This window comes from Triturus cristatus, chromosome 10, assembly GCF_964204655.1.
Source record: "Triturus cristatus chromosome 10, aTriCri1.1, whole genome shotgun sequence".
Classification (NCBI taxonomy): domain Eukaryota; kingdom Metazoa; phylum Chordata; class Amphibia; order Caudata; family Salamandridae; genus Triturus; species Triturus cristatus.
Genome location: NC_140593.1, coordinates 802053 through 1378768, shown reverse-complemented (window position 1 = coordinate 1378768; position 576716 = coordinate 802053). Strand labels below are relative to the sequence as shown.

Here is a 576716-nt window from a genome sequence, read left to right as displayed (position 1 = left end):
GGGATTTTACTGGAGAGGATGTAGGATTGATGAATAATGTAGATCCTGGGAAAATTTCAGTGAAAGAAGGAATTACTTATCCTAACATTCCTCAGTATAAAAGGACACCAGAAATAATTGAAGGAATAACTCCTATAATTGAGAAAATGATTCAGCAGGGAGTTCTGAGAGAACTACTGAGTAGCCCATGTAATTCACCGATAATGGGGCTAAAGAAGCCTAATGGGAAGTTCAGGATAGTACAAGATTTGAGAAAAAATAACCAAATTGTAGTGGCATGTTGTCCTATTGTGCCAAATCCGTCGGTGATTTTGTATCAGATTCCACATGATGCTGAGTGGTACAGAGTGATTGATTTGTGTCATGCTTTCTTTTCAATTCCATTGCATCATGATAGCCAGCCGATTTTTGCATTTAGATTTGGCCAGCGTATTTTAGCATGGTGTCGTATCCCACAGGGGTATACAGAGAGTCCTTCGATATTCAATCAGTTATTGAAAAAGTAATTGGAGAGTTTGATAATGCCCGAAAACTCAGTACTAGTGCAGTATATTGATGACCTGCTTGTGGCATCAAAGACACGTGAAGCTTGTGAAGTAGATACCATAGCTTTACTGAATCATCTGGCAGATGGAGGGTTAAAGGTATCTCCAGCCAAATTGCAATTTTGCAAGAAAGAGGTGCATTATCTTGGACACAATATTGAAAAAGGTCTGAGAAAGGTGACTGATGACAGGATCAAAATCATCAGGGGAATGAAGGCCCCAAAGACCCAGAGGGAAGTGAGAATGTTCCTGGGTATGGTGGGTTATTGTCGTCAGTGGATAATTAATTTTTCTCTGATAGCAAAGCCACTGATTAAGCTGACAAAAAGTGAGATGACAGATCCATTGGAACTAGATGGAGAACAAATGGCAGCATTTGAGGAGCTGAAGAGCAGAATGTGTGAAGCCCCTGCTTTGGGTATGCCAGACTATGAAAAGGAGTTTGAATTGTACTGCAGTGAAAGGAATGGATGTGCACTTTCAGTGTTAATTCAGAAGCATGGACAGCTGAGAAGGCCTATTGCGTACTTCTCATCGACACTTGACCCTGTAGCTGTAGGTTTACCAGGTTGTTTGAAATCTGTGGCTGCAACATGCAGGAGCCTGGAACAGAGTGAGGGAATCATAATGGGATATCCTGTAAGGGTATTCGTACCTCATAATGTGGCAATTCTTTTGACGAGAAGCAGAACCCAGTACATGTCACATAGTCGGCTGACTAAATATGAGAAAGTCATTCTGGGAGCATCAAATGTGACTCTTGAAAGATGTGTGAATGTGAATCCAGCGACATTGTTGCCAGATGTAGAAAATGTGGGTGTGAAGACAGAAGATGATCACAATTGTTTGGATGTGCTTGATTACTGTACAAAACCGAGACCAGACATAAGGGATCTTCCCTTGCATGAGAGTGATCATGTGTTGTTTGTGGATGGATCATGCCTGAGGAATGATGAGGGTGTATTATGTGCAGCATATGCAGTGTGCAAGGTTTCAGAGGTTATGGAAGCATCACCATTGAAAGGAGTGAAATCTGCACAAGTTGCGGAATTAGTGGCATTGACAAAAGCTTGTGAAATTGGGAAAGATTTGAGAACGACTGTGATGACTGATAGTCAGTATGGATTTGGAGTTGTGCATGATTTTGGCCAGCTTTGGCTACAAAGAGGTTTCTTGACGTCGAGTGGGACTCCAATAAAGAATGCTGAAGTGATTGGAAAATCACTTGAGGCGATACAGCTGCCTAAAGAATTAGCAGTTGTGAAATGTGCTGCTCATGGACAAGGAGATGATTTTGTGACAGTTGGCAATCGATAAGCAAATGACATTGCTCAATATTGCGCTAAAAACAACCAGTCAATTAATCGGGAACGAGAAAGTGAAATGTCTTTTTGTTCTGTGATGTTTACTAATGTCCTAGAGACGTGGGATGAAGTGAAACAGTTGCAGGATGAGGCAGGAAAGGAAGAAAAGAAAGACTGGATCAAGGCAGGTTGTGCCCCAAGAGAAACAGACCACGTTTGGGTCTATAGAGATGGCAGACCAGTCATGCCGAACTCCATACTGTCGTCAATGGCAAGGATGTATCATGGACAGGGACATTTGGGAAGGGATGCGATGATCAGGTCTTTTAAGCAAACCTGGTACAATGCAAAGTTCAGGACGATTGCAGAGAGCATCTGTCAAAGATGTTTGATTTGCCAGCAATTTAACACTGGGAAAAAGACAGTGGTGAGTCTAGGAACAATAGGCAGAGAAGGAGGTCCTTTTACAAAAATGCAGATTGATTTCATTGAAATGCCCCAAGTGAACAGACTGAGGTATGTTCTAGTGGTAGTCTGCTTGTTTTCAAGATGGGTGGAGGCCTATCCGACTAGGAGAAATGATGGAATAACAGTGGCAAACTTACTGTTAAGAGACTTGATTCCTAGGTACGGGTTTCCAGTAACGATTGAGTCTGATAGAGGTGGACACTTCTATAATGAACTCATGAGTTTGATTTGTGAAGCATTAAGCATACAGCAGAAGCTACATTGTGCTTACAGACCAGAGGCTTCTGGTGTTGTTGAGCAGATAAACGGCAAAATCAAGAACAGGATTGGTAAGATGTGCTTAGCCACTGGCATGAAATGGCCGGATGTCTTGCCTCTAGTGCTAATGACTATTAGATCTACTCCAGATAGAACTACTGGTTTAAGTCCGCACGAAATCATAATGGGACGTGCAATGCGACATGCATATGTACCTGCAAATAAGTTGATGACAATAACTGATGACATGATTTTGGATTACTGTAAAGGCCTGGCTGACGCAGTTCATTCTGTGTTTCACCAGGTTGGAGAAGAAGCTACCACACTTGAGAAGAAGCAAGCTCATGATCTGAGTCCAGGGGACTGGGTGAGGATTAAAGTGCACAGAAGAAGAAATTGCTTGGTTCCAAGGTGGGGAAGGCCGAGACAAGTTATTCTGACTACAACAACTGCAGTAAAGTGTGCTGGTGTGAAAAACTGGGTGCATGCGAGTCATACTCTGAGAGTTCCAAACCCAAAAGACGGAACTGGTAAGGAGTATTTTGAAGAGTCAGATTCCAGTGATGATGAAGAAACAGAACCAGTAAAAGAGTCAGAGAAGACTTCAAGGGAACCGTTGAAAGTCTTGGGAAAAAGATCAGATTCTGCGAAAGAGCCTGAAGTTCCGAAAAGCAGTGAAGAAAAAAGAAGAGAAAAGAGCAATTCCACAGAGACTCCTGAATCAGAAGAGGAGATTGAAGAACCACTTGAGATTACACTTAAAGAAGCAGGGTCAGAAGAAGATAGAGAGGGACAGATTGCGGAAGACCCCCGAGGAGGTGTAGGGAACATTCCTGATAAGCTAGGTAAAGGGACAAATAGACAGCAAGAAGATTGCGTGTCGGAGACCCGAGGAGGGAAAGAGTTAGGGAAGTCTCAAACAGTGGTGAAAAAGACTGTGGAGCAAAAGAAAGCTGCTGAAGAACAAGAGGCATTTGAAACAGAATCAGATGAAAGTGAGAATGAGAAATCAGAGGGTCGAGTTCTGAGAAAAAGAACTTGGATTGGAGAGAGAAATAATACAGGAACAAGACCAAAGAAGGTTGTGAGAGGAGATCTTTGGCCTAACAACAGAATAAAGAAGCTGAGATATAGACTGATAAGAGCGAGTACCTCAAAAGCTGAACAAGTGAATGAAGTATCGAGTCAGAATCCAGTAAAAGGTGAAAAGAGAAAAGAGTTAAAAGAACAAGAACCAGAGAGGATCAAGAGAATAAGAAAACCTAACCAGAAGTATAGGTCGCCGGAATGGACGTACGTGGCACTGTCTGAAGGTGAAGAGGCAGAAAGTCAAGGAAATCCAGAGGAGACCGTACGAGAAGTGGTTGAGGAAGATACAGGTGAAATCCTGAAAGTAATCTTGACTGACATTGATGAAAAGTCGGATACTGAGGATATTGTTGGAGATCTAATACAATTTGATGTCGAAGAAGTTGGAGTGAAGAATGATGAATATCCAAACTGAGTGAACAGAAGAAATCACTTGGAGAAAGTGAAAAGAAGAAAACCTGAAATTAGTTGTTTGAAGTAACTTAGAGTTCCAGAAACTCAAGTAGTGGAGTAGTAGAGGCTAAGCCAAAAGACACGGTCAAAGTAGTAAAATGGCTGACATAGAGAATAACCAAAGTAGATGTGCCTTCTTAAGAAGATGGTGTAAAATGTGCTGCTGCTGTACTGGATTATTAATGCTATTGTGGGGTGTTTTAGCTTTATTAGTTACCTTTAGGGTTACATTAGACACTTTAGGAATACACACTGAGAATGTGACTTTTGCAGAGAAAAGTTCACAAAAAGTAGTTCCAACTAGAATTAGTAATGCTTACGTACATAAAGATAGGTCGATTAATGATTTTTCTAGTAGGGTGGAGTTTGTGGAATGCTGAAAGTTCAACATTGTTGCACTTACATTCCTGACGAAAGCAAAGACCTGAAAGTCTATATCAAAAATATTACTGATTTGCATGAAGAATTAGTACCACTTGAAGCTGAGAGTATTTGGACTAAATTAGCTAATAAGGTGATAGCTGTTAAGAGTTTTATTGCAAAGATAGGTAGTACTATTATAGGTAGGAAATTGTTTCCTTTAACTTGTATAATTGTTGCTTTATTGATACTAAGATTGATGTGTTTGTGTTGGAAAAACAGGGGAGGGAAAAAGAAATTAATCAAGAGAAATAATGAAAAGAGAAATAAAAGGTTGAAAAGAGAACCACAAGAAATTGAATTAGAAGAATTGAGGGAGAGTGTTTACTTAGAAACAAAGAGGGATGATGAAAGAGTGTCTGGTGTGTAGTGTTGTGTAAGGAGAAAAAGACATTTCCAATTTCTCCTAAAATGGGACTAAATTTCACAAATTTTTTTTTTTGGGTTATTTGGTGATAAAATCACCAAAGGGGGGATTGCTGGAGCAGAGTTTTCTGATGAAAATCTATTGGGTTTTTAAGCTCCGGTTTGTCTATTTGTCATAATTAAAATATTAATTATTAATTATTAATTATTTGTTTTGTGTGAATGTTTAAACTTACCAACATGTACTAATGAGAAGAAAAACGACACGTGGGAATGCTTTCGTATTGCTTTAATAATGTGCATGTTTATTAAATAAACGTTGCTGTGTGCTGTTTATTTTAAAGCACAAAACGCTTTTGTATTAATGCTTTTCTGTGTTGCAAAGGCTAGATAATTACATACACATAAGGGTATTAGTGGGGTTAACACTGTTTAATCACTATGCTGTGGTAACGTTGTTTTTGTCTCTTTTAATTAAGATGGTCTATTTTGGCCTAAAATAAAATGGTCGCCGTTTGCAGCCTGGCCTCGAGTGAGAGATTTGTGATGAGAAGGCCTCGCTGAACATGGTCGAGAGACATCTAACCACAGTCTTCGCCTGGTTAAAATTTTCCGTGAGGACAGCAGCGGTTCTGGGCAAGCCTCCAGATGCATTCGAGCAACCTTGGAGGACAAAGGAGCCATAATGAATGGACTCTGAGCTCATCATGCTAGTTCCGAGGAAATGTGGATGTTGATGGATACTTTTAATTTTTGGTTCCTGTTCTGTTTTTTTATTTTTGTGATTTCTCTGAGCGGAGATTTTCCAAATGTAGCGATGCTACATCCTTTCCTGCTCGCTCTGCTCAGCGGTTCAGCGGACGTTTGGAACATTCAATGTTGCTTTCTTTTGTTAGAATTATTATAAATATTGTTAGCCTAGAGAGGGTCTTTGCCACTTTGCCACTTCTTCCCAAATCTGCGTTGGTGAGGATCGATGCTGTGAGGACGGCGACTCGGGAGACTTCTACTGAGAGACCTGTCCTGACCCATTCTGACATTTAGCTAGAATAGGTAATTATGAGAATGATGATTTACTCTGATTAATTTACTTTGACTAATTTTAGATAAAGAACCATAATTTTTTATTACAGTTTCGGTGGTTATTTCTTGTCAATTATTGAGTACTCTATTTTGAATATTGTTGTATAGTTTGTTTAGATCATGATACAGGACAGTTACAATAACTAGGTCCTATCGACCTCAGTGTAGATGCAGGGTGTTTAGGAGTTTTCCTTCCACAGGTCCAGTGATGGTAGAGTATTTGAGCGTTTGTTAGTGAAATGGGCCCAAGCGTATGATGAGTGTATGTGCGTGTAACTGTGAAATTACTCTATCTGTGGAAGTAGGGAGGATTTGTACACCCCAATCTGCACCATAGGTACTGGTAGTACTAGTACGGGTATGTGTACTACCAGTGTGTACACGTACGTGTAGTCACTGGTAGTAAGCGTACGTGTAGACACTGGTAGTACATGTACAGGTACGTGTACTACCAGTGCCTACACGTACGGGTACGCACTGGTAGTACACGTACGGGTACGTGTACTACCAGTGCGTACACGTATATGTAGGCACTGGTAGTACACGTACCCGTACATGTACTACCAGTGCATACCTGTACGTGTAGGCACTGGTAGTACATGTACCTGTATGTGTACTACCAGTGCGTACCCGTACATGTAGGCACTGGCAGTACACGTACGTGTAGGCCCTGGTAGTACACGTACGCGTGTACGGTCCGTACCACACGTGCTCCTATGGCACCACTACTATAGTGATACGGACCATACACACGCCCTCAGAGCGTGTGTACGGTGCGTTTCACATGCTTACACTGTTGATAGGATGCGCACACGAAAGGAATGAAGGTTTCAGACTTGCACAAGGATGTACATCAAGTCATTGTCATTGCTGTCCTACATATGCAGGGCCTAGGTGTGTCAGGCAGTGATATTGCACATGGCTCCTCATGTATTTGCACAATTGATGTGTGATGACCTGCGTACACATGTCATGTGTGATGGGGCACTATGTGGCATACTTCCCCTTCACACTTTGCACATGTGTGCATGTAGTACAAACCTGTCAAGCACAGCATCACTGGTATGGCACAGTCACCACCACCCACAACTGTCCCCTGATGCCAGGGACAAGGACACTAACAACTGACATTTAACGACCAGCATGCACCGTTGTGACTATGTCATGTGTGTGTCATGTGTTCCCATGAGCTTGCTGTTGGTGTTCCGTCAACTGCATCTGCTGTTGCTGCATCCAACATGTGTCTGTGTGTAGATGGGCATGGCACACATCTACGCACACCATGCCACATGTGGATTTCCTTGTAACGTGTGTCTGTATGTATCGAACATGATATTTTTACATGAGGACAGATCTGCGTCGTCTCAATGTCTGTGTTTTCTGTTTTCACGTGTACCCCTTCATCGCAATGTGTGTGATCTGTACATTTGACATTCCATGTGATCTGTGCCTCTAGCTTGCCGTCAGCTGTCTGTATGAGGTGACATCCTTCAAATGCAGATATGTGGATGTATGTCACTCTTGTGATGTCTCTGGCTGTTCACTGACACTGGCCCACAGCTCGTTTCAGGGCATGTCATGTAGACTTGACAATCAACGGGTGTAGCTGACTTTTCGTAGGAGTATCACCTGACTGGCATACGTGTCCTGGATGTATTGCACAGACCAGACTCTGTATTTAGCAGATGTGTATTAGCAGTTGAGCATGTGCTCAGTTCATTGACATTGATGTTGTTATGTTCTCACTCTTCGTTATTCATTCCAATTTTCTGCAGGGCACCGCCTGTCCCCAGACCAATGCCAGACTTGGGTGCCATGAGGGAACGTGACTGCATACGACATTACAGATTCACCCAACAGTTGATTGAGGACTTGACCGACAAGCTGGCACCACACCTCCAACCACGACACAGGTATCCTACTGCGCTGACCCCCAAGATGAAGGTGATGGCAGCCCTACATTTTTTTGCCACAGGTACGTTTCAATTCACCATAGCTGATGTTGGTGGCATGTCACAGACGATGTTCAGCCGTGTCCTGCATGATGTTTTAGAAGCCATGTTGGAGCACCTGGATGAATTCATCCATTTTCTGACTCCAGAGGAGTTGACAGGTGTCAAGGGTGAGTTCTATCCCCTGGGAGGGATGCCCCATGTAATTGGGTCTATTGATGGGACATATGTGGCTTTGGTACCACCACAGGCACAGGAGGTCGCCTATCGCAACCGTAAACATTACCACTCTATAAATGCCCTTGTGGTGTGTCTTGCTAACATGCTGATTTCCCATGTATGTGCACGTTTTCCAGGGTCAGCACACGATGCCTCCATCATGATGAGGCGTAGCAGGGTGCCACAAATGATGCTGCGGCTGCACCACGAACGAGCATGTCTTGTTGGTGGGTATACTCTGTTTGTCTTGTGTTTTGCGTTATCTTTGTATCTAACAGCATCTCCTGACCCACTTCTTTACATGATGTTTCCATGTAGGGGACTCTGGCTATCCCAACATGCCATGGCTGATGACGCCTCTCCGCAACCCAAGATCAGCTGCAGATCACCGTTACAACAATGCACACGGGCAGACCAGGCGAATGATTGAGAGGACGTTTGGCCTTCTGAAGAGCCGATTCCGGTGCCTTCACAAGACAAGCGGGTCCCTCCCAGCAAAGGTCTGCAAAATCTTCATCGTGTGCTGCATGCTGCACAACATGGCAGTGGAGAAGGCAGTGCCACTCATCCTGGAGCAGCATGAGCAGGAACATCCACCCGTGGAGGATGAAGGGCTTGGTCACGAGGCAAGTGAGGAGGAACAGGAGGAGGAGGATATCCGGAGTCAGCTCATACGCAACTTCTTCTCATAATGGTGAGTCACTGGGTCTGAGTGTGCACGCTTGGAGCCTTGTGTGGCATGTGTTGCAATGTGTGTGTCCAGCTGACTGTATGCTAAGTGACTTAGATGTGTGTTCTGATGTGTCACTCGAGTGATGCTGTCATTCTACTCATTTTAGCTGAGACACTAAATTTTCAATTTGCATGGTGACAACATTATTCCTGTAGAGTAAATGATAGGGGTGGGCGGAATTTGCGTAATCGCGTTACGCAAATCTCCGCGAAACGGTAAAAAATCTCCGCGAACACGCAGAAATTCCGCGAACACGCGGAATTGCTTGTTCGCGATGCTTTTCTCCTGTTCACAATTGCTGTTTGCGTGCTCGGGGAGAAATATCTCGCGAACACACATTTTTAGAACGCGAACAAGCAAAAAATTGCGCGAAGTTGCGGAACGCAGAATTTCGGGTAATTTTGCGTTCTCCGCGGAACGCGAAATTACCCAAATTCCGCAAATTCCGCGAATGGAACGTAATTTACCGCCCAGGCCTAGTAAATGACCATGTATGCGGATAACAATCTTTTAGCTGACTTCTTGTGTGTCTGTCATCCACAGGTTCTTGCGCATGTTGTCTGGTCGTGTCATCGTTGGCCTCCTGCTATTCCTCATGAGTATTGCAACGTGTGCTGAATCAGCGTTTCATGCACGGGCATGGGGAAAAGTCATTTTGGGTGAGGATTGCAGCACGGCATTTTGGGGGTGTAACATGTTTGGAATGTGTGGGGACTGCTCCTGTGCATGTTGGGTTACCATGCATACATGTCGACTCACCATAGGGCACATGACATGTAGCATGACTCCCATGAATTGATAGTCAACCTGCGTGACAGTCATCTGTAATGGTTTGTGGATTCTGATGAAGGCATCAATGTGTGTAAAACTTCCCTCAGAAACATACGGGATGCTACGGGTGGACATAGCGTGGGACATCCCCATAAGAGGCTCAATGGGGAATTGCAGCCTCTCCATGTGCAGCAGGGGGTGTTTGGCTCATCCCCTTAACTTGTGTGCCAGGCCATTTGGATTTACTACATCTGTGTTGTGAAGGGGTGTCCAGTGTAGGTCCCACATGTTCAGCCAAATGACCTATGAGTCTATTCATATTGATGCATTTCCCTTAGTGTGAGCCTGAGTAATAAAGGTGTTCCTCACCCTCCAAGGTGCCTCATCTCAGTCAATGCAGGTCTCTTGCCAGTTTGCATGCGGCATCTCTGGCATAGTTGTCAAAGCTTGTGCATATGAGTCTATGTGTAGTTTGGCTACATGCATGCAGTTCTTCATGGGTTAGAATCTTTATTGTGCATGAAGTCCATGGTTGTGTATGCACTTGGGCATGTTGGTCTCCACGACGGGCCGTCAATGCCTGCTGAGGGTGTGTCTCCTGTGCGCAGCTCGGCCTTCTGTTTCCTGATCCTGTGTCAGTCATCTTTGGTGATTGTGCATCCATTTTCTCTGGGTGTGCCATGGGTAACCGGACACTCCTTCCTTTACATATGCCTGTTGCAGTTGTCCTTTCTGACATCCTTGTCTTTGTGTGCTACTTTTGGCATAGTTTCCAGGACATGCCGCCTGCTGCTGCGGCTCCTGCAGTAAGGGCCCACAAAGTAGCGGGATTCGGCAACACACACGCCTCAAAGATGCTCCTCCCTGCCTCCCTCCACCCATTCATTTGGCTTTCATCATCTTGTATGTGCCACTGTTGTGGCCAAGCGGTGCCAAAGGCAGGACCGTCAGCACATGCAACGTGCACATTGCACGACCCTCATGTCCTTGCATGACCCACATCACACTACAGTCTGATGTTGCAGCCACCCTCCAAGCAATGTCCATCCGAAAATCAACTGCCTGCTCTCAGGCATACCCTAAGCTCACACACGACACCTTTGCATGCTGAGTGTGCAACTGCAACTGCCTACACAGCACTGTCCTGCCTTCCAGGCCCTGTCACACCAACCAGATCATGTCCCTCCTACTCCACACCGGCTCCGTCCACCAGCAAGGCTATGGGAGTGGGACTCAAGCCTTCAGCATGTAGTATAGTGGCGTCATCTGGCACATGGCCCAGGGATCATCTCTCAGTGTGTCAATCTTCAATGTGTCCAGGACCCCCCTCTCCACCATCACATGCGCACACAACCTCATCATCATGTCGTATGCCATTGACACCCAGGTGCTCCTCACCCTCACCAAAGACGCAGCCATTGCCAGTTCCAACATTCAAGAAGGCATGAGGTCCGTGGATGAATGGCTGAACCTCAGCCACCTGAGGCTGGACTTTTACAGGACTGAGGTAATCATCTGAGGATTGTCCCCTTACAGCTGGCTCAACTCCTTGTGTCCCACCCGCAGGGGCCCTACACAAGCACCTAGTGGCCACGCACACAAGACGGTGTGCCTCATGGATTTGTCACTCACATTTGTCATGCAAATCACCAGCATCTGTACCTCATGCTGCAACACCCTCTGCATGTGTCACATGATCCACAGATAGATCCACTCCAAGGAAAGGCAGACCATCCCCCAGGTCCACGACACCAGCCGTGTCAACTACTGCCCCGCCCTCTACGGGGCAAGGACATCCAAACTCACGGGAAACTTGTCCACATCCAGGGTGCATCTGCACAAATCTGAGATAGCTGCAAGGGATCACTGTGTGCTGCAGGATGACCTTCACACTCCTCACACACACTCAGGAGGCAGTCAACAACCCCAGACCCCAAAATCAACCTTGTACGTCTGTCATCCAAGACCCCGTTGGCCCAACTCTTTGCATCCGAACTTGGCCTGGCCACCATTCTTCACATCCACAAAACTCCAGCATGAAGGAGATGGTTCTCCCACCTGGACAAACATACCTGGGACTCCTTCCCAGGGAAACTCCAAATGAGCCATGACCTCTAGGCCTTCATCATCCTCTTCCTGATTGGTGTGTCCGCACAGTATTGCAAGCCCCCCTCAGCAGCTTGAGGCCATCACGGGTGAGTATTGGGCTCCCAGGCTGTATCGGATGATACATTGTGACCCATGTGTGTCCTGTACCGGACTCAGATCCCAGGGTATGGATGGCTGGAGTTAGTTCAACACTCAGGCATAGTTTGACATTTACCCACACGTATGTTGTGGACTAATGCAAAATGACTGCAACATCTAATAATAAATAAATAGTTTTATTTTCGGTGGGGGGGTGTTTTGTTAGAAAAAAATAAGGTGCTCTACCGGGTGCATAAAATCCAAATTTCACAGGGGGAGATGGGATCCTTGGCATTTGAAGTCATCAGAGTCCAGACCACAGTGTTGGTCATCATTGGTCAGACTGTGACCAGCAAGTCCATGTGGAAGAGAATGTCAGTGAATGATGTGCTGCTGTTGCGCATGAAGGCCAGGTGCCAGGCCAGGTGACCTGGGAGATGTGGATGGTCTGCTGCCTCTCACGGTCTTTTCCGTGGATGACCCACCTTCCTCCGGGGACCCTCAGATGCAGGCCTTGATGATGCTTGGGATGCTCCGTCAGACGAATCCTCCTCCTCCTCCTCCTCCCTCCCTGTGGCTGGTGTTGGTCTTCGCCTGGTGGCAGTTGCGGTGTTGTCTGCCTCCTCTTGGGTGCCCGGCGAACCTTGTCCCTCCAGGTCAGACTGGCTCAGTTGTTCAGTGTGGGCAGGGCTCCTGGGTGTCTCCTGGGATGTGGCAGTAATGGGGGTGGTGGTTGGCACAGATGTACCTGAAGCAGGTGCTGCAGGGGCTTGGACACCAGAGGGGCCAGGTGGGTTGGGGTCATCCGCGGAGTGTTGTGAGGTGTCGCTGCCGGTGGGATCAGGTTCCTCCCGAGCCTGGGACTGTGGTACTTCCCCCCCATTGTTGGGGGGAGATCCATGACGTTGCCCTGTGTGTGAGAGAGAGACAATGTTAATGCTGTTTAATGCGACATCCATGTTTCATACATATTCTAGTTGCCACAGTTCCTCCAGGTAGTTGTATGTGCCTAGCATTCACATCAATGTTCACGTGTGAATGGGTATGTTGCAGGGGACTGATTGAAATGTTCTCCAGGGTGTTTGACCTGTCGAATTTGGCCTTGGATGCTTCTTTGGCTGTGGCTTGATCTTGTTGTGTCACATGTCCATTGTGAGAGTGGGTAACTCTATTGGCTGCCCTGGGGGTGTGTGCTTGTGTAAGGGGTTAGTGGTCATCCTTCAGCCCAATGCTGTTCAACATCCACATGGCCCCCCTCACACAAGTGGCCCGCCACCACAACCTCAACATCATCTCATATGCCGACGACACCCAGCTCATCCTCTCCCTCACCAAGGACCCTCACACCGCCAAAACAAACATCCACGAGGGTCTGAGGGCCATCGCCGACTGGATGAGGAGCGGCCATCTGAAACTGAACTCAGACAAGATGGAGGTCCTCATCCTCAGACCCACACCGCCTGGGACGACTCCTGGTGGCCGACTGCTCTGGGGACAGCACTGACACCCGCCTACCACGCACGCAACCTAGGATTGATCCTCGCAGCCTCCCTCTCCATGTCCAAGCAGGTCAACGCCGTCTCCTCCTCCTGCTACAACACCCTACGCACGCTCCGCTGGATCTACAGGTGGATCCCGACCGAAACAAGTAGAACAGTGACACAGGCCCTCGTCAGCAGCACACTGGACTACGGCAACACACTCTATGCAGGACTCCCATCCAAACACCAACGGCGGCTACAACGCTTCCAAAACGCCTCCGCACGACTGATCGTCAACGCTCCCTGCCACAGCCACATCACCCCCTCCTGAGTGACCTGCACTGGCTCCACATCGACAAGAGGATCACCTTAAAGCTCCTCACCCACACACACAAGGCACTCCACAACACCGGACAAGCCTACCTGAACATCAGACTCAGCTTCTACACCCCCACCCGCCAGCTCCGCTCCGGCAGCCTCACCCTCGCAGCTGTCCCCCGCATCCAACGTACAACCGCCTGCGGCAGATCCTTCTCCTAACTTGCCCCCAAGACCTGGAGCACCCTCCCAACCCACCTACGACTGACCCAAGACCTACTTGCCTTCAGAAGACTCCTCAAGACCTGGCTCTTCGTGCAGTAGTGGAACATCCCCCCCCCCTCAGCGCCTTGAGACCCTCACAGGTAAGTAGCGCGCCTTACAAGTACCCTGATCGATTGTTGATTGATTGACGGTGCCTGCTGGTGGGTGTGCTGGAGCAGAGTTTTCTGTTGAAAATTTATTGAGTTTTAAGCTCCAGTTTTGTTTATATGTTATGATTAAAACTACTAATTTATAATCACTAATTATTAGTTTTGTTAAAAGTCTTGATTAACCAACATTACTAATGAGAGAAACTACACGTGGGAATGCATATATGTTGCTTAATAATATGTGCAATTTAGTTAAATGAGTGTCGCAAAAGTGCTATTTGTTTCGAGTTTGCGCTTTTAAAATAACGTGTGCTAATGCTTTTTTGTGTTGCAGACGGCTAGGTAATTACATACACATAAGGGTATTAGTGGGAATTAACACTGTATAATCATTATGATGTGGTAACATTGTTTTGTGTTTCTTTTAATTAGGATGGTCCGTTTTGGCCTAAACCAAGATGGCTGCTATTTACAGCCTGCACTCGAGTGATTGAATTTTGACGAGAGGCCTTGCTGAACATGGTTGAAAGTCACCTGACCACAGCCTCTGTCTGATTTAAAAGTTTCCGTGAGGACAGCAGCTCCGGGCTTGCTTCCAATTGCCCTTGGAAAAGAATAAAGCCACAATGAACTACGATAAACCTGTGGTGGCTTCGCTATGGTACCAAGGAAGAGCATTCATAAATGTATCGCTTGTAAACTCGAGTTTCCTTCTTCCGTGTTTTTATTTTTGTGATTTTTCCTGAGCGGAGGTTTTTAAAAGTTGCTAAACAACATCCTTTCCTGCTCGCTCTGCTCAACGGCTCAACGGACATTCAGAATTTGTTTGTTACTTTTATTTCGCTAGTTTTATTATAAATAATGTTAGACTAGGGAGGGTCTAAGGCCACTTCTTCCTGAACCTATGTTCGTGAGGATCGATGCTGATCAAGAGGACGGCGACTCGGGAGTTTTACTGAGAGACCTGTCCTGACCGATTTAGCTAGAATAGGTAACTATAAGAATAATGATCTTGCTAATGACTGACTTTCATTTGAATTAATTTAGATAAACGACCATTTGTTTGAATTCCAGTGTCGGGTGGTTATTTCTTTGTCATTTATTGAGTTTCAAATGTTTTCCCTATGTTTAAAATCATGACTCAGGACAATAACTTTATGGTCGCATTGACCTCGTTTAGATGCAGATTGGTTTAGGTTTCTCTCCTATATTCAGTGTGGATAGAGTAATAGTGTGAATCTCAGTGTGATGGGCCCTAGCGTATGATGAGTGTATGTGCGTGCGACTGTGGATTTACTCTTTCCGTGGAAGTAGGGAGAATTTATATGCGCCGATCTGCAGCAGTTTCCTGGTAGCAGTATGATGGTTAGATTATTGTCTTGATCTGATAGATTGCTTGTACATAGGCTTTTGATTTATTGTTTTATTGGTTGATGTTGGTATATGTACTAATACTATATGTTGAGGTCGTCGTATTGAGTTCTATGTAGTGTGTATGGCTTCTGGAATGTGGGGAGCTGGTGACGGTTCCGTAGTAGGGCAGAGGGAAGTGAGTGCTGCTCTCGGGAAAAACGGGATTGTTGGCCCTGTACGTGCGGGGAAAAACGTGTGACAATTGAAGTTGCGCGTCACATTGTCTGGGTTCGGAATCAGTGACATCGTCGTGTGTTACTATTAGAGACATATTTTCGGTATAAAAGGAGTGCGTATGGTAGTGAAAGTTATCTGTGAAACTCTGGTCTGAAGTCCCAGGGATCCGTAAAGTTTGCCGTTAAAGCTTATCGCTGGAGAAGTAATAGGTATTCTCTGAGTTTGTCTGAAGGACTGGGCAGAGGTAAGTGCTGCTTGGTTAACGTGTGTTATAATTCTGTAGTGGGACAGACTGTTTGCTGTTCTCGGGAAAGGCAGGATTCTGTGTGGTTGTGCTATATTTTTCTGGTGTGAAAGTGCGTGAATGTATGAGCATTTAGTTGATTGTAAGACTCTTTGGAGCAGTCCTAGAGGAAACAGTTAATGGATGCATGTTAGAAGGGCAGAGTAGAGGGACGTGCTACTGTGTTAACGAAAGTAATAATTCCGTAGTGGAGCAGAGGTAAGCGCTGTTCTAGAGAGAAGCGGGATTCTTGTGAGAAAGAATTTTCTTTACTATTCTGTGGTTAGCGAAGCAGACAATGGAGATGTTTATATGTTGTAACTAATAGATTTTATAGAATCTGAAACGAAGCCTACTGAGAGGGCTTTGTAAAGGAGGGGTAGACGAGTGACAGGAGACAGAGTAGAAGCGACTGCAGCGACTATTGATGTCATACAGACCGCGCTGTGATTGGGTAGTGGCTCAGAACAGTGCTCGCGCTGGGATTGGTGCGTTAGTGTGAGCCGCGCAGGGATTGGAAGGAGTACAGGGTGACGTAGACGCTCCAGGATTGGTGCGTTAGTGTGAGTCGCGCTGTTATTGGACAAAAAGATCGTACAGTTGCCGGAAGGGACTAGAGAATATTGGTAAACGTTAAAATGTATTACCAACCTGAGGAAAAGAAGAAGAAATCCTTGTTCAGTAAAATTAAAAGATGGTTCGACAAGGATAAAAACATAATAACTAGAGAAGGTGAATTGCTACCTCCAACGAGAACTCCTGCATCCTTCATGGTTGCGAAATATGTGTATCATACCTGTATTTGGTTAGATAACTGGGCTAAGTATACACAAGAGGATGGTGTCTGAGCGTTCCCGGAACATGGTTCATTTAATTAGGCTGTGTTGAGAAATTTACGGGAAAAGATGATGTGTCTAGAGCCTAGACCAAGGCCGACACAGTTCGAGGCGTTGGTGGAATGGGAAGATGAGGTGCATGAGCGAGAAAAGCAGAGGAGTGGAGGCAATTATAGGTATATGTTCGGGAGGAAATATGATCGTGAAACTTATCATGATCGAATGAGGAGATGGCGAGATGCTAGTATGTCAGAGGGATTATATCCTATGAGGACAGTTGATGAGAAGGAAGAGAGGAAGGCTACAGAAAGGGTGCCTGATGCAGAAGTGAGAAGGTATGGGGCTAATGATTACGAGGATGAGGTCTTGGATGACATGATTTACAAGAGACCACCTCCATATAGACCAGAACCAGAAGAGAGCACGCCAGTTGCTACTCCAATAAGAGATACTTTGCGAATTGTGAAAACTGAGGTTATGACACCTGATCTGAAAAGTGGTAGCTCTTTCACGGAAAGGGAGAGAGAGAGAGAGCGAGAGAGAGAGAATCGAGTCAGTGACGAGAAAACGAGAGAATTAGCCAGAACGACATCTGAGCTGACTGAGAAAATTAGAGAACTGACGAAAAATCTAGAAGCTGTTACAGTGCCTGTAACAATAGGTCCGGTTGTGCCTATTTTTGATAAGCAGAGAATGGGTGAAAATGGTTTGACAGTTCCCTATGTTGGAAATGGTTTGGTTGGGACTTGCACTTTGGAGGAATCAGGAATGAGAACAGGAGGAAATAATTTGAGACAGTCAACACATGACACATGTAGTGGAGGATCAGATGTACAGCCTAATTCAGGATTGAATACTGGTTGTTTGGGAGGAACGATTTTGGAACCACAGAGGATGGCAGAACAAGTGGGTGCAGTGAAAAAGTCTACTGAAATAACAGCTGAAGATTTGAATGATTGGTTGAAAGTTCTTCAAAAGAAGGATAAAGATTCACAGGCAATTGATGTAGCGAGGTTGCGCATAGAATTGGAGGAGCTTATTGCAGGAACAATTCCTACAGATATACTGAAAAATCATCATGATGGAGAGTTGTTATTCATGTGCAAGAGTATCACCTGGAGGGCTAAGAGTACACATGACAGGTTAAGAGCAATAGCGAGTGAACAAGGAGTTGATATGGATAAGGTGAAAGCTTTGCAGAAGCCTTACAGGGTGGATTTCTCTGACAAGGATATTGAGAATCTAAATGGTGCTGGCAGAACAGGACAGATTAAGGAAATGATTGCCTTATTGCGAAAATGGGGTGATGTGGAAAAGTGGAAGGATAGGTGGTACAAGAAAAGGGAAGATTCAGTGGATAGGACTTATTCAGCTTTTCCCATGAGAGAAAAAGAGAAAACAGTGGATGCTTATCCTATGAGAGAGATTCCTGGAGGAGGATATGTACATGTCCCATGGACTAGACAGGATATTTTGTCATTTACGAATGATTTCCCTCGACTGAGAGAAAAGCCCGTCGAGTGGTATTGGCAGGTAGACAGGTTTGTGAAATTGTCAAAAGTGCTGTGGATTGACCTGAATAGTCTGTTTGATATAATTGTTCCGGCAGACTTGTGGGCAGAGTGTAAAATAGTTGTAGATTGGCCTGCTAAGGAGTATCCAAGAGATCCGAAAACAGGAGCACCAGATCCAGAGGTTATGAAGAAATATGATCAGGTTATTGTGTTCCTGAAAAATAAAGTACCCCCGAAAGAGACAGACTGGGTTAAGATAGATCGAACCCATCAGGAGGCAAAAGAATCAGTTCATGCTTTTTACGAAAGGCTGATACTGGCTTTTAAACAGTTCAGTGGAGATGAACACCTGGGTTATAAGGATTTGAGTCATTTTGTATACAGATTTGTATATGGCTTGAGACCTGAAATCAGTGAAAGAATACGTGGGCATACAGTTGATTGGCAGAGTAAAAAGATTGATGAAATCTTGAGACATGCAAAGTACTTCAGTGATGAGATTGAAGCAAAACAGAGAAAGCTGAAAGAAAAGGCAATGTGGGCACAGGTGAAAGTTGCTGAGAGACAAGAAGCACAGTTGGTGGAACAGGCAAATAATCCAGGAAATAGGTCCAGATATGCAGGAAAGGGAAAGGGGAATTTAGAAGAAACAAAGAAGAAGTTCCCTTGTCACAACTGTGGACAATTGGGGCATTGGAGATCCAAGTGTACCAATCCACCATTAGTGAGTAATGAGAATAAACCCTTGAATCAACAGGTGCAGAACGAGGGTGTAATCATCAGCAGCAACAGCAGAAGGTTGTCAGACAGCAGAGTCAAGAGCCAAAACCGCCCTTGCCGCAGAATAGAGGGTCCCAAAAGTATAACCAGGACTCAGGATTCTACAATGATGAGCAGGTAAACAAACCGAGACGTTCAAACCCGGTTCAGCAGTACTGGTTAAAAAATGAGGGGAGTGAGTCTGAAGGGGACTATTGACGGTGCCGAAGAGAGGAGGAAGAGTGCATACTTGGTGCAACTCTAGAAATAGACCAGGCAGGACAATTTGTAGAAGGGAAAATAAATGGGGAGAGTGCTACTTTTTTGGTAGACACAGGAGCGACGAGATCAACTGTCAGGTCAGCAGATATTAGAAATCTTCCTCTCTCGGACGAAGCAATCCAAGTAGTTGGTGTAGCCAATACACAGATTAAGACTCGTCTTACCGAACCAGTAAGGGTAAGAATAGGGAAATTTTCAGACATGCACAGGTTTGTAGTCTGTGACACTAGTCCAGTGAACTTGTTAGGTAGGGACCTATTGTGCAAGATGAATTGTACAATTTTTTGTACTCCGGATGGAATAGCTTTTGAAACACCAGATGAGGATGTTTTGTACCGGATGACTCTAGATAATAGAGAGAGTGAGATTGATGGTACATATGCAGTGTTTAATCCAGATGACTTGCCTCAGGAGTTGAGACACACAGTAAAAACATCAGTTTGGGATTTTACTGGTGAAGATGTGGGATTGATGAATAATGTAGATCCAGTGAAGATTTCAGTGAAAGAGTGGATTGTTTATCCTAATATTCCTCAGTACAGATTGACACCGGAGATAATTGAGGGAATTACTCCCATAATCGACAAGATGATTCAACAGGGTGTTTTGAGAGAGTTACTGAGTAGCGCGTGTAATTCACCGATAATGGAGCTAAAGAAACCTAATGGAAAGTTCAGGATTGTACAAGATTTGAGAAAAGTTAACAAAATTGTGGTGGCATGTTGTCCCATTGTGCCAAATCCGTCAGTGATTTTGTCTCAGATTCCTCATGATGCTGAGTGGTACACAGTGATTGATTTGTGTCATGCTTTCTTTTCAATTCCATTGCATCATGACAGCCAGCCGATTTTTGCATTTCGGTTTGGACAGCGTATTTTAGCATGGTGTCGTATCCCACAGGGGTATACAGAGAGTCCTTCGATATTCAATCAATTGTTGAAAAAATCATTGGAGAGTTTGATCATGCCTGAAAGCTCAGTACTAGTGCAGTACATCGATGACCTACTTGTGGCATCGAAGACACGTGAAGCTTGTGAAGTAGATACCATAGCTTTACTGAATCATCTGGCAGATGGAGGGTTAAAGGTATCTCCAGCCAAATTGCAATTTTGCAAGAAAGAGGTGCATTATCTTGGACACAATATTGAAAAGGGTCTGAGAAAAGTGACCGATGACAGGATCAAAATTATCAGAGGAATGAGAGCCCCGATGACCCAGAGAGAAGTGAGGATGTTTCTGGGGATGGTGGGTTATTGTCGTCAGTGGATAAGTAATTTCTCCCTGATAGCAAAGCCACTGATTAAGTTGACTAAAAGTGAGGTGAGAGACCCATTGGAACTGGATGGAGAACAGATGGCAGCATTTGAGGAGTTGAAGAGCAGAATGTGTGAAGCTCCTGCTTTGGGAATGCCAGACTATGAGAAAGAGTTTGAGTTGTATTGCAGTGAGAGAAATGGATGTGCACTTTCAGTGTTAATCCAGAAACATGGACAACTGAGAAGGCCAATTGCGTACTTCTCATCGACACTTGACCCCGTAGCTGTGGGTTTGCCAGGTTGTCTGAAAGCAGTAGCTGCTACATGCAGAAGTTTGGAACAGAGTGAGGGTATAATATTGGGATTTCCTGTAAGGGTATTCGTACCTCATGATGTGGCAATTCTTTTGACAAGAAGCAGGACTCAATATATGTCACATAGTCGGCTGACTAAATATGAGAAAATCATTCTGGGAGCATCAAATGTGACTCTTGAGAGATGTGTGAATGTAAATCCAGCAACGTTGTTACCAGATGCTGATAATGTGAATGTGGGAGATGATGTTGATCATGATTGTTTGGATGTGCTTGACTACTGCACAAAACCCAGACCAGATATAAGAGATTTGCCGTTACCTGAGAGTGATCATGTGCTGTTTGTGGATGGATCATGTTTGAGAACTGATGATGGTGTGCTAAGTGCAGCATATGCAGTGTGCAAGGTTTCAGAAGTTATGGAAGCTTCGCCTTTGAAAGGAGTGAGATCTGCTCAAGTGGCTGAATTAGTGGCATTGACAAAAGCTTGCAAAATTGGGAAGAATCTGAGAGTGACTGTGATGACTGATAGTCAGTACGGATTTGGAGTCGTTCATGATTTTGGCCAACTTTGGCTACAGAGAGGTTTCTTGACGTCGGGTGGGTAAAGAATGCTGAAGTGATTGGGAAGTTGCTTGAGGCGATACAGCTGCCTAAAGAGTTAGCAGTTGTGAAGTGTGCTGCTCATGGACAAGGAGATGATTTTGTTACTCTTGGTAATCGTTTTGCCAATGACATAGCACAGTATTGTGCAAAGAACAATCATTTGATTAATAGGGCACGAGAAAGGGAAATGTCTTTTTGTTCTGTGATGTTTACTAATGTCCTAGAAACGTGGGATGAAGTGAAACAGTTGCAGGATGAGGCAGGAGATGAGGAAATGAGAGATTGGATTAAGGCAGGTTGTGCCCCAAGAGAGACAGATCATGTTTGGATCTATAGAGATGGTAGACCAGTCATGCCCAATTCCATGTTGTCGACAATGGCAAGAATGTATCATGGCCAGGGACATCTGGGGAGGGATGCGATGATTAGGTCCTTTAAACAAACCTGGTACAATGCAAAGTTCAGGTTAATTGCAGAGAGCATCTGTCAGAGATGTTTGATTTGTCAGCAGTTCAATACTGGGAAAAAGACAGTGGTGAGTCTAGGAACAATAGGCAGAGAAGGAGGTCCTTTTACCAGAATGCAAATAGATTTCATTGAAATGCCCCAAGTGAACAGATTGAGGTATGTTCTAGTGGTAGTCTGTTTGTTCTCAAGATGGGTGGAGGCCTATCCAACTAGGAGGAATGATGGAATAACAGTGGCAAAGTTACTGTTAAGAGAGTTGATTCCTAGGTACGGGTTCCCAGTGACAATTGAGTCTGACAGAGGTGGACACTTCTACAATGAGCTTATGGGTTTAATTTGTGAAGCATTGAGCATACAGCAGAAGCTACATTGTGCATACAGACCAGAGACTTCTGGTGTTGTTGAACAGATGAACGGCACAATTAAAAACAGAATTGGTAAGATGTGTTTAGCCACTGGAATGAAATGGCCTGATGTCTTGCCTCTAGTGCTGATGACTATTAGGTCTACTCCAGATAGAACCACAGGGTTGAGTCCGCACGAAATATTAATGGGACGTGCGATGAGACATGCATTTGTGCCTGTCAACAAGTTGATGTCAATAACTGATGATATGATTTTGGATTACTGTAAAGGCCTGGCTGACGCAGTTCATTCTGTGTTTCACCAGGTTGGAGAAGACGCTACCACACTTGAGAAGAAGCAAGCCCATGATCTGAGTCCAGGGGACTGGGTGAGGATTAAGGTGTACAGAAGAAGAAATTACTTGGTTCCAAGGTGTTGAAGGCCAAGACAAGTTATTCCGACTACAACAACTGCAGTAAAGTGTGCTGGTGTGAAAAACTGGGTGCATGCAAGTCATACTCTGAGAGTTCCAAATCCAAAAGATGGGACTGGTAAGGAGTATTTTGAAGAGTCAGATTCCAGTGATGATGCAGAAACTGAACCAGTGAGAAGGAAAAAGAATCCTGAAAGGGGTGAAGGAGAAAGAGAGTCAGGTGATTCTTTTTTCTTTCCAAGAGAGGCTTCAAGAGAAACATTGGGAGTCTCAGAGGAGAGATCAGATTCTGTAGGAGTGCCTGAAGTTCCAACAAGCAGTGGAGAAGAAAGAAGAGAAAAGAGCAATTCCACAGAGACTACACCTGAATCAGATGAGGAGGTTGAAAATCCACTTGAGATTACACCTGAAGAAGCAGGGTCAGAAGAAGATAGAGAGGGACAGATTGCGGAAGACCCCCGAGGAGGTGTAGGGAACATTCCTGATAAGCTAGGTGAAGGGACAAGTAGACAGCAAGAAGATTGCGTGTCGGAGACCCGAGGAGGGACAGAAATAGGGAAATCTCAATCAGTGGTGGAAAAGACTGTGGAGCGAAAGAAAATTGTTGAAGAACAAGAGGCAAATGAGACAGAATCAGATGAGATTGAGAATGGGAAATCAGAGGGTCGAGTTCTGAGAAAGAGAACTTGGATTGGAGAAAGAAATAATAAAGAAGTGAGAACAAAAAGGGTTGTAAGAGGAGATCTTTGGCCTAACAGGATAAAGAGGCTGAGGTACAGACTGACACGAGCAAATTCATCGAAAGCTGAACAGGTGAACGAGGTGTCTAGTCAGAATCAAGCAAAGAGTGATAAACAAAAGGTCTCAAAAGGACCAGAGGAGATCAAGAGAATCAGAAAACCTAACCAGAAGTATAGGTCACCGGAATGGAGGTACGTGGCACTGTCTGAAGGTGAAGAGACAGGAAGTCAAGGAAATCCAGAGGGGACCGTACGAGAAGTGGTTGAGGAGAAAACGGTTGGAATCCTGAAAGTTATCTTGACTGACATTGGAGAAGAGTCGGATGCTCAGGATGTTGTTGAAGATCTGATACAATTTGATGTTGCTGAAGAAGAAGTGAAAAGTGATGAAAATCCAAATTGAGTGAACTAAAGGAGTCACTTGGAGGAAAGTGAAAAGAAGAAAAGTCTGAAATTAACTGTTTGAGATAATATAGAGATCTAAATTTCAGTAGTGGAGTAGAAGAGGCTAAGTCAAAAGACACTGCCAAAGTAGTAAAAATGGCTAACACAGGAAATAATCAAAGTAGATGTGCCTTCTTGAAAAGATGGTGTAGAATGTGCTGCTGCTGTACTGGATTATTAATGCTATTATGGGGTGTACTAGCTTTATTAGTTACTTTTAGAGTTACAATAGACACTTTTGGAATAGATACTGAGAATGTGACCAATGTAGAGAAGAGTTCACAGAAAGTAGTTCCAACTAGAATTAGTAACATTTACATACATAAAGATAGGTCAATTAATGATTTTTCTAGCAATGTTTTTTCAAAGTTGTTATACGAATACGTAAAGACGATGGAAGTAAGGGATTGCTACGTCTGTATGCATTTACCTGCATCCGTTTCAGAAGGTGTTACTTATCACCATTTACCAGCTACGTATGGGATTTCATGTAGTGTGTTAAGTAGTGTTTTTTATTTGTTAGGGAAAATAGATTATGAGATGTCTAACAAAGATAACATTTTTGGGCAATTGCTTATGAATAAAAAGCTGAATCCAGCTAAAGGAGCTAACATTTTTGGTGAGATTTTTATTGAGAAAGAAGAATTAACATTAGATTACATTTTTAGAAACAATTTAACTTGCAGTTTGAAAGAAGAGGAGAAGGCTTTCCTAAACATGGTAGAGGAAAGGAGAATGAGCATGCATGAAAAGGCAGAGAAATTTAAAATGAGTGAGACAATTTGGGATATTGAGATGGGAAAGGAATTGAGGAATGGGGCCAGTCCAACTTTGGCTTTAGATGCACCACAGAAGGGTAAACTATGCATTACCAGAAAGAAATCCCAATATGATAGGTACTTTGTTGGGACTAGTGGGTGTCATGATACATACTTCATTGCGACAGGATGGGGTTTTAAAGGTGGAGAAGATCCAGTTTTCCCAGGAGTGTATTATGTTTGTGGGAACAAGGCTTATTACAAGTTGCCTGACCATTGGTATGGCACGTGTTATGTGGGCCTGGTCTTTCCAAAGATTTTTCATATAGATAAGATAGAAGATGTAGAACACATTAATTTAGTAACACGTTTTAAGAGAGAAACTTGGTCAGAAATCGTAGGTGATATTTTTGGAGCTTTAATTCCAGCAGTGGGAATTTCTTTAAATGCATATGGAATTCGGAAACTGTCAACAGTGGTGGATCGCTTATCGACAAGTACCGCTGGAGGGTTTCTTTTGGTAAATACGGAGATGATTGCCGTACGTGCCATGTCTATGCAAAATCGACTTGCCCTTGATATTCTATTGGCCAAGGAGGGTGGAGTCTGTGGAATGCTGAAAGTTCAACATTGTTGCACTTACATTCCTGACGAAAGCAAAGATCTGAAGGTCTATATCAAAAATATTACTGATTTGCATGAAGAATTAGTACCACTGGAAGCTGAAAGTATCTGGACTAAAATAGCTAATAAGATAGTTGCTGTTAAGAATTTTATTGCTAAGATAGGTAGTACCATTATTGGTAGAATATTATTTCCATTGACATGCGTAATTGTTGCTTTATTGATACTAAAATTAGGGTGTTTGTGTTGTAAAAACAGGGGAGGGAAAAAGAGAATAATTAGAGGAAATGCTGAAAAGAAACAAAAGAGGTCAAGGAGAGACCCACAAGAAATAGAATTAGAAGAATTAAGGGAGAGTGTTTACTTGGAGTCGAAGAGGGATGATGTGAGAGAGTCTGGTGTTTAATGTTGTGTCATAAAAGACATTTTCAATTTCTCCTAAAAATTGGGACTACATTTTTTTTTGGGTTGATTTTTGTGGTGATAATATATCACCAAAGGGGGGATTGCTGGAGCAGAGTTTTCTGTTGAAAATGTATTGAGTTTTAAGCTCCAGTTTTGTTTATATGTTATGATTAAAATTACTAATTTATAATCACTAATTATTAGTTTTGTTAAAAGTCTTGATTAACCAACATTACTAATGAGAGAAACTACACATGGGAATGCATATATGTTGCTTAATAATATGTGCAATTTAATTAAATGAGTGTCGCAAAAGTGCTATTTGTTTCGAGTTTGCGCTTTTAAAATAACGTGTGCTAATGCTTTTTTGTGTTGCAGACGGCTAGGTAATTACATACACATAAGGGTATTAGTGGGAATTAACACTGTATAATCATTATGATGTGGTAACATTGTTTTGTGTTTCTTTTAATTAGGATGGTCCGTTTTGGCCTAAACCAAGATGGCTGCTATTTACAGCCTGCACTCGAGTGATTAAATTTTGACGAGAGGCCTTGCTGAACATGGTTGAAAGTCACCTGACCACAGCCTCTGTCTGATTTAAAAGTTTCCGTGAGGACAGCAGCTCCGGGCATGCTTCCAATTGCCCTTGGAAAAGAATAAAGCCACAATGAACTACGATAAACCTGTGGTGGCTTTGCTATGGTACCAAGGAAGAGCATTCATAAATGTATCGCTTGTAAACTCGAGTTTCCTTCTTCCGTGTTTTTATTTTTGTGATTTTTCCTGAGCGGAGGTTTTTAAATGTTGCTAAACAACATCCTTTCCTGCTCGCTCTGCTCAACGGCTCAACGGACATTCAGAATTTGTTTGTTACTTTTATTTCGCTAGTTTTATTATAAATAATGTTAGACTAGGGAGGGTCTAAGGCCACTTCTTCCTGAACCTATGTTCGTGAGGATCGATGCTGATCAAGAGGACGGCGACTCGGGAGTTTTACTGAGAGACCTGTCCTGACCCATTTAGCTAGAATAGGTAACTATAAGAATAATGATCTTGCTAATGACTGACTTTCATTTGAATTAATTTAGATAAACGACCATTTGTTTGAATTCCAGTGTCAGGTGGTTATTTCTTTGTCATTTATTGAGTTTCAAATGTTTTCCCTATGTTTAAAATCATGACTCAGGACAATAACTTTATGGTCGCATTGACCTCGTTTAGATGCAGATTGGTTTAGGTTTCCCTCCTATATTCAGTGTGGATAGAGTAATAGTGTGAATCTCAGTGTGATGGGCCCTAGCGTATGATGAGTGTATGTGCGTGCGACTGTGGATTTACTCTGTCCGTGGAAGTAGGGAGAATTTATATGCGCCGATCTGCAGCAGGTGTGTGATTTGGCAGTGGGTCTCCCAGGTGATGTATCTGTCCCTCCATGGAGCATGCTGCCATGTCAGTGAGTGTGAGTTCCTGTCCTAGGTATCTGAGATTGTTGTGTTTGTGTTTGAGTTTGCAGAGGTCACAGGAGGGCCTTGTGCTGCCTGGTCGCTCACCCGACAACGAGTGATACGGGGAGACAACACGGCATCCCTTGGATTAGACCGCACTACGTGAATAAGGTGCACTTTTAAAGAAAGATTAAGCTGTTCATTGAAAATTCAGCCACATCCATGTTGGTTCCTTTGAATCCCTGAACCACATTAAGCGAATTGAGAACCACATGTTATAAGGATACTGTGCGACAATTGAGGTTCTTTATATAAAAAGGAAAAAAAGAAATCCTCAACAAAATTGATCGTTGGATAGTCAGAATACACCTGGCTGGTCCTTCTGACTTATTGAATTGGACTTAAGTGAGCGGAGACTCACATATACCCACGAATCTGTGCGAACCTTGGAGAACCCTGAAATTTGAAAGAACAGGGATACCAAGATACTCTATCAAGAGGGTACTTACGAAATAGAACAACGCTACATATCTGTTTATGTGAGCGTACTACACCCCTTTGGGGTTTTTAATTGTTTAGAAAAATTGGAGAGTTTTTACATTTTGTCCTGATGAAGGTGGAGTCCAAATAAGAATTTAACCACCGAAACGCGTCGACGCCTGTACTACTCAGAATTGGTCTAAATTCCAGAAACTGTCTCATGTGTTGATCTATTGTTGTATAAGTAATAGACCTGTGACACGTATATATTGATTTATATGGGAATTACACCATTCTGTGATGAATATATTGATTTCACATCACATCTTCACTCTCTAATCACAGATTATTTTATAATATATGTTTATGAATTTTATGTCAGATGTACTTTTGAACCCACGTGGAGGGTTATAGATATGTGGATATAACATTATTGTTAATAAATCATATGATTAATTTTAACCTGTTTTAGTTTCTTTTTCTTTGAGTTATATGCGGCCGAAGATCTGGGTATTCTGGAACCCTAGCTAGTTTGTGTGAACGTTTGGTCTGAATCTGTATAAGTGTGATTGAGGGGGTGGAGCTCACCCAAGAGAATCTCTATTTTTGCACAATTGTGGTACCCTGTCTCTTGGGCAGTGTGGTCACTCCCTTTCTTCTATACACTGCCTACAGCAGGGCCAAGTGTCAGCTACCTTGTCAGTACTTTGCCAGTCCCTGTGCATTGAGCATGGTGCATGGGTATGTACCTGGGCCATATTGGCTGAGGGCAATGGTATCTGTTTCTGAGTTGTACAATATGTTTTGTGATCCCCACCCTCCCAGCATCCCGGACATCCAGTCTTGGGTTTGTGGTTTGTGTAGCCTGGGACATGGCATGGCCTTGCTTTGTGAATGGGGCATACACATGTTAGTGGCATGAGCGTTGTTTTTGAGTGTGGTTGTGTCTGGGGAGGGCTTGGGGGTAGGTGAGTGCATTTGTTGTAGTTGGGGTGTGGATGCCATTACCCCCATGTTACGTAAGTTGTTTGTGTACTCCCCGGCTCGGCAACTCCTTCGACTCAGTGTACTTCCACCGGCGGAAGCAGGGCCATCACCTTCTCCTCCCTGGGATGGTAATGTACCGGTCTGCGGAGCAGCCCACCTCCAGTGATGTTGCTCTGGGCGTAGTCCTCGTTCATTTTGCGCTTGACTGCCCTCCGCAGATCATACCACCTGGCTTGGCATTCATTCCTGGTCCTTCTGATGGGCGCAACAGCATTCACCCGATCGACGATCCTCTGCCACAGGCCTGATTTTTCGGCTATGCTGGTCTGTCTGACCAATGTTCCAAAGAGCTGTGGCTCGACTCTGATGACTTCGTTGACAAGGATGTCCAGCTCCTACCTTGTGAACTTTGGATTCTTGTCTGTGGGCATGGTGTGGGGTGTGGGTGTGGATGGTTGTGGGTGTGTGGGTGTGAATGTGTAGGTGTGTGTGTGAATGTGTAGAGGGGGTATGTGTGAAGGAGGTTGTGTGAAGGTGTGTAAGTTAAGGTGTATGGGTGCAGTTGTTTGTGTGTGGTGTCTGTCAGCAGTGGGTCTGTTGCAAAGGCTCATGGTTTGTGAGTGTGGGCCCTTTTTATTGGTCCATTTGTGGGTGTGGCTGGGTTTGAAATTTTGGCGGGTGTGTTATAAGAGGTGGTTGTGAGTTTGGGCCTCTGTTTGCCTGTTTGGATGTGCCAGGTCAGTCTTTTAGATGTTTTTTCTACTGTAGACGTGTTTTGTGGTGTTGTGCGAGTCAAATTGATCCTCCTTGTGCTGTTTTACAGTGTCCTGGTTCTGTACGAGTCGTTTTAGCGTATGTAAGGTGCGTACATATGCGATGTTGTTGTACAGTGCTCACATATGCAATGCTGTTGTACGGTTCGTACATACGCGATGCTGGTGTACGGTGGTGGGGTACGGTGCGTCCAAGTACGGGGCTGGGGTATGGTGTTGGGGTACGGTGCGTACAAGTAAGGTGCTGGGGTACGGTGCATCCAAGTACGGGGCTGGGGTACGGTGGTGGGGTACGGTGCGTACAAGTAGGGGGCTGGGGTATGGTGGTGGGGTACGGTGCATACATGTAAGGGGCTGGGGTACGGTGTTGGGGTACGGTGTGTACAAGTACGGTGTTGGGGTATAGTGTGTCCAAGTGCGGGGCTGGGGTACGGTGGTGGGGTATGGTGCGTACAAGTACAGTGCTGGGGTACGGTGCATCCAAGTACGGGGCTGGGGTACAGTGGTGGGGTACGGTACGTAGAAGTATGGTGCTGGGGTATGGTGCGTCCAAGTATGGCACTGGGGTACGGTGGTGGGGTATGGTGCGTACAAGTACAGTGCTGGGGTACAGTGCGTCCAAGTACGGGGCAGGGGTATGGTGGTGGGGTATGGTGCATACAAGTACGGGGCTGGGTTACGGTGGTGGGGTATGGTGCGCACATGTATGGGGCTGGGGTATGGTGTTGGGGTATGGTACGTACATGTACGGGGCTGGGGTACGGCGCTGGGGTATGAGGCTGGGGTACGGCACTGGGGTACGGTGCGTACACGTACGGGGCTGGGGTAGAGTGCGGACATGGGGGGGGTACGGTGCTGACATATGGGGGGGAGGGGGGACTGTACGACTCGTATCCCGGGCACAAGTTTAACCGGATACGAGTGGTACGGCGTTCGCTCCGTACGGGGCCTTTTCCATGCGCTTGTGTTTTCGGAAGGGCGGTACGGATTGTACTTCAGTTTTACGATTTGTATGTAAAACTGTCTGGGGACGTCTCGTAGACTTTTCCCAAAGCGATTCGTATGTATTTTTCACGTACCAATCGTACTTCACCGGTTGTATGGGACTTGTACGAATCGTACGTAAAAAAATACGGATACGAGTCGTACGGTAACTTTTTTTAACGGCTCGGAATCGGCACCTTTATAATTAAAAAATATTAATTATTTTTAATATTGTTAAATTAATATATAATAAAAAATAACATTGCATTTTTTACATTACATTTATTATTTATTAATTTTAATGTTTTGTATGTTTTACTTAAATATATTTATTATTTAATGAATTTTACATTACGTTTAAGACATTTAAAAAGTCGATATTTTAGCAAACAATATTATTTACAACGATATTTAGAATTCAATATTTTTGTACTTACCTGTTTGTAGGTAGGAATTCGATATTCTGTCACTCAATATTTTCTCATCGATATTCTGGCAGCTTGATATTCTGTCAGTGATGACTTTGATTTACATTAGGGATCCTGTTCCTGTTAATTTGGATTGGTATAGTAACTGTCTTTTTCCTACTACTAAATGGACATTAGCTCCCACAACGCTCTGAGGTACAAGCTGTGAACTTGGTCTTGAAACCTCAGATGCCGTCTAACCGTGAACAGAGAGACCTGTCCCTAGTGATCATTACAGCAGTTCAAGTACTGGATGGTATAGTTTGGGATAAGGTTTCATATGATGCGTTTGGTCCTACTGAACATTTGAAAATTCTACAAGTATTTAAAATGTCATTGAATGATTTCATTGCCCCGTCTACACCCTCTGATGATTGGGACATTGAGACTGTAAATTCTATGATCTCAGATTTAGAAGAATCTGCTACATTTTCTTACAGGGAATAGTACAAAGATACACCTGACTTCGACAGTATGAATTATAATATGGTCATCACTTTTTGTACAGAGCTTGTGTTCCACAAACTGTTAACACTTACCATCAATGGGAAAATTGCCCAACACCGCCGAAAGGTAGTTCTGCCGCACTCGCACAGAAATTTGCATACTTTTCAGGGTTCAATACATCAGATCCAATGTCATATTACTATGAGTTAGTACACAAATGCAACTGCGAAGAAAATGATGGTGACAAACACCAAACTCAGATATTCAGCACCTTTTATCTCCCAACTATCTATACAAGGTTTTGACTATTGGAGGGACAAGATGGACACAAAAACCATCTGGGGGACAAAAGATTGGCAGGTTCAGGGATCAGAGGCTTTATTTTGAGCTTGCCTCATTCCGTTTACAGATAATATTCCTGAAAAGTCGAGTGCAACAGACTACCTGTTACAGGTTTACAAAAATAAAAGACCAGAAAACACAGAGCATTACCCTTCCCACACCTATTGAAGGTTTATTATATGACACACTGATAAGTGAGAAGATGTAGGGTGCAATGATACAGAATGGTACATACAACTCATCAGCTCCCTATTGGAAGGGATAGTAGGTTTCGCCTATCGACACAAATAGGTGTCACTCAAGATTCAAGGGTCCCACTGGAGGGTTTAGTGTCTATAGGCCTGACCCAAACTAAGTACACACAGACGACCCAGGGGTAATGCCTTCTTATAGTGTTGGTAAGTTGTGCCTAGATTGGCTAAACACCTCAACACTACAACAGGTGAAACACCATTTGTCCCTTCAATCAGAAAACATGGATCTTAGGGATTTCTTGTTAGGTCCCAAGAAACTGTGTAATGATGCTTCTTGTAAGCCATATATATTGAAAACACTACAACAGGTGAAACTCCATTTGTCCCTTCTATCAGAAAACATGGATCTTAGGGATTTCTTGTTAGGTTCTGAGAAACTGTGTAAATACGCTTCTTGTATGCCATCTGCATTAAACTATGGGAAGTCTCCCAACATGATGCTGCTGAGAGATTATGTGAAATTGATAGGATTAACCTAGAAAACCCCCTGGCTGTGGTAGACAACGGTATGACCATACTTTCTGCACGTATTTATTCACTGGGAAACATTGCGTCCTCAGCCATCGACATAATGGAACAAGATCTGTCTATTCTACAACATTGGCAAGCTCAATTGCGCTCCATTGTGCTTTCAAGCTGGAAGCTACAATCATTGCGTTCTGGCCACGTGCCATGCGGTGCATAAAAAGCTCAAATCTGTTTTCGGCTTATAATCTGATCGACAGACAATTGACCATGGTATGCAGAGATGGAAAGTACACCATGCTGCTCATTGTCAAATTAGAGAAGTTACCTTTTACAGTAACTGAGTAACGTCTACGGAATGGTTAATTCATGGCCATATCACACTGCCAATCATGATATTCCACTTCCAATACTGCCTGAAATACCTTCAGGTAGGCAGGTATGAAGCATTGGGTGAAGGGTACATACAGGAAACCTGGGAGTTGCCATACACATATAGATGTAGAAATAAGGACACTAAAGTTTTCTTAAGTGGTACAGACTGAGAGAAGGCTTTAAGTGTGTCTTTAGTGTGTAAGGAGGTCTCGCTTCATGGAGCATGTAATGCTTCAATAGCAAACTTTCCTTGCTGCTTGAAAGGCTCCCCAGCTGCAGTTATTCATCATTTTTTTTATATACTCTTGAATGAGAGTTATTTAATGCTGAATGATCAAGGCTGTTGTGGGATGGTGCCAGGCATTACATATCTAGTCACAGTGAACTACAGGGTTGTTTGTTATAAGCAAGTATTGTTTCCCCCGGCTTGCTTAGTTAGGGAGACACCACTGTGGCCTTCATTAAATGTTTCCAGTATATGGTTTGGTTCGCTGACCCGACTGAAAGCAATGTTGTTCCAATAAAATGTGGCCTTAACTTCAGCCCCAGAGACTTTTGATCTACAGGTTGCAAGGTCTTCGGCAGAGATTCAGGCCCTGGTCCATACGAAATTACCACTCCATTTAGGAGAAATGGTTAATCGTATCTTTAACATGTCTGAAACGAAGGGGATTGTACACTTATTTAAGCGTATTAGATCAGGTCTGTGAACCACTTTTCAGACCATCTTTGGAGTAATTCCAGCTTTCAAACACTCTGTACTTAGAAGCATTTTTGGAGGGCTTTCTCTGGTCCTGCTTTCAGTGGCAGGCATCCTGATTTTAATACTATTGATTTGCAATGGACGTCTCAATCCCTTATCGTTTAGTTCCTAGGAATCCCCCAGGACCTGTGCTTATGGATGACCTAAACTGAGGGCTTGGGGACCCAACCACTTCCGGACATCCCCACAGAATATGTCATCTGTTAGACCAGCTAATTCTCCAGTGCCACTACCACTCCCCTGTATCTTAAAGTGGTGTAGGTAGTTTCTGGCAACCACTGAGCATGACAACCCTGATCCCTCAGGGATCATGGAAAATAGTACAGTACGTTTTGCTCAGACACTAGTGCTTGCTTACTCTCAGAAAATACACAGGTTGGCGATTAGGACGTCTCAATAAGTATTTATTGGTCCAGCGACAGCCTTGTATAAAACATATGTGCTGCAAAAATAAGGAGACAGAAGCATACAAAAGAGATTGCAAATACCAAAATAGTAAATAGTAGATACATTTCTACCATAGTGCTATAAAATGAACAAAATAAGTTCAGATAAAAACAGTCGCACTTGCATATTCCTAAAATGCACGCCCTAAGTAATTTGCATAAATGTACCTAGCCTAGCTCTGTATGTGTAGTGTGTATATTGGTATAGCTATGGGTATCTGTAGCCAAGAAGCCCCAGGAGAGAACCAGCCCCTAACCTGATGGTAAAGAACGAAGATCCCCATCTCTGCATCGAGGATGACACCCCGCAAGGGATGTCAGACCGCTGCGTGTCGGAGAGTCAACATGCAGGACCCCGAGTCAGCTTCGAAGGGATTCTCCTCTAATTTGCAAAGGGAAAATAAGGGTCTTATATACTAGAGTGGTCATGGTCACTCTGGGGTTTGTTCTAAAATCTATATGTTTTGAAAACAATAATAAGTGTTTTTCCAAACAAATGCGATCATGCACAGCTGGCTGTTGGCCAAGGATGAAAAAAGTGGTGACCCTTATACAGAATAATTGTGCCATGCCTGACGACATGTTTCTGTATGTCAGGTACAGGGATTACAGAAGAGTAACAAGAGCCTGGTTTTGAAGAGACAGGAGTAAGCTACCAGGTAAAAGGTCACTTGTTTAGAATCATTATTGTCGTGTGGATGGGACAATATGTAAAATGGGGTATCTTAAAGGACATGACACCCTCAAGACATGGAGAGAACACTGCTGGAAAGACGTTGTCGTGAGCGTATGGTGTTCTACCTGACTACGCCTTGGCTTTGAGAGCTGAGTGAGCATTGGTTCCTGTCTTTCATACCAGTCTGGCTAGACTTTGTCCCATCTGTGCTCCGCTGCCTCTTCTGCGGATTCGGCAGTATGTTTATCCTATGTCTGGTACTTCAATTGGTTGTGCCACCTGACTTCGACATGCTCCTGGAGCTCTTCGAGAACCACGTGTACAGTTGTCCACGGCATATTCCCATGTTGATGACGGGATGCTTCCACTCCTGTCGGTTTGAAAATCGGCTCTGCTCCAGAAATACAGGCATTGGTTCCAGGTGTGCAGGCATCTAATTCTGCCCCGGCGGCTCCTGTGGGAACCAGAGATGACCATCTTTGCTCACTCGACATTATATTGGAAGTTCGGGCGGGATTGTCATTTCAGGATGCAATATTCAGCGATGTTGAGTCTTCAGCACAGGATTCATAAACAATCTTGCCTTTAATGTGCTGTCAACTATTCGGATTCTTTTAATTATTTGCCAAATTGAAGGTCTAAACTGACTTTGTTTTATTTTTCTCCTTCTCTGCTATAGCTGAGCATGATGGATTCAAGGTGTTCAGTGTAATAATAACGACATATACAAGTTTAGAGGACCTTTTAAAAACTTTTAGGGAAAGGTCTTTTCTTGTATGAACATTTTTTATGGGCTCTAAAAGTGCTTCTAGTATTTATATTATAAATGTTTTTTTATGCTTTTTCATAGCTTTAGCTTGTTCATTATCTTGCTGATTCTGTTGACCTATTGATGGGGAGTGGGTGTCATTTCTTTTCGGCGAGTCCTGTCAGGTATGCCCCCTTTTACATACATTGTCCCATCCGCACGACACTAACTGTTCTGAAACAGGTGACATTTTGCCTAGTAGCTCGCTCCTGTCTCTTCGACACCAGGCTCTTAGTATTCTATCATAATCCCTGTACCTGACGTACATAAAAATGTCCTCAGGAAATGCATAAATATTCTGTATAAGGGTCACAACTTTCTTTCATCCTTGGCCAGCAGTCCGCTGTGCATGATTACATTTGTTTGGAAAAACCATTTATGATTGTTTTTAAAACACATTGATTCTAGAAGAAACCCTGGAGTGACCACTCTAGTACATAAGACCCATATTCCCCCATACAGATCAAATCATTTCTTCCAAGCTGAGATGGGGGTACTGCATGCTGAATATTCCACTAGCAGTGATCTAACATCCCTTGCAGGGTGTCATCCTCGAAGCAGAGACGGGATCCTTCATTCTCTACCATCAGGTGAGGGGTTGGTTTCCCCTAGGGGTGCCTTGGCTACACACATATGTACATAACTATATACGTACATGCTACACCTACATATCTAGGCTAGGTACATTTAGGGAAATTACGTTGGGAGCACATTCTAGGAGTATGCAAGTGCTACTGTCTTATCTGAACTGAATATGTTCATCTTATTAGCACTGTGGTAGAAATGTATCTACTGTTTACTATATCAGTACTTGCGGTTTCTTTTGTATTCTTTTGTTTCCTTATTGTCGCAGAAAATATGTTTTACACAAGACTGACACTGGACCAATAAATACTATTGAAACATCCTAACTGCCATCCTGTGTATTTTCTGAGAATAAGTGAGCACAAGTGACTGAGCGTAAAGTACTGTACAGTTTTCCACAATCCCTAAGGAATCAGGATTGTCATGTTCAGTGCTTGCCAGAAACTACCTACACCACTGTAGCATATAGGGGAGTGGTAGTGGCATTGTAGAGCTATCTGTTCTAACAGCTGACATATCCTGTAGGGGTGTTCGGAAGCAGTTTGGACACAGTCAGTCAGTCAAAATTACTTTATTCGGTTCATAGCAAAAACCATAAAAGTACGACGAACATAAAACAGTACAACCATTTAAAAACATTTGACATAAAATTACAATAATTGTTTACTCAGAGAACAAAAATGATATACACTATAACCATGTGATCTTTTTCCTCAATCTCATTGATATTACTAAAAAAGTGGCAATATTAAATATCTCCCAAGGAGAACCCAACATCTGAAGATACATGAGAGCTGGTTTCGCCTGTCTGAAACCTTTATTTTTTAAAAGAGGAATAATGTATTTTTTACAGATTAAAGACAGGTGGTCACAGAAGAAGATAAAGTGCATAGTGTCTTTTATGGAGAATCTGTCGCACGAACAGATCCCCAAATCCTTCTCCTTAGTCCAACCAGGAGAGTCAGTCAATAAAAGATGGAATTTGTTCATTCTGAACTTAATTAATAAAAAACGATGGTCCATCTTGTTGACAATACCCAGGTAAGGCTCTAAACTGTTAGATGTAGTGATCAGCTGGTGTGCCTTTACAGTGGGTTTGAGTAATTCTCTTTCCTCCCTTATTATCATAGCCCTCTGTTTATAGGTGACTTTAGCCCATTTTAAATCCCCCCTTACTATAGTGCTTGGATTCTCAAATAACTCAGGTCGGCCCAGATACCTTGCTAGAAATTTAATATGGTTCAACCACGGTATAGTTTTGCCATACTCTAAGGATAAGCAATCTTTTAAAATTGCATGGTTCAGTTCTAGTTCAGGATTTAGCCAAATTGAGATCCATTTCAAAAGTGGGGCAATGGCTATACGATCAGTTAAGTAGTCAATCCCACACTCTTGATGAACGATATAGCCTGATGTTGAACATGGGAGGGATAATAATGATTTTAAAAATCTGTTTTCTACAACTTGTAGATCAGAAATGTTTTTAAAACCCCACAGGTCTGCCCCATATAGTGCAATGGAGGTGCATTTTGCTACGTAAACATTCAACATAGCTTGCATGGGCTTCACCCCCAATTTGCGTCCAAACTCTAAGACAGCAAGTGTGGCCCTAGCAAAAGCGTTATGTTTGGCAGCCAATTGTGGGGCCCAGGTGGACTTGTCGTCAAAAATGACACCTACATAAGGGAATCTTGAGACCCGTGATAGAACATGACCTTCACAAGACATGGTTTTAACTCTCTTTGGAATAGAACCCAGAAACATCACATGGGATTTGGAGAAGTTCACTCCAAGATCAAGTGCAATCATAAATTTAGCGAAAGAATCTAAAAGATTTTGGAGCCCTACAGCCGTACGTGCTAAGAGAGCGGCATCGTCAGCATACAATAATGCTGGGATAGCGAATTTGCCTGCCCTAGGAATATCCTTGCAAGACTTAGTTAGAGTAGAACCCAAATCATTAATATATAATGTAAAAAGCAGGGTGGCTAAAATGCATCCTTGCCTAACGCCGTTAGTGATTCCAATTTTATCCGTGGAATTGCCCTGACGGTCATATCTGACCGTGGCGGTGAGGTCTCTATGCAAATCCGCTAGAAAATAAACAATATTGGCATCTATTCCACAGTTAAGTAGTAACCCCCACAATTTTGAACGATTCACTCGGTCAAACGCCGAGGACAAGTCCATAAAGGCCAAATACAAAGCCCCTTTTTTTGCAATGGTATACTTGCCTATTAGAAGTTGGAGGTTCAGGCTCTGGTCTATGGTCCCGCGGCCCTTTCGAAACCCATATTGTAGACACGAGAGAGTAGCTGTGTCTTCTAACCAATCAGTTAGTCTGCCCAGGACCACACGCCCCAGAACCTTCACAGCTGAATCAATAAGGGAGATAGGCCGATAGCAACTAGGATCCCCCCTGTTACCTTTTTTAAAAATGGGTATGATTACTGATTTGGACCAGGTGTCAGGAATCCCAGCGACACATACCCGGTTAAAAACATTGGTTAGTACTATGGACCATGTCTCAAGATCAGATTTAAAGAGGTCCGCTGGTACGCCATCGGGGCCAGGGGCCTTATTACTTGTCATCTTGCCGATGGCCTCGACCACCTCTTGCTTAGAGACTAATAAAGTATATGGGTTCGCAGTGGTGGGAAAAATACTCAATTCACCACTAGTTCCCATTTCATAGACTGTTTTAAAATGAGAGTGCCACGATTGTTTCCCGATGCCGCAGTCTAGTTGATCATTTCCTATATCGGAAAAAAAGGGTTTATTGACCACAGACCAAAACTTTGCGCTATTTCTTATTACATCCACGCAGGAAAGTTCTTCCCATGCTTCCTCCCTAATCACCTTTTTCCTGGCATCCAGAGTTTTCTTGTATTCTTTTCTCAACTCCGTGACCAAAATCCTATTTACTGGCTTAAATTTCAAGGCGGCCATTAACTTTCTGTTAGCGGTTGAACAGCTTTTGTCAAACCAGCCTAGCTCTGCCTTATCCATGTATTTCCCAGGACGGCTCAAGTCAGCAAAGATCTGACTACAGATAACTGAGTAGGCCGATAGAACCTCATCATCCCCTGCTTCGAGGTCCAGGCAAGTTTTTAACTCAGCTCCTACCTTACTTTTCAGGTTGTTATAAAAGTCGCCAGGGATTACTTTGCACCATCTAATTCTACGCGCCTGATCTGATGGGCAAATGTCGGATTTATCCACTTCTATTGGGGGTTTAGCCGGTTTTTCAAAAATGTGACAGAGAATTAGAGTCACGGGGTTATGATCACTTAAATGGGACCAGGTCGTCGCGTATTTTTTAATATTAGCCCCCAAAACAGAACTAACAAAGATGTAATCAATAACCGAATCTTTCCCAGTTCCTTTAAAAGTGGGAATAATTTCTCCCTCCATAGACGGGAGAAACAAACCGTGGTCTGCCAAGATGGATTCAAGAAGAAGTCCCGCCGCTGAATGTTCGAAATGTGCAGCACTTGATTCAATCGGTCCCAGGGGATCCGAGGAGAGACAAAGATGTGGACAGCCATGGATGTTAAAATCACCCATCACTATAGTAAGGCAATTCTTACTGTTGAGTTTATTGGTCTCCATGTGATCAGCTAAAAAACTATTTAATGCGGCTAGGTGATCGGTCGTGGCAACTCTATCATATGAGTTATAAAAATTAATTACCAAAAAATCAGGTCCCTCATTCATCAGGATAAAAATAGCCAAGAAGTTTGGCGAGCCTGTATCTAGTTGAGAGAATGAGCCGGGTAAAGATGCTGATATTAACATAGCCAGCCCACCCTTCGCCCTCCCCGAACTAGACGGAGTGGCGGATACAAAAAAACTCTCATACCCATCCATGTGCAACGAATCCTCAGTGTCCCATGTCTCTTGTAAACCAATAATGTAACCTGATCTAATTAGATCTCTCCAGGTGGGATCATCTACTTTACTTCTAAGACCAGCTATATTCCAAGAAATCAATTTAGAAGAAAGACCCAATGACTCCTGATTTGGACCTAGTGAGATGGAACCACAATTTGGGGGTTTCACAATTGGAAGGACAGGGACTTGTATATCAGGAAAGGTGACTTGATCGCTGGTCTTTAGTCACTCAATATCATCCAGATTGGAGAAGACCTCAAATCTATTGGAAACAGGGACAGCAAAGTTATTGGTGGAACTGAATCTAGTACCGGGTCTAATTGGTTGAATGGAAAATGATGAACCAAAGTGAGATGGAGGATAAAAGAAACCCAAGGGGAGAATATTCACATAATCTTTATGGATTCTCACAGACCCTGCCTGTCTTAAAATGTCATTTACTAACCCTGGGGATCTGAAACTTATAACGATACAGTCACCCTCTAGATGTTTAACAGTCTTTCCAACCCAAGGTACCCTTCTAATCATCATGAAGTGCTTATTAAGATGATGGCCCAGAACCGTTTTATTAGACAAATGATGAAGGGCCTTGTTTTTCAGAGAAGACCAATGTTCCTTTTTGTCTTGCTCCAGTTTAGGCACATTGGCTAAAATAATAGTGTAGGGGCATGCCTCAGCTGGTAAATGTAAGGAAAAATCCCCTCCTTGCTGAGGAACAGGAAAATATGAGCCCCCCTCCTTAGTCTGCATTTGCCCTACCGTTCCTAAGGTCTTGCCCAAATTATCTAAGACTGGTTGGAAAGTAGTAGATCCTGGGCAGATGGGCACTACAGGAGGGGCTGGTTGTTGTGAGGAAGTAATCATGGAACTCAACAAGTTATCTACCGAAGCCGTAAGTGTACTTAATGTATCCCCTGCAACAATTTTTGGACCTGTTTGGGGTTCTTTGCTTCTAAGGTGAGATTCCATAATACAAATACGGTCCTCTATTCGTTTCAAGGTGACTATTAGGGGCTGAATAAGTGAGGTAAGATATGCTTCCATAGTTGTGATAATACTAGACATAAATGTCTCCCTACTCTGGTCCACCTCTACGTTTGAACTAGTACGTCTATTCTCGCCAGAATCTGCCCTATCCAAGTGAAGAGAGCTAGAATTAACTTTCTCCTGCCTAGAAAGAGAGGTATTAATCCTTGGTTGCTTTGCCTGCTTTCGATTCCCCGCAGGGTTATTTATGGCTTTCCTTTTACCAGTAACAGAGCTCCCCCCATTACACTTAGTGCCATTTTTCAACCTGGACTGTCTAGTATGGATAGCCACGGGTGAGGGGGCAATGCTATCTGTGCTTAAAGGAGTAATAATAGTGGGAATAGGAATAGAATCTTCCGCCATCAACTCATTAGGAATAACTCGGGGATACAATACTGCCGGTGTAACATTCGGGGAGGAAATATCAACTGTAGGTTGCGGGATACTTAGATGACCATTAGGCTCAAGAGATAGTCGCCGTTCAACCAGTGCAATTTCATTTACTACGGCTGTTTCAGCCTGTTTTAAATAATTGTCCAAAGTCCCCATGCCTGCAGCCCTCGTACTTGGTTTTGAGTTCCCTCTTTGCATTGCTCACCCCGGTGTTGACAGGATACGTAACAAAGGGTTGTGCGACTCACCCCAAGACAGCAGTCAATGTGGGATCAGGGATCAGGCCGGATGTAAGGGGATAGTCCCAACCCAACCTCTTCCGACCTCTGACGGCCTCAGACGGTCCGCCCTTTGTCCGGGCTTCGTCCGACGCCCGCCTGCGCGCTGGTGGATACGGCGGCGGCAGGGAAACCCCAAGGTGCGGTGATGAGTGCGTCCCGCTGGCGCTGATTAGGACACCGTGACACCGTGACACAGGGAGCAAAGAAACCGCTTCATAAACAGGCAACCCCCCAGTTTGGACACAAAGCATTCAGTTTAGGTCATCCAAAACGCACAAGTCTTGGGGATTCCCAGAAACTACTCAACAGCATCTCATGAAAAAAGTGAAATATCACACAAAAACACATTTTGTAATTCAATCTGATGCCATCCAAGCCCTAAATTATGTTTTAAATTCAACTGACACTACAGAAAAAGATATTGTTTCATACACCCCTGAGTAGCTCTGGGCCTACTGGCTGAGAAAAGCTTATTGACATTCCACTGGGCTGCATAGTGAATTAAATAAATATTCCAAATTGATTTCAAAACATGGAGAAAATGTAGTGAACTGTGCAACATGTTTCCTTTATAACAGAAGAATAATGACTTACAAAGAAACAACTAGGCCCCTACTGAAACTGCAGGCCACCCACCACAATACATTTTTAAAAAATGATGAAAAGTACAAATGAATCTAGGTGCATGAGCCCTAAAAAAACAACAACATTTTTTAAACTCACGTGTGGAATCTCAAAATCAAAGTCCTCGAATCCAAACATATATGATGCAGCAGACACAAAGACTGATCCTTCGAGCTCCAAATTCAAGTTAAAAGTGGCCAGGAGAAGGGCAACACACTGGGAGGAGCCTGCTGGACAGGAATAGGAAGTTGGTGGCTCTGGGGTACTTCTTTCCTCTTGAAACAAAAAGTAAAAAAAGAAAAAGGACTCCTTGCATGAAAAGGTATAGCCAAATGTCAATTTGAGGAGCTTTTGTACTCCAAGGGGCAGATTTACAAGCCCCTTGCACTGCTTTTGCATCACTTTTCCCATTTTAAAAGTGACGCAAAAGTGGCGTTAGGGGCTTGTAAATCTGCCCCCAAATCGTCATTTCGAGAAGGATTTGATGCTGCTTGGGGAGAGAACCTTCTTCAGATTGCAGTCATGGTTGATCCTGTGCATTCGGGATCGCATTCTTCATAAATTCCCCGCCAGACGTCTACTGGTGAGCTCGAATGATGTGTTGGCGACCACAAAAACTCTCATGACCATGCAGCCATGTAGCAAATCTCGTGGCGCTCGTGAACAGGTCAGAAAATCTTGTCGCCAATCGCAGGCACCCTGTAAGTCGCTCATGGGCATGTGAAAATGCATTTTGGGTGCGCCAACACAAAAAAGCATGGAGTGCTGAGTTGTTCGCCAACTGCACGTTCTACACGGAATGCAGAGTTCCCAAAACCCCACAAACTCTGCGAGCGGAGCGGCGTTTTACTCCAAGGGTTAATTAAAACTCATGCACACATGCTTTTCTATGCCAACATTTAAGCTAATGTTCTCAGATGGTTTTATATCATCAGTTGCTCTGGGTTACTGTCCTACACCTACCTTTAACTATTCATTACTTTCAGTTGGGTAAGTCCAATTGATTTAGCTGAAATAAATTACCAATACAAGTACCACAATGCATTGGGTTGGTAAATAAAAGCACCAAACGTTAACATGTGAGTATGGTATTACAGGAAAGAAAAGATAATGTTTTCTCCAGGGAGTGTATGCTCTGCTGATAAGGGGATGTCATGTGGTTGCAGAAATTTCACTTGGAGAAAAATTGAGTTCTTTTTTTGTGCTCACAACCTATCCTGCAGACGCAGCAAGGGCTCGTAGAGCGCGACCGCAAAGTAAGTGTGTCCTGTGCACTTCGGGCTACTGGAACTGGAGAAACAATGCAGATAAGAGCTGGATGCAACATGCATACAACTGCCAGCAGGGGTTTTGCCTCTTTTACATACAGAATTTTGTACATTAACCTCACTATCGGGATATAACATTTGTTTCATGTTTGCACAATATTGTCAGCTGATTCCTTCCGCCGTAGTTCACAAAAATTCTTAAATGATTGTTTATGGGTTCTAAGGTTTCAGGAACAGCATTCTGAAGCACTCTTTCACGCATTCGATATACACACTGTGTCATCAGATTAAAACTCAAGCGCACTAAAACACATGGTCATTTGTATCGCCAATCTCTCTAACTGTCGCAAATGCGAGACCCTTTGCAAATGCTTTCTAGCTCAGCTGGAGGGGAGTCTGTGTATAGAATCTATATCTCAGAATCATGTAGCATAGACAGTGTTTGCATATGCAGGTGATGTGGCTGTTGGGATTTCAAACCCCACTACTGCATTGGTTAAGATTAAAAGACTTGCATAACAATTTGGAATATTTTGTGGATATAAGATTAACGAGGCCAAAACCAGATCGTGTGTAATGAGGGAACTGACTTTAGGGATAAACAGAGGGTCTTAGAGGCAACTTACTTTGGAGTTAGAATTACATCTGAATTACGTCTGCACTGGATATGTTAGTGGAGAGAAATATGTCCCCATCATTAGATAAGATTTAATGGTACTTGGATAGAATGGACCACCTACGCTTCTCATTCTTTGGGAGGTGAAAAGTATTAAAATGAACGTTCTACTCAAAGCTTAATATATTGTAAAGACTATTCCAGTGGAGATCAGTAAAGGCGCATTAATTAGAGTCACTTTGTGTTCATTTTCTTTGGGGATACCAAAAGCCAAGAAGAGCTGTGAAATATGTGACCATACCAAGACTTGGAGGTGGGTGGTTGGTCCCTAATCTCACTCTATTATTTGGAATGCGTGATACAACACATGGTGATATGAAAGAGGTGGGGTTGGGGCTGTGGCTGCAAAGGCACCAACAATATATAAAATGGAGCTCGGAACTGAAGTGAAAGGTAATTTAATGATAATATTAGAGGCAAGCTGTTACAAGAAAACTAGTTTTAAGGCAGTGAAAACAGCTCATAAGGTATGGATACAACTTAAGCGACGCTTGGGATTTAAAAAGTAAATTTCTATACAACTAATTCAGCTTCACTTTTACTATCAACCATTTTTCAAGATATAGTGATAGAAAGGTGGAGGTACAAGGGTATTAAAACAATAGGAAATTTATTTTGTGAATCTCAGATTTGTTCTTCTATGGAGCTGCAGAAATCTTTCGGGGCATCAAAGGTAGAATTTGTTTATATTTCACAGATTCTGGATTTTCTTTTGGAAATTAAAAATGAATTAAAATTCATTGAGAAGATCCAGAACATCAAGGCAGCTGGACAAAGGTATAGAATCTATATGTGAAGTCTGGATGCAAACTCAAGAAGATGACTTGGATACCCAGAATTCAAAGTGGGGAACTAGGCTCCAATGTAATGTAATGTAATGAGGTGCTTATATAGCGCTCTATCACCCGACGGGTATCCTGGCGCTTAAAAAGGAGACTCCCCACCAGAAGTTAATAGGGGCAGCCGAGGTGTGAAACAGGAAGGGAGGAAGAGAGAGATAATATCAGAAGGAAAAATTACTCCAGCCTAGGGACTAAAAACGTTTTCAACTTTTTCCTGAAATCCATAAAACTTTGGACCTGAAGTTGATCCAAAGGGAGAGCGTTCCATAGCCGAGAAGCAGCAGCAGAGAAGGATCTGCCACCTGTTCTGGACCGCCTGAACCTGACTACATTTATCAGAAATGCAGAAGCAGAACGAAGGTTTCTAGTTGGAGAATACCAGCTGAATTTTCTTTGCAGGTTCTTAGGGCCCATTCCATGAGCTGCCCTAAAGTCAGTGCATAGAGCTTTGAATTGAATTCGCTGGTGGATCGGCAGCCAAGGCAAATCTCGCAAGGCTAGTGTGGTTGAGGTCCCTCGCTGCCTATTTAAAGCGAGTTTCGCTGCAATGGCCTGTATTCTGTACAGCTTCCCGATAAGGGTTTTAGGCGCATCCAGATATAGAGAGTTGCAGTAATCAAGTCTGCTGAGAATTACGCACCTCACAGCCTGTGTTCTAGCAGAGTTAGGCAACAAAGGGAGGCTCCAATGGCTGGAGGTTTTGTGATCTGTGAGTTTGAAGAGCCAGTTTTTTAAGATCACTTTGAATCTATATTATATCCTGGCAGAATTTCCAATTGGGGATTTGATTCTGATGAAAAATGCTAATTTTGTGGCTCAGATCAAGTGGGAGTTTTTGTCATGCCCTCAGCTAAAATCCTTGATCAACAAAATTGAGGATTTTTAAGTCCTTTCACTAAGGGGGAGATATTTCTCACTTTGTCATTAATGCTTTTAGGGTTGGTAGATGGCACAGAAGACAATGTGACAGTAAAGAAAGACATGTATTTGATCTTTATTGTCACAGCTGTAGCACGACTCTGCATTGTGTCAGATTGGCTGAAACCTGAACCTCTGACATTTGCAATGTGGAGAGCTAGATTCATGGCTATTTAGAATATAGAGATAATTTTGTATAAGCTCAAAGGCCGCAAGAATAAAAAGTGAGGGGACTGGATTTGGTTTTCAGTCACTGCCTGGATGGAAGATTTGAGAACCCATCACAAGCTCAAAACACAAGTGGGCTTTGGAGCAACCTGATCTGAGGCTGTGTGGGGCATCAGATATTAAGCAGGTTTTGCACTAAAAAGGTATGAATCTTTAATAGGGAGATTCCTTGTATTTTCTTTTTCATAGCACTAATGAGTATAGAGGAGCTCACTTAAAACTAAACAAAATATGTATTTTCTGGTTTTATGATTTCCATACTATGTTCATCGATCAATTGATACTTGTACTCTCTGCTGGTGCTGCTGGTCTTGCTTATTATTGGTGGTGATTTGCATATTCACAAGGGTGAATACAAATTATAAAAATAAATAAATAAATTTAAAAAAAGATTTCATTTAAAAGTATCTCTGACAGAACTTGCAAACCAGAGACCCACGTATTTGATTTTTGTTGCTTTCCATGCCAAATTAGAGGAATTGAAATCATGTCTCAAACATAATCTGTTAACAGGAACGAGCTTACTGTTATCTTTATTTAGTTTATACTCAGACACTGCTGCAAACCATTAACCTCTTCTAGAAGGACTGGCGAGTATGAATCAGGTTTGGAGACAAATAAGACAATATCGTCCATGGAGGCTGAAGTCTGAACATGTTATTCTCCATATTGGATCCACTGTATACTGCAGTCTGTCGTTTTCTGTAAATAAAGGGTTCAAAAGCAAGGATGACAGCTGACTGTGGCAGTAGTCTTTCTCCTCCATGAAGAGGAAAGGTTGAGGAGGTTCAGCCATCGAGTATAGAAATAAACTGTAGTCAATAAAGTTGGGTCCAAAATCAAAACCATTTCAGAGTACGAAAGAAAAATCCCAATCCATGTGATGAAACGCCTCTTCTGCATCAGGAGATATTGCTGTTATCTATACGTTTTTGATTTCCTGTAGATGTTAAAGAATAATCGAGTATTATCAAATAATACAGCACCCTTTTCAAAGCCAGGCCATTCCCTCCCTACTAGACTTACAACTAGAGGATGAAGGCGTAGTGGGATCATCTCAGAGAAGATGTTATCATGAGTGTGAACTACTGATGTACAAGTGACCACCACACTCTTAAACTGAGGTTTACAGTCTGAGGACGAGACTGCAGCCGGTGGGCAGAGCCGGCTCATTTATTGCAGAGATTGCTTCATGCTGCTTTTTGTTTGGGGTGACAGATGGGTCTCAATACCTGCCAACCTCTGTGTTCTTTCTCTTGCAGCATGTCCTTTCAGCACATGCGGCATTACTTCGCCTTTATATATGCCATTGAGGAGATAAACCGAAACCCTGAGCTTTTACCCAATCTGACCCTGGGCTTCGACATCCATGACTCATTCGCCAATGAGGCAGAGGCCACACATGCCATTTTTAGCATCTTATCAGGAAGGGATGATCCAGTACCTAACTACGGATGTCAGAGTAGAGGTGTCCTGGCTGCTGTCATCGGCGACTTGTCAACGACTACATCCCTCACAATAGCAACTTTCAGCAGGCTCTACCATTATGCTCAGGTTGGAAACAGTTTTTTGAGATACTTTGGAGAATCCTGCCTTATTTTGAGGAATCCTTAATGCAATGATGTTTAATATGAATATAGCATGTAACATCGCATGCTATTTCAGCGTGTTCCTTTACAAGGCGGTTGTTACAATGACTGTGTTGTTAGAACACAATACCTTTACAACGCAAGTCATTAGATCGACTTGCGGTAGGGGGAGCACTGGACTTAGGAATAGTATAATTTACTATTCCAACTCCAGCCTGTGCAATGGTAGGGAAGGTGTTGGAATAGTAATCATACTGTCCCTTATGTTAGAGCGCCCCCTACAGCAAGTCAATCTAATGACTTGCCTTGTGCAGGCATCACGTTCTAACAAGGCGGTCATTGTAACAACCACGTTCTAAAGGAACTGCGATGGAATGACTGCATTGTAAACGCTGTCCCCCATTTAATATGGTTCAAAATAACAAATATTACACAGCTCATAGAACATGCATTTATGGACATGCATGAGACTTGTTTTATTTTTTCATTCTGTTGACCACAATTATAACTTGAGGGCACCTAATTGAAGTATCATATGTAATGGTGTTAAAGAAATAAATAATTAATCAGTCCATTAGTCACACCTCTCACAGTATGACCTCACAGGGAATGGTTCGGGCCATGGCCAGCCACCTTTAGGGGGAGGGCTGTTGAGCATCTGCACTCATAGTACACAGGCCACTGACGAAGACAGCTCTGCTCCCGGGAACAGTGAGTGAAGGCATCTGTGATGCAATTGTTGGAAAATAGTTAAAATACTTGGTAATGATACATTAGTTAACCATAATTGTCCATTACACCAAAGGTTTTCAGGGGATTTCTTTTACTAGTATAAAAAGTTGTTTTTCAGTGAGTGGGTGCATACTCACATCCCCCACAGTGACTGTGCAGTCATTGTTTGGTTTTTCAGTGAGTGGGTGCATACTCACACCCCCCACAGTGACTGTGTAGTCATTGTTTGGTCATAGTTAGTGAGGTCAGATTTTTTGATATCTTAATAACTTAGATGTTGTGTAACAAATCTGCTCAAGATTTCCAATAAAATGTTGCTCCTTCAATTTGAGTTTGGCAGGGTAGGTTTTGTGCAGATTCGTTTGATGGGTCAGAAAGGGACATGTCTCATGGTAAAGCCTATAGAGATCTTTGCTGTCCACCACAGAAAAAAACTGCTGACTGGAACTGGACCAAACTTAGCATGATAGCGGAACTTTACTAAAGGAAGTACCTTTGCATGAGCTGCTGTGAATCTGATCAGTAGTTTTTCACTGTTATAAGGAGTATCTCTCCCACTGACTAACAATGGTTACCTTATTGCATTTAAGGACTGCTAACGTTACATTGGAAGAAGATATAGATATGCTATTTACCATTAAATAATTACCATTCAAAATCCTCTCTAATAGTAAAGTTGGATTTTAAGTTACAGTTTTAAAAAATCCACTTTTAGAAAGTTTGCATGTTCTTGTCCCTTCTGCCTGTGTCCTGGGTTACATGGCTGTGAATGGTTCTGCTGTTGGAGTTTGTGTGTTTCATGCAGACAGTGAAGCAAAGGGGGATGTGGTGTGTGCAGGATGTGCCATCATGGCAGGATGACTTGGGATGGTGTACTTAGCTCAATTTACACTTCGAAGGGCTTTGCTCCTACACACACAAAGGGGCCTGAGATCATGTCTGCACTTCTTTTTTGTCACCACAGAACGTTTGGTGCCTTGACAGGGGAAGAACTTTTCAGAACCACTCAAAGACTGACAACAGGTATAAATCTTGGACCTTTAGAGCCACAGGGAAACAATAAGCTTCTGAGTCCTCCCTGTAACTGCCCAGCTAATCTGCTGAAAATGGACCTGCCTGACCCTGCAACTGGACCTGCCTGAGCCCTGATTTTGGCCTCTGATCAAGAGGTGCCCCCAGGTCCTAGACTCTTGGCTGGAATCAGTGAGAGGTCCTCCTAAGAGAACGTTCTGAAGTTTGGGCTCCTCATGTCCATGAACAGCCCGTTTGCACCAAGACGCTGCTGCCTGCAACAACCGCTGTGACGCTCGTTGAAACCATCTCTTTGTGCCACCAACAACTATCCATGGCGAGCTGCAAGGCAAAGCTACAGCAGTGGCCGTCCACAATGCTTCACCGGCTCTTTCACACAAGGGACGGCCATCAAGAATCCTGACCCACTCTTCGTGATACAGCGATGACGGCCACTATGCTTCGCCGGCTCTTTAACACAAGGGACGGCCATCAAGAATCCTGACGCACGCTTCGTGATACAGCGATGACGGCCCACTATGCTTAGCCTCCTCCTCATGGCCTTCTCCACCAAAGACAGAAGTCTTTGTGCTGGACTTAGAAGGTACATGTTCAGTAGGACTAACCTAGTCCCGGTATCCGACACATGTGCCATCCTGGTCGGCCTGAACGTATGACTTTCTTCCGGTTTAACGTGACCTGATTGCCATGAGGGGGTTGTTGTGCTTTTAAGCGCTATTTTCACTTAAAACCTTTAAATTGAATAACTCTACTTCTACTGGTTTCTACGGGTTTTATTATTCTGTTATCATTCTATTGAGTGAAGTGTGCTCTGTGGCTCTCTTTTGGTTCGGGATTCTTCTCCTGTTGTACCTATATTTGTATGTGTGGAATCCCCTGCTCCGACGGTGGATACTCCACAGTCGTAAAATTACGATTCGTTAAATTAAACTCATAGCCTGTGAATACAGAAAATAATAACCTTACACACAGTGTAAGTTTACCTTGAGAATAAGGCAATCGTATCAAAAGTACTCAATGGATGACATGTGTAATGCAGTCTGATATTGCCACCCCAGAGTTATGTTGACAATTACAAACAGACTTCGGGCATCTGGTTCATTATCTAATCAAAAACCACTTGCTGTTAATATAAGATCATATTGAAAGGTTACATGTTATGTGTTGTGTATCAATATATGTGCGCATGCAGCGGGAAAATCGAAATCATGGTTATCACATCTCACTGTGTGTTTAACAGAACCTGAGAAAGTCACCTAAAAAATCCTTGCTGTCAGGATCCTTGTTGTCAGGATCCTTGTTCTCAGATTCCTTGCTGTCAGGATCCTTGCTGTCAGAATCCTTGTTGTCAGGATCCTTGCAGTCAGTATCCCTGCTGTCAGAACTCCAGCTGTCAGGATACTTGTTGTCAGGGTCCTTGCTGTCTGGATGCTCTTAGGTTCCTTGCTCCCAGGGTGCTGTCAGGAACCTTGCTGTCAGGATCCTTGCTGTCAAGGCCCTTGCTATCAGGATGCTGCAAGAGTCCTTGCTGTCATGGTCCCTGCTGCCAATGTCCTTGCTGCCAGGATCATTGCTGTCAGGGTACTTGCTGTCAGGATCATTGCTGTCAGGATCATTGCTGTCAGGATCCTTGCTATCAGGATGCTGCAAGAGTCCTTGCTGTCATGGTCCCTGCTGCCAATGTCCTTGCTGCCAGGATCATTGCTGTCAGGGTACTTGCTGTCAGGATCATTGCTGTCAGGATCATTGCTGTCAGGATCCTTGCTGCCAGGATCCTTGCTGTCAGGATCCTTGCTTTGAGGATGCTGTCAGGGTCCTTGCTGTCAGGATCCGTGCTATCAGGATCCTTGCTATCAGGGTCCTTGCTCTGAGGATGCTGTCAGGACCCATGCTGTGAGAATGTTGTCAGGGTCCTTTCTGTTAGGATGCTGTCAGAATCCTTGTTGTCAGGATCCTTGTTGTCAGATTCCTTGCTGTCAGGATCCTTGTTTTCAGGATCCTTGCTGTCAGGATGCCGTCAGGATGCTTGCAGTCTGAATCTTTGCTACCAGGATGCTGTCAGGAATCTGTGAGGATCCTTGTTGTCAGGGTGTTGTCAGGGTCCTTGCTGTCAGGGTTCTTTCTGTCAGGATGCTGTCAGAATCCTTGTTGTCAGGATCCTTGTTGTCAGATTCCTTGCTGTCAGGATCCTTGTTGTCAGAATCCTTGTTGTCAGAATCCTTGTTTTCAGGATCCTTGCTGTCAGGGTCCTTGTTGTCAGGATAATGTCAGGATCCTTGCTGTCAGGATGCCGTCAGGATGCTGTCAGGGTCCTTCCTCTCAGGAATCTGTGAGGATCCTTGTTGTCAGGGTGCTGTCAGGGTCTTTGCTGTCAGGGTCTTTGCTGTCAGTGTCCTTGCCGTCAGGGTCCTTGCTGCTGTTTTCCTTTTCTGAGTGCTTGGGGCCTGATTTAGAGATCGACAGATGGAGGTCTCTTTCACAAATGTGGAGGCTAGCCTTACCAAATTATGACACATACTATAGAGCCTATGGAACTTGTGAACAGGCAGGTGAGCTATCTGCCATAGAGCCTGTGGCACTTGTGAACATGCAGGGGAGATATATGCCATAGAGTCAATGGCACATGTGAACAGGCAAAGTGGGATATCTGCCAGAGTCCACAGCACTTGTGACAAGGCAGGAAAGATATCTGCCATCGAGTCTAGGGCACTTGTGAACGAGTAGGTGAGATATCTACCATAGAGCATGTGGTACTTGTGACAAGGCAGGTGAGATATTGTAGTGCTAGAGGCACTCTCATGGTCTGACACCACGTGATGACCTTGGATTACCATCATTTTAATTGACTTTGGTGTTTTACTTTACCCTAGCATGAATGTACGACACCCTGCATACCTTGTTTCTCTTGAAGGGTTCTTTCTTGTAATCTTGCAGTCTTGAAGTGGGAGCTGTCACAGAGTAGAACAGCCTTGCCAAGAACAGAACATGTAGGATGTGCACTTGTAAGTAGGAGAGAGATAGAGAGGTGTGGAATGTACTTTTTGGTCTCAAAGTGGTGCAATGTTATGAGCATACTGGTGCACAAATGTGCATTGTGTCGTACATTGGGAAGTATAATGAACGTCTTACTATTGGCTTTGACATGGCCTCCTGTCATCCTGAATTCTGACTCTGCCTTGAGCTTTTCTGCGTGCACAGACAGGCTCCCAGAGTGTTTGCAATTTGTTTGGGTTAATCACATTCAAGGTTGTTTTGTGATAGATTGTTTGATGTACGCTCGAAGGCTTTCGTAAGCTTCCTTAAGATAAAGGCTGGAACATGTGAGGATATAGAGGGAACATGGGTACTCCTTTTGCTCAGGAATGCTTGCATTGAAGGTGGCCAATTCCAGTAAGTTTTCTTGGCGCAGAGGGAAGGTCTCTCAAACCTACTAGTGTGTTTTGAGATTATAAAGCAAGTGAATCTTGGCAGCCAGCTTAGGAGCTCACTTGTGGAGTAGACATACTGTCACAAGATGAACGGAACTTGAGTACTGGTTGAGAGTCCATTGCCTAGCTTTTAACAGGCTCCACCAGCTTGAGTTGGCAAGGACATCGAGTGAACGATCGGGTGAGTTGATTTGTTTCTGACTAGCGCCATTGTGATGTGTGGCCAGTGGCTGTGGCCATTTGAGTTGTTTTCTTTGTGATATGTGAGTGAGTCAGATTGCACATCCAAAGTAACCTGTATTATGTGCTGATTCTTTATTCATTATCATTATTCATGCATTTAACTGTTGCATTTACCAAGTGTGTTATTATTACTTGCATATAAAAAGTATATATCTATATATACACATTTGAATGTTGTTAATTTGGCATCTGGGAAAGCCTTTCTGTTAGAGAGCATGGCATAAATAAATCCCCAAGCCTTATTCTAAATAGACAGTCTTTGCATTTTGTTAATTGAAACACGTTTCTAGGTGTTGATTTTTATGTCTCCTGCTTCGTCGTGTTTGGGCCATTGTGTGGGGTGGTATTTTGAGGGCAAGGCATAACAGATATCTTCCATAGAGCACACAACACTTGTAACAAGGAAGGTGAGATATGTTCTATAGAGCCTACGGCACTGGTAACAAGGCAGGTAAGATATCCGCCCTAGAACCTGTGGCACTTGTGAACAGGTAGGTGAGATATTTGTCATAGAGCCTGTGGCAATTGTGAACATGAAGGTAAGATATCTACCCTAGAGCCTGTGGCAATTGTAACAAGGCAGGTGAGATATCTACCATAGATCCTGTGGAACTTGTGATCAGGCAGGTGGGATATCTGTTCTAGAGCCTGTGGCACTTGTAAGAAGCCAGGAGAGATATCTGACATGGAGCCTGTGGCACTTGTAAGAAGCCAGGAGAGATATCTGACATGGAGCCTGTGGCACTTGTAACAAGGCAGGTGAGATATCTGCCCTAGAGCCTGTGGCACTTGTTGTAAGGCAGGTGAGATATGCTCTATAGGGGCCATAGCGCTTGTGACAAGCCAGGTGAGATATCTGCTCTAGAGCCTGTGGCACTTGTAACAAGACAGGTGAGATATCTGCCAAAGAGCCTGTGGCACTTGTGAACAGGTAGGTGAGATCGCTGCCATAACACCTGTAGCACTTGTGACAAGGCAGGTGAGATATCTACCATAGAGTCTGTGACACGTTTGACAAGGCAGGTGAGATATCTGCCATAAAGCCCATGTCACTTGTAACAAGGCAGGTGAGATACCTGCCTTGTTACACGTGCTGTGGGCTCAATTACAGATGAGATAACTGCCATAGAGCCCACAGTACTTGCGATCAGGCAGGTGAGATATCTCCCATAGAGCCTGTGGTACTTGGGACAAGGCAGGTGAGATATCTGATATTGATCTTGTGGTACTTGTGAACAGGCAGGTGAGATATCTACCAAAGAGTCCATGGCAGTTATGACAAGATATCTGCAATAGAGTCTGTGGTACTTGTGAACATGCAAGGGAGATATCTCCCATAGAGCCTATATCACTTGTGAACAGGCATGTGATATATCTGCCATAAAGCCTGTGGTACTTGTGAACAGGCAGGTGAGATATCTGCCAGTGAGCCCATAGCACTTTTGACAATACAAGTGAGATATCTGCCATAGAGCATAAGGCACTTGTGAACAGGCAGGAGATCTCTGCCACATTGCCTGTGGCACTTTTTAATAGGCAGGTAAAATATCTGCCCTAAAGCCTACTACATTTGTAACAAGTCCCTTGAGATACCTGCCATAGAGCCTGAAGCACTTGTTGGCAGGCAGGTGAGATATCTGCGATAGAACCTATGGCACTTGTGACAAGGCAGGTGAGATATCTGTCATGGAGCCTGTGGCTATTGTAACAAGACAGGTGAGATATCTGTCATAGACCCTGAGGCTCTTGTGCACAGGCAGATGAGATATCTGCAGTAGAGCCTGTGGCATTTGTGAACAGGCAGGCGAGATATCTGTCAGGGAGTCCATGGCACTTGTGAACAGAAAGGTGAAATATCTGACATAGACACCACGGCATTTGTGACAAGGCAAGTGAGATATCCGTCATAAAGCCCGTGGCACTTTTGAATAGAGAGATGAGATATCTTCCATAGAGCCTATGTCACTTGTGATAAGGCAGGTGAGATATCTGCTATAAAGCCTACAGCACTTGTGACAAGGCGGGTGAGATATCGGCTATAGAGCCTGTGGAACATGTGAACAGGGAGGTGAGATATCTGAATTAAAACCTGTGGACCTTGTGAACAGGCAGGTGGGATATATGCCATAGAGCCCACAACACTTGTAACGAGGAAGGTGGGCTATCTGCCCTAGAGCCTGTGGCACTTGTGACAATGTAGATTAGATATCTCCCATAGATTCCATGGCACTTGTGTACAGGCAGATGAGATATCTGCCCTAGAGCCTTTGGCACTTGTAACAAGGTAGGTAAAATAGCTGCCATAGAGCCTGTGGCATTTGTGAACAACAGGTGAGATAATTGCCATAGAGCCTGTGGCACTTTTGAATAGGCATGTGAGATATCTTCCATGGAGCCTGTGGCACTTGTGACAAGGCAGGGGAGATATCTGCCTTAGAGCCTACGGCACTACTGGCAAGTCAGGGGAGATATCTGCCCTAGAGCCTACGGTACTTGCGACAAGGCAGGTGAGATGTCTGCCATAGAGCCTGTGGCACTTGTGAACATGAAGGTGAGATATCTGCCATAGATCCTGAGACACTTGTGAAAAAGGCAGTTGCAATATCTGCCACTGATGATGCTGCATTTGTAAACAGGCAGGGGAGATACCTGCCCTAGAGCCTTGGCACTTGTAATAAACTAGCTGAGATATCTGCCATGGAGTCCATGGCAGTTGTAACAAGGCAGGTCTGATATCTGCCCTGGAGCCTATGGCACTTGTAACAAGGAAGCAAAGATATCTGTCCTAGAGCCTATGGCACTTGTGAGAAGGCAGGTGAGATATCTGCCATAGAGTCCTTAGCACTTGTAACAAGGCAGGTGAGATATCTGTCCTAGAGCCTATGGCACTTGTGAGAAGGCAGGTGAGATATCTGCCATAGAGCCTATGGCACTTGTGAGAAGGCAGGTGAGATATCTGCCATAGAGTGCTTAGCACTTGTAACAAGGCAGGTGAGATATCTGCCATAGAGTGCTTAGCACTTGTAACAAGGCAGGTGAGATATCTGCCATAGAGTCCTTAGCAGTTGTGACAAGGCAGGTGAGATATCTGCCATAGAGTCCTTAGCACTTGTAACAAGGCAGGTGATATCTGCCATAGAGTCCTTAGCACTTGTAACAAGGCAGGTGAGATATCTGCCATAGAGTCCTTAGCAGTTGTGACAAGGCAGGTGAGATATCTGCCATAGAGTCCTTAGCAGTTGTGACAAGGCAGGTGAGATATCTGCCATATAGTCCATGGCATTTGTAAACAGGCACTTGCAATATCTGTCATAGACACTGTCACACTTGTGAACAGGCAGGTGAGATATTTACCATACAGCCTGGGGCACTTGTCACAAGGCAGGTCAGATATCTGCCATAGAGCCTATGGCACTTGTAACGAGGCAGGTGATATCTGCCATAAAGCCTCTGGCACTTGTAACGAGGCAGGTGATATCTGCCATAGAGTCCTTAGCACTTGTAACGAGGCAGGTGATATCTGCCATAGAGCCTGTGGCACTTGTAACGAGGCAGGTGATATCTGCCATAGAGCCTCTGGCACTTGTAACGAGGCAGGTGATATCTGCCATAGAGCCTCTGGCACTTGTAACGAGGCAGGTGATATCTGCCATAGAGCCTCTGGCACTTGTAACGAGGCAGGTGATATCTGCCATAGAGCCTCTGGCACTTGTAACGAGGCAGGTGATATCTGCCATAGAGCCTCTGGCACTTGTAACGAGGCAGGTGATATCTGCCATAGAGCCTGTGGCATTTGTGACGAGGCAGGTGATATCTGCCATAGAGCCTGTGGCATTTGTGACGAGGCAGGTGATATCTGCCATGGAGCCTCTGGCACTTGTGACGAGGCAGGTGATATCTGCCATAGAGCCTCTGGCACTTGTAACGAGGCAGGTGATATCTGCCATAGAGCCTCTGGCACTTGTAACGAGGCAGGTGATATCTGCCATAGAGCCTCCGGTACTTGTAACGAGGCAGGTGATATCTGCCATAGAGCCTCTGGCACTTGTGACGAGGCAGGGGAGATATCTGCCACATTTGTGACGTAGTAGCCCGTCCACCAAACTCTCGATCAGGCCCTTGGTTTTACACTTTACTCTAGTGCTGTGAGGTAGGGAAGATCCTCGTGTTTTGGGCCTTCTGTATTACCTGGTGCTTTACTTGGCCGTTCCTGCTCAGGAGTTTGGTGGGGAAATCACCTCATGTTAGAAGGATTTATTTGTTCTGAAAGGATAAGATGTGGAATGGGGCGGGTCCTGATTACTAGCAGGCTGCTGCATTGGCAAGTCCTGGTGCTTGTTGGGGGCAGCCTTGGACATTTGTGGTCACTGCAGTGAAGGGGTTGAACTGCCCCGTGCCAGCCAGGGGAGAGGGTGACATGTAAGGTGTCCATGTCTCCTGTGCATTGAAGGGGGAGTTGTGAACCCCCACCCTTCTGCTATATTTACAATCTCATGAGGTTAAATCAGTAAGGATCCCTCTGATAGTTCATTCCCAATCAGAATTATTCTCAATATATTCCAGCGTTACTCTCACAAAACTCTAGATCATAACAAAGAGAGGTGTTTTCACTTCCTTGTGAGGTGGTGTAAGTCTTCATTAACTGTAAGAGTGTCACACCTCGGTGATGAGACCGTGGAAGGTGCCTCCTGTACTTGTTCAGCAAGAGAGACCTCGAAGAAAATGTCAAGGCAATCCATTTGACCTCAAAAGAAAATGATTCGGGGCATCTTGAGTAATGTGAGGTTTGATGAAATAGTGAATTACCGGCTGATCTATAATTACACATTGTGCTGCAAGCTGTCAGGCTTTCTAAGATTAAAAACAAACGGCGCCTTGAAAAAAATAAAAACCCTCACAATGAACTCCCACGAAAGTGCCTGAAAAAATTAAATCACTTCCACCCATAATCCCTAATCTCTTTCATCCTGTCCCTAAATTCTAACTCACAAAAACATATACTTTTAAATTAAACAGCAACCCTAATAAAATAGGCAAACTCAACCTGAGCCATCAAAAACAGTATGACAAAATAAATGACAACTTACACGTGGCACTCTGACCCCCACATGCTGCTCTAACAAACAAACGCAGAAAAATATTTCAAATGAAGATACATTTCAGCCTAAAAAACCCTCACCCTCAAACTGTCACAAAAACTCTCCAAAATAATAAAACACTCTCCACACCTAACACCCCGATCCCCAGTTTCTGATCTGTAAACGTAAGTCACAAACACATTTAAATTAATAATGAAATACAACCCTAAAAGACAGACAGTTCACTATTAACCCTCCAAAAAAGCTGTCCAAAAAATAAAAAAGCTCCCATTCGTTACCCAGAATCCTTATAGCCTGACCTTAAGGTGACACCCAATGCCCCCTGATTGACTATGTCCCATCCCTAAAATGTTACTAACAAAAATATTTACATTAAAAATAAATGGAACCCCTGAAGAAATCCTCAAATTTAATCTCACAAAATACTGTCCAAAAACACGGCCCATTCAGAACACCCTGATGCCCTACATCCCATGCCTAACGTCTAACTTCAGAACAATTTTTATTTAAAAATACGCCACGCCCTTTAAAAATAAAAAACTCTCCCTTTGAACCTGTAGCAAAAAACTGTCCCACTTAATTGCTTGGAGTTAAATGAAAACTCTGCGAGATTCCCTGGATTTCTGCGAACGGGAAGAATTGGCCCGTGCACGGCTTGCGGAGTTCTCTCATGCCGGAGCTTTTTCCATGCTGCACAACCAGTGCAGGCCTCACCACTTGGCACGCCAGACGGCTCTGCTTCTTAGCAGCTGTTCGAGTAGATTTTCTCCTCGAGCTGCCGCTTTCACACTGCAAATAGTTTTGACCTCTCACAATATCCTCTGTTGAGATAATCTCTCTATATGCCATACAAATTCCCCCAAATTGCACTAGGGGAACCAATTCAGGCTCGCACTCACAAACTTATCATTAGCAAGCCACATGCAAAAAAGTTTTACTAGAACAAAAACTCAGTGTATTCTGCAGGTGGAGCAGAATGTATCTCCCAACCCTACAAATCACTAGTGGTGGGTAAAACCCACAGATTTGACTCTGTGGAATAAAAGAGACTTACAATAAATCTCAGGGAGATTCTGTAAAGTTCAATTAACGGGTGGAAATAAGGATGTCGCGCTGCTAGTGCTGTGATTTAGTGCCGGGAGTGCATTTCTTGTTGAAAAATCCGCTCAAACGGCTCCACACGGCGTGTCCAAGGGCGCTGCTTTTCGAGCTGAGTTTGCTGCTGCCCATGTAGATTTTCTACATCTTCTGACCTTGAAGAGGCCCGTGTTGGAAAAACCCCACCAGATGTCCACCTAACGACTGAAAATCCTGATAGGGAATATCAAATCTCGCTCGCTAACTTACTGTATTGGGGCACAGGAGAAAACAATTCCTCTTCACAGCGATAGGGGGAATTTGGCTGAAACTCTGCATTACAAGAGAAATGCAGAATTACCAAATTCTGCCACCAAAGTCAATATTTCACCCACACTCTATTAATTCCCTACATCCATGTACGTTAAATCAATATCACAAAAATATTTAAATAAAATATAAACTCTACTCAAATAAAAATTAAATCTCACTTACCATGGACCACCAAAAAACACTGTCCATCCATAACCCCATGATTCCATACTTACTGTACCTATAATCTAATTCAGAATATTATATACATTAAAATAACTGCACCCCTAAAAACCTATCACTCTAATACCCTCTAAAATTGTCCAAGAAATTGATTACTGTCCACCCATAACCCCCAGTCCCCTTCATCCATTCCTTAAAATCTAACTCAGAAAAACATTTGAAACTGAAATAAAAAATAAAATGGTGGGTGTGGCCACGCAGGGATTGAGCAACATTTCTCCCTGCTGAGCTCTCGAACTTGGATCTCAGAAGTACCACAATGCAGCTGAGTCGGTGGCACACGGTCTCGGCATCCCAATGACTGAACTAGGAAGGTGGGTGTGAGCTGTCAGTGCTGACTGGTAGTGACAGTGGACTGAAAAATCGCTGAGGCAGACGGTGAGTGAGGTTCTCACCTCTTCTCCACCTGAGTGTCACTGTGACCATTTGTATTGTAGAGATCCCAAGACAAGGCCCTACTAGATCCTAGCCCCTGCGCTATGGAGGGGCCGAGCCTGAATCACGAAGGCCCAGAGAGCAGCACAAGAGACCTACGGGCATTGAGCAACAAACTGGTGGAGTCAAGGAGGCCTCAACGAGTGGAGTCTGAGGTGAGGAGACCACAGCACAACCATCCTTGGCTCTTGGGGGCCCCAGACAACCACGTCATTTGGGTAACAGCCTAATACAGCACAATTTCTGGCGAGGCCCTCTGCTCATTGTGAGAAAGTGCCATCTTTCTTGCATGGTATGCCCCCACTTTTTGCTAAATTTCTGAATGTACTTTGACTGAGTGTACCCTAGACGCCTGCCAATCAGGTTCCCAGGGCCTATGTTCCTTCCTTAAAACACACAAACTCCAAATTGGCAAACCCTGGCCACATGTCACCCCCTGGTAAATGGTACCCTAGGTACCCAGGGCCTTGTGACCAGGGAAGGCCCCTAAGGGCTGCAGCACTCATTGTGCCACCCTTAGGGGCCCTGTACCCTTACACACACACACACACACTGCCTTTGCAGGCTGAGTGTCTGGGTGCAGGATAAAAATGAAGAGTCGACATGGCACACATCTCTGTGTGCCATGCCCATTACCTACACTGCCAAGGCATATGTCAGCCACCCCTCTGGCTGGGTGCTTTATGCCCATGGTGTGGGAACAGGAGCAGGAGCCCTGTGCCCCTACAGTACCCAGGTCCATTCCCGGGCACTGTAAGTGCAGTGCTTCCATTTAAGAATACATGGTGCTGAGAGCTCGTCAAACACGAGCTCCACAGCACCATAACGGCAACACTGAAGACTGGGAAGTTTGGTATCAAACTTCTCAGCACATTAAACCCACACTGATGCCAGTGTGGGATTTAATGTACCAAGCACCCCAGAGGGCATCTTAGAGATGCCCCCTTACAACTAACCTGCAATCCACGTCTGCTCTGAGGCTGCCCAAGCTGCCACACAGCAGACACGTTGATGGACCCCTGGGTGGGAGAGCCCCTGCTCTCCCGGGCCTGCAACAATGCACATCCTGGGTGAGGTGATAAATCTCCTCACCCAGGATGAGCAAAGGGAAGCTTCAAAGGCCTGCCGCCTCTAGGAGTTTCCCCAGGCCACTGCAACCCCCCACTCTGGCGGGAAGCTTGGCCGGAAACCCCATACAAGGACAGGGGATGTGCCAGCCTGCCCACACCACCCCTCAAGTGGGGGAGACGAGGTGAAGCACATCTCCGGGCTCTCGCCATCTTGAAGATGGGAGGCCCTACCCTATCAGGATTAGGCTACTGCCCCCCTCCCACAGGAGAGAGGCAGGATAGGGGGTGTACCCACCACAGGACAAGGACCCATTGGTCCCTGGCCTTCACCTACCTGTAACGCCCCTAAATCTAGTATTTAGGGGCACCCTGAACCTTCCTTCCTGAGATCCCAGATTCGAAACTACAAGAAGAGCAAGAAGAACAAAGACCTGCCCTGCAGCTGCTAAAAAGAGGAAGACACCAACTGCTTTGGCTCCAGCCCTACCGGCCTGTCGACCCTCGAACCTGCTCCTGCTCCAGCGCGGCATCTCTTGTGGCCAGCAACCTCAGAAACCCCGGAGGACCTGGCTACCTTTGAACTCTGATTCCCTGGGACTCCCATGAGTAGAGGCTCTACTCAGAACCTACCTTTCACCCCTGGCAGCAGCCCGGAACCGCGATCCCAGCCCACTCTGCACCCGCCAAGCCTGGCGGGTGCCGGAGTGAACTAAACCCACGAGGCCAACCCCACGGCGACGGTGACCCCGAGTCCGGTACCCAAGGACCCCCCTCGACAATCCTGGAGAAGCCTGCAGCCTCAGAACAGAGTGCCACCCCAACCGCGATCAACAGAGGGTAAGATTTCCCGACACCAAAAGGCACCCCTGCACCCGGCGCCCCACGGCCCTCTGTGCCCAATCCCGGGGTATCTACCTATCCTCCAACTACCCAACTTACCTCTCGAAGTGGTGGTGGCACCTGAAGAGTCCTCGTCCCCGAGCCTGCAGTCTTTTTCCAAACCGGAGATTTCCCATAGAAATCAATTGAGCGCCCGACGGCTCAAAAGCACCCTGCACCCAGCCGCCCGGCAGCAGCCACCAACCAAGGCCCCCCTATCCCTCATAGGATAACATTGGGCCTAACTCTCTCTGCACCCGGCCGTCCTGAAACCGCTGAGGGTGAACTAACTGTACCTACCTGACACTGCGGGAACCCTGAGTCTATGCCCAGAATTTCAACTCTGCCAGTCGAGTACTTACCCTTAAACCGCTAACTTCATTTTCCTCATAGGGTAACATTGACTGGCTTTTTCTTGAAAATTCTTCTAAGTGTGGACTTTTCAAATCTTCAAATAATCACCAAAAACCAGCCGAGTGACAAAAACAAATTTACTCACCTGCTCTTAGGTGAACTCCCAGTGCTGGATCTTGGTGCCCAGCACTGACTCTGAAAAGTACCCACAACTATACTTGCCTTTAACTCATTTTTCTTCCATAGGAAACCATTGACTGCTTTTCTGTGAAATTTCTTATTAGTGTTGATTTCTGCAATTTCTAAATATTCATCAAAAATCGTATAACATCTGAAAACGTAATTACTTACCTGTTTTGGATAAAGGTCCCAGTACTGAACCCAGACACCCAGTACTGGATTACAAAAGTAACAATAACCTACTGTACCTGTAACCTACATTTCCTTCCATAGGGAATCATTGATTGTTTGCTCGGAAATATTTTCTAAGTGCTAACTTTTGAAATAGCTAAATATTAGTTAAAAATCATTACAGTACCAAAGTCGACTTTCAACAGCTGATTCTGAGAACTGACCCAGGACTGGATCTAGGATTCAGGCCTGGAATTACAAAAGTAATCTAAAAAGTAATCTGTTGCATATCATTTGAATTTATCATTGAGCTCAATGTATTGTGTTTAGAAATAGAGTTGCCTACTGCAACTACTTGTAACTGTTTACTAAAAAGTCTATTGCATATACAAAAGTATTTTTATGAAACATCTCCTGTCGAGAAAGTATATTTTAATTCCAAGTGTTGGTTCTAAAATAAAACAAGCATATATTTTTTATATACAAACCATTGGCCTAGAGTTCAGTTATTGAGTGTGTGGAACCATTTGCTGACTGAGTGTGTAGAACAAATGCTTTACACTGTCCTCTGATACTGCCTTACTGCTCGACCAGGCTACCACTTTGGAGAGTAAGGTTATATCTAACTTTAACCTCTGTTAAACCCTTGGGGTCTGTGGACTCTGTACATCCTGTACCTATTAAGGAACGGTATATACAGAGCCACTTTCTCACATTGGTGGATCAGCGGTGGGATACAAACTTGCATTGGTTGGACTACTTGGTTACCATCTGATCACACGACAGAACTCTTAAAAATTGTCTTTAGAATTCTGATTGGTCTTTTCCAAAATTACTAAAAGTCTTGCTAGGGCCTTGCTTAAGTCCCATTAGAATTTTAGAAAAATAAAAGTGACTATAGTCAGGGTAGAGGGTTAGAACTGTCAGGTTAGAATGTCTCAAACAAACCCAGCTATTAGTGATAATCATAACATGGACCTGGTGGAGGAGCTCGACCTCACACCTTACTTACACTTGTCTTTCAAGGAATTGAGGTCCCTATGCAAACTTAAAAATGTTCAAATGGGTCTGCATCCAACCAAACTAGCGCTCCAGGAGCTCTTGGCTGAGTATGCTAAGGACCACCCATCTGAACATGGTGATGGCCAGTCAGATGAGGAAAGGGAAGCAGAGGAGGTGGATAATAAACCCCCCCCATGCTGTTCCCTAGGAAGGAGAGGGCACCCATACCCTCCAACCCAAGGATTAGCATCTGGGCACCTAGAGACCACACAGGTGGCTCTGGTCCCAGAGAGAACACTGGGGGACCCACCAGTGAAGAGGACAGCCTTTTAGCAAGGCTGACCAAAAGAGTAGAGCTAGAGTCCAGGTTCCTGGCTCTAGAAAAGGAAAGGAGAGAGATGGGTTTAGCACCCATCAATGGTGGTAGCAATAATAAAAACAAGGATAGGGAGGAAACTTCTGACCTTAAAATCCCCAAAGGGATTGTCCCTAAATTTGAGGAAGGTGATGACATCACCAAATGGTTCACAGCCTTTGAGAGGGCTTGTGACATCAGAAAAGTAAAGAAACCTCTCTGGGGGGCACTCCTGTGGGAACTGTTCTCTGGTAACTGCAGAGACAGGCTTCTGACCCTTTCTGGGCCAGAAGCAGGATCCTATGACCTCATGAAGAAAGCTCTGATTGAGGGATTTGGATTCACCACTGAGGAGTATAGAATTAGATTCAGGGGGCTCACAAAACCCAGACCCAGTCCTGGATTGACTTTGTAGACTTCTCAGTAAAGACACTGGATGGTTGGTTAGCTGGACATGGTGTGCAGGATTTTACTGGATTGTACAATTTATTCATGAAGGAACATATATTGAGTAACAGCACAAATGAAAAGTTGCATCAGCATTTGGTAGACCTAGGTCTAATTTCTCCCCAAGAATTGGGAAAGAAGGCAGACCACTGGGTCAAGACTAGGGTAACTAGGACATCCACTGGGGGTGACCAAAACAAAGGGGTCCCAAAGCCTCCCCAAAAGAAAGAGAGTGAACCCATTGCGTATAAAAGTAAGGAGTCCCAGGTAGCCCCCCAAAAACCTGTCCAGGAGGGTGGGCCCCAAGACACCTCACAAACTAAACCAGGGTACCAAGGTAGGAATTGGGATCCCAACAGAATATGGTGTTACAACTGTCAGAAGTCTGGACACCACACCAAGGACTCTAGCTGTCCTAAAAACAAAATCCCTAGTACAGCTCCAGTGGTGACTAGTGTAGCCCCAGGGGTTGCCAGTGTAGCTTGGAAGGGAGGGTCCTCAGATGAGGACGTCCTTCTGGCTTTCAACTGGGGGATGGGCCCAAGAAGCAAGCTGGAGATCCCAGAGGGGAGTAGACACTTCCACCACCTACTGGTGAATGGAATCCCAGCCACTGCCCTGAGAGATACCTGTGCCAGTCACACTGTGGTGCATGGCAGGTTGGTATTCCCACACCAGTATATCCCAGGGGAAACAAGAAGAGTAAGGACCGTCCCAGGGGGAATCACTGTTAGGCCTGTGGCTATAGTGCTCCTAGCCACAGCTGGGACCCTTAGATGGAGAAAAATGATAGTCAGTAAAAACCTCCCCCTTGATTGTCTCTTGGGGAATGATCACTTAGAGGTGGAACTGAGCCAAAGAGAGGTGCTGGCCCAGTGCCAGGCCTCACCCAAAGAACCGGTGGGTGCTCAACCTGCCGTCAGTGCAGCTGAGCCCCAAAAGAGTGAGAAGAAACAGATTAGGAAAGGTGGGCAACTGTTAGCCACAGTTCCAGAGGGCCTGGGAGATTCTATCCCAGTGAGGGAAGACCCAAACAATGGCACTGGTACAGCCCCCCCTAACCAACAACACGACCTGACTAGTCAGGCAACTGTCCAGTCTGAGTTAGTGGCTCCTCAGATGGCAGAACAAAGGGTGGAGAAAGGGTGCTCCCTACAAAGAGTAGTGACCCCCCACCCTCAAACAGACCAACAGCCAGGACCCAAAGAGACCTATAAGATAGCCCCCTCACTTGCCAATCAGGAGCTAAAGGTGTGGTTCTGGGCACTGACAGCTGTCAGTAGCCTCTGCTGGGTGTTAGCCTTCATGGCCGCCCTATCCTTGGCATGGTGGCCTAACCCCCTTCCAAATAGCAAGTCAGGCCCCCTGACCTTATTGGTGATGGTGGGGTTGCTCAAGTTGTGGGTAACCTCTGTGGGTAAGCTGGGCCTAGCCCTGGCTAAGTTAGAATTTGCAGAGGTATGCACCTCAAAACCCAAAATAGAAAAATGGGACAAGGACACTAAAAGACAAGGAGAGGAGCCTTGGGAGTTAGGTCCTGAAACTAATAAGACAGGCCAGCTTCCCAAAGGGACTGCCCATGCCAATACAGATGGACTTTCCAGGTTCTTCCACTTCTACAATGAAGACTCCATAGGACAAGGTTAGTCTCATCACCTTTCGTTTGGGGGGGGGGGGGTTGTGTGAGCAAGTGCCATCTTTCTTGCATGGTATGCCCCAACTTTTTGCTAAATTGCTGAATGTACTTTGAATGAGTGTACCCTGGACTCCTGCCAATCAGGTGCCCAGGGCCTATGTTCCTTCCTTAAAACACACAAACTCCAAATTGGCAAACCCTGCCCACATGTCAGCCCCTGGTAAATGGTACCCTAGGTACCCAGGGCCTTGTGACCAGGGAAGGCCCCTAAGGGCTGCAGCACTCATTGTGCCACCCTTAGAGGCCCTGTACCCTTACACACACACACACTGCCTTTGCAGGCTGAGTGTCTGGGTGCAGGACAAAAATGAAGAGTCGACATGGCACACATCTCTGTGTGCCATGCCCATTACCTACACTGCCAAGGCATATGTCAGCCACCCCTCTGGCTGGGTGCCTTATGCCCATGGTGTGGGCACAGGAGCAGGAGCCCTGTGCCCCTACAGTACCCAGGTCCATTCCCAGGCACTGTAAGTGCAGTGCTGCCATTTAAGAATACCTGGTGCTGAGAGCTCGTCAAACACGAGCTCCACAGCACCATAATGGCAACACTGAAGACTGGGAAGTTTGGTATCAAACTTCTCAGCACATTAAACCCACACTGATGCCAGTGTGGGATTTAATGTACCAAGCACACCAGAGGGCATCTTAGAGATGCCCCCTTACAACTAACCTACAATCCACATCTGCCCTGAGGCTGCCCAGGCTGCCACACAGCAGACACATTGCTGGACCCCTGGGTGGGAGAGCCCCTGCTCTCCCGGGCCTGCAACAATGCACAGCCTGGGTGAGGTGATAAATCTCCTCCCCCAGGATGAGCAAAGGGAAGCTTCAAAGGCCTGCCGCCTCTAGGAGTTTCCCCAGGCCACTGCAACCCCCCACTCTGGTGGGAAGCTTGGCCGGAAACCCCATACAAGGACAGGGGATGTGCCAGCCTGCCCACCCCACCCCTCAGGTGTCAGGATCCCTAATGTGAGTTCCAAAACGAAGCGCAAGGAATTAAGTTCTATGGGCGCTTCAGTCTTGAATGGGTTTCAATGGTCGAGTTTGTGGCATGCCCGCATTTCCAAGATGGCCGCGCAGACGCTGGGGTCGGCGGTCTAGTTGCTAACAGATCTAGAGGGAGACGATGTGACGCGCGCGCGCCTGAGGTAGTGCGCACTTCACCAAGATTTTCCCTCAGAGAAGACGTGTTCGAGAGAGTTCCCAGTTCTGAAGAGAATACCTTGTCAAAGAAGTTTTCCAGAGTGACACAAGAGAGTCGTGTCGATACTTACCAAAGCGAACAGAAAAAGCCGCAGAGTCCGTAGAGGCTACTTACTGAGAGTAGAGTTCGGAGTTTTCCTCGTCGCGACAGGAAACAAGATACGAATTCTGCAGCACCTGAAGAGAAGACTGAAGAAAGCTAAGTGAATTATTGATAGTTTATCTAAGGTCACGTAAAAATGATAAGTAGTGTTTGGTGACGCAATAGTAAAGACTTACCAGGGACAGCAGAGATCAGCATACCGAGTCCTGAAAAGAAAAGAAGTATATTGTAGCATGTACTGAAGAGGTTACTAAGGGAAAAGATTATAAAAGACAATAAGAACAGTCAACTAAGAAAATAAGGAGTAAGACTTACCTGAGCCATAACAATTCACAGTAACCATAGGAGAGGAAGCAACTGGAGAAGTTTTAAGCACAAAAGAATCATCTAGAAGACAACAGTAATTAGTATAGCTAAAAGCAAGAAAAGAAAGAAGAGAAACCACGAGAAGAAAGTTTGATGGTAGGTCAAAAGAGAAGGTTAAAAGATATTAAGACTACGAGATAAATAGGTTTAATTAAAAATGAATATATGTTTTACAGATAAATAGTGACATCAATAACAAGAAAGAAGAAAAAGGCAGAATTGAACAAGAAGAGAGGCACAGAGTTCAGGATACTGGGTAGGTAGGAAACATCATTAGAGAAAAGAAGAAAAAGAGACAGTATAGAGTAGAGGAGGAATAATAATATTATGTTGTGTGCTTAGTTACCTCAGGAAATCTTCAGTAGCAGAGAGATAGCTGAAGAAGAATTCCAGATAGGAAAACCAGAAGGTCCAGAACCAGTCTCTTCTCTCGTTTGTTATTTTATCCAATTTCCCCCTTCCCCCTTGCTGATCAGTTAGAGCCCAAGACATAGTTTGGGGGCTGAGTGATTAGTAGTGGGAGTCGGGAAGCTAGCAGCTTCTGTTCCTGTGCAAGACAGCGGCAATCAGCGAGAAGCTGAAGGTGAGCCTTGACAGAGTGAAGTGCCCACGTATTAATCTTGCACCCGAACAGAAAAGAAATGGTTGAGGGAATAAATTTACAGACTTTAGGGTCAGTCCTAGAGGCGATACAAAAGGAATTGGTAGGAGTTAAGGAAGAGAATCAAAGTCTAAGGCAGGAGGTCATGAATTCTAGGAAAGAGAAGGCAGAATTAGCACAGAGGATAAGACAACCGTATTCAACTGGAAGGGAGGGTCCCACCACTTCAATGGGAGAGACAAATAAGCTAACAACGCAAGTAATACATTCCTTGTCGCCAGTAATACCGTTGGCAGCGCCAGAGAGATTTAGTGGGGACCCACAAAAAGCGCAGGTGTTTATTACACAATGTTCACTACATTTCTTGTGTCGCCCTTCTATCTTTCCTGATGCGCAGTCGAAAGTAGCCTTCATTTTGTCATATTTAAGTGGATATGCAGCAGCATGGTCGATGCCGATAGTCTCACGAGATGATCCATTATTGCAGAATTTTGATGAGTTCAAGAAAGAATTTTTGAGAATCTTTGACCGAAGACGGATCTCTCAAGCAGTGGATAACGAGCTCTTGGAATTGAAGCAGGGAAATAGAGACTTAGTGGCTTATCTAGCTCAATTCAACAAACTTGTAATGGAGACTGATTGGCCGGAGAACAAGAGGACAGCAATATTTTATCGAGGGCTGCGAGATGAATTAAAAGATGGCTTGGCTCAAATACCGAATCGTCCAACTGAAATTTCCGCCCTGATAGACCTAGTGCTAGAACTGGATTTCCGGCAGGGAGAGAGAAGAGGAGAGAGAAGACGAGAGTACAGAAGTACGGTTCCGCGATTCGACCGAGCTAAGGCTGAAACAGGAAGAAGTACAGAAGGAACCTCAGGATCTGAACCTATGCAAATAGGAACGATTCGAGGACCGCTCACAAAAGAGGAGAAGGAGAAGAGACGAGCCAACAACTTATGCATGTATTGTGGATCTAGTGGACATTTTGTGCGAAATTGTCCAAAAAAGCCAAAGGGTTCATTTAAGCCGAAGGAAAACTCGCAGCACCACCTGTAGAAGGAGTTGTGCAGGTGGATGCGAATCAGAAATCAACTCCTCAGGAACATCGGCTGGCGAATACATTACAGTCGTCTTCGCCTCATTTGATTTTATCTTTGACAATCCGTTTTTGTGAAAAAATAATGAAAAGAGTGACTGTGATGGTGGACTCAGGAGCCACAGGTAATTTCTGCGATCAGAAATTCGCGACTAAGATTGGGCTGCAAGCAATTGCCAAGGCTAAAAGTGAACCAGTTCGAGCAATCGATGGTACCAATCTATCCTCAGGGCTAATCACGAGTCACACAGAGTTGATAGAGCTGATTCAAGAAGATGGGCATAGAGAAGCTATGCACTTTAACTTAATTGATGCCCCCCAATTTCAACTTATATTGGGGCTTCCTTGGCTCACAGAGCACAATCCTTCAATCAATTGGAGCAACAGAACAATTGAAATGAACTCGGCATATTGTAGAGAGAACTGTTTTGGGGCCTACGAGGCAACGAGTAAACAGAACCCGGCTCATGCCTTATGTTCAGCGGAAGTCTCTGTGTGCGTAATAAATACTCAAACAATTCCACAAGAATATCAAGATTTCGAGGACGTTTTCAACGAACAGGAGGCAGAGCAACTGCCGCCTCATCGTGTTTACGACTGCAAAATAGACTTGGAGCCAGGGGCAAATTTGCCTTGCAGTCGAGTGTACGCCTTGACGGAACAAGAGAATCATCACTTAAAGGAGTATATCGACAAGTATCTGGCCAATGGATTTATACGTCCTTCCCAGTCGCCGGTGTCCTCGCCACTATTTTTTGTGCCCAAGAAGGAGCAGGGCGAGTTGAGAACGTGCATTGATTACAGAGCCATAAATCGAATAACAAAGAAGAACAGGTATCCTCTTCCCCTTATCTCCGTCTTGTTGGACCAGATCAAAGGAGCACAGATGTTCACGAAGTTGGATTTAAGGGGAGCATATCACCATATTCGAGTTAGAGAGGGAGACGAGTGGAAGACGGCCTTCAGAACACGCTTGGGGCTATTTGAATACCAGGTGATGCCCTATGGGTTGTGCAATGCGCCTGCAGTGTTCCAACACTTCATAAATGATGTGCTCAGTGAATTCATTGATCAATGTGTAATAGTGTATATTGACGATATACTAATCTACTCAACGAATACGCAGGAGCATCAAACACAGGTTCGAGGAGTTTTGCAGAAACTGCGAGAGAACAAATTATTTGTCAAGTTGGAGAAATGTGCTTTTGGAGTTCCACAGGTAGAGTTCTTGGGCTTTGTAATCTCGCCAGCAGGCATTCATATGGATAAACGAAAGATTCAGGCCGTACAAGAATGGAAGTCGCCCACTTGTGTGAAAGAAGTCCAAGCTTTTATTGGGTTCGCAAATTTCTATCGGAGATTTATTGGAGAATTTTCCCGACGAATACTACCTTTGACGCGACTACTGAAGAAGGGAACACGATTCGAATGGTCGGAGGAAGCAGAGCAAGCCTTTAAAGATTTGAAGTTAGAGTTCACCACTGCGCCAATCCTCCTTCATGCCGATCGGTTGGAGCCCTTTTATGTCGAGACAGATGCTTCGGACCTTGCGATTGGTGGAGTTCTATCTCAAAGGAATAAGGAAACGGGCCAGTTACACCCGGTGGCTTATCGGTCCAGGAAATTGACACCAGCAGAAATCAATGATACGATTACGGAAAAAGAGTTGCTGGCGATAAAAGACGCCTTCAAGGAGTGGAGACATTATCTAATGGGGGCCCACCACGTAGTAACAGTCTACACGGACCATCGGAACTTAAAATTCCTGAAGTCAGCCAGAACCTTGACACCTCGCCAACTCCGTTGGTCTCTGTACTTTGCCGATTACGATTTTGTGATAACCTATCGGCCGGGGGCACAGAATGGAAAGGCGGATGCTTTGTCTAGGTTGGGAACCGGAGAAGAAAGAAGTCCACCAAGCGCTCAAGTGATCATACCAGATACCAAGATTATAGGCGCCACTGATATATTGAACTTTAAGGAAAAGGTAATCCAAGCTCTAACCCCAGAAGAAATGCAGAGATGGGCGCAACTAGAACCTGGAAGAGAAGTTCGCGATGAATTACCATACAAAGAAGGTGCATTGTATTTGCCGACTACAGCATTGCAGAAGCAAGCCTTGCAGGAATGCCATGATCATCTGTTGGCTGGCCACAAGGGAGAGTTCAAGACAGCCGATCTAATCAAAAGAAAATATTGGTGGCCACAGATGAGTAAAGACATTGCGGGAGGGCACTCACCTCTGTGTGGGGCTCTATGGGGCGAAATTTCTGACTTAGTAGCCTGCTTACAGTCTGGGGATTTATAAAGTTAATGAGCACACAGTCCCCTTGGATTGTTGTTTTACTGGATCCCACCCAAGCAACTCTCCGGACCATTAGAATTTCCCCAGCCCTTTCATTGGGGAACTGCCTATGCCTTGCTAGCCAAAACAAACTTTTATTCCTCAAGTCTAGTTGTGACTCCCTCTGGGTATTATTACGTAATGGTACCCCTGCCATTTATTATACTAGATCAGTTAAGAACAGCCTAAAATGGTGTCCAAATAGAAAATTATGCAGCAAATGCTAACTTACAGAAAACATACCTGAGCTTAACGAGCTCCATTTCAACGCTGCCAGTCTCATATTCCTCACTCCACAACTCACCAATGGCGGCCACCATGGCGTCCACCAAATCCAAAGCCTTGAAAACGCTATCCATAAGGGAGATAGCACATCAACAAGCTAGACTGACAAGGACTACTAGGCCTCAGCTTCAGACTCATATTTGTTTTGGTAGGAGACTCCCATGCCTAGCCAACAAGACTTACAACTGCCTTCCATGAAAGCTTACTTCGGATCTAATTGTCCAAATGTAAAAACATTTCCACCCTTTGCTGAGACCTCTATAAATCAATTGTGGACTTCAAACACTCGATCCGCAACACTGGAAACATACTTGATCAACTGGAAACTGCCCTGGCTTAACAAACTCATGACAACGATGACCATGATCTCCGACTTGACAAGCTAGAAGCACAAGAAACAGGGCCTAAGGAGAAAATGGGGACTATGAGAACAGGACTGGGCGAAATAACAATCACATTAGGGGTCTAGATAAAAATGGCCCCAACACTGCTCTGGAATCATACATTCAGGACCTGTTTGCCAACTTCTCCAACTTCCTCCAGACTTCAAAATTCTACTTGATGACACCACTCCCAACATATATGGAACTTAGTCCCAAGTGTCATGGCACAAGTTAATTTCTTCAAAGTTAAAAAATCTATCATGGCAGCAACTAAACCCCAAGACTCAATAGGGTTCAGAGGAGACCATCTCTTGATTATCTTCTAAGATGTTATCCCACTGACCCTTGCTCGCAGCTGTTACTTTAAGGATGTGACAATGCACTTGAGGAAAGAGAAGATACCTCACCACCTGGGATATCTTTTTAGACTTAACGTTGCTGAAGAACAACAGCCAAAACCTCACAGGAAGCAGACAAATGTCTTCACATGTTGCCGGTCCTTGACAGTCAAGACCCAGCACCCGGCCCTTCTGCTGCTGCACCAGAGCAGGACTAGATGATGCAACTGAAAAATAAGGCAAGGCGTAGGACACGCAGACTGTGACAATAAATGGATAAAGACACCCATTTGCACCTCTGAATGACACCTGACAGCTGAGTTCGGATTGACTTCTTTGATGATACTGGTGCTGATAACACATTTGATTAGGGGTCGCCCGTGCCCCCACACTGGGACTTGAGTATTTTTTTCGTTTCCCTCTCTTCTCTTTCTGCCTTAATGTTGTTTAGGAGAGGTTACTCAAGCTGAGGATCCCCCTCCCCAAACATACATTCTGAAGCAATAGCATAATCCATGTACCCATCCACTAAGACATTATAGCTTTGTCCCTCCAGAGATGAGAGATGCTTTTCTGGACGCTGCCCGCCACCTTTTCCCCCTTACTCTTTTCTTCTAGGTCGGGGACCATCATATTTGCAATTGTATTTTGCTCACGGTTTGATATTCTGTTCTAGTTGATACTAATTCCTTCCTTGTTTTAGTTCCATGCAGTGAGGAGGGAGAATGAGGAGAGAGAGAAGGGGAGAGAGGGAGAGGGAGAGGGGGAAGGGTGAGAGGGAGGAAGGGGAGGAGAGAGGAGGGAGAGGGAGGGAAGAGAGGGAGGAGGGAGGGAAGAGAGGGAGGAGGGAGGGAAGAGAGGGATGAGGGAGGGGGAGGAGAGGAGAGGGAGGAGGGGAGAGGGGAGATGGAGGAGAGGGGAGATGGAGGAGAGGGAGGGGTAAAGAGGGAGGACGGGGAGAAAGGAGAGGGGAGACAAAGGAGGGGAAGGGGAGGAGAGGGAGAGGGGGAGAGGGAGGAAGGGGAGGAGAGAGGAGGGAGAGGGAGGGAAGAGAGGGAGGAGGGAGGGAAGAGAGGGAGGAGGGAGGGAGGAGGGAGGGAAGAGAGGGATGAGGGAGAGGGAGGAGAGGAGGGGGAGGAGGGGAGAGGGGAGATGGAGGAGAGGGGAGATGGAGGAGAGGGAGGGGTAAAGAGGGAGGACGGGGAGAAAGGAGAGGGGAAACAAAGGAGGGGAAGGGTAGGAGAGGGAGAGGGGGAGAGGGAGGAAGGGGAGGAGAGAGGAGGGAGAGGGAGGGAAGAGAGGGAGGAGGGAGGGAAGAGAGGGAGGAGGGAGGGAGGAGGGAGGGAAGAGAGGGATGAGGGAGAGGGAGGAGAGGAGGGGGAGGAGGGGAGAGGGGAGATGGAGGAGAGGGGAGATGGAGGAGAGGGAGGGGTAAAGAGGGAGGACGGGGAGAAAGGAGAGGGGAGACAAAGGAGGGGAAGGGGAGGAGAGGGAGAGGGGGAGAGGGAGGTGGGGGAGGAGGGTAGGAGGGAGAGGGAGGAATGAGAGGGAGGAAGGTAGGAGGGAGGAAGGGTGATGATGAGGAGACAGGGGAAGAGGGGTAGAGGGAGGAGGGATAGTGAGGAGAGAGAGGAGGGGAGAGAGAGGAGGGGAGAGGGAGGAGGGGAGAGGGAGGAGAGGTGGAGAGGGAGAGGGGGAGAGGGGTAGGGGAGTGGGAGAGTGGGAGAGGGAGGAGGAAGGAGGGGATAGGAAGAAGAGGTGAGGGCAGAGAAGGCGACAGAGAGGACAGGGAGGAGGGGAGATGAGGGGAGGAGGGGAGTAAGGAGCGGAGAGGGGAGGGAAGGAGAGTGAGGAGATGGGAGGGAGAGGAAGTAAGGGGAGAGAGGAGAAGGAGGGAGAAGGGAGGGGAAGAGGGGAGAGGGAGAGAGAGAGAGGGAGGAGTGAGAGGAGGGAGAGGTAGGAGAGGGAAGAGGGAGGAGAAGGTGAGGGAGGAGGGAGGAGGGGAAGAGAGGGACGAGGGAGAGAGATGAGGACAGAGGGAGGAGGCAGGAGGGTGGCAGGAGGAGAGAGAGGGGGGATAGGGAGGACAGAGAAGGTAGAGGGAGGAGGGGAAGAGAGGGAGGAGGGAGAGAGATGAGGGAGGAGGGAGGAAGGAGGAGGTAGAGGGGGATAGGGTGGAGGGAAGAAGAGGGAGGAGGGAGAAGGTAGAGGGAGAAGGTGGAGGGAGGAGGAAGGAGGGGAAAGGGAGGAGGGATGAGGGAGAGAGATAAGGATGAAGGAGGAGGGAGATGAAGGAGGGGGAAGGAAGAGGGAGACAGATGAAGGAAGAGGGAGGAGGGAAGAGGAAGGATTAGGATAGAGAAGAGTGAGAGGGGAAGGGAGAAGGAGAAGAAGAGGGAGGAGATGGACAGGGGGAGAGGGAGGACAGAGAGGGAAGAGGGATAGGGTTGAGGTCTATCATACCTCTAACAGAAAGAAGCCTTTGATCGCAGTGGATCCACAACAAAAAGGTTCTCTTAGCAATGTCACCTGGGCCTCAACCAAGCATCCTGGAGAGGAACTTTGGAAAGCAGTCCACCAATAGTGGGCCTGCATTTTGGATTGGCACAGTAGGGAGCGAGTGGTGTCGATGGGCTTGGTTTCAGCCCATATTGTAGATACATAAAGTCCAGCATAGCATGATCACTGACTCTAAGCTCGACCTAATAAGGGCAGACGCAGTCACAGTGACACCACCTGGTCATTTTAAGGTAAGACCTATTTTTATCATACTGGGTCACAAATGAAGAAGCGCTGAAAGAAATCTTTACAAATAATGTTTTCACAACAGCTTTATGTACTGCAGAGAGTAAAAGCGAGAGTCATTAGACACAGAACAATATATGGGAGCAGTGACATCATCGGCCTTAAAAAGAACAGAATACTCATGCTGAATCCCTGCCTGGCCTTTTGTCTACACCTTGGGATTTTTGAGATAGTAACTTTATTGGGGCATTGTTATCTGAAAAAACGTTTGCTTCAAGGAATAACATTGTTTTGCTGTTAACCAAATGCCTTGAAAAGTTAACCTTTGTTTCTCTGTTGTATTTTGGAACCACACCAGCTGTTACAATGCATGGATTTAAAACGTGGTCCCTACAATGACCCGTTTTTACCACTGCATTCCTTTATGACACACGTCTTCACAATGAGAACAACTTGCCTCAGGGGAAAGTGCTGCCGCTGGAGAGGTATCCATTACTCTTCCAACTCCAGTCAGCGTGACAGTGGGGAAACCTTTGGACTTCGGAGTCCAATGCAGCTTCCCCTATAGCAAGTCATTGTAAAGACTCTCCCGGTAAAGGAACACAATGGTAAAGACGCCTCATGGTAAAGGCTACAGTGTTTAGGCAGCACATGGTTTAGACTGCACTGTAAATGCTGTTCTCTGTTTCTAATCTGCTTGTCTTCTGTATTTTGCATTTTGCATTTCTGGACACTATATTGGCTGGACGCTGCCATTTCACTTGTAAAGACCTAAAAAGTGCTGCTTCAGATAGAACGGCTCTCTGAAAGCAAGGCTGCTATCTGAACTTACCCCGTTACCTGAAATCACCAGCCCCAGGATGCTTGTTTCTGGTCTATGGAAGGCCTGGTTTAGCAGTTCAGGCTGGACTGTTCACATGAGGAACAGGGTCATGACTGTTTTGCATATGACGGGGTTGTACCCAGGGTGGCAAAGTGAGCTAATGAACAATAATGGATTCAAGCCAGATCTGTGACTGTAGGTGAGTGTCTGAAAAGTTTCAGCACTCTGTCCATCTTCTCCTTGTGTTTGCTTTGTCGCCCCAAGTTGGCAGGGCATGTCCGAAAGTGGGTCCCTTGCTCACTTTGCCACTGGATTCAAGCTAGCTTGTCTGATGAAGGGTGTTACCCCAAAACTGGTCTCAGAATGCTTGTTTAGATCCAGGGAAGACATGGTTTGGCAGTTCGGGCTGGACTGTTCCCATGAGAAAGCAGGTTCAAGGCTGATTTGCAAATGGCTGGGTCTGAACTGGGGTGGCAAAGTAAGCTGAAGAATGATGATGGATTCAAGCCAGATCTGTGACTAAGGGTGACTGTTTGAAAAGTTTCGGCACTCCATCCATCATCTCCTGTGTTTGTTTTATCTGTACTTAAACCACTGTACATAAATACAGTTTAATATGAGAGCAGTCCCACTGCTAATAAATCCCTTTGTTACATTCACTGAAAATGTAAACAATGCAAAAGAAAACTTAAGGAAATGAAAATAGTGTACAAAAACACTTTCAAAGTCTGAGTGTGCACATCAACTGCTAAACTTGATGCTGAATGTCCAGTAACACTTGTGCCCCCACAAACCCCCACACATCTCACAAGCTGAGCATTGCATCCTCAACACATTCCAGTATCCAGTTCTCCATGCAAATATAAAATGGCATGGAAGAAAGAACTCCACGCCGGACAGTAAAGCTATGATATGCAGTCAGAAACCTAACTGCTGCCGTCTGCAGTGTTGAAGGAGGAGAAAGAGATCCGTGTATTTAGCAAGAGGACTTTAAAATATGGTTCTTTTGACTAAACAAGCACCGAAACACACACAGGTCCAGTATCTACGAGCAGCAGAGACATTCACAGAGGCCTTTAATGGTTCATTATTACAAGGAGAGAATGCAGCACAGTTGAAAGTGGAAAAAACTAGGAGAAATAAACATATTTCTCCTTGTTATGCCCCTCCTGGGGAGGAGTATCTTTTGGCACGTTCACAGATTTGTTTGTTTTTGCAAATATAGGAATGTGTCAATATTCATGGATGTTGTGTGAGAACACCCATGGGAATGCCTTCCTGGCACAGAGTAACGCAACACAGCATTACATTACGCAAGATACATGAAGCCACACAGGGCCACTCAAGATGGCCTTGCGTGGCTTCATGAATCTAATTTTACATTGTGGTCACTCTTGCACCATGTTGTGTGGTGCAGGAGACAGTGCAGGCTGGTGAGGTTTAAAAGTGGTAGGGCGTAAAAGTTTAGGGTGAGTGGAGTGACCGGGAGCGTAGCAAATGAGCATGACCGCTATATGGGGGGTTCCATTGGGGATTCTTCCCCAGAGAAATTTCTGAAAAAAGTGTGGGCAAATGTTGCATTTTCAAGCATACCTCAAAGCACAAGAAGGTTAATAAAACAATTGTGAAAGTGCACTTTCAGACTCCCAAGCCTGGCAATAAATCTACGGGCACTGCCCTAGCTCAACTGTCCTTCTAGACACCCAGTCTGCCCTTTCAAACAGCCAAACCTGCCAGTGAGTCTACTATCACTGCCCCAGCCCCACTGTCTTTTAATACTCCCATGCCTGCCAGTAAATCTACTGACATTACCCCAGCTTCACTGTCCATGCAGACTCCCAGGTCTGATGCTTACTAGCAGTGGTGCGCGTCCAGTTGCACGAAGCCAGAGACGGTACGCTCAAAAAATGACAGCTCCCCCGTGTCTGCCGGCCTTCTGAACCGCATTGACACCTGCGCACTGTGCCATGTAAATCCTACTCGGTATAGGCGTTCACACTCAGAATGCAGCCCCAAGACTCTCTCAGCAGTTTGATGTCATGGGGCTGGATTACTATAGGGTCGAAAACTGAGCACCAAGTAAACCTTTAGGACAAGGTGTAAAAGGCAAAGACTCCGAGCAGATCAAGGTGTACTCTGGGATAATCATGACACTAAATAACAGCCAGTGAAAATACAATGAAATACTCAACTAAATGCTACACTTGAAAATATAAATGAACATGGAAAAACAACAAGCAATTTGAAACAGGATTTACATCATAAACCAGACCCTGCTTACAGACTTTAATGAGGGTCTGCTGCAATCAATAAGCAGGAGCCTATTTGTAGGAACGTGGGTTTCTGCTACAGTAACCCCCCCCCAAACACTTTTTGCCAGGTTTCTGATGCGCTTTGACTTGTTATGCTCTGGGTCGCTGCCAATCAGGTTCACAAGGCCTGTGTTCTCTTTCCAAAACTGCACCTTTGTACCCCTGTTGGACCCGGCCTCGTAGTATGGCCCTACGTGCCCCCGCACCACCGAAACCTGGTACCTGCAGCCCCAAGCGCACGGCCCAGCCGACCCTCCCCACCAGGACACACGCACCCGACCCGGACGTCCCCGTCCATGGCCTCCCTCCTTTCGGCCACCCCGGACCCGCGTGCCCACTTCATGCGCCAAGATGGCCGCCCGGCCCCAGCTCGTCCCGGGCCTAGAGGCGCCACTCCGGCTGGAGGACATCACGCTTCCAGGGGATGAGAGAGGGAGGAGCAGTTTCTATCGCACCTCTGAACTCCCCTGGGACGATGGGTTTCGATCTGCCCTCCGGCCTCCCTGAGGGCTGGCTCCATGCCTGCTGGGTGTCTGGGACTCCTCCCGACCCGGCCCTGAAAGGATCAAAAGACAATGACAGGAAATCCCGACAAGCGACCCCCAGGTGACAAGACCCCTGCCTGCACAGACTCCGGACATCAAAGAGGGGTCGACCTATAACAAGGGGTGCTCTGGGTCTGTCCGGCAGAATCGACGCTGGAACAACAAGAGCCTGCCGACGTGGTCGCGGCTCCTGGAACTTGGACCCTCCTGAGCCCTGCTGAGTGACTCGCGGCTCCCTGAAGATCGTAAGACCTCCGAACTTGTACCTGAGCCTGCTGAGTGACTCGCGGCTCCCTGAAGATCGTAAGACCTCCGAACTTGTGCCTGAGCCTGCTGAGTGACTCGCGGCTCCCTGAAGATCGTAAGACCTCCGAACTTGTGCCTGAGCCTGCTGAGTGACTCGCGGCTCCTTGAAGCTCGTAAGACCTCTGAACCTGTACCTGAGCCCGCTGAGTGACTCGCGGCTCCAACAGACTCTCACGGTCCCGCCGGACCCCGACTACAACAACGTATCCCCCAGCTCGAGGATTGTGAGCTGTGCGCCGGATACGTCCCTGCCTTGAACCTTTACCAGAGACTGTCCCGCTACCCCCTACCCCTTCCGAGACTCATTGAGCCCGTGCTCACCTTGTACATATTTGCAGTGATAACCTACTTGATAAAGATTGATTTCTAAGAATACCCGGTGTGGTCACTCTGTGTCGTGTGGTGCCAGAAGTACGATCCTAGATACGAGATTCCTCCCCCTGGGGAGTCTCCCGCCAGTGCCCGGCTACGATACTTCGAGGGTGGGTCTCAGGGTAGTCAGGACCTCCTTCCAGGCTCCTCTGAGGTCGCCGTCTAACAACCCCCAATTGGCACCTCACTGGCCACAGGGAAGCCCCTTGTAAAAGGAACCAATGGTACCAAGGGCACTGTGACTAGGGAAGGCCACTAAGGGCTGCAGCACCGATGGTACCACCCTTAGGGGCCCGGTACCTGAACACTCACACACTGCCATTGCAGGCTGTGTGTTTTGGCGCAGAGAAAAGTGAAGAGTGGATATAGCACACATCCCTGTGTGTCATGCCGGCAACCTACTACTGAAGGCGAATAGCTCTGTTCAAAAGAAACTACAAAGAAATGCTCTGAGCCTGCTGAAGACAAAGAAACCCGACACCTTGAACCACCATAGCACCACTCACCTACAGCCCGAGTTCAAGTGGCTCACCAGTCCCAGTGAGGTCCCCCAGCACTCCAGAGTCTGAGTCCACCATGGGTTCACCTCTCCAGGATTTCCTGACTTCGTTCGTAGCCCATGCACGGACACCCCCCAACCACGAGTGGTCCGGTAAGGTGAAATATGACCTCAAAGGCACCCCTGCATCCTTCCTGCCCTGTGTCCTGAAGAAGAGGACCTGAGGTGCACCTACGTCCCCGAGCCCTCCAACTACCTTCCCAGCTGTTGGTTCCTCCCGGAAGACTTCCTGGACCAAGCCAGTAGCCAGTAGCCAAAATCCAAAACCGGCAAACTACATAGGATTGCATTGGGGTCTTGACCCCTCGTAAGAACCCTGTACCCAGCCGCTCCTGCACTGCTGGTGGTGTGGATTTGGTGCTGACCTTTGACCCCTTTGCCGTGACCTTGACCCTAGGAGCTTGGCTCCCGACACTGAGTGGCCTGCCCTTGAGCAGCCCCCAACCGAGGTTCCGTCTAGCCCCTTTGGCTAGCATTGGCATGTTGCACTCTGCACCCAGCGGCCCTAGTACTGCTGGTGGTACAAATTGAGTGCCTAAATAAACCTTGGGGAATGTTGGTTGTAACCCCCAAAACCTATTCTTGCAGGTCAGCTACTTACCTGCAGGTCGATAACCCTATTTTTTTCCGTAGGATCCAATGTTACGAGTTTTGTTCCTAAAAATCTGTTGAACGTTTGTTTTGTATGAAAGAAAAGTTTTAACTTAAGAACTGTCATACTTACTTGTAAGTGACAAGGTCTATTGTATGATATCTTGGCATATGACCTCAAGTGCTCAAAGTAACTGAAAAGTAATCCAAGAATAATTAAATGTAATCTTTTTGTATTTCGAACTGTTTTAAAAGTAATACAAACCTGTAAACTATTCCACTGCGATCCCAGTTGCATTTCTGTGTACGGCCTCGCGTCTGAAAGTATTTCTTACTTACCTGTGCCAAGTCCTGATTAGTTCTACCAAATGAAACCTATGTTTACCCGTTTCTATTTACCTAATTGGTCTGGATCTTGTCTCAGAGTGTGTGCCATCAACCTTGATTGAGTGAATACTATAAATGCTTAACACACGCCCTGGAGAAGCCTAACTTCTCGACCACGCCACCATAAATAGAGCTGTTAATACGCGTCTACGGGACTCTGTGCACTCTATACCTTACTTTGGTGTAGGACAGACAGAGCCAGCTTCCTACGCTATTGGCCTCATGTAAACAAGGTTTCCTGTGACAGGTGAGCCACTGCATGCAGGGTCCGAGTCTGTGCTCTGCAGTGACTAAACATTCTGTCACGTCGGTTTGAATTCAGAACAGCTGTGCTATGTCAGACCTAGGGAGCAGGTAAGGGCGAGTCAACACGTGTAAGGTCTTTTTGGTCATAAAGCTTGTGAAGACCAGGAGCTCTGGTGTCTTGATCCTCTAACACGTGCCTTGCCTTTGACCTTTGAGCAGGACTAGCAAGTCCCTGGAACTGACATACCTGCAGTGCTGGGTGCTGTCTACTGGAGTCACTCTCAGGGTGAGGAGATCTCACACCTCTCCATATATTTTCTGCCTCACTCTAACATATTTCAGTGACCAAACCTTGCTCAGAGCATTCTTTATCAGGCTGAATCTCAGCAACATGAATACGGCAATAATTGTTTTTCAATCTCAGCCCCCACCCAAAGCAAGGTAAAGTCTCCATCTCAGCTCCCACCCAAAGCAAGGTAAAGTCTCCATCTCAGCTCCCACCCAAAGCAAGGTGAAGTCTCCATCTCAGCCCCCACCCAAAGCAAGGTAAAGTCTCCATCTCAGCTCCCACCCAAAGCAAGGTAAAGTCTCCATCTCAACTCCCACCCAAAGCAAGGTAAAGTCTCCATCTCAGCTCCCACCCAAAGCAAGGTAAAGTCTCCATCTCAGCTCCCACCCAAAGCAAGGTAAAGTCTCCATCTCAGCTCCCACCCAAAGCAAGGAAAAGTCTCCATCTCAGCTTCCACCCAAAGCAAGGTAAAGTCTCCATCTCAACTCCCACCCAAAGCAAGGTGAAGTCTCCATCTCAGCTCCCACCCAAAGCAAGGTGAAGTCTCCATCTCAGCTCCCACCCAAAGCAAGGTGAAGTCTCCATCTCAGCTCCCACCCAAAGCAAGGTAAAGTCTCCATCTCAGCTCCCACCCAAACCAAGGTAAAGTCTCCATCTCAGCTCCCACCCAAAGCAAGGTAAAGTCTCCATCTCAGCTTCCACCCAAAGCAAGGTGAAGTCTCCATCTCAACTCCCACCCAAAGCAAGGTGAAGTCTCCATCTCAGCTCCCACCCAAAGCAAGGTAAAGTCTCCATCTCAGCTCCCAACCAAAGCAAGGTAAAGTCTCCATCTCAGCTCCCACCCAAAGCAAGGTAAAGTCTCTATTTCAACTCCCACCCAAAGCAAGGTAAAGTCTCCATCTCAACTTCCACCCAAAGCAAGGTGAAGTCTCCATCTCAACTCCCACCAAAAGCAAGGTAAAGTCTCCATCTCAGCTCCCACCCAAAGCAAGGTAAAGTCTCCATCTCAACTCCCACCCAAAGCAAGGTGAAGTCTCCATCTCAACTCCCACCCAAAGCAAGGTAAAGTCTCCATCTCAGCTCCCACCCAAAGCAAGGTGAAGTCTCCATCTCAACTCGCACCCAAAGCAAGGTAAAGCCTCCGTCTCAACTCACACCCAAAGCAAGGTAAAGTCTCCATCTCAACTCCCACCCAAAGCAAGGTGAAGTCTCCATTCCAGCCCCAGATAAAGGGGCATATCAACAACGAGGCGATAGAAAATTATCGCCGCTTTTGTGGCCGTTTTCGGCCAAAAAGCGGTGATAATTTTATCGCCTAATTAGCAAGGCCACGCTAACGTGTGAAACCTTGCTTTAGCGTACGAAATCTTAACGCCCAGCTCAGTATCTCTAATGAGATGCGAAGTGGGCGTTCCTGACCTAACATGACAGGAGAAATGTCACTAAGCGACATTTCTCCTATCATCAAGCCCCACGCTATGAAGCATAGCGGCAGGAAAAGTAGCGATAACGTCTGTTATCGCTACTTTCCTTACGACTGCTTCAGGACAGACTTAGCCATGATTTCTTATGCAAGGTGGATATCATGGCTAAGTTTGTGAGGCCCTATCAACAAGCTAACGCCACATTTTGTGAGGTTATCGCTGGGTTTCCAGCGATAATCTCAAGTTAGGCAGTTAGCGTGAGGATTTTTATCGCTTTTGAGATAAGCGTTGCTAATATCACGCTATCTCAGCGATAAAAGTCCACGCTAGCCGGCGATAATTATCCTAGCGCTAAGTGCGCTGAGCGATAATTTTTGCCGGTTGTTGTTGATATGCCCCTTAGCAAGTTAAAAGTCTCCATCTCAACCACCACATGTCTTCAGCTCAGCCCCACACAACAAAAGTAACAAGCATTGGCATAGCCAATAGGTCTCGCCTTTGGCACCTTATAAGTGTTTAGCCACGCAACAGTTGATGTTGTTGCACCAAAGATATTGTGCTTCATAACTAAATACTTATAGGGTCCCAAAAGCGAGACCTATTGGCTATGCCAATGCTTGTTCTCTCAAGGTGTGGAGGAGGGGGTGTTCTTTTTGGTTCAGTCTGGTTCAGACAGGCTTTTCCTGGTAGTGACTGAAAGAAAAAACACATCAGACCATCTGCTTAAATAGGGCCCTACTCTGTCGGAGTAAGCTTTCTAACGGCCGCGCCACTGGGGGTACTGCAATTAGAAATATGACGCTTTGTCATTCTCATAATAGAGCGCGAGCCAAGGATTTGATGGATGGGTTCTCAACCACGTTTATGGCAGAGTTTCTTGTCCACCAAACTCTTAATCAACCCTTTGCTGTCTAAGATTACGAAGACTGCTGAGTATTTATATCCAGCCAACCATCATCGGCCAGGGACCAGGGTTCAATTCCCGACGCGGCAGGGTTGTGGACCAGGGTCAAAACGGACTCGATAATTCTTGCCTCGGTACCTACTCTAACCAGGAACACACTCGGCAACTCTGGGCATTAAGCTTGCCTCATCTCTATAACGGCCCCCCACAGACGCCGGGGATGCCTGGTTTCACCTTGGAGATACCCAGAAAGGGACCATCTCACAGGGATAGCCAGGACGGGTTCCCCAGCGGTCTACAGCGCCGGGACGCCCCGTTGCTGGGGTAGCTGTGCGCTTTACAAGTCTACAACATTTACATTAACATCATCTACCAGAAAACATAATCAAAAGCGTGGTGTTAGGAGCCCCACACCACCCATCGGACTTCATCAAGCCAATGGTGCTAGGAGAATCGACCACCAGACAGCTTCGAGTCTATGCTACAGCACGGTGTTAGGAGGAAGGAACATCACCCGTGGGATCGCACTGAGGCAATCACACAGCATGGTTTTAGGACCCGATCTCCAATGCATTAATATGACTTGGCGCGTGGAGGTTTTGGCGCGCGCTGCTTTGGAAGAAGATGTGCGGAGAAGGCCCAGGCTTCAGAAGCATGTCGGATCGTGTGCGCACGCGCCTCGTTGTTCCCATTAGATCCACTTTGAACATTGCTTGTTTCAAGGTATTATCGTGTTTTTCTTCCTTCTGCTAACAATTCCTTTCGCTCTCATTTCGAATCTGGGGATTGAGTGCCAAGGTCGCCTCTAGCACTTCGCGGAAAATCTGGACATTTTCAATACATTTCTAAGACTCTCCTTGTGAGCGGCCCAGTGAACTCTGCCGAGGGGTGGCCGCGGTCACTGCACATATCAGAAGGACGAGCCCGGGGGAGTCGCACCCCAATTCTCACAGGGTCTGTTTGCACAGTGAAACCTGCGGAATTTCTCTGGAGGAAGCCCCTGCGGATTCCTGAGGATGGTACTCCCCACTATCAGCTGGGAGCATGTCCCTGGAGAGAATGAATGCACCCCCTAAAAATGATTCCCAGATTGCAAAGATTTACATGGGGGACAGATATTGCACCAAATATACGGCCACATACAAGGAGGCCCTTCATGTTCCCCTCCCTAATATTGTAAATATTTGTGAAATGACATGTAATGGTGAAATACACACGTGTGAACCCACAACTTGTCTGCAGCTTTCTGCTGGTGTGCACATCAGTAATGAATGTATATGGTGCACCAGCCTGGAATGGAAACGTGGACTCGGTACGCGCAACACCAGAGGAAACAACTGTGCCAGGGGGTAGTTTGTCGAAAGACTCAACAGGCTGATGGTTTACTGCTGAATGCACAAAGGGAAGCCAGCGATACGGTGTACTCTTTAATGACGAAGCAGCCACAATGTTTAAATGTCCAGTGGAAAAGGGAGGAATTTGGAAAGAAAACCGCCCGCAAAACCCTCCTTTTCTTTTGGATTTTCAACTTTGATCTGTTTTTAGATAAAATAATACCGAGCCTGGCACCTCATGTCTGTTGGTGCCTGCAAGCTGGCGCCTTTATTGTGGCGCTTTTTGCCAGCACAAAACACACACGAACAACGTATCGCTGATGTTCCCTGACACAAAAGTATAAGATAGCCATAATGTTATGGAATAATTCATTACTGTCTCTTTTTGGCTATTTGTTTTTCAAACCCCTGCCAAACCCTCTGTGAAAAATGCTAGTTTTGTTTGCTCGTGCGCACTGTCAAGTTCCTCAAAGGTATGCGTGCCCTGTCGTTGTAAAAGTTCCCCACCGCCTCCTTTTGCAGTGGAGACGCGTGCTCGCGGCGCTCGTTCGCTGCGCGCAGTATGGTAGCGTGGGCTGACGACATTCGACGGGGCTGCGGTTCCCGTATCTCTTGACTGGGGGTGAATATTTTGATTTGTTCTGCATTCCATCCATCAATTGTGTGTCTTTTGCTTTCTCGCCCTAAGTGCGTTGTGTATGCCCAGAAATGGGTCCAGGTCACTGAACATGTTCTGGTCCTCTACATCCATTGACAAGGTGTGGTGTGGTGCGGCAGCAAGGGCACCCGACTCCGAAACACAGGGGCTCACGGTTTGATCCCCAGTGCCGGCGGCAAGTTAGCCAAGTCCATGGGACTCTTGGCAATAGCTCGTCTTAATATTCCCGATGGCCCTCAGCTCCTTGACACCCTTGGGTAATTGTTCACGCTTTACAAATACTGCATTTCATTTCATTTCACAAGCCTAGGCAACAGTACACATACAATAAATTAGCATGCTTACTGGAGCAAGGAAAAGTCACAATTTCATATGAAGTCAGGTTACTCAGTGCAGGGGTACATTCCGGTATGCCTGGCTGAGAGAATTTCCATTCCAAAGAAGAGGCCAGGCAAGAGAACCTAATTTCCCTCCACCCATCAGCACAGGAAGTGACATCACTGTATCTCTCATCATCCATCTGCATAGGAAGTGACCTCTGAATTTTCCATCATCCATCTGGACGGAAATGACATTACTGGTTTTCCTGCCAAAACCGTCTTTAGAGAAGAAGCCGAGCAAGAGGACTTCATTTCCAATCACCTATCACAGGGGTACTCATAGTACGGCCCGCGGGCCGCCAGCGGCCCGGCAAGCCTTCCTTGGCGGCCCGCGGAGCTTGCAGACAATATACCTGTGTTCTTTTCTTTTTTTTTTTAAAGTGTCACCAAACACCGCCGTTGCAGCAGCCCGGACTCCGAGAGGGGGCCGGCAATTCCAGCGATAGTAAGAGTGGAGCTGCGGGGGCGCTAAGAGGTGAAATACAACAAAGGCTTGTTAGCAAGTGAATGGTCTTTTAAAGACCTGTGAAGTACTGGGGCGGCTGTGTGTGTGCGCCTGGGCTGCCACACAGGTGGGGGGTGGGTGGTATATGCACTGCCAGCAGCAACCTGCCAGGCCAGTGAGTGCACAACACTTGCATCACCCTCTCTCTGCCTGCCACTGCCTCCACGCTTCTGAAAGGTAAGAACAAAACGTGCATTTGCGTTTCAAAAGTCCGTTCCTGCAGCAGCACACTTCCAAAGCCCATACATGACAGTAACCCGATTCAATGCGCCATTCTCACGATTTTTAAAAAAAATGAATCTCCCACTTTGCTCTTCTGAAATGTTGGCATGTATGCTAATACAGTGATTAATAAATAAGCGCAACAGGAACCACCTGCACCAACAGACTACGCATTTTTCCATGGGTGCCACAGCCCACATCCAGTACAGTAATAAAAGGCCTTAATAGAAAGATTAGGCTACAATTCAATTATAAAGGTAGCGAGACAACGTTCCTCCGCGACATCAGTTTCTTCCGCAAACTATGGATTCCACATGCTGCTAGTGTCCTGGCCCTATTCCAAGTGTCGTGGCGGTGAGGTGACAGAGGACAGAGAACAGCAGGGTGTGAGAGTGGGGTGACAGAGGGATGCAGGGAGTGAGAGCCGGGTGAGGTGACAGAGGGACGCAGGGAGTGAGAGCCAGGTGAGGTGACAGAGGGACGCAGGGAGTGAGGAAACCTGGTCCGATCAGCATCCTGCGATACTCTGCAGCACTCCTTAGGTTGCTAGACCCCAGACATCATTTCCCCATCTGCTGCTGTGCCTCACATCACTCCATGGTAGGAGCTTTCACCTGCACCCACTGCTGGTTCTCCAGCATCCATCCACCCACCCACACCCCCATGTAAATACTATCAAAATCTTCAACACCCCTTCCCAACGCAAACCCTACACAATCACCAACAATGCCTACACTCCCATCCTACGTGGCACAAGCAGAAAACCTTCACATCAACCCCTACTCGCATGCATGCTTCTAAACATATGATCTCTCAGCAAACAACAACTGAAATATGGGACCTCCTGAGCTGTGATGCACCTGACATCCTCTTCATCACAGAGACCTGGCTTAAGCTCTCATAGGCTCCTAACATCCCTAACAAGCCAGGAGGAGGATTCACTATCATCTTTAAGGAATTCATCAAATGCATGACATCCACAGAGAATGCCACCCCATCTATGGAACTCCTGCACTTCTAGCTGCAAATCTCTGAAAATGTCACCCTGAACGGAACCGACCACAAGCCAACTTACCAACTTAATCACCAACTTCATTGCTTTGCTCACCATTGACTCCAGAGCCTACTTTCTCATTGTTGCCCTAAACTTCTACCTGGAAGATCAAAACAACTCCTCCTCCATAGCACTCCTCGAAAACCTGCACAACCTCAGACTCACCCAGCTCATCAAAGAACCAACACACCACAGGACACACACTGAACCCCATCTTCAACACAAGCTACAGCATAAAATACAGCTCCATAAAACTACTTATATGGACTAACCACCCCATCATCAACTTCTAAATCAACACACCTCAACTCAATACCCCAAGTCGCAACTGGGCAAAATCACAGAAGCAGACTGGCTCAGCACCTTCACCACTGATCCATCTAGCCCCACAGACAACCTCGACAAGGACATCAACAACTTCAACAATTAGATCAAGAACTGTGTGGGCTCTCTCACACCCATCAAACCCGACAAGCATAGAAGATCAAACAAGCATGCCAGCTGGTACACAGAAGACCTCTGAGACACCAAACACTGCAAACACTGCAAACAGCTAGAAAGGAAATGGAGAGCCACACACAACTTCACCGAATTAACTATCTACAGGGTTGCACTCAGACACCATCACAAGCAAATTAGTGAACCCAAGAAAAAAGCACTAGTGTACCGCATCAAAGGAAACTTCAACAGCTGCAAGGAGGTCTTCTCGATCGTTGAGGATTTCATCTTGCTCTTAGTCACTGTCAACAACACTGCTGCCTCCTAACAAATCTGCACCATCCTATCACCTATCCAACTTCTCCACAGCAAATGTGCAAACATCTACAACAGACTCACACACCAACCCATTCTCAGAGAAGTCATTGCTAACCTATCCACCATCAACTACAAAAGCCACCTGACCGATGGGACAACCCTCACCAGAAACAACACAGCAGCAACCATATTGACCATCCACTCAGAGGCCCCTAAAGACGCATGCCCCCACCACATCTACAACCTGGGAAAATCACCAATTAGCACCCACCTGACCCACATCATAAACACGTCTGCAACTTTCTCAGATGAATGGAAACTACCAGAAATCAACACCTTTCTCAAGAAGCACACAGCTGACCCGAATCATTTGAGAAACCTCCAACACATCTCCGTGCTCCTCTATCCAGACAAATTAATTGAGAAGGAAACTCACAGCCCACCTCCAACTGCACCATTTTCTAGACAACACACAATCAAGATGCAGAAAGAACCACAGCACTAAAACAGCACTTATTGCTGCTACCAACAACATTCAAAACATCCTGGACTGGGGGGGGAAATAGCGGTCCTCATCCTTCTCAACCACTCTATAGTCTTCGACACTGTCTCCCACAACACCCTCATCAGAAGACTCCATGAGATTAGCATTCGAATATCCACTCTCAAATGGATCTGTTGCTTCCTCACAGGAAGAACCCAAAGGGTCAAGCTGCCACCCTTCCCAAAAACTGTCATGCAGTGTCTCCTCAGCCGCACCCTTTTAAAAACATGCATGACATCGCTTGCTGACATCTTCCAATCACAAGACTTCACCACCGTCTTCTGTGCCGATGACACCCAACTCATCCTGTCTCTTACGACAAGACAGACGCCACTAGAACCAACTTCACCAACTGCAGGACCATGGTAGTAGACTGGACACAAAACAATTACTTGAAGCTCATCTCCAACAAGACAGAAGTAATGGTCTTCGGCAACAAGACCTCCCCATGGGATTCCACCTGGTGGGCATTGGAGCTAGGACCAACACCCACAACCACACAGCACGCAAGGAATCTAGGAATCATGGTAAACGACAAGCTCAACATAATGGCTCAAGTTAGCACAGTGTGGCCCTCCTGCTTCCACATCCTATGCATGCTGTGAAAGATCTTTAAATGGTTGCCTCAGAACACCAGATGAACTGTCATGCAAACTCCCATCACCAGCAGTCTGGACTATGGCAACAATCTATGGCTGAATCTCCAAACAGCTCCTACACAGATTCCAGACCATTTGGAACATAGCCACAAGACTAATACCTGACCTCTCACACTGCCCCAACATCACACCGCACCTCAGGAAGCTTCCCAGGCTCACATTCACAAGTGCAGCCAATTCAAACTTTTCAAGCATACATACAAAGCCCTAGACAACACAGGACCTGAATACCTGAACAGCCGCACACACTTTAATCAACCCCCCAGATACCTATGCTGTGCCTCACTGTCACTTGCATATACTCCCTGCATCCGCAAATGCAAAACTAGGCATTGGTCATTCTCCTACATCATACCCAAAACATGGAATGACCTCACTTAACAGGCTTGAGCCTCCACCTCACTTCTTGAATTCCGCAAGAAGCTGAAAACCTGGCTCTTCATATAAGCACCTTGGGCCCAAACACCTACGCACCTTGGCAAGGGCATGAATACCCTCTTGGGTGATTAGTGCTCTATGCAAATCAACATAACATAACAATGGTGGGACTACTGGTGGTGGTAAAAGTGTTAGCTGGGGTGGCAAAGTTAGTAGTATTTTTGGCGATGGCAATGATTGTGGTGATTTTGGTGATGGTAATATTGGGAATATTGGTTGCGGTAAAGATGGTAATGGGTGTGATAACGGTGATAATGGTAATGGTGGTAGCCCCCTCTATTTTGAGCAAGCTTGAGGTTGGGGTCTGAAATGACCCCTTGGTGTGTCTCTTTTATAACATCCCCTAACCCCCACCCAATCACTTTTTTAAATCACTCCTGATATTCATGAACATTGGGAGGATGTTTAAAAATAAATATTGTGGCAGGATTTAACAAATGTCATCTGTTATAGAATTCACAGGCCTCTACCCTTTGCCTTGATCAAGGACAAGATGTTCTTAGATCACTGAACCTCATCCATGCCCATGAGTGAGGATGGGGTTTGTAATGTTAACTAGCATCACCCTTTCCAATAAAAGAGGCAGAGTTAAAAAAACAGAAGAGCTTATACTCTGTTTTCCGAACTGGTGATAGAGAGCGGAGCTGACTCCTAGCTGACCTGGTCCTAGCTGTGGGACACATGGAGCAGTCAGGCTGCCGACCAATCAGGAACTGAGCATAGGAGCAGCAGCCAGCCTCCCTGCTCCCCTTGGCCCAATGCACCCCATCGGTGGTTGAACAAACTGGGAATATCTCAGCAAGAACAGAAAAAAGTACTTGATATGCAAGTGAGCAGAATACAATGCAGTGCTGAGGCCACGTAAATGATTGACCTACAGTAATAAAATACAACACAACCGGCTGTCTTTGGAGTATGCCAAAGTAATTGAGGGGGATATTCTCAAGAACGTATGATAACCATCGCAAAAGTAACTGAATGCAACTCCCAACATCGCAGTCTATCACCGTAAAATTACGCTGTGTTAATGAAGCATTCTCAACATGGCGGCACCATGCGATATTTTCCAGCTAACGTGTCAACTGACCGCATTAAAAACAATGCCACGCCGCAAAAATGCAAAATGTGAATGCAAAAAAAGCTGTGAGGAGGCCATTCTTGATACAAAAATCAGCGAAAACCAACTACAGGCATGCAATCCACACTCGTCAGGCAGGAACAATCACCATAAAAGTTGAAAAAAAACAGAGAAACAAATGCCAAACAACAGTGAAGAACCATGGATGTTGCCGGAGCAAGTACGGAGAACCAGAACCCCACAAGCCCGCCGGAGGAACTGCCTGGGATCTCGGGGTCAGGAAAGTCCAAGGAGAAGAAGAGTAGGAAGAAGCGCTTCAGTCTGCACGAAAACAGGATCCTGATAACAGAGGTGGTCGAACCCCATCATCAACTGTTCGTCACCTCCACTGTGTCATTGGCAACAAAAAATGGACTATGGCAGACCATCGTAGACAAGGTGAATGCAGTCAGAGTGCTGAAGAGGACAATGGAAGAGGTCAAGAGTCGCTGGAATGACGTCAAGCGCAAAACCAAGCAGGAACTCGCCAACAACCTGAAGGCAGCAATGCAGACTGGAGGTGGCAGTCCTGCACCACAGGAGGAGCTGGACGACATGGAGGAAATGGTGTCCACAGTCATCAGTGGGGAGACGGTGGCTGTAGTCGGGGGTAGAGTAGAAATTCAGTGTGCTTTTCTAAGGGTTAATTTGTTTGTATACGTTTTTTTGTATGTGAGGTTTTGCATATGTACAATTTATGTGTATATTTGTAATTTTGTTTTGTTGCTCCCTTCATGATCCGTTGTTATTTTTGCTGCAGGAATGTCCAAATATTTTGATATAATCCGTCTAGATTAATAAACTAGAGATAGAGTAAATTAGTGTGCCCTATATAAAAGTAATTGCTTTATCTTTCCCTCTCGTCCCACATTTTGCTTGCTTATTATTGTTCCTTACCCAGGTATTTAGAGGGTCAATTGGGTATAACCCTGTTGTTTGCCAGTAGTCGGGGGACTGGACACTGCTCAATATGACTGAAGACAACAGCAACAGGGTGAGTAACGACCAGGGACTGAGGGGACGGGGGAGATGGGCACAATGGCACAAATGCACAATTAAGCTGAGCACATCTGAGGACAAACCATGCCCCTGACCCCAACTCCCACAAAGAGACCAATGTACCCAAGTATGCAACATCTCAGCACTGTATAAGCACAGAAGCCAGAGGCACACCGCATGTAAGGGATAAGGGGCAGCCAAATCAGAGCTGCAGGGGCGACTCCCCCAAAATGCGGTACACACACATCACATGCAGAGCACATCAACACTGACAACAATGTGGCACAAATCGCAACACGTTCCCACCAGAACACAGGACACAACTGGTATTAGCTCTCAGCTGAGCCTGGAGAGTCTGCTCCTTGAGGAAATCTTTTAATATTGGATACTATAATATTCACTGCACTCTAGAATCCCATAATCCTTTGCAGGGCATTTGGTTGGGATTGTATATTTGCCCATAACTGTGCTTGGGGTGGTCCCAGGAGGATGGGACCACCACCAATCCTTCAGTATGATGTGCGCCTTGTGTTCAAGGCATCTGCTCGGTTCTCTCCCTAGGTTAGGGAGGACACCAAAGTCATCACCTCTCTCACTGCTTGCTGTATTTTCAATTTCACTTTTGTGAGACGACTATGTGCATTTTTGCATGTAAAGATAGAGTTACTTGTTGTTTTATCAAGGGTATGTGAAGTTTCTGTTAAATTAATGGGGATGAGATGGAACGGAGTGGAGTTCACTGAGTTTTTGTTCAATTCCACAGAATTCTGTTTAGTGGTACTCTGCCAACTACGTCCAGCCTTACTCTTGAACTGTGCACCTGAAAGGACATTATTGGACATTTCCCAGTTCTGTTCTATCTCTATATTCCAAGGTGTGCTGCAGATGTGTAATAGCTCAGGCATGTATCTTTCTCAGAACAGCTATGGTGCCATGGATCCAGTCTTCAATGAAAGACATTGTATCCCATCCTTTTGCCGCACTGGCTCCATTGAGATCCACAAGCCATGCACCAGGAATGTGTGTTTAGTTGAGTGTTGTGCAATATGTCTAATAGCTCATGTCTATGTCTTCCTCAGGTCAGCTATGGTGCCATGGACCCAGTCTTCAATGACAGGCATCGGTTCCCATCCTTTTATCGCACTGTCCCAAGTGAGATCTATGAATCTCGCGCCATCGCCCGGCTACTCAAGCACTTTGGCTGGACCTGGGTTGGAATCCTGACATCAGATGATGACAGTGGCAAGTGGGTCGGTGAGGAGCTGGAGAGAGAGATCGCCAGGAGTGGAGGCTGTGTGGCCTTCTTGGAAAGACTCCGAAAGCCACCTCACAGCACATTCAAAGAGAAGCAACGTATTGGTGAAAAGCTTTATAAATCATCAGCCAACGTGGTCATTGTCCACTGTCCAAGCATTTACATTAATAGTTACTTCGACTATTTTCCATATAGCCGTATCTTCAAGATTTGGATTAGCACAGCAACATCATCACATTTGAAAGATTACATTCATGATGCATACACAAAGGCGTTCAATGGCAGTCTGGCCTTTTCCATACCCAAGGGAGAGATTCCAGGACTCAAGGATTTCCTGTACAGCACAAAACCTTTTAATTTCTCAAATAATCAACAATTTCTAGACTTGTGGGTGATGAGATTCTTGTGTGCCCCTGCTATGCCAGACGGTTCTTTCCTCTATGAAGCCTACTTCCCCCATTGTAGAAAGAATCTGACACTGGAACAGCTTGCTCTTCCAGAATATGATGTTTACAATTTCCATTTCACTTACAGTATTTACAATGCTGTCTATGCAGCTGCCCGTGCTCTACACAAGATGATCGCACCCAAAACCCAATCTGAGCCGTTCTCAAATGCAGAGAATCTGATAAAAGATTTCCAGCTCTGGCAGGTAGGGGAGTAATTTTGTGATTTCTAAATAATTAGCATCCAAAGTGCTTACAGGACAGTGCATAGTCATAGTGTGTTTCTATGCAACATTCTAGAAAAGACCTTCATTTGTACCATGCTTACGCTAAGTTAAATACTCAATTGCTTACTTACTAATGCTACTTTGTTTTTTAGTCACTCACTCACTCTAACCTCGATCAGACTTCTCTTCTATAGCGCCAGGACACCTTCGGGTATTAGACGCGCTCTATAAATGTTAATAACATAACATAACATAACATAACATACTCCTTTTAATGACTCTAGGGAAGAGGTGTGGTGCCGCGGTCAGGGCGACTGACTTTGGAATCTGGGGATCACGGTTTGATACCCAGCGCCGGTGGCAGATTAGCCCAGCACCATGTGACTCTGGCCAATAGCTTGCTTAATCTTCCCGATGGCCCCCAGTGCCTAGAGACCCTTACGGGGGATTGTTCATGCTTTACGAATGTGGATTATTATTACTATTATTATTGGAGATGAGGACTCACCCACTTTTCTCTTACTAACTTGATCACTCTGGGCCAGTTTCACAAAGGTAACTGTAAACTTTTGTGGAAGTTTATGTTTGTTTTGGAATTCACAAACTCTGATTTAATAGTAAGTTTACTACTTCCAAGATAAAAACAAGATGGCCACCAGAAGGTAGGACCTCGCGGAGGCTCCCTGGCTTTGGATCATTTACAAATGAATATCCCCTTCTTAGCCAGTTTCTGAAGCCCTAGTGCAGTGGTTATGTTTTGACTTACCTCTTTTTGGACGCTGGGAGGTTGCGGCACCCAGGCGGCCTGTGTCCATGCTCCTGGACATGTCTGGTTGTGATTCACGTTGGATCCCTGATATGGTTTTGAACGACTTTGAGCAGCGGATCCCATGGGAGAGTTGGGGCCCGAGTCAGATTAATCCTGCATGTACCGCCCGGACCAGTTGAGTTGGTGGCGTGGGCTCCGTTGTGTTTCTATTGGTGCACTCCCACTGTGCCCCAGATGGACTTTCCGTCGGGTGTCTTAGTGGTCTGAGTCGGCCATCTTGACGGTATCGGCTGAGGTGATCCCCTTCCTTTTTGCGAATTGGTGCTGGACGCTGCCCCCTCGCCATGCTCGGTCTTTTGGGGCAGGAAGGTCGTCCTTTTACTGGAGCTATGTGACTCCCCACACTGATCATACTGGAGTCTCTTTTTGTGTTGCACCACAAGGATTTGAAGACCCAGACACCCGTCGATTTCTTGAGGACCCCCTGATACTTTCTACTAGACGGTTGTGTCTCCTTCGGGACTTGAGTCCTTTGAATGTGCAGTGGTGGCGGTGAATTGTCCCTGCTCCTTGACTTGCTGTTGTGACTGATTGGTGTCGGCAGCTGCCTCTGGTGGTGTGGAGCATATAGGGCACTGTTGACCACCCGCAGCATGACATGTTGCTCTCTAATCTGGATTGCTCTTGTCTCGCGTGTGCCCTCATTTGGCAGGTGGTCTGTCTTTAGTGGATTCACCTGTCTCCTCCCAGACAATTGTTTCCCCTCTGTGGTAAATAAAAATTCCTTTACCGGGACTGAATTTGATACAGAAACATTATAAAATAGCTCAGTAAAATGAGAGGCAGAATCCGTGATATTAGAGTTTCGGAATGGGCTTTATTCCAATAATCGATTATAATCGGATGCTTCAAGTTCCATCACCACGGGGGTTCAGGAAGTGAAGTACATACTTTATTGACAAGAAGTAACTTTTATAGTACATACATTATAATGAAGTGAATACAGTAGGCATAACAATTGATAAGGAAATTGACGTTTGGTCTGCGTAACCGAAAATGGGTGTAATAATGAGTAAAAAGGAACATGATTGGTTATGATGTCATACATAGGTGGATCTATAAGATAATACTTGGCCTAAATGCGCGCGCAGCAGTATGACGTGTAATTGACGTGTAACTAGGGGGTGACGGGGATTTGACATTTAGCTCTATATGTGGAGACGAGAAGTCTGGGGGGTCAAGTCAACCTAATCCCAAATCATATCTAACATCCTATGTTTAAAGAACTATGTTATCCACAAAAGAAGGACTCTCGGACAGAATCTATTCTATACTGACTGTGCGTGCGTGTACAAGCGTCTAAGTGTCTACACTGAATGCGAGGGGGTAGGAATATTCCATGGTAACAGGGCTATGAATTACTTGCATGAGGACAGAGAAGTTGGGCCTTTTTGCTTGGTAACTGGAAGAATGTTTACTTAAACCACTAGGCAGGAATGCATCGGCTGAGGGGGAGGCAGATAATTCGAAGGTGAAATACAGTTCTTGGCAGAGAATGGGCTGATGTCAGGCTTCGTGAGCTGCGCAGAGAATGAGACAAAGTTCATGGTCACAGATGCAGGCTCGGACTGGAGCTTTCAGAGGCAGAAGGCAAGAGGAGTTTTGATGACAGAATCAGGGCCTACTTGCCTGGACTGTAAAGTGGCATAAGTGAACCATATAAAGCCGATGGCCTTTCATATTTAGGAATGGAATATCCGGCCTATTCATGGCGGATCTGTCAAAGGACATGTTGACGGTGGACGCGCATGTGTTTGCGTCTTCATAACTGGAACTGGAGGGAACATACATGTACTTGTGACATGCACATGGAACCGTTGGGGTCCAAGATAGGGGACATAACTGACCAGAAAAATCCATATTTCCACATTCCCTCCTTGTCCCCTACTTGCCCTTCAAGAGATATCAATCTTCATCAATCCATTGATCTGTTCATATAGCATCATTTGTTCTTCTTTCTTCTTCCGGGATCTTGAATGAAAATCTTGATGTGGAATGCACGATGTGGCACACAGACCACAAATCGCTGGTCCACATTGTAGACATAGACAGCAACTGAATAGTATGAGAAGGCCAATACCTAGGAAGGATAAAACTCTCCATCCCCAGGCTGATACCGCATTCCAAAACCAACTGGACCAAGTCCAAGTGCCTGGGTTCTGGTGTATCTGGCTTACAATCTTATGAAGGCGAGTGATGGCTTTATATACAGATGGCGAATTTTCTGGTATGAATACGCAGCAGCTTGATCCGATGACCCTACAGGCTCCGCCCCTATCAGCCAGGATGACGTCAAGGACAAGACGATTTTGAAGCACAACAATCCGCATAGCAGACTGCTCTTCCGTTAAATTGCCTAAGGCAGAAATAGTCTCATTCACTACTGCTTCAAGGGTTCTAGTTAATCTACGTATCAGCTTACTATTAGTAACAGTACCTATATAGGGAAAGATGCCTTTATTAAAATCTACATACTTGTCCCATGCCGTCTCAGTGTAATCGACAATGGGGAGATCTCTCCGTTCTCTGTTGTGTACTAAATGAATATTTCTGTAATAATCAGGAGGAGCTAGGAAAACAGGTGGCAAAAGGAATGCAATGTAGCAGGTACCATCCCAATCTAGGGGTAGACGCATATATGTCGTCTGACCACATATAAAGTAGGAGTGGCGGGAAGCTCTAAATGAAGATTTTCCTTGATCACTGAATTCTACTATAGTAGTGCATTTACTATGGCCCATATGTATGGAACCAACCTTTCTTACACACAATTCACCCTTCGCTGGGAATACTGACATGGTGGGTAAGACTAGTTCAACCTCGGATACGACATTTAGAATCATGAGATTAGGTGTAAAATTTCCTAATCCATATACTTCATTTTCTAGATCAGTTCCTGTTCTTTTGGGGCGACCCTCCTTGTCAGGGTAACAGACCTTGAGTAAAGCTAGGTTCAGATTTCCCCATACCCAATGATCTTGGTAAACTGCTGTGTCTGAGTCTATGGAATTAATTAAACTAAACCATGCTCCACAGGAGCCATTATGTGTAAATGGATGTGGAAAGAAAGGCAGGACTCCTTCATAATTCTGATAGGGAGGGAGTCGGCCACACACCCAACAATTGGTGGCATTACTAGTCTGATGGGAATGATGTAACATACTAATGAAAGTGTTATTGCGCAGCGCAAGTCTATAAGACAATTCATGCGGAGGTAAGTCACTAAAAGAATGTTCAGCAGCAACATTATAAACATGTCTAGAAATAGGGTAATATATGTGCAACAACATACTTGTAATAATTATTAAAAGACTCAATAAAAACAAAATTAATAATGTCACTATGCAGTGGCTACGCAGTGATTTACAATACGCCTGTCGTTTCAACATTTTTCGGGTATTTTCTCTACTCAGGTCCCAGGGATACATGTCAGAGACAATTCAACCGCTTCACCTTGGAGAGGACTTAAACAATCAAATTGCTCGACTTGGTGGGCCTAAGCTTTAGTTTGTAATTTTCAGATTTGTTCGGTTCAACAAAAGGGAGTTTTGTATCAGTCTGTGAGGGAGTGCAGGGCACAATGTCTATATCCGAAGATAGTCCATGAAATTTCTTGATGTGGCTTGAATGAATCCAGCCCTTGCGGCCCTCGATCTTCACGGCTGTTCTTGTGGTCAACAGGACCAACTTGGGTGCTTTCCACCTGGGCTCCAGCTGAGTCTTTCGGTCGAAATTCCTCACAAAGACAAGATTACCCGGAACAACGTCATGGGGTTTCACCTCAGTGTTGTCGGGAAAGGCTGCAGCTACCTGTGAACGAGAAGATTGTAGTGCAGACATCAAGGAAGCCAAGTAATCTGTCAGCATATTACAGTCAATATCAGTAATTTTACGAGGTATAGGCGTCCCCCACATATTCGGTGGTCTACCGAAGATCACCTCATACGGGGATAGCCCTGTTCGAGAGTGTGCTACCATTCTCATGTAAAAGAGTGCAACTGGTAACGCTACTACCCAGTCGACACCTTTCTCTCTGCATATTTTGGACATTCTAATTTTCAGTATCTGGTTATGTCTTTCTACGAGACCTGCTGCCTCGGGATGTCGGACACAGTGGAATTTCCACTGATAGCCTAACAGAAGTGAAACGTGTTTCATTAATTCGGATGAGAACGGCTGGCCGTTATCTGAGTAAACAGCACGTGGTAAACCGTATCGTGGGAAGAATTCCCGAACCAACTGTTTGGCAGTAGTCGGGGCAGTGTAATCTGAAACCGGGTATGCCTCCGTCCAACGGGACAGAGCGCAAACAACTACGAGAACATATTTGAATCCTCGACATCGTTCCATCTGGATATAATCCATCTGGAGGACTTCAAAAGGGTGGTCAGGAGGATGAAATCCACCCTGTTCTACGGGAACGCTTTTTCCTGGGTTGAACTGGCAACAGATCATACAGGTACGGACCTTTTGTTTTGCTGCTGCTCGTAAATGTTTATTGAACCAAATGTGTTGAATGCTGTCTAGCATAGCTTTTTCTCCTAGATGTGCTGGACTATGTATAGTGTTAATTATAACTTGGACCATTGAATCAGGAAGGAACCATACAGATTTTTCCTTCATCATCCATCCTTGGTCCGTTTGGATCCCTCCTAATTCAGTCCATTTCTTTATTTCGTCTGGTGTAGCATGTGTCTGTATGTCAATTACGTCAAGAGTAGGATCTTTAACTGTCATACAATGTGTCGGTGTCGGGACTATTGTCTTTGTCATGTCGGGGGTTTGAGTTTGAGCAGTCAGTTTAGCTGTTCTGTCGGCTAGATCATTGCCTTGGGAAATGATATCAGTAACCTTCGTATGGGCCTTACATTTCATAATTGATATTTCAGTGGGTAGATGTATTGCATCTAATAATGCATGAATGAGGGGTCCGTGCTGAATGTGGGCACCGTGGGAAGTTAAATAACCTCTCTCTCGCCACAGCACGCCGAAGTCATGTACAACTCCGAATGCATAACGTGAGTCAGTGTATATGTTGACTTTTTTATTCATGGCTTGAATACAGGCTTGTGTCAGAGCGATAAGTTCTGCGGCTTGAGCTGACAAAGTATTTATACGATTAGTTTCAATGACTTCAGTATCTGTTGTGACTGCGTAGGCGGCTACTAACTCTCCTGTACTTGTTCTCATGCATGAACCATCTACATACAAGGTCAGGTCTGGATCTGACAATGGGACATCGGTTAAGTCTTGTCTGGGTTTTGTTGTTATTGTAATAACTTCAATACAGTCATGGGCTAGTGGGTCTGTTCCGACTACTGGTAAAAGTGTGGCAGGATTCAATGTGTTACAGCGTCTGATTTCTATATGTGGCTGAAACAATGTAAGCTCGTATCCTGTAAGTCGCGCTATAGTCAAGTGTTGTGTTTGCGTTCTATTTACAAGAACCTGTACTGCGTGTGGTACTTGAACTGTCAATGGATGTCCTAACACTATGGCATCGCTTTGTCTGATTGCTAAAGCTGTCGCTGCTACTGATTTCAGGCATGCAGGCAAAGCCTGAGCTACGAGATCTAATGTACTAGAAAAATAAGCACATGGTTTGCGTGCTCCTGCTTGTTGTTGTGTGAGTACTGACAAGGCAGTACCTTCGCGCTCTGTAACAAAAAGTGTAAACTGTTTTCTGTAACATGGCGTTGCTAAAACGGGTGCTTGACATAAAGCTTTCTTTAAGCTTTCAAAAGCTTGTGTGTGTTCCTGAGTCCAAGGGAGAACAGTCGATGTGGCTGCCTCCTGTGCGGTTAACTGAATGAGTGGTTTTGCTAGAAATGCATACTGAGGGATCCACTGCCTACAATATGAAGTGAGGCCTATGAAAGCCCGCACCTCCTTTTGTGTCTTGGGTATTGACATGTTAGCTATTAACTGAATGCGGTCGGGTGTAAGCTGCCTTCCCTCCTTGGACAGCGAGTGTCCAAGATAAACAACTCGCTGGACACAGAATTGCAGCTTAGAAGGGGACACCTTGTGCCCTTTTTCGGCTAGAAATTGTAAAACTGTCAGTGATGCTTTTTCACATTCGGGTTCGCTTCGGGCGGTGATCAGCAGATCATCGACGTATTGAAGCAAGGCGGTGTTAACTGGCATGTGGATACTGTCAAGTTCTCGTTTCAGTGCTTGGCTATAGATGCTGGGGCTTTCTGTAAATCCTTGAGGTGCGCGGGAGAATTTAAAGCTACGCCCATTTAAACTAAATCCGAACAAATATTGACTTTCCGGATCTATTGGGACGCTGAAAAAGGCATTTTTGAGATCAATTACAGTAAAGAATGTGGCTTCGGAATCAATAGCTGTCAATAATGACGAGATATCTGGGACCACAGGAAATTGTGGCACAATACATTTGTTTAACTCGCGCAGATCAATAACCAATCGATATACTGGCGGAGCTGTAGGATCTGTTCGTTTAAGAATCGGAATTATCGGTGAATTACATACATTGGAGTCTGTTTCTACAACTACTCCTTGGGCAATGAGCTCGTCAATGATTTGTAGTAAAGCCGCTACAGCATCTGGTGGTAACTTGTATTGTCGCATTCGTGGTAGCACCACTCCTGCCTTTAGTGTGACTCGATATGGTGTAATATTCATGCAACCAACATCAGTAGGGCCTTGTGCCCATAGATGTGTAGGTAAAGTCTGCAGTCGGGGATCCATGTCTCTAGATACATAGTGACCTTTAAAATCACGTAAAAACAACCTTACTCCTTCCGGAGAACAACATATTATGGCTCCTAGGGCTTTCAACGTTTTTATTCCTAACAAGTTTTCTGGACATGATTTAGTAAGCAATAGATCTGTAGTTCGGGTCAGAGGTCCTATCGTAAGTGGAAGAGGCTGTGATACTTCATTAACAATAGGTTTTCCTGAAAAACCAAGGGAAATATTCTGAGAGCCTGAGAGGGGTGCCCCTGGAACTTCACTACGTTTTATAGTTGTTCGACTTGCCCCTGTATCGAGTAAAAATTTTCTATCTTGACCTAATAATTTACTATGTACATAAGGTCCTTCTTGATCTACAGGAATCTCGATAAGGGGTAAGTCAACTTCCCTCTCTAGGCTAGTTCATGCGTAACGCTGATACTCGGGATATTCATACTGTGCGGTCTGATACATTTGTCGTGTTGTTGTCTGTGTGGCAGCAACAGGCAACGGTGGTGCAGCTGGCACAAACTGTATTGGCTGTTGTGCGGCTGGCATGGCCTGGGCATGCTGCATAGCTCCTTGTTCATTCTGATCTTGTCTTAGTGGCCGTGATCTTTCTTGTGTTTTACCTATGGCGATATTATGTTTTAGCACTGGACAATCGTGTACGTAATGACCTGGCTTTTTACAATAATTGCATGTCCCTTTTACAGGTCCTGCTGAATCGGAATGTGTCATACCCTTTTTATGTCCTTCAGCTGGAACTGTCTGGGAAACTAGCATTTTCATTTTCGTGTCTTTCATGCGTCTGTGTTCATGTTCTTGTTCCTCTCTAATTCTATTGTGGTGGTACTGTAACATTTGTAACATTTGTGTTGGAGTGTTACCTTGCCAGGTACTCTCGAATTTTAATACTCTATTCTTTACTGGGGGCAGGGCATTTTCCACTAATTTTGTTACGAACAGATGCGGGTATGATTCGCTACTTGCTTTTATGCCACTATTTATACCAAAACATTTCTCGAATCGGGCATAGTAATCGCTAGTGTCTTCATCTTGCTTCTGTTTACAGGCTGAAATTGTACCCCAATCTTCCTTTTTCGTAGTTAATAAACGTGGCAGTACCTGTACTAGTAGACCTGGTAGTGCTTTAGTTTTGTCCCCAAGCCCCGAACCTGGACCTCGGGCCCTTTCTTCTGCTTCTAATGCTGACCATTCTATCTTTTGGTCACCTACCTCCCACTCTTTTTCCTTGAGTTTCTCATAAATGCCAGCAGGCATCAACACCTTTAATATTGTCATAATGTCGGGGTAGGTATACTCTCCCATGAGTAACATGTCTTTAATTTCTCGGTGAAAACCCGCTGGGTCTTTGTCATGACTGGGTACCACTTTCTTCATTTCTAACAATTCTATTTTCGATATGGGCGTATATACAAATACGCGTTTAAACTGATTGTCCTCGCCTTTTATTGGGTGTACTTCTCGTAAGGGATTCTGTCTATCCAGGTGATACGTGGTTCTTTCCTTGACAGGCAATGAGACATGCTCTGAGCATACAAAAAGAATATACTGCTTTCTTGATACTAGAATTTCTTTAATTAATTTAGTACCTGGACCTCTCCATTTATTCATAAGCAATTCAGTCAATATGTCAGGTAAGGGACCAGGGTCCGAATGCTGACTCTGATATAGTATAATGAGTTGTTGAATCATATAAATCCCAGCTAACCTCTGCTCATCTGGGGTGAGATTCAAAAATGTGCGTACTACTGTCTCATCACTATATTTTCCGGGACTGTCCACCCAATGAACAGCTGCCCTCGCTAAATCTTGTTCATCCATAGAATCGAGAAAATGATAACCCCTTCGTTCTCGGAGTAGTTTGTCGGCGGTTTGGAACGAATGCTCGTTAGACCTTATGTTAATTATAGGTATTTGGAAACTCCTGTCATTATCTGGACATATTGGACGTATTGAGTCAGTATGACATCTAGTCTGATTCCTATTACAAGATCTTCCTCTACCTACATAGGCTATGGTGTCTGACTGTCCGGCGGGAAGTCCTGACCCTTCTTCCTCGCTTTGCTCGAACTCGTCTGTCTCTAATCTCTCTTCGTGTAGGCGTTCTATTTCTTTACGGATCTTTCGGCACATGGCTATTATACAATTTTGCTTATCGTGTCTCCCTTCTGATATATTCTGGCTCCATTTTGTAAGAATTTTCATTGCTTCCGGATCTACCCCCGGTCGGTCTTGATTTCTGATCACACAGTTTATGAGGAAACGCAACAGTTCCCCCTGTATCTCTACTTTCTGGTATTCCATAGCTCTGTTAATACATTCTGGATCTCGCCCTGTTTGAACAAAATGATATATTTTATCTAGATACGCAGTCATTCCTGGTAGCTTCGCTAAATACCCTGCGGCTCGTCTGATACGTAATGATGCCAGGATCATTTCGTCCTCTTTACCGAGCACCGGGTCATATCTACAATCTATAAGAAGTTCCTTAAGCGTACGATCACTTACGAATTTGGGTGTACGTGAATGCGCTGAATCTTGGAAAATAAGTTTATTTATTCTAGGTGGCGTAGAAAAAATATTGGTAGCACCTCCCGTGGCCCCGTCTGGGGCGTCGGGTGTGAAAGGATTCGTCGAACGTGACACAGCAACTATAGGCGTGGACTCAGCTATAGAAGTACCTGTAGGAACAGATGCAGAAACAGATGTGCTTGCCGGAACTTGTGACTCGATTTGTTGCTGTAGGGATACGGGTGCTGGATCTTGGCGTTGGACCTCCCTGGTATGCGGTCTACGTGGGACGGAATTAGCATACTCGGGAGCTACGTCATCTAAATATGAGGAAAGAAAAACATCTTCTGCGGTTCTAGGATGCCCCTTAGGATGTACCTTGATTGGGAATAATGGGGGTGGCAAGTCTTTCGGTATCTCTGGAGTAGCCTTAGGTAATCCTTCGGCCAGAAGGGGATACATACCATTCATAAGGGCATTTCTTTGTCTGTCTACTTGTTCTGATTTCACTCGGATACCTTCCTCAATTAATAGATTTTCTTGAATTTTGTTTGAACTCTCTTTACTCTTCTCTTCCTGTCTACGTGCTTTTTCTGTACGTCTATGAGATTCTTTACGCCATAACTCAACGGCGTCTTTCTGTGACTGTCTGACTTTCCTTTTCCATAACTCTTCCTCGACTTTCATGATGCACTCTGCATCCCAGGTTCTCGCTGCGGGCCATCTCTGACTTTCTGGTAATCCCTTGGTGTAGTCTACCCATAAATCAAGAAATAATATAGCGTCTAAGCCATGTTTGTGATACATGAAGTGCCCTGGAGTATCCCTAGGAGGAATAGGGACGGCTTCTTCAAGTACCCCTTTTCTAGTAGTGATCTGTCTTAATTTTGAAAAGAGCGGCATATTGACAACTGATCTGATACTTAATCTTGAACACACTTAATAAAAAAGCACACTTAATGAACAACCATTCATACCACAATATGCAGGACGTTTAACACATTAAACATTAAAACATTAAACCTTTAACTGAAACAACAATGATGATCGTCTGCATAACTAATCACCATGCTTAATTCTTGACAATAACTAGATACTTCGGAATACTTGATATACTGCTAAACAGTACAGATACACTGCTAAAACAGTGCAGACCGGATTTGTGTACCCAAACCCGTCTTGACCGGCACAACCTATGTGCACGTCAGAAATGCCTCCCCAGTAATGGTACTCACCGGGTAGCTTCGGAAACGGAAGGCCTCGGTAACTTGAACTTGAACCGGACTGGACTCGACTCGACTCGTCGGAAACTGAGCTTGATTTCGAACTGGTGGGTCTCTGTATACCTCGGATCTTGCTCTCTCAGCTAGGCTCTGGTCGGGATACTTCGCACTTCTCACCGCCTCGTCTGGGTGTTGATCGCAGTCTCAGTCGCCCCCGCTTGACCGGAGGGAGATACAGGAAATCCTGCTGGTACGCGTTATTGTCCGTCCAGCTGTGGCAGGAGACCGGGCCTGCAACTCACCGCCGGCGCGTGAGATGAGAAAGTGTCCCTATTCGGGCGCCATCATGTGGTAAATAAAAATTCCTTTACCGGGACTGAATTTGATACAGAAACATTATAAAATAGCTCAGTAAAATGAGAGGCAGAATCCGTGATATTAGAGTTTCGGAATGGGCTTTATTCCAATAATCGATTATAATCGGATGCTTCAAGTTCCATCACCACGGGGGTTCAGGAAGTGAAGTACATACTTTATTGACAAGAAGTAACTTTTATAGTACATACATTATAATGAAGTGAATACAGTAGGCGTAACAATTGATAAGGAAATTGACGTTTGGTCTGCGTAACCGAAAATGGGTGTAATAATGAGTAAAAAGGAACATGATTGGTTATGATGTCATACATAGGTGGATCTATAAGATAATACTTGGCCTAAATGCGCGCGCAGCAGTATGACGTGTAATTGACGTGTAACTAGGGGGTGTCGGGGATTTGACATTTAGCTCTATATGTGGAGACGAGAAGTCTGGGGGGTCAAGTCAACCTAATCCCAAATCATATCTAACATCCTATGTTTAAAGAACTATGTTATCCACAAAAGAAGGACTCTCGGACAGAATCTATTCTATACTGACTGTGCGTGCGTGTACAAGCGTCTAAGTGTCTACACTGAATGCGAGGGGGTAGGAATATTCCATGGTAACAGGGCTATGAATTACTTGCATGAGGACAGAGAAGTTGGGCCTTTTTGCTTGGTAACTGGAAGAATGTTTACTTAAACCACTAGGCAGGAATGCATCGGCTGAGGGGGAGGCAGATAATTCGAAGGTGAAATACAGTTCTTGGCAGAGAATGGGCTGATGTCAGGCTTCGTGAGCTGCGCAGAGAATGAGACAAAGTTCATGGTCACAGATGCAGGCTCGGACTGGAGCTTTCAGAGGCAGAAGGCAAGAGGAGTTTTGATGACAGAATCAGGGCCTACTTGCCTGGACTGTAAAGTGGCATAAGTGAACCATATAAAGCCGATGGCCTTTCATATTTAGGAATGGAATATCCGGCCTATTCATGGCGGATCTGTCAAAGGACATGTTGACGGTGGACGCGCATGTGTTTGCGTCTTCATAACTGGAACTGGAGGGAACATACATGTACTTGTGACATGCACATGGAACCGTTGGGGTCCAAGATAGGGGACATAACTGACCAGAAAAATCCATATTTCCACACCTCCTCACTCCACAAATCCGCTACACCAGCTGCTCGATGCTAGTGGGGGAGGCGTGGCCAGAGGCTGCTGGCCCGATTTTGGAAATTGTTCTTGTGCATTTTGTGTATAGATTTTCCTTACTTCTTGCTGCTGTGGACTACGTTCATCCATTTTGGGGCAGTTTCTATCTTCACCATCCACCAGAAAGTCTCTTCCTCAAGAATATGACCGAATAGGGTTAGTGAAAATAAATATAGGACTGTTGTAAGTTCTACTGGCGCCTCTGCTGAACTTTGCTTATTTTTAACTTACTGTTTGTGTTTTAAACTACCCTGCACCTATGTTTTTAACGCTTTTAGCCCTTTTATAGGGTGCATTAGATTTTATTGTTCTTAACTCACGTGCTTGTGTTGCTCCGACCCCTGTCCACCACAGCTGTTTGAGTGTAGGGCGGAGCTACACTGCGCGCCCACTGACATGTCAGACGCTAGACGGCAGGAGGAAGGAAAGCACTATTCAGCTGCCGATGCCATGGACGCGCGCAGCGGGCACGCCGCTGACACGCCAAAGGTGCGCCTTAGCAAGCCCGTCTACGCCCGTCTGCTCCTTGCCCGGGCCTAGGGCCAGAACTCCTGGCTCTACCCCACTTCACTACAGCAATATTCAAAGAAGGTACTGATTAATTTAAATGGAGCTAGCCTGAATTGTGTATGCCTAGCCACAACCGAAAACAGATTCAGCCGCTGGCCCAGATTTTGCCACTGCAACTCCCATGGGCTTCCGGTCATTTAGAATAGTTAGACCAATAGAAACATGAGGTGGAGTAGCAATTATTATGAGAGAGCAGTTTGTAGATAAGTTTGCTCCAGCCTCGACTCTTTTCTTTGAAGCGCTGCACTTTTCCAATGAAATAGCCTCTAAGATAACGTTTGAAGGTATGCTGATTTATCGTCCTCCCAATGCCAGGAGCACATTTGTGCAGAATCTAGATGGACTCCTGCAACCCGCACTGGCTAGTAATGATTTTACCATTCTTGGTGATTTAAATATGTGTTTAGAAGATTTGGAAGATAAGGAGATGGTTGTTCTTTTAGAGGCATTAGGACTCGTTGGGCCTTTCTCAGATGGTCCCCACTCACAAGGCAGGACATATGTTTGATGGAATTTCAGCCCCATGGCAGGACTGTCATTGAAAGAAGTCCTTCCTCTGACTTGGACACACCATTTTTTAATTAAATTTAACCTTGTAGTTCTTACAGCTCAGACAGTAAAGACGACAAAAAAACCCACATCGACCGTTTCTGCGCGGTGCACAATAGACTTGGCTTCATTTCAAACTTTTTTAGAGGAAACACGTCCTCAGTTTTATCTGTGTGCAGATTCAAGTGCAGGTAAATTCACTGAATGGCTAAATGAAGCTATAAAAACCGCAGTGCCTATCAGAAAAACCCCAGGGAACCGGGGTACACTGTCACCCCCCTGGTTCTCGGAAGCCTTACATAAGGAAAAACAATTATGCCGTAGAATGGAAATGTGCTGCAGAAAAAGAGTTATATAAAACTGTATTAAGCAATATAAAAACTCAATAAAAAGTGCTAAGAAGGACTACTTCACTCAACAAATTGAGAAAGACAAACACACCTCCAAAGAGCTGTTCAAAGTAGTTAATAATCTAGCTTCACCGCCAAAGACTGACGCAACCAAATGGGACCAAAATGTCTGTGATTCTATTGGATCAGCTTTTAAATCTAATGTTATGAATATTTATAATGTCTTTTTAACTGCACCTGATCGTAATCCTATAGAGCTACCTATAGATGATGAATCTCAGAGAAATGTCTTATGCTCATTCGCCCCAATTACTTCTGAGGTGGTAGCTAAGCATATAATAGAAGCCTAATCCGGTTCGCCAACTGACCCTTGTCCTCCTGCTGTCCTTCAAAAAATAGCGGAGGGGGATAGCCCTATACTTACTCAGATTTTTAACACTATGTTTAATTCAGGCAATTTCCTTTCCACATGGAAAGATTGTTCCATTCTTCCCTTGTTGAAGAAACCCAACCTGGATGCCCCTAACACAGCTAACTATCGACCCATTGCCCGTTTACCACTCCCGGCTAAGATAGTTGAAAAAATTATGAACAAGCAACTATCTCAGTTCATTCTGGATAACGATCTGCTCGATCACTCTCAGTGTGGATTCCGCAGGGAACATAGTACCGAAACTGCACTGATTAATGCCACTGAGGAAATCAGAACGGTGATGGATGGAGGAGGGTCAGCGGCCCTGATCCTCCTCGATCTATCGGCCGCTTTTGATACGGTGGATCATAATTTGTTGCAACAACGGCTGGAATCGATGGGGGTCCAGGGAACGGCACCGACCTTGTTAGCCTCCTTCCTGAAAGAAAGGAGATTAACAGTTGCTATGGACAGTTTCCAATCAAAACCTTATGTTCTGCCCTGTGCAGTCCCCCAGGGATCATCCTTAAGGCCAACTCTTTTTAATATTTATGTTGCAGAACTTGCCCTTGTGATTCGGAAAGTTTGGGTTCCATTTGACGTCCTACGCAGACTGTACCAAGATAGTTTTGGCAGCATATAACAAACAAACTGCCCCCACTCTATGGTTTCAGAACTGGATGAGAGAAGTCGATAGATGGATGGGACTGTACTGCCTGAAGCTTAACTCTGAAAAGACCGAGATTATTATTTTCGGTGAGTTAAAACCTAGATGGGACAATCTTGGGTGGCAAACAGAGAAGGGCGAAGCACCTAAACCTGTGCAAAAGGCAAAAAATGTAGGGGTGTGGATTGACAACAAGCTAGCATTAGCACATCAGACCAATGCTATTGTCACCGCCTCTCATTTTTAGAATAAAAACCTCAAGAAAATCATGCCTTACATCCCTACCGACTCAAAAAAGCTGGTAGTTACCGCTCTGGTCCAGGCCAAACTGGACTATTGTAATAGTCTCTATCTGGGCATGTGCAAGCCTTTCCTTAAAAAGCTTCAGTCCATTCAAAATACAGCTGCTCGGATGCTGGGTAACATTCCCAAATATTATTCCATCTCTAAAGAAATTCGCCGACTCCACTGGCTCCCAGTGGCCAAACAAATTGAGTTTAAAGCCCTCTGCTTAGCATTCAGGGCTTTGAATAACACTGGACCTTTATCGCTTAAAAAGCTATTTGTCTGGTAGCAACCGGCAAGACTGTTGTAGTCCTCAGGCACAAGACTGATGAAAGTACCTAGAATACGCACCACGGGTTGGAGTGGCCAGAGTCTTCCTTATGGTACAGCAAAGTTGTGGAAAATGCTACCAGCCATGCTTAGAGGAGCGGCCTCCCTTACCATCTTTAGTAAAGCGTTGAAAAACTTGGCTTTTTCAGAACTGAGTTACTGGGAGGATTTACTGCAGTCAATAGCGTCAGGACACGCCCAGGTATTCGTGCGCTTAATAAGTCCCTTTAACATTAACTTCCTTTCCCCTAAGTAGAACGTTTTAGAAGGACTATATATATTGTGCCAGTGTTCTAAGAAGGTTAGGTCTTCAAAATGAGATTGTTGAAATCAAACATAGGACTTACTCACCTTCCCTCTCATTGAAAGTATAGTAGTTCTTTTAAACAACAGCACAGGGTCCTAATATAGGACCTCTCACTCATGCTCACTTAAGCAGCAGCCATCTTGGAATGGTGTTTGCTCTTGTTGTAGTGTAGCAATATACAGTGCACTGAATGCTTTGAATCTAAAGGTGGGACTTTCCACTATTCTCTGGTGACATCTCAACTTAGAGCAAGTGTAGCATTACACAGTACACCAAATGCCTGGACTCTAAATGTGGGCTATTCCTATGGTAGCATCTCAACATCGATACAAGATCCTCTCACAACCCTCTAATCTGGTCGCTATCCTCACCATGGCACAATCTATCACATCGCACCTATGACAACCTGTCACAGTTAGTTCCTAATGCTTTAAGTTTGTCTATCCCCTAAACCTGTCTAAGAAAGCAGCAAAGACCTTCAAACACAATCTGCTCAAACAATTACCTGAAACGCTCATGTCTGATACTTACGTTTGTACGTCAAAGGGTGTTGTGATTACCTACCTTATTTTCTACACTACCAGAAGAAGCCAATGGAGAACAGTCTTAACATCAACTCTTCGTTCCAAACAATTTAGCAAAACCCTTCATGGTTTCCAAGTAACCATAATACCCTCACCTGACTCCAATGCTGATCTTGCCATATCCCTCTACAACAATGGAAACATCCTTATACAAGCTCCTGACTGAAATCTTGAAAGTTTTGACAGAATCTTTAAAGGGATTAAAAATACACTGGATAATATAGTCCCTGCTAGAAAACCTAATCAAAGTCCCCCCTCAGCTGCGGAACCTCATGTATCATCCTCCTCCGTCTACACCTACTACTGACACAGATGGTGAGTGGAGGCCAACAAACCCCATCCTGATATATCAACTCAAGTCTTCCTGAATACTAAAATGAGTGCTCTACTTACCTCTCTCCCAGTCTCACACTCTAGTACTCCGCCCTCTAACCCTAAACATCCCGTATTCCCCCATATTTACCTCCTCAACCAGGATAAAGCCCCTTTTCCCTCACCGCTCCTCTCTCATCAACTAGTTACCCCTAGATCTGCCGTCAACAATGCCAACACTCCCTTCACTGAAGAAGTAGGTAGACCTCAAGCATGATCTAGTCACCTCCCTCAATATTTACCTTTACACTTGTGAGGATAACAATTATCTCTTCCAGCACCCCTGTCCCTGTGGAATCTCATCCGCTATCTAGCACTAGACCAGTCGCCGGTAGTGAGAGCCTGCCCACATTGAGGATAAGTTGGTTGACCTCAAGCAGGATCTTCAAATCATTAAGGATATCCTGAAGACCCTCTTACACTTCTCTTTGAAGATGGAGACGTTTTGGAAGCTCTATCCTACCCTTGAGCAGTCCTCGCAAGACGTACAACGTAGGGGTTTGCTAAATTACCACTGGAAGACGGCAAGGAGACCATGGCGAGGAGGAGGGCAGCCTGGGCATGGTGGAGAATGCTAGATCAGGTAAGTGCTCACTCCATGCCAAAGTGCCATGCGGGTGGAGCGAATTTCCACTGAGTTTTTAGGCAGCTCCGTGGAACTCTGCATAGTGGCACTACACCAACTCTGCCCACCCTTAACTATCTTTATTGCCTGTTGATATTTTTTGATACCTCTGTTCACGTTGTAATTTTGTATCTCCATGTGCTCTATAAGAATTGTTGCTCTTCTGGTACTATACATGTCCCACAAGAGGGGTTGTTACCTCTGTTCAACTGAGTAACTTTGTCTCTCCATGTGTTCCATAAGATTTGTTGCTCTTTGGGTACTTAACATGTCACTCAAGCTGGGTTGTTGCTTTTGTTTTTGTATTTGTGCTTGTTAAGGTTCTTTATGGTGTTGTATTCATGCCTTTAGTTCCTTTTGCTACCGCTCCTTTGTACAGCGCCCAGATGCCCGTACAGCGGTACAGGTCATGTTTGCGCTTGATAAAACTTTTCAAATAAATAAATAATAAATTGAGGCTCCAGAGTCAGGGTGGAGAACTCTGCGCATAAAAAGATATGACATGAGAGTTTTTTTATGTGCAGAGTTCTCCGCCCCACCTGTGGAGCCTTCATAGTCATAAACTTACTTTTAACTTGGAGTTTGTGAATTTCAAAACAAATTTACATTTACACAAAAGATGTTAGCTTTAGGAAGTACTGGTTATCATCTGGTTGTTGGTTTATGCTCACTGGGATTATAGAGTGGTCTTGCACACAGAGCAGATTGAACAACCTGTTGGGCATATTTACAAAGAAATGACGCAGCATGGTGCTGCAAGCAATTTAGTAGCATCAAGCCGCATCATTTGAAAAATGGAGGGATTCACCATATTCACAAGAGTACGGCACACCCCTGTGTCTTCCCTTGTGCCAGCACACAAAAAAGCTGCATAGTACCAATGCAGACATCCTTGTGCCATGGTGCAAGGCTGCCTGTGTTGCAGGTATGATTGTTTATGTGCAGGAAGTGACACCAACTTGCACATAAACAACAATTAAAGGCAATTTGCTACAAGAACCAAAACGAGGAGAAATAAAAGTATTTTTCCTTGTTGCACCACTCTAATGCCTACTTTTCACTGGCGTTGATATTTGGCACTGCCTCAGATTTACAGAAACTAGATAATACGATGCAGCATCAAAAAGCAATGGGTGTTGTGGTTGAACGCCCACAGCAACGCCCATTGTATGCCCCTTTGATGTACGATAGTTACAATGCGGTGTTAAGCTACGCAAAGTAGCTTCGCACCACATTGTAAACTGTGCCGCGGGAGGGTCATAAAAAGGGGCTCAATGTCCTTGTGAATATGCCCCTGTTTTAAATGCTTTGCTGCCAAGAAAAGACTTTTGTGGCCTAAGCTGTGCTGAAGTTCCATGTGCGCATCCAGACTATGACAAGCAGTATGGCAACTGAGCGTCGCCTTGTTGTTGAAGTGCAGTGGCATTGTGCTGCATTGTGTAGCTGGACAGTGCCACAGTCATGCTCTCAGATGTCTAAAGGAATCTGGTGATGCAGTAATAGTTTGAGTTATTTTGGGGTGCCCTTGTACAGGTAATGTTATGACCTTTATAGAAACTCAATAAACTTTCAGTCACAGATTCAATAGTTCAGTAAAATAAGGTATAAGACCTTGCAGTAATGGAGAAGGGTGCACACCAGGGGCAACCCACACTTCTGCAGTAGCTTACTTTTCTACCCACACAATAAAATAAGACACAATGGCCCAGATTCCCAAAGGTTTCGCATCGGATTAGTGATACTTTTTTAATGCAAACCCGATGCTAAACCTTCTTTGGGGAATCAACAAACCAATGCTAATTGTAGGTTGTTTTGTATGGAAAAGTAACGCAAACCAGAGCGCAACTCTGCTTTGCATCACTTTGCATCAAAGGGGTGTTCCATGGGGGGTACATGGGCATACCCCTTCAACCACCCATGTTTTTAGATACAAAGCCCTTTCTCCTAACATAAGTAGACAGGTGTTAGCGCCCACAATTAACGCCGCTCGACAGCAGGCATTAAAAGGAGAAATGTTGTCATTTCTCCTTGATTTTCCAACTTTGAATGTGTGGTGCGCTGCAAAGCACACATAAAAAGTAAGAAAAGGGTTTAAACTGCTCTAGGCATAGTGTTTTGTTGCGGAAGGGTCGCCTTCCTGTTCAAAGCTATGGTAGACCCAGGCATGCCCCTTAGGGCTTTGATGCTGATGTGTGAGCCTATTGCATGGCTGCTAAAAGATGCGCTGGCGCTGGAGAGAGGGGAAGAGAGGCACTATATCTCTGTAGACTAGGCGCTCTGCTGCTCCATCCCTGTCACGCAACGCATCGCAGCATTCTTGGCTGCTGCGCTCCATTCTGCGATATTTGTAAGACTCTAGGCCTATGACTTTTGTAATTGGCACCAGTGGCACAAGAACAGAAGGGTATGAAGGTGTGTAAAAATATAGTCTAGGAGCTGTGTTAGGTTTGTACACATTAGTCAGCAGTATGTGGATAGTCAGTCTTAGCCTTCAGACAGGTGTTGTCAGTGCCATGAAGCCTCTTTATCAGCCAAGCACTTGACTATTCCTTCTACATAACATGCAACAGGCACATAGACAAAGCCTTTCTCCAGAGCCCCTAAACACCTTTCATAATAACCCTTTAAAAACCTTTCTGCCCTGAGTCTTCCGGTATGGATTCAGCACAGAGAGCTGGGCATCTTACACAAGGGGCCAGATTCATAGTTTGCACAGGTGCAAAGTTGGCCTCGGTGAAATTTTAATTAAGCTGGAGTAATTGGTGTATTTTGGTAATTCTGCATAGCAAAATGTACTTGAACTTACAGAAGTGGCGCTGTTATGCCACGGTGCGTATGTTGGGGAGAATATTTATCATGAGATGCATCGTTCGGGTAATTTTCAAAAGTGAGTGGCATTTCGGCTAGGTTTTTTTTACCAGAGGTGACAGTTTGGATCATTTCTGACCACAACACTACAAGTCTGAATATGAATGACAGTGTTGTGAACACGACCGGCAGATCATGTATCGTGCATGGTCAGCAAACATTTTAGCTAGATTATTTTACTAGAGTGGCCTTTTGGGTCATATTTTAGTGCAAACTTTGAATGTAAGCTGCAGTGTTTTCATTGAGAGCAACTGAAAATCAACACAAATTTTCATTTTTGAATTGAATTTTTACCCGAGTGAACCATTCAGCTAATGTTGTTGAGTGCATGATGCATTTTGCTTAATTATACATGCCTGGTACTCGGCCTTCCCAATCACCCACCTATACTTTTTGATGACCCCCCTTTTATATTTGAGATATTATTACTGTTCAGTTACTTTCCCCATCTCCACTCCCCTCCAGTTCCCTAAACAAGGAGAGGGATGTGAGTCGCAGCATATACACATGAATATATCTATACTGAACACTTGGATTTCTCAGGCAGAACAATTGGTATCATGGTATCACATTACAGCAAATCAACATCACAGACACATCCGGAAAGAATGGATCATTTGTTCCTTTTACATCCAGTCTCTGTTCAAGGCTTCCCATTCTCTGTTGTAGTTGGACTTCTTTCAATTGACATTCCACCGTTTCTCCATGTTCCACTCCGTGTCAAGCTAACCTATGACGTACCCCACTTTCAGTATGTACCCCACTAACCACACATTAGGTCACACATCTCAAGACTACACACTTCTTCGCCACAGTGAGGCCTAATTCCAATATCTTCTCTGCATATGCAGTGTGTTTATTATGGTCCCAGCAAATACATGTGTTTCTGTAATTGTAGGTCGTTTTTTTATCCCTATGGTCTGAATAACCTTACCCCAAAAGGTTCTCACACCCGGGCATCTTCACCACAAGTGGGTATTGGTGCCGTCTGTTATTCTGCATTTGGGGAACTCCTCCAGTTTGGAGGGATCTAGTCTGTGTATCCACTGCGATGTAACATAAGCCCTATGTGCACCTTTATAATGTATATGTTTCAGGCATACATTACATATAACTCTCCCGCAATTACCTAATATAGATGTCCAGTCCCCTTCCCACTCTGTCTCCAGAGTAGTTATATGGACAATGAGTACATTTGAGTGATGAGTTTGCCGTCTCCGCCCATGTCAGGACGGGTGTGGCTCAACATGTGGGTCTGGTGCTCATGGAAACCCAAGACATTGCGCACAGCTGCCGCCAGACCAGCATATGCCGGAAGGCATGCCTCGACTAGCTCCCGTTTATTGGAGAATGCCGCATGGCCCCCCATTCGGCCACCTTCAAACAAGGCTCCCATATTCTTTTGCGCATCTTCCTCACCTCTGCGTGTTATAAAGAATGGCGTTGTTACCCTAATCCCAGAAGGGCGGGGAATCAGCTGCTCCACATAAACATGCTTGTCCCCTTTTCGTTTAGTGCCTGTATATCTTTCAGGATCCTAACTTGTAACAGTAAAGCTGTCCGCTTTTTGCACGGAACTGGGTAATGCCAATAATGCCAGTGGTGGTGCCAAACACACTGACATCTCTGCCACTAGAGCAGCGCCTCCCTCCTGTAACCACTGCACTGTCTGCTGAATGTGAGCTGCCCAATAATACGTCTTAAAATGTGGTGCCAGTATCCCTTCACTATCCCACCGAAGCTTCGGGACCTCCGAACTTCTTGGTGCCCTCCTGCCCCCTCAGTAGAGCAATCTGAGCAGTTCGTCCAGTCTGCGGAGGCGGGACGCTGGTATGCGCATCGGCATGTGTTGCAATGCATATAGTACTCAAGGTAGCATTACCATTTTCCTAACTGAAATAAACTCCATTAAGTATATCCGAAATCTCAGCAACTTGTGCAAAGTTCATTCAAAGGAGACTAGTAAATTGTTCACATTCGAGTCAGATGTTTCAGTGCAATCTGAGCTCAGATATACTCCTGGGTGCTTCACTTGAGTCATCTCAACCTTTATGTTAGGCAGGCAAACCTCATCAGTTACAGTCACTTGTACGGGATACAACACTGACTTGTCACCATTTAGCCTAAACTCTGGGACCGCCCCACCTGTGCCGGCCGAGTGGCTATCGGGTTTCTCAATGTTAACAGCAGATCACTGGCAAACACTGATTTGACTTTCCAGTTATTGACAACATTTATACCATCATCTACCTGTTGGATATGTATGATTTGCACCAGTTAATGGGTCATTAATGCAAATAACAGTGAAGAGAGAGAGCACCTCTGAGTCCCTCTCTCTTTCAACCAGCTGTCTGACACTCTATGACCTACTTTCACTCTTGCCCTCAATGTAAAGTTGCTTCACCCATCGCAAGTAACCTGTCCCCAAGGAATGACACGCTAGTGTGCGGTCCATAAACACCCAGTTACAGTATCAAAAGCATTGTGAGAATCTAGACTAGCAACTGTGCCTGGTTCCTCTCCCAACACTGCCTGTTCCATGAATGTCTTACGAATCCCTCATGATTCGCTATTAAGGACTTGCAAAATGCAATGTATGTATTTGTCGCAATTAAAATAGCAATTCCTATGCATTCTTTGTTTGCGACTCACACCATTTATAGAACAAACTTTCAATTTCAAGCAAACATTTATGTTACATTTGTAATATACCGCATCATTTAATCCCCCAACTTAAAACGCGCCAAGGAACGCGTTTGCACACTTGTCACATCAGGTCCCGCCCCCCTCCTTCACCACTGTGCAAACGCGCCCGTGGCACGGTTTAACTTGGGGATTAAATCCCCTTGAATCCTGAGGGTCCCTGGGGTCCAACTAACCCACCAGAGGAGTAAAAAGGGGTGTGGCCTCTGACCATCTCTCTGCAACGCAGCCCTGTAGCACTTACTGGAGGTACCTGATGGGCTAGTTGGCCCCCAGGGACCCTCAGGATTGAAGGGGAATTGATCCCACAACTTAAAAAGCTCCACAGGCCGGATTTGCGCACCCAGCGCAAATTTGGCTGATTTAAAAAAATTAAAAAATGCTTTCTTTGGCCCTGGGGTCCCTGGGGGAGCCCCTCAGCAGGCCTAGGGGATCAGGGTGTCTTTACCCTTCCCCCTTTTCTTGATTTTCATCCTTATTTCTCTGTTTTCTTGTGACTCGGTTACTGAGTCACAAGATGTCTGCCAACACTTCCTGATTTGGAGTGTTGGCAGCCAATCAGAATGAAGCTCGTGCTTGGGAGGGTTCACGAACCCACCGTGGTCATAGATATCAAAACTTTTTCTTTATCTAATTTCTCAGGAACTACTGAATGGATTTACACCCTTTAAAAAAAAAAGGATCTTTCTGAACCAAGACCTACCTTTTTACCAAATCTGGTGTAATTCCGTTCAGCAGTTTGGGCTGTAGCTTTGTCTAAAGTTTCCTATGGAAAATAACTTGGGGAAAATGTGTTTTGGGACCCCCCTTTTTCTCGGCCCCCGCTTGATGAATCACCTGAAACTTTGAAGACCGGATCTGACCATTTTGAAAATTTTGCGAAGATTCGTTAACCGGCGCCAATGTTATTGGGAAAACAATAAACGCTTTTCCTATGGAATCTAGGTCCTAACTATATCTACCTACTGGTGACCGCCTGCTCCTGTCTTGAAAGTTTGGGGGTGATTCGTCAAGCGTGGGCCGAGAAAAAGGGGGGTCCCAAAATGCGTTTTTTCCATGTTAATTTCCAACTGCTGAACGGAATTACACCAAATTTGGCAAAAAGGTTGGTCTTGGTCCAGAAAGTGTGCTTTTTTAAAAATGATTTAATCCGTTCAGTGTTTGCTCAGACATTAAAAAAAATATATCGGTATGTGAGCACCGAGGAGGGTTCACAAACCCTCCCGAGTAGGAGCTCAATTCTAATTGGCTGCCAACACTCCAAACCAGAATGTGTTGGCAGCCATCTTGTGACTCGGTAACCGAGTCACAAGAAAACAGTGGAAAAAGGTTAAAAAACAAGAAAAGGGGGCAGGGTGCAAACACCCTGACCTCCTAGGCCGGCTCAAGGGGTCTCACAAAGACCCCCAGGCCCAAAAAAAAGCATTAAAAAAAAACGCTGAATTTGCACTGTGTGTGTGAATCCAGACTACAAAACAAAAAAAATGCGCTTCCTTGTACTTAAGCCCCTGGGTGGGCCAGGTCCCGGGGGCAATCACTAATTAATTTGCGGGGGCCCATGGGAGCCCCTGCAGCCCCAGGGACCACCACCTCCCCAGGGCTAAGTTAACTGTATGTGGGGGAAACGTGCACCCCCTGCAGCCCTGGGGACTGCCACCTCCACAGGGCTTGATAAATAAATGGGTGGGGCACCACCACCTTCCTGGGGCTTCTGTTATTAATGAGGGGGGCCTCGTCATCCCCCCAAAGTTCTGGGAACCACCACCTCCCTGGAGCTTCCTTCATTAATGAGGGGGGCCTTGTGGGCCCCCCAAACCCCGGGGACCACCACCTCTGTTAAATGTTGTGAGGGGGCCATGTGGCCCCCTCCTGGAGCCCTCGATGGCCCTGGGGACCGCCACCCCCAGAGCCGGCACCTGCAATGTCCTGGGGTGCTCATCCCTGGAACATTGCTGTTTGCAATGATAGGGCGGGAGCCACATTGCATACTATGCTTTGCTTCTTGGATGCAAGAACAGGAAACCTGCTGTAGCTTCCAAGAAGCAAAGAAGTATTGCTTTTGGGCAAGGGGAGCTGCATGTTAGCAGCTCATCTTGCCCAAAAGCAATGCCGGCTTCCGTAGGAGGCAGGGAGCCGGCAGGGACTGTGGGGGTATTGGAGCTCCCCCCACAGTCCCCATCAAAGAGGCCAGTGAGGGGGGCCATGCAGCCCCCTCCGTTTAAAAAAAAGATACAGGCTGACCATGCCCCGGGGGATTGGGTCCCCGGGGCCATTCATGGCCTGAGGAGGGGGTCCACGCGGTCCCCCTCCCTATTTTTTATGGCAGTGTAGCAGCGGGTTTTTTTTCGTGTTTGGAGTCACGACCCCTACACGGCTCTCAGCGAGGCCTCCGTGTAACGTTGCGCTGGATTTGCGAATCCACCTTAAATAAATAATTAAGTAGTGTATAATGTAGAAGGTAGTCTTGTATTTGTGAAGTTGTTTTAAAAAAGTGCTGTGATTGAAGTTAATGACAAGTTTACAGTTGATAGAGTTGTTATATAAAATTACAAATTAATAGTTAAACTTGAAAAGTGTGTTGTGTTGTAGTGCATTGAATATGTGCTTTTGTTTTGGGAATTCACGACTGGTTTGCGAATCCGAATAAAAAAAAAAAAATTGTATGTGTAAAAAAAATTATAAGCAGTATTATGTTATAGGGTGGCTCTAAAAAGAGCCCTTGTTTTTATTGTGAGTTTGTTGTAGCTACATGTAAGTGCCGATGAAGAGCTTAAGGTTGTTGAGAAAGACTTTCCTTGATCTGTGAACTGCACTTCATCACTTCTGTAGATGTCATCCATATCAAAACGTAGATTGTTGTTATATATGGAGCCCGTCCTATGGTCTCTGAGGTAAGCAGAAACAGCTTTATTGACATTCTTTCTAGCTTTCTGAATCTGTGGACAGAATTGATTTGACCACTTCCATTTCTGTCTTTGGCATATGTTAGAGTAAACAAAGACAGTTTGAGGTAAAAACAACATGAATTGTGCAAAGGTGTCCTTCATTAGCATTTCCAGACCTACCCCAGTCAAAGTGCCTAGGTCATTGCCACCACAGTGCACAGTCATGAGGTCAGGGGGTTGGAGATGCAAAAAGGTTTTACCCATAGGAATCAATTGGTGCCACTTTAATCCTCTCTCTGCAATCCATTCAATATCCACATTTTGCAACCTAGGTCTTTTCAATAGCTCTGCTTTCAGCATACCTTATGCACCAGAAAACATAGCTGTGTCCAACAATCTACACTGTAAGCATCTCGAAGGGATGTCTGAAAGTATTGAAAAGATGTTTGTAGCTGAGGTACTCGGTTGGTAGAATGAGAGGTATGTAAAATGGTGGAGAAGATGCTGTTTTTAAAAAACTAGATAATTGATTGGCTGTTTAAGAACATTGTACATTGAAAAATAGGGTGCATGTTACTTTCTTTAAAAAGCATGTTTCTTATTGGTTAGTAAAACATGTTTGAAAGGTACAGTAGATAGGATAAGCTCATATTTTGGAAATGTCAACCACACCTGCTGTTTGCATTTGTATTATTGTGTGGTGAACTTGAAAATATGGTGAACTTGTGACCTCTAAGTGCAGTTGAATGGTCCATAAACTGTTAATATGGAAACTGGCATCAAGCAGAATGGGGGAAGGGTTGAAACTTAACCGTGGAATTTAAATGTGAAATTGTAATTTATATATAAGTGAAATCTTATTAAAGTTAGATTTCCCAAGTCAGTAGCATATTTAGAAGTGGTGTGTTCTTAAACAATAATGGTATTTTAATTTGTAATACATTTTTGAACTCCTGTATGGATTTGCGGCTCCATTGTTCTGGTGCATGGTGGAGTCGCGATTCCATAAAATTCCAGAAACAGTTTGGTCACCTTTAGAAGTCAGTTGGTTAGGGTTCATATGTCTAACCAATAGAAATGTGTTTTATAATTTGAAATAATGTAGGAAGGAATGTGATTTCTTACCTACATGTATTTGTGTGGAAAAAGAGAGGGAAACAGGTTTTGCCTTGCTGAGATTGGAGTGTTACATTTATTGTGTGCATAACAAAATCATTTATGAGTTTGTGATATTTTAAATTCTACAAATCTATTTGGAAGGTGGGTTATAAATTTGAGAGGTGTATTATGTGTTAGGTTTATTTTAAACTTTGAAAATAATCCAAAAACTGTGATGTTTGAAATATATTATTAAATGTACAGATGTGTATTGTAGTTTGTTTTATTGAAGTTGAATGTTGTTTGAAATAGATTCTGTATAGTAATATGTGTATATTGGGCGATGGATTAGTGATTATGGTAGTTTGTTTTAGTGTGTGGATATGTACATTTGTAGTATACCGCATAATTTTAGCTCTTGCTTTAAGTTTTAAGGTATGCATGGACTTCTGTCTCAAGTATGTTTCTACTTGTATATGTATTTTCATATGTCATACATTTGAAGGTGCATGATGTATAACATAGAGATGTTGTTGTTTTTTATGTGGTAGGCTCAAGACTGAGAGTACTAGTAGAATGGTGATGATGCAGCACAAATGTGTGGTTTAAAAGATGGTGACATAAGGTGTTATTGATTAAACTTCTTTTTTGAATTTTTTAGAGAGGTACAGTTGCAATATGCTGCATAATTTTTGATATTTGCTTGAAATTGAAAGTTTGTTCTATGAATTTTTAAGGTTTGGATAGAGTTATGCTACAGACATATTCAGGAATGAATTTAGTAATATGGTGAGACTTTTACTAAAGATATGTGAAGGGTTCCTACTTTGTATTTGGGTAGGTGTAATATTATAAGTAGCTGTAAGATGGTTAAGCAGCAGCCTGAAAGTGAGGTTTGAGATGTCTGTAGATATGTTATTTACTAGAGTAATTTGTTTGATGTTAGGCAAGTTATATTCATATATACCGCATCATTTTCAGTATATGTTTGAAAATTTAAGTGTACTCTGTGAAGTTTTGAGCTGTGCATGGTGTTGTGACTGAGATATGTGTATAACTGATCATATATTATGGTATGTGTTATGTGTTTGAAGATGATAGATGTATAAAACAATGAGAACTAGCTATTTTTAAATTGTTTGTATGTCTGCGGGTGGGGGAAAACCATTAGGTTTTTATAAAGCCCTCACCCACCAACCTAGTTGGTGGCATGCTTCATCATTGGGCCCCACCCGAGGTTCCGAGTGTACCTCAGGTGTGCTTCGACGCCAGATTACTGCGGAGCGGGTTTTTTTTGGTTCGTGAGGGTGCTGTGGGTATGCTCTGAGTGAGGTTTAAAATACTATCCTGTTTCAATGGTGGGCCCCAGGCAGTCAATAAAAACAAAGGCTATCGGATGTGCACGGTAGGCTTATGGCCTCCAACGTCCTGTGCGGTCAACTAGTTTCAGCCAGGCCTTTTCTTCTACTGGCTTTCGTCAGGACCTTAGGTCCTGACGAAAAACAGATGTATGCATGCTTCTAACAATATGGAGAGACTTGTAGTTGAGTCATGTAATAGTGTACTTCTTTATACTTCGCTAGGCCCAACACTCATGCACTTATGAAAACACCCAAGGACTACCTATGCAGTCTTTCAATGATTCAGGCACTGCATATGCACTGCTTTAATCACTCAAGCATTACTGCTGCACTCATACAATCACCCAGGCACTACGTCTGCACACATGCAATCACCAAGGTATTAACTATGCCGTCTTTCAATCATGTAGCCACTACTAATGCACTTATATATTCACCCAGGCACTACCCCTTCACTCATGCAATTACCCAGGCATTATCCCTGTAATCATGGAATCACCTAGGCATTATTGCTGCATTATACAATTACACAGTCATTACAAAAGCACTTCTTAAATCATCCAGCTAGTACATATGCACTTATGTAATGACCCAGGCACTACCCTCGTATTCTTCAAATCACCCAGGCACTAGGCCTGTACTCTTTGAATCACCCAACCAGTATCTATGCATTCATAAAATCACCCAGGAAGTATCTATGCACTGCTCCAATCACCCAGGCATTACTACTACACTCATACAACCTCCCACACATTACCCCTGCACTCATACAATCAGCCATACTTTAGTCAATAACTCCACCAATCTCCCAGACATTACCCCTGCACTTATGCAATCCCTCACGCATTAGCCATGCACTCTTTCAATTACTTAGGCAGTACCCATGGACTCTGCACCTCTGTTCCTTCTTTCTGTACTTCTTTTGTGTCTTTCTACAGCTCTGTTCCTTCTTTCTGCACTTCTTTTGTTTTTTATGTACATCTCTTGCTTCTTTCTGCACCTTCATGCCTCTTTCTGCACCCCTCTTGCCTCTTTCTGCACCTCTGTGCTTCGTTCTGCACTCCTCTTGCTTCTTTGTACACCTCCATTCCTTCTTTCTGCACCCCTCATGTGTCTTTCACACCTCTTTGCTTTTTCTGCAACCCTCTTGCCTCTTTCTGCACCAGAGTACACTTCAAATTTGATTTGAATATCAGAGGAGAAATATTTTATTTGTGCAGTGTAGTTCTGTTGTATAGGTTGTGGTGTCTTCTAATTGTAGGAATTCTGCAGTGTCTGACATATCTTTGGAATGCAATTAAAAATATTTTTTATTCATATATGATAATATTTGAATATAATCATTTAATTAATATTAAATAATTTAACAAATGTATGTAAACTTTCTTTTCAGATAGTTACCATTATTATGAATAAAGATTGAGTATGGCAAGAAAAGATCAGAAGAAAAGAAAGAAAACAGTACTATTTAAAGGGACGAGAAAAGGAGAAATTAGATGAAGTACAACTTGTGACATTGAAGAAAAAAGGCTTCTGATAAGAGAACTAAAGAATTTGTTAAAAGATTTTGAAAGAAGATAACACATTTTCAAAATGGAGAAAAGAAAAAGAAAAGTAGTACAACCATTCAGAAGGAAATGAAAAAAGGACTTATTAATAGAAAATCAGGTTATAGAAAAACAATATATGTTGAAAGAAGGATTTAACTATTTAAGAACATTAGGAAAAAAATGTATAAAAGTAGAGTACTACAAAATGTATTGAAAAAGATTGCAATTTTTTTTTAAAAGATCTGCATTTTACAAGAAAATCAACACATTGAAAGAGTAGTTGAAAACGCTTTTGATTTGAAGAGAAGATTGTTTATATTAGTGTTGAAGAGAATGCAGGAGAAAAGTAAAAGAAAAAGACTTGTTAATAGAACTAACCTTTGCAAAAACGTTTTGGGTGAATGGAAGCACACTTCCAGTTCAGAACCTTTAAAAAAAAAAAAAAAAAGCTAATTTCAACAAAATACATTAGTTTACAACATTGATGCCAGTGGCCGTTATTATGAGGTTAAGAGTGGTTGTCCAATTGAAAAAGAAAGGATGGTTGCTAGAAATGTGGAAGAAGTAATAGAAGAAATTCAAGGGAGACGTTCACAAGCTTCAGTGTATAGGTGGGATTGTAATAGTATTTGTAGTATACAACAGGAATCTATTGATATTTTACTAAATTTCTTATGAGACTATAGTAAAAAAAAAGAGTTAAACAGAAAATTAAGATGTTGCAAAGACTAGATCCTTGTAAAGTGAGACAAAATACTGGCTTACAGGGTCATTCTCTGGCTTGTCTTTCTAGAAAAGCGTGTCAAACTCGTTTTCATCATCTGAGAATGATGACAGTACATCACTCAAAAATTCGTAAGTTAGTAAGAAGATTGTACTATGCAAAAAGTCCTGCATTATCTTTAAGTGAAATAAACACTGCTCTTTTGCATGGTTCAGTATTGGATGAAAAAAAGTTTATGATGATATTGAGTTTTGTTTCTTTGGTCCTGAAGGGGAGTGTAGAGAAAGTGAGAGTTTGATAAGTGTACGTATTGAAGAAGATGTGGAAGATAGTACTACTGAGAGGTTTGCAGAAGAAATTACAAAGTTCAAGGTACTTTCTTGTGAAAAACCAAAGTATGTTTGTAGTTGTAGACATACTCACTATAGAAGTCAAACTAGGAATGTTGAACTGTATTTAAAAAGGGAAAGGAAAACAATGATAAATGGGAGCAATTTGGTGCTTATTTGTTAGTGGAAGGTTGTTTTGAGTTGGGTAGTGATCAACGTATTTGTAAGTATTGTTACTGCAAACTAGAAGAGAATAAAATGCCAGCTAGAGCTGAACATATTAACCTAGAGTTGGTAGCTATTCCTCAGGAACTGGTGGATTTAAATACAAATGAGTCCATTCTAATTCAATATGTGCACCCATTGCAGGCTATAGTTTGTATGGAGCCTAAAACAGGTATGCTGCCTCTCACAGACTTACAAAAAGGTTTAAAAGGAAGAGTTGTGTATTTACCTTTAGATTTTAATACAAATATTGAAACTGTTGGTGTAGAGAGAGAGGAAACTGAACCTGTAGTTATTCTAGTTAATGGTGTACCAACAAAGAGACAGACAATATGGCAAGAGTAAGTAGATGTCACCAAAGTTCAAAAGGCTACGTTATATCTCATAGAAAACAATATTTATTATAAAAATGTATATCTGGAAGAACAAGAAATATCTTTAGGAGATGATAGAGAAATTTCAAATGGCCAAATCGAAAATGGACATTTCCAGGAGTGAAGAAATTTATGAACATTATAGTACACATCTTTTACATTCAAAAAAAGTGATTGCGAACACTATTGAATTATTCCAAATAAAAAAAGCGGAGGGAACTTCCATGAGTGTTTGGGAAAGAATTTTAGAAACTCTTTGTTTTCCACAGTTCTTCCCCACTGGACAAAGTGGACAATATGATTAATGACTAGAACAGATTCCAGCTTCAGAATACCATTCAACAAAATTGTATTCAGAAGATCCAAGATTTCAACAGTGTGTTCCATATTTATTTCATCTTCTGTTTGAAAGTGACCCGTCTGGAATTTCATATGCAGTGAACCACATATTAAATACAGGAGTTCATCTTACACATCTTTCTGCAAAGGAATTTTTGGACAAAGTTCAACAAAGAGACGATCATTTTGAATATCAATTACTTAATTTGATAGCATGTCAATGTGGCACCAATGAGTATTGGTATCATCGTCATGGAGAATTTAAATGTATGTTAAAGAGCTGAGGTACCCCTACGTGGTTTTTACGTTTAGCTGTGCTGAATACGCATGGGATGATATACTTGAATTTGTAAGAGAAGCAAATTCAAATATTAAAATCATTGAATTGAAGAGAGCTGGAGAACTGTGTTCCTTGAATCCTGTAAATGTGTGCAGATATTTTAATCATAGGTTTCAAGCTATGATGTCCTTTATCTGCAATAAAAATAATCCACCTCTTGAAGAAGTTATTGATTTCTTTTGGAGAAAGGAGTACCAAGCCAGAGGTGCTCTCCATATACACATGCTATTATGGGTCAAGAATGCACCTAAATTTGGAACCGATTCTGATGAAACTGTTTTGTCTTTCATTGAAGACTGTTACCTGTGGTATTCGGAAAACAGGAGTCATCGCTGTGGCAAATATTGTTGACGGACATAAAAGTCAAAGGGAACATTTTATACTAAATTTTGTTTTGGATTCCCAAGTCCAGTAATTTGGAAAGGAAACGTCAACAGTTTCATGTCAACAGTAAGACATACTATAACTCGGAAATCTTTGAAGAATACTTACAACATAAAAATAAGTGAATATTCAAAGTATATTAATGACTACAATCCAGTGATTTTGACGATGTGGAATGCAAATATGGCTATCCAATTTGTTGCAGATAATTCGATTGCTGGTGCTCGCTATGTTACATCATATATAACTAAATCTGAAAAGACGGAGTTGAAAGAAATGTGGGAAGAAATTTCACAAGAGAAGACTCTTAGTAAAAAATTGTACAGCTTTAGTTTGAAGATGCTTTCCCATCGAGGGATTGGATCCTATTAATGTTCAGATCAGTTGACCTCTGCAAGTTTATATTCAAAATCAAGAGGAAACATTTGAGTAAGTCTAGGTCTTGCTGCAACACAAAATCGAGTATTGAAATCTGTACAAGAAATGTAATACTGAAGGGCCCATTAGAATGGCGGGCGGATCACCCCCGCCGGGCCGGCGGTAGTCACCGCTGGCCCGGTCGGGGCGATCCGCCCGCCATCCACACCTCAAAGCCCCCCCGCCATATTAGGATGTCTGGGGGGTCCGCAGTGGGTGGAAAGACTGTCCGCCACTTTTGCACCGGTCAACTCGTCGACCGGGTGCAAGACACTGCCATCCATATTATGATTACGGTGGAAATCAGCCTGTCCATGGCAACGTTACCGCCATGGACAGACATGCGGTCTTTGCAATTGGGGGCCCGTAGCGGGCCCCCAGGAGGTTGGAGGGGTGGGGGTGCAAATAGCTGGCACCCCGCGGTGACTGTCACCTTGTGCATGCCAATGCACAACGTGCATTCCCAGCATTGTGGTTTGTGGTGCTGTGAGCACCGCCCGCCCAATGCTGGGAATAGGGCATGCCACCACCACAGTGGCGGTGGCATCCTAATTGCAGGTGCGGAACAGCCGCACCCCTGGCGGACGGTCCCGCATTCCGTTACGGTGGCGGGCATTGTAATAGACCCCTTAGTTTTGAATGAGCCGGAAAGTACAGATCTTGTTAAAAAAATATGTTGGATACATACTATCCCAAAAGGAGTCCACATCTGGAAAACATATGTCTCTATGAAGTACTGAAACATTACAGCTGTAAGAGAAATGTTACAGAAAATAGAAATTAAGAAAAATATGCAGTAATTGGATGTGATGGATGTTTGGTAAAACATGCCAAAGGAATCTATTTAATCACAGGAAACTCAGTTGTGATACTGTAGATTAAAGGGAGTTTTTCTATTTAGTACTTCTGCAACTGTTGAAGCCTTGGCGTAGTGGACTGAAATTACTTGGAGATTTTGACTGTTATGAAGATTCTTTTAATGCATGTAAAGATAGCATTGAATGCACAGTTTTTCCACAATATGTACAAATGATGAATGAGGAGAGTGAACAAGAAACTAGTATTGCAGCTGAAGTCGCTAGAGATAATTCTCAAGATAGTCAAAGTTCTGCTCCACTAAGTCAAGATCCACAAGGAAAACCAATTCTTGAAAATGAATTAGCAACCGCTATGAATGAAGTAGAAACGGCAATGCAACAAGCACAACAGGATATTATTGATTTGGGAAACTTAGAAGAACAAATAAATATTGAACAAAAAGAAATATATCAGCAAGTTACACAACAGATTCATCATGGTTTACTGCATAACAAAAAGAATGCCAATGCACATCATTTAAACCTATTCAAATATATATCAGTGGACAAGCTGGGACAGGAAAATGTTTTTTAATTAAAGTTTTGATCAGTTATCTACATAAACCCGCTCAATCAAATTTATCTTGTGTTGTAACCGCTCCAACTGGGTTAGCAGCACATACTATTAAAGGGTTACATTACATCAATTACTCATGCTACCAGTCAAAAATGAAAATAAGTTGGAATATCAAAAGCTTTCTGGAGAAACTTGTTATGAAGTTTCAAGAATACTAAAGAAAATGAAACTTCTGATCATTGATGAGATGAGCATGGTCTCAAATGTAATGCTTGCATTTGTACATTTTAAAAATGCAACAGATTTTAAACATGTAAATGTATTTGGCGATCTACTACAACTTACTCCTGTGAAAGGACAATCAGTTTTGAAAACACTTGTCCATGAAGACACTAAGAAATCTTTGGGAAATGTGAACATTTGGTCCCTTTTTTAATATAGAGAACTTATTAAGAATAAGCAGGTGATGAACATTATGGGAACATTCTTCAAGATATTAGATTTGGTGTTTTGACAAGAGATGGTAAGGAAGCTTTACAAAGTTGACTACTCACAAACTTGTTTCCAAATGAAAATATTGCACATGAAATAATGTACAAATTGGAGAAAGTTAATCTATAGTTTGTCTGCTGCCAACACTGCAAGACTGTTCTACATTCAATCATGAACTTTTGATACTGGAGAAACAACCAATAGTGAAACTAGAAGCGATTGATAAAATGGAACAGGAAGGAGTTATTCTTTTATCTCAGAGAAATTACAGTCAAAATTGGATTCTTTGGAAAGGTCGGTGTCTAAGACTGCAGGTTTATAAAAGACTTTATATATATTTGTAAACTGTCGGGTAATGTTACGACATAATTTAAATGTTGAAAAAGGTTTAGTGAATGGAGCAATGGGAAAAGTTGTTGATTGTGTGAATTTACAGAACAGAGATGGAATTGAATTTTTGAAGATTACATTTGATGAGATTGAAGAGGTAAAACAGATTAGACGTTGTGCTGTTTGTTTTTTGCCTGTAAAAGATTTGCATGTTCGGAGAAAACAGTTACCTCTTTCTTTAGCATATACGGTGACCATTCATAAATCTAAAGGTTTAAGTATAGACAGTGCTTTGTTAAATATTGGAAGTACAGTGTTCAAAGAGGGAATGGCATATGTTGCATTGTCTCGAGAAGGAACATTATCTGGATTGTATTTGATTGATTTTTATGAAAAAAAGGTTAGTGCAGATGCAAATAGTGTAAGAGAGTATAATCGGTTAAGAAGACTTTGGGGCATATTAACAAGCCAGGCGATAAAATTATCACTGATTTAGCGGCAGAAAACTGCCGCTAAAACGGCGATAATGGGCTTGATAATATGCTCTATGGAATTTCAATTAAAGCCCATGTTAGATGTGAAGGACATCTAACATGGGCTTCAATTGGAATTCCATAAAGCATATTATCAAGCCCATTATCGCAGTTTTAGCGGCAGTTTTCTGCCGCTAAAGCGGCGATAATTTTATCGCCTGGCTTGATAATATGCCCCTTTATTCTCTTAATTTAGGTGAATATCCCATATATGAAAAACATATACTATGGCCAAAATGGAAATATGGAAAACATTCTAGTGAGATTGAAAAAAAGAAAACAATTCAAGAGAAGCATGAAGCTGCCAAGAAAATGAAAATAGACTCTGTTGACGATATTGTAGGATACCAGTTAGAAAATAGCTCAGGTATCAACTGCTATGCTAATGTAATTCTAAATGTTGTCTTTTATCTAGAAGATCTTTATCATAAAGTTATAGAAAATCGAGAAAAAATATTCTGTTCTTTATCACATTATCTTTTTGAAAAGTTGGTAAGTGATAGAACTAAAATCCATACTGTTTCAGACATTCCGCATCTTTTAGATATGCGTTCTGGTTCTTTACAATATACACCTAATATACCACAAGATGCACAAGAGTTTCTTATGTTTATGCTTGCAGTATTGGAAGAAGTAGGGATTGAATTTAAAACATTTTCCGACTAAGTTACAGGTGAGATCATAAATTTGAAGAGTGCTCATTTTCTTCTACCACTGAAATAGACACTGAACGATTCATATATTTGACAATACCAGATTGCAAATCAGTGTATTTTAACAAATTATTAAAAAAAGCTAATTAAGATATGAAATGTTCTCATTGTAAATCAGAAATGTTGTCAACATTATTTATAGAAAGATTTGAACAATATGTTATTTTTATGCTACAACGTTGTAGAGCAGATGGAAGAAAATTGGAAACCCAATTTTTTTTTGTGGCAAGTCAAATATCAATTTCAGGAATAACTTTTAAAGTAGTGGCTATTATTCACCTTGATGGACCTACTACAACATCTGGACACTATACTGTATATTTAAAGTGTAATATAGGATGGACACATTGTAATGATGCTTATTTGGAATTCAAATGTTGGTTGCCTTACGAATTACCAAATTCACATCTAATATTTTTGATGCCAAAGTTTTGAGATCATCATTCGGCCTATTGGGAAGATATGAACACAAATTGACGAGTTTATTTTGGATATTTTGAATGCAAATAGATTTAGAAACATTATTCAGCCTATTGGGAAAATGTGAAGAATTACTGTTTGGATTATTGTTTGTTCTTATTGCGTTTGCCAAATTGTGTTTCAAACAAGTCATTTATATACTTGTTCTTTACATGATACGCGATGTTAATGAGAGTGTATATTTTAGAAAATGTATTACAGAGAAGTAGAACATTTAATGTAGTTGAAGAATGTAATTTAGAAACTGTAGATAGGTAAACAGATAGTTTAACTTGTTGTAAATATTTAAAACAGAGATTTGTTTTTTTTTACAATCTTACCGATTGTAATTTTTTTCCCGCTGTATTATGATGATCAACATTGAAACCACTGTGTATAGTGAAATTCAATAGAATCTGAAAACAGCAAAAAAGAGAAAGTGAACATGTTATGTTATTGTAAAATTATGTTGTGTTCTTAAAACTAAAATATCATATGCAATAACAGTTATTTTCTTCTTTTTTACAGAAAGTAATAGTAAAGTTTGAAAATATTTTAAATTTAGTTTACAATGAAACAACTGTAAACTAGTTTCAATGAATTTGATATCTACTTAAATAAAGGAGGTAGGAAAAAATAATGTAATAACCATACAATATGAATTAATGTTTACAGTCCCTTTTATTGTAGTCATTCCTTTTTTCAAACTCTACCAACTCACTCCTCAAATCACCTCAGCACTACCCATGCACTCCTTCCATCACTCAAGCATTACCCATGTACTTATAAAATTACCCAGGCATTACCAATACGCTCCTGCAATCACCCAGGCACTACTGATCCACTCATACAATAACCCAGGCACTACTCATCCACTTATGCAATAACCTAGGCACTAGCCATGCACTAATCCAATTACCCGGTCACTACCCATGCACTCCTCCAATTAACCAGTTAGTACCCATGCATTCATGCAATCACTCAGCCTCTACCTATGCACTTATAAAATCACCATGCACTGCCCTTGCACTCTTCCAAACACCCAGGCATTACCCATGTACTCTTCCAATCAGCCATACATTACCTCTGCACTCATTCAATCACCCAGGAATTACCTACGCACTTACAAAATCACCCAAGCAATACCAATGCACTTACAAAATACCCCAAGCATTACTAATGCACTCCTCTAATCACCCAGACACTACTCATCCACTCATACAATAATCTAGTCACTACCCATGGACTGCTCCAATCAGCCATGCACTACCCATGCACTGCTCCATTCACCCAGACACTACCCATGTATTCCTTCAATTGTCCAGCCAGTAGCCATGCACTCTTCCAATCACCCAGCCACTACCCATGCACTTATAAAATCACCATGCACTATCCTTGCTCTCTCCCGATCATCCAGGCAATACCCATGCACTCATCCAAGCATTACTCATAAACTCATGCAATCACGCATGCACTACTCATCCACTCATGCAATAACCCAGGCACTACCCAAACACTCATCCAATCACCCATGCACTACACTTTTCCAATCACCCAGCCAATACCCATGCACTCATGCAACCACTTGACCACTTCTCAAGTACTTATAAAATCACCACATACTACCCTTGCACTCCTCCAATCATCCAGGCCCTATCCATGCACTCATGAAATCATCCAAAGCGATGCCAAAGGGGATGATGGACGGACCGTTTGAGCAAATCAAACACTCACCCCCAATCAACTGATCTGGGTTTAATCCATCATCATTCTTTAGCTCACTCCACCACCCCAGTTCAGACATGGCCATATGCAAATCAGTCTGACCCTGTGCCTCATGGGAACAGTCGAGCCCTAACTGCCAAGCCATGCCATCCTGTGACCGGTTTCGGGTTCATAACCCTCATCAGCCAGGCTATCTTGAATCCAGTGGCAAAGTGAGCAAGGGACAGACTGATTTGCATATGGCCATGTCTGAACTAGGGTGGTGGAGTGAGCTAAAGAATGATAATGGATTAAACCCAGATCAGTTGACTCGGGGTGAGTGTTTGATTATCGCATTAAATCACTTAGGCATTACCAATGCACTCTTCCAATCGCCCATATATTACCTCTACACTCATGCAATCACCCAGGTATTACCCATGCACGTTCAAATTCAACCAAGCAATTCCATGCACTTACAAAATCACCCAGGCATTACCTATGCACGCCTCCAATCAGCCAGACACTACCCCTACACTCATGCAATCACTCAGGCATTACTGTTACACTCATGCATTCACCCAGGCACTACTCATTCTCTCATCTATGCACTCAGGAACTACTGCTGTACTCTTCCATTCCCTCTAACACAACTCATGCATTCATAAATGTACTCAGACACTACTCATGCACTCTTCCAATTACTCAGACACAACTTCTGCAGTCATGCAATCACTCCGGCACTGCCCATGCACTTCTTCAAACACCCAGGCACTATGCCTGTACTCATGCATGCACTCAGGCACTATTCATACACTTGTCCAATCACTAAGACATTATCCATGCACTTCCTCAATCAACCAGACACTACCCCTACACTCATGCAACCACCCAAACTCTACCCATGCACTCCTCCTATAATCCAGGCACTACTCATAAACTCATTCATGCACTCAGGCACTACGTCTATACTCATGCAATCACACAAGTACTACTCATGTGCTCCTTAAATAATCCAGACACTACCCACACACTCATTCTTCCCCTCAGTCACTACCCATGCACTTATACAATCACCCAGACAGCGGTGGAGTCACGAACCCTCCCGACCACGAGCTTCATTCTAATTGGCTACCACGACCACAAGCTTCATTCTAATTGGCTGTCAACACTCCAAACCAGGAAGTGTTGGCAGCCATCTTGTGACTCGGTAGAAGCGAGTCACCAGAAAACAGAGAAACAAAGATATAAAACAAGAGAAGGGGGCAGGGTAGAAACCCCCTGACTCCCTAGGCCAAAAAAAGCTTTTCTTTAAAATAACTTTTGGCGCAATTCGTGCTGGGGTCGCGAATTCTGCCAAAATTGTGAAAAAAACAATGAAGCACGGGTTCCTGCGTTTTATTTTAATGAGGCACCTGGGCGGGCTAGAGCCCAGAGGCATTTCTTAAAAAATAATAGCGGGCCCCTGCTGCCCCGGGGACCACCACATCCACGGGGCTTCACTCATGTTGAGAGGAGGGGCGCGCGGCCCTCCTGCTGGAGCCCCTGATGGCCCTGGGGACCGCCACCCCCCAGGGCCAGCTCCTGCAGTGTCCTGGGGTGCCCACCCCCGGGACAGTGTTGTTTGCTATGACAGGGCGGGAGCCACGCGGCTTCCGCCCTGTCATAGCAAACTTACTTTGGATTTTGGAAGAGAGAGCTGGGGAACCTGCTCCCGCTTCCAAAATCCAAAGCTGATTGCTTTTCCACACGGTGAGGTGCATGTCAGCAGCTCCCTGTGTGGAAAAGCAGTGCCGGCTCCCGCAGGAAGCAGGGAGCATGTGGGACCATAGGGGCATTGGGGCTACCCCCACAGTCCCCAACCGTGAGGCCAGGCCCCCGGTGGATGGGGTCCTCAGGGCCAGAATTGGCCATGGGAGGGGAGCCGACACGGTCCTCTTCTCGTTTAGAAATAAATATGTTGGCATGCTTCAGGGGTATGGGGTCCCGGAGGCGAATATAAATTAGTGAAAGTGGACTTTTTTTTTGTCGCGACTCTAGCGCGGCTCTCAGCGCGGCCCCCCGTGTGAAAGCGATGGGTGCGCGGCTCTCAGCGCAGCACTCGAGTACTTCATAAGTCTTTCAAACACCAAGGGGTATATTCCCAAGGACACATCGCTGAGTTAAAGGCACTTTTTGCAACCAAAATGGTGATAAATTTAACGCACCATTCACAAGCTGGAGCAAACAGCCATATCACCAGTTTACCCGCGATAGCAGCCTCAAAAAGCATCGTCACGGATGACCCCGGCAATATTGCTAATGAGATGGAGAGTAGGTGTTCCTGTGCAAAGAGCAGCAAGCACATAATTTCGTAAGTTTCTCAACCACCAGCAAGATCATCGAAGAGTGTACAAAACACGTGATATGGTGCGTTAGTAGCAGGAAGTTTACACCTGCTCTGAGCTGGTGTAAAGTCAGACTACAACCTAAAAGATGAAAGGGAGCCCAGACCAGAGTCATGCCTGAACGACAAAAGATGCAATGTAGCCAACGATCATGCAGCTCGGACACCCAACACTGCTCCGACACCCCCCCACCAGCCCCTTGTCCGCCATACCCCCCCAACCACCCCCACAAACAAATGTGACAGCAACATTATGAAATCTAGAACGTAAGAAATTGTCTGATGTTGCACAATTAGAATTAAGAACATGCATGTGAGGTTGGACAAATAAGAATAACAGTCATGTATGGATTTACATATAAAACATTTTATTTAAACAAACTAACAACAAATAAAACTAGGTACAGCCGTAGCGAGTCATCCCTGGACCATTTGTGAATCACAGCATGCAAGACAAAAAGCAAAATAAGACTGTGTGTCATGCGTCCATCAAAGTTGAGAGAGAGAGAGAGGAAGAGTGAGAGAGAGGAAGACAGAGAGAAAGAAAGAAAGAGTGAGAGAGAGAGGAAGACAGAGAAAGAGAGAACAAATGAGAGAGAGAGGACGAGAGAGAGCAAGAGAGAGATACAAGGAAGAGAGAGAGAAAGAGAGAAACAGTGTGAGAGAGAGGAAAGGAGAGAGAGAAAGTGAGATGAGAGGAAGAGACAGAGAAAGAGAGAAAGAGTGACAGTGACAGAAAGGAAGAGATGGCGAGGGAGAGTGAGTGTTGACACTGGGGAGACAATCCTCACAGATCACCTTTCTGCCACTGGTGTGTCTCCAACCATGTGCTGGGATATAGGGCAGCCCTCAAGCTTAGTCATCTAAAACATAGTATGGAATCAGTAATGGCAGAGTACATACAACTGCGCATGCCTAAATCGCTGTCCCACCTTTGTGTATCCAGGTTTCTGTACCCCATCCACTTCCACTGCCCAGAGGTATCTGCCTGGTGCTGCACACCCAGGTTGCTGCATCCCATCCACTTCCACTGCCCAGAGGTGTCTGCCTGCTGCTGTACACCCAGGCTGCTGCATCCACCCACTCCCACTGTCCATAGGTGTCTGCCCGCCGCTGTGTACCCAGGCTGCTGCACCCCATCCACTCCCACTGCCCAGAGGTGTCTGACAGCCGCTGTGCACCCAGGCTGCTGCACCCCATCTACTCCCTCTGCCCAGAGGTGACTGCCCGCCGCTGCGCAAACAAGCCTCTCTGCTCACCTTCCACCACCGGCGTGTGTCGAAGAGAGTCCATCACGTGCCAAAGCAACCTCCTCACCCATTGTGTACACGTGGTGAAGCCGAGCTCACAATTCAGGGTGAATGTTGATTGCAGGATGGCCACGCATCATCGTAGGACTGCTAGACAAAAAGCAAGATAAGATTTTGCGTCATGCGTCCATCAAAGGCGAGAGAGAGAGAAAGAGGAAGAGAGAGAAAGAAAGTAAGAAACAGTGAGAGGAAGACAGATAGAAAGAGTGAGAGAGAGAGGAAGAGAGAAACAAACAGTGAGAGAGAGAAAGAGATAAAAAGTGTGAGAAAGAGGAAGAGAGAAACAGAGGAAGAGTGAGAGAGAGAGAAAGAGAGAAACCGTGTGAGAGAGAGGAAGAGATAGAGTGAGAGAGAGAGGGAGAGAGAGAAAGAGTGTGAGGGAGAGAAAGGAAGATGTAGAGGGACAGTGAGTGCCCACACTATGGACAAAACCCTCACAACTCACCTTTTTGCCTGTCAGGATCTGCCAATCAGGCCTCGATTCAAAAAGGGTTAAAAATAAAATAAAAACTCGTCTAAGAATTGTGAGATGTTACCACAGGAAGAACAAATTGTTGGTTACAAAATCTTTTTAAAACAATGTATTGAGGCTTTGCAGAATTCCAACATGGCCAAAACGAACTCCACTAGAGATTTGACAAAAGTGAGTCAGCGGTCTAGACCTCCGAGGCTCGTGACAGGCCAAGGGCTTAATGCGCGAGTTTTCGAAAAGAACTGCGCACTTCAACTGTCTACGTGAGGAAGCAAGGTGTTTTCTCCTTCACGCATCTAGTTTATTTCATAGAAGGAATAGCGTAGTACAAGACGCGTCTTGCATCTTAGTTTAGAGTTTAGACTAGCATTCAGAAATTTAACACGCATGCGCAACGAGGGACGTCGAGCACTAATCTCCTCAGAAGCAGTGCACAAGGACACTACAAGTATCTTCTCGCCAGTACTAGAATTCACATGCGAATCAGTCACCAGTTGCTGGAATTTAGTCCCGGTAGTAGCGGTGGTAAGCGGTGTCTGTTGACACCAGGTTTACTATCCTCACATATGATAATTCATGATTAAAGGTCGGAGATAATTTTCATCGGCAAAGAAGTTAATAAGTCGATAGTCAAACCATTTCTACAGGATATAAGAGAACTGTTATTTTCCACATTGTTTAAAGCTGAGAAGTTGCATTAGGGGTAAATATAGTGAAGGACACAAAAAAAAATAACAATCACAAATTAGATGGTTAGAAAACCTAGATCACTGTTTATCTCCTCTTACAGATGCTGAAAAAACACATTCCACAACTACTCAGTAGGAAGAGAGAAGCAATAGCCTAGGGTTATTTTGGGTAAATAACGAATATTCATAGACAATATCAAATGTTCAATTGTGTAGCGTTGCATGCTTATTGCTTTTATCATCCACTGCAGGCTCAGCGTGCAAGATAGTTCCAACTCGGCTGACCCAATAGCGTGATCGACATCAACCCACAACGCCTGGCTGTCTCTCTCTTTTTTTCTTCCACTTCCCCTTTCCCCCCCGCTTGTGCACTGCCCAGAAGATTACAATTTTCAGGTGGTGGACAGGTGGTAGGGTGTCGGGATCCTCTTCGGCTCCTGTGGTTCAGGTCTTGGCTCATGACACTGCCACCGGTGTGTCTTCAACCACGTGCCGGGACATAGTGGAGCCCTCAAGCTTACTCATCTGAAACATAGTATGGAATCAGTAATGGCAGAGTACACACAACTGCGCACGCCTAAATCGCTGTCCTGCCGCTGCACACCCAGGCTGCTGCACCCCATCCACTTCCACTGCCCAGAGGTGTCTTCCCCCTGCTCTGCACCCAGGCGGCTGCACCCCATCCACTCCCACTGCCCGGAGGTGACTGCCCGCCGATGCACACCCAGGCTGCTGCACCCCATGCACTACCACTACCAGGAGGTGACTGCCTGCCCCTGCACAAACAAGCCTCTCTGCTCACCTTTCGCACCCTGCATGTAGAAAAGAGGGCCTACCACGTGCCGCTGCAAGCCCCAAGCCCAGGGACCGCAGACAGGGCACCCTCTATATCATGCAGCACCGCTCCGCAGGCCACCAGGTCTCACATTTGGTGCTGAGTCTTGATTTCACCATGGCAGAGGAAATACCAGTGCACTCGGTTCTTCATCGCAGGTTGCACACACACTCAGCTCTTGCAGTGCCACTAACTCAGTGACCAGTGAGATGACACCACGTGGCGGTAGCCCTGCGCTGTGTGTTGGCTCAGGCCTCCACTGAGGTCCAGCAGGGCACACAAAACCTGAGCTGTCCAAACCGCTGGGACGGACCATCACAGCAAGCGGCACACCTGCTCAGTAGTTACTGTACCCGTACCCCTGTGGTAAATATTTTATTACCGGTACTATTTTTTATGCGGTAAAGTCTAGTAAGAATAACTCAGTATAAATAAGAGGCAGAATCCGTGGTATTAGAGGTTCTGAAAGGCTTTATTCCTCTATAAAGGAATTATGGTTCGAACCATAGGCATCAAATTCCATCACCACGAGGGTTCAGGAAGGGAAGGCAATACATTATTGACAAGTAAAGATATTTATATGAAAAGCATTACATTAAGACAGATGTAGGAGGCGTAACAGCTGATAATACAGATAATAATACACATACGTAATGAAAAAAGGCGTACATATAGGCGTAACTAGAAACGTCATTAAACATGATGTAACAAGTGGGTGGATCCATAAGAGAATCCTGCAATGTCAGCAGAAAATACTTGGCAGAGATGCGTGCGCAGCCGCATGACGTGTGATTGACGTGCAACTAGAGGGTGAAGGGGACTTGACATTTAGCTCTACATGTGGAGACAGAAGTCTGAAGGGTCATGTCAACCTAATCTCAAATCATATCTAATATCTTATGTTTAAAGAACTGTATTATCCAAAAGGAAAGGTCTCTCGGACGGAATCTATTCTATACTGACTGTTAGTGCGTGTACAAGCGTCTAAGTGTCTACATGAAATGCGAGGGGGCAGAAATCTTCCATAGTAACAGGGGCTATGAATTACTTGCATGAGGACAGTGAGGCCTGGCCCTTTGCTCGGTAGCTGGAAGAATGTTTACATAAACTACTAGACAGGAATGCATAGGGTGAGGAGCGGAGCAGATAATCTTGAAGGTGAAATACAGTTTTTGGCAGGAAACAGGCCGGATCAGGCACCGTTAGCCGCGCAGGGAGTAGGACAAAGTTCATGGATACAGATGCTGGCTCGGACTGGAGCTTTCAGAGGCAGAAAGCAGGAAAAGGCTTGATGGCAGAATTCAGGGCCTACTCGCCTGAACTGTAAAACGTGGAAAGTGAACCACATAAAGTCGGTGGCCTTTTATACTTAGGAACAGAATATCTGACCCATTCATGGCGGATCTGAAAGAGGACATGTTGACGGTGGACGCACATGTATTTGCGTCTTCATAACTGGAACTGGAGGGAACATACATGTACTTGTAGCATGCACATGGAGCCGTTGGGGTCTAAGATAGGGGACATAACTGATCATAAAATTCATATTTCCTGATTCCCTCCTTGTCCCCTACGGACCCTCAGGAGATATCGATCTTCATCAATCCATCGATCTGTTCATATAGCATCATTTGTTCTTCTTTCTTCTTCCGGGATTTTGAACGAAAACTTGGATGCGGGATACACGAAGTGGCACACAGACCACAAATCGCTGGCCCACATTGTAGACATAAGCAGCAACTGAATAGTATGAGAAAGCCAATACCTAGGAAGGATAGGATCCTCCACCCCCAGGCTGACAACACGCTCCAGAACCAACCGGACCAAGTCCAGGTGCCTGGACTCTGGTGTATCTGGCTTATAATCTTATGAAGGCGAGTTATGGCTTTATATACTGACGGCGAGTTTTCTGGTATGAAAACACAGCAACTTGATCCGATGACCCTACAAGCTCCGCCCCTATCGGCCAGGATGACGTCAAGGACAAGACGATTTTGAAGCACAACAATCCGCATCGCAGACTGCTCTTCTGTTAAATTGCCTAAGGCGGAAGTAGTCTCGTTCACTACTGCTTCAAGGGTTCTAGTTAATCTACGTATCAGTTTACTGTTAGTGACTGTACCTATATAGGGAAAGAAACCTTTATTGAAATCTGTGTATTGCTCCCATGCCGTTTCAGTGTAATCGACAATTGGGAGATCTCTCTGCTGTCTATTGTGTACTAAATGGGTATTTCTGTGATAGTCAGGAGGGGCTAGGAAAACAGGTGGCAGAAGGAATGCTATGTAACAAGTACCATCCCAATCTAGAGGTAAACGTATATATGCAGTTTGGCCACATATGAAGTAGGAATGACGGGAAGCTCTAAATGTAGACTTGCCTTGATCACTGAATTTTATTACAGTGGTGCATTTACTATGGCCCATGTGTATGGAACCATTCTTTCTTACACATAATTCTCCTTTAACTGGAAATACTGACATAGCGGGCAAGATTGGTGTAGCTTCGGATTCAACATTCAGAATCATGAGGTTAAGTGTAAAGTTACCTAATCCATATACTTCATTTTCTAGATCAGTTCCTGTTCTTTTGGGAAGTCCCTCCTTGTTAGGGTAGCAGACTTTAAGCAAAACTAGGTTCAGGTTTCCCCATACCCAGTTGTCTTGATAAACTACGGAATTTGAATCTAGGGAATTAATTAAACTAAACCATGCTCCACAGGAGCCATTGTGTGTGAACGGATATGGAAAGAGAGGCAAAACTCCCTTATAGTTCTGATAGGGAGGGAGTCGGCCACATATCCAACAATTGGTAGCATTGCTGGTCTGATGGGAATGATGTAGCATACTAATAAAAGTGTTGTTGCGCAGCGCAAATCTGTAAGACAACTCATGCGGAGGTAGTTCGCTAAAAGAATGTTCAGCAGTAGCATTGTAAGCACGCTTAGAAATAGGGTAATACATATGTAGCAATACACTAGAACTGATGATCAGAAGACTTAGAAAAAACAAAATTAATAATGTCACTGTGCAGTGACTACGAAGTGATTTACAGTACGCATGTTTTTTAAGCTGTATCTGTCTATTTCTCTCTCTATTTCGGTCCAGAGGATGCATGTCAGAGACAAATTCAACCGATTCACCTTGGAGAGGACTTAAACAATCAAATTGTCTGACTTGCTAGACCTTAGTTTCAGTTTATAGAGTTCGTTCTTCGTTTGTTTAACCAAGGGGAGCTTTGAGTCTGTCTGTGAGGGAATGCAGGGCTGAGTGTTCACATCGGACGGAAGTCCATAAAATTTCTTGATATGGCTCGAGTGCAACCACCCTTTACGTCCCTCAATCTTCACGGCTGTCCTTGTAGTCAGCAAGACGAGTTTGGGCGACTTCCACCTGGGCTCCAGCTGGGTCTTCCGGTCGAAATTCCTCACAAGAAACAGGTCACCTGGAACCACGTCATGGGGCTTTACCTCAGTGTTATCAGGAAAAGCTGCAGCTACCTGTGAACGACAAGATTGTAGTGCAGACATCAAGGAAGCCAGGTAATCTGTCAGCATATTACAGTCAACATCAGTGATTTTACGAGGTATAGGCGTCCCCCACATATTTGGTGGTCTACCGAAGATCACCTCATACGGGGATAGCCCTGTTCGAGAATGTGCTACCATTCTCATGTAAAAGAGCGCAACTGGTAAGGCTACTATCCAATCGACACCTTTTTCTCTACATATTTTGGACAATCTCATTTTCAGAGTTTGATTATGACGTTCCACGAGACCTGCTGCCTCGGGATGTCGGACACAGTGGAATTTCCATTGGTAACCTAACAGAAGTGAAACGTGTTTCATTAGTTCGGATGAGAATGGCTGGCCGTTATCTGAGTATACAACACGTGGTAAACCGTATCGTGGGAAGAATTCTCGAACTAACTGTTTGGCAGTAGTCGGGGCAGTGTAATCTGAAACCGGGTAGGCTTCTGTCCAACGGGAGAGAGCACAGACAACTACGAGAACATATTTGAATCCCCGACATCGTTCCATCTGGATATAATCCATCTGGAGGACTTCAAAAGGGTGATCGGGAGGTTGAAATCCACCCTGCTCTACGGGAATGCTTTTACCTGGATTAAACTGACAACATATCATACAGGTACGTACTTTCTGTTTGGCTGCTGCTCGCAAGTGTTTGTTGAACCAAAGGTGTTGAATGCTGTCTAGCATAGCTTTTTCTCCTAGGTGCGCTGGACTATGTATTGTGTTAATGATGACTTGAACCATGGAGTCGGGAAGAAACCATATAGATTTTCCCTTCGTCATCCATCCTTGATCCGTTTGGATCCCTCCTAATTCAGTCCATTTCTTTATTTCTTCTGGTGTAGCATGTGTCTGTATGTCAATTACATCAAGGGCGGGATCCTTAACTGTCATGCAATGTGTTGGTGTCGGAACTATTGTCTTTGTCGTGTCAGTTGTAAGAGTCTGATTCTGAGCAGTCTGTTTAGCTGTTCTGTCAGCTAGGTCGTTACCCTGAGAAATGATGTCGGTAACTTTTGTATGAGCTTTGCATTTCATAATTGATATTGCAGTAGGTAGATGAATTGCGTCTAATAGGGCTTGAATGAGGGGTCCGTGTTGGATGTGGGCACCGTGAGAAGTTAAATAACCTCTCTCTCGCCACAGTACGCCGAAGTCGTGGACGACTCCGAATGCATAACGTGAATCTGTGTATATGTTGACTTTCTTATTTTTGGCTTGTATACAGGCTTGTGTCAGAGCGATGAGCTCTGCTGCTTGAGCTGACAAAGTGTTAATACAATTTGTTTCAATGACTTCAGTGTCTGTTGTGACTGCGTAAGCGGCCACTAACTCTCCTGTACTTGTTCTCATACATGAACCATCTACATACAATGTCAGGTCCGGATCTGATAAGGGGATGTCTGTCAAGTCTTGTCTGGGTTTCGTCGTGATAGTAATGACTTCAATACAATCATGTGCTAATGGATCTGTTCCGTTTACTGGCAAAAGTGTGGCAGGATTTAATGTATTACAACGTCTGATTTCTATGTGTGGCTGAAACAATGTTAATTCATAACCGGTGAGTCTTGCTATAGTCAAGTGTTGTGTTTGTGTGCGGTTCAAGAGAACCTCTACTGCGTGTGGTACTTGTACTGTCAATTGATGTCCTAACACTATGGCATCGCTTTGTCTGATTGCTAAAGCTGTTGCTGCCACTGATTTCAGGCACGCAGGAAGAGCCTGAGCTACGGGATCTAATGTACTAGAAAAATAAGCACATGGTTTGTGTGATCCTGCTTGTTCCTGAGTGAGTACTGACAAGGCAGTACCTTCGCGTTCTGTAACAAAGAGTGTAAAAGGCTTACTGTAACATGGTGTTGCTAAAACAGGTGCTTGGCATAAAGCTTTCTTTAAGCTTTCAAAGGTTTGCGTATGTTCTTGAGTCCAAGGGAGGACAGTCGATGTGGCTGCCTCCTGTGTTGTCAACTGAATGAGTGGTTTTGCTAGAAATGCATATTGAGGGATCCACTGCCTGCAGTATGAAGTGAGGCCTATAAAAGCCCGCACCTCCTTTTGTGTCTTGGGTGGTGGCATGTTAGCAATTAACTGGATGCGGTCGGGTGTAAGCTGTCTTCCCTCCTTGGACAGCAAGTGCCCAAGGTAAACAACTTGCTGGACACAGAATTGCAGCTTAGAAGGGGACACCTTGTGCCCCTTGTCGGCCAGAAATTGTAAAACCGTCAGTGACGCTTTTTCACATTCAGGTTAGCTTCGGGCGGTGATCAGCAGATCATCGACATACTGAAGCAAGGCAGTGTTAACTGGCATGTGGATACTGTCAAGTTCTCGTTTCAGTGCTTGGCTATAGATGCTGGGGCTTTCTGTGAATCCTTGAGGTGCGCGTGTGAATTTAAAACTTCGTCCATTTAAACTGAATCCGAACAAATATTGACTTTCCGGATCTATTGGGACGCTAAAGAAGGCATTCTTGAGATCAATTACAGTAAAGAACGTTGCTTCTGAATCAATAGCTGTTAATAATGAAGAGATATCTGGGACCACAGGGTATTGTGGTACAATACATTTATTTAATTCGCGCAGATCAATAACTAATCGATATACTGGTGATGCTTTTGGATACGTTCTTTTAAGAATCGGAATTATCGGTGAATTACACACATTGGAGTCGGTTTCCACAACCACTCCTTGTGCAATGAGCTCGTCAATGATTTGCAGTAAAGCCACAACAGCATCTGGTGGTAACTTGTATTGTCGTATTCGTGGTAGTACCACTCCTGTTTTAGTGTGACTCGATATGGTGTAATGTTCATGCAACCAACATCAGTGGGGCCTTGTGCCCATAAATGTGTAGGTAAATTCTGCAGCCGGTGATCCATGTCTCTGGACACGTAGTGACCTTTGAAGTCACGTAAAAATAATCGTACTCCTTCCGGAGAACAACATATTATGGCTCCTAGAGCTTTCAATGTTTTTATACCTAACAAGTTTTCTGGACATGATTTAGTAAGTAATAAATCTGTAGTTCGTGTCAAGGGATCAACCGTAAGTGGTAGGGGTTGCGATACTTCATTAATGATAGGCTTTCCTGAGAATCCAAGGGAAATATTCTGTGAGCCTGAGAGGGGTGCCCCTGGAACTTCACTGCGTCGTATAGTTGTTCTGCTTGCCCCTCTATCAAGTAAAAACTTTCTGTCTTCCCCTAATAGTTCACTATGTACATAAGGTCCCTCTTGATCTACAGGAACCTCGATAAGGGGTAAGCCAACTTCCCTCTCTAGGCTATTTCATGTGTATCGCTGATAATCGGGATAATCAGTTTGTGCATACTGGTACATCTGTTGTGTCGTTGCTTGTGTGGCGGCAATAGGTTGCTGCTGTGATGTGGCCACGGTCTGTTGTGGAGCTGCCTGTGGCGGAGCTGGCCTAGATTGTGCATGCTGAGGGATTTGTTGTTGGTTCTGATCCTGTCTAGGTGGACGTGGTCTTTCCTGAGTTTTACCCGTGGCGATATTATGTTTCAGGACTGCACAATCGTGTATATAATGGCCTTGTTGTTTACAATAGTTGCACGTCCCTTTCGTCGGACCTGCGGAATCACCCTTTTTATGACCATCAGCTGGAACTGACTGAGCCACAAGCATTTTCATTTTCGTGTCTTTCATACGTCTTTGTTCATGTTCTTGTTCTTCCCTAATTCTATTGTGGTGATATTGTAACATCTGTAACATCTGTGACGGGGTGTTACCTTGCCAGGTACTCTCAAATTTTAATACTCTATTCTTAACTTGTGGTAGGGAATTTTCAACTAATTTTGTCACAAACAGATGTGGATATGACTCGCTACTTGCTTTTATGCCACTATTTATACCAAAACATTTTTCAAATCGGGAATAGAAATCACTAGTGTCTTCATCTTGCTTTTGTTTACAGGCTGAGATTGCACCCCAGTCCTCCTTTTTCGTAGTTAATAAACGTGGCAGTACCTGCACTAATAATCCTGGTAGTGCTGTAGTCTTTTCCCCAAGCCCTGATCCTGCAGCTCGGGCCTTTTCTTCGTTTTCTAATGCTGTCCAATCTATCTTTTGGTCTCCCACCTCCCATTCCTTTTCTTTGAGTTTCTCGTAAATACCGGCAGGCATTAATACTTTTAATATTTTCATAATGTCGGGATAGGTATACTCTCCCATGAGTAACATGTCCTTTATCTCACGGTGGAAACCTGCTGGATCCTTGTCATGGCTGGGTACTACTTTCTTCATTTCTAGTAATTCAATTTTAGTTATAGGCGTGTACACAAACACGCGTGTAAAATTATTGTCTTCACCTCTGATTGGGTGTACTTCGCGTAATGGATTCTGTCTATCTATGTGATACATTTTTCTTCCCATAGTGGGAACTGGAACATGTTCTGGGCATATGAAAACTATATACTGGTTTCGAAATTCTAGAATTTCTTTAATTAGATCAGTACCTGAACCTCTCCATTTATTCGTGAGTAATTCTGTCAATATGTCAGGTAGAGGTCCAGGATCGGAGTGTTGGCTTTTATATAATATAAGGAGGTGTTGAATCATGTATATACCAGCTAAACGCTGTTCGTATGGGGCAAGGTTCAGAAACGTGTGTGCTAGTGCATCATCACTGTATTTGTCGGGACTGTCAGCCCATTGTACTGCTGACCTGGCTAATTCTTGTTCATCCATGGAATCGAGCATATGGTACCCCCTTCGGTCTCGGAGTAATTTATCAGCAGCTTGGAATAGGTGTTCAGGAGACCTTATATTTGACATAGGGGCTGGAAAATTTCTGTTACATTCTGGACGTATCGGATGTATCGGATCATTAGAGCATCTGGTATTATTAAAAGATCTTCCTTTACCTACATAAGCCATTGTCTCTAAGTGTCCTGTGTGCATTTCTGATTCTTCGTCCTCCTCTCCCTCTGATTCGTGTTGGTCTGTCTCTAATCTTTCTTTATGTATTCGTTCTACTTCTTTGCGGATCTTTCGGCACATAACTACTATACATGTCTGTTTATCATGTTTCCCTTCTGATATATTCTGACCCCATCTGGTAAGTACTTGTATTTCCTTCTGCTCTACCTCAGGCCTGTCTCGGTTTCTGATCACACAGTTTATGAAGAAGCGTAACAGTTGTCTCTGTACATCCACTTTCTGGTATTCCATGGCTTCGTCAATACTTTCAGGGCCTCGCCCTGATTGGACAAAGTGATATATATTATCTAAATGTGCCATCATTCCTGGTAGCGTCGCTAAATACCTTGAAGCTCGTCGTATACGTAGTGATGACAGCAGCATACCGTCCCGTCTACCGGGCACAGGATCATATCTACAATCCACTAGATGCTCTTTAAACATGTCAGAAGTTGCTAGTTGGGGTGTACGCTCGTATGCTAAATCTCTAAGGGATAATTTATGTCCTCGGGGTGGCGTGGCAAAAATTTCTGTCATACCTCCTGTCGCACCGTCTGAGGTGCTAGGCACGAAAGGGTTTGTTGGATGTAAGATAGAAACTGTAGATGTAGGAAAAGCGATAGAAGCAGATGGACCTGTGGGAATGTGCGTAGGAGTTTGTTGTTGTTGTTGCGGGGATACAGACGGATGATCTTGGCGTTGAGCACCATCGGTGGGAGGTGTGTGTGGCGGAGCATTAGCATATTCAGGAGCTACATCATCTAAATAGGAAGAAAGGAAAATGTCTTTTGCTGTTTTGGGATGTGCTTTTATCGGGAGTAATGGAGGTGTCAAGTCTTTCGGTATTTCCGGGGTGGCCTGAGGTAACCCTTCGGCCAAAAGAGGATACATACCATTCATAAGAGTGTTTCGTTGTCTATCTACTTGTTCTGCTTTTACTCGGGTACCTTCCTCAATTAATATATTTTCTCGGGCTTTATTCGAATTCTCCCTACTTTTCTCTTCCTGTCTGAGCGCCTTTTCTGTGCGTCTATATGATTCTTTACGCCATAATTCAATGGCATCTTTCTGTGACTGTCTGGCTTTATTTTTCCATAATACTTCTTCTACTCTCATGATGCAATCTGCATCCCAGGTCCCAGCTGTGGGCCATCTCTGACTTTCTGGTAAATCTTTGGTGTAGTCCACCCATAAATCAAGAAATAGTACGGCATCTAGACCATGTTTATGATACATAAAGTACCCTGGAGTGTCCCTAGGTGGAATGGGAACAGCTTCTTCGAGTACCCCTTTTCTGGTTTTGATCTGTCTTAATTTTGAAAAGAGCGGCATTTTTAGACCTTATTACTTAATCTTGAACACACTTAATACAATAAACACAATAATGAACAATCATTCACACCACAATATGTAGAACGTATTAAAACATTTAACTTTTAACATTTAACGAACGATGATAACTAATAGAAAACTAGTTACTGACATAATACTAACACTGGATAATACTGAATTATATGCAAGACATACTAGATATACTGCTAAACAGTACAGATACACTGCTGAAACAGTGCAGACCGGATTTGTGTACCCAAACCCGTCTTGACCGGCACAACCTATGTGCACGTCTAAATGCCTCCCCGGCAACGGTACTCACCGGGTAGCACGGAACGGAAGGCCTCGGAACTGAACTGGACTGGACCGGACTGGACTCGACTCGGAACTTCGGAACCTGGTGGGCCTCTGTATACCTCGGATCTTGCTCTCTCAGCTAGGCTCTGGTCGGGATACTTCGCACTTCTCACCGCCTCGTCTGGGTGTTGATCGCAGCCTCAGTCACCCCCGCTTGGCCGGAGGGAGATACAGGAAATCCTGCGGGTACGCATTGTTGTCCGTCCAGCTGTGGCAGGAGACCGGGCCTGCAACGCACCTCCGGCGCGTGAGATGAGAAAGTGTCCCTGTTCGGGCACCAATTTATGTGGTAAATATTTTATTACCGGTACTATTTTTTATGCGGTAAAGTCTAGTAAGAATAACTCAGTATAAATAAGAGGCAGAATCCGTGGTATTAGAGGTTCTGAAAGGCTTTATTCCTCTATAAAGGAATTATGGTTCGAACCATAGGCATCAAATTCCATCACCACGAGGGTTCAGGAAGGGAAGGCAATACATTATTGACAAGTAAAGATATTTATATGAAAAGCATTACATTAAGACAGATGTAGGAGGCGTAACAGCTGATAATACAGATAATAATACACATACGTAATGAAAAAAGGCGTACATATAGGCGTAACTAGAAACGTCATTAAACATGATGTCACAAGTGGGTGGATCCATAAGAGAATCCTGCAATGTCAGCAGAAAATATTTGGCAGAGATGCGTGCGCAGCCGCATGACGTGTGATTGACGTGCAACTAGAGGGTGAAGGGGACTTGACATTTAGCTCTACATGTGGAGACAGAAGTCTGAGGGGTCATGTCAACCTAATCCCAAATCATATCTAATATCTTATGTTTAAAGAACTGTATTATCCAAAAGGAAAGGTCTCTCGGACGGAATCTATTCTATACTGACTGTTAGTGCGTGTACAAGCGTCTAAGTGTCTACATGAAATGCGAGGGGGCAGAAATCTTCCATAGTAACAGGGGCTATGAATTACTTGCATGAGGACAGTGAGGCCTGGCCCTTTGCTCGGTAGCTGGAAGAATGTTTACATAAACTACTAGACAGGAATGCATAGGGTGAGGAGCGGAGCAGATAATCTTGAAGGTGAAATACAGTTTTTGGCAGGAAACAGGCCGGATCAGGCACCGTTAGCCGCGCAGGGAGTAGGACAAAGTTCATGGATACAGATGCTGGCTCGGACTGGAGCTTTCAGAGGCAGAAAGCAGGAAAAGGCTTGATGGCAGAATTCAGGGCCTACTCGCCTGAACTGTAAAACGTGGAAAGTGAACCACATAAAGTCGGTGGCCTTTTATACTTAGGAACAGAATATCTGACCCATTCATGGCGGATCTGAAAGAGGACATGTTGACGGTGGACGCACATGTATTTGCGTCTTCATAACTGGAACTGGAGGGAACATACATGTACTTGTAGCATGCACATGGAGCCGTTGGGGTCTAAGATAGGGGACATAACTGATCATAAAATTCATATTTCCTCACCCCATTGGACCGAAAGTCACTGTCCCGTTCCGGTATGCCTGTTCCGGCTGCAGTGCATCCGGTGTGAGCAACTCTAAAAAGTCGTAGAGTATGTGCGCCTGGTCTTTTTATCGTCAGGGTCATGTGTCCTGTGACGTCTGTGCTGGATGGGTGTGGTGTGGGTGTATACCAGCTGTAAGGGAGTGGCTGTGGCGTACTGACAACTAGGCCTGTGACCAGTAGATCACTGCAATGAAAACCTGGGCCATGTGGCGTTGTTGTCCTTCCCTGTAAGCGTAAGCAGAGTGGGCTGGCCTAGCATATGCCAGTCCTGCGTGAAGCTGTGAAGAATGACTCTGGAGCTATGGGTGTGGCTCCGTCGTGAGCTGTATGAGGAATCAATGATGTGGGTGTCCGTGTTGCAGTGCTGCCGTCACCCGGGTCGCAAGCACCAATGTGTCACTCTGTGAGCCAAGTCCCACAACATGGCCAACATGGAAGGTACGGGGAATCACTGACCCTACATTCGTCCATAGTTCCACACATAAAAGATGGTGGCCATGACACATCTGTGTGGATATGAATGTTTATTGCACATTCACTGGAGTGTTGCAGCTGTAGCACTACGGGGCCATGGAATGTTCAAGTTTCAGTTTTTGGCACATGGAGGGCAGCCAATTAGAGCCAAGCTCATGTTCGGGGCTAGGCTGTGCCAACATATGTAGTTATACAATCACTCCGCCAATCCCCAAGCACTTATAAATTCACTATACACTCTCCTTGCAGTATTCTAATGATCCAGTCTCTACGAATGTACTTATACAATGACCGAGACAAAGTTACATAACCGAAGTTTTCCCCAACTGACAGAGGTAACATGGTTGCATACGCTGTCCACAGCACAATGTAATGTGGTAGGGCCCAGGGGCAGCATCTTGCATACATAATGAACACACGGACACAGATAGATAGTGGAACTGGGTACAGGCACATGCGCTCAACTCCTTTTTATTACCAGGGTCACGTGTCCAGTGAAGTCTGTGCTGGATGCATGTGGGGTGAGTGTGAGCCAGCCCTCCAGGAATGGTTGGTGCTGGTAACAAGTACAACAGTAATCATCGTATCACACATAGAGATTCAATCATAAAGGATCCATGACTTGTGCTGCACTAAGTTAGGGGCAGCATATGTGAAATAATACACAAAAGATTCTATCGTAAAGGGTTCATGACTTGTGGTACACTGAGGTAGGGAAGCAGATCTGAAATCATACACAAAAGATTCTATCGTAAAGGGTCCATGAGGTGGGGTGCACTGAGGTAGGGGCATCAGAAGCCTTCCGCATGTGCACAGCTAGAGATGATGCTTAGTCCGGGAGGGCCGCACTGGTAGCAATGTCTGTTGCCTACTGAACTGCATCATCTGCAATCGCAACTCGATCTGAATTGTGAGCCCCGCAGTCCGCAATGTAGATGGAAGACAGTAGTCAGCACAGACATCGAGGAATGCTTTTTGTCACCTCCTCCTGGCAAAACTCGAGGACATAGAGTACAATTCTGTCTGCAATTAATTAATCATGTCTCATTGTAACTTGTAAACTGACCTCAGTGCAGGTAACAAAAGATGACATATGTATGGAATACATAGTCGAAATGTGTAGGTTTTGGGGACGTTATAGTTAGTTACCTACTGGACTCTGAAATTAATGAATCAAGACTGAATTTGAATTGTGAGCCCTGCTGACCACAGTGTAGGCAGTGGTCAGCAAAGGCCCACAGCCGTGTGGCGTTGACTTTAGCTGCACAGATTGGGAGCATTTGGTTTTCTTAACCGATTATAGTCTCTTACGCAATTTGCATCTGTACTAATCTTGAATTGTGAGCCCTGCTGACCGCAGTGTAGACCGGAGGCGGTGGTCAGGAAGGGCCCACAGCCCCATGACGTTGACTTGAGCTGTATAGAGTTAGTGGTAGGTGTGGTGCTCAGCGTGCACGCAGTCAGCGATGATGTGTGGAGTGGGCGGGCCGCACTGGGAGCAATGTGTCTTGTTTACTGGACTGCCTCATCTGCAATCGCCACTCCATCTGAATTGTGAGCCCTGCTGTCCGCAGTGTAGATTGAAGGCAGTAGTCAGCACAGACATCGAGGAAAACTTTTTGTGACTTCCTCTTGAGAAAATCCAATGACATGGAGTACAGTTCACTCTGCAATAAATAAATCAAAACTGAATTCAAACTGTGAGCTCCGTTGTCCGCAGTGTAGACTGCCATTCAGTGCTCCTTTGGACTTGCAAAATGAATTTGGTCATTACACTAAAGATATAATTGATATCAAAAAAGTTCTTGAAGCAAGGATACTAAAAGAATATTATTTAGGTTTCGAAGACGTTGTAGGTAGTTGCCTACTGGACTCTGTAATTAATGAATCAAGACTCAATTTAATAGAGAGCCCTCACGTCCACAGTGTAGGCTGGAGGCAGTGATCAGCAAGGGCCCACAGCCACGTGGCGTTGAGTTGAGCTGCACACTTAGTGGCACCTGCAGCAACCAGCATGTGCGGAGCCTGCGATGATGCGTGGTCTGGGTGGGCCGCACTGGTAGCAATGTCTTTTGTCTAATGAATTTTGCCTTAATAAGACTACGTGGCGATGACTTGTGGTGCAGTGAGTTAGTGGCACCTGAAGCACTCAGCGTGTGCTCACCCTGCGATGATGCGTGGTCCGGGCGGCCGCACTGGTAGCAATGTCTTTTGTCTAATAAATTCTGCCTTAATAAGGCCACGTGGCATTGACTTGTGGTGCACTGAGTTAGTGGTACCTCTGGCGCTCAGCGTTTACGCAGCCTGTGATGATGCGTGGTCCGGGCGGGCCGCACTGGGAGCAATGTGTCTTGCCTACTGGACTGCATCATCTGCAATCACCACTCCATCTGAATTGTGAGCCCTGCTGTCCGCAGTGTCGTTCAAAGGCAGTAGTCTGTACAGACATAAGTCTGAGGTGCTGTGCCGCTGTGTTCGCAGGGAGCCTGTGTCCAGGAGGCCGGCGGACATAGCGGCAGCCACGTGGCAGGGTGAGGGTCGCTGCTCTGGCAGATGCGTTGGACTTCACACAAGTGTACCATGCCCAGAGCCCCGGCCTATTTATTCCCACTTCTACGCTGGATTGGTGTATGTTGGACCAGCCCACTGCGCTTCCGCTTACAGGGGACGACGATACAGGTACATGACCGAGATCTTCCCCACTGCCTGAGGTAGCATGGTTGCGTCCACTGTCCACAACACTACAAGCACTAGCAGTATTATGTACACATGGAGAGGTTTGTGCTCTGCATAGTGAGGTCTGTCCAGCACATCACCGCTACACTTAATATTGTGTGCATTATTATTGGTGGGTGACTTGCGTCCTTCACATGTTTGGTTGCTACATCTCCCAACATTCAGCTATTGTGTAGCTGAGGGGCCATGCCATTTATGGAAAGTCTGCTGTCCTGTTGTGCGCTGCCTCGGTGATAGTAGGGGGGGGACGTCCTGAAGTTGGTGGCAGTGGGTTTTGTGGCTTTCTTGGGGGTCAGAGGTGCATGACCAGTAGCTCTATGACATGTGTTGGTCTTCAGATGTGATTCTGGGCTGGGCTCCCTTTCACACTGTAGTTAGTTGTCCTACTTTACACCAGTAAAAGGTAGATGTTACATTCCTACTACCAACACAGCTTATTGCCTGTTTGTGGATCGGACCGCTGATTTGACTGCTCATTGAAAATATAGGGAAGTGGTGTTTTCATGTTATTTTTGTACAGGACCGCGTACTCTGCATATTATTAGGGTTAGTTGTTGCTCTCATTTGTGGCGATTTTTTTGGGTGGAAGCTATTGCTGGCAAACTGGCGATATCAGGCTGTTTTCACCAGGTTGAGAATGGAATGATAATTTAAAATCACTGGAAAAAACTATAGGTTTAATGAACATTCTAATTAGAAATTAGCATTTAAAAAACCTTTGAAATGCACTGAAAAAACTATAGGTTTCCGGGACGTTATAGTTAGAAATTAGCATTTAAAAAACCTTAGAAATACACTGAAAAACCATAGGTTTCAGGGACGTTATAGTTAGTTGGATATTTCACTCGTACAAAACCAGAGAAATTTGAACGGTATAGAGCTAACTATAACTCGCAATCCCGCAATGCACTGCTGATGACATCACATATTCTATCACTCATGACATGGCCAGTGACATCACTGATGACATCTCAAATGACATCACTGATGACATCACTGATGACATCATCCATGTGATAATCTGATGCACCTCCTCACACCCTAATATAACCTTTGATACACACACTCTAAAATACAGCCACAGCAGCGCGCCCGCAATGCACTGCTGATGATGTCACATATTACATTATTCATGACATGGTCAGTGACATCACTGATGACATCACTGATGACATCTCAAATGACATCACTGATGACATCATCCACGTGACAATCTGATACACCTCATCATACACTAGTATAACCTTTCATCACTCACTGTAAAATACAGAGTACCATATTTGAAACCATTGACACACCAATACCAGTTACTACGTACCCACTCACTGATTCCTAAATCTACACACACAACTACCCATTCAACAACAGAATCACTTATACATGCAGTCACTAATTAATAGAACACTATCAAATGCATTTATACACATATATAGACATTGACACATCAGCAGTCATCTTAGTCGGTTATGCAGTCATCCTACTCACACATGAAAAAAATGAATCACACTTACATTTACTCACTTACAAAATTATACACAAAACACCTCATTTATTCAAACACATAGTAACTCATAGTTAATATGGTAAAAAATCACCATTACAATTATACACTCATTCATATAGTTACTCTCACAATCACTGACTCTTATAGATACTTATTTATGTACACCAACTCTCACATACAATGCCTTTTATTTTTTTACTTTGTTGAAGATGTACAACTAAAACATATGTTTGCTCACCAACACACAAATAAGTACACTCAGTCACCCAAACAACTGTTTCCACATGCACTCCTAAATGTATACACCTAGTCAATCAACCATTCACACATCTATGCATAGAGTTACACACACCCCATCCAACCACACACAAACTCAGTGTCCCATACAAATATTCATCCAAGTGAGACACTTTTAATTACTCACTTAAACAGGCAGTCAGACAGCTACTAAATCCTCCATCCAGACAGTTACATATTAACTCAATCTTCAATACAGATTGGTATATATATAATACATATTTAAATTTCAAACTAAACCACATTCACTGGATGATGTCATCAGTGATGTCATCAGTGCACCCTTTCTCAATTAATTTAACAGTCCCTGACGCGTTTCGGTGACACTTCACCTTAATCATAGGGCGGGCAAAAACAAACCAGGGAGAACACACTGCAAACATACTGTTCCATTAGCATGCACTCTCCAGTGAATAGCATGCTGGATGTTGCAGTGCCGATATTTCTCTCAGTAGGGTCCATGTATTTGTCCAAAGTTATAACATTCCCAATGTTCTCACAATGTTTACAGCCCTCCAGTGGGCCTCGAGAAAGGATGTGCTGTTTTAAATCAATTTCTCCTCCGTGCTGCGATTGGGCTGCCATTCCATTACAGCCCTGCAGTCCTGAAATCATTGAGCCAGGTGGTGCAATCCTCCACGGCCGAGGTCGCTGCGTATTAACATCCTCCAAAGTTGCCCCAGAGTTCAAGGACGCCACTCCTGCGGAAGAGAGTTCAACAGAACTTTTTATTAAAAAAACAGCGCACCCTTTCTCAATAATTGTAACAGTCCCTGAGGCGTTTCGGTGACACTTCATATGTATATATATTCCAGCAATTCTGTTCGCACTGGACCTAAGCCTCTTAGCAACTGCGGGCCAACGCGAGCCTCTATACCTACAACACACACGTCGTAACCTCTTACAAGAACAACACACCACGGCCCAAGTCCTTTCAAGCAAATTTATTCCTGGCACTGCAACTCTACGCCTTTCAGAGAGCGAAGCTCCTTGTTCAGAAAAAATATTAATAAAACAAAATAAATATATAAATCTGTTAAACATTAAAATACAAATATATTTAATATAAAAATTAAGAAAAATAAAAACATATAGGTGTCGATTCCAATTCTGTAAAACCCGTGTACGAATGGTCGGACGGAGCGTTTTTGCCGTCCGAATGGCACCCGGGAAAAACACCTTACAAACTCGCAAGTACGATTTGCACAGAAACACCAGTACCGCCCGAATTTGTACATACGAATCACTGTCGGGACGGCGCACATGCGACGTCCGGACGGAGTCAGGCAGCGTTTCACGGACTAGCAAGTACGATTCGTGCCGACGTCACTCCGCACGCTGCAGTTTTTACGGGAGCCAAAAACTGCCGGGAAAGTGAGGACGCCGCGAACAAGGAGCCCCGGCACGCCAGGGACAGCGATGGACCCCAACCTACGCGTCGTCCCGGCCCTCATAGCCTACCACCTCGTATACAGAAACCGACGCAGACGCCGCAGAAGGTCAGAACAACCCCCAGGGGCAAAGGGGGGTGTGTGTGTGTGCAAGGGCCAGGAATCACAACCCACACCCCACAAATAACTACAACAGCATGCACAGCAATTGCCACCATGGACTTGTCACTTCGGGGGGCGTGTCCACCAATCCCACGTCCCGCCACAACGGGAGTGGACGTGGACGCGTACCCGTCACCACCACAATGGTGGCACGGCACATACCACGCCCACCCCTACGTCACACGAACTACGCCGGTGCGGCCTCACCCACATCCCAAAGGCATGTGAACGGGCCGCACCCCCAAAGTTTGTACGTTAATTCAGGTACTATTTCCACCCATCACCCTCCCCTTGTTTATGTTCCCCCAAAACAAACAAAAAACGATCACAAACAAGCATTAGAACAGGCAGGAAGAATTTGCCAGCATAGCAAGGACAAAAGAACTAGAACACATTTTTTATGGCAGTCTTATTTCAATAGGGTCATTCATTTGTACTACATAATGTCTTCTTGGTTATATATAAGGCAACAAAAATGCTTATAAGACTCTTTTATTATAACTTTTCAACATTCTACACAGCAGCCTCACTGTACAACAGAGCGTAAAGACCATGGCAAAGCCAATAGCTCTGGCTAAACACTTATAAGGTCCCAAAGGGGAGACCTATTGGCTATGCCAATGATTGTTCTTTTGTGGAAGGGGTAGGTTTTCTTGAATTTGTGGCAGCCATCTGCCTGAAATGGAAGGTTCCCAACCGGTCCTATTTCGCCAGAGTTGCTGTTTCAGCGCTACACCACAACGTGCTGGAATTACTTGGACAAGCTTTGCAGCAGAGTGCTGTTCACAATATCCACCTGACAACAGACATCTGGACCTCTTGCCAAACCATTGATTACATGTGCTTCGCTACACATTGGATCTCTTTTCTGGCTGTTAGTGAAAAGATATCTGCAGCCGGTGTTGTTGACATTGCTGAGATTTTTAATGCCACTCGTAAACATGCAACTGTAGCCATATTCGCCATTGGAGAAATCTCAATTTTGGAAGACTTTGACAGCAAGGTATTTGAATGGCTGTGCCCAAGAGGGCTTAACATTGGTTGTGTTGCCACGAACAATGGCAGTAATATATTTAAGGCCATGCCCGATGGTGGCTATTTCAGGGCCCTGTGTTTGTCTCACTGCATTAACATTATTGTTCAAGACTTTCTGAAAAAAGAACACAGAGTCAGCAACTTACTAACCATCTGCCGAAGAATATGCACTCATTTCAGCCATTCTTTTAAAGCTCGGAAGCAGCTGAGGATCATTCAACGTGACTATAGAATGCCAGTCAAAGCACTCATCCAGGAGGTGGCAACACGTTGGAACTCAACTTATTACATGCTTGACCGTCTGTTTGAGCAGTACAGACCAATAAATGAATATGTAATGCATAGAGGGGGTGCTACTGTGAAAGGCATGATCATTGAGATAGACCAATGGGGCCTAGTTAAATGCCTGACAGAGATACTACTTCCTTTTGAGCTCTTCAAACGTAAAGTCAGGAAGGAGGTCTGTACTGTGGGCCAAGCTATCCCATTGTTGCACATGCTGCAGGAACAGCTGAAGGGGGTGTCTGCAATATACACAGGTGTGGAAGTAAAAAAAAAATATGAGTTGGTGGAGAGCTTAACCCTTCGCTTATCTGAAAAAACAAGGGTGCAAAGAGGCATTTTATTATCCAACAATTACATTTGTGCCACAATTCTGGATCCAGGGTACAAACCAGTACAGAACACATTGATTCCTTCTTTAGAAGCCAACTACAAAACTTAGATAGCTGCAGAAGACATTCGCCTAGAAAACGAACAGCAAGGAATTAGAGGCCCGTTCCTCCAGGGCACAACAAGTACTGCAGGGCAGCCTTCAAGTTCAACTTCAGAGCCTGAGGGCAGTGTGGTTGGCTCACAGCAGCCAAAACCACTAACAACACCAAGGACATCAACAACAACAAGAACAGGAGCATCAGCCCCACCAAAATCGGCTCAGGAATAGTTTTTACAGCAAGGGCTTGTTAGATCCATTGCTGAGGCAAAGGAAAAAGAATCCAATCAAAGCGGAGCACCCTTGAGCATTGAGCGGGTGGTCCACGCCTATATGGATGACCCAACAGAGGTCTTCATTGATCAAAACCCGTTGCTGTATTGGTATGGGAAAAGGCACCAATGGCCAGTGCTCAGCAGGCTATTGATAAACTAACTGGCGTACCCCGTCTCAAGTGTCTCTTCTGAGTGAGTTTTCAGTGCTGCTGGTGCCGTTCTGACAGTAAGAAGGACCAGCAACTTGCCCCAAAATGTGGAGAGGTTAACCATGATCAAAATGAATCAGCACTTTATACCACCGGATTACACTATACCTGAAGTAGCATAGCAAGAAGATGAAGACGGCGACTTAGGACATAATGGAAGTAGTGTGTTAGATGAGCTACTTCTGGGTGAACCACCAGAGTTTGAGGATGAGCTATACTTCCCTTACAACAACTAGGCTTTTGACTTGTTACTTTCTGTCTTGCTTTGACACCCCCAAAAAGATACAGCTTATTTATTTCGTTTATTGAGTTTTATATAGCGTTGGCTAGACCCAGAGGTATCAGAGCGCTTTACATGAGGAAGAAACATTGTTTCAGACATGGTTACAAAGTTACATCAGTTACTGGAGCGTAGTTGCAGGAATTATATGAGTACTAATGCATAGCATAAGCATGAGGAAGAAAATAGGCAAGGGGAGAGAAGAATAGGGGAGAGAGGGAAGGAATAGGGGAAGTAGAGGAGAATAATGGAGGGAGGAGGAGGGGGAGTGTATAGGAGGCACAACAGGGAGACGAGGCAAAACAGTGTCCGACGTCCGGCTGGGTAGGTGACGGCCAAGGGGTGAACCAAAGCAAAACTCCTACATAGCTGCGTGGGACAGCTCCACTGGTCATCGGCCAGAGATTGCTTGGGCACTACAGTACATACAGAAAGGTTATAGTTTCTGCATGGGGGGGCTAAGTCCAAAAAGTTCCTTCGAGCGCACCGGTCATGGTGTGCGGTGCTGTGCTCCCATCGGTAATGGGGTAAAAACCCAGGCCTCCGCTGTGTGAGACTCCCTTGTCACTGTGGACTCTCTCAGAGGGGTCTCTGAGACTCCAGGACATAGATGCTGGATCCCTCCCCAAAAAAGGGAGAAGTAGTGCTTTGGAAAGGGGCCCACTCATGGTGGCTATTATTAGAAAATTGGTGTTTTATATTAATGCTTTCAAGGCAGAGGAGCATCGTCCATCGCAGCGTGGTAATCGCAGGCATCCAAGAAGTGGGTAGATAGAGACATTTCGGAGCAGTCAAGGGGCTGCCATTTTAAGGAGGACAGAGTGGAGGACAAGATGCCGGTGGTAGCAACAGGGCACGGCAATCAAAGCAATCAGGGCCTCGCCATTTTAAAGCTTACAAGGCAGAGGAAAGCCGGCCATCGCAGTGCGGTGATTGTAGGGACAGATAATGGTGTGTGGAGGCACGACATCTGAGCGGCAATTAAAAGTATCAGGATGTGCGGGGGGTGTGCGGGCAAACAAAAGGTGCAAGCCCCCACCATCGCATGCAGTCAACAGCTATGAGAGGAGGGACCAAAGCATCCAGAAAGGGACCATCAGAAGCCCAATGGGGGCATAAGTGGATTGTCAATCAATTGGCCTATACATCGACCCATTGTGGCAGAAGTTTGCTGTGAGTCATGCTTACCCCAGGACGGTTCGGTCATGCAGGAGAGCGGTGCAGGTCATAGGCCCAGACCGTAGGGGTTCTCCAGAGCGAGGTGCTTCAGTCATCAGCTACTCAGGTAGCACCACTATTGAGGACCGGTCTTGCAGGGGAGCAGTGCGGCGCAACAGCACACGTCACTCCGGAATCTTCAAGCACCATGCTTCAAACCTCATGCACTCGGGGAGTTGTGGCATGGTTCGTCTGGTTCCCAGGGACCATTTGAGGAGGAGGGCAGAACCATGCCTCGGTTCTTCAAACGAGGAGCATAGCAGAATCGCCACCCAGGGAGCACAGTCCTCACTGTTGGGATCTGCAGGGGAGCAGCGCGATGAAGCAGCACATACAACTCTGGGTTGTCCAGTGGGATGCCTCACGCGGCAGCCACCCAGGAGGCACAGTCCTTGAGGCAAACGGCAAGAGAGATGTAGTGAGGCTCGTCGGACTCCCCTAGACCATCTCTGAAGGCGCACCACAGCACCTCAATTATGGGAAGGCGGAGAGAGATGGAGTGAGGCTCGTCAGGCTCCCATAGACCGCCACTGCAGGCGCCCCAAAGCACCGCAATTATCGAAGGCAGAGAGAGATATATTGAGGCTCATGGAGCTCCCGTAGACCGTCTCTGAAGGCACATCACAGAGCCGCACTTATTGTTCACTGCAGGCACAGCTCTCAGATGTGGAGGGTCTCGCCCGCGCTTATCCTGGCGGATCAGTGCCTGCTATCCAGGTGTCCAGGTGCAGGAGCCCAAGCAATAGGGAGGCAGAGGGCCAGGAAAATTGTTCCCATTTATTCTGCACTTACCGAAGCGTCAACGTGCAGTGCTGTGCTGACAAAATGACCCCCGAGCCTCTCATGCGCCGATTCAGGCTAAGGAATATTATTTACTTTTATTATTTGTGTGTGTCTCTGTCTTTCTAGTGTGAATCACAACAAATCCATCACCACTGTCTTACTCTTTTATTGCCGGATTGGAGTTGCAACTGTGTGCTGTCATTGAAGAAGTAAGTCCACTTCCCCGAGTCCTGCTCCAGTCCTGACCCGTCCTAAATCTTTTTCCCTTAAGCCAGACATTAGATGGAAAATAGTACAAGAAATGTGATAAATAATCCCGCCTCGTAGAGTCCCTCCAAAAAACCTCACTATAGATGTCCTCCTTTTTGAGCATAGAGGGACTGCCCCATAAGAACAGGAAAATTATGGCATGCATTGGACACTGACTCTGAGTGATAGGTGTTTGTGTTGTTGCTGTGCATGAGGTCTAGTCTACTAGTATTTAATCTACACACAAAACAATGACTGAAGTCAATGTTTCCTTTCTTGTCGCCAATAACACAATTTTACTACTGCAGGCTGATCCATTGCATTTTTGATTCTGGACTCACTCAGTACACTAAACAGTTGGACATCATGATGACCATACCATACTCGCAGTCAGTCAGTAGGATCGGAGATGATTGGTGGGATAACTCAGGCGTTTCATGAAGTGGCCTAAAAGGTAAACAAGTCATCAACAACAACACCAGACCTACATGTCTGTGTAGTGGTGGAGGCGAGTGTAGCGGTATGGCTGACAGCGGTGCATTGATTTAGTTACTTAATTTAGAAAATGCTATGTTGCTGTGTATGTGTGTGTGCTCAGTGCTGTCTGGCTCAACATCTCAAAAGTGGAGGTTGGGTGGGAGAAGCAGGCCTGCTCCTGTTGTTGTTGTAGATGCTGGAAACAGAGTAGACATGATTTATCCACACCGCCTCTGAACATTTTTTGTTGCACCCCTCCTTAATTTATGCAGTTTAACTTTACTTTTCACCTTAATTTTTCAATATCCCTTTTGTTTTTCCATCTACACTTGCAGGCCGGCCTTTACCCTCTGCCATACTGGGAAAAACAACTCACATGTACCTTACCACTCTTCATCCGCCAGTTAGGCACCCAAGTTTGACGGAGGGAGATTCCATATAAAGAAGGACCAAGAGGAATGCCGACTACTGAGATGCAACTGCCAATTTGACCATGACATAGTTATAATATCATATTTTTTTCGTTTGATTAATTTTTTCTCTTCAATCATTACGACTGTGTGCGTTGTTGTTACTATGTTTGACTCCTACAGATATATTTTTCTTTTCTTTGCTAGCTTTAAAAGGAAGCCAGGTACAACAGAACATAAAATGTGTGTAACTTGGGTCTCTTTGGGGGCAGACAGGCAAGGCAATTGCATGATAAAAATAATTAATAATATACTGCGGCCCTGTACTACCATTAGCCTACTACTACTCCTCATCATCAAGTCATCATCATATATATATATTCAAAAATAAGATTCTCCTTGGTATATAGGAAATAATCGTCCAGCACTCCAGAAGGGTTGAATCACTCGGATCTCTATTTAGACGATAAACATCTACGCGTTTCAGCAGTCTCAGCTGCCTTGTTCACGATGTTGGAGCGCCATCATTTTTACTCTAAAATACTCTATCAAAGAGTAACAACAATGAGAAAGGACTATCGAAGTTTCCACATATTTGCCCACACACTCTTTTTGGTTGAAAGTGGGGGCCATATATAAATGTACACTGTGCATATACAAATAAATGACATTTTATTTGGAAAGTTCCAATTTACACCATCTATTCTATATAGATGAAAACGCAAAATACTTTATATGCACAGATGTTGCTGCCATATTTCAATTTCATCTTTCTAGATTTATATATATATCACAGAGATATTTCACCCCTTGCATTTTTTGTCCAGATTAACTCACAAGATAAAAATTATTTATGGCTCTGCCAAACATCTACCAAACAACACATAAATAAACATATTTCATACACTTTTTAAAACACTTTATCCCAAAAATATATATATAATTAGAACGTCATGACATATTTAAAAAACTTTTTTATAGCAACTTACACTTTCAATATTAAAAAATATCCACATTTCATATACAGATGAAAACCATCACCCCTGTGTCCTTTCTTTACTCATTGTATCAGTCTCTCATTTAAAAAAAAAAAAAAAGGTCTCATTTTGTGCAGCTTCTACCCTCAGCAACCCTCATTTCACTATCTCAGTGCAAGCAGGTATATAAATCCTCATCGACATTCAGCCAATGAGCTTCTTTGCTATTAAATTCTAAGATGTAAAAAGTCTCCAATTTCCTGAGTTCCTTCTCCATATCTACTCCTCTCTTTTTACGGGGGATCTCAGCTATACAGCTATATTGGAGACTTGAGGGATTGCTTTGATGAAATTTTTCAAATTGTGTTGGAGAACTCTCTTATATACAGGTAGAGTAGTACTTCCTATATATACTTTCGGGAAGTCACAATGTAATAAATAGAGAACAAAATCAGATCTGCAGGTTAAAAAGCTTTTAATAAACATAGTTTTATTAAAAAATGTTTTACAATTCGTGCTATTCAGACCATCTTGGCACGCTTTACATTTAAAACATTTTTTAAAACCTGCCTTCGGTTGGAGCCAATTTGTAGCTCCCCTATTCCTGTCTTGAAACTCACTACTTACAATAAGATCTTTCAAAGATTTTGATTTTCTGTAAGTAATATTCGGCTGTCTATTCAATTTTGAGCCTAGAGTGGGGTCTCCCCGAACCAGATACCAATGTTTTTTTAGAATGACTCTTATTTCTTTATGATTGGTGTTAAATGTCATAATAAATCTGGGATTCTCTACCTTTAAACTGTCCTTCTTTTTCTGAGTTTGTGATGGTTCAAAGAGTGCTTTTTGTCTATCACATTTTCTAGCTTTTATGGCTGCGCCTTTTATTGCTTGTGGAGAGTATCCTCTTTCCCTGAATCTATTTGTCATCTCTTTTTCAATTTTCAAATACTCGTCCTGGCTGCTGCATGCCCTCCTGGCCCTGTAGAATTCCCCAAAGGGAATGCTGCGTATCAATGGCACCGGATGGGCACTATCTGCGTGTAGAATAGTATTCCCCGCTGTAGCTTTTCTGAATATCGTGGTCTCTAATTTATCCCCTACTGATTGAATTCTGATATCTAAGAAATCTATGGTGGTCTTACTGCATTGTCCCACAAATTTCAATTCAATGAGTTCTGGTTCAGATCCATGACAAATTGTTCTATATCTGTTTCCGTGCCCTGCCACAGCACGAAAACGCCATCTATGAACCTTACCCAGAGTAAAATATTATTAGACCACTGTTCCAGGTGAGGAAATTCGATTTTCGATCTTGCTCGTATTTAGCTACCATTTTGTTGATCACTGCCATTTTGTGTTGCCCTCACTCAGGCAGGACAATAAACGACGTTTTTCTGCTGATCTCACTGCAACGTGTCAAAATAACCTCCTGCCTCTGTTTACGAGACTGATGTCAGGGACTGGCTGAGTCCACTAATCCCCGTCTGGTCCGACTGATCCCTGTCTCAACTGTCTGTTGGTTCGCACCATTCTTTCCTGACTTTATCTTATCTTCTGGCCTTCGCTATTCTCTACTTGTATTCTCTCATTTCACAACTGTCCTCCAAGGCATACAAATGTGTCCTGCCACCTGCAAATACACTATCATTGATTGACTTGTGGGGAGGGGTGACACACACAGTTGGAGGAGAGGCTTTGGGTTACTTGGTATCTTGTTTTCAAACTCTTCTCATTGGTTATGTCTTGTTTTCAAACTTTTCTCATTGGTTAACCATGTATGTATTGGGAGTGTTCTTTGTTAATCTTATACTATCTATGTGCTATAAAAGATTGTGCGCCACGGAGTGAAGTGGCAGTCTCCTAAGAACATACCGAGTGTACTTCTGGGACAACTGTACTTAGCTGCAGCTAATAAACCTGATCTTCTACGCCCAACAGAGTGTCCTGTGTCTCTGTTCAAAAAAGCAGGTCAACTCAGAAGATTAAGGTGTACCCTGCGCCGCCAGGCCCATAAGGCCTCGGTTCTTCAATTGGTGCCCTCTGTGAGGCGGCTTCAGAGGTAGCGGTTTTGCCTGAAGGTCGTGAGGAGCCCCGCAAGAAAATTCTGGAGGAATCGCGAACCACGTCAAGCGATCCCCGTAAAAACCCTGCTGGTTATTATAAAGAGTTGTCCCAGACTGTTGATGCCTGCATTATGAATTTAGTCGATATTGATATGTTGATGGGGAATGTAGTCCCACAAGTGTTATGGGCTAAGATTCGGAGAGAGGATCACGCCCAAGCATTAGGTGGAGACTGGGATTCTATAATTGCCGCAGATAGAGCCCAAGTGGGTGGTGCGAAGCCTGATGCTTTGATTTCAGAACTCACTGGTAGGATTATTACTTTAATGAAAACGATGATGCCTGCCTTGAGAGTTAATTGGGATAAACTAACTGCGTGTAAACAGAAGATAGATGAGAGTGTCTCTGATTTCTTCACTCGTTTTGAGGAGACGTTTATTGATCACAGTGGTCAGGATATGACTATGGAGGGTGGACAGCGATTTTTTGTAGATAAATTCGTATCTAATTTGCTTCCCGAGCTGTCACATAAGTTGAAAGACTCTGAAAGTTCATGGGCTGTTTCTTCCTCTGCTCAGATATTGGCTACTGCTCAATATTATGAGAACAGGGATAAAGAGGAGAAAGATAAGCAAGAGAAAAAGACTAAAGAATTGAAAACTAAGGTTCTTCTGCAACAGGCTTATCCTCCTCGTTATGCTCAGCCCCAGTTTCAACAGCCTCCACAGTTGCAGAGGGTGTATCAAAAGCCTGAGCCATATATTCCGCGACCTTTATTAGGTTCTAACCAATGTGCCTATTGTAGAGAGGAGGGTCATTTTAAAAATAGTTGCCCAGTTTTATTACAGCGTAGTGGAGGACTATCTGCTCCATGAGGTCGTGGTATTTATCAGTTAGCGCCCAGGGGTAGAGGTCGAGGTGTGTTGACCCAAGAACAGCGTTCCCTTCCCCCTCCAAATTCCATGAACTACTTTGATCAACAAAATACTCAGTCTACACAGTATTACAATGATGATTATCATGTTGAAGGTGAAAATGAAAGCCTTCACGCTAACTAGGACAGTCATAGACAAAGTGAGGGAGTTGTATCGATTCCAGTAGATCAGAGTGGACCTTATGTTAATGTCACTACAATGGGTGCTTCAGAGCCATTTCTTTTAGATACTGGTGCGATGAGAAGTTCTATCATTCACTTTAAACTCCCTGGGGCAACTTTGTCTGGCTCAACAAATGTATCAGTAGGATTTTCTGGCGCCCCAGTTCGTAACCCGGTCTCCTGTCCTTTGCCTATTTCAATTGGCCCTTATGATATGGAAGCTCCTCTTCTTTTAACAACTGGTTGCGGCGAGAATCTGTTGGGTTTGGATCTATTGAAAAGAATGCATGCAGCAATATATTGTTCTCCTTCTGGTGTACATCTTACTTTGGGGCAGAAATTGACTTCTCCAATGTATTTGTCTAAAGATCAATTCCCACATGAATTGCTCTCTCTTCCTGCAACGCTTTGGGCTACGGGTCCAAATGATGTTGGTTGTCTTGAGATCCCGCCTTATGTTGTTACTCTCCAGCCCAATGCTAAATTGCCACGCATTCCTCAATACAGAATTTCCAATGAAGGTGAAAGAGCGCTTTTGGATATCATTTATGATTTGGTTCAGAAGAGTGTGATTGAGGAAATCAGAGGAAATGTATGTAATAGTCCTATTCTTTCTGTTCTTAAACGCACTGACCCTTCTCAGCCTCCTGTTTATCGTTTTGTGATTGATCTTCGGGAGGTTAATAAAATTGTTGTACCACAGTTTCCTGTTGTTCCAGATATTACTGCCCTGTTAACTATGATACCTGCCTCAGTGGCTTGGTTTTCTGTTATTGATCTGAAAAATGCTTTCTTCAGCATTCCCATTGCCGAAGAGAGTAGGGATATTTTTGGTTTCTCTCTAGGAGGCCGAAGTTTCCGGTTCAAGCGCGCACCCCAAGGCTATTGTGAAAGCCCTTCCATTTATAGTCAAGCTCTAAAATGTCAGCTTGATGCTTTCCCTTTGCCCCCAGGTGCTACTCTTATTCAATATATGGATGATTTGTTAATTGCTGCTGATTCAGAGGGTGTCTGCAGGAATGTGACTGTTGCATTGTTACGTCACTTGTCTGATCTTAATCATAAGGTTTCGCCTTCTAAACTACAATATGTCCGTCGAGAGGTTACCTATTTGGGTCATCTCTTATCAAAGGAGGGAAGGCGATCCACACAAAGAGAGGTGCGTGCCTTTTTGGGCATTACCTCTTATTGTAGGCAATGGATCCCAAATTTTTTTTTGTTGGCCAAACCTTTGTTGGCACTCACTTTGAAAGACACAAACCAACCCCTTCCTTGGACTGACGAATGTCAGAAGAGTTTTACTGATTTACGTGCTGCTCTGTGTTCTGCTCCTGTGTTGGGTACTCCGGATTACAGTAAGCCCTTCACGCTCTATGTCCATGAAAGAGAGGGTTGTGCGTTGTCAGTCTTAACACAACGATTTGGAGATAAACAGCGGCCATGTGCCTATTTTTCAGCTACATTAGACCCAGTAGCCAAGGCATTGCCTAGTTGTCTTAAAGCTACAGCAGCAGCAGCGGTTTCTATTTGTCAGTCTGCTGGAGTGGTGCTAGATAATACTCTCATTGTTATGGTACCACATGCAGTGGATACCTTGCTAAATAGGATGAAAACGCAGCATCTTACAAGTGCTCGATTGTCTGGATATGAGCTGACGCTCTTGGCTAGTCATGTGCACATCAAACGATGTAACACTTTAAATCCAGCCACTTTGTTACCTCTTCCAAAAGGGAAAGGTATTCAAGAACAACATGATTGTTTTCTCCGTACTGAGGAGGAGACAAAAGGTAGAATTGACTTGAAAGATACGACGCAAGTGGATCCAGATGGGATCCTATGGGTGGATGGGTCTTGTTTCAAACTCCCGAATGGTGAGACAACTTCAGCCTATGCTGTTACCACCTTGCATACAATCGCGGAGACAGCACGCATCAGACATAATTCAGCTCAAGCGGCCGAACTGATAGCTTTGACCAGAGCGTGTGTGTTATCTAAAGGAAAGAGAGTGAATGTGTATACCGACAGCCAGTATGTGTTCGGTGCGGCGCATAGCTTCGGACGTTTGTGGAAGGAAAGAGGATTCCTTACCTCCCCCGGTACTAAAATACAGCATGGTCAATTGGTAACTGATCTTCTTGAGTCACTTGCTTTGCCTACCCAGATAGCAATTGTGAAATGTAGTGCGCATAAGAAGATTACTGATGATGTTGGTCGCAGAAATGCTTTTGCGGACGAGGTAGCAAAAAGGACAGCCAGAGATGCTACAAGTCGCATGTATGTTGCGGGCCCTGCGAATTGGGTCAGGGAAAGAGGGATGTGTGAGGACACAATAGAAAGTTTGAGATCGATTCAGGGAGATGCTACAGAGAAAGAGTTGAGAAAGTGGAAAGAGAGTACAGGAATGTTAGACGGAACAGGATGTTGGATAGAATTGTCAGAACACCAGCGTTGGCTGTTACCAGACGCCTATGTACTGCCTGTAGTTACTATGGCACATGGTCCAGCCCACATCAGTGCGAAAGGAATATGTAAACTTCTGGCTCCAGTGTGGCTGAATGAAGGGATTCCAAAATGTGCAGATAATGTGGTGAAGCATTGTATCATTTGCTTGATGTACAATCCGGGAAAAGGAACCCCAACTCCGGCAGGTCATTTTGCTCCCCCGACATATCCTTTTGAGGTGTTGCAAATTGACTATATTCACATTGAGCGATGCAACAATCTCAAATATGTTCTAGTGGTGGTATGTGCCTTTTCCAGATGGATAGAGGCTTACCCTCTGAAAGACAACACTGCTTTGTCCACTGCCAAAGTTCTTCTGAAAGAGTTCTTTCCTAGGTTTGGTTTGCCGCGCATTGTCTGGAGTGACAATGGAAGCTAATTTGTGGGCCAAGTCATGCCAAAGGTGTGTGCAGGTCTTGGTATTAAACAGAAATTCCATGCGGCAAACCATCCACAGTCAGCGGGTTTGGTAGAATGTTATAATGGCACTCTCAAACTTAAACTTGCAAAGATACAAGCCAGCACAGGTCTTGCCTGGCCCGATGCTTTACCTTTGGCTCTCCTGTCAACTAGAACAGCTGTGCATTCTCGTTTGGGACTCAGCCCATACGAGGTTGTTTTCGGGCGCCCAGCTAATGTATGGGGAGTCCCTCGCCCCAAAAAGTACTCTGACATCCAGTATCCAATGCTGATTGACTATTTACATGACCTCACCACTAAATTGCGTGTTCTTCACCAACAGGTTCCAAACACTTTGCCAGAGGCCTCCACAGACCCAGGTCATTCTATACAACTCGGGGACTGGGTCTGTGTGAAGAATTTTCGGAGGACAAAGAATTTGGAACCTCGTTGGAAGGCGCCTCGACAAGTGCTCCTAACTACACGTACAGCAGTGAAAGTCGAAGGGAAAAAGAACTGGATTCACGGCGTGCACTGCAAGAAAGTACCTTTGCCCTTGCCTTTTGATCAGTGGGTCCGTAGGGGTATAGATGATTCTGAAGGCGAAAAGGTCCCCCGATTCATACCAATTAGTGATGCACGCCTGAATGGAACTCGGTCGGAGAAAGAAGATGACGACATTCTACAAGAAGCTGTACCGTCTCATCTCCGCTTGAACACTACAGAGCCACGGACACTGTTTCAAGATCAAACTACCCCAAATAAAACGAGGTACAATTTAAGACCTAGACTGATTAAAGACACCTAAGATTCCCATCTCTTCTGTTACATTTATCATCTGTCCAGGTTGCAGGGTCACGGTAGGAGTCTTGGTTTGTGACCTGTATAGTGGCTAGGCCCACAGGACTTGCAGTGTCATAGGACGGCTAATAATCACAGCCAAGTGAGTAAGGAAGAGTGCCGTGATCAACCCTTTTAGAGGATGGATGTTAAATTAGAAAAGAAAGATAAGAAGAAAGAGATGAGACAAAAATATTGTAAAATATTGTACAGTCGATGTGGCGTAACATTGTGTGTTTTTATATTTTTGTGTATCTTATTGGCTTGTGTAGGTTGGGTTATTCATGCTATGCAGCAAAAATGTGTCCCTAATTCTATCTCCTTGCCTCTTCATTCTACTATCTCCCCACATCAATTATATACACTTCCCCAACATGAACTAATCAGGAGAACAGAATATTTTAATAATTCATTTATCCAATTGTTGCACCAACACCAATTGGTAGTCAACACAACCGACTGTTGGGTGTGTGGACTTATGCCTCATACCACAGATAAAGGAATGCCATATTTAGTCCTTCCATTTTCTTATGAAGGTTCCGCTTGGGCTTATTTTGTAATGTTTTCAAACGCATATCAGAGCCGATTTAGACGTCCTGTCAGTTCATATATTAGTGGTCCAGATTTTAGTCATAGTTCTCTAATAAAGGAAATGGGAGCTATGGCTAAAATTGTGGAGAATAATAAGGTTACTGTTGATGAGAGACTAACATATGCTGATTGGAACGTGACTCGTTACATTTCTAGCCTTAGTGATAAAGTTAAACAAGGAAAATCTCCACCAATTTGGACTGTACCTCATGAAGGTAATTTTTGTTTGCAAATAAATGGCCAGACTACCAACACTGGACAAGGAAAGAGCTTTTGTTCCCATACATACATTTACACATCTCAGAATTCACCACCATTAGTGCCCTCCCAGGGCCCATATTTTATCTGCCACGATATAGCTTACACATGGCTACCAACGGATTTTTCAGGAACATGCTATATAGCTTTCCTTCTCCCTCCTACATACACTGCTCCTTCAGGTCATCATAGAAACAGATATGACAGAGGGATTGTTGATTCCAAAGACACAGCAGGACAAGAGGGAAGTGATTGCCTCAAAGGATTTCTTCCTTTTTGGGGCCCAATGGCCAACAGCAGAAACATGAGACAGCTGGTTCGTGTTGTTGAGACTACCTTAGATGTCACTGTGGGAACCTTGAGTAATCTCACAGCTGAACTTCAGGCGGATCGTCTCATGACTTTGCTGAACCGGATTGCACTAGATGTTATTCTTGCAGATCGTGGTGGAGTCTGTAAATTGATGGGATCTAGCTGTTGTATTTATATACCTGACGATGCCCCTACGGTATACCAAGCCATCTCCAAATTACATATGATCTCCGAATCGATTCATCAAGACGAAGGAGATTGGTCTTTATTGGGATGGTTTTGGGGATTACTGTCTAAATGGGGATGGAAGGCACTAACCTTCCTTGGAGTGATTTTGGCCATCATTTTTTCCTGTTGTCTCTGTATGCAGTGTGGCCCCACCATCTGCGGTCTTTGTGCCACTCTGTGTGTCCCAAGACCTGAGTCACAGAAAACTGAGAACATTAAAATGATGTTACAGCAACAGTTTGACGACCTCATGGCTATTGACATTGACTCAGATTAACGTGAGTCTGTGTATTTTGCCTGAGTTATGGCAAAAGGAGGGTCTGAGGAAATTTGATTTTTGATCTCGCTCGTATTTAGTCACCATTTTGTTGATCACTGTCATTTTGTGTTGCCCTCACTCAGGCAGCACAATAAGCGAAGTTTTTCTGCTGATCTCACTGAAACGTGTCAAAATAACCTCCTGCCTCTCTTTACGAGACTGATGTCAGGGACTGGCTGAGTCCACTAATCCCCGTCTGGTCCGACTGATCCCTGTCTCAACTGCCTATTAGTTTGCACCATTCTTTCCTGACTTTATCTTATCTTCTGGCCTTCGCTATTCTCTACTTGTATTCTCTCATTTCACAACTGTCCTCCAAGGCATACAAATGTGTCCTGCCACCTGCAAATACACTATCATTGATTGACTTGTGGAGAGGGGTGACACACACAGTTGGAGGAGAGGCTTTGGGTTACTTGGTATCTTGTTTTCAAACTCTTCTCATTGGTTATGTCTTGCTTTCAAACTTTTCTCATTGGTTACTTGGTATCTTGTTTTCAAACTCTTCTCATTGGTTATGTCTTGTTTTCAAACTTTTCTCATTGGTTAACCATGTATGTATTGGGAGTGTTCTTTGTTAATCTTATACTATCTATGTGCTATAAAAGATTGTGCGCCACGGAGTGAAGTGGCAGTCTCCTAAGAACATACCGAGTGTACTTCTGGGACAACTGTACTTAGCTGCAGCTAATAAACCTGATCTTCTACGCCCAACAGGGTGTCCTGTGTCTCTGTTCAACAAAGCAGGTGAACTCAGAAGATTAAGGCGTACCCTGCGCCGCCAGGCCCATAAGGCCTAGGTTCTTCACAGGGGTGGCCCCCCGAGCACCTGCTCCTCCCACCAGCCTAGATGCAAATTGGCATAACTGGGGGCGAAGCAGGTGCCCATCGCTATTCCCTGCTCTTGTAAGAAGAGTACCTCACCAAACAAAAAAATATTTTTCGTTAGGCATAGTTCCATTAGCTCTAAAAGCATTCGGTTATGTTTTACAAATATTAAAGGTCTCCTATTTAAGAAATACTCTTTTGCTCTAAGATCATCTACATGTCGTATGGTCGTATATAATATCGAGATATCCAAAGGTATTAAAAACATAGTAGTAGCATCCCAACGAATATCAAAAATAAATTTAGGGAGGTCCATTAAATCTTTAATATGTGAAGTCAATGTTCTTACAATAAGATTAAGGAAATAATCAATATACCTAGATGAGTTTTCAAATAAGCTGCCACATGAAGAAATTATAGGTCTTCCCGGAGGTGTAGTGATACTCTTATGCACCTTCGGGAGCATATAAAATACAGGTATTACTGGTTTCTCTTTTTTAATGAATTTAAATTCATCCCAGCTTAATAAATTCTTTGTTTCCATACCTCAAGTTTTCCAAAGAAGAAGTCCTTTGTATCTTCATATTCCTTCATACTAATCCTTCAGTAACATTCCGGATTATTCAATTGACTTAGTGCTTCTTTTTTGTATAGTTCACGTCCCCATAAAACAACATTACCCCCCTTGTCAGAGGGTTTTATCAAAATGTCGTCTTCTTTTTGTAGTTTGACCACAGTCTTATGTATTTGAGCTTTCCTATAGTTGACTCTTTTTTTCCTTCTGATTTAAGTCATAATACAATGATTTCAAATCTTTAGTTACATTAGCACTAAAAATGTCCAAATTATCTCTTGGCATTTGTGGTACAAATCTCGACGGTAATCTAAATGGGGTTTGATCGTCTCTTTGCATACTCAATTACAAGACTTCTGTTTGTTCATTGTATCTTGATATTTCCTCAATATTGTTGCTATTTACATTTTCAGAATTGTCCACATTCTCCATATTTTCCATATTCACATTCTCTTCTCCAACTAGCATCATAAGGTCTGTCAGAATGGGTATATCATTAACATTCAAGTTGTCCAATTCATGTTGAGGCGTAAGAGTTGATTCCTGTTCATGGGTGCCATGGGGATTACGATTACAATGCAATTTATTCAATTTGAGTTTACGGATAAAGCGATACAAATCCATTCTGCAACTTGGATAATTAAAATCATTATCATCACAGAATGAGAGCCCCAATTCTAGTATCGACTGTTCCTCCTCTGTTAAAATGACAGTACTCAAATTTATAATTGTATTGTTCTCTATTACTTTTTAGTTGTTTTCTTCGCATTGGAACGTAGGGAGCGCTTTATTTGCCATACAGGTGCTTCTCCTATACCCCTCACCCCCTCTTCTCTGTTTCCTCCTCCTTGGCTTTTTCCTCTTCCCCGACCTCTCCCTGGACGATGATCTGTTTGTTGCTCCAGTAGCATAAAACGGAATTCGTCAGTTACACCCAGTCTCACATCCCTTAGGCCTCTTCTATTGGGTTCCTCCTGTTCTTGTTCTGAACCAGTGTCAGAACTAGCTTCACTATGCATGACAATTTGTTGGCCTATAACTCCACTCTGGATTTTTTGTCTTCTTTCAGAATCAATTTTTTTTGCGAAGGTATATTTCCTTCCAGACTCATAATCCAGGCGGTCTCTTAGGAATTTGGTAGCCTTCCTATCTTTTATCCGCTTCTCATATTTCTCCAATCTGATTTTAACTTCACCTTTGACTTTATTCACTTTCGTTTTGTCATCATTTTCATCGAGAATGTCACTCAATTCTTTTAGTCTAATTACTACTTCACGTGTTTCCACCTCCGTGTATTTTTACTAGAATGCGAAACATATTGGTAGAGCTGGTTGCACTATTCTCAGCCCATTCACATAACATCTCCGACTTCGGATTCTCATATGTCAGTGTAATCATTATACGTAGCCCGCTTGGGACTCGGCCCACTTGTAGGTATTGATTCAGGGATGCCACTTCCCACCATCGTGAGATTTCCCTCCTTCTCAGTTTCTCACATTCTTTTAACTGCCCGTTTAAATCATTATTCTCTCTCGGGGGTGCATCACCCCTCTCTCTCAACATAGGCTGATAAGTTTCCTCAAAGATCTTTAAAGCTTCTTGCTGTCTCGCTGCACATTCCTCGTCATCCATTATTTAGTCCGATTAATCCCTTCTGCTAGAAAATAACTTCCACTCACTTCCTGGGGTTCTAATCAATCAGTTGTTACAACTGCTTGAACCTCGATTACTTCAAATTTCTTTGCCCGACTCCCGCTATTGCTACATATAGCTGCCCGCTTACCGGAGTTAAACCGTGGGTCCCGGCTCCCGTTTCCGTGATCTTCCGATCAGCAGCTCCAGTTTCCAGTCTCCAGGTTTCCCATTCACGGATTTTTACTCCTTTCCCGTTCGCGTATCCCAAACTGGCAACATATAGATTGGATTTGCTATTCAGTTTTTTTCCCCAGAGGAATATAATCCTTCATAATTATTAATTGCCGGCATCGATTTATCATCCTTCCAGCACTAAAGGTTACGCTTGTTTACTTCATAGGTCGAGTCAACTTCAGTTTGTAACTTGTCCTGGGTTATCCCAGCCACCATTATTTACTTTAGCATTGCTTATCATCGTCATGTTTATTGTTTGGCAGCCCTCTTCTTGTGTACTGTACTTCTACTACTTGTTCCCTAGTCTGGCTCAGGTGACTGACTCTCTCATTTTCTTTTTTTGCAAATGCAATTGTCTGCTACTGCTACAACCACCCACCAAGGCACCTTGGGAAACAAAACCATAACCATGCAGCCATCACTTTGCCTAAACATCAATCACAAGAGAAGAAGTGTGTGGGAGGCAATAATGTATATACTATGGACATTAATTAATTCACACATCTACATCCTTCCGAGTACATACTACATAGAGGTTTTAGTTGTAGAATGTATAGACTAGGAGGAGAGACTGACAGTAGTATGACAAGTGAGGGTACCATACCGCATCTATCTGTTGGTGTGTTACACTATTGGCAGATTTCAAAAACTGGCTGTGGTCCTGCAGCAAAAGAGTAAACAAACAAGGCGACGTAAAAGAGTAACCCCCCAAAACGATTTACATCATAGTAAAACTATAAATAATTTATTACCCTAACAAATAAACTAGAAGAACCCACGATACCTGACCCACCCCAACCAATGTACAGTAAATGTCCATGTCCAAATGCCGATAAAAAAAATAAAAACACCCAGATGTCCCCCAACTCCCAACATTCCCACCCTCTCTCCAACACATCCCACCCACCAAAAAAAGATTAAAATAGGGTCAAGGTCAAGAAGACTGAGGTCTAGCGGAGGGCGTGCTGGCTAGTGTGCTCCAGGACCTCCTCCAGCCTGGCCTCTAGGCGTGCCATCCGGAGAAGAATGCAGTGCTAAAAGTTCCTGCAACATGGGTGGGCAGCAGTGGTTGATGATGACGAGGTGCATCGGGCGGCTATACTGCCGGAGCCACTGGGGGGTCTGACTGGAACCCGTGGCATTGGAGGAACCTACAGCTGCCACCTCCTCCTCTGCCAGGACAATCAGCCGTCAATATTCATCCCGGATGGCCTCCAACTTGCGTTGCCATGACCTTGCTGCTAACTCCTGCCTGTTGGTTTCAGAAGGAGTAGCTATATCAAGAAAGAAAATAGACAATTGTAACCAATACTCTTTGCAAAACAGTAACACAAAATTATACACATAAAATTATAGTGGCACCGTAGCAGTAGCAGTATATAACATTTATGGTATCCTCATTTCCTCGGCCACTAAGATTTGGATGTGATGATTGATGATTAGACTTTCAGGCATTAGGCACAATGAAGTAGACAAGCATTCTTCTTCTCTCTCTTGTTTAGCACAATTAATAATGTAGACATACCAGCTCAGTCAGCTTGTGCCCTAGACAGACATACTTGTGTTGCAGACTAACATTACTTTGCTACTGTCTGTAGGTGGGGCAGATGTACTAGACAATTTTCATCTATTTTTCCATTACGGCCATTCTCTGTTAAATCAATGGCAAATGCTCAATTTCACTTTCTACTGACTACTACGATAAGGCACATGATATATGCTTAATATAAATGTTGATGATTTACGGCATGATGTCACGTCACTTATGTGATGATGATGATGATGATTAGTAAGTCATTAACCGTGCAGCTGATAGTCCACCCATGGCTCACATGGTCAAAATTACATGGGTAGGGACTGGAGCGGAAGTGGGCCTTGGAGGAGGAGGGAGGCGATTGATGATGGGTGGGTAGGGTACAAAATACATAGTCACGCACAATCTATAAGTTGTGCTTGCAAACTACAGTTAGTAAAGGGAGTATTCCATTCTGAAATACTACCTCAAACCTTTGAATCATAAACCGTGGAAAAAAACGTTCCTTGTTTATACTTCCCAGGGCTTTTTTTCATTTATCATTGCATTTCTCTTCTAGCATTATTTTATTCTTCACCCTTGGCTTTGGTACTCTGGCGTGGTTTAATTTTCCTTTATTTCTTCATCCAGTCTGACTCTTCACCTACTATGATACCATCCAGACATCCATCAATCCAAACATGGCTATCATAAACCTTTCACCGACAACATACATTTGTCATTTAACCACCACCAATGTGTCCTTGCTTGCCTTTGAGTTTGACCCCTCAAACTCCCAGGAGGATTCCTTTCACCCATACAGTTTCACCCACCAAGGCAGGCATCCTTTCTGCTTTCTTCAACCTTCCACCCATCCTTCACCCACCCATGCATCCTATCAGCCACCTATTTGCATCCTGGGGCCCCTTCTTTCACCCACACATCCTTCTCTGCCAGTCATATATTACATGTCGTCTGACTCTTTGTCTTCGTCATAAAACTTTCTCAGGTCGCTAAATTACCAAATAATACTAACTAACTAACTAACTACTACCATTACCTTAGTGACAGTACAGCCTGACAGGACAAAGGAAAGGACTGGAGTCTTTCCTATCTGCATTACCTAACTTAAATTCTTAAATCCTCTCTTACATAACCAGCCCAAGAAAGCGCATAGTTGCAAACAAGTACAATTAGCTATTTGCGCCGAGCACCTGTCTGGCAGAATAACAATCATATAATATAAGATTTATAAACATAAGTTACCTCCATGTATGCAGCAGCAGCATTTTAGCTATTTAAAAAAAAATATTCTTTGCAATAACACAGAACAGAAGAACACACTAATAATATAATTAGCTACTCACCAAACCCTGGGATCTCAACACCTAGCAGGTCCAGCAGATCCTGCTCCTGGTCCAGGATGTCAGACCACCAGTGCGTCAGTTGATTATGGGTGAGCCGGACACCAGAGCAGTGAAACACTGCCCGGCACACCCTCGCCCACCGCCGGTGACTCTCCTGGAGCCTGTACCCTGACCCAGGCCTGCTGCCTGCTTCCAGGGTTAAGGACAAGTAGCACTGAAAAAAAAGAAAACAGTACTGCCACCTCCACCTCACAAAACAAGGCCTGGGCCTGCACCCCTTCTGGGCGACGCCTTCTGCAAGGAAGGCGATCGTGGCTCTATCTCCTCTTCTCCTGGCCCTTACTCTTCTTTAGACTCTTCATAATGGTTCTGGGGGAGGAGGGGGTGGAAAAGAAAATGTAGGAAGTAAGAATAGAAGTAAAAAAAATAAAAAACAAGTAATGGAAAAACAGTGAAAGACGCACTAAAACACACAAAAAGTAGAAAAAAACGCAAAATACACAATCGGGAATAGTGAGGGATAGATTATAAATAAAAAAGATTAGAAAAAAGTTTTTAGAAACAAAGGATTGAAAAGATATAGGGAGGATAGAAAAACAGGGCCAGAACCTTAACAAACATGAAAAACAAGATGGCCGCGCAATAGTCGTGCAATATTTCTCCTCCAGCAAGCAATACGTGTTTCCGAATGTCAAAAACGCATCGGGAACGGGCAGAACTCCACGTAGCAACTTTGTTGAATTTTGTAGCGTGGCTCCACGAGCCCTGCCCAGCTTTACTTAAAAACCTTAGCCCTCCATGTTTTTTTTGTTTTGTTTTTACAAATTAAGTACTGGAAACCCATTGATGTCCATTTACCAAATGCCAAGGGTAACAGAAGTGATATCACATGCCCTTTGTCACTTTCACTCACAAACACACATGCTTCACATATATCAAAACTTAGACATACACACACACTTTCTCAGAATCATTTGTTCACTTGCCTCAGCTGCCAGGAAATGTCATAGTTGAGAGAATTGTACTGCATTTCTTTTACACTAATAGTGAATAATTTCAATAATTCCCTTCAAGGTAATGTCTGTCTGCAAGTGTGTTTTTTTTTGCCTATTTCAGCCAATGTGTCATAGTAACCCTTGGAGGAACACACAGCATAGAGAAAAGAGAGTGAAGTAGGCATGGGTTTAAGGGAGGACAAGGGAAAATGAATAGGGGGGAATGGAAGAGAGAATGATGAAAAATGAATGGGAAAATTACAATTAGGAATTATAAAAGACCACTGCTTGAAATGGTAATAAATGGAAGTACAGATACTCACTATTGAGGGTACCTGTTTGCTCCTGAAAAAAAGTGCCAGGACTCTCCCATGAAATGTATCGCAGAAGCGCAGATACTCTCCGTTTCAAATTAGAGAAGTACAGGCCCTCAGTACCGGACAGTACCTGCCCATTAAACATAAAGAGTAGCTAGAAGAGATAGCCAAAGAAAAGTAGGGAGTGAAAGCGAAAAGACGGGCCAAGGGAAGAGGGCCCGGCTAGAGGAAGAGATTGATTCCAGCAGAGAGAGAGAAATACTTTATGTTGAAAAATGCTGTGCTGAATAGCATCATGGTTGCATTTCAAGATGGCAAGCAGAGGAAAGAGAGGCCAGGCTAACAAGAAGTGGGAGACTGGGAGAATGATGGCTCCCCAAATGAGCAAAGAAGGAGGGACGGAAATATCTCTGATGGTAGCCGGGGGATGCAGGTCAATTAACAAGAAGTGGGAGACTGGGAGAATGATGGCTCCCCAAGTGAGCGAAGAAGGAGGCACGGAGATATCTCTGATGGTAGCCGGGGGATGCAGCTTATCTTCAGAGTTGGGTATTTTCATTGTTTAACCACCAGAGACCTCAAAAGAAGGAACACAACAAATACATATTCTGGACAAACCTGGCAAACAGTTGCAGTGCCAGGCCATAAATAACCAGTGGAGGAGAGCATGGTAGGAGGCTCACTGCCTGGTACCCGGGGCCAGGTGGAGGAAAGGCTGGGAAGGCCTGCTCAGTCCATGAGGCTATGGTTCCTTTTCATGGAATGGAATGCACACCAAGCATACTCCTGCGTGCCTCATTCAAAAGAGCAAGAATGAGTAGTACAAAAATATGACCACCTCTTGGCAGAGAACCAAAGACATTCCATCTCACACTCTGAAATGATCTTGCAGCAACCTGGCAGTTTCAGTAAAGTGTATAGGGTTACATTCCTGCCTATAATTTATATATGTCCATTTTCCAAAACTGACTCTGGTAGCTGAAGTGACCAAAAAACATCATCACACACTATGCTTTAACCAGGTCTTGTGCTTTATGGGGCCCGCAGTCCAGTTACAAAACCTATAAATACAATAACAAAGCAGGACTGGCCTGTACTTTTCATGGTGGCGGTAACACAACTGCACCACTAGGTGGAGGCAAGTACTCTGTTTCCTATCCCCAGCGAACGTGCTGTTGGAATTATGATGTGAAATGATAAACCAAAGACGGCGCTGAAGAAGGTTCACCACTTAACACCACTGAAGCTTCTGCTAAGCCTGTTTCCCCCTCACAGCTCCCAGATGTGCACCCTTACAGCTGTGTGGAGTCAATCGCGGCCTCTTGATGCATCAAGGAGTGTCCATTGCCTGAAATATTGCTGCTAGATAGCAGGCTAATGAATGCATCCATGTGTGATCAGTAGACTTAAAAACATTATTGTATTTTAAATGAGCATTTTGGTGTTAGAGGTCCCCTTTGAGTGAACAGTCAGTCTCAAAGTGGTAAAATGGCTCTTGAAGGGCTCCCAGTCAACGGTTCATTCAGGCTCGACTCCCGGCACACATTGCAGTTCACACAGTGGTACCAGTTGCGGGAGGGAGAGTACGGCAAAGTGGGAGGTGTTTGGGGTAAATCCTTTAGCTTTGAAGTCAGGGAAAGTTAATTTAATAGGTGACATTTGATCTCAGTCTTTGCATGCACAGCAAATATGAGGAGATAACAAGAATTATAGCCCTGTGTACTGAAAGGAAGTCAGAGCTCGGATTGATTGAACACAACAAGCGACCATGTGGAGGGCTCTTAGACAAAGGAAAAGTAGTCCGTTGTCAGTTGCTAAAATGGGACGAGTGGAAGCATACTAGTAATGGGGCTCAGCTCCCTGGCAGTGAAAAACCGATTAAAAGGAGGGACAAATAGGAGAGATTAACCACATGGAAGCAAGGATTTTTAAAGGACATTGCAAGAAACAAATTCACAGTAATGGGTTTTGTTGGAAGCCCACAAATTTTATACAACATGTCTCGAAGGATCTGTCCAGGTTCAACATGATAAAAGGCTATGCGGAAAGCCATGTAGCTATCGACCAAGACTTATGGGCAGCATGCAAAATATATTGTGCCAACAGTTTTTTATAGAAGCTCTAGGCATGGGCCACTGGAAATTATATTCTTTCCCTTCTCCAGGGTGGTTTCAGGAAAAGGATAACTACCGTAGACCAAGTCTGCGGGCTATGCCCGATTTATTAATAACAGTTGTCCTGGGAAATGGCTACTTAAACATGACAATTGCAGATCTTAGGTCTGCTTTCGGCCAGGAGCCAAAACCCCACCTATGGTTTGTCCTTAAAGAAATAGGTGTTCAGGAAATCATGCTGTCCACGTTAATGAGGCTACATGGAAACGCCTATGCCCAAGTACGGTGGAGTCCCGGAGTTCTGTCAGTGTGTAGTTGCTACCCTCCTGTCTGCGGACGATACATCGCTAATCTCCGAGGCACCAAGGGACTACGGACCCTACTAGATCGTGTTGGAATTTTTGGTGAATAGAGGTGCTTGGTGGTGAATGCTCCCAAGACCAAGTCACTGCTTTTAATTCCCAAAGGGTGTTCCCAATCCAGACAGGATAAATCTGGAGCGGGTCAAGGCATTAAATTACCTGCCACTGCAGAGCCTGTGTGTGCAGTTTTACTGTCACTTCAACTTGGCTTTGAAAACCATTTTCCAAGCCTTAAACTCCCCTTTTAATACACACTTGTCACCTTAAGACAGACCCTAGGTAGCCCATAGGGCAGAGTGCTATGTAACTCATAGGTTGGGCATTTGTTTTTAAGTTTTGCACGTCCTGGTAGTGAAAAACACCTAAACTCATTAAACAAAAAAATTCACTACTGTGAGACCTACTCCACTGAAAGTTTAACATTGAAAATTCCTTAAACACCTTTTAATAAGCAATTCCCGATGAGAAAGGTGTAGCTAAGGAAAGTTTCATATCTTTGGAATGGTAATGATAAATCCTTTTTACTGGTAAAATCACATTTAACATTACTATTTTAGAAATAACACTTTTAGAAAATGGACATTTCTCAGATCTTACAGTTCTCCTTGTTACTGCAGCATGTTACCAATACATGCCGGGGCTGGGTGACACCTACACTCTGTGCATTCCCTCCAGGCAGTCACAAATACAGGAAGGGTGGGTGTGTCTTTGGCCATTCCTGAGCAGGAATTGAGGGAGGGGCTGACACTTGCACCAGAATAGATAGTGCCCTGTCCCTGCACGAAGGGCTGATTACCCCCACCAATACTCTGGAGCCAGGAAAGGAAGGAAATGGCTTCTGTGCATTTCAAAGACCCTTCTGTGAAGTCACCACAAATGCAAAGGCAAAATTCGGTGTAAGAGATTGGTCTCCGACCCCATCAAATCAGACACTTCTTACTGAAGCAAAACTCTGTCAGTGGAACTGTTGTGCTGCATTAAGGACTGATACTCTGTTGGACTGCTGGCCTGGAAGTACTGCTTTTCTTCTCTACTGCGCTGCTGCCTGATGCTCTCTAACCCTGCTAAAGAGAGCTGGACTCTGCCTTGCAACCCAAGTGATCTCCAAGGGCCTGTTGGCTTGCCTTCTGTTTTAGACATCCAGGCAAATAAAAGTCTCTGCTACTGCTACTGTGCCTGGTTCACTGGAAGGGGACCCAGATACTTGCACAGTGAAACCTATGCATCTACTGCCAAGGTGAGCAGCAAATGGCGCACCGACCCTGTTGCGGGGACATACATCGGCGCATCACACTTGGGCCCCGAGCAACACCACCGAAACAACTGCATCGACCGATGCATCACTGCCACCACAGAAGGAGAATTTTCACATCCTTTCGACAAGTGTGAAGAAACCCAGCATGTTGGCTTTGAAGCTGTGTTGAGACAGCGCAGTGCTGGTGCAGCAGTCTAAAGAGATCGATGCATCACTGCCACCACAGAAGGAGAGTTTTCACATCCTTTCGACAAGTGTGGAGAAACCCAGCATGTTGGCTTTGAAGCTGTGTTGAGACAACGCAGTGCTGGTGCAGCAGTCTACAGAGATCGATGCATCCCTAAACTGCGTGAAGAAATCAGTGCATCGGCTTTGGCATTAATGCATCGATTTCAATAATCACCTTCGTAGACAAACACATTGCCTGCAGTACATGTAAAAAATTGACTCATCCCTCGACTGCTAGAGATCCTTCGACGCATCAACCCATGCATCGACCCCGCATCTTGTGTTTGCAACCAGGATCAAGGTACTCTGTAGCCAGGGCCTGTGCGGCTCCTGTACCTGGCCCATGCTGCATTGTGGTCAGCTTGAACTGTTAACATTGACCTGATCCAACACAACCTCAAGTATCCCCAAAAGCGCTATTGCTTCTAACCCGCTATTTTTACACTTATTCTTCTAAAATATAAATCTTGATTTGTACTTATTGGAGTTTTGTTGTTCCTGGTCTTATTTTGTTCAGAATCTAATAATCTATTTTTCTAAAACTATGTTGAGTCTTTTTGCTGTGTTTTCATTGTGTTGTAAAAATACTTCTCACAATGCATCTTTAGATTAGCCGGACTGCTCTGTGCCAAGGTGCCAGAAGGTGAGCAAAGAAAGTCTCTAAGACTTACCGTGACCAGGATTGTGGTTCCTGCTTGCACAGGTTGCATACTCTGACAAATCGAAACTCAAGGGTATATTTACTAGAAAATGACAATGTGTCACTGCAAGCCATCTTGTTACGCCAATTTGCATCATTAGGAAAGTGCAGGGATGCATTGTATTTACAGCAATATGATGCATCCCTGTGCTTTCCTTTTGACTGGTGCACAATTGGCTGCCTACCTAGCGCCAACACAGGTACCCTTGCACCATTGTTGCAAGGGTGCCTGCGTTGCATGGATGATTGTTTTTTTGCCAGAAGGGACACCTTCCGGCACAAAAACAATAATTGTTGGTGTTTTCATTCTTTTATGTGTGCTGCAGAATGCAGGAGAAATAAAAGTATTTTTCCTTGTTACTCCACTTTATCGAATCTAACTCATTCTCAGGTTTACGAAGCTTTGTAAATCTGGAAATGCATCAGAATCCATGGAAGGCCCCTTTCACGCAGAGTCAAAAGTAAAAGGGGTCTTATTTACAAGGCCATGAAAAGCCACGCATGGTGGCTTTGCGTGGCCTGGTAAATATGGCTCAGCATTGCGTGCTGCTGCTCCAGTGGCACAGGGACCCGATAAATATGCCCCCAATTTCTAACAGTTAGCTTGCCACCCAGTACACTGTCTGGTCCACTTCATATGCATTTGGGGCTTAGGTCCATCTTGCACCAAAAATGTTGACATCACTGCTTAAGAGGTCGAAGGTTTGTGGCAAACTGAGGAGCTACATACTAATGACCTAGAGGAGATGCTAAGCCCTCATGGCCATGCAGATGTTCCTTGGCTGAACCATCTTTGCAAGCTGCACCCAGACACAGGAGGTGTGGGTGCAGAGTCCTCCCAGCAGTGCCCTGAGACAGGAGGGGTGGGGGCCTATCACTCCCAGCAGTGCCCAGACACAGGAGGGGTGGGTGCAGAGTCCTCCCAGCAGTGCCCTGAGACAGGAGGGGTGGGGGCCTATCACTCCCAGCAGTGCCCAGACACAGGAGGGGTGGGTGCAGAGTCCTCCCAGCAGTGCCCAGACATAGGAGGGGTGGGTGCCTATCACTCCAAGCAGTGCCCAGACACAGGAGGGGTGGGTGCAGAGTCCTCCCAGCAGTGCCCCGAGACAGGAGGGGTGGGGGCCTATCACTCCCAGCAGTGCCCTGAGACAGGAGGGGTGGGTGCAGAGTCCTCCCAGCAGTGCCCTGAGACAGGAGGGGTGGGTGCCTATCACTCCCAGCAGTGCCCAGTCACAGGAGGTGTGGGTGCAGAGTCCTCCCAGCAGTGCCCTGAGACAGGAGGGGTGGGTGCAGAGTCCTCCCAGCAGTGCCATGAGACAGGAGGGGTGGGGGCCTATCACTCCCAGCAGTGCCCTGAGACAGGAGGGGTGGGTGCCTATCACTCCCAGCAGTGCCCAGTCACAGGAGGTGTGGGTGCAGAGTCCTCCCAGCAGTGCCCTGAGACAGGAGGTGTGGGTGCAGAGTCCTCCCAGCAGTGCCCAGACACAGGAGGGGTGGGTGCAGAGTCCTCCAGGCAGTGCCCAGAAGGTGCGATACCCCCGCATTACGCCCTTAGGAAGCTGAGGAAAGATAAAGGGGGGAAACAGGGGGGTGCAATAGGTCCATCAAAGCTTGCAGGGAACTCACAAGTACTGGGAGACGCGAATGACTGTGAAATCACTAAAGTTAAGGCAGGTTTAAAGGAAAAATCGTCAAGAAAGTGAACAGCAGTTCAGAAAATAAAGGTTACCCTGTCCCTAAAACATACTTTAAAGTCCTGCCCCAAACAGTAATATTGGCTCAAATAGAATGGAGAAAGCTATACCTATAGAGAAAGGAGCCAGTATTGAGCAGACTGAAGTTTTTGTAGGAATGGGTTCAGAGGACGTGACAGATTGGAGTATAGTTACATCTCCAAATAGGGATCAAGTGCTCGCTATGCCCCCTCTAGAAGATCGTACAGATAATGCTCTGCCTCCAAAAGTGGTAACCTCATTGAATCAGGAGCAAATTCCGAGTCAAGCGGAGAGGGAGGCCCCAGCCTTAGGTATGCTTTTAAGGGCTCTGACTGAGGGTGAAGTTAAAGAGCTTAGAGAGAAGGTAGTCACAAATTCAGCTGAGATCACAAAATTAAAGTCTGCAGAGAAGAAGTACCTAGACAGAGTCGAGAAGTTGGCAAACTTCCAGAGAAGAAATAACATCAAAATTCTGAAGGTGCCTGAAGGAAGCCTATGTAGTCCGACTGATCAAAAAAGAGCTACAAGTAGAGGAATCCGAAGAGGAAATAGGCAGAGACATACAACGCGTACATAGAGATCCATACAGGCTAAACACAAAATAGGACGAAGCCCAGAAAGATTTTGATAAATTTTTTAACTTTTACCTTAAAAGAGAAGATACTATCAAAAGCCTTGAGTCTGAAAAAGATAGAGGTTGAGGGGGCTAAATACGAGTTTAGGTCAGATGTTTCTACAGCTACCTCAAACAGGCAATGGGAGTTAGTAAAAAGGATGGATCAACTTATCAGTTTAGGAGCAGTGGTTCAACTCAGATTCCCGGCCTTTTTGAAGTTGATGCATGATACTAAATGCAAATCTTCCATTCCTGCAAAAAGGTAGACGAGTTCATCAAAGACCTTCAGGCAGCTGGTTTGTGATCTATGATCTTTACTTATTAGTTAGGTTTAGTCCGTTGAAATGTTTTTTTTTTGTAACTAAAGTTTAGGGAAAAAAAAGAAAAAAGGGGATAAAAATGTAAGAAAAGGGTGACAGAAGGTAAGAGGAGATTCCGGATGAAAGGAAAGGAAAAAATATGTTTTTTAAGTCTATAAAGACACAAAACAACAACAGCAACAAAAAAATACACAAATAAAAATTCCCCTTTTTCTGTCTTCCTATATGTGTTCTTTTTCTTTTCCCCAGAGTTATTTGCCTTAAACAGGGTTAGAAGCTTACTCAGATGATAAAGGAGTAGTTTGATCTGAGGGAATAACCGTTATGGCTTTTGGCCATGTAGAGGTAGGGAAGGGTTTTCTATGGGAGAGGGGGAGCACAGGGTGGGGAGCAGTGAGAGAAAAATATATAGTTCCTCTGAAGTCTCTTTACATTTTTCAGAATGCAGTTTTTTTAATAGTTGGCACCGATAATGGGTGAGAAGTAGGAGGGTATTATTAAAATTCTGTCATGGAATTTAAATGGCCTCAGGGTTAGTAGAAGGAGAGAGAAAATATTGCAGTATCTTAAAGACTGCCCAGCCCAAATCATAATAATTCAGGAGACACATCTTACGGAGAAGGAGGCAATGGAGCTGTTTGAATCAAAGAAATGGATTGCCCAGGTGGCATATACAGCTCAGTCAACCGTAGCAAAAGGGGTAGCAATCTTATTCAAACGAGGGCTGCAAGTGAACCTAGACTCCTTTGTATCTGACAAAGCAGGCCGGTGGACAGTTGCTAAAGTAAAAATTCTAGCCCGTCTTTATACACTCGCAGGTTATTACGGCCCAAATCAGGACGAAACGAAACCCTTAGGTGAATTGATGGCAGAACTTTTAAATTCTGCCGACCCTAATATTACAGCCATAGACTTTAATGTGGTGCTAAATCACATTTTAGATGCATCCTCACACAGCAGAGCACTGGTTAACCCTAAAATGCTTGGATTATTAAAACAAATGATGGAACAACTAGGTCTGCATGATATTTGGAGGCAAAAGCAGGTCAAGAAAAAGGTTTCACTTTTTACAATAAAAAATACCGACACCAGTCTTCAGACTTGATTGGCGCCAATTACGATCCGGTAAAAACCGGGTACGAACCGTCGGACGGAGCATATTCTCCGTCCGACGCGTACCCGGTCGTCAAAATATACAAACATGGAATTACGATTCGCACGGGAACACCATTTCCGTACGAATCGTAAAAAACCCCGACCGAACAAAATAAACCTACAAATGGGATCCGGGAAAGCGCCGACCTGACGTCGGGACGCTCGCAGCCTGCCATTCACGAACCAGGAATTACGATTCGCACCGACGTCATCCCGCACGGTGAATATTTTCCGGCAGCCAAAAACTGCCGGGAAATCAGGACGAGGCGAACAAGGACTACCAGTACGCGACGGACAGACAGGACGACGCGAACAAGGAGGACCAGTACGCGACGGACAGACAGGACGACGCGAACAAGGAGGACCAGTACGCGACGGACACACAGGACGACGCGAACAAGGAGGACCAGTACGCGACGGACAGACAGGACGACGCAAACAAGGAGGACCCGTACGCGACGGACAGACATGGACCCGAACCTACGTGTCATCCCGGCCCTCATAGCAGTCGACCTCCTCTACAGGTTCGGACGCAGACGCCGCAGAAGGTCAGAACAACTAAGGGAGGGGGGAAAGTGGGGTGGGGTGGGAGTGGCAGGACCAGGGCAGGCCACAAACCCCCCACCAAAGTCACACAGCACACATGCCCTGGACATACCTGACTCCCATGCCCTGGTAACTACGAGGGGGTGGGGGCGTGTCCAGCTAAGCCAGCGACCGCCACAACGGAAGTCCGTTACGACGCGAACCGGCAACACAACCAGACATGTACGTCCCGTACCCACGCCTGAAGAGCGTGGGTACGAGTCGTACCACACCCACACCCACGTCTCCCCAACAATGGCGGGACGGCTCGTACCCATGTGGCAAAGGCCTGGGTACGGGCCGCACAAGCATCACATAGCATGGGGACGGATATGTATGGACCCTACCCCCACCCGCGTACGTATGGAGCGTACCCCCACCCCAACAGTGTAAGTACGACCCGTACCCACACCCACGTACGTATGGAGCGTACCCCCACCCCAACAGTGTAAGTACGACCCGTACCCTCACCTCGAATGCATGGAGCGTACCCCCACCCCAACAGTGTAAGTATGACCCGTACCCACACCCGCGTACGTATGGAGCGTACCCCCACCCCAACAGTGTAAGTACGACCCGTACCCTCACCTCGAATGCATGGAGCGTACCCCCACCCCAACAGTGTAAGTATGACCCGTACCCTCACCCGCGTACGTATGGAGCGTACCCCCACCCCAACAGTGTAAGTACGACCCCCACCCCGTATGCATGGAGCGTACCCCCACCCCAACAGTGTAAGTACGACCCGTACCCACACCCGCGTACGTATGGAGCGTACCCCCACCCCAACAGTGTAAGTACGACCCGTACCCACACCCGCGTACGTATGGAGCGTACCCCCACCCCAACAGTGTAAGTACGACCCGTACCCACACCCGCGTACTTATGGAGCGTACCCCCACCCCAACAGTGTAAGTACGACCCGTACCCTCACCTCGAATGCATGAAGCGTACCCCCACCCCAACAGTGTAAGTACGACCCGTACCCCCACCCGTGTACGTATGGACCGTACCCCCACCCCAACAGTGTAAGTACGACCCCTACCCCCACCCCGTATGCATGGAGCGTACCCCCACCCCAACAGTGTAAGTACGACCCGTACCCTCACCTCGAATGCATGGAGCGTACCCCCACCCCAACAGTGTAAGTACGACACGTACCCCCACCTCGAATGCATGGAGCGTACCCCCACCCCAACAGTGTAAGTACGACACGTACCCCCACCTCGAATGCATGGAGCGTACCCACATCCGTGCATGTCATGAGCGTACATATTGTGAAATTGGAGAGGTGGGTGCAGAGTCCTCCCAGCAGTGCCCTGAGACAGGAGGGGTGGGTGCAGAGTCCTCCCAGCAGTGCCCTGAGACGGGAGGGGTGGGGGCCTATCACTCCCAGCAGTGCCCTGAGACAGGAGGGGTGGGTGCAGAGTCCTCCCAGCAGTGCCCAGACATAGGAGGGGTGGGTGCCTATCACTCCAAGCAGTGCCCAGACACAGGAGGGGTGTGTGCCTATCACTCCCAGCAGTGCCCAGACACAGGAGGTGTGGGTGCAGAGTCCTCCCAGCAGTGCCCTGAGACAGGAGGGGTGGGGGCCTATCACTCCCAGCAGTGCCCAGACACAGGAGGGGTGGGTGCAGAGTCCTCCCAGCAGTGCCCAGACATAGGAGGGGTGGGTGCCTATCACTCCAAGCAGTGCCCAGACACAGGAGGGGTGTGTGCCTATTACTCCCAGCAGTGCCCTGAGACAGGAGGTGTGGGTGCAGAGTCCTCCCAGCAGTGCCCTGAGACAGGAGGGGTGGGGGCCTATCACTCCCAGCAGTGCCCTGAGACAGGAGGGGTGGGTGCAGAGTCCTCCCAGCAGTGCCCTGAGACAGGAGGGGTGGGGGCCTATGACTCCCAGCAGTGCCCTGAGACAGGAGGGGTGGGTGCAGAGTCCTCCCAGCAGTGCCATGAGACAGGAGGGGTGGGGGCCTATCACTCCCAGCAGTGCCCTGAGACACAGGAGGGGTGGGTGCAGAGTCCTCCAGGCAGTGCCCAGACATAGGAGGGGTGGGTGCCTATCACTCCAAGCAGTGCCCAGACACAGGAGGGGTGTGTGCCTATCACTCCCATCAGTGCCCAGACACAGGAGGTGTGGGTGCAGAGTCCTCCCAGCAGTGCCCAGACACAGGAAGGGTGGGTGCAGAGTCCTCCCAGCAGTGCCCAGACATAGGAGGGGTGGGTGCCTATCACTCCAAGCAGTGCCCAGACACAGGAGGGGTGTGTGCCTATCACTCCCAGCAGTGCCCAGACACAGGAGGTGTGGGTGCAGAGTCCTCCCAGCAGTGCCCTGAGACAGGAGGGGTGGGGGCCTATCACTCCCAGCAGTGCCCTGAGACAGGAGGTGTGGGTGCAGAGTCCTCCCAGCAGTGCCCTGAGACAGGAGGTGTGGGTGCAGAGTCCTCCCAGCAGTGCCCTGAGACAGGAGGGGTGGGGGCCTATCACTCCCAGCAGTGCCCTGAGACAGGAGGGGTGGGTGCAGAGTCCTCCCAGCAGTGCCCTGAGGCAGGAGGTGTGGGTGCAGAGTCCTCCCAGCAGTGCCCTGAGACAGGAGGGGTGGGGGACTATCACTCCCAGCAGTGCCCAGACACAGGAGGGGTGGGTGCAGATTCCTCCCAGCAGTGCCCTGAGACAGGAGGTGTGGGTGCAGAGTCCTCCCAGCAGTGCCCTGAGACAGGAGGGGTGGGGGCCTATCACTCCCAGCAGTGCCCTGAGACAGGAGGGGTGGGTGCAGAGTCCTCCCAGCAGTGCCCTGAGACAGGAGGGGTGGGGGCCTATCACTCCCAGCAGTGCCCATGGAACTCAAAGGGTGGAGTAGTCACATATACCATGCCCACAAATGTCAGTCAGGTGCACAAAGACCCTGCAGTACATGTACCACATGTGTGCGAGGCTGGGAGTATACGCATGCATAGCGCAGAAAAGAAAACATGTACACATGAAGTCATGTCAATAGGCCACATACACAAGTACAATGACTACCAAGGATGCCACGAATGATGCAGGTGGAGACATCGCTCAGCATGCATGTGCAAAGGTGAAGGACTAGGTCACACACCCAGCTAATGGACACACAGCTCTGTGCTAAAGTCAGGGGACACCCTGCAGGGAAGAAGTCAGGGTACACAGAGGAAGGAATACACCTTGGGACAATTGCAACATGCAGCAACTGCATACATGAATGGAGAAAGGTAGCTAACACCGTGTGAGGCACACAGATCCCAGGGTCCCCCCTATGAGCAGCACACTACTACATTTCCCACACACCCAACACATGACCAACACCCACAACCATGTAGCAGCCCCACCAACAGCAATGCCAGCAATGCAGGAGTGTTCCAAGGGAAAAAAATAAATAGCTTTATTCAGCATGAGCAAAAAACTAGTATGACGTAAGTCCAATATTAACAAAGGCCATAGGGCAGTCCAGGAGTCCCAGCTGGATGGGGGACACAGTGGGATGCGTGTCCCCTAGCTTGCCTGCACAGTTACAATCCGTTGTCTTCCACAGGGGTGAGGGCATCATGTGGGGGTGAGGAAACAGGCACCGCAGGGACAGGAGGGTGAAGGGTAGGTGTCGTGGGTGCAGGGATGGAGGACTCCACCACAGGGGGTGGGGCAGGGCCAAAGGCGGAGGCCAGGATCTCGCTGCACACCTTAGCAAGGTCCTCCAGGGACTCCCCTGCACCCGAAGGAACCACAGGCCCCAAGGAGGGGGGGGTCAGAGGGATGGGTCGCAGCGCCACTGGGGGAGGATGTGGACAGGGGGGGGACTCAAGCACCCTGACCGGGGACCTCCTTGACCACTTGCGGGGTGGTGTCAATGTGGGGCTCAGGGACAGAGGGGCCATGAAGGAGTCCTTGGGGGAGATGTGGCCAGGAGAGCTGAGGGGAGGGGATTTGGAGGGAGTGGATTGGGTGAAATGCGGACTCCCACTCTGGCTGCGTGTCACACGTTTGCCCCCCGACCCAGTGGGTGTGCCTACTGCACCCTGTGTGTGCGTGTCAGGAGGTGTGCGGCGGACCTTCCCTGCTGGTGTGGTGCCTGTGTCTGTTGTGGTGGGTGCATGCTTACGTCTGGGTGTATGTGGGACAGGCATGGGAGTCGGAATTGTGGAAGGAGCAGGGGTAGGGGGTGGGACGTAGCGCTGCAGGAGACCCACTGCTGCAGTCAGTGTGGAGTCTATGGACCTCAGCAAGTTGCGTTGGTCAGCCTGCGATGAATGAATGCCCTCCAAGTATGCCTCCATGTTGTTGAGGACCTGGCTGTGGCCATGGAGGACATTAAGGATCGCAGTCTGACCAATCTGCAACTGCCGCTGGATGTCCACAGACTCAGCATTGGCGGCAGCAGTGGAGACAGGGGCAGGGGGTGCGGTGCCTGGCACGAAGGAGACATGTGGTGACCGGGCACGTTGGGAAGGGACACGGGCACTTGGGAGGCGGCTGATGCCAATGGAGGGGGCGGTGCCAGATGTAGGGCTGCTGTCAGATGGTGGTGCAGCCACCGCCCACTCGGAGTGATCATCCTCGGACCCGTCAGCTTCATACTCTGTTGTGCCAGTCGACAGGTCCCCGGGTTCACTCTCCACCGCCTCAGTCCCACTCGAAGTGCCAGCCCCGATGTCACCGCTGGCACTGGTGCTCGGTCCCTCCGTGCCGTCTGTGTCCATGTCTCCCTCCGTGTCCCCCGACGATGCTGTGGGCAGGGTGAAGAGACAGAAAGTAATCATACACCTGTATACATATGTCACATGAGTCAAATCTACGTAGGTTACAGTGCATAGCCTGAAACAAAGGAAGAGTTACATCTACAAAACAAGGTACATATGTAGGGCATGCAAGACACAGTTTTTTGACCCACCATGCCATGGAAAAACTATGGAGAGCATGACACAATAGCAAATGAGATGATATGGAATTTTGACTGAGGAGCAAGGCCCTGGGGACAATCCAGCACTGCATCTGCACCACACAGCGTGGCAGCAAATAGGGATGAGCAGGGACCATAGGCAGGAACTAGAGGCACATGCAGCATAGGTAATACTGATAACATGCCCACCCTGACTGGCACACTGCACCTTGAGTGTATGTCCAGGCAAACATCACACACTGGCCAGTCCTAGCAAGGAGATATCAGGTCTTGACATGTCGGACATGCCCGCACCACCCACCCCCTACATGAGACAAATCTATGGAGACACAGGAAGCACGTACATCTCTTAGTCAGGGTGAAACACACATGTGATGCAAAACTTCTATATTGCACACAAACTACCCAAGGTGCGGCTGTGCAAATTATCATGTACAAATGGGCAGCATCAGATGATTGCAACAAGACACAAAGGCAATGGCCACCGTGAGTATGTAATAGGAAAATCAGGTCAGGCTGTACAGTGGACACTTGTAATACATCGCACGTCAATATACATGTTGCCAGGGGACAATGGCACAGAGCACAACCTATGCTGTAGACCCAGAGATTGTCGACATTCTCGGATTACACACATGATACCTAGGAAAAGATGCCCCTGGGGACAGTAGTGGCCACACAACTCCATGCTCCTGAATGGGAATGACTGCAACACACGCTAACATCCCTGCACTATGCCTAACGCACACTCATGCACATCATGTCATAGACCACCACATGGGACATGCCTGCTGGAAGGCCTGGCACTCGAGAGATTAACTCCCATGTCTGGACTCAGCATTAGTGCCCACTGACATGGAACCCACAAGTCCAGAACTGGACAGGGCACAGGCAAGGTCACAAAACCTGTTACACACCACCCCCACACATGATGCTGCAGGCATTGTACACTTGTAGAAGGTGTCAGGCTACATAACCTTGTGATGGAGTGACTACACACAGACCAGGGAACACATTGCAAGGAGGGGAAGGGAGGCAGGAGAGCACTGCAATACTGTGGGGAACAGGATCTGCACAGCACCATAAACCCTGGAAGTGTATCCATGGAACATTGCACTTACAAATGCTGGTGAAACACAACAAACACACACATGTACCTACCCCCTTCCGGCTGCTGCATCTCCTGTAGACGCCTGTCCAAGTCAGGAAAGACCACCGCCAGCACACGTTTCTGGATGTGGGAGAGACGGCGGCGCACACGGTTCTTGTGGCTCTCAGGTGAGTCCCCCAGCAGGACCCGTGCGATCCTCCGCGTCCAGCACTGGATATCCTGCCAGCGTTTCCTCACCTGGGACAGGCGCCGCTTCCGACCATCCGCACTCCTCACGGCGCTGACGGCGTCCAGCCATATCTGCTCCTTGGCAGAGGCGTCTACCTGTGAGGACGAACAAGTGACACTACATCAATACACCTTGCACATGTCACGGGGACACAGATTAGAACACATTTGCTGTTACAACAAGGCATAGTGTGCATCCAACGCATTGCAACTTTGTCATAGGGACATGATCCTGTGGGGGAAGGCCAATAGCTGTACGTGCCATTGAAAGGACACAGGTGGAATTAGGGCAACTACACAATCAATGAACCAGGCTCACACTGTGCATCACACCCACCCCTCCTGTCTCAGGGCACTGCTGGGAGTGATAGGCCCCCACCCCTCCTGTCTCAGGGCACTGCTGGGAGGACTCTGCACCCACCCCTCCTGTCTCAGGGCACTGCTGGGAGGACTCTGCACCCACCCTCCTGTCTCAGGGCACTGCTGGGAGTGATAGGCCCCCACCCCTCCTGTCTCAGGGCACTGCTGGGAGGACTCTGCACCCACCCCTCCTGTCTCAGGGCACTGCTGGGAGGACTCTGCACCCACACCTCCTGTCTCAGGGCACTGCTGGGAGTGATAGGCCCCCACCCCTCCTGTCTCAGGGCACTGCTGGGAGGACTCTGCACCCACCCCTCCTGTCTCAGGGCACTGCTGGGAGGACTCTGCACCCACCCTCCTGTCTCAGGGCACTGCTGGGAGTGATAGGCCCCCACCCCTCCTGTCTCAGGGCACTGCTGGGAGGACTCTGCACCCACCCCTCCTGTCTCAGGGCACTGCTGGGAGACATCAGGCATTCCCCCCCTGGGACCCCCCTACAGTACATAGCATGTGTGTCACACCTGGACACAATGGCAGAAGTCACAGTCACAAAAAAGGGACACAGTCTGTGGCAGTGGACACTGTACTCACCTGATAACCTGGTCGCCCATACAGCATGGGGTACCGTGGGAGGATCACATCCACCAAAGCCATGTTCTCCTCCAGGGTGAATGGCTGTGACCTCTCCACAGCCCTTGACATGGTTCCAGGGAATCAGTAGCAGCAGCTGGGTCGTGGAATACAGAGATGTGCAGGCAAGTGCTCCCTCATGGGACCTGGCTGCCTTATATCTGCCTTGCTGGCCCATCTCATGCACAGGAGTACAGAGTGATTGGTCACTCACATTTGCATCCTATGTTTCCTCCAATCCCTTCAAACCTAGCAGTCTGTGGGTTCTCTATCGGTTTCATTCTCCTGCATGATGTCAGCCCCACAAACACATTGCAACAAAGTAGAAGAATTCCAACTGACTTCTGCTGTGCACCTTCCAGAACAAATTTGAACTTGGTCTCCATGACAACCAGCATGCATGTAGGCCTTAATACTTGTCCCTCATGTGTCCCCTATGTAATTTGGAGCGTCACACACAGGTACGGTGCGTTTCGGGGCCCTAGGGCACCCCAAATGCATTGCAACGGCCCGTACACGCGTGCCTACGTTCACTATCACTATGGGTGTCCTCGCGTATGCGTACTCGTAGTGGTACGGGCCGTACACACGCCTGTACGCTCCCTATCACTATGGGTGTCCTTGCGTATGCGTACTCGTAGTGGTACGGGCCGTACACACGCCTGTACGCTCCCTATCACTATGGGTGTCCTCGCGTATGCGTACTCGTAGTGGTACGGGCCGTACACACGCATGTACGCTCACTATCACTACGAGTACGCATACGCGAGGACACCCATAGTGAAAGGGAGCGTACAGGCGTGTGTACGGTCCGTACCACTACGAGTACGCATACGCAAGAACACCCATAGTGGTAGGGCCGTACGCACGCCTGTACGCTCCCTATCACTATGGGTGTCCTCGCGTATGCGTACTCGTAGTGGTAGGGCCGTACGCACGCCTGTACGCTCCCTATCACTATGGGTGTCCTCGCGTATGCGTACTCCTAGTGGTACGGGCCGTACACACGCCTGTACGCTCCCTATCACTATGGGTGTCCTCGCGCATGCGTACTCGTAGTGGTACGGGCCGTACACACGCCTGTACGCTCCCTATCACTATGGGTGTCCTTGCGTATGCGTACTCGTAGTGGTAGGGCCGTACGCATGCCTGTACGCTCCCTATCACTATGGGTGTCCTCGCGTATGCGTACTCGTAGTGGTACGGGCCGTACACACGCCTGTATGCTCCCTATCACTATGGGTGTCCTTGCGTATGCGTACTCGTAGTGATAGTGAGCGTACATGCGTGTGTACGGCCCGTACCACTACGAGTACGCATACGCGAGGACACCCATAGTGATAGGGAGCGTACAGGCGTGTGTACGGCCCGTACCACTACGAGTACGCATACGCGAGGACACCCATAGTGATAGGGAGCGTACAGGCGTGCGTACGGCCCTACCACTATGGGTGTTCTTGCGTATGCGTACTCGTAGTGGTACGGACCGTACAAATGCCTGTACGCTCGCCATCACGATGGGTACACATACGGCAGCACTCCCATAGTGATATGGGAACGTACACAGGCCCTCTTAGCAGCAGTACGGCTGTTTTCACACATCACAGTGGTGATAGGCGGCACACAGGTAGGAATAGGGCGGACATACTTGTCCATGGATGGACATACTTGTCCATGGATGGACATACTTGTCCATGGATGGACATACTTGTCCAGGAATGGACATCAAGGCATCGTCTGTGCATTACTACATGTGTGGGGCACAGGTGTGACAGGCTGTGATGTGGAACATCACTCCTGAGTGGAGAAGGCACCAGATGTATGATGAGATGTGTACAGATGTACTGTGTGACGGTGCAATGTGTGCCAGGCATGCCCTTGACTCCTTTGACATGTGTGCATGTCGTACTGCACACTTGGGGTGAGCGTCACTGCCGTGGCACGGACACCAACACACGGAAGTGTCCCCTGATGCCCGGTACAGGGGTTACCACACCTGCCTTGTCACTACCCACGGTGCACAATGTGACAATGTCATGTATGTGTGGGGGCTTCCCATCAGGTTGATGTTGGAGCACCCTCAAAAGCTGCAGCTGTTGCAGCAACCAACATGTGTCTGTGTGTCGATTGACATTGCACACTGTTCCGCACACCATGCCACATGTGGTATCGGATGTGAGGTGCACATGTATGCATGGGACACGGAGTAGCGTGACAAGGACATGTCTGCATCCTCACAATGATTGTGTGGTGAGTCATGACATGTGCACCTACATGGCAAGGTGTGTGGGCTGTCCTAGTGTAATGTCATGTGACCTGTGGCTCTAGTGATCCGCTACCAGTCTCTGCAATCGGCATCCTACTTCTGCTGATGTGTGGGCGTATGTCACTCCTGTCTTGCGTCTGGCTGTTCACTTGCACTGGGACACAGCTATTCCCATGGCATGGCATGGGGAGGTTCTCAATCTCCGTGTGTAGCTGGGTCTTGGTAGGAGTGTCACCTGGCAGCCATACGTGTCCTGGGCATGTAGCACATACCTGACTCCCTATGTAGCATATGTGTATTGACAGATCTACTTTCCACCCCTGCTCCGATCACCTGCGGGGTCCCACAGGGCTCTGCCTTGTCCCCCCTACTTTTCAACATCTACCTGCAGCCACTAATTGCTCTCCTGAACAGGATGGACTGCCTAGTGTACAACTATGCCGATGACACCCAGATAATCACCCGGTTGGATGATGGTCCAGGAGCATCCACTAGGTTACAGGACATATTGAAAACTACAGTCAATTGGATGTCCGAGAACTCCTTGAAAGTTAATCCGGATAAGACGGAAGTATTGCCCATTTCCATCTCGGGTAACCCTTGGAGTGAGAAATTTTGGCCTAGGGAGCTGGGCGCACCACCAAAACCGGCAGCTGCAGTCAAAAGCTTAGGCATATATGTGGATAATAAATTATCCATGGAAAAACAAGTTGCCACTGTAGTAGGCACCAGTATAGGCCTCTTAAGACAACTAAGGAAAATCTCTGCCCTACTCTCATTCCCTACTTTGAGACACGTGGTCTCAGCCACAATTCTGGCTAGGCTGGACTACGGGAACTCCCTTTATTTAGGTTTGCCACAGCGGCTGCTGGACAAACTACAGGGAGTTATGAACGATGCAGCTAGGCTGATATTTAAAAAACCCAGGACTGCCCATGCCTCTCCCCTGATGCAGGAGCTGCACTGGCTGCCAATTCGTCAGAGAATTGTCTTCAAAGGACTGTGTATCGCTCACAAGGCTCAGTATGGCAAAGCACCAAAATACCTGAAATCCCGACTATCCCCCTACACACCGGGTAGGACTTTGCGTTCGTCGGACGCCACTCTTCTGTCTCAGTCCCGCTTTAAATTGACCACGGTGGGGGCCGTGCTTTTTCCAACACGCTCCCAGCTTTATGGAACAAATTGGATCCAGAGCTCAGGAAGGAAAGTAACTTACTTTCCTTCAGAAAAAAACTAAAAACGATACTGTTCAAACAAGCATGGAGCAGATCTTAGGTGCACAGCTGGTTTCAAGTGAATGTAACATCTTTCACGTAAATCTGGTCAGACAGCGCTTAGAGACCCCTGTGGTTATAACGCGCCATATAAATTAAATAAAAATAAAAAATAAAAATAAAAAATAAAAAAATAAATAAATAAACAGATTAACATGTGCTCAGTACATATGAATTGTTGTCGTAGTGCACTCACTCTTCCTTGTCACTTCCTAATTACTGCAGAGCGCCGCCTCTTGCCCGACCAATTCCGGACTTGGCTGCCATGCGGGAGAATGACAGCATCCGTTGCTACCGCTTCCCCCAACCGTTGATTCTGGAGTTGACGGCGAGACTGGCACCACACCTGCAACCGCAGCACAGGTATCCTACGGCACTGACACCCCAGCTGAAGGTAATGGCTGCCCTACATTTTCTTGCCACGGGTACCTTTCAATATACCATAGCTCATGTTGGTGGCATGTCCCAGAGCATGTTCTGCCGTGTGCTGCATGATTTCTTAGAGGCCATGTTGATTCACCTGGATGACTTCATCAAGTTCCCAACCCCTGAACAGTTGACTGCGGTCAAGCGTGGATTCTATGCCCTGGGAGGGATGCCCCATGTCATTTGGTCCATAGATGGGACACATGTAGCTTTGGTACCACCACACGCACGGGAGGTAGCGTACCGCAATCGGAAGCACTACCACTCCATCAATGCCCTTGTGGTGTGTCAGTCCAACATGGTGATTTCACATGTCTGTGCTCGTTTTCCAGGATCAGCACACGATGCCTACATCATGAGGCGTAGCAGGATGCCTGAAATGATGATGCAGCTGCGCAACGAAAGAGCATGTGTTGTTGGTGGGTACAGTCTGTCTGTCCTGTATTTTGCATTGCCTACCAGCACGACCGCTTCACCAGTTCTAACGATGTCCATGTGCTTCCCATGTAGGGGACGCTGGCTATCCCAACATGCCTTGGCTGCTCACACCTCTCCGCAACCCCATCACGCCGGCCCAGCTCCGCTACAACACCGCCCATGGCCGGACAAGGCGAGTGATAGAGAGGACGTTTGGCCTGCTGAAGAGCCGCTTTCGGTGCCTCCACAAGACCGGCGGCGCCCTCCCATATGCCCCTGCGAAGGTCTGCAAAATCTTCATGGTCTGCTGTATGCTGCACTACATGGCAGTTGAGAAAGCTGTGCCACTCATCCTGGATCAAGATGACGAGGACCATCCACCCGTGGAGTACGAAGGGCTTGGCAATGGGGCTAGTGATGTGGAGGATGTGGAGCCGCAAGAGGACATACGGACTCGGCTCATACGCGACTTCTTTGCTTAGTGGTGAGTACCAGTGTCTGAGTGTGCACGCATTGGTCCCCGTGTGGCATGTGTTGTGATGTGTGTGTCCACCTGCATGTATGGCACGTGAGTCAGAGGTGTGTGTGGGTGTGTCACTGGAGTGATGGTGGCAGTGATGGTTGTATTTCCCCAGTCATAATTGTGACCTAGCATGTTGTCATCCATACATGTGTCGAGTAAATGCACATGCAAGTGGCTGTTCTTTTTGTGGCTGACATCTTGTGTGTCTCTCTTCCCCAGGTACTTGCGCATGCCGTCTGCTGGTTGCATTGTTGTGGCACTGCTATTCCTCATGGACACGTAATCGTGGGCTGACTCAGCGTTACAGGCACGGACACGTTTGGAAGTCTCCATAGGGTAAGGGATGCATCAGGTGTGTATTGGGTGTGGCAGTTGTTCACGATGTATGCACACTGCCCCTGTCGATGTTTGGTTCCTCTGCAGCCATGTAGCATCACCATGGGACACGACATGCAGCTGTGTACACCTGAATAGATGGTCTGACTGGTTGACAGTCATCAGTGATGGGATAGTGGATTGTGATGATGGCATCAATGTGTGTGACACTGCCCTCGGACACATACGGTTAGCATTGGCTTGACATGGTGTGGGACTTCCACATCAGCGGATCAATGGTGTATGGCAGGCTCTCCGTGAGCAGCTGTGGGTGTTTAGCTGTTAGCCGACAATTGTGTGCCAGTTCCATGGCTAACACGCATTTGTGCTGCAGAAGGGGGGTGCCAGTGTTGGACCCACATGTTACTCCACAAGATGTGTTCATGTGTACTTCAAGTTGCCTCTGCAATCCCGAAAACATGACTAATAAAGGTGTCCCTATGCCTCCAAGGTGCCTCTTCTCAGTCAATGCTGGTGTGTTGCCACGGTGCATCCAGCATGTCTGGCATGGTTTTCCCTGATTGTGGCTATGTGTCAATGTGTCGAGTAGCAAGATGCAAGCTGTGTGTGTGGGCTGAGACTGTGTTTTGGGCATGATGTCCATGACTGTGTGGGTATTGTGCCATGTGCCATCCCCATGCATCCAACGTTGGCCAGGCCCCCATTCTCTGCATCCACCGGACTCAAGCTTGCAGGACATGGTTCTGCCACCTGTCTACACATACCTGCGTGCCCCCCAGGACACTCCACATGATCCCTGACCTCTGCGCATGACTGTTGCTGTACTCAATGTGTCTGTCAGCACGGTTGTGCGGCCACCCCCTCAGCTGGTTGGGCCCATCACGGGTGTGTATGGTGCTCCATGTCTGTCTTGCCTAATACACTGTGACCCGTGTGTCCTGTGCCAGACTCAGGCCCCAGGGTGTGGATGGTTGAAGTCAAAAGAGAACTCAGGCATGTTTAGACTTTACAACACACATGTAAGGTAATAATGCAACCAGCAGGCATCTTCTCTTCATAGTGTGATTTATTATTTGGGGGGGGGGGGGGGGGGATAAAGTGAGGGGCTTTCCGGGAGTTTGGAATCCAAAGTTCAGTAGGGGAGTTGGTGTCCTTGCCATTGGAAATCCTCAGAGTCCATGCCACAGTCTTTGTCAACATTGGTCAGACAGTGACCAGCAGGGCCATGTGGCAGAGAATGTCTCTTGATGCTGTGATGCTGTTGCTTCAGTGGGCCAGGTGCCAGGCCAGGTGTCCTGGGAGATGGTGATGTTGCGCCGACCCTCACGGTCTTTTCCGTGGACGACCCGCCCTCCTGCGGGGACCCTCAGAAGCAGGCCGTGACGACGTCTGGGATGCTCCATCGGATGTTTCCTCCTCCTCCTCCTGCTCCCTCCCTGTGGGTGGTGATGTTCTCCGCCTTCTGGCACAGGGAGGGTCGGCCATGTTGTCGGCCATCCGACGGAGTGTATCGTGAATTCCCGTGTACGCCGTCACGAGCTCAGCCTGTCCATCCTCCATCCTCCGTTGGTGTTGCAGTAGACAGGCATGTAGCTCCGCATGTTGCTGGGCCTGCTGGGTCTTGATCCCCTCGAGGACGGACACAACCTGGGCCAGGCCCGTAGTGTCCTGCCGGTATGTGTCCAGGATGTTACGGACATGGGAAAATACCGGTTCCCCAGCCAACTGGTCAGGCTCGCGCCTCCGCCATCCTCCACTCCCACCACCCCTGCCCACTTGCACCTGGCCTGCAATTGTGGGTACATCGGGTCTCCGGGACCCCTGAGGGGTGGCATTGGCGTTGTCGCCTGCCTCCTCCTGGGTGCCCGGGACACCGTGTCCCTCCTGGCCAGCCTGGCTGCATTGTGGTGGTGGGGCAGGGATCCTGGGTGTCTCCTGGGATGTGGCAGGAGTGGGGGTGGTGGTTGGCACAGTTGTACCTGACGCAGGTGCTGCAGGTGGTTGGACACCAGAGGGGCCAGGTCGGTCGGGGTCGTCCACAGAGTGGTGAGAGTCGTCGCTGCCGGTGGGATCGGGCTCCCGCAGATCCGGGTCCTGTGAGTCTTCCCCCCCAGTGTTGGGGGGTGAACCACGACGTTGACCTGTGTGTGAGAGAGACAATGTTAATTTTGGTCCATGCAACATCCATGTTTCATCAGTTTCAAAGTTGGCACTTTTCCTCTTGGAATTAGGATCTGTCTTGCATTCCACTCACAGTGCACTTGTGCATGGGTGTGTCCCTTGGGCACCACTTTGGCCCCTTTAACTATGTATGGCACAGTCTTACTTGCTGCGTCAAGTGTGACTGCAGTCAGCAGTGGAGTGGGCAGGTGTGGCGAGCCATGGATATGCGCGACTTCCGTATAGCACTGTACATGTGCACATGGAGTGGATCCACACACTTATATAATGCAGGTAGCTGTCGTTGTGCTCGTGAACAGGTTGTGACATGGCCCTGTGTTTTGCCATGGAGAAGAGGGGGGGTTCTGGCACTGGCCACCCTTGGCTACATGCACGCAGTCTACCTACTGACGAGCAGACATTCCCACACACCACACGGCTGATTTGCTCTCCCTGTGTCTCCCTCCCTCTCTGTCCCCCTCTCCCTCCCTCTCTGTCCCCCTCTCCCTCCTTCTCTGTCCCCCTCTCCCTCCTTCTCTGTCCCCCTTTCCCTCCCTCTGTGTGTCAGCCTCCTCCCTCTGTCCGTCTTCCTGTGTCTCCCTCCCTCTCTGTCCCCCTCTCCCCACCTCTCTGTCCCCCTCTCCCTCCTTCTCTGTCCCCCTCTCCCTCCCTCTCTGTCCCCCTCTCCCTCCCTCTGTGTGTCAGCCTCCTCCCTCTGTCCGTCTTCCTGTGTCTCCCTCCCTCTCTGTCCCCCTCTCCCTCCCTCTCTGTCCCCCTCTCCCTCCTTCTCTGTCCACCTTTCCCTCCCTCTGTGTGTCAGCCTCCTCCCTCTGTCCGTCTTCCTGTGTCTCCCTCCTTCTCTGTCCCCCTCTCCCTCCTTCTCTGTCCCCCTTTCCCTCCCTCTGTGTGTCAGCCTCCTCCCTCTGTCCGTCTTCCTGTGTCTCCCTCCCTCTCTGTCCCCCTCTCCCCACCTCTCTGTCCCCCTCTCCCTCCTTCTCTGTCCCCCTCTCCCTCCCTCTCTGTCCCCCTCTCCCTACCTCTGTGTGTCAGCCTCCTCCCTCTGTCCGTCTTCCTGTGTCTCCCTCCCTCTCTGTCCCCCTCTCCCTCCCTCTCTGTCCCCCTCTCCCTCCTTCTCTGTCCACCTTTCCCTCCCTCTGTGTGTCAGCCTCCTCCCTCTGTCCTTCTTCCTGTGTCTCCCTCCCTCTCTGTCCCCCTCTCCCTCCCTCTGTGTGTCACCCTCTGTCACCTCAGCCCAGCTTCCTAGACACACACTTTTTCCAGTCCTTTGAATGGCCCTTGGCTTGTTGATGTGAGTTTGTTTCTGATCTCCAGGCACCCATTGGGTGTAGTGTCTGTGTGTGCGCTGCTGCTGTGGTGGTGTGTGCTGCCACTCTTTCACAGTGTTGGCTGTTCATTAGCTGCTGTCATGTGCAAAACAGTGCCTTCACCCCCATGTGTTGATGCAAGGCGTCCGCCATTTGCTGGCGAGTCTTTCCTGTGTGGGGACACACTGTTTGTCTGGCTGTGACCTGGGCCATATGGGCAGAGGGCATTGTTGTCTGCTTCTGAGTTGCACTATGTGAATTTTGGGGCCCACCCTCCCGCCATCCGGGTTACCGTGTCATGTGTTGGTGTCTTCTGTGGCCTGTGACTTGACATTGTCCAGCTGGGTGCATGGGGCATGGTGGCGCCAGTGGCATGTGCGTGTTCATGGAGTGTGGTTGAGTCATGCGATAGCTTGGGGTGGTTGCGTGCCTGTTTGTGATTTTGGTTGTGGATGACGTTCCCCCCATGTGAGGTGTGTTGTTTGTGTACTCACCCGGGTCTCGGAGTCCTCCTAATCCTTCGACTGCCTCCACCGGCTGTATGGCCATCACCCTCTCCTCCCAGGGCTGGTAGTGTACGGGTCTGCGGGAGGGCCCTCCTCCAGTGGCGTTGGCCTGGTTGTGTTCCTCCAGCATCTTGGCTCGGACCCTCCTCCGCAGATCGTACCACCTGGATTGGCATTTCTGCCTGGTCCTTCTGGTGTCCCCAACAGCATTCACAGCATCGATGATGGTCTGCCACATGGCTGTTTTTGCTGCCATGCTGGTGTTTCTGACCAATGTTCCAAAGAGCTGTGGCTCGACTCTGAGGATTTCATCGACAAGAACCTCCAACTCTCGGTTACTGAACTTTGGATTCTTGGTAGTGGGCATGGTGAGGGGTGTGGGTGTGGATGGTGGGGGGTGTGTGTGGATGGTGGGGGGGTGTGTGGATGGTTGTGGGTGTGTGGGTGTGGTTGTGCAGGTGTGTGTGTGTGTGTGAATGTGATGAGGGGGTGTTTGTGAAGGTGGTTGTGAGAAGGTGTGCAAGTGTAAGGTGTGGTGAAGCTTGTAGTATGGTGCTGTAGGTTGTCTGTGGTGTCTGGCAGCAGTGAGTCTGTTGCAAAGGCTCATGGTTTGTGTGTGTGGGCCCTTTTTATTGGTCCATTGGTGGGTGTGGCTGTGTTTGAAGTTTGGGTGGGTGTGTTATAAGGAGTGGTGGTGTATTGGGCCTCTGTTTGTTTTTGGCAGTTGCAGGTCAGTGAATGTGTTATTTTAGTGGTTGTTGGACATGTTTAGTGGCTTTGTGCCATTCGAATGGTGTATTCTTGTGTTGTTTTGGTTTGTCCTGGTTGTGTACGTGCATTTTGAGCGTGTGTACGGTGTGTACATGGGCCATGTGGTTGTACGGTGCTGTCCTTGTGTGTGGCTTGGTACGACTCGTACATGCGGTTGTGATGTTGGGGCCTGGGGTGCGCTCCGTACTTAGGAGGTTGTGTTGGGGGTGCGACTGGAACGTACTGGGGTGTACATAGACGGTGGTACGACACGTACAGGGGTGGGGGTAGGACTCGAACGTACTGGGGTGTAGGTACACGGTGGTACGACACGTACAGGGGTGGGGGTGCGACTGGAACGTACAGGGGTGTACATAGACGGTGGTACGACACGTACAGGGGTGGGGGTAGGACTCGAACGTACAGGGGTGTGGGTACACGGGGGTACGACACGTACAGGGGTGGGGGTAGGACTCGAACATACTGGGGTGTACATAGACGGTGGTACAACACGTACAGGGGTGGGGGTAGGACTCGAACGTACTGGGGTGTAGGTACACGGTGGTACGACACGTACAGGGGTGGGGGTGCGACTGGAACATACAGGGGTGTACATAGAAGGTGGTACGACACGTACAGGGGTGGGGGTAGGACTCGAACGTACAGGGGTGTGGGTACACGGGGGTACGACACGTACAGGGGTGGGGGTAGGACTCAAACGTACAGGGGTGTACATAGACGGTGGTACGACACGTACAGGGGTGGGGGTGCGACTGGAACGTACTGGGGTGTACATAGACGGTGGTACGACACGTACAGGGGTGGGGGTGCGACTGGAACGTACTGGGGTGTACATAGAAGGTGGTACGACACGTACAGGGGTGGGGGTACGACTCGAACGTACTGGGGTGTACATTGACGGTGGTACGACACGTACAGGGGTGGGGGGGTGTACATAGACGATGGTACGACACGTACAGGGGGGGTGTACATAGACGGTGGTACGACACGTACAGGGGTGGGGGTACGACTCAAACGTACTGGGGTGTACATAGACGGTGGTACGACACGTACAGGGGTGGGGGTACGACTCGAACGTACTGGGGTGTACATAGACGGTGGTACGACACGTACAGGGGTGGGGGTACGACTCGAACGTACAGGGGTGTACATACACGGGTGGGGGTGTACATACACGGGGGTACGTGTCGGACGTACGGGGGTGGGGCGGGGTGTTGGGCGCGTATGCGGGCACATGTCTCCATGGTTGCTATGGGAGTTCGGTGCGGACGGTGTTTTTTCCATACGGTTGTGAGATCGGACGCACGGGATGGATCGTGATTCCTCGGTCGGACTTCACCTTTCACATTTGTACGGTAAATCGTCCGAGGACGTGTCGGACACATTTTCCGACACAAGGACGTGTGGGAAATCATTCCCGATGCGGTTCGTATGGACTTTTTACCATGCGAATCGTGATTGCCAGTGCGTACGGCACTTGTACGATTCGTACGGTAAAAAGACCGGATACGAGTCGCACGGGTAATTTTTTTACCGGATCGTAATTGGCACCATTGTCTCTAACACTCATGCTCACACTTTGAGCGCGGAATAGTCTCTACTGTTATGTTATGTGATCTGATGTGATGTTATGCTATGTTATGTCATGTTTAAGATTTGGTAGAGTTTAGCGGAACTCTGCAAAGTGCAAAAAAACTCCACAGCTCTGCGCGAAGCTCCACAAGCAGCAGAGTGTGTTGGATAAATGTAATTTGTGATGATTTTAGATGCTTGTCTGTACTGTGCAATCATCACGAACAGCACCACACACAGCTCAAGCGGGCCCTGCTTCCTTTCTGCCGCTCGAGTACATTTTTACCCGGGCGCAGCTTTCTCAGCTGAAGGCTCTTGATCTTCATACTACAAGAGCTCATTATTTCCACAGTTGTTTCCTGATGCTGTAGGGTGTGAGTCTACTCAAACCTCTACTCCTCAAGCCTTCTAGGGGTTAGTAGAAAGCCAAGAACAGCTTACAAATTTAGATATGGGAACACAGTTTTAGCATAGTCATCACTACCCAGTCCTCACCAGTTTAATATTACTTTATGGAAATGCTCTCAGTCAAACAATATGGGCCCCAAGGTACAAACACATTTCAGCTAACTACTAAACCCATTTTCTTTTTATTCATAAAGTTTTGCTAAATCATGAAATGTGTTTATTGACTTGTTTCAAATCACTTTAGGAAGAGGCATAAAAGGGGCTTACCCTCCTAGCTGAGAATTGCAATGAGATATATCAATGCTTGTTTGCGTCTCAACTGCAATTGGAAATCACTGAAACATGACCTACTCTTCCAGACAGTATGTAACGTAGTCACAGTGGTGAAGCGGTCCTCTTTGAATAGCGCACCTTTCAAAAGTTGTGTCGGGTGACCTCATGCGAGAAGGCGGTGGTGCTCCCCTGATGTGCTCCCAATAGGAAACCTCTTTCCTTTAAAAGTAGTACCAGTTCCTTTGGTGAAAATGGTCTGCTTTTTCTTTTAAAAATTAAGTTTCCAGGTGGGGAATGCAAACCTAGGGATGGTGGTCTGCTGTTCTTTGCAGGTAACCATTTGTGTATTGGTAGCCATTAACACAAGGACACAAACAGCTACCAGCCTGATTAATGTTCATCAAAAAGGTAGTTTTGCAAACCATTGCAAATGGGGATTTCGGAGCTCTATTAGCACATAGGTTGCATGGCAAAATCAGGGCCTGTTCACAAATATTTGGTGCTCATTTTGCGACAGCTATTTGGCACCTTCTCTTGTACATCAGGCCCTGGGGCTTTACCAGTGTTAAAGTGTGTGTGCTTTCTCCCTAAAACTAGTAGAAATGTCCTACAATGATTGTCATGCTTAATTTACTTGTAAGACTCTAGTATATGGTACTACATGTACCCAGGGCCTGGCAATTAAATTATACTAGTGGGACTGCAGCATTCTGTATTAGCCTTTGAAAACAGTGAGCAGTCTATATATCGACTTTTTAATATCGAGGGACATACATATCGAGTCAAAAATATCTAAAGTACAAAATATCGAAATAGATAATATCGATGTGAAAAATATCGTTTTTTTTTTTTAATTATATGTCGATGTAAGTTATATCGTTAGTAATAATATCGACATGTTAAAATATCGTTATTGCATGTTTAGTAAATATTTTGAAGTTGTTTGTATAAATAGTTAAAATGTATATAATATGAGAAATATTTATATTCTTTTAGGGGCGGGATGTTGGGTTATAGGGGATAAGGGTGGGGAGTGTTTTACAAATATGTATTAATTTTGTAACATATTTTTAAATTTAAATAGAAAATTTCAAATAAATTTGGCATTTTATGTTTAATTTTAGGAGCGGGATGTTGGGTTATAGGGGATAAGGGTGGGGAGTGTTTTAAAAAAGTTACATATTTTTGTAATATATTGTAAAATTTAATTAGTAAATTTTATTTCAAATTTGAAATGTATATTTAATTTTAGGAGCGGGATGTTGGGTTACAGGGGATAAGGGTGGGAAGTGTTTTAAAAATGTTTACATATTTTAGAATTTTAAAAAAAAATTATTTAGAAATTTTAAATTTAATTTAGATTTTAAAATTAATTTTAGGAGCGGGATGTTGGGTTATAGGGGATAAGGGTGGGAAGTGTTTTAAAAATGTTTATATATTTTAGAATTTTTTAAAAAAAAATTATTTAGAAATTTTAAATTTAATTTAGAATTTTAAAATTAATTTTAGGAGCGTGATGTTGGGTTACAGGGGATAAGGGTGGGAAGTGTTGTAAAATTTTGTTTTTAATTTGGAATATTTAATAAATTTAATTTGAAATTTGGAATACATTTTTTTTTTTTATATTTTCTTTTAGGAATGGGATGTTGGGTTATAGGGGATGAGGGTGGGGAGTGTTTTAAAAAATTTGATTTATGTAGGAATAATTTGTATAAAAAATTTGGAAATTTAGAATAAAATTTGGAATGTTAGATTTAATTTTAGGAGTGGGATGTTGTGTTATGGGGATAAGGGTGTGGAGTTTTATAAAAATGTGAAAAACGTTGGTAATATTGTATAAAAAGTATTTATAAATTTAGATTTAGATTGTACAATTTAAAAAAAAAATTGGGAGTCGGATGTTGGCTTATAGGGGATAAGGGTGGGGAGTGTTTTAAAAATGTATTTTAAATTAGTAATATTGAGTAATTTATATTAAAAAAATATATATTATAATATAATATTTTGGGATAAATTTTAGATTGGGGAGTTGGATTTGTAGAGGATAAGTGTGGGTATTGTTTTATGTAAAATTTGTATTAATGATGAAAACATATTTTTTTTTTTATATATTAATATTTATATCGTTGTATTGCAATTACTGTAATTAAATACATATTGGAGTGGGAATATAAAATTAATTAAGATCAGTATACATGATCTAGTGTAATTAAATATATTTATGAGTGGGAATACTAAATTAATGAAGTTTAGTGTTTTGCACCTACCATAATTAAATATAGATTTGAGTGAGAATAGTAAATTTATTAAGTTCAGTGTCCAGCACCTACCTTAATTAAATATATTTTGGAGTGGGAATAGTAAATTAATTCAGTTCAGTGTCCAGCACTTATTTTAATTAAATATAGACTGGAGTGGGAATAGTAAATTAATTAAGTTCAGTGTCCAGCACATACCCTAATTAAATATAGATTGGAGTGAGAATAGTAAATTTATTAAGTTCTGTGTCCAGCACTTATCTAAATTAAATATAGAGTGGAGTGAGAATAGTAAATTAATTCAGTTCAGTGTCCAGCACCTACTCTAATTAAATATAGATTGGAGTGAGAATAGTAAATTAATTCAGTTCAGTGTCCAGCACCTACTCTAATTAAATATAGATTGGAGTGAGAATTGTAAATTAATTCAGTTCAGTGTCCAGCACCTACTCTAATTAAATAAATATTGGAGTGAGAATAGTAAATTAATTAAGTTCAGTGTCCACCACTTATCTTAGTAAAATATAGACTGGAGTGGGAATAGTAATTTAATAAAGTTCAGTGTCTAGCATCTATCCTAATTAAATATAGATTGGAGTGAGAATAGTAAATTTATTCAGTTCAGTGTCCAGCACCTACTGTAATTCAATATAGATTGGAGTGAGAATAGTAAATTAATTAAGTTCAGTGTCCAGCACCTACCCTAATTAAATATAGATTGGAGTGAGAATAGTAAATTTATTAAGTTCATTGTCCAGCACTTATTTTAATTAAATATAGACTGGAGTGGGAATAGTAAATTAATTAAGTTGAGTGTCCAGCAGCTACCCTAATTAAATATAGATTGGAGTGAGAGTAGTAAATTAATTAAGTTCAGTGTCCAGCACCTACTCTAATTAAATATAGGTTGGAGTGAGAATAGTAAATTTATTAAGTTCAGTGTCCAGCACTTATTTTAATTAAATATAGACTGGAGTGGGAATAGTAAAATAATTAAGTTCAGTGTCCAGCTCCTACTCTAATTAAATATAGGTTGGAGTGACAATAGTACATTAATTAGGTTCAGTGTGCAGCACTTATTTTAATTAAATATAGACTGGAGTGGGAATAGTAAATTTATTAAGTTCAGTGTCCAGCACCTACTCTAATTAAATATAGGTTGGAGTGAGAATAGTAAATTAATTAAGTTCAGTGTCCAGCACTTATCTTAATTAAATATAGACTGGAGTGGGAATAGTAAATTAATTAAGTTTATTGTCCAGCATCTACTCTAATTAAATATAGGTTGGAGTGAGAATAGTAAATTAATTAAGTTCAGTGTCCAGCAGTTATCTTAATTAAATATAGACTGGAGTGGGAATAGTAAATTAATTAAGTTCAGTGTCCAGCACCTACCCTAATTAAATATAGATTGGAGTGAGAATAGTAAATTAATTAAGTTCAGTGTCCAGCACTTATCTTAATTAAATATAGGCTGGAGTGGGAATAGTAAATTAATTAAGTTCAGTGTCCAGCACATACTCTAATTAAATATAGGTTGGAGTGAGAATAGTAAATTAATTAAGTTCAGTGTCCAGCAGTTATCTTAATTAAATATAGACTGGAGTGGGAATAGTAAATTAATTAAGTTCAGTGTCCAGCACCTACTCTAATTTAATATAGGTTGGAGTGAGAATAGTAAATTAATTAAGTTCAGTGTCCAGCCCTTATCTTAATTAAATATAGACTGGATTGGGAATAGTAAATTAATTAAGTTCAGTGTCCAGCACATACTCTAATTAAATATAGGTTGGAGTCAGAATAGTAAATTTATTAAGTTCAGTGTCCAGCACTTATCTTAATTAAATATATACTGGAGTGGGAATAGTAAATTAATTTAGTTCAGTGTCCAGCACCTACTCTAATTTAATATAGGTTGGAGTGAGAATAGTAAATTAATTAAGTTCAGTGTCCAGCACTTATCTTAATTAAATATAGACTGGAGTGGGAATAGTAAATTAATTAAGTTCTGTGTCCAGCACCTACTCTAATTAAATAGAGGTTGGAGTGAGAATAGTAAATTTATTAAGTTCAGTGTCCAGCACTTATCTTAATTAAATATAGACTGGAGTGGGAATAGTAAATTAATTAAGTTCAGTGTCCAGCACATACTCTAATTAAATATAGGTTGGAGTGAGAATAGTAAATTAATTAAGTTCAGTGTGCAGCACACACTCTAATTAAATATAGGTTGGAGTGAGAATAGTAAATTAATTAAGTTCAGTGTCCAGCACTTATCTTAATTAAATATAGACTGGAGTGGGAATAGTAAATTAATTAAGTTCAGTGTTCAGCACCTACTCTAATTTAATATAGGTTGGAGTGAGAATAGTAAATTAATTAAGTTCAGTGTCCAGCACTTATCTTAATTAAATATAGACTGAAGAGGGAACAGTACATTAATTAAGTTCTGTGTCCAGCACCTACTCTAATTAAATATAGGTTGGAGTGAGAATAGTAAATTAATTAAGTTCAGTGTCCAGCACTTATCTTAAATAAATATAGACTGGAGTGGGAATAGTAAATTAATTAAGTTCAGTGTCCAGCACCTACTCTACTTAAATATAGGTTGGAGTGAGATAGTAAATTAATTAAGTTCAGTGTCCAGCACCTACTCTAATTTAATATAGGTTGTAGTGATAATAGTAAATTAATTAAGTTCAGTGTCCAGCACCTACCCTAATTAAATATATTTTGGAGTGAGAATAGTAAATTAATTAAGTTCAGTCTGTAGTGGGAGTAGTACATTAATTAAGTTTGTTAAATAGCAAATATTATAATTAAATATAGAGTTGAATAGGAACAGTTAAATTACTTTGTTTTAATTTACAATAAATCTGTAGATTTTAGTTTTGGTTGGATAAAATATAGAAGTTATATCAGAATGCAAATGGCAAATTTTTGTATAAAATAGTAGAAAGGAAAATAAGATTTGTTTTATAGTTGTTGGAATGTATATTAATTACAGAGAAAATATTGTTTAATATTACGCATATTATAATAATTAAATCATTGAAATAAACATGTAATAAAATAATTAATATTTAACATTTGTATTATTGTAATAATTTTTTTAATGGATATATATTTTTGTAATGTATATTTTGGACATTAATATATGAACAGACAAAATAATTAAAATATTTTTTTTCTGATTTTTATAGCTGTTTAATATTTTTAATTTTATATTGTGTACTCTCAATATTTTTAGACTTTATTTGAATTTATAAGAAATTGTATGTTTTTAAATATATGATTAATATATTTTAATTATTAATATTAATATTAGATAATTAATTTTTAAAATGTTTACATTTTAGAATAGTTATTTTTATTTTTATTTTTGGTATGTTGTAGATACAATATATTAATTATATCATGTTCATACATTTCTTTTGGTAATATATACAGTTTTATTATTATATTAGTAAATATATTTTTTTAATTATATTTATTATAATAAGTTAAATCATGTTCACATATATAAAAAAATAGGTATTATTTTTGAGTATTTTATTCTAATGTTTTACTAATTTTTAAAGTAATGTGTAATGTTAAATAAATAGTTAGGGCATTTATTGGTATTTTTTTAGTTGTTGTGTTTGTTTGGGTCTTTTATTTTGTAACCGCTCGCTGTTGTTTTGGGTTATTTTGGTAGTATCCAGGCCGCGGTCGGGAGCTGTTTCGCGTTTGAGAAGGTAAGAGTTATTTTCTTTATTATTAAATAGTTTTAAGTGTTTTGTGGAAGTAGTAATGTTGTAATAAGTGTGTATGGATTGATGTTTTAGAAGTTAGGGTGTTAGTAATAGTTTGTATACGGTTTTATAATTTACGTTGTGTTCCGTGTTTGCGGCTTTGTTAGTGTTTTGTTATTTAGGTGTGTTAAAGTTTTATAGTCTTTGAATAATGTTTGTAGTGATGTTTTTAGGTGCATTATGTGTGTTTGTGTGTGGGTGGGAATGTTTGTTTCTCTTTTGTAGGTTTTACGGAGAAGATATTTTCGTCTCTTTCAAACACCGTTTTTTTTTTAAGGAAGTGTGTATTAGTTGTGTTTACTAATATTTATTTTACACTTCCTTTATTGTTCAGGTTTCCAGGAGCGGTTATTTACCTTTTTAATATTTTTCGGGATTTTTATGGTTAATGGATTGTCGTTTTTTGGCGTAGACGTTTTTTTCAAAAAACAGTTGTATTTTTCCATTTTATTTGGATTCATTTTTGATACCTATGGATTTTGAACTACCTGGATTTATTTGGAAGGAATGTTATTATCCTATTGGAGCAACTAGACAGGTAAGTTCATTTAAATATTTTAATTGTGGGTGGGCAAGTCTTATATATTTAATATTGTTGTTGTGTACTTGTTTTGTTTAATTATGTTGTCTAAATATATGTAGATATAAATTATTTATATATTTTAGACCACATAATTAAATATGTGATATAATAAAGTGGTTTCTTTATGTTGTGATAGTTGTTTTAGTAGAATTGTGGGTTAATATTTTTGAAAGGGTTTAGAAGAGAGTTTGAGCTGTTATATTTAAGTACTCAAGTCCTCTTGTGCATGGGTATAGCTGTACCTGTTGTTGTAGGTAATTATACATTTGAGTAGTTTGTCTAGATTGTTTTGGTTTTAATTGTAGGACAGATTGTTGCATTCTTAATTCTTGGAAACTTTGTTCCTTTTGTATGGCAATTAGTAGTTTTTGTAGTGTTGGAGTTGTTCTCCCAGTAGAAGTTAGGAATGCATTATGCCAGCCCTCGACGGCGTTGTTAGTTTTGGCTTGTTGGTTGAGTGTACTTACATATACATTCCACCAAGCTATTTGGAACTTGGGCTGACGTCTATGGCCTGATCTGTGTAGTCTCCCCACCCAGGTATCCTCAAAATAATCTAAGAGGGGAGATAACTTTACTACATTTTGTTTGTAGAATGGACTTTCTAATAAAAGATTGTAATGTTCTGCAACATCTGTGGTTGGTACATAAGCTAGGGCTGTTAGAAGTTTTATTTGATGTGCAAAAGTTATGTTTATGGCATATTCTACACTTAGGTGCCGATCACGATCCGGTAAAAAATATCCCCGTGCGACTCGTATCCGGTCTTTTTACCGTACGAATCGTACAAGTGCCGTACGAACTGGCAATCACGATTCGCATGGTAAAAAGTCCATACGAACCGCATTGGGAATATTTCCCCACACGTCCTCGGGTCGTCAAATGTGTCCGACACGTCCTCGGACGATTCACCGTACAAACGTGAAAGGTGAAGTCCGACCGGGGAATCACGATCCATCCCGGGCGTCCGAATGTACAACCGTATGGTGAAAAGACCGTCCGCACCGAACTCCCATAACAACCATGGAGACGTCCAAACAGGTGCCCGGTACGTGCCGTACCCCCCCCAGCCCCCGTAGGTACGCGCCGACCCCCCCCAGCCCCCGTAGGTACGCGCCGACCCCCCCCAGCCCCCGTAGGTACGCGCCGACCCCCCCCCAGCCCCCGTAGGTACGCGCCGACCCCCCCCCCAGCCCCCGTAGGTACGCGCCAACCCCTCCTGTGTGTACACCCTTGTACGCGTCAAACCCCCCGTGTACGTTTGAGTTGTACCCCCCCGTGTACGTTCGAGTCGTACCCCCCCGTGTACGTTCGAGTCGTACCCCCCCCCGTGTACGTCCCCCCGTGTACGTTCGAGTCGTACCCCCCCCGTGTACGTTCGAGTCGTACCCCCCCCGGGGGTCGGCGCGTACCTACGGGGGCTGGGGGGGTCGGCGCGTACCTACGGGGGCTGGGGGGGGGTCGGCACGTACCTACGGGGGCTGGGGGGGTCGGCGCATACCTACGGGGGCTGGGGGGGGGTACGGTGCGTACCGGGCCACCTACTCTGGTCAATTCGCCCCGTACTTCGTTTTTGCGGCACTTTTTGGGTGCCGTGAAAATATTGCCGTCCGGACTGCTGTCGGTTCGAATCGTAATTCCTGGTTCGTGAAACGCTGCCTGAAAGCGTCCCGACGTCACGTCGCAGCATTCCCGAATCACATTCGTATGTATATTTTCGTCGGTCGGTGTTTTTTACGAATCGTACGGAAATGGTGTTTCCGTGCGAATCGTAATTCCATGTTTGTAAAGTTTTACGACCGGGTACGAGTCGGACGGGGATAACGCTCCGACCGACGGTTCGTACCCGGTTTTTACCGGATCGTAATCGGCACCCAAGTGAAGATTTTTGTAAATGTCTCCATATACATTGGTTTAGATGGAAGTAACATCCTTGGATAGCTGTATGGGGGTACAGTTTTAGAATGCAATTTATCATGGCTTGCTCAAAGTCTATGATAATTCTTTCAGGGGAAAAATCATTTGATTCTTGTTTTAGTTTTCCTAGCATTTCATTATATGTTGTGTTTTGTTTGTTAGGTAATAGTGCATAGATTAAAGGTATGGAAGTGTTGTGATATTGACCGTGTATTGTGTAAAGCTGGTAGAATGGTTTTGGGCATATTGTAAAGGTGCCATTCGTCATCGATGTTTGGCATTGTTGGAGTTTAGTTATATTGTTTGCAGTAGCAAACATTATGATTCTTTTTTCTGTACTTTTGTTATCAAAAAAAATAAAAGGTTCATTATTGTGGGTGATAGTTAATTCTGGTGGAATGATGATATCTTGAAAAGTTTTAGGGGATGGTATTGTTGTTGTGGTTGATTTTTTGGTCCTAGCAATTGTTCTATTTATAGAAGCAATTGATGGTAATTGGCCTCTTGCTTCTTTGGGCACTCTAGGTAATAGTTCTTTTAGGATTACACTTGTAGCAGTTTGTGAACCAGTGCTTAATTCTTTTATATTTTCAAGGGTTGATCTGACTTCTATTTCAGAGAGATTGGGTGGATGGTTATGCTCTCTTGTATATAGTACAGTTGTTTCTCTTGTTGTTGCTCGTCCGTAGCATTTGTTAGAATAATATTTAGAACACTTCCAGTTCACTTTTCGTTCCGTCTGCTTTTCTTGGGTGTATGTGTAACCCATGTAACACAATAGGAATTTTCCTTTCTGCGATGTTATAAATTGGGCTTCTTCTGTCATTGTGATGTGTTAGAAATCTGGAAAAAATGTATATGAAAATATATGCAATAGTACTTTATATATTTCTATGAAAATAGCAAAAAACAAACTTTTTTATATATACTTACCAAGTGTTTTTGGTTGTATTTGAATGAAGATGTTCTTTGTAGACAAAATGCTGTTTAGTTGATGTAGTCTCTGAAAGTTAAAGAACATCTAGGTGCCGATTACGATCCGGTAAAAAATTTCCCCGTGCGACTCGTATCCGGTCTTTTTACCGTACGAATCGTACAAGTGCCGTACGAACTGGCAATCACGATTCGCATGGTAAAAAGTCCATACGAACCGCATTGGGAATATTTCCCCACACGTCCTCGGGTCGGAAAATGTGTCCGACACGTCCTCGGACGATTTACCGTACAAACGTGAAAAGTCAAGTCCGACCGAGGAATCACGATCCATCCCGTGCGTCCGATCTCACAACCGTATGGAAAAAACACCGCCCGCACCGAACTCCTACAGCAACCATGGAGACATGTGCCCCATACGCGCCCAACACTCCCCCCAGCCCCCGTACGTCCGACACGTACCCCCCGTGTATGTACACCCCCACCCGTCTAGGTACACCCCAGTACGTCCGATTCCTACCCCCACACCTGTACGTGTCATACCCCCGTGTACCCACACCCCAGTACGTGTCGTACCACCGTCTACTTACACCCCAGTACGTTCCAGTCGAACCCCCACCCCAGTACGTGTCCTACCACCGTGTACCCACACCCCAGTACGTCCTAGTCGTACCCCCACCCCTGTACGTGTCGTCCCACCGTGTACCCCCACCCCAGTACGTTCGAGTCCTACCCCCACCCCAGTACGTGTCCTACCACCGTGTACCCCCACCCCTGTACGTGTCGTACCACCGTGTACCCCCACCCCAGTACGTTCCAGTCATACCCCCACCCCTGTACGTGTCCTACCACCGTGTACCCAGTCGTACCCCCACCCCTGTACGTGTCCTACCACCGTGTACCCACACCCCAGTACGTTTGAATCCTACCCCCACCCCAGTACGTGTCCTACCACGGTGTACCCACACCCCAGTACGTTCCAGTCGTACCCCCACCCCTGTACGTGTCCTACCACCGTGTACCCCCACCCCAGTACGTTCCAGTCATACCCCCACCCCTGTACGTGTCGTACCACCGTGTACCCAGTACGTTCCAGTCGTACCCCCACCCCTGTACGTGTCGTACCACCGTGTACCCAGTACGTTCCAGTCGTACCCCCACCCCTGTACGTGTCCTACCACCGTGTACCCAGTCGTACCCCCACCCCTGTACGTGTCCTACCACCGTGTACCCACACCCCAGTACGTTCGAGTCCTACCCCCACCCCAGTACGTGTCCTACCACCGTGTACCCACACCCCAGTACGTTCCAGTCATCCCCCCACCCCTGTACGTGTCCTACCACCGTGTACCCCCACCCCAGTACGTTCCAGTCGTACCCCCACCCCTGTACGTGTCGTACCACCATGTACCCAGTACATTCCAGTCGTACCCCCACCCCTGTACGTGTCCTACCACTGTGTACCCAGTCGTACCCCCACCCCTGTACGTGTCCTACCACCGTGTACCCCCACCCCAGTACGTTCCAGTCGTACCCCCACCCCTGTACGTGTCCTACCACCGTGTACCCAGTCGTACCCCCACCCCTGTACGTGTCCTACCACCGTGTACCCACACCCCAGTACGTTCCAGTCGTCCCCCCACCCCTGTACGTGTCCTACCACCGTGTACCCAGTCGTACCCCCACCCCTGTACGTGTCCTACCACCGTGTACCCCCACCCCAGTACGTTCCAGTCGTACCCCCACACCTGTACGTGTCCTACCACCGTGTACCCAGTCGTACCCCCACCCCTGTACGTGTCCTACCACCGTGTACCCACACCCCAGTACGTTCCAGTCGTCCCCCCACCCCTGTACGTGTCCTACCACCGTGTACCCAGTCGTACCCCCACCCCTGTACGTGTCCTACCACCGTGTACCCACACCCCAGTACGTTCCAGTCATACCCCCACCCCTGTACGTGTCCTACCACCGTGTACCCAGTACGTTCCAGTCGTACCCCCACCCCTGTACGTGTCGTACCACCGTGTACCCAGTACGTTCCAGTCGTACCCCCATGAAGTACTGGGTATTTTAGACCCAGCGGTGCAGGGGCACACACCCTATGACTTCTGGGTTTCACCCTGTTCCGGACCTACAGAAACACAGAGTCTTCTGGGTGAAGTCAAAGAATCGTTTATTGGCTGCAGACCAATGACAGGTATCCTAGAAGTACAACAGCGTGTATGTTCTCAGGAGACTGCTGAAAATCATAGGAACGGACTTCTCCTTAAGTACAAAATATCATGCTCCAGGCACACATTCCTTGGTTTACGATATGGCCATATAAAGGTATACATTACAAACGAAAAAGCAGAGTCATGATGACCATCCCACATTCCAGTTCGGCCAGCCCACAATGATTTACACAGTAAGGTTCAGATCCCACGTTTGATGTAAAGAGACCCCCCAATAAACATGAGCATCTCCTGTTTTGGAAAACAAGTCATAAAGCAGGAACAAGCAGGTGTGGAAGAGATTAGCCGGGGGATTGTGTAGAATGAAAGGGTTTTATGACGGGTCAAGCCCTGATGCTAATCACAGGTGGACGGAGGAAGGGGAGCTCGTGAGACTGGTTTGACCCAGGGCAGCAGAGCCAGCTGCCCAGGTCACAGAGAAGTCAGAGGGAAAGCCCATGTACTGTGAGGCCCGTATTAACTCCATCATAGCCTATGTGAGGGCAATGACAAGATGGCCACTGCTTCCAAAATGGAACCCGCGTAGTGCAAGCAGAATAACGTGTAGACAGTGCATTCATAGCTAGAACGGTATATAAAGCACTCGTACATGCCGCATTTACCATTTGCGGTTCGCTAATACCAAGATAGACAGGGGTAGGGCCCTGTCCCCTACGCGGTCCCGAATATTAAAGTACGACAGACCCTCCTTTTGCCCTTACATAGGCAATTACTATACTCATCTTAATCCGAGTCTAGGTCAATGTTCACGAAGTCATGGAGATGTTGCTGTAGCATCATCCTATTACTTAGCTCGTCTCTCGATACAGGTTTCCTTACACATAAGGTAGCACAGAGGCCATATATCGTGGGAGCACACTGTATGCACAGACAGAACAGGAAAAGAATGGCTAAGATCATTCCAATGACCATCAGAACTTTCCAACCCCAGGCAGATATCAATTCCCAGAACCACCCCACCAGTGACCAATCTCCCTTATCCACGTGTATGGCTTCAGATATTTTATGGAGTTTGGAGATGGCTTGATACACTGTTGGAGCATTATCTGGTATGAAAATGCAGCAACTGGATTGGATGACCTTGCATACCCCACCGCGGTCTGCAAGAATAACGTCTAGAACCATGCGGTTCTGCAGAGTCATAAGGCGATCCGCTTGGAGCTCAGCTGTCAGATTACTAAGGGCACCAGCCGTTACATTGACAGTGGATTCAACCACACGTGTCAGCTGTCTCAGGTTCCTACTATTGACCATAGGTCCCCAAAACGGCAGGAAACCCAAGAAGAAGTCTCCTGCTTCCTGACCGGCAGTATCTTCCTTACTAATCACACCTCTCACAACTCTGGTCTTGTGATAGTCAGAGGCAGCAGTAAATGTCGGCGGTAGCAAGTTCGCAATATAACATGTGCCCGAGAAATCAGGGGGCAGCCATGTATATGCTCGGTCATTACAGATGAAATATGTGCCCTTGGCAGCTAGAAACGCAGGGGAAAACTGTGACGGGAAAGTGTACGTTTCAGTACAGTCACTTCTTCCCAGTTGAGCTCTAGGATTCTGACCATTACCCTGTAAGCAGAACCGACCTATGTGGGGTACGACCCAGATTGGAGATGAGATTTTTCGCTGTCTTTCACCCAGACTAATACTATACCCCGTCGCGTTCCATCCTACATAAGGTCTCAGCTCTTCTTTGGGAATGGATGAGTATGCATCAATATCTCTACTCATATCGGCAACTCCTTTCATCAAAGCCTTATTATTGGTGATAGGTCTGATGGAACGCGGTTGGCGAGGGGAGTAAGTATCTATGGCATAGAGAAACATGGTTAGGAATGCCCATGACGATCCATATTAACTGTACGGTAGCACCAGGTAGGGAATACCTTTGTTAATGGTATGTGGCATTAACCCACACACCCAGCAATTGGTCGTATTCATTACTAGTTGGTGCTGGTGCAAGAGTTGGATAAACGAGTTATTTACAAACTCTGATCGTCTGGTCTGTTCGTGCTCAGGCAAAGGGTGAAAAGAGTGAGAGGAGGCAGTAGAAAGAGATATAGGCTGTTGAGTGGGTGCAATGGGCTTTTGAGCGGAGAAAAACACAAATCCTACAATAAACATTATGATACTACACAGTGTAAAAAGGCACAAAAAGACAAAACATTTACTTTTTACAATTCTACACATCCTTGCGTTAAAGTTCATTTCCTCAATCGGTCTCTCCATCTTAAAAAACTCCATCCTCTACTCGGGCCGCTCGCGGCGGATGAGTTTCTTCTGCTAAAGAGTACGCCTGTCAGTCCAGGGAAACGCCCTAGACCAACCAGAACCGTCGACCTAGCGTCTTCGGCCTGTACCCCAAAGTCTTGGCACCGCGACCCTGCGGCAGAACCCGGATGGTGGTTCGAAAAACAAAAATCAAGAAAGTCCTTCAGATGGGAGAGCAAAAATGTCAAAAGGGAAACAATGAGGAAATCTTTATTTGTCCATGGGCCTAGGTCTCAAATTATAGCGGAGACGGCCAGGTGCTGTTTGGTCTTGAAACAAAAGTTCAGGCTCAGTGGTGTCCAGTCGACTTGACGGTGGCACAGCTTCCTGCAGAATATTGTCACTCTCTTGGTCTGAAACTGTGCCTTTTAAGCGTGCGTCACTGAATGGTGCAAAACGAGGTACAATGTTTGTCTCTGAGTCAGCGATACCCTCCTTGACCCACTGGTCATATGGCAGAGGCAAGGGGACTACTTTGCAGTGGGTACCATGAATCCAGTGCTTCTTCCCTTTCACTCGCACTGCTGATCTTGTTGAAAGAAGAACAAGATGAGGGCCGATCCAGCGAGGCTCGTCGTTGCTCTTACGCTGGAAATTCCGGACCAGGACCCACGAGCCAGGGTTGATAGGGTGTCCAGGAGGTTCAGAGGCTTGGGGAAGAGTATCATGTACCTGTTGGTGCAAAACACGCAGTTTAACCGTCAAATCATACAAGTAATCGAGCAGTACTGGATGCTCTATTTCGCTAAATTTCGCCGGTCTTGGCACGCCCCATACATTAGCCGGGCGGCCAAAGACGACCTCATAGGGACTAAGTCCCACTCGTGAGTGTATGGTCATTCTGGTGGACAGGAGTGCTAGAGGTAGAGCGTCAGGCCATTTAAGACCGGTGCTCGCCTGGATTTTAGCCAGCTTGAGCTTTAAGGCTCCATTGTAGCGTTCTACTAATCCAGCTGATTGGGGGTGATTTGCAGCGTGGAACTTCTGCTTTATCCCTAGCCCTTCACATACATTCTTCATCACTTTACCCACAAACTCACTTCCGTTATCACACCACACCATTCTTGGCATCCCAAACCTAGGGAAAAACTCTTTCACAAGGGCTTTGGCTGTGGATAGGGCAGTGTTATCTTTCAGAGGATAAGCCTCAATCCATTTTGAGAAAGCACAAACAACCACCAGTACATATTTCAGGTTGTTGCATCTTTCCATGTGAATAAAGTCCAGCTGCAAAACTTCAAATGGACATGATGGGGGTGCAAAGTGACCAGCCGGAGTTGGGGTTCCCCTACCAGGGTTGTACTTCAAGCATACTATGCAATTCTTGACCACATTCTCTGCACACTTGGGAATCCCAGCATTCTGCCATACTGGAGCCAACAACTTGCATATACCTTTCGTACTGATATGTGCCATTCCATGTGCCATAGTAACCACTGGAAGCACATATGCATCAGGCAACAACCATCGCCTATGTTCTGTCAGATCAATCCAACAACCATTCTCATCCAACTTACCCATACTTTCTCTCCACTTGCTTAACTCTTCTTCTGTGGCTTCAGCTTGAAGCGACTTCACACTCTCTATTGTGTTCTCACACATTCCCACATCATTAACCCATCTTGCGGGACCTGCAACATACATTCTAGTCTTCACATTCTGTGCTGTTTCTCTCGCGGTCTCATCAGCAAACGCATTCCCACGTCCAACATCATCTGTGACTTTCCTGTGCGCACTGCATTTCATGATCGCAACTTGCAACGGTAGGGTCAGTGACTCAAGGAGATCATTTACCAACTTGCCATTCTGAATTTTAGCTCCATGTGACGTCAGGAACCCACGCTCTTTCCACAGACGCCCAAAATTATGAGCCACGCCAAAGGCGTACTGGCTATCTGTATATATGTTCACTCTCATTCCTTCAGACAACACACATGCTCTCGTGAGGGCGATTAATTCTGCTGCTTGGGCCGAATTATGTGGCACTCGTGCAGTTTCCACGACCGTGTACAAAGTCGTGATAGCATAGGCAGCAGTCGTGTCACCATTAGGGAGCTTGAAACAGGACCCATCCACCCATAAAGTGCCATCACACTCAGTCAGGGGAGTATCTTTTAGATCCACTCTCCCTTTCGTCTCTTCTTCTGTTCTGAACAGACAGTCATGTTGCTCAATCTCATCTGAGTCTGCTGGAATTGGCAACAATGTGGCTGGATTCAGCGTATTGCATCTCTTTATGTGTATGTGATTAGCTAACAGTGTAAGTTCGTAGCCCGATAATCGTGCACTAGTCAAGTGTTGTGTCTTAGTTCTATTTAATAATGTGTCTACAGCGTGTGGAACCATGACAGTCAATGTGTTGTCCATTACCAAACCAGCAGATTGTCGGATAGACATCGCTGCAGCAGCTGTCGCTCTCAGACAGCTTGGCAATGCCCTCGCTACAGGGTCCAAGGTAGATGACAAATATGCGCATGGGCGCGGTCTGTCACCAAAAGGCTGTGTTAACACTGACAACGCACATCCATCTTTCTCGTGAACATACAATGTAAAAGGCTTACTGTAGTCGGGGGTACCCAACACAGGTGCTGAACATAATGCATTACGCAATTCCACAAAACTTTTCTGGCACTCTTCAGACCATGGGATAGGATTCGGTGTGTCTTTGCATGTTAAGGCTAACAAAGGTTTTGCCAATAAAGAAAAACTAGGGATCCAATGCCTACAGTATGAAGTGATGCCCAAGAAAGCACGTACTTCTCTCTGTGTTTTTGGCACACTCAACTGTGCAATGGCTTGAATTCTTTCTGGGGTCAGTTTCCTTCCCTCCTTCGATAAGAGATGACCTAAGTAGGTCACTTCTTGTCGACAATATTGCAGCTTAGAGAGAGACACTTTGTGATGGAAAGCGGATAAATGGCGCAACAGTGACAATGTGGCTTCTTTACAGATCTCCTCAGTATCCGCGGCGATCAGTAAATCGTCCACGTACTGAATCAGGATAGCGCCACTAGGTAAAACAAGTGCATCAAGCTGCGCTTTCAAAGCCTGACTGTATATGGATGGACTCTCACAGTAGCCCTGGGGAGCGCGTTTGAAGCGGAAGCTTCGGCCTCCCAGACTAAACCCAAAAATATCTCTACTCTCTTCTGCAATTGGGATACTAAAGAAAGCATTCTTTAAATCGATCACCGAAAACCATGCAGCAGAGGCTGGAATCATCGTTAACAAGGCAGTTATATCGGGGACAACCGGAAACTGTGGCACAACAATCTTATTAACCTCTCTAAGATCAATCACAAACCTGTAAACAGGTGGCTGTGAAGGATCCGTTCGTTTTAAGACAGGTAAGATCGGACTATTGCAAACGTTGCCTCTTGTCTCTTCAATCACACCCTTATGAATCAAGTCGCTGACAATGTCTAACAATGCTTTCTGCCCTTCATTAGAGATCTTGTACTGGGGAATACGTGGCAGTCTGACATTAGCCTTTAAAGTCACCACATATGGCGGTATCTCTAAGAGGCCCACGTCATTGGGACCAATAGCCCAAAGGGCATCCGGAAGGGATGACAATTCAGGCGGCATCGTGTTTTTAGACAAATACATTGGGGAAATCACTTTCTTGCCTAATGTAAGTTGTACTCCTGAAGGAGAACAATACAGTGTAGCGTGTAATCTTTTCAACAAATCTAATCCCAGCAAATTCTCACCACAACCTGTTGTCAGGATCAGGGGTGCTTTCAGTTTGCAAGGTCCAACAGAAAGTGACATGGGACAGGAAATCGGGTTCCTAACTGGGGCGCCAGAAAAACCTACTGAAACATTCATATCGCCAGACAAAGGTGCGCCAGGGAGTTTTGAATGCATGATTGAACTCTTTGCAGCACCAGTGTCTAGCAGAAAAGGCTCCGTTACATTTGCTGTAGTCACCTCAACATACGGTCCACTCTGATCCACTGGCACTGAAACAACTCCCTCTCTTTGTCTATGGCTGTCCTAATAATCATTACTTTCTGCATCACCGTCCTCTGCATAATAATCATTATTATAATACTGGGCCGTATTACTGATCGCGTTAACTTGCTGATCAAAGCTATTGATTGCACTTTGAGGCGGCAGAGGACGCGCGTTCTGGGGAGCATTTTCACGCCCTCTGCCTCTAGGAGCTTGCTGACCACCCCTACCTCTTGCGCCATACATATTACCGTTCCGCTGCATTAATTTAGGGCAACTATATTTAAAATGACCTTCCTCTTTGCAGTATGAACATTGGTTGGGACCTACAGGGACACGTGGTTGATAATACCCATTCATTTGCTGGTTGTTCTGAAACTGTTGGGGTTGGTGATAGACACCTTGTGGTTGTCTATAATTATTCTGACCTCCACGTGGCGGATAGGCCTGCTGTAAAAGGACCTTTGTCTTTAATTCCTTCGTTTTCTTTTCTGTTCTATCTTTCTCGTCCTTATCTCTATTTTCATAATACTGTGCAGTAGCCAGTATTTGCGCTGAAGAAGAAACAGCCCAGGAACTCTCGGAATCTTTCAACTTTTTACACAGGTCAGGAAGTAGATTCTGCACAAACTTATCCACAAATAACCGTTGGCCACCCTCAGTACTCATATCCTGCCCACTGTGGTCAATAAACGTTTCTTCAAACCTAGTAAAGAAGTCTGACACTGTCTCATCTTTCTTCTGCTTGCATGCAGATAACTTGTCCCAATTTACGCGCATCGCAGGCATTATTGTCTTCATATACGTGATGATTCTACCAGGCAGTTCAGCTACTAAAGGTTCTGGTTTCGCACCACCCGTTTGTCTAGCATCAGCAGCGACAATGTTAGCCCATGTATCCCCTAGTTCTGCATTGTGATCTACATTACGAATTGATCCCCATAGAGGCTGTGGAACAACATTGCCAAACAACATGTCTATATCGGCCAAATTCATAATGCATGACCCTGCTGTCTGTGACAACTCTTTATAATAACCTGCTGGGTTTTTACGGGGATCAGGTAAGGACTGCTTAAGCGCTAACACTTCAGAGCGCTTCCATGGAACATGCACCCAAACACGCTGGAAATGCGCTGCCACAGCGGGGTTACCACCGACAGCTGCAACCGCTTCCTTCCATACCGGGGGAACTTCTCTCATGGGGTATTGTCGCGCTTTTGCCTTTTTCCCCACAAGGACCTCTTGTTCAAACAATGACTGTTGGCAATCGTCATTCCTAAGTGACAATACAACCGCAACTGCTTTATCTACTTCGCGGTCCACAATTATACCAGTTCCAAAATCGAACCTCACTCTACACAACTCCTGCGGGTTCGGATTTTTACCACTATCCTCCAATTCTTCACAGAGAATTTCGCACATTTTCTCGAACACATATCTCTGTTTAGGGGCATCCCATTGATGGAAAGTGTTGACAACTGATTCCACATCATAAAGTGAAGGAAAAACGATCCATCTACGCGCCATGTGATCTATTACCTTTTTCTCATCGGGGTTAGGCAATTGGCTGCGCAACTGCTTACGCTGTACACCAGGAGTTGCACCAGATGACCCAAAGAGAGGAGACATTAATGTAGTAACCACATTAGCTAAGCGCTGTCGCGCTGAAGGAGAAGCTGAGGCGAGAACAGGGGGAAAAACAGAGGGAAGAAAAGAGGATGTAGAGACAGGTACTGGAGTGGTGGAAGGAAGAGTGTTAGGGGAAGCAGTTACTTGATTAGGCAAAGTCGCAGGAAGTGCGGGGGCAGTTGGAAGCACAACTGGCGGCGCTTGAGAGGGCTGCGCTACAGGAATAGGAAGTGGCTGCAAAGCAACTGGCGGCTGCGGCAAGGCTTGCAGTATATGCACTGGAGGCGGCATATTTACAAGCTGGGGAGGCGTCGTGGCAGTTTGAGCATACGGGGGTGGCGAACTCAACAAATGTGACATCAAGGGATCTTTCTCCTTTTCTTCTGACTCATCCTGCTTAGAATGTGGCAAAGCTGGGTAACATTTGTCAATCCCTAACTTACGCTGCCTGTGCAATTGCTCATTCATTTGCTCCTCTTCATTGTCTTTAAATTGTACAGCTGCTTGCATTACTGACATACCTCTCTCTCTTTTATTCTTTTTCGCTAACTTAATTTCCTTCTGTTTGGCTTTCTTTCGCCATAAGCGGAAAGAGTCAAACATCGCCGGCCGGGCTTTCTTCTTAAACAATTTAATTTCCAGATTATCTAAAATATCGGTATCAAAACTACCATTTTGGGGCCATTTTAAAACACCATCTTTCCTGGTGTAGTGGATCCACACTTCGTTATATGCAATGGGGCCTACGCCATGTTTCACATAGAGCTGATAAGTTGGAGTTCCAACCGGAGGAACCGGACATGATTCCTCTAGCTGGAAATCTTTTCCACAACCCAAACAGAATAATCTACCAAATAGTCCAGAACCAGGCATCTTCGCTCACTAGTCTAGATCCAAACGTCAAAGGATTATCGATTACGATAGCCTCGTGAATACACGAGTCCTCTGGTTTTGGCGTTTGCAAACTCCAAAGTACCAATTCAAATGATCCCGAAGGATACCAAAACAAATGGGAGACGCTCCACTTATACTTAACTGAATATTGCTGATCGATGGCGTCACCAGAAGACTCTCTCGATTGTTTCGCTCTCTCAAAACTCGTCAAGGGTCCAAAACAGGTCGATTAATCAGGGCAGCAGTCCTTCGTAGCCGTCGGGACGCGGAGAACCTCGCAGAAAAGACTTTCGGACCACGTCGACATGCAGGGGTCGATGAAGTGGCGGCCTTCCTCCGGAATTTCCACACGAAGCTCCTCACGAACCTCTGGCTTGGACTGGTACCGCTGAAATCGCCCCACGTTGGGCGCCAAACTGAAGTACTGGGTATTTTAGACCCAGCGGTGCAGGGGCACACACCCTATGACTTCTGGGTTTCACCCTGTTCCGGACCTACAGAAACACAGAGTCTTCTGGGTGAAGTCAAAGAATCGTTTATTGGCTGCAGACCAATGACAGGTATCCTAGAAGTACAACAGCGTGTATGTTCTCAGGAGACTGCTGAAAATCATAGGAACGGACTTCTCCTTAAGTACAAAATATCATGCTCCAGGCACACATTCCTTGGTTTACGATATGGCCATATAAAGGTATACATTACAAACGAAAAAGCAGAGTCATGATGACCATCCCACATTCCAGTTCGGCCAGCCCACAATGATTTACACAGTAAGGTTCAGATCCCACGTTTGATGTAAAGAGACCCCCCAATAAACATGAGCATCTCCTGTTTTGGAAAACAAGTCATAAAGCAGGAACAAGCAGGTGTGGAAGAGATTAGCCGGGGGATTGTGTAGAATGAAAGGGTTTTATGACGGGTCAAGCCCTGATGCTAATCACAGGTGGACGGAGGAAGGGGAGCTCGTGAGACTGGTTTGACCCAGGGCAGCAGAGCCAGCTGCCCAGGTCACAGAGAAGTCAGAGGGAAAGCCCATGTACTGTGAGGCCCGTATTAACTCCATCATAGCCTATGTGAGGGCAATGACAAGATGGCCACTGCTTCCAAAATGGAACCCGCGTAGTGCAAGCAGAATAACGTGTACACAGTGCATTCATAGCTAGAACGGTATATAAAGCACTCGTACATGCCGCATTTACCATTTGCGGTTCGCTAATACCAAGATAGACAGGGGTAGGGCCCTGTCCCCTACGCGGTCCCGAATATTAAAGTACGACACCCACCCCTGTACGTGTCCTACCACCGTGTACCCAGTACGTTCCAGTCATACCCCCACCCCTGTACGTGTCCTACCATCGTGTACCCCCACCCCAGTACATTCCAGTCGAACCCCACCCCTGTACGTGTCCTACCACCGTGTACCCAGTCGTACCCCCACCCCTGTACATGTCCTACCACCGTGTACCCCCACCCCAGTACGTTCCAGTCGTACCCCCACCCCTGTACGTGTCCTACCACCGTGTACCCAGTCGTACCCCCACCCCTGTACATGTCCTACCACCGTGTACCCCCACCCCAGTACGTTCCAGTCGTACCCCCACCCCTGTACGTGTCCTACCACCGTGTACCCAGTCGTACCCCCACCCCTGTACGTGTCCTACCACCGTGTACCCACACCCCAGTACGTTCCAGTCGTCCCCCCACCCCTGTACGTGTCCTACCACCGTGTACCCAGTCGTACCCCCACCCCTGTACGTGTCCTAACACCGTGTACCCCCACCCCAGTACGTGTCGAACCACCGTGTATGTACATCCCAGTACGTTCGAGTCCTACCCCCAACACAACCTCCTAACTACGGAGCGCATCCCAGGCCCCAACATCACAACCGCATGTACGAGTCGTACCAAGCCACACACAAGGACAGCACCGTACAACCAAATGGCCCATGTACACACCGTACACACGCTAAAAACGCACGGACACAGCCAGGACTAAACAAAACAGCACAACAATACACCATTCGAATGGCACAAAGCCACTAAACATGGCCAAAAAACACTAAAACAACACCTTCACTGACCTGCAACTGCCAAAAACAAACAGAGGCCCAATACACCACCACTCCTTATAACCAACCCACACAAAATTCAAACACAGCCACACCCACCAATGGAACAATAAAAAGGGCCCACACACACAAACCATGAGCCTTTGCAACAGACCCACTGCTGCCAGACCCCACAGACAACCCACAGCACCAGACCTCAACCTTTACTACACTTGCACACCTTCACACAACCACCTTCACAAACACACCCTCATCACATTCACACACACACGCACCTGCACAACCACACCCACACACCCACAACCATCCACACACCACCCCCACCATCCACACCCCCCCCCACCATCCACACCCCTCATCATGCCCACTACCAAGAATCCAAAGTTCAGTAACCGAGAGTTGGAGGTTCTTGTTGATCAAATCCTCAGAGTCGAGCCACAGATCTTTGGAACATTGGTCAGAAACACCAGCATGGCAGCAAAAACAGCCATGTGGCAGACCATCGTCGATGCTGTGAATGCTGTTGCGGACACCAGACGGACCTGGCAGGAATGCCAGAACAGGTGGCACGATCTGCGGAGGAGGGTCCGAGCCAAGAGGCAGGATGAACACGACCAGGCCAACGCCACCGGAGGAGGGCCCTCCCGCAGACCCGTACACTACCATCCCTTGGAGGAGAGGGTGATGGCCATACTGCCGGTGGAGGCAGTCGAAGGATTAGAAGGACTCCGAGACCCGGGTGAGTACACAAACAACGCACCTCACATGGGGGAACGGCATCCACAACCAACATCACTAACAGGCACGCAACCACCACAAGCCATCGCATGACTCAACCACACTCCATGAGCACGCACATGCCACTGCTGCCACCATGCCCCATGCACCCAGCTGGACAATGTCAAGTCACAGGCCACAGAAGACAACAACACATGACACGGTAACCCGGATGGCGGGAGGCTGGGCCCAAAAAAGCACATAGTGCAACTCAGAAGCAGACAACAAATCACTCTACCCATATGGCCTAGGTCACAGCCAGACAGACAGTGTGTCCCAACACAGGAATGACTTGCCAGCAAATGGCGGACGCCTTGCATCAACACATTGGGGTGAAGGCACTGTTTTGCACATGACAGCAGCTAATGAACAGCCAACATTGTGAAAGAGTGGCAGCACACACCACCACAGCAGCAGCACACAGACACACATCACACCCAATGGGTGCCTGGAGATCAGGAAACAAACTCACATCAACAAGCCAAGGGCCACTCAAAGATCTGCTAACAGTGTGTGCCCAGGAAGCTGGGCTGAGGTGACAGAGGGTGACACACAGAGGGAGGGAGAGGGGGACAGAGAGGGAGGGAGAGGGGGACAGAGAGGGAGGGAGACACAGGGAGACAGACAGAGGGAGGAGGCTGACACACAGAGGGAGGGAGAAGGCGACAGAGAGGGAGGGAGAGGGGGACAGAGAGGGAGGGAGAGGGGGACAGAGAGGGAGGGAGACGGACAGAGGAAGGAGGCTGACACACGGAGGGAGGGAGAGGGGGACACAGAGGGAGGGAGAAGGCGACAGAGAGGGAGGGAGAGGGGGACAGAGAGGGAGGGAGAGGGGTACAGAGAGGGAGGGAGACGGACAGAGGGAGGAGGCTGACACACGGAGGGAGGGAGAGGGGGACACAGAGGGAGCGAGACACAGGGAGAGCTAATCAGCCGTGTTGCGTGTGTGAATGTCTGCTCGTCAGCAGGTAGACTGCGTGCATGTAGACAAGGGTGGCCAGTGCCAGAACCCCCCCTCTTCACCATGGCAAAACACAGGGCCATGTCACAACCTGTACACGAGCACAACGACAGCTACCTGGATCATATAAGTGTGTGGATCCACTCCATGTGCACATGTACAGTGCTACACGGAAGGCGCCAATGCATGGCTCGCCACACCTGCACACTCCACTACTGACTGCAGTCACACTTGACGCAGCAAGTAAGACTGTGCCACACATCGTTAAAGGGGCCAAAGTGGTGGCCAAGGGACACACCCATGCACAAGTGCACTGTGAGTGGAATGCAAGACAGATCATTATTCCAAGAGGAAATGTGCAAACTTTGAAACGGATGAAACATGGATGTTGCATGGACCAAAATTAACATTGTCTCTCTCACACACAGGTCAACGTCGTGGTGCACCCACCAACACTGGGGGGGAACACTCACAGGACCCGGATCTGCAGGAGCCCGATCCCACCGGCAGCGACCACTCTCACCACTCTGCGGACGACCCCGACCGACCTGGCCCCTCTGGTGTCCAACCACCTGCAGCACCTGCGTCAGGTACAACTGTGCCAACCACCACCCCCACTCCTGCCACATCCCAGGAGACACCCACGATCCCTGCCCCAACACCACAATGCAGCCAGGCTCGCCAGGAGGGACACGGTGTCCCGGGCACCCAGGAGGAGGCAGGCGACAACGCCAATGCCACCCCTCAGGGGTCCCGGAGACCCCATGTGCCCACAAGTGCAGGCCAGGCGCAAGTGGGCAGGGGTGGTGGGAGTGGAGGACGGCGGAGGCGCGAGCCTGACCAGTTGGCTGGGGATCCGGTATTTTCCCATGTCCGTAACATCCTGGACTCATACCGGGAGGACACTCCGGGCATGGCCCAGGTTGTGTCCGTCCTCGAGGGGATCAAGGCCCAGCAGGCCCAGCAACATGCGGAGCTAATTGCCTGTCTACTGGTACACCAACGGAGGATGGAGGACAGACAGGCTGAGCAAGTGACGGCATTCCAGGGGATTCACGCTACACTCCGTCGGATGGCCGACACCATGGCCGACCCTCCCTGTGCCAGAAGGCGGAGAACATCACTACCCACAGGGAGGGATCAGGAGGAGGAGGAGGAAATATCCGACGGAGCATCCCAGACGTCGTCACGGCCTGCTGGTGAGGTTCCCCGCAGGAGGCCGGGTCGTCCACGGAAAGGACCGTGAGGGTGGCTGCTACATCACCATCTCCCAGGACACCTGGCCTGGCACCTGGCCCACTGGAGCAACAGCATCACAGCATCAAGAGACATTCTCTGCCACATGGCCCTGCTGGTCACTGGCTGACCAATGTTGACAAAGACTGTGGCATGGACTCTGAGGATTTCCAATGGCAAGGACACCAACTCCCCTACTGAACTTTGGATTCCCTAATCCCGGAAAGCCCCTCACTTTGTCCCCCCCCCCCAATAATAAATCACACTATGAAGAGTAGATGCCTGCTGGTAGCATTATTACCTAACATGTGTCTTGTAAAGTCTAAACATGCCTGAGTCATCTTTTCTCTTCAACCATCCACACCCTGGGGCCAGAGTCTGGCACAGGACACATGGGTCACAGTTTATTAGGCAAGACAGACATGGAGCACCATACACACCCGTGATGGGCCCAACCAGCTGAGGGGGTGGCCGAACAACCGTGCTGACACACACATTGAGTACACCAACAGTCATGCGCAGAGGTCAGGGATCCAGTCCAGTGTCCTGGGTGGCACCCAGGTATGTGTAGACAGGTGGCAGAACCATGTCCTGCAAGCTTGCGTCCGGTGGATGCAGAGAATGGGGGCCTGGCCAACGTTGGATGCATGGGGATGGCACATGTCACAATACCCACGCAGTCATGGACATCATGCCCAATACACAGTCTCAGCCCACACACACAGCTTGCATCTTGCCACTCGACACATTGACACATAGCCACAATCAGGGAATACCATGCCAGACATGCAGGATGCACCGTGCCAACACACCAGCATTGACTGAGAAGAGGCACCTTGGAGGCATAGGGACACCTTTATTAGTCATGTATTCGGGTTTGCAGAGGCAACTCGAAGTACAGATGAACACATCATGTGGAGTGACATGTGGGTCCAACACTGGCACCCCCCTTCTGCAGCACAAATGCGTGATAGCCATGGTACTGGCACACAAGCGTCGGCTAACAGCTAAATACCCACAGCTGCACACGGAGAGCCTGCCATACACCATAGATCCGCTGATGTGGAAGTCCCACACCATGTCAAGCCAATGCTAACCGTATGTGTCCGAGGGCAGTGTCACACACATTGATGCCATCATCACAATCCACTATTCCATCACTGATGACTGTCAACCAGGCAGACCATCTATTCAGGTGTACATAGCTGCATGTCGTGTCCCATGGGGATGCAACATGGCTGCAGAGGAACCAAACCCCGACAGGGGCAGTGTGCACACATCGTGAACAACTGCCACACCCAATACACCCCAGATGCATCCCTTACCCCATGGAGACTTCCAAACGTGTCCGTGCCTGTAACGCTGAGTCAGCCCACGATGTCATGTCCATGAGGAATAGCAGTGGCACAACAATGCAACCAGCAAACGGCATGCGCAGGTACCTGGGGAAGAGAGACACACAAGAAGTCAGCCACAAAAAGCACAGCCACTTGCATGTGCATTTACTCGACACATGTATGGATGACAACATGCTAGGTCACAATTATGACTGGGGAAATACTACCATCACTGCCACCATCACTCCAGTGACACACCCACACACACCTCTGACTCACGTGCCATACATGCAGGTGGAGACACACATCACAACGCATGCCACACGGGGACCAATGCGTGCACACTCAGACACTGGTACTCACCACTAAGCAAAGAAGTCGCGTATGAGCCGAGTCCGGATGTCCTCTTGCAGCTCCACATCCTCCACATCACTAGCCCCATTGCCAAGCCCTTCGTCCTCCACGGGTGGATGGTCCTCGTCATGTTGATTCAGGATGAGTGGCACAGCTCTTTCAACTGCCATGTTGTGCAGCATGCAGCAGACCATGAAGATCTTGCAGACCTTCGCCGGGGCATAAGGGAGTGCACCGCCGGTCTTGTGGAGGCACCGGAATCAGCTCTTCAGCATGCCTAACGTCCTCTCTATCACTCGCCTTGTCCGGCCATGGGCGGTGTTGTAGCGGAGCTGGGCCGGCGTGATGGGGTTGCGGAGAGGTGTCAGCAGCCAAGGCATGTTGGGATAGCCAGCGTCCCCTACATGGGAAGCACATGGTCATCGTTAGAAGTGGTGAAGCGGTCGTGCTGGTAGGCTATACAGAATACAGGACAGACAGACTGTACCCACCAACAACACATGCACGTTCGTTGCGCAGCTGCATCATCATATCAGGCATCCCGCTACGCCTCATGATGTAGGCATCGTGTGCTGATCCTGGGAAACGAGCACAGACATGTGAAATCACCATGTTGGACAGACACACCACAAGGGCATTGATGGAGTGGTAGTGCTTCCGATTGCGGTACGCCACCTCCCGTGCGTGTGGTGGTACCAAAGCTACATGTGTCCCATCTATGGACCCAATGACATGGGGCATCCCTCCCAGGGCATAGAATCCACGCTTGACCTCAGTCATCTGTTCAGGGGTTGGGAACTTGATGAAGTCATCCAGGTGAATCAACATGGCCTCCAAGAAATCATGCAGCACACCGCTGAACATGCTCTGGGACATGCCACCAACATGAGCTATGGTATTTTGGAAGGTACCCGTGGCAAGAAAATGTAGGGCAGCCATTACCTTCAGCTGGGGTGTCAGTGCCGTAGGATACCTGTGCTGCGGTTGCAGGTGTGGTGCCAGTCTCGCCGTCAGCTCCAGAATCAACGGTTGGGTGAAGCGATAGAGCCGGATCCTGTCATTCTCCTGCATGGCAGCCAAGTCTGGAATTATTCGGGCAAGAGGCGGCGCTCTGCAGTAATTTGGAAGTGACAAGGAAGAGTGAGTGCACTACGACAACAACTCATGTCTACTGAGCACATGTAAATTTGGCAATACACACATGCTACATAGGGAGTCAGGTATGTGCTACATGCCCAGGACACGTATGGATGCAAGGTGACACTCCTTCCAAGACCCAGCTACACACGGAGATTGAGAACCTCCCCATGCCACGCCATGGGAGTAGCTGTGTCCCAGTGCAAGTGCACAGCCCGACGCAAGACAGGAGTGACATACACCCACACATCAGCTGAAGTGGGATGCCGATTGCAGAGACTGGTAGCGGAACACCGGAGACACAGGTCACATTACATTACACTAGGCCTGCCCACACACCTTGCCATGAAGGTGCACATGTCATGACTCACCACACATTCCTTGTGAGGATGCTGACATGGCCTTGTCACGCTACTCCGTGTCCCATGCATACATGTGCACCTCACATCCGATAACACATGTGGCATGGTGTGGGGAACAGTGTGCAATGACAATCTACACACAGACACATGTTGGTTGCTGCAACGGCTGCAGCTCTTGAGGGTGCTACAACATCAACCTGATGAAAATCCCGGACACATAAATGACATAGTCACATTGTGCACTGTGGGTAGTGACAAGTCATGTGTCATGACCCCTGTACCGGGCATCATGGGACACTTCCGTGTGTTGGTGTCCATGCCATGCCAGTGACGCTCACCCCAAGTGCGCAGTACGACATGCACACATGTCAAAGGAGTCAAGGGCATGCCTGGCACACATTGCACCGTCACACAGTACACCTATACACATCTCATCATACATCTGGTGCCTTCTCCACTCAGGAGTCATGTTCCACATCACAGCCTGTCACACCTGTGCCCCACACATGTAGTAATGCACAGACGATGCCTTGATGTCCATTCCTGGACAAGTATGTCCATCCATGGACATGTATGTCCATCCATGGACAAGTATGTCCGCCCTATTCCTACCTGTGTGTCGCCTATCACCACTGTGATGTGTAAAAACCGCCGTACTGCTGCTAAGAGGGCCTGTGTATGTTCCCAAATCACTGTGGGAGTGCTGCCGTATGTGTACCCATCGTGATGGCGAGCGTACAGGCATTTGTACGGTCCGTACCACTACGGGTACGCATACGCGTGCAGACCCATAGTGATAGTGAGCGTAGATGCGTGTGTACGGCCCGTACCACTACGGGTACGCATACGCGTGCAGACCCATAGTGATAGTGAGCGTACATGCGAGTGTACGGCCCGTACCACTACGAGTACGCATACGCCTGCAGACCCATAGTGATGGTGAGCGTAGATGCGTGTGTACGGCCCTATCACTATGGGTCTGCACGCGTATGCGTACTCGTAGTGGTACGGGCCGTACACTCGCATGTACGCTCACTATCACTATGGGTCTGCACGCGTATGCGTACCCGTAGTGGTACGGGCCGTACACACGCATCTACGCTCACTATCACTATGGGTCTGCACGCGTATGCGTACCCGTAGTGGTACGGACCGTACACACGCATCTACGCTCACTATCACTATGGGTCTGCACGCGTATGCGTACCCGTAGTGGTACGGACCATACACACGCATCTACACTCACTATCACTATGGGTCTGCACGCGTATGCGTACCCGTAGTGGTACGGACCGTACACTCGCATGTACGCTCACTATCACTACGAGTACGCATACGCCTGCAGACCCATAGTGATGGTGAGCGTAGATGCGTGTGTACGGCCCTATCACTATGGGTCTGCACGCGTATGCGTACTCGTAGTGGTACGGGCCGTACACTCGCATGTACGCTCACTATCACTATGGGTCTGCACGCGTATGCGTACCCGTAGTGGTACGGGCCGTACACACGCATCTACGCTCACTATCACTATGGGTCTGCACGCGTATGCGTACCCGTAGTGGTACGGACCGTACACACGCATCTACGCTCACTATCACTATGGGTCTGCACGCGTATGCGTACCCGTAGTGGTACGGACCGTACACACGCATCTACGCTCACTATCACTATGGGTCTGCACGCGTATGCGTACCCGTAGTGGTACGGACCGTACACTCGCATGTACGCTCACTATCACTACGAGAACGCATACGCGTGCAGATCCATAGTGATAGTGAGCGTAGATGCGTGTGTACGGTCCGTACCACTACGGGTACGCATACGCGTGCAGACCCATAGTGATAGTGAGCGTAGATGCGTGTGTACGGTCCGTACCACTACGGGTACGCATACGCGTGCAGACCCATAGTGATAGTGAGCGTACATGCGAGTGTACGGCCCGTACCACTACGAGTACGCATACGCGTGCAGACCCATAGTGATAGTGAACGTAGGCATGCATGTACGGGCCGTTGCCATGCATTTGGGGTGCCCTAGGGCCCCGAAACGCACCGTACCTGTGTGTGATGCTCCAAATTACATAGGGGACAAGTATTAGGGCCTACATGCATGCTGGTTGTCATGGAGACCAAGTTCAAATTTCGAAATTGTTCTGGAAGGTGCACAGCAGAAGTCAGTTGGAATTCTTCTACTTTGTTGCAATGTGTTTGTGGGGCTGACATCATGCAGGAGAATGAAACCGATAGAGAACCCACAGACTGCTAGGTTTGAAGGGATTGGTGGAAACATAGGATGCAAATGTGAGTGACCAATCACTCTGTACTCCTGTGCATGAGACTGGGCAGAAGGGCACATATAAGGCAGCCAGGTCCCATGAGGGAGTACTTGCCTGCACATCTTTGCATTCGTCGACCCAGCTGCTGCTACTGATTCCCTGGAACCATGTCAAGGGCTGTGGAGAGGACACAGCCATTCACCCTGGAGGAGAACATGGCTCTGCTGGATGTGATCCTCCCACAGTACTCCATGCTGTATGGGCGACCAGGGTATCAGGTGAGTGCATAGGCCACTGCCACAGACTGTCCCTATGTTGTGACTGTGACTTCAGGCATTGTGTCCTGGTGTGACACACATGCCATGTACTGTCGGGGGGGTACCAGGGGGTGGGTGCCTGATGTCTCCCAGCTGTGCCCAGAGACAGGAGGGGTGGGGGCCTATCACTAACAGCAGTGCCCTGAGACAGGAGGGGTGGGGGCCTATCACTAACAGCAGTCCCCTGAGACAGGAGGGGTGGATGCAGAGTCCTCACAGCAGTGCCCTGAGACAGGAGGGGTGGGGGCCTATCACTCACAGCAGTGCCCTGAGACAGGAGGGGTGGATGCAGAGTCCTCACAGCAGTGCCCTGAGACAGGAGGGGTGGGGGCCTATCACTCACAGCAGTGCCCTGAGACAGGAGGGGTGGGGGCCTATCACTCACAGCAGTGCCCTGAGACAGGAGGGGTGGATGCAGAGTCCTCACAGCAGTGCCCTGAGACAGGAGGGGTGGGGGCCTGTCACTAACAGCAGTGCCCTGAGACAGGAGGGGTGGATGCAGATTCCTCACAGCAGTGCCCTGAGACAGGAGGGGTGGGGGCCTATCACTCACAGCAGTGCCCTGAGACAGGAGGGGTGGGGGCCTATCACTCACAGCAGTGCCCTGAGACAGGAGGGGTGGATGCAAAGTCCTCACAGCAGTGCCCTGAGACAGGAGGGGTGGGGGCCTATCACTCACAGCAGTGCCCTGAGACAGGAGGGGTGGGGGCCTGTCACTAACAGCAGTGCCCTGAGACAGGAGGGGTGGATGCAGAGTCCTCACAGCAGTGCCCTGAGACAGGAGGGGTGGGGGCCTATCACTCACAGCAGTGCCCTGAGACAGGAGGGGTGGGGGCCTATCACTCACAGCAGTGCCCTGAGACAGGAGTGGTGGATGCAGAGTCCTCACAGCAGTGCCCTGAGACAGGAGGGGTGGGGGCCTATCACTAACAGCAGTGCCCTGAGACAGGAGGGGTGGATGCAGAGTCCTCCCAGTAGTCCCCTGAGACAGGAGGGGTTGGTGTGATGCACAGTGTGAGCCTTGATCATTGATTGTGACATTGCCATCATCCCACCTGTGTACCCACTATGGCACGTACTGCTTTTTCCCTCACCAGGGCATGATGTCCCTATGGCAAAGGTGCAATGCGTTGACTGCATGACATGCCTTGTTGTAACCAGCTAATTTGTACTCATATGTCTCTCTGTGACATGTGGCTGGTGTATTGATGTGGTGTCACTTGTCCTTCCTCACAGGTAGGCGCCACTGCCAAGGAGAAGATCTGGCTGACCGCCGTCAGTGCCGTGAGGGGTGTGGATGGTCGGAGGCGGAGCCTGTCCCAGGTGAGGAAACGCTGGCAGGATATCCGGTGCTGGACGCGGAGGATTGCACGGCTCCTGCTGGGGGACTCACCTGAGAGCCACAAGAACCGCAGCCGCCGCCGTCTGAGCCACCTCCACAGGCGTGTGCTGCCGGTGGTCTTTCCAGACCTGGAGAGGCGCCTACAGGCGATGCAGCAGCCGGAAGGGGGTAGGTACATGTGTGTTTGTTGTGTGTCACCGGCATTTGGAAGGGCACAGTAGCATGAATTCACTGGCAGGGTTTAAAGGTGCTGTGCAGATCCTGTTTGCCCCAGTATAGCGCTGCGCCCCTGCCACCCTTCCCCTCCTTGCAATGTGTTCCCTGGTCTGTGTGTAGTCACTCCTTCACAAGGTAATGTAGGCTGGCGCTTTGTCCACGAGAACAATGACTGTAGCATCATGTCTGGGGGTGGTGTGTAACAGGTTGTGGGACCTTGCCTGTGCACTGTCAAGTTCACTGCATGTGGGTTCCATGTCAGTTGGCACTGATGCTGACTCCAGACATGGGAGTTGGTCTCTCATGTGTCATGCCTTACAGTGCGCATGTCCTATGTAGTGGCCTGTGACATGATGTGCATGAGTGTGCGATACGCATACTGCAGGGATGGTGGCGTGGGTTGCAGTCATTACCATTCAGTAGCATGTAGTTGCGTGCCCACTACTGTCCCCTGGTGCACCTTATCCTCAGTGGTGTGTGTCATCATGAACGTGGACACTCTCAGTGTCTACAGCGTAGGTTGTGCTCTGTGCCATTGTCCCCTGGCACCATGTATATAGACGTGCTATTTTGTACAGGTGTCCACTGTGCAGCCTGACCTGATTGTCCTTCTTCATACTCACAGTTGCCAGTGCCTGTGTGTCTTGTTATACTCATCTGAGGATGGGCACTGGTACCTCATTATTTGTACAGGCGCACCTTGGCTGTTTGGCGTCCAATGTTGCATTTTGCCTGCCCCTGTGTTTATCACCCAGACGATGAGATGTTGGTGCCACCTGTGTCTCAACAATTTGCCTAGTGTAGGGGTTTGTTGGGGCGGGCAATGCCTATATGTCCAATCCTGATTTCTACTTGCTGGGTCTGGGCAGTGTGTGATGTTTGTCTGGACACACACGCAAGGTGCTGTGACCGAGTCATGTTGGGCATGTTTTCAGCATTACCTATGCAGCATGTGTCTCAAGTTCATGGATATGGTCCATGGTCATCGGTATTTTCGCCAACACTGTGTGGTGCAGATGCAGTGCTGGATTGTCCCCAGGGCCTGGGTGCTATGTCAGACTCCGTTTCCTGTCTTTAGCTATTGTCTCATGCTCTCCATGGTATTTGAGTGGCATGGTGGCTCAACCAACTGTGTGTTTCATGCCCTACATGGGTACCTTGTTTTGAAGATGTTAGGGATCTTCCTTTTCAGGCTATGCAGTGTTACCTATGTCGATTGGACTCATGTGACTGATGTGTACAGCTGTCTGATTAATTTCTGTCTCTCCACCCTGCCCACAGCATCGTCGGGGGACACAGAGGGAGGCATGGACACAGGCAAGGCAGAGGGACCGAGCACCAGTGCCAGCCGTGACATCGGGGCTGGCACATCGAGTGGGACAGAGGTGGAGGATAGTGCGGCCGAGGACCTGTCGACTGGCACGTCAGAATACGAAGCTGAGAGGTCCGAGGAGGAGTTCTCCGAGTGGGCGGTGGCTGCACCAGCAGCTGACAGCGGAACAACACCTCGCACCGCCCCCTCAGTTCCCATCAGCCGCCTCCCACTTGCTCGTGTCCCTTCCCAGCGTGCCCGGTCACCGCATGTCTCCTTCCGGCCAGGCACCGCACCCCCTGCCCCTGTCTCCACTGCTGCCGCCAATGCTGAGTCTGTGGACATCCAGCGGCAACTGCAGGTTGGTCAGGCTGCGATCCTCAATGTCCTCCATGCCCACGGGAAAACCCTCACCAACATCAAGGCATTCTTGGAGGGCATTCATTCATCGCAGGCTGACCAACGCAACTTGCTGAGGTCCATAGACTCCACACTTACTGCAGCAGTGGGTCTCCTGCAGCGCGACCTCCCCCCACCTACCCCTGCCCCATCCACACTTCCCACTTCCATGCCTGTCCCACGTACACCCAGACGTCGGCGTGCACCCACATCAACAGACACAAGCACCACACTAGCAGGGAAGGTCCACCGCACTCCTCCTGACACGCACACACAGGGTGAGGTAGGCACACCCACTGGGTCGGGGGGCAAACGTGTGACACGCAGCCATAGTGGGAGTCCGCATTCCACCCAGTCCACTCCCTCCAAATCCCCTCCCCTCAGCTCTCCTGGCCACATCTCCCCCAAGGACTCCTTCATGGCCGCTCTGTCCCTGAGCCCCACAGTTACACCACCACGCAAGCGGTCAAGGAAGTCCTCGGTCAGGGTGGTTGAGTCTCCCCCCCTGTCTCCACCCTCCCCCGGTGGCGCTGCGACCCATCCCTCTGACCCCCCCCCTCCTTGGGGCCTGAGGTCACTTCGGGTGCAGGGGATTCCCTGGAGGTGTGTAGTGCCATCCTGGCCTCCGCCTTTGGCCATGACACACCCCCTGTGGTTGAGTCCTCCATCCCTGCACCCACAACGCCGCCCCTTTGCCCTGATGTCCCTGCGGTGCCTGTTGCTTCCCCCCCCCTGATGCCCTCACCAGTATGGAAGACGATGGCATTTGACTGTGCAGGCAAGGTAGGGGACACGCATCCCACTGTGTCCCCCATCCAGCTGGGAATCATTGACTGCCCTATGGGCTTTGTGAATATTGAACTGCCTGCGAGCCACGGACATTGTGCTCATGCTGAATAAAGCTTAATTTTGTTTTCATTATCACACTACTGCTATGGTGGTATTGGTGTTGGTGGGGCTGCTACATGGTTTTGGGTGGTGTTTAAGGGTTTGGGTGTGTGGGATATGTAGTAGTGTTCTGCTCATTGGGGGGACCCTGGGATCTGTGTGCCATCACAAGGTGTTGGCTAACTTCCTTTGGTCATGTCAGCAGTTACTGCATGGTGCAATTGTCCCAGGGTGTATTCCTTCCTCTGTGTACCCTGATATCTTCCCTGCAGGGTGTTCCCAATGTTTAGCACAGAGCTGTGTCTACATGAGCTGTGTGTGTGAGGGAGCCCTTCTACTTTGGCCATGCATGCAGGGCCATGTCTCCACCTGCAACATTCGTGGCATCCTTGGTGATCACTGTACTTGTGTGTGGAGTCTGTTGACATGAGTTCATGGGGACATGTTCCCTTGTAGGCAGTATGGATGTGGGTAATTCCGGCCTCACACACATGTGTTACACCCCTCCTGTCTTTGGGCACTGCTGGGAGTGATAGGCACACACCCCTCCTGCCTCTGGGCACTGCTGGGAGGACTCTGCACCCACCCCTCCTGTGTCTGGGCACTGCTGGGAGGACTCTGCACCCACCCCTCCTGTCTCAGGGCACTGCTGGGAGGACTCTGCACACACCCCTCCTGCCTCTGGGCACTGCTGGGAGGACTCTGCACCCACCCCTCCTGTGTCTGGGCACTGCTGGGAGGACTCTGCACCCACCCCTCCTGTCTCAGGGCACTGCTGGGAGGACTCTGCACACACCCCTCCTGCCTCTGGGCACTGCTGGGAGGACTCTGCACCCACCCCTCCTGTGTCTGGGCACTGCTGGGAGGACTCTGCACCCACCCCTCCTGTGTCTGGGCACTGCTGGGAGGACTCTGCACCCACCCCTCCTGTCTCAGGGCACTGCTGGGAGGACTCTGCACACACCCCTCCTGCCTCTGGGCACTGCTGGGAGGACTCTGCACCCACCCCTCCTGTGTCTGGGCACTGCTGGGAGGACTCTGCACACACCCCTCCTGTGTCTGGGCACTGCTGGGAGGACTCTGCAACCACCCCTCCTGTGTCTGGGCACTGCTGGGAGGACTCTGCACCCACCCCTCCTGTGTCTGGGCACTGCTGGGAGGACTCTGCACACACCCCTCCTGTGTCTGGGCACTGCTGGGAGGACTCTGCACCCACCCCTCCTGTGTCTGGGCACTGCTGGGAGGACTCTGCACCCACCCCTCCTGTCTCAGGGCACTGCTGGGAGGACTCTGCACACACCCCTCCTGCCTCTGGGCACTGCTGGGAGGACTCCACACCCACCCCTCCTGTGTCTGGGCACTGCTGGGAGGACTCTGCACCCACCCCTCCTGTGTCTGGGCACTGCTGGGAGGACTCTGCACCCACCCCTCCTGTGTCTGTGCACTGCTGGGAGGACTCTGCACCCACCCCTCCTGTGTCTGGGCACTGCTGGGAGGACTCTGCACCCACCCCTCCTGTGTCTGGGCACTGCTGGGAGGACTCTGCACCCACCCCTCCTGTGTCTGGGCACAGCTGGGAGGACTCTGCACACACCCCTCCTGCCTCTGGGCACTGCTGGGAGTGATAGGCACCCACCCCTCCTGTCTCTGGGCACTGCTGGGAGGACTCTGCACCCACCCCTCCTGTCTCAGGGCACTGCTGGGAGGACTCTGCACACACCCCTCCTGCCTCTGGGCACTGCTGGGAGGACTCCACACCCACCCCTCCTGTGTCTGGGCACTGCTGGGAGGACTCTGCACCCACCCCTCCTGTGTCTGGGCACTGCTGGGTGGACTCTGCACACACACCTCCTGTCTCTGGGCACTGCTGGGAGTGATAGGCACCCACCCCTCCTGTCTCAGGGCACTGCTGGGTGGACTCTGCACACACACCTCCTATTTCTGGATATGTACGCTTGGAACATACACGGTGGGGGTGCGCTCCATGCATTCGAGGTGAGGGTCCGAGTCTAGTTACACTGGTGTGGTGGGGGTACGGTCCGTGAGTCCGCGGGTGGGGGTACGGGTCGTACTTACACTGTTGGGGTGGGGGGTACGCTCCTTGCATACGCGGGTGGGGGTACGGGTTGTACTTACACTGTTGGGGTGGGGGTACGGACCGTGAGTCCGCGGGTGGGGGTACGGGTCGTACTTACACTGTTGGGGTGTGGGGTACGCTCCTTGCATACGCGGGTGGGGGTACGGGTTGTACTTACACTGTTGGGGTGGGGGTACGGACCGTGAGTCCGCGGGTGGGGGTACGGGTCGTACTTACACTGTTGGGGTGTGGGGTACGCTCCTTGCATACGCGGGTGAGGGTACGGGTCGTACTTACACTGTTGGGGTGGGGGTACGGTCCGTGAGTCCGCGGGTGGGGGTACGTGTCGTACTTACACTGTTGGGGTGGGGGGTACGCTCCTTGCATACGCGGGTGGGGGTACGGGTCGTACTTACACTGTTGGGGTGGGGGTACGGTCCGTGAGTCCGCGGGTGGGGGTACGGGTCGTACTTACACTGTTGGGGTGGGGGGTACGCTCCTTGCATACACGGGTGAAGGTACGGGTCGTACTTACACTGTTGGGGTGGGGGTACGGTCCGTGAGTCCGCGGGTGGAGGTACGGGTCGTACTTACACTGTTGGGGTGGGGGGTACGCTCCTTGCATACGCGGGTGGGGGTACGGGTCGTACTTACACTGTTGGGGTGGGGGTACGGTCCGTGAGTCCGCGGGTGGGGGTACGGGTCGTACTTACACTGTTGGGGTGGGGGTACGGTCCGTGAGTCCGCGGGTGGGGGTACGGGTCGTACTTACACTGTTGGGGTGGGGGGTACGATCCTTGCATACGCAGGTGAGGGTACGGGTCGTACTTACACTGTTGGGGTGGGGGTACGGTCCGTGAGTCCGCGGGTGGGGGTACGGGTCGTACTTACACTGTTGGGGTGGGGGGTACGCTCCTTGCATACGCGGGTGGGGGTACGGGTCGTACTTACACTGTTGGGGTGGGGGTACGGTCCGTGAGTCCGCGGGTGGGGGTACGGGTCGTACTTACACTGTTGGGGTGGGGGGTACGCTCCTTGCATACGCGGGTGGGGGTACGGGTCGTACTTACACTGTTGGGGTGGGGGTACGATCTTTGCATACGCGGGTGAGGGTACGGGTCGTACTTACACTGTTGGCATGGGGGTACGCTCCATGCATACGCGGGTGGGGGTACGGGTCGTACTTACACTGTTGGGGTGGGGGTACGCTCCATGCATACGGGGTGGCGGTAGGGTCCGTACATATCCGTCCCCACGCTATGTGATGCTTGTGCGGGCCGTACCCAGGCCTTTGCCACGTGGGTACGATCCGTCCCGCCATTGTTGGGGTGACGTGTGTGTGGGCGTGGTACGACTCGTACCCACGCTCTTCAGGCGTGGGTACGGGACGTACCTGTCTGGTTGTGATGCCGGTTCGCGTGGTGACGGACTTCCGTTGTGGCGGTCGCTGGCTTATCAGGACACGCCCCCACCCCTCGTGGTGACCAGGGCATGGGAGTCAGGTATGTCCAGGCCATGTGTGGTGTGTGACTTATGTGGTTGTTTTGTGGCCTGCCCTGGTCCTGCCACCCCCCCCCCACCCCACTTTCCCCCCTCCCTTAGTTATTCTGACCTTCTGCAGCGTCTGCGTCGTAACCTGTAGAGGAGGTGGACTGCTATGAGGGCAGGGATGACTCGTAGGTTCGGGTCCATGTCTGTCCGTTGCGTACTGGTACTCCTTGATCGCGTCGTCCTGTCGCGTACGGGTCCTCCTTGATCACGTCGTCCTGTCGCGTAAGGGTCCTCCTTGATCGCGTCGTCCTGTCGCGTATGGGTCCTCCTTGGTCGCGTCGTCCTGTGTGTCCGTCGCGTACTGGTGGTCCTTGTTCGCGTCGTCCTGATTTCCCGGCAGTTTTTGGGTGCCGGAAAATATTCACCGTGTGGGATGACGTCGGTGCGAATCGTAATTCCTGGGTCGTGAATGGCTGGCTGCGAGCGTCCCGACGTCAGGTCGGCGCTTTCCCGGATGGCATTGGTAGGGTTTTTTTGTTCGGTCGGGCTTTTTTACGATTCGTACGGTGATGGTGTACCCGTGCGAATCGTAATTCCTGGTTTGTATAAATTGACGACCGGGTACGCGTCGGACGGAGATTATGCTCCGTCTGACGGTTCGTACCCGGTTTTTACCGGATCGTGATCGGCACCATATTGTTTTGGTTGTTTTTGTTTTTTTAAGTGGGGTGGTATTGCTGTTTAGTATAGACTATAGGTGTTAATTTATACAGGTTTTTAAAAACTTAAAAAAGAGAACATGGATTTGTTTAGGGGTTTAGGATGTTTTGGGGTTTGAGTAGGATTTAATTAATATTTTAGAAAGTATTTTGATAGTATACTTACTTTTTTAGTGAGTCCTTTCTGGCAATGATCAATCTTTTCTTTAGCTGTTTTGAGTAATATCTGTAGTGGAAACATAAAGAGATGGAATATATAAGTTAGTTATTTATTTGAATCAAGATAAATTAGTGTTTTAGTTTAATTTGGCAGTTTAGTTAGAAAAGATAATTTACTTACGTTTTTAGAATAGTAGTAGGATGTAGGTTTCTTCTGTTTAGCAGAGTTTCTTCTTCTTTCTTCTTCGTTCAATGCTTTGGTTTAAGGCACAGTAGAAGACTTGTTTTAATTGGTTTATATAGTGGTTTTCAATTGTTTCTTGAATGTTATTGGTTGCTTTCTGTATGTGGCCTTTCTATTGGATGTTTTGAATTTTTTTTATTTAATCGGTTTCCTTTTATGGAAAATGCTAAGTAAGAGTATATTTAGTTTTAAAGGAGGAGAGTTTTAAATAAGTATATAGAAAAAGATTGTTTATAATGTGTTTTAATTTTTTTGAATGTGTTCGAAATGCCTATGTGATAATTATTTCTGTGTTTTTTTATTATGTTGTTAAATATTTATATAGTTATAAATGTTATATTTATGTTTAAGTAGAATATAATTGGAAAATGTATGTTTTAGGAAAATATTGTATTTATGTTGTTTAAAGTATTGGTTTTATTAGTATTAGAATTGTCGATATATTTAAAAAAAACGATATTATTGATGTCTATATTTTGGTTATCGATATTTGTTACATGTGTTATATTTATTTATTTATGTCGATATTTAGTATTGCGATATTGATGTGTGCGATTTTTGTGTGATCGATATAATTGTATTACGATATTGTAGTGTCGATATTAGTGTAGTTTTTTAATTAAAGTATACAATGTTGATAATTTTGATGTCGATATTTTGGTTGCGATATTTGTGTAGTTCGATAATGTGTCTTTCGATAATATGTCAGAGATCCTTTGAAAACATGTCTCAGGACTGCCATTGCAGCCGCCTGTATTGCAGAGTTAAACTGCCATTTTGGCCTTTTGCATGGCCTAAACCTTTCTTTTTGATACCAATGTCATACCTAAGGTAGGACCTAAAGGCTCATATGACAGGCTGTATTGAGTTTAAAATGTGGTACGTTTCCCTAAGTATTACATGTCCTGGTAATTAAAAACCCCTAAAGTCATTTTTCATTGCTGTAAGGCCTATCCCTCGAATTGTCTAACACTAGGTTACTTTATTTTATTTAATATGTGCTTCGCGACCGTGAGGTTGTCTCACAACATGGGACGTTAGCCTAATTGGGCAGCGCGTGAGGGAAACGGCTCCACTAACAACTACAGTACCCAGCCACCTCCGAGCGGCGCTTGCAGGTGACGTCAGTGGCAGGCGTCACCTGCCTACATCAACCCTGCATGCCTCCCGCAGCGCGGGACGCGCGCGGGCAGCGCCCGGGCAAAGCCCAGGCCAAGGGCGGGCCCGTCCTTGCCCGTCAAAGACCGGATAAGACTGGACTGGGCCACCCTCCGTACCTCCCAAGTAAGACCTGTCGCTTAACCAAACGCAGGAGAGCGCAATCCTCACGTGTTCATGTATGCTATTGCCTGTGGCTTTAATGGTTTTAGCGATTTGACTTGTAATCCAAGACAATTACTACTCTGTAGGGTGTTTGTGCAATTTTGAGTTTTTGGCAAACCGACTGGGCTTCTTACATCTGATCCGGACTTCACCCTAGTTTGTTACACCTGATACACTGGTAGTTTGCCTTCTTTGACATATCTTGGTTTTACTTATTGCTCGAAAATCGGTTAAGGAGCTATTCTCGGTTGTGGGATATACGGTGCTGTTTTATTGCCGGGGCTGTGATGGGAAAGCGGAAAGCTACTGAACCCATGACTGGGAAGAGGAAATTAGCTAAAACGCAAAAACAAGCAAAAACTGCTGCAAACAATTGCACACTGGCTGAGATTGATAATTTAATAGAAGAAGTGGAGATTATGTTGTCTAGTGATAAGGGGGTCACCAACAAGGGTAATAAAATTTCATCCTACTATAGCAAAAGAGAAAAGGCGCCACGAGCTAAGCCCCCAGATTCTGCTGTCATAGTACATAGACCCCTCTCACTCTCACCTTCACAGACACAATCTCAACCTCCAACTCCTCTATCCCCAATGCAAAGTAGGGGGCCTATTACTAAGTCTTCCTCCGGCCTAGAAATTCTTGAGAATACGGAGGAAGCGGCCAGGCATGCAGATAGTCCCACATGTAGAGAAGTGACCACGGTCGAGTGCTCTAATAGATTTGCACTCCTGGGTGATAACACAGAGCTTGATACTAGGATCTTCGTGAGAAGCAGTGATGAAACAACTTCTAAGCACCCAGATGTGACGGGGGCTCATTCCCAGGCACAGCCACCAACCAATCTATTAACATTGGACACTTACAACCTAGTGACAACCTTAAACACCAAACTTGATGTACTCCAAGAGGAGGTAAGGATAGTCAAAAAACTGCTTGAGACCCTAGCGTTTCATCTACCGAATTATGAAGGGGCCTTAACTTCTACCACGAGAGAAACTGTTGCACCCGAAACCAGACCAGTAGGTACGACCAGGGGTAGCCAAATGATTAAACCACCGCCTCGAGTACCCAATAGTCTCCCAGAGCACCAGAACTTTACGCAGTTCGAAAATCTAAGTACACACATACCTCATCAGACCAAAGAAGGCAGAGCACAGCATAACAATAACGAAAATTTTAAAAAGCCTATTCCCCAATATCAGGCCAGACTTACCCAGGCAAATTCGAGTATCCTTTACAAGGACAGACCCCCACATTCTACCTGCTGGAGGGGGGCAAGGGATCACGAGCTAGAGCACAATCGACATTTAGACCAGGCCAACCACTCCACAACAAGGGAGGACCCGGAGTCATGTTGCATATGTCTCACAAATGTCCCAAGACTGAAGGTGGGTAGCAGGGAAGATAAGGATTCCCTACTTAATAAGGCAGTCCACTGGATCAGAAAGGAAAGGCAGTGCCTATCTATAATAAGATCAGACTTAAAAAATGCTGAAAGAATCCAACAAGACAAGGGTGATCTGGATGACATTAAGTTAACTTTTCACTCTAAAAACATCGCAGACAATCTAATAACTATGAACTTAAGATCCCATTCCTTTTTTAATTCGAGCATTGGCATCAGGCAGAAAAGAACTTGTCTAGTTGGTAGAAAATGCGAGGTGGGTCGCACACCGCTCGTCATACTAGCAAATAGCCCCATAGAATTCTGGAGGATGTAGTGACAGCGGCGTGTACACCTATGCCACGAGTAAAAAAGTTAAAATGCCATCCCTGGACACGTGTTTCGAGGTAATTGCCTCTCGTCAGCAGGGAGCAGGTAAGTATGCGGGGTGCCAAGTAGACTGCCAAAAATTATTATCAGGTATAGTACCTCTCACGGCGCACGGGTGCGGGATCCGGGCTCGTCAACCCATGGCTCCGGGAGCTTAAATACAAAATGCGAGGTGGGTTGCACACCGCTCGTCATACTAGCAAATAGCCCCATAGGATTCTGGAGGATGTAGTGACAGCGGCGTGTACACCTATGCCACGAGTAAAAAAGTTAAAATGCCATCCCTGGACACGTGTTTCGAGGTAATTGCCTCTCGTCAGCAGGGAGCAGGTAAGTATGCGGGGTGCCAAGTAGACTGCCAAAAATTATTATCAGGTATAGTACCTCTCACGGCGCGCGGGTGCGGGATCCGGGCTCGTCAACCCATGGCTCAGGGAGCTTAAATACAAAATGCGAGGTGGGTCGCACACCGCTCGTCATACTAGCAAATAGCCCCATAGGATTCTGGAGGATGTAGTGACAGCGGCGTGTACACCTATGCCACGAGTAAAAAAGTTAAAATGCCATCCCTGGACACGTGTTTCGAGGTAATTGCCTCTCGTCAGCAGGGAGCAGGTAAGTATGCGGGGTGCCAAGTAGACTGCCAAAAATTATTATCAGGTATAGTACCTCTCTCGGCGTGCGGGTGCGGGATCCGGGCTCGTCAACCCATGGCTCAGGGAGCTTAAATACAAAATGCGAGGTGGGTCGCACACCGCTCGTCATACTAGCAAATAGCCCCATAGGATTCTGGAGGATGTAGTGACAGCGGCGTGTACACCTATGCCACGAGTAAAAAAGTTAAAATGCCATCCCTGGACACATGTTTTGAGGTAATTGCCTCTCGTCAGCAGGGAGCAGGTAAGTATGCGGGGTGCCAAGTAGACTGCCAAAAATTATTATCAGGTATAGTACCTCTCACGGCGCGCGGGTGTGGGATCCGGGCTCGTCAACCCATGGCTCAGGGAGCTTAAATACAAAATGCGAGGTGGGTCGCACACCGCTCGTCATACTAGCAAATAGCCCCATAGGATTCTGGAGGATGTAGTGACAGCGGCGTGTACACCTATGCCACGAGTAAAAAAGTTAAAATGCCATCCCTGGACACGTGTTTCGAGGTAATTGCCTCTCGTCAGCAGGGAGCAGGTAAGTATGCGGGGTGCCAAGTAGACTGCCAAAAATTATTATCAGGTATAGTACCTCTCTCGGCGCGCGGGTGCGGGATCCGGGCTCGTCAACCCATGGCTCAGGGAGCTTAAATACAAAATGCGAGGTGGGTCGCACACCGCTCGTCATACTAGCAAATAGCCCCATAGGATTCTGGAGGATGTAGTGACAGCGGCGTGTACACCTATGCCACGAGTAAAAAAGTTAAAATGCCATCCCTGGACACATGTTTCGAGGTAATTGCCTCTCGTCAGCAGGGAGCAGGTAAGTATGCGGGGTGCCAAGTAGACTGCCAAAAATTATTATCAGGTATAGTACCTCTCACGGCGCGCGGGTGTGGGATCCGGGCTCGTCAACCCATGGCTCAGGAAGCTTAAATACAAAATGCAAGGTGGGTCGCACACCGCTCGTCATACTAGCAAATAGCCCCATAGGATTCTGGAGGATGTAGTGACAGCGGCGTGTACACCTATGCCACGAGTAAAAAAGTTAAAATGCCATCCCTGGACACGTGTTTCGAGGTAATTGCCTCTCGTCAGCAGGGAGCAGGTAAGTATGCGGGGTGCCAAGTAGACTGCCAAAAATTATTATCAGGTATAGTACCTCTCACGGCGCGCGGGTGCGGGATCCGGGTTCGTCAACCCATGGCTCAGGGAGCTTAAATACAAAATGCGAGGTGGGTCGCACACCGCTCGTCATACTAGCAAATAGCCCCATAGGATTCTGGAGGATGTAGTGACAGCGGCGTGTACACCTATGCCACGAGTAAAAAAGTTAAAATGCCATCCCTGGACACGTGTTTCGAGGTAATTGCCTCTCGTCAGCAGGGAGCAGGTAAGTATGCGGGGTGCCAAGTAGACTGCCAAAAATTATTATCAGGTATAGTACCTCTGGAGGCGCGCGGGTGCGGGATCCGGGCTCGTCAACCCTTGGCTCAGGGAGTTTAAATACAAAATGCGAGGTGGGTCGCACACCGCTCGTCATACTAGCAAATAGCCCCATAGGATTCTGGAGGATGTAGTGACAGCGGCGTGTACACCTATGCCACGAGTAAAAAAGTTAAAATGCCATCCCTGGACACGTGTTTCGAGGTAATTGCCTCTCGTCAGCAGGGAGCAGGTAAGTATGCGGGGTGCCAAGTAGACTGCCAAAAATTATTATCAGGTATAGTACCTCTCACGGCGCGTGGGTGCGGGATCCGGGCTCATCAACCCATGGCTCAGGGAGCTTAAATACAAAATGCGAGGTGGGTCGCACACCGCTCGTCATACTAGCAAATAGCCCCATAGGATTCTGGAGGATGTAGTGACAGCGGCGTGTACACCTATGCCATGAGTAAAAAAGTTAAAATGCCATCCCTGTACACGTGTTTCGAGGTAATTGCCTCTCGTCAGCAGGGAGCAGGTAAGTATGCGGGGTGCCAAGTAGACTGCCAAAAATTATTATCAGGTATAGTACCTCTCACGGCGCGCGGGTGCGGGATCTGGGCTCGTCAACCCATGGCTCAGGGAGCTTAAATACAAAATGCGAGGTGGGTCGCACACCGCTCGTCATACTAGCAAATAGCCCCATAGGATTCTGGAGGAAGTAGTGACAGCGGCGTGTACACCTATGCCACGAGTAAAAAAGTTAAAATGCCATCCCTGGACACGTGTTTCGAGGTAATTGCCTCTCGTCAGCAGGGAGCAGGTAAGTATGCGGGGTGCCAAGTAGACTGCCAAAAATTATTATCAGGTATAGTACCTCTCACGGCGTGCGGGTGCGGGATCCGGGCTCGTCAACCCATGGCTCAGGGAGCTTAAATACAAAATGCGAGGTGGGTCGCACACCGCTCGTCATACTAGCTAATAGCCCCATAGGATTCTGGAGGATGTAGTGACAGCGGCGTGTACACCTATGCCACGAGTAAAAAAGTTAAAATGCCATCCCTGGACGCGTGTTTCGAGGTAATTGCCTCTCGTCAGCAGGGAGCAGGTAAGTATGCGGGGTGCCAAGTAGACTGCCAAAAATTATTATCAGGTATAGTACCTCTCACGGCGCGCGGGTGCGGGATCCGGGCTCGTCAACCCATGGCTCAGGGAGCTTAAATACAAAATGCGAGGTGGGTCGCACACCGCTCGTCATACTAGCAAATAGCCCCATAGGATTCTGGAGGATGTAGTGACAGCGGCGTGTACACCTATGCCACGAGTAAAAAAGTTAAAATGCCATCCCTGGACACGTGTTTCGAGGTAATTGCCTCTCGTCAGCAGGGAGCAGGTAAGTATGCGGGGTGCCAAGTAGACTGCCAAAAATTATTATCAGGTATAGTACCTCTCACGGCGCGTGGGTGCGGGATCCGGGCTCGTCAACCCATGGCTCAGGGAGCTTAAATACAAAATGCGAGGTGGGTCGCACACCGCTCGTCATACTAGCAAATAGCCCCATAGGATTCTGGAGGATGTAGTGACAGCGGCGTGTACACCTATGCCACGAGTAAAAAAGTTAAAATGCCATCCCTGGACACGTGTTTCTAGGTAATTGCCTCTCGTCAGCAGGGAGCAGGTAAGTATGCAGGGTGCCAAGTAGACTGCCAAAAATTATTATCAGGTATAGTACCTCTCACGGCGCGCGGGTGCGGGATCCGGGCTCGTCGACCCATGGCTCAGGGAGCTTAAATACAAAATGCGAGGTGGGTCGCACACCACTCGTCATACTAGCAAATAGCCCCATAGGATTCTGGAGGATGTAGTGACAGTGGCGTGTACACCTATGCCACGAGTAAAAAAGTTAAAATGCCATCCCTGGACACGTGTTTCGAGGTAATTGCCTCTCGTCAGCAGGGAGCAGGTAAGTATGCAGGGTGCCAAGTAGACTGCCAAAAATTATTATCAGGTATAGTACCTCTCACGGCGCGCGGGTGCGGGATCCGGGCTCGTCAACCCATGGCTCAGGGAGCTTAAATACAAAATGCGAGGTGGGTCGCACACCGCTCGTCATACTAGCAAATAGCCCCATAGGATTCTGGAGGATGTAGTGACAGCGGCGTGTACACCTATGCCACGAGTAAAAAAGTTAAAATGCCATCCCTGGACACGTGTTTCGAGGTAATTGCCTCTCGTCAGCAGGGAGCAGGTAAGTATGCGGGGTGCCAAGTAGACTGCCAAAAATAATTATCAAGTATAGTACCTCTCACGGCGCGCGGGTGCGGGATCCGGGCTCGTCAACCCATGGCTCAGGGAGCTTAAATACAAAATGCGAGGTGGGTCGCACACCGCTCGTCATACTAGCAAATAGCCCCATAGGATTCTGGAGGATGTAGTGACAGCGGCGTGTACACCTATGCCACGAGTAAAAAAGTTAAAATGCCATCCCTGGACACGTGTTTCGAGGTAATTGCCTCTCGTCAGCAGGGAGCAGGTAAGTATGCGGGGTGCCAAGTAGACTGCCAAAAATTATTATCAGGTATCGTACCTCTCACGGCACGCGGGTGCGGGATCCGGGCTCGTCAACCCATGGCTCAGGGAGCTTAAATACAAAATGCGAGGTGGGTCGCACACCGCTTGTCATACTAGCAAATAGCCCCATAGGATTCTGGAGGATGTAGTGACAGCGGCGTGTACACCTATGCCACGAGTAAAAAAGTTAAAATGCCATCCCTGGACACGTGTTTCGAGGTAATTGCCTCTCGTCAGCAGGGAGCAGGTAAGTATGCGGGGTGCCAAGTAGACTGCCAAAAATTATTATCAGGTATAGTACCTCTCACGGCGCGCGGGTGCGGGATCCGGGCTCGTCAACCCATGGCTCAGGGAGCTTAAATACAAAATGCGAGGTGGGTCGCACACCGCTCGTCATACTAGCAAATAGCCCCATAGGATTCTGGAGGATGTAGTGACAGCGGTGTGTACACCTATGCCACGAGTAAAAAAGTTAAAATGCCATCCCTGGACACGTGTTTCGAGGTAATTGCCTCTCGTCAGCAGGGAGCAGGTAAGTATGCGGGGTGCCAAGTAGACTGCCAAAAATTATTATCAGGTTTAGTACCTCTCACGGCGCGCGGGTGCGGGATCCGGGCTCGTCAACCCATGGCTCAGGGAGCTTAAATACAAAATGCGAGGTGGGTCGCACACCGCTCGTCATACTAGCAAATAGCCCCATAGGATTCTGGAGGATGTAGTGACAGCGGCGTGTACACCTATGCCACGAGTAAAAAAGTTAAAATGCCATCCCTGGACACGTGTTTCGAGGTAATTGCCTCTCGTCAGCAGGGAGCAGGTAAGTATGCGGGGTGCCAAGTAGACTGCCAAAAATTATTATCAGGTATAGTACCTCTCACGGCGCGCGGGTGCGGGATCCGGGCTCGTCAACCCATGGTTCAGGGAGCTTAAATACAAAATGCGAGGTGGGTCGCACACCGCTCGTCATACTAGCAAATAGCTAGTATGACGCTATTCACACTTGCACTCACGACACGAGCATAGGTGTACTCGCCGACGCTGACTACAGGGACCACAGTTCTTTGGGGTAACACGCAGGTAGGTCAGCAGTGTGCGACCATTTTGGATTTAGTTATTTAGTGGCTCCTTGAGCCGGGAGAGCCGACGGGCTCTAGGTTACGCACCTGCGTTGCTACGAGAGGTACATACCTGATAATGATTTTAGCAGCCTACACAGCAACCCTGCACTCTTTCCTACTCCCTGCTGACGAGAGGCAACAACCTCGAAACACGTGTCCAGGGATGGCTAACGCTATTCACACTTGCACTCACGACACGAGCATAGGTGTACTCGCCGACGCTGACTACAGGGACCACAGTTCTTTGGGGTAACACGCAGGTAGGTCAGCAGTGTGCGACCATTTTGGATTTTGTCTAGTTGGTAGGGATACTGTACCTTACACCTCTGGGGGGCATTCGAACCTGGAAGACCCAGACTGACTGATTCAAGAGTGGACTTGTAGCCCACCAAAAAGGGCAAAATCTTTTATAGTCTCGGCACAACAAATTTCAACAGTATTTCCCCCCATACCTGAGAATGATACACATTGTGAAAAATCCTATTCAGAGGAAGGACCAGGCCTCATTGTAGAGGAAGTGGGTAACTTGGATAACACCACTGAGATATTACCGTGCCCTATCCACCCAACTCAACTGGTAGCTGGTTGTAACCCGTCCACCCATACTACCTCAAATGTTGTGAAGATGGTAAGCTGGAATATAGCCGGCCTTACAAGAAAGTTGCAGGAACCTGACTGGCACGAATACATAGATACCTTTGATCTTTGTTTATTTCAAGAAACGTGGGCCAGGGAACCCTTGCACAAGGCGGGCTATAGAACATTTAGCATTGAGGCACGGCAATCAGCCAGGGATAGACCAGCAGGAGGCCTCCTTATTTGGGTTGCAAATAGTATTAATGCCACAATAGGAATAATACGATCAGACACAGAGGATGTCCTGGGTCTAAGCTTTAAATTCAAAAACGACTTGAGGCTATCCTTATTTAATGTATACATTAGGCCCAGAGATAATTTTAAAGAATCAACGATATTACAGCAATTGGAAGATGTCATAGTTCCTCTACTCACTACTGGCCCTATCCTAATCGGTGGTGATTTTAATTGCTGCTACGAACCCTTGTTAGGCCTGAAACAAATATTTGAAGACGAAGATTCTGCTTTGGGCATACCCCCCCTAGGAATAGTTAAATTCTCTAGAAGCTCTCAATCTGCATTACAGATACTGAATTTTACCATAGCAAATGGTTTGAGATCATGCAATGGTAGAACTTCGTCGGACCCTCTGGGATCTAATACCTTTTCAAGGGGGTCCGCGACATCTAGGATTGATTACATTATGATAAGCTCAGCCTGTTGGGCCTACGTAAAAGATTTTAAAATAGACGCTAGAAGAGAAAGTGACCATTTCCCACTCTGCTTAGATCTTGCAGAAGAATCGTTTCAGAAACATCCAACGATCCACCTGGGACCTGGGCACGAAGTGATCCAGCCCATAGTGAGTAATAACAGAAGGGCGGTAAAATGGCCGTCCATAATGGGGAACATTGAATCACTTACTCACATTTATAACAGTTTTAGTGACCTAGTGTCATTGCATTTAAATGAACCTTCAAGGACCTCACTGATAACACAGACCCATCTAAAACTGGTAAAGAGAATTGAACCAGATTTGACAAAACCTGGGTTTGTTAAGACAAAACACCCCGTTAAGGCTGTGAAATCAAACCCTTGGTTTAACAAAGATTGTGTAGGAAAAAAACAACTCCTAATTAAGGCACTTCATGCTAAGGACCCTTTGCTTATTAGAGAAGCAAGGACATTATATAACAAAACTTTGAATGTAGCCCGTAGGAGCTGGGAAGACTCGAGCTGGGGAGAATTATTAAAGGCAGCAAAACTGGGTGACCAATTTTCATTTTGGCGGATCATCGCAAAGGGTAAGAACCCAGGCACCCCGGCCCCTGATCTTAATCTGGATCCAGGCACCTAGCACAGGCACTTTGCCCATTTATACGCCTCCCCAGTCCCTATGACGGGTGGCCACAGTAGTGCCATTAACAGCCTTATTTCATCATCCATGATTGCCCCATTGTCCTTCAGTATTGAAGATACTAGATTGGCCTTGGATACAAACCCTCAAAAGCCCCGGGTCCCGATAGAATACCAGGCGATCTTCTTAAACATGCACCAGACGTTTGGGTACCTTACATCAATTTGCTGAGTAACACAATTGCAGGAGGCCAGCCAATTCCCGAATCCTGGAAGGGAGCAGAGATTGTTCCAATATATACAAAAGGGTGGTAGAGATGACCCGGCTAATTACAGACCTATCAGCTTGTTGGACATATTACAAAAAGTCTATGCAAAACAAATTCTGGGAAATTTAAAAGCTTGGATGTCTGCAAATAACATTATCTATCCCTACCAAGCTGGCTTCAGGGAACGGACAAGCACCATAGATCAGGTGTTCCGACTGATAGTAATAGCCTGGAAATACACCAGGCTAAGAGACGGCCAGTTATACGTGGCCTTCATAGACCTTAAGGCCGCCTTTGATTCCATCCCCAGAGATCTATTGTGGTCAAACCTACTGGAACAGGGAGTTCCTAAAAATATTTTAATCCAGTTGGCCAGGCTACATGAGAACAACTATGCTAGAGTACGTTGGGGTCAGGCGGGTGAACTCACCGAAGAAATACCAGTCAACAGAGGTGTGCGCCAGGGATGTGTCCTGGCGCCAACCCTCTTCCTCTTATATGTTAATGACATGGTCGAGTTCCTCCAAAGATCCAACCACTACTCCCCGAAGTTGGGGGGGAATCATGTTTGCGCTCTAACATTTGCGGATGACATGATACTATTATCGCAAACACCAAAGGGCCTGCAAAAACTTCTGAATTCACTTAATGACTACTGCACTTTAAAGGGCTTGGAAATCAATCCTGCAAAGACCAAATACATGTCAATTAGACCCCACAAATGTTTTAAGCGTAATCTCAAATTGAACGGAATGAGTCTAGAGTATGTCCCTAATTTTATTTACCTTGGTGTGAACATTGACTCCAAACTCTCATAGAATTCGCAGATTATAAAATCAAGTACAATTTTAATGCAAAACTCAGTCCCAATTTTAAAAAAACTGCACGCAACCACGTCCAAGGCAATTACCCCAGCACTGGAAGTCTATAAGGCAAGGGCCCAATCTGCTGCGCTGTATGGCTCAGAGCTATGGGGGGGGGGGGTTCCCTCAACATTCTAACTAAGGGGGAAAATAAGATATTGAGGAGATTTGTTACACTTCCACAAAATACACCATTAACCCCCCTCATGATGGATCTAGGTATAAAACGTTTGGGCCACAGGGCTGTATGGATGTCCCTGTCTTATTGGATAAGAATTTGGACGACAGAGGAACTTTACATGTACAGACAATCATTAACCGAACTTCTGGCCCTAGATACTAACCTCAGTTTCCCGTGGTTGACACATATTCGCAAATGGCTGCTGGACTTGGGCCTGAGCAGATTCTGGGCCAACCCGAACCTGCTCACTCCTGACTCAAAACAGGAAATAAAAAGTATCTATTGGAACTTTATTATGCACAATGTTGTCTTGAATTGTGATGCCGGTCCCCTTACCTCTCAATTTATGATGTTTAAAACAAACCCCCGTTTTGAACAATTTTTGGATGAGATCGAGCCTCAACTTGCTAAAGTATTGTACCTCAAATTCAGGTACGGCACTCTTCAAATCAAGTCTTTCACATCCAAATGTCCAGAGAGAGAGAGGGGAAACGGACGATAGGTGCTCCCAATGCAACACAGGGTTTAAAGAGGATGTAGCACACGTTTTATTTTTCTGCCCTGCCTACAGAGTACCCAGAAATAAATGGATAAAACCCCTGGCCAGGAAGCTATGTGTTGGAAAATATCTTGAAATGTTGCGTATCCTAAAAACCGACTAGTCAAGACTCATTGTATTCGGTACTAGCAGATTTTTACTGGCAGTCAATTTTATTAGGATTAAAAAGGGACTTAGATTTTATATTCATTTTATTGAGAATTGCGGAAATTTTAATATACGGAACTAGAGTGTATTCAAAGTTTATGACTGAATGCAATTATTTTTAAGGAAAATCATGTTTACATGTTTTTAAATCATAGTATTTTATGATGAAGCACCTTGCACTTTATGAAAATCAATTCTGTTTACATATGAACTTAGTTTCTAAGTAAGTAACAAGTACCTTATACGTCACAGCTAGGGACCTAACACGCTGCACTTTGTTTTATTATTGGGTTTTAAATGTTCATTTGTGTATTTCTACGAGGGATCAGTTCTATAATTGTAAATAGATCTTATATATTCTTTGTTGTATGCGTAATACTTTTATGATTCTGTGAATCGAATAAAGATCTATTGATTGAAAAAAAAAATATGTGCTAACTTTGGATTGGGAGCAGGAAGACATATTATGTTAAAACTCAGATGATTATAATTTCAAATCCTCCTTAATGGTAACATAAGATTTGAACTCAAAGTTCTTGAAAATGCTACTTTTAGAAAGTTGGCACTTCCCTATCCTAACCAGTGTCCTTTTTCACATGATTACAAATTGCTCTGATTTTGGGCTTTGTACATTCCTCCCAGACAGTAACAAAAGGAACTAGGTGTGGGCAGAATAGGCCCTCCTGCTCTGATTTCTGGGGCATGGCTGTTCTCTGTCCCATATATGGTTGAAAGGGCTTGTCTCCAGCACACATAAAGGACCCTTACACTAGCTTTTTGTCACAGTTTGGAGCCTTGTCTGGGGAAGGAGAGAACATTCCAGAACCAAATGTGGGAATAGGATAGGGTGATTTCCCACACACAAAGGGTGGCACCAGGTGTAAATATTGGACCTCCTGTGCGACTCTCATTATACTCCTGGACCTGTCACATCAGAGATGGACTGCTCTGCACCAGAGGACTGGCCTGCTACTCCCAGAGGACCACCCTGCTGCTTGATGACTACCTTGCTTTCTATGAAGGACGAGTGGACCTGCTCCCATGCTCCTAGGCTAACCTGAGTTACTCCAAGGGTCAGTTTGATGATCTTTTATCTGAGCTGCAGGGTCAACACATGCTCCAGAGGCCTCCATGCACCTGCCCAGCTGACCTGCTGCACTGAACTTGCCTAGGCATGCAACTGGACCTGCCTGAGTCCTGCTGGCCTCTACTGGAGTGAGCCCCGGATACCCAAGAGCTACATCTCAGGTCCAGGACCCCAGGCTGACATCAGCTGAGCTCCTCCAGTAAAGAAAGCTGAAATTGTTAATTTTTGGGATCTTCTCTTCAGGACTGTGAATGATCCATTCACCCTGAAACTATGACTCCTGCAACAATGACCAATGGATGGCTGTGGTAGAAACAACTCTTCATGTCACAGCGACCACCAGAATGACTGGCAACATGAGATCGGCACTTCGAGCTACAGCTTTGACAGCCCACAATAATGGCAAATACAAAGAACCAGCAACAACTGTCTGTAATACTCGACTGGCTTTTCTGTCTACAGTGATGTCTTTCCATACCACCCACCCAGCTCTTCGAGCTACAGTAACAATCATTCTTGACTCCTCTATTGAAAATTGAACTCTTTGCGCCAGACTTTGAAAAGGTACATTTTTCAGCAGGACTCGCCTGGTCCCTGTTTCCAGCCCATTTAGGTTGGCCTGATCTGGTGACTTTGTCCTGGTCTAGTGCAACCAGATGACCGTGAGTGCTGCTTGGTGCTTTCAGGAGCTTTATATGCATAAAACCTTAAATATGATTCTCCCCAGTTGTACTGATTGGATTTTTGTCATTCTGTCAACACTTTATTTATTAAAATGTACTCTATGTTTCTAAAAATAAATGTGTTTTCACTTTATTTCTGTTTGAGCAATGCATAAATACTTTACCTCTAAGTTAAGCCTTGCTGCTTTGTGCCGGGCTCACAGGAGGTAAAGCACAAGTGAATGTTGAATGTGATTGTGGATGTTGCTTGAGTAGGGCATCCACACCCCTCAATCAATAAACCAATTTCTTACAATTTGATGGATGCTGAAAATGCTTTTGACCTTGTCTCTTCGTGATGCTTATGACAAGTAACACAAGGGGGCTTATTTACAACCCCTTCCACCACTTTTGCGTCATTTTTCCCATGTGGAAAATGACGCAAAAGTGGCGCAAGGGGCTTGTAGATAAGGCCCATGGTTTGGGGATTGGTCTATGTGCAGGGTAAAAGCTCAATATGTAAAACCATGTGCATGTGTAGTGAGAATGGGAAAGGTTTCTCCTCATATATTGATCCCGAGTGGGACAAGAAAGGGAATGTCCCTGTTAATGTTTGTTACTTGCCTTACTTTCACACAGGGATATCGCGCCAGTGGCCTTCAATGGAATTGGCTTAAAGTTGTCGGCTTATGCTGATGATATTGCAGAATATTTAATAGACACTAAAAAAAGCCATTCAAACTGCTGACGAGGAAGCTCATCCTTTTGTAAAACTCACAAGCTGTGGGTTGAATAAAGAAAAGAGACAGATAGATATGAATTATGTCTGACACCAGAGAAAATTAAATTGTTACACACGCAACATACTGCGGGATCATAACATTCATCACTCAGAATGCATCTTTAATGTGAATCTTCAATGGATCACTCCTTAAAAAAGGTATAGGCCTCTTAGATAATTGATACCACGTACCCATATCATAGGTAGGACATGATCAATATTGTTAAAATGCACATTTTATCCAAAGTTGTATGCTTGTTTAGGCCCTTACCACTCTTGATCCCCAAGTTCTTTTTCTGCAACGTTGATTTTGAAATCAGTAGTTTCATAAGGAGATATCACAAACACAGGAGAGTGATACATTTTCTAAAATAACCAAGGCAAATGCAAAAGTAGGGAGAGGCATCACCCGGATTTTAAGTTTTATTATTGGGTCTTTATAGCACAAAGAATGTTCTGTTTACTAAAATCCCTTCATATCGTTTCCGCCTTATGTTTCAAATGACCTTGGGATAAGATGCAAATGCCTATTTTGGAAAATATTACTACACTGCGGCCCCCAGTTTCAACCTAGCGATCCGCTTAGCACCATGATGCGCCTCGGAGTCAAAGTTGCGCTTTACAAGTGTCCGCTAACATAACATAGCATAACATGTATGAAGCTATTTCCTGGGAGGGAATGCTCGGAAGCGCAAAAAGTGGAGAATGGCAAAATGGCTTTTTTTAAATATTCAAACCCAAATAGTGATTCAAAGACAGATTATTGAATTCTACTGAATCCATAATTGGGTTTCGGAATAAATAAATAAAATTAGATTGGTTATTGGGGAGGAAAATGTTAAGGGTGTCCCTGCAAGGTACCTAAACTTTAAACTATGTAGTAATGTTTTGCGACTGAAATCCACTCATAAAATATTAATATTTTACCACCTCCTCAAATGAGGCGGTAATCTATTTGTATATGGAAATCAGTTTGCAGGGGATATCTTCCCCTTTGTCAATGTCACAAGGTGTATTTATTGAGGTGGCAGTGGTCCATGAGACCGCTACTGGCTCATGAAAAAGTGTCTGTCAGTGTCAATTCTCCTTTTAGGTCTCGCCTAGGCAGCGCTTACGCTGTCTCGTTGGGACATGCAGTATATACTATACTGTAGATGCTTTCTACAAGCTCCGCCCACTCTCCGCCCATCTATTTCATTGGATCACATCCTAAATGCTGCCTTCTGATTGGCTTTTGGCTTGTTAGTCCCTCCTCTTGACGGCCATGTCGTCATTTGTATACTTCCATGTCTATCGGCCCATTTACTTTAAAAACAATTTTATTCCCGTGGCTTACCCCCTCCTCTTTCGCAGTCCATGAGTTCTCAGCCAAGCACCACCCACCCCCGCACTCCCATTTGTGCCTTTCTGCCCTCCCGCACTCATGTTTGAAATTCAATAAGACTCGCGAAAATGCAAGTCCTATTGCATTGCAAATTATTGTTTTTAAAGTATTGCGCATTAACATGCGCACAATGGCTTACATCGTACGCATGCGCCAAAAGTCTTGCAAGAGGAAAAACAACGCTCGCACACACCACTCGCAGCACGCTGTTGTTTAATGCAAGAAATAAGGCTCGTAAACAGTTACTGATGATCATGTACATGCTGCCTGCTGCAAAGTTTCGTACTATCCTGCTCAGTGCTGATGTCATCCGATCCCCCCAGCCGAGGCAGTCGGTCCTGTGCCAAATACCAGACCCGGCGGACGGGGCCTGCTCTAGTTAGTTTGAGCGGGCAGCAGTTATGTTTTCTTAACATTTGTCAGCGAAAGAGCTGCAGTGCTCACTCACACCGTTAGTGTTTTTGCAGTGCCCTGATTCGTTCGCTCCTCAGACTGATGCGGCATCCCGAGTGAGTCTAGACCTCACCCAGCTGACCAGTGTGCCTGTGCTGCAGCTGGATTTCAAGCCACCCGCGTGAGTCCCTGGATCGGTCCGCTGCCAGAGAAGTTGTGGAGGCTGGCCCATACATACCGTGGCTTGCTCTGAGTGCCTGTCACTCATTCACAGCTATTTATAATATTTTGTATTCATAGCATCATCATCTGGCTGCTGCGCCTGTTGGCTACAGCTGAGCCTGATCACTGACTGCGCTGGACAGGCTATAGCCCGCGGGCTTGGCTGCACTTTTACCGTATTAGTAGCATTAGTCTCGACTCACTAATGGCATCCAACTGATGACCAGCCGGGACACACAAGGGAGTAAAGGTGAAGCGGGCGGGCAGCCACCAGTGAAAAAATTCAAAGCCTTTTTCTGAGCACCGTCATTAAAACAGCCTGTTGAAGGAGGTTGAAGGCCCAAAAAAATCAAAAGCAGGCCTGCCCAGGCCGACGCCTCGGACCCCTATCACTACACTGTAACTGCAGCCCGTGGCCCCCCACCCAGCCCGGCCTGGCAGCAGTGACTCAGGAGGCACATCTATCATGAGATCTGCTGCCTCGCTCTCCTCCTCAATCTAGTGATGCAGCGCGGAGTGCAAAATCCCTCTCGACCGCCACGGACCAAAAGATCTCACACACGCACACTATCCATACATTCGCTGGTGGGGCCCATAACACCAACACACACTCACCATCAGTCCGTGCGAGAGGCGATTATCCTTCCAAGCACTGGATAATGAGGGAGGAAAGATACCACTTTACCCTAACGAGCAACAAACCAACAAAACCTTCTTATGCTCATTAGGCCCTAGATTTCACATTTGGTATTCCCCTCATAAACGGGACGGATCTGTTAGTTGCTGGTTTAAGTGAATTTCTAATACTCTAATTAACCTTTTCATTAACACATTTCAATGAATAAACAACCCAACTCATTTCTGTAAATGTTCAAATCCAAATTTATATTAATATTGCAGATTAAATCATACATTTGCTCAAGTTGCCATTCATGTTTACCTATTCTGGCTAAAGTCGTCCTCTATATCAAATTTTGCAATCTCGCAAATCTATGCCCATCAATTTTAGCAGGTTCAGTTCATCAGGTGTTTGGGCAATAATTCAGCCCATCAAAGATTCAGGCTAACAGCTGTCCTGCAGTGTCACCGTCCTCTTCGTCAGCATATCATCAGGAAATCGAAGGAGCGACTCTCGACTTCTCTATTCTATGGGTTTTATACTAATTTCAATAACAAAATGTAACAAAATTGAGTTTTAAATTGTTCTGATTGGCTGATCAGGGGTCAACCTCTCTGTTCCCATAAGGTTTAGTCCATGGTGTCAGCATACTTGCTGGTTCCGGTTCTCTAATAAAGTCTTTTTGTCTGTAGCGCTGGCACCTTTCCCAGTGGCCTTGATAAGTACAGCTTGCCTGGGGTCAGGACGAGGCCATTGTTGCTCATCTTAGCGCAGGCGCCCTTCACCCAAGCCTGGTTCAGCATTGGCAGTCGGGTTAGGCACCAAAAGCAGCCATCATTCGATAGGCCAGAATAGTCAACTTAAGTAAAGAAACACAAAAACGTAATTAATACATAAAAATGACTAATTAAATGTTATTCCCTCGCTAATACCCATATGTGTGTGTATTTATCTAGCCAAAAGCAACACTCAATGCGGTTTATAGTTACTAAATAAAGCACGAATCACAATTTCATCACCAAAGCGACATATACCATGCAATGTTCTATTTATCTATCATTAATATGCGTACGAAATTTAGTTCACGTCATTAATTAGGCCATGCAGATGCAAATCCCACGTGTATTTCAGTCATTAATAAGGTTGATTAGTTATTTCCACATCACTCCAATCCATTAGTACGATTATAATTAATTAATTAATCTAATAAAACGACATGCAAATTGGGGTGGGTATACAGCATTTTGCATAACCCGCTCCAGCACTAGCACTCCCTCCCTCCCTTCTCACATGCATGCAGACACACATACAGACGCGCTCTCCTCCCCCCTCCCTCCCTTCTCACATGCATGCGGACACACATACAGACGCACTCTCCTCCCCCTCCCTCCCTTCTCACATGCATGCGGACACACATACAGACGCGCTCTCCTCCCCCCTCCCTCCCTTCTCACATGCATGCGGACACACATACAGACGCACTCTCCTCCCCTCTCCTTCCCTTCTCACATGCATGCGGACACACATACAGACGTGCTGTCCTCCCCCCTCCCTCCCTTCTCACATGCATGTGGACACACATACAGACACACTCTCCTCCCCCCTCCCTCCCTTCTCATATGCATGCGGAAAACACATACAGATGCGCTCTCCTCCCCCTCCCTCCCTTCTCACATGCATGCGGACACACATACAGACGCGCTCTTCTCCCCCTCCCTCCCTTCTCACATGCATGCGGACACACATACAGACGTGCTCTTCTCCCCCTCCCTCCCTTCTCACATGCATGCAAACACACATACAGACGTGCTCTCCTCCCCCTCCCTCCCTTCACACATCCATGCAGACACACACACAGACGCACTCTCCTCCCCCCTCCCTCCCTTCTCACATGCATACGGACACACATACAGACGCGCTCTCCTCCCCCTCCCTCTCTTCTCACATGCATGCGGACACACATACAGACGCGCTCTCCTCCCCCTCCCTCCCTTCTCACATGCATGCGGACACACATACAGACGCGCTCTCCTCCCTCTCCCTCCATTCTCACATGCATGCAGACACACATACAGACGCACTCTCCTCCCCCCTCCCTCCTTTCTCACATGCATGCGGACACACATACAGACGCACTCTCCTCCCCCCTCCCTCCCTTCTCACATGCATGCGGACACACATACAGACGCACTCTCCTCCCCCTCCCTCCCTTCTCACATGCATGCGAACACACATACAGACGCGCTCTCCTCCCCCCTCCCTCCCTTCTCACATACATGCAGACACACATACAGATGCGCTCTCCTCCCCCTCCCTCCCTTCTCACATGCATGCGGACACACATACAGACACGCTCTCCTCCCCCTCCCTCCCTTCTCACATGCATGGGGACACACATATAGATGCGCTCTACTCCCCTCCCTCCCTTCTCACATGCATGCAGACACACATACAGACGCGCTCTCCTCCCCCTCCCTCCCTTCTCACATGCATGCAGACACACATACAGACGCGCTCTCCTCCCCCTCCCTCCCTTCTCACATGCATGCAGACACACATACAGACGTGCTCTCCTCCCCCACCCCTTCTCACATGCATGCAGACACACATACAGACACGCTCTCCTCCCCCCTCCCTCCCTTCTCACATGCATGCGGACACACATACAGACGTGCTGTCCTCCCCCCTCCCTCCCTTCTCACATGCATGCGGACACACATACAGACACACTCTCCTCCCCCTCCCTCCCTTCTCAGATGCATGCAGACACACATACAGATGCGCTTTCCTCCCCCTCCCTCCCTTCTCACATGCATGCGGACACACATACAGATGCGCTCTCCTCCCCCCTCCCTCCCTTCTCACATGCATGCAGACACACATACAGACGCGCTCTCCTCCCCCTCCCTCCCTTCTCACATGCATGCGGACACACATACAGATGCGCTCTCCTCCCCCTCCCTCCCTTCTCACATACATGCAGACACACATACAGACGCGCTCTCCTCCCCCCTCCCTCCTTTCTCACATGCATGCGGACACACATACAGACACACTCTCCTCCCCCTCCCTCCCTTCTCACATGCATGCAGACACACATACAGATGCGCTCTCCTCCCCCCTCCCTCCCTTCTCACATACATGCGGACACACATACAGATGCGCTCTCCTCCCCCTCCCTCCCTTCTCACATGCATGCGGACACACATACAGATGCGCTCTCCTCCCCCCTCCCTCCCTTCTCACATACATGCAGACACACATACAGACGCGCTCTCCTCCCCCCTCCCTCCCTTCTCACATGCATGCGGACACACATACAGACACGCTCTCCTCCCCCTCCCTCCCTTCTCACATGCATGCAGACACACATACAGATGCGCTCTCCTCCCCCCTCCCTCCCTTCTCACATACATGCGGACACACATACAGATGCGCTCTCCTCCCCCTCCCTCCCTTCTCACATGCAGGCAGACACACATACAGATGCGCTCTCCTCCTCCTCCCTCCCTTCTCACATACATGCGGACACACATACAGAAACGCTCTCCTCCCCCTCCCTCCCTTCTCACATGCATGTGGACACACATACAGACGCGCTCTCCTCCCCCTCCCTCTGGTGTGGATGGAAAGAGGGCACTTGGGGGCTTTTTTGTCTTATTAGTGCTCAAGCAGTCTGCTTCTCTCGAGGAATCCTTGCTAGGACCTTTACACTGGTCTGCGGGTTGGAGCTGCATTCTAGGCGCTGTTAGTTTGCCACCCGCACCGGGCGCGGTGTGAACTCTGCATAGGAGCAGGAGAGGTGGAAGGGGACACAGCCCGGCTTTAAGACGCATCACTGTGCAAGTCTCAATTCATCTTTTTTTCCTCTGTTTGACTTCCAGTTTAACATTACACCGCGTGTCTCTCTGTGTCTCTGTTTTTAAAGTGGTGCCTGTTTTGTTGCACTTTGTGTTGGGCTGGATTCGCCGAAATGGGACAGTTACTTTAGGCTGTAATTGCGGGTTACCGGCGAGTACAAAAGATGACATTGAACCTTTGAACACCTGTGGCTTGGCAAGCTGGCAATAAACCCTAATACAAGCACGGAGGATGCCAGCCAGCCTCTGGCTGCGTGGTAAGGGGCAGTGGACCCCTCAAACGTCAGGGGCCCGGTGCCACTACAACTGCTGCACTATTCGCAGTTAGGCCCCTCGTCCGCAAACAAAAGCAGTGAAAACATTTGATCTGAGATGATCCTGCCAACCCCTGTCTGATTTTGTGTTCTCCCTGGCATCAGCCTGGCAGGGTGTCTGGCACTTCGGCATCTAGTCGTGGTTTCTCCTAAAAAAGGAAATACAACAAAATATTTTCTTCAGAGGTTTTTTTTTTTTCTGTTGCGAAGAAGCCATTTGTTATTCGGAATAGATAAGTGCACTGACATATAAGGTCCCAAAGGTGAGAACGACGCATTGCAAATGCTTGTTTTAAACACTTCCTGTGTTCCTCTAAGGAAAATGGTCTGGTCCATTTAAAAGCACTCAGGGAGGCGGTGGTCTTCTGACTCAGCAGCCCACGATGTCTGTGAATGTAGCTAATCGTAGTGGGTCACAATTTACAGCTTGTCTCATGCATATTAATGAGGTAGGTCAACTGCGATTCACCATGCATCTGTATTTTGAGACCCAACCCAATATTACATACGTTGGTTCTCAAGATTCGTTAGAAGTTGTTGCGTAAATTGTGACCTCTCCTTACAAATCTGTTTACTACATTCCGTTTAAGGTATCGCAAATTGCGAATCTGTATTGGTCACAAGTTATGTTTCTTTAAATGGAAGCTTTGTACATGAGGGCCTAGCTGTTATAAAAGTGTGCAATTTGAAGTGATTAAACCTTTCGGACATGTTTGGGCCAATCGGTGGAGCCTCTGTGCAATTACTCCTATCAACAAATACACATCCCTTTGGGCTCCCCCCTCCTTGAGATAAGTCTCACATCACTAAGAAGGGGGCGTCAATGAGGCTGAAGAGGCCTTCCTAGGTTATTGGGATGATGAGAAATGTATAGAAAAACTGAAATGCAAATTCATAATATACAAAGCTCTATAGAAACTGGGAACTCTTGATTTAAAATAATTAATTTATATCTACAACAGTGAAAAATAATAAAAAGATAATGAAGAGGCCGTATTATAGTGCACTGAAGATGTATACATTGGCACTCGATGTCACATGGGTGGTGATGATGACACCAGTTTTGTCACATGCAACAGGCTGACTAAACTTTGCATGGTGTCATCAAAGCTATCTCTACCTGTCTACAGCAAACAGGCCAGTGACCTCTACCCAAAACAGACTGTTAGGAATAGGGTGTGATTAATGGCACACTCTGGCCTCTTTCCTGTCAGGAGCTCGCGTGTTTGTCTCTGGCCTCTTTCCTGTCTGGAGCTCTCGTGTTTGTCTCTGGCCTCTTTCCTTTCTGCAGCTCTCGTGTTTGTCTCTGGCCTCTTTCCTGTCTGGAGCTCTCGTGTTTGTCTCTGGCCTCTTTCCTGTCTGGAGCTCTCGTGTTTGTTTTTGGCCTCTTTCCTGTCTGGAGCTCTCGTGTTTGTCTCTGGCCTCTTTCCTGTCTGGAGCTCTCGTGTTTGTCTCTGGCCTCTTTCCTGTCTGGAGCTCTTGTGTTTGTTTCTGGCCTCTTTCCTGTCTGGAGCTCTCGTGTTTGTCTCTGGCCTCTTTCCTGTCTGGAGCTCTCATGTTTGTCTCTGGCTTCTTTCCTGTCTGGAGCTCTCGTGTTTGTCTCTGCCTCTTTCCTGTCTGGAGCTCTCATGTTTGTTTCTGGCCTCTTTCCTGTCTGGAGCTCTCGTGTTTGTCTCTGGCCTCTTTCCTGTCTGGAGCTCTCGTGTTTGTTTCTGGCCTCTTTCCTGTCTGGAGCTCTCGTGTTTGTCTCTGGCTTCTTTCCTGTCTGGAGCTCTCGTGTTTGTCTCTGGCCTCTTTCCTGTCTGGAGCTCTTGTGTTTGTCTCTGGCCTCTTTCCTGTCTGGAGCTCTCGTGTTTGTCTCTGCCTCTTTCCTGTCTGGAGCTCTCGTGTTTGTTTCTGGTCTCTTTCCTGTCTGCAGCTCTCGTGTTTGTCTCTGGCCTCTTTCCTGTCTGGAGCTCTCGTGTTTGTCTCTGGCTTCTTTCCTGTCTGGAGCTCTCGTGTTTGTCTCTGCCTCTTTCCTGTCTGGAGCTCTCGTGTTTGTTTCTGGCCTCTTTCCATTCTGCAGCTCTCGTGTTTGTCTCTGGCTTCTTTCCTGTCTGGAGCTCTCGTGTTTGTCTCTGGCCTCTTTCCTGTCTGGAGCTCTCATGTTTGTCTCTGGCTTCTTTCCTGTCTGGAGCTCTCGTGTTTGTCTCTGACTCTTTCCTGTCTGGAGCTCTCATGTTTGTTTCTGGCCTCTTTCCTGTCTGGAGCTCTCGTGTTTGTCTCTGGCTTCTTTCCTGTCTGTAGCTCTTGTGTTTGTCTCTGCCTCTTTCCTGTCTGGAGCTCTCATGTTTGTTTCTGGCCTCTTTCCTGTCTGGAGCTCTCGTGTTTGTCTCTGGCCTCTTTCCTGTCTGGAGCTCTCGTGTTTGTTTCTGGCCTCTTTCCTGTCTGGAGCTCTCGTGTTTGTCTCTGGCTTCTTTCCTGTCTGGAGCTCTTGTGTTTGTCTCTGACCTCTTTCCTGTCTGGAGCTCTTGTGTTTGTCTCTGGCCTCTTTCCTGTCTGGAGCTCTCGTGTTTGTCTCTGGCCTCTTTCCTGTCTGGAGCTCTCGTGTTTGTCTCTGGCCTCTTTCCTGTCTGGAGCTCTCGTGTTTGTTTTTGGCCTCTTTCCTGTCTGGAGCTCTCGTGTTTGTCTCTGGCCTCTTTCCTGTCTGGAGCTCTCGTGTTTGTCTCTGGCCTCTTTCCTGTCTGGAGCTCTCGTGTTTGTCTCTGGCCTCTTTCCTGTCTGGAGCTCTTGTGTTTGTTTCTGGCCTCTTTCCTGTCTGGAGCTCTCGTGTTTGTCTCTGGCCCCTTTCCTGTCTGGAGCTCTCATGTTTGTCTCTGGCCTCTTTCCTGTCTGGAGCTCTCGTGTTTGTCTCTGCCTCTTTCCTGTCTGGAGCTCTCGTGTTTGTTTCTGGCCTCTTTCCTGTCTGGAGCTCTCGTGTTTGTCTCTGGCTTCTTTCCTGTCTGGAGCTCTCGTGTTTGTCTCTGGCTTCTTTCCTGTCTGGAGCTCTCGTGTTTGTCTCTGGCCTCTTTCCTGTCTGGAGCTCTCGTGTTTGTCTCTGGCCTCTTTCCTGTCTGGAGCTCTTGTGTTTGTCTCTGGCCTCTTTCCTGTCTGGAGCTCTCGTGTTTGTTTCTGGCCTCTTTCCTGTCTGGAGCTCTCGTGTTTGTCTCTGGCCTCTTTCCTGTCTGGAGCTCTCGTGTTTGTTTCTGGCCTCTTTCCTGTCTGGAGCTCTTGTGTTTGTCTCTGACCTCTTTCCTGTCTGGAGCTCTCGTGTTTGTCTCTGGCCTCTTTCCTGTCTGGAGCTCTCGTGTTTGTCTCTGGCCTCTTTCCTGTCTGGAGCTCTCGTGTTTGTCTCTGGCCTCTTTCCTGTCTGGAGCTCTCGTGTTTGTTTCTGGCCTCTTTCCTGTCTGGAGCTCTCGTGTTTGTCTCTGGCCTCTCTCCTGTCTGGAGCTCTCGTGTTTGTCTCTGGCTTCTTTCCTGTCTGTAGCTCTCGTGTTTGTCTCTGCCTCTTTCCTGTCTGGAGCTCTCATGTTTGTTTCTGGCCTCTTTCCTGTCTGGAGCTCTCGTGTTTGTCTCTGGCCTCTTTCCTGTCTGGAGCTCTCGTGTTTGTTTCTGGCCTCTTTCCTGTCTGGAGCTCTCATGTTTGTCTCTGGCTTCTTTCCTGTCTGGAGCTCTTGTGTTTGTCTCTGACCTCTTTCCTGTCTGGAGCTCTTGTGTTTGTCTCTGGCCTCTTTCCTGTCTGGAGCTCTCGTGTTTGTCTCTGGCCTCTTTCCTTTCTGCAGCTCTCGTGTTTGTCTCTGGCCTCTTTCCTGTCTGGAGCTCTCGTGTTTGTCTCTGGCCTCTTTCCTGTCTGGAGCTCTCGTGTTTGTCTCTGGCCTCTTTCCTGTCTGGAGCTCTCGTGTTTGTTTTTGGCCTCTTTCCTGTCTGGAGCTCTCGTGTTTGTCTCTGGCCTCTTTCCTGTCTGGAGCTCTCGTGTTTGTCTCTGGCCTCTTTCCTGTCTGGAGCTCTCGTGTTTGTCTCAGGCCTCTTTCCTGTCTGGAGCTCTTGTGTTTGTTTCTGGCCTCTTTCCTGTCTGGAGCTCTCGTGTTTGTCTCTGGCCTCTTTCCTGTCTGGAGCTCTCATGTTTGTCTCTGGCTTCTTTCCTGTCTGGAGCACTCGTGTTTGTCTCTGCCTCTTTCCTGTCTGGAGCTCTCATGTTTGTTTCTGGCCTCTTTCCTGTCTGGAGCTCTCGTGTTTGTCTCTGGCCTCTTTCCTGTCTGGAGCTCTCGTGTTTGTTTCTGGCCTCTTTCCTGTCTGGAGCTCTCGTGTTTGTCTCTGGCTTCTTTCCTGTCTGGAGCTCTCGTGTTTGTCTCTGGCCTCTTTCCTGTCTGGAGCTCTTGTGTTTGTCTCTGGCCTCTTTCCTGTCTGGAGCTCTCGTGTTTGTCTCTGGCTTCCTTCCTGTCTGGAACTCTCGTGTTTGTCTCTGCCTCTTTCCTGTCTGGAGCTCTCATGTTTGTTTCTGGCCTCTTTCCTGTCTGGAGCTCTCGTGTTTGTCTCTGGCCTCTTTCCTGTCTGGAGCTCTCGTGTTTGTTTCTGGCCTCTTTCCTGTCTGGAGCTCTCGTGTTTGTCTCTGGCTTCTTTCCTGTCTGGAGCTCTCGTGTTTGTCTCTGGCCTCTTTCCTGTCTGGAGCTCTCGTGTTTGTTTCTGGCCTCTTTCCTGTCTGGAGCTCTCGTGTTTGTCTCTGGCTTCTTTCCTGTCTGGAGCTCTTGTGTTTGTCTCTGACCTCTTTCCTGTCTGGAGCTCTTGTGTTTGTCTCTGGCCTCTTTCCTGTCTGGAGCTCTCGTGTTTGTCTCTGGCCTCTTTCCTTTCTGCAGCTCTCGTGTTTGTCTCTGGCCTCTTTCCTGTCTGGAGCTCTCGTGTTTGTCTCTGGCCTCTTTCCTGTCTGGAGCTCTCGTGTTTGTTTTTGGCCTCTTTCCTGTCTGGAGCTCTCGTGTTTGTCTCTGGCCTCTTTCCGGTCTGGAGCTCTCGTGTTTGTCTCTGGCCTCTTTCCTGTCTGGAGCTCTTGTGTTTGTTTCTGGCCTCTTTCCTGTCTGGAGCTCTCGTGTTTGTCTCTGGCCTCTTTCCTGTCTGGAGCTCTCATGTTTGTCTCTGGCTTCTTTCCTGTCTGGAGCTCTCGTGTTTGTCTCTGCCTCTTTCCTGTCTGGAGCTCTCATGTTTGTTTCTGGCCTCTTTCCTGTCTGGAGCTCTCGTGTTTGTCTCTGGCCTCTTTCCTGTCTGGAGCTCTTGTGTTTGTTTCTGGCCTCTTTCCTGTCTGGAGCTCTCGTGTTTGTCTCTGGCTTCTTTCCTGTCTGGAGCTCTCGTGTTTGTCTCTGCCTCTTTCCTGTCTGGAGCTCTCATGTTTGTTTCTGGCCTCTTTCCTGTCTGGAGCTCTCGTGTTTGTCTCTGGCCTCTTTCCTGTCTGGAGCTCTCGTGTTTGTTTCTGGCCTCTTTCCTGTCTGGAGCTCTCGTGTTTGTCTCTGGCTTCTTTCCTGTCTGGAGCTCTCGTGTTTGTCTCTGGCCTCTTTCCTGTCTGGAGCTCTTGTGTTTATCTCTGACCTCTTTCCTGTCTGGAGCTCTTGTGTTTGTCTCTGGCCTCTTTCCTGTCTGGAGCTCTCGTGTTTGTCTCTGGCCTCTTTCCTTTCTGCAGCTCTCGTGTTTGTCTCTGGCCTCTTTCCTGTCTGGAGCTCTCGTGTTTGTCTCTGGCCTCTTTCCTGTCTGGAGCTCTCGTGTTTGTCTCTGGCCTCTTTCCTGTCTGGAGCTCTCATGTTTGTTTCTGGCCTCTTTCCTGTCTGGAGCTCTCGTGTTTGTCTCTGGCCTCTTTCCTGTCTGGAGCTCTCGTGTTTGTTTCTGGCCTCTTTCCTGTCTGGAGCTCTCGTGTTTGTCTATGGCTTCTTTCATGTCTGGAGCTCTCGTGTTTGTCTCTGGCCTCTTTCCTGTCTGGAGCTCTTGTGTTTGTCTCTGGCCTCTTTCCTGTCTGGAGCTCTCGTGTTTGTCTCTGGCTTCCTTCCTGTCTGGAACTCTCGTGTTTGTCTCTGCCTCTTTCCTGTCTGGAGCTCTCATGTTTGTTTCTGGCCTCTTTCCTGTCTGGAGCTCTCGTGTTTGTCTCTGGCCTCTTTCCTGTCTGGAGCTCTCGTGTTTGTTTCTGGCCTCTTTCCTGTCTGGAGCTCTCGTGTTTGTCTCTGGCTTCTTTCCTGTCTGGAGCTCTCGTGTTTGTCTCTGGCCTCTTTCCTGTCTGGAGCTCTCGTGTTTGTTTCTGGCCTCTTTCCTGTCTGGAGCTCTCGTGTTTGTCTCTGGCTTCTTTCCTGTCTGGAGCTCTTGTGTTTGTCTCTGGCCTCTTTCCTGTCTGGAGCTCTTGTGTTTGTCTCTGGCCTCTTTCCTGTCTGGAGCTCTCGTGTTTGTCTCTGGCCTCTTTCCTTTCTGCAGCTCTCGTGTTTGTCTCTGGCCTCTTTCCTGTCTGGAGCTCTCGTGTTTGTCTCTGGCCTCTTTCCTGTCTGGAGCTCTCGTGTTTGTTTTTGGCCTCTTTCCTGTCTGGAGCTCTCGTGTTTGTCTCTGGCCTCTTTCCGGTCTGGAGCTCTCGTGTTTGTCTCTGGCCTCTTTCCTGTCTGGAGCTCTTGTGTTTGTTTCTGGCCTCTTTCCTGTCTGGAGCTCTCGTGTTTGTCTCTGGCCTCTTTCCTGTCTGGAGCTCTCATGTTTGTCTCTGGCTTCTTTCCTGTCTGGAGCTCTCGTGTTTGTCTCTGCCTCTTTCCTGTCTGGAGCTCTCATGTTTGTTTCTGGCCTCTTTCCTGTCTGGAGCTCTCGTGTTTGTCTCTGGCCTCTTTCCTGTCTGGAGCTCTTGTGTTTGTTTCTGGCCTCTTTCCTGTCTGGAGCTCTCGTGTTTGTCTCTGGCTTCTTTCCTGTCTGGAGCTCTCGTGTTTGTCTCTGCCTCTTTCCTGTCTGGAGCTCTCATGTTTGTTTCTGGCCTCTTTCCTGTCTGGAGCTCTCGTGTTTGTCTCTGGCCTCTTTCCTGTCTGGAGCTCTCGTGTTTGTTTCTGGCCTCTTTCCTGTCTGGAGCTCTCGTGTTTGTCTCTGGCTTCTTTCCTGTCTGGAGCTCTCGTGTTTGTCTCTGGCCTCTTTCCTGTCTGGAGCTCTTGTGTTTGTCTCTGGCCTCTTTCCTGTCTGGAGCTCTCGTGTTTGTCTCTGCCTCTTTCCTGTCTGGAGCTCTCGTGTTTGTTTCTGGTCTCTTTCCTGTCTGCAGCTCTCGTGTTTGTCTCTGGCCTCTTTCCTGTCTGGAGCTCTCGTGTTTGTCTCTGGCTTCTTTCCTGTCTGGAGCTCTCGTGTTTGTCTCTGCCTCTTTCCTGTCTGGAGCTCTCGTGTTTGTTTCTGGCCTCTTTCCATTCTGCAGCTCTCGTGTTTGTCTCTGGCTTCTTTCCTGTCTGGAGCTCTCGTGTTTGTCTCTGGCCTCTTTCCTGTCTGGAGCTCTTGTGTTTGTCTCTGGCCTCTTTCCTGTCTGGAGCTCTCATGTTTGTCTCTGGCTTCTTTCCTGTCTGGAGCTCTCGTGTTTGTCTCTGCCTCTTTCCTGTCTGGAGCTCTCATGTTTGTTTCTGGCCTCTTTCCTGTCTGGAGCTCTCGTGTTTGTCTCTGGCTTCTTTCCTGTCTGTAGCTCTTGTGTTTGTCTCTGCCTCTTTCCTGTCTGGAGCTCTCGTGTTTGTTTCTGGCCTCTTTCCTGTCTGGAGCTCTCGTGTTTGTCTCTGGCCTCTTTCCTGTCTGGAGCTCTTGTGTTTGTTTCTGGCCTCTTTCCTGTCTGGAGCTCTCGTGTTTGTCTCTGGCTTCTTTCCTGTCTGGAGCTCTTGTGTTTGTCTCTGGCCTCTTTCCTGTCTGGAGCTCTCGTGTTTGTCTCTGGCCTCTTTCCTTTCTGCAGCTCTCGTGTTTGTCTCTGGCCTCTTTCCTGTCTGGAGCTCTCGTGTTTGTCTCTGGCCTCTTTCCTGTCTGGAGCTCTCGTGTTTGTCTCTGGCCTCTTTCCTGTCTGGAGCTCTCGTGTTTGTTTTTGGCCTCTTTCCTGTCTGGAGCTCTCGTGTTTGTCTCTGGCCTCTTTCCTGTCTGGAGCTCTCGTGTTTGTCTCTGGCCTCTTTCCTGTCTGGAGCTCTCGTGTTTGTCTCTGGCCTCTTTTCTGTCTGGAGCTCTTGTGTTTGTTTCTGGCCTCTTTCCTGTCTGGAGCTCTCGTGTTTGTCTCTGGCCTCTTTCCTGTCTGGAGCTCTCGTGTTTGTCTCTGCCTCTTTCCTGTCTGGAGCTCTCGTGTTTGTTTCTGGCCTCTTTCCTGTCTGGAGCTCTCGTGTTTGTCTCTGGCTTCTTTCCTGTCTGGAGCTCTCGTGTTTGTCTCTGGCTTCTTTCCTGTCTGGAGCTCTCGTGTTTGTCTCTGGCCTCTTTCCTGTCTGGAGCTCTCGTGTTTGTTTCTGGCCTCTTTCCTGTCTGGAGCTCTCGTGTTTGTCTCTGGCCTCTTTCCTGTCTGGAGCTCTCGTGTTTGTTTCTGGCCTCTTTCCTGTCTGGAGCTCTTGTGTTTGTCTCTGACCTCTTTCCTGTCTGGAGCTCTCGTGTTTGTCTCTGGCCTCTTTCCTGTCTGGAACTCTCGTGTTTGTCTCTGGCCTCTTTCCTGTCTGGAGCTCTCGTGTTTGTCTCTGGCCTCTTTCCTGTCTGGAGCTCTCGTGTTTGTTTCTGGCCTCTTTCCTGTCTGGAGCTCTCGTGTTTGTCTCTGGCCTCTCTCCTGTCTGGAGCTCTCGTGTTTGTCTCTGGCTTCTTTCCTGTCTGTAGCTCTCGTGTTTGTCTCTGCCTCTTTCCTGTCTGGAGCTCTCATGTTTGTTTCTGGCCTCTTTCCTGTCTGGAGCTCTCGTGTTTGTCTCTGGCCTCTTTCCTGTCTGGAGCTCTCGTGTTTGTTTCTGGCCTCTTTCCTGTCTGGAGCTCTCGTGTTTGTCTCTGGCTTCTTTCCTGTCTGGAGCTCTTGTGTTTGTCTCTGACCTCTTTCCTGTCTGGAGCTCTTGTGTTTGTCTCTGGCCTCTTTCCTGTCTGGAGCTCTCGTGTTTGTCTCTGGCCTCTTTCCTTTCTGCAGCTCTCGTGTTTGTCTCTGGTCTCTTTCCTGTCTGGAGCTCTCGTGTTTGTCTCTGGCCTCTTTCCTGTCTGGAGCTCTCGTGTTTGTCTCTGGCCTCTTTCCTGTCTGGAGCTCTCGTGTTTGTTTTTGGCCTCTTTCCTGTCTGGAGCTCTCGTGTTTGTCTCTGGCCTCTTTCCTGTCTGGAGCTCTCGTGTTTGTCTCTGGCCTCTTTCCTGTCTGGAGCTCTCGTGTTTGTCTCTGGCCTCTTTCCTGTCTGGAGCTCTCATGTTTGTTTCTGGCCTCTTTCATGTCTGGAGCTCTCGTGTTTGTCTCTGGCCTCTTTCCTGTCTGGAGCTCTCGTGTTTGTTTCTGGCCTCTTTCCTGTCTGGAGCTCTCGTGTTTGTCTCTGGCTTCTTTCCTGTCTGGAGCTCTCGTGTTTGTCTCTGGCCTCTTTCCTGTCTGGAGCTCTTGTGTTTGTCTCTGGCCTCTTTCCTGTCTGGAGCTCTCGTGTTTGTCTCTCCCGCTTTCCTGTCTGGAGCTCTCGTGTTTGTTTCTGGTCTCTTTCCTGTCTGCAGCTCTCGTGTTTGTCTCTGGCCTCTTTCCTGTCTGGAGCTCTCGTGTTTGTCTCTCCCGCTTTCCTGTCTGGAGCTCTCGTGTTTGTTTCTGGTCTCTTTCCTGTCTGCAGCTCTCGTGTTTGTCTCTGGCTTCTTTCCTGTCTGTAGCTCTCGTGTTTGTCTCTGCCTCTTTCCTGTCTGGAGCTCTCATGTTTGTTTCTGGCCTCTTTCCTGTCTGGAGCTCTCGTGTTTGTCTCTGGCCTCTTTCCTGTCTGGAGCTCTCGTGTTTGTTTCTGGCCTCTTTCCTGTCTGGAGCTCTCGTGTTTGTCTCTGGCTTCTTTCCTGTCTGGAGCTCTTGTGTTTGTCTCTGACCTCTTTCCTGTCTGGAGCTCTTGTGTTTGTCTCTGGCCTCTTTCCTGTCTGGAGCTCTCGTGTTTGTCTCTGGCCTCTTTCCTTTCTGCAGCTCTCGTGTTTGTCTCTGGTCTCTTTCCTGTCTGGAGCTCTCGTGTTTGTCTCTGGCCTCTTTCCTGTCTGGAGCTCTCGTGTTTGTCTCTGGCCTCTTTCCTGTCTGGAGCTCTCGTGTTTGTTTTTGGCCTCTTTCCTGTCTGGAGCTCTCGTGTTTGTCTCTGGCCTCTTTCCTGTCTGGAGCTCTCGTGTTTGTCTCTGGCCTCTTTCCTGTCTGGAGCTCTCGTGTTTGTCTCTGGCCTCTTTCCTGTCTGGAGCTCTCATGTTTGTTTCTGGCCTCTTTCATGTCTGGAGCTCTCGTGTTTGTCTCTGGCCTCTTTCCTGTCTGGAGCTCTCGTGTTTGTTTCTGGCCTCTTTCCTGTCTGGAGCTCTCGTGTTTGTCTCTGGCTTCTTTCCTGTCTGGAGCTCTCGTGTTTGTCTCTGGCCTCTTTCCTGTCTGGAGCTCTTGTGTTTGTCTCTGGCCTCTTTCCTGTCTGGAGCTCTCGTGTTTGTCTCTCCCGCTTTCCTGTCTGGAGCTCTCGTGTTTGTTTCTGGTCTCTTTCCTGTCTGCAGCTCTCGTGTTTGTCTCTGGCCTCTTTCCTGTCTGGAGCTCTCGTGTTTGTCTCTGGCTTCTTTCCTGTCTGGAGCTCTCGTGTTTGTCTCTGCCTCTTTCCTGTCTGGAGCTCTCGTGTTTGTTTCTGGCCTCTTTCCATTCTGCAGCTCTCGTGTTTGTCTCTGGCTTCTTTCCTGTCTGGAGCTCTCGTGTTTGTCTCTGCCTCTTTCCTGTCTGGAGCTCTCGTGTTTGTTTCTGGCCTCTTTCCTTTCTGCTGCTCTCGTGTTTGTCTCTGGCCTCTTTCCTGTCTGTAGCTCTCGTGTTTGTCTCTGGCCTCTTTCCTGTCTGTAGCTCTCGTGTTTGTCTCTGGCTGTTTCCTGTCTGGAGCTCTCGTGTTTGTCTCTACCTCTTTCCTGTCTGGAGCTCTTGTGTTTGTCTCTGACCTCTTTCCTGTCTGGAGCTCTTGTGTTTGTCTCTGGCCTCTTTCCTGTCTGGAGCTCTCGTGTTTGTCTCTGGCCTCTTTCCTGTCTGGAGCTCTCGTGTTTGTTTCTGGCCTCTTTCCTGTCTGGAGCTCTCGTGTTTGTCTCTGGCCTCTTTACTGTCTGGAGCTCTCGTGTTTGTCTCTGGCCTCTTTCCTTTCTGCAGCTCTCGTGTTACTCTCTGGCCTCTTTCCTGTCTGGAGTTCTCGTGTTTGTCTCTGGCCTCTTTCCTGTCTGGAGCTCTCGTGTTTGTCTCTGGCCTCTTTCCAGTCTGGAGCTCTCTTGTTTGTCTCTGGCCTCTTTCCTGTCTGGAGCTTTCGTGTTTGTCTCTGGCCTCTTTCCTGTCTGGAGCTCTCGTGTTTGTCTCTGGCCTCTTTCCTGTCTGGAGCTCTCGTGTTTGTTTCTGGCCTCTTTCCTGTCTGGAGCTCTCGTGTTTGTTTCTGGCCTCTTTCCTGTCTGGAGCTCTCGTGTTTGTCTCTGGCTTCTTTCCTGTCTGGAGCTCTCGTGTTTGTCTCTGCCTCTTTCCTGTCTGGAGCTCTCATGTTTGTCTCTGGCCTCTTTCCTGTCTGGAGCTCTCGTGTTTGTTTTTGGCCTCTTTCCTGTCTGGAGCTCTCGTGTTTGTCTCTGGCCTCTTTCCTGTCTGGAGCTCTCGTGTTTGTCTCTGGCCTCTTTCCTGTCTGGAGCTCTCGTGTTTGTCTCTGGCCTCTTTCCTGTCTGGAGCTCTTGTGTTTGTTTCTGGCCTCTTTCCTGTCTGGGGCTCTCGTGTTTGTCTCTGGCCTCTTTCCTGTCTGGAGCTCTCGTGTTTGTCTCTGCCTCTTTCCTGTCTGGAGCTCTCGTGTTTGTTTCTGGCCTCTTTCCTGTCTGGAGCTCTCGTGTTTGTCTCTGGCTTCTTTCCTGTCTGGAGCTCTCGTGTTTGTCTCTGGCTTCTTTCCTGTCTGGAGCTCTCGTGTTTGTCTCTGGCCTCTTTCCTGTCTGGAGCTCTCGTGTTTGTCTCTGGCCTCTTTCCTGTCTGGAGCTCTCGTGTTTGTTTCTGGCCTCTTTCCTGTCTGGAGCTCTCGTGTTTGTCTCTGGCCTCTTTCCTGTCTGGAGCTCTCGTGTTTGTTTCTGGCCTCTTTCCTTTCTGGAGCTCTTGTGTTTGTCTCTGACCTCTTTCCTGTCTGGAGCTCTCGTGTTTGTCTCTGGCCTCTTTCCTGTCTGGAACTCTCGTGTTTGTCTCTGGCCTCTTTCCTGTCTGGAGCTCTCGTGTTTGTCTCTGGCCTCTTTCCTGTCTGGAGCTCTCGTGTTTGTTTCTGGCCTCTTTCCTGTCTGGAGCTCTCGTGTTTGTCCCTGGCCTCTCTCCTGTCTGGAGCTCTCGTGTTTGTCTCTGGCTTCTTTCCTGTCTGTAGCTCTCGTGTTTGTCTCTGCCTCTTTCCTGTCTGGAGCTCTCATGTTTGTTTCTGGCCTCTTTCCTGTCTGGAGCTCTCGTGTTTGTCTCTGGCCTCTTTCCTGTCTGGAGCTCTCGTGTTTGTTTCTGGCCTCTTTCCTGTCTGGAGCTCTCGTGTTTGTCTCTGGCTTCTTTCCTGTCTGGAGCTCTTGTGTTTGTCTCTGACCTCTTTCCTGTCTGGAGCTCTTGTGTTTGTCTCTGGCCTCTTTCCTGTCTGGAGCTCTCGTGTTTGTCTCTGGCCTCTTTCCTTTCTGCAGCTCTCGTGTTTGTCTCTGGCCTCTTTCCTGTCTGGAGCTCTCGTGTTTGTCTCTGGCCTCTTTCCTGTCTGGAGCTCTCGTGTTTGTCTCTGGCCTCTTTCCTGTCTGGAGCTCTCGTGTTTGTTTTTGGCCTCTTTCCTGTCTGGAGCTCTCGTGTTTGTCTCTGGCCTCTTTCCTGTCTGGAGCTCTCGTGTTTGTCTCTGGCCTCTTTCCTGTCTGGAGCTCTTGTGTTTGTTTCTGGCCTCTTTCCTGTCTGGAGCTCTCGTGTTTGTCTCTGGCCTCTTTCCTGTCTGGAGCTCTCATGTTTGTCTCTGGCTTCTTTCCTGTCTGGAGCTCTCGTGTTTGTCTCTGCCTCTTTCCTGTCTGGAGCTCTCATGTTTGTTTCTGGCCTCTTTCATGTCTGGAGCTCTCGTGTTTGTCTCTGGCCTCTTTCCTGTCTGGAGCTCTCGTGTTTGTTTCTGGCCTCTTTCCTGTCTGGAGCTCTCGTGTTTGTCTCTGGCTTCTTTCCTGTCTGGAGCTCTCGTGTTTGTCTCTGGCCTCTTTCCTGTCTGGAGCTCTTGTGTTTGTCTCTGGCCTCTTTCCTGTCTGGAGCTCTCGTGTTTGTCTCTCCCGCTTTCCTGTCTGGAGCTCTCGTGTTTGTTTCTGGTCTCTTTCCTGTCTGCAGCTCTCGTGTTTGTCTCTGGCCTCTTTCCTGTCTGGAGCTCTCGTGTTTGTCTCTGGCTTCTTTCCTGTCTGGAGCTCTCTTGTTTGTCTCTGCCTCTTTCCTGTCTGGAGCTCTCGTGTTTGTTTCTGGCGTCTTTCCATTCTGCAGCTCTCGTGTTTGTCTCTGGCTTCTTTCCTGTCTGGAGCTCTCGTGTTTGTCTCTGCCTCTTTCCTGTCTGGAGCTCTCGTGTTTGTTTCTGGCCTCTTTCCTTTCTGCTGCTCTCGTGTTTGTCTCTGGCCTCTTTCCTGTCTGTAGCTCTCGTGTTTGTCTCTGGCCTCTTTCCTGTCTGTAGCTCTCGTGTTTGTCTCTGGCTGTTTCCTGTCTGGAGCTGTCGTGTTTGTCTCTACCTCTTTCCTGTCTGGAGCTCTTGTGTTTGTCTCTGACCTCTTTCCTGTCTGGAGCTCTTGTGTTTGTCTCTGGCCTCTTTCCTGTCTGGATCTCTCGTGTTTGTCTCTGGCCTCTTTCCTGTCTGGAGCTCTCGTGTTTGTTTCTGGCCTCTTTCCTGTCTGGAGCTCTCGTGTTTAACTCTGGCCTCTTTACTGTCTGGAGCTCTCGTGTTTGTCTCTGGCCTCTTTCCTTTCTGCAGCTCTCGTGTTACTCTCTGGCCTCTTTCCTGTCTGGAGCTCTCGTGTTTGTCTCTGGCCTCTTTCCTGTCTGGAGCTCTCGTGTTTGTCTCTGGCCTCTTTCCTGTCTGGAGCTCTCGTGTTTGTCTCTGGCCTCTTTCCTGTCTGGAGCTTTCGTGTTTGTCTCTGGCCTCTTTCCTGTCTGGAGCTCTCGTGTTTGTCTCTGGCCTCTTTCCTGTCTGGAGCTCTCGTGTTTGTTTCTGGCCTCTTTCCTGTCTGGAGCTCTCGTGTTTGTTTCTGGCCTCTTTCCTGTCTGGAGCTCTCGTGTTTGTCTCTGGCTTCTTTCCTGTCTGGAGCTCTCGTGTTTGTCTCTGCCTTTTTCCTGTCTGGAGCTCTCATGTTTGTTTCTGGCCTCTTTCCTGTCTGGAGCTCTTGTGTTTGTCTCTGGCCTCTTTCCTGTCTGGAGCTCTCGTGTTTGTTTCTGGCCTCTTTCCTGTCTGGAGCTCTCGTGTTTGTCTCTGGCCTCTTTCCTGTCTGGAGCTCTTGTGTTTTTTTCTCCCGCTTTCCTGTCTGGAGCTCTCGTGTTTGTTTCTGGTCTCTTTCCTGTCTGCAGCTCTCGTGTTTGTCTCTGGCCTCTTTCCTGTCTGGAGCTCTCGTGTTTGTCTCTGGCTTCTTTCCTGTCTGGAGCTCTCGTGTTTGTCTCTGCCTCTTTCCTGTCTGGAGCTCTCGTGTTTGTTTCTGGCCTCTTTCCATTCTGCAGCTCTCGTGTTTGTCTCTGGCTTCTTTCCTGTCTGGAGCTCTCGTGTTTGTCTCTGCCTCTTTCCTGTCTGGAGCTCTCGTGTTTGTTTCTGGCCTCTTTCCTTTCTGCTGCTCTTGTGTTTGTCTCTGGCCTCTTTCCTGTCTGTAGCTCTCGTGTTTGTCTCTGGCCTCTTTCCTGTCTGTAGCTCTCGTGTTTGTCTCTGGCTGTTTCCTGTCTGGAGCTCTCGTGTTTGTCTCTACCTCTTTCCTGTCTGGAGCTCTTGTGTTTGTCTCTGACCTCTTTCCTGTCTGGAGCTCTTGTGTTTGTCTCTGGCCTCTTTCCTGTCTGGAGCTCTCGTGTTTGTCTCTGGCCTCTTTCCTGTCTGGAGCTCTCGTGTTTGTTTCTGGCCTCTTTCCTGTCTGGAGCTCTCGTGTTTGTCTCTGGCCTCTTTACTGTCTGGAGCTCTCGTGTTTGTCTCTGGCCTCTTTCCTTTCTGCAGCTCTCGTGTTACTCTCTGGCCTCTTTCCTGTCTGGAGCTCTCGTGTTTGTCTCTGGCCTCTTTCCTGTCTGGAGCTCTCGTGTTTGTCTCTGGCCTCTTTCCTGTCTGGAGCTTTCGTGTTTGTCTCTGGCCTCTTTCCTGTCTGGAGCTCTCGTGTTTGTCTCTGGCCTCTTTCCTGTCTGGAGCTCTCGTGTTTGTTTCTGGCCTCTTTCCTGTCTGGAGCTCTCGTGTTTGTTTCTGGCCTCTTTCCTGTCTGGAGCTCTCGTGTTTGTCTCTGGCTTCTTTCCTGTCTGGAGCTCTCGTGTTTGTCTCTGCCTCTTTCCTGTCTGGAGCTCTCATGTTTGTTTCTGGCCTCTTTCCTGTCTGGAGCTCTTGTGTTTGTCTCTGGCCTCTTTCCTGTCTGGAGCTCTCGTGTTTGTTTCTGGCCTCTTTCCTGTCTGGAGCTCTCGTGTTTGTCTCTGGCCTCTTTCCTGTCTGGAGCTCTTGTGTTTGTCTCTGGCCTCTTTCCTGTCTGGAGCTCTCGTGTTTGTCTCTGCCTCTTTCCTGTCTGGGGCTCTCGTGTTTGTTTCTGGTCTCTTTCCTGTCTGCAGCTCTCGTGTTTGTCTCTGGCCTCTTTCCTGTCTGGAGCTCTCGTGTTTGTCTCTGGCTTCTTTCCTGTCTGGAGCTCTCGTGTTTGTCTCTGCCTCTTTCCTGTCTGGAGCTCTCGTGTTTGATTCTGGCCTCTTTCCTTTCTGCAGCTCTCGTGTTTGTCTCTGGCCTCTTTCCTGTCTGTAGCTCTCGTGTTTGTCTCTGGCCTCTTTCCTGTCTGTAGCTCTCGTGTTTGTCTCTGGCTGTTTCCTGTCTGGAGCTCTCGTGTTTGTCTCTACCTCTTTCCTGTCTGGAGCTCTTGTGTTTGTCTCTGACCTCTTTCCTGTCTGGAGCTCTCGTGTTTGTTTCTGGCCTCTTTCCTGTCTGGAGCTCTCGTGTTTGTCTCTGGCCTCTTTCCTGTCTGGAGCTCTCGTGTTTGTTTCTGGCCTCTTTCCTGTCTGGAGCTCTTGTGTTTGTCTCTGACCTCTTTCCTGTCTGGAGCTCTCGTGTTTGTCTCTGGCCTCTTTCCTGTCTGGAGCTCTCGTGTTTGTCTCTGGCCTCTTTCCTGTCTGGAGCTCTCGTGTTTGTCTCTGGCCTCTTTCCTGTCTGGAGCTCTCGTGTTTGTCTCTGGCCTCTTTCCTGTCTGGAGCTCTCGTGTTTGTCTCTGGCTTCTTTCCTGTCTGGAGCTCTCGTGTTTGTCTCTGCCTCTTTCCTGTCTGGAGCTCTCATGTTTGTTTCTGGCCTCTTTCCTGTCTGGAGCTCTCGTGTTTGTCTCTGGCTTCTTTCCTGTCTGGAGCTCTCGTGTTTGTCTCTGGCCTCTTTCCTGTCTGGAGCTCTCGTGTTTGTCTCTGGCCTCTTTCCTGTCTGGAGCTCTCGTGTTTGTCTCTGGCCTCTTTCCTGTCTGGAGCTCTCGTGTTTGTCTCTGGCCTCTTTCCTGTCTGGAGCTCTTGTGTTTGTTTCTGGCATCTTTCCTGTCTGGAGCTCTCGTGTTTGACTCTGGCCTCTTTCCTGTCTGGAGCTCTCATGTTTGTCTCTGGCTTCTTTCCTGTCTGGAGCTCTCGTGTTTGTCTCTGCCTCTTTCCTGTCTGGAGCTCTCATGTTTGTTTCTGGCCTCTTTCCTGTTTGGAGCTCTCGTGTTTGTCTCTGGCCTCTTTCCTGTCTGGAGCTCTCGTGTTTGTTTCTGGCCTCTTTCCTGTCTGGAGCTCTCGTGTTTGTCTCTGGCTTCTTTCCTGTCTGGAGCTCTCGTGTTTGTCTCTGGCCTCTTTCCTGTCTGGAGCTCTTGTGTTTGTCTCTGGCTTCTTTCCTGTCTGGAGCTCTCGTGTTTGTCTCTGGCCTCTTTCCTGTCTGGAGCTCTCGTGTTTGTCTCTGGCCTCTTTCCTGTCTGGAGCTCTCGTGTTTGTCTCTGGCCTCTTTCCTGTCTGGAGCTCTCGTGTTTGTTTCTGGCCTCTTTCCTGTCTGGAGCTCTCGTGTTTGTCTCTGGCCTCTTTCCTGTCTGGAGCTCTTGTGTTTGTTTCTGGCCTCTTTCCTGTCTGGAGCTCTTGTGTTTGTCTCTGACCTCTTTCCTGTCTGGAGCTCTCGTGTTTGTCTCTGGCCTCTTTTCTGTCTGGAGCTCTCGTGTTTGTCTCTGGCCTCTTTCCTGTCTGGAGCTCTCGTGTTTGTCTCTGGCCTCTTTCCTGTCTGGAGCTCTCGTGTTTGTTTCTGGCCTCTTTCCTGTCTGGAGCTCTCGTGTTTGTGTCTGGCCTCTCTCCTGTCTGGAGCTCTCGTGTTTGTCTCTGGCTTCTTTCCTGTCTGTAGCTCTCGTGTTTGTCTCTGCCTCTTTCCTGTCTGGAGCTCTCATGTTTGTTTCTGGCCTCTTTCCTGTCTGGAGCTCTCGTGTTTGTCTCTGGCCTCTTTCCTGTCTGGAGCTCTCGTGTTTGTTTCTGGCCTCTTTCCTGTCTGGAGCTCCCGTGTTTGTCTCTGGTTTCTTTCCTGTCTCGAGCTCTTCTGTTTGTCTCTGACCTCTTTCCTGTCTGGAGCTCTTGTGTTTGTCTCTGGCCTCTTTCCTGTCTGGAGCTCTCGTGTTTGTCTCTGGCCTCTTTCCTTTCTGCAGCTCTCGTGTTTGTCTCTGGCCTCTTTCCTGTCTGGAGCTCTCGTGTTTGTCTCTGGCCTCTTTCCTGTCTGGAGCTCTCGTGTTTGTCTCTGGCCTCTTTCCTGTCTGGAGCTCTTGTGTTTGTTTCTGGCCTCTTTCCTGTCTGGAGCTCTCGTGTTTGTCTCTGGCCTCTTTCCTGTCTGGAGCTCTCATGTTTGTCTCTGGCTTCTTTCCTGTCTGGAGCTCTCGTGTTTGTCTCTGCCTCTCTCCTGTCTGGAGCTCTCATGTTTGTTTCTGGCCTCTTTCCTGTCTGGAGCTCTCGTGTTTGTCTCTGGCCTCTTTCCTGTCTGGAGCTCTCGTGTTTGTTACTGGCCTCTTTCCTGTCTGGAGCTCTCGTGTTTGTCTCTGGCTTCTTTCCTGTCTGGAGCTCTCGTGTTTGTCTCTGGCCTCTTTCCTGTCTGGAGCTCTTGTGTTTGTCTCTGGCCTCTTTCCTGTCTGGAGCTCTCGTGTTTGTCTCTGCCTCTTTCCTGTCTGGAGCTCTCGTGTTTGTTTCTGGTCTCTTTCCTGTCTGCAGCGCTCGTGTTTGTCTCTGGCCTCTTTCCTGTCTGGAGCTCTGGCCTCTTTCCTGTCTGTAGCTCTCGTGTTTGTCTCTGGCTGTTTCCTGTCTGGAGCTCTCGTGTTTGTCTCTACCTCTTTCCTGTCTGGAGCTCTCGTGTTTGTCTCTGGCCTCTTTCCTGTCTGGAGCTCTCGTGTTTGTTTCTGGCCTCTTTCCTGTCTGGAGCTCTCGTGTTTGTCTCTGGCCTCTTTCCTGTCTGGAGCTCTCGTGTTTGTTTCTGGCCTCTATCCTGTCTGGAGCTCTTGTGTTTGTCTCTGACCTCTTTCCTGTCTGGAGCTCTCGTGTTTGTCTCTGGCCTCTTTCCTGTCTGGAACTCTCGTGTTTGTCTCTGGCCTCTTTCCTGTCTGGAGCTCTCGTGTTTGTCTCTGGCCTCTTTCCTGTCTGGAGCTCTCGTGTTTGTTTCTGGCCTCTTTCCTGTCTGGAGCTCTCGTGTTTGTCTCTGGCCTCTCTCCTGTCTGGAGCTCTCGTGTTTGTCTCTGGCTTCTTTCCTGTCTGTAGCTCTCGTGTTTGTCTCTGCCTCTTTCCTGTCTGGAGCTCTCATGTTTGTCTCTGGCTTCTTTCCTGTCTGGAGCTCTCGTGTTTGTCTCTGCCTCTTTCCTGTCTGGAGCTCTCATGTTTGTTTCTGGCCTCTTTCCTGTTTGGAGCTCTCGTGTTTGTCTCTGGCCTCTTTCCTGTCTGGAGCTCTCGTGTTTGTTTCTGGCCTCTTTCCTGTCTGGAGCTCTTGTGTTTGTCTCTGGCTTCTTTCCTGTCTGGAGCTCTCGTGTTTGTCTCTGGCCTCTTTCCTGTCTGGAGCTCTTGTGTTTGTCTCTGGCCTCTTTCCTGTCTGGAGCTCTCGTGTTTGTCTCTGCCTCTTTCCTGTCTGGAGCTCTCGTGTTTGTTTCTGGTCTCTTTCCTGTCTGCAGCTCTCGTGTTTGTCTCTGGCCTCTTTCCTGTCTGGAGCTCTCGTATTTGTCTCAGGCTTCTTTCCTGTCTGGAGCTCTCGTGTTTGTCTCTGCCTCTTTCCTGTCTGGAGCTCTCGTGTTTGTTTCTGGCCTCTTTCCATTCTGCAGCTCTCGTGTTTGTCTCTGGCTTCTTTCCTGTCTGGATCTCTCGTGTTTGTCTCTGCCTCTTTCCTGTCTGGAGCTCTCGTGTTTGTTTCTGGCCTCTTTCCTTTCTGCTGCTCTCGTGTTTGTCTCTGGCCTCTTTCCTGTCTGTAGCTCTCGTGTTTGTCTCTGGCCTCTTTCCTGTCTGTAGCTCTCGTGTTTGTCTCTGGCTGTTTCCTGTCTGGAGCTCTCGTGTTTGTCTCTACCTCTTTCCTGTCTGGAGCTCTTGTGTTTGTCTCTGACCTCTTTCCTGTCTGGAGCTCTTGTGTTTGTCTCTGGCCTCTTTCCTGTCTGGAGCTCTCGTGTTTGTCTCTGGCCTCTTTCCTGTCTGGAGCTCTCGTGTTTGTTTCTGGCCTCTTTCCTGTCTGGAGCTCTCGTGTTTGTCTCTGGCCTTTTTACTGTCTGGAGCTCTCGTGTTTATCTCTGGCCTCTTTCCTTTCTGCAGCTCTCGTGTTACTCTCTGGCCTCTTTCCTGTCTGGAGCTCTCGTGTTTGTCTCTGGCCTCTTTCCTGTCTGGAGCTCTCTAGTTTGTCTCTGGCCTCTTTCCTGTCTGGAGCTCTCGTGTTTGTCTCTGGCCTCTTTCCTGTCTGGAGCTCTCGTGTTTGTCTCTGGCCTCTTTCCTGTCTGGAGCTCTCGTGTTTGTCTCTGGCCTCTTTCCTGTCTGGAGCTCTCGTGTTTGTTTCTGGCCTCTTTCCTGTCTGGAGCTCTCGTGTTTGTCTCTGGCCTCTTTCCTGTCTGGAGCTCTCGTGTTTGTCTCTGCCTCTTTCCTGTCTGGAGCTCTCATGTTTGTTTCTGGCCTCTTTCCTGTCTGGAGCTCTTGTGTTTGTCTCTGGCCTCTTTCCTGTCTGGAGCTCTCGTGTTTGTTTCTGGCCTCTTTCCTGTCTGGAGCTCTTGTGTTTGTCTCTGGCTTCTTTCCTGTCTGGAGCTCTCATGTTTGTCTCTGGCCTCTTTCCTGTCTGGAGCTCTTGTGTTTGTCTCTGGCCTCTTTCCTGTCTGGAGCTCTCGTGTTTGTCTCTGCCTCTTTCCTGTCTGGAGCTCTCGTGTTTGTTTCTGGTCTCTTTCCTGTCTGCAGCTCTCGTGTTTGTCTCTGGCCTCTTTCCTGTCTGGAGCTCTCGTGTTTGTCTCTGGCTTCTTTCCTGTCTGGAGCTCTCGTGTTTGTCTCTGCCTCTTTCCTGTCTGGAGCTCTCGTGTTTGTTTCTGGCCTCTTTCCTTTCTGCAGCTCTCGTGTTTGTCTCTGGCCTCTTTCCTGTCTGTAGCTCTCGTGTTTGTCTCTGGCCTCTTTCCTGTCTGTAGCTCTCGTGTTTGTCTCTGGCTGTTTCCTGTCTGGAGCTCTCGTGTTTGTCTCTACCTCTTTCCTGTCTGTAGCTCTTGTGTTTGTCTCTGACCTCTTTCCTGTCTGGAGCTCTTGTGTTTGTCTCTGGCCTCTTTCCTGTCTGGAGCTCTCGTGTTTGTCTCTGGCCTCTTTCCTGTCTGGAGCTCTCGTGTTTGTCTCTGGCTTCTTTCCTGTCTGGAGCTCTCGTGTTTGTCTCTGGCCTCTTTCCTGTCTGGAGCTCTCGTGTTTGTCTCTGGCCTCTTTCCTGTCTGGAGCTCTCGTGTTTGTTTCTGGCCTCTTTCCTGTCTGGAGCTCTCGTGTTTGTCTCTGGCCTCTTTCCTGTCTGGAGCTCTTGTGTTTGTTTCTGGCCTCTTTCCTGTCTGGAGCTCTTGTGTTTGTCTCTGACCTCTTTCCTGTCTGGAGCTCTCGTGTTTGTCTCTGGCCTCTTTTCTGTCTGGAGCTCTCGTGTTTGTCTCTGGCCTCTTTCCTGTCTGGAGCTCTCGTGTTTGTCTCTGGCCTCTTTCCTGTCTGGAGCTCTCGTGTTTGTTTCTGGCCTCTTTCCTGTCTGGAGCTCTCGTGTTTGTGTCTGGCCTCTCTCCTGTCTGGAGCTCTCGTGTTTGTCTCTGGCTTCTTTCCTGTCTGTAGCTCTCGTGTTTGTCTCTGCCTCTTTCCTGTCTGGAGCTCTCATGTTTGTTTCTGGCCTCTTTCCTGTCTGGAGCTCTCGTGTTTGTCTCTGGCCTCTTTCCTGTCTGGAGCTCTCGTGTTTGTTTCTGGCCTCTTTCCTGTCTGGAGCTCCCGTGTTTGTCTCTGGCTTCTTTCCTGTCTCGAGCTCTTCTGTTTGTCTCTGACCTCTTTCCTGTCTGGAGCTCTTGTGTTTGTCTCTGGCCTCTTTCCTGTCTGGAGCTCTCGTGTTTGTCTCTGGCCTCTTTCCTTTCTGCAGCTCTCGTGTTTGTCTCTGGCCTCTTTCCTGTCTGGAGCTCTTGTGTTTGTCTCTGGCCTCTTTCCTGTCTGGAGCTCTCGTGTTTGTCTCTGGCCTCTTTCCTGTCTGGAGCTCTCGTGTTTGTCTCTGGCTTCTTTCCTGTCTGGAGCTCTCGTGTTTGTCTCTGGCCTCTTTCCTGTCTGGAGCTCTCGTGTTTGTCTCTGGCCTCTTTCCTGTCTGGAGCTCTCGTGTTTGTTTCTGGCCTCTTTCCTGTCTGGAGCTCTCGTGTTTGTCTCTGGCCTCTTTCCTGTCTGGAGCTCTTGTGTTTGTTTCTGGCCTCTTTCCTGTCTGGAGCTCTTGTGTTTGTCTCTGACCTCTTTCCTGTCTGGAGCTCTCGTGTTTGTCTCTGGCCTCTTTTCTGTCTGGAGCTCTCGTGTTTGTCTCTGGCCTCTTTCCTGTCTGGAGCTCTCGTGTTTGTCTCTGGCCTCTTTCCTGTCTGGAGCTCTCGTGTTTGTTTCTGGCCTCTTTCCTGTCTGGAGCTCTCGTGTTTGTGTCTGGCCTCTCTCCTGTCTGGAGCTCTCGTGTTTGTCTCTGGCTTCTTTCCTGTCTGTAGCTCTCGTGTTTGTCTCTGCCTCTTTCCTGTCTGGAGCTCTCATGTTTGTTTCTGGCCTCTTTCCTGTCTGGAGCTCTCGTGTTTGTCTCTGGCCTCTTTCCTGTCTGGAGCTCTCGTGTTTGTTTCTGGCCTCTTTCCTGTCTGGAGCTCCCGTGTTTGTCTCTGGCTTCTTTCCTGTCTCGAGCTCTTCTGTTTGTCTCTGACCTCTTTCCTGTCTGGAGCTCTTGTGTTTGTCTCTGGCCTCTTTCCTGTCTGGAGCTCTCGTGTTTGTCTCTGGCCTCTTTCCTTTCTGCAGCTCTCGTGTTTGTCTCTGGCCTCTTTCCTGTCTGGAGCTCTCGTGTTTGTCTCTGGCCTCTTTCCTGTCTGGAGCTCTCGTGTTTGTCTCTGGCCTCTTTCCTGTCTGGAGCTCTTGTGTTTGTTTCTGGCCTCTTTCCTGTCTGGAGCTCTCGTGTTTGTCTCTGGCCTCTTTCCTGTCTGGAGCTCTCATGTTTGTCTCTGGCTTCTTTCCTGTCTGGAGCTCTCGTGTTTGTCTCTGCCTCTCTCCTGTCTGGAGCTCTCATGTTTGTTTCTGGCCTCTTTCCTGTCTGGAGCTCTCGTGTTTGTCTCTGGCCTCTTTCCTGTCTGGAGCTCTCGTGTTTGTTACTGGCCTCTTTCCTGTCTGGAGCTCTCGTGTTTGTCTCTGGCTTCTTTCCTGTCTGGAGCTCTCGTGTTTGTCTCTGGCCTCTTTCCTGTCTGGAGCTCTTGTGTTTGTCTCTGGCCTCTTTCCTGTCTGGAGCTCTCGTGTTTGTCTCTGCCTCTTTCCTGTCTGGAGCTCTCGTGTTTGTTTCTGGTCTCTTTCCTGTCTGCAGCGCTCGTGTTTGTCTCTGGCCTCTTTCCTGTCTGGAGCTCTGGCCTCTTTCCTGTCTGTAGCTCTCGTGTTTGTCTCTGGCTGTTTCCTGTCTGGAGCTCTCGTGTTTGTCTCTACCTCTTTCCTGTCTGGAGCTCTCGTGTTTGTCTCTGGCCTCTTTCCTGTCTGGAGCTCTCGTGTTTGTTTCTGGCCTCTTTCCTGTCTGGAGCTCTCGTGTTTGTCTCTGGCCTCTTTCCTGTCTGGAGCTCTCGTGTTTGTTTCTGGCCTCTATCCTGTCTGGAGCTCTTGTGTTTGTCTCTGACCTCTTTCCTGTCTGGAGCTCTCGTGTTTGTCTCTGGCCTCTTTCCTGTCTGGAACTCTCGTGTTTGTCTCTGGCCTCTTTCCTGTCTGGAGCTCTCGTGTTTGTCTCTGGCCTCTTTCCTGTCTGGAGCTCTCGTGTTTGTTTCTGGCCTCTTTCCTGTCTGGAGCTCTCGTGTTTGTCTCTGGCCTCTCTCCTGTCTGGAGCTCTCGTGTTTGTCTCTGGCTTCTTTCCTGTCTGTAGCTCTCGTGTTTGTCTCTGCCTCTTTCCTGTCTGGAGCTCTCATGTTTGTTTCTGGCCTCTTTCCTGTCTGGAGCTCTCGTGTTTGTCTCTGGCCTCTTTCCTGTCTGGAGCTCTCGTGTTTGTCTCTGGCTTCTTTCCTGTCTGGAGCTTTTGTGTTTGTCTCTGACCTCTTTCCTGTCTGGAGCTCTTGTGTTTGTCTCTGGCCTCTTTCCTGTCTGGAGCTCTCGTGTTTGTCTCTGGCCTCTTTCCTTTCTGCAGCTCTCGTGTTTGTCTCTGGCCTCTTTCCTGTCTGGAGCTCTCGTGTTTGTCTCTGGCCTCTTTCCTGTCTGGAGCTCTCGTGTTTGTCTCTGGCCTCTTTCCTGTCTGGAGCTCTCGTGTTTGTTTTTGGCCTCTTTCCTGTCTGGAGCTCTCGTGTTTGTCTCTGGCCTCTTTCCTGTCTGGAGCTCTCGTGTTTGTCTCTGGCCTCTTTCCTGTCTGGAGCTCTCGTGTTTGTCTCTGGCCTCTTTCCTGTCTGGAGCTCTTGTGTTTGTTTCTGGCCTCTTTCCTGTCTGGAGCTCTCGTGTTTGTCTCTGGCCTCTTTCCTGTCTGGAGCTCTCATGTTTGTCTCTGGCTTCTTTCCTGTCTGGAGCTCTCGTGTTTGTCTCTGCCTCTTTCCTGTCTGGAGCTCTCATGTTTGTTTCTGGCCTCTTTCCTGTCTGGAGCTCTCGTGTTTGTCTCTGGCCTCTTTCCTGTCTGGAGCTCTCGTGTTTGTTTCTGGCCTCTTTCCTGTTTGGAGCTCTCGTGTTTGTCTCTGGCTTCTTTCCTGTCTGGAGCTCTCGTGTTTGTCTCTGGCCTCTTTCCTGTCTGGAGCTCTTGTGTTTGTCTCTGGCCTCTTTCCTGTCTGGAGCTCTCGTGTTTGTCTCTCCCGCTTTCCTGTCTGGAGCTCTCGTGTTTGTTTCTGGTCTCTTTCCTGTCTGCAGCTCTCGTGTTTGTCTCTGGCCTCTTTCCTGTCTGGAGCTCTCGTGTTTGTCTCTGGCTTCTTTCCTGTCTGGAGCTCTCGTGTTTGTCTCTGCCTCTTTCCTGTCTGGAGCTCTCGTGTTTGTTTCTGGCCTCTTTCCATTCTGCAGCTCTCGTGTTTGTCTCTGGCTTCTTTCCTGTCTGGAGCTCTCGTGTTTGTCTCTGCCTCTTTCCTGTCTGGAGCTCTCGTGTTTGTTTCTGGCCTCTTTCCTTTCTGCTGCTCTCGTGTTTGTCTCTGGCCTCTTTCCTGTCTGTAGCTGTCGTGTTTGTCTCTGGCCTCTTTCCTGTCTGTAGCTCTCGTGTTTGTCTCTGGCTGTTTCCTGTCTGGAGCTCTCGTGTTTGTCTCTACCTCTTTCCTGTCTGGAGCTCTTGTGTTTGTCTCTGACCTCTTTCCTGTCTGGAGCTCTTGTGTTTGTCTCTGGCCTCTTTCCTGTCTGGAGCTCTCGTGTTTGTCTCTGGCCTCTTTCCTGTCTGGAGCTCTCGTGTTTGTTTCTGGCCTCTTTCCTGTCTGGAGCTCTCGTGTTTGTCTCTGGCCTCTTTACTGTCTGGAGCTCTCGTGTTTGTCTCTGGCCTCTTTCCTTTCTGCAGCTCTCGTGTTACTCTCTGGCCTCTTTCCTGTCTGGAGCTCTCGTGTTTGTCTCTGGCCTCTTTCCTGTCTGGAGCTCTCGTGTTTGTCTCTGGCCTCTTTCCTGTCTGGAGCTCTCGTGTTTGTCTCTGGCCTCTTTCCTGTCTGGAGCTTTCGTGTTTGTCTCTGGCCTCTTTCCTGTCTGGAGCTCTCGTGTTTGTCTCTGGCCTCTTTCCTGTCTGGAGCTCTCGTGTTTGTTTCTGGCCTCTTTCCTGTCTGGAGCTCTCGTGTTTGTTTCTGGCCTCTTTCCTGTCTGGAGCTCTCGTGTTTGTATCTGGCTTCTTTCCTGTCTGGAGCTCTCGTGTTTGTCTCTGCCTCTTTCCTGTCTGGAGCTCTCATGTTTGTTTCTGGCCTCTTTCCTGTCTGGAGCTCTTGTGTTTGTCTCTGGCCTCTTTCCTGTCTGGAGCTCTCGTGTTTTTTTCTGGCCTCTTTCCTGTCTGGAGCTCTCGTGTTTGTCTCTGGCCTCTTTCCTGTCTGGAGCTCTTGTGTTTGTCTCTGGCCTCTTTCCTGTCTGGAGCTCTCGTGTTTGTCTCTGCCTCTTTCCTGTCTGGGGCTCTCGTGTTTGTTTCTGGTCTCTTTCCTGTCTGCAGCTCTAGTGTTTGTCTCTGGCCTCTTTCCTCTCTGGAGCTCTCGTGTTTGTCTCTGGCTTCTTTCCTGTCTGGAGCTCTCGTGTTTGTCTCTGCCTCTTTCCTGTCTGGAGCTCTCGTGTTTGATTCTGGCCTCTTTCCTTTCTGCAGCTCTCGTGTTTGTCTCTGGCCTCTTTCCTGTCTGTAGCTCTCGTGTTTGTCTCTGGCCTCTTTCCTGTCTGTAGCTCTCGTGTTTGTCTCTGGCTGTTTCCTGTCTGGAGCTCTCGTGTTTGTCTCTACCTCTTTCCTGTCTGGAGCTCTTGTGTTTGTCTCTGACCTCTTTCCTGTCTGGAGCTCTCGTGTTTGTTTCTGGCCTCTTTCCTGTCTGGAGCTCTCGTGTTTGTCTCTGGCCTCTTTCCTGTCTGGAGCTCTCGTGTTTGTTTCTGGCCTCTTTCCTGTCTGGAGCTCTTGTGTTTGTCTCTGACCTCTTTCCTGTCTGGAGCTCTCGTGTTTGTCTCTGGCCTCTTTCCTGTCTGGAGCTCTCGTGTTTGTCTCTGGCCTCTTTCCTGTCTGGAGCTCTCGTGTTTGTCTCTGGCCTCTTTCCTGTCTGGAGCTCTCGTGTTTGTCTCTGGCCTCTTTCCTGTCTGGAGCTCTCGTGTTTGTCTCTGGCTTCTTTCCTGTCTGGAGCTCTCGTGTTTGTCTCTGCCTCTTTCCTCTCTGGAGCTCTCATGTTTGTTTCTGGCCTCTTTCCTGTCTGGAGCTCTCGTGTTTGTCTCTGGCTTCTTTCCTGTCTGGAGCTCTCGTGTTTGTCTCTGGCCTCTTTCCTGTCTGGAGCTCTCGTGTTTGTCTCTGGCCTCTTTCCTGTCTGGAGCTCTCGTGTTTGTCTCTGGCCTCTTTCCTGTCTGGAGCTCTCGTGTTTGTCTCTGGCCTCTTTCCTGTCTGGAGCTCTTGTGTTTGTTTCTGGCATCTTTCCTGTCTGGAGCTCTCGTGTTTGTCTCTGGCCTCTTTCCTGTCTGGAGCTCTCATGTTTGTCTCTGGCTTCTTTCCTGTCTGGAGCTCTCGTGTTTGTCTCTGCCTCTTTCCTGTCTGGAGCTCTCATGTTTGTTTCTGGCCTCTTTCCTGTTTGGAGCTCTCGTGTTTGTCTCTGGCCTCTTTCCTGTCTGGAGCTCTCGTGTTTGTTTCTGGCCTCTTTCCTGTCTGGAGCTCTTGTGTTTGTCTCTGGCTTCTTTCCTGTCTGGAGCTCTCGTGTTTGTCTCTGGCCTCTTTCCTGTCTGGAGCTCTTGTGTTTGTCTCTGGCCTCTTTCCTGTCTGGAGCTCTCGTGTTTGTCTCTGCCTCTTTCCTGTCTGGAGCTCTCGTGTTTGTTTCTGGTCTCTTTCCTGTCTGCAGCTCTCGTGTTTGTCTCTGGCCTCTTTCCTGTCTGGAGCTCTCGTGTTTGTCTCTGGCTTCTTTCCTGTCTGGAGCTCTCGTGTTTGTCTCTGCCTCTTTCCTGTCTGGAGCTCTCGTGTTTGTTTCTGGCCTCTTTCCATTCTGCTGCTCTCGTGTTTGTCTCTGGCTTCTTTCCTGTCTGGAGCTCTCGTGTTTGTCTCTGCCTCTTTCCTGTCTGGAGCTCTCGTGTTTGTTTCTGGCCTCTTTCCTTTCTGCTGCTCTCGTGTTTGTCTCTGGCCTCTTTCCTGTCTGTAGCTCTCGTGTTTGTCTCTGGCCTCTTTCCTGTCTGTAGCTCTCGTGTTTGTCTCTGGCTGTTTCCTGTCTGGAGCTCTCGTGTTTGTCTCTACCTCTTTCCTGTCTGGAGCTCTTGTGTTTGTCTCTGACCTCTTTCCTGTCTGGAGCACTTGTGTTTGTCTCTGGCCTCTTTCCTGTCTGGAGCTCTCGTGTTTGTCTCTGGCCTCTTTCCTGTCTGGAGCTCTCGTGTTTGTTTCTGGCCTCTTTCCTGTCTGGAGCTCTCGTGTTTGTCTCTGGCCTTTTTACTGTCTGGAGCTCTCGTGTTTATCTCGGGCCTCTTTCCTTTCTGCAGCTCTCGTGTTACTCTCTGGCCTCTTTCCTGTCTGGAGCTCTCGTGTTTGTCTCTGGCCTCTTTCCTGTCTGGAGCTCTCGTGTTTGTCTCTGGCCTCTTTCCTGTCTGGAGCTCTCGTGTTTGTCTCTGGCCTCTTTCCTGTCTGGAGCTCTCGTGTTTGTCTCTGGCCTCTTTCCTGTCTGGAGCTCTCGTGTTTGTTTCTGGCCTCTTTCCTGTCTGGAGCTCTCGTGTTTGTCTCTGGCCTCTTTCCTGTCTGGAGCTCTCGTGTTTGTCTCTGGCTTCTTTCCTGTCTGGAGCTCTCGTGTTTGTCTCTGCCTCTTTCCTGTCTGGAGCTCTCATGTTTGTTTCTGGCCTCTTTCCTGTCTGGAGCTCTCGTGTTTGTTTCTGGCCTCTTTCCTGTCTGGAGCTCTTGTGTTTGTCTCTGGCTTCTTTCCTGTCTGGAGCTCACGTGTTTGTCTCTAGCCTCTTTCCTGTCTGGAGCTCTTGTGTTTGTCTCTGGCCTCTTTCCTGTCTGGAGCTCTCGTGTTTGTCTCTGCCTCTTTCCTGTCTGGAGCTCTCGTGTTTGTTTCTGGTCTCTTTCCTGTCTGCAGCTCTCGTGTTTGTCTCTGGCCTCTTTCCTGTCTGGAGCTCTCGTGTTTGTCTCTGGCTTCTTTCCTGTCTGGAGCTCTCGTGTTTGTCTCTGCCTCTTTCCTGTCTGGAGCTCTCGTGTTTGTTTCTGGCCTCTTTCCTTTCTGCAGCTCTCGTGTTTGTCTCTGGCCTCTTTCCTGTCTGTAGCTCTCGTGTTTGTCTCTGGCCTCTTTCCTGTCTGTAGCTCTCGTGTTTGTCTCTGGCTGTTTCCTGTCTGGAGCTCTCGTGTTTGTCTCTACCTCTTTCCTGTCTGTAGCTCTTGTGTTTGTCTCTGACCTCTTTCCTGTCTGGAGCTCTTGTGTTTGTCTCTGGCCTCTTTCCTGTCTGGAGCTCTCGTGTTTGTCTCTGGCCTCTTTCCTGTCTGGAGCTCTCGTGTTTGTCTCTTGCTTCTTTCCTGTCTGGAGCTCTCGTGTTTGTCTCTGGCCTCTTTCCTGTCTGGAGCTCTCGTGTTTGTCTCTGGCCTCTTTCCTGTCTGGAGCTCTCGTGTTTGTTTCTGGCCTCTTTCCTGTCTGGAGCTCTCGTGTTTGTCTCTGGCCTCTTTCCTGTCTGGAGCTCTTGTGTTTGTTTCTGGCCTCTTTCCTGTCTGGAGCTCTTGTGTTTGTCTCTGACCTCTTTCCTGTCTGGAGCTCTCGTGTTTGTCTCTGGCCTCTTTCCTGTCTGGAGCTCTCGTGTTTGTCTCTGGCCTCTTTCCTGTCTGGAGCTCTCGTGTTTGTCTCTGGCCTCTTTCCTGTCTGGAGCTCTCGTGTTTGTTTCTGGCCTCTTTCCTGTCTGGAGCTCTCGTGTTTGTCTCTGGCCTCTCTCCTGTCTGGAGCTCTCGTGTTTGTCTCTGGCTTCTTTCCTGTCTGTAGCTCTAGTGTTTGTCTCTGCCTCTTTCCTGTCTGGAGCTCTCATGTTTGTTTCTGGCCTCTTTCCTGTCTGGAGCTCTCGTGTTTGTCTCTGGCCTCTTTCCTGTCTGGAGCTCTCGTGTTTGTTTCTGGCCTCTTTCCTGTCTGGAGCTCTCGTGTTTGTCTCTGGCTTCTTTCCTGTCTCGAGCTCTTCTGTTTGTCTCTGACCTCTTTCCTGTCTGGAGCTCTTGTGTTTGTCTCTGGCCTCTTTCCTGTCTGGAGCTCTCGTGTTTGTCTCTGGCCTCTTTCCTTTCTGCAGCTCTCGTGTTTGTCTCTGGCCTCTTTCCTGTCTGGAGCTCTCGTGTTTGTCTCTGGCCTCTTTCCTGTCTGGAGCTCTCGTGTTTGTCTCTGGCCTCTTTCCTGTCTGGAGCTCTTGTGTTTGTTTCTGGCCTCTTTCCTGTCTGGAGCTCTCGTGTTTGTCTCTGGCCTCTTTCCTGTCTGGAGCTCTCATGTTTGTCTCTGGCTTCTTTCCTGTCTGGAGCTCTCGTGTTTGTCTCTGCCTCTCTCCTGTCTGGAGCTCTCATGTTTGTTTCTGGCCTCTTTCCTGTCTTGAGCTCTCGTGTTTGTCTCTGGCCTCTTTCCTGTCTGGAGCTCTCGTGTTTGTTTCTGGCCTCTTTCCTGTCTGGAGCTCTCGTGTTTGTCTCTGGCTTCTTTCCTGTCTGGAGCTCTCGTGTTTGTCTCTGGCCTCTTTCCTGTCTGGAGCTCTTGTGTTTGTCTCTGGCCTCTTTCCTGTCTGGAGCTCTCGTGTTTGTCTCTGCCTCTTTCCTGTCTGGAGCTCTCGTGTTTGTTTCTGGTCTCTTTCCTGTCTGCAGCGCTCGTGTTTGTCTCTGGCCTCTTTCCTGTCTGGAGCTCTGGCCTCTTTCCTGTCTGTAGCTCTCGTGTTTGTCTCTGGCTGTTTCCTGTCTGGAGCTCTCGTGTTTGTCTCTACCTCTTTCCTGTCTGGAGCTCTTGTGTTTGTCTCTGACCTCTTTCCTGTCTGGAGCTCTTGTGTTTGTCTCTGGCCTCTTTCCTGTCTGGAGCTCTCGTGTTTGTCTCTGGCCTCTTTCCTGTCGGGAGCTCTCGTGTTTGTTTCTGGCCTCTTTCCTGTCTGGAGCTCTCATGTTTGTCTCTGGCCTCTTTACTGTCTGGAGCTCTCGTGTTTGTCTCTGGCCTCTTTCCTTTCTGCAGCTCTCGTGTTACTCTCTGGCCTCTTTCCTGTCTGGAGCTCTCGTGTTTGTCTCTGGCCTCTTTCCTGTCTGGAGCTCTCGTGTTTGTCTCTGGCCTCTTTCCTGTCTGGAGCTCTCGTGTTTGTCTCTGGCCTCTTTCCTGTCTGGAGCTTTCGTGTTTGTCTCTGGCCTCTTTCCTGTCTGGAGCTCTCGTGTTTGTCTCTGGCCTCTTTCCTGTCTGGAGCTCTCGTGTTTGTTTCTGGCCTCTTTCCTGTCTGGAGCTCTCGTGTTTGTTTCTGGCCTCTTTCCTGTCTGGAGCTCTCGTGTTTGTCTCTGGCTTCTTTCCTGTCTGGAGCTCTCGTGTTTGTCTCTGCCTCTTTCCTGTCTGGAGCTCTCATGTTTGTTTCTGGCCTCTTTCCTGTCTGGAGCTCTTGTGTTTGTCTCTGGCCTCTTTCCTGTCTGGAGCTCTCGTGTTTGTTTCTGGCCTCTTTCCTGTCTGGAGCTCTCGTGTTTGTCTCTGGCTTCTTTCCTGTCTGGAGCTCTCGTGTTTGTCTCTGGCCTCTTTCCTGTCTGGAGCTCTTGTGTTTGTCTCTGGCCTCTTTCCTGTCTGGAGCTCTCGTGTTTGTCTCTGCCTCTTTTCTGTCTGGAGCTCTCGTGTTTGTTTCTGGTCTCTTTCCTGTCTGCAGCTCTCGTGTTTGTCTCTGGCTTCTTTCCTGTCTGGAGCTCTCGTGTTTGTCTCTGGCCTCTTTCCTGTCTGGAGCTCTTGTGTTTGTCTCTGGCCTCTTTCCTGTCTGGAGCTCTCGTGTTTGTCTCTGCCTCTTTCTTGTCTGGAGCTCTCGTGTTTGTTTCTGGTCTCTTTCCTGTCTGCAGCTCTCGTGTTTGTCTCTGGCTTCTTTCCTGTCTGGAGCTCTCGTGTTTGTCTCTGCCTCTTTCCTGTCTGGAGCTCTCGTGTTTGTTTCTGGCCTCTTTCCTTTCTGCTGCTCTCGTGTTTGGCTCTGGCCTCTTTCCTGTCTGTAGCTCTTGTGTTTGTCTCTGGCCTCTTTCCTGTCTGTAGCTCTCGTGTTTGTCTCTGGCTGTTTCCTGTCTGGAGCTCTCGTGTTTGTCTCTACCTCTTTCCTGTCTGGAGCTCTTGTGTTTGTCTCTGACCTCTTTCCTGTCTGGAGCTCTTGTGTTTGTCTCTGGCCTCTTTCCTGTCTGGAGCTCTCGTGTTTGTCTCTGGCCTCTTTCCTGTCTGGAGCTCTCGTGTTTGTTTCTGGCCTCTTTGCTGTCTGGAGCTCTCGTGTTTGTCTCTGACCTTTTAACTGTCTGGAGCTCTCGTGTTTGTCTCTGGCCTCTTTCCTTTCTGCAGCTCTCGTGTTACTCTCTGGCCTCTTTCCTGTCTGGAGCTCTCGTGTTTGTCTCTGGCCTCTTTCCTGTCTGGAGCTCTCGTGTTTGTCTCTGGCCTCTTTCCTGTCTGGAGCTCTCGAGTTTGTCTCTGGCCTCTTTCCTGTCTGGAGCTCTCGTGTTTGTCTCTGGCCTCTTTCCTGTCTGGAGCTCTCGTGTTTGTTTCTGGCCTCTTTCCTATCTGGAGCTCTCGTGTTTGTCTCTGGCCTCTTTCCTGTCTGGAGCTCTCGTGTTTGTCTCTGGCTTCTTTCCTGTCTGGAGCTCTCGTGTTTGTCTCTGCCTCTTTCCTGTCTGGAGCTCTCATGTTTGTTTCTGGCCTCTTTCCTGTCTGGAGCTCTTGTGTTTGTCTCTGGCCTCTTTCCTGTCTGGAGCTCTCGTGTTTGTTTCTGGCCTCTTTCCTGTCTGGAGCTCTCGTGTTTGTCTCTGGCTTCTTTCCTGTCTGGAGCTCTCGTGTTTGTCTCTGGCCTCTTTCCTGTCTGGAGCTCTTGTGTTTGTCTCTGGCCTCTTTCCTGTCTGGAGCTCTCGTGTTTGTCTCTGCCTCTTTCCTGTCTGGAGCTCTCGTGTTTGTTTCTGGTCTCTTTCCTGTCTGCAGCTCTCGTGTTTGTCTCTGGCCTCTTTCCTGTCTGGAGCTCTCGTGTTTGTCTCTGGCTTCTTTCCTGTCTGGAGCTCTCGTGTTTGTCTCTGGCCTCTTTCCTGTCTGGAGCTCTTGTGTTTGTCTCTGGCCTCTTTCCTGTCTGGAGCTCTCGTGTTTGTCTCTGCCTCTTTCCTGTCTGGAGCTCTCGTGTTTGTTTCTGGTCTCTTTCCTGTCTGCAGCGCTCGTGTTTGTCTCTGGCCTCTTTCCTGTCTGGAGCTCTGGCCTCTTTCCTGTCTGTAGCTCTCGTGTTTGTCTCTGGCTGTTTCCTGTCTGGAGCTCTCGTGTTTGTCTCTACCTCTTTCCTGTCTGGAGCTCTTGTGTTTGTCTCTGACCTCTTTCCTGTCTGGAGCTCTTGTGTTTGTCTCTGGCCTCTTTCCTGTCTGGAGCTCTCGTGTTTGTCTCTGGCCTCTTTCCTGTCTGGAGCTCTCGTGTTTGTCTCTGGCCTCTTTCCTGTCTGGAGCTCTCGTGTTTGTCTCTGGCTTCTTTCCTGTCTGGAGCTCTCGTGTTTGTCTCTGGCTTCTTTCCTGTCTGGAGCTCTCGTGTTTGTCTCTGGCCTCTTTCCTGTCTGGAGCTCTCGTGTTTGTCTCTGGCCTCTTTCCTGTCTGGAGCTCTCGTGTTTGTTGCTGGCCTCTTTCCTGTCTGGAGCTCTCGTGTTTGTCTCTCCCGCTTTCCTGTCTGGAGCTCTCGTGTTTGTTTCTGGTCTCTTTCCTGTCTGCAGCTCTCGTGTTTGTCTCTGGCCTCTTTCCTGTCTGGAGCTCTCGTGTTTGTCTCTGGCTTCTTTCCTGTCTGGAGCTCTCGTGTTTGTCTCTGCCTCTTTCCTGTCTGGAGCTCTCGTGTTTGTTTCTGGCCTCTTTCCATTCTGCAGCTCTCGTGTTTGTCTCTGGCTTCTTTCCTGTCTGGAGCTCTCGTGTTTGTCTCTGCCTCTTTCCTGTCTGGAGCTCTCGTGTTTGTTTCTGGCCTCTTTCCTTTCTGCTGCTCTCGTGTTTGTCTCTGGCCTCTTTCCTGTCTGTAGCTGTCGTGTTTGTCTCTGGCCTCTTTCCTGTCTGTAGCTCTCGTGTTTGTCTCTGGCTGTTTCCTGTCTGGAGCTCTCGTGTTTGTCTCTACCTCTTTCCTGTCTGGAGCTCTTGTGTTTGTCTCTGGCCTCTTTCCTGTCTGGAGCTCTCGTGTTTGTCTCTGGCCTCTTTCCTGTCTGGAGCTCTCGTGTTTGTTTCTGGCCTCTTTCCTGTCTGGAGCTCTCGTGTTTGTCTCTGGCCTCTTTACTGTCTGGAGCTCTCGTGTTTGTCTCTGGCCTCTTTCCTTTCTGCAGCTCTCGTGTTACTCTCTGGCCTCTTTCCTGTCTGGAGCTCTCGTGTTTGTCTCTGGCCTCTTTCCTGTCTGGAGCTCTCGTGTTTGTCTCTGGCCTCTTTCCTGTCTGGAGCTCTCGTGTTTGTTTCTGGCCTCTTTCCTGTCTGGAGCTCTCGTGTTTGTCTCTGGCCTCTTTACTGTCTGGAGCTCTCGTGTTTGTCTCTGGCCTCTTTCCTTTCTGCAGCTCTCGTGTTACTCTCTGGCCTCTTTCCTGTCTGGAGCTCTCGTGTTTGTCTCTGGCCTCTTTCCTGTCTGGAGCTCTCGTGTTTGTCTCTGGCCTCTTTCCTGTCTGGAGCTCTCGTGTTTGTCTCTGGCCTCTTTCCTGTCTGGAGCTTTCGTGTTTGTCTCTGGCCTCTTTCCTGTCTGGAGCTCTCGTGTTTGTCTCTGGCCTCTTTCCTGTCTGGAGCTCTCGTGTTTGTTTCTGGCCTCTCTCCTGTCTGGAGCTCTCGTGTTTGTTTCTGGCCTCTTTCCTGTCTGGAGCTCTCGTGTTTGTCTCTGGCTTCTTTCCTGTCTGGAGCTCTCGTGTTTGTCTCTGCCTCTTTCCTGTCTGGAGCTCTCATGTTTGTTTCTGGCCTCTTTCCTGTCTGGAGCTCTTGTGTTTGTCTCTGGCCTCTTTCCTGTCTGGAGCTCTCGTGTTTGTTTCTGGCCTCTTTCCTGTCTGGAGCTCTCGTGTTTGTCTCTGGCCTCTTTCCTGTCTGGAGCTCTTGTGTTTGTCTCTGGCCTCTTTCCTGTCTGGAGCTCTCGTGTTTGTCTCTGCCTCTTTCCTGTCTGGGGCTCTCGTGTTTGTTTCTGGTCTCTTTCCTGTCTGCAGCTCTCGTGTTTGTCTCTGGCCTCTTTCCTGTCTGGAGCTCTCGTGTTTGTCTCTGGCTTCTTTCCTGTCTGGAGCTCTCGTGTTTGTCTCTGCCTCTTTCCTGTCTGGAGCTCTCGTGTTTGATTCTGGCCACTTTCCTTTCTGCAGCTCTCGTGTTTGTCTCTGGCCTCTTTCCTGTCTGTAGCTCTCGTGTTTGTCTCTGGCCTCTTTCCTGTCTGTAGCTCTCGTGTTTGTCTCTGGCTGTTTCCTGTCTGGAGCTCTCGTGTTTGTCTCTACCTCTTTCCTGTCTGGAGCTCTTGTGTTTGTCTCTGACCTCTTTCCTGTCTGGAGCTCTCGTGTTTGTTTCTGGCCTCTTTCCTGTCTGGAGCTCTCGTGTTTGTCTCTGGCCTCTTTCCTGTCTGGAGCTCTCGTGTTTGTTTCTGGCCTCTTTCCTGTCTGGAGCTCTTGTGTTTGTCTCTGACCTCTTTCCTGTCTGGAGCTCTCGTGTTTGTCTCTGGCCTCTTTCCTGTCTGGAGCTCTCGTGTTTGTCTCTGGCCTCTTTCCTGTCTGGAGCTCTCGTGTTTGTCTCTGGCCTCTTTCCTGTCTGGAGCTCTCGTGTTTGTCTCTGGCCTCTTTCCTGTCTGGAGCTCTCGTGTTTGTCTCTGGCTTCTTTCCTGTCTGGAGCTCTCGTGTTTGTCTCTGCCTCTTTCCTGTCTGGAGCTCTCATGTTTGTTTCTGGCCTCTTTCCTGTCTGGAGCTCTCGTGTTTGTCTCTGGCTTCTTTCCTGTCTGGAGCTCTCGTGTTTGTCTCTGGCCTCTTTCCTGTCTGGAGCTCTCGTGTTTGTCTCTGGCCTCTTTCCTGTCTGGAGCTCTCGTGTTTGTCTCTGGCCTCTTTCCTGTCTGGAGCTCTCGTGTTTGTCTCTGGCCTCTTTCCTGTCTGGAGCTCTTGTGTTTGTTTCTGGCATCTTTCCTGTCTGGAGCTCTCGTGTTTGTCTCTGGCCTCTTTCCTGTCTGGAGCTCTCATGTTTGTCTCTGGCTTCTTTCCTGTCTGGAGCTCTCGTGTTTGTCTCTGCCTCTTTCCTGTCTGGAGCTCTCATGTTTGTTTCTGGCCTCTTTCCTGTTTGGAGCTCTCGTGTTTGTCTCTGGCCTCTTTCCTGTCTGGAGCTCTCGTGTTTGTTTCTGGCCTCTTTCCTGTCTGGAGCTCTTGTGTTTGTCTCTGGCTTCTTTCCTGTCTGGAGCTCTCGTGTTTGTCTCTGGCCTCTTTCCTGTCTGGAGCTCTTGTGTTTGTCTCTGGCCTCTTTCCTGTCTGGAGCTCTCGTGTTTGTCTCTGCCTCTTTCCTGTCTGGAGCTCTCGTGTTTGTTTCTGGTCTCTTTCCTGTCTGCAGCTCTCGTGTTTGTCTCTGGCCTCTTTCCTGTCTGGAGCTCTCGTGTTTGTCTCTGGCTTCTTTCCTGTCTGGAGCTCTCGTGTTTGTCTCTGCCTCTTTCCTGTCTGGAGCTCTCGTGTTTGTTTCTGGCCTCTTTCCATTCTGCAGCTCTCGTGTTTGTCTCTGGCTTCTTTCCTGTCTGGAGCTCTCGTGTTTGTCTCTGCCTCTTTCCTGTCTGGAGCTCTCGTGTTTGTTTCTGGCCTCTTTCCTTTCTGCTGCTCTCGTGTTTGTCTCTGGCCTCTTTCCTGTCTGTAGCTCTCGTGTTTGTCTCTGGCCTCTTTCCTGTCTGGAGCTCTCGTGTTTGTCTCTGGCTGTTTCCTGTCTGGAGCTCTCGTGTTTGTCTCTACCTCTTTCCTGTCTGTAGCTCTTGTGTTTGTCTCTGACCTCTTTCCTGTCTGGAGCTCTTGTGTTTGTCTCTGGCCTCTTTCCTGTCTGGAGCTCTCGTGTTTGTCTCTGGCCTCTTTCCTGTCTGGAGCTCTCGTGTTTGTTTCTGGCCTCTTTCCTGTCTGGAGCTCTCGTGTTTGTCTCTGGCCTTTTTACTGTCTGGAGCTCTCGTGTTTATCTCGGGCCTCTTTCCTTTCTGCAGCTCTCGTGTTACTCTCTGGCCTCTTTCCTGTCTGGAGCTCTCGTGTTTGTCTCTGGCCTCTTTCCTGTCTGGAGCTCTCGTGTTTGTCTCTGGCCTCTTTCCTGTCTGGAGCTCTCTTGTTTGTCTCTGGCCTCTTTCCTGTCTGGAGCTCTCGTGTTTGTCTCTGGCCTCTTTCCTGTCTGGAGCTCTCGTGTTTGTCTCTGGCTTCTTTCCTGTCTGGAGCTCTCGTGTTTGTCTCTGCCTCTTTCCTGTCTGGAGCTCTCATGTTTGTTTCTGGCCTCTTTCCTGTCTGGAGCTCTCGTGTTTGTTTCTGGCCTCTTTCCTGTCTGGAGCTCTTGTGTTTGTCTCTGGCTTCTTTCCTGTCTGGAGCTCACGTGTTTGTCTCTGGCCTCTTTCCTGTCTGGAGCTCTTGTGTTTGTCTCTGGCCTCTTTCCTGTCTGGAGCTCTCGTGTTTGTCTCTGCCTCTTTCCTGTCTGGAGCTCTCGTGTTTGTTTCTGGTCTCTTTCCTGTCTGCAGCTCTCGTGTTTGTCTCTGGCCTCTTTCCTGTCTGGAGCTCTCGTGTTTGTCTCTGGCTTCTTTCCTGTCTGGAGCTCTCGTGTTTGTCTCTGCCTCTTTCCTGTCTGGAGCTCTCGTGTTTGTTTCTGGCCTCTTTCCTTTCTGCAGCTCTCGTGTTTGTCTCTGGCCTCTTTCCTGTCTGTAGCTCTCGTGTTTGTCTCTGGCCTCTTTCCTGTCTGTAGCTCTCGTGTTTGTCTCTGGCTGTTTCCTGTCTGGAGCTCTCGTGTTTGTCTCTACCTCTTTCCTGTCTGTAGCTCTTGTGTTTGTCTCTGACCTCTTTCCTGTCTGGAGCTCTTGTGTTTGTCTCTGGCCTCTTTCCTGTCTGGAGCTCTCGTGTTTGTCTCTGGCCTCTTTCCTGTCTGGAGCTCTCGTGTTTGTCTCTGGCTTCTTTCCTGTCTGGAGCTCTCGTGTTTGTCTCTGGCCTCTTTCCTGTCTGGAGCTCTCGTGTTTGTCTCTGGCCTCTTTCCTGTCTGGAGCTCTCGTGTTTGTTTCTGGCCTCTTTCCTGTCTGGAGCTCTCGTGTTTGTCTCTGGCCTCTTTCCTGTCTGGAGCTCTTGTGTTTGTTTCTGGCCTCTTTCCTGTCTGGAGCTCTTGTGTTTGTCTCTGACCTCTTTCCTGTCTGGAGCTCTCGTGTTTGTCTCTGGCCTCTTTCCTGTCTGGAGCTCTCGTGTTTGTCTCTGGCCTCTTTCCTGTCTGGAGCTCTCGTGTTTGTCTCTGGCCTCTTTCCTGTCTGGAGCTCTCGTGTTTGTTTCTGGCCTCTTTCCTGTCTGGAGCTCTCGTGTTTGTCTCTGGCCTCTCTCCTGTCTGGAGCTCTCGTGTTTGTCTCTGGCTTCTTTCCTGTCTGTAGCTCTAGTGTTTGTCTTTGCCTCTTTCCTGTCTGGAGCTCTCATGTTTGTTTCTGGCCTCTTTCCTGTCTGGAGCTCTCGTGTTTGTCTCTGGCCTCTTTCCTGTCTGGAGCTCTCGTGTTTGTTTCTGGCCTCTTTCCTGTCTGGAGCTCTCGTGTTTGTCTCTGGCTTCTTTCCTGTCTCGAGCTCTTCTGTTTGTCTCTGACCTCTTTCCTGTCTGGAGCTCTTGTGTTTGTCTCTGACCTCTTTCCTGTCTGGAGCTCTCGTGTTTGTCTCTGGCCTCTTTCCTTTCTGCAGCTCTCGTGTTTGTCTCTGGCCTCTTTCCTGTCTGGAGCTCTCGTGTTTGTCTCTGGCCTCTTTCCTGTCTGGAGCTCTCGTGTTTGTCTCTGGCCTCTTTCCTGTCTGGAGCTCTTGTGTTTGTTTCTGGCCTCTTTCCTGTCTGGAGCTCTCGTGTTTGTCTCTGGCCTCTTTCCTGTCTGGAGCTCTCATGTTTGTCTCTGGCTTCTTTCCTGTCTGGAGCTCTCGTGTTTGTCTCTGCCTCTCTCCTGTCTGGAGCTCTCATGTTTGTTTCTGGCCTCTTTCCTGTCTTGAGCTCTCGTGTTTGTCTCTGGCCTCTTTCCTGTCTGGAGCTCTCGTGTTTGTTTCTGGCCTCTTTCCTGTCTGGAGCTCTCGTGTTTGTCTCTGGCTTCTTTCCTGTCTGGAGCTCTCGTGTTTGTCTCTGGCCTCTTTCCTGTCTGGAGCTCTTGTGTTTGTCTCTGGCCTCTTTCCTGTCTGGAGCTCTCGTGTTTGTCTCTGCCTCTTTCCTGTCTGGAGCTCTCGTGTTTGTTTCTGGTCTCTTTCCTGTCTGCAGCGCTCGTGTTTGTCTCTGGCCTCTTTCCTGTCTGGAGCTCTGGCCTCTTTCCTGTCTGTAGCTCTCGTGTTTGTCTCTGGCTGTTTCCTGTCTGGAGCTCTCGTGTTTGTCTCTACCTCTTTCCTGTCTGGAGCTCTTGTGTTTGTCTCTGACCTCTTTCCTGTCTGGAGCTCTTGTGTTTGTCTCTGGCCTCTTTCCTGTCTGGAGCTCTCGTGTTTGTCTCTGGCCTCTTTCCTGTCTGGAGCTCTCGTGTTTGTTTCTGGCCTCTTTCCTGTCTGGAGCTCTCGTGTTTGTCTCTGGCCTCTTTACTGTCTGGAGCTCTCGTGTTTGTCTCTGGCCTCTTTCCTTTCTGCAGCTCTCGTGTTACTCTCTGGCCTCTTTCCTGTCTGGAGCTCTCGTGTTTGTCTCTGGCCTCTTTCCTGTCTGGAGCTCTCGTGTTTGTCTCTGGCCTCTTTCCAGTCTGGAGCTCTCTTGTTTGTCTCTGGCCTCTTTCCTGTCTGGAGCTTTCGTGTTTGTCTCTGGCCTCTTTCCTGTCTGGAGCTCTCGTGTTTGTCTCTGGCCTCTTTCCTGTCTGGAGCTCTCGTGTTTGTTTCTGGCCTCTTTCCTGTCTGGAGCTCTCGTGTTTGTTTCTGGCCTCTTTCCTGTCTGGAGCTCTCGTGTTTGTCTCTGGCTTCTTTCCTGTCTGGAGCTCTCGTGTTTGTCTCTGCCTCTTTCCTGTCTGGAGCTCTCATGTTTGTCTCTGGCCTCTTTCCTGTCTGGAGCTCTCGTGTTTGTTTTTGGCCTCTTTCCTGTCTGGAGCTCTCGTGTTTGTCTCTGGCCTCTTTCCTGTCTGGAGCTCTCGTGTTTGTCTCTGGCCTCTTTCCTGTCTGGAGCTCTCGTGTTTGTCTCTGGCCTCTTTCCTGTCTGGAGCTCTTGTGTTTGTTTCTGGCCTCTTTCCTGTCTGGGGCTCTCGTGTTTGTCTCTGGCCTCTTTCCTGTCTGGAGCTCTCATGTTTGTTTCTGCCTCTTTCCTGTCTGGAGCTCTCGTGTTTGTTTCTGGCCTCTTTCCTGTCTGGAGCTCTCGTGTTTGTTTCTGGCCACTTTCCTGTATGGAGCTCTCGTGTTTGTCTCTGGCTTCTTTCCTGTCTGGAGTTCTCGTGTTTGTCTCTGGCCTCTTTCCTGTCTGGAGCTCTTGTGTTTGTCTCTGGCCTCTTTCCTGTCTGGAGCTCTCGTGTTTGTCTCTGCCTCTTTCCTGTCTGGAGCTCTCGTGTTTGTTTCTGGTCTCTTTCCTGTCTGCAGCTCTCGTGTTTGTCTCTGGCTTCTTTCCTGTCTGGAGCTCTCGTGTTTGTCTCTGGCCTCTTTCCTGTCTGGAGCTCTTGTGTTTGTCTCTGGCCTCTTTCCTGTCTGGAGCTCTCGTGTTTGTCTCTGCCTCTTTCCTGTCTGGAGCTCTCGTGTTTGTTTCTGGTCTCTTTCCTGTCTGCAGCTCTCGTGTTTGTCTCTGGCTTCTTTCCTGTCTGGAGCTCTCGTGTTTGTCTCTGCCTCTTTCCTGTCTGGAGCTCTCGTGTTTGTTTCTGGCCTCTTTCCTTTCTGCTGCTCTCGTGTTTGGCTCTGGCCTCTTTCCTGTCTGTAGCTCTTGTGTTTGTCTCTGGCCTCTTTCCTGTCTGTAGCTCTCGTGTTTGTCTCTGGCTGTTTCCTGTCTGGAGCTCTCGTGTTTGTCTCTACCTCTTTCCTGTCTGGAGCTCTTGTGTTTGTCTCTGACCTCTTTCCTGTCTGGAGCTCTTGTGTTTGTCTCTGGCCTCTTTCCTGTCTGGAGCTCTCGTGTTTGTCTCTGGCCTCTTTCCTGTCTGGAGCTCTCGTGTTTGTTTCTGGCCTCTTTGCTGTCTGGAGCTCTCGTGTTTGTCTCTGACCTTTTAACTGTCTGGAGCTCTCGTGTTTGTCTCTGGCCTCTTTCCTTTCTGCAGCTCTCGTGTTACTCTCTGGCCTCTTTCCTGTCTGGAGCTCTCGTGTTTGTCTCTGGCCTCTTTCCTGTCTGGAGCTCTCGTGTTTGTCTCTGGCCTCTTTCCTGTCTGGAGCTCTCGAGTTTGTCTCTGGCCTCTTTCCTGTCTGGAGCTCTCGTGTTTGTCTCTGGCCTCTTTCCTGTCTGGAGCTCTCGTGTTTGTTTCTGGCCTCTTTCCTGTCTGGAGCTCTCATGTTTGTCTCTGGCCTCTTTCCTGTCTGGAGCTCTCGTGTTTGTCTCTGGCTTCTTTCCTGTCTGGAGCTCTCGTGTTTGTCTCTGCCTCTTTCCTGTCTGGAGCTCTCATGTTTGTTTCTGGCCTCTTTCCTGTCTGGAGCTCTTGTGTTTGTCTCTGGCCTCTTTCCTGTCTGGAGCTCTCGTGTTTGTTTCTGGCCTCTTTCCTGTCTGGAGCTCTCGTGTTTGTCTCTGGCTTCTTTCCTGTCTGGAGCTCTCGTGTTTGTCTCTGGCCTCTTTCCTGTCTGGAGCTCTTGTGTTTGTCTCTGGCCTCTTTCCTGTCTGGAGCTCTCGTGTTTGTCTCTGCCTCTTTCCTGTCTGGAGCTCTCGTGTTTGTTTCTGGTCTCTTTCCTGTCTGCAGCTCTCGTGTTTGTCTCTGGCCTCTTTCCTGTCTGGAGCTCTCGTGTTTGTCTCTGGCTTCTTTCCTGTCTGGAGCTCTCGTGTTTGTCTCTGCCTCTTTCCTGTCTGGAGCTCTCGTGTTTGTTTCTGGCCTCTTTCCTTTCTGCAGCTCTCGTGTTTGTCTCTGGCCTCTTTCCTGTCTGTAGCTCTCGTGTTTGTCTCTGGCCTCTTTCCTGTCTGTAGCTCTCGTGTTTGTCTCTGGCTGTTTCCTGTCTGTAGCTCTCGTGTTTGTCTCTACCTCTTTCCTGTCTGGAGCTCTTGTGTTTGTCTCTGACCTCTTTCCTGTCTGGAGCTCTTGTGTTTGTCTCTGGCCTCTTTCCTGTCTGGAGCTCTCGTGTTTGTCTGTGGCCTCTTTCCTGTCTGGAGCTCCCGTGTTTGTCTCTGGCTTCTTTCCTGTCTGGAGCTCTCGTGTTTGTCTCTGGCCTCTTTCCTGTCTGGAGCTCTCGTGTTTGTTTCTGGCCTCTTTCCTTTCTGGAGCTCTCGTGTTTGTCTCTGGCCTCTCTCCTGTCTGGAGCTCTCGTGTTTGTCTCTGGCTTCTTTCCTGTCTGTAGCTCTCGTGTTTGTCTCTGCCTCTTTCCTGTCTGGAGCTCTCATGTTTGTTTCTGGCCTCTTTCCTGTCTGGAGCTCTCGTGTTTGTCTCTGGCCTCTTTCCTGTCTGGAGCTCTCGTGTTTGTTTCTGGCCTCTTTCCTGTCTGGAGCTCTCGTGTTTGTCTCTGGCTTCTTTCCTGTCTCGAGCTCTTCTGTTTGTCTCTGACCTCTTTCCTGTCTGGAGCTCTTGTGTTTGTCTCTGGCCTCTTTCCTGTCTGGAGCTGTCGTGTTTGTCTCTGGCCTCTTTCCTTTCTGCAGCTCTCGTGTTTGTCTCTGGCCTCTTTCCTGTCTGGAGCTCTCGTGTTTGTCTCTGGCCTCTTTCCTGTCTGGAGCTCTCGTGTTTGTCTCTGGCCTCTTTCCTGTCTGGAGCTCTTGTGTTTGTTTCTGGCCTCTTTCCTGTCTGGAGCTCTCGTGTTTGTCTCTGGCCTCTTTCCTGTCTGGAGCTCTCGTGTTTGTTTCTGGCCTCTTTCCTGTCTGGAGCTCTTGTGTTTGTCTCTGACCTCTTTCCTGTCTGGAGCTCTCGTGTTTGTCTCTGGCCTCTTTCCTGTCTGGAACTTTCGTGTTTGTCTCTGGCCTCTTTCCTGTCTGGAGCTCTCGTGTTTGTCTCTGGCCTCTTTCCTGTCTGGAGCTCTCGTGTTTGTTTCTGGCCTCTTTCCTGTCTGGAGCTCTCGTGTTTGTCTCTGGCCTCTCTCCTGTCTGGAGCTCTCGTGTTTGTCTCTGGCTTCTTTCCTGTCTGTAGCTCTCGTGTTTGTCTCTGCCTCTTTCCTGTCTGGAGCTCTCATGTTTGTTTCCGGCCTCTTTCCTGTCTGGAGCTCTCGTGTTTGTCTCTGGCCTCTTTCCTGTCTGGAGCTCTCGTGTTTGTTTCTGGCCTCTTTCCTGTCTGGAGCTCTCGTGTTTGTCTCTGGCTTCTTTCCTGTCTGGAGCTCTTGTGTTTGTCTCTGACCTCTTTCCTGTCTGGAGCTCTTGTGTTTGTCTCTGGCCTCTTTCCTGTCTGGAGCTCTCGTGTTTGTCTCTGGCCTCTTTCCTTTCTGCAGCTCTCGTGTTTGTCTCTGGCCTCTTTCCTGTCTGGAGCTCTCGTGTTTGTCTCTGGCCTCTTTCCTGTCTGGAGCTCTCGTGTTTGTCTCTGGCCTCTTTCCTGTCTGGAGCTCTCGTGTTTGTTTTTGGCCTCTTTCCTGTCTGGAGCTCTCGTGTTTGTCTCTGGCTTCTTTCCTGTCTGGAGCTCTCGTGTTTGTCTCTGGCCTCTTTCCTGTCTGGAGCTCTCGTGTTTGTCTCTGGCCTCTTTCCTGTCTGGAGCTCTTGTGTTTGTTTCTGGCCTCTTTCCTGTCTGGAGCTCTCGTGTTTGTCTCTGGCCTCTTTCCTGTCTGGAGCTCTCATGTTTGTCTCTGGCTTCTTTCCTGTCTGGAGCTCTCGTGTTTGTCTCTGCCTCTTTCCTGTCTGGAGCTCTCATGTTTGTTTCTGGCCTCTTTCCTGTCTGGAGCTCTCGTGTTTGTCTCTGGCCTCTTTCCTGTCTGGAGCTCTCGTGTTTGTTTCTGGCCTCTTTCCTGTCTGGAGCTCTCGTGTTTGTCTCTGGCTTCTTTCCTGTCTGGAGCTCTCGTGTTTGTCTCTGGCCTCTTTCCTGTCTGGAGCTCTTATGTTTGTCTCTGGCCTCTTTCCTGTCTGGAGCTCTCGTGTTTGTCTCTCCCGCTTTCCTGTCTGGAGCTCTCGTGTTTGTTTCTGGTCTCTTTCCTGTCTGCAGCTCTCGTGTTTGTCTCTGGCCTCTTTCCTGTCTGGAGCTCTCGTGTTTGTCTCTGGCTTCTTTCCTGTCTGGAGCTCTCGTGTTTGTCTCTGCCTCTTTCCTGTCTGGAGCTCTCGTGTTTGTTTCTGGCCTCTTTCCATTCTGCAGCTCTCGTGTTTGTCTCTGGCTTCTTTCCTGTCTGGAGCTCTCGTGTTTGTCTCTGCCTCTTTCCTGTCTGGAGCTCTCGTGTTTGTTTCTGGCCTCTTTCCTTTCTGCTGCTCTCGTGTTTGTCTCTGGCCTCTTTCCTGTCTGTAGCTCTCGTGTTTGTCTCTGGCCTCTTTCCTGTCTGTAGCTCTCGTGTTTGTCTCTGGCTGTTTCCTGTCTGGAGCTCTCGTGTTTGTCTCTACCTCTTTCCTGTCTGGAGCTCTTGTGTTTGTCTCTGACCTCTTTCCTGTCTGGAGCTCTTGTGTTTGTCTCTGGCCTCTTTCATGTCTGGAGCTCTCGTGTTTGTCTCTGGCCTCTTTCCTGTCTGGAGCTCTCGTGTTTGTTTCTGGCCTCTTTCCTGTCTGGAGCTCTCGTGTTTGTCTCTGGCCTCTTTCCTTTCTGCAGCTCTCGTGTTACTCTCTGGCCTCTTTCCTGTCTGGAGCTCTTGTGTTTGTCTCTGGCCTCTTTCATGTCTGGAGCTCTCGTGTTTGTCTCTGGCCTCTTTCCTGTCTGGAGCTCTCGTGTTTGTTTCTGGCCTCTTTCCTGTCTGGAGCTCTCGTGTTTGTCTCTGGCCTCTTTACTGTCTGGAGCTCTCGTGTTTGTTTCTGGCCTCTTTCCTTTCTGCAGCTCTCGTGTTTGTCTCTGGCCTCTTTCCTGTCTGTAGCTCTCGTGTTTGTCTCTGGCCTCTTTCCTGTCTGTAGCTCTCGTGTTTGTCTCTGGCTGTTTCCTGTCTGTAGCTCTCGTGTTTGTCTCTACCTCTTTCCTGTCTGGAGCTCTTGTGTTTGTCTCTGACCTCTTTCCTGTCTGGAGCTCTTGTGTTTGTCTCTGGCCTCTTTCCTGTCTGGAGCTCTCGTGTTTGTCTGTGGCCTCTTTCCTGTCTGGAGCTCCCGTGTTTGTCTCTGGCTTCTTTCCTGTCTGGAGCTCTCGTGTTTGTCTCTGGCCTCTTTCCTGTCTGGAGCTCTCGTGTTTGTTTCTGGCCTCTTTCCTTTCTGGAGCTCTCGTGTTTGTCTCTGGCCTCTCTCCTGTCTGGAGCTCTCGTGTTTGTCTCTGGCTTCTTTCCTGTCTGTAGCTCTCGTGTTTGTCTCTGCCTCTTTCCTGTCTGGAGCTCTCATGTTTGTTTCTGGCCTCTTTCCTGTCTGGAGCTCTCGTGTTTGTCTCTGGCCTCTTTCCTGTCTGGAGCTCTCGTGTTTGTTTCTGGCCTCTTTCCTGTCTGGAGCTCTCGTGTTTGTCTCTGGCTTCTTTCCTGTCTCGAGCTCTTCTGTTTGTCTCTGACCTCTTTCCTGTCTGGAGCTCTTGTGTTTGTCTCTGGCCTCTTTCCTGTCTGGAGCTGTCGTGTTTGTCTCTGGCCTCTTTCCTTTCTGCAGCTCTCGTGTTTGTCTCTGGCCTCTTTCCTGTCTGGAGCTCTCGTGTTTGTCTCTGGCCTCTTTCCTGTCTGGAGCTCTCGTGTTTGTCTCTGGCCTCTTTCCTGTCTGGAGCTCTTGTGTTTGTTTCTGGCCTCTTTCCTGTCTGGAGCTCTCGTGTTTGTCTCTGGCCTCTTTCCTGTCTGGAGCTCTCGTGTTTGTTTCTGGCCTCTTTTCTGTCTGGAGCTCTTGTGTTTGTCTCTGACCTCTTTCCTGTCTGGAGCTCTCGTGTTTGTCTCTGGCCTCTTTCCTGTCTGGAACTTTCGTGTTTGTCTCTGGCCTCTTTCCTGTCTGGAGCTCTCGTGTTTGTCTCTGGCCTCTTTCCTGTCTGGAGCTCTCGTGTTTGTTTCTGGCCTCTTTCCTGTCTGGAGCTCTCGTGTTTGTCTCTGGCCTCTCTCCTGTCTGGAGCTCTCGTGTTTGTCTCTGGCTTCTTTCCTGTCTGTAGCTCTCGTGTTTGTCTCTGCCTCTTTCCTGTCTGGAGCTCTCATGTTTGTTTCCGGCCTCTTTCCTGTCTGGAGCTCTCGTGTTTGTCTCTGGCCTCTTTCCTGTCTGGAGCTCTCGTGTTTGTTTCTGGCCTCTTTCCTGTCTGGAGCTCTCGTGTTTGTCTCTGGCTTCTTTCCTGTCTGGAGCTCTTGTGTTTGTCTCTGACCTCTTTCCTGTCTGGAGCTCTTGTGTTTGTCTCTGGCCTCTTTCCTGTCTGGAGCTCTCGTGTTTGTCTCTGGCCTCTTTCCTTTCTGCAGCTCTCGTGTTTGTCTCTGGCCTCTTTCCTGTCTGGAGCTCTCGTGTTTGTCTCTGGCCTCTTTCCTGTCTGGAGCTCTCGTGTTTGTCTCTGGCCTCTTTCCTGTCTGGAGCTCTCGTGTTTGTTTTTGGCCTCTTTCCTGTCTGGAGCTCTCGTGTTTGTCTCTGGCTTCTTTCCTGTCTGGAGCTCTCGTGTTTGTCTCTGGCCTCTTTCCTGTCTGGAGCTCTCGTGTTTGTCTCTGGCCTCTTTCCTGTCTGGAGCTCTTGTGTTTGTTTCTGGCCTCTTTCCTGTCTGGAGCTCTCGTGTTTGTCTCTGGCCTCTTTCCTGTCTGGAGCTCTCATGTTTGTCTCTGGCTTCTTTCCTGTCTGGAGCTCTCGTGTTTGTCTCTGCCTCTTTCCTGTCTGGAGCTCTCATGTTTGTTTCTGGCCTCTTTCCTGTCTGGAGCTCTCGTGTTTGTCTCTGGCCTCTTTCCTGTCTGGAGCTCTCGTGTTTGTTTCTGGCCTCTTTCCTGTCTGGAGCTCTCGTGTTTGTCTCTGGCTTCTTTCCTGTCTGGAGCTCTCGTGTTTGTCTCTGGCCTCTTTCCTGTCTGGAGCTCTTATGTTTGTCTCTGGCCTCTTTCCTGTCTGGAGCTCTCGTGTTTGTCTCTCCCGCTTTCCTGTCTGGAGCTCTCGTGTTTGTTTCTGGTCTCTTTCCTGTCTGCAGCTCTCGTGTTTGTCTCTGGCCTCTTTCCTGTCTGGAGCTCTCGTGTTTGTCTCTGGCTTCTTTCCTGTCTGGAGCTCTCGTGTTTGTCTCTGCCTCTTTCCTGTCTGGAGCTCTCGTGTTTGTTTCTGGCCTCTTTCCATTCTGCAGCTCTCGTGTTTGTCTCTGGCTTCTTTCCTGTCTGGAGCTCTCGTGTTTGTCTCTGCCTCTTTCCTGTCTGGAGCTCTCGTGTTTGTTTCTGGCCTCTTTCCTTTCTGCTGCTCTCGTGTTTGTCTCTGGCCTCTTTCCTGTCTGTAGCTCTCGTGTTTGTCTCTGGCCTCTTTCCTGTCTGTAGCTCTCGTGTTTGTCTCTGGCTGTTTCCTGTCTGGAGCTCTCGTGTTTGTCTCTACCTCTTTCCTGTCTGGAGCTCTTGTGTTTGTCTCTGACCTCTTTCCTGTCTGGAGCTCTTGTGTTTGTCTCTGGCCTCTTTCATGTCTGGAGCTCTCGTGTTTGTCTCTGGCCTCTTTCCTGTCTGGAGCTCTCGTGTTTGTTTCTGGCCTCTTTCCTGTCTGGAGCTCTCGTGTTTGTCTCTGGCCTCTTTACTGTCTGGAGCTCTCGTGTTTGTCTCTGGCCTCTTTCCTTTCTGCAGCTCTCGTGTTACTCTCTGGCCTCTTTCCTGTCTGGACCTCTCGTGTTTGTCTCTGGCCTCTTTCCTGTCTGGAGCTCTCGTGTTTGTCTCTGGCCTCTTTCCTGTCTGGAGCTCTCGTGTTTGTCTCTGGCCTCTTTCCTGTCTGGAGCTTTCGTGTTTGTCTCTGGCCTCTTTCCTGTCTGGAGCTCTCGTGTTTGTCTCTGGCCTCTTTCCTGTCTGGAGCTCTCGTGTTTGTTTCTGGCCTCTTTCCTGTCTGGAGCTCTCGTGTTTGTTTCTGGCCTCTTTCCTGTCTGGAGCTCTCGTGTTTGTCTCTGGCTTCTTTCCTGTCTGGAGCTCTCGTGTTTGTCTCTGCCTCTTTCCTGTCTGGAGCTCTCATGTTTGTTTCTGGCCTCTTTCCTGTCTGGAGCTCTTGTGTTTGTCTCTGGCCTCTTTCCTGTCTGGAGCTCTCGTGTTTGTTTCTGGCCTCTTTCCTGTCTGGAGCTCTCGTGTTTGTCTCTGGCCTCTTTCCTGTCTGGAGCTCTTGTGTTTGTCTCTGGCCTCTTTCCTGTCTGGAGCTCTCGTGTTTGTCTCTGCCTCTTTCCTGTCTGGGGCTCTCGTGTTTGTTTCTGGCCTCTTTCCTGTCTGGAGCTCTCGTGTTTGTCTCTGGCCTCTTTCCTGTCTGGAGCTCTTGTGTTTGTCTCTGGCCTCTTTCCTGTCTGGAGCTCTCGTGTTTGTCTCTGCCTCTTTCCTGTCTGGGGCTCTCGTGTTTGTTTCTGGTCTCTTTCCTGTCTGCAGCTCTCGTGTTTGTCTCTGGCCTCTTTCCTGTCTGGAGCTCTCGTGTTTGTCTCTGGCTTCTTTCCTGTCTGGAGCTCTCGTGTTTGTCTCTGCCTCTTTCCTGTCTGGAGCTCTCGTGTTTGATTCTGGCCTCTTTCCTTTCTGCAGCTCTCGTGTTTGTCTCTGGCCTCTTTCCTGTCTGTAGCTCTCGTGTTTGTCTCTGGCCTCTTTCCTGTCTGTAGCTCTCGTGTTTGTCTCTGGCTGTTTCCTGTCTGGAGCTCTCGTGTTTGTCTCTACCTCTTTCCTGTCTGGAGCTCTTGTGTTTGTCTCTGACCTCTTTCCTGTCTGGAGCTCTCGTGTTTGTTTCTGGCCTCTTTCCTGTCTGGAGCTCTCGTGTTTGTCTCTGCCTCTTTCCTGTCTGGAGCTCTCGTGTTTGATTCTGGCCTCTTTCCTTTCTGCAGCTCTCGTGTTTGTCTCTGGCCTCTTTCCTGTCTGTAGCTCTCGTGTTTGTCTCTGGCCTCTTTCCTGTCTGTAGCTCTCGTGTTTGTCTCTGGCTGTTTCCTGTCTGGAGCTCTCGTGTTTGTCTCTACCTCTTTCCTGTCTGGAGCTCTTGTGTTTGTCTCTGACCTCTTTCCTGTCTGGAGCTCTCGTGTTTGTTTCTGGCCTCTTTCCTGTCTGGAGCTCTTGTGTTTGTCTCTGACCTCTTTCCTGTCTGGAGCTCTCGTGTTTGTCTCTGGCCTCTTTCCTGTCTGGAGCTCTTGTGTTTGTCTCTGGCCTCTTTCCTGTCTGGAGCTCTCGTGTTTGTCTCTGGCCTCTTTCCTGTCTGGAGCTCTCGTGTTTGTCTCTGGCCTCTTTCCTGTCTGGAGCTCTCGTGTTTGTCTCTGGCTTCTTTCCTGTCTGGAGCTCTCGTGTTTGTCTCTGCCTCTTTCCTGTCTGGAGCTCTCATGTTTGTTTCTGGCCTCTTTCCTGTCTGGAGCTCTCGTGTTTGTCTCTGGCTTCTTTCCTGTCTGGAGCTCTCGTGTTTGTCTCTGGCCTCTTTCCTGTCTGGAGCTCTCGTGTTTGTCTCTGGCCTCTTTCCTGTCTGGAGCTCTCGTGTTTGTCTCTGGCCTCTTTCCTGTCTGGAGCTCTCGTGTTTGTCTCTGGCCTCTTTCCTGTCTGGAGCTCTTGTGTTTGTTTCTGGCATCTTTCCTGTCTGGAGCTCTCGTGTTTGTCTCTGGCCTCTTTCCTGTCTGGAGCTCTCATGTTTGTCTCTGGCTTCTTTCCTGTCTGGAGCTCTCGTGTTTGTCTCTGCCTCTTTCCTGTCTGGAGCTCTCATGTTTGTTTCTGGCCTCTTTCCTGTTTGGAGCTCTCGTGTTTGTCTCTGGCCTCTTTCCTGTCTGGAGCTCTCGTGTTTGTTTCTGGCCTGTTTCCTGTCTGGAGCTCTTGTGTTTGTCTCTGGCTTCTTTCCTGTCTGGAGCTCTCGTGTTTGTCTCTGGCCTCTTTCCTGTCTGGAGCTCTTGTGTTTGTCTCTGGCCTCTTTCCTGTCTGGAGCTCTCGTGTTTGTCTCTGCCTCTTTCCTGTCTGGAGCTCTCGTGTTTGTTTCTGGTCTCTTTCCTGTCTGCAGCTCTCGTGTTTGTCTCTGGCCTCTTTCCTGTCTGGAGCTCTCGTGTTTGTCTCTGGCTTCTTTCCTGTCTGGAGCTCTCGTGTTTGTCTCTGCCTCTTTCCTGTCTGGAGCTCTCGTGTTTGTTTCTGGCCTCTTTCAATTCTGCAGCTCTCGTGTTTGTCTCTGGCTTCTTTCCTGTCTGGAGCTCTCGTGTTTGTCTCTGCCTCTTTCCTGTCTGGAGCTCTCGTGTTTGTTTCTGGCCTCTTTCCTTTCTGCTGCTCTCGTGTTTGTCTCTGGCCTCTTTCCTGTCTGTAGCTCTCGTGTTTGTCTCTGGCCTCTTTCCTGTCTGTAGCTCTCGTGTTTGTCTCTGGCTGTTTCCTGTCTGGAGCTCTCGTGTTTGTCTCTACCTCTTTCCTGTCTGGAGCTCTTGTGTTTGTCTCTGACCTCTTTCCTGTCTGGAGCTCTTGTGTTTGTCTCTGGCCTCTTTCCTGTCTGGAGCTCTCGTGTTTGTCTCTGGCCTCTTTCCTGTCTGGAGCTCTCGTGTTTGTTTCTGGCCTCTTTCCTGTCTGGAGCTCTCGTGTTTGTCTCTGGCCTTTTTACTGTCTGGAGCTCTCGTGTTTATCTCTGGCCTCTTTCCTTTCTGCAGCTCTCGTGTTACTCTCTGGCCTCTTTCCTGTCTGGAGCTCTCGTGTTTGTCTCTGGCCTCTTTCCTGTCTGGAGCTCTCGTGTTTGTCTCTGGCCTCTTTCCTGTCTGGAGCTCTCGTGTTTGTCTCTGGCCTCTTTCCTGTCTGGAGCTCTCGTGTTTGTCTCTGGCCTCTTTCCTGTCTGGAGCTCTCGTGTTTGTCTCTGGCCTCTTTCCTGTCTGGACCTCTCGTGTTTGTTTCTGGCCTCTTTCCTGTCTGGAGCTCTCGTGTTTGTCTCTGGCCTCTTTCCTGTCTGGAGCTCTCGTGTTTGTCTCTGGCTTCTTTCCTGTCTGGAGCTCTCGTGTTTGTCTCTGCCTCTTTCCTGTCTGGAGCTCTCATGTTTGTTTCTGGCCTCTTTCCTGTCTGGAGCTCTTGTGTTTGTCTCTGGCCTCTTTCCTGTCTGGAGCTCTCGTGTTTGTTTCTGGCCTCTTTCCTGTCTGGAGCTCTTGTGTTTGTCTCTGGCTTCTTTCCTGTCTGGAGCTCTCGTGTTTGTCTCTGGCCTCTTTCCTGTCTGGAGCTCTTGTGTTTGTCTCTGGCCTCTTTCCTGTCTGGAGCTCTCGTGTTTGTCTCTGCCTCTTTCCTGTCTGGAGCTCTCGTGTTTGTTTCTGGTCTCTTTCCTGTCTGCAGCTCTCGTGTTTGTCTCTGGCCTCTTTCCTGTCTGGAGCTCTCGTGTTTGTCTCTGGCTTCTTTCCTGTCTGGAGCTCTCGTGTTTGTCTCTGCCTCTTTCCTGTCTGGAGCTCTCGTGTTTGTTTCTGGCCTCTTTCCTTTCTGCAGCTCTCGTGTTTGTCTCTGGCCTCTTTCCTGTCTGTAGCTCTCGTGTTTGTCTCTGGCCTCTTTCCTGTCTGTAGCTCTCGTGTTTGTCTCTGGCTGTTTCCTGTCTGTAGCTCTCGTGTTTGTCTCTACCTCTTTCCTGTCTGGAGCTCTTGTGTTTGTCTCTGACCTCTTTCCTGTCTGGAGCTCTTGTGTTTGTCTCTGGCCTCTTTCCTGTCTGGAGCTCTCGTGTTTGTCTGTGGCCTCTTTCCTGTCTGGAGCTCCCGTGTTTGTCTCTGGCTTCTTTCCTGTCTGGAGCTCTCGTGTTTGTCTCTGGCCTCTTTCCTGTCTGGAGCTCTCGTGTTTGTTTCTGGCCTCTTTCCTTTCTGGAGCTCTCGTGTTTGTCTCTGGCCTCTCTCCTGTCTGGAGCTCTCGTGTTTGTCTCTGGCTTCTTTCCTGTCTGTAGCTCTCGTGTTTGTCTCTGCCTCTTTCCTGTCTGGAGCTCTCATGTTTGTTTCTGGCCTCTTTCCTGTCTGGAGCTCTCGTGTTTGTCTCTGGCCTCTTTCCTGTCTGGAGCTCTCGTGTTTGTTTCTGGCCTCTTTCCTGTCTGGAGCTCTCGTGTTTGTCTCTGGCTTCTTTCCTGTCTCGAGCTCTTCTGTTTGTCTCTGACCTCTTTCCTGTCTGGAGCTCTTGTGTTTGTCTCTGGCCTCTTTCCTGTCTGGAGCTGTCGTGTTTGTCTCTGGCCTCTTTCCTTTCTGCAGCTCTCGTGTTTGTCTCTGGCCTCTTTCCTGTCTGGAGCTCTCGTGTTTGTCTCTGGCCTCTTTCCTGTCTGGAGCTCTCGTGTTTGTCTCTGGCCTCTTTCCTGTCTGGAGCTCTTGTGTTTGTTTCTGGCCTCTTTCCTGTCTGGAGCTCTCGTGTTTGTCTCTGGCCTCTTTCCTGTCTGGAGCTCTCGTGTTTGTTTCTGGCCTCTTTCCTGTCTGGAGCTCTTGTGTTTGTCTCTGACCTCTTTCCTGTCTGGAGCTCTCGTGTTTGTCTCTGGCCTCTTTCCTGTCTGGAACTTTCGTGTTTGTCTCTGGCCTCTTTCCTGTCTGGAGCTCTCGTGTTTGTCTCTGGCCTCTTTCCTGTCTGGAGCTCTCGTGTTTGTTTCTGGCCTCTTTCCTGTCTGGAGCTCTCGTGTTTGTCTCTGGCCTCTCTCCTGTCTGGAGCTCTCGTGTTTGTCTCTGGCTTCTTTCCTGTCTGTAGCTCTCGTGTTTGTCTCTGCCTCTTTCCTGTCTGGAGCTCTCATGTTTGTTTCCGGCCTCTTTCCTGTCTGGAGCTCTCGTGTTTGTCTCTGGCCTCTTTCCTGTCTGGAGCTCTCGTGTTTGTTTCTGGCCTCTTTCCTGTCTGGAGCTCTCGTGTTTGTCTCTGGCTTCTTTCCTGTCTGGAGCTCTTGTGTTTGTCTCTGACCTCTTTCCTGTCTGGAGCTCTTGTGTTTGTCTCTGGCCTCTTTCCTGTCTGGAGCTCTCGTGTTTGTCTCTGGCCTCTTTCCTTTCTGCAGCTCTCGTGTTTGTCTCTGGCCTCTTTCCTGTCTGGAGCTCTCGTGTTTGTCTCTGGCCTCTTTCCTGTCTGGAGCTCTCGTGTTTGTCTCTGGCCTCTTTCCTGTCTGGAGCTCTCGTGTTTGTTTTTGGCCTCTTTCCTGTCTGGAGCTCTCGTGTTTGTCTCTGGCTTCTTTCCTGTCTGGAGCTCTCGTGTTTGTCTCTGGCCTCTTTCCTGTCTGGAGCTCTCGTGTTTGTCTCTGGCCTCTTTCCTGTCTGGAGCTCTTGTGTTTGTTTCTGGCCTCTTTCCTGTCTGGAGCTCTCGTGTTTGTCTCTGGCCTCTTTCCTGTCTGGAGCTCTCATGTTTGTCTCTGGCTTCTTTCCTGTCTGGAGCTCTCGTGTTTGTCTCTGCCTCTTTCCTGTCTGGAGCTCTCATGTTTGTTTCTGGCCTCTTTCCTGTCTGGAGCTCTCGTGTTTGTCTCTGGCCTCTTTCCTGTCTGGAGCTCTCGTGTTTGTTTCTGGCCTCTTTCCTGTCTGGAGCTCTCGTGTTTGTCTCTGGCTTCTTTCCTGTCTGGAGCTCTCGTGTTTGTCTCTGGCCTCTTTCCTGTCTGGAGCTCTTATGTTTGTCTCTGGCCTCTTTCCTGTCTGGAGCTCTCGTGTTTGTCTCTCCCGCTTTCCTGTCTGGAGCTCTCGTGTTTGTTTCTGGTCTCTTTCCTGTCTGCAGCTCTCGTGTTTGTCTCTGGCCTCTTTCCTGTCTGGAGCTCTCGTGTTTGTCTCTGGCTTCTTTCCTGTCTGGAGCTCTCGTGTTTGTCTCTGCCTCTTTCCTGTCTGGAGCTCTCGTGTTTGTTTCTGGCCTCTTTCCATTCTGCAGCTCTCGTGTTTGTCTCTGGCTTCTTTCCTGTCTGGAGCTCTCGTGTTTGTCTCTGCCTCTTTCCTGTCTGGAGCTCTCGTGTTTGTTTCTGGCCTCTTTCCTTTCTGCTGCTCTCGTGTTTGTCTCTGGCCTCTTTCCTGTCTGTAGCTCTCGTGTTTGTCTCTGGCCTCTTTCCTGTCTGTAGCTCTCGTGTTTGTCTCTGGCTGTTTCCTGTCTGGAGCTCTCGTGTTTGTCTCTACCTCTTTCCTGTCTGGAGCTCTTGTGTTTGTCTCTGACCTCTTTCCTGTCTGGAGCTCTTGTGTTTGTCTCTGGCCTCTTTCATGTCTGGAGCTCTCGTGTTTGTCTCTGGCCTCTTTCCTGTCTGGAGCTCTCGTGTTTGTTTCTGGCCTCTTTCCTGTCTGGAGCTCTCGTGTTTGTCTCTGGCCTCTTTACTGTCTGGAGCTCTCGTGTTTGTCTCTGGCCTCTTTCCTTTCTGCAGCTCTCGTGTTACTCTCTGGCCTCTTTCCTGTCTGGACCTCTCGTGTTTGTCTCTGGCCTCTTTCCTGTCTGGAGCTCTCGTGTTTGTCTCTGGCCTCTTTCCTGTCTGGAGCTCTCGTGTTTGTCTCTGGCCTCTTTCCTGTCTGGAGCTTTCGTGTTTGTCTCTGGCCTCTTTCCTGTCTGGAGCTCTCGTGTTTGTCTCTGGCCTCTTTCCTGTCTGGAGCTCTCGTGTTTGTTTCTGGCCTCTTTCCTGTCTGGAGCTCTCGTGTTTGTTTCTGGCCTCTTTCCTGTCTGGAGCTCTCGTGTTTGTCTCTGGCTTCTTTCCTGTCTGGAGCTCTCGTGTTTGTCTCTGCCTCTTTCCTGTCTGGAGCTCTCATGTTTGTTTCTGGCCTCTTTCCTGTCTGGAGCTCTTGTGTTTGTCTCTGGCCTCTTTCCTGTCTGGAGCTCTCGTGTTTGTTTCTGGCCTCTTTCCTGTCTGGAGCTCTCGTGTTTGTCTCTGGCCTCTTTCCTGTCTGGAGCTCTTGTGTTTGTCTCTGGCCTCTTTCCTGTCTGGAGCTCTCGTGTTTGTCTCTGCCTCTTTCCTGTCTGGGGCTCTCGTGTTTGTTTCTGGCCTCTTTCCTGTCTGGAGCTCTCGTGTTTGTCTCTGGCCTCTTTCCTGTCTGGAGCTCTTGTGTTTGTCTCTGGCCTCTTTCCTGTCTGGAGCTCTCGTGTTTGTCTCTGCCTCTTTCCTGTCTGGGGCTCTCGTGTTTGTTTCTGGTCTCTTTCCTGTCTGCAGCTCTCGTGTTTGTCTCTGGCCTCTTTCCTGTCTGGAGCTCTCGTGTTTGTCTCTGGCTTCTTTCCTGTCTGGAGCTCTCGTGTTTGTCTCTGCCTCTTTCCTGTCTGGAGCTCTCGTGTTTGATTCTGGCCTCTTTCCTTTCTGCAGCTCTCGTGTTTGTCTCTGGCCTCTTTCCTGTCTGTAGCTCTCGTGTTTGTCTCTGGCCTCTTTCCTGTCTGTAGCTCTCGTGTTTGTCTCTGGCTGTTTCCTGTCTGGAGCTCTCGTGTTTGTCTCTACCTCTTTCCTGTCTGGAGCTCTTGTGTTTGTCTCTGACCTCTTTCCTGTCTGGAGCTCTCGTTTTTGTTTCTGGCCTCTTTCCTGTCTGGAGCTCTCGTGTTTGTCTCTGCCTCTTTCCTGTCTGGAGCTCTCGTGTTTGATTCTGGCCTCTTTCCTTTCTGCAGCTCTCGTGTTTGTCTCTGGCCTCTTTCCTGTCTGTAGCTCTCGTGTTTGTCTCTGGCCTCTTTCCTGTCTGTAGCTCTCGTGTTTGTCTCTGGCTGTTTCCTGTCTGGAGCTCTCGTGTTTGTCTCTACCTCTTTCCTGTCTGGAGCTCTTGTGTTTGTCTCTGACCTCTTTCCTGTCTGGAGCTCTCGTGTTTGTTTCTGGCCTCTTTCCTGTCTGGAGCTCTTGTGTTTGTCTCTGACCTCTTTCCTGTCTGGAGCTCTCGTGTTTGTCTCTGGCCTCTTTCCTGTCTGGAGCTCTTGTGTTTGTCTCTGGCCTCTTTCCTGTCTGGAGCTCTCGTGTTTGTCTCTGGCCTCTTTCCTGTCTGGAGCTCTCGTGTTTGTCTCTGGCCTCTTTCCTGTCTGGAGCTCTCGTGTTTGTCTCTGGCTTCTTTCCTGTCTGGAGCTCTCGTGTTTGTCTCTGCCTCTTTCCTGTCTGGAGCTCTCATGTTTGTTTCTGGCCTCTTTCCTGTCTGGAGCTCTCGTGTTTGTCTCTGGCTTCTTTCCTGTCTGGAGCTCTCGTGTTTGTCTCTGGCCTCTTTCCTGTCTGGAGCTCTCGTGTTTGTCTCTGGCCTCTTTCCTGTCTGGAGCTCTCGTGTTTGTCTCTGGCCTCTTTCCTGTCTGGAGCTCTCGTGTTTGTCTCTGGCCTCTTTCCTGTCTGGAGCTCTTGTGTTTGTTTCTGGCATCTTTCCTGTCTGGAGCTCTCGTGTTTGTCTCTGGCCTCTTTCCTGTCTGGAGCTCTCATGTTTGTCTCTGGCTTCTTTCCTGTCTGGAGCTCTCGTGTTTGTCTCTGCCTCTTTCCTGTCTGGAGCTCTCATGTTTGTTTCTGGCCTCTTTCCTGTTTGGAGCTCTCGTGTTTGTCTCTGGCCTCTTTCCTGTCTGGAGCTCTCGTGTTTGTTTCTGGCCTGTTTCCTGTCTGGAGCTCTTGTGTTTGTCTCTGGCTTCTTTCCTGTCTGGAGCTCTCGTGTTTGTCTCTGGCCTCTTTCCTGTCTGGAGCTCTTGTGTTTGTCTCTGGCCTCTTTCCTGTCTGGAGCTCTCGTGTTTGTCTCTGCCTCTTTCCTGTCTGGAGCTCTCGTGTTTGTTTCTGGTCTCTTTCCTGTCTGCAGCTCTCGTGTTTGTCTCTGGCCTCTTTCCTGTCTGGAGCTCTCGTGTTTGTCTCTGGCTTCTTTCCTGTCTGGAGCTCTCGTGTTTGTCTCTGCCTCTTTCCTGTCTGGAGCTCTCGTGTTTGTTTCTGGCCTCTTTCAATTCTGCAGCTCTCGTGTTTGTCTCTGGCTTCTTTCCTGTCTGGAGCTCTCGTGTTTGTCTCTGCCTCTTTCCTGTCTGGAGCTCTCGTGTTTGTTTCTGGCCTCTTTCCTTTCTGCTGCTCTCGTGTTTGTCTCTGGCCTCTTTCCTGTCTGTAGCTCTCGTGTTTGTCTCTGGCCTCTTTCCTGTCTGTAGCTCTCGTGTTTGTCTCTGGCTGTTTCCTGTCTGGAGCTCTCGTGTTTGTCTCTACCTCTTTCCTGTCTGGAGCTCTTGTGTTTGTCTCTGACCTCTTTCCTGTCTGGAGCTCTTGTGTTTGTCTCTGGCCTCTTTCCTGTCTGGAGCTCTCGTGTTTGTCTCTGGCCTCTTTCCTGTCTGGAGCTCTCGTGTTTGTTTCTGGCCTCTTTCCTGTCTGGAGCTCTCGTGTTTGTCTCTGGCCTTTTTACTGTCTGGAGCTCTCGTGTTTATCTCTGGCCTCTTTCCTTTCTGCAGCTCTCGTGTTACTCTCTGGCCTCTTTCCTGTCTGGAGCTCTCGTGTTTGTCTCTGGCCTCTTTCCTGTCTGGAGCTCTCGTGTTTGTCTCTGGCCTCTTTCCTGACTGGAGCTCTCGTGTTTGTCTCTGGCCTCTTTCCTGTCTGGAGCTCTCGTGTTTGTCTCTGGCCTCTTTCCTGTCTGGAGCTCTCGTGTTTGTCTCTGGCCTCTTTCCTGTCTGGACCTCTCGTGTTTGTTTCTGGCCTCTTTCCTGTCTGGAGCTCTCGTGTTTGTCTCTGGCCTCTTTCCTGTCTGGAGCTCTCGTGTTTGTCTCTGGCTTCTTTCCTGTCTGGAGCTCTCGTGTTTGTCTCTGCCTCTTTCCTGTCTGGAGCTCTCATGTTTGTTTCTGGCCTCTTTCCTGTCTGGAGCTCTTGTGTTTGTCTCTGGCCTCTTTCCTGTCTGGAGCTCTCGTGTTTGTTTCTGGCCTCTTTCCTGTCTGGAGCTCTTGTGTTTGTCTCTGGCTTCTTTCCTGTCTGGAGCTCTCGTGTTTGTCTCTGGCCTCTTTCCTGTCTGGAGCTCTTGTGTTTGTCTCTGGCCTCTTTCCTGTCTGGAGCTCTCGTGTTTGTCTCTGCCTCTTTCCTGTCTGGAGCTCTCGTGTTTGTTTCTGGTCTCTTTCCTGTCTGCAGCTCTCGTGTTTGTCTCTGGCCTCTTTCCTGTCTGGAGCTCTCGTGTTTGTCTCTGGCTTCTTTCCTGTCTGGAGCTCTCGTGTTTGTCTCTGCCTCTTTCCTGTCTGGAGCTCTCGTGTTTGTTTCTGGCCTCTTTCCTTTCTGCAGCTCTCGTGTTTGTCTCTGGCCTCTTTCCTGTCTGTAGCTCTCGTGTTTGTCTCTGGCCTCTTTCCTGTCTGTAGCTCTCGTGTTTGTCTCTGGCTGTTTCCTGTCTGTAGCTCTCGTGTTTGTCTCTACCTCTTTCCTGTCTGGAGCTCTTGTGTTTGTCTCTGACCTCTTTCCTGTCTGGAGCTCTTGTGTTTGTCTCTGGCCTCTTTCCTGTCTGGAGCTCTCGTGTTTGTCTGTGGCCTCTTTCCTGTCTGGAGCTCCCGTGTTTGTCTCTGGCTTCTTTCCTGTCTGGAGCTCTCGTGTTTGTCTCTGGCCTCTTTCCTGTCTGGAGCTCTCGTGTTTGTTTCTGGCCTCTTTCCTTTCTGGAGCTCTCGTGTTTGTCTCTGGCCTCTCTCCTGTCTGGAGCTCTCGTGTTTGTCTCTGGCTTCTTTCCTGTCTGTAGCTCTCGTGTTTGTCTCTGCCTCTTTCCTGTCTGGAGCTCTCATGTTTGTTTCTGGCCTCTTTCCTGTCTGGAGCTCTCGTGTTTGTCTCTGGCCTCTTTCCTGTCTGGAGCTCTCGTGTTTGTTTCTGGCCTCTTTCCTGTCTGGAGCTCTCGTGTTTGTCTCTGGCTTCTTTCCTGTCTCGAGCTCTTCTGTTTGTCTCTGACCTCTTTCCTGTCTGGAGCTCTTGTGTTTGTCTCTGGCCTCTTTCCTGTCTGGAGCTGTCGTGTTTGTCTCTGGCCTCTTTCCTTTCTGCAGCTCTCGTGTTTGTCTCTGGCCTCTTTCCTGTCTGGAGCTCTCGTGTTTGTCTCTGGCCTCTTTCCTGTCTGGAGCTCTCGTGTTTGTCTCTGGCCTCTTTCCTGTCTGGAGCTCTTGTGTTTGTTTCTGGCCTCTTTCCTGTCTGGAGCTCTCGTGTTTGTCTCTGGCCTCTTTCCTGTCTGGAGCTCTCGTGTTTGTTTCTGGCCTCTTTCCTGTCTGGAGCTCTTGTGTTTGTCTCTGACCTCTTTCCTGTCTGGAGCTCTCGTGTTTGTCTCTGGCCTCTTTCCTGTCTGGAACTTTCGTGTTTGTCTCTGGCCTCTTTCCTGTCTGGAGCTCTCGTGTTTGTCTCTGGCCTCTTTCCTGTCTGGAGCTCTCGTGTTTGTTTCTGGCCTCTTTCCTGTCTGGAGCTCTCGTGTTTGTCTCTGGCCTCTCTCCTGTCTGGAGCTCTCGTGTTTGTCTCTGGCTTCTTTCCTGTCTGTAGCTCTCGTGTTTGTCTCTGCCTCTTTCCTGTCTGGAGCTCTCATGTTTGTTTCCGGCCTCTTTCCTGTCTGGAGCTCTCGTGTTTGTCTCTGGCCTCTTTCCTGTCTGGAGCTCTCGTGTTTGTTTCTGGCCTCTTTCCTGTCTGGAGCTCTCGTGTTTGTCTCTGGCTTCTTTCCTGTCTGGAGCTCTTGTGTTTGTCTCTGACCTCTTTCCTGTCTGGAGCTCTTGTGTTTGTCTCTGGCCTCTTTCCTGTCTGGAGCTCTCGTGTTTGTCTCTGGCCTCTTTCCTTTCTGCAGCTCTCGTGTTTGTCTCTGGCCTCTTTCCTGTCTGGAGCTCTCGTGTTTGTCTCTGGCCTCTTTCCTGTCTGGAGCTCTCGTGTTTGTCTCTGGCCTCTTTCCTGTCTGGAGCTCTCGTGTTTGTTTTTGGCCTCTTTCCTGTCTGGAGCTCTCGTGTTTGTCTCTGGCTTCTTTCCTGTCTGGAGCTCTCGTGTTTGTCTCTGGCCTCTTTCCTGTCTGGAGCTCTCGTGTTTGTCTCTGGCCTCTTTCCTGTCTGGAGCTCTTGTGTTTGTTTCTGGCCTCTTTCCTGTCTGGAGCTCTCGTGTTTGTCTCTGGCCTCTTTCCTGTCTGGAGCTCTCATGTTTGTCTCTGGCTTCTTTCCTGTCTGGAGCTCTCGTGTTTGTCTCTGCCTCTTTCCTGTCTGGAGCTCTCATGTTTGTTTCTGGCCTCTTTCCTGTCTGGAGCTCTCGTGTTTGTCTCTGGCCTCTTTCCTGTCTGGAGCTCTCGTGTTTGTTTCTGGCCTCTTTCCTGTCTGGAGCTCTCGTGTTTGTCTCTGGCTTCTTTCCTGTCTGGAGCTCTCGTGTTTGTCTCTGGCCTCTTTCCTGTCTGGAGCTCTTATGTTTGTCTCTGGCCTCTTTCCTGTCTGGAGCTCTCGTGTTTGTCTCTCCCGCTTTCCTGTCTGGAGCTCTCGTGTTTGTTTCTGGTCTCTTTCCTGTCTGCAGCTCTCGTGTTTGTCTCTGGCCTCTTTCCTGTCTGGAGCTCTCGTGTTTGTCTCTGGCTTCTTCCCTGTCTGGAGCTCTCGTGTTTGTCTCTGCCTCTTTCCTGTCTGGAGCTCTCGTGTTTGTTTCTGGCCTCTTTCCATTCTGCAGCTCTCGTGTTTGTCTCTGGCTTCTTTCCTGTCTGGAGCTTTCGTGTTTGTCTCTGCCTCTTTCCTGTCTGGAGCTCTCGTGTTTGTTTCTGGCCTCTTTCCTTTCTGCTGCTCTCGTGTTTGTCTCTGGCCTCTTTCCTGTCTGTAGCTCTCGTGTTTGTCTCTGGCCTCTTTCCTGTCTGTAGCTCTCGTGTTTGTCTCTGGCTGTTTCCTGTCTGGAGCTCTCGTGTTTGTCTCTACCTCTTTCCTGTCTGGAGCTCTTGTGTTTGTCTCTGACCTCTTTCCTGTCTGGAGCTCTTGTGTTTGTCTCTGGCCTCTTTCATGTCTGGAGCTCTCGTGTTTGTCTCTGGCCTCTTTCCTGTCTGGAGCTCTCGTGTTTGTTTCTGGCCTCTTTCCTGTCTGGAGCTCTCGTGTTTGTCTCTGGCCTCTTTACTGTCTGGAGCTCTCGTGTTTGTCTCTGGCCTCTTTCCTTTCTGCAGCTCTCGTGTTACTCTCTGGCCTCTTTCCTGTCTGGACCTCTCGTGTTTGTCTCTGGCCTCTTTCCTGTCTGGAGCTCTCGTGTTTGTCTCTGGCCTCTTTCCTGTCTGGAGCTCTCGTGTTTGTCTCTGGCCTCTTTCCTGTCTGGAGCTTTCGTGTTTGTCTCTGGCCTCTTTCCTGTCTGGAGCTCTCGTGTTTGTCTCTGGCCTCTTTCCTGTCTGGAGCTCTCGTGTTTGTTTCTGGCCTCTTTCCTGTCTGGAGCTCTCGTGTTTGTTTCTGGCCTCTTTCCTGTCTGGAGCTCTCGTGTTTGTCTCTGGCTTCTTTCCTGTCTGGAGCTCTCGTGTTTGTCTCTGCCTCTTTCCTGTCTGGAGCTCTCATGTTTGTTTCTGGCCTCTTTCCTGTCTGGAGCTCTTGTGTTTGTCTCTGGCCTCTTTCCTGTCTGGAGCTCTCGTGTTTGTTTCTGGCCTCTTTCCTGTCTGGAGCTCTCGTGTTTGTCTCTGGCCTCTTTCCTGTCTGGAGCTCTTGTGTTTGTCTCTGGCCTCTTTCCTGTCTGGAGCTCTCGTGTTTGTCTCTGCCTCTTTCCTGTCTGGGGCTCTCGTGTTTGTTTCTGGCCTCTTTCCTGTCTGGAGCTCTCGTGTTTGTCTCTGGCCTCTTTCCTGTCTGGAGCTCTTGTGTTTGTCTCTGGCCTCTTTCCTGTCTGGAGCTCTCGTGTTTGTCTCTGCCTCTTTCCTGTCTGGGGCTCTCGTGTTTGTTTCTGGTCTCTTTCCTGTCTGCAGCTCTCGTGTTTGTCTCTGGCCTCTTTCCTGTCTGGAGCTCTCGTGTTTGTCTCTGGCTTCTTTCCTGTCTGGAGCTCTCGTGTTTGTCTCTGCCTCTTTCCTGTCTGGAGCTCTCGTGTTTGATTCTGGCCTCTTTCCTTTCTGCAGCTCTCGTGTTTGTCTCTGGCCTCTTTCCTGTCTGTAGCTCTCGTGTTTGTCTCTGGCCTCTTTCCTGTCTGTAGCTCTCGTGTTTGTCTCTGGCTGTTTCCTGTCTGGAGCTCTCGTGTTTGTCTCTACCTCTTTCCTGTCTGGAGCTCTTGTGTTTGTCTCTGACCTCTTTCCTGTCTGGAGCTCTCGTGTTTGTTTCTGGCCTCTTTCCTGTCTGGAGCTCTCGTGTTTGTCTCTGCCTCTTTCCTGTCTGGAGCTCTCGTGTTTGATTCTGGCCTCTTTCCTTTCTGCAGCTCTCGTGTTTGTCTCTGGCCTCTTTCCTGTCTGTAGCTCTCGTGTTTGTCTCTGGCCTCTTTCCTGTCTGTAGCTCTCGTGTTTGTCTCTGGCTGTTTCCTGTCTGGAGCTCTCGTGTTTGTCTCTACCTCTTTCCTGTCTGGAGCTCTTGTGTTTGTCTCTGACCTCTTTCCTGTCTGGAGCTCTCGTGTTTGTTTCTGGCCTCTTTCCTGTCTGGAGCTCTTGTGTTTGTCTCTGACCTCTTTCCTGTCTGGAGCTCTCGTGTTTGTCTCTGGCCTCTTTCCTGTCTGGAGCTCTTGTGTTTGTCTCTGGCCTCTTTCCTGTCTGGAGCTCTCGTGTTTGTCTCTGGCCTCTTTCCTGTCTGGAGCTCTCGTGTTTGTCTCTGGCTTCTTTCCTGTCTGGAGCTCTCGTGTTTGTCTCTGCCTCTTTCCTGTCTGGAGCTCTCATGTTTATTTCTGGCCTCTTTCCTGTCTGGAGCTCTCGTGTTTGTCTCTGGCTTCTTTCCTGTCTGGAGCTCTCGTGTTTGTCTCTGGCCTCTTTCCTGTCTGGAGCTCTCGTGTTTGTCTCTGGCCTCTTTCCTGTCTGGAGCTCTCGTGTTTGTCTCTGGCCTCTTTCCTGTCTGGAGCTCTCGTGTTTGTCTCTGGCCTCTTTCCTGTCTGGAGCTCTTGTGTTTGTTTCTGGCATCTTTCCTGTCTGGAGCTCTCGTGTTTGTCTCTGGCCTCTTTCCTGTCTGGAGCTCTCATGTTTGTCTCTGGCTTCTTTCCTGTCTGGAGCTCTCGTGTTTGTCTCTGCCTCTTTCCTGTCTGGAGCTCTCATGTTTGTTTCTGGCCTCTTTCCTGTTTGGAGCTCTCGTGTTTGTCTCTGGCCTCTTTCCTGTCTGGAGCTCTCATGTTTGTTTCTGGCCTGTTTCCTGTCTGGAGCTCTTGTGTTTGTCTCTGGCTTCTTTCCTGTCTGGAGCTCTCGTGTTTGTCTCTGGCCTCTTTCCTGTCTGGAGCTCTTGTGTTTGTCTCTGGCCTCTTTCCTGTCTGGAGCTCTCGTGTTTGTCTCTGCCTCTTTCCTGTCTGGAGCTCTCGTGTTTGTTTCTGGTCTCTTTCCTGTCTGCAGCTCTCGTGTTTGTCTCTGGCCTCTTTCCTGTCTGGAGCTCTCGTGTTTGTCTCTGGCTTCTTTCCTGTCTGGAGCTCTCGTGTTTGTCTCTGCCTCTTTCCTGTCTGGAGCTCTCGTGTTTGTTTCTGGCCTCTTTCAATTCTGCAGCTCTCGTGTTTGTCTCTGGCTTCTTTCCTGTCTGGAGCTCTCGTGTTTGTCTCTGCCTCTTTCCTGTCTGGAGCTCTCGTGTTTGTTTCTGGCCTCTTTCCTTTCTGCTGCTCTCGTGTTTGTCTCTGGCCTCTTTCCTGTCTGTAGCTCTCGTGTTTGTCTCTGGCCTCTTTCCTGTCTGTAGCTCTCGTGTTTGTCTCTGGCTGTTTCCTGTCTGGAGCTCTCGTGTTTGTCTCTACCTCTTTCCTGTCTGGAGCTCTTGTGTTTGTCTCTGACCTCTTTCCTGTCTGGAGCTCTTGTGTTTGTCTCTGGCCTCTTTCCTGTCTGGAGCTCTCGTGTTTGTCTCTGGCCTCTTTCCTGTCTGGAGCTCTCGTGTTTGTTTCTGGCCTCTTTCCTGTCTGGAGCTCTCGTGTTTGTCTCTGGCCTTTTTACTGTCTGGAGCTCTCGTGTTTATCTCTGGCCTCTTTCCTTTCTGCAGCTCTCGTGTTACTCTCTGGCCTCTTTCCTGTCTGGAGCTCTCGTGTTTGTCTCTGGCCTCTTTCCTGTCTGGAGCTCTCGTGTTTGTCTCTGGCCTCTTTCCTGTCTGGAGCTCTCGTGTTTGTCTCTGGCCTCTTTCCTGTCTGGAGCTCTCGTGTTTGTCTCTGGCCTCTTTCCTGTCTGGAGCTCTCGTGTTTGTCTCTGGCCTCTTTCCTGTCTGGAGCTCTCGTGTTTGTTTCTGGCCTCTTTCCTGTCTGGAGCTCTCGTGTTTGTCTCTGGCCTCTTTCCTGTCTGGAGCTCTCGTGTTTGTCTCTGGCTTCTTTCCTGTCTGGAGCTCTCGTGTTTGTCTCTGCCTCTTTCCTGTCTGGAGCTCTCATGTTTGTTTCTGGCCTCTTTCCTGTCTGGAGCTCTTGTGTTTGTCTCTGGCCTCTTTCCTGTCTGGAGCTCTCGTGTTTGTTTCTGGCCTCTTTCCTGTCTGGAGCTCTTGTGTTTGTCTCTGGCTTCTTTCCTGTCTGGAGCTCTCGTGTTTGTCTCTGGCCTCTTTCCTGTCTGGAGCTCTTGTGTTTGTCTCTGGCCTCTTTCCTGTCTGGAGCTCTCGTGTTTGTCTCTGCCTCTTTCCTATCTGGAGCTCTCGTGTTTGTTTCTGGTCTCTTTCCTGTCTGCAGCTCTCGTGTTTGTCTCTGGCCTCTTTCCTGTCTGGAGCTCTCGTGTTTGTCTCTGGCTTCTTTCCTGTCTGGAGCTCTCGTGTTTGTCTCTGCCTCTTTCCTGTCTGGAGCTCTCGTGTTTGTTTCTGGCCTCTTTCCTTTCTGCAGCTCTCGTGTTTGTCTCTGGCCTCTTTCCTGTCTGTAGCTCTCGTGTTTGTCTCTGGCCTCTTTCCTGTCTGTAGCTCTCGTGTTTGTCTCTGGCTGTTTCCTGTCTGGAGCTCTCGTGTTTGTCTCTACCTCTTTCCTGTCTGTAGCTCTTGTGTTTGTCTCTGACCTCTTTCCTGTCTGGAGCTCTTGTGTTTGTCTCTGGCCTCTTTCCTGTCTGGAGCTCTCGTGTTTGTCTCTGGCCTCTTTCCTGTCTGGAGCTCTCATGTTTGTCTCTGGCTTCTTTCCTGTCTGGAGCTCTCGTGTTTGTCTCTGGCCTCTTTCCTGTCTGGAGCTCTCGTGTTTGTCTCTGGCCTCTTTCCTGTCTGGAGCTCTCGTGTTTGTCTCTGGCCTCTTTCCTGTCTGGAGCTCTCGTGTTTGTTTCTGGCCTCTTTCCTGTCTGGAGCTCTCGTGTTTGTCTCTGGCCTCTTTCCTGTCTGGAGCTCTTGTGTTTGTTTCTGGCCTCTTTCCTGTCTGGAGCTCTTGTGTTTGTCTCTGACCTCTTTCCTGTCTGGAGCTCTCGTGTTTGTCTCTGGCCTCTTTCCTGTCTGGAGCTCTCGTGTTTGTCTCTGGCCTCTTTCCTGTCTGGAGCTCTCGTGTTTGTCTCTGGCCTCTTTCCTGTCTGGAGCTCTCGTGTTTGTTTCTGGCCTCTTTTCTGTCTGGAGCTCTCGTGTTTGTCTCTGGCCTCTCTCCTGTCTGGAGCTCTCGTGTTTGTCTCTGGCTTCTTTCCTGTCTGTAGCTCTCGTGTTTGTCTCTGCCTCTTTCCTGTCTGGAGCTCTCATGTTTGTTTCTGGCCTCTTTCCTGTCTGGAGCTCTCGTGTTTGTCTCTGGCCTCTTTCCTGTCTGGAGCTCTCGTGTTTGTTTCTGGCCTCTTTCCTGTCTGGAGCTCTCGTGTTTGTCTCTGGCTTCTTTCCTGTCTGGAGCTCTCGTGTTTGTCTCTGCCTCTTTCCTGTCTGGAGCTCTCGTGTTTGATTCTGGCCTCTTTCCTTTCTGCAGCTCTCGTGTTTGTCTCTGGCCTCTTTCCTGTCTGTAGCTCTCGTGTTTGTCTCTGGCCTCTTTCCTGTCTGTAGCTCTCGTGTTTGTCTCTGGCTGTTTCCTGTCTAGAGCTCTCGTGTTTGTCTCTACCTCTTTCCTGTCTGGAGCTCTCGTGTTTGTCTCTGGCCTCTTTCCTGTCTGGAGCTCTCGTGTTTGTCTCTGGCCTCTTTCCTGTCTGGAGCTCTTGTGTTTGTTTCTGGCCTCTTTCCTGTCTGGAGCTCTCGTGTTTGTCTCTGGCCTCTTTCCTGTCTGGAGCTCTCATGTTTGTCTCTGGCTTCTTTCCTGTCTGGAGCTCTCGTGTTTGTCTCTGCCTCTCTCCTGTCTGGAGCTCTCATGTTTGTTTCTGGCCTCTTTCCTGTCTTGAGCTCTCGTGTTTGTCTCTGGCCTCTTTCCTGTCTGGAGCTCTCGTGTTTGTTTCTGGCCTCTTTCCTGTCTGGAGCTCTCGTGTTTGTCTCTGGCTTCTTTCCTGTCTGGAGCTCTCGTGTTTGTCTCTGGCCTCTTTCCTGTCTGGAGCTCTTGTGTTTGTCTCTGGCCTCTTTCCTGTCTGGAGCTCTCGTGTTTGTCTCTGCCTCTTTCCTGTCTGGAGCTCTCGTGTTTGTTTCTGGTCTCTTTCCTGTCTGCAGCGCTCGTGTTTGTCTCTGGCCTCTTTCCTGTCTGGAGCTCTGGCCTCTTTCCTGTCTGTAGCTCTCGTGTTTGTCTCTGGCTGTTTCCTGTCTGGAGCTCTCGTGTTTGTCTCTACCTCTTTCCTGTCTGGAGCTCTTGTGTTTGTCTCTGACCTCTTTCCTGTCTGGAGCTCTTGTGTTTGTCTCTGGCCTCTTTCCTGTCTGGAGCTCTCGTGTTTGTCTCTGGCCTCTTTCCTGTCTGGAGCTCTCGTGTTTGTTTCTGGCCTCTTTCCTGTCTGGAGCTCTCGTGTTTGTCTCTGGCCTCTTTACTGTCTGGAGCTCTCGTGTTTGTCTCTGGCCTCTTTCCTTTCTGCAGCTCTCGTGTTACTCTCTGGCCTCTTTCCTGTCTGGAGCTCTCGTGTTTGTCTCTGGCCTCTTTCCTGTCTGGAGCTCTCGTGTTTGTCTCTGGCCTCTTTCCTGTCTGGAGCTCTCGTGTTTGTCTCTGGCCTCTTTCCTGTCTGGAGCTTTCGTGTTTGTCTCTGGCCTCTTTCCTGTCTGGAGCTCTCGTGTTTGTCTCTGGCCTCTTTCCTGTCTGGAGCTCTCGTGTTTGTTTCTGGCCTCTTTCCTGTCTGGAGCTCTCGTGTTTGTTTCTGGCCTCTTTCCTGTCTGGAGCTCTCGTGTTTGTCTCTGGCTTCTTTCCTGTCTGGAGCTCTCGTGTTTGTCTCTGCCTCTTTCCTGTCTGGAGCTCTCATGTTTGTTTCTGGCCTCTTTCCTGTCTGGAGCTCTTGTGTTTGTCTGTGGCCTCTTTCCTGTCTGGAGCTCTCGTGTTTGTTTCTGGCCACTTTCCTGTATGGAGCTCTTGTGTTTGTCTCTGGCTTCTTTCCTGTCTGGAGTTCTCGTGTTTGTCTCTGGCCTCTTTCCTGTCTGGAGCTCTTGTGTTTGTCTCTGGCCTCTTTCCTGTCTGGAGCTCTCGTGTTTGTCTCTGCCTCTTTCCTGTCTGGAGCTCTCGTGTTTGTTTCTGGTCTCTTTCCTGTCTGCAGCTCTCGTGTTTGTCTCTGGCTTCTTTCCTGTCTGGAGCTCTCGTGTTTGTCTCTGGCCTCTTTCCTGTCTGGAGCTCTTGTGTTTGTCTCTGGCCTCTTTCCTGTCTGGAGCTCTCGTGTTTGTCTCTGCCTCTTTCCTGTCTGGAGCTCTCGTGTTTGTTTCTGGTCTCTTTCCTGTCTGCAGCTCTCGTGTTTGTCTCTGGCTTCTTTCCTGTCTGGAGCTCTCGTGTTTGTCTCTGCCTCTTTCCTGTCTGGAGCTCTCGTGTTTGTTTCTGGCCTCTTTCCTTTCTGCTGCTCTCGTGTTTGGCTCTGGCCTCTTTCCTGTCTGTAGCTCTTGTGTTTGTCTCTGGCCTCTTTCCTGTCTGTAGCTCTCGTGTTTGTCTCTGGCTGTTTCCTGTCTGGAGCTCTCGTGTTTGTCTCTACCTCTTTCCTGTCTGGAGCTCTTGTGTTTGTCTCTGACCTCTTTCCTGTCTGGAGCTCTTGTGTTTGTCTCTGGCCTCTTTCCTGTCTGGAGCTCTCGTGTTTGTCTCTGGCCTCTTTCCTGTCTGGAGCTCTCGTGTTTGTTTCTGGCCTCTTTGCTGTCTGGAGCTCTCGTGTTTGTCTCTGACCTTTTAACTGTCTGGAGCTCTCGTGTTTGTCTCTGGCCTCTTTCCTTTCTGCAGCTCTCGTGTTACTCTCTGGCCTCTTTCCTGTCTGGAGCTCTCGTGTTTGTCTCTGGCCTCTTTCCTGTCTGGAGCTCTCGTGTTTGTCTCTGGCCTCTTTCCTGTCTGGAGCTCTCGAGTTTGTCTCTGGCCTCTTTCCTGTCTGGAGCTCTCGTGTTTGTCTCTGGCCTCTTTCCTGTCTGGAGCTCTCGTGTTTGTTTCTGGCCTCTTTCCTGTCTGGAGCTCTCATGTTTGTCTCTGGCCTCTTTCCTGTCTGGAGCTCTCGTGTTTGTCTCTGGCTTCTTTCCTGTCTGGAGCTCTCGTGTTTGTCTCTGCCTCTTTCCTGTCTGGAGCTCTCATGTTTGTTTCTGGCCTCTTTCCTGTCTGGAGCTCTTGTGTTTGTCTCTGGCCTCTTTCCTGTCTGGAGCTCTCGTGTTTGTTTCTGGCCTCTTTCCTGTCTGGAGCTCTCGTGTTTGTCTCTGGCTTCTTTCCTGTCTGGAGCTCTCGTGTTTGTCTCTGGCCTCTTTCCTGTCTGGAGCTCTTGTGTTTGTCTCTGGCCTCTTTCCTGTCTGGAGCTCTCGTGTTTGTCTCTGCCTCTTTCCTGTCTGGAGCTCTCGTGTTTGTTTCTGGTCTCTTTCCTGTCTGCAGCTCTCGTGTTTGTCTCTGGCCTCTTTCCTGTCTGGAGCTCTCGTGTTTGTCTCTGGCTTCTTTCCTGTCTGGAGCTCTCGTGTTTGTCTCTGCCTCTTTCCTGTCTGGAGCTCTCGTGTTTGTTTCTGGCCTCTTTCCTTTCTGCAGCTCTCGTGTTTGTCTCTGGCCTCTTTCCTGTCTGTAGCTCTCGTGTTTGTCTCTGGCCTCTTTCCTGTCTGTAGCTCTCGTGTTTGTCTCTGGCTGTTTCCTGTCTGTAGCTCTCGTGTTTGTCTCTACCTCTTTCCTGTCTGGAGCTCTTGTGTTTGTCTCTGACCTCTTTCCTGTCTGGAGCTCTTGTGTTTGTCTCTGGCCTCTTTCCTGTCTGGAGCTCTCGTGTTTGTCTGTGGCCTCTTTCCTGTCTGGAGCTCCCGTGTTTGTCTCTGGCTTCTTTCCTGTCTGGAGCTCTCGTGTTTGTCTCTGGCCTCTTTCCTGTCTGGAGCTCTCGTGTTTGTTTCTGGCCTCTTTCCTTTCTGGAGCTCTCGTGTTTGTCTCTGGCCTCTCTCCTGTCTGGAGCTCTCGTGTTTGTCTCTGGCTTCTTTCCTGTCTGTAGCTCTCGTGTTTGTCTCTGCCTCTTTCCTGTCTGGAGCTCTCATGTTTGTTTCTGGCCTCTTTCCTGTCTGGAGCTCTCGTGTTTGTCTCTGGCCTCTTTCCTGTCTGGAGCTCTCGTGTTTGTTTCTGGCCTCTTTCCTGTCTGGAGCTCTCGTGTTTGTCTCTGGCTTCTTTCCTGTCTCGAGCTCTTCTGTTTGTCTCTGACCTCTTTCCTGTCTGGAGCTCTTGTGTTTGTCTCTGGCCTCTTTCCTGTCTGGAGCTGTCGTGTTTGTCTCTGGCCTCTTTCCTTTCTGCAGCTCTCGTGTTTGTCTCTGGCCTCTTTCCTGTCTGGAGCTCTCGTGTTTGTCTCTGGCCTCTTTCCTGTCTGGAGCTCTCGTGTTTGTCTCTGGCCTCTTTCCTGTCTGGAGCTCTTGTGTTTGTTTCTGGCCTCTTTCCTGTCTGGAGCTCTCGTGTTTGTCTCTGGCCTCTTTCCTGTCTGGAGCTCTCGTGTTTGTTTCTGGCCTCTTTCCTGTCTGGAGCTCTTGTGTTTGTCTCTGACCTCTTTCCTGTCTGGAGCTCTCGTGTTTGTCTCTGGCCTCTTTCCTGTCTGGAACTTTCGTGTTTGTCTCTGGCCTCTTTCCTGTCTGGAGCTCTCGTGTTTGTCTCTGGCCTCTTTCCTGTCTGGAGCTCTCGTGTTTGTTTCTGGCCTCTTTCCTGTCTGGAGCTCTCGTGTTTGTCTCTGGCCTCTCTCCTGTCTGGAGCTCTCGTGTTTGTCTCTGGCTTCTTTCCTGTCTGTAGCTCTCGTGTTTGTCTCTGCCTCTTTCCTGTCTGGAGCTCTCATGCTTGTTTCCGGCCTCTTTCCTGTCTGGAGCTCTCGTGTTTGTCTCTGGCCTCTTTCCTGTCTGGAGCTCTCGTGTTTGTTTCTGGCCTCTTTCCTGTCTGGAGCTCTCGTGTTTGTCTCTGGCTTCTTTCCTGTCTGGAGCTCTTGTGTTTGTCTCTGACCTCTTTCCTGTCTGGAGCTCTTGTGTTTGTCTCTGGCCTCTTTCCTGTCTGGAGCTCTCGTGTTTGTCTCTGGCCTCTTTCCTTTCTGCAGCTCTCGTGTTTGTCTCTGGCCTCTTTCCTGTCTGGAGCTCTCGTGTTTGTCTCTGGCCTCTTTCCTGTCTGGAGCTCTCGTGTTTGTCTCTGGCCTCTTTCCTGTCTGGAGCTCTCGTGTTTGTTTTTGGCCTCTTTCCTGTCTGGAGCTCTCGTGTTTGTCTCTGGCTTCTTTCCTGTCTGGAGCTCTCGTGTTTGTCTCTGGCCTCTTTCCTGTCTGGAGCTCTCGTGTTTGTCTCTGGCCTCTTTCCTGTCTGGAGCTCTTGTGTTTGTTTCTGGCCTCTTTCCTGTCTGGAGCTCTCGTGTTTGTCTCTGGCCTCTTTCCTGTCTGGAGCTCTCATGTTTGTCTCTGGCTTCTTTCCTGTCTGGAGCTCTCGTGTTTGTCTCTGCCTCTTTCCTGTCTGGAGCTCTCATGTTTGTTTCTGGCCTCTTTCCTGTCTGGAGCTCTCGTGTTTGTCTCTGGCCTCTTTCCTGTCTGGAGCTCTCGTGTTTGTTTCTGGCCTCTTTCCTGTCTGGAGCTCTCGTGTTTGTCTCTGGCTTCTTTCCTGTCTGGAGCTCTCGTGTTTGTCTCTGGCCTCTTTCCTGTCTGGAGCTCTTATGTTTGTCTCTGGCCTCTTTCCTGTCTGGAGCTCTCGTGTTTGTCTCTCCCGCTTTCCTGTCTGGAGCTCTCGTGTTTGTTTCTGGTCTCTTTCCTGTCTGCAGCTCTCGTGTTTGTCTCTGGCCTCTTTCCTGTCTGGAGCTCTCGTGTTTGTCTCTGGCTTCTTTCCTGTCTGGAGCTCTCGTGTTTGTCTCTGCCTCTTTCCTGTCTGGAGCTCTCGTGTTTGTTTCTGGCCTCTTTCCATTCTGCAGCTCTCGTGTTTGTCTCTGGCTTCTTTCCTGTCTGGAGCTCTCGTGTTTGTCTCTGCCTCTTTCCTGTCTGGAGCTCTCGTGTTTGTTTCTGGCCTCTTTCCTTTCTGCTGCTCTCGTGTTTGTCTCTGGCCTCTTTCCTGTCTGTAGCTCTCGTGTTTGTCTCTGGCCTCTTTCCTGTCTGTAGCTCTCGTGTTTGTCTCTGGCTGTTTCCTGTCTGGAGCTCTCGTGTTTGTCTCTACCTCTTTCCTGTCTGGAGCTCTTGTGTTTGTCTCTGACCTCTTTCCTGTCTGGAGCTCTTGTGTTTGTCTCTGGCCTCTTTCCTGTCTGGAGCTCTCGTGTTTGTCTCTGGCCTCTTTCCTGTCTGGAGCTCTCGTGTTTGTTTCTGGCCTCTTTCCTGTCTGGAGCTCTCGTGTTTGTCTCTGGCCTCTTTACTGTCTGGAGCTCTCGTGTTTGTCTCTGGCCTCTTTCCTTTCTGCAGCTCTCGTGTTACTCTCTGGCCTCTTTCCTGTCTGGACCTCTCGTGTTTGTCTCTGGCCTCTTTCCTGTCTGGAGCTCTCGTGTTTGTCTCTGGCCTCTTTCCTGTCTGGAGCTCTCGTGTTTGTCTCTGGCCTCTTTCCTGTCTGGAGCTTTCGTGTTTGTCTCTGGCCTCTTTCCTGTCTGGAGCTCTCGTGTTTGTCTCTGGCCTCTTTCCTGTCTGGAGCTCTCGTGTTTGTTTCTGGCCTCTTTCCTGTCTGGAGCTCTCGTGTTTGTTTCTGGCCTCTTTCCTGTCTGGAGCTCTCGTGTTTGTCTCTGGCTTCTTTCCTGTCTGGAGCTCCCGTGTTTGTCTCTGCCTCTTTCCTGTCTGGAGCTCTCATGTTTGTTTCTGGCCTCTTTCCTGTCTGGAGCTCTTGTGTTTGTCTCTGGCCTCTTTCCTGTCTGGAGCTCTCGTGTTTGTTTCTGGCCTCTTTCCTGTCTGGAGCTCTCGTGTTTGTCTCTGGCCTCTTTCCTGTCTGGAGCTCTTGTGTTTGTCTCTGGCCTCTTTCCTGTCTGGAGCTCTCGTGTTTGTCTCTGCCTCTTTCCTGTCTGGGGCTCTCGTGTTTGTTTCTGGCCTCTTTCCTGTCTGGAGCTCTCGTGTTTGTCTCTGGCCTCTTTCCTGTCTGGAGCTCTTGTGTTTGTCTCTGGCCTCTTTCCTGTCTGGAGCTCTCGTGTTTGTCTCTGCCTCTTTCCTGTCTGGGGCTCTCGTGTTTGTTTCTGGTCTCTTTCCTGTCTGCAGCTCTCGTGTTTGTCTCTGGCCTCTTTCCTGTCTGGAGCTCTCGTGTTTGTCTCTGGCTTCTTTCCTGTCTGGAGCTCTCGTGTTTGTCTCTGCCTCTTTCCTGTCTGGAGCTCTCGTGTTTGATTCTGGCCTCTTTCCTTTCTGCAGCTCTCGTGTTTGTCTCTGGCCTCTTTCCTGTCTGTAGCTCTCGTGTTTGTCTCTGGCCTCTTTCCTGTCTGTAGCTCTCGTGTTTGTCTCTGGCTGTTTCCTGTCTGGAGCTCTCGTGTTTGTCTCTACCTCTTTCCTGTCTGGAGCTCTTGTGTTTGTCTCTGACCTCTTTCCTGTCTGGAGCTCTCGTGTTTGTTTCTGGCCTCTTTCCTGTCTGGAGCTCTCGTGTTTGTCTCTGCCTCTTTCCTGTCTGGAGCTCTCGTGTTTGATTCTGGCCTCTTTCCTTTCTGCAGCTCTCGTGTTTGTCTCTGGCCTCTTTCCTGTCTGTAGCTCTCGTGTTTGTCTCTGGCCTCTTTCCTGTCTGTAGCTCTCGTGTTTGTCTCTGGCTGTTTCCTGTCTGGAGCTCTCGTGTTTGTCTCTACCTCTTTCCTGTCTGGAGCTCTTGTGTTTGTCTCTGACCTCTTTCCTGTCTGGAGCTCTCGTGTTTGTTTCTGGCCTCTTTCCTGTCTGGAGCTCTTGTGTTTGTCTCTGACCTCTTTCCTGTCTGGAGCTCTCGTGTTTGTCTCTGGCCTCTTTCCTGTCTGGAGCTCTTGTGTTTGTCTCTGGCCTCTTTCCTGTCTGGAGCTCTCGTGTTTGTCTCTGGCCTCTTTCCTGTCTGGAGCTCTCGTGTTTGTCTCTGGCCTCTTTCCTGTCTGGAGCTCTCGTGTTTGTCTCTGGCTTCTTTCCTGTCTGGAGCTCTCGTGTTTGTCTCTGCCTCTTTCCTGTCTGGAGCTCTCATGTTTGTTTCTGGCCTCTTTCCTGTCTGGAGCTCTCGTGTTTGTCTCTGGCTTCTTTCCTGTCTGGAGCTCTCGTGTTTGTCTCTGGCCTCTTTCCTGTCTGGAGCTCTCGTGTTTGTCTCTGGCCTCTTTCCTGTCTGGAGCTCTCGTGTTTGTCTCTGGCCTCTTTCCTGTCTGGAGCTCTCGTGTTTGTCTCTGGCCTCTTTCCTGTCTGGAGCTCTTGTGTTTGTTTCTGGCATCTTTCCTGTCTGGAGCTCTCGTGTTTGTCTCTGGCCCCTTTCCTGTCTGGAGCTCTCATGTTTGTCTCTGGCTTCTTTCCTGTCTGGAGCTCTCGTGTTTGTCTCTGCCTCTTTCCTGTCTGGAGCTCTCATGTTTGTTTCTGGCCTCTTTCCTGTTTGGAGCTCTCGTGTTTGTCTCTGGCCTCTTTCCTGTCTGGAGCTCTCGTGTTTGTTTCTGGCCTGTTTCCTGTCTGGAGCTCTTGTGTTTGTCTCTGGCTTCTTTCCTGTCTGGAGCTCTCGTGTTTGTCTCTGGCCTCTTTCCTGTCTGGAGCTCTTGTGTTTGTCTCTGGCCTCTTTCCTGTCTGGAGCTCTCGTGTTTGTCTCTGCCTCTTTCCTGTCTGGAGCTCTCGTGTTTGTTTCTGGTCTCTTTCCTGTCTGCAGCTCTCGTGTTTGTCTCTGGCCTCTTTCCTGTCTGGAGCTCTCGTGTTTGTCTCTGGCTTCTTTCCTGTCTGGAGCTCTCGTGTTTGTCTCTGCCTCTTTCCTGTCTGGAGCTCTCGTGTTTGTTTCTGGCCTCTTTCAATTCTGCAGCTCTCGTGTTTGTCTCTGGCTTCTTTCCTGTCTGGAGCTCTCGTGTTTGTCTCTGCCTCTTTCCTGTCTGGAGCTCTCGTGTTTGTTTCTGGCCTCTTTCCTTTCTGCTGCTCTCGTGTTTGTCTCTGGCCTCTTTCCTGTCTGTAGCTCTCGTGTTTGTCTCTGGCCTCTTTCCTGTCTGTAGCTCTCGTGTTTGTCTCTGGCTGTTTCCTGTCTGGAGCTCTCGTGTTTGTCTCTACCTCTTTCCTGTCTGGAGCTCTTGTGTTTGTCTCTGACCTCTTTCCTGTCTGGAGCTCTTGTGTTTGTCTCTGGCCTCTTTCCTGTCTGGAGCTCTCGTGTTTGTCTCTGGCCTCTTTCCTGTCTGGAGCTCTCGTGTTTGTTTCTGGCCTCTTTCCTGTCTGGAGCTCTCGTGTTTGTCTCTGGCCTTTTTACTGTCTGGAGCTCTCGTGTTTATCTCTGGCCTCTTTCCTTTCTGCAGCTCTCGTGTTACTCTCTGGCCTCTTTCCTGTCTGGAGCTCTCGTGTTTGTCTCTGGCCTCTTTCCTGTCTGGAGCTCTCGTGTTTGTCTCTGGCCTCTTTCCTGTCTGGAGCTCTCGTGTTTGTCTCTGGCCTCTTTCCTGTCTGGAGCTCTCGTGTTTGTCTCTGGCCTCTTTCCTGTCTGGAGCTCTCGTGTTTGTCTCTGGCCTCTTTCCTGTCTGGAGCTCTCGTGTTTGTTTCTGGCCTCTTTCCTGTCTGGAGCTCTCGTGTTTGTCTCTGGCCTCTTTCCTGTCTGGAGCTCTCGTGTTTGTCTCTGGCTTCTTTCCTGTCTGGAGCTCTCGTGTTTGTCTCTGCCTCTTTCCTGTCTGGAGCTCTCATGTTTGTTTCTGGCCTCTTTCCTGTCTGGAGCTCTTGTGTTTGTCTCTGGCCTCTTTCCTGTCTGGAGCTCTCGTGTTTGTTTCTGGCCTCTTTCCTGTCTGGAGCTCTTGTGTTTGTCTCTGGCTTCTTTCCTGTCTGGAGCTCTCGTGTTTGTCTCTGGCCTCTTTCCTGTCTGGAGCTCTTGTGTTTGTCTCTGGCCTCTTTCCTGTCTGGAGCTCTCGTGTTTGTCTCTGCCTCTTTCCTATCTGGAGCTCTCGTGTTTGTTTCTGGTCTCTTTCCTGTCTGCAGCTCTCGTGTTTGTCTCTGGCCTCTTTCCTGTCTGGAGCTCTCGTGTTTGTCTCTGGCTTCTTTCCTGTCTGGAGCTCTCGTGTTTGTCTCTGCCTCTTTCCTGTCTGGAGCTCTCGTGTTTGTTTCTGGCCTCTTTCCTTTCTGCAGCTCTCGTGTTTGTCTCTGGCCTCTTTCCTGTCTGTAGCTCTCGTGTTTGTCTCTGGCCTCTTTCCTGTCTGTAGCTCTCGTGTTTGTCTCTGGCTGTTTCCTGTCTGGAGCTCTCGTGTTTGTCTCTACCTCTTTCCTGTCTGTAGCTCTTGTGTTTGTCTCTGACCTCTTTCCTGTCTGGAGCTCTTGTGTTTGTCTCTGGCCTCTTTCCTGTCTGGAGCTCTCGTGTTTGTCTCTGGCCTCTTTCCTGTCTGGAGCTCTCGTGTTTGTCTCTGGCTTCTTTCCTGTCTGGAGCTCTCGTGTTTGTCTCTGGCCTCTTTCCTGTCTGGAGCTCTCGTGTTTGTCTCTGGCTTCTTTCCTGTCTGGAGCTCTCGTGTTTGTCTCTGCCTCTTTCCTGTCTGGAGCTCTCATGTTTGTTTCTGGCCTCTTTCCTGTCTGGAGCTCTTGTGTTTGTCTCTGGCCTCTTTCCTGTCTGGAGCTCTCGTGTTTGTTTCTGGCCTCTTTCCTGTCTGGAGCTCTTGTGTTTGTCTCTGGCTTCTTTCCTGTCTGGAGCTCTCGTGTTTGTCTCTGGCCTCTTTCCTGTCTGGAGCTCTTGTGTTTGTCTCTGGCCTCTTTCCTGTCTGGAGCTCTCGTGTTTGTCTCTGCCTCTTTCCTATCTGGAGCTCTCGTGTTTGTTTCTGGTCTCTTTCCTGTCTGCAGCTCTCGTGTTTGTCTCTGGCCTCTTTCCTGTCTGGAGCTCTCGTGTTTGTCTCTGGCTTCTTTCCTGTCTGGAGCTCTCGTGTTTGTCTCTGCCTCTTTCCTGTCTGGAGCTCTCGTGTTTGTTTCTGGCCTCTTTCCTTTCTGCAGCTCTCGTGTTTGTCTCTGGCCTCTTTCCTGTCTGTAGCTCTCGTGTTTGTCTCTGGCCTCTTTCCTGTCTGTAGCTCTCGTGTTTGTCTCTGGCTGTTTCCTGTCTGGAGCTCTCGTGTTTGTCTCTACCTCTTTCCTGTCTGTAGCTCTTGTGTTTGTCTCTGACCTCTTTCCTGTCTGGAGCTCTTGTGTTTGTCTCTGGCCTCTTTCCTGTCTGGAGCTCTCGTGTTTGTCTCTGGCCTCTTTCCTGTCTGGAGCTCTCGTGTTTGTCTCTGGCTTCTTTCCTGTCTGGAGCTCTCGTGTTTGTCTCTGGCCTCTTTCCTGTCTGGAGCTCTCGTGTTTGTCTCTGGCCTCTTTCCTGTCTGGAGCTCTCGTGTTTGTCTCTGGCCTCTTTCCTGTCTGGAGCTCTCGTGTTTGTTTCTGGCCTCTTTCCTGTCTGGAGCTCTTGTGTTTGTCTCTGGCCTCTTTCCTGTCTGGAGCTCTTGTGTTTGTTTCTGGCCTCTTTCCTGTCTGGAGCTCTTGTGTTTGTCTCTGACCTCTTTCCTGTCTGGAGCTCTCGTGTTTGTCTCTGGCCTCTTTCCTGTCTGGAGCTCTCGTGTTTGTCTCTGGCCTCTTTCCTGTCTGGAGCTCTCGTGTTTGTCTCTGGCCTCTTTCCTGTCTGGAGCTCTCGTGTTTGTTTCTGGCCTCTTTTCTGTCTGGAGCTCTCGTGTTTGTCTCTGGCCTCTCTCCTGTCTGGAGCTCTCGTGTTTGTCTCTGGCTTCTTTCCTGTCTGTAGCTCTCGTGTTTGTCTCTGCCTCTTTCCTGTCTGGAGCTCTCATGTTTGTTTCTGGCCTCTTTCCTGTCTGGAGCTCTCGTGTTTGTCTCTGGCCTCTTTCCTGTCTGGAGCTCTCGTGTTTGTTTCTGGCCTCTTTCCTGTCTGGAGCTCTCGTGTTTGTCTCTGGCTTCTTTCCTGTCTCGAGCTCTTCTGTTTGTCTCTGACCTCTTTCCTGTCTGGAGCTCTTGTGTTTGTCTCTGGCCTCTTTCCTGTCTGGAGCTCTCGTGTTTGTCTCTGGCCTCTTTCCTTTCTGCAGCTCTCGTGTTTGTCTCTGGCCTCTTTCCTGTCTGGAGCTCTCGTGTTTGTCTCTGGCCTCTTTCCTGTCTGGAGCTCTCGTGTTTGTCTCTGGCCTCTTTCCTGTCTGGAGCTCTTGTGTTTGTTTCTGGCCTCTTTCCTGTCTGGAGCTCTCGTGTTTGTCTCTGGCCTCTTTCCTGTCTGGAGCTCTCATGTTTGTCTCTGGCTTCTTTCCTGTCTGGAGCTCTCGTGTTTGTCTCTGCCTCTCTCCTGTCTGGAGCTCTCATGTTTGTTTCTGGCCTCTTTCCTGTCTGGAGCTCTCGTGTTTGTCTCTGGCCTCTTTCCTGTCTGGAGCTCTCGTGTTTGTTTCTGGCCTCTTTCCTGTCTGGAGCTCTCGTGTTTGTCTCTGGCTTCTTTCCTGTCTGGAGCTCTCGTGTTTGTCTCTGGCCTCTTTCCTGTCTGGAGCTCTTGTGTTTGTCTCTGGCCTCTTTCCTGTCTGGAGCTCTCGTGTTTGTCTCTGCCTCTTTCCTGTCTGGAGCTCTCGTGTTTGTTTCTGGTCTCTTTCCTGTCTGCAGCGCTCGTGTTTGTCTCTGGCCTCTTTCCTGTCTGGAGCTCTGGCCTCTTTCCTGTCTGTAGCTCTCGTGTTTGTCTCTGGCTGTTTCCTGTCTGGAGCTCTCGTGTTTGTCTCTACCTCTTTCCTGTCTGGAGCTCTTGTGTTTGTCTCTGACCTCTTTCCTGTCTGGAGCTCTTGTGTTTGTCTCTGGCCTCTTTCCTGTCTGGAGCTCTCGTGTTTGTCTCTGGCCTCTTTCCTGTCTGGAGCTCTCGTGTTTGTTTCTGGCCTCTTTCCTGTCTGGAGCTCTCGTGTTTGTCTCTGGCCTCTTTACTGTCTGGAGCTCTCGTGTTAGTCTCTGGCCTCTTTCCTTTCTGCAGCTCTCGTGTTACTCTCTGGCCTCTTTCCTGTCTGGAGCTCTCGTGTTTGTCTCTGGCCTCCTTCCTGTCTGGAGCTCTCGTGTTTGTCTCTGGCCTCTTTCCTGTCTGGAGCTCTCGTGTTTGTCTCTGGCCTCTTTCCTGTCTGGAGCTTTCGTGTTTGTCTCTGGCCTCTTTCCTGTCTGGAGCTCTCGTGTTTGTCTCTGGCCTCTTTCCTGTCTGGAGCTCTCGTGTTTGTTTCTGGCCTCTTTCCTGTCTGGAGCTCTCGTGTTTGTTTCTGGCCTCTTTCCTGTCTGGAGCTCTCGTGTTTGTCTCTGGCTTCTTTCCTGTCTGGAGCTCTCGTGTTTGTCTCTGCCTCTTTCCTGTCTGGAGCTCACATGTTTGTTTCTGGCCTCTTTCCTGTCTGGAGCTCTTGTGTTTATCTCTGGCCTCTTTCCTGTCTGGAGCTCTCGTGTTTGTTTCTGGCCTCTTTCCTGTCTGGAGCTCTCGTGTTTGTCTCTGGCTTCTTTCCTGTCTGGAGCTCTCGTGTTTGTCTCTGGCCTCTTTCCTGTCTGGAGCTCTTGTGTTTGTCTCTGGCCTCTTTCCTGTCTGGAGCTCTCGTGTTTGTCTCTGGCTTCTTTCCTGTCTGGAGCTCTCGTGTTTGTCTCTGGCCTCTTTCCTGTCTGGAGCTCTTGTGTTTGTCTCTGGCCTCTTTCCTGTCTGGAGCTCTCGTGTTTGTTTCTGGCCTCTTTCCTGTCTGGAGCTCTCGTGTTTGTCTCTGGCTTCTTTCCTGTCTGGAGCTCTCGTGTTTGTCTCTGGCCTCTTTCCTGTCTGGAGCTCTCGTGTTTGTCTCTGCCTCTTTCCTGTCTGGAGCTCTCGTGTTTGTTTCTGGTCTCTTTCCTGTCTGCAGCTCTCGTGTTTGTCTCTGGCTTCTTTCCTGTCTGGAGCTCTCGTGTTTGTCTCTGGCCTCTTTCCTGTCTGGAGCTCTTGTGTTTGTCTCTGGCCTCTTTCCTGTCTGGAGCTCTCGTGTTTGTCTCTGCCTCTTTCCTGTCTGGAGCTCTCGTGTTTGTTTCTGGTCTCTTTCCTGTCTGCAGCTCTCGTGTTTGTCTCTGGCTTCTTTCCTGTCTGGAGCTCTCGTGTTTGTCTCTGCCTCTTTCCTGTCTGGAGCTCTCGTGTTTGTTTCTGGCCTCTTTCCTTTCTGCTGCTCTCGTGTTTGTCTCTGGCCTCTTTCCTGTCTGTAGCTCTCGTGTTTGTCTCTGGCCTCTTTCCTGTCTGTAGCTCTCGTGTTTGTCTCTGGCTGTTTCCTGTCTGGAGCTCTCGTGTTTGTCTCTACCTCTTTCCTGTCTGGAGCTCTTGTGTTTGTCTCTGACCTCTTTCCTGTCTGGAGCTCTTGTGTTTGTCTCTGGCCTCTTTCCTGTCTGGAGCTCTCGTGTTTGTCTCTGGCCTCTTTCCTGTCTGGAGCTCTCGTGTTTGTTTCTGGCCTCTTTGCTGTCTGGAGCTCTCGTGTTTGTCTCTGACCTTTTTACTGTCTGGAGCTCTCGTGTTTGTCTCTGGCCTCTTTCCTTTCTGCAGCTCTCGTGTTACTCTCTCGCCTCTTTCCTGTCTGGAGCTCTCGTGTTTGTCTCTGGCCTCTTTCCTGTCTGGAGCTCTCGTGTTTGTCTCTGGCCTCTTTCCTGTCTGGATCTCTCGTGTTTGTCTCTGGCCTCTTTCCTGTCTGGAGCTCTCGTGTTTGTCTCTGGCCTCTTTCCTGTCTGGAGCTCTCGTGTTTGTTTCTGGCATCTTTCCTGTCTGGAGCTCTCGTGTTTGTCTCTGGCCTCTTTCCTGTCTGGAGCTCTCGTGTTTTTCTCTGGCTTCTTTCCTGTCTGGAGCTCTCGTGTTTGTCTCTGCCTCTTTCCTGTCTGGAGCTCTCATGTTTGTTTCTGGCCTCTTTCCTGTCTGGAGCTCTTGTGTTTGTCTCTGGCCTCTTTCCTGTCTGGAGCTCTCGTGTTTGTTTCTGGCCTCTTTCCTGTCTGGAGCTCTCGTGTTTGTCTCTGGCTTCTTTCCTGTCTGGAGCTCTCGTGTTTGTCTCTGGCCTCTTTCCTGTCTGGAGCTCTTGTGTTTGTCTCTGGCCTCTTTCCTGTCTGGAGCTCTCGTGTTTGTCTCTGCCTCTTTCCTGTCTGGAGCTCTCGTGTTTGTTTCTGGTCTCTTTCCTGTCTGCAGCTCTCGTGTTTGTCTCTGGCCTCTTTCCTGTCTGGAGCTCTCGTGTTTGTCTCTGGCTTCTTTCCTGTCTGGAGCTCTCGTGTTTGTCTCTGCCTCTTTCCTGTCTGGAGCTCTCGTGTTTGTTTCTGGCCTCTTTCCTTTCTGCAGCTCTCGTGTTTGTCTCTGGCCTCTTTCCTGTCTGTAGCTCTCGTGTTTGTCTCTGGCCTCTTTCCTGTCTGGAGCTCTCATGTTTGTCTCTGGCCTCTTTCCTGTCTGGAGCTCTCGTGTTTGTCTCTACCTCTTTCCTGTCTGGAGCTCTTGTGTTTGTCTCTGACCTCTTTCCTGTCTGGAGCTCTTGTGTTTGTCTCTGGCCTCTTTCCTGTCTGGAGCTCTCGTGTTTGTCTCTGGCCTCTTTCCTGTCTGGAGCTCTCGTGTTTGTTTCTGGCCTCTTTGCTGTCTGGAGCTCTCGTGTTTGTCTCTGACCTTTTTACTGTCTGGAGCTCTCGTGTTTGTCTCTGGCCTCTTTCCTTTCTGCAGCTCTCGTGTTACTCTCTCGCCTCTTTCCTGTCTGGAGCTCTCGTGTTTGTCTCTGGCCTCTTTCCTGTCTGGAGCTCTCGTGTTTGTCTCTGGCCTCTTTCCTGTCTGGATCTCTCGTGTTTGTCTCTGGCCTCTTTCCTGTCTGGAGCTCTCGTGTTTGTCTCTGGCCTCTTTCCTGTCTGGAGCTCTCGTGTTTGTTTCTGGCATCTTTCCTGTCTGGAGCTCTCGTGTTTGTCTCTGGCCTCTTTCCTGTCTGGAGCTCTCGTGTTTTTCTCTGGCTTCTTTCCTGTCTGGAGCTCTCGTGTTTGTCTCTGCCTCTTTCCTGTCTGGAGCTCTCATGTTTGTTTCTGGCCTCTTTCCTGTCTGGAGCTCTTGTGTTTGTCTCTGGCCTCTTTCCTGTCTGGAGCTCTCGTGTTTGTTTCTGGCCTCTTTCCTGTCTGGAGCTCTCGTGTTTGTCTCTGGCTTCTTTCCTGTCTGGAGCTCTCGTGTTTGTCTCTGGCCTCTTTCCTGTCTGGAGCTCTTGTGTTTGTCTCTGGCCTCTTTCCTGTCTGGAGCTCTCGTGTTTGTCTCTGCCTCTTTCCTGTCTGGAGCTCTCGTGTTTGTTTCTGGTCTCTTTCCTGTCTGCAGCTCTCGTGTTTGTCTCTGGCCTCTTTCCTGTCTGGAGCTCTCGTGTTTGTCTCTGGCTTCTTTCCTGTCTGGAGCTCTCGTGTTTGTCTCTGCCTCTTTCCTGTCTGGAGCTCTCGTGTTTGTTTCTGGCCTCTTTCCTTTCTGCAGCTCTCGTGTTTGTCTCTGGCCTCTTTCCTGTCTGTAGCTCTCGTGTTTGTCTCTGGCCTCTTTCCTGTCTGTAGCTCTCGTGTTTGTCTCTGGCTGTTTCCTGTCTGGAGCTCTCGTGTTTGTCTCTACCTCTTTCCTGTCTGGAGCTCTTGTGTTTGTCTCTGACCTCTTTCCTGTCTGGAGCTCTTGTGTTTGTCTCTGGCCTCTTTCCTGTCTGGAGCTCTCGTGTTTGTCTCTGGCCTCTTTCCTGTCTGGAGCTCCCGTGTTTGTCTCTGGCTTCTTTCCTGTCTGGAGCTCTCGTGTTTGTCTCTGGCCTCTTTCCTGTCTGGAGCTCTCGTGTTTGTTTCTGGCCTCTTTCCTGTCTGGAGCTCTCGTGTTTGTCTCTGGCCTCTCTCCTGTCTGGAGCTCTCGTGTTTGTCTCTGGCTTCTTTCCTGTCTGTAGCTCTCGTGTTTGTCTCTGCCTCTTTCCTGTCTGGAGCTCTCATGTTTGTTTCTGGCCTCTTTCCTGTCTGGAGCTCTCGTGTTTCTCTCTGGCCTCTTTCCTGTCTGGAGCTCTTGTGTTTGTTTCTGGCCTCTTTCCTGTCTGGAGCTCTCGTGTTTGTCTCTGGCTTCTTTCCTGTCTCGAGCTCTTCTGTTTGTCTCTGACCTCTTTCCTGTCTGGAGCTCTTGTGTTTGTCTCTGGCCTCTTTCCTGTCTGGACGTGTTTGTCTCTGGCCTCTTTCCTTTCTGCAGCTCTCGTGTTTGTCTCTGGCCTCTTTCCTGTCTGGAGCTCTCGTGTTTGTCTCTGGCCTCTTTCCTATCTGGAGCTCTCGTGTTTGTCTCTGGCCTCTTTCCTGTCTGGAGCTCTTGTGTTTGTTTCTGGCCTCTTTCCTGTCTGGAGCTCTCGTGTTTGTCTCTGGCCTCTTTCCTGTCTGGAGCTCTCATGTTTGTCTCTGGCTTCTTTCCTGTCTGGAGCTCTCGTGTTTGTCTCTGCCTCTCTCCTGTCTGGAGCTCTCATGTTTGTTTCTGGCGTCTTTCCTGTCTGGAGCTCTCGTGTTTGTCTCTGGCCTCTTTCCTGTCTGGAGCTCTCGTGTTTGTCTCTGCCTCTCTCCTGTCTGGAGCTCTCATGTTTGTTTCTGGCGTCTTTCCTGTCTGGAGCTCTCGTGTTTGTCTCTGGCCTCTTTCCTGTCTGGAGCTCTCGTGTTTGTTTCTGGCCTCTTTCCTGTCTGGAGCTCTCGTGTTTGTCTCTGGCTTCTTTCCTGTCTGGAGCTCTCGTGTTTGTCTCTGGCCTCTTTCCTGTCTGGAGCTCTTGTGTTTGTCTCTGGCCTCTTTCCTGTCTGGAGCTCTCGTGTTTGTCTCTGCCTCTTTCCTGTCTGGAGCTCTTGTGTTTGTTTCTGGTCTCTTTCCTGTCTGCAGCTCTCGTGTTTGTCTCTGGCCTCTTTCCTGTCTGGAGCTCTCGTGTTTGTCTCTGGCTTCTTTCCTGTCTGGAGCTCTCGTGTTTGTCTCTGCCTCTTTCCTGTCTGGAGCTCTCGTGTTTGTTTCTGGCCTCTTTCCATTCTGCAGCTCTCGTGTTTGTCTCTGGCTTCTTTCCTGTCTGGAGCTCTCGTGTTTGTCTCTGCCTCTTTCCTGTCTGGAGCTCTCGTGTTTGTTTCTGGCCTCTTTCCTTTCTGCTGCTCTCGTGTTTGTCTCTGGCCTCTTTCCTGTCTGTAGCTCTCGTGTTTGTCTCTGGCCTCTTTCCTGTCTGTAGCTCTCGTGTTTGTCTCTGGCTGTTTCCTGTCTGGAGCTCTCGTGTTTGTCTCTACCTCTTTCCTGTCTGGAGCTCTTGTGTTTGTCTCTGACCTCTTTCCTGTCTGGAGCTCTTGTGTTTGTCTCTGGCCTCTTTCCTGTCTGGAGCTCTCGTGTTTGTCTCTGGCCTCTTTCCTGTCTGGAGCTCTCGTGTTTGTTTCTGGCCTCTTTCCTGTCTGGAGCTCTCGTGTTTGTCTCTGGCCTCTTTACTGTCTGGAGCTCTCGTGTTTGTCTCTGGCCTCTTTCCTTTCTGCAGCTCTCGTGTTACTCTCTGGCCTCTTTCCTGTCTGGAGCTCTCGTGTTTGTCTCTGGCCTCTTTCCTGTCTGGAGCTCTCGTGTTTGTCTCTGGCCTCTTTCCTGTCTGGAGCTCTCGTGTTTGTCTCTGGCCTCTTTCCTGTCTGGAGCTTTCGTGTTTGTCTCTGGCCTCTTTCCTGTCTGGAGCTCTCGTGTTTGTTTCTGGCCTCTTTCCTGTCTGGAGCTCTCGTGTTTGTTTCTGGCCTCTTTCCTGTCTGGAGCTCTCGTGTTTGTTTCTGGCCTCTTTCCTGTCTGGAGCTCTCGTGTTTGTCTCTGGCTTCTTTCCTGTCTGGAGCTCTCGTGTTTGTCTCTGCCTCTTTCCTGTCTGGAGCTCTCATGTTTGTTTCTGGCCTCTTTCCTGTCTGGAGCTCTTGTGTTTGTCTCTGGCCTCTTTCCTGTCTGGAGCTCTCGTGTTTGTTTCTGGCCTCTTTCCTGTCTGGAGCTCTCGTGTTTGTCTCTGGCTTCTTTCCTGTCTGGAGCTCTCGTGTTTGTCTCTGGCCTCTTTCCTGTCTGGAGCTCTTGTGTTTGTCTCTGGCCTCTTTCCTGTCTGGAGCTCTCGTGTTTGTCTCTGCCTCTTTCCTGTCTGGAGCTCTCGTGTTTGTTTCTGGTCTCTTTCCTGTCTGCAGCTCTCGTGTTTGTCTCTGGCCTCTTTCCTGTCTGGAGCTCTCGTGTTTGTCTCTGGCTTCTTTCCTGTCTGGAGCTCTCGTGTTTGTCTCTGCCTCTTTCCTGTCTGGAGCTCTCGTGTTTGTTTCTGGCCTCTTTCCTTTCTGCAGCTCTCGTGTTTGTCTCTGGCCTCTTTCCTGTCTGTAGCTCTCGTGTTTGTCTCTGGCCTCTTTCCTGTCTGTAGCTCTCGTGTTTGTCTCTGGCTGTTTCCTGTCTGGAGCTCTCGTGTTTGTCTCTACCTCTTTCCTGTCTGGCGCTCTTGTGTTTGTCTCTGACCTCTTTCCTGTCTGGAGCTCTCGTGTTTGTTTCTGGCCTCTTTCCTGTCTGGAGCTCTCGTGTTTGTCTCTGGCCTCTTTCCTGTCTGGAGCTCTCGTGTTTGTTTCTGGCCTCTTTCCTGTCTGGAGCTCTTGTGTTTGTCTCTGACCTCTTTCCTGTCTGGAGCTCTCGTGTTTGTCTCTGGCCTCTTTCCTGTCTGGAGCTCTCGTGTTTGTCTCTGGCCTCTTTCCTGTCTGGAGCTCTCGTGTTTGTCTCTGGCCTCTTTCCTGTCTGGAGCTCTCGTGTTTGTTTCTGGCCTCTTTCCTGTCTGGAGCTCTCGTGTTTGTCTCTGGCCTCTCTCCTGTCTGGAGCTCTTGTGTTTGTCTCTGACTTCTTTCCTGTCTGTAGCTCTCGTGTTTGTCTCTGCCTCTTTCCTGTCTGGAGCTCTCATGTTTGTTTCTGGCCTCTTTCCTGTCTGGAGCTCTCGTGTTTGTCTCTGGCCTCTTTCCTGTCTGGAGCTCTCGTGTTTGTTTCTGGCCTCTTTCCTGTCTGTAGCTCTCGTGTTTGTCTCTGGCTGTTTCCTGTCTGGAGCTCTCGTGTTTGTCTCTACCTCTTTCCTGTCTGGAGCTCTTGTGTTTGTCTCTGACCTCTTTCCTGTCTGGAGCTCTCGTGTTTGTTTCTGGTCTCTTTCCTGTCTGCAGCTCTCGTGTTTGTCTCTGGCCTCTTTCCTGTCTGGAGCTCTCGTGTTTGTCTCTGGCTTCTTTCCTGTCTGGAGCTCTCGTGTTTGTCTCTGCCTCTTTCCTGTCTGGAGCTCTCGTGTTTGTTTCTGGCCTCTTTCCATTCTGCAGCTCTCGTGTTTGTCTCTGGCTTCTTTCCTGTCTGGAGCTCTCGTGTTTGTCTCTGCCTCTTTCCTGTCTGGAGCTCTCGTGTTTGTTTCTGGCCTCTTTCCTTTCTGCTGCTCTCGTGTTTGTCTCTGGCCTCTTTCCTGTCTGTAGCTCTCGTGTTTGTCTCTGGCCTCTTTCCTGTCTGTAGCTCTCGTGTTTGTCTCTGGCTGTTTCCTGTCTGGAGCTCTCGAGTTTGTCTCTACCTCTTTCCTGTCTGGAACTCTTGTGTTTGTCTCTGACCTCTTTCCTGTCTGGAGCTCTTGTGTTTGTCTCTGGCCTCTTTCCTGTCTAGAACTCTCGTGTTTGTCTCTGGCCTCTTTCCTGTCTGGAGCTCTCGTGTTTGTTTCTGGCCTCTTTCCTGTCTGGAGCTCTCGTGTTTGTCTCTGGCCTTTTTACTGTCTGGAGCTCTCGTGTTTGTCTCTGGCCTCTTTCCTTTCTGCAGCTCTCGTGTTACTCTCTGGCCTCTTTCCTGTCTGGAGCTCTCGTGTTTGTCTCTGGCCTCTTTCCTGTCTGGAGCTCTCGTGTTTGTCTCTGGCCTCTTTCCTGTCTGGAGCTCTCGTGTTTGTCTCTGGCCTCTTTCCTGTCTGGAGCTCTCGTGTTTGTCTCTGGCCTCTTTCCTGTCTGGAGCTCTCGTGTTTGTCTCTGGCCTCTTTCCTGTCTGGAGCTCTCGTGTTTGTCTCTGGCCTCTTTCCTATCTGGAGCTCTCGTGTTTGTTTCTGGCCTCTTTCCTGTCTGGAGCTCTCGTGTTTGTCTCTGGCCTCTTTCCTGTCTGGAGCTCTCGTGTTTGTCTCTGGCTTCTTTCCTGTCTGGAGCTCTCGTGTTTGTCTCTGCCTCTTTCCTGTCTGGAGCTCTCATATTTGTTTCTGGCCTCTTTCCTGTCTGGAGCTCTTGTGTTTGTCTCTGGCCTCTTTCCTGTCTGGAGCTCTCGTGTTTGTTTCTGGCCTCTTTCCTGTCTGGAGCTCTCGTGTTTGTCTCTGGCTTCTTTCCTGTCTGGAGCTCTCGTGTTTGTCTCTGGCCTCTTTCCTGTCTTGAGCTCTTGTGTTTGTCTCTGGCCTCTTTCCTGTCTGGAGCTCTCGTGTTTGTCTCTGCCTCTTTCCTGTCTGGAGCTCTCGTGTTTGTTTCTGGTCTCTTTCCTGTCTGCAGCTCTCGTGTTTGTCTCTGGCCTCTTTACTGTCTGGAGCTCTCGTGTTTGTCTCTGGCCTCTTTCCTTTCTGCAGCTCTCGTGTTACTCTCTGGCCTCTTTCCTGTCTGGAGCTCTCGTGTTTGTCTCTGGCCTCTTTCCTGTCTGGAGCTCTCGTGTTTGTCTCTGGCCTCTTTCCTGTCTTGAGCTCTTGTGTTTGTCTCTGGCCTCTTTCCTGTCTGGAGCTCTCGTGTTTGTCTCTGCCTCTTTCCTGTCTGGAGCTCTCGTGTTTGTTTCTGGTCTCTTTCCTGTCTGGAGCTCTCGTGTTTGTCTCTGGCCTCTTTACTGTCTGGAGCTCTCGTGTTTGTCTCTGGCCTCTTTCCTTTCTGCAGCTCTCGTGTTACTCTCTGGCCTCTTTCCTGTCTGGAGCTCTCGTGTTTGTCTCTGGCCTCTTTCCTGTCTGGAGCTCTCGTGTTTGTCTCTGGCCTCTTTCCTGTCTGGAGCTCTCGTGTTTGTCTCTGGCCTCTTTCCTGTCTGGAGCTTTCGTGTTTGTCTCTGGCCTCTTTCCTGTCTGGAGCTCTCGTGTTTGTTTCTGGCCTCTTTCCTGTCTGGAGCTCTCGTGTTTGTTTCTGGCCTGTTTCCTGTCTGGAGCTCTTGTGTTTGTCTCTGGCTTCTTTCCTGTCTGGAGCTCTCGTGTTTGTCTCTGGCCTCTTTCCTGTCTGGAGCTCTTGTGTTTGTCTCTGGCCTCTTTCCTGTCTGGAGCTCTCGTGTTTGTCTCTGCCTCTTTCCTGTCTGGAGCTCTCGTGTTTGTTTCTGGTCTCTTTCCTGTCTGCAGCTCTCGTGTTTGTCTCTGGCCTCTTTCCTGTCTGGAGCTCTCGTGTTTGTCTCTGGCTTCTTTCCTGTCTGGAGCTCTCGTGTTTGTCTCTGCCTCTTTCCTGTCTGGAGCTCTCGTGTTTGTTTCTGGCCTCTTTCCATTCTGCAGCTCTCGTGTTTGTCTCTGGCTTCTTTCCTGTCTGGAGCTCTCGTGTTTGTCTCTGCCTCTTTCCTGTCTGGAGCTCTCGTGTTTGTTTCTGGCCTCTTTCCTTTCTGCTGCTCTCGTGTTTGTCTCTGGCCTCTTTCCTGTCTGTAGCTCTCGTGTTTGTCTCTGGCCTCTTTCCTGTCTGTAGCTCTCGTGTTTGTCTCTGCCTCTTTCCTGTCTGGAGCTCTCATATTTGTTTCTGGCCTCTTTCCTGTCTGGAGCTCTTGTGTTTGTCTCTGGCCTCTTTCCTGTCTGGAGCTCTCGTGTTTGTTTCTGGCCTCTTTCCTGTCTGGAGCTCTCGTGTTTGTCTCTGGCTTCTTTCCTGTCTGGAGCTCTCGTGTTTGTCTCTGGCCTCTTTCCTGTCTTGAGCTCTTGTGTTTGTCTCTGGCCTCTTTCCTGTCTGGAGCTCTCGTGTTTGTCTCTGCCTCTTTCCTGTCTGGAGCTCTCGTGTTTGTTTCTGGTCTCTTTCCTGTCTGCAGCTCTCGTGTTTGTCTCTGGCCTCTTTACTGTCTGGAGCTCTCGTGTTTGTCTCTGGCCTCTTTCCTTTCTGCAGCTCTCGTGTTACTCTCTGGCCTCTTTCCTGTCTGGAGCTCTCGTGTTTGTCTCTGGCCTCTTTCCTGTCTGGAGCTCTCGTGTTTGTCTCTGGCCTCTTTCCTGTCTTGAGCTCTTGTGTTTGTCTCTGGCCTCTTTCCTGTCTGGAGCTCTCGTGTTTGTCTCTGCCTCTTTCCTGTCTGGAGCTCTCGTGTTTGTTTCTGGTCTCTTTCCTGTCTGGAGCTCTCGTGTTTGTCTCTGGCCTCTTTACTGTCTGGAGCTCTCGTGTTTGTCTCTGGCCTCTTTCCTTTCTGCAGCTCTCGTGTTACTCTCTGGCCTCTTTCCTGTCTGGAGCTCTCGTGTTTGTCTCTGGCCTCTTTCCTGTCTGGAGCTCTCGTGTTTGTCTCTGGCCTCTTTCCTGTCTGGAGCTCTCGTGTTTGTCTCTGGCCTCTTTCCTGTCTGGAGCTTTCGTGTTTGTCTCTGGCCTCTTTCCTGTCTGGAGCTCTCGTGTTTGTTTCTGGCCTCTTTCCTGTCTGGAGCTCTCGTGTTTGTTTCTGGCCTGTTTCCTGTCTGGAGCTCTTGTGTTTGTCTCTGGCTTCTTTCCTGTCTGGAGCTCTCGTGTTTGTCTCTGGCCTCTTTCCTGTCTGGAGCTCTTGTGTTTGTCTCTGGCCTCTTTCCTGTCTGGAGCTCTCGTGTTTGTCTCTGCCTCTTTCCTGTCTGGAGCTCTCGTGTTTGTTTCTGGTCTCTTTCCTGTCTGCAGCTCTCGTGTTTGTCTCTGGCCTCTTTCCTGTCTGGAGCTCTCGTGTTTGTCTCTGGCTTCTTTCCTGTCTGGAGCTCTCGTGTTTGTCTCTGCCTCTTTCCTGTCTGGAGCTCTCGTGTTTGTTTCTGGCCTCTTTCCATTCTGCAGCTCTCGTGTTTGTCTCTGGCTTCTTTCCTGTCTGGAGCTCTCGTGTTTGTCTCTGCCTCTTTCCTGTCTGGAGCTCTCGTGTTTGTTTCTGGCCTCTTTCCTTTCTGCTGCTCTCGTGTTTGTCTCTGGCCTCTTTCCTGTCTGTAGCTCTCGTGTTTGTCTCTGGCCTCTTTCCTGTCTGTAGCTCTCGTGTTTGTCTCTGGCTGTTTCCTGTCTGGAGCTCTCGTGTTTGTCTCTACCTCTTTCCTGTCTGGAGCTCTTGTGTTTGTCTCTGACCTCTTTCCTGTCTGGAGCTCTTGTGTTTGTCTCTGGCCTCTTTCCTGTCTGGAGCTCTCGTGTTTGTCTCTGGCCTCTTTCCTGTCTGGAGCTCTCGTGTTTGTTTCTGGCCTCTTTCCTGTCTGGAGCTCTCGTGTTTGTCTCTGGCCTTTTTACTGTCTGGAGCTCTCGTGTTTATCTCTGGCCTCTTTCCTTTCTGCAGCTCTCGTGTTACTCTCTGGCCTCTTTCCTGTCTGGAGCTCTCGTGTTTGTCTCTGGCCTCTTTCCTGTCTGGAGCTCTCGTGTTTGTCTCTGGCCTCTTTCCTGTCTGGAGCTCTCGTGTTTGTCTCTGGCCTCTTTCCTGTCTGGAGCTCTCGTGTTTGTCTCTGGCCTCTTTCCTGTCTGGAGCTCTCGTGTTTGTTTCTGGCCTCTTTCCTGTCTGGAGCTCTCGTGTTTGTCTCTGGCCTCTTTCCTGTCTGGAGCTCTCGTGTTTGTCTCTGGCTTCTTTCCTGTCTGGAGCTCTCGTGTTTGTCTCTGCCTCTTTCCTGTCTGGAGCTCTCATGTTTGTTTCTGGCCTCTTTCCTGTCTGGAGCTCTGGTGTTTGTCTCTGGCCTCTTTCCTGTCTGGAGCTCTCGTGTTTGTTTCTGGCCTCTTTCCTGTCTGGAGCTCTTGTGTTTGTCTCTGGCTTCTTTCCTGTCTGGAGCTCTCGTGTTTGTCTCTGGCCTCTTTCCTGTCTGGAGCTCTTGTGTTTGTCTCTGGCCTCTTTCCTGTCTGGAGCTCTCGTGTTTGTCTCTGCCTCTTTCCTATCTGGAGCTCTCGTGTTTGTTTCTGGTCTCTTTCCTGTCTGCAGCTCTCGTGTTTGTCTCTGGCCTCTTTCCTGTCTGGAGCTCTCGTGTTTGTCTCTGGCTTCTTTCCTGTCTGGAGCTCTCGTGTTTGTCTCTGCCTCTTTCCTGTCTGGAGCTCTCGTGTTTGTTTCTGGCCTCTTTCCTTTCTGCAGCTCTCGTGTTTGTCTCTGGCCTCTTTCCTGTCTGTAGCTCTCGTGTTTGTCTCTGGCCTCTTTCCTGTCTGTAGCTCTCGTGTTTGTCTCTGGCTGTTTCCTGTCTGGAGCTCTCGTGTTTGTCTCTACCTCTTTCCTGTCTGTAGCTCTTGTGTTTGTCTCTGACCTCTTTCCTGTCTGGAGCTCTTGTGTTTGTCTCTGGCCTCTTTCCTGTCTGGAGCTCTCGTGTTTGTCTCTGGTCTCTTTCCTGTCTGGAGCTCTCGTGTTTGTCTCTGGCTTCTTTCCTGTCTGGAGCTCTCGTGTTTGTCTCTGGCCTCTTTCCTGTCTGGAGCTCTCGTGTTTGTCTCTGGCCTCTTTCCTGTCTGGAGCTCTCGTGTTTGTCTCTGGCCTCTTTCCTGTCTGGAGCTCTCGTGTTTGTTTCTGGCCTCTTTCCTGTCTGGAGCTCTCGTGTTTGTCTCTGGCCTCTTTCCTGTCTGGAGCTCTTGTGTTTGTTTCTGGCCTCTTTCCTGTCTGGAGCTCTTGTGTTTGTCTCTGACCTCTTTCCTGTCTGGAGCTCTCGTGTTTGTCTCTGGCCTCTTTCCTGTCTGGAGCTCTCGTGTTTGTCTCTGGCCTCTTTCCTGTCTGGAGCTCTCGTGTTTGTCTCTGGCCTCTTTCCTGTCTGGAGCTCTCGTGTTTGTTTCTGGCCTCTTTTCTGTCTGGAGCTCTCGTGTTTGTCTCTGGCCTCTCTCCTGTCTGGAGCTCTCGTGTTTGTCTCTGGCTTCTTTCCTGTCTGTAGCTCTCGTGTTTGTCTCTGCCTCTTTCCTGTCTGGAGCTCTCATGTTTGTTTCTGGCCTCTTTCCTGTCTGGAGCTCTCGTGTTTGTCTCTGGCCTCTTTCCTGTCTGGAGCTCTCGTGTTTGTTTCTGGCCTCTTTCCTGTCTGGAGCTCTCGTGTTTGTCTCTGGCTTCTTTCCTGTCTCGAGCTCTTCTGTTTGTCTCTGACCTCTTTCCTGTCTGGAGCTCTTGTGTTTGTCTCTGGCCTCTTTCCTGTCTGGAGCTCTCGTGTTTGTCTCTGGCCTCTTTCCTTTCTGCAGCTCTCGTGTTTGTCTCTGGCCTCTTTCCTGTCTGGAGCTCTCGTGTTTGTCTCTGGCCTCTTTCCTGTCTGGAGCTCTCGTGTTTGTCTCTGGCCTCTTTCCTGTCTGGAGCTCTTGTGTTTGTTTCTGGCCTCTTTCCTGTCTGGAGCTCTCGTGTTTGTCTCTGGCCTCTTTCCTGTCTGGAGCTCTCATGTTTGTCTCTGGCTTCTTTCCTGTCTGGAGCTCTCGTGTTTGTCTCTGCCTCTCTCCTGTCTGGAGCTCTCATGTTTGTTTCTGGCCTCTTTCCTGTCTGGAGCTCTCGTGTTTGTCTCTGGCCTCTTTCCTGTCTGGAGCTCTCGTGTTTGTTTCTGGCCTCTTTCCTGTCTGGAGCTCTCGTGTTTGTCTCTGGCTTCTTTCCTGTCTGGAGCTCTCGTGTTTGTCTCTGGCCTCTTTCCTGTCTGGAGCTCTTGTGTTTGTCTCTGGCCTCTTTCCTGTCTGGAGCTCTCGTGTTTGTCTCTGCCTCTTTCCTGTCTGGAGCTCTCGTGTTTGTTTCTGGTCTCTTTCCTGTCTGCAGCGCTCGTGTTTGTCTCTGGCCTCTTTCCTGTCTGGAGCTCTGGCCTCTTTCCTGTCTGTAGCTCTCGTGTTTGTCTCTGGCTGTTTCCTGTCTGGAGCTCTCGTGTTTGTCTCTACCTCTTTCCTGTCTGGAGCTCTTGTGTTTGTCTCTGACCTCTTTCCTGTCTGGAGCTCTTGTGTTTGTCTCTGGCCTCTTTCCTGTCTGGAGCTCTCGTGTTTGTCTCTGGCCTCTTTCCTGTCTGGAGCTCTCGTGTTTGTTTCTGGCCTCTTTCCTGTCTGGAGCTCTCGTGTTTGTCTCTGGCCTCTTTACTGTCTGGAGCTCTCGTGTTTGTCTCTGGCCTCTTTCCTTTCTGCAGCTCTCGTGTTACTCTCTGGCCTCTTTCCTGTCTGGAGCTCTCGTGTTTGTCTCTGGCCTCCTTCCTGTCTGGAGCTCTCGTGTTTGTCTCTGGCCTCTTTCCTGTCTGGAGCTCTCGTGTTTGTCTCTGGCCTCTTTCCTGTCTGGAGCTTTCGTGTTTGTCTCTGGCCTCTTTCCTGTCTGGAGCTCTCGTGTTTGTCTCTGGCCTCTTTCCTGTCTGGAGCTCTCGTGTTTGTTTCTGGCCTCTTTCCTGTCTGGAGCTCTCGTGTTTGTTTCTGGCCTCTTTCCTGTCTGGAGCTCTCGTGTTTGTCTCTGGCTTCTTTCCTGTCTGGAGCTCTCGTGTTTGTCTCTGCCTCTTTCCTGTCTGGAGCTCTCATGTTTGTTTCTGGCCTCTTTCCTGTCTGGAGCTCTTGTGTTTATCTCTGGCCTCTTTCCTGTCTGGAGCTCTCGTGTTTGTTTCTGGCCTCTTTCCTGTCTGGAGCTCTCGTGTTTGTCTCTGGCTTCTTTCCTGTCTGGAGCTCTCGTGTTTGTCTCTGGCCTCTTTCCTGTCTGGAGCTCTTGTGTTTGTCTCTGGCCTCTTTCCTGTCTGGAGCTCTCGTGTTTGTCTCTGGCTTCTTTCCTGTCTGGAGCTCTCGTGTTTGTCTCTGGCCTCTTTCCTGTCTGGAGCTCTTGTGTTTGTCTCTGGCCTCTTTCCTGTCTGGAGCTCTCGTGTTTGTTTCTGGCCTCTTTCCTGTCTGGAGCTCTCGTGTTTGTCTCTGGCTTCTTTCCTGTCTGGAGCTCTCGTGTTTGTCTCTGGCCTCTTTCCTGTCTGGAGCTCTCGTGTTTGTCTCTGCCTCTTTCCTGTCTGGAGCTCTCGTGTTTGTTTCTGGTCTCTTTCCTGTCTGCAGCTCTCGTGTTTGTCTCTGGCTTCTTTCCTGTCTGGAGCTCTCGTGTTTGTCTCTGGCCTCTTTCCTGTCTGGAGCTCTTGTGTTTGTCTCTGGCCTCTTTCCTGTCTGGAGCTCTCGTGTTTGTCTCTGCCTCTTTCCTGTCTGGAGCTCTCGTGTTTGTTTCTGGTCTCTTTCCTGTCTGCAGCTCTCGTGTTTGTCTCTGGCTTCTTTCCTGTCTGGAGCTCTCGTGTTTGTCTCTGCCTCTTTCCTGTCTGGAGCTCTCGTGTTTGTTTCTGGCCTCTTTCCTTTCTGCTGCTCTCGTGTTTGTCTCTGGCCTCTTTCCTGTCTGTAGCTCTCGTGTTTGTCTCTGGCCTCTTTCCTGTCTGTAGCTCTCGTGTTTGTCTCTGGCTGTTTCCTGTCTGGAGCTCTCGTGTTTGTCTCTACCTCTTTCCTGTCTGGAGCTCTTGTGTTTGTCTCTGACCTCTTTCCTGTCTGGAGCTCTTGTGTTTGTCTCTGGCCTCTTTCCTGTCTGGAGCTCTCGTGTTTGTCTCTGGCCTCTTTCCTGTCTGGAGCTCTCGTGTTTGTTTCTGGCCTTTTTACTGTCTGGAGCTCTCGTGTTTGTCTCTGGCCTCTTTCCTTTCTGCAGCTCTCGTGTTACTCTCTCGCCTCTTTCCTGTCTGGAGCTCTCGTGTTTGTCTCTGGCCTCTTTCCTGTCTGGAGCTCTCGTGTTTGTCTCTGGCCTCTTTCCTGTCTGGATCTCTCGTGTTTGTCTCTGGCCTCTTTCCTGTCTGGAGCTCTCGTGTTTGTCTCTGGCCTCTTTCCTGTCTGGAGCTCTCGTGTTTGTTTCTGGCATCTTTCCTGTCTGGAGCTCTCGTGTTTGTCTCTGGCCTCTTTCCTGTCTGGAGCTCTCGTGTTTTTCTCTGGCTTCTTTCCTGTCTGGAGCTCTCGTGTTTGTCTCTGCCTCTTTCCTGTCTGGAGCTCTCATGTTTGTTTCTGGCCTCTTTCCTGTCTGGAGCTCTTGTGTTTGTCTCTGGCCTCTTTCCTGTCTGGAGCTCTCGTGTTTGTTTCTGGCCTCTTTCCTGTCTGGAGCTCTCGTGTTTGTCTCTGGCTTCTTTCCTGTCTGGAGCTCTCGTGTTTGTCTCTGGCCTCTTTCCTGTCTGGAGCTCTTGTGTTTGTCTCTGGCCTCTTTCCTGTCTGGAGCTCTCGTGTTTGTCTCTGCCTCTTTCCTGTCTGGAGCTCTCGTGTTTGTTTCTGGTCTCTTTCCTGTCTGCAGCTCTCGTGTTTGTCTCTGGCCTCTTTCCTGTCTGGAGCTCTCGTGTTTGTCTCTGGCTTCTTTCCTGTCTGGAGCTCTCGTGTTTGTCTCTGCCTCTTTCCTGTCTGGAGCTCTCGTGTTTGTTTCTGGCCTCTTTCCTTTCTGCATCTCTCGTGTTTGTCTCTGGCCTCTTTCCTGTCTGTAGCTCTCGTGTTTGTCTCTGGCCTCTTTCCTGTCTGTAGCTCTCGTGTTTGTCTCTGGCTGTTTCCTGTCTGGAGCTCTCGTGTTTGTCTCTACCTCTTTCCTGTCTGGAGCTCTTGTGTTTGTCTCTGACCTCTTTCCTGTCTGGAGCTCTTGTGTTTGTCTCTGGCCTCTTTCCTGTCTGGAGCTCTCGTGTTTGTCTCTGGCCTCTTTCCTGTCTGGAGCTCCCGTGTTTGTCTCTGGCTTCTTTCCTGTCTGGAGCTCTCGTGTTTGTCTCTGGCCTCTTTCCTGTCTGGAGCTCTCGTGTTTGTTTCTGGCCTCTTTCCTGTCTGGAGCTCTCGTGTTTGTCTCTGGCCTCTCTCCTGTCTGGAGCTCTCGTGTTTGTCTCTGGCTTCTTTCCTGTCTGTAGCTCTCGGGTTTGTCTCTGCCTCTTTCCTGTCTGGAGCTCTCATGTTTGTTTCTGGCCTCTTTCCTGTCTGGAGCTCTCGTGTTTCTCTCTGGCCTCTTTCCTGTCTGGAGCTCTCGTGTTTGTTTCTGGCCTCTTTCCTGTCTGGAGCTCTCGTGTTTGTCTCTGGCTTCTTTCCTGTCTCGAGCTCTTCTGTTTGTCTCTGACCTCTTTCCTGTCTGGAGCTCTTGTGTTTGTCTCTGGCCTCTTTCCTGTCTGGACGTGTTTGTCTCTGGCCTCTTTCCTTTCTGCAGCTCTCGTGTTTGTCTCTGGCCTCTTTCCTGTCTGGAGCTCTCGTGTTTGTCTCTGGCCTCTTTCCTATCTGGAGCTCTCGTGTTTGTCTCTGGCCTCTTTCCTGTCTGGAGCTCTTGTGTTTGTTTCTGGCCTCTTTCCTGTCTGGAGCTCTCGTGTTTGTCTCTGGCCTCTTTCCTGTCTGGAGCTCTCATGTTTGTCTCTGCCTCTCTCCTGTCTGGAGCTCTCATGTTTGTTTCTGGCGTCTTTCCTGTCTGGAGCTCTCGTGTTTGTCTCTGGCCTCTTTCCTGTCTGGAGCTCTCGTGTTTGTCTCTGCCTCTCTCCTGTCTGGAGCTCTCATGTTTGTTTCTGGCGTCTTTCCTGTCTGGAGCTCTCGTGTTTGTCTCTGGCCTCTTTCCTGTCTGGAGCTCTCGTGTTTGTTTCTGGCCTCTTTCCTGTCTGGAGCTCTCGTGTTTGTCTCTGGCTTCTTTCCTGTCTGGAGCTCTCGTGTTTGTCTCTGGCCTCTTTCCTGTCTGGAGCTCTTGTGTTTGTCTCTGGCCTCTTTCCTGTCTGGAGCTCTCGTGTTTGTCTCTGCCTCTTTCCTGTCTGGAGCTCTCGTGTTTGTTTCTGGTCTCTTTCCTGTCTGCAGCTCTCGTGTTTGTCTCTGGCCTCTTTCCTGTCTGGAGCTCTCGTGTTTGTCTCTGGCTTCTTTCCTGTCTGGAGCTCGCGTGTTTGTCTCTGCCTCTTTCCTGTCTGGAGCTCTCGTGTTTGTTTCTGGCCTCTTTCCATTCTGCAGCTCTCGTGTTTGTCTCTGGCTTCTTTCCTGTCTGGAGCTCTCGTGTTTGTCTCTGCCTCTTTCCTGTCTGGAGCTCTCGTGTTTGTTTCTGGCCTCTTTCCTTTCTGCTGCTCTCGTGTTTGTCTCTGGCCTCTTTCCTGTCTGTAGCTCTCGTGTTTGTCTCTGGCCTCTTTCCTGTCTGTAGCTCTCGTGTTTGTCTCTGGCTGTTTCCTGTCTGGAGCTCTCGTGTTTGTCTCTACCTCTTTCCTGTCTGGAGCTCTTGTGTTTGTCTCTGACCTCTTTCCTGTCTGGAGCTCTTGTGTTTGTCTCTGGCCTCTTTCCTGTCTGGAGCTCTCGTGTTTGTCTCTGGCCTCTTTCCTGTCTGGAGCTCTCGTGTTTGTTTCTGGCCTCTTTCCTGTCTGGAGCTCTCGTGTTTGTCTCTGGCCTCTTTACTGTCTGGAGCTCTCGTGTTTGTCTCTGGCCTCTTTCCTTTCTGCAGCTCTCGTGTTACTCTCTGGCCTCTTTCCTGTCTGGAGCTCTCGTGTTTGTCTCTGGCCTCTTTCCTGTCTGGAGCTCTCGTGTTTGTCTCTGGCCTCTTTCCTGTCTGGAGCTCTCGTGTTTGTCTCTGGCCTCTTTCCTGTCTGGAGCTTTCGTGTTTGTCTCTGGCCTCTTTCCTGTCTGGAGCTCTCGTGTTTGTTTCTGGCCTCTTTCCTGTCTGGAGCTCTCGTGTTTGTTTCTGGCCTCTTTCCTGTCTGGAGCTCTCGTGTTTGTTTCTGGCCTCTTTCCTGTCTGGAGCTCTCGTGTTTGTCTCTGGCTTCTTTCCTGTCTGGAGCTCTCGTGTTTGTCTCTGCCTCTTTCCTGTCTGGAGCTCTCATGTTTGTTTCTGGCCTCTTTCCTGTCTGGAGCTCTTGTGTTTGTCTCTGGCCTCTTTCCTGTCTGGAGCTCTCGTGTTTGTTTCTGGCCTCTTTCCTGTCTGGAGCTCTCGTGTTTGTCTCTGGCTTCTTTCCTGTCTGGAGCTCTCGTGTTTGTCTCTGGCCTCTTTCCTGTCTGGAGCTCTTGTGTTTGTCTCTGGCCTCTTTCCTGTCTGGAGCTCTCGTGTTTGTCTCTGCCTCTTTCCTGTCTGGAGCTCTCGTGTTTGTTTCTGGTCTCTTTCCTGTCTGCAGCTCTCGTGTTTGTCTCTGGCCTCTTTCCTGTCTGGAGCTCTCGTGTTTGTCTCTGGCTTCTTTCCTGTCTGGAGCTCTCGTGTTTGTCTCTGCCTCTTTCCTGTCTGGAGCTCTCGTGTTTGTTTCTGGCCTCTTTCCTTTCTGCAGCTCTCGTGTTTGTCTCTGGCCTCTTTCCTGTCTGTAGCTCTCGTGTTTGTCTCTGGCTGTTTCCTGTCTGGAGCTCTCGTGTTTGTCTCTACCTCTTTCCTGTCTGGCGCTCTTGTGTTTGTCTCTGACCTCTTTCCTGTCTGGAGCTCTCGTGTTTGTTTCTGGCCTCTTTCCTGTCTGGAGCTCTCGTGTTTGTTTCTGGCCTCTTTCCTGTCTGGAGCTCTTGTGTTTGTCTCTGACCTCTTTCCTGTCTGGAGCTCTCGTGTTTGTCTCTGGCCTCTTTCCTGTCTGGAGCTCTCGTGTTTGTCTCTGGCCTCTTTCCTGTCTGGAGCTCTCGTGTTTGTCTCTGGCCTCTTTCCTGTCTGGAGCTCTCGTGTTTGTTTCTGGCCTCTTTCCTGTCTGGAGCTCTCGTGTTTGTCTCTGGCCTCTCTCCTGTCTGGAGCTCTTGTGTTTGTCTCTGACTTCTTTCCTGTCTGTAGCTCTCGTGTTTGTCTCTGCCTCTTTCCTGTCTGGAGCTCTCATGTTTGTTTCTGGCCTCTTTCCTGTCTGGAGCTCTCGTGTTTGTCTCTGGCCTCTTTCCTGTCTGGAGCTCTCGTGTTTGTTTCTGGCCTCTTTCCTGTCTGTAGCTCTCGTGTTTGTCTCTGGCTGTTTCCTGTCTGGAGCTCTCGTGTTTGTCTCTACCTCTTTCCTGTCTGGAGCTCTTGTGTTTGTCTCTGACCTCTTTCCTGTCTGGAGCTCTCGTGTTTGTTTCTGGTCTCTTTCCTGTCTGCAGCTCTCGTGTTTGTCTCTGGCCTCTTTCCTGTCTGGAGCTCTCGTGTTTGTCTCTGGCTTCTTTCCTGTCTGGAGCTCTCGTGTTTGTCTCTGCCTCTTTCCTGTCTGGAGCTCTCGTGTTTGTTTCTGGCCTCTTTCCATTCTGCAGCTCTCGTGTTTGTCTCTGGCTTCTTTCCTGTCTGGAGCTCTCGTGTTTGTCTCTGCCTCTTTCCTGTCTGGAGCTCTCGTGTTTGTTTCTGGCCTCTTTCCTTTCTGCTGCTCTCGTGTTTGTCTCTGGCCTCTTTCCTGTCTGTAGCTCTCGTGTTTGTCTCTGGCCTCTTTCCTGTCTGTAGCTCTCGTGTTTGTCTCTGGCTGTTTCCTGTCTGGAGCTCTCGAGTTTGTCTCTACCTCTTTCCTGTCTGGAACTCTTGTGTTTGTCTCTGACCTCTTTCCTGTCTGGAGCTCTTGTGTTTGTCTCTGGCCTCTTTCCTGTCTAGAACTCTCGTGTTTGTCTCTGGCCTCTTTCCTGTCTGGAGCTCTCGTGTTTGTTTCTGGCCTCTTTCCTGTCTGGAGCTCTTGTGTTTGTCTCTGGCCTTTTTACTGTCTGGAGCTCTCGTGTTTGTCTCTGGCCTCTTTCCTTTCTGCAGCTCTCGTGTTACTCTCTGGCCTCTTTCCTGTCTGGAGCTCTCGTGTTTGTCTCTGGCCTCTTTCCTGTCTGGAGCTCTCGTGTTTGTCTCTGGCCTCTTTCCTGTCTGGAGCTCTCGTGTTTGTCTCTGGCCTCTTTCCTGTCTGGAGCTCTCGTGTTTGTCTCTGGCCTCTTTCCTGTCTGGAGCTCTCGTGTTTGTCTCTGGCCTCTTTCCTGTCTGTAGCTCTCGTGTTTGTCTCTGGCCTCTTTCCTATCTGGAGCTCTCGTGTTTGTTTCTGGCCTCTTTCCTGTCTGGAGCTCTCGTGTTTGTCTCTGGCCTCTTTCCTGTCTGGAGCTCTCGTGTTTGTCTCTGGCTTCTTTCCTGTCTGGAGCTCTCGTGTTTGTCTCTGCCTCTTTCCTGTCTGGAGCTCTCATATTTGTTTCTGGCCTCTTTCCTGTCTGGAGCTCTTGTGTTTGTCTCTGGCCTCTTTCCTGTCTGGAGCTCTCGTGTTTGTTTCTGGCCTCTTTCCTGTCTGGAGCTCTCGTGTTTGTCTCTGGCTTCTTTCCTGTCTGGAGCTCTCGTGTTTGTCTCTGGCCTCTTTCCTGTCTTGAGCTCTTGTGTTTGTCTCTGGCCTCTTTCCTGTCTGGAGCTCTCGTGTTTGTCTCTGCCTCTTTCCTGTCTGGAGCTCTCGTGTTTGTTTCTGGTCTCTTTCCTGTCTGCAGCTCTCGTGTTTGTCTCTGGCCTCTTTACTGTCTGGAGCTCTCGTGTTTGTCTCTGGCCTCTTTCCTTTCTGCAGCTCTCGTGTTACTCTCTGGCCTCTTTCCTGTCTGGAGCTCTCGTGTTTGTCTCTGGCCTCTTTCCTGTCTGGAGCTCTCGTGTTTGTCTCTGGCCTCTTTCCTGTCTTGAGCTCTTGTGTTTGTCTCTGGCCTCTTTCCTGTCTGGAGCTCTCGCGTTTGTCTCTGCCTCTTTCCTGTCTGGAGCTCTCGTGTTTGTTTCTGGTCTCTTTCCTGTCTGGAGCTCTCGTGTTTGTCTCTGGCCTCTTTACTGTCTGGAGCTCTCGTGTTTGTCTCTGGCCTCTTTCCTTTCTGCAGCTCTCGTGTTACTCTCTGGCCTCTTTCCTGTCTGGAGCTCTCGTGTTTGTCTCTGGCCTCTTTCCTGTCTGGAGCTCTCGTGTTTGTCTCTGGCCTCTTTCCTGTCTGGAGCTCTCGTGTTTGTCTCTGGCCTCTTTCCTGTCTGGAGCTTTCGTGTTTGTCTCTGGCCTCTTTCCTGTCTGGAGCTCTCGTGTTTGTTTCTGGCCTCTTTCCTGTCTGGAGCTCTCGTGTTTGTTTCTGGCCTCTTTCCTGTCTGGAGCTCTCGTGTTTGTTTCTGGCCTCTTTCCTGTCTGGAGCTCTCGTGTTTGTCTCTGGCTTCTTTCCTGTCTGGAGCTCTCGTGTTTGTCTCTGCCTCTTTCCTGTCTGGAGCTCTCATGTTTGTTTCTGGCCTCTTTCCTGTCTGGAGCTCTTGTGTTTGTCTCTGGCCTCTTTCCTGTCTGGAGCTCTCGTGTTTGTTTCTGGCCTCTTTCCTGTCTGGAGCTCTCGTGTTTGTCTCTGGCTTCTTTCCTGTCTGGAGCTCTCGTGTTTGTCTCTGGCCTCTTTCCTGTCTGGAGCTCTTGTGTTTGTCTCTGGCCTCTTTCCTGTCTGGAGCTCTCGTGTTTGTCTCTGCCTCTTTCCTGTCTGGAGCTCTCGTGTTTGTTTCTGGTCTCTTTCCTGTCTGCAGCTCTCGTGTTTGTCTCTGGCCTCTTTCCTGTCTGGAGCTCTCGTGTTTGTCTCTGGCTTCTTTCCTGTCTGGAGCTCTCGTGTTTGTCTCTGCCTCTTTCCTGTCTGGAGCTCTCGTGTTTGTTTCTGGCCTCTTTCCTTTCTGCAGCTCTCGTGTTTGTCTCTGGCCTCTTTCCTGTCTGTAGCTCTCGTGTTTGTCTCTGGCCTCTTTCCTGTCTGTAGCTCTCGTGTTTGTCTCTGGCTGTTTCCTGTCTGGAGCTCTCGTGTTTGTCTCTACCTCTTTCCTGTCTGGCGCTCTTGTGTTTGTCTCTGACCTCTTTCCTGTCTGGAGCTCTCGTGTTTGTTTCTGGCCTCTTTCCTGTCTGGAGCTCTCGTGTTTGTCTCTGGCCTCTTTCCTGTCTGGAGCTCTCGTGTTTGTTTCTGGCCTCTTTCCTGTCTGCAGCTCTTGTGTTTGTCTCTGACCTCTTTCCTGTCTGGAGCTCTCGTGTTTGTCTCTGGCCTCTTTCCTGTCTGGAGCTCTCGTGTTTGTCTCTGGCCTCTTTCCTGTCTGGAGCTCTCGTGTTTGTCTCTGGCCTCTTTCCTGTCTGGAGCTCTCGTGTTTGTTTCTGGCCTCTTTCCTGTCTGGAGCTCTCGTGTTTGTCTCTGGCCTCTCTCCTGTCTGGAGCTCTTGTGTTTGTCTCTGACTTCTTTCCTGTCTGTAGCTCTCGTGTTTGTCTCTGCCTCTTTCCTGTCTGGAGCTCTCATGTTTGTTTCTGGCCTCTTTCCTGTCTGGAGCTCTCGTGTTTGTCTCTGGCCTCTTTCCTGTCTGGAGCTCTCGTGTTTGTTTCTGGCCTCTTTCCTGTCTGTAGCTCTCGTGTTTGTCTCTGGCTGTTTCCTGTCTGGAGCTCTCGTGTTTGTCTCTACCTCTTTCCTGTCTGGAGCTCTTGTGTTTGTCTCTGACCTCTTTCCTGTCTGGAGCTCTCGTGTTTGTTTCTGGTCTCTTTCCTGTCTGCAGCTCTCGTGTTTGTCTCTGGCCTCTTTCCTGTCTGGAGCTCTCGTGTTTGTCTCTGGCTTCTTTCCTGTCTGGAGCTCTCGTGTTTGTCTCTGCCTCTTTCCTGTCTGGAGCTCTCGTGTTTGTTTCTGGCCTCTTTCCATTCTGCAGCTCTCGTGTTTGTCTCTGGCTTCTTTCCTGTCTGGAGCTCTCGTGTTTGTCTCTGCCTCTTTCCTGTCTGGAGCTCTCGTGTTTGTTTCTGGCCTCTTTCCTTTCTGCTGCTCTCGTGTTTGTCTCTGGCCTCTTTCCTGTCTGTAGCTCTCGTGTTTGTCTCTGGCCTCTTTCCTGTCTGTAGCTCTCGTGTTTGTCTCTGGCTGTTTCCTGTCTGGAGCTCTCGAGTTTGTCTCTACCTCTTTCCTGTCTGGAACTCTTGTGTTTGTCTCTGACCTCTTTCCTGTCTGGAGCTCTTGTGTTTGTCTCTGGCCTCTTTCCTGTCTAGAACTCTCGTGTTTGTCTCTGGCCTCTTTCCTGTCTGGAGCTCTCGTGTTTGTTTCTGGCCTCTTTCCTGTCTGGAGCTCTCGTGTTTGTCTCTGGCCTTTTTACTGTCTGGAGCTCTCGTGTTTGTCTCTGGCCTCTTTCCTTTCTGCAGCTCTCGTGTTACTCTCTGGCCTCTTTCCTGTCTGGAGCTCTAGTGTTTGTCTCTGGCCTCTTTCCTGTCTGGAGCTCTCGTGTTTGTCTCTGGCCTCTTTCCTGTCTGGAGCTCTCGTGTTTGTCTCTGGCCTCTTTCCTGTCTGGAGCTCTCGTGTTTTTCTCTGGCCTCTTTCCTGTCTGGAGCTCTCGTGTTTGTCTCTGGCCTCTTTCCTGTCTGGAGCTCTCGTGTTTGTCTCTGGCCTCTTTCCTATCTGGAGCTCTCGTGTTTGTTTCTGGCCTCTTTCCTGTCTGGAGCTCTCGTGTTTGTCTCTGGCCTCTTTCCTGTCTGGAGCTCTCGTGTTTGTCTCTGGCTTCTTTCCTGTCTGGAGCTCTCGTGTTTGTCTCTGGCCTTTTTACTGTCTGGAGCTCTCGTGTTTGTCTCTGGCCTCTTTCCTTTCTGCAGCTCTCGTGTTACTCTCTGGCCTCTTTCCTGTCTGGAGCTCTCGTGTTTGTCTCTGGCCTCTTTCCTGTCTGGAGCTCTCGTGTTTGTCTCTGGCCTCTTTCCTGTCTGGAGCTCTCGTGTTTGTCTCTGGCCTCTTTCCTGTCTGGAGCTCTCGTGTTTGTCTCTGGCCTCTTTCCTGTCTGGAGCTCTCGTGTTTGTCTCTGGCCTCTTTCCTGTCTGGAGCTCTCGTGTTTGTCTCTGGCCTCTTTCCTATCTGGAGCTCTCGTGTTTGTTTCTGGCCTCTTTCCTGTCTGGAGCTCTCGTGTTTGTCTCTGGCCTCTTTCCTGTCTGGAGCTCTCGTGTTTGTCTCTGGCTTCTTTCCTGTCTGGAGCTCTCGTGTTTGTCTCTGCCTCTTTCCTGTCTGGAGCTCTCATATTTGTTTCTGGCCTCTTTCCTGTCTGGAGCTCTTGTGTTTGTCTCTGGCCTCTTTCCTGTCTGGAGCTCTCGTGTTTGTTTCTGGCCTCTTTCCTGTCTGGAGCTCTCGTGTTTGTCTCTGGCTTCTTTCCTGTCTGGAGCTCTCGTGTTTGTCTCTGGCCTCTTTCCTGTCTTGAGCTCTTGTGTTTGTCTCTGGCCTCTTTCCTGTCTGGAGCTCTCGTGTTTGTCTCTGCCTCTTTCCTGTCTGGAGCTCTCGTGTTTGTTTCCGGTCTCTTTCCTGTCTGCAGCTCTCGTGTTTGTCTCTGGCTTCTTTCCTGTCTCGAGCTCTTCTGTTTGTCTCTGACCTCTTTCCTGTCTGGAGCTCTTGTGTTTGTCTCTGGCCTCTTTCCTGTCTGGAGCTCTCGTGTTTGTCTCTGGCCTCTTTCCTTTCTGCAGCTCTCGTGTTTGTCTCTGGCCTCTTTCCTGTCTGGAGCTCTCGTGTTTGTCTCTGGCCTCTTTCCTGTCTGGAGCTCTCGTGTTTGTCTCTGGCCTCTTTCCTGTCTGGAGCTCTTGTGTTTGTTTCTGGCCTCTTTCCTGTCTGGAGCTCTCGTGTTTGTCTCTGGCCTCTTTCCTGTCTGGAGCTCTCATGTTTGTCTCTGGCTTCTTTCCTGTCTGGAGCTCTCGTGTTTGTCTCTGCCTCTCTCCTGTCTGGAGCTCTCATGTTTGTTTCTGGCCTCTTTCCTGTCTGGAGCTCTCGTGTTTGTCTCTGGCCTCTTTCCTGTCTGGAGCTCTCGTGTTTGTTTCTGGCCTCTTTCCTGTCTGGAGCTCTCGTGTTTGTCTCTGGCTTCTTTCCTGTCTGGAGCTCTCGTGTTTGTCTCTGGCCTCTTTCCTGTCTGGAGCTCTTGTGTTTGTCTCTGGCCTCTTTCCTGTCTGGAGCTCTCGTGTTTGTCTCTGCCTCTTTCCTGTCTGGAGCTCTCGTGTTTGTTTCTGGTCTCTTTCCTGTCTGCAGCGCTCGTGTTTGTCTCTGGCCTCTTTCCTGTCTGGAGCTCTGGCCTCTTTCCTGTCTGTAGCTCTCGTGTTTGTCTCTGGCTGTTTCCTGTCTGGAGCTCTCGTGTTTGTCTCTACCTCTTTCCTGTCTGGAGCTCTTGTGTTTGTCTCTGACCTCTTTCCTGTCTGGAGCTCTTGTGTTTGTCTCTGGCCTCTTTCCTGTCTGGAGCTCTCGTGTTTGTCTCTGGCCTCTTTCCTGTCTGGAGCTCTCGTGTTTGTTTCTGGCCTCTTTCCTGTCTGGAGCTCTCGTGTTTGTCTCTGGCCTCTTTACTGTCTGGAGCTCTCGTGTTTGTCTCTGGCCTCTTTCCTTTCTGCAGCTCTCGTGTTACTCTCTGGCCTCTTTCCTGTCTGGAGCTCTCGTGTTTGTCTCTGGCCTCCTTCCTGTCTGGAGCTCTCGTGTTTGTCTCTGGCCTCTTTCCTGTCTGGAGCTCTCGTGTTTGTCTCTGGCCTCTTTCCTGTCTGGAGCTTTCGTGTTTGTCTCTGGCCTCTTTCCTGTCTGGAGCTCTCGTGTTTGTCTCTGGCCTCTTTCCTGTCTGGAGCTCTCGTGTTTGTTTCTGGCCTCTTTCCTGTCTGGAGCTCTCGTGTTTGTTTCTGGCCTCTTTCCTGTCTGGAGCTCTCGTGTTTGTCTCTGGCTTCTTTCCTGTCTGGAGCTCTCGTGTTTGTCTCTGCCTCTTTCCTGTCTGGAGCTCTCATGTTTGTTTCTGGCCTCTTTCCTGTCTGGAGCTCTTGTGTTTATCTCTGGCCTCTTTCCTGTCTGGAGCTCTCGTGTTTGTTTCTGGCCTCTTTCCTGTCTGGAGCTCTCGTGTTTGTCTCTGGCTTCTTTCCTGTCTGGAGCTCTCGTGTTTGTCTCTGGCCTCTTTCCTGTCTGGAGCTCTTGTGTTTGTCTCTGGCCTCTTTCCTGTCTGGAGCTCTCGTGTTTGTCTCTGGCTTCTTTCCTGTCTGGAGCTCTCGTGTTTGTCTCTGGCCTCTTTCCTGTCTGGAGCTCTCGTGTTTGTCTCTGGCTTCTTTCCTGTCTCGAGCTCTTCTGTTTGTCTCTGACCTCTTTCCTGTCTGGAGCTCTTGTGTTTGTCTCTGGCCTCTTTCCTGTCTGGACGTGTTTGTCTCTGGCCTCTTTCCTTTCTGCAGCTCTCGTGTTTGTCTCTGGCCTCTTTCCTGTCTGGAGCTCTCGTGTTTGTCTCTGGCCTCTTTCCTATCTGGAGCTCTCGTGTTTGTCTCTGGCCTCTTTCCTGTCTGGAGCTCTTGTGTTTGTTTCTGGCCTCTTTCCTGTCTGGAGCTCTCGTGTTTGTCTCTGGCCTCTTTCCTGTCTGGAGCTCTCATGTTTGTCTCTGCCTCTCTCCTGTCTGGAGCTCTCATGTTTGTTTCTGGCGTCTTTCCTGTCTGGAGCTCTCGTGTTTGTCTCTGGCCTCTTTCCTGTCTGGAGCTCTCGTGTTTGTCTCTGCCTCTCTCCTGTCTGGAGCTCTCATGTTTGTTTCTGGCGTCTTTCCTGTCTGGAGCTCTCGTGTTTGTCTCTGGCCTCTTTCCTGTCTGGAGCTCTCGTGTTTGTTTCTGGCCTCTTTCCTGTCTGGAGCTCTCGTGTTTGTCTCTGGCTTCTTTCCTGTCTGGAGCTCTCGTGTTTGTCTCTGGCCTCTTTCCTGTCTGGAGCTCTTGTGTTTGTCTCTGGCCTCTTTCCTGTCTGGAGCTCTCGTGTTTGTCTCTGCCTCTTTCCTGTCTGGAGCTCTCGTGTTTGTTTCTGGTCTCTTTCCTGTCTGCAGCTCTCGTGTTTGTCTCTGGCCTCTTTCCTGTCTGGAGCTCTCGTGTTTGTCTCTGGCTTCTTTCCTGTCTGGAGCTCGCGTGTTTGTCTCTGCCTCTTTCCTGTCTGGAGCTCTCGTGTTTGTTTCTGGCCTCTTTCCATTCTGCAGCTCTCGTGTTTGTCTCTGGCTTCTTTCCTGTCTGGAGCTCTCGTGTTTGTCTCTGCCTCTTTCCTGTCTGGAGCTCTCGTGTTTGTTTCTGGCCTCTTTCCTTTCTGCTGCTCTCGTGTTTGTCTCTGGCCTCTTTCCTGTCTGTAGCTCTCGTGTTTGTCTCTGGCCTCTTTCCTGTCTGTAGCTCTCGTGTTTGTCTCTGGCTGTTTCCTGTCTGGAGCTCTCGTGTTTGTCTCTACCTCTTTCCTGTCTGGAGCTCTTGTGTTTGTCTCTGACCTCTTTCCTGTCTGGAGCTCTTGTGTTTGTCTCTGGCCTCTTTCCTGTCTGGAGCTCTCGTGTTTGTCTCTGGCCTCTTTCCTGTCTGGAGCTCTCGTGTTTGTTTCTGGCCTCTTTCCTGTCTGGAGCTCTCGTGTTTGTCTCTGGCCTCTTTACTGTCTGGAGCTCTCGTGTTTGTCTCTGGCCTCTTTCCTTTCTGCAGCTCTCGTGTTACTCTCTGGCCTCTTTCCTGTCTGGAGCTCTCGTGTTTGTCTCTGGCCTCTTTCCTGTCTGGAGCTCTCGTGTTTGTCTCTGGCCTCTTTCCTGTCTGGAGCTCTCGTGTTTGTCTCTGGCCTCTTTCCTGTCTGGAGCTTTCGTGTTTGTCTCTGGCCTCTTTCCTGTCTGGAGCTCTCGTGTTTGTTTCTGGCCTCTTTCCTGTCTGGAGCTCTCGTGTTTGTTTCTGGCCTCTTTCCTGTCTGGAGCTCTCGTGTTTGTTTCTGGCCTCTTTCCTGTCTGGAGCTCTCGTGTTTGTCTCTGGCTTCTTTCCTGTCTGGAGCTCTCGTGTTTGTCTCTGCCTCTTTCCTGTCTGGAGCTCTCATGTTTGTTTCTGGCCTCTTTCCTGTCTGGAGCTCTTGTGTTTGTCTCTGGCCTCTTTCCTGTCTGGAGCTCTCGTGTTTGTTTCTGGCCTCTTTCCTGTCTGGAGCTCTCGTGTTTGTCTCTGGCTTCTTTCCTGTCTGGAGCTCTCGTGTTTGTCTCTGGCCTCTTTCCTGTCTGGAGCTCTTGTGTTTGTCTCTGGCCTCTTTCCTGTCTGGAGCTCTCGTGTTTGTCTCTGCCTCTTTCCTGTCTGGAGCTCTCGTGTTTGTTTCTGGTCTCTTTCCTGTCTGCAGCTCTCGTGTTTGTCTCTGGCCTCTTTCCTGTCTGGAGCTCTCGTGTTTGTCTCTGGCTTCTTTCCTGTCTGGAGCTCTCGTGTTTGTCTCTGCCTCTTTCCTGTCTGGAGCTCTCGTGTTTGTTTCTGGCCTCTTTCCTTTCTGCAGCTCTCGTGTTTGTCTCTGGCCTCTTTCCTGTCTGTAGCTCTCGTGTTTGTCTCTGGCTGTTTCCTGTCTGGAGCTCTCGTGTTTGTCTCTACCTCTTTCCTGTCTGGCGCTCTTGTGTTTGTCTCTGACCTCTTTCCTGTCTGGAGCTCTCGTGTTTGTTTCTGGCCTCTTTCCTGTCTGGAGCTCTCGTGTTTGTTTCTGGCCTCTTTCCTGTCTGGAGCTCTTGTGTTTGTCTCTGACCTCTTTCCTGTCTGGAGCTCTCGTGTTTGTCTCTGGCCTCTTTCCTGTCTGGAGCTCTCGTGTTTGTCTCTGGCCTCTTTCCTGTCTGGAGCTCTCGTGTTTGTCTCTGGCCTCTTTCCTGTCTGGAGCTCTCGTGTTTGTTTCTGGCCTCTTTCCTGTCTGGAGCTCTCGTGTTTGTCTCTGGCCTCTCTCCTGTCTGGAGCTCTTGTGTTTGTCTCTGACTTCTTTCCTGTCTGTAGCTCTCGTGTTTGTCTCTGCCTCTTTCCTGTCTGGAGCTCTCATGTTTGTTTCTGGCCTCTTTCCTGTCTGGAGCTCTCGTGTTTGTCTCTGGCCTCTTTCCTGTCTGGAGCTCTCGTGTTTGTTTCTGGCCTCTTTCCTGTCTGTAGCTCTCGTGTTTGTCTCTGGCTGTTTCCTGTCTGGAGCTCTCGTGTTTGTCTCTACCTCTTTCCTGTCTGGAGCTCTTGTGTTTGTCTCTGACCTCTTTCCTGTCTGGAGCTCTCGTGTTTGTTTCTGGTCTCTTTCCTGTCTGCAGCTCTCGTGTTTGTCTCTGGCCTCTTTCCTGTCTGGAGCTCTCGTGTTTGTCTCTGGCTTCTTTCCTGTCTGGAGCTCTCGTGTTTGTCTCTGCCTCTTTCCTGTCTGGAGCTCTCGTGTTTGTTTCTGGCCTCTTTCCATTCTGCAGCTCTCGTGTTTGTCTCTGGCTTCTTTCCTGTCTGGAGCTCTCGTGTTTGTCTCTGCCTCTTTCCTGTCTGGAGCTCTCGTGTTTGTTTCTGGCCTCTTTCCTTTCTGCTGCTCTCGTGTTTGTCTCTGGCCTCTTTCCTGTCTGTAGCTCTCGTGTTTGTCTCTGGCCTCTTTCCTGTCTGTAGCTCTCGTGTTTGTCTCTGGCTGTTTCCTGTCTGGAGCTCTCGAGTTTGTCTCTACCTCTTTCCTGTCTGGAACTCTTGTGTTTGTCTCTGACCTCTTTCCTGTCTGGAGCTCTTGTGTTTGTCTCTGGCCTCTTTCCTGTCTAGAACTCTCGTGTTTGTCTCTGGCCTCTTTCCTGTCTGGAGCTCTCGTGTTTGTTTCTGGCCTCTTTCCTGTCTGGAGCTCTTGTGTTTGTCTCTGGCCTTTTTACTGTCTGGAGCTCTCGTGTTTGTCTCTGGCCTCTTTCCTTTCTGCAGCTCTCGTGTTACTCTCTGGCCTCTTTCCTGTCTGGAGCTCTCGTGTTTGTCTCTGGCCTCTTTCCTGTCTGGAGCTCTCGTGTTTGTCTCTGGCCTCTTTCCTGTCTGGAGCTCTCGTGTTTGTCTCTGGCCTCTTTCCTGTCTGGAGCTCTCGTGTTTGTCTCTGGCCTCTTTCCTGTCTGGAGCTCTCGTGTTTGTCTCTGGCCTCTTTCCTGTCTGTAGCTCTCGTGTTTGTCTCTGGCCTCTTTCCTATCTGGAGCTCTCGTGTTTGTTTCTGGCCTCTTTCCTGTCTGGAGCTCTCGTGTTTGTCTCTGGCCTCTTTCCTGTCTGGAGCTCTCGTGTTTGTCTCTGGCTTCTTTCCTGTCTGGAGCTCTCGTGTTTGTCTCTGCCTCTTTCCTGTCTGGAGCTCTCATATTTGTTTCTGGCCTCTTTCCTGTCTGGAGCTCTTGTGTTTGTCTCTGGCCTCTTTCCTGTCTGGAGCTCTCGTGTTTGTTTCTGGCCTCTTTCCTGTCTGGAGCTCTCGTGTTTGTCTCTGGCTTCTTTCCTGTCTGGAGCTCTCGTGTTTGTCTCTGGCCTCTTTCCTGTCTTGAGCTCTTGTGTTTGTCTCTGGCCTCTTTCCTGTCTGGAGCTCTCGTGTTTGTCTCTGCCTCTTTCCTGTCTGGAGCTCTCGTGTTTGTTTCTGGTCTCTTTCCTGTCTGCAGCTCTCGTGTTTGTCTCTGGCCTCTTTACTGTCTGGAGCTCTCGTGTTTGTCTCTGGCCTCTTTCCTTTCTGCAGCTCTCGTGTTACTCTCTGGCCTCTTTCCTGTCTGGAGCTCTCGTGTTTGTCTCTGGCCTCTTTCCTGTCTGGAGCTCTCGTGTTTGTCTCTGGCCTCTTTCCTGTCTTGAGCTCTTGTGTTTGTCTCTGGCCTCTTTCCTGTCTGGAGCTCTCGCGTTTGTCTCTGCCTCTTTCCTGTCTGGAGCTCTCGTGTTTGTTTCTGGTCTCTTTCCTGTCTGGAGCTCTCGTGTTTGTCTCTGGCCTCTTTACTGTCTGGAGCTCTCGTGTTTGTCTCTGGCCTCTTTCCTTTCTGCAGCTCTCGTGTTACTCTCTGGCCTCTTTCCTGTCTGGAGCTCTCGTGTTTGTCTCTGGCCTCTTTCCTGTCTGGAGCTCTCGTGTTTGTCTCTGGCCTCTTTCCTGTCTGGAGCTCTCGTGTTTGTCTCTGGCCTCTTTCCTGTCTGGAGCTTTCGTGTTTGTCTCTGGCCTCTTTCCTGTCTGGAGCTCTCGTGTTTGTTTCTGGCCTCTTTCCTGTCTGGAGCTCTCGTGTTTGTTTCTGGCCTCTTTCCTGTCTGGAGCTCTCGTGTTTGTTTCTGGCCTCTTTCCTGTCTGGAGCTCTCGTGTTTGTCTCTGGCTTCTTTCCTGTCTGGAGCTCTCGTGTTTGTCTCTGCCTCTTTCCTGTCTGGAGCTCTCATGTTTGTTTCTGGCCTCTTTCCTGTCTGGAGCTCTTGTGTTTGTCTCTGGCCTCTTTCCTGTCTGGAGCTCTCGTGTTTGTTTCTGGCCTCTTTCCTGTCTGGAGCTCTCGTGTTTGTCTCTGGCTTCTTTCCTGTCTGGAGCTCTCGTGTTTGTCTCTGGCCTCTTTCCTGTCTGGAGCTCTTGTGTTTGTCTCTGGCCTCTTTCCTGTCTGGAGCTCTCGTGTTTGTCTCTGCCTCTTTCCTGTCTGGAGCTCTCGTGTTTGTTTCTGGTCTCTTTCCTGTCTGCAGCTCTCGTGTTTGTCTCTGGCCTCTTTCCTGTCTGGAGCTCTCGTGTTTGTCTCTGGCTTCTTTCCTGTCTGGAGCTCTCGTGTTTGTCTCTGCCTCTTTCCTGTCTGGAGCTCTCGTGTTTGTTTCTGGCCTCTTTCCTTTCTGCAGCTCTCGTGTTTGTCTCTGGCCTCTTTCCTGTCTGTAGCTCTCGTGTTTGTCTCTGGCCTCTTTCCTGTCTGTAGCTCTCGTGTTTGTCTCTGGCTGTTTCCTGTCTGGAGCTCTCGTGTTTGTCTCTACCTCTTTCCTGTCTGGCGCTCTTGTGTTTGTCTCTGACCTCTTTCCTGTCTGGAGCTCTCGTGTTTGTTTCTGGCCTCTTTCCTGTCTGGAGCTCTCGTGTTTGTCTCTGGCCTCTTTCCTGTCTGGAGCTCTCGTGTTTGTTTCTGGCCTCTTTCCTGTCTGCAGCTCTTGTGTTTGTCTCTGACCTCTTTCCTGTCTGGAGCTCTCGTGTTTGTCTCTGGCCTCTTTCCTGTCTGGAGCTCTCGTGTTTGTCTCTGGCCTCTTTCCTGTCTGGAGCTCTCGTGTTTGTCTCTGGCCTCTTTCCTGTCTGGAGCTCTCGTGTTTGTTTCTGGCCTCTTTCCTGTCTGGAGCTCTCGTGTTTGTCTCTGGCCTCTCTCCTGTCTGGAGCTCTTGTGTTTGTCTCTGACTTCTTTCCTGTCTGTAGCTCTCGTGTTTGTCTCTGCCTCTTTCCTGTCTGGAGCTCTCATGTTTGTTTCTGGCCTCTTTCCTGTCTGGAGCTCTCGTGTTTGTCTCTGGCCTCTTTCCTGTCTGGAGCTCTCGTGTTTGTTTCTGGCCTCTTTCCTGTCTGTAGCTCTCGTGTTTGTCTCTGGCTGTTTCCTGTCTGGAGCTCTCGTGTTTGTCTCTACCTCTTTCCTGTCTGGAGCTCTTGTGTTTGTCTCTGACCTCTTTCCTGTCTGGAGCTCTCGTGTTTGTTTCTGGTCTCTTTCCTGTCTGCAGCTCTCGTGTTTGTCTCTGGCCTCTTTCCTGTCTGGAGCTCTCGTGTTTGTCTCTGGCTTCTTTCCTGTCTGGAGCTCTCGTGTTTGTCTCTGCCTCTTTCCTGTCTGGAGCTCTCGTGTTTGTTTCTGGCCTCTTTCCATTCTGCAGCTCTCGTGTTTGTCTCTGGCTTCTTTCCTGTCTGGAGCTCTCGTGTTTGTCTCTGCCTCTTTCCTGTCTGGAGCTCTCGTGTTTGTTTCTGGCCTCTTTCCTTTCTGCTGCTCTCGTGTTTGTCTCTGGCCTCTTTCCTGTCTGTAGCTCTCGTGTTTGTCTCTGGCCTCTTTCCTGTCTGTAGCTCTCGTGTTTGTCTCTGGCTGTTTCCTGTCTGGAGCTCTCGAGTTTGTCTCTACCTCTTTCCTGTCTGGAACTCTTGTGTTTGTCTCTGACCTCTTTCCTGTCTGGAGCTCTTGTGTTTGTCTCTGGCCTCTTTCCTGTCTAGAACTCTCGTGTTTGTCTCTGGCCTCTTTCCTGTCTGGAGCTCTCGTGTTTGTTTCTGGCCTCTTTCCTGTCTGGAGCTCTCGTGTTTGTCTCTGGCCTTTTTACTGTCTGGAGCTCTCGTGTTTGTCTCTGGCCTCTTTCCTTTCTGCAGCTCTCGTGTTACTCTCTGGCCTCTTTCCTGTCTGGAGCTCTAGTGTTTGTCTCTGGCCTCTTTCCTGTCTGGAGCTCTCGTGTTTGTCTCTGGCCTCTTTCCTGTCTGGAGCTCTCGTGTTTGTCTCTGGCCTCTTTCCTGTCTGGAGCTCTCGTGTTTTTCTCTGGCCTCTTTCCTGTCTGGAGCTCTCGTGTTTGTCTCTGGCCTCTTTCCTGTCTGGAGCTCTCGTGTTTGTCTCTGGCCTCTTTCCTATCTGGAGCTCTCGTGTTTGTTTCTGGCCTCTTTCCTGTCTGGAGCTCTCGTGTTTGTCTCTGGCCTCTTTCCTGTCTGGAGCTCTCGTGTTTGTCTCTGGCTTCTTTCCTGTCTGGAGCTCTCGTGTTTGTCTCTGGCCTTTTTACTGTCTGGAGCTCTCGTGTTTGTCTCTGGCCTCTTTCCTTTCTGCAGCTCTCGTGTTACTCTCTGGCCTCTTTCCTGTCTGGAGCTCTCGTGTTTGTCTCTGGCCTCTTTCCTGTCTGGAGCTCTCGTGTTTGTCTCTGGCCTCTTTCCTGTCTGGAGCTCTCGTGTTTGTCTCTGGCCTCTTTCCTGTCTGGAGCTCTCGTGTTTGTCTCTGGCCTCTTTCCTGTCTGGAGCTCTCGTGTTTGTCTCTGGCCTCTTTCCTGTCTGGAGCTCTCGTGTTTGTCTCTGGCCTCTTTCCTATCTGGAGCTCTCGTGTTTGTTTCTGGCCTCTTTCCTGTCTGGAGCTCTCGTGTTTGTCTCTGGCCTCTTTCCTGTCTGGAGCTCTCGTGTTTGTCTCTGGCTTCTTTCCTGTCTGGAGCTCTCGTGTTTGTCTCTGCCTCTTTCCTGTCTGGAGCTCTCATATTTGTTTCTGGCCTCTTTCCTGTCTGGAGCTCTTGTGTTTGTCTCTGGCCTCTTTCCTGTCTGGAGCTCTCGTGTTTGTTTCTGGCCTCTTTCCTGTCTGGAGCTCTCGTGTTTGTCTCTGGCTTCTTTCCTGTCTGGAGCTCTCGTGTTTGTCTCTGGCCTCTTTCCTGTCTTGAGCTCTTGTGTTTGTCTCTGGCCTCTTTCCTGTCTGGAGCTCTCGTGTTTGTCTCTGCCTCTTTCCTGTCTGGAGCTCTCGTGTTTGTTTCCGGTCTCTTTCCTGTCTGCAGCTCTCGTGTTTGTCTCTGGCTTCTTTCCTGTCTCGAGCTCTTCTGTTTGTCTCTGACCTCTTTCCTGTCTGGAGCTCTTGTGTTTGTCTCTGGCCTCTTTCCTGTCTGGAGCTCTCGTGTTTGTCTCTGGCCTCTTTCCTTTCTGCAGCTCTCGTGTTTGTCTCTGGCCTCTTTCCTGTCTGGAGCTCTCGTGTTTGTCTCTGGCCTCTTTCCTGTCTGGAGCTCTCGTGTTTGTCTCTGGCCTCTTTCCTGTCTGGAGCTCTTGTGTTTGTTTCTGGCCTCTTTCCTGTCTGGAGCTCTCGTGTTTGTCTCTGGCCTCTTTCCTGTCTGGAGCTCTCATGTTTGTCTCTGGCTTCTTTCCTGTCTGGAGCTCTCGTGTTTGTCTCTGCCTCTCTCCTGTCTGGAGCTCTCATGTTTGTTTCTGGCCTCTTTCCTGTCTGGAGCTCTCGTGTTTGTCTCTGGCCTCTTTCCTGTCTGGAGCTCTCGTGTTTGTTTCTGGCCTCTTTCCTGTCTGGAGCTCTCGTGTTTGTCTCTGGCTTCTTTCCTGTCTGGAGCTCTCGTGTTTGTCTCTGGCCTCTTTCCTGTCTGGAGCTCTTGTGTTTGTCTCTGGCCTCTTTCCTGTCTGGAGCTCTCGTGTTTGTCTCTGCCTCTTTCCTGTCTGGAGCTCTCGTGTTTGTTTCTGGTCTCTTTCCTGTCTGCAGCGCTCGTGTTTGTCTCTGGCCTCTTTCCTGTCTGGAGCTCTGGCCTCTTTCCTGTCTGTAGCTCTCGTGTTTGTCTCTGGCTGTTTCCTGTCTGGAGCTCTCGTGTTTGTCTCTACCTCTTTCCTGTCTGGAGCTCTTGTGTTTGTCTCTGACCTCTTTCCTGTCTGGAGCTCTTGTGTTTGTCTCTGGCCTCTTTCCTGTCTGGAGCTCTCGTGTTTGTCTCTGGCCTCTTTCCTGTCTGGAGCTCTCGTGTTTGTTTCTGGCCTCTTTCCTGTCTGGAGCTCTCGTGTTTGTCTCTGGCCTCTTTACTGTCTGGAGCTCTCGTGTTTGTCTCTGGCCTCTTTCCTTTCTGCAGCTCTCGTGTTACTCTCTGGCCTCTTTCCTGTCTGGAGCTCTCGTGTTTGTCTCTGGCCTCCTTCCTGTCTGGAGCTCTCGTGTTTGTCTCTGGCCTCTTTCCTGTCTGGAGCTCTCGTGTTTGTCTCTGGCCTCTTTCCTGTCTGGAGCTTTCGTGTTTGTCTCTGGCCTCTTTCCTGTCTGGAGCTCTCGTGTTTGTCTCTGGCCTCTTTCCTGTCTGGAGCTCTCGTGTTTGTTTCTGGCCTCTTTCCTGTCTGGAGCTCTCGTGTTTGTTTCTGGCCTCTTTCCTGTCTGGAGCTCTCGTGTTTGTCTCTGGCTTCTTTCCTGTCTGGAGCTCTCGTGTTTGTCTCTGCCTCTTTCCTGTCTGGAGCTCTCATGTTTGTTTCTGGCCTCTTTCCTGTCTGGAGCTCTTGTGTTTATCTCTGGCCTCTTTCCTGTCTGGAGCTCTCGTGTTTGTTTCTGGCCTCTTTCCTGTCTGGAGCTCTCGTGTTTGTCTCTGGCTTCTTTCCTGTCTGGAGCTCTCGTGTTTGTCTCTGGCCTCTTTCCTGTCTGGAGCTCTTGTGTTTGTCTCTGGCCTCTTTCCTGTCTGGAGCTCTCGTGTTTGTCTCTGGCTTCTTTCCTGTCTGGAGCTCTCGTGTTTGTCTCTGGCCTCTTTCCTGTCTGGAGCTCTTGTGTTTGTCTCTGGCCTCTTTCCTGTCTGGAGCTCTCGTGTTTGTTTCTGGCCTCTTTCCTGTCTGGAGCTCTCGTGTTTGTCTCTGGCTTCTTTCCTGTCTGGAGCTCTCGTGTTTGTCTCTGGCCTCTTTCCTGTCTGGAGCTCTCGTGTTTGTCTCTGCCTCTTTCCTGTCTGGAGCTCTCGTGTTTGTTTCTGGTCTCTTTCCTGTCTGCAGCTCTCGTGTTTGTCTCTGGCTTCTTTCCTGTCTGGAGCTCTCGTGTTTGTCTCTGGCCTCTTTCCTGTCTGGAGCTCTTGTGTTTGTCTCTGGCCTCTTTCCTGTCTGGAGCTCTCGTGTTTGTCTCTGCCTCTTTCCTGTCTGGAGCTCTCGTGTTTGTTTCTGGTCTCTTTCCTGTCTGCAGCTCTCGTGTTTGTCTCTGGCTTCTTTCCTGTCTGGAGCTCTCGTGTTTGTCTCTGCCTCTTTCCTGTCTGGAGCTCTCGTGTTTGTTTCTGGCCTCTTTCCTTTCTGCTGCTCTCGTGTTTGTCTCTGGCCTCTTTCCTGTCTGTAGCTCTCGTGTTTGTCTCTGGCCTCTTTCCTGTCTGTAGCTCTCGTGTTTGTCTCTGGCTGTTTCCTGTCTGGAGCTCTCGTGTTTGTCTCTACCTCTTTCCTGTCTGGAGCTCTTGTGTTTGTCTCTGACCTCTTTCCTGTCTGGAGCTCTTGTGTTTGTCTCTGGCCTCTTTCCTGTCTGGAGCTCTCGTGTTTGTCTCTGGCCTCTTTCCTGTCTGGAGCTCTCGTGTTTGTTTCTGGCCTTTTTACTGTCTGGAGCTCTCGTGTTTGTCTCTGGCCTCTTTCCTTTCTGCAGCTCTCGTGTTACTCTCTCGCCTCTTTCCTGTCTGGAGCTCTCGTGTTTGTCTCTGGCCTCTTTCCTGTCTGGAGCTCTCGTGTTTGTCTCTGGCCTCTTTCCTGTCTGGATCTCTCGTGTTTGTCTCTGGCCTCTTTCCTGTCTGGAGCTCTCGTGTTTGTCTCTGGCCTCTTTCCTGTCTGGAGCTCTCGTGTTTGTTTCTGGCATCTTTCCTGTCTGGAGCTCTCGTGTTTGTCTCTGGCCTCTTTCCTGTCTGGAGCTCTCGTGTTTTTCTCTGGCTTCTTTCCTGTCTGGAGCTCTCGTGTTTGTCTCTGCCTCTTTCCTGTCTGGAGCTCTCATGTTTGTTTCTGGCCTCTTTCCTGTCTGGAGCTCTTGTGTTTGTCTCTGGCCTCTTTCCTGTCTGGAGCTCTCGTGTTTGTTTCTGGCCTCTTTCCTGTCTGGAGCTCTCGTGTTTGTCTCTGGCTTCTTTCCTGTCTGGAGCTCTCGTGTTTGTCTCTGGCCTCTTTCCTGTCTGGAGCTCTTGTGTTTGTCTCTGGCCTCTTTCCTGTCTGGAGCTCTCGTGTTTGTCTCTGCCTCTTTCCTGTCTGGAGCTCTCGTGTTTGTTTCTGGTCTCTTTCCTGTCTGCAGCTCTCGTGTTTGTCTCTGGCCTCTTTCCTGTCTGGAGCTCTCGTGTTTGTCTCTGGCTTCTTTCCTGTCTGGAGCTCTCGTGTTTGTCTCTGCCTCTTTCCTGTCTGGAGCTCTCGTGTTTGTTTCTGGCCTCTTTCCTTTCTGCATCTCTCGTGTTTGTCTCTGGCCTCTTTCCTGTCTGTAGCTCTCGTGTTTGTCTCTGGCCTCTTTCCTGTCTGTAGCTCTCGTGTTTGTCTCTGGCTGTTTCCTGTCTGGAGCTCTCGTGTTTGTCTCTACCTCTTTCCTGTCTGGAGCTCTTGTGTTTGTCTCTGACCTCTTTCCTGTCTGGAGCTCTTGTGTTTGTCTCTGGCCTCTTTCCTGTCTGGAGCTCTCGTGTTTGTCTCTGGCCTCTTTCCTGTCTGGAGCTCCCGTGTTTGTCTCTGGCTTCTTTCCTGTCTGGAGCTCTCGTGTTTGTCTCTGGCCTCTTTCCTGTCTGGAGCTCTCGTGTTTGTTTCTGGCCTCTTTCCTGTCTGGAGCTCTCGTGTTTGTCTCTGGCCTCTCTCCTGTCTGGAGCTCTCGTGTTTGTCTCTGGCTTCTTTCCTGTCTGTAGCTCTCGTGTTTGTCTCTGCCTCTTTCCTGTCTGGAGCTCTCATGTTTGTTTCTGGCCTCTTTCCTGTCTGGAGCTCTCGTGTTTCTCTCTGGCCTCTTTCCTGTCTGGAGCTCTCGTGTTTGTTTCTGGCCTCTTTCCTGTCTGGAGCTCTCGTGTTTGTCTCTGGCTTCTTTCCTGTCTCGAGCTCTTCTGTTTGTCTCTGACCTCTTTCCTGTCTGGAGCTCTTGTGTTTGTCTCTGGCCTCTTTCCTGTCTGGACGTGTTTGTCTCTGGCCTCTTTCCTTTCTGCAGCTCTCGTGTTTGTCTCTGGCCTCTTTCCTGTCTGGAGCTCTCGTGTTTGTCTCTGGCCTCTTTCCTATCTGGAGCTCTCGTGTTTGTCTCTGGCCTCTTTCCTGTCTGGAGCTCTTGTGTTTGTTTCTGGCCTCTTTCCTGTCTGGAGCTCTCGTGTTTGTCTCTGGCCTCTTTCCTGTCTGGAGCTCTCATGTTTGTCTCTGCCTCTCTCCTGTCTGGAGCTCTCATGTTTGTTTCTGGCGTCTTTCCTGTCTGGAGCTCTCGTGTTTGTCTCTGGCCTCTTTCCTGTCTGGAGCTCTCGTGTTTGTCTCTGCCTCTCTCCTGTCTGGAGCTCTCATGTTTGTTTCTGGCGTCTTTCCTGTCTGGAGCTCTCGTGTTTGTCTCTGGCCTCTTTCCTGTCTGGAGCTCTCGTGTTTGTTTCTGGCCTCTTTCCTGTCTGGAGCTCTCGTGTTTGTCTCTGGCTTCTTTCCTGTCTGGAGCTCTCGTGTTTGTCTCTGGCCTCTTTCCTGTCTGGAGCTCTTGTGTTTGTCTCTGGCCTCTTTCCTGTCTGGAGCTCTCGTGTTTGTCTCTGCCTCTTTCCTGTCTGGAGCTCTCGTGTTTGTTTCTGGTCTCTTTCCTGTCTGCAGCTCTCGTGTTTGTCTCTGGCCTCTTTCCTGTCTGGAGCTCTCGTGTTTGTCTCTGGCTTCTTTCCTGTCTGGAGCTCTCGTGTTTGTCTCTGCCTCTTTCCTGTCTGGAGCTCTCGTGTTTGTTTCTGGCCTCTTTCCATTCTGCAGCTCTCGTGTTTGTCTCTGGCTTCTTTCCTGTCTGGAGCTCTCGTGTTTGTCTCTGCCTCTTTCCTGTCTGGAGCTCTCGTGTTTGTTTCTGGCCTCTTTCCTTTCTGCTGCTCTCGTGTTTGTCTCTGGCCTCTTTCCTGTCTGTAGCTCTCGTGTTTGTCTCTGGCCTCTTTCCTGTCTGTAGCTCTCGTGTTTGTCTCTGGCTGTTTCCTGTCTGGAGCTCTCGTGTTTGTCTCTACCTCTTTCCTGTCTGGAGCTCTTGTGTTTGTCTCTGACCTCTTTCCTGTCTGGAGCTCTTGTGTTTGTCTCTGGCCTCTTTCCTGTCTGGAGCTCTCGTGTTTGTCTCTGGCCTCTTTCCTGTCTGGAGCTCTCGTGTTTGTTTCTGGCCTCTTTCCTGTCTGGAGCTCTCGTGTTTGTCTCTGGCCTCTTTACTGTCTGGAGCTCTCGTGTTTGTCTCTGGCCTCTTTCCTTTCTGCAGCTCTCGTGTTACTCTCTGGCCTCTTTCCTGTCTGGAGCTCTCGTGTTTGTCTCTGGCCTCTTTCCTGTCTGGAGCTCTCGTGTTTGTCTCTGGCCTCTTTCCTGTCTGGAGCTCTCGTGTTTGTCTCTGGCCTCTTTCCTGTCTGGAGCTTTCGTGTTTGTCTCTGGCCTCTTTCCTGTCTGGAGCTCTCGTGTTTGTTTCTGGCCTCTTTCCTGTCTGGAGCTCTCGTGTTTGTTTCTGGCCTCTTTCCTGTCTGGAGCTCTCGTGTTTGTTTCTGGCCTCTTTCCTGTCTGGAGCTCTCGTGTTTGTCTCTGGCTTCTTTCCTGTCTGGAGCTCTCGTGTTTGTCTCTGCCTCTTTCCTGTCTGGAGCTCTCATGTTTGTTTCTGGCCTCTTTCCTGTCTGGAGCTCTTGTGTTTGTCTCTGGCCTCTTTCCTGTCTGGAGCTCTCGTGTTTGTTTCTGGCCTCTTTCCTGTCTGGAGCTCTCGTGTTTGTCTCTGGCTTCTTTCCTGTCTGGAGCTCTCGTGTTTGTCTCTGGCCTCTTTCCTGTCTGGAGCTCTTGTGTTTGTCTCTGGCCTCTTTCCTGTCTGGAGCTCTCGTGTTTGTCTCTGCCTCTTTCCTGTCTGGAGCTCTCGTGTTTGTTTCTGGTCTCTTTCCTGTCTGCAGCTCTCGTGTTTGTCTCTGGCCTCTTTCCTGTCTGGAGCTCTCGTGTTTGTCTCTGGCTTCTTTCCTGTCTGGAGCTCTCGTGTTTGTCTCTGCCTCTTTCCTGTCTGGAGCTCTCGTGTTTGTTTCTGGCCTCTTTCCTTTCTGCAGCTCTCGTGTTTGTCTCTGGCCTCTTTCCTGTCTGTAGCTCTCGTGTTTGTCTCTGGCCTCTTTCCTGTCTGTAGCTCTCGTGTTTGTCTCTGGCTGTTTCCTGTCTGGAGCTCTCGTGTTTGTCTCTACCTCTTTCCTGTCTGGCGCTCTTGTGTTTGTCTCTGACCTCTTTCCTGTCTGGAGCTCTCGTGTTTGTTTCTGGCCTCTTTCCTGTCTGGAGCTCTCGTGTTTGTCTCTGGCCTCTTTCCTGTCTGGAGCTCTCGTGTTTGTTTCTGGCCTCTTTCCTGTCTGGAGCTCTTGTGTTTGTCTCTGACCTCTTTCCTGTCTGGAGCTCTCGTGTTTGTCTCTGGCCTCTTTCCTGTCTGGAGCTCTCGTGTTTGTCTCTGGCCTCTTTCCTGTCTGGAGCTCTCGTGTTTGTCTCTGGCCTCTTTCCTGTCTGGAGCTCTCGTGTTTGTTTCTGGCCTCTTTCCTGTCTGGAGCTCTCGTGTTTGTCTCTGGCCTCTCTCCTGTCTGGAGCTCTTGTGTTTGTCTCTGACTTCTTTCCTGTCTGTAGCTCTCGTGTTTGTCTCTGCCTCTTTCCTGTCTGGAGCTCTCATGTTTGTTTCTGGCCTCTTTCCTGTCTGGAGCTCTCGTGTTTGTCTCTGGCCTCTTTCCTGTCTGGAGCTCTCGTGTTTGTTTCTGGCCTCTTTCCTGTCTGTAGCTCTCGTGTTTGTCTCTGGCTGTTTCCTGTCTGGAGCTCTCGTGTTTGTCTCTACCTCTTTCCTGTCTGGAGCTCTTGTGTTTGTCTCTGACCTCTTTCCTGTCTGGAGCTCTCGTGTTTGTTTCTGGTCTCTTTCCTGTCTGCAGCTCTCGTGTTTGTCTCTGGCCTCTTTCCTGTCTGGAGCTCTCGTGTTTGTCTCTGGCTTCTTTCCTGTCTGGAGCTCTCGTGTTTGTCTCTGCCTCTTTCCTGTCTGGAGCTCTCGTGTTTGTTTCTGGCCTCTTTCCATTCTGCAGCTCTCGTGTTTGTCTCTGGCTTCTTTCCTGTCTGGAGCTCTCGTGTTTGTCTCTGCCTCTTTCCTGTCTGGAGCTCTCGTGTTTGTTTCTGGCCTCTTTCCTTTCTGCTGCTCTCGTGTTTGTCTCTGGCCTCTTTCCTGTCTGTAGCTCTCGTGTTTGTCTCTGGCCTCTTTCCTGTCTGTAGCTCTCGTGTTTGTCTCTGGCTGTTTCCTGTCTGGAGCTCTCGAGTTTGTCTCTACCTCTTTCCTGTCTGGAACTCTTGTGTTTGTCTCTGACCTCTTTCCTGTCTGGAGCTCTTGTGTTTGTCTCTGGCCTCTTTCCTGTCTAGAACTCTCGTGTTTGTCTCTGGCCTCTTTCCTGTCTGGAGCTCTCGTGTTTGTTTCTGGCCTCTTTCCTGTCTGGAGCTCTTGTGTTTGTCTCTGGCCTTTTTACTGTCTGGAGCTCTCGTGTTTGTCTCTGGCCTCTTTCCTTTCTGCAGCTCTCGTGTTACTCTCTGGCCTCTTTCCTGTCTGGAGCTCTCGTGTTTGTCTCTGGCCTCTTTCCTGTCTGGAGCTCTCGTGTTTGTCTCTGGCCTCTTTCCTGTCTGGAGCTCTCGTGTTTGTCTCTGGCCTCTTTCCTGTCTGGAGCTCTCGTGTTTGTCTCTGGCCTCTTTCCTGTCTGGAGCTCTCGTGTTTGTCTCTGGCCTCTTTCCTGTCTGGAGCTCTCGTGTTTGTCTCTGGCCTCTTTCCTATCTGGAGCTCTCGTGTTTGTTTCTGGCCTCTTTCCTGTCTGGAGCTCTCGTGTTTGTCTCTGGCCTCTTTCCTGTCTGGAGCTCTCGTGTTTGTCTCTGGCTTCTTTCCTGTCTGGAGCTCTCGTGTTTGTCTCTGCCTCTTTCCTGTCTGGAGCTCTCATATTTGTTTCTGGCCTCTTTCCTGTCTGGAGCTCTTGTGTTTGTCTCTGGCCTCTTTCCTGTCTGGAGCTCTCGTGTTTGTTTCTGGCCTCTTTCCTGTCTGGAGCTCTCGTGTTTGTCTCTGGCTTCTTTCCTGTCTGGAGCTCTCGTGTTTGTCTCTGGCCTCTTTCCTGTCTTGAGCTCTTGTGTTTGTCTCTGGCCTCTTTCCTGTCTGGAGCTCTCGTGTTTGTCTCTGCCTCTTTCCTGTCTGGAGCTCTCGTGTTTGTTTCTGGTCTCTTTCCTGTCTGCAGCTCTCGTGTTTGTCTCTGGCCTCTTTACTGTCTGGAGCTCTCGTGTTTGTCTCTGGCCTCTTTCCTTTCTGCAGCTCTCGTGTTACTCTCTGGCCTCTTTCCTGTCTGGAGCTCTCGTGTTTGTCTCTGGCCTCTTTCCTGTCTGGAGCTCTCGTGTTTGTCTCTGGCCTCTTTCCTGTCTTGAGCTCTTGTGTTTGTCTCTGGCCTCTTTCCTGTCTGGAGCTCTCGCGTTTGTCTCTGCCTCTTTCCTGTCTGGAGCTCTCGTGTTTGTTTCTGGTCTCTTTCCTGTCTGGAGCTCTCGTGTTTGTCTCTGGCCTCTTTACTGTCTGGAGCTCTCGTGTTTGTCTCTGGCCTCTTTCCTTTCTGCAGCTCTCGTGTTACTCTCTGGCCTCTTTCCTGTCTGGAGCTCTCGTGTTTGTCTCTGGCCTCTTTCCTGTCTGGAGCTCTCGTGTTTGTCTCTGGCCTCTTTCCTGTCTGGAGCTCTCGTGTTTGTCTCTGGCCTCTTTCCTGTCTGGAGCTTTCGTGTTTGTCTCTGGCCTCTTTCCTGTCTGGAGCTCTCGTGTTTGTTTCTGGCCTCTTTCCTGTCTGGAGCTCTCGTGTTTGTTTCTGGCCTCTTTCCTGTCTGGAGCTCTCGTGTTTGTTTCTGGCCTCTTTCCTGTCTGGAGCTCTCGTGTTTGTCTCTGGCTTCTTTCCTGTCTGGAGCTCTCGTGTTTGTCTCTGCCTCTTTCCTGTCTGGAGCTCTCATGTTTGTTTCTGGCCTCTTTCCTGTCTGGAGCTCTTGTGTTTGTCTCTGGCCTCTTTCCTGTCTGGAGCTCTCGTGTTTGTTTCTGGCCTCTTTCCTGTCTGGAGCTCTCGTGTTTGTCTCTGGCTTCTTTCCTGTCTGGAGCTCTCGTGTTTGTCTCTGGCCTCTTTCCTGTCTGGAGCTCTTGTGTTTGTCTCTGGCCTCTTTCCTGTCTGGAGCTCTCGTGTTTGTCTCTGCCTCTTTCCTGTCTGGAGCTCTCGTGTTTGTTTCTGGTCTCTTTCCTGTCTGCAGCTCTCGTGTTTGTCTCTGGCCTCTTTCCTGTCTGGAGCTCTCGTGTTTGTCTCTGGCTTCTTTCCTGTCTGGAGCTCTCGTGTTTGTCTCTGCCTCTTTCCTGTCTGGAGCTCTCGTGTTTGTTTCTGGCCTCTTTCCTTTCTGCAGCTCTCGTGTTTGTCTCTGGCCTCTTTCCTGTCTGTAGCTCTCGTGTTTGTCTCTGGCCTCTTTCCTGTCTGTAGCTCTCGTGTTTGTCTCTGGCTGTTTCCTGTCTGGAGCTCTCGTGTTTGTCTCTACCTCTTTCCTGTCTGGCGCTCTTGTGTTTGTCTCTGACCTCTTTCCTGTCTGGAGCTCTCGTGTTTGTTTCTGGCCTCTTTCCTGTCTGGAGCTCTCGTGTTTGTCTCTGGCCTCTTTCCTGTCTGGAGCTCTCGTGTTTGTTTCTGGCCTCTTTCCTGTCTGCAGCTCTTGTGTTTGTCTCTGACCTCTTTCCTGTCTGGAGCTCTCGTGTTTGTCTCTGGCCTCTTTCCTGTCTGGAGCTCTCGTGTTTGTCTCTGGCCTCTTTCCTGTCTGGAGCTCTCGTGTTTGTCTCTGGCCTCTTTCCTGTCTGGAGCTCTCGTGTTTGTTTCTGGCCTCTTTCCTGTCTGGAGCTCTCGTGTTTGTCTCTGGCCTCTCTCCTGTCTGGAGCTCTTGTGTTTGTCTCTGACTTCTTTCCTGTCTGTAGCTCTCGTGTTTGTCTCTGCCTCTTTCCTGTCTGGAGCTCTCATGTTTGTTTCTGGCCTCTTTCCTGTCTGGAGCTCTCGTGTTTGTCTCTGGCCTCTTTCCTGTCTGGAGCTCTCGTGTTTGTTTCTGGCCTCTTTCCTGTCTGTAGCTCTCGTGTTTGTCTCTGGCTGTTTCCTGTCTGGAGCTCTCGTGTTTGTCTCTACCTCTTTCCTGTCTGGAGCTCTTGTGTTTGTCTCTGACCTCTTTCCTGTCTGGAGCTCTCGTGTTTGTTTCTGGTCTCTTTCCTGTCTGCAGCTCTCGTGTTTGTCTCTGGCCTCTTTCCTGTCTGGAGCTCTCGTGTTTGTCTCTGGCTTCTTTCCTGTCTGGAGCTCTCGTGTTTGTCTCTGCCTCTTTCCTGTCTGGAGCTCTCGTGTTTGTTTCTGGCCTCTTTCCATTCTGCAGCTCTCGTGTTTGTCTCTGGCTTCTTTCCTGTCTGGAGCTCTCGTGTTTGTCTCTGCCTCTTTCCTGTCTGGAGCTCTCGTGTTTGTTTCTGGCCTCTTTCCTTTCTGCTGCTCTCGTGTTTGTCTCTGGCCTCTTTCCTGTCTGTAGCTCTCGTGTTTGTCTCTGGCCTCTTTCCTGTCTGTAGCTCTCGTGTTTGTCTCTGGCTGTTTCCTGTCTGGAGCTCTCGAGTTTGTCTCTACCTCTTTCCTGTCTGGAACTCTTGTGTTTGTCTCTGACCTCTTTCCTGTCTGGAGCTCTTGTGTTTGTCTCTGGCCTCTTTCCTGTCTAGAACTCTCGTGTTTGTCTCTGGCCTCTTTCCTGTCTGGAGCTCTCGTGTTTGTTTCTGGCCTCTTTCCTGTCTGGAGCTCTCGTGTTTGTCTCTGGCCTTTTTACTGTCTGGAGCTCTCGTGTTTGTCTCTGGCCTCTTTCCTTTCTGCAGCTCTCGTGTTACTCTCTGGCCTCTTTCCTGTCTGGAGCTCTAGTGTTTGTCTCTGGCCTCTTTCCTGTCTGGAGCTCTCGTGTTTGTCTCTGGCCTCTTTCCTGTCTGGAGCTCTCGTGTTTGTCTCTGGCCTCTTTCCTGTCTGGAGCTCTCGTGTTTGTCTCTGGCCTCTTTCCTGTCTGGAGCTCTCGTGTTTGTCTCTGGCCTCTTTCCTGTCTGGAGCTCTCGTGTTTGTCTCTGGCCTCTTTCCTATCTGGAGCTCTCGTGTTTGTTTCTGGCCTCTTTCCTGTCTGGAGCTCTCGTGTTTGTCTCTGGCCTCTTTCCTGTCTGGAGCTCTCGTGTTTGTCTCTGGCTTCTTTCCTGTCTGGAGCTCTCGTGTTTGTCTCTGGCCTTTTTACTGTCTGGAGCTCTCGTGTTTGTCTCTGGCCTCTTTCCTTTCTGCAGCTCTCGTGTTACTCTCTGGCCTCTTTCCTGTCTGGAGCTCTCGTGTTTGTCTCTGGCCTCTTTCCTGTCTGGAGCTCTCGTGTTTGTCTCTGGCCTCTTTCCTGTCTGGAGCTCTCGTGTTTGTCTCTGGCCTCTTTCCTGTCTGGAGCTCTCGTGTTTGTCTCTGGCCTCTTTCCTGTCTGGAGCTCTCGTGTTTGTCTCTGGCCTCTTTCCTGTCTGGAGCTCTCGTGTTTGTCTCTGGCCTCTTTCCTATCTGGAGCTCTCGTGTTTGTTTCTGGCCTCTTTCCTGTCTGGAGCTCTCGTGTTTGTCTCTGGCCTCTTTCCTGTCTGGAGCTCTCGTGTTTGTCTCTGGCTTCTTTCCTGTCTGGAGCTCCCGTGTTTGTCTCTGCCTCTTTCCTGTCTGGAGCTCTCATATTTGTTTCTGGCCTCTTTCCTGTCTGGAGCTCTTGTGTTTGTCTCTGGCCTCTTTCCTGTCTGGAGCTCTCGTGTTTGTTTCTGGCCTCTTTCCTGTCTGGAGCTCTCGTGTTTGTCTCTGGCTTCTTTCCTGTCTGGAGCTCTCGTGTTTGTCTCTGGCCTCTTTCCTGTCTTGAGCTCTTGTGTTTGTCTCTGGCCTCTTTCCTGTCTGGAGCTCTCGTGTTTGTCTCTGCCTCTTTCCTGTCTGGAGCTCTCGTGTTTGTTTCCGGTCTCTTTCCTGTCTGCAGCTCTCGTGTTTGTCTCTGGCCTCTTTCCTGTCTGGAGCTCTCGTGTTTGTCTCTGGCTTCTTTCCTGTCTGGAGCTCTCGTGTTTGTCTCTGCCTCTTTCCTGTCTGGAGCTCTCGTGTTTGTTTCTGGCCTCTTTCCTTTCTGCAGCTCTCGTGTTTGTCTCTGGCCTCTTTCCTGTCTGTAGCTCTCGTGTTTGTCTCTGGCCTCTTTCCTGTCTGTAGCTCTCGTGTTTGTCTCTGGCTGTTTCCTGTCTGGAGCTCTCGTGTTTGTCTCTACCTCTTTCCTGTCTGGAGCTCTTGTGTTTGTCTCTGACCTCTTTCCTGTCTGGAGCTCTTGTGTTTGTCTCTGGCCTCTTTCCTGTCTGGAGCTCTCGTGTTTGTCTCTGGCCTCTTTCCTGTCTGGGGCTCTCGTGTTTGTTTCTGGCCTCTTTCCTGTCTGGAGCTCTCGTGTTTGTCTCTGGCCTCTTTCCTGTCTGGAGCGCTTGTGTTTGTCTCTGGCCTCTTTCCTTCCTGCAGCTCTCGTGTTTGTCTCTGGCCTCTTTCCTTTCTGCAGCTCTCGTGTTTGTCTCTGTGAACGTGTTCTGATGTCTGTGCGCATGCCGCATGGTGCGTTTTGTGGTAAATGTTTACTGAGAATGGCATGGGATTTTTTGAAGTGGCATAATGGCATAATTTCAGGAATTGCCCATAGCAACTGTATCGCCAAATCCCAAAACGGTTGAGAATTCCACCAGCGTACTTTAAATTTGGTCCAGGGCTAAACCTCATGAACTGAAGACATCCATTCACCTATAAGGAGCCAGATGAGGGGAAGGCATTCTTAAACACCTGGGGGCCTTTGGAAGAAAAGTAGTAGTTTGTTGACATTGATACTACTGCACAAAAATAGGTTTTTCCAACTTTTGTTCTTTTCTCTCTAGGGGCCACTCACTGTACGGACATGTGTATGTAGGACTCATGAATGTGTATGTGTGTATAATTCCTAAAATAAATAACACATAGAAACACATCTGAGGGTCTCCATCATAACTTCCAAGGAGGCGATTGTGAGACTCCCAGAAGTAAAGAACCATCCTTACCACCATGAGGACAGGGAACCACAAGTTACCAAAGTGAAAGGATCCAACACTTCTTAGGACATCCTTCGAAGAGAAGAACATAAGGATGTAACTCAAGACCTGAGTGTTTCAGTCATTTACTCCATCCCTCTCCACCCTACATGAAAGAGGCATCTCAGACAGAAATGATCCAATGTAGAGCTAGATATACTGATAAGTCAACCAGAGCATCGGCCACAATTCCTGCTCTGCGTTGCGTGAGAGGGAGAGAGAAGAACAGCCTCCTATCTGCTCCGGTTTGGTGACCCTGCTCCTGTCTTCCCTGTCATAGAGCCCAAAGGGGCTGCCTTAGTGCCACAAACAGACCGTTGCACCAAAGTCCAAGCTCTGTAGCTGTCAATGTTCAAAGGAGGACTGTTGCTGCACACTGTATGTTACATTCATAACATGTATTATTGTCCTATTTCTATGTTTTCTTTCTTTTTGACAGTTGAATAAATATATGCGTGAACTTCATTTTAAAACTTCCTCTGGTGATGACGTCTTCTTTGACGCTCAAGGGAACATGCCAAGTTCACACTTTGACATTTTAAACTGGGTTGTCCATTCTTCCCATAATGCTATAAATACCAGAGTGGGACGCTTCACTATGAACTCTGAGGACGAAGGGCAGTTCTCCATCAATGACAGCGCCATCCAGTGGCACCCTGCCTTTACACAGGTAAGAACAATCACACAGGGTAAGAAAGAACTTGTAAAAATAATCAGCATTAGAAATAGATGATGAAACGAGTGCCAAAAGTTGCTAAAATTCAGCCAAAGCAGAGTTATGAATGGACTGGTCACGTTAGTCTCTACCTGCAGTTCAGCTTCTTTTGTCTTTGTTTCTAATTCAAGTCTAAATTCTAGTTCTGATGTTGATCCTTTCCTTAAAATGTTAAATATTGACTCCTCAAGGGGCTCACCTCCTCATTAAAGGACTCTTCTAATCCTCGAATGCTCTTCAGGTCCTGGAAGACGCTTCTTCTTAATGGGCCTTACTCCTTGGATCGCCCTTCTCCCCATTGAAATACTGTCTCCTCCTTGACAGGACTCTTCTCTGCCTTGAAGGTTCTTTCGCTACTTGATGAGAGTCTTCTCTGCCTTAATGCCTCTTCCCCTCATTAACGGGAATTGGATCTGCCTTGAAGGTTCTTCCACTTCTTGATGGGAGTCTTCTTTGCCTTGAAGGCTCTTTCCTCCTTGAAATGAGTCTTCTCTGCCTTGATGTCTCTTACGTTCCTTGATCGGAGTCTTCGCTGCCTTGAAGGCTCTTTTCCTCCTTGACTGGAGTCTTCTTTGCCTTGAAGGTTCTTCCCCTCCTTGAAGGGAGACTTCTCTGTCTTGAAGTTTCTTCCCCTCCTATACTGGAGTCTTCCCCGCCTTGAAGGCTCTTCCCCTTCTTGATGGAGAGTCTTTTCTGCTTTGTAGGCTCTTCTCCTCTACAACTGGAGTCTTTACTGCTTTGAAGGCTGTTACCTTCCTTGATTGGAGTCTTAGCTGTCTGGAAGACTCTCTTCCTACTTGAAGGAAGTCTTCTCTGCCTTGAAGGTTTTTCCAATCCTTGATGGGAGTCTTCTCTGTCTTGAAGGCTCATCCCCTCCTTGACGGGAGTCTTCTCTGCCTTGTAGTCTCTTACCCTCCTAGAGGGGAGTCTTCCATGCTTTGAAGGCTCTTTCCATCCTTGATGGGAGTCCTCTCTACCTTGAAGGCTCTTCCACTCCTTGACAGGAGTCTTCTCTGTCATTTAGGCTCTTTCCTTCCTCGACGAGAGTCTTCTCTGCCTTGAAGACTCTTCTCATCCTCAAAAGCTCTAACCTTCCAAGAAGACTCTTCTCCATAATGGTCCTTTCTCCTAGGAAAGCCCTTCTTCCCTTTGAAAATTGTCCCCTCTTTTATTGGAGTCTTCTCTGCCTTGAAGGCACTTTCCCTCCTTTACGGGAGTCTTCTCTGCATTTATGGCTGTTCCTCTCCTTGACACGACTCTTCTCTGCCTTGATGGATTTTACCCTCCTTGACGGGAGTCTTCTCTTCCTTAAAGGCTATTCCCTTCATCAATGGAAGCCATCTCTGCCTTGGAGGTTATTCCCCACCTTGACATGAGTCTTCTCTACCCTGAAGGCTCTTTCCCTCCTTGACGGGAGTCTTCTCTGTCTTGACGGCTATTTCCCTCCTTGATGAGATTCTTCTCTGCCTTGAAGACTCTTCTCATCCTCCAAAGCTCTAACCCTCCAAGAAGACTCTTATCCATAATGGCCCTTTCTCCTTGGAAAGCCCATCTTCCCTTTGAAAATTGTCGCCTCCTTTATGGGAGTCTTCTCTACATTGAAGGCTCTTCCCCTCCTTGACGGGAGTTTTCCCTGCCTTGATGGATGTTACCCTCCTTGACGGGTATCTTCTCTGCCTTGAACACTCTTCACTCCTTGATGAGATTTCTCTGCCTTGAAGACTCTTCTCCTCTTGACGGGAGTCTTCTCTGCCTTGAAAACTCTTCTCCTCCTCTTGACGGGAGATGTCTCTGCCTTGAAGGTTCTCCTTCTCCTTGACGGGTATTGTAGGAAGGTGGAATCTGACTGCATGGTTCCCCCACTTTTTTCCTGGTGTTTTGATGGTTTTTGACTAGTCTGGCTGGGATCCTACGATCCAGGGCCCCAGCCTATCTGCTTACTCCCTTAAACAACTTGGAGTACATATTAGATGCACTAGTGATTGGATACTGTGGTACCTTATGAGCCACTAGTATATGGTACCTTAGGTACCAAAGGCATAGGTACTTCACAGGCCTACCAGGGGCTGACGCATGTATTATGCCACCCCTGGGGAGCAGACTAAATCTGACACCACAGGCCTGCTACTGCAGCCTGGGTGAGGTAGTGTTAGCACTCCTCACTGAGGTATAGGTTCCCTATATCTCACCTTACACACACATATAAACCTATCAGTCACCCCTAAGGCAGGCCCTATCAATCCTGAAGGCAGGGTGCTTGGTTTCCATGTGAGGGGGTGCCTCTGCCTGAGCGGGGCCCCTCTGCAGCTGGCAGAGTCTATTCTCTGTGGCTGTTTGTGGATGCGTTTAAACCATATACTGTTAAGTGCATCATAACCTAGCGGTAAATGCTAACTTTGGGACGGCTGCATCAAAACATGTTGTGTTTGGTGTCAAACACCATGGAATCATACCCCCACACCAGTAACTGGTGTGGGAGTATGATCCCACCCTTCTAGAGAGATAGACATGTACCTACTGTGGAAACACGGTAGAACCTTGAAAGAGCCCTGGCATCACAAAATGGATGACACTGGGCTGCTCTCCTGCTGCTAACCGAAACTCGCAGTGGAGGAGGCCCAACAATAGGCATCCTGTCACAGGGAGGTGTCACCACCTTCCAGACAGTATTTAGTGTATTGGGGCTGGGTGGGTGCACTCCTAGAGTGCTTTAAAGTCCTGCTCTAGGGGAGCAGTAGGCTCCTCTGTGCATATGCCAGCTCAAACCGGTTCAGAGGCCACCAGCCCCTGCTCTGGCACGAAACTGGACAAAGGGAAGTGGGTGTAACCACGCACTCCTCTGACCCTCCCATAGGAGTGGTCATAGAGCTGGTGCCTCCCTTTCCTTTAGTATAAGATAGGGAACCCTTGCCATTGCAAACTAGATATTCCTGGACAATGCTCTGAAGAAGAATCCTGGCCCTTCGACGTTCCACTACCTTTGGAAGACTGAAGAATCTCCCTCTGAGTCAAGGAGTGACTTCCCTGCTTGGCAGGCACCAAAACTTTGCATCAACGGTCGCAAACTTTCCTGCTCCCGCCGGAGTCCAAAGTCCCTGCAGCCCAGGAAGAGGATTTCCTGACTTCTCCAAGGCCATCGTGAGTCACCAGTGAAGCTGAGGCAAGTGGACCCCACAAGTGACGAGGAACTGCAATCCCTGGGTACCGTGCACTATTTTCAAGTGCAACCCCTTCACAACATTCTACAAACTTGTGCATTGGACCACGTGTGGTCCAAGCCTCCAGCAGGATTTCCACTGAAGATCAGAGGCCTACCCAGTCCGAGTGACCGTGGGCCCCTGTTGAGTGAATCCTCCCGAGGCTTCTTCGGGATCCCTTGCTGGTTGGCTTGTGGGTCCCCAGAAGACTTTTCTACAAGTCCAAAGGGCTCCCCAGTTGCTCCAGGCCTGCCCTGACTTACCCTTGCTGGGTGAGTCCCTCAGACCTTGCTGGTCTGCACCGCTGACTTTTTACACTTGCTGTTACCAAGGCTTGTTGGCTCCAATCTGGTCACCAACACCACAGTAAGCTGCAGACTTTGTGGGACACACCAAATACAGCTCCTGGTTGTCGTTGATGCCTCCTGGACCTCGTGGCTGAAGAGTCAAGAAACCTATGATCACCTGAAATCATCCGACGACTGTGGGCATCGAGCTTCCTTGCCCCGGGTCACTGCCAAGTGTCTTTGAACACTGTCCCCTCTGCTTTCAGGTCTTCTTTCTTCTGAATCCAACCTTGGATTCCACCGGACACTCCTGTCTTCACAAGCAGCAAGGCTTCTTTGGCTCCCATTGAAAACGACGCCGAGACCCGACACCAAATGACACCTGGCTTCCCTGGGTGAGGTAACTCCAGCACTGCGGTGCTCCTGTGTGTGTTGGCTCTAGAACTACTTACCCTGTAAGTGACTTGCTTGGAGACTCTCCCAAAGTATCCTAAAACTCTAACATTGCAACCGCGACTTCCTCCATTGAATTCAATTGGGATCTGCGGCTGTGTTCCTACACTGCATGCGTCTCCCGTGGGTCCTTAACTTACCTGCCTTGGGTGGATTAGTGAGGCCCCAGCCCTTCTGAAGGCCCTAGGCCTTGTCCCTTCTCAAGTCATTTTTCTTAAGTCTCTTTTTTAGTATATGGTCTGGTACGCCCCTAGGGCCCCAGCCATATTTGTGCTTAACTTATTGTGAAACGTTGATATTTGCATATGTTCCTGACTTCTAATCTCATAAAAAGATTAGTAGAGTGTGTCTAGTAATAAATACATATATATTTGATATATATACCTGTGTGGTGTCCTTTCATTTGGTAATTCAAGAGATTATAAGGTAAAACAAGCTGCTTTACATTCCTCTAAAGACTTAGCCTGAAGGCTGCTCTCCACAGCTACCACTAGGATAGCTTTCAATAAAGGTTGTCTTAAACCTACTACCATAAGAGTTGAATTGTACTGGTGAAAGGTGTCCACTTTAACTAGTGAACAGCATATACCAGGCCAACTTCTCACAGCCTTGATCTAAGAGAAAAGGCATGCACTAAGGAGCTAACATGGGCATTCAAGAAACAAAACTTACAGAGGAACATTTCTCGTAAAATGAGCAAACAACAGTTTTGAATGTGTAAGTAACAGTTTTGATTGTAACAGAACATGGTGTGTTCTCTAACTAAAATGGTGGCACAGATGTTACCCTAACCAATTGACATCTGTTTCAACTAATTACGCTTAACACACAATACGTATATATATTGTAGTATCCATATAAATGCTAACATAAAATAGGGTAAAACACAAGCAAAATAGAAAAACTACGCTTCAATTCTTTCAAAGGTTCTCCACCTCATTGGCAGGAGTCATCTCTGCTTTGAAGGTTCTCCTCCTCCTTGATGGGAGTCTTCTCTGCCTTGAAGGCTCTTCCCCTCCTTGACGGGAGTTTTCTCTGCATTTACGGCTATTTCCCTCCTTGACTGGAGTCGTCTCTGCCTCGTAGGATCTCCTCCTCCTTGACGGGAGTCGTCTCTGCCTTGAAGGTTCTTCCACTACTTGACGGGATTCTTCTCTATATTGAAGGCTCTTCCCCTCCTTGACGGGAGTCTGCTCTGCATTTACAGCTGTTCTCCCCATTGACAGGATTCTTCTCTGCCTTGATGGATTTCACCCTCCTTGACAGGAGTCTTCTCTGCCTTGAAGGTTCTCCTTCTCCTAGCCTGGATTATTCTATGCCTTGAAGGTTCTTCCCCTCATTAACAGGAGTCTTCTCTGCCTCATAATTTGTTCCCCTCCTTGATGGGAGTCTTCTCTAACTTTAAGGCTCTTACCCTCCTTGACAAGAGTCTTCTGTGTCTTGAAGACTGTTCTCGTTTACTGGAGACTTCGGTGCCTTGAAGGCTCTTCCCATCCTTGACGGGAGTCTGCTCTGCATTTACAGCTGTTCCCCTCCTTGACAGGGCTCTTCTCTGCCTTGATGGATTTTACCCTCCATGACGGGAGGCTTCTCTTTATTTATTTATTTATTCTCCACCTTAAACACTCTTCCCTCCTTGACGGGAGTGGTCTCTGCCTTGAAGGTTCTCCTCCTTGAAGGGAGTCTTCTCTGCCTTGAAGGCTCTTCCCCTCGTTGACGGGAGTCGACTCTGAATTTACGGCTATTCCCCTCCTTGACAGGACTCTTCTCTGCCTTGATGTATTTTACCCTCCATGACGGGAGGCTTCTCTTTATTTATTTATTTATTTATTCTCCACCTTAAACACTCTTCCCTCCTTGACAGGAGTCTTCTCTGACTTGATGGCTTGATGGCTCTTCCCCTCCTAGACGGGAGTCTTCTCTTTCCTTGAAGACTTTTCCCCTCCTTGACGGGAGTCATCTCTGCCTTGAAGGTTCTCCTCCTCCTTGACGGGAGTGGTCTCTGCCTTGAAGGTTCTCCTCCTCCTTGACGGTAGTCTTCTCTGCCCTGAAGGGTCTTCCTCTCCTTGACGGTTGTCTTCTCTGCATTTATAGCTATTTCCCTCCTAGACAGTAGTCTTCTCTGCCTTGATGGATCTTCTCCTGCTTGATGGGAGTCTTCCCTTTCCTTGAAGTTCTTTTTACCCTCCTTGGCGGGAGTCTTCTCTTTCCTTGAAGGTTCTCCTCCTCCTTGACGGTAGTCTTCTCTGCCTTGAATGCTGCTCCTCTCCTAGACGTGACTCTTCTCTGCCTTGGAGGCTCTTCTCCTCCTTGACAGGAGTAGTCTCTGCCTTAAAGGCACTCCTCCACTTGACGGGAGACGTCTCTGCCTTCAAGGTTCTCCTTCTCCTTGACGGGCGTCATCTCTGACTTCAAGGCTTTTTCCCTCCTTGACGGGAGTCGTCTCTGCCTTAAGGGCTCTTCCCCTCCTTGACGGGAGTCATCTCTGCCATGAAGGCTCTCCTCCTCCATGACGGGAGTCATCTCTGCCTTGAAGGTTTTTCCCATTCTTGATGGGAGTCTTCTCTGCCTTGAAGGTTCTTTCCTACTTGACGGGATTCTTCTCTGCCTTGAAGGTTCTTCCCCTTATTGGTGGAAGTCTTCTCTTCATTTACAGCTGTTCCCCTCCTTGACAGGACTCTTCTCTGCCTTGATGGATTTTACCCTCCATGACGGGAGGCTTCTCTTTATTTATTTATTTATTCTCTGCTTCGAACACTCTTCCCTCCTTGAAGGCTCTTTGCCTCTTTGACGGGAGTCATCTCTGCCTTGAAGGTTCTCCTTGACGGGAGTGGTCTCTGCCTTGAAGGTTCTCCTCCTCCTTGACGGTAGTCTTCTCTGCCCTGAAGGGTCTTCCCCTCCTTGACGGTTGTCTTCCCTGCATTTATGGCTATTTCCCTCCTAGACAGTACTCTTCTCTGCCTTGATGGATCTTCCCCTGCTTGATGGAAGTCTTCTCTTTCCTTGAAGTTATTTTTATCCTCCTTGGCGGGAGTCTTCTCTTTCCTTGAAGGTTCTCCTCCTCCTTGACGGGAGTCTTCTCTGCCTTGAATGCTGTTCCTCTCCTAGACGTGACTCTTCTCTGCCTTGGAGGCTCTTCTCCTCCTTGACAGGAGTAGTCTCTGCATTAAAGACACTCCTCCTCTTGACGGGAGACGTCTCTGCCTTCAAGGTTCTCCTTCTCCTTGACGGGCGTCATCTCTGACTTCAAGGCTTTTTCCTTCCTTGACGGGAGTCGTCTCTGCCTTAAAGGCCCTTCCCCTCCTTGACGGGAGTCATCTCTGCATGAAGGCTCTCCTCCTCCATGACGGGAGTCATCTCTGCCTTGAAGGTTTTTCCCATCCTTGACGGGAGTCTTCTCTGCCTTGAAGGCTCTTCCTCTCCTTGGCGGGAGTCTTCCCTGCCTTGAAGGCTCTTACCTTCCTTTGCAGGAGTCTTCTCTGTCTTGAAAGCTCTTTCCCTCATCTATGGGAGTCATCTGCCTAGAAGACTCTTTCACTTCTTGGCAGGTGTCTTCTCTGCCCTAAAGGCTCTTCACGTTCTTTGTGGGGAGTCTTCTCTGCCTTGAAGGCTCTTACCCTCCTTGACAGAAGTCTTCTTTGCCTTGAAGGCTCTTCTACTCATTTACTGGAGTCTTCCATGCCTTGAAGGCTATTCCCATCCTTGACGGGAGTCTTCTCGGCCTTGATGGCTCTTCTCCTCCTTGACGGGAGTCTTCTCTGCCTTGATGACTCTTCCCCTCCTTGACGGAGTGTTCTCTACATTTAAGGCTGTTCCCCTCATTGACATGACTTTTCTCTGTCTTGATGGATCTTACCCTCCTTAACGGCAGTCTTCTGTGCCTCGAAATGTGTTTCCCCTCCTTGAAGGGAGTGTTCTCTAACTTTAAGGCTCTTACCCTCCCTGACAAGAGTCTTCTGTGTCTTGAAGGCTGTTCTTGTTTACTGGAGACTTTGCTGCCTTGAAGGCTCTTTCCATTCTTGATGGGAGTCTTCTCTGCCTTGAAGTTTCTTTCCCTACTTGACGGGATTCTTCTCTGCCTTGAAGGTTCTTCCCCTTATTGGTGGAAGTCTTCTCTGCATTTACAGCTGTTCCCCTCCTTGACAGGACTCTTCTCTGCCTTGATGGATTTTACCCTCCATGACGGGAGGCTTCTCTTTATTTATTTATTTATTTATGTATTTATTTATTTATTTATTTATTTATGTATTTATTTATTCTCTGCCTTGAACACTCTTCCCTCCTTGACAGGAGTCTTCTCTGCCTTGAAGGCTCTTTCCCTCTTTGATGGGAGTCATCTCTGCCTTGAAGTTTCTCCTCCTCCCTAACGGGAGTCGTCTCTGCCTTTAAGGTTCTGCCACTCCTTGACGGGCGTCGACTCTGCATTTATGGCTATTCCCCTCCTTGACAGGACTCTTCTCTGCCTTGATGGCTTGATGGCTTGATGGCTCTTCCCCTCCTTGACGGGAGACATCTCTTTCCTTGAATTCTTTTCTCCTCCTTTGACGGGAGTCTTCTTTGCCCTGAAGGATCTCCCCCTCCTTGACGGTTGTCTTCTCTGCATTTACGGCTATTTCCCTCCTAGACAGTAGTCTTCTCTGCCTTGATGGATCTTCCCCTGCTTGATGGGAGTCTTCTCTTTCCTTGAAGTTTTTTTATCCTCCTTGACGGGAGTCTTCTCTGCCTTGAAGGTTCTCCTCCTCTTTGACGGGAGTCTTCTCTGCCTTGAATGCTGTTCCCCTCCTAGACGTGAGTCTTCTCTGCCTTGGAGGCTCTTCTCCTCCTTGACTGGAGTAGTCTCTGCCTTGAAGGCACACCTCCTATTGACGGGAGACATCTCTGCATTCAATGTTCTCCTTCTCCTTGACAGAAGTCATCTCTGACTTCAAGGCTCTTCCCCTCCATGATGGGAGTTGTCTCTGCCTTAAATGCTCTTCCCCTCCTTGACGGGAGTCATCTCTGCCATGAAGGCTCTACTCATCCATGACGGGAGTCATCTCTACCTTGAAGGTTTTTCCCATCCTTGACTGGAGTCTTCTCTGCCTTGAAGTCTCTTCCTCTCCATGACGGGAGTCTTCTCTGCCTTGAAGGCTCTTACCTTCCTTGACAAGTGTCTTCTCTGCCTTGAGAGCTTTTCCCCTCATCTACGGGAGTCATCTGCCTTGAAGACTCTTTCACTTCTTGGCAGGTGTCTTCTCTGCCATGAAGGCTCTTCCCCTCCTTGACAGAAGTCTTCTCTGCCTTAAAGGCTCTTCTCCTCATTTACTGGAGTCTTCAATGCCTTAAAAGCTATTCCCATCCTTGACGGGGGTCTTCTCAGCCTTGAAGGCTCTTCCCCTCCTTGACGGAAGTCTTCTCTGCCTTGATGGCTCTTCCACTCCTTGACGGAGTCTTCTCTACATTTAAGGCTGTTCCCCTCATTGACAGGACTTTTCTCTGTCTTGATGGATCTTACCCTCATTGACGGGAGTCTTCTCTACCTTGAACACTCTTCCCTTCTTGACAGGAGTGTTCTCTGCCTTGAAGTCTCTTCCCCTTCTTGACAGGAGATTTCTCTGCCCTAAAGGTTCTCCTCTTCCTTGACTGGTGTCTTTTATGACTTGAAGGTTCTTTCCCTTCTTGACTGGAGTTTTCTCTTCCTTGACATCTCTCCTTATGCTCGAATGCTTTCCCCTCCCATCAGACTCTTCTCCATAATAGTCCTTTCTCCTTCGAAAGCCCATCTTCCCTTTGAAAATTGTCCCCACCTTTATGGGAGTCTTCTCTACATTGGAGGCTCTTCCCATCCTTGACGTAAGTCTTCCATACCTTTAAGGCTCTTCCCCCTTCTTGGTAGGTGTATTCTCTGCCTTGAAGGCTCTTCACCTTTTTGGCAAGGAGACTTCTCTTCCTTGAAGCCTCTTCCCCTCGTTGACAGGAGTCTTCTCTGCCTTGCAGCCTCTTCCCCTCCTTGACGGTAGTCTTCTCTGCCTTGAAGGCTGTTCTCCTCCTTCAAAGGAGTTTTCGCTGCCTTGAAGGCTATTCCCATCCTTGATGGTAGTCTTCTCTACCTTGAAGCCACTTCGCCTCCTTGACGGTAGTCTTCTCTGCCTTGAAGCCCCTTCCCCTCCTTGACGGGATTCTTCTCTGCCTTGAAGGCTCTTCCCTTCCTTGACGGGAGTCTTCTCTGCATTTACAGCTGTTCCCCTCCTTGAGAGGACTCTTCTCTGCCTGGATGGATTTTTCCCTCCGTGATGGGAGTCTTCTCTACCTTGAACACTCTTCCCTCTTTGATGGGAGATTTCTCTGCCTTGAAAGCTCTTCCCTTCCTAGACAATAGTCTTCTCTGCCTTTATGGCTCTTCTCCTCCGTTGTCAGGGCTTTGGCCTCTTGGTCCATATCCTTGGACTAGAGGCAGGCATTGTGCTAGTGCATGTCATGTTTAAGGATGTCTGCTCTTTGCAGACAACCCCTTACTGCTTCCAAGTGTGCACAAATACACTGTATCTTTGACAGGTCCCCTCCTTTAGTTAAAATGAAGTGTCCGGAACAAGCCTTTGCTTGGCTTACTATTGTGATCCCGTATCCACACCCCTTTTTTTGTCAGCTGCTGTAGAACTTGCTACATTGTTTCCCTCTCATCTACGGCAGTGATTTCCTGATCGCGTTTCTTTTGCCTATTTAGCAGTTATTTTCCCCCATGAGTGCATATTAGGATTTTGTGCCCGTATTTGTGCCGTACTTCTAACCGCACATCCGCTAAACTGGATGTAATTGCTGAGGCGGATTAATACCCAGAGGCTCATTTTACTCTCCCCGCCCGCAGGTCCTATTTTTACCGGCTGCAGAGTTAAAAGCCTTCCGGAGAGATTTTGCTCTTTCCTCCCCTGTGTTCTCCCATATTCTTTACAGCTGAGCACTCTGTTTCGTTTCTTGGGATCTCCTGGCAGACACTTGTGCCCACTTAACCTGTGTCCTGCCTTCACCTTTATGGAAGGACGCTCCTTTTTTTTCTTTGACATTTCCTGAAGAAGACTCTACTAAGGCTGCTCAACAATGTGTGATACACCACTGTGAGGACCCCTCTTATCATTTTGTGCTGAGTCACCCTATGATTATAGGACGGACTACTTTTATATTATTTTCGTGACTCTGTCAAAGTCGGGAACAAGACTCCTGCAGCTTCAAGAGTGGTGACAGTAACTCCTCCATCTTTTCCTGAAGAAAGCCTTGGAAGCTCTTTTGCCTGGTAAGTGGATTTCCTTTCTTGAATGTGACATGCATTACCACTGCCTTATGGGATAATTAGCCCCCCGGTATTTAGTGCTAATAGGTCTTCCCATTTTCTTACAGGCCCCACTGTGTCCTATCTTTCTGTAAGAGCGTTACCAGTTCCTCAAGCTGGGGAAGAGTGGTGGTTACTCTATGAATTCAACTCTTTGGATGCAGTAATCTGTTAAGGAGTCTTTTCACTATTCCTACAGACACTGTTTTTGGGGAGTGTAGGGAATGCATCTTCGTTCCTGTGGAATCTAATCAGCATACAGGCTCATAAAGAGGCCTCTGGCCGGACAGAAAGCCAAGCCCAGGAATTTTATTCCACCCGAGCAAAGATGAATCCAGACGGGGCTTGCGGCCCTTTAGACACATCACTACAATCCGCTTTGCAGAGCCACTCCATAGAGGAGCTTGCAGTGGCTTTAGTAGATTTACAGGCTGAGGTCGGAAAGTTGAGATCTGAGAATCAACGCCTTCATACAGAACTAATCCAGATTAAAACACAGAACCCCCAGACACTAGTGGCTTCAGGCGCTAGACAAAAAAAAGCTACAGACAATCTTCTCACTTTTCAGTGCCTTCTCATACTGCTAGTAGTCCCACAAGAGAGGAAGGAAACATCCCTCCTGTTCACTTTACAGTGCATACACCTAGACCAGTTCCCCTCGCTATACTTGAGAGATTTAACGGAGACAGCTCTAAGTTCAGTGTCTTTATGAATCAATGTCACCTCCAATTTCTATGTAAAGTCACTGCCTTCCCTGATGAAGTCGCTATTGTTATCTTGTATTTGGTAGGTAATGCTGCCGATTGGGCCGTGCCTTTGGTTGAGAATAATGATCCCTTACCATAAGAATTTACTTTGTTTCAAGAAAAGATGAGAAGCCTTTCCTCTAAACATACTTTAATGCAGGCTAGTGGTAATGCTCTTCTAAACCTGCAGCAAGGATCCAAGGATCTGCTCTCATACATCACCGGCTTTAATAGGTTGGTAGCAGAGACACATTGACCGGAAGAGAAAAGGACCTCCTTTTTTTTATTGTGGGTTGTGTGATGAGAGCAAGGATTTCTTGTCCCAAATCGGAGACCCTCCTGAAGACTGTCCTGCGTTTATTGATCTAGTGGTAAAGCTAGATCATAGATTTGACGAAAGAAAAGGTGAAAAAAAAACATAGTGCCCTTTCTAGATTTCTAGTGATCAGGACAGAAAAAAAGGAGATGAAAGACACTTTTTGTGAACCTATGCAGATAGGCGGACTCAGGGGTCCTCTATCAACGGAACAAAAAGAAAAGAGAAGAAAGCTTAACCTCTGGTTATATTGTGGAAAAGGAGGGCATTATGCCAGAGATTGTCCTGTAAGACCGTGTTCTGCTCCTATGACCATAGCTAGCAATGAATACTATGCACCCCCGGCAGGAAACTAAAACAATTGGAGAAACAAGAGACCAGTTCTTCAAGTTTTGTGATCCCCAGGTCTCAAAACAGATGGCTAATACTGTTACTCCAGTACCTAAACATTTTACCTTGTCTGTTACCTTGATAATTTCCTATCAAAACAGGAAGAACTTATCCATTCTATTGGATTCAGGCACCACTGGGAATTTCCTTGATACCTGATTGTCCCGTAAATTAGGGATTCCGTTCTTGACAAAAAGAGCGATTCACTTCAGCTCCCATCTTTAAACACGTAGCTAATACCCTACCCTACTATGTAGAAGCAGATGCTTCCCAATACGTGGTGGGAGGGATATTATCACAAAGGGATCAAGACACCGGGTGTTTGCATCCTGTTGCCTAGTTTTCAAAGACCCATCTACCACCCGAGCAGAAATATACCATAGGAGAGTGGGAGCTACTAGTGAATAAACTAATCTTCCAGGAATGGAGACACTATCTTTTTGGCACCCCACACACAGTCACCATTTATTAATTGAAACCTGCAGTTTTTCTATCTACCCAAGTCCTTACCCCCAGACAAATGAGATGAGTATCATTCTTTAGCAAATATGATTTCGTCATCACCTAACGACCTGGGCCACAACATGGAAAGGCTGATGCACTGTCCAGAATGAGACAAGAAAGAACAGCTACTTTGGATTCACATAATCTTATCATCCCGGGCCATAAAATCATTGGAGTAGGAGAACTTAGGGATATCACACCCTCGACCTTTTTGGAACAGTTAATGACTTCCTGTCCTGAACTACCTGCAGCTGGATGGAAAATCAATCCAGTAAATCAGGTTAAAGAAGGGTTGCACTATCATGAAAATAAGTTGTTTGTGCTCACTTCTGCATTACAGTACTAAATAATACGATGGTGTCACAAAAGCTCCCTTGCAGGGCATCCTGGAGGAGAAAAGACCTTACAGACTTGCCAAAGATGGTTCTGGTGGGAGAGAATGGCTAAAGACGTACCAACCTTCGTCAGCTCATGTTGGATATTTGCTGGACAAAAAACTGTACATTGTGTCCCTGCTGGATTATTAAGAACTATTGCTGTTCCTCCCATGCCCTGGCATTCCATTAGTATGGATTTTATCACAGATCTCCCCCGAAGTCCGGGATGCAACACAATATTTGTGGTAGTGGACATGCTCACCAAGATGGCCCATTTTGTCCCTCTAAAAAGGATTCCCTCTTCTAAAGAGCTAGTGCATGTGTTCCTTGAACAAATACTTTGCTTACACGGACTCCCATCCATCATTATATCCGATAGAGAAGTACAATTTGAGCCTAGATTTTGGCAAGGAGTGTGTACTACCCTTGGAATTGACCATAGGCTATCTACAGCCTACCACCCTCAGACTGATGGCCAAACTGAAAGAAGAAACCGGACCCTTGTACAGTTTTTACGTTGTCTGTTAACACCATTACAAACGACTGGGTACAGGCTCTTCCAATGGCAGAATTCGAATATAATAACACTACACATACTTCCACCGGAATTTCTCCCTTTTACTTTTCTCACGCACACCATCCTAGATTTCTACCCATCTCTCTGCCCTCCATTGTAGAGACTATTCCTGCAGTCAACGCCCAACATGCATCCCTTTTATCAGTATGGGAGAATGCCAAAAAGGAATTACAACAAGCCAAAGAAGCGATGAAACAGCAGGCAGATAAACACCACTGCCCTGAGCCTACCTATGCGATAGGAGAGAAGGTCTGGTTATCTACTAGAAACTTAAGGCTAGAGTGCCCCAGAAAGTTACAGCCCAATTTATTAGGTCCCTATGTGGTGCAAAATGTGATAACTCCTGTTACCTTACGATTACAACTGTCTGAAGAAATGCTCATCCATCCAGTGTTTCACAGTTCACTAATTAAAAAGTATAGCCATGCTCTTGAACCAGAAGACCCACCTCCTCCTGTCATAGTAGAGGGAGAGAAAGAATATGAAGTCAGGCGTATTCTAGACTCCCGAAGACACAGGGATAAATTACAGTACGTCATAGATTGGGTGGGTTATTCCCGAGAAGATAGATATTTGGAACCTGTCAAACACATTCATGCACCTGTTTTGGTATGCAGATTTCATGCACTCCATCCCTAAAAACCCTGTCCCGTAAATAGACCTTTGGGTGGGAAAACTGTCAGGGCTCAGGCCTCTTGTTCCATATCCTTGGACCGGAGGCTGGCATTGTGCTAGTGCATGTCATGTTTAAGGATGTCTGCTCTTTGCAGACGATCCCTTACTGCTTCCAAGTTTGCACAAATACACTGTATCTTTTGACAGGTCCCCTCCTTTAGTTGAAATGATGTGTCCAGAACAAGCCTTTGCTTGGTTTACTATTCTGATCCCGTATCCACGCCCCTTTTTTGTCAGCTGCTGTAGAACTTGTTACATTGTTTCCCGTTTGTCTTTGGCAGTGATTCCCTAATCTCGTTTCTTGTGCCTATGTAGCAGTTATTTTCCCCTTGAGCGCATATTAGGATTTTGCTCCCTGTAGGAGAGTAGGATCTGCACTTATGTTGCCCCCACTTTATTTCTGATGTTAACACTGGTTTCTGGCCATAGTCTGGCTGGGTCCCTGCTAATCAGGGCCCCTGCCTCTCTGTTCTCTCTAAACAACTTGGAGTGCATATTAGATGCACTAATGATTGGATACTGTGGTACCTTATGAGCCCCTAGTATATGGTACCTTAGGTACCAAAGGCATAGGTACTTCACAGACCTACCAGGGGCTGAAGCATGTATTATACCACCCCTGGGAAGCAGACTAAATCTGACACCACAGGCCTGCTACTGCAGCCTGGGTGAGGTAGTGTTAGGACTCCTCACTGAGATATAGGTACACTATATCTCTACATGCACACACATATAAACCTATCAGTCACCCCTAAGGCAGGCCCTATCAATCCTGAGGGCAGGGTGCTTGGTTTCCATGTGAGGGGGTGCCTCTGCCTGAGCAGCGCCCCTCTGCAGCTGTCAGAGTCTATTCTCTGTGGCTGTTTGTGGATGCGGTTAAACCATATACTCTTAAGTGCATTATAACCTTGCGGTTAATGCTAACTCTGGGATGGCTGCATCAAAACATGTCGTGTTTGGTGTCAAACGCTTTGGAATCATACCCCCACACCAGTAACTGGTGTGGGAGTATGATCCCACCCTTCTAGAGGGATAGACATGTACCTACTGTGGAAACACGGTAGAATCCTGAAAGAGTCCTGGCATCACAAAATGGATGCCACCAGCACAGACACTGGACTGCCCTCCTGCTGCTGACCGAACCTCGCAGTGGAGGAGGTCCAACAATAGGCATCCTGTCACAGGGAGGTGTCATCACCTTCCAGACAGGATTTAGTGTATTGGGGCTGGGTGGGTGCACTCCTAGAGTGATTTGAAGTCCTGCACTGAGGGAGCAGTAGGCTCCTCTGTGCATCTGCCAGCTCAAACCAGTTCAGGGGCTACCTGCCCCTGCTCTGATGTGGAACTGGACAAAGGGAAGTGGGTGTAACCACTCACTCCCCTGACCCTCCCATAGGAGTTGTCATAGAGCTAGTCCCTCCCTTCCATCTAGTATAAGTTAGGGAACCCTTGCCATTGCAAACTAGATATCCCTGGACGACGCTCTGAAGACGAATCCTAGCCCTTCGATGTTCCACTACCTTTGGAAGACTGAAGAATCTCCCTTGGAGTCAAGGAGTGACTCCCCTGCTTGGAAGGCACCAAAACTTTGAATCAACAGTCGCAGTCTTTCCCGCTCCTGCCGGAGTCCGAAGTCCCTGCAGCCCCAGAAGTGGATTTCCTGACTTCTCCATGGCCATCGTGAGTTCCCAGCGAAGCTGAGGCAAGTGGACCCCACAAGTGACGAGTAACAGCAGTACCCGGGTACCGAGCACTATTGTCAACTGCAACCCCTTCACGATGTTCTATGAACTTGTGCATTGGACCACGTGTGATCCAAGCCTCCAGCAGGATTTTCATTGAAGATCAGAGGCCAACCTCGTCCCGAGTGATCGTGGGCTCCTGTGAAGTGAATCCTCCCGAGGCATCTTTGCGATCCCTTGCTGGCTGTGTTGTGGGTCCCCTGAAGACTTTTCTACAGAACCAAAGGGCTCCCCTTATTGCTCCAGGCCTGCCCTGACTTACCCTTGCTGGGTGAATCCCTCAGACCTTGCTGGTCTGCACGGCTGACTTTTTACACTTTCCACAAGACTTGTTGCCAAGGCTTGTTGGCTCCAATCCGGTTGCCGACACCTCAGTAAGCTGCAGACTTTGTGGGACACGCCGAATCCAGCTCCTGGTTGTCGAGGACACCTCCTGGACCTCGTGGCTGAAGAGTCAAGACACCCGTGATCACCTGAAATCACCCGACGACTGTGGGCATCCATCTTCCTGGGCTCGGGTCACTGACAAGTGACTTTGAACACTGTCTCCTCTGCTTTCAGGTCTTCTTTCTTCAGAATCCAGCCTTGGATTCCACCGGACACTTCTTCTGTCTTCACAAGCAGCAAGTCTTCTTTGGCTCCCATTAAAAACGACGCCGCGACCCGACACCAAAAGACATTTATGCACCCGGCTTCCCTGGGTGAGGTATCTCGTGCACTCCGGTGCTCCTGTGTGTGTTGGCTCTAGAACTACTTACCCTGTAAGTGACTTGCTTGTAGACTCTCCCAAAGTGGAGAGGTGTGGCTCACTAGTTAGAGGCGGCAGAATCGGCCAGGGACCAGGGTTCAATTCCCGACGTGGCAGGGTCGTGGACCAGGGTCAAAACGGACTCGATAATTCTCCCCTCGGTACCTACTCTAACCAGGAACACACTCGGCAACTCTGGGCATTAAGCTTGCCTCATCTCTACAACGGCCCCCCACAGACGCCGGGGATGCCTGGTTTCACCTTGGAGATACCCAGAAAGGGACCATCTCACAGGGATAGCCAGGACGGGTTCCCCAGCGGTCTACAGCGCCGGGACGCCCCGTTGCTGGGGCAGTTGTGCGCTTTACAAGTCTACAACATTTACATTTACAACATTTACAAAGTATCCTAAAAAACTTTCAAATTCCAACTGCGACTTGCTCCATTGAAGTCTCTTGGGATCCGTGGCTGAAGGCTGCTCTCCTCCACAGCTACCACTAGGATAGCTTTCTTTAAAAGGTTGTCTTAAACCTATCTACCATAAGAGTATAATTGTACTGGTGCAAGGTGGTCACTTTAACTAGTGACCAGCATATACCAGGTCAACTTCTCACACTCCCGTATTTGTGCCGTACTTTCTAACCACACTTCTGCTCAGCTGGATTTCATCACTGAGGCTGATTAGCGAAGTCAATACCCCGAGGCTCATTTTACTCTCCCCGCCCCCAGCTCCTCTTTTTACCGGCTGCAGAGTTCTAAGCCTCCCGGAGATATTTTGCCCTTTCCTCTCCTGTGCTCTCCCATATTCGTTACAGCTGAGCACTCTGTTTCGTTTATTGGGATCTCCTGGCAGACACTTGTGCCCACTTAACCTGTGTCCTGCCTTCACCTTTATGGAAGGATGCTCCTATTTTTTTCTTTGACATTTCCTGAAGAGGACTCTACTAAAGCTGCTCAACCATTTGTGATACACCACTGTGAGGACGCCTCTTAACGTTTTGAGCTGAGTTGCCCTATGGTTATAGGACGGACTACTTTCATAATATTTTCGTAACTCTGTCAAAGTCGGGCACAAGACTCCTGCTCCTGCAGCTTCAAGAGGAGTGAGGGTAACTCCTACATCTTTTCCTTAAGGAAGCCTTGGAAGCTCTTTTGGCTGGTAAGTGGATTTCCTTTCTTGAATGTGACATGCATTACCACTGCCTTATGGGATAATTAGCTCCCTGGTATTCAGTGCTAATAGATCTTCCAATTCTTTACAGCCCCCACTGTGTCCTGTCTTTCTGCAAAAGCGTTACCAGGTCTTCAAGCTGAGGAATTGCGGTGGTTACTCTATGAATCATTCCCCCAACTCTTTGGAGGCAGTAATCTGTAAAGGAGTCTTTTCACTATTCCTACTGACACTGTTTTCTGGGAGTGTGGGGAACGCATCTTCATTCCTGTGGAATCTAATCAGCATAGAGGCTCATCAAGAGGCCTGTGGCCCAACATCTGTGACAGGTTTAGTCTCTGCCTTGAAGGTACGCTTCCTCTTAACAGGAGACGTCTATGCCTTGAAGGTCTCCTCCTCCTTGATGAGAGTCTTCTCATACTTCCAAGCTCTTCCCCTCCCTGGCGGGAGTCATCTCTGCCTTGAGGGCTCTTCCTCTCCTTGACGAGAGTCTTCTGTGTCTTGAAGGCTCTTTCTTTCCTTGACAGAAGTCTTCTCTGCCTTGAAGATTCTTCTCTTCCTTGACAGGAGTCTTCTCTGGCTTGAAGGCTATTCCCCTCCTCGATGAGAGTCTTCTCTGCATTTAAGACTCTTCTCATTCTCAAAACTCTGTCTTGATGGATCTTCTCCTTGACAGGAGTCATCTCTGCCTTAAAGGCACTCCTCCTCTTGACGGGAGATGTCTCTGCCTTGAAGGCGCATCCCCTCCTTGATGAGGGTCTTCTGTGTCTTTAAGGATTTTACGTTCTTTGACGGGAGTTTTCTCTGCCTTGAAGGCTCTTCCCCTACTTGATGGGAGTCTTTTCCACCTTGAAGGCTGTTCCCCTCCTGGACAGGGGTCTTCTCTGCTTTGACAGTTCTTCCCCTCCTTGCCTTGAACACTCTTCCCTCCTTGACAGGAGTTTTCTCTGCTTTGAAGGCTCTTGCCCTCCTTGTTGGGGGTCGATTCTGCCTTGATTTCTCTCTTCCTACTTGACGGGAGTCTTCTCTGCATTGAAGGCTCTTCCCCTTCTTGACAGCAGTCTTCTCTGCCTTAAAGGCTGATCTCCGCATTTATTGGATTATTCGCTGCCTTGAAGGCTCGTTCCCTCCTATGCTGAATTCTTCTCTGCCTTGAAGGCTCTTCTCCTCCTTGACAGGAGTCTTCTCTGCCTTGAAATGTTTTCCCCTTCTTGACATGGATGTTCTCTCCCTTGATGGATCTTCCCCACCTTGACAGGCATTGTCTCTGCCTTGAGGGAACTCCTCCTCTTGACAGGAGGCATATCTGCCTTGAAGGTTCTCCTCCTCCTTGATGGGAGTCTTCTCTGACTTCAAGGCTCTTCCCCTCATTGACGGCAGTCGTCTCTGCATTGAAGGCTCTTCCCTCCCATTGCAAGAGTCTTCTGTGTCTTTAAAGCTGTTCTCTTAGTTTACTGGAGTCTTCGCTGCCTTGAAGGCTCTTCCCATCCTTGACAGGATTCGTTGCTACCTTGAAGGCTCTTTCCCTACTTGACGGGATTCTTCTCTGCCTTGAAGGATCTTTCCAATCTTGACGGGAGTCTTCTCTGCATTTACAGCTGTACCCCTCCTTGACTAGACTCTTCTCTGCCTTGAAGGACTTTACCCTCGTTGACGGGAGTCTTCTCTGCCTTGAACACTCTTCCCTCCTTGACAGGATTCTTCTCAGCCTTGAAGGCTCTTTCCTTCCTTGACTGGAGTCGTCTCTGCCTTGAAGGTTCTCCTCCTCCTTGACAGGAGTCTCCTATGCCTTGAAGTTTCTTCCCCTCCTTGACGGGACTCTTCTCTGCCTTAATGGAATTTACCCTCCTTAACAGGACTCTTCTCTGCCTTGAACACACTTCACTCCTTGACGGGAGTCTTCTCTGCCTTGAAGGCTCTTCCCCTCCTTGACGGGAGTCTTCTCTGCCTTGACGGCTGTCCCCTCCTTGACAGGAGTCTTCTCTGCCTTGAACACATTTCACTCCTTGACGGGAGTCTTCTATGCCTTGAAGGTTCTGCCCCTCCTTGACGGGACTCTTCTCTGCCTTAATGGAATTTACCCTCCTTAACAGGACTCTTCTCTGCCTTGAACACACTTCACTCCTTGACGGGAGTCTTCTCTGCCTTGAAGGCTCTTCCCCTCCTTGACGGGAGTCTTCTCTGCCTTGACGGCTGTTCCCCTCCTTGACAGGGGTCTTCTCTGCCTTGAACACATTTCACTCCTTGACGGGAGTCTTCTCTGCTTTGAAGGCTCTTCCTATCCTTGACGGGTGTCTTCTCTGCCTTGATGGACCTTCCCATCCACGACGGGAGTCTTCTCAATCCTTGAAGGCTTTTCTCCTCCTTGACAGGAGTCGTCTTCACCTTGAAGGCACTCCTCCACTTGACGGGAGACGTCTCTTCCTTGAAGTTTCTCCTTCTCTTTGACGTTTGTCTTCTTTGACTTCAAGGCTCTTCCCCTCCTTGACGAGGTCGTCTCTGCCTTGATGGCTCTTTCCCTACTTGATAAGAGTCTTCTGTGTCTTGAAGCCTCTTACTTTCCTTGACGGGAGTCCTATCTACCTTGAAGAGTCTTCTCTTCCTTGACTCGAGTCTTCTCTTCCTTGAAGGCTTTCCCCTTCCTGTAGAGGAGTCTTCTCTGCCTTAATGGATCTTCCACTCCATGAGGAGTCTTCTCTACCTTGAACCCTCTTCCCTCCTTGACAGGAGTCCTTTCTGCCTTAAAGGCTCTCCCCCTCCTTGACGGGAGTCGTCTCTGCCTTGAAGGTTTTGCTCCTCCTTGACCGGAGTCTTCTCTGCCTTGAAAGCTCTTCCACTTCTTGGCAGGTGTCTTCTGTGTCTTTAAGGCTCTTCATGTTCTTGGTGGAGAGCCTTCTCTGACTTAAAGGTTTTTCCCTTCTTTGACAGAAGTCTTCTCTGCCTTGAAGGCTCTTCTCCTCATTTACTGGAGTCTTCGCTGCCTTGAAGGCTATTCCCATCCTTGAACAAAGTCTTCTCTGCCTTGAAGGCTCTTTCCCTCCTTGATGAGGGTCTTCTGTGTCTTTAAGGATTTTACGTTCCTTGACGGGAGTCTTCTCTGCCTTGAAAACTCTTCTCTTCATTGATGGGAGTTTTCTCTGCCTTGAAGGCTCTTCCGCTACTTGATGGGAGTCTTTTCCACCTTGAAGGCTGTTCCCTTCCTAGACAGGGGTCTTCTCTGCTTTGACCGTTCTTCCCCTCCTTGATGGGAGTCTTCTCTGCCTTGCCTTGAACACTCTTCCCTCCTTGACAGGAGTTTTCTCTGCTTTGAAGGCTCTTGCCCTCCTTGTTGGGGTCGATTCTGCCTTGATTTCTCTCTTCCTCCTTGACGGGAGTCTTCTCTGCATTGAAGTCTCTTCCCCTCCTTGACAGCAGTCTTCTCTGCCTTAAAGGCTGTTCGCCTCATTTATTGGAGTATTCGCTGCCTTGAAGGCTCGTTCCCTCCTTGATGGGAGTGTTCTCTGCCTTGAAATGTTTTCCCCTTCTTGACATGAATGTTCTCTCCCTTGATGGATCTTCCCCACCTTGACAGGCGTTGTCCCTGCCTTGAGGGAACTCCTCCTCTTCACAGGAGACATATCTGCCTTGAATGTTCTCCTCCTCCTTGATGGGAGTCTTCTCTAACTTCAAGGCTCTTCCCCTCATTGACGGCAGTCGTCTCTGCCTTGAAGGCTCTTCCCTCCCATTGCAAGAGTCTTGTGTGTCTTGAAGGCTGTTCTCTTAGTTTACTGGAGTCTTCGCTGCCTTGAAGGATCTTCCCATCCTTGACGGGATTCTTTGCTGCCTTGAAGGCTCTTCCCCTACTTGACAGGATTGTTGGGGGTCGATTCTGCCTTGATTTCTCTCTTCCTCCTTGACGGGAGTCTTCTCTGCTTTGAAGGCTCTTCCCCTCCTTGACAGCAGTCTTCTCTGCCTTAAAGGCTGTTCGCCTCATTTATTGGAGTATTCGCTGCCTTGAAGGCTCGTTCCCTCCTTGATGGGAGTGTTCTCTGCCTTGAAATGTTTTCCCCTTCTTGACATGAATGTTCTCTCCCTTGATGAATCTTCCCCACCTTGACAGGCGTTGTCCCTGCCTTGAGGGAACTCCTCCTCTTCACAGGAGACATATCTGCCTTGAATGTTCTCCTCCTCCTTGATGGGAGTCTTCTCTAACTTCAAGGCTCTTCCCCTCATTGACGGCAGTCGTCTCTGCCTTGAAGGCTCTTCCCTCCCATTGCAAGAGTCTTGTGTGTCTTGAAGGCTGTTCTCTTAGTTTACTGGAGTCTTCGCTGCCTTGAAGGATCTTCCCATCCTTGACGGGATTCTTTGCTGCCTTGAAGGCTCTTCCCCTACTTGACAGGATTCTTCGCTACCTTGAAGGCTCTTTCCAATCTTGACGGGAGTCTTCTCTGCATTTACAGCTGTACCCCTCCTTGACAAGACTCTTCTCTGCCTTGAAGGATTTTACCCTCCTTGACGGGAGTCTTCTCTGCCTTGAACACTCTTCTCTCCTTGACAGGATTCTTCTCAGCCTTGAAGGCTCTTTCCCTCTTTGACTGGAGTCGTCTCTGCCTTGAAGGTTCTCCTCCTCCTTGACAGGAGTCTCCTATGCCTTGAAGGTTCTTCCCCTCCTTGACGGGACTCTTCTCTGCCTTGATGGAATTCACCCTCCTTAGCAGGACTCTTTTCTGCCTTGAACACACTGCACTCCGTGACGGGAGTCTTCTCTGCCTTAAAGGCTCTTCCCCTCCTTGACGGGAGTCTTCTCTGCCTTGAAGGCTGTTCCCCTCCTTGACAGGACTCTTCTCTGCCTTGAACACATTTCACTCCTTGACGGGAGTCTTCTATGCCTTGAAGGTTCTTCCCCTCCTTGACGGGACTCTTCTCTGCCTTAATGGAATTTACCCTCCTTAACAGGACTCTTCTCTGCCTTGAACACACTTCACTCCTTGACGGGAGTCTTCTCTGCCTTGAAGGCTGTTCCCCTCCTTGACAGGGGGTCTTCTCTACCTTGAACACATTTCACTCCTTGACGGGAGTCTTCTCTGCCTTGAAGGCTCTTCCTATCCTTGACGGGAGTCTTCTCTGCCTTGATGGACCTTCCAATCCACGACGGGAGTCTTCTCAATCCTTGAAGGCTTTTCTCCTCCTTGACAGGAGTCGTCTTCACCTTGAAGGCACTCCTCCACTTGACGGGAGACGTCTCTTCCTTGAAGTTTCTCCTTCTCTTTGACGTTTGTCTTCTTTGACTTCAAGGCTCTTCCCCTCCTTGACGAGGTCGTCTCTGCCTTGATGGCTCTTCCCCTCCTTGATAAGAGTCTTCTGTGTCTTGAAGCCTCTTACTTTCCTTGACGGGAGTCCTATCTACCTTGAAGAGACTTCTCTTCCTTGAAGGCTTTCCCCTTCCTAGAGAGGAGTCTTCTCTGCCTTAATGGATCTTCCACTCCATGAGGAGTCTTCTCTACCTTGAACCCTCTTCCTTCCTTGACAGGAGTCTTTTCTGCCTTAACCTCTTCTGTGCCCATGACGAGATAGTCTCGTCATGGAGCACGGTTGCGCTGTGCCCATGACGAGACTATCTTGTCATGAACCCCACCCACTAATACAACGCCCGGCACAGGAGGGGGAAAGGGCGTGGCACTGAAGGGGTTAAAGGCTCTTCCCCTCCTTGATGGGAGTTGTCTCTGCCTTGAAGGTTTTCCTCCTCCTTTACCGGAGTCTTCTCCGCCTTGAAAGCTCTTTCACTTCTTGGCAGGTGTCTTCTGTGTCTTTAAGGCTCTTCATGTTCTTGGTGGAGAGTCTTCTCTGACTTAAAGGTTTTTCCCCTCTTTGACAGAAGTCTTCTCTGCCTTGAAGGCTCTTCTCCTCATTTACTGGAGTCTTCGCTGCCTTGAAGGCTATTCCCATCCTTGAACAGAGTCTTCTCTGCCTTGAAGGCTCTTCCCCTCCTTGATGGGAGTCTTCGCTGCCTTGAACACTCATCCCATCCAGCGTATTCATCAATGTTCGCCTCTCCCTCCTCAGTTCCACCGTGGGAGAAATGCAAATATCACCCCTATATTTATTCCACTTTCCCCATTTGTGGTCCCACTTTTTGGGGCAGCCTCATCCATTAAATACCGTTTTTTCAGCTACCATGGCATAGTCCATGTCAGTTGCCCAGTCCCTTACCCGTGGCAGCACATCAGCCCCCCACTTCTGGGCAATGTTGCATTTGGCTATGGTCCACCCCATGGTGTAAGATCAGTTGCCTCCCAAATATTGAGGAGGCATAGTTTGGGGGAAAGTTGAAGAGGTTTGCGACAAGCCCTGGTTAGTTGCCGGGTGACATTCGTCCAATATTTTTGGATGTGGGGACAGTCCCAGATTATGTGTGTGAATGTACCAGTCTGGTTACATCATCGTAGACAGAGCGGGTCGGGCCTCCTACCCAACCTAAACAACAATTTGGCATCAAAATAGACCCTGTGGAGCACCTTAAGCTGAACCAGTCGGAGTTGCATAGGAATCGCCACCTCCCTGGGAGAAGCAAGCGCCTCCCTCCAGTCCTCATCCTTCATCTCCCCCTGGTCGCGCTCCCAGCTCTCCCGTAATTTCAACATTGGGTCAGTCCGATTATTCACAAATTTTTTGTACGTGAGGCTGATGACTTTACGGTCCATTGGATCTAACAATAGTCGGTTTTCCAGCGGGGAGGAGTCTGGAGGGGGGTACCCCCGGGGAGGGCCGAGTCAATGGCGTGGCTAATTTGTATATACCTAAAAGTCTCAGAGGGTGAAAGGTGGTATTTCTGTTGACAGTCCGCGAACGTGGCCTTTTTCCCTTTCACCCACGAGTCCCCCACCCTAGAAATCCCAATCAGGTCCCAGTGTCAAACCCTGGACATGCGCTAAGGTGACCCAAGATATCTGGTTCCCACAACGGAGTCGCCTTAGTAAGACGATTGTGCCACCCCAGCTTGTGCTTGACTGCATGCCACACTTCCACCGTGCGAGCCGTAGGGCCGGTCAGCCATAATTTACGATGGTTCGTGTAAAGTGCCCTGTTGTATCCCCCCTTCCCCATCAGCCTGTCCTGAAATTGGGTCATCGTGCGGTCCAAACACCCATCTGCTGATGGCCGTCAACTGTGACGCCTGATAGTAAAGATGTAAATCAGGCCGCCCCATATCCCCATCATACCACCCCATGGTGAGTTTGTTAATGGCAATTCGTGGGGTCGGCCCTCCCAAAGCAACCCCCACACCACCCCCTCAATTTGCAAAAAGTAGGAATCTGGGACCGGGTTAGGAGCATTTTCCAGGGCATAAAGAAAGCGCAGGAGAGTGAGCATTTTAAACAGGGAGGCACGTCCCAAGAGAGTGAGGGGTAACGACCGCCAATGCATCACATCCGATTTCAAGCGTTGCAGGGGATTCTTAAGATTCCATTCATAGAAAAGATTAATGTCAGGTGTGATAAAAATGCCCTAATAACGAAAGCCATGGACTACCACTGGGATGTCATAGCCTCTAGGGCTATATGGGGGTTCACCCCAAAGTGCATACATTTGGGATTTGGACCAGTTTATCCGATACCCCAAGTGTGCCCCAAAGATGTGAAAAATATGCAGGACCCGACGTAGAGATCGTGCTGGTGAGGCCAAATATAACAGAATATCGTCCGCGTAGAGCAATATTCGGTCCTCGTGCTCCCTGGCCCATTTAAGGCCCCTGATTCCCGGGTCGCCCTTCACCCAGACTGCCAACGGTTCCAACACCATGGCAAAGAGGAGCGGTGACAGCGGGCAACCCAGTCTCGTGCCCCGCCGAAGGGGAAAAGAGGCAGAGCAGTGATTATTAACCATGACATGTGCTGTGGGTTGCTCATATAACAACCTAATCCATCCAATCAGTTTGGGACCAAACCTCATTCGGACGAGAGCAGCAAAGAGATAGTCCCACTCAACAGTGTCGAACGCCATCGTGGCATCCAGTGACAATAAGATCGCTTCCTCCTCAATCGTATCTATTCTCCCCAGCACCCCATGAACGCGACGGAGATTTCTAGCCGTATTCCTACCGGGCATAAAGCCTGACTGATCTGGATGGATCAAGTCAGTCAGATACGGAACCAAACGATTGACTATTAGCTTGGCAAGGATTTTCGCTTCCACCGTAAGCAGCGAGATAGGGCGATACGATTTGCACTCCTCCGCCGGTTTGCCAGGTTTATGAATCTCCACAATGGCAGCATTGCGGATATCGACTGGCAGCAGCCCTGAGTCATAGCATTCATTATATAAGTTTAACAAGTAGGGTGCTAGCTGCGTAGCCATGGGTTTAAGAAGCTCGATGGGTATGCCATTTGGACCTATCGCTTTACCCGACCGAACCTCTGATATTGCTTTTTGGACCTCTGCCACCGAGAGATCCACGTCAAGTGCCTCTCTATCTTGAGACAAGAGGCTCACCATATCTATGGTGGCCAGGAGGTCCACCGCCAATGAGGCTTGCGAATTCTGCGTGACCCGATACACCTCTTTGAAGTAAGACTAAACGTTTCAGCGATCCCCTGGGGATCCGTGATCAACGTGCCATTCGGGCCTGTTACCGCTCTTACCCATTTTGCTGCCTGTTCCTTACGCTACAGCCACACCAGGAGCTTACCTGTACGCTCGCCCTGTTCATAAATCCGGTGACGCGTGGCCAGGGATCGCAGAGTAGCGTCCTGTAGCAGAAGCTGTTTATAATCTTGCCTCATTATTCTGATCCTGTGTTGGGTATCAGGATTTGGGTCCTGGGTGAGGGTGAGGGCCCCCTCCAGGTGTAGAATGTCCCTTTCTAATTCAACCACTCTCTTGTTGCGCTCAGTTCTGTGGCCCACCATCAACGACAATACCCTGCCCTTGATCACCGCCGACCGACCCCACGTTTTCATTGAAATAATAGTCTGTGTCTTGTCTGAGGCCTTCCCTGACGTGAGGTATCTTTAATGCCCACAGCTGTATCCTAATCGTGCCAGGATGCCTGACATGCTGGACGCCAAAGACTGCCACAACGGGGGAGTGGTCAGATATACCTCGCACCAGAGTCGTGGGTTCAATGAAATCTCGTATGTCGTGAGCATGTGTGATTAGGTAGTCAATCCGAGATTTACTGCCATGAACCCCCGACTGGTGCATATAATGCGTGTGATGAGGGTGCGACCACCTCCATACATCCACCAACCCAAGAGCGTCTGCAAACCCCTTAAGTTGCGATCCCTGCAGTGGGTCAGGTCTAGGTGGAAGTCGGTCTCTAAGGCTGTCCATAGTCAAGTTAAAGTCACCCCCCAGTATCAAGGATCCTACTGGCAGGGCCAATATCAAAGCCCCTAAATCTTGCAAAGTTGGGCGCTGTAGTCCAGGAGGGGCATACACAGAAACCACATTGACTACTCTGCCTTCCTACAAACCCGTGGTCACTGCATACCTGCCTAGCACGTCAGTCCAGGTGTTTTGTACCATGTATGGCTAACTCTTACGCAGTAGTATCCCCCCCTCTGGAGCCCGTAGTAAACCCAGAGTGTACAATCATGCGGTAACCCATCCTATTCAGTGCCATGCATGTATTTCCTATCAAGTGAGTCTCCTGTAGCAGCACAATATCAAGTTTATGACGGTGAATGACACATGAGATATTGGCTGTCCAAAGATTACCTCTGTCCGATGCGAAGAACCAAAAAAATCCCAAACAAAACACCAAAACACCCCAACCTGTCCACCCCATTCCTCCCAACTCCTGATTAACTCCCCACCCCCTCCCTGCTCAGCGGGACAGAAACCTCGCGCCACCCCCAACCTGCAGCGTGCCTGTCACCCACCCTTAAACAACTTAAAGGAACTTGAGCAACTCCATCCCCGTAACAATTGTAAATATAACACAAAGTCCACCCCAGCCCCACCACCCCCACTTAGGAACTAGGATCCGGGAACCATAATGTCCTACCCATAGGAACCTGTGGCCTCATCAGTAACAGTCAGCCGGACCTTCTGGCCCTCCCAACTACAATAAATGCGTTAGTTAGGATTCAAGTATAAAGCACAGCTAGCGGCCTACCATAAGAGCACCCATGTGTGCCTCCTTCACCCAGACATCGGCAAACCAATCGAACGCAAAACACAGTTTCAGTGCCCTCCCGTATGGGACTGAGAGTCCGAGTCAGAGTGTGGAGGGGAACGCCTTTGGTTTCGCCAGTCTTCTACCCCATCAGCCTTGGAAGGGTCCTTGCCTGCCTTCTGCCCAACAGTGCGCCACCCCTCAAGCCATTCCCAGGCCTCCTCGGGCCTCGTGAAAAACCAAGATTTACCGTTAGCTTCAACTCCGAGTTTGGCAGGAAATAACATTGCATACTTAATCTCCTGGTCCCTGAGGGCGAGTTTCACCTCCAGGAAACTGCGGCGCTGTTTCTGTACTCTCAGGGTAAAGTCGGGGAAAAATGTTATCGTGCTGTTCTCAAAGGTCAACGGGGGGCCCGCTCTCGCAGTCTGCAGGATAACATCGCAGTCACGAATGTTAAACACCCGGGCCAAGAGCGGCCGTGGTGGTGCCCCGGGCTTTGGGCGGCCCCCCGGCACACGATGGGCGGATTCTATGGAAAAATAATTGGAAAGGCCTTGTGGTTGCAGCTACTTGAGAACAAGGTCCTCGACAAACAGGGCTATGGCCTGTCCCTCCTCCCACTCTGGTACGCCAAGAATGCGAACATTGTTACACCGCATTCTACCTCATTGTCATCAAGTTGCAGCGCCATCGCCTCATGTGATGTACGCAACTCTATCATCTGTTTTTTAAAGAGCGTAGTATCCGTAGCCAGTTCTTTGGTAGTATTGTCAACCGTGCCCATTTGCTCCGCCATTTTTTTCATATCCACACGGATCAATGTCACCTCCGTAGCCACTGTATCTATTCGGGTCTCGAGGGAGATCCTGACCGTAGTGATGGCCTTCAGTATATCCTTGTTTGTGGGTTCCGCATTATCACTCGAGACTGCCGACTCACCTCGCTCTCCGCCCACGGAAATTTTTTCTAACTTGGCCTGTAGTGCTGTGCGATTGCTGCACCCAGTCGCCATCTCGTGTCTATCGCGGTGGTCACCACTCGCTGTGGGGGCGCTCTTGTTACTCCCCGCCGCCTGCAGTGGCCAATACCACTCGGCCTGTTGGTTTTGGCGAAGAGCCCCCTAGCCGCCCAACCGGTTCACCACATCACCTCGACCTCCGCCTCACTTCTGCCACCAAATCGTCCTGAGCTGAGCGATCTTCAAATGCTTCCGCCAAGGACGGCTCGATCTTATCAGGGGGGTATCCCCACTCTTCCCAATGCACAGAGCGGTCAACACATCCCTGAGACCGTGCTGGGTCTGAACTTAGTGCCCTCTGCAGGGTGTCCTCTGCTCAAGAGTATCACAGAGCCTCCATAGCACCACAGGCCCAGGCTTTCACCGCTACAATGACACACTCCTTCTAATCGTGGGGCAATGTTCTCCGCTCTCCCCAGTCTCCTTTTACCCAGGCGGGCCACTGGGCCTGGCAGATCCCCCCAGGAAGTGGTGCTGGGCCCCAAATCGCCCTCGGACGTACAGCCCTCAGCCTGTGTGCAACAGTCAAGAGTCCTCTCCCCGGGGGCGCCCCTCGTGATTTCAAATTCCCCGTTGTCCAAATTACTCACGGGCCCCCACCTGGGCCCTCGAACCTGCTCAGGTGCTGGCCGTGCGTGGAATCCGCCAGGTGCCGGGTCGTCCGATGGGGGATCGCGCTTGGATGCGCGATCCCTAGGCAGCTTTCCCCCGCCGCGGCGAAGTGCTGCCTCCACACGCAGTCTCAGCCTCTTTGCTCTCGCTGAAGCGCCGGCCCCGTCACTCTTGGCCAATGTAGATTGGAGCAGTGCCGCCACAGCGAGCTGCACCACTCAAAGCACTGTCGCGACCCTCGTCACAGCCAGGCCTCCGCACCGGCATCGATTAGCGCCCTTGAGCCGCCCAGGGCCACTTCCGGTCGCAGGGCCGTCCTCGGCGGTGCCGGCCCACCGGAGCCCAACACCCGCGGTGACCTCAATCTCCCGGAAAATCGGCCCCCAGTCTCTTCACAACTTCCACGGAACCTCACGGGGCGGCATTTCGGCCAGGGGGAATCACTGTTTAAATGGATAATTCAGAGATGGCGCTCCGGAGTAAAGCTACCGAGCGGCCATTCCCGAAGGCAGTTGGCCACGCCCCCCGCTCTTTCCCCTTTTTGGTTAGTGTCTTCTCTGCCTTGAAGGCTCTTCACCTTTTTGGCAGGCAGTCTTCTCTGCCTTGAATCCTCTTCCCCTCCTTGACAGGAGTCTTCTCTGCCTTGAAGGCTGTTCTCCTCATTTAATGGAGTCTTTGCTGCCTTGAAGGCTCTTCCCATCCCTGACGGGATTCTTCTCTGCCTTGAAGACTCTTCCCCTCTTTGATGGGAGTCTTCTCTGCATTTACAGCTGTTCCCCTCCTTGACAGGACTCTTCTCTGCCTTGATGGATTGTACCCCGCTTGATGGGGTTTTTCTCTGCCTTGAGCACTCTTCCCTCCTCAACCGGAGTTTTCTCTGCCTTGAAAGCTCTTCCCCTCCTTGACGGGATTCTTCTCTGCCTCAAAGGCTGTTCCCCTCCTAGTTCACTGCACAGAAAACCAGCATTAGAGGTAAAGACCTCGCCTTAGCAATCCCTTTAAAAGCATTAAATTGTAAACTCACTGGTCCATCTCTCCTACCTCTGGTACAAGTAATACATGCTAAACTCCTGCCAACAATCACTTATGGGAGTGAAGTACAGAGAGGCAGAGATGCAAATACTCTTGATAATACAGTCATAGCTGCATACAGGATTATTTTTAGCTTGCCCAAACACACCTCAGCGGCTCAAATTAAGCTAGAATTTGGCGTCCAGAAACAGCTCCTGGCAAGATAAGGGTCATACATAACTACCTGGGACAAAGTGCGAAAATCCAGACAAGGAATTCTAAATGATTTTCTATGGAAGGAGTTAGAGCCACACTCAGCCTCACCAGTTGCCAAGTATCTGAAAAGCAGCTTGGCGAATACTGGCTTAAATCAGCTTTGGCATACTCCTACAATGCTTAAAAAACTGGCCAGGAAAACAATTGAACATCTTTGGTGAGTTGAAGACAAGGCATCCCTCATACAAAGGTCACATGGCTGGATAGCCCTGAACTCGTTTTCCACACCAGCACCACAGAAATACCTTGAATTGGGTTATGCTAAAACCACTAAAAGGAAGTTTTTAAAGTACAGGTTGGGCCTGTTACCCTGTATTTGGCATTTTCCGCACTGGTTTAAGGATAAGGCGGGCTCCTCCAGTCGTTTATGTGGCACAGCGACAGGGGACACGCTGAATTTGTTACGCTCCTGTGACAAACGTTCGGAAGAACGAAAGCATCTGTTAAAATGCCATTTTAATCAGCGAGGGATACGCTTACGAAGACAAGCAGTTCTTGCCTGCTTTGCACCCCGTGACCGACAGCTGAATTGTAGTCTTGTAAAGTTTATGAAGGTGGTGGAAAGGAAAACGCCAAGATTAGAATCATAATCAATTATAAGAAAGTATTATAACATGAAAGTGCACTTCTACTTACGCCTTAAAGTATTTATGATATTAACTAAATGAAAAATTGTAACCAGATCTGCTTTTAAGTCTTGACGTTTTGTATTGCAATGGTTTTAATTAACTATGCAAATAAAAAATGACTTACTTACTTACAGTGTCTATATGTTTCACTTGCTTGTTGCACTTGTAAGCACCAATGCTGTCTTGCTCCCTACTTGCCTTTCCTATTGGAGTTGCTATCTGTTAATCCCATAATGCATTTGTGTGTAGAAAGTAAGATGTGGACTGGAGTATGATTCTGAACACTTAGCCTGATCTGTCCCGAGGCCTTGTTTGTTAGATTCAGTATTGAATGCTCATTTACATGCATCTTACCTTGTGAAGTACCGGCTTGTGCGGAGATGTCAACCTCCATCACTCGAACTACAGCTGCAGGCTGAAGTGCGGACTCCATAAGGTCCTCCAGGGGGGTATTAGCAGTTTGGGTCGGAGGTCCTCCTCCAGTCTTCTTGGCCTTCGCAAGCCTGGCAGCAACCTTCTCCTTTTCACATCTGTGCAGGTCATACCAGCGCTTGCACAGATCTTCTATTGTGAGGTGTGTGACCCTCACTGCATTTTCCCTAGATTGTATTCCGAGGAACATTTTGCTTTTCTCTGCCCAGGGACCTGGAGTGACTGCTTCCCAAACACCTTATCATGCCTCCTCACAACTTCCTCAATGAGAATTTCAATCTCCTTTTTCGCTGAACTTCGGCTTCCTCTGGTGCTTTGCAGACTTCTCCCCAGTTGTACCTGAAGCCATGCTGATGTCCTTGAATATGTTAAAATATCCCAAAATGGTTCCTTTTAAATATACATGGAAAAAAAAAGAGACTGGTCAATGTCCAAAGTCACGTGGAGATAACAGGCATACTGTGACAAATGAAATTGAGCTTAGAGGAGAATCGTATTAACAGGAGGTTGGTGGCTCCCCTCAAGTATGGCTACACGATATTATCAATCAATAGGATGGTTGAAGTGCTGCGGACGCAAACGTGCGCTCTTGTTCCATAACACCAAATGAGCTAATACCAAATGGGATTAATGTGATGAGTATAAAATTGCATGTGCCCAAGTATGCATGAGGAAAGGGAAAACTATTAGGAAAAAAAAGAGAGAACGAGAGAGAGGCCTCCACCTAACCAGTCCATGATGGCCGCAATCGTGTTAGAGTTAGATGCAGGTAGTCCTACTTTAATTTCATTTTTTTTCATTCAGTTGCCTGTCCATATGAGGGGGCCCCATCTTCTGTGAGTGCCTCAAGACCATGGTGCAGAAGTGTATTACAAAATGGAGGATTTGCCATCAAGGGCACCACCGATTGAACCGTGGTACCCCCTCCATAGTCCAGCATGACCTGGGACCATTCTTTTTAGAATACCTGGAACATAGATAAACACATTGGGCAATATCAAACAGCTGGGCACAAATTTGCTTGATTCAAGGGTGACCTAAGGTGCAACCAAACCAACCTTGAAGGAGGCGGCCCCTCCCGGAGGCCGATGCTGGTGGCAGCCAAAATAACAGAAAGTGCGATGAGAGTCTCACAATTGAGCTTCAGGAGCGGACGATTGGCGGGAGTACTGTCACCGGCAATATGCAAGAAATCTTTGTCGGGCAGCCTTTCTTGCTGGGCAGCGGTTGTGGAGCAGAGTCAAGGAGGGAAGCGGGGGAAATCACCAGATCCTCAGGCTACCCAAGCAGCACTCCAGCCACTGGCGATCAGGACCACACCCACCAATCTGCGGTGAGAGACTGGCATCCTCTCCCAACAGAGCACAGCACCACCGCTACTCTGATGATCGGTGGCGAGCCGGACCAAACCCACAATCTGAAGCGATAGACCGGGGTCCTCTCCCAGCAGAGTGCAGCACCACCGCCACTCTGGTGATTGGGCAGCGACTTGAGCCCTCTTCGTCCGCGACTGTGAATGAGGGCCATCCACCTCTTTGACGGTTAGCACACAGCACTGGCACGTGAGAAGTAGAAATGAGCTCATCAAACATTCTTCTTACCTGTGGGGATTAATGGTATTTTCGATGGCTGGATTAAATAGAAGACAAATATCAAAAGATAATCCCAATCCCAGGGAGCAACTTCCGTAAGCTCCTACACAGTGGCCATCTTTGTAAACAAGTTATACAGCCACTGACACACCCACTCACCAATACAAGTACTTACACAGCAAGTCACTCATCCAGAGAGTTACTCACAAACCCACTTATACATCCAATTTATACACCCATACACACGATTCATGAAGTAAATCAGAAGTGCACATACTAACACACAGATTCACTCATATATACACTTTCTTACATACAAAAACATAGGACAAGACGTATTTACACCACTGCAATAAATATAATAAAAATAATGTCTATCTTTAACCAGAATAGGTTAACTTTTTAAAAAAACTATTTTGAGTAATTTCTTTTACTTTTCGAGAAAAAAAACTTTCAGAACATGCTTCTTCACAGAGAGGAAAAATTAAAGCAGAAAACAAAATTAGCTCATGGCTTGTGATTCTTCATACGTGTTATAACAACTGAGATAGACTTTTCTGCAACACAAAAGATGGGTTGTCATTTGCGGTAATGTATTCCTGCATCAGCCAACTCATGATGTGTGCCCGGCTGTGGTGAACTAAGTACTCTGCCAGATGAAGTACTAGCTTATCATAATTCCTCTTTTTGAGCTCGGGCTCTCTTTTCTCTTGCACACTGCTCTCTTGCAATTTGGGTAGCATGTATAGTTTGAATGTGCCTCATCTTAGATGAAGTTCCCGGGGAATATTTTTGCTCTGATCTTTTGCCACAGAGCTTGCAAGTGACTTTCCTGGCATTAATTTTCTTTTCCCCTTCAGGGATAGTAAGAAAACTTCAGACTATACTCTCTTTCCATTTTCTCAAAGGATTGCCTTGCTCTTCCATGTTTTCAAACTCCTCTGCAACCTCTCCTTCACTAGATACCATCTTCTCTTTCAAAAGGAATACAAAACACCAAGAAAAACTCAAAATATTTATTCCAAATGCAAAAGATGTGAAGCTGTAGTGGCACACCCAAATGCAAAAAAAAGAGGTTGGATCCTCCTTCTTTAAGGATCGAAAACTTTCTAAATCAATTGAATGTTTTTTTTTTATATCACATGATGCGGCGACAAAATCGCGTCGTTATCGCACTCATGTTGAGCACCTGCAAAATATATTAAATTGTTGTTAAAACTAAGTTTCTTTAGTAAAAGTGTTATTTTTTTACACTTTCACAACAATCAGTAAATCTATAAAAACACATTTAAGCTGTACATTTACATATATAATACTTGTAAAAATCACGCTGCATTTGCGTACATACCACAAACCCAGAAATACGTGCAAACACGGTATACGATGGTGTCACGGTTCCGCAGTAACTATTACAAACACTTTTTAGATAATTATACTGACAATTATCGAAGATTTAGTACTTTGTTAGTAAACCTGTTCAGAGAAAATTCAACATTAAAAACCTTGAATGTGTATTCCACAATATAGAAACTGCGGAAAACCGCGTCCAAAAACCGAATCCATAAAAAAGTTACGAGACAGTGTGCAGCAGGGTCTAAAAAAAGTTAAAAAAACATATTAAAACTATTTTACATATATACTAAAATTACTGAATTTACTTTAAGAACCGTACTACTAAACAACTTCCAATGAACAGTACATTAGAATTCTATTATTATTTAATCTACTTAAAATATTTTAGTTATGTGAACCCAAAGTGGCTAGCGCGATGGGTATGCGATTTGTAATTTAAAAAAAAAAATCTCTTAAACAATTGTTCTATATAAATATTTATATTTAGATATATAAATATATATATATATATATATATATATATATATATATATATATATATATTATCTACTGGCGGTCGCCAGTAGATAGTTATAGTTACAACCTAGTTTCCATAGGAAATCTCAAAATTCTATTTTGAATAACTTTGGCGCCGGTTGACGAATCCTCGCGAATTTTTCGAAACTAATGGGGCACTCCGTTCAGCTCCTACCCTGAAAGTCTCGGGGTGATTCGTCAAGCAAGGGCCGAGAAAAAAGGGGGGTCCCAAAACGCGTTTTCCCCATGCATTTTTCCATAGGACCTTTAGACACAGCTACAGCCCGAACGGCTGAACAGAATTACTTGAAATTTGGCAGAGAGGTAGCCATAAGGTCAAGGGAGTGCCTGGTGTAAATCTGTTCAGTATTTCCTGAGAAAATAGCATTTAAAAGCATATATATATGTGGGCGGAGCCTAACCACACATCTCTTTTTTTTTTTTTTTTTTTTTTTTTTTTTGAGTTGACAGATGTTAAACACAGAAAATCAGCAAAACAGTGAACTTAGTTATACATCAAATGCCTGAAAAACATAAAGGTACATAAGGTGAAAATGCCTGAAAAACATGAAGGTACATAAGAGGAAAAAATTACATACACAGCTGCTAGCAGTTTCTCCAGCTGGTTAATGGAGCCCAAATGGCCCGCCCCTTATCCCTTACTGCGGGACTTTTTAAATCAAATAAGCAAGATTCTATATTATGAACCCCGAGCAACCTCGCCAACCACATTTGAAAAGTAGGGGGAGAAGAATCCTTCCAGCCTGCAGAAATAATAATGCGAAGAACAGCTATAGAGATAAAAACCAGAGCTTCCGCATTATTACATAAATTCATACTTCTATCTACTCCCATTACCATCAATGTGGGAGAGATTATAATTTTACATTTTAAAAGCCCCTCCAAAAAGATTGAAATTTCTTTCAAAATGATAGACAGTTTTTCACACCGATAAAACATATGTATTAAATCCGCTGGGCTTTGATCACATCTAGGGCAGCTATCCTTTGTGACCAAACCCCACGCCGCAAGTTTTGCCGGCGTAAAATACAGATTAAAAATTGTTTTATAGTGCTGTGCCCTCAGGTTAGATGAACAAAATAATTTCCTATTTAACATTAAAGCAAGATCTAAGTCCACATCAGGATCGCCTATTTTGACTGCAAATGAGGCCTCAACTTTCTCTAGATCGTCCTGTATTCCCTCCAACAGATGGCTATATATGATTTTGATTTTACTACCCCCGTTCCCAAAATAGTCTACCAGAAGAACACTGGTAGATGATGTAATTCTGGGTCTAAAAGCTGTCACTGTTTTTACTATCTGACCATACAAGAACCAATGATTAGATGAGATCCCAAATTTTAGCTGGAGTGCTTCAAAGCTTAAGAATTCCTCCCCCACCAGCAGATCCCCTACGAACCTAATACCGTTTTCACTCCACAGAGGATTACTCAGATTCATACCCAAAAACGGGAATAGATGAGAATTCCAGAGAAGGAGATAGGGGTTGTACTTCGGGATTACCAACAACTTTTGGACTGCTTTCCAAGTCCCCCAAATCCCATCCACTACCTTCAGTCTGGGCTTTTTATAAAATCTCCTATCAACCTCCCTTAGGAGTAGCCCTGTAGCGTTTTTCCCAAAAAGGAGCTCAAAAATAGAGGGCGGGGGCTGATGATTTCCCAGGGCCACTGATGGACTAGAGTCCCGATAAAAAAGTATTGACATATGAGCAAGTAGACAGGATAAATGATATAACCGAAGGTTAAGAAGGGCCAGACCACCTCTTTCAGGCGGCAGTGACATAAGATTCATCGAGCGTCTGGTTTTCCCGTATTGCCAAATGAACCTATTGAAGAGGCCTTCGAGATTTTTTAGGATTTTTTCCTCTAATAATAACGGAATAGCTCGAAACAGATAAAGAATCTTAGGAAAGAAAGACATTTTTAATACATTTACCCTTCCCACCAGGGAAAGGTGTAGAACATCGAGCCTTTTCAATTCTGCTTCCATTACAACCATTAGAGGGCTATAATTTTCCAAGATAATTTTATTGACATCCATATTAATTCTAACCCCAAGATAGACTGCTGAGTCTAAATATCTATTGTCTGATCTCTTAATGTTCTTCGTACAGATGATCTGGGTCTTCTCTTCATTCAGCAAGTAGCCAGAGCTACTCCCAAAATCTTTGGCCAGCTCCACTAAGGCGTGCATTGCCTGATGCGGGTCACTAGTAAAAATCGCCAGGTCATCCGCAAACGCCAACACCTTAGTTGTATAACCATTCAGAATAACTGGGCAGATCCGATGGCAGCCCAATATCTTTAGGATCAACGGGTCAATATAAAGTGCAAATAAGATCGGGGAGCAGGGACACCCCTGCCGCGTGCCTCTTTTAATAAAAATCTTCTCGGACTTCTCACCCATTACCGACACCCTGGCCACCGGATCTAAGTACATGGCTCGCAGGGCTTTGATGATCTTGGGACCGAAGCCCCTGAGAGCGAGAACATGCCATAAAAAGTTCCAAGCAACGCGATCAAAGGCTTTCTCTGCGTCGAGGAGGATCATGGCCATCTCCCTCCCCGCGGCAGCATGGGCATCAAAGAGAGTTATAGCCCGACGAGTGTGGTCCGTGGTGCCCCGCCCGGGCACAAACCCATGCTGCCATGGGGAAACAAGACCCCCAATGACCCTCCCCAGCCTTTTAGCCCAGATTTTTGAATATAATTTAGTGTCAGCATTAATAAGTGAGATAGGCCGATAAGACCCCGGTTTCTCTTTGGGCTTACCCTTTTTATGAAAAATAATGATATTGGTCTCCTTCCAGGATTCCGGAATCAATCCTGAACACAAAATCCCATTAAAGAGATCCAGCAAGATTGGAAGTAGCTCATTTTCCAAGGTTTTATACACCTCCATAGGGATTCCATCGGGACCTACCGCTTTCCCAACAGCTAATTCTCGGAGGGCATCTTTGATCTCACATGTCGTTAGATCCCTATCCAGCTCCTCTCTTAGGGCTGTATCAAGTGATGGGCCTGTATTCCCATTCTCTAAACCAAGGCAGTCAAACTGTTCATTTTGAAGGTTCTCCTCGTCATATAGTTTTTGATAGAACTTTTTAAAGACATTTAATATGTCCTTGGTCTCCGAGTAAGTTTTTCCCTCATCCTGTATACTAAGGATAGCACTCTTTGATCTATCCTGTCTAATGCGTAATGCCAGAATCCTACCTGCCTGTTCCCCGGTCTCATAACGCTTCGTCTTTGAAGCCTGATACTCCCCGACCGCCTTCTGTGTAACTAATTTCTGCAAATCCGCTTTAATGACCGCCATTTTCCTAAAGCACTCCAGCCCATCTGATCCCCTACCTATTTGCACGCCGTGTTGAAACTCCGCTTTTGCCAGATCAACCAAAAGTTCGTCAACCATTGCCTTATCCTCCTTCCTTAACCTAGCCGCGCAACTAATAGTTTCCCCCCTAAATGCAGCCTTATAAGCTTCCCAAACCCCATTCCTAGAGGCACTGTATCTATTCGCATCAAAAAACTCCCCAGACCACTTTTTAATATGTTCGATATACCTCTGATCTGCTAATAATTTTCTTTCGAAAGACCAATTCGAGTACTTTTTACCCAAACCATCAACCCTATATGACAAAACAAGAGGATTATGATCGGAGATTAATCTGGGGAGTTTCTCAATAGTAACCTTATTTACTTCCAATTGAGAAATAAAAAAATAATCTAGTTTAGAACATTTTTGGAACGGATTTGAAAAATATGTGAACCCTGGGTCCTGAGGTTCCTTTTCGCCCCAGACGTCTTTAAGCCCATGTGTAGAAATAAGGGAGGACAGTGCTCGATAGACCCTAGGTTTCCTTCCTCGATAATCGGACGAATTATGCCAAGCTGCAGAGATATTAAGGTCCCCGCAGAGTATAAGAGGAGTTGGCCAAACTGCCAGCTCTTCCTCCAAATAATCAAAGATATCCGGGTCATCGCAGTTTGAACCATAAATAGAACAGACTGTAACTCCTATAGCTAGCTCTGCAATGACCCAGCGGCCTACCCTGTCACTTTTCGCCCTTTTCACACCCCCTAGTGCAGTTCTAGCCAGCACTGCCACACCCCTAATCGTAGAGGTCTGTGACGAACAGGCGATCAGCTCATACCCTCTCATATTCATCAGATTGCGTTTGGCCCAGGGGAGGTGGGTCTCCTGTAAACAAATTATATCTAGCCTATTTTGTTTAACTAAAAACTCAAGCCCTTGACGCTTCTTCCAATCATTCAAACCACAAACATTAATAGTACCAATTTTAATACTCATGCTCATATTGATGGGAGTTTTCTGCACAGCCTAGCCAGAGCAAAACAAGGTGGGCGGGAGGCAAGATGGCGGCCGTGTAGTTGCGGTCGTAAGCAGTAGGTCACAGGGAGGATGAAGTTTGTTACCTGAGATCACCCAGGAGAAACGGGACGGTGTCATTTTGATCTGGAGGTGGACTGAGCTTGGGATGATCGTTTTGCTTCGTTGTGACTGTGGTGGTGGCGGTCCAGGCTGCGGCATACTCTCTGCATTGGCGGCGTCGGCTCTGCGCTCCTTTTACCGGTGCAGACCTGTGGTCAGCTGTGGGCGGAGACAGTGGTGGTTGCGAAGGCAGCGGAGAGCGCGAAAGCCGGCCTGCGGAGACGGAGACGGAGAAGGGGACGACTGGCTGTTGGAGGGGTCGCGCGATTTTCGTGGTGCGGACTGTGAGGACAATTCAGGCAGCTTGTGCCCCCCCTCATTAAGACCAGAAATCCAACGGTTAAATACCGATTCCGACATCATGCCCCCCAAAGGCAGCAACGCCAGAGCGGCCGGGGCTAAAAGGAAAGGTGGAACGGGCGGAACGGATGGTGGAACAGCGCCGCAGGAGCAGGCTAATAACCCGGCTGAGATCCACGCCAGGAAGCAACAACAAGCCGGTAAGATCCGCCAGGGCATTGTTGCCCCGGCCACCACAGCGACTTCAGCCCTCCCTATTGCTAATATGTTTCTTAAATCCAGTAAGGAGAAGGGCGCTAAAAGCACTATGCAATTGGATCCTACTTCTTTAGAACGAGGGAATTCGCATGCCGTTGCTATATTGACCCCCCCTGGGAAGACGGACGACATAATCGGTACAGTTGAGAGCCCTGAGGTTTCAGCTACCTCTATCTCCGATGGTGGGACTTCGCTGGCTGTTAGTAACGACTGCTGTATTAATGTCCAGGAGGGAGCTCTAGTTACCTCGCCATCTGATGGAGGGAATTTGCAGGCAGCTGTCTTAACGACTATTGCTACCCCCACTGGGAAGCCTCCGGATGATTTAGGGGAGATTTCTTTAACTGCAGGGAGCCCTAAGATGGGCCATCAGCGTAACGGAGGAGCACAGTTTGAGAAAGAGCTCTCGCTTGGGGCAGGCACTCTTGGGACTGTCCCTGCCCTTGCCCCTGTCCCTGGGGACGTAGAGTCGAGCACATTCAAAAAAGTCTCTAGCGAATGTTTTTTCTCAGTGTCCGAGTGGTCAGAGGATGACGAAAATCGCTCTTCCTTAGATGGCAGCACACACGATACAGATAGTGATATTGAGCAGGAGCCCCCTATTACTGTGGTCCGGCAAGGTGCAATCTTAAAGGAGCAAACCAATCATGATAACAGCTGGGCTCACCCACCGGCCATGTCATCTCAAGCAAGCCCTTCTGGGGTCACCTCTCAGGTGGCCCTTTTGGAATCAATTCACCAGGAAATCATTTCTCATCGCGAGGATACGCGCCAAGACAGCAAAAAGACACAAGCCGCGATAAGGAAATTGCAGGGGGCTGTGAGGAGGCTGTCAAAGGTTAGCGCCACATTGGGGGACAGAGTATCAAATCTGGAGGAGAGGATTGTGTCCTCAGAAGCCCAGGCTGCGGATGCTGTAAGCAAAGTCGATGCCCAGTGCTCACAGGTGTCGGATATTCAATGGAAATTGGAGGACCTGGAGAACAGGCAAAGACGGAATAATCTTAGGGTCCTGGGGGTCCCAGAGGGGGCTGAAGGGGCGGATATTAGAGCTTTTATCCTTAATCTGTTTGCTCTAGCATTCCCGGAGCTTGCCTCTTGGAATTGGCAGTCCGAGATTCAGAGGGCTCACCGTACCCCCTTTAAGGCCCGTACAAACTCCAGAGCTGGGGACAAGCCAAGGGCAATCTTGATTTTTTTTGGTAATTTTACTTTAAGGCAACTTGTTGCGGAGAAAGCTAGACCTGACGCAAAGAGGACCGCCGAAGGAGTGTCGTTTTTTGTTCGCCCGGATTTTTCCCATGCCACGGTCGAAAGGAGGTGGAGGTTAAGGCAGCTTATAAAGCCTTTCCAGGACAAGAAGCTACAAGCTTATTTGATAAACCCGGCCCAGTTAAAAATTATCAAGGAAGGGAAATCGTTTTATTTTTCCTCTGAGATCAAGGCGAAGGAATTTCTCGACTCTTTGGACAATTAGGTACTATGGTATATGTATGTGGGGGCACTCCCCTCGGCGGTTCCTCTTTGTCTTTCTTCAGGTTTAATCTAGATGTTTTTTTTTTTTTTTTTGGTGATCTATTGGATCTATATGTGGGAATTTTTTCTCTTTATTCCTCGTTTGTGACCTATGCACACATCATATGTTCAGACTAGGTCTGAGCGCCTCATCTAAGGGGTTTGGGGTGCGGGAGGGGCGATGGGGAGGGTTGGGGTGGGGGGGTGGACACGGGACTGGTTTAGTTTAGGGGGCTTAAAATTAAAAAATCAGTTGATTAGGTGTTGTAGAATGATTTATAGCTTTGAAATTTGTGCCTAACCACACATCTCATCCTGAGATCTGATTGGCTGTCAGCACTTCATCCAAGAAGTGTTGGCAGCCATCTTGGGACCAATATACATGATAGCACCTCATTAAAAAGCATTGCAGTTAATAGAAGGTTTTAAGACTTTAGTTACATTATAAATCATTTGTTGATGGTACCATACTCATTTTAGGAATTGTGGTATGTTCTAAGGTGATTTCACCATGTGAAAAAGCCTTCTGCTGGGATATCATGATTGAGAGAAAAATATTTTCTCATGCTTTTACCACAGAGGTTTGGAAGGTGATCTATAAGCTAAACTGAGAGCTTATTTTCTGTGAATTCAGATTATCTTTCTCAGTCATGTGAGAATGAAGTCTGACATTCTCAGTAAAACATGTACATCCAACAAGGGCAGAGACTGTCAGTTGATTCCTTTGTGTTCTACTGCAGCTTCCCAGAGTGTTCCAAAGAACTACTAGAGCACTAACAGTCCTACTTATGATAAACATATGGCACACCTGAAGCCATCTTGCTTGGATTAAAGTGGTAACTCTTAAAACATTTAATTTAAAAAGGAACAAAATGAGGGGAGTTTCATTTTTCCATAAAAAGTATGATTAGTGCTGCAGAAACAAAAAATAAGGGCACATTTTGAGTGACTTCTCAAATCCTCTTCTATTTCATTAAAAAATTCTGACGTGCAGACTGAAACATGCACTTTCAATACCAGCAGCAGTTTTCCCTGGTGAGCAGTAGCTTTACTACAGTGATCTAATGAGCAAAACGAGTGCTTCTGAATTTATGGCAAATGTGTGACACATCTGAATGCCTTCTTGCTGGAATCAAAGTAAAAAACTGAAAGTATTTCCTACTGAGGAGACTGCAGTAAATGAGGAAATTAGGAAACTTCATAACAAATAAGTCTCCCAAGATGGCCACCAGAGACAAAAGAGCCCAAATGTAGCCCAAATATCACCCAGATGTAGCCCAAGTATAGCCCAATGACAGAATGTCCCAGAATGTTCTTAAAAACAACTAGAGCGCTTACTGTCTTCATTATGACAAAAGTATGGCACACCTGAAGCCATCTTGATTGGAATAAACTGGTAACACTTAAAACATTTAAGTTAAAAAGGAACACAATGAGGGGGTTCATTTTGACATAGAAATTATGATTAATGCTGAAGAAAGAAAATGAGGGCACATTTTGAGTGACTTCTCAAATCCTTCTCTATTTCATTAAAATATTCTGACATGCAGACTGAAACATGCACTTTTAATACCAGAAGCAGACTTCCATGGTGAACAGTAGTTTTACTACAGTGATCTAATGAGCAACTAGAGTGCTAACATTCAGTATTTATGGCAAATGTGTGACATATCTGAATACCTTCATGATGGAATCAAAGTAAAAAACTGAAAGCATTTCCTACTGAGGAGACTGCAGTACATGAGGAAATTAGGAAACTTCATAACAAATAAATCTCCCAAGATGGCCACCGGAGACAAAAGAGCCCAAATGTAGCCCAAAATCACCCAGATGTAGCCCAAATATAGCCCAATGACAGAAGTGTGCAAAACACTTATTATTTCGTGTTTTTGCAGTGTTATATAGTGCAGACTTGTCAGGTATTGGAGTGCTTTACATGAGCATTGGTTACATCACACAAGATCAAATTCATTTTGGTTGTAGTCATGGGGAGACTAAGTGATTTGATCAGAATCACAGAATGTCGAGCTGAAGCAGAAACTTCAACCTGGTTCCCCAGTTGCAAAGTCTACAGTTCTGGAAGTAACACCACATCCTCTCCCCTAAGTGCAACATTTAATCAAGTGGTCAACTGGATAAAAAAACATAAAGATAACAAATAATTTAAAAGTGCTTTGTCGCTATTTGAAAACTCAGAAAATATGTCCTTATTTTAGTCTTTTAGAGCACTAACCATAATTTTGATGCCAATAAGACCCTCTCATATATGTAATTTATAACGGAAATGCTTTAGGTATTACAGTTTTGATTACATCAAGATGATGTCAGGCGTTCCACACTTTTGTAATAAATATAGAATGTTAGCAATCTAGTTGTTCATTAGGATACTGTTGAGAGGCAGAGGCCAGGGGCACGGACTCTGCAAATTGAAGGCAGGTAGGAGGGTGCAAAGGCAAAAATTTAACCACACTGAGCAGGCAGGAAGGGCCGTGGAAGCACAACAGACTATGGAGGGCAGTGGAAAGGAGGGCAGGGGCAACAAACCAGCAATACAGGACTTGCAAGAGAGGCTGTGGCAATGTAATAGACCATTGTGGGCAGAAGGAAGAGGCAATGGTAGTACAACCATACATGCCAACAGACCCGATTCAGCCAGGAAACGTCCAATGTTTTTAAGCTCAAATGGGCTTTATTTGATCTGTTTCCTGTCTACAATCTCCTCTTTTTCAATGTATCTCAAAGGGGAAAATCAATACCCCAGCTTTTTTTCAAAATCTCCCTCTTACCAAGTTCAAAATGTTCGCAAGTATGGTACATTGGATCATGGGAGGAAATGGGATAGGGACATGGACTTGGATAACAGAGGACAGGAGGGACATGGAGAGGTGCACCAAACTGACCCTGCAGGGCAGGCATCAGGGTTTGCAGCAGCACAATACACCACACAGGGCATGCAGGACGGGAGTGCAGCACAACAATCCATAGAAAGCAAGAGGGAGGGGACAGGACCATGCACATGGACAACAGAGAACAGAGTGGCAAGAGGCAATGGTAGCTAGCTGACCATAATGGACAGACAGGAGAGAAAGCTGCAGCATAACAGACCATAAAGGGCAGGAGGGACGGATCAGGGGCATTACAATGGAACAGACAAGCCAGGAGGGAGGGAGTAGGGGTCTGCACATGTAAACAGAGGGCTGGGGGCAAGGGGGCAGGGCAGGAGCAGCAAGATAGCCATGGAGGTCAGGCAGGATGGGCACTAGAAGCAAGACACACCATGAAGAGCAACAGTGAGACTGTGATGGCATACACACAGACCATGGAGGGAAGGTGGGAGGGGGTCAGGGGCAGCTAACTGACCACACAGGGAAGGTGGGAGGGACCATGGCAGCACAGAAGACCATGCATGGCAAGTGGGAGGGTTAGTGGCAGCACAATGGCTATGATGGGCAAGAAGGAGGGTGCAGGGGCATGCACAAAGGACGATGGAGGATAGAAGGGAGGGTCAGGACCTGTGCACAGACAAGAAAGTTCAGGGGAAGGGGCCTCACAACAGACCACACGGGGCAGGCAGGAGGAGCAGTTGCAGCACAACAGACCAGGGAGGGCAGAAGGGTGTGGCAGTACAATGGACCATGTAGGACAGGAGGAAGAGGATGAGGGCATGGCATGTGGACAGGCAGGGTGGAGGTGACAGGGACAGGTTACAGTCATCTGACAATGCTAGGCAGGTGGGAGGGGAGTGGCAGCTCAACAGAACACTCAGAGTAGATAGGAGTGGCAGGTCCATGGGACATGGTGGGCAAAAAGGATGGAGCAGGGGCATGCACAAAGACATCGGAGGGCAGGGGGAAGGAGAATAGGGGCAGCAAGCTAAGCACAGAGTTTAAGCTGGAGGTCAATGATGGGGCATAGAATTGGGCAATGGAGGGCAAGAGGAGTGGACTGGTACATCATACTAAATTGAGAGCAGTGGCAGCACATCAGACAATGTATGGCAGGAGGGACCAGGCTAGTCCATGGATTCACACAACAGAGGATAGGGAGGAGGGGGATGGGGCAGCAAGCTAACTGTTCAGAGAAGGCGGGTATTAGGAACTGTATTGTTTTTAAAACATTGTGTCTGTGCGAACTACTTAAAATATGAACACGTATGCAGCATAATCTCACTTTTATTCAGGAAGAAGAGGACGTTTGTGACTGTGACTCCGGGCTCACTTGGCAGAAACACCCCCTGACCCCCCACCCCCTATCGCAAAATGTAATGCCCGTGAAAAGGGTAGGTGAACACAGTGTTATATAGAACATAGTCCTGAGAGCACGATTGAAAATGAAAACTAGATATAGTGTATGGTATAAACTATGCACCAAAAAGTGTGATATAAGATGAACCGGGCGTGAAATATAATATGCAATACATTGTGCGCAATGACAGATTCATTGGAGAGCGCGAGATAGCACAGGCACTAGCGCGTGCTATGCGATATGCGCCTTGGAGTGTAATATGCACAGGGCAGTGTTGTGTAACCTAACTAGTCTCTAAAGTTGTAATATAAAATATGTGCTGGGGAGTGTAACGTTGCATATGCACTGTGACAAAGATATGGATCCCAGATTGTAATATGTATGGCATAGCACTGTGCGTTATAACATAGGCATCGAGAAAGGCACGTTAGATGGGCCAATATAACCCGTGCGAAGACAAGTGTGGCATGACATATTCACGGGGTGGTGTTACAGTGCACATGGGCTAGAGAGTGTCATAGCATATGCACTAGCTAGTGGAATACAACACAGAGGTGAGTGGCACTCGGCAGGCAATGGTGGGTGTAACACAGCATTGGGCTCTGTCAGGAGCGTGCTGTGACTCTCAAGTGATGTTCGTCCCCTTTCCAGAGAGTAAAATAAAAAGTATTACACATCCGGCAGTGGATGTGTGTTTTATTAACCGTGAGGGGGGTTTCTTGCATAGTTTTGGTCGAATTTTTGTCGAATCCCCATTGAATGGCTTGGTGTACATGTGTATTAAATGTGCCCGTCAATAGCTACCCATATTTGTATAAAGAAACGACAAGGGTGTCTACCGGGATTAGGCACGGTAGGGCATCAGACATGTCAGAGCTTCACTAATGGTGTAAATACATTCCACGTGGATTCATTGTATGCATAGTCGCCTTTTAATGAATATCACGCAAATCGTCATGGTGATAGGTACGTAGGGTTTGTCCAGCATGTCCTAGGTGTGTCTATAAATATATATTTTTTAAAAATAATAAAAAACAGTGGCCGGCCATGGGGATTGGGGTCAAAAAAATATAATTAGGAGACATGCCCTGGGGGATGGGGTCATCAGGGCCAATAAATTAGAATAAGAAGGGGAACCACACAGCCCACCTTCTTAAAAAATTAAAATAAATAAAAGACTGGCATCGTGCCGGAGGCCATGCCCCCTCCGTGCAGCACTCGGCAAACGCGCCCCCAACAGGCATCTCCAGTATGCGCCAGGGAGCTGCGCTGCAGACAGGTGTTCTGAGGCCAAGCCCCTTTTTACACCTCTCTGCAACGCAGCTCTGTGGCGCTTACTGGAGGTACCTAGTGGTCTAGTTTGACCCTAGGTACCCTTAGGATTCAAGGGGACTTAATCTCTCAAATTAGAACAGCCACAGGGCGCGTTTACACAGTGGTGAAGGGAGGGGACGGGGCCTGAGGTAACGTGTGCAAACACGCACTATGGCACGTTTTAAATTGGGGATATAATTTCCCTTCAATACTGAGGGCGCCTGGGGGCTAACTAGCCCACCAAGTTCTTCCAGTAAGCGCCACTGAGCTGCATTGCAGAGAGGTGGTCCAGGCCGTGCCACTTTTTACACCTCTCTGCAACGCAGCTCTGTGGCACTTACTGGAGGTACCTAGTGGGCTAGTTGGACCCTAGGGACCCTCAGGATTCAAATGAACTTAATCTCCCAACTAAAAACGGACACAGGGCGTATTTACACAGTGGTGAAGGGAGGGGACGGGGCCTGAGTTAACGTGTGCAAAAACGCCCTGTGGCCTGTTTTAAGAGGTAGTTTTAATCCCCCTGCACTATTATATACTAGGGGCTTACAGAGGAGGTCATGCTAATCACAGGGGGACCCCAATGCATAATGTTCCCTAGTGTATGTAGGTGTTTTCACTGTATTCTAAGTGTCTTTTAACATAGCACTGGCTCTAGGACTGGTTAGTCAGACTCAGTTACCACCAGTATCCATCTGAAAAAGTTGAGGGTACAGGATGATTTTGCAACAAGGCTTCTTTCTGCCCTTCTTTTGTTTCTTTCTGTGCATATTTTCTTCTTTCTTCACATGTCCTATCCCTGTAGGCATAGTTAGAAATTAGCATTTAAAAAACCTTTGAAATTCACAGAAAAAAACATATGTTTCAGGCACGTTATAGTTAGGAATTAGCATTTAAAAAACCTCAGAAATTCACTGAAAAAACCATAGGTTTCAGGGGTGTTATAGTTAGCTGGACTTTTCACTTGTACAAAACCATTGAAATTCCCCCGTTATAGTTAGTTCAGCTAACTATAACTCGCGCGCCCGCAATGCACTGCTGATGACGTCATATATTACATCACTCATGACATGGTCAGTGACATCACTCATGACATCACTGATGACATCTCAAATGAGATCACTGATGATATCACTGATGACATCATCCTTGTGATAGAGTGGCAGACCTCCTCTCACCCTAATATAACCTTTGATACACACATTCAAAAATAGAGACTAACATTTTCAAAACAATGGACATACCAATACCAGTTACAACAACCTCTTCAGTAATTCTAAGATCCACATACACATCCACTCATTCACCAACAGTCCTATACAGTCACTCATACATGTACTCACTCATCATATGTACTCATACAACTATACATCCTGATACACAATGCCACTCATCCATAGAGTTACTCACACACATAGTCACTCATGCTAATAAAGAATCAAACATACATTTACTTGCATATACAGTTATACACACACCACCACACTTACTTCTACGGAAACTTACACATACTTAGTCTTTTAAACAATCACTTATAGAAACACATACTTATTCATACAGGAACTCTTTCAATCTCTCACTCTCACATATACTCACATATATACACCAATAGTCACATATACTGGTTAAAAACATATGTAGTTACTCATAAAGACACTATTGAGACAGTCATTCACTCACTAACATACCCATACACACACTCATCCACCCATACAGTCCTGCACACATGCTGTGTTCAACACATACAAACAGTGAGTCACTCATTCATGCACCTATGCACTACGTAATACCCCCCACCGAACCATGCAGACACTCAGACTGATACTCCAAAAACCAACTAATAACCTATATAGACACCCATGTAGCTACTCACCAACCCATGCAGCCACTTATACACAAAGTGAGAGACTGATACAGATATTTAGATATTTAAACATTACTCACTAAGCCATGTATTCACTATGATATACTTAATCAGTCAGTTACACAATCAATTTTTCAAAGACAAATCATCCATTTAGACACTTATATACCCATTTATTCTTCCATCGACCTTGAGATATACATATATAAAACATATTTAATTTTCAGAAAAACACACATTCACTGGATGATGTCATCAGTGATGTCATCAGTGATGTCATTTGAGATGTCATCAGTGATGTCATCAGTGATGTCACTGACCATGTCATGAGTGATGTAATATGTGACGTCATCAGCAGTGCATTGCGGGCGCGCGAGTTATAGTTAGCTGAACTAACTATAACGGGGGAATTTCAATGGTTTTGTACAAGTGAAAAGTCCAGCTAACTATAACACCCCTGAAACCTATGGTTTTTTCAGTGAATATATATATATATATATATATATATATTATCTACTGGCGGTCGCCAGTAGATAGTTATAGTTAGGACCGTGTTTCCATAGAAAATCTGCAACATTCTATTTGGAATAACTTTGGCGCCGGTTGACGAATCCTCGCAAAATTTTCAAAATAGGTGGGGCGCTCTGCTTCGCTCCTACCCTGAAAGTCTCGGGGTGATTCGTCAAGCGGGGGCCAAGAAAAAAGGGGGTCCCAAAACGCGTTTTCCCCATCCATTTTTCCATAGGGACCTTTAGTCCAAGGTACAGCCCGAACGGCTGAATAGAATTACTTGAAATTTGGCAGAGAGGTAGTCCTCAGGTCAGGGAAGTGCCTTTTGCAGGTCTGGTGTCAATCTGTTCAGTGGTTCCTGAGAAAATCAAAAGTAAAATCATATATATATATGTGGGCGGAGCCTAACCACACATCTCATCCTGAGATCTGATTGGCTGTCAGCACTTCATCCAAGAAGTGTAGGCAGCCATCTTGGGACCAATATACATGATAGCACCTCATTAAAAAACATTGCAGTTAATAGAAGGTTTTAAGACTTTAGTTACATTATAAATCATTTGTTGATGGTACCATACTCATTTTAGGAATTGTGGTATGTTCTAAGGTGATTTCACCATGTGAAAAAGCCTTCTGCTGGGATATCATGATTGAGAGAAAAATATTTTCTCATGCTTTTACCACAGAGGTTTGGAAGGTGATCTATAAGCTAAACTGAGAGCTTATTTTCTGTGAATTCAGATTATCTTTCTCAGTCATGTGAGAATGAAGTCTGACATTCTCAGTAAAACATGTACATCCAACAAGGGCAGAGACTGTCAGTTGATTCCTTTGTGTTCTACTGCAGCTTCCCAGAGTGTTCCAAAGAACAACTAGAGCGCTAACAGTCCTACTTATGATAACGTATGGCACACCTGAAGCCATATTGCTTGGATTAAAGTGGTAACTCTTAAAACATTTAATTTAAAAAGGAACAAAATGAGGGGGTTCATTTTTCCATAAAAAGTAGGATTAGTGCTGCAGAAAGAAAAATTAGGGCACATTTTGAGTGACTTCTCAAATCCTCTTCTATTTCATAAAAAAATTCTAACATGCAAACTGAAACATGTACTTTCAATACCAGCAGCAGTTTTCCCTGGTGAGCAGTAGCTTTACTACAGTGATCTAATGTGCAAAAAGAGTGATAATATTCTGAATTTATGGCAAATGTGTGACACATCTGAATGCCTTCTTGATGGAATCAAAGTAAAAAACTGAAAGTATTTCCAACTGAGGAGACTGCAGTAAATGAGGAATTTAGGAAACTTCATAACAAATAAGTCTCCCAAGATGCCCACCAGAGACAAAAGAGCCCAAATGTAGCCCAAATATCACCCAGATGTAGCCCAAGTATAGCCCAATGACAGAAGTGTGCAAAACACTTATTATTTTGTGTTTTTGCAGTGTTATATAGTGCAGACTTGTCAGGTATTGGAGAGCTTCACATGAGCATTGGTTACATCACACAAGAACAAATTCATTTTGGTTGTAGACATGGGGAGACTAAGTGATTTGACCAGAATCACAGAATGTCGAGCTGAAGCAGAAACTCCAACCTGGTCCCCAGTTGCAAAGTCTGCAGTTCTTGAAGTAACACCACATCCTCTCCCCTAAGTGCAATATTTAATCAATTGGTCAACTGGATAAAAAAAACATAAAGATAACAAATAATTTAAAAGTGCTTTGTCGCTATTTGAAAACTCAGAAAATATGTCCTTATTTTAGTCTTTTAGAGCACTAACCATAATTTTGTGCCAATAAGACCCTCTCATATATGTAATTTCTAAAGGAAATGCTCTAGGTATTACAGTTTTGATTACATCAAGATGACGTCAGGCGTTCCACACTTTTGTAATAAATATAGAATGTTAGCAATCTAGTTGTTCATTAGGATACTGTTGAGAGGCAGAGGCCAGGGGCACGGACTCTGAAAATTGAAGGCAGGTAGGAGGGTGCAAAGGCAACAATTTAACCACACTGAGCAGGCAGGAAGGGCCGTGGCAGCACAACAGACTATGGAGGGCAGTGGAAAGGGAGGCAGGGGCAACAAACCAACAATACAGGACTTGCAAGAGAGGCTGTGGCAATGTAATAGACCATTGTGGGCAGAAGGAAGAGGCAATGGTAGTTCAACCATACATGCCAACAGACCCTATTCAGCCAGGAAACGTCCAATGTTTTTAAGCTCAAATGGGCTTTATTTGAACTGTCTCCTGTCTACAATCTCCTCTTTTTCAATGTAACTCAAAAGGGAAAATCAATACCCCAATTTTTTTTCAAAATCTCCCTCTTACCAAGTTCAAAATGTTCGCAAGTATGGTACATTGGATCATGGAAGGAAATGGGGTAGGGACATGGACTTGGATAACTGAGGACAGGAGGGACATGGAGAGGTGCACCAAACTGACCCTACAGGGCAGGCATCAGGGTTTGCAGCAGCACAATACACAACACAGCGCATGCGGGACGGGAGTGCAGCACAACAATCCATAGGAAGCAATAGGGAGGGGACAGGACCACGCACATGGACAACAGAGAACAGATGGGAAAGAGGCAATGGTAGCTAGCTGACCATAATGGACAGACAGGAGAGAAAGCTGCAGCATAACAGACCATAAAGGGCAGGAGGGACGGATCAGGGGCATTACAATGGAACAGACAAGCCAGGAGGGAGGGAATAGGGGGTCTGCACATGGAAACAGAGGGCTGGGGGCAAGGTGGCAGGGCAGGAGCAGCAAGATGACCATGGAGGTCAGGCAGGATGGGCAGTAGAAACAAGACACACCATGGAGAGCAACAATGAGACTATGGTGGCATACACACAGACCATGGAGGGAAGGTGGGAGGGGGTCAGGGGCAGCTAGCTGACCACACAGGGAAGGTGGGAGGGGCCATGGCAGCACAGAAGACCATGCATGGCAAGCAGGAGGGTTAGTGGCAGCACAATGGATATGATGGGCAAGAAGGAGGGTGCAGGGGCATGCACAAAGGACCATGGAGGATAGAAGGGAGGGTCAGGACCTGGGCACAGACAAGAGAGTTCAGGGGAAGGGGCCTCACAACAGACCGCGCTGGGGCAGGCAGGAGGAGCAGTTGCAGCACAACAGATCAGGGAGGGCAGAAGGTTGTGGCAGTAAGATGGACCATGGAGGACAGGAGGAAGGGGATAGGGGCATGGCATGTGGTCAGGCAGGGTGGAGGTGGCAGGGACAGGTTACAGTCATCTGACAATGCTAGGCAGGTGGGAGGGGAGTGGCAGCTCAACAGAACACTCAGAGTAGATAGGAGTGGCAGGTTCATGGAACATAGTGGGCAAAAAGGATGGAGCAGGGGCATGCACAAAGACATCGGAGGGCAGGGGGAAGAAGAATAGGGGCAGCAAGCTAAGCACAGCGGCTAAGCAGGAGGTTAATGATGGTCCATAGAATTGGGCAATGGAGGGCAGGAGGAGTGGACTGGTACATCATGCTAAATGGAGGGCAGTGGCAGCACATCAGACCATGCATGGCAGGAGGGAGGAGGCTAGTCCATGGATTCAGACAACAGAGGATAGGGAGGAGGTGGATGGGGCAGCAAGCTAACTGTTCAGAGAAGGTGGGTATTAGGAACTTTATTGTTTTTAAATGTGTGTCTGTGCGAACTACTTAAAATATGAACAAGTATGCAGCATAATCTCACTTTTATTCAGGAAGAAGAGGACGTTTGTGACTGTGACTCTGGGCTCACTTGGCAGAAACACCCCCTGACCCTCCATCCCCATCGCAAAATGTAATGCCCGTGAACAGGGTAGGTGGACGCAGTGTTATATAGAACATAGTCCTGAGAGGTGAACAACCTTTACAACGAAACTTTTACAACGCACTACCATTACAACAAAACTGTTACAACGCAAATGCATTGACAACGCATGCCATTACAACGCAAGTCTTTACATCGACTTGCACTAGATGGCGTGCTAACATTAAAAATAGTGTAGTTTACCATCCAAACACCTTCCCTACTGTTACGTGGACTGGAGTTAGAATAGTAAATTACACTTTTTTAATGTTAGCACGCCATCTAGTGCAAGTCGATGTAAAGACTTGCGTTGTAAAGACTTGCGTTGTCACTGCATTTGCGTTGTAAAAATGTTGTTGTAACAGCATGCGTTGTAAAAGCATGCGTTGTAACATCATACATCCGTCCTGAGAGCACGATTGAAAATGAAAACTAGAAAGTGTGATATAAGCTGAACCGGGGCGTGAAATATAATATGCAATACATTGTGCGCAATGACAGATTCATTGGAGATCGCGAGATAGCACAGGCACTAGCGCGTGCTATGCGATATGCGTCTTGGAGTGTAATATGCACAGGGCAGTGTTGTGTAACATAACTAGTCTCTAAAGTTGTAATATAAAATATGTGCTGGGGAGTGTAACGTTGCATATACACTGTGACAAAGATATGGATCCCAGATTGTAATATGTATGGCATAGCGCTGTGCGTTAAAACATACACATCGAGGAAGGCACGTTAGATGGGGCAATATAACCAGTGCGAAGGCAAGTGTGGCATGACATATTCACGGGGTGGTGTTACAGTGCATATGGGCTAGAGAGTGTCATAGCATACGCACTAGCTGGTGGAATACAACACAGAGGTGTGAGGCAATCGGCGGGCACTGGTGGGTGTAACACAGCATTGGGCTCAGCCAGGAGCACGCTGTGACTCTCAAGTGAGGTTCGTCTCCTTTCCAGAGAGTATAATAAAAAGTATTACACATCCGGCGGTGGATGTGTTTTTTATGAACTGTGAGGGGGGTTTCTTGCATAGTTTGGTCGGATTTTTGTTGAATCCCCTTTGAATGGCTTGGTGTGCGTGTATATTAAATGTGCCCGTCAATAGCTACCCATGTTTGTATAAATAAACAACAAGGGTGTCTACTTGGAGAGTACCCACCGGCGGGGGCGCCGGGATTAGGCACGGTAGGGCATCAGACACGTCAGAGCTTCACTAGCGGTGTAAATACATTCCATGTGGATTCATTCTATGCATAGTCGCCTTTTAATGAATATCACGCAAATCGTCATGGTGATAGGTACATACGGTTTGTCCAGCATGTCCTAGGTGTTTCTATAAATATGTATATTTTTAAAATAATAAAAAAGAAAGGCCGGCCCCGGGGGATGGGGTCCCCGAAGCCATAAGTGGCCTGAGGAGGGGGGCAACGCAGCCCCCTCCTAAATAATTTAAATAAAAAAAAGGCCATGACCCGGGGGTTGGGGTCCCCGGGGCCGATTAAGGCCTTGGGAGGGCCAAATTAATTTTTTTCAACAAAAAAAATTATAGTGCAGGCCCTGGGGGATGGGGTCCCCAGGGACAGTAAATTAGAAAAAGAAGGGGGGGCCACACAGCCCTCCTTCTTAAAAAATTAAAATAAATAAAAGACCGGCATCACGCTGGAGGCCATGCCCCCTCCTTGCAGCACTCTGCAAACGCGCCCCCTGGCCAGTTGTAAGTTGGGGAATTAATTCCCCTTCAATACTGAGGGTCCCTGAGGGCCAACTAGCCCAACAGGTATCTCCAGTGTGCGCCAGGGAGCTGCGTTGCAGACAGGTGTTCTGAGGCCACGCCCCTTTTTACACCTCTATGCAACGCAGCTCTGTGGCGCTTACTGGAGGTACCTAGTGGGCTAGTTTGTACCTAGGGTGGCGCTTATCCTGTTGGATTTAAGCGCTGCGTTCGACACCGTCTCCCATGACATCCTCCTCTCCACCCTAAAGGCCACTGGTATCCATGGCATTGCTCTAGCCTGGATCGCCAGTTTTCTGTCCGCACGCACTTTTCAGGTCTTTTCCCCCACTTCTGTCTCCACCGTTCTCCCGTCCCCTCATGGTGTACCCCAGGGCTCTATCTTGAGCCCCCTTTTTTTCAATATTTATGTCAGTCCTCTCGCCTCTCTGGCAGAACAATCTGGTCTCTCTATATTTTCATATGCGGACGACACCCAAATTATTTTCTCTCTCTCTTCTAATAAACACGCCCCTACTTCATCTCTCCGATCTGGGCTCATCAATATTGCCAACTGGATGCAGACCAATAAATTAAAACTAAACGGCGACAAAACCGAACTTCTTTTATTCGGTCCTGACACCTCTCTCTGGGGCCCTAAGTATTGGCCTATGCAAATGGGTCCCCTGCCGGTTCCATCCACCAAGGCTCGTAACCTGGGAGTTACATTTGACAACCAATTGTCCATGAAGCAGCATGCTGTGAAAGTCTCAGCCACCTGTACTAATATCATGCGATGGCTGAGAAAAATAGCATGGATGCTGCCGCCAGATACCCTAAGAACTGTGGTCCAGGCTTTAGTAACCTCCAGGTTAGACTACGGTAACGTGCTCCTCCTTGGGGCTAACAAGGAAGTAACACGTAAATTACAGGTGGTGCAAAACATGGCAGCTCGCCTGCTCTGCAATTTGCCCAGAACTGCCTCTGCTACTGTTTCCCTGCGCAGCCTTCACTGGCTGCGCATCGAATCAAGAGCAAAGTTCAAAGCTCTCTGTTACATGCACCGGATTAAAACAGGCAACTCCCCCCCCTACCTCTCTACTCTGGTTCAACCGTACTGTCCTGTGCGTACCCTCAGATCCTCCTCTCTTGGCACCTTCTCCGTGCCACGTTTCAAACGCACCAGAGTTGGTGGTCGCTCCTTTTCCTATCTGGCGCCATCACTCTGGAACACACTCGCCATTTCTTTGCGCTTTGAAACTTGCTACCTGAAATTCAGGAAGGGCCTAAAAACCTGGCTTTTCTCTGCTTAATCCCTCTTCCATCTTGTCTCCCTGCTTCTTTTTCCTCTGTCAGCGCCGGGAAACCCCTGGGTATCTGTGCGCTTTACAAACCCAAATATAATAATAATAATAATAATAATAGGGACCCTTAGGATTCAAGGGGACTTAATCTATCAACTTACAACGGCCACAGGGCGTGTTTACACAGTGGTGAAGGGAGGGGACGGGGCCTGAGGAGACGTGTGCAAACACGCCTTGTGGCGTGTTTTAAGTTGGGGAAATAATTCCCTTTCAGTCCTGAGGGACCCTGGGGGCCAACTAGCCCACCAGGTGCTTCCAGTAAGCGCCACTGCTCTGCGTTGCAGAGAGGTGGTGCAGGCCGTGCCCCTTTTTACACCTCTCTGCAATGGCGCTTACTGGACGTACCTAGTGGGCTATTTTGCCCCTAGGGATCCTCAGGATTCAAGGGGACTTAATCTCCCAACTTAAAAAACGGCCACAGGGCATGTGTACACAGTGGGGAAGGGAGGGGACGGGGCCTTAGGTGACGTGTGCAAACACGCCCTATGGCGCGTTTTAAGTTGGGGAAATAATTCCCCTTCAATCCTGAGGGCCCCTGGGGGCTAACTAGCCCACCAGGTGCTTCCAGTAAGCGCCACTGAGCTGCGTTGCAGAGAGGTGGTCTAGGCCGTGCCACTTTTTACACCTCTCTGCAACGCAGCTCTGTGGCTCATACTGGAGGTACCTAGTGGGCTAGTTGGACCCTAGGGACCCTCAGGATTCAAATTAACTCAATCTCCCAACTAAAAACGGCCCAAAGGCGTGTTTACACAGTGGTGAAGGAAGGGGACGGGGCCTGAGTTAACGTGTGCAAACAAGCCCTGTGGCGCGTTTAAGTTGGGGAAATAATTCCCCTTCAATCCTGAGGGACCCTGGGGGCCAACTAGCCCACCAGGTGCTTCCAGTAAGCACCACTCCACTGCGTTGCAGAGAGGTGGTCTAGGCCGTGCCCCTTTTTACATCTCTCTGCAACGCAGCTCTGTGGCACTTAGTGGAGGTACCTAGTGGTCTAGTTGGACCCTAGGGACCCTCAGGATTCAAGGGGACTTAATCTCCCAACTTAAAACGGCCACAAGGCGTGTTTACACAGTGGGGAAGTGAGGGGACGGGGCCTGAGGTGACGTGTGCACACACGCCCTGTGGCTCGTTTTAAGAGGTAGTTTTAATCCCCCGCCCTATTATATACTAGGGGTTTACAGAGGAGGTCATGCTGATCACAGGGGGACCCCAACGCATAGTGTTCCCTAGTGTATGTAAGTGTTTTCACTGTATTCTGAGTGTATTTTAACATAGCACTGGCTCTAGGACTGGTTAGTCAGACTCAGTTACCACCAGTATCAGTCTGAAAAAGTTGAGGGTACAGGATGATTTTGCAACAAGGCTTCTTTCTGCTCCTCTGTTTGTTCTTTCTGCACGTTATCCTTCTTCCTGCACTTTTCTTCGTCTTTGAGGACTTCTGTTGCTTCTTTCTGCATTTCTTTTTTTTCTTTCTGTGTGTTTTTTTTTCTTTCTTCACATGTCCTTTCTCTGTAGGCATAGTTAGAAATTAGCATTTAAAAAACCTTTGAAATTCACAGAAAAAACCATAGGTTTCAGGCACGTTATAGTTAGGAATTAGCATTTAAAAAACCTTAGAAATTCCCTGAAAAAACAATAGGTTTCAGGGGCGTTATAGTTAGCTGGACTTTTCACTTGTACAAAACCATTGAAATTCCCCCGTTATAGTTAGTTCAGCTAACTATAACTCGCGCGCCCGCAATGCACTGCTGATGACGTCACATATTACATCACTCATGACATGGTCAGTGACATCACTGATGACATCACTGATGACATCTCAAAAGACATCACTAATGACATCACTGATGACATCATCCTTGTGGCAGACCTCCTCTTCCCCTAATATAACCTTTGATACACACATTCAAAAATAGAAACTACAATATTCAAAACAATGGACATACCAATACCAGTTACAACAACCTATTAAGTAATTCTAAGATCCACATCCACTCATTCACCAACAGTCCTATACAGTCACTCATACATGTACTCACTCATTATGTGTACTCACACACCTATACATCATGTTACACAATGCCACTCATCCATAGAGTTACTCACACACATAGTCACTCATGCTAATAAAGAATCAAACATCCATTTACTTGCATATACAGTTATACACACACCACCACACTTACTTCTACAGAAACTTACACATACTTAGTCTTTTAAACAATCACTTATATTAACACAAACGTATTCATACAGGAATCTCTCACTCTCACATATACTCACTTATATACACCAATAGTCACATATACTAGTTTAAAACATATGTAGTTAATCATAAAGACACTATTGAGACAGTCTATCACTCACTAACACACCCATGCACACACTCATCCACCCATACAGTCCTGCACACATGCTGTCTTCAACAAATACAAACAGTGAGTCACTCATTCATGCACCTATGCACTACGTAATACCCCCCACCGAACCATACAGACACTCAGACACTCATACTGATACTCAAAAAAATAACTAATAACCTATATACTCATGTAGCTACTCACCAACCCATGCAGCCACTTATACACAAAGTGAGAGACTGATACAGATATTTACACATTTAAACATTACTCACTAAGATACACTTAATCAGTCAGTTATACAATCAATTTTTCAAAAACAAATCATCCATTTAGACACTTATATACCCATTTATTCTTCCATCAACCTTGAGATATTTTTATATAAAACATATGTAATTTTCAGAAAAACACACATTAAATGGATGATGTCATCAGTGATGTCATTTGAGATGTCATCAGTGATGTCATGAGTGATGTCACTGACCATGTCATGAGTGATGTAATATGTGACATCATCAGCAGTGCATTTCGGGCGCGCGAGTTATAGTTAGCTGAACTAACTATAACGGGGGAATTTCAATGGTTTTGTACGAGTGAAAAGTCCAGCTAACTATAACGCCCCTGAATCCTATGGTTTTTTCAGTAAACATATATAGATTATGTACTGGCGGTCGCCAGTAGATAGTTATAGTTAGGACCGTGTTTCCATAGGAAATCCGCAACATTCTATTTTGAATAACTTTGGCGCCGATTGACGAATCCTCGTGAAATTTTAAAAATAGGTGGGGCGCTCCGCTCCGCTCCTTCCCTGAAAGTCTCGGGGGGATTCGTCAAGCGGGGGCTGAGAAAAAGGGGGGGTCCCAAAATACGTTTTCCCCATGCATTTTTCCATAGGACCTTTAGTCCAAGCTGCAGCCTGAACGGCTGAACAGAATTACTTGAAATTTGGCAGAGAGGTAGTCCTCAGGTCAGGGATGTGCCTTTTGCAGGTCTGGTGTAAATCTGTTCAGTATTTCCTGAGAAAATAGCATTTAAATCAATATATATATCTATAGGCGCACTCCGAGCGCGTACCGTAAGCTTACCGTACGCGCACGCTGCCGTGCGCAAGCCCGATTCTGATTGGTTGTTAGATCTTAGTAAACATTCGAATCGGTCGAAACCAGGAAGTGTCGGCCGCCATTTTGTCTCTTGCAGTCTGAGGGGGTGAAAAACAAAGGTGGATAACGTGAAAAGTGGGCAGGCTGGACAGTTCCTGACCCCCTAGCCTTGGTCAGGGGGTCCCAGAAGGACCCCAAGGGCAAAAATGTATTTAAATTTTTTTGCCGAAAAATCGCGGAGTGCGCGTAGCGTACGCGCACGGTAGAAACGGAAAAATTCCGCGAACTACGTAACATGGGCGCGCAGTGCGCGGGAAGCGCACCGCGTGCACACAGCGTGCGCACGGTGCGTGAAGCGCACCATGCGCGCACGGTACGCGCACGGTTATAGTTGCCTGCACTAACTATAACGTGGAAATTTCAATGGTTTTTCACGAGTGAAATGCCCAGCTAACTATAACATGTGTGAAACCTATGGTTTTTTAAGTGAATATATATATATATATTCACTGAAAAAACCATAGGTTTCACACATGTTATAGTTAGCGGAAATTTTACTGATAAAAAACCAATGAAATTCCCCCGTTATAGTTACTGTAGGCAACTATAACTCACGCGACCGCAATCCTCTGCTGATGCTAATACTGTATTTAGACACTTATTTGCCCATGTCTTCTTCCATACATTTTTAGCTATACATATATTACAAATATTTTTTTTTCATAAAGACACATATGTCATCAGCAGAAGATTGCGGTCGCGTGAGTTATAGTTGCCTACAGTAACTATAACGGGGGAATTTCATTGGTTTTTTATCAGTAAAATTTCCGCTAACTATAACATGTGTGAAACCTATGGTTTTTTCAGTGAATTTGCAAGGTTTTTTAAATGCTAATTCCTAACTATAACGTGTGTGAAACCTATGGTTTTTTCAGTGAATTTGTACGTTTTTTTAAATGCTAAGTTACTTTACGCCATTTGTGGCGTGCGCGCCCACTTAACGCAGTTCGCACCGTGCGTGCACAGTAAGCACGCGGTGCGCTTCGCGCACCGCGCGGCCACTTTACGCAGTTAGTGCCGTGCACGCACGGTGGACACGCGGTGCGCTACGCGCACCGCATGCCCACGTTACGCTAGATGGGCCATGTACGCACGATGCGCTTCGCGCACCGTGCGCACATGGAGGACATATGATGCACTTCGTTTTGAAAGGTAATATTTTAATTTTTCGTAATTTTTATAAGCCATGCACAAATGGGGTGGAGAGAGTGTGGATAATTCTTTTTTTTGTTATTTTTTTTTTAAATATTATAGTTTATCTGATCTGTAATAAGCAATGCACAATTGGTGGCCTTCGTCCACCAATTGCACACGGGGTGGGGAGAGTGTGGATAATTTTTTTTTTTAATGATTTTTTACCGTACGCGTACGGTAAGCGTAATCGGCGAAATTAGCGAAAAAATAAAAATTCCGTTTTTGCCCTTGAGGGATCTTTGGGGACTCCCTCAACATGGCTATGTGTGTGGGAGCTGTCTAAACAGCCCCTTTACATGTTTTTGTCCTTTATATTTTAAACATCACTCTTAGTGCGAGAGAGAAAATGGCGGCCGCCGCTTCCTGGTTTCGGCCGATTCGAATGTTTACTAAGATCTAAGAGCCAATCAGAATCGCGCTCGCGCACGCCACCGTACGCGTACGGTAAGCGTACCGTAAGCGCACCGTAAGCTGGCTCAGATATATATATTGATTTAAAGGCTATTTTCTCAGAATCTACTGAACAGATTTACACCAAACCTACAAAAGGCACTTCCTTGACCTGAGGACTACCTCTCTGCCAAATTTCTAGTAATTCTGTTCAGCCGTTCGGGCTGTAGCCCTGTCTAAAGGTCCTATGGAAAAATGCATGGGAAAAACGCGTTTTGGGACCCCCCTTTTATCTCAGCCCCCGCTTGACGAATCCCCCCGAGACTTTCAGGGTAGGAGCGGAGCGTAGCGCCCCACCTATTTTGAAAAATTCGCGAGGATTCGTCGACCGGCGCCAAAGTTATTCAAAATAGAATGTTGCGGATTTCCTATGGAAACGTGGTCCTAACTATAACTACCTACTGGCGACCGCCAGTAGGTAATATATATATATTACCTACTGGCGGTCGCCAGTAGGTAGTTATAGTTAGGACCACGTTTCCATAGGAAAACCTCAACATTCTATTTTGAATAACTTTGGCGCCGGTCGACGAATCCTCGCGAATTTTTCAAAATAGGTGGGGCGCTACGCTCCGCTCCTACCCTGAAAGTCTCGGGGGGATTCGTCAAGCGGGGGCTGAGATAAAAGGGGGGTCCCAAAACGCGTTTTTCCCATGCATTTTTCCATAGGACCTTTAGACAGGGCTACAGCCCGAACGGCTGAACAGAATTACTAGAAATTTGGCAGAGAGGTAGTCCTCAGGTCAAGGAAGTGCCTTTTGTAGGTTTGGTGTAAATCTGTTCAGTAGATTCTGAGAAAATAGCCTTTAAATCAATATATATATCTGAGCCAGCTTACGGTGCGCTTACGGTACGCTTACCGTACGCGTACGGTGGCGTGCGCGAGCGCGATTCTGATTGGCCCTTAGATCTTAGTAAACATTCGAATCGGTCGAAACCAGGAAGCGGCGGCCGCCATTTTCTCTCTCGCACTCTGAGGGGGGAGCTGATAAACAAATGCCAAAAACATATAAAGGGGCTGTTTAGACAGTGCCCATGCACATAACCATGTTAGTTGAGTCTTCAAAGATCTCCCAAGGCAAAAAACGGTAATTTTTAATTTTTCAAAAATTTCGCCGATTACGCTTACCGTACGCGTACGCTAAAAAATTATAAAAAAAAAAATCCACACTGTCTCCACCCCGTGTGCAAATGGATGGCCAAATGCCACCATTTGTGCATGGCTTATGTATGCTTAGCATTTCCCCAAAAAATTTCAACAGATTACCTATCACAAGGAAGCGCATAATATGTCCTCCATGTGCGCACGGTGCGCGAAGCGCATCGTGCGTACATGGCCCATCTAGCGTAACGTGCGCGCACCGTCTAGCGCACCGCGTGCTCACCGTGCGCGCACGGAATGAACTGCGTTAAGTGGGCGCGCACGCCACGAATGGCGTAAAGTAACTTAGCATTTAAAAAACCGTACAAATTCACTGAAAAAACCATAGGTTTCACACACGTTATAGTTAGGAATTAGCATTTAAAAAACCTTGCAAATTCACTGAAAAAACCATAGGTTTCACACATGTTATAGTTTGCGGAAATTTTACTGATAAAAAACCAATGAAATTCCCCCGTTATAGTTAGTGCAGGCAACTATAACTCACGCGACCGCAATCTTCTGCTGATGACATATGTGTCTTTATGAAAAAAAAATATTTGTAATATATGTATAGCTAAAAATGTATGGAAGAAGACATGGGCAAATAAGTGTCTAAATACAGTATCAGCATCAGCAGAGGATTGCGGTCGCGTGAGTTATAGCTGCCTGCACTAACTATAACGGGGGAATTTCATTGGTTTTTTATCAGTAAAATTTCCGCTAACTATAACATGTGTGAAACCTATGGTTTTTTCAGTGAATATATATATATATATATATATATATATATATATATATATATATATATATATATATATATATATATATATATATATTTACTTTTTTTTCAGAGAAAAAGCCAAAGGTTACAGGAACGTCATAGTTAGGAATTAGCATTTAAAAAACCTTAGAGATTCACGGAAAAAGCGAGAGGTTACAGGAACATCATAGTTAGGAATTAGCATTTAAAAAACCTTAGAAATTCATGGAAAAAATCAAAGGCTACTGGGACGGTATAGTAAGGCTGACATTTCAATCCTACAAAACCATCGAAATTCAGCAGTTATCGTCAGCTGAGCTAACTATATCTCGCACCCCCGCAATGCACTGTTTATGACCTCACATATGACCTCTTTCATGACATGGCTAGTGACAGCACTGATGACAACACTGATGACATCACTGATTACATCATCCAGTAACTTAGTGATTTAAAAATGTTATGAGTGTTAAATACATATACCAAAGTGTATTGGTAATTCACTGGGTATATGAGTGCCTGTATGGAGTGTATAAGTGAGTGATTATGTGTCTCAGTGAATGTATGGGTGAGTGACTTGTTTGTGTGAACGTGTGTATCTGTCTGTCAGATGGTGTCTAACTGGCTGTTTGGCTTGGTGAGTGGGTCGTGAGTGGTGGTATTGGTGCTTGATTGGTTGCCTGACTAGCCGTATGAATGTTTGTGTGGGTGAGTGGGTGACTCAGTGGCTCCATGGGTTAGTAAGTTTGTCTGTAATGGGCTGTATGGGTGACTGTGTGTATACAAATGTCAGTGAGTAACTGAATATGTGAAAGGCAGTATAGGTAAGTCTTAGAGCATCCAAGTGCTAATAATAATTAGTTTATTGTTTGATTATTTAAAATCTTTACAATAAGAATCAATAAAAAGTGCAGCACTGGTAGTGATCATTTAAAATATCAATAAAGGTGTATGCTTTAGATGATCAACAGTAGTCTAAATATTTTGTACATTAGCGAGCAAGTAAGGAAAGAAAATTGATGATTCAAGGATCCTTGGAAAGGGGCGGGGCAAGTGAGGTGAGGAGTATTTCATTGGCACTGTCCAAGGAGGTGACTATTTCCTCAGTCAGAAGGCAACAATCAATCTGTTGTTAGGGCAGGTTGGGGTATTTGCCTGTGGCGTTGTTTTGCTGCCTTTTACGAGTGCCTTTACCACACCTAGAATGTACTTGACTGTTCTGGCAATGGAGCTTGGATCTGATGAACTGAAGCAGGTCAGGAAAGCTTCCCTGCAGGTGCGCCCCCCTTGCTGTGTCCATTGGGGGCACAGAAATGTCTGACACATTTCTAGGGTGGTTTCACAGAGGCAGATGGTGTGGACCAAGTTTTTGATTGCCATGCCACATGGCCTCCAGGCTGTGTTTTGTTGTTGTCCTCAGCCAAGGCTTGTTAATCGGTAGCAACAGGAAGCCGCCCAGTCTGCAGGACAGAAATTATTTTCGCTTTGCTAGGGAGGCTCTGTCTTCTAACAATGCTGATAGTTTAGATGATCTTGATACCGCCTTTTTGCGTTTGTCTAGGTTTACTGAAGTCAACCACAATTCCGCCCGGCCTAGCAGTTTGATAGTGTCATTGAGATGTTTCTGATAGGGCGAACGTAGCTTTTTTGCACTCTCCTCCCATACATTTTAATTGATGGAGCTGTGCTCTGAGATGTTTAGCTTATAGCAGAAGCAGCGAAAACTGCTCCTCTTGCATGGTACTGCTTTATTGGTCCAAACTTGAGCCTGATTTTTGCTGGTGAGGTGCTTTGGGGGAGATAAATGATTTGCCTGTCTCTACGAACCAAGGTTTTATCCAGGTCCAAGTATATCTACCTCTCAGTGATTCACAACCATATACTAAGGTTGGTACTATTTTTGCTTTGGAGGTTTCAAGAATCGGGATGTAAGAGGGCCGGTTTAGGTGTGTAAACATCTCTGCAAAGCCTGTGGCAAGATCCATCCCTTTCTTTTTGATTTCCTCTTTGTGAGACTTGAAAAAGCCATCACTTTTGAATATGAGTTCAAGGTATTTGTAGCTGTCTGTTTCTTCTTTCCTTCGCCCCAAAGGTGCCAGATGGTCTTCCCTTTAAGGGCCTTTTTCTCAGATATCATTATTTTGCCGTTTATTTTCATCCTGTTGATCTCAACGAACTCCTCCGTCGCTTTTATGAGATACTGCATCCTGACTTGTGTTCTACTTAGTATCAGCAGGTCATTGCATAGAGTATCTTAGATAGCTGAACAGACCCTAGTTTCGGGGAGTGCGAGTTGGTGGAAGAGAGTATTTGTGGACGGTCAGGAGGAGAAAAGCTGAATAGCAGCGGTGCTAATATGCACCCTTGTTTGAGCCCTCTGGTTGTCGGGATGGCCCTTGAGAGATTGTCTCCATTCCCTAGCTTGATCCTTAGCCAAGTGTTGGAATATAGGGGTTCTATCACTCCCAGGAGGTTAGATGGGATTTGCCAGTTCTTCAATTTTTCCCATAACATGTCCCGGTTCACTCAATCAAAGGCAGCCTGAAAATCAATGTAACAGAGGTAGAGGAAAAGCTTTGACGCTCTAGAGCGGTCCCGCATGAGCCTAATGGCCGTGATGTTTTTATGGCCCCTGTATTCCTGGTGAACCCTGTTTGGTTATGGGGCTAACAGAGTTTGATTCGGCCCAGTCCCGAGGGGCTCAAGTAGGGCTCCAGCATAATACTTGGTATCATTATCAATCAGAGCTATCAGCCAGTTGTTTGCTGGGTCAAGTTTGTTCCCTCCTTTAAAGATTGGAGAGATGATGGAACCTCTCCAGGAGAATGGGACTGGTCCCCGGTTAAGTTGTAGTTGAAGAGTTGCCTCAGTGCTTCTGCCCATTTAGCCGGGTTAGTTTTAATTAGTTCGTAGATTGCTTGGGGGATCCCGTGTGGTCCTGGAGCCCTGGTATACCGCTCCTTAGTGATCTGTTGCTGCGCCTCTTCCAGCTTGATTTGAGTGGTCCCTGGCTTGCCTGACCCCGTATCAGGGTCAGTCTGCTATTGATCCAGAGGTGTCTGATCCGTTCTCTTGCAGATTCGGAATTGTGTCTGCGTAAGGGTTGAAATGGGCTAATAGAAAGGCAGCCCAATCGGGTTCGGGAGCATTTGAACCTAACTTCCTGTGCCTTTCACTGTAACTGTATGCCGAACATTCCTCATGGTATTGATGAAATAAATGAGTTTAGCCCAAAACGTAACAATGTTTTCTCTTTTGATGGCCCGTATTGTACACCTGCAGCCTTGCTTTGCTCCATTCAGGGTGGCGTTGTTTAGTCCATATGAGGGGTGGCTTTGAACTGCTCTCGAAGCCTTATTAACACTATAACACTATCACACATCCCTTCTTTCTCTTCCTCCTGAGATTCCTCACTCTGTTTGAATATCACAGATGACCTTTGCTGCTTCCTGCTCAGATCCCTCGCACAGTCACAATATCACACATTCCCTTCTGTCACTTCCTGCTCAGATCCCTCGCACAGTCACAATATCACACATTCCCTTCTGTCACTTCCTCCTCAGATCCCTTGCTCTGTGTCATTATCACACATTCCCTTCTGTCACTTCCTCCTCAGATCCCTTGCTCTGTGTCATTATCACACATTCCCTTCTGTCACTTCCTCCTCAGATCCCTCGCACAGTCACAATATCACACATTCCCTTCTGTCACTTCCTCCTCAGATCCCTTGCTCTGTGTCATTATCACACATCTTTTCTGTTTCTTCCTTTTTATATTCCTTGTTCTCTTTCAATATCACACTTTCTTCCTGACTCCTCGCCCTCCTCAGACGCTTCACTCTGTTTCAGAATCACACATGCCTCTGTCTCTCTCGCCCTCAGATCCCTCGCTCTGTCTGCAGCGAGAGCTGTCCTCCTGGGTACAGGAAGGTCACTCGGAAAGAAGAGCCCATCTGCTGCTACGACTGTACCCCCTGTCCTGAAGGAGAAATTACCAATGCAAGTGGTAGGTGATAAAAGAAAGTAGGTTAACATGTGAGACAAGAGGAAACGGTAACTCGGAAGCCACGAGAAAAAAACATTTGTGAGAGTTAGAAACTAAACAAAACATGAAATATTTGAAAAGTGGTTCACCAGGCTGTCATTTGATGTTGCCTTCTCCGGGGGTCATATTGTTAGGATAATTTGAATTATTTTGAGTAACTTTTGCTTCATAGCATTGGAGACGTTAGAATTACAACCACACGGGGCACTACCAAGCAGGAATCTTTAACATTGCGCATGATAAGCAAAAGGTGCTCTCTTTGCAGTGCATGTGTGAACTCCCAGACTGCAGAGTAGTGCTCTGTGCTTCACTGCAAGGGACGCAATGAGCCCTGAGGCATAAATGCCTAAAGACATTCATTGAAAGACTGCGGTCTGTCGGCCTCTCTCTAAAGCCAGGCTAGAAGGGGCAGCTGGAGACAGCCTCGCTGCACAGCTCCTCTGCTTGCATAAGTTTTTGCAGGTGGCCACCTGACATGGGTTTAGAAAGGGGCTAAGGAATTCCCACAGAAGGGTGAAATCTGTGACTATACCACACTGTGGTTGGTCCCAGGGACCCATGGAACCTCCCTAAAGGGCACTATTGAGGTCCCAGGGACCCATGGAACCTCCCCAAAGGGCACTATTGAGGTCCCAGGGACCCATGCGACCTCCCCAAAGGGCACTATTGAGGTTCCAGGGACCCATGGAACCTCCCCAAAGGGCACTATTGAGGTCCCAGGGACTCATGCGACCTCCCCAAAGGGCACTATTAAGGTCCCAGGGACCCATGGAACCTCCCTAAAGGGCACTATTGAGGTCCCAGGGACTCATGCGACCTCCCCAAAGGGCACTATTAAGGTCCCAGGGACCCATGGAACCTCCCTAAAGGGCACTATTGAGGTCCCAGGGACTCATGCGACCTCCCCAAAGGGCACTATTAAGGTCCCAGGGACCCATGGAACCTCCCTAAAGGGCACTATAGAGGTCCCAGGGACCCATTGAACCTCCCTAACGGGCACTATTGAGGTCCCATGGACTCATGCGACCTACCTAAAGGGCACTATTAAGGTCCCAGGGACCCATGGAACCTCCCCAAAGGGCACTATTGAGGTCCCAGGGACCCATGGAACCTCCCCAAAGGGCACTATTGAGGTCCCAGGGACCCATGGAACCTTCCCAAAGGGCACTATTGAGGTCCCAGGGACTCATGGGACCTCCCCAAAGGGCACTATTGAGGTCCCAGGGACCCATGGAACCTCCCCAAAGGGCACTATTAAGGTCCCAGGGACCCATGCGACCTCCCCAAAGGGCACTATTGAGGTTCCAGGGACCCATGGAACCTCCCTAAAGGGCATTATTGAGGTCCCAGGGACTCATGCAACCTCCCCAAAGGGCACTATTGAGGTTCCAGGGACCCATGGAACCTCCCTAAAGGGCACTATTGAGGTCCCAGGGACTCATGCGACCTCCCCAAAGGGCACTATTAAGGTCCCAGGGACCCATGGAACCTCCCTAAAGGGCACTATTGAGGTCCCAGGGACTCATGCGACCTCCCCAAAGGGCACTATTAAGGTCCCAGGGACCCATGGACCCTCCCTAAAGGGCACTATAGAGGTCCCAGGGACCCATGGAACCTCCCTAAAGGGCACTATTGAGGTCCCATGGACTCATGCGCCCTACCTAAAGGGCACTATTAAGGTCCCAGGGACCCATGGAACCTCCCCAAAGGGCACTATTGAGGTCCCAGGGACCCATGGAACCTACCCGAAGGGCACTATTGAGGTTCCAGGGACTCATGGGACCTCCCCAAAGGGCACTATTGAGGTCCCAGGGACTCATGAGACCTCCCCAAAGGGCACTATTGAGGTCCCAGGGACCCATGGAATCTCCCCAAAAGGCACTATTGAGGTCCCAGGGACCCATGGGACCTCCCCAAAGGGCACTATTGAGGTCCCAGAGACTCATGGGACCTCCCCAAAGGGCACTATTGAGGTCCCAGGGACTCATGAGACCTCCCCAAAGGGCACTATTGAGGTCCCAGGGACCCATGGAACCTCCCCAAAGGGCACTATTGAGGTCCCAGGGACTCATGGGACCTCCCCAAAGGGCACTTTGAGGTCACACTTATGGTTCTTCACATTCCAAGAGGTGTATAGTGTCTGCAGTGTCGCACTGGTGCATGTTAAAAGGGCCTCATTTATGAACAGTGTTGGGTCACTGCGGTAAAACAGTGATGCAACACTTTTCACTGTGCTCTCCTTGTGACACCACGGATGCACCAGATTTACTGTGTGCTGCTCCATGTTGCAAGAAATGACAGATGCGTCAGGAATCCTGACATATGACAGCCTCATACTTGTATCGTAAGCATGATGCAACCCCATCAGTGCACGGGGATGCCTGCACACATTGCACCCCCCCCCACCCTTATGCCTGCTATGGCATCCCAGACTTGTCTCTGAGGTCTCAGGGCTGCCATGGAGCTGAAGCTTTATGCTTAGATCAGTATATGACGTATTGTTGGTATGGCTGGCAAATATCCAGAAGTGTAGGAGCTCCTGGCATTCTGAATAAGAGGGCTCAGGCCTTCCATCATTTTAACTCGACACCGGCAGGGTTTAGTGCATCAGTCACAAAAGAATAAACCCAGGGCCCAGAGGCAGGTGGATCCCTCAGCAAGGCTTTGAGATTTTTTTTGCAGGACCAAACGTGATATTAATCTGATCTTGAACAACCCACGCCATAAATGCCCAGAATTCACCCCACACCAGCACAGGAAAGACCCTGGACTCATCAGTTCTTTGTAGGGTTGATCTCAGAGCCTGGGGCCGAGGCAGCACTGATGGGCTTCTGGTTGGTGTCTGGATCTTTATTAATGCTCTTTGAAATGGCTTTTTGCGGCTAAACTTCAGTGATGAACATTCACGTTTAACAGGAGTATCAGATCTTAGGATGAAATATTCGCTACTGTGACTTGTTGAAGAGGGTCATAGTGTACAATGTGCTGGCCCATTGGGTAATGAATTAAATTATTTGCTTCTGCTGTTCATGTCTTACACACATAAATATCTCTTTACAAACTATCATTGCTCATAACACAATGGTGTAAGTTGTGCTATATTTTCCTATCTCAAATATAGCTATTCATAATAACTCTTTTCCATACAGATATGGCAAACTGCATATCTTGCGCTGAACAGCAGTGGTCCAATCAGAAGAGAGATGCCTGCATTCCACGGCCCGTGGAGTTCCTGTCCTATGAGGATCTGTTGGGTGTGGCCTTACACTCCGCCTCCACCTTCTTCTCCCTCCTCACCGCTGGAGTGCTGGGAATCTTTATTAAATACAGGAACACTCCTCTGGTTAAAGCAAATAACCGGAATCTCAGCTACCTCCTCCTCCTCTCCCTCATGCTGTCCTTTTTCTGCTCTTTTCTTTTTATTGGACGGCCTTCAAGGATCACCTGTCTTCTCCGGCAAACTGCCTTTGGGATCATTTTCACTATGGCTGTTTCTTGTATTTTAGCAAAAACCATTACAGTTATCTTTGCCTTCAATGCCACAAAACCAGGCAGTAAACTCAGAAAGTGGGTGGGTCCCCAGGTGTCTAACTGTTTGGTGCTTCTCTGCTCTATGGGGGAGGTGGTGATCTGTACTGTGTGGCTCATCAGCACCCCCCCATTTCCAGACATGGACACCAGATCAGAAACTGGGAAGATGATCTTACAATGCAACGAGGGCTCTGTCTTTCTGTTCTTTGCTGTGGTTGCTTATATGGGATTCTTGGCTCTTCTGAGTTTTGTTGTTGCCTCCATAGCTAGAAAGTTGCCAGCATCTTTCAACGAGGCCCAGTTTATCACCTTCAGCATGCTGGTGTTCTGCAGCGTCTGGGTCTCCTTCATCCCAGCGTACCTGAGCACCAAGGGCAGGTACATGGTGGCCGTGGAGATCTTTGCCATCCTGGCTTCTAGCGCTGGACTGCTGGGCTGTATCTTCATCCCCAAAGTCTACATCATCATTCTGAAGCCTGAGCGCAACACCAAGGACTATCTGATGGGAAAACACCTAACCTCCTAAGCATTATGGCATCAGAACGTCATAGCATCTCATTATTTTATGTCTGATGACTATAATCAGAACCTGGCATTACAGCAAAAGGCTACAATGTCCTTTCAATTTTCTATTTCTGTGTTTAGAAGGAAAAAGGTCCCTATACTTTAGAGGATTGGATACTCCATACAAATTTGCAGATGTCCTGTCTGCCGTAATGCAAGTGCATTATTGTCTAAAGCACTTGTAATGTGGAGAATGTGATATTCATCAAGTCTTTGCACAGTCCCCAGCCTGCCAAACAATAAATGAATTAAATCACAAAAGAGGACCCCTATTTGCCATAAATCCAGAGTACCATTTAACAACAGACACTATGCACTAGTCAATATTTGTCATTATACACATTTATATTATAAAGCAAAAACTATTATACAGACACAGCACATCATAGGAATAATACCTTAACATCTCACATCTTATAAAAGAGGACATTGCTCAAACAGGAACACAAATTATATGCGTCCAACACATATCTGTAACATGCCAATACCAGTTCCTTTGTGTAAAGCAGCTGTCAACAGCATTCAGTGCAGTCCCAAAAATACCATTCTCACTGATTACCATTATCCACCACTAAACCTTAAAAACCCCCTTACAAGCCAATTCTCGTACCCACCCCTAAACACTAAAAAATACCCATCCTACCCAACACCCTTATTCACCCCTAAAACCTAAAAACCCTCTTAAATCCAATACCTTTACCTAACCCTAAACCCTAAAAATACCCTTTCACCAAATACCCTTACCCACAACTAAACCCTAAAAATACCCTTACCTCTGTATACCTCTACCAACCCTTGAACTTTAAAATACTTTTACCACCCAATACCCTTACCCACCCCTAAATTTAAAAAAATAACCTTACAGCTGAATACCCTTACCCACCCCAATACCCTTAGCCACCCCTAAAACTTAAAAATAACATTACAGCTCAATACCCTCACCCACCCTAAAGCCTAAAAATATCTGTTATGGTTTAGGTTTTTTATGGTGCTGTCAGTCTTCTGCTTGGCCACTGCAGTTTGGGGTTTAGAATGTTATTACATCAGCATGTGGAATCTGTGCCTTGGGGACATTTTGAAGCTGGTGTCTGTATTGATGGTGGTGTGGTCCCTCTTTTCCTGATATACTTCAACAAACCTATTGAATACTCCTACAAGTCAATTAGTCCTTTCTACAGTGCACCACAACACCTTTTGGTGACGAGGATAGGATGCGAGCCCACGTGTCTTCAGCGGCGTGTTACCAGAGGAGGATTCTACGGGTCCTATTCTTCCAGGATGACATTCTGATATATGGGTATATGGGAAGGATAAGTGTGTCATTCTTAGGGTGGTCTCCACCCAAACCTTTTAACCTGCTTACCTCCTCTTTTGCTGATTCTTATTGTTGGCCTTAGGACTTTCAGCAGTGCAAAAGTGCATGTGATTATCCCCTAAAGATGGTAGCATTGATGTATACAAAATGTGTAAGTCCCTTGTAAAGTGGTATACCATATGCCCAAGACCTGTAAATTAAATGCTGCAAGTGAGCTTACAGCACTGAGTGCAGCACCCACACAAGTAGCCCTTTAACCTTCTCAGGCCTGTAACTGCAGAGCCTATGTGTGTTGTTTCACTGCCACTTCGACATTTAAACCCTTTGCCAAGACTTAACCAACCATTTTATCACACATACGTCATCCCTGAGGTAGGCTGTTGGTAGCCCATAGTAGAGAGTGCTGTGTAAGCAAAGGGTAAGACATGTACAATTAAATTTTGCATGTCCTGCTAGTGAAAAAACCCTAAATTATTGTTTCACTAGTATGAGGCCTACTCCTCTCATAGGTTAACAATGGGAATTCCCTAATACACTTTTAAGCTGTAATTCCTCATTAGAAAAGAATCTCTCTATCATGATTCACATCTTTGGAAATGGTAATGATACATCCACTTTACGGGTAAAGTGGGATTTAACATAATTATTATAGCAATGCTACTTCAGAAAGTGAACATTTCTCAGAGCATACTGCTCTGTGTGCCTACAGCCGTTCTCCAGTACACACCTGGGGAGGGTGACAGCTTATCTTTGTGTATTTACTCTAGACAGCCACAAACACTGGAAGAGTAGGTGTTTCTCCGTGCCCATATGCATCCTGGTGGCTCATCCTGGGCAGGAAGGGAAGTGTCTAGTCTCTACACAAAGGGATGATTGCCCTCTACAAATAGTCTGGAGTCGGGCTAGGAAGAAATATCTTCTGTGCATTTCAAAGACCCTTCTTTGATGGCACAACTAAGTGACCCCCTCAAATAAGACACTTCTGGACCTGTACTTTATCTCTGTAAGAAGGACTGCTGTGCTGTATCAAAGAACGAAACACTATGGGACTGCTGATTTAGAAGACCTGCTATTCTTCTATTTCCTACTGCCCTCTGACCCTGCTGAGGGGAAACCTGACTCTGCCTTGCAGCCAGATTGATCTCTGAGGGCATGTTTCCTGTTATTTGAGACTCTGGCATATCAAAGTCTCTGCCTCAGTTCCTGTGCCTGGTTTACTGGAAGTGGACCCAGATACTTGCACAAGGAAAATTGATGCATCTCCTATCTCCAGTTGTGGGATTAGGATCAACACATCTCATTTGGTGCCTGAACAGTGTCTCTGGAACTGCAGGAACAACCAACACATCGCTGCTACCACAGAAGGACGATTGACGCTTCCTTTCAACAAGCGATCAGAAATCAGGCGCAATGGCTGCAACGCAGCTCTGAGACCACTGCATTGCCACCATCACTGAAGGACGATTGATACATCATTCTGACAAGTGTGGAGAAACCTGGTGCATAGGCCTCAGAGTCAACACATCGCAGCTCCGAGGCTCTTCCTTGGAAACTAACGCATCGCCATCAACACGTGTGGCTCAACACATCCTTTCAACTAAGGAAGTACCATCCATTGATGCATCACACATCCTGTGTTTGCCACAAGGATTATGGCACTTGTAACGTTATAATGAAGATATCACACAACTCCAAGATGTAGTACGTGGGTTTTACTAGAGCACCTCATCCACCAAGTCCCGTCTCGCAACTGCCGCTGCCTCACATGAGTCATCCTCCACATTCCATATTCTAAATTCCATGGAATCAATTACATCAGCATATTCTTTGGCCAGATGCCACACTTCTACCCCATATACAAAAGATAAAGATTTTAATTAGATTTACAAATATACAAACTTTCCAAATGATGAACTAACCAGTAGGTTCTACAGAAATCCCACTGAATTAATATCGCAATGAGAATAAGATATCCCCAAAGAAGCTAAACTTATTTGACATATTTCTTGTGATAAGATGAAGTAATACTTTTATGCATACTTCTTCTCCTGTATTGAGCTGAAAGATTCTCAAAAGAACTAATTTATTCTTTCTATGGCACAAACTTTTGTCTTTCTCAGTAGAACTTTCACTCTTTTCCATATTTGGTTTGGGTACCACAACAAATCCTACCATCCGTCACTTTAATGGCATTATTAAAACATTTTGGGCCTCATGTAGGTGGCATACATTTTACCGATTCTAAAATACCGAATCATACCGATTCGGTATTTAAGAATCGGTAAAGTGTATGTAGGTAAAAATTCGGTAAATGTTACCGAATCGGAGTGAGTCGGTAATTACCGAATCGGTATTTACCGATTCGGTAATGAGGCATACCTTCCCATTGAGGGGAAGGTATGCCTCATTACCGAATCGGTAAATACCGATTCGGTAATGGGGGAGCACATGCAAGGGTGGCAGGGTGTCACATTGACACCCTGTTGCACCCCTGATTCGGCCATGTGTGCACATGTGGCACACATACATGCCCTAAGGGCATGTATGTCTGCCACATGTGCACACTTCTAAGCGCTTTTAAATGCTTTTACTCATCCATACTTTATTTACCACCAACTATTAGTTGGTGGTAAATACCGACTCCAAACAACACCCACACAGTCCCACTACATCTGATTTCTGTATTCGGAATTTACCGAATCGGTAAAATTACCGAATCGGTAATTTTACCGATTCTGTAAATTCCGAATACAGAAATTCACCCCCTACATACCAAAAGCCAAAATACCGGTCGGTAACGGTATAATTACCGAAAATCGGCCGTTACCGACCGGTATTTGGCTACCTACATGAGGCCCTGTATTTCTTGTGTAGGTGTCGAATTCTTTGACCAGGGCATGGCACACACCAGATCCTTTCTTGTACCGAAGCACCTATTTCCTACTACAACCTGTTTGGCTCTTTACCTTTCATCAATACAGTCTTTATTCTTAAAACAGAACTCCTTATCTCTCCTCCCAAGTAGTCGCCCATTATCGTTAAATACATGAAACAACTTATGTCTCTTAACTGTATTCCACACATCATTGGCTCTACCAAACCTCTTGGAATAATACTTGATAAGGCCCTGAACATCAGTGCTGCCACCAAAGGAGCAAACGTTCTAAATGAGCATGCTAAGAAAGATAAAACCCTTCTTCCTCCAGAAGACTTCAAATCTACGGTTCAGATGCTAGTAATCTCCAGATTGGAGGATGGGAGTTCAACTCTCTGTAGTCTTCTGAGCTACAAGTTGGCACTGATTAGGGCCTTTTGAACTTGGCAGCTAGGCTCATCACAGCATCCAAAAGAAATAATCATATCACACCGGATTTGAAATCTGTAACCTGGCTTCCTCTTGAGGATAGGATTCATCTTAAAATTGCTTGCATGATCCACAAAGTCCTTCCCCTTAGCACTCCTCTGTACCTCACCCAGAAACTGGAACTCTCTCATGGTTGCAGTTCTTTGAGGAGTTCTAGCACTTTGCTGCTGAAACCACAAAAATGTCAAAGAAAGAAAACCTATACTAGAGCCTTCTCCTTTATTGCCCCTAGAATTTGAAACGCCTTTTCTCCGGAAACCAGACTGAATCCCTCAACGTCTACTTTAAATAAAGAAATCAAAGCACTACTTATGCATACTCTCTGAACTTGTAATGTACCTACTCCCTCCTGAGACAATGCTCTGGGGCTCCCTCCTCACACATATGCTCATTTACTATATTTAGGGGGAGCACGCAAACAGTCTGACCACAGGTCGGCGGTGGTGCCATTGGGCAGAGAGCCGTGAGGGAAACTGCGGCAGCAGCAGCAACAGGCAGAGCGGGAGCGCCGAGAGACTCCCTGCCCCTACCTGCAGACCACAGCCTCCAGCAGCCTCTGGGGCGGCGCGCCCGTGACGCGCAGTGAGCGCCCGGAGGCGAGAATAAAGGAGAGACCGGCCAGGAGTCCCTGGGGAGCACGCAAACAGACTGACCACAGGTCGGCGGTGGTGCCATTGGGCAGAGAGCCGTGAGGGAAACGGCGGCAGCAGCAGGACCAGGCCGAGCGGGAGCGCCGAGAGACTCCCTGCCCCTACCTGCAGACCACAGCCCCCAGCAGCCTCTGGGGCGGCGCGCCCGTGATGCGCAGTGAGCGCCCGGAGGCGAGAATAAAGGAGAGACCGGCCAGGAGTCCCTGGGGAGCACGCAAACAGACTGACCACAGGTCGGCGGTGGTGCCATTGGGCAGAGAGCTGTGAGGGAAACGGCGGCAGCAGCAGCAACAGGCAGAGTGGGAGCGCCGAGAGACTCCCTGCCCCTACCTGCAGACCACAGCCCCCAGCAGCCTCTGGGGCGGCGCGCCCGTGACACGCAGTGAGCGCCCGGAGGCGAGAATAAAGGAGAGACCGGCCAGGAGTCCCTGGGGAGCACGCAAACAGACTGACCACAGGTCGGCGGTGGTGCCATTGGGCAGAGAGCCGTGAGGGAAACGGCGGCAGCAGCAGCAACAGGCAGAGCGGGAGCGCCGAGAGACTCCCTGCCCCTACCTGCAGACCACAGCCCCCAGCAGCCTCTGGGGCGGCGCGCCCGTGACGCGCAGTGAGCGCCCGGAGGCGAGAATAAAGGAGAGACCGCCCACTCGCCCCGCGAGTCGCGCGCGGGAGCGCCCGGGGAAAGCCCGGGCAAAGGGCGGGCCCTCTGTGGCCCTCAGTGGTCATCAGCGGTTGGGCGGGCCACTCCTAATTCCACATCAGGCTGCGAAGGTAACTAAACATACTATGGGGAAACGTATGAACACGATTGTACCTGTAGCTCCCGCCGTCTCTATTGAGTTGCCCATATCAATTGATAAACTGTTGGCCAATGCTCTCACCATGGTTACCAATGAGATAGCAGACACTGAAAGAAGGATGTCCACTGGGTTATCTACTACTATTCCTCTATGCCCTCAATCCCCAACGGCTACCTTTAATCACGGCCCCCCACTTTCCCCTACTGTAACTGTTAAAAAACCAACTGTTCAAGTCGACACATCAGCTCATACTATTGGAGTCACCAGTTTGCCGACTGTTCCTGTCATTGACTCTTTAGTGGAACTTGAAACAGACATAACGTCATCTACTAATAAACCAGCAGGGGAAAAGCATAAAAGAGGCCCTGCCAAAAGTACTGCAAATAAAAGGAAACAACTAAGCCGCTGTAGAAATCAACCCACCCCACAGAGCATGTGGAATAAAGACAAAGATTGTGAAATAGTAACACTAATTGACACCGAGGATCTATCGCCCCCACTATCACCATTGGACAAAGGCACCGAGAGACTCCCTGCCCCTGCCTGTAGACCACATCCTTCAGCTTTGGACAAAGGCACCCGTGGGGATTCCTTGGTGCCCCCCGAAGGAATTGAAAATTCTGTCTGTACACAGACCGAGTTCTCTGATCGAAATACCCAACCTAAACCCAATGGCGACCTGATCGAAACCATCGTAGACACCATTTTTAAACAAGTTGAAATCCAAATAGCAAAACAATTTAATACTATTTTTAAGAGATTAGATAAAATCGAAAACCTTGTAAAAAAAGAGGAAACTAAAAGGAAAGGCATTATTAGTTTAGATGCTCTTCGGGGGAGAAATTCATGAAGGAGTTGGATTTACTATGTAACGGCCTGAGGGAGGGTGGTCTGGCTGTTACTGCTGACTCTGGGTCTAGTAACATCAAAGGCCCAACTATTTCCAAAATTGTTCTCTCTAACAGCAGCTCAGCCAGCAGCCCAGCCAATACCCCACTCGTACAGAACATTGGTCCAACTTATGAACCCTCTAAAGTAGCAGGAACAGCAACTGGCAAAACTGTAAGTCTAAATGCTAAGGCTATTGCTACCCCACTAGCTACCCCACTAGCCAGGACAGGCATCACCTTGGATGGCGAAAGTAATAGTGGAGGTGCACCTGTAAGAAATAGATCCACTAATAATCAGGGGCCACCACTTCACTTACCCCCAGAAGCCTGCCCATACGTTTTAGTTTTAGCAGGTGCCCCTGCCCTTAAAGAAGTCAGAGGGAATCATGGGTACAATTACACAACAAATGCATCGATTGGTTGACCAAACACAAAGGGGCAAGATGGGACATCTCAAATGAGATTATATCAGCCCGTCGGGTGAGTTGGGTGGGTCCACAACACAAAAATATTAGTGGGGACTGTATAGTCATTAATTTTAGACACCCAAACTCAGTTAGATTTTTTATGGACAATCATAACACTCATGTCAGTCTGTCTACTGTAATATCCCTTCTTCCATTGGGTTATTTCTATAGGCCCCCTCATAGACCATTCCAAACGGCCCCTACTATTTTTCCCCTATCTAATAGATTTTCCGCCCTATCTGATTTAGGAAGTCTAGATTGACTACCACCAACATTTTTTAATATACCTGATGAGGTTACTAGTACTGTCCCTCTGGAAAAGGCAAATTCCGCATGTATCCACAAGCCATGCCCAGGCAGATTAGTACCTCCACATGTAGTATGCCCCGATCTTCCCATCGCCCTTCCTTTTTCCCCTACCATTTCACCGACTGATACTTTGAGTATCATTAGTTGGAACATCGCTGGGCTTCTAGGCAAGATGAAAATTAAGGAATGGGTTACTTGGATAAGTAATTTTGATGTGGTAATTTTGCAAGAAACATGGTGCACATGTATTCAATTACTGGAGGGCTTTTTTTTGTCATAACCTCACTGTACCATCCCCCGCCATGGGGCGACCCAGTGGTGGTCTATCTATCTGGGCTAAAATCTCCAAGGATGTGAAAATTGAACCGTTGTATGTGGTTAGTAAACATTTGATAGCTGTGAAATATGTTGCAAGGTTAAAGATTTGTTTTATACATTTTTATAACAATGATTTCGTTAACCACCCTAACCCTACTTTTATAGAATTGTTTAATTTTATTGATGATATTGCGAATGGAGAAAAGTATGGCCAATTTGATGGCATTTGTGTAGGCGGAGATTTTAATGCTCACATTCATTCTATATCCCCGCCCTGTAGAAGAGGAATTGAATTATTGGATCTATTATATAGCAGGGATTTAGATGATGTAATGGGCTACAGTGGAATTGCTGAGGAAAAGGCACCGGTCCCTACCTACATTGGCCGCGGTAGCTCAACAACTATTGGCTATGTGTTCACCTCTTCCCTCCTCAGTGATGTTTTATTTAAATCTGAGGTTGTCAGTAATTCATTTAGCGACCACTTGCCAATAGTAATTCATTTTAAATCCATTAAAAAACCTGTAGGCCCACACGAGGTTGGGGCCTCTAACATTACCGTATCTACAGATAGGCTTAGGATTGTATGGAGGGGGATTGATAATCAAGAGATTCTAGCTCATGTGATTAGGAATCACCCTCTACTGATCTCTAATTGCTTAACATTCGGTGGCCCTGATATAATCAAGTCCTTCTGTGATTTATGTGCAGTTATAAAAAGGGCAATCTCCAAACCCCTAAGAGAGAACAACATAAATAATCGCAGATGGTTTGACACCAATTGCTCGAGGGCCAGCAGAGAGCTCAGAAGGGCCCTGGAAGCTAAACCCCCGAGACGTGTCCCTTGTCAGATCATTGCGTCTTAAATATAAACATACATTAAAAGCTAGATCTGAGGAGTTGTTAATAAGCCACTGGGATAATCTGACTAAAACTGCTGCTCTAAAAGACCCGACAGGGTTCTGGAGAGAAGTAAAGAACTTGAGAGCCCTGGGTAGTAACATTACCCCGATAAACTGCAATATCACAGGTGATTCATGGGTTAATCATTTTTCTAAGCTCTATGCTGTGGTCGGAGACCTAACCGAGGATATTTTCCCCGATAGCACCATAGTTATAACATTAGAGGAGGTGGAGGAAGCTATTGCCAATAGTGCTGGTAACAAGGCTCCTGGCCCAGATGGCTTGTCCATTGACCAGATAAAATCTAATACCTGTTTTTGGGCCCCCTATCTCTGTAACCTTTTTAATAACTTGAGTAAGAAATCCATCCCCTCGACATGGTCCAATAGTACCATCGTACCCATCTTTAAAAAAGGTGATAGGATGGACCCGGGATGTTATCGACCAATATCTTTGGTTGATAACACCCTGAAGGTCCTTGGAAGGGTTCTTTTTAATAAAATCAGTACTTGGGCCGACGAGAACTCTATTATCCATTGCTGCCAGTTGGGTTTTAGGAGTAAACTTGGTACGGTGGAACAATGCTTGAATCTTAATCTTCTGATGGCCAAATATACAAGAGCTAAACAATCCCCTTTATATTTTGGTTTTATGGATTTAAGTTCAGCATTCGATTTTGTAAATCGCTCCCGCTTATGGTCTATTCTTTTAAATTATGGTTTAGATGAACCTTTAGTCCACTTTTTGGCCAACCTCCACTGCAATTTGAAAGCCCGCGTTCGAATAAATAACGAAGGCGAGGTTTTAAATGACATTTTAATTGGCAAGGGGGTGAGACAAGGCTGCGTCTTGGCCCCCTTGCTTTTTATATTATACATTAATGAACTAACTAACTCCCTATGCAATCTGACAAAGGACGTCCCTATTATAAATCAGAAACTCATCCCGGCGTTACTTTACGCAGATGATGCGGTCCTTATAGGCCGCACCCCGAACGCTCTGCGCATTTTAATCTCGGGATTTGGTAATTACATGTCCGATCTAGGTCTGTGCACCAATTTTAGTAAATCTTTTATAATGACCTGTGGCCCTAAAAATTACAAAATCTCCAAGATTGCGATAGGTCAAAACATTTCGAAAAGCACATGCACTTTCCCTTATCTGGGTCTGCTATTCTCTAATAGTGGTTCGTGGCAACCCCATGTTGCAATGGGGAGGAACAAACTCTCTAAATCTATTAACTCTGTCATCTCTCTTCGCCAACCCCATCGAGCTGATGTGGTTTCCAGTTTATTACAAATTTATCGGACTCAATGTCTCCCAACTGGAACGTATGGAGCAGAAGTCTGGGGGTTCTCGAACTGTTCAGAGTTACAAAGAGAAGAGAACAGATTCTGTCGGAAGATCTTGGGGGGGGTTATTAGCGCACCGACCTATGTATGTCATAAAGAATTAAATTTACAGTATATTGAGGATTTTATAAGAGCCAGACCTGCATTGTTTTGGTTAAGGATTTGGCAAAACCCAGCAGCTTCCCTTTCCCGTGAGATCATTATGGACTGTTTGAAAAGTGAGAAATCGAGTTTAATCCCCTGGATAAATGCGGTGGAAAGGAGCCTTGTGAGTGTCAACTATGGTCACCTTTTCACAGATCCCCACCAGATTGACGGCTCCCATAAAAATCTGGTGAGTAGGGCACTTTATCAACATTTTTACAATGAGAGGGAAAGAGTGGACTCACTGAAACCATCTACAATAAACTACTTAACGATCCAGGAGTTATATATTGAATCTTCGACGTTACCCCAGCCCTATCTACGCAAAAAGTTGGGCAGGTGGAACAGGAGCTTATTATTTAGATTTAGGGACAGTAGCATTGTAAACCTTGTCTGCTTTCCACTGGGCTATATTAAAAATCTGGAAAAACTACATTGCCCCTGTGATCATGGTGGAACCCAGAGTATGCTCCATTTTATTTTTGGCTGTGGCTTTTATAGGAAATATACAAAGTATTACCTAATCCCTTACTGCAGGAAATATGATTTGACTGACCACAACCATGCTTTTAAACACTTTTTAATGCTCGGATCTGATGAATTAATTTTTAGAGTCAGTGGTTTTCTTAATGCAATTGTACGTTCACGCAGGTCTTTGAAAATTGAGTAATTCTGTTTATATACGCATTATGCACTTTAAAGACTTATCTGCACAAATTAAATGCATTGTATCTGCTTTGCTCTTATAAAGCTAGTAGTTAACATTATTAACTTGCGGCCTAAAATTGTAGATGTTTAAACGTGTATTTTAAACTCAGGTTTTGTGCTTTTATGGATGTTTTTTTTTTTAAATCCGAATAAAGACTATTTGAATTGAATTGAATCTATATTTATGTGGAGTTCTGATACGCCAACACTTTGTTTTTACTCGCATAGCCTGCACTGTTCAGATTGTTGTATTACCTACCTGTTTACCTCTCTGTTATCCTCGTTATTTGGTGAAGCGCTCTTATACCTGCTTGGGTCATGTCCGCGCTATATAAGTAAACAAGTAAATAAATAAATATTTAAAATATTCTTTTTCTGCAACCTTTCCTCTCATTTTGTCCAAACACCAATCCCATTATATTTAATGCGTTTAACCCAAATTATCCACCCTGGACGTAATATAGTATTTGGTACTCTACCTTTAAACAATTCAAAGGGTGACTTCCCAGTTGAGGTGTCATGCGATCATCAGATGAGCCGTGATGTATTTCTGAAATTCCTCTTTCCAATTTAAGACATTTACTCAGGATAACTGGATATTCTCTTTTATATCTTTATTGCACTTTCTACAGCTCCAACTGTCTCCAGGTGACAAATGGAATTTGATTCAAACAGAACTGTGGGCCATTATCAGATAAAAGAGATTTTAGAAAATGTTCTCTTTTAAACACTCGCTAACATGTAGAAGCAAGTTTCCTAAGACTGGTTACATAATCTTCAACCGTCTCATTTTTACCTTGCTCTCTTAACCCAAAATGATACCTTTCCATGATGGCACTTATTCTTGGCTAATAAGGACGGTCAAGCTGCATTATACACATTTCTAATTCATTTAACCCTCTTTGTTCTTCTGCACTTAAATCTGGAAGATTATCTAACACTTCCTGTCCCTCACCTCCTAGACAGTGCATTAACAAAGAATACTGCCTTTCAGCATTTAAATTAGTTCTGCAAACCCTTCCATAATGTCCAAATATTTTTTTCCATTTGCTCCACTTTAATGCTGGTTCTCTCGAACTACTCCAGAGAAACGGTGTTGCTGTCACATTCTGCATGTTGTACTTATATACACTAGTCAAAACTTTCCACAAAACTAATCCCCAGTTCTAACCTATATGATTCCACAGAATACGTATCTGTAAGATATACAGTATTTCTGTATCTGTATCAAAAAAGTATTCTCTTTTATTTATGTATAGCTCACAAACCAGATGTGCTGCACTCCACTGAAAATAGCAGGTACCACATAAATTCTCATGCGATTATGTGAAATATATACTTCTTTCAGGTGTGCCTATCCTTGGTGTAGACACAGGTATGCTTATCACCACTCAAGAACACTACCATTAATGATGAACAAAATTAATGTAACTCATGCTGCTTAATTTCTTTCCGAGCCACTGCTTCCACTATCTTGCTTCCATCAGTGTGCGTATCACCATATGATGCCCAAACTAAAATGGTACCCATGAGATATGCATTCTCGCACAACTCTGAGCTTTTCTCGGGGAGCTGTATGTCCATGACATATCTCCTCTAATTGGCTCTCCAACAGCCTCTGCAGGGCACACACTGAATTTGTCCTCTGCGCAGAGGCTCAATATTAATATCCCATTCGGTCACACGCACGGCCTCGATACAGCAGTCCTGCGCTCTTGTCTCATGCACCATACACTGCTCGTGCCTGTCTCGCCTCAATCTGCTCTGCACCTCCCAAACTATACCACAACGTGTTTTTCTTCATGGTGTTGGGCGCCATGTCGTGTAGTTCCTATAGTGCCCCTGCAGGACCTGCGTGTTTGGATAACATAAACTGTAGGATTGGTGGCAGACTAACTCTGAGTACCCCCACTGAATATGTTATCCGGTTTTTGCATTAGCTAGCTGACAGTGCCACTAGTGTCTCCTCTTATCGGGGAGAGATTAGTTTCTGGCAACCTTAGATCATGACAACCCTGATCCCTCAAGATCGTGGAAACAGTGTACTACTTTTTGCTCAGTCAATCGTGGTCGTTTAGTTAATCTTCAGATATACACAGAATAAACAGTCTGGGCACTTCAATAAGGGTTTATTGAACAGTTGTCATTCCTGTGTAAAATATATGAGCTGCAACAACCATTAGACAGTAGCAGAGATATCTGATTCGCAGTACTATGAATATAAAAGGATAGTATAGTTCTACCACCTTGCAATAAGCATGAATAAATACATGAATATAAAATGCATGATAAAAGTGTGCATACTTCTACAATGCCTATCTAGATGTACCTAATTGTACCTAGCATATGAGTACGTGTGGAGCTAGAATCCCTCTAGGATCTAGTCGAACCCCCATTACCTGAAGTATGAGAATGTAGGAGCCCTTCTTGGTCTCGAGTTGGACACCCCACAAGAGATGTTCAGACCACTGTCAGCTGGAGCATCTTCATGCAGGAGCCTCAGCATCTCTGGTCAGTGTGTCTGCCTGGAAGTCTCGGTTCCCTCTAACTACTGATAGCAAGAGGTGCTGTATTTATACAGAAAAGTATATAGAGTTCCATTGTCCCTTGTGTCTTGTGTTAGCCATTGTTGGGTATGAGGATGACATATGTGATGAACCTTGTGCGTAGATATTAGGAAGGTGGTGTATAGCCGCTGCCTGGTTTCCAAGTAGCCTGATGAATATTCATACCTGCGGTGTCAGTCTAAGGATGAAGTCATAGAACACTATTGTTTAGGGAAAAACCCTCCTTCTGCTCCCAGGCCTAGAAGAAGGTAAAAGGTTCATTCCATAAAAGGCGTTCAATCCTTAAAAGGCTCGTTACTGTGTAATGTAGAGGAGGTGATGTAGGTGAAAGGGTATGATGTTCCCTGAGCCTATATTAGGGTACCGATATGAACCATAACAACATCCTGAAAACAGTACCTCCGCAGGTCCGATCCACCCTCCTTCAGGAGGCTTAACATGGTTTGTCTCAGATACAGCTATCGCCAAAGAACCACTTCCCTTCCTACACCATCACTGCGTCCAAAATCACCACAGGCTGATCGCATCTCAGTGTTGAGGTGCCCTCCTCCTCACAATCCCTCGCTTGTCCCCAATGTAACATTATAATGAAGATACCACACAACTCCAAGATGCGGTAAGTGGGCTTTATTAGAGCACCTCATCCACCAAGTCCCTTCTCGCAACTGCCGCCGCCTCACCATGAATCATCTCCCACATTCCATATTCTAAATTCCATGGAATCAATTAATTACATAAGCATATTCTTTGGCCACATACCACAGTACTTTTGCTCAGCAGGGCATCCGTGGGTCCTGTTGCTGACCTGTACTCCATCATGAGTTACCTGAACTCTTGACTTTATCCTGGTCTGGTGCGACCTCGTTTAACCTCTAAATTGCAATTTTCTTCCAAGTGCTATAACTGAATCTATTCATTAAAAAGGCATATCTCGACTTGCACTTATTGGATTTTTGGAGTTTTGATCTTGTTTTGTTCAGAATATAATATTATGGTTTTCTAAACATATGTTGAGTCTTTTTGTGGTGTTTGTATTGTGTTACAGTGTGTTATGTTGCACAAATACTATACATATTTCCTCTTTGTATTAGCCTGACTGATCTGTGCCAAGCTACCAGAGGGTGAGCACAGTTAATCCCTTAGTGTGTACCTGACTTGCCCTGACTACTATTGTGGGTCCTGCTTGTACAGGGTGCACTCTCTGACAACCAGAAACCCAATTTCTAACAGTGACATGATAAAATCTTGAGGCATGTATTGAGAAAGTTGCAGTCTTCTGGTCTCACCTTAAGGAATAACAATCATAGATTTGAAGTCATAGCACACGATTTCTGGGGAAGGAATAAGTCCCTAGACAGCTCTCGCTAAGTGTTTTGTGGAGGCTCCTACTCCTGAAAGCAGAGTTCAAGTAAGATCTTTACTTGGCATAGTTGAATTTTGTTCAAAGTTCATTGCGAACTTTGCAGGTGTGGTTAAGCTTCTGAGAAGCTTACTTAAAAAAGGTACGGCGTTCTTGTAGTCTGATTAGTTTGAAACTGCCTTTCAGTAAGGCCTTTTGAAACATGTAAAAAAATAATGTTAGCTCCTTATGCAAGATTTAGGAGTCTAAGGGGCATATTTACGGAAGTCCCTATTGCCACCACACTGTCACTTTCAGTGGCAACAGGGTCCTCGCCTTATTTACAAGGCAGCGCTAAGCCACTTAATGTGGCCTAATGCTGCCTTGTAAATAAGTCACTCTTTCACACAGTGTTTAGTGTGAAAGGGGAGGGCAATGGGTGGTGCGGTGGGCATTCCACTGCAACACCCATTGATTTTGATGCTGCTTCCTATTTACAAGGGCAGCAGAAATGGGAAGCAGAGCCAAAATAGGCGAAACAAGGAAAAATGCTTTATTTCTCCTCATTTTTGCTGTTTCCATGTGTGCTGCCTTGAGCATTGGTTGTAATGGATACTTCATATACCAAACTAAAGTACACCAAAATGTGTCTGACGAAACTACATACATGCCTCTAGATTGCGACCCAACTGCACAATTAATCGTGACATTGAATACGATCTTGGATAAAGCTGAAGATTTGGGTTGGATAGAAGAGAAGACCAGATCATTTCTAACGACAACTGACCCACGCAAACCTAGACTATACATGATTCCAAAAATACACAATGATTTGAAAGACCCGCCCTTTTGACCAATTTTCTCAGGTTGTGGATCACTTTTTGAGCTTTTGGGGAAATACTTAGATGACTTTTTTACAGAAGTATGTACAATCATGGCACTCTTACATCAAAGACACCATGGAGATTTACAAAAGTCAGACAGTGGAGGCATCAACTCAAGATCAATGGTTATTGTGTACCATAGATGTCATGGCACTTTACACCTCTATTCCTCATGCAGAAGGGATGGATGTGGTAGAATGGGCACAGGTACAATCCACAAACATAGCAGACAAGGTCTTTTTATTGGAATTGTTACACTTTTATCTACGCCACAGTAACTTCCAATGGCAGGATACATTCTTGCTTAACTAACTGGAACATCAATTGGTTGTTCTGGAGGACCTGCATGTGCAAATATATTTATGGCAAAGTTTGAGGATGAGTATATCTTTCGGACACAGGAGTGGCACACAACAATCGCAAGTTACAAGTAAGCAGAGCATTCTAGCAGAAAAACAAAAGTATGTTGACAGGGGATATCCAGAGGATGCATTGATAGAGCATACAAAAAGTGAATCGGATAGAGACATCTGAGTTACTGATAAAAAAGATTAAACCCAAGGATAACTCACTGATTTTTGCATCAATATATTCTACTAGTTCGACAGCAATTACAAAAATAATCAACAACACCAGGTGGGAGTTGTTGCAAAATGAACCAGATTTCAACAACTTGTTTAAGGAAAAACCCATGCACGCTTACACAAGAGCAAAAATCCTTAGAGAATTACTGAGGCAAAATACCAGATGGGAAAGCACAAGAAGATGTCTGAATTGTACGCACTGCAATAATGTGATTACTGGAGGGAATCTTACTCATCCAAACACAGAAGATATTATAAAATTGAGACACGCATCAGACTGCAATACAAGGAATTTAATATACTGCATTAAATGTCGGTGTGGCAAAGCATATGTGGGAAAATAGAAAAAGAAGATTAAGATAAAAATGACGGAACTTAAAAGCACGATAAGAACAAAAAACAAAACATCCAGCGTAACATTGGCAAGAAGCAAGACATTCAATTTCTCGTTAAGGTTTCAGATCATTGTGACAGTAACTCCAAGACCAGGCATTAACATCACTAAAAGATTACTTCAACATGAAATATAGTGGAATAAACAATTATATTCATTATTACAGAAAGGTCTTAATGACAAAATGGACATGAGCTGCTATATATAACATCATTGCATATTCAGTATCTGATCAGAGATCATAATTTTCACTCAAATAAAAATGTCTTCCTCTGTGAAAATTTAGGAAACATTATATCCCACAAACAGAAAATAATAACCTCTGACAGAGATTGAGAACTTCACCCACTTATTACACCACAGTCATACCATCACAAAATACACGATGGGTAGACGATTAGGATTATTTTCAGTGTATTCCACCGGTATACACCGAGATTCAGTATAATAATGGATGGTGTGATAGGTTGGTTTAGACTACTGGGTACTGAGCAAGCAAGACAGTGTTTATACTGATAGGGAAGTGTAAATTAGGGCACGATAATGTTGGGATACGATTGAGGGTGATAGAGTAGAAAGATGTTGAAGCAATGGAAGTAGTGATTATTGTTGGTTTTCACAGAATAATCTGATAAAATACAATTTTTGTAGTTGTTATTCAGTTGTTACTTATTTCCTTATCATTTCTATAAATAACTGTTTAGATTTACATTAGGCTAACATTTTAGACCAACTAAAGATGGTGGATATATTCGCGATTGGATGGATTATGCAGTCATAGTCTGTCGTTGTTGTTTATGGTCACCACTAACACTCTCGTGTTCACTAAACCGAAAGAGTTAGGCAGCATACTAAGGTGATAACGTTAATAAGTGGTTATTTTGGGGAGGTAAGGTTGCAAAATGGGGGATGCGTATATCACGGTAAGTTACGCATGGTATTGTGCAGCTTGAGTTTTACTTTGGATTTATTTTATTGGTGACATCGAGTTTCAGAAACATCTGGGTGATAGTGTTCTAGACAGTACGCGGTAACATTCACTTACGAGTAAGAGTTACAACCTTTAATTAAGTTTTATAGCACAGTAAGTCATTGATGGAATTGTGTAGCCTTGACTTTAATTTGAATTTGTCCCACAGGTGATTTCGAGTTCGAGAAACATCCGGATGTTAAGGGACTAGACATAACGCGGCAAAATTCATCTACTAGTAAAAGTCATAATCTTAATTCATTGCTTGTAACTCCACTTGGTTTCAGTTGGTTTAGATATCTTTTTAACAAATGTGGTCATTGTATTCCAGCAGATCTATCGGTGTCTCAATACGGTAGAAAGGTAGGCATCTCTATACATATGGGGCATGAATCAATGCGTTTGAGCACCAATGAGAAAGAAAAAAGTGGGCGTGTATAGCTAATCTATGAGAACACCACATGGTGATATAATAAACCACTGATTTACACAACCAGAATTATACTGACTAACGCATGACGGCGAGCACAGGTGGAAGTCAGCTCTTCATTTAGTTTCATTAGAAGAAGTGTATCGAATGGTCCATGGGAAAATGATGAGATTAATGGAATCACACATGATTGTAGCAGCATCTTCACAGATATTTAATTGAAAAAATTAAAATTAGACCCACCCTTGTACTTCATGTTTTTGGTTAAAAAAAATATATCTTTTTCAGATTGCTCATGAAGAAGGGACATATTTGTCCCAAAATGCATTGGGCATGAATCATTCAGGATGATTATAAATATGTTTTAGTACGAAAAATAATGTATATGTAAATTTTGTTGTGTGCAACAACAATTATGATGCAAATTCATGAATGTTAGTGAATTTTACAGTGGCATATCATGGTATAAAAAAAAAGATTAAAGAATAATGAAGAGTAGAATGATAAAAATAGTATTTTGAGTAATAATGGAGAATTGCAGTACGTGAACAGTGCACCCTGCCTTCAAGTTGAACTACTACTAATTATTACGGATGCATGCCGATAGCATACGTAGCTGGGTAGCACCACTGGTTGAATTGTTATATAATTTAATTCATTTTGGAAAAAAAGGGACTGCACCTCACACTTAAATCACTGCATTGGGCAGCACACATAGAGGTTACAAAATGGCAGTTAAAGATTTTTTATGTGCAGGAAGGGGGGCCTTCCTGAAAATGAACAATTTTCCTCTTAACACAGGCACTCTTGCACTGTGGTGCAAGGGTGCCTGCGTTGGCGCAGCTCAGGGGGACACGCAGGGCTGTACTACATTCCAGTAAATATGGTGCAGCTCTGCCTTTCTAAAGTGCTGAAGCATGTCATCAGCCTTCTTGGCTTAACGACACGCTTCGCCACTTTATTGTAAATATGCCCCTCAGTGCTGTGTTGTCACAAGTGGTTGAAGAGGAGCACGGGATTGTAGCCTTTGCATCAGTCTTTGAGGGAAGCACAGGAGTAATATTCAACATTAGAACATGAGGCTTTGGTGGTTGCATGGGCTGTACAACACTTCTGATTTTATCTGTGGGAATACCTTTTGTTGTGAGGTCTTACCATCAACCATTGGTGCAAGTTTTTGGCTGCAGGAATCATGATACTATGACACCGAGAATGATGAAGTGAAATTTCCAGGTAGAGTATCTGCCTGGTCAGCGGAATGTGGCAGCTGATTGCTCATGAAGGCTACCCATGGAGGGCAGAGATGAGACAATTGAACCGGCAGTGATGAGAAGTGCGGTGAAAGTGTCATGTGTAAAGGAAAGAGTGAAGGAACAGGAAGGTGTAGTATTATAAATAATAAATACTAATAAATCCTTAGCTCAGTCCATGTAGAGTGGCAAAGAGCAGTCAGGCTTATCTAGAGGTACATCTGCTAAGCATTTCAGAGCACTAACATTGACAAAAAGTAATTGGCACTACTCAAGAGAAACCAACAGCAAATTGTAAAAATGATGTTTATTTTTATCTTCATTTAGAAACCAAAATGAATGAGATGACAAACATATAACATGAGTTATGGAGTTTACAAGAAAACATGAATCACGGCAATTCAATACTGCAGAACCTTTGTATTGTGGTCAATGGAAAAAGTGGTAGTGACAATTGGTCAGTTGAAGGTCTGGTTGGGTGGAGCCTTTGGAGGGCAAAGGTCATGCAGATTCCTGGAGGAGGCCACAATTGTACCTGGCTGGAAGAGTCCGCATACAGAGTTGTCCTAGCTATCCTTGGTGCTGAACTGGAGCTGCGGGGAAGCTTCTTATACCTCTTATGCGGTGCTTCTGTTAAACAAGATGCAAAAACATAACAATGGTGTCACTGCTGGCAACAGGTGAAGGTTGTATGGTGTACCATCTAAATGCAGTATCAAGTGTGGGGGTCAGTTGCTAGACTGGCAATCAACAAGCATTGGAAGAGGTAAGCACAGCAAAAGGTGATTTTGCCGTCCAGTGGTCCAAGGGAACACAGCAGCTTCCTGAAACTTTGTGGAAGGCAAGACTACAGTTCCCACAATGTACTAGTCCATCTGGACTTGGGCGATCCCTCATAAGGCCTGATGGTCATCGATTCTGTTATGTTATGTTAAAAGTATTTATTAAGCGCATGTTCACCGGAGCTGGAGTGGTAAGTAAGATAGCAGCAGAGGGAAGAAGCCTAGTTGTCATATGCCTGGGAAAACAACCAGGTCTTCAGCGGTTTCCTGAATAGTGCAAAGGAGGTAGCAGACCTCATCTCCACAGGGAGCGAATTCCAGAACTGGGGGGATAAAAATCGGGAGCCACCATGTTTCTTGCGTTTAAAAGTGGAAGTGACTAACAGAATCAGATGGGAGGATCGCAGGTTACGAGAGGGGGCATAACATAGAATCTTAGAGGAGATGAAGGCTGGACTGTTGCCGTGGAGAGCTTTGAAAATAGTACATCCCAACTGAAATACACAACGCTTGGCCACTGGGAGCCAATGGAGGCTTTTCATCAGTGGCCTGACGTGATGCCATTTAGGTTGGTGATTCTGGACTAGCTGAAGGCGTCTGAGTTGGTAAGCCGGGATGCCTACATAAAGTGAGTTGTCATTGTTCAGTCGGGAGATGACCAAAGCCAAGATAACTAAGGTCAGGGCTTCCCGAGACAGAAATCTGCTGATCTTCTTTATTCTACGCAGTTGAAAAAAACCAAGCTGATCTGAGCCTTCATGATTCTCTGTATCCGGAGTGTTTTTCTTACCTGCAGTTTGCTGAGGACAAGTGACAAGGAAGTCTGAGGTTGCTTCAGGCTCTTTTAGGTTGTACACCTCCTTGACAATCACATTTTCCTGAGTTCAAATGTGCCTGGGACAGGGTAAGGGACGTATTCTTCTTGGGGAGTCAGCCCTGATGCATATCAGAGGTGGTGTAGCCATTGAAGTTCACTACATTGATGTGCCATTTCACTTACCTTACTGGGAGGGAGGGGGTGTGATCTATATTCCTGCACAGGCCTTTGTTCCTGACTCCTGGGAGTAATCACACTGCCTGGCAGGAGGTCAGAATCCTGTCTTGGTGGCAGCAAGTGTGGGCTTGCCAGTAAAGGCACAGAAAAACTGGGCCGACCAGGTGAGCAACCTCTAAGGTAGCTAGCTGAGTGCATGCCACAATGCCCTCAACACAAGATTAATGTCAGGGGTGGGAAGGCACACTGTTGGATACCAGACTTGAAATATTTAGGTGGTACCATATGGATCTAGCGACTCAGGTGTGCCCGTGTGAAAGCATATGTTATCTTATGGACCGCCTATCGCGTATAGTGTACTTTAATGGTAAAGTTCACTACGGCGACATATAAACTTGTACTTACATGTCCATACCTTTCATAAAAGGCACCCTGTCTCCTGGGCTCCGAAGGCCATCTCTAGAGGTGACTGACATACATGAAAAGCAGTGGATTGAGCCTGCCACACATTCTGAGGGCAAACTCGAGTTGGAGCACTTTACACTCTTCCTGCAGTCTGCAATAGCAGGTCTGCTGTCAGTAGTTTACTTGGGTCACTCAGGGGAGCGCAAACAGTGCTGCCAGCCCTAGGGACCCTTTTATAACCCATCCATAGGTACCTTACACTATGAACTTATAAGGGGGGTGAAGTCCTTGTCAATTGGGGGTTATCAATTTAAACATAACAGTTTTAGGGTGAGAGCACAGACACTGGGGTTGGGCAGCATACTCCAGCGCACTATCAGAGTCAAAACAATCAGCATTGGTTCATAAGGTGGGAGGCTGACCATACAAAAAGGGTACTTTTCAATATGACCCGCCAGACAAAAGGTGATGTGCAACTAACCTATCCTCTGGTAGTTCTTGTCTAAGTGGGAAAACCTGGAAAGGCCATATTCAGTGGCATGGTCAGTTCCCGGTCTGTGGTCCACTGTTAAGTCCATACTCTATAGGGAAATGGAATACTTCAATAGTTTGGGGTTTTACCCTCTCATCTGCATCAGCCATCTGAGAGGCCTGTGGTTGGTTTGAAACCTGAAGTGAGTCCCAAACAAGTAGGGTCTCAGCTTCTTCACGGACCAAACCCCTGCAAAGGGTTTCTTCTCAATGGCACTCCAACACTACTCTCTAGGGAGGAGTGACCTGCTAATATAGGCAACTGGATGATCCTGGCCCTCATCATTTGTTTGCGCCAATGCTGCTCCAATTCCATGTTCAGAAGCATCTGTTTGAACAATGAACACCTTTCCAATGTCAGGTGCCTTCCGTGCAGGTGCTGAGCACATACCTTCCCTCAGGGTGTCAAAGGCTTTTTGGTATCCTGTGGTCCCATGGCCTTCTTAGATACAAGTTCAATAAGTGGAGCCACAATGGTCCCATAGCTCTTCACAAATCTTCTGTAGTACCCAGTCAAGCCAAGGAAGGCCCTGACTTGAGTCTCGGTTTTGGGAGCCTCCCAATTGAGAATATTCTTGATCTTGTGAGAGGTTTGACTTGGCCTCCACCTACAAGATGGCCCACGCACACAACACAACTCAGCTGTATCTGGCACTTACTGACCTTGATTGTTATGCTTGCCGGATACAGGGCTTGTAAAATTTCCTTTTGGTGGACCAGGTGAACCTTCCAGGTGGAACTAAAGACAGCTATTTCATCTAGATGTGCTGCCTTAAAGCTCTCCAGACCTGATGACTTTCTACTAAGGGTGGGCGGAATTTGCGAAAGTGCCTTTCGCAAAATATCAGGAAACTGCAAAAAATCTCAGCGATCATGCGAAATTTCGTGTGATCGCGGAGAATTTGTGCTGATTAATGCGTTTCTGAATTTGACCTTCAACTCGGGCACCTGCTTTATTTATATCTGTAAGACTTACAGATATAAATAAAGCAGGTGCCCGATTTGAAGGTCTAATTCAGTATAAGTGCTTCCTGTTGAGGTTTAATTTTTGTGACAGGTGCATCGTGCCAGAATGAATCCTGCCCTGCATATTTATCCAAGAAGATGCCACCGTTTTGTGCAATACCTCTACTCAACTGGAGTACTTTCTACTGGCTAATCTGTAAGTGCTACCTCGTTGGGTAAATGTATAGTGCTTTTCCTACACTACAGCTGCATAAAGGGCCAGAAAAGTTGTCTCCAGCGACCATGTGTATCTGTAACTTTGCCACTGCGCCGATGGGCGCCGGGGTCCCTCGAGTGAGCTGTCCACCATAGTGGTGAAAGGGCGGGAAGACGTTGCACACCGCCAGTGTGTGGGGCGGGGCTTCTATGCAGTTCAGAAGCCTCTTGTTTATAAAGGGTCAGAGACCGACCAGAGCAGCAGATGAGGAGACAGTACCTCCTGGTGTCAGGAACTACACGGGGATTGCGCTCGAGAAACCCATGGATGCACAGACCTCCATCAATGATTACAGCAAATTGCTTACGGTAGATATGGGGAGAAAGCACACCTGCCTAACCAAGGGTGGGTGACAATTTTCATTCCCTCGCGGATCGCGGAAGTTTCGACATTTTCGCGTTCCACGCGGAACGCAAAAATGTCAAAATTTCGCAATTTCCACGAGAGGAACGGAAATTGTCGCCCACCCTTACTTTCTACTCACCAGCCTTTAGAAAATGGCAGGTGCATTCTTTAATCAAATAGGCATCACTTTGAATTGGAAGTGGCCTACTCGGGTTAAAAATGCTGACCTCTCCTTTGCTCCATGGATAAGTCCAATCTGACTGTACACTGATGTTAAATCAAATGCACTTGAAAATTTGTCTGCAGCCAGCTTGTCAATTTAATTGTCTGCTCTTGTAATAGGGTGAGCATCAGTTTTGGTAACTGCATTTAAAACCCTGTAATTCACATAGAACCTCATTTCAGGTTTCCCAAATATGGAATGAGGCTTGGGGAACAGTACCACTGGGCCGGCCCAGGGACTGTCAGACAATCACCCTTAGCTCTTGCATCTTGCTGATCTCAGCTTCAATGCAAGCTTTGACTTGATCTGGCAATCTATAAATCTTGTTCTTTTCAGGGAGACTGGACTATGTCCACATCATGGGTACACCATGTTGACTGACCAAGGGTCAAATAAAACTGCTCAGCAAACTGACCTATGACTTGCCTGCAGTCACACATAGTTATAATTATTAATTTAAAAAAAGAGTAGAATTATGTTGCTTAAATGTTTAGAAATGTTAAATGTTTATGGTGTTTAGTTGTCATGTAGTTCCTATAAAAACTATGTAGGATCTGCGCATTTAGACAACATACACTGTAGGATTGGTGTCCGACTGATTCTAGACACCCCTACCGGGTATGTTTACTTGTGTACCAGCTAGCTCACAATGCCACTAGAAATCCCTCTTACCAAGAAGAAAATAGTTCTTGGCAACTAATCTAACATGACAACCCTGATCTCTTAGGACCGTGGAAACAGAATACTGCTTTTCTCTCAGTCACTTGTGCTTACTTCTCAGAGAGATACACAGAATAAACGGTATTGACGTTTTTCAATAACCATTTATTGAACAGTTGTTATTCTAGTGTAAAATAGGTGTGCTGAAACAACCATTAGACAGTAACAGATATAAATGATTAGAAGCACTAGGAAAGTAAAAGGATGGTAGATTTCTACCATTTTGCTATAACCATGAATACAGGCAAGTATATAGAATACATGACAATAAAATGCGTACTCTTATGTTGCTACCCTAACTAGATGTACCTAAGTGTACCTAGCATGTATGTAAGTGTTGAGCCAAGAATCCCTCTAGGATAAAGTCAACCCCATTACCTGAAGTGAGAGACTGTGGGACCCTGACTTGGTCTTGAGTTGGACACCCCGCAAGGGATGTTAGACCACTGCCAGCTGAAGAATCTGCATGCAGGAACCTCAGCGTTTTCGCGTCAGTGTGTGTTGGCAGGGAAGTCCTGATCTCCTCTGTTTGTCTCAGCAAGATGTGATGTTTATATACCCAAAGGTCTCCCTGGGGGTTCCAACTTGTGGTGCCACTTGTTGGACTGAGGATGACATTGGGAATGAACTTTATATATAGTTATCATGCAGGAGATGGTAGTCCTGCTGAGTTTCCAAGAATCCTCAAGGAAAATGTATGAGGCTTTTACCGTTCTGTGTGCAGTGTCTTATCTAGGTAAAAGGTCTGTCCCCAAGAACCATTATGTGTGTAATATAGGGGAGAGTATCGGTGAAAGGTCAGAATGTTACCTGAGCCTCTATTAGGGTTCCTCTATGGAATATAACACCCACTCCTCTTCCGACTGAACGACATAATGAAATTCTAACGTACTACTAGGCTGTCTAGGCACTTGTATGCAAACAACTATAGCAAAACAATAGTTTTGCTAAAAAATGTTAAAATTCTAAAATATGTTAAAAGGAGATGTTGCCACTCAAGCAATAGCTCTAATGTGTCCGTATATATAGTTCAAACTACTACAAGCATCGGAAAGCCATGCAGGTCATAAAAAGTATCAATTGTTTTGGAGTTCCAATTTTAGTTTTTTTTAAAAAGGACGAATTTTGCTCAGCACACGATGAGCCAAATATTTATGTGTCCTGGCTGGTAGACACAACATTGCTGTTGCCTGCCTTCGCAGATGAAGACCCTTGTAACACCTCGCAGATCACGTCAATTGAGCATAGATGATCTTCCATACTGCCTGCAGGCAATGGTGGGGCAGCCTGTGCACCATCCAAGGCCTGGGTGTCAGTGGAGGAGCCGGTATCTATTCTAACAGGAGCAGAGACTTCCTGTGGAGGCGCTAAGAATGTCTCCATCAACATGGGAATGTGCTGAGGACACATCAGAACATGGGCTGTTATCGGGTCCAACAAAGCATCAAAGTCCGGTTGGGCAAATGAAGGAAGTGTCAGACAGAGATCCAACAAGCATTCTTCTCCGCAGAACAGGCATCAGAGAACAGGTAGGACACAGTCCATCCAGACTGGTCTAAATGACAGGCCCTTAGTTTCTGTAGGCGAGGTGTGCCCAGATGTTGTACAATGCGGTCACAGTATTTACGTTCCAGGAGTGCTTATTCCATCTCGTTGGTGATTGGAACATCCATTGCATAACAGAAAAATTACAATCAGGATACCTGCTCTTCAGAAACAGGATCAGCGAAAGTCCTCCAAAAATGCTTCAGATTATGGAGTTTATAAAGTTTGGTATAACTCCGAGGACCGTCTGAAAGGTGCTTAACAGTCCCGGACCTATGGTGTTAAATAGGTGGACTATACCCATCGTATCAGACATGTTAAAGATACGATTTATCATTTCTGTGAAATGGGAGGGGCAGTTTGTACGTTTGAGGGCCTGTATCTCAGCCAAAGACTTTGCAATCTGGAGATCAAAGGTCTCCCGAGCGGAGGTTAAGGACACAGTTTTCTGTAGAAGCAGGGCTTTCATTCTGCTCAGAGTGTCAAATCTTATATAGCAAACATTAAACAAAGGCCATAGCGGCACCTCCCTGACTTTGTGTGTTGGTGGAAATAATACTTGCATACAACAAGTAACCCTGGAGCTCAAGGTTACTAGATATGCGATGCCCGGAAGCATCCCACAACAACCTTGATCGTTCAGCATCAAGTAACTCCCATTTGAAAGTAGCTTGAATTCCAGGGTTATCATGGCTGCTGGGGTACCTCTTAACTTAAATGATTACAGGCCCCATGTAGCATGATATGCTGACTTAAAGCATTTTTGCAGTTTGTACCGCTTAGAAACACTTCTAGATCCCCACTCCTGCATAGAAATCTGTATGGTAATTCCCAAGATTCCTTGATGAATTCCCCACCCCTTTCTTCATAGCTGCCTGACTGAAACTGGACCAAAATCCTGACTAAGACATTAGCAAACAGGTTTATTCCCATGATTACAAAGCTGATACACCCCGATCAATCAGGCTTCATGTCATGCCGAAATACGTCCCTAAATCTCCTCCAGCTCCACAGGATACTGGGTAGGGCAGATACGATACGGGAGGATGCTGCTCGGCTGTCCCTTTATGCCAAGATGGCATTTGATACCATCGAATGGCCCTTCCTTTTTGCGGTGCTGGAATGAATCAGATTTGGACCCAACTTTATAAAGTGGATTAAGCTCCTGTACACAAGCCCCAAGGCACAAATAGTAGTGAACTGCCAAACATCTCGCCATATTCAACTGACAAAGGGAACTATACAGGGATGCCCCCTATCGCCATTAATTGTTGCGCTGGTGCTTGAACCACTGCTGATATGGGTAAGGAGTGACCCCTTGATATGGGGCCTTAAATTGACATACCACCATGAAGGCAAAATTTCCCTATACGCGGACGACATACATTGCATCCCCGGCGTCGTCAATTCATTAAATCCTCCATATATTCTGCATTTTCAGCAGTCACTGTGGTTACACTATTAATTGGATTAAATCCATATTATTTCTGATTCACGGCCCAGGCCAAAACTGCCAAAAGAATGTGACATCCCTGTGACGACAGCGGGTTTCCGGTACTTGGGAATCTATGTGACCCCTGACCTGTCACTCTGCTATAATACTAACCTGCAAGGGCCACTGACCCGCCTGTGTACAGATGTTCGACATTGGCAAGCCCTCCCTCTGACTCTCCTGGGATGAGCAGCCCTTGTTAAGATACTGGCATTGCCTTGCTTTTTGTATGCACTGCAAAATACCCCCTTCAAAGTCCCAGATTTCTATTTCACAAACATTGACAGTGCATTCCGGACTTTATTATGGGACAGTAAGTTACCAATGGGTCCCTTCCCTGGGGTGGGTACACCCTCTATCCTGCCACTCTTCTGTGGGAGGGGGGCACTAACCTAGTCCTGATTGGGTAGGGCTTCACATCTTCAAGATGGTGAGAGCCCGGAGATGTGCTTCACCTCGCCTCCCCCAGCTTAGGGGTGGGGTTGGCAGAGGCTGGCACACCCCCTTTCCTTCCTTGGGGTTTCCAGCAAGTCTTCCCTCTACAGTGGGGGTCAGAACCGGTGGGGGCCAGTTGCTGAGTACAGCGATTGGCCTGGAGAAGCTCACAAAGGCGGCATGCCTTTGAAGCTTCCCCTGCCCATCCTGGGGTAGGAGACCTAGCATCTCGCCCAGGATGTGCATTGTAGCAGGCCCAGGAGAGCGGATGGCTCTCTACCCAGGGGTCCAGCAACATGTCTGCTGTGTGGTAGCCTAGGCAACCCCTTAGACAAGACTTGGATTGTAGGTTAGATTCAGGAGGCAACTCTAAGTTGCCCTCTGTCGTGCATTGTACATTAAATCGCACACTGGCATCAGTGCGGGTTTAATGTGCTGAGAAGTTTGATACCAAACTTCTCAGTCTTCAGTGTTGCCATCATGGTGCTGTGGAGTTCGTGTTGACGACCTCCCAGCGCCATATACTCTTAATGGTAGCAGTGCACTTACAGTGCCAAGAAATGGACCTGGGTACTGTACAGGCACAGGGTTCATGCACCCGTACCCACACCACTGGCATAGGGCACCCAGCTAGAGGGGTGACTGATGTATGCCAGGGCAGTGTGTGTTGTGGGCATGGCACACAGGGATGTGTGCCATGTTGACTCTCTCTTTTGTTCTGCACCCAGACACTCAGCCTGCAAAGGCAGTGTGTGTGTGTCAGGGTACAGGGCCTCTAAGGGTGGCACAATACGTGCTACAGCCCTTAGGGGCCTTCTCTGGTCACAAGGCCCTGGGTACCAAGGGTACTGTTTACCAGGGACTGACATGTGGCCAGAGATGCCTATTGGGTTTAGGCTGTCATGCAATTTTAGGGAAGGAACACAGGCCCTGGGTACCTGATTGGCAGTAGCCCAGGGCACACTCAGACAAAGTACATCAGCAATTCAGCAAAAAGTGGGGGCATACCATGCAAGAAAGATGGCACTTTCTTACAACGTTAATCAACCGATGGGTCCATGGGTGAACCAAGCCTTCAGACAGACAGGTGGCTGATGGGAAAAGGAGGATATCGTAGATCCCTCCACACAAACCCAAAAATATCTACACCTCACTGGCCCGACAGCCCGGACCAAAGAAATCTGGCTTCGGGTCAACAAAAAGCTAGGGTGGCATAGGAAAATCACACAGATCAACCCACTATGACTGCGCTCCTATCCCGGGTTTGACAAATGGGATCTAATCGACATCTCATCAATGGGGGACATGTGGACCAAAAAAGGTTGATTATATTTGCAGATCTGCAGACAGAATATCAACTTTATATACCTGCAGATTAGTCATGCCTTCACGGTTGCTATACCAGAAGAGGGGCCCTCCCGGAGGCATCCCCCCTGGAAGATAGATTGCTATTAGATCCCATGCCCAAGAAGGCCATATCTTTAACATATCAAAAGCTGATAAATAATCGACCGGACATGTTGGCATGCCTCAGACAGCAATGGGAGGAAGATGTGGGAAGCTTAGAGGATGAAGACTGGTGAGGTGCATTGGCCTCCCCTTGGGAAATTGCCATCCCCATGAGACTGAGACTTGTCCAACTTAAAACCCTGCATGGAGTCTACCTTGCAGCGAGAACCCTGGTTAAGATGGGTAGAAGGACAAACATGCAATGTAGCTGGTAAGGTTCTCAGGAGGGAACCTTCTACGACATGATGTGGGAATGTCTGGCAATCCAAACCTACTAGGCAGCGGTCACAGTCAAAATGGAAAATTTGGGGGAACCTAAACTTTATTTTCCTATCTTGTTCCTAGGGTCAGTTATGTTTATAAGATGTTATAAGCAAACTGCCCAGTATGGCTCAGGACATGCCACACACATCAGGGCATGTCCTACCTTTCACATACTAAGCACCCTGCCCACAGGGGTACCTTGGGACTTCTTTAGGTGTGACTAACATGCAGAAAAGGGAAGGTTTGAGGACTGGCAAGTGTGTGCACTGGCCACGTCAACATGGCAGTCCCAGACTGCATACAGGCTCTGCAATGGCATGCCTGAGTCATATTGTTTAGGCTGCTTCTGTGGGTGGCACAATCAGTGCTGCAAACCCACCAGCAGCATTTGATTTACAGTCCCTGGGCACACATGGTGCACTGTACTAGGGTCTGACAAGTACATCAAATAACCAATCATGGAATCACTAATCCATAACAACAATTTACAAAAGGGAGCACTTGCACTTTGGCACTGAACAGCAGTTGCAAAGTGCCCAAAGCATCTAGATCAGCAAAAACCCAGGAGGCAACAGCAAACAATGGAAGGGAGACCCACGCCAATGGTGCCAAGGTTAACATAAATGCATTGAACTTACGTGCTGTACTCGATCCCTGGATAACTGCTGATCATACTGCTGTGTTTCTTGTTGTGTTGTTAAATAAAATGAGTTTAAAACAAAATACTTAGGTGCAGATTTACAAACCCCCTGTGCCACCACTAAGTCACTTTTCGTGACGTACTGGTGGCGCAGGGGGCTCCTCCATATTTACAAAGAGAGGCCACCCTGCATGACTTTTCCTCTCCTCGTAAATATGGCCTCTTCACACGCAGCACTGTGCCTTGAAGGGGCGTTCCATGGGTGTTGCTGTGGGTGTTCCCAATCAACACCCATGGAACAAGACACATCTCCAGATTTACGATTTCTCGTAAATCTGGAGATGCGTCTGAATGCTACGCCACCCTAGAGGTGGCGTAGCGAGGCACAACGAGGAGAAATGTTTTCATTTCTTCTCATTTTTTCCTCTTTCAATGCGTGCTGCATTCTACAGCACGCATTGAAAGAGGAAAAGCCTCTTGTGATTGTTTTTGTACAGGAAGGTGTCCTTTCCTGCACAAAAACAATCTCCCCACGAAGCAGGCATCCTTGCACCATGGGTGCCGTCACATGGCTGCAGTTTGTGCGCCAGCGCAGGGGAATTACAGAGATGCAACATATTCTTGTAAATATGTCACATCTATGTGCTTTCCAAACAAACACAGCACAGCGTTGCAAAATGACTGCGTTACTTTGTTGTGAATCTGCCCCTTAAAGTGGAAAGTTGAGACCGGTAATGTTATATGGTCATGGATCAACCACTCTGTGGACAGTGACTCTGCCACAGTAAAAGTTAATCTGTCCAGTTTTTCAATACACAGCATTGTATATTCTGCTCCCCTCTGTGCCATTTTTGTCTGTTTTTCAGTTAGATTGTATGCAGAAAACAGTGACGTACTGTTGATAAAATGCTAAGGCACATAACCTGAGCTCAATGATTGCAGCGTCCAGCTCCATATCATAATAGAACGTAATTGCCCGTGCTGTAGTATGGGCAAATCTTGTTCTAGTATATCAATAGCAGAAGATACAATGTTGCCCTGGAAGTTAATGTAGTCATACCATTGTCCACTACGGTTAATGCCTTTTCTAAATTGATCCTCTGAAATTAAGGATAAGTGTTGTTTTACCTGTTTAGGTTTTTAGCCAATCGAGGCATAACTTCCCAATGATGTCACCACCCATTGATGTTCTCTTTGTACATAGGTCTGGCCTGTGGATACTAACCCCTTTGGTGGTACCCCTGAATCTTCCCTGACAACTGTTTTTGTCTGTGGGACAAACCAACCATCCCTTCCAATTGGGGTCTGAACTATTGTATTTTAAAATGTCATCCATTGTAACCCCTTCTTGTGATGTAAAATTACCCTCAGCATGTGATGGTGTTGGAATCCGAGGTATGTTCAAATCCTTATTCTTGGCTATTCAAAGACCGGAAGTCTGTTGTACAGTATCATTTAGAAATATCATCTGCTGAGGAATGAGGCACGCTCTAAATAGCGCTTCTGTTCCCCGGACTTGCCAGTCTCCAGAACCTCAGACTGATTTTAAGTAATCTGTTTGGGGTTGGTCCGCATTTTTTTCTGTGCAGATGTCGGTGCAATCGTATAGGAGTAAGAGGTTGGGTCAGAAATATCAAATCCTGAAAATATATGGAAATGTCTGGGCAAAAGTTTTCAAACTACTTTGAGGTGGTGTAGGGCAATGTTCCCATTGGTGATATGTGAAAACCTTCCTAGGGGTAGTGGATTTCAGTAGAAAATGAAGACCATAATGTTGATAACAATACATGGTGTTAAAATCCGATGTGTCTTCTAACATTTCATTATTAGAGAATGCGGCAGATTGTTCTAAATCAGAAAACATATTGTTTACAGTTTCAAAATCCAAATCATTGGAAAATGTACTGGAGGTAATGATATAATTTAAGGAAATCTTAAATAAATGAGGTATTTTTAAAAGTTTGGTCGGACCAAATATATCATAATTAACCTTGTCCCATACTAAACCACCGGGTATAAGAACTGCTGTAATGTTAACTGACGACAAGTCTCTTTGTTCATGATGAGATGAAAGATGAGGTTTCTGGATCAGGTTCACTTTTGATGCTACAGAGCTTTTTTGAAAGTAAGTGCTATTAATAAGTAAGCAGAAGACAGTTACTAAGCCTATCCAGAAGAGAAAGAAAAGTATCTCAGTGATTATCAAAAGCTCTATCCAAGGTGACACCAGGTAAGTATTTTTAGGAAAGATTAGGACGTTTTTCATTTGTTGTTGTCGAGATATTGGGGCTGGCATTATTTGTGGTTCACATGGATCCAACAAAAAGATATCAAAGTCGATGAAAGAGCCAGATGCAGTTCGATCTATTTTAGGTAGTTCAGCAGGTTTTGTTGAACTTGTGGATGGCTCTTGTTGAGGCATGTTAATGTAGACATCAGTATTAGGTCGAATTGAAATTTGTCTTTTATTTTGATTTTGAATTTCTGTTTCAAGAGGAACGAGTTCCATGGCTTTGTTGCATAGTCCATCATCCCATATAGGAGACGCTTCAAACTTGATGAGCCTTTCTTTCTGGACTTCCTCTATAGTAGCAAGAGGAGAGCGTTGGCTACTCAGGAGCCCACTAGGCCTACTATTCTTTATCAGCCACATAGTGTGGTTTGATCAGATCAATGGAGACAAATATCTTTCCTTTTTTCCCAGCAAAAGGCAGCAGAAGTACAGTTCTTGTTCCTTCAATGGCCAGGACAGCTACAGGCTTTCTGTATGATGGCCCTTATTCTTTCTTGTCCACTATCTTTTCTCTGACCAGATCCCCAATATTAGGAATCCAGACAGGTCTTGCCGTAGCTGACTTGACTTCCCTAATGGTGGTCCGCTTTACCTGCACATTACTCTGTAGTGCCCTATATTCATTCAGGTCCTGTAAAACAGCCAAACATTTATTGATGTCAAAACTTTTCTCACCCGCCATTGTGCCTTCACAATCAAGATCAGGTACTCACATTCTCGCCACAAATAGGACCTCATAAGGATTGACACCCCCTAGAAAATTTCTTGGCATGTTATTCAAAGGCCCACTGTACCCCATGTAAGTGATTGGCCCAACTGCCACCCGCGCCTAACTCCTTTAGCTGTTACTTATTGCTTTAAGTCCCGGTTTTTCCTCTCCAAAACCAAATTTCCCTCGGGATGGTACGGACAGGAGTACCGCAGTGCAACACCTAAATTTCCCATGGCTTCCTTGTAAGCCCTAGAGCTAAACTCTGGGCCACGGTCTGAATTTAATGTGCCAACTGCATATGTCCCTATAAAGACTCACAAATCGTTGATAACAGTTCGAGCGTCAGCCGAGCGCTGAGGCCATACCCATAGGAATCTCGAGCAGGAATCCACTGCAACCATGATATATTTGTAAGCCCCATCAGATTGTAAGAGGCCGCAGTGGTCCAAATAGAAACACGTGAGTGGTCTGTCTGACATGAGCACTGGTGTCTGTGCTGGACGGGTTATGGTGGAGCTCTTCATCTGTTGACAGATGTCACACTTTAAGACATAATCTTTGGTCTGCTTTGTCAACCCTGGCCACCAATAGTGTTGTTTCAGTAAAGAAACTGTTGCCATACTCCTGCGTGTGCAGAACCCAGACCCTTGTGTGTAGCTAGTATTAAGCCCAATCTGCAATCCATGTTTGGTATTACTCTAGTCCCACTCCGGGAATCTGAGCAAATGGAACGTTATTTGCATCTTACTTGTAGGAGTACTTGAGTGGAAAATCTTTCGACAATGCCTTATTGCTTTTGCGTGAAGCAATGACATCTACCATTATCTGTCCGTCTATTCTCATTTTTGAATGAGTGATTGCAGCTACGACAGTAGTTCGCACTGCCCCCTTTGTGGCTTCATCAGCCAATGAATTCCCTTCAATGTGAATACCATCATGTTGATGACTCATCTTGTGTATCACGTGAGCTCTTGGTAGTTAGTTTTTCAACTCAACTACCTGTCCCCATGGCATTTTATGCTTAATTGTTCCACCTTTTGAGTCTTTAAACCAATTTTGTCCCCATAGGTGAATATTTATTGTATGGCTGGACACAGTAAAAAGAATCGCACACAATTAGTGTGGGGAATTCTCGATCCATATTTATCAGTGCCAGCAATAGAGCTTTAAATTCTGCCAGCTGTGCCATGCAGTCTCCTAGAGACTGTATCTTCATACTGCTTGGAAGGAACTTTCCATCTTGCATACGACCTTTTACAATCACCAATGTGGCACTGTTTTGCCGTTTGATTTCAATGGCCGGCTAAGCAGATCCATCAGTGTAAATTATGTTATCATACTGATCTAGAGGCATTATTTCATTTGGGAGAGGATATTCCTATTCATATTGCAAAAATGCTTGTGTTTTTAGACTTGGGTTGTATCTTTACTCTATATCAGATGCAAGGAGTGAATTGGCCCATTATATCCATCTCGGATGTAACGCTTTAGCATTTGGAACACTAGCTTTTGTAGCAGCTTCTAAGTACGGTACTGGAGTCACAACAATTATTCGTTTTCCCTCAGCCAGTGCTCTTTCTATTACTACAGCAGTCTGTACAGCTGTCAGAATTTTCTCTGTGGATACAAAGTGCATCTCAGAGTCAGTGTTTAAGTGTGATTTGTATGCTATGTGTAATGTTTTGCATTCTTTGTATGTTAGATAGGTGTACCCTGATTGACCCACAACTATATGGATCAAAAAGTTGCAGACATATACGCGTGTCTATAAGTGTTTAGACGCTATCATGTCAGCTTGTAGGGAACAAAGGATATCTGTGTGTTACTGCATCCGTTGCCTAATTGAAATCAGGTCTTATGAGGTCGTAGAAAGGGGTAATCCTTTCTACGTAATCCAAAATGTATGTTCTGCCAAAATTCAGGAATCCCAGTATGGATTGTAAATTTTTCAATGATTTTGGAGGTTAGGGCAGTGCAAACTTTTTTAAAAAGTTAGATGCCAAGCTTTTTCCTTCACTCGAGGGCTCATATCCCAAAAATAAGACATTGAGGTGGGCTATTTTTGATTTGTTAAAGTTGAATTTTTAGCCTCAGAGGTGAATCCCAAAAAAAAGGTACTCAGCCTGGTCAAGTGTTCCTCTAGGTCATCACCCTTCAGATAAATATCATCTACATAGGAAAATGTCTCCTCATACAGATTCTGAAGTAACTCAGTTATCCTAGCTGAGAACAACCCCGGGCTGTTTTTATGCCCCCGGGGGAGTCGAGAAAATTGACCCTGGGACCCCAGCACTGAGAATGCTGTCAAATATCTGCTCTCAGGCACTATATTTTGGCAGAAAAATCCATTTGAGATATCTAGTGTTGTTTATATATATTCCACACAATGTCATTCATCAATGCAGCACTGTGTGTGTTTTGCACTGCAAAGGTTTTTGTGCATGAGTTTAGATACCCATAATCTAAAACTAGACGATATGAGTTGTCAGGTCTCATTACGGGAAACAAAGGATTATTTATTGAAGAGGTGCAAGTTTCAATCGTACCCTGTATGCAAGTTGATCTAAGATCTCCCTGACCTGAGTCGGAGTATATTTTAATAGTATCACATGGTGGGTTGAATCTGCATCCCACCCAACATGGTTGCGATATAGTACAGGGGCATGGGCTACCGCCCACTCCTGCGCATATGTGTGTTTTAAGTGGTTAAGAATGAGTTCTGAAAAGGCTGGAAAAATTACCCTTTCTAACTTTGGGCAATCCATTACATTTGTAGGTGGCCAATCTCTTTCAGCTAAAAGAATATTCATAGCCAAAAGTCAGGTTCTCCCAAAAGAGATCCTTAATTTTTCTGGGCTTGTCCCCTTCCATTTGGAGTGTCATTTCATGTAACCTATGTGGGACACTTACCCTAGTATCAGGCGTTTCGACCTTGATATGTTCACTCAGCTCCTCTGTCAGCAGAAATTCCATCAGGTTCTGATGAGCTATTGTTACTTCTGCTGCGCTGTCTAGCATCGTCAGAGCCCATTCTCCATTCAGTAGTTGAGTCCTCAGACTTCTGGGCATGTCTGATCTTAAGACCTGCTATTTACTTCTTTTTGAATTGAGGTTTGATTTTGGTTGTTCTTCTTTCTTCGAAGTGTGATCTAGAGCGAGTTGCGTGTCTCTGGACTTTGTACGCTCTTCTTGTCTGTGTCCTGACCGTTCTTCCCTCACAGAGTTTTTCGATGAACCCTGAAAGGAATGAGAGGAACGTGTATCAGTATCCTGATACCTGTCAGTTCTTCTAATGTTGTCCCTATTCCTAAGGTAATACCTTTCGGAGGGCTCCTGTTGACGAGACCTACCTCTGAATTGAGATCTACTCTCTTTATTCTTTTGTTTTGTGTTATTATCCCATTTCTTCTTTGAAGAATCTGGTGCTTGCTTAAAGGTATCCTTTTCTGGACTACCCATCAGTTGAGGTTTTATTGCTCTAGCTCCCAAGCTGTCTCTACCTAATTCTGCATAAGCAGTTTCAATTATTTTAGGTAATTTATGTTCCTGTTGTAGAGGAGTGAACTCCCTAAGGTGCTGGCGTATTGCCACTGCTGCTGCTTCATCTTTAATATTTGCTAATATTATTGCTGATACCTGGTCATCAGTACCTAGTAATTCCATCCCTAAGCTTAGAGCAGGTTACTCGTTTTTTATTTGTCGTAATACATCTGGTATTACTGCTAATGACTTTATACCATGAATCCTGCTATATATGGCAGCAAAAACTGTTCCCCAAGTGGTACAATCCCCTATTTTGGGGGATATCCCCATGAGCAATAACCTTGTTAACATTTTGTGTTTTTCTTGCGGACCGGTGTGTGGAATTCTGCCTCTAGTAGTGGTATTTTTTTAGCTATCCAGAATGGCATTTTTTCACGTTTAGTGGGCATTTTACCCATCACTACGTGTAATGTTTGTGTTGTGAGTTTAGTTGTTAATATTTGAATTGGACCTTTTGGTGTAGCCGTTGCTGGCTGAAGTGTGAGTGTTCTCATCACGAACTGTGTCATGTTTCTGTAAAGTCTTATTAGCACTTTATGAAGTGTACATAACTCTCCTACTGGCATTGTTTCAATGTCAGGATGTGGTGTGTAGGGGGCTAGTACTGGCCATTTTGCTCCGTCTCTTCTGAGCAGATCGAGTCTTACCTTATTTCTTGTATGGGGAGGGCACCTTTAAACCAGTATATATGCTCCTGGTAAGTGAGCGGAACTTCAATGCCCTTGTAAGGACAATATTTGTTCTGTATGTCATCTTCTGTGAAGCAATGAAATGTTTTTGTTCATGCATTTGCATGTGGGAATCTAACCCATAAATAGAATACCTTTGTTTGATATGATTTGTGTGCCTCAATCACGAAGGTTACTGGCCCACCCCTAGCTTTTACAGCATTTGAAGCTAATTTTAGAGTGATGGCATTTCGAACATTTTCTTTAATTTGTATTGCATCTGCATCTACTTCTTCGGCTGAGAGATTTAGATCATGCACAGCATTATCCTGTTGCTCAGTCATTGTTTTCGAACTGAGATAAGGTGTTATGCACAATAGGAACAATGTGTTCTTCAAGCTTGATTAACCAACAGCCAATAAATACGATTTTCCTACTCAGCTGCGGTGGATTTTTATTCCCTCCCACTCAGGCGTCTCTAGGGAAGTATGAGTAGGAGTGTCTGAGAATAGCACAACTGAACTACTCAGATCTGACTATTAAATAAGTACCCAACCAACGTTGGGCGCCATGTCCTTTAGGTCCTATAAAACCTATCTATAGGATCTGTGTGTTTAGACAACATACACTGTAGAATTAGTGTCAGACTGACTCTAGACACCCCCGCCGGGATTGTTGGCCTGTGTACCAGCTAGCTCACAATGCCACTAGAAACCCCTCTTACCAGGGAGAGATTAGTTCTTGGTGACTAATCGAACATGACAACCCTTATCTCTCAGGACCGTGGAAACAGCATGCTAATTTTCGCTCAGTCACCCGAGCTCACTTTGTCTCAGAGAGATACACAGAATAAATGGTATGGATGTTTTTCAATAAGCATTTATTGAACAGTTGTTATTCTAGTGTAAAATGGGTGAGCTGAAACAACCAGTAGACAGTAACAGATATAAATGATTAGAAGCACTAGGAAAGTAAAAAGATGGTAGAATTCTACTTTTTTGCTATAACCATGAATACAGGTAAGTATATAAAATACATTACAATAAAATGCGTACTCCTACTACTTCCCAAACTAGATGTACCTAAGTGTACCTAGCATGTATATAAGTGTTGAGCCAAGAATCCCTCTAGGATAAAGTCAATCCCATTACCTGAAGTGAGAGACTGTGGGACCCCATCTTGGCCTCAAGTTGGACACCCCGCAAGGGATGTTAGACCACTGTGAGCTGAAATATCTGCATGCAGGAGCCTCGGCATCCCTCGTCAGTGTGTTGGCAGGGAAGTCCTGATCTCCTCTGTTTGTCTCAGCAATATGTGATGTTTATATACCCAAAGGTCTCCCTGGGGATTCTACCTTGCTGTGTCATTTGTCAGACTTAGGATGACATTGGAAATGATCTTTATACATAGTTATCATGCAGGAAATGGTAGTCCTGCTGAGTTTCCAAGAATCCTCATGCATAATGTATGAGGCATTTACCAGGGAAAATCCAGCGTTCTGTGTGCAGTGTCGTATCTAGGTAAAATTTCAGTGTCCAACAACAATTATGGTTGTAATGTAGGAGAGAGTATAGGTGAAAGGTTACGATATAACCTGAACCTATATTGGGGTACCTATATGGAATAGAACATCGCATTGTTGTATTGTTTACAGTATTCCTTTAGCTATCATGTCTAGGTATTCTAGACCTTTGGTGTTTGCAAATAGTCTAGTTTTATGTTGTAGGTATTCAAACATCGTTTTAGTTTGTTTACTTAGTTTAGGGACAATTTTAGTTAAGAATTGCTCTTGATAGCTCTGTTCTTTTTTGATGGCTTCTATAGGTTTATGTAGGGTTGGTTGCCCTCTTCATATTGTGGCTTGGAATGCATTGTGCCATCCTTCCACTGCATTGTTTGTTTTAGGTTTTTGAACTAGAGTACTGTCATATACGTTCCACCAGGGTATTTTGAATTTGGGTTGTCTATGGTGCCCTGGCCTACGTAGCATTCCCACCCAAGTATCTTAAAAATAGTCTAGGAAGGGAATTATTTTAGTTTCATTTGCCTAATGGAAGGGGCTTTCAAGAAGTAGGTTGTAATGGTTTGCTACTTTAGTTGTTGGTATAAAGGCCAAGGCTATTAATTTTTTTATTTGGTAGGCAAAGTTGCTATTGGTGACATCATCTATACCTAGAGTAGATTTTTGTAGGTGCCTCCAGATTTAATCGGTAATAGCAACCTTGTATTGCAGTGTGGAAGTATATCTTTAAAATTGATTGAATCATTGATTGTTCAAAGCCAATGATGATTTATTTGCGGTAAGTAGTTGTCGGTGCATTGTTTCAATATTGTTAGCAGCTCTATGTATGTAGTGTTTCGTTTATTAGGGAGTAGTGTGTATATGAAGGGTATGTTAGTATTTTCATATTCGCTGTGTATTGTATATATTTGATGAAAAGGCCTGGGGGAAACTTTGAATGTGACATCCATCATCCACGTCTCTCAGTTTTTAAGTTTTTGTAAGTTGGTATTTGTTGCAAAGATTAAAATTCATTTTTCATGACTTTTGTCATCATGGTGAAGGAATTTTTCATCTTTCTGAGTGATGTTATATTCAGGTAATATTTGTATTTCAGCAAATGTTTGAGGGGTGGGTGGTGTTTGAGCTGTATTTCTTTTAGTTCAGGAAATTAATCTTTTTAAAGTGGGGATAGATGGTAGTTGTCCCGTGACATGCTCAGGTACCCTAGTTAACAAGTTTTTAAGTATATGGGTACTTGTTTGTTGTGAGCTGGTACTTGATTGTCTGGAGAGCATCTTTAACTTCAATTTTAGTTACATTGGGGGGATGGTTGTGTTCTTTGACATTTACTATATTGGTTTCTATTGTAGTGGCTCTCCCATAACATAACAAGAGTTACAGTAATATTTACTGTATTTCAAATTAGTTTTGTGTCCACTCATTTTCTCTTGGCTATAAGTATAGCCCATGTAGCAGAGAAGTAGCTTCCCAGTTTGTGAAGTAATTACTTTTTCTCCTTCTCCAATTTTTTGGTTAATCTGAGAATATATGTATATATATTTATTTATTATACAATTTTGAATAGTAATTATTTTGTATAATTAATATGTCTGAAAAAAAGTACATGCATTTTGATTTTATTTTCTTGATGGATTTCCTTTCGATTGTTGATGTTACATTAAACAAACAACTACCCATATAAAATGTATAACCCAAATAAAAGAGCAAACTAACAATTACTATCCCCAAAAGATTAGCATTGTTTTGAACAATCAATGATACAATCCATTCTAAATTTTCCCCCACACAGCCATACAAGGGTGCTTTTACCATTTTAACCAGAGCATATGAAGACACCTACAAATATTTTCCCTATGGGGCTCATTACAAAGTTGGGCAGAAAACCTCCGCCCAACACAGTCTCAGATTGTGGACAACTGAATGGTGATTGGCGGTTCCGATCGTCGGATTACGAAGCCACCGAACGCTGTTCGGTTGGATTCCTATTGTTTCCAATGGGAGCTCATGTTACAATAGAGAAATGGCCGTAACACAGGCTCCTTAAGCGAAATGGGGTATGTGCGTAAAACCCTGCTCCCTGTCACAGGCACCCCATGGTGTCTGCCACACAGTGCAGGATTTTACAGGGAGGTACCTTAGGTACCTCCTCAGTCACCAACCCTAGGCCACAGTGATTACGAGGCCCTGCCAAAGGAAAGTAACTTTCCAACAACCTTTCCATGTCAGACAGGCTGTTAGAGAAAGGCTGTTGGAAACCGACACTGGGAACGCTGTCCATAAGGGGTTACGGTGCGGTTACGAATGACTGGAATACGCTGCAAGTAATTTGGAACCGAGTCAGAAGGATCAGCTGGTTCAGGTTCCGACCGCAAATATCATAATCGGGCAGTCGGACAGCAAACCGACTTAGTCGGCCGAAGGGCTCCGATGCGATCGGGAAGATTGAGACTGTCGGGTGGAGGCTTTCTGCCCAACATTGTGATGAGCACCTAAGTGTAGAATATGCAGTAAATAGCCACATTGCATATGAAATAGGAAAAAAATTCTCTCTAGCCTACATCCCCATAACTTCAAGTAGCAAATCACTTTAACCTATTAATAGAATGTCCCTACTGCCAAGCCAACTATAATAAATGATCTCCTCTACTGGACTATTTGACAGGTACCTGGGTAGGAAGACTACATAGTTCTGGACAGAGCCGACAACCAAAATTCCGCATTCCTTGGTGGAATGTGTATGACTGTACCCTAGCCCAGCAAGGCAACACCCACAATGCAGTGGAAGGATGGCATAATGCCTTACAATCCACAATTGGAAGAAGTCAACACACCCTACAAAAATTACAGGAAGCTATACAAAAAATAACAGCTACCAGGAACTTGACTAGACTAGTCATTAACACAACTATGTTCTAAACTAGCTAAACAAGCTAAAACAATGTATGAACTGCAAATGTTCAAAGTTAGACTATAGCCAAATTCTAAAGGTCTAGAACCAAATACTAAAATACACGTAACTAATAAACTACAACACTATTTATCATAAAAAATACAACACACTAACTCCCTCCATATACTACAACAAATATGCTACACTAAACAACAACATAAAAAATATCACACTATATAACACCTAACTACCTCCCCGTACTCTAAAATTACCTTAGAAATGAGATAAATCAAACTTCCCTTAAACGTTCCAATAATTCCAACACAGCTTCCAACCACAATCTTCCTACTCCAATACATACCAAATAACAATAGTCATAGAATACAAAATGCACTTACACCCAACAAAAATGTCCGCCTAATTAAACTGGAAAAAAAGAGTATTTCCCCATTAAACCGAATGTTAAATGGAAGTAAATGAAGTAAAAGAAAAATGTGAATAACAAAAATATTGCCAAAAGGTTTAAAATGTAAAATATTATTAGAAAATGTGTTGCCAAAATTGTGCAATATATATGGAAAATAATATTATAATATATATATATAATATTATTTACTATATTTCAAAATTTATATTGTTAATTGCAAGTAAAACAAATATGTACAAAAGTATAGCAAATGTTTAACAAATAATATATGACACAAAATGTAACACAATATTATAAAAAATATTGCACAAAAATATTCTTTATTGTATTATTATAATTTAAAATTGAATGGAATATGAAATAAAATAATAATACAAATATATCATTGTATTGTATTGTATTGTAGTTACATTTATATAGTTCGTTCTACCCCTGCCGAGGGGTCGGAGTGCTTTTTTGGCGAGTAGCACACTACTCTGTAACCCATGAAAGATTAGTGTTGAATTAGTATAGTGAAATATGAATGTGATTTAAGTGGTGGTCAATTATTTGGATTCAGAAGGATAGGGGAATGATAGAAGAGGGCAAAAAGATTTGTATTTATATAGCGCTTGTTACCCCTGATAGGCTGTAGAAGCGCTTTTTTGTTTCTTTGGCGAGTAGCACGCTACTCCGGAAACTAATAAAGGATTACTAGTGATTTAGTATGGTGAAATATGAAAGTAATGGTGGATATTAGTCAATTATTTGGAGTGAGGATAGCGGAGGGATAGAAGAGATGTTACACATACAGAAAAATACAGGATTATGTAAATGTAAGTAAATTAAAAATATGCTACTTAGACAACAGAGAACCATTTTTATTACAACACATGTTAAAATTACATTAAAATGTATGTGAAAATGCAATATCAATTCTCGAAAATAAACAAGACATATGTTACTGTGTACAAATAAATAATGTAACTGAAAAACTGAAAATTAAATAATATTAAAACAAAAATATTATTATTTAATAAATGTTATTACAATATGTATTGCTAAAAATATAAATATAAGTTAATGTTTATTTCACTACTTGTTTAATACTGTATATTAAAAATATAGAAAACTAATTTCTGTCTAAAATGTTAGAAATATAAAAAATATATCCGTACAATAAATATAAAATATGTACAATATGTTATATGTCTTAATAAATAAAAAAATTCTCATTAATACATATTTTAAACAACTGTGCATTGAATACTTCTATGTGTTAAATAAAAAATATTTGACATGTATGTGTATGTTTTCAATATTATGGGCCTCATTACGACACCTTAGCAATCTGGAACCGCCCCACCATAGGTTGGCGGTTCCGACTGCACAATGTGGATGCCCGCAGAAGAGGCCGCAGCACAAGCTTCCGTAGTAAAAGGGATGTTAGAGAACATCCCTGCACCCTGTGGCAGGCACCTAATTGTGCCTGCCACACAGTGCAGGTATGTTTAGGAGAGTACCATAGTTACCCCCCTGGACACATAGCGTAGGGCCAGGGGGGAAGGGTCTTTGCTAGGGGGCCCGAAGTGACTTTCCGGCAGCCTTTGCATGTTGGAAAGGCCAACATAGAAAGGCTGTCAGAAACCGGCATAGTAATGCCAACGGTGGAGCCGAGGCTGGATCCGCCATCATTCATTGGATTACAAGTCCTCTCTTCTTCTGACAGACTCTGTAAGCCCATAGGAAGAGGAGCGGATTCCCCTACGAGTTTTCCTCCCACTACCATCATCGTAAAATGGCATGACCGAGGGAAACCCTCAATGTCGGACAGAAAGCCTCCGACAGAATGTCGGCGGTTTACCGGCCAACATTGAAATTGGGCCCAAATTAACTTAGCCTCTCATTCTGATGTCGGTCTGAATGCAATCGACCATCAGAAGAGACAGCAATCTCTACAATAGGAATGGTGCCAGCTCAGGACCCCTGTAGGGATTATAATGTCCCTTTCTGCCTACCCTTTCATGGTGGTTTGCCTGCACCCTAGACATCCCTACACCATGTGGCAGGCACTGCATGGTGCATGCCACACGATGCAGGGATGTTTTAAAAGTGAATATTTTCAGTTGTGGCTTTTGCTGAAGACTGCAGCACGAGCTCAATAGAAAATATACACTTTGTGACCATCATTCAGTTGGTTGCATTGTAAAAATGTCAGCGGGAACACCGACTCCTTTTCAGCTGTCCCGTTTATCAAACAATGCCCTAAATGTATAAATATGATGCAGAAGTAAATACACTACTACAATACCATTGTAAGTATATACATTTACACTACTATAGACTATCAAATACAACAATATAATCAGTCAATTATTTATACCAATATAAGAACAAACACTAAAATGATTACTTTTTCTACCTAAAATCTGAATACAAATGGGAAAATACTCACCTATAACACATACAAAATATAGTTTTCCAACTCCAAATATAATTTAACTGAGGGGAAGTACTTATCACTAAACATGCATAATTTACTATTCCTACTCCGACATAACTAAAGTCTGGGAAGGTGCTGGTCACTAAACATAAATAATTTACTATTTCCACTCCAATATAACTTAACCACTTCAGTGCCCATGACGAGATAGTCTCGTCATGGAGCACGGTCGCGCTGTGCCCATGACGAGACTATCTCGTCATGAACCCCACCCACTAATAAAACGCCCGGCACAGGAGGGGGAAACGCGTGGCACAGAAGGGGTTAAGTAAGGGAAAGTGCAGCACACTAAACATACATAATTTACTATCCTATTCCCACACCAATATAGCTTAACTCAGAAAAGGTGCTGTACACTGAAGTTCAAAATATATTATTTCCTCTCCAAACATAAATAAATTCAACAAACATGCTGGATACTAAACATACATAATTTACTTTTATTACTCCAAAATAAATTGAATCTGGGTAGGTGCTGGACACTTAACAGCAAAAATAACTATTCCCACTCTAAACATAACTTAATTCAGTGAAGGTGCTGGACATTACACCTACAAAATGTACCATTCCCACTCAAATAAAACCTAAATCAGGGAAGGTGCTGAACACAAACAAAATCTAATTACTATTTCCACTCCAAATATAAATTAATTCAAGGAAAGTGCTGTACGCTAAACCTGCAAAATATACTATTATCACTCCACTATAATTTAAACCAAGTAACTACGCACTAAACAAAAAAAAAAAAATAGTTCAACTCCGAACATAAAAAAGTTCACAAAGGTGTTAAACAGTAAACATAAAAAATATATATTCCCACTCCAAACATAAATCAATTCTAGAAAAGTGATGGACATTGGACACCAAAAAATAACTATTACAGGGTGCAGGGATTAACAAGGGGTATCATAGGTGCCCCCTCACCCCCAACTGGAGGCCGCAGTAGCAAAGGGGCCCTGCTAGGTGCCCCCATACTCGTTCTCTGATAGTCTTTCCATGTCAGAAAGCCCGACATGAAAAGCCTGCCTCTGACCGAGTACCGTTATCCCAAGGGTGGAAAGGCCACCCTTTGGGATTATGGGCCGGTCTCTGACTAGCCAAAGGGCTCCTTGAGCCTGTCAAAAGCCAGCTGGAATTACCAGCCAGTGTAATTTCAGACCACCGGCATTGTAATGCGGTGGTCAGAAATTAAACCAAGATGCAGCCCAGAAAGGCTCCGATCGACAGTCAGAGACTTTCCGGGCAGCATTGTAATTGGCCCCTTTAAATTTTATAACTAAGACACAACATAACTTAAATAAAAACTACACAACAATTCAAATATATAAGAATTTATAATTAAATAATAACATAAAAATAATATAAATATAAATGAACCAGAATATTTTAAATATATCTAAAAATTAACCTAACAATGTTTTCATTGCAATTTTTTTATTACTAAATTTGTACTATATTATATTACATTTTTACACACTTTACTAACAAAAAATAAAATCTTAAAATTACAATTTACCTCAAATAAATATTAAAGTATATTTCATAACAATCACCTATTTATTACGAATAAAAAACATATGACTAAACAAAATAACATTACATAAAATAATTCAAACAACACATATACATAAAAATAGCAAACTAAGTTTAAACATTTAGAAAAATATTACATTATTCAAATACAACAATTTTGACCCACCAAAATAAATAAATAAAAAACTTAATAGAAAAATTAAGAAAATGTACACAATTATAATAATACATTTTAAATATATACAAATGATCTCAGAGCTGTGGCTATAGCTGATTCTGTTGCTGGATGAAAATATTGGGTTCAATATGTGTGTTTCGCGAAGTGCGTGCGGTCGGTATCTAGTTGCACGAGGCCGAGGATGTCCATGCTCTTGAGGAGGTTGGGTGTGTTGGGATCGTTAGGGTTGTCGAATTGAAGCTGAGGTCCAGGTGGAAGATGAAGTCTTTCGAGTTGATGGCCAAAGGAGAGACGAAGTAGGAGAAAAATATGCATTTTTGACTTATTAACATTGTTGTAAACACAGGGGCGTATTCACTAATCTTTCACAGAAAGCAAGGTAGCAACTGAAGGCACTATATTGCCTGAAAGGGAGAGAGCAGAAATGCTCCATATTTGCAAATGATTGGAGCATTTCTTCCCTGTCCTTGCACTGGCACAGTCTGTGCAGACTAGCGCCAACGCAGGCACCCTTGCACGATATTACAAAAATGCCTGTGTTACAGGCGAGATCGTTCTGAGAAAAAAACAATCATAAGAGTAATTTTCTCTTTTTATGTGTGCTGCAGAAGGCCGCACCCGTGGAAATAGGAAATGTAAAGGAGAAATGAAGATTTTTCTCCTCGTTACGTATAAGTGGGGAAGATGTCGCATTTTGGCACAGTCCCGGGTTTACCAGCCTTAGAAAATCTGGAATGTGCGAAAATCCAGTTTGAAATGTAACACAGCACAAGGAGCTGCATTGGGTTTCATGTCTTAAAAGCCATACAAGGCAGCACACATCAGCCCTTGCATGACTTTGTGATCATTACTGAAGCCTTTGTGTTGTCCTTGCGTTGCCTTGTGCAGAATGGCTGTTGGTGCAATGTGAGGGATATATCACATTTGAGTGGCATGACTGCAAATATTAAAGGTGTTACTATTCTTCATTCATGTCATTGAATCTATCATTAATTTACAAGTATTTTTAAATTCTAAAATGTAAATAATGGTATATGCTATCAACATAAATGAATGATGAGTATGTGAACAAGGCCTTGGAATAGAGATGAAACACTGTTTTCTGTTTGAAGATAGTTTACTCTGTGGACAGATGGTTATAGGGAGGTAAGTGCTTTTGTTTCTGAAAGTGAAATTATGTGGTAAAGTTTTAACCATGTACAATGTAAAATCTGTGCTGATCTTAGGTACAGAACAGCCAGCTCTTTCCAGTGGACTGCTAGTAGTTTTCGAAGTGGATCATGAGATAGGTTGAAGAGGGGCCAGCCTCGCACTGAACCCTTCATCCTTTTTTGGGCTTTTAGCAGAGACCAGTTCCTTTCCTAAATCAAATCCAAACTCTGGGTCCAGGCAATAACTGTTGATGCCTTTAAGTTCTGTATTTATTGGAATGTATATAGACACAGAACTGTGTTAGGTTTCATTTACCTGAAAAATACATTGTCAAAGTTATCATGATTAAAATGTAGGCTGGTCAAGCAGTTAGGCTTATCAGGAGGGTGTGTTAAGCATTTATTGTGTTCACTCAGACAGGAATTGATGGCACACACTCAGAGACTGAAGCAAGACCAATTATGTAGGCATAAAAAAGGTATACTTATATTGTATTTCTAGAACCAAGCAGGACTTGGAACAGGTAAGTAGACTATGATTTCAAATGCAAACCTTTACAAGAAAGTGCAATTGCAGTTGATATTGGAATTGTTACAAGTTGTATTTGCTTTGAAAATGTTTCGTAATACATTGAAATTACTTTGGATTACATTTAGATTACTTTTCAGTTAGTTCCACAACTCAGGGTGATATGCCTAGATATCATACCATGGACCTTACAAAACACAGGTAGTATGACAGTTTTTGGTTATCAGAAAAACCCTAACATGGGTTCCTATGGAAGGAAAGCATGTTATTGGGTTGCAGGTAAGTAAATGACCTGCGAAAACTGCTTTTTGGGGGTAGATCCAAGGTTCTCGAAAGTCCAAGAAGGCACTCAAATCGCACTACCATTGGCACTGGGTGGCCGGGTGCAGAGTACAGGGGACAATGTTAGCCAAAGGGGCAGGGGGGTGTTGGTCAGGGGCTGCTTATGAGCAAGCAGTCCACTCCATTGTGGGAAAAAAGCTCCTTTGCTTAAATCAGCACCGCAGGGACCAACAATCAGAACAGGAGCTGCACCACCAGTGGCACATAGGTGGCCGGATGCAGAGTGCCAAGGAGACGTAGGGAGGCCTGTGGATTTCAATGCAGATCTCTGGTTTGGAAGAAAAGCTGCAGGCTCAGGCAAGGTGGTTTCCTGGTGGTGACCACTGGCAGGAGAGGTAAGGTGGATTCTTGGGGATGACTGTACACCATTGGTTGGGCCACCCAAGGCAGTGGGGATGTCTTTAGACATCGGATCTTATTACCAGCTCCAGCCGTGGTCAGGGTGGACCCCACAGGTTGAGGCTGCAGGCGTCGGTCTCAAGCTTGAGTTAGGGCAGGATCACTGTATTCCCAGGTCAGGGTCGCTGGGGAGATCTTCTCATGGTGTTGGGCCACTGTAACTCGGACCGGAGGCATCGGGTACATGGTGTTGCAGAACCGTGGAGCCGCTTCTTTCCAGGTTCAATGTTAGAGTTGTTGGTTAAGCAAATCTGGTGCTCACTGGAGACAGAGTCATTTTGCTGAAGTCAGGGCAGGTTCTCCAGCTTCTGTATGGCTCCTGGACATGCCAAGGTTTCGCTGACTGCAGGCCAAAGCTGGGACTGGCCTGTAGGGCTGGAGCCAAAGCAGTTGGTGTCCTCTTCTCCCTTACTCAACGTGGCTCTTTGGTCCTTCTTCATTCTTCTTTTTGTATCTGAGGTGGCAAGGTTAAGGGTCGTCTCTAAATACAAAATGTAGGCATGTTACAGGGGTTTTCACTTTGGGACCAATAGATCCCTTCGTTGGGATGAGAACACCCCATATTATGCCACCCTCCAATGGGTGTGGGCATGAGCCTCTCTCTGATTGGCTGGGTCTCCTCATCTTCTAAATGGAGGGAACTGAGATGCGTTTTTCACCTCACCTCCCCACCTGAGGGGTGAAGATGGCAAATGTGGGCACACCTCTCTCCTTAACTTGGTTTTGCCATTGACTATTCCACCCAAAGTAGGGGTCAGAACCGGTGGGAGCCATTTTCTGGGGGCAGCATAAGGCATGGTCAGCTAACAAAGGCAGCAGGCCTTTGAAGCTTTCCCTTTGTGGACCCAGCACATCCTGGGCAAGGAGGCATGACACCTCTGCCCAGGATGGGCTTTGTATCTGGACCCAGAGAGCGAGGCCCTCTACCCAGGGGTCCAGAAACCTGTCTGCTGGTGCAAATAAAAGGGAAGCCATTCAGGAACCACACCAGGGCTAGTCACTTTTCAGGGGTCATCTCTAAGATGCCTTCTGAGTGTATTTTACATTAAAACCCACACTGGCATCAGTGTGGGTTTAATGTCATGAGAAGTGTACTACCAAACTTCCCAGCTGGAGAGTTCTTAATTGCCATCTCCCAGACCACATACTCTTTATGGCCTTAGCTGCACTTACAATGTCTAAGAATGGACTTAGACATCTGTACCTTCCCCTGTAGACTAGTGCACCCTGCTAAAGGGGCGACTAAGTAGGCCATAGGAATTGGGTTGCAGGGCATGGCACACATTGATGATAAATGGTGCAATGCTGCTGGAGCACAAACTAGACCTGAGACATAGGGTATCAGAGCGCATTACATGAGCACCAGTTTCGTTACAGATGAACACAATTATTTTTGTTAGGCACGGGGAGATTAAGTGATTTGCCCAGAATCACAGGATGTTGAGCATGGTTGCCGATGGCATAACTTGATATTCATAAGGACCGAATGTGGTCCAGAAAGCTATTTACATTTGTCGCTCCTTCGGACTCTGACAAGAAGATAAGCTCCATGATATCCAATTTTGAGTAAATATTGGCACTTTTTACCTCATCTACTTTTTATACTGATTATTTTCAGTGATCTTTATAAGTGCTTTATAGTCGATGCATGCCCTAATTAACGGCAGTTTATCGCAGCCAAAGTTGTGATAAATTTACCTCCCCATTCACAAGCTGGTGGTAACAGCCCCCATATCCGCGATATCAGCCGCAAAAAACATTGCCACAGAAGACCCCCGCAACTATCGCTAATGAGATGCAGAGTGGGCGTTCCCGGGCCAAAAGCCGTGACAACATCACACCTCAACATTCTCAACGAACAGCCACATCGGCAATAAGTACACAAATCCAGCGATAAGGCGCGTAAACACCAGGAAATCTACACTTGCTCTGACCTGGTGTAAAGTCGGATGGCAGCCAGCACAACAAAAGGGAGCCCAGCCCAGGGCCACATCAGAAGGGCAATAGATGCCATGAAGCCACTCATCAAGCGGACACCCAAGAAGGCCACAACAACCACCCCCACCAACCCAGGACACCAGCCCACACCCAGAAAACCCCCCCGGACCACCACAGACGCAGCGCAGACAAAGACAGCGGACCCCCAGGAAACATACCAGCCACACAGACCCAACATCTGACAATGTCACCATCCACTACAGGCTGAAAGGGACAACCATCCTACGCATCCCGACCATCATCGCCTAACAGACCTACGGCACCAACACAGCGGACAACCAACATCCCACCCCACACAAAGCTGCTGCCTCGGCTGCACATGTTGGCCCCTGGTACACCCAAACAACACCCGCTTGAGTCGGAGGACTCACACAGCCAGCCACATCCAAGTCCCCTACACCTGTCCTGGACATCACCATCACCCTGGTACTCCAGTCCCTTTACATCCAACACAATGCGCAGGATCTGCTGGAGATCAAGCAAGGACCATCCGCCCTAGCAGGATGCACTCACATGTTGGGGCAATCCACAGCACACATGCATCACATGTGCCCCCTGGTGACACAGCATACAATCACTGCAACAGGAGGCACACGTCTCCCATCAATGTGCAGGCAACAACAGAACACCGTGGAACCTCCAACAATGTCGCCTTCAAATACACAGCCTGTGTGCATGATTCCTTCACCCTCCGACACTCCATCATCAACCAGCCTACCCAGGATGGCAACAATGGAAAAGCACAGCCCCTTTGCAAGTTTAAAAAGAACAGCACACACACCCCAACTCCGCAACCATGCAACTCACAACTCTGGCAATGCACACGTAACAAAAGCACAACCAACATGCACAACAACATGCCCACCCACCAGACATGACAGAACAACTTACAATGGTCACCTGAGCAAGACCTAAACATGAACCATCAACAACACAGCACCTCCGCCACATAATAGCCGAATGTGGGGAGAGGTGGGAACCAGGCATGTCTGAATGATGCAGCAGAACCATGATTGGAAAGAACACAATGCCAAGAGTGGAGGAGATGTGCTGGATAGGCCTCAGTATGCAGAACACAGCCATACACCTCTGGTGTATGGAGTGCAGTGGACAGTGGATGCAACCATGTCACCCCAACCAGTGGGGGACCTCATGGGAATTTTGCTTGTTAAGCAACCCCCTAAGCGTCACCGGAGTGGGATGGCCCAGCGTATGCCACACCAGTGTAGTGGTGTGAATAAAAAGCATGTAAGCCTGGGTGTGGTCCTATTCCAGAAAGACCCACGTCTCTGCCAGGGCGGCGCTTCTCACCCCACCATGAGGCCAATGCCATCCGGAGTTGCCTGTGATGCTGTGCGCCTGTTGTACCCCGGGCCGCTGGACCCCGAACCTGTCAGGTCTGCCCTTGCGCAGTCGGGCCACACTGATCACCTGCCGACACCGGTGTGTGTCGAGGAGGGCCCACCAAGTGCCGGAGCAAGCTCCAAGCCTGAGTCCTGTGACCTGGCAGCATCCTCAGACCATCACGGCCTCTACAACACAGGCCCGCTTTAGTCCATTCTCATTGACTTACTCTACTGCCGCCTTCAGCCTACTCATTGGACCAGTAGGTTCCATATGTGAAACTGTGTCCTGAGTCATGAATGGTAGTGACCCCAAATCCATTACAGCGGCCACAGCACCAGACCCCCCCAGGACTGTGAGGCATAGTTCCATATGGGCATCTTTCAACACGTGGTGCCACTTACCCTGTTCAATGCCAGCCGGCGAGATGTGGTGCACTTACCCTGTTCAACGCTTGCCGGTAACACGTGGTGCCATTAACCCTGTTCAACGTCAGCCGGCGACACTTGGTGCAACTCACCCTGTTCAACATCAGCTGGATACACGTGGATAGGGACCAGGACTACCCTGCAGACCAGTAGGTCCCACATCCAGTACCTAGTCGCAGAGTCCACACCAGCGGTCGCACGGAGAGGAGTAAGAGGAAGCTGCAGCTCAGTCCGGATGAAAGCCATGTCACATACACGGAGGTGACCGAACACGTGGTGCCACTGAACCTGAACTACGCAGGCCAGTGGGGCCATCCAACCTATGCCGGCGATACTCGGTGAATGGGCCGTAATGACCGCTGCCTCAGGCCTACACCATGGTCAGGTAGGTCACATATTTGGAATTGAGTCTTAATTACTCCATGGCAGTGAACATCATTTAAGGCAGATCAATTCACTATACTCACTTTGATGTGGTACAAACAAGTCTGTGCATGGCATCACAACCACACGTGTCTGTGGGCCTATGCGGACTACTGCCCTCGGCCTACACTACGCATGAGTGGGTCACAGTTTTGGAAAGGAACATCGGTAATTCAAAAGGCAGAATACATTTCATCGCACACATGGAGAGGTGTAAGAGGATGACGTGTTGCAGTCCGGAGGGAACAGGATCAATGTTACGGAGGTGATAGAACACTACCAACAACTTCCCTTGTGTCACTAACTCTGTGCCTTGAGAGCCAACAAAACATGGCTGTGGGCCACTACTGACCGCTGCCTATGACCTACACTGCGATTCAGTAGGTCACACAGTCTTGATTTGGGAATGGTGGAATTCTTATCAGTGTACCAGCATCACCGCAGACTGCATCCCCTCTCAGCAACTGTGCCACCAAGTCTGTTCCCCGACATTCATGGACACTCACTGGTCGTACATTGGTGGCGTTTGAGTATATGAACTAGGGGCTAGTTTTCATCCACATGTAGCTGATACCGAATTGTTGTCGGAAATGAGGGTTGAGCTATCCACTCCACCATTTGCTGCTTTCGGATAACATCAGACCCTCCGCATCATGCCCTGGGGTACACCTTCCACTGTCCCCCACAACCCTCCGCAACATACACCTCGGACATTGATGGGTACCCGCCCAGGTTGCATGGCACATCTGACTGCACCGCAAGTCACCGTCCCGCGGCTGGGTGCCTGTGCCTGCCACAGTGCATCCACTAACTCATGATGGTCAGGTCTGGGACCCCTTCTACTGCAACATTGAATGGCCTTGGGGTCGTCAACTTAGGGCAAGAACGCAAAAGACACACAATTGATAAACGGAATGCAGAACAAATCAAAACATTCTCCCCCAGTCAAGAGATCTGGGTTAAATCCATCCTTCTTTTGCTCACCATGCCTCCTGAGTTTAGATCTGGCCATATACAAATCATTCTTGACCCTGTGCCTCATGGGAACAGTCCAGCCCGAACTGCCAGGCCAGGTCCTCCCTGGACCGGAAACAAGCATCCTAGGACTGGTTTCAGGGTTTCACCTCTCTTCAGCCAGGATAGCTTGAATCCAGTGGCACAGTGAGCCCGGGACCTATACCTAGGCATACCCAGCACACTTAGGACGAGAAAGCAAAAGACAAACAATTGATGGACAGAACGCAGAACAAATCAAAACATTCTCCCCCAGTCAAGAGATCTAGGTTAAATCCATCATTCTTTTCCTCACCAATTACCATGCCACCCCAGTTTAGACCTGGCCATATGCAAATCAGTCTTGACCCTGTGCCTCATGGGAACAGTCCAGCCCGAACTGCCAAGCCAGATCCTCCCTGGACCGTAAACAAGCATCCTTGGACTGGTTTCGGGGATTCACCCCTCTTCAGCCAGGATAGCTTGAATCCATTGGCACAGTGAGCCTGGGACCTATGTTTAGGCATACCGGGCACACTTAGGGCGAGAAAGCAAAAGACAAACAATTGATGGACGGAATGCAGAACAAATCAAAACATTCTCCCCCAGTCAAGAGATCTGGGTTAAATCCATCATTCTTTTGCTCACCATGCCACCCCAGTTTAGACCTGGCCATATGCAAATCAGTCTTGACCCTGTGCCTCATGGGAACAGTCCAGCCTGAACTGCCAAGCCAGGTCCTCCCTTGGGTCGTCAACACCATGAGTGTGTAGCCCTGCACTGTCCGCAGCCTACGGCCTCAACTCCAGCCCACCAGGACCCACACATAGCCCCGAGTCATGACCGGCCCGGACGTCGCATCACCGGAGGAGGCACATGCCACCACCACAAGGACCACCTCCAAACGCCATCTGTTAGAGTCGAAACTGTGGTCCTGACATACCTACAGAGTTGCTAAGACCTGTCCTGGGTGCCATCATCGGCCTGATACCCTGCTCAGCACTCCAGGTGCAAGTTAATCAGTGCACCGCAAGCCATGTCCATTTCTAAATTTTGTGCTGTGGAGAGGTTGCGCAGCAATGTCACCTCATGCAGTGTGTAAGAGCTGGGACTATGATGAGGAAGATGTGTCAAGTGTGCGGACGGGAGAAAGCATAGAAAATAGGAGGGCGGGTGGCAACATCCCCAAGGCAGGACTGCAGACTTGAGGTGGTAGTCAAGCTAAACACCCGGCTCTATTACTGGGTATTGCGCTGTGGACTGTGGACGGAACTGTCACCTCAGGCAGTGATGGAGACCTGGGACGTTGATGAGGAAGTTGATGCAGGTGTAACACACCCCACTGCATCTGCATCAGGACTTACCCGAAGGGACACAATCCTAGCAATTTCTTCACATGAGCGCGCTCATCTATAGTGCCCCTACCTCAGTGCACTGAAACTCACTGACCCTCCTGAATGAATATTGGGTGACCTCTGTCCTTACTCCCACTCCCTACATGTTGCTCTGTATTTGACTCTGTTATGCTGGTGTTTTTTGTTACCATTACACTGGTGTCCACTGTTCAAGTTGTTGCCAGCACCAAGCAATCTGTGCGGGCTGGCTTCAACTCACCCCACACACACCCAGCACAGGCGTCACTGTACATGTGGCCCTGCCAATAAAGGGTCCGGGAGCACGTACCTTTAGCCAGTTCAACCTCAAAATTCATGTGTCCATGTGTTCTTGTTGTATGCATGGGGGCCCTAGGCCCTACGATATTACATTGTGCTGTGTGTAGTGGATGCAGACATGTCAGCGCAGGCAGCGAGCTAGGACCTGGACATGTAGCTTTGCTGTCACCCACTCAGTTTGTAAGGGGACTGAACTGTGCCATCGTACGTAGCGCCAACGTGGGTGTGTGACTGATATGTGTGTGCCCCTGGGCGTGATTCAGCACTGGGTATGTGCATGTGTCTCTCTGGCAGTGTGGGTCTGCTTTGTGGTGTGTGGGTTGTCCCTGAAGGGTATTGGACACCCACGTATGTGTTCGCCTTTCATGGGTTCGGCCACACCTGCACCTGTTGGGCCAATTCCTTTTGTTGTTCTGACACCTGGCAGTGGGGTTGCATGTGTGGGTTGGTGAAGTGTTGTGAGCCAGCCATGATTAAGGGTGCTTCATACTGTGTAGTCTATTGCAGGGGCTGTGTTATCCTCTCAGTGGCTTGTGTGCCCTGGTCCTGGTGGTGGGATGTCCATGGGCTGTTGGGGGGCATCAGTGTTGAAGGTGTGTTGTTCGTCTCCGGCCTCACTAATGGGTTGTCTGTTCTGACCTGCTGGAGGTGTTGTTTGTCCCTCTGCAATGTGAAGGGGAGATGTATCTTGGCATTGTGTTTGCGCCTTGTTCTTGTCGACATGCAGACTGTGTGACAATGTGATTTGCAGACCTGTGGCTGGTTTGTGCTTTTTTTGTTACCACGATTGGCTTCATTGCATGTTTTTTAGAGTTCGTGTTTTGCATATTTGCGGCGTGGTGTTGATTTTCACACTGACATTTGAAGCGCTAACTGGTGACTATCGCATGCTACCGCCTTGTTGTGAATTCCACGTTGACACATGGTCTTGTGAATATACCCCATAGACTCTTCACCAACAGCTGTCCGCATTGCCGAGATGAAGGCATCATGTTTCCATTGACTGACCAAGTAAAAGAAAGCGGTGATCGCTTGGTCGTTTATGGATTCAGATGTAGCCGCACCAACCGCCGCCCAGAAGTGTTCTATGCGAAGTATGTACATACATGCTAATATTTTACATTATTGTCAGAGTGGCACTAGGAATATTTATTTAGTTCACTGTTATATCTCATTGTATTGATAAAAAGGCTTGTATGCCTCAAAATGTTGACGTTGCCAATACCACTGTGCACCCCATGTCACCTCCCCATCTACCAGCTAGCACATGTACTGAAAATTGTCCCCGTAGTAATGCAAAAGGTTCCATATCCTCTGCCAGTACCATCAGCACCCCAAATACCTATGCAGAGCCTGTGTCCTCATCCTCTTCCCCTGTTGGAAGTAATAATGCAATAATGTAAATACTGCCCCAGCAGTTAGACGGCATGCTGCTCATGACTCCCTTCACGACAACATGTGGTATAGTGAGATGGTGTTCTGCTCGATTTTCCTGGCCTTCTTGTGTTAACAAGTGATTGAATGTGACTTCAGTCTCTTACCATTCAAGCCTAAGGGTTAGAGTAGTGGATGGAGCCTATTTACTAGGCACTTCGACATGATTCTGTGCTCTTCCCCATAGATCAGGGCTTGCACATATAGCCTAGGGGATAGATTCGTTAGTATTAGGGATAACCTGTCCTGTAGTGAGGGTATTTCATGGAGCCGTGCTGAATGCAGGCCTGGTAGGCCTCAAACGGGAGAGACTCCATCTTTCTTTCTGCTCCGGCAGCTTGGGATTCTTCTAGGTCAAACGTAATGTTTTAGTTATGAGGTGTTATTCGCTTGGAGAGAACCGGTTCAGGCCGGCCCTTATCGAAGGATTGTATTTTTCTTCATGCCGAAGACACTACATCAGGCCGGCCGGCTGGGAACGTGTCCTTGGTACGGGGAGGTACAAGAATTTGGTGGGCGGCAGGTTACGGGCCGGAATTTTCCATGAGGAAATGCACCTCTATATTAGTGAAAGTCTGAGGCAGTTACAAGGGCAGTCCGTAGGCGGCATCTAGCCGTTAGCAGTAAAGCTACTACTTATTCCAGGGAAGACAGACGCCATCTTGAAGGCGGAGAAGAACTGAGAGACAGATGCTTTCCTAACAGAATAACCAGAGAGGAGAGAGTAGCCGATAAGGAAGAGGTCCCAGTGACTCGGAGAAGGGTGATTCCAGGCGAGCCGAGGCACAGACGAGAAGGGAGCCTAGATGACCACTGAGTGCAGGCTACATACTACTAAGGTGATGTCGACCCTTTCTTATTAGAGTGTACAACTTAATCTTTCACTTTTCTTTGCAGGTTATGTGGTATATCGTAATGTTATGTGATTGTATGTGCAATGAGTAATAAAGTATCCAGTTTGTAGTGAACCAACATATGCTGTGTGTTCTTGTATAAGAGGGTAGCCTATTCTTCTAGTCAGCTGCGGCTACATGAACAGATGTTAACCCTGATCAGGTAAGTGGTAACTGAATAAGGGAAAGAGGAGCCCCTCAAACCTGAGAACAGGCTATGCCCGAACTGGCAATCCTTGTGTGATCTGATGAATAGTGAGACTTATTCCCTTTTTGTATGTTATGGTGATCATAGGATGAACTGTCGTATGAGACTGCCGTCTAGGTAGAGAGGTCTGGATTCGTAGGGGATCGCGAGGCCGCCAACTGTGCTGAGACTGCCGTCTGGGTAGAGAGGTCTGGGTTCGTATGGGACCGCGAGGCCGCCACTTGTGATACTGTCGTATGGGCAGAGAGGTCTGGGTTCGTACGGGACCGCGAGGCCGCCACTTATGAGACTGCCGTCTAGGTAGAGAGGTCTGGATTCGTAGGGGATCGCGAGGCCGCCAACTGTGCTGAGACTGCCGTCTGGGTAGAGAGGTCTGGGTTCGTATGGGACCGCGAGGCCGCCACTTGTGATACTGTCGTATGGGCAGAGAGGTCTGGGTTCGTATGGGACCGCGAGGCCGCCACTTGTGATACTGTCGTATGGGCAGAGAGGTCTGGATCCGTATGGGATCGCGAGGCCGCCGATTGTGCTGAGACTGCCGTCTGGGTAGAGAGGTCTGGGTTCGTATGGGACCGCGAGGCCGCCACTTGTGATACTGTCGTATGGGCAGAGAGGTCTGGGTTCGTATGGGACCGCGAGGCCTTCACTTGTGATACTGTCGTATGGGCAGAGAGGTCTGGATTCGTAGGGGATCGCGAGGCCTCCGATTGTGCTGATACTGTCGTATGGGCAGAGAGGTCTGGGTTCGTATGGGACTGCGAGGCCGCCACTTGTGATACTGTTGTATGGGCAGAGAGGTCTGGGTTCGTATGGGACCGCGAGGCCGCCACTTATGAGATCTTGGTATGCATAGTAGGAATCCCCTGTCCTTAGGTGATAGATATATGTGGTTGTAGGTTTGTAAATAGGTTCTAGGGAGGGGGTAACGTTCTGGCTGGGTTAGTGAGGCTCTGATGAGCGGGTTCTATCTGATCCGAAAACCCAAGCTGAACAGATGGCAACAATAGGGAGACAGGAAAATAATGAATACCGTTATGTGGTTCCTACTCTCCCAATGCAGTGGGCACAGATAGACTGATTTTCCGAGGGAAATACCACCACACACTGTAGAATATCTCCTACACCTGTTCCTCCACAGAATACAGGGGCATATCAGATTATTGAGGCCAACATCTCTGAAGTGTTGGTAAATAGAACAGTATGGGACCACACCCCAATGATGCATGAGGTTATCACTGACAATTCCAGAATAGAGGGGGAGGTAACCAAGATATTTTAGATAGGATTTCCTGATATCAGCCTTAGTGTAGCTTTTGGTAGGAGCAATGGGTTTATGCTAACAGGATCACTATCCAACTTTACTGGCTCTTTGCCCCACACCCTACATTGCTCAAGCCAAAATAGAACTGATTTCTGCTTATTTGTGCAAATTTGCTTCCATGATAAATGGAGTGCTCCAGGTTACTTGAGGTATAGAGCAGCGTCCTTTAGGGCCACAGAGGGTAGACTCCGATTATGAAGATGGGATAGACTGGAAGTCTACTTGGGGTGGGGAGAAAATATCCAAAATAATAAAAAGATTACAAATTAAAGACACCTCTTCTCTGTTTTCTAGGAAATGGCACGGTACCTGTTGGGCACAACTCTGGACGCAACAGCACCATCTATAATTTGAACATGCAATATGGCACCTCCAGCCTAATAGACTTCTATTGGGCCTGCGGAGAACGTTCTCTATCTCCAACAGCCTCCTCCAAGGAGTAGCCTGTGCTCACTAGAAGAATGCACAGATTCTGGCTGATCGTTCCAGCAGCAAATATCTCTGACATCCATGCCCATCTCTGATCTGTTACCTTGCTTCACAGACATTGGTGGTATGCTGAGTACAGTGGGTGTACAGCATTTAAGGCACAACGTCCTCCCCCTGGTAGACCGATCATATCAGGGCTTGGTTCACTTCTGGAACCTCTTTCTACATTTGTAGATGTTTTTCTGAGGCCTTTAGTCAAACTTATGCCCACCTACTTACAGGATAAGAAGGCTGTCCTACAAATGCTTCCTGAAATCAGGTTTGACACTGAGACAGATTTTCTTGTCAGTTTTGACGTAGAATCTTTGTACACATGTATACCTCAGATTGAAGCTCTCGCAGCAATCAGAGGCCTTTTGGATGACCAGTTAAAGGAGCCTAGTTCACCTGTTCCATTTATTATGGATTGTGCTAGGTTGGCCATGACTGAGAATTTTTTTAAATATGAGGATCAGTTCTATCTCCTAAGCTCCGGTACATCGATGGGGAGCGTTTTTGCCCCCAGTCTGGCCAACCTTTATGTACATCTGTTTGAGAAAAAGAGTGTACTCAATGTAGACAGTCCCTACCGGAATCACATCATAGAGTGGAAGCGTTACATTGACGATATTGTTGTCATATGGAGAGGTGACCTTCTCACTCTCAATGCATTCCATAGTTGGCTCAATTCTCAGAATGCTTTTCTGAAATTCACTATGGAAACCAGCAAACTCAGTCTCCCTTTTTTAGATCTTCGGATCTTTCCGTGTGACAACGGATTGGGGAGTGAACTCTTTACTAAGCCAATGGCTAGAAATTCCATCTTAAGATATGATAGTTTCCACCCTAAATCAACCCGAGAGGGTTTACCCTTCGGGCAATTTTTAAGGTTGAGACGAAATTGTTCTACAACTGAGAATTTCAGGAAACATGCCAACTCTCTGTCTAAGAATCTTCGGGACAGGCGATACCCCTCTCGTCTGGTCCGCCAATCCAACAACCGTGAGGCGTTGCTTGAACCCAATGTACTCAAACCGGCACTTAATAAACTCACTTGTGTTAACACCTTTAGTACACAGTCCAGTCAAATCCAAAAAATCATCCGGAAACAATGGCGTATTTTAAACGCAGGTTTGGCTGAACTTCCTCCTCCATTGTTCTCATTCAAGAGAAGTGCCAACCTGCGCGACACATTAGTACATACACGCCCCAGCAACACAACGTTAGTTCCAACCAATACGTTGTGGCATTTGCCTCCAGTACAAGGACACTTTGCATGTGGCAGCTGTGCAGTGTGTCCACAAACCTCACACACCATTGAGATCGACCTAGGTTTAGGCAAACCCTGGCGCCAAACCAAGCATACAAATTGTAACAGCGAAAAGGTGATTTACCTGATTACATGTCCCTGTAAGAAGAGGTATGTAGGCATGACGACCAGGAAAGTCAAGCTCAGAATAATGGAGCATAAAAACACCATTAGGTGCAGAAGGCAATCGACTCGCTTGACTAATCATTTGGTTGAATTGAGTCACAAACCTGACGAGATTCATTGGACAATACTCGAGCAACCCTTTATTCCACCACATGTTACTGACATTTCAACTTTTCTTTTCAAAATAGAACAGCGGTGGGTATACAGGTTACATCGTGACACAGTGGGATTGAATGATGCGGTGAGCAGTCTATATATCGACTTTTTAATATCGAGGGACATAAATATCGAGTCAAAAATATCGAATGTACAAAATATCGAAATAGATAATATCGATGTGAAAAATATCGTTTTTTTTTTTTACTTATATGTCGATGTAAGTAATATCGTTAGTAATAATATCGACATGTGAAAATATCGTCATTGTGTGTTTAGTAAATATTTTGAAGTTGTTTGTATAAATAGTTAAAATGTATATAATATGAGAAATATTTATATTGTTTTAGGGGTGGGATGTTGGGTTATAGGGGATAAGGGTGGGGAGTGTTTTAAAAAAGTTAATTTATTTTTTTACTATATTGTAAAATTTAATTAGTAAATTTTATTTAAAATGTGAAATGTATATTTAATTTTAGGAGCGGGATGTTGGTTTATAGGGGATAAGGGTGGGAAGTGTTTTAAAAATGTTTATATATTGTTTAATTTAACAAAAAAAATAATTTAGAAATTGTAAATTAAATTTAGAATTTTACAAATAATTTTAGGAGCGGGATGTTGGTTTATAGGGGATAAGGGTGGGAAGTGTTTTAAAAATGTTTATATATTTGTTAATTTAAAAAAAAAATTATTTAGAAATTGTAAATTAAATTTAGAATTGTACAAAAATTTTTAGCAGCGGGATGTTGGTTTATAGGGGATAAGGGTTGTGGAAATGTGGATTTTCCTGATCGGTTATGTCCCCTATCTTGGACCCCAACGATTCTATATGCATGTTACAAGTACATGTATGTTCCCTCCAGTTCCAGTTTCCAAGACGCAAACATATGTGCGTCCACCATCAACATGTTCTCTGTCAGATCCGCCATCAATGGGCTGGATATTCGAGTATGAAGTATGAAAGGCCACCGACTTTATATGGCTAAGTTACTCTATTTTTACAGTTCAGGCAGAATAGGCCCGATTCTGTCCTCAAAGCCTTTCCCTGCTCTCTGTCTCTGACAGCTTCAGTTTGAGCTCGCATCTGTATCCATGAACTTTGTCCTACTCCCTGTGCAGCTAACGGTGCCTGCCTCGGCCAGTTTCGCCTGCCTGCCAAGAAGCTGTATTTCACCTTCGAATTATCTACTTTGCTTTTCAGCCGATGCATTCCTGTCTAGTGATTTAGGCAAACATTTCCTTTAGCTCCAAGCAAAGGACTCGGCCTTTCCATCCTCATGCAAGTAATTCATAGCCCTGTCACCATGGAATATTCCCATCCTCTCGCATTCAGTGTAGACATTTAGACGCTTGTACACACACGCACAGTCAGTATAGAATAGATTCTGTCCGAGAGTCCTTCCTTGTGGATAACATAGTTCTCTAAACATAGGATGTTAGATATGATTTGGGATTAGGTTGACTTGACCCCCCAGACTTTTCGTCTCCACATGTAGAGCTAAATGTCAAGTCCCCTTCACCCCCTAGTTGCACGTCAATTACACGTCATGCTGCTGCGCGCGCATCTATGTTAAGTATTATCTTATAGATCCACCTATGTGTGATAATCAGAGCCAATCATGTTTCTTCTTGCTCATTATTACGCCTAGTTTCGATTACGTATTTACTATGTCATTTCTCTTATCAATTGTTACACCCTCTACATTCGTTTCATTGTAATGTATGACCTATAAAAGTTACTTCTTGTCAATAAAGTATTGTACTTCACTTCCTGAACCCTCGTGGTGACGGAACCTGAAGGCCGCCACTCGAGTCGGCCATTTTGGAATAAAGCCCATTCAGAAAACCTCTTATACCACGGATTCTGCCTCTTATTATTCTGAGCTATTTTACTTTATTTTAGATTCCGTATGAAATTCAGTCTAGGTAAAAGAATATTTACCACATAATGGCGCCCGAACAGGGACACTTTCTCATCTCACGCGCCGGCGGTGCGTTGCAGGCCCGGTCTCCTGCCACAGCTGGACGGACCATAACGCGTACCAACAGGATTTCCTGTAGCTCCCTCCGGTCAAGCGGGGGCGACTGAGGCTGCGATCAACCCAGACGAGGCGGTGAGAAGTGCGAAGTATCCCGACCAGAGCCTAGCTGAGAGAGCAAGATCCGAGGTATACAGAGGCCCACCAGGTTTTCGAAGTCCCGATGTCCAGAGGGTCCGCTGTCCGCAGTCATCGAGTCCCGTCCATTCTCTGAGGCCTTCCGTTTCAAGGAGCTACTCGGTGAGTACCATCGCCGGGGAGGCGTGTTGACGCGCACATAGGTTGTGCCGGTCAAGACGGATTTGGGTACACAAATCCGGTCTGCACTGTTTAGCAGTGTATATGTACTGTTTAGCAGTATATCAAGTATTCCGAAGTATCTAGTTATTGTCAAGAATTCTGCTTGGTGATTAGTTATGCAGACTGTCATCATTGTTGGTCATTTTTAAAGGTTAAAATGTTTAATGTTTAATGTTTAAAGTGTTTAAATGTCTTGCATATTGTGGTATGAATGATTGTTCATTGTTCACTGTTCATTATTGTGTTTTTTCGTATTAAGTGGGTTCAAGAGTAAGTATCAGATCAGTTGTCAATATGCCGCTCTTCTCGAAGTTAAGACAGATTACTACTAGAAAAGGGGTGCTTGAAGAAGCAGTTCCTATTCCTCCTAGGGACACTCCAGGGCATTTTATGTATCACAAGCATGGCTTAGATGCCATATTATTTCTTGATTTATGGGTAGATTATACCAAGGGATTGCCAGAAAGTCAAAGGTGGCCCGCAGCGGGAACCTGGGATGCAGAGTGCATCATGAAAGTGGAGGAAGAGTTATGGAAAAGAAAGGTCAGACAGTCACAGAAAGACGCTGTTGAGTTATGGCGTAAAGAATCTCATAGACGTACAGAAAAAGCACGTAGACAAGAAGAGAGGAGTAAAGAAAGTTCAAAGGAAGTTCAAGAAAATCTATTAATTGAGGAGGGTATCCGAATGAAATCAGAACAAGTAGATAGACAAAGAAATGCTCTTATGAATGGTATGTATCCCCTTCTAGCCGAAGGACTACCTAAGGCTGTTCCAGAAATGCCAAAAGACTTGCCACCCCCATTATTTCCAATTAAGGTACATCCTAAAGGGCATCCCAGAACCGCAGAAGATGTTTTTCTTTCCTCATATCTAGACGACGCAGCTCCCGAGTATGCCAACCCCGCACCACATAGACCGTCTGGCGGAGGGGTTCAACGTCAGGATCAGGTATCTGTTCCTGTGCAAGTCCCGACACAAGCTCCGGCAAGCACATCTGTTTCCGCATCTGTTTCCGCAATCGATTCTACAGTGGTATCGACACCTATAGTTGCTGTGTCACGTTCGACGAATCCATTCACACCCGACGCCCCAGATGGGGCCACGGGAGGTGCTAGCAATACTTTTACGCCACCTAGAATAAATAAACTTGTTTTTCAAGAGTCAGCGCATTCACGTACACCCAAATTCGTAAGTGAACGTACGCTTAAGGAGCTCCTTATAGATTGTAGATATGACCCGGTGGTCGGTAAAGAGGACGAAATGGTCCTGGCATCATTACGTATCAGACGAGCCGCAGAGTATTTAGCGAGGTTACCAGGAATGACTACGCATCTAGATAAAATATATCATTTTGTTCAAACAGGGCGAGATCCAGAATGTATTAACAGAGCTATGGAATTCCAGAAAGTAGAGATACAGGGGGAACTGTTACGTTTCCTCATAAACTGTATGATCAGAAATCAAGACCGACCAGGGGTAGACCCGAATGTAATGCTTATTCTTACAAGATGGAGCCAGAATATATCAGAAGGGAGACACGATAAGCAAAACTGTATAATAGCCATGTGCCGAAAAATCCGTAAAGAAATAGAACGTATTCATGAAGAAAGATTGGAAACAGACGAGTTGGAGCAAGATGAAGTGTCCGAATCAGGGAATTCCGCAAGACAGTCAGAGACCATAGCCTACGTAGGCAGAGGAAGATCCTGTAATAATACTAGATGCTTTTCTGATCCCATACACTCTGTATGTCCAAATAATAGCAGAACGTATCCGACGCCTGTAATAAATCTGAAGTCTCCTGAACATTTGTTTCAAGCCGCAGATAAAATACTACGAGAACGAAGGGGTTACCACCTCCTCGATTCCATGGATGAGAAAGAATTAGCCAGATCAGCCGTTCACTGGATTGACAGTCCTGAAAAATACGGTGATGAGACCGTAGCACACACGTTTTTTAACCTCAGTGCAGATGAACAACGTTTAGCTGGAATCTATATGATTCAGCAACTCCTTATATTATATAAGAGCCAACATGCTGACCCTGGTCCTTTACCTAATATATTAACGGAACTACTCGCGAACAGATGGAGAGGTTCTAGTAACAAGTTAATTAAAGAAATACTAGTGTCACGTAAACAGTATGTCCTTTTTGTAAGTCCGGATTCATTCTCGCTGTCCCGCAAAGAAAGAATGCCGTATTATATGGATAGACAAAATCCCTTACGAGAAGTGCACCCAATAAAAGGCGAAGACAATCAGTTTCACCGTGTATTTGTATACACACCCATAACAAAAATTGAATTGTTAGAAATGAAGAAAGTAGTACCCAGTCATGACAAAGACCCAGCGGGTTTCCACCGAGAAATTAAGGACATGTTACTGATGGGAGAGTATACCTATCCTGATATTATGACGATATTAAAGGTGCTCTTGCCTGCTGGCATTTATGAAAAACTGAAAGAAAAAGAGTGGGAAGTGGGCGACCAAAAGATAGATTGGACAGCATTAGAAACGGAAGAAAAGGCCCGAACTGCAGGTTCAGGGCTCGGGGATAAAGTTAAAGCATTACCAGGTTTACTAGTACAAGTACTGCCACGTTTATTAACTACGAAAAAGGAAGATTGGGGTGCAATCTCAGCCTGTAAACAAAAGCATGATGAAGACACAAGTGATTATTATGCCCGATTTGAAAAATGTTTTGGAATAAATAGTGGTATAAAAACAAGTAGCGAGTCGTATCCACATTTATTTGTGACAAAATTAGTAGAAAATGCATTCCCTCCAGTAAAGAATAGAATATTGAAATTCGAGAGTACCTGGCAAAGTAACACTCCGTCACAAATGCTACAAATGTTACAGTATCATCACAATAGAATTAGAGATGAACAAGAGCACGAACAAAGACGTATGAAAGATACAAAAATGAAAATGCTAGTGTCTCAGACAGTACCAGCGGAAGGACATAAAAAGGGTATGATACATTCCGATTCAGCAGGACCGGTAAAAGGGACATGCAATTATTGCAAAAAGCCAGGTCATTACGTACACGATTGTCCAGTTTTAAAACATAATATCGCCATAGGTAAAACACAAGAAAGACAACGGCCACTCAGACAGGATCAGAATGAACAAGGAGCTATGCAGCACGCCCAGGCCATGCCAGCCGCACAACAGCCAATACAGTTTGTGCCAGCTGCACCACCGTTGCCTGCTACTGCCACACAAACCACAACACGACAAATGTATCAGACCGCACAGTATGAATACCCTGAGTATCAGCGTTACGCATGAGCCAGCCTAGAGAGGGAAGTTGACTTACCCCTTATCGAGATTCCTGTAGATCAAGAAGGACCTTATGTACATAGTGAATTGTTAGGTCAAGATAGAAAATTCTTACTCGATACAGGGGCAAGTCGAACAACTATAAAACGTAGTGAAGTTCCAGGGGCACCCCTCTCAGGCTCTCAGAATATCTCCCTTGGTTTTTCAGGAAAACCTATTGTTAATGAAGTATCACAGCCTCTTCCACTTACGATAGGACCTTTGACACGAACTACAGATTTATTGCTTACTAAATCATGCCCAGAAAATCTGTTAGGAATTAAAACTCTGAAAGCCCTAGGAGCCATAATATGTTGTTCTCCGGAAGGAGTAAGGTTGTTTTTACGCGATTTTAAAGGTCACTATGTGTCTAGAGACATGGATCCCCGACTACAGACTTTACCTACACATCTATGGGCACAAGGCCCTACTGATGTTGGTTGCATGAATATTACACCATATCGAGTCACACTCAAGGCAGGAGTGGTACTACCACGAATGCGACAATACAAGTTACCGCAAGATGCTGTAGTGGCTTTGCTGAAAATCATTGATGAGCTAATTGCCCAAGGAGTAGTTGTAGAAACAGACTCCAATGTATGTAATTCACCGATAATTCCGATTCTTAAACGAACTGATCCTACTGCTCCGCCAGTATACCGATTGGTTATTGATTTGCGTGAACTAAACAAGTGCATTGTGCCACAATTTCCTGTGGTCCCCGATATATCATCATTATTGACAGCAATTGATTCCGAAGCAACATTCTTTACTGTAATTGATCTCAAGAATGCCTTTTTCAGCGTCCCCATAGATCCGGAAAGCCAATATTTGTTCGGATTCAGTTTAAATGGGCGCAGTTTTAAATTCTCACGCGCTCCCCAAGGATTCACAGAAAGTCCCAGCATCTACAGCCAAGCACTGAAACGAGAACTTGACAGTATCCACATGCCAGTCAATACTGCACTACTTCAATATGTCGATGATCTACTGATCACCGCGAGAAGCGAATCCGAATGTGAAAAGGCTTCTCTGACAGTTTTACATTTTCTAGCCGACAAGGGGCACAAGGTGTCTCCTTCTAAGCTGCAATTCTGTGTCCAGCGAGTTATTTATCTTGGTCACTCGCTGTCCAAGGAGGGAAGGCAGCTTACACCAGATCGCATCCAGTTAATTGCTAACATGTCAATACCCCAGACACAAAAGGAGGTGCGGGCTTTCATAGGCCTCACTTCATATTGTAGGCAGTGGATCCCTCAATATGCATTCCTAGCAAAACCACTCATTCAGTTAACCACACAGGAGGCAGCCACATCGACTGTTCTCCCTTGGACTCAGGAACATACACAAGCTTTTGAAAGCTTAAAGAAAGCTTTATGTCAAGCACCTGTTTTAGCAACACCATGTTATAGCAAACATTTTACACTCTTTGTTACAGAACGCGAAGGTACTGCCTTGTCAGTACTCACTCAGGAACAAGCAGGATCACGCAAGCCATGCGCTTATTTTTCCAGTACATTAGATCCCGTAGCTCAGGCTTTGCCTGCGTGCCTGAAATCAGTGGCAGCAACAGCTTTAGCAATCAGACAGAGCGATGCCATAGTGTTAGGACATCCATTGACAGTACAAGTACCACATGCAGTAGAGGTTCTTGTGAACCGAACGCAAACACAACACTTGACCATAGCAAGACTTACCGGTTATGAACTGACATTGTTTCAGCCACACATAGAGATCCGACGTTGTAATACATTGAATCCTGCTACACTGTTACCTGTAATTGGAACAGACCCACTAGCTCATGATTGTGTTGAGATTATTGAAATAAAGACGAAACCTAGACAAGACTTGACAGACGTTCCATTGTTAGATCCAGACCTGACGTTGTATGTAGACGGATCGTGCATGAGAACAAGTACAGGAGATTTAGTGGCCGCGTATGCAGTCACAACAGACACTGAAGTTATTGAGACAAACTGTATAGATACTTTGTCAGCCCAAGCAGCAGAACTTATTGCTCTAACACAAGCCTGTATTCAAGCCACAAATAAAAAAGTCAACATATACACTGACTCACGTTATGCATTCGGAGTTGTACACGACTTCGGCGTGCTGTGGCGAGAGAGAGGTTATTTAACTTCCCATGGTGCCCACATTCAGCACGGTCCCCTCATTCATGCCTTGTTAGACGCAATACATCTACCCACTGCTATATCGATTATGAAATGTAAAGCACACACGAAGGTTACTGATATCATTTCTCAAGGCAATGATTTAGCTGACAGAACAGCTAAACAGACTGCTCAGACTCGCACATTCGACATGACAAAGCCAATAGTTCAGACACCAACACAGTGTATGACAATTAAGGATCCCGCACTTGACGTAATTGACATACAGACACATGCTACTGCAGAAGAATTAAAGAAATGGACTGAACTAGGAGGGATCCAGACAGATCAAGGATGGATGACGAAGGAGAAATCTGTATGGTTTCTTCCTGACTCTATGGTCCAAGCCATTATAGCTACAATTCACAGTCCGGCGCATTTAGGGGAGAAAGCTATGCTAGATAGCATTCAACACATTTGGTTCAATAAACATTTACGAGCAGCAGCTAAACAAAAAGTCCGTACCTGTATGATATGTTGTCAGTTCAACCCAGGAAAAAGTGTTCCCGTAGAACAGGGTGGATTTCAGACTCCTGATCATCCTTTTGAAGTACTCCAAATGGATTATATCCAGATGGAACGATGTCGAGGATTTAAATATGTTCTTGTAGTTGTCTGCGCTCTCTCCCGATGGACTGAGGCGTACCCAGTATCAGATTACACGGCCCCGACTACTGCCAAACAGTTAGTTCGAGAATTCTTCCCACGGTACGGTTTACCACGTGTTATATATTCAGATAACGGCCAGCCTTTCTCATCCGAATTAATGAAACATGTCTCACTTTTGTTGGGATATCAGTGGAAATTCCACTGTGTCCGACACCCCGAGGCAGCAGGTCTCGTGGAACGACATAATCAAATTTTGAAAATCAGATTGTCTAAAATATGTAAGGAGAAAGGTGTTGACTGGATAGTAGCCTTACCAGTTGCACTGTTTTACATAAGAATGGTAGCACACTCTCGAACAGGGCTATCCCCGTATGAGGTGATCTTCGGAAGACCACCAAATATGTGGGGGACGCCTATACCACGTAAAATAACTGATGTTAATTGTGATATGCTAACAGATTACTTGGCTTCCTTGATGTCTGCACTACAATCTTGTCGTTCACAGGTGGCTGCAGCCTTTCCTGACAACACTGAGGTGAAACCCCATGACGTTGTTCCGGGTGATCTGGTGTTTGTGAGGAATTTCGACCGCAAGACCCAGTTGGAGCCCAGGTGGAAGGCACCCAAGCTAGTCCTGTTGACCACAAGAACAGCCGTGAAAGTTGAGGGCCGCAAGGGCTGGATACATTCCAGCCACATCAAGAAATTTCATGGACAATCCTCGGATATAGACACTGTGCCCTGCACTCCCTCACAGACTGATTCAAAACTTCCCTTTGTTGAACAGAATGACTCTCAGAACTATAAATTAAAGCTTAGGCCCAAACAGTCGAGCAATTTGATTGTTTAAGTCCTCTCCAAGGTGAAGCGGTTGAATTGTCTCTGACATGTATCCCTTGGACCTGAGTAGAGAAAATACCCGAGAAATGCTGAAACGACAGGCGTATTGTAAATCACTGCGTAGCTACTGTATGAGGACATTATTAATTCTGTTTTTATTGAGTCTTTTAATAATTATTACGAGTGTGATTTTGCACATATATCATCCTATTTCTAGACATGTTTATAATGTTGCTGCTGAACATTCTTTTAGTGACCTACCACCACATGAATTATCTTATAGACTTGCGCTGCGCAATAACACTTTCATTAGTATGTTGCATCATTCCCATCAGACTAGTAATGCCACCAATTGTTGGGTGTGTGGCCGACTCCCTCCCTATCAGAATAACAAAGGAGTTCTGCCTTTCTTTCCACATCCGTTCACACATAATGGCTCCTGTGGAGCATGGTTTAGCTTACTAAATTCCATAGACCCAGACACAGCAGTTTATCAACAACATTGGATATGGGGAAATCTGAATCTAGTTTTATTCAACGTCTGTCACCCTAATAAGGAGGGTCACCCCAGTAGAACAGGAACTGATCTAGAAAATGAAGTGTATAAATTAGGTAATTTTACACCTAATCTTATGATTCTGAATGTCAAATCCGAAGTTGAAATAATTCTGCCCACTATGTCAGTATTTCCAGTTAAGGGTGAATTATGTGTAAGAAAAGTTGGTTCCATATATATGGGCCATAGCCAATGCGTTACTACAGTAGAATATAGTGATCGAGGTAAATCTTCATTTAGAGCTTCTCGCCATTCTTACTTTATATGTGGTCAGACGGCATATATGCGTCTGCCTCTAGATTGGGATGGTACCTGTTACATAGCATTCCTTTTGCCACCTGTTTTCCTAGCTCCTCCTGATTATTATCGAAATGTTCATTTAGTACACAATAGAAAGCGAAGAGATCTCCCAGTTGTCGATTATACTGAGACGGCATGGGACAAGTATGTAGATTTCAATAAAGGTATCTTTCCCTATATAGGTACAATATCAAATAGTAAGCTGATACGTAGACTAACTAAGACTCTTGAAGCTGTAGTAAACGAGACTATAGCCGCCCTAGGCAATCTGACAGAGGAACAATCAGCGATGAGAATTGTTGTTCTTCAGAATCGTCTTGTTCTTGACGTCATCCTGGCCGATAGGGGCGGAGCTTGCAGGGTCATCGGATCCAGCTGCTGCATATTCATACCAGAAAATTCGCCATCTGTATATAAAGCTATAACACGCCTTCATAAGATTGTGAGCCAGATACACGAGAATCCAGGCACTTGGACGTGGTCCGGGTGGTTTTGGAGTGTGATATCAGCCTGGGGATGGAGAGTTCTATCCTTCCTAGGAATTGGCCTTCTTATGCTCTTCAGTTGCTGTTTATGCCTGCAATGTGGACCAGCGATTTGTGGTCTGTGTGCCACATCGTGCATTCCATATCAAGGTTCTCGTTCAAAATGCCGGAAGAAGAATGAAGAAGAAATGATGCTCCATGAGCAAATCGATGGAATAATGAAGATTGATATCTCTTGAAGGGCAAGTAGGGGACAAGGAGGGAATGTGGAAATGTGGATTTTCCTGATCGGTTATGTCCCCTATCTTGGACCCCAACGATTCTATATGCATGTTACAAGTACATGTATGTTCCCTCCAGTTCCAGTTTCCAAGACGCAAACATATGTGCGTCCACCATCAACATGTTCTCTGTCAGATCCGCCATCAATGGGCTGGATATTCGAGTATGAAGTATGAAAGGCCACCGACTTTATATGGCTAAGTTACTCTATTTTTACAGTTCAGGCAGAATAAGCCCGATTCTGTCCTCAAAGCCTTTCCCTGCTCTCTGTCTCTGACAGCTTCAGTTTGAGCTCGCATCTGTATCCATGAACTTTGTCCTACTCCCTGTGCAGCTAACGGTGCCTGCCTCGGCCAGTTTCGCCTGCCTGCCAAGAAGCTGTATTTCACCTTCGAATTATCTACTTTGCTTTTCAGCCGATGCATTCCTGTCTAGTGATTTAGGCAAACATTTCCTTTAGCTCCAAGCAAAGGACTCGGCCTTTCCATCCTCATGCAAGTAATTCATAGCCCTGTCACCATGGAATATTCCCATCCTCTCGCATTCAGTGTAGACATTTAGACGCTTGTACACACACGCACAGTCAGTATAGAATAGATTCTGTCCGAGAGTCCTTCCTTGTGGATAACATAGTTCTCTAAACATAGGATGTTAGATATGATTTGGGATTAGGTTGACTTGACCCCCCAGACTTTTCGTCTCCACATGTAGAGCTAAATGTCAAGTCCCCTTCACCCCCTAGTTGCACGTCAATTACACGTCATGCTGCTGCGCGCGCATCTATGTTAAGTATTATCTTATAGATCCACCTATGTGTGATAATCAGAGCCAATCATGTTTCTTCTTGCTCATTATTACGCCTAGTTTCGATTACGTATTTACTATGTCATTTCTCTTATCAATTGTTACACCCTCTACATTCGTTTCATTGTAATGTATGACCTATAAAAGTTACTTCTTGTCAATAAAGTATTGTACTTCACTTCCTGAACCCTCGTGGTGACGGAACCTGAAGGCCGCCACTCGAGTCGGCCATTTTGGAATAAAGCCCATTCAGAAAACCTCTTATACCACGGATTCTGCCTCTTATTATTCTGAGCTATTTTACTTTATTTTAGATTCCGTATGAAATTCAGTCTAGGTAAAAGAATATTTACCACAGTGGGAAGTGTTTTAAAAATGTTTATATATTGTTTAATTTTTTTTAAAATGTATTTAGAAATTGTAAATTAAAATTCGAAATTTACAAATAATTTTAGGAGCGGGATGTTGGTTGATAGGGGATAAGGGTGGGAAGTGTTTTAAAAATGTTTATATATTTATTAATTTTTTATAAAAATTATTTAGAAATTGTAAATTAAATTTAGAATTTTAAAAATAATTTTAGGAGCGGAATGTTGGGTTATAGGGGATAAGGGTGGGAAGTTAATTTAAAATGTTTATATATTTTTTAATTTAAAAAAATAATTATTTAGAAAATTTTAATATAATTTAGAATTTTACAAATCCCATAATTAAATAAAGATTTCTGTCAGAATAGTAAATTAATTAAGTTCAGTGTCCAGCACTTATCTTAATTAAATATAGACTGGAGTGGGAATAGTAAATTAATAAAGTTCATTGTCCAGCACCTACTGTAATTTAATATAGTTTGGAGTGAGAATAGTAAATTAATTAAGTTCAGTGTCCAGCACTTATCTTAATTAAATATAGATTGGAGTGGGAATAGTAAATTAATTCAGTTCAGTGTCCAGCACATACTATAATTAAATATAGGTTGGAGTGAGAATAGGAAATTAATTTAGTTCAGTGTCCAGCACCTACCCTAATTTAATATAGGTTGGAGTGAGAATAGTAAATTAATTTAGTTCAGTGTCCAGCAGTTATCTTAATTAAATATAGAGTGGAGTGGGAATAGTAAATTAATTAAGTTCAGTGTCCAGCATCTACCCTAATTAAATATAGATTGGAGTGAGAATAGTAAATGAATTAAGTTCAGTGTCCAGCAGTTATCTTAATTAAATATAGAGTGGAGTGGGAATAGTAAATTAATTAAGTTCAGTGTCCAGCAGTTATCTTAATTAAATATAGAGTGGAGTGGGAATAGTAAATTAATTAAGTTCAGTGTCCAGCATCTACCGTAATTAAATATAGATTGGAGTGAGAATAGTAAATTAATTAAGTTCAGTGTCCAGCATCTACCCTAATTAAATATAGATTGGAGTGAGAATAGTAAATTAATTAAGTTCAGTGTCCAGCACTTATCTTAATTAAATATAGATTGGAGTGGGAATAGTAAATTAATTAAGTTCTGTGTCCAGCACATACTCTAATAAAATATAGGTTGGAGTGAGAATAGTAAATTAATTAAGTTCAGTGTCCAGCACTTATCTTAATTAAATATAGGCTGGAGTGGGAATAGTTAATTAATTAAGTTCAGTGTCCAGCACCTACTCTAATGTAATATAGGTTGGAGTGAGAATAGTAAATTAATTAAGTTCAGTGTCCAGCACTTATCTTAATTAAATATAGACTGGAGTGGGAATAGTAAATTAATTCAGTTCAGTGTCCAGCACATACTATAATTAAATATAGGTTGGAGTGAGAATAGTAAATTTATTAAGTTCAGTGTCCAGCACTTATCTTAATTTAATATAGACTGGAGTGGGAATAGTAAATTATTTTAGTTCAGTGTCCAGCACCTACCCTAATTTAATATAGGTTGGAGTGAGAATAGTAAATTAATTAAGTTCAGTGTCCAGCAGTTATCTTAATTAAATATAGACTGGAGTGGGAATAGTAAATTAATTAAGTTCAGTGTCCAGCACCTACTCTAATTTAATATAGGTTGGAGTGAGAATAGTAAATTAATTATGTTCAGTGTCCAGCACTTATCTTAATTAAATATAGACTAGAGTGGGAATAGTAAATTAATTAAGTTCAGTGTCCAGCCTCTACCCTAATTAATTATTAAGTTCAGTGTCCAGCAGTTATCTTAATTAAATATAGAGTGGAGTGAGAATAGTAAATTAATTAAGTTCAGTGTCCAGCACTTATCTTAATTAAATATAGATTGGAGTGGGAATAGTAAATTAATTAAGTTCTGTGTCCAGCACATACTCTAATAAAATATAGGTTGGAGTGAGAATAGTAAATTAATTAAGTTCAGTGTACAGCACTTATCTTAATTAAATATAGACTGGAGTGGGAATAGTTAATTAATTAAGTTCAGTGTCCAGCACCTACTCTAATGTAATATAGGTTGGAGTGAGAATAGTAAATTAATTAAGTTCAGTGTCCAGCACTTATCTTAATTAAATATAGACTGGAGTGGGAATAGTAAATTAATTCAGTTCAGTGTCCAGCACATACTATAATTAAATATAGGTTGGAGTGAGAATAGTAAATTTATTAAGTTCAGTGTCCAGCACTTATCTTAATTTAATATAGACTGGAGTGGGAATAGTAAATTATTTTAGTTCAGTGTCCAGCACCTACCCTAATTTAATATAGGTTGGAGTGAGAATAGTAAATTAATTAAGTTCAGTGTCCAGCAGTTATCTTAATTAAATATAGACTGGAGTGGGAATAGTAAATTAATTAAGTTCAGTGTCCAGCACCTACTCTAATTTAATATAGGTTGGAGTGAGAATAGTAAATTAATTATGTTCAGTGTCCAGCACTTATCTTAATTAAATATAGACTAGAGTGGGAATAGTAAATTAATTAAGTTCAGTGTCCAGCCTCTACCCTAATTAATTATTAAGTTCAGTGTCCAGCAGTTATCTTAATTAAATATAGAGTGGAGTGGGAATAGTAAATTAATTAAGTTCAGTGTCCAGCATCTACCGTAATTAAATATAGATTGGAGTGAGAATAGTAAATTAATTAAGTTCAGTGTCCAGCATCTACCCTAATTAAATATAGATTGGAGTGAGAATAGTAAATTAATTAAGTTCAGTGTCCAGCACTTATCTTAATTAAATATAGATTGGAGTGGGAATAGTAAATTAATTAAGTTCTGTGTCCAGCACATACTCTAATTAAATATAGGTTGGAGTGAGAATAGTAAATTAATTATGTTCAGTGTCCAGCACTTATCTTAATTAAATATAGACTAGAGTGGGAATAGTAAATTAATTAAGTTCAGTGTCCAGCATCTACCCTAATGAAATATAGATTGGAGTGAAAATAGTAAATTAATTAAGTTCAGTGTCCAGCACTTATCTTATTTAAATATAGACTGGAGTGGGAATAGTTAATTAATTAAGTTCAGTGTCCAGCACCTACTCTAATGTAATATAGGTTGGAGTGAGAATAGTAAATTAATTAAGTTCAGTGTCCAGCACTTATCTTAATTAAATATACACTGGAGTGGGAATAGTAAATTAATTCAGTTCAGTGTCCAGCACATACTCTAATTAAATATAGGTTGGAGTGAGAATAGTAAATGTATTAAGTTCAGTGTCCAGCACTTATCTTAATTTAATATAGACTGGAGTGGGAATAGTAAATTATTTACGTTCAGTGTCCAGCAGCTACTCTAATTTAATATAGGTTGGAGTGAGAATAGTAAATTAATTTAGTTCAGTGTCCAGCAGTTATCTTAATTAAATATAGACTGGAGTGGGAATAGTAAATTAATTCAGTTCAGTGTCCAGCACATACTATAATTAAATATAGGTTGGAGTGAGAATAGTAAATTTATTAAGTTCAGTGTCCAGCACTTATCTTAATTTAATATAGACTGGAGTGGGAATAGTAAATTATTTTAGTTCAGTGTCCAGCACCTACCCTAATTTAATATAGGTTGGAGTGAGAATAGTAAATTAATTAAGTTCAGTGTCCAGCAGTTATCTTAATTAAATATAGACTGGAGTGGGAATAGTAAATTAATTAAGTTCAGTGTCCAGCACCTACTCTAATTTAATATAGGTTGGAGTGAGAATAGTAAATTAATTATGTTCAGTGTCCAGCACTTATCTTATTTAAATATAGACTAGAGTGGGAATAGTAAATTAATTAAGTTCAGTGTCCAGCCTCTACCCTAATTAATTATTAAGTTCAGTGTCCAGCAGTTATCTTAATTAAATATAGAGTGGAGTGGGAATAGTAAATTAATTAAGTTCAGTGTCCAGCATCTACCGTAATTAAATATAGATTGGAGTGAGAATAGTAAATTAATTAAGTTCAGTGTCCAGCATCTACCCTAATTAAATATAGATTGGAGTGAGAATAGTAAATTAATTAAGTTCAGTGTCCAGCACTTATCTTAATTAAATATAGATTGGAGTGGGAATAGTAAATTAATTAAGTTCTGTGTCCAGCACATACTCTAATTAAATATAGGTTGGAGTGAGAATAGTAAATTAATTATGTTCAGTGTCCAGCACTTATCTTAATTAAATATAGACTAGAGTGGGAATAGTAAATTAATTAAGTTCAGTGTCCAGCATCTACCCTAATGAAATATAGATTGGAGTGAAAATAGTAAATTAATTAAGTTCAGTGTCCAGCACTTATCTTATTTAAATATAGACTGGAGTGGGAATAGTTAATTAATTAAGTTCAGTGTCCAGCACCTACTCTAATGTAATATAGGTTGGAGTGAGAATAGTAAATTAATTAAGTTCAGTGTCCAGCACTTATCTTAATTAAATATACACTGGAGTGGGAATAGTAAATTAATTCAGTTCAGTGTCCAGCACATACTCTAATTAAATATAGGTTGGAGTGAGAATAGTAAATGTATTAAGTTCAGTGTCCAGCACTTATCTTAATTTAATATAGACTGGAGTGGGAATAGTAAATTATTTACGTTCAGTGTCCAGCAGCTACTCTAATTTAATATAGGTTGGAGTGAGAATAGTAAATTAATTTAGTTCAGTGTCCAGCAGTTATCTTAATTAAATATAGACTGGAGTGGGAATAGTAAATTAATTAAGTTCAGTGTCCAGCACATATTCTAATTAAATATAGGTTGGAGTGAGAATAGTAAATTAATTAAGTTCAGTGTCCAGCACCTACTATAATTTAATATAGGTTGGAGTGAGAATAGTAAATTAATTAAGTTCAGTCTGTAGTGGGAGTAGTATGTTAATTAAGTTTGGTAAATAGCAAATATTAGAATTAAATATAGAGTTGAATAGGAACAGTTAAATTAATTTGTTTTAATTTACAATAAATCTGTAGATTTTAGTTTTGGTTGGCTAAAAGATAGAAGTTATATCAGAATGCAAATTCCAATTTTTTTTATAAAATAGTAGAAAGGAAAATAAGATTTGTTTTATAGTTGCTGGAATGTATATTCATTAGAGAGAAAATATTGTTTATTATTACGCATATTCTAATAATTAAATCATTGAAATAAACATGTAATAAAATAATCAATATTTAACATTTGTATTATAGTCATAATTTTTTTATAATGGATATATATTTGTTTAATGTATATTTTGGACATGAATATATGAACACACTAAATATTTAAAAAGAAAAAAATCTGATTTTTATAGCTGTTTAATATTTATAAATTTATATTGTGTACTCTCAAAATTTTTAGACTTTATTTGAATTTATAAGAAATTGTATGTTTTGAAATATATGATTAATATATTTTAATTATTAATATTTATATTACATAATTAATATTGAAATAGTTTACATTTTAGAATATGTTTTTTTTTTTTTTTTGGTATGTTGTAGATACAATATATTAATTATATCATGTTCATCTATTTATTTTGGTAATATATACAGTTTTATTGATATATTAATAAAAATATTTTATTTATTATATTTATTTTAATACGTTAAATAATTTTCACATAGATAAAAAAAATAGGTATTCTTTTTGAGTATTTTATTCTAATGTTTTACTAATTTTTAAAGTAATGTGTAATGTTAAATAAATAGTTAGGGCATTTATTGGTATTTTTTTAGTTGTTATGTTTGTTTGGGTCTTTTATTTTGTAACCGCTCGCTGTTGTTTTGGGTTATTTTGGTCGAATCCAGGTCGCGGTCGGGAGCTGTTTCGCGTTTGAGAAGGTAAGAGTTATTTTCTTTATTATTAAATAGTTTTACGTGTTTTGTGGAAGTAGTAATGTTGTAATAAGTGTGTATGCAATGACATTTTAGTAGTTAGTGTGTTAGTAATAGTTTGTATACGGTTTTATAATTTACGTTGTGTTCCGTGTTTGTGGCTTTGTTAGTGTTTTGTTATTTCGGTGTGTTAAAGTTTTATAGTGTTTGAATAACGTTTGTAGTGATGTTTTGAGGTGCCTTATGTGTGTTTGTGTGTGGGTGGGAATGTTTGTTTCTCTTTTGTAGGTTTTACGGAGAAGATATTTTCGTCGGTTTCAAACACCTTATTTTTTTTAAAGGAAGTGTGTATTAGTTGTGTTTACTAATCTTTATTTTACACTTCCTTTATTGTTCGGGTTTCCAGGAGCGGTTATTTACCTTTTTAATATTTTTCGGGATTTTTATGGTTAATGGATAGTCGTTTTTTTGCGTAGACGTTGTTTTCGATAAACAGTTGTATTTTTACATTTTATTTGGATTTTTTTTTGATAGCTATGTATTTTGAACTACCTGGATTTATTTGGAAGGAATGTTATTATCCCATTGGAGCAACTACACAGGTAAGTTCATTTAAATATTTTAATTGTTGTTGGCCAAACCTTATATATTTAATATTGTTGTTGTGTACTTGGTTTGTTTAATTATGTTGTCTAAATATATGTCGATATAATTGATTTATATATTTTAGACCACATAATTAAATATGTGATATAATAAAGTGGTTTATTTATGTTGTGATAGTTGTTTTAGTAGAATTGTGGGTTAATATTTAGGAAAGGGTTTAGAAGAGAGTTTGAGCTATTATATTTAAGTACTCAAGTCCTCTTGTGGATGGGTATAGCTGTACCTGTTGTTGTAGGTAATTATACATTTGAGTAGTTTGTCTAGATTGTTTTGGTTTTAATTGTAGGAAAGATTGTTGCATTCGTAATTCTTGGAAACTTTGTTCCTTTTGTATGGCAATTAGTAGTTTTTGGAGTGTTGGAGTTGTTCTCCCAGTAGAAGTTAGGAATGCATTATGCCAGCCCTCGACGGCGTTGTTAGTTTTGGCTTGTTGGTTGAGTGTACTTACATATACATTCCACCAAGGTATTTGGAACTTGGGCTGACGTCTATGGCCTGATCTGTGTAGTCTCCCCACCCAGGTATCCTCAAAATAATCTAAGAGGGGATATAACTTTACTTCATTTTGTTTGTAGAATGGACTTTCTAATAAAAGATTGTAATGTTCTGCAACATCTGTGGTTGGTACATAAGCTAGGGCTGTTAGAAGTTTTATTTGATGTGCAAAACTTATGTTAGTGGCATATTCTACACTAGGGTGCCGATCACGATCCGGTAAAAAATTACCCCGTGCGACTCGTATCCGGTCTTTTTACCGTACGAATCGTACAAGTGCCGTACGAACTGGCAATCACGATTCGCATGGTAAAAAGTCCATACGAACCGCATTGGGAATATTTCCCCACACGTCCTCGGGTCGGAAAATGTGTCCGACACGTCCTCGGACTATTTACCGTACAAACGTGAAAAGTCAAGTCCGACCGAGGAATCACGATCCATCCCGTGCGTCCGATCTCACAACCGTATGGAAAAAACACCGCCCGCACCGAACTCCTACAGCAACCATGGAGACATGTGCCCGCATATGCGCCCAACACTCCCCCCAGCCCCCGTACGTCCGACATGTACCCCCGTGTATGTACACCCCCACCCGTCTAGGTACACCCCAGTACGTCCGAGTCCTACCCCCACACCTGTACGTGTCATACCCCCGTGTACCCACACCCCAGTACATGTCGTACCACCGTCTATGTACACCCCAGTACATTCCAGTCCTACCCCCACCCCAGTACGTGTCCTACCACCGTGTACCCACACCCCAGTACGTCCTAGTCGTACCCCCACCCCTGTACGTGTCGTCCCACCGTGTACCCCAACCCCAGTACGTTCGAGTCCTACCCCCACCCCAGTACGTGTCCTACCACCGTGTACCCAGTCGTACCCCCACCCCTGTACGTGTCCTACCACCGTGTACCCCACCCCAGTAGGTTCCAGTCGTACCCCCACCCCTGTACGTGTCCTACCACCGTGTACCCAGTACGTTCCAGTCCTACCCCCACCCCTGTACGTGTCGTACCACCGTGTACCCACACCCCAGTACTTCGAGTCGTCCCCCCACCCCTGTACGTGTCCTACCACCGTGTACCCACACCCCAGTACGTTCCAGTCGTCCCCCCACCCCTGTACGTGTCCTACCACCGTGTACCCCCACCCCAGTACGTTCCAGTCGTACCCCCACCCCTGTACGTGTCGTACCACCGTGTACCCAGTACGTTCCAGTCGTACCCCCACCCAAATACGTGTCGTACCACCGTGTACCCCCACCCCAGTACGTTCCAGTCGTACCCCCACCCCTGTACGTGTCCTACCACCGTGTACCCAGTCGTACCCCCACTCCTGTACGTGTCCTACCACCGTGTACCCCCACCCCAGTACGTTCCAGTCGTCCCCCCACCCCTGTACGTGTCCTACCACCGTGTACCCACACCCCAGTACGTTCCAGTCGTCCCCCCACCCCTGTACGCGTCCTACCACCGTGTACCCCCACCCCAGTACGTTCCAGTCGTCCCCCCACCCTTGTACGTGTCCTACCACCTTGTACCCAGTACGTTCCAGTCGTACCCCCACCCCTGTACGTGTCGTACCACCGTGTACCCAGTACGTTCCAGTCGTACCCCCACCCCTGTACGTGTCCTACCACCGTGTACCCAGTACGTTCCAGTCGTACCCCCACCCCTGTACGTGTCGTACCACCGTGTACCCAGTACGTTCCAGTCGTACCCCCACCCCTGTACGTGTCCTACCACCATGTACCCCCACCCCAGTACGTTCCAGTCGTACCCCCACCCCTGTACGTGTCCTACCACCGTGTACCCAGTCGTACCCCCACCCCTGTACGTGTCCTACCACCGTGTACCCACACCCCAGTACGTTCCAGTCGTCCCCCCACCCCTGTACGTGTCCTACCACCGTGTACCCACACCCCAGTACGTTCCAGTCGTCCCCCCACCCCTGTACGTGTCCTACCACCGTGTACCCCCACCCCAGTACGTTCCAGTCGTACCCCCACCCCTGTACGTATCGTACCACCGTGTACCCAGTACGTTCCAGTCGTACCCCCACCCCTGTACGTGTCGTACCACCGTGTACCCCCACCCCAGTACGTTCCAGTCGTACCCCCACCCCTGTACGTGTCCTACCACCGTGTACCCCCACCCCAGTACGTTCCAGTCGTCCCCCCACCCCTGTACGTGTCCTACCACCGTGTACCCACACCCCAGTACGTTCCAGTCGTCCCCCCACCCCTGTACGTGTCCTACCACCGTGTACCCCCACCCCAGTACGTTCCAGTCGTCCCCCCACCCCTGTACGTGTCCTACCACCTTGTACCCAGTACGTTCCAGTCGTACCTCCACCCCTGTACGTGTCGTACCACCGTGTACCCAGTACGTTCCAGTCGTACCCCCACCCCTGTACGTGTCCTACCACCGTGTACCCAGTACGTTCCAGTCGTACCCCCACCCCTGTACGTGTCGTACCACCGTGTACCCAGTACGTTCCAGTCGTACCCCCACCCCTGTACGTGTCGTACCACCGTGTACCCCCACCCCAGTACGTTCCAGTCGTACCCCCACCCCTGTACGTGTCCTAACACCGTGTACCCAGTCGTACCCCCACCCCTGTACGTGTCCTACCACCGTGTACCCCCACCCCAGTACGTTCCAGTCGTCCCCCCACCCCTGTATGTGTCCTACCACCGTGTACCCACACCCCAGTACGTTCCAGTCGTCCCCCCACCCCTGTACGTGTCCTACCACCGTGTACCCCCACCCCAGTACGTTCCAGTCGTACCCCCACCCCTGTACGTGTCCTACCACCTTGTACCCAGTACGTTCCAGTCGAACCCCCACCCCTGTACGTGTCCTACCACCGTGTACCCAGTCGTACCCCCACCCCTGTACGTGTCCTAACACCGTGTACCCACACCCCAGTACGTGTCGAACCACCGTGTATGTACATCCCAGTACGTTCGAGTCCTACCCCCAACACAACCTCCTAACTACGGAGCGCACCCCAGGCCCCAACATCACAACCGCATGTACGAGTCGTACCAAGCCACACACAAGGACAGCACCGTACAACCAAATGGCCCATGTACACACCGTACACACGCTAAAAACGCACGGACACAGCCAGGACTAAACAAAACAGCACAACAATACACCATTCGAATGGCACAAAGCCACTAAACATGGCCAAAAAACACTAAAACAACACCTTCACTGACCTGCAACTGCCAAAAACAAACAGAGGCCCAATACACCACCACTCCTTATAACCAACCCACACAAAATTCAAACACAGCCACACCCACCAATGGACCAATAAAAAGGGCCCACACACACAAACCATGAGCCTTTGCAACAGACCCACTGCTGCCAGACCCCACAGACAACCCACAGCACCAGACCTCAACCTTTACTACACTTGCACACCTTCACACAACCACCTTCACAAACACACCCTCATCACATTCACACACACACGCACCTGCACAACCACACCCACACACCCACAACCATCCACACACCACCCCCACCATCCACACCCCCCCCCCACCATCCACACCCCTCATCATGCCCACTACCAAGAATCCAAAGTTCAGTAACCGAGAGTTGGAGGTTCTTGTTGATCAAATCCTCAGAGTCGAGCCACAGATCTTTGGAACATTGGTCAGAAACACCAGCATGGCAGCAAAAACATCCATGTGGCAGACCATCGTCGATGCTGTGAATGCTGTTGCGGACACCAGACGGACCAGGCAGGTATGCCAGAACAGGTGGTACGATCTGCGGAGGAGGGTCCGAGCCAAGAGGCAGGATGAACACGACCAGGCCAACGCCACCGGAGGAGGGCCCTCCCGCAGACCCGTACACTACCATCCCTGGGAGGAGAGGGTGATGGCCATACTGCCGGTGGAGGCAGTCGAAGGATTAGAAGGACTCCGAGACCCGGGTGAGTACACAAACAACGCACCTCACATGGGGGGAACGGCATCCACAACCAACATCACTAACAGGCACGCAACCACCACAAGCCATCGCATGACTCAACCACACTCCATGAGCACGCACATGCCACTGCTGCCACCATGCCCCATGCACCCAGCTGGACAATGTCAAGTCACAGGCCACAGAAGACAACAACACATGACATGGTAACCCGGATGGCGGGAGGCTGGGCACCAAAAATCACATAGTGCAACTCCGAAGCAGACAACAATGCCCACTGCCCATATGGCCTAGGTCACAGCCAGACAGACAGTGTGTCCCAACACAGGAATGACTTGCCAGCAAATGGCGGACGCCTTGCATCAACACATTGGGGTGAAGGCACTGTTTAGCACATGACAGCAGCTAATGAACAGCCAACATTGTGAAAAAGTGGCAGCACACACCACCACAGCAGCAGCGCACAGACACACATCACACCCAATGGGTGCCTGGAGATCAGGAACAAACTCACATCAACAAGCCAAGGGCCACTCAAAGATCTGCTAACAGTGTGTGCCCAGGAAGCTGGGCTGAGGTGACAGAGGGTGACACACAGAGGGAGGGAGAGGGGGACAGAGAGGGAGGGAGAGGGGGACAGAGAGGGAGGGAGACACAGGGAGACAGACAGAGGGAGGAGGCTGACACACGGAGGGAGGGAGAGGGGGACACAGAGGGAGGGAGAAGGCGACAGAGAGGGAGGGAGAGGGGGACAGAGAGGGAGGGAGAGGGGGACAGAGAGGGAGGGAGACGGACAGAGGGAGGAGGCTGACACACGGAGGGAGGGAGAGGGGGACACAGAGGGAGGGAGAAGGCGACAGAGAGGGAGGGAGAGGGGGACAGAGAGGGAGGGAGAGGGGTACAGAGAGGGAGGGACACGGACAGAGGGAGGAGGCTGACACACGGAGGGAGGGAGAGGGGGACACAGAGGGAGCGAGACACAGGGAGAGCTAATCAGCCGTGTAGCGTGTGTGAATGTCTGCTCGTCAGCAGGTAGACTGCGTGCATGTAGACAAGGGTGGCCAGTGCCAGAACCCCCCCTCTTCACCATGGCAAAACACAGGGCCATGTCACAACCTGTACACGAGCACAAGGACAGCTACCTGGATCATATAAGTGTGTGGATCCACTCCATGTGCACATGTACAGTGCTACACGGAAGGCGCCAATGCATGGCTCGCCACACCTCCACACTCCACTGCTGACTGCAGTCACACTTGACGCAGCAAGTAAGACTGTGCCACACATAGTTAAAGGGGCCAAAGTGGTGGCCAAGGGACACACCCATGCACAAGTGCACTGTGAGTGGAATGCAAGACAGATCATCATTCCAAGAGGAAATGTGCAAACTTTGAAACGGATGAAACATGGATGTTGCATGGACCAAAATTAACATTGTCTCTCTCACACACAGGTCAACGTCGTGGTGCACCCCCCAACACTGGGGGGGAACACTCACAGGACCCGGATCTGCAGGAGCCCGATCCCACCGGCAGCGACCACTCTCACCACTCTGCGGACGACCCCGACCGACCTGGCCCCTCTGGTGTCCAACCACCTGCAGCACCTGCGTCAGGTACAACTGTGCCAACCACCACCCCCACTCCTGCCACATCCCAGGAGACACCCACGATCCCTGCCCCAACACCACAATGCAGCCAGGCTCGCCAGGAGGGACACGGTGTCCCGGGCACCCAGGAGGAGGCAGGCGACAACGCCAATGCCACCCCTCAGGGGTCCCGGAGACCCCATGTGCCCACAAGTGCAGGCCAGGCGCAAGTGGGCAGGGGTGGTGGGAGTGGAGGACGGCGGAGGCGCGAGCCTGACCAGTTGGCTGGGGATCCGGTATTTTCCCATGTCCGTAACATCCTGGACTCATACTGGCAGGACACCACGGGCATGGCCCAGGTTGTGTCCGTCCTCGAGGGGATCAAGGCCCAGCAGGCCCAGCAACATGCGGAGCTAATTGCTTGTCTACTGGTACACCAACGGAGGATGGAGGACAGACAGGCTGAGCAAGTGACGGCATTCCAGGGGATTCACGCTACACTCCGTCGGATGGCCGACACCATGGCCGACCCTCCCTGTGCCAGAAGGCGGAGAACATCACCACCCACAGGGAGGGATCAGGAGGAGGAGGAGGAAACATCCGACGGAGCATCCCAGACGTCGTCACGGCCTGCTGGTGAGGTTCCCCGCAGGAGGCCGGGTCGTCCACGGAAAGGACCGTGAGGGTGGCTGCTACATCACCATCTCCCAGGACACCTGGCCCACTGGAGCAACAGCATCACAGCATCAAGAGACATTCTCTGCCACATGGCCCTGCTGGTCACTGGCTGACCAATGTTGACAAAGACTGTGGCATGGACTCTGAGGATTTCCAATGGCAAGGACACCAACTCCCCTACTGAACTTTGGATTCCCTAATCCCGGAAAGCCTCTCACTTTGCCCCCCCCCCCCCAATAATAAATCACACTATGAAGAGTAGATGCCTGCTGGTAGCATTATTACCTAACATGTGTCTTGTAAAGTCTAAACATGCCTGAGTCATCTTTTCTCTTCAACCATCCACACCCTGGGGCCTGAGTCTGGCACAGGACACATGGGTCACAGTTTATTAGGCAAGACAGACATGGAGCACCATACACACCCGTGATGGGCCCAACCTGCTGAGGGGGTGGCCGAACAACCGTGCTGACACACACATTGAGTACACCAACAGTCATGTGCAGAGGTCAGGGATCCAGTCCAGTGTCCTGGGTGGCACCCAGGTATGTGTAGACAGGTGGCAGAACCATGTCCTGCAAGCTTGCGTCCGGTGGATGCAGAGAATGGGGGCCTGGCCAACGTTGGATGCATGGGGATGGCAAATGTCACAATACCCACGCAGTCATGGACATCATGCCCAATACACAGTCTCAGCCCACACACACAGCTCGCATCTTGCCACTCGACACATTGACACATAGCCACAATCAGGGAATACCATGCCAGACATGCAGGATGCACCGTGCCAACACACCAGCATTGACTGAGAAGAGGCACCTTGGAGGCATAGGGACACCTTTATTAGTCATGTATTCGGGTTTGCAGAGGCAACTCGGAGTACAGATGAACACATCATGTGGAGTGACATGTGGGTCCAACACTGGCACCCCCCTTCTGCAGCACAAATGCGTGTTCGCCATGGTACTGGCACACAAGCGTCGGCTAACAGCTAAATACCCACAGCTGCACACGGAGAGCCTGCCATACACCATAGATCCGCTGATGTGGAAGTCCCACACCATGTCAAGCCAATGCTAACCGTATGTGTCCGAGGGCAGTGTCACACACATTGATGCCATCATCACAATCCACTATCCCATCACTGATGACTGTCAACCAGGCAGACCATCTATTCAGGTGTACACAGCTGCATGTCGTGTCCCATGGGGATGCGACATGGCTGCAGAGGAACCAAACCCCGACAGGGGCAGTGTGCACACATCGTGAACAACTGCCACACCCAATACACCCCAGATGCATCCCTTACCCCATGGAGACTTCCAAACGTGTCCGTGCCTGTAACGCTGAGTCAGCCCACGATGTCATGTCCATGAGGAATAGCAGTGGCACAACAATGCAACCAGCAAACGGCATGCGCAGGTACCTGGGGAAGAGAGACACACAAGAAGTCAGCCACAAAAAGCACAGCCACTTGCATGTGCATTTACTCGACACATGTATGGATGACAACATGCTAGGTCACAAGTATGACTGGGGAAATACTACCATCACTGCCACCATCACTCCAGTGACACACCCACACACACCTCTGACTCACGTGCCATACATGCAGGTGGAGACACACATCACAACGCATGCCACACGGGGACCAATGCGTGCACACTCAGACACTGGTACTCACCACTAAGCAAAGAAGTCGCCTATGAGCCGAGTCCGGATGTCCTCTTGCGGCTCCACATCCTCCACATCACTAGCCCCATTGCCAAGCCCTTCGTCCTCCACGGGTGGATGGTCCTCGTCATGTTGATTCAGGATGAGTGGCACAGCTCTTTCAACTGCCATGTTGTGCAGCATGCAGCAGACCATGAAGATCTTGCAGACCTTCGCCGGGGCATAAGGGAGTGCACCGCCGGTCTTGTGGAGGCACCGGAATCGGCTCTTCAGCATGCCAAACGTCCTCTCAATCACTCGCCTTGTCCGGCCATGGGCGGTGTTGTAGCGGAGCTGGGCCGGCGTGATGGGGTTGCGGAGAGGTGTCAGCAGCCAAGGCATGTTGGGATAGCCAGCGTCCCCTACATGGGAAGCACATGGTCATCGTTAGAAGTGGTGAAGCGGTCGTGCTGGTAGGCTATACAGAATACAGGACAGACAGACTGTACCCACCAACAACACATGCACGTTCGTTGCGCAGCTGCATCATCATATCAGGCATCCCGCTACGCCTCATGATGTAGGCATCGTGTGCTGATCCTGGGAAACGAGCACAGACATGTGAAATCACCATGTTGGACAGACACACCACAAGGGCATTGATGGAGTGGTAGTGCTTCCGATTGCGGTACGCCACCTCCCGTGCGTGTGGTGGTACCAAAGCTACATGTGTCCCATCTATGGACCCAATGACATGGGGCATCCCTCCCAGGACATAGAACCCACGCTTGACCTCAGTCATCTGTTCAGGGGTTGGGAACTTGATGAAGTCATCCAGGTGAATCAACATGGCCTCCAAGAAATCATGCAGCACACCGCTGAACATGCTCTGGGACATGCCACCAACATGAGCTATGGTATTTTGGAAGGTACCCGTGGCAAGAAAATGTAGGGCAGCCATTACCTTCAGCTGGGGTGTCAGTGCCGTAGGATACCTGTGCTGCGGTTGCAGGTGTGGTGCCAGTCTCGCCGTCAGCTCCAGAATCAACGGTTGGGTGAAGCGGTAGAGCCGGATCCTGTCATTCTCCTGCATGGCAGCCAAGTCTGGAATTATTCGGGCAAGAGGCGGCGCTCTGCAGTAATTTGGAAGTGACAAGGAAGAGTGAGTGCACTACGACAACAACTCATGTCTACTGAGCACATGTAAATCTGGCAATACACACATGCTACATAGGGAGTCAGGTATGTGCTACATGCCCAGGACACGTATGGATGCAAGGTGACACTCCTTCCAAGACCCAGCTACACACGGAGATTGAGAACCTCCCCATGCCACGCCATGGGAATAGCTGTGTCCCAGTGCAAGTGCACAGCCCGACGCAAGACAGGAGTGACATACACCCACACATCAGCTGAAGTGGGATGCCGATTGCAGAGACTGGTAGCGGAACACCGGAGCCACAGGTCACATTACATTACACTACGCCTGCCCACACACCTTGCCATGAAGGTGCACATGTCATGACTCACCACACATTCCTTGTGAGGATGCTGACATGGCCTTGTCACGCTACTCCGTGTCCCATGCATACATGTGCACCTCACATCCGATGACACATGTGGCATGGTGTGGGGAACAGTGTGCAATGACAATCTACACACAGACACATGTTGGTTGCTGCAACGGCTGCAGCTCTTGAGGGTGCTACAACATCAACCTGATGAATATCCCGGACACATAAATGACATAGTCACATTGTGCACTGTGGGTAGTGACAAGTCATGTGTCATGACCCCTGTACCAGGCATCATGGGACACTTCCGTGTGTTGGTGTCCATGCCATGCCAGTGACGCTCACCCCAAGTGCGCAGTACGACATGCACACATGTCAAAGGAGTCAAGGGCATGCCTGGCACACATTGCCCTGTCACACAGTACACCTATACACATCTCATCATACATCTGGTGCCTTCTCCACTCAGGAGTCATGTTCCACATCACAGCCTGTCACACCTGTGCCCCACACATGTAGTAATGCACAGACGATGCCTTGATGTCCATTCCTGGACAAGTATGTCCATCCATGGACATGTATGTCCATCCATGGACAAGTATGTCCGCCCTATTCCTACCTGTGTGTCGCCTATCACCACTGTGATGTGTAAAAACCGCCGTACTGCTGCTAAGAGGGCCTGTGTATGTTCCCAAATCACTGTGGGAGTGCTGCCGTATGTGTACCCATCGTGATGGCGAGCGTACAGGCATTTGTACGGTCCGTACCACTACGGGTACGCATACGCGTGCAGACCCATAGTGATAGTGAGCGTAGATGCGTGTGTACGGCCCGTACCACTACGGGTACGCATACGCGTGCAGACCCATAGTGATAGTGAGCGTACATGCGAGTGTACGGGCCGTACCACTACGAGTACGCATACGCCTGCAGACCCATAGTGATGGTGAGCGTAGATGCGTGTGTACGGCCCTATCACTATGGGTCTGCACGCGTATGCGTACCCGTAGTGGTACGGGCAGTACACACGCATGTACGCTCACTATCACTATGGGTCTGCACGCGTATGCGTACTCGTAGTGGTACGGGCCGTACACTCGCATGTACGCTCACTATCACTATGGGTCTGCACGCGTATGCGTACCCGTAGTGGTACGGGCCGTACACACGCATCTACGCTCACTATCACTATGGGTCTGCACGCGTATGCGTACCCGTAGTGGTACGGGCCGTACACACGCATGTACGCTCACTATCACTATGGGTCTGCACGCGTATGCGTACCCGTAGTGGTACGGGCCGTACACTCGCATCTACGCTCACTATCACAATGGGTCTGCACGCGTATGCGTACCCGTAGTGGTACGGGCCGTACACTCGCATGTACGCTCACTATCACAATGGGTCTGCACGCGTATGCGTACCCGTAGTGGTAGGGACCGTACACTCGCATGTACGCTCACTATCACTACGAGTACGCATACGCGTGCAGACCCATAGTGATAGTGAGCGTAGATGCGTGTGTACGGCCCGTACCACTACGGGTACGCATACGCGTGCAGACCCATAGTGATAGTGAGCGTACATGCGAGTGTACGGCCCGTACCACTACGAGTACGCATACGCGTGCAGACCCATAGTGATAGTGAACGTAGGCATGCATGTACGGGCCGTTGCCATGCATTTGGGGTGCCCTAGGGCCCAGAAACGCACCGTACCTGTGTGTGATGCTCCAAATTACATAGGGGACAAGTATTAAGGCCTACATGCATGCTGGTTGTCATGGAGACCAAGTTCAAAATGCAAAATTGTTCTTGAAGGTGCACAGCAGAAGTCAGTTGGAATTCTTCTACTTTGTTGCAATGTGTTTGTGGGGCTGACATCATGCAGGAGAATGAAACCGATAGAGAACCCACAGACTGCTAGGTTTGAAGGGATTGGTGGAAACATAGGATGCAAATGTGAGTGACCAATCACTCTGTACTCCTGTGCATGAGACTGGGCAGAAGGGCACATATAAGGCAGCCAGGTCCCATGAGGGAGTACTTACCTGCACATCTTTGCATTCGTCGACCCAGCTGCTGCTACTGATTCCCTGGAACCATGTCAAGGGCTGTGGAGAGGACACAGCCATTCACCCTGGAGGAGAACATGGCTCTGCTGGATGTGATCCTCCCACAGTACTCCATGCTGTATGGGCGACCAGGGTATCAGGTGAGTGCATAGGCCACTGCCACAGACTGTCCCTATGTTGTGACTGTGACTTCAGGCATTGTGTCCTGGTGTGACACACATGCCATGTACTGTCGGGGGGGTACCAGGGGGTGGGTGCCTGATGTCTCCCAGCTGTGCCCAGAGACAGGAGGGGTGGGGGCCTATCACTCACAGCAGTGCCCTGAGACAGGAGGGGTGGGTGTGGAGTCCTCCCAGCAGTGCCCTGAGACAGGAGGGGTGGTGCCTATCACTCCCAGCAGTGCCCTGAGACAGGAGGGGTGGGTGTGGAGTCCTCCCAGCAGTGCCCTGAGACAGGAGGGGTGGGTGCAGAGTCCTCCCAGCAGTGCCCTGAGACAGGAGGGGTGGGGGCCTATCACTCACAGCAGTGCCCTGAGACAGGAGGGGTGGGTGTGGAGTCCTCCCAGCAGTGCCCTGAGACAGGAGGGGTGGGTGCAGAGTCCTCCCAGCAGTGCCCTGAGACAGGAGGGGTGGGGGCCTATCACTCACAGCAGTGCCCTGAGACAGGAGGGGTGGTTGTGGAGTCCTCCCAGCAGTGCCCTGAGACAGGAGGGGTGGGTGCAGAGTCCTCCCAGCAGTGCCCTGAGACAGGAGGGGTGGGGGCCTATCACTCACAGCAGTGCCCTGAGACAGGAGGGGTGGATGCAGAGTCCTCCCAGCAGTGCCCTGAGACAGGAGGGGTGGGGGCCTATCACTCACAGCAGTGCCCTGAGACAGGAGGGGTGGGTGTGATGCACAGTGTGAGCCTTGATCATTGATTGTGACATTGCCATCATTCCACCTGTGTACCCACTATGGCACGTACTGCTTTTTCCCTCACCAGGGCATGATGTCCCTATGACAAAGGTGCAATGCGTTGACTGCATGACATGCCTTGTTGTAACCAGCTAATTTGTACTCATATGTCTCTCTGTGACATGTGGCTGGTGTATTGATGTGGTGTCACTTGTTCTTCCTCACAGGTAGGCGCCACTTCCAAGGAGCAGATCTGGCTGACCGCCGTCAGTGCCGTGAGGGGTGTGGATGGTCAGAGGCGGAGCCTGTCCCAGGTGAGGAAACGCTGGCAGGATATCCGGTGCTGGACGCGGAGGATTGCACGGCTCCTGCTGGGGGACTCACCTGAGAGCCACAAGAACCGCGGCCGCCGCCGTCTGAGCCACCTCCACAGGCGTGTGCTGCCGGTGGTCTTTCCAGACCTGGAGAGGCGCCTACAGGCGATGCAGCAGCCGGAAGGGGGTAGGTACATGCGTGTTTGTTGTGTGTCACCGGCATTTGGAAGGGCACAGTAGCATGAATTCACTTGCAGGGTTTAAAGGTGCTGTGCAGATCCTGTTTGCCCCAGTATAGCGCTGCGCCCCTGCCACCCTTCCCCTCCTTGCAATGTGTTCCCTGGTCTGTGTGTAGTCACTCCTTCACAAGGTAATGTAGGCTGGCGCTTTGTCCACGAGAACAATGACTGTAGCATCATGTCTGGGGGTGGTGTGTAACAGGTTGTGGGACCTTGCCTGTGCACTGTCAAGTTCACTGCATGTGGGTTCCATGTCAGTTGGCACTGATGCTGACTCCAGACATGGGAGTTGGTCTCTCATGTGTCATGCCTTACAGCGCGCATGTCCTATGTAGTGGCCTGTGACATGATGTGCATGAGTGTGCGATACGCATAGTGCAGGGATGGTGACGTGTGTTGCAGTCATTACCATTCAGTAGCATGTAGTTGCGTGCCCACTACTGTCCCCTGGGGCACCTTTTCCTCAGTGTTGTATGTGTCATCATAAACGTGGACACTCTCAGTGTCTACAGCGTAGGTTGTGCTCTGTGCCATTGTCCCCTGTCACCATGTATATAGACGTGCTATTATGTACAGGTGTCCACTGTGCAGCCTGACCTGATTGTCCTTCTTCATACTCACAGTTGCCAGTGCCTGTGTGTCTTGTTATACTCATCTGAGGATGGGCACTGGTACCTCATTATTTGTACAGGCGCACCTTGGCTGTTTGGCGTCCAATCTTGCTTTTTGCCTGCCCCTGTGTTTATCACCCAGACTATGAGATGTTGGTGCCACCTGTGTCTCAACAATTTGCCTCGTGTAGGGGTTTGTTGGGGCGGGCAATGCCTATGTGTCAAATGCGGATTTCTACTTGCTGGGTCTGGGCAGTGTGTGATGTTTCTGGACACACACGCAAGGTGCAGTGACCGAGTCATGTTGGGCATGTTTTCATCATTACCTATGCAGCATGTGTCTCAAGTTCATGGATATGGTCCCTGGTCATCGGTATTTTCGCCAACGCTGTGTGGTGCAGATGCAGTGCTGGATTGTCCCCAGGGCCTGGGTGCTATGTCAGACTCCGTTTCCTGTCTTTAGCTATTGTCTCATGCTCTCCATGGTATTTGAGTGGCATGGTGGCTCAACCAACTGTGTGTTTCATGCCCTACATGGGTACCTTGTTTTGAAGATGTTAGGGATCTTCCTTTTCAGGCTATGCAGTGTTACCTATGTCGATTGGACTCATGTGACTGATGTGTACAGCTGTCTGATTAATTTCTGTCTCTCCACCCTGCCCACAGCATCGTCGGGGGACACAGAGGGAGACATGGACACAGGCAAGGCGGAGGGACCGAGCACCAGTGCCAGCCGTGACATTGGGGCTGGCACATCGAGTGGGACAGAGGTGGAGGATAGTGCGGCCGAGGACCTGTCGACTGGCACATCAGAATACGAAGCTGACAGGTCCGAGGAGGAGTTCTCCGAGTGGGCGGTGGCTGCACCAGCAGCTGACAGCGGAACAACACCTCGCACCGCCCCCTCAGTTCCCATTAGCCGCCTCCCACTTGCTCGTGTCCCTTCCCAGCGTGCCCGGTCACCGCATGTCTCCTTCCGGCCAGGCACCGCACCCCCTGCCCCTGTCTCCACTGCTGCCGCCAATGCTGAGTCTGTGGACATCCAGCGGCAACTGCAGGTTGGTCAGGCTGCGATCCTTAATGTCCTCCATGCCCACGGGAAAACCCTCACCAACATCGAGGCATTCTTGGAGGGCATTCATTCATCGCAGGCTGACCAACGCAACTTGCTGAGGTCCATAGACTCCACACTGACTGCAGCAGTGGGTCTCCTGCAGCGCGACCTCCCCCCCTACCCCATCCACACTTCCCACTTCCATGCCTGTCCCACGTACACCCAGACGTCGGCATGCACCCACATCAACAGACACAAGCACCACACCAGCAGGGAAGGTCCACCGCACTCCTCCTGACACGCACACACAGGGTGAGGTAGGCACACCCACTGGGTCGGGGGGCAAACGTGTGACACGCAGCCATAGTGGGAGTCCGCATTCCACCCAGTCCACTCCCTCCAAATCCCCTCCCCTCAGCTCTCCTGGCCACATCTCCCCCAAGGACTCCTTCATGGCCGCTCTGTCCCTGAGCCCCACAGTTACACCACCACGCAAGCGGTCAAGGAAGTCCTCGGTCAGGGTGGTTGAGTCTCCCCCCCTGTCTCCACCCTCCCCCGGTGGCGCTGCGACCCATCCCTCTGACCCCCCCCCCTCCTTGGGGCCTGAGGTCACTTCGGGTGCAGGGGATTCCCTGGAGGACCTTGCTAAGGTGTGTAGTGCCATCCTGGCCTCCGCCTTTGGCCATGACACACCCCCTGTGGTTGAGTCCTCCATCCCTGCACCCACAACGCCGCCCCTTTGCCCTGATGTCCCTGCGGTGCCTGTTGCTTCCCCCCCCCCTGATGCCCTCACCAGTATGGAAGACGATGGCATTTGACTGTGCAGGCAAGGTAGGGGACACGCATCCCACTGTGTCCCCCATCCAGCTGGGAATCATTGACTGCCCTATGGGCTTTGTGAATATTGAACTGCCTGCGATCCACGGACATTGTGCTCATGCTGAATAAAGCTTAATTTTGTTTTCATTATCACACTACTGCTATGGTGGTATTGGTGTTGGTGGGGCTGCTACATGGTTTTGGGTGGTGTTTAAGGGTTTGGGTGTGTGGGATATGTAGTAGTGTTCTGCTCATTGGGGGGACCCTGGGAGCTGTGTGCCATCACAAGGTGTTGGCTAACTTCCTTTGGTCATGTCAGCAGTTACTGCATGGTGCAATTGTCCCAGGGTGTATTCCTTCCTCTGTGTACCCTGATATCTTCCCTGCAGGGTGTTCCCAATGTTTAGCACAGAGCTGTGTCTACATGAGCTGTGTGTGTGACGGAGCCCTTCTACTTTGGCCATGCATGCAGGGCCATGTCTCCACCTGCAACATTCGTGGCATCCTTGGTGATCACTGTACTTGTGTGTGGAGTCTGTTGACATGAGTTCATGGGGACATGTTCCCTTGTAGGCAGTATGGATGTGGGTAATTCCGGCCTCACACACATGTGTTACACCCCTCCTGTGTCTGGGGACTGCTGGGAGGACTCCACACCCACCCCTCCTGTCTCAGGGCACTGCTGGGAGGACTCTGCACACACCCCTCCTGCCTCTGGGCACTGCTGGGAGGACTCCACACCCACCCCTCCTGTGTCTGGGCACTGCTGGGAGGACTCTGCACACACCCCTCCTGTGTCTGGGCACTGCTGGGAGGACTCTGCACACACCCCTCCTGTCTCAGGGCACTGCTGGGAGGACTCTGCACACACCCCTCCTGTCTCAGGGCACTGCTGTGAGGACTCTGCACACACCCCTCCTGCCTCTGGGCACTGCTGGGAGGACTCCACACCCACCCCTCCTGTGTCTGGGCACTGCTGGGAGGACTCTGCACCCACCCCTCCTGTGTCTGGGCACTGCTGGGAGGACTCCACACCCACCCCTCCTGTGTCTGGGCACTGCTGGGAGGACTCTGCACCCACCCCTCCTGTGTCTGGGCACTGCTGGGAGGACTCTGCACCCCCCCTCCTGTGTCTGGGCACTGCTGGGAGGACTCTGCACCCACCCCTCCTGTGTCTGGGCACTGCTGGGAGGACTCTGCACCCACCCCTCCTGTCTCAGGGCACTGCTGGGAGGACTCTGCACACACCCCTCCTGTCTCAGGGCACTGCTGGGAGGACTCTGCACACACCCCTCCTGTCTCAGGGCACTGCTGGGAGGACTCTGCACACACCCCTCCTGCCTCTGGGCACTGCTGGGAGGACTCCACACCCACCCCTCCTGTGTCTGGGCACTGCTGGGATGACTCTGCACCCACCCCTCCTGTGTCTGGGCACTGCTGGGAGGACTCTGCACACACCCCTCCTGTCTCAGGGCACTGCTGGGAGGACTCTGCACACACCCCTCCTGTCTCAGGGCACTGCTGTGAGGACTCTGCACACACCCCTCCTGCCTCTGGGCACTGCTGGGAGGACTCCACACCCACCCCTCCTGTGTCTGGGCACTGCTGGGAGGACTCTGCACCCACCCCTCCTGTGTCTGGGCACTGCTGGGAGGACTCCACACCCACCCCTCCTGTGTCTGGGCACTGCTGGGAGGACTCTGCACCCACCCCTCCTGTGTCTGGGCACTGCTGGGAGGACTCTGCACACACCCCTCCTGTGTCTGGGCACTGCTGGGAGGACTCTGCACCCACCCCTCCTGTGTCTGGGCACTGCTGGGAGGACTCTGCACCCACCCCTCCTGTCTCAGGGCACTGCTGGGAGGACTCTGCACCCACCCCTCCTGTCTCAGGGCACTGCTGGGAGGACTCTGCACACACCCCTCCTGCCTCTGGGCACTGCTGGGAGGACTCCACACCCACCCCTCCTGTGTCTGGGCACTGCTGGGAGGACTCTGCACCCACCCCTCCTGTGTCTGGGCACTGCTGGGAGGACTCTGCACACACCCCTCCTGCCTCTGGGCACTGCTGGGAGGACTCTGCACACACCCCTCCTGCCTCTGGGCACTGCTGGGAGGACTCCACACCCACCCCTCCTGTGTCTGGGCACTGCTGGGAGGACTCTGCACCCACCCCTCCTGTGTCTGGGCACTGCTGGGAGGACTCTGCACCCACCCCTCCTGTCTCAGGGCACTGCTGGGTGGACTCTGCACACACACCTCCTATTTCTGGATATGTACGCTTGGAACATACACGGTGGGGGTGCGCTCCATGCATTCGAGGTGAGGGTACGAGTCTAGTTACACTGGTGTGGTGGGGGTACGGTCCGTGAGTCCGCGGGTGGGGGTATGGGTCGTACTTACACTGTTGGGGTGGGGGGTACGCTCCTTGCATACGCGGGTGGGGGTACGGGTCGTACTTACACTGTTGGGGTGGGGGTACGGTCCGTGAGTCCGCGGGTGGGGGTACGGGTCGTACTTACACTGTTGGGGTGGGGGGTACGCTCCTTGCATACGCGGGTGAGGGTACGGGTCGTACTTACACTGTTGGGGTGGGGGTACGGTCCGTGAGTCCGCGGGTGGGGGTAAGGGTTGTACTTACACTGTTGGGGTGGGGGTACGGTCCGTGAGTCCGCGGGTGGGGGTACGGGTCGTACTTACACTGTTGGGGTGGGGGGTACGCTCTTTGCATACGCGGGTGAGGGTACGGGTCGTACTTACACTGTTGGGGTGGGGGTACGGGCCGTGAGTCCGCGGGTGGGGGTACGGGTCATACTTACACTGTTGGGGTGGGGGGTACGATCCTTGCATAAGCGGGTGAGGGTACGGGTCGTACTTACACTGTTGGCATGGGGGTACGCTCCATGCATACGCGGGTGGGGGTACGGGTCGTACTTACACTGTTGGGGTGGGGGTACGCTCCATGCATACGGGGTGGGGGTAGGGTCCGTACATATCCATCCCCACGCTATGTGATGCTTGTGCGGGCCGTACCCAGGCCTTTGCCACGTGGATACGATCCGTCCCGCCATTGTTGGGGTGACGTGTGTGTGGGCGTGGTATGACTCGTACCCACGCTCTTCAGGCGTGGGTACGGTACGTACCTGTCTGGTTGTGATGCCGGTTCGCTTGGTGACGGACTTCCGTTGTGGCGGTCGCTGGCTTATCAGGACACGCCCCCACCCCCTCGTGGTGACCAGGGCATGGGAGTCAGGTATGTCCAGGCCATGTGTGGTGTGTGACTTATGTGGTTGTTTTGTGGCCTGCCCTGGTCCTGCCACCCCCACCCCACCCCACTTTCCCCCCTCCCTTAGTTATTCTGACCTTCTGCGGCGTCTGCGTCGTAACCTGTAGAGGAGGTGGACTGCTATGAGGGCAGGGATGACTCGTAGGTTCGGGTCCATGTCTGTCCGTCGCGTACTGGTACTCCTTGATCGCGTCGTCCTGTCGCGTACGGGTCCTCCTTGATCGCGTCGTCCTGTCGCGTACGGGTCCTCCTTGATCGCGTCGTCCTGTCGCGTATGGGTCCTCCTTGGTCGCGTCGTCCTGTGTGTCCGTCGCGTACTGGTGGTCCTTGTTCGCGTCGTCCTGATTTCCCGGCAGTTTTTGGGTGCCGGAAAATATTCACCGTGCGGGATGACGTCGGTGCGAATCGTAATTCCTGGGTCGTGAATGGCTGGCTGCGAGCGTCCCGACGTCAGGTCGGCGCTTTCCCGGATGGCATTGGTAGTGTTTTTTTGTTCGGTCGGGCATTTTTTACGAATCGTACGGTGATGGTGTACCCGTGCGAATCGTAATTCCTTGTTTGTATAAATTGACGACCGGGTACGCGTCGGACGGAGATTATGCTCCGTCCGACGGTTCGTACCCGGTTTTTACCGGATCGTGATCGGCACCTTAGTGAAGATTTTTGTAAATGTCTTCATATACATTGGTTTAGATGGAAGTAACATCCTTGGATAGCTGTATGGGGGTACAGTTTTAGAATGCAATTTATCATGGCTTGCTCAAAGTCTATGATAATTCTTTGAGGGTAAAAATCATTTGATTCTTGTTTTAGTTTTCCTAGCATTTCATTATATGTTGTGTTTTGTTTGTTAGGTAATAGTGCATAAATTAAAGGTATGGAAGTGTTGTGATATTGACCGTGTATTGTGTAAAGCTGGTAGAATGGTTTTGGGCATATTGTAAAGGTGCCATCCATCATCCATGTTTGGCATTGTTGCAGTTTAGTTATATTGTTTGTAGTAGCAAACATTATGATTCTTTTTTCTGTGCTTTTGTTATCAAAAAAAATGAAAGGTTCATTATTGTGGGTGATAGTTAATTCTGGTGGAATGATGATCTCTTGAAAAGTTTTAGGGGATGGTATAGTTGTCGTGGTTGCTTTTTTGGTCCTAGCAATAGTTCTTTTTATAGAAGCAATTGATGGTAATTGTCCTCTTGCTTCTTTGGGCACTCTAGGTAATAGTTCTTTTAGGATTACACTTGTAGCAGCTTGTGAACCAGTGCTTAATTCTTTGATATTTTCAAGGGTTGATCTGACTTCTATTTCAGAGAAATTGGGTGGATGGTTATGCTCTCTTGTATATAGTACAGTTGTTTCTCTTGTTGTTGCTCGTCCGTAGCATTTGTTAGAATAATATTTAGAACACTTCCAGTTCACTTTTCGGTCCGTCTGCTTTTCTTCGGTGTATGTGTAACCCATGTAACACAATAGGAATTTTCCTTTCTGCGAAGTTATAAATTGGGCTTCTTCTGTCATCGTGATGTGTGAGAAATCAGAAAAAAATGTATATGAAAATATATGCAATAGTACTTTATATATTTAAATGAAAATAGCAAAAAAGCATTTTTTTGTATATATACTTACCAAGTGTTTTTGGTTGTATTTGAATGAAGATGTTGTTTGTAGACAAAATGCTGTTTAGTTGATGTAGTCTCTGAAAGTTAAAGAACATATATTGTTTTGGTTGGTTTAGTTTTTTAAGTGGGGTGGTATTGCTGTTTGGTATAGACTATTTTTTTTTTGTTGAAACGTATTTTATTGTTTTACAAATCAACAACTCAAAAAACATTCCCCCGCCTTCACCTGTCCCGGAAGTACCACACATTTATCATCAAGACCAATTATTCAGGAGAAGGAACAACCTTCCCACCCAGTTCTCTACCCCCCCCTCCCCCACCACATGTCAATGTACCCCCGTCCCCTACCCCTCTTACTATGTGCCCCTCCTCCCTAATAAAAAAGATGCAGTAGCCCAACCTCTCCCTAAGCAAACAGAGCCTTCCCTCATGCCCAGTGGTATAGACTATAGGTGTTAATTTATACAGGTTTTTTAAAACTTAAAAAAGAGAACATGGATTTGTTTAGCGGTTTAGGATGTTTTGGGGTTTGAGTAGGATTTAATTAATATTTTAGAAAGTATTTTGATAGTATACTTACTTTTTAGTGAGTCTTTTCTGGCAATCTTCAATATTTTCTTTAGCTGTTTGGAGTAATATCTGTAGTGGAAACATAAAGAGATGGAATATATAAGTTAGTTATTTATGTGAGTAAAGATAAATTAGTGTTTTAGTTTAATTTGGCAGTTTAGTTAGAAAAGAATATTTACTTACGTTTTTAGAATAGTAGTAGGATGTAGGTTTCTTCTGTTTAGCAGAGTTTCTTCTTCGTTCAATGCTTTGGTTTAAGGCACAGTAGAAGACTTGTTTTAATTGGTTTATATAGTGGTTTTAAATTGTTTCTTGAATGTCATTGGTTGTTTTCTGTATGTGGCCTTTCTATTGGATGGTTTGAATTTTTTTTAGTTAATTGGTTTCCTTTTATGGAAAATGCTAAGTAAGAGTATATTTAGTTTTAAAGGAGGAGAGTTTAAAATCATTACATATAAAAAGATTGTTTATAATGTGTAGTAATTTTTTTTAAATGTGTTCGAAATGCCAATGTGATAATTATTTCAGTGTTTTTTTATTATGTTGTTTAATATTGAGATCGCTATAAATGTTATGTTTATGTTTAAGTAGAATCTCATTTGAAAATGTATGTTTTGGGAAAATATTGTCTTTATGTTGTTTAAAGTATTGGTTTTATTAGTATTAGAATTGTCGATATATTTAAAAAAAACGATATTATTGATGTCTATATTTTGGTTATCGATATTTGTGACATGTGTCATATTTATTTACTCATGTCGATATTTAGTATAGCGATATTTATGTGTGCGATTTTTGTGTGATCGATATAATTGTATTATGATATTGTAGTGTCGATATTAGTGTCGTTTTTTAAATAAGTATACAATGTCGATATTTTTGATGTCGATATATTTGATGCGATATTTGTGTAGTTCGATAATGTGTCTGTCGATAATATGTCAGAGATCCGAATGATGCCATCCCTTGGACTTCCCTTCGTTGATATTTGCGAGGAAAATTGAGGATTCTGCTTACTTCAGAGGGTAGTGGTTATATCTTGCACCATTGAGTATTGTTGGCTCTATGGCTCAAGTTGGTGGTAGTGGTTATTCATTCATTTCTGCACCCCCCCCAACCATCAAGGCCCGTTTAGGTTTGTTGGTTTTAAAATGATAACCAGATCCCTTACATTTACATCCTTTCTATGGGCTAACCGTGCTTCATTGCTTGGTCTTCTACTTTGCTGGGCCCCCAGCTTAACATCAGGGTTCGCTCTTCAGCTTTAAAATAATTTTTTAATTTCCAGCCCCCTTTTTTTGTCATTTTGTCTCTCTGCGAATTCGCACTTGGCTAAGTGATGAATTTTGTCCTGGGTTCGTGCTTCAAATACTTCTTCTATTGGTATGCCTTAATAAAATCGGATGTGCTCCTGCACCCGTGTTTCATTGATGCTTTGCTGTCCATTCTTGTACAGAGTTGTCAATGGAGGGTACATCCATTGTCATCCACCCGTGTACCATACTAGCTTAAGCAGTGCGGGACTTAGACTACATATCCCAGGGAGCGCATGTACCGGATGCAGCTCTGTTTTTACCAGAGTCTGCGTTACTCCGATCACGTGAGGAGGTCCCTCCTGTTGCGACGCTCCTCCCACTTCCGGTTTGATTGCTGACTATATTACGATGCGGTGTACTTGGCCCCAGTACCGTTCAGTACAACCAGGAAGACTGCCCGGGGAAGCGACGGCCAGGTAGGCCATTGAATATGTGTATCCTTTGCCAACAGTCTATCTCCAGCATGTTCAGTACCGTTGAGAACTTAGAATACTGTTGCCAAATAGATTTATAACTTTTGCACGTTTGTGTTTGCTGTTGAGTTGCCAATTGATACTGAGCTCAGCTTTCAGCCGGCCTCGCGTCTGAGACCGTGACTAACTTGCTCTATTCTTATTGAGCACCCAGACGTGTGTGCAGATTACGAGTTTTTTATACTTACGCCCTGTATGTAAGAAAACCACTCTTTTTGAACTGTGTGCACACCGCTATGGGCGGCTGCCGATATCCGGGTGTTTCACTAGTTGATTTGTTACTGTAAACCCAGTGGTGGCACTACATTGCAACACCTCGATGTTGTGTACCTAGGTACAGTCCCTTCTGCATTTTGGGTTTTTATACTGGCCTTGGCCCTTACCACGGACCGACCTTGGGGTATGCGAGTTCGGCAGTTTGCACCTCAAGTTAAATCAGTTTTGTTGAGTGATTTGGAGACACACATGGCAGTGAGCCAAGCCTTTGTTGTTTGTTAAAGATCACAGTACTATCAACGAGATCTTTTTCCTACATTAGTTTGTCTTTGTTTGTTTCAATAGAGCGCTGCCTCACGCCCTGAGTTTCTACCAGGAGTGGAGGCGATTATCCCCGATTTAATACGGGTAAGCAGGTTTGTTGCAGACCTGACCGCATCAACTTTGTGAGTCACTATATGCTATGCCTTAAGACTATTTGCTGTATTGATATGTTTCCCTGTGTTTTGCTTTTCTCTTTCGTTTTGAACAGGTGATTCATGAGAACCCCTGCAGTTCCACTTACTACTTGATGAGTAGGTATTTCTGTTGGTGGTATCGTTCCAGTTGAGTTTGGGATGAGATTCTTCTCACCCTGCTTTTATTCTTTAATTTTGTTGCAGTAGTAACATTTGGTCCTGAAGAAAGCCATGATCAGAGAGTGTGATCGTTAATGGCTGAAACATGCTGACCATGTTTTTATCCTTTGACATCTAAGGATACTGAATAAACATAATTTTCTCTAGATAGTCAATTTTAATATACTATTCATCCACACTGCACTTTACACGCTGTTCCACCACACGTTAGGCAGCTTCATTCTTTGTATAG

The 576716-nt window shown here is 47.1% G+C and overlaps 1 protein-coding gene across 1 annotated transcript; it reads left to right on the top strand.

Annotated features, from left to right (window-relative positions):
* The first annotated feature begins 94461 nt into the window (after positions 1–94461).
* Positions 94462–471634, top strand: LOC146788697 (vomeronasal type-2 receptor 26-like). The gene is made up of 4 exons (XM_085630077.1): positions 94462–95274; positions 398785–399015; positions 467415–467538; positions 470727–471634. The coding sequence occupies exons 1-4, from the start codon at positions 94462–94464 to the stop codon at positions 471632–471634; spliced, it is 2076 nt and encodes a 691-aa protein (XP_085486203.1).
* Positions 471635–576716: the final 105082 nt, after the last annotated feature.

What these genes read in the sequence shown, in the direction of transcription:
- LOC146788697 (XM_085630077.1), top strand. Translation starts at nt 94,462, where the DNA reads ATGGACCCAGTCTTCAATGACAGGCATCGGTTCCCATCCTTTTATCGC. An exon ending in AAGATTTCCAGCTCTGGCAG is followed by an intron (nt 95,275 to 398,784) that starts GTAGGGGAGTAA and finishes TCTTTTTGACAG; the next exon opens with TTGAATAAATATATGCGTGA. An exon ending in AGAAATTACCAATGCAAGTG is followed by an intron (nt 467,539 to 470,726) that starts GTAGGTGATAAA and finishes TTTTCCATACAG; the next exon opens with ATATGGCAAACTGCATATCT.